The 574,674-nt window shown below is 45.0% G+C and overlaps 13 protein-coding genes and 1 long non-coding RNA gene across 36 annotated transcripts; 3 read left to right on the plus strand and 11 right to left on the minus strand.

Moving 5' to 3' along the window:
• Window positions 1–69,844: 69,844 nt before the first annotated feature.
• Window positions 69,845–75,359, minus strand: FASLG (Fas ligand). The gene is made up of 4 exons (XM_056497592.1): window positions 74,954–75,359; window positions 74,606–74,659; window positions 73,848–73,890; window positions 69,845–71,433 (listed from the first exon to the last, which is right to left on the minus strand). Exons 1-4 carry the CDS (start codon window positions 75,332–75,334, stop codon window positions 71,039–71,041), a joined length of 873 nt encoding a protein of 290 aa, XP_056353567.1. The 5' UTR covers window positions 75,335–75,359; the 3' UTR covers window positions 69,845–71,038.
• Window positions 75,360–81,627: 6,268 nt separating this feature from the next.
• Window positions 81,628–119,452, minus strand: SUCO (SUN domain containing ossification factor). Of its 3 annotated transcripts, none has more exons than XM_056497680.1 (24): window positions 119,225–119,452; window positions 108,666–108,774; window positions 106,408–106,509; window positions 104,989–105,134; window positions 101,684–101,824; window positions 101,358–101,508; window positions 100,328–100,448; window positions 99,971–100,095; window positions 99,421–99,488; window positions 98,707–98,814; window positions 97,632–97,737; window positions 95,676–95,696; window positions 95,387–95,442; window positions 94,347–94,438; window positions 93,827–93,892; window positions 91,549–91,623; window positions 91,046–91,142; window positions 88,975–90,129; window positions 88,171–88,258; window positions 86,747–86,851; window positions 85,679–85,833; window positions 85,277–85,359; window positions 84,132–84,187; window positions 81,628–83,521 (listed from the first exon to the last, which is right to left on the minus strand). In XM_056497680.1, the coding sequence occupies exons 1-24, from the start codon at window positions 119,287–119,289 to the stop codon at window positions 83,075–83,077; spliced, it is 3,738 nt and encodes a 1,245-aa protein (XP_056353655.1). In that variant the 5' UTR covers window positions 119,290–119,452; the 3' UTR covers window positions 81,628–83,074. The 3 variants fall into 3 exon arrangements, with proteins under 3 accessions (XP_056353655.1, XP_056353654.1, XP_056353657.1); XM_056497679.1 differs by having other exon boundaries at window positions 85,268–85,359; XM_056497682.1 differs by lacking the exon at window positions 95,676–95,696 and having other exon boundaries at window positions 85,268–85,359.
• A 182-nt stretch (window positions 119,453–119,634) lies between these two features.
• PIGC (phosphatidylinositol glycan anchor biosynthesis class C) lies at window positions 119,635–129,637 on the plus strand. Its single transcript, XM_056497959.1, has 4 exons — window positions 119,635–121,020; window positions 121,876–122,137; window positions 126,471–126,727; window positions 126,975–129,637. The coding sequence occupies exon 4, from the start codon at window positions 128,692–128,694 to the stop codon at window positions 129,568–129,570; it is 879 nt and encodes a 292-aa protein (XP_056353934.1). The 5' UTR covers window positions 119,635–121,020; window positions 121,876–122,137; window positions 126,471–126,727; window positions 126,975–128,691; the 3' UTR covers window positions 129,571–129,637.
• Window positions 129,638–134,076: 4,439 nt separating this feature from the next.
• DNM3 (dynamin 3) lies at window positions 134,077–305,847 on the minus strand. Of its 5 annotated transcripts, XM_056497820.1 has the most exons (22): window positions 305,648–305,847; window positions 288,424–288,497; window positions 279,836–279,985; window positions 278,283–278,486; window positions 277,631–277,729; window positions 276,634–276,794; window positions 274,823–274,965; window positions 272,916–273,051; window positions 271,934–272,001; window positions 270,975–271,113; window positions 269,836–269,922; window positions 267,811–267,881; window positions 264,334–264,382; window positions 262,658–262,687; window positions 255,900–256,013; window positions 201,205–201,314; window positions 189,910–190,021; window positions 158,213–158,377; window positions 153,962–154,188; window positions 152,719–152,949; window positions 146,346–146,423; window positions 134,139–134,268 (listed from the first exon to the last, which is right to left on the minus strand). In XM_056497820.1, the coding sequence occupies exons 1-22, from the start codon at window positions 305,791–305,793 to the stop codon at window positions 134,232–134,234; spliced, it is 2,631 nt and encodes an 876-aa protein (XP_056353795.1). In that variant the 5' UTR covers window positions 305,794–305,847; the 3' UTR covers window positions 134,139–134,231. The 5 variants fall into 5 exon arrangements, with proteins under 5 accessions (XP_056353799.1, XP_056353795.1, XP_056353798.1 ...); XM_056497823.1 differs by lacking the exon at window positions 146,346–146,423 and having other exon boundaries at window positions 305,648–305,845; XM_056497821.1 differs by lacking the exons at window positions 134,139–134,268; window positions 146,346–146,423 and adding an exon at window positions 134,727–139,867 and having other exon boundaries at window positions 305,648–305,845.
• On the plus strand, window positions 245,761–247,426 carry LOC130256312 (uncharacterized). The gene is made up of 2 exons (XR_008841092.1): window positions 245,761–245,800; window positions 246,101–247,426. It is a non-coding gene; the product is annotated as an uncharacterized LOC130256312 (long non-coding RNA).
• A 7,127-nt stretch (window positions 305,848–312,974) lies between the features above and the next one.
• METTL13 (methyltransferase 13, eEF1A N-terminus and K55) lies at window positions 312,975–319,894 on the minus strand. Its single transcript, XM_056498054.1, has 8 exons — window positions 319,664–319,894; window positions 318,185–318,932; window positions 317,362–317,561; window positions 316,649–316,844; window positions 316,305–316,448; window positions 315,965–316,174; window positions 315,491–315,622; window positions 312,975–313,598 (listed from the first exon to the last, which is right to left on the minus strand). Exons 1-8 carry the CDS (start codon window positions 319,814–319,816, stop codon window positions 313,324–313,326), a joined length of 2,058 nt encoding a protein of 685 aa, XP_056354029.1. The 5' UTR covers window positions 319,817–319,894; the 3' UTR covers window positions 312,975–313,323.
• Window positions 319,895–320,210: 316 nt separating this feature from the next.
• On the minus strand, window positions 320,211–323,570 carry ITPA (inosine triphosphatase). Its single transcript, XM_056497948.1, has 8 exons — window positions 323,483–323,570; window positions 323,342–323,399; window positions 323,197–323,261; window positions 322,572–322,645; window positions 322,015–322,046; window positions 321,277–321,392; window positions 320,757–320,833; window positions 320,211–320,492 (listed from the first exon to the last, which is right to left on the minus strand). Exons 1-8 carry the CDS (start codon window positions 323,543–323,545, stop codon window positions 320,372–320,374), a joined length of 606 nt encoding a protein of 201 aa, XP_056353923.1. The 5' UTR covers window positions 323,546–323,570; the 3' UTR covers window positions 320,211–320,371.
• A 2,594-nt stretch (window positions 323,571–326,164) lies between these two features.
• Window positions 326,165–336,870, minus strand: VAMP4 (vesicle associated membrane protein 4). Its single transcript, XM_056498039.1, has 7 exons — window positions 336,600–336,870; window positions 335,415–335,461; window positions 335,073–335,123; window positions 328,629–328,729; window positions 328,069–328,148; window positions 327,852–327,903; window positions 326,165–326,838 (listed from the first exon to the last, which is right to left on the minus strand). Exons 1-7 carry the CDS (start codon window positions 336,663–336,665, stop codon window positions 326,810–326,812), a joined length of 426 nt encoding a protein of 141 aa, XP_056354014.1. The 5' UTR covers window positions 336,666–336,870; the 3' UTR covers window positions 326,165–326,809.
• Window positions 336,871–336,971: 101 nt separating this feature from the next.
• MYOC (myocilin) lies at window positions 336,972–340,264 on the plus strand. The gene is made up of 3 exons (XM_056497994.1): window positions 336,972–337,687; window positions 338,035–338,154; window positions 338,239–340,264. Exons 1-3 carry the CDS (start codon window positions 337,231–337,233, stop codon window positions 339,021–339,023), a joined length of 1,362 nt encoding a protein of 453 aa, XP_056353969.1. The 5' UTR covers window positions 336,972–337,230; the 3' UTR covers window positions 339,024–340,264.
• Window positions 340,265–342,741: 2,477 nt separating this feature from the next.
• PRRC2C (proline rich coiled-coil 2C) lies at window positions 342,742–410,993 on the minus strand. Of its 15 annotated transcripts, none has more exons than XM_056497995.1 (35): window positions 410,807–410,993; window positions 394,875–395,042; window positions 393,586–393,763; window positions 390,286–390,392; window positions 387,225–387,356; window positions 385,165–385,340; window positions 384,738–384,817; window positions 383,987–384,120; window positions 383,817–383,904; window positions 383,434–383,575; window positions 382,406–382,480; window positions 381,120–381,735; window positions 380,158–380,327; window positions 379,343–379,589; window positions 378,080–378,293; window positions 375,116–377,473; window positions 374,290–374,498; window positions 373,546–373,700; window positions 372,734–373,073; window positions 372,194–372,279; window positions 371,101–371,289; window positions 368,308–368,559; window positions 363,568–363,657; window positions 361,765–361,866; window positions 357,596–357,803; window positions 356,565–356,768; window positions 355,758–355,879; window positions 355,067–355,203; window positions 352,992–353,226; window positions 352,472–352,594; window positions 350,786–351,004; window positions 349,928–350,002; window positions 348,692–348,795; window positions 347,400–347,526; window positions 342,742–344,137 (listed from the first exon to the last, which is right to left on the minus strand). In XM_056497995.1, exons 2-35 carry the CDS (start codon window positions 394,987–394,989, stop codon window positions 343,871–343,873), a joined length of 8,076 nt encoding a protein of 2,691 aa, XP_056353970.1. In that variant the 5' UTR covers window positions 394,990–395,042; window positions 410,807–410,993; the 3' UTR covers window positions 342,742–343,870. The 15 variants fall into 15 exon arrangements, with proteins under 15 accessions (XP_056353970.1, XP_056353976.1, XP_056353974.1 ...); XM_056498001.1 differs by having other exon boundaries at window positions 373,546–373,619; window positions 410,807–410,928; XM_056497999.1 differs by having other exon boundaries at window positions 352,487–352,594; window positions 355,758–355,870; window positions 410,807–410,928.
• A 1,444-nt stretch (window positions 410,994–412,437) lies between these two features.
• On the minus strand, window positions 412,438–419,726 carry LOC130256407 (dimethylaniline monooxygenase [N-oxide-forming] 4-like). Of its 3 annotated transcripts, none has more exons than XM_056498015.1 (10): window positions 419,290–419,726; window positions 418,224–418,358; window positions 417,984–418,121; window positions 417,541–417,729; window positions 417,065–417,227; window positions 415,745–415,890; window positions 415,197–415,396; window positions 414,674–415,026; window positions 414,274–414,343; window positions 412,438–413,137 (listed from the first exon to the last, which is right to left on the minus strand). In XM_056498015.1, the coding sequence occupies exons 3-10, from the start codon at window positions 418,113–418,115 to the stop codon at window positions 412,768–412,770; spliced, it is 1,623 nt and encodes a 540-aa protein (XP_056353990.1). In that variant the 5' UTR covers window positions 418,116–418,121; window positions 418,224–418,358; window positions 419,290–419,726; the 3' UTR covers window positions 412,438–412,767. The 3 variants fall into 3 exon arrangements, with proteins under 3 accessions (XP_056353990.1, XP_056353989.1, XP_056353988.1); XM_056498014.1 differs by having other exon boundaries at window positions 418,224–418,474; XM_056498013.1 differs by lacking the exon at window positions 418,224–418,358 and having other exon boundaries at window positions 417,984–418,153.
• Window positions 419,727–419,820: 94 nt separating this feature from the next.
• Window positions 419,821–427,451, minus strand: LOC130256408 (flavin-containing monooxygenase 1-like). The gene is made up of 9 exons (XM_056498016.1): window positions 427,122–427,451; window positions 425,257–425,426; window positions 424,935–425,123; window positions 424,691–424,853; window positions 424,193–424,335; window positions 423,259–423,458; window positions 422,467–422,822; window positions 421,847–421,919; window positions 419,821–420,772 (listed from the first exon to the last, which is right to left on the minus strand). Exons 2-9 carry the CDS (start codon window positions 425,380–425,382, stop codon window positions 420,433–420,435), a joined length of 1,590 nt encoding a protein of 529 aa, XP_056353991.1. The 5' UTR covers window positions 425,383–425,426; window positions 427,122–427,451; the 3' UTR covers window positions 419,821–420,432.
• A 26,916-nt stretch (window positions 427,452–454,367) lies between these two features.
• Window positions 454,368–490,877, minus strand: PRRX1 (paired related homeobox 1). Its single transcript, XM_056497973.1, has 4 exons — window positions 490,360–490,877; window positions 461,965–462,140; window positions 460,156–460,337; window positions 454,368–455,384 (listed from the first exon to the last, which is right to left on the minus strand). Exons 1-4 carry the CDS (start codon window positions 490,598–490,600, stop codon window positions 455,246–455,248), a joined length of 738 nt encoding a protein of 245 aa, XP_056353948.1. The 5' UTR covers window positions 490,601–490,877; the 3' UTR covers window positions 454,368–455,245.
• Window positions 490,878–512,532: 21,655 nt separating this feature from the next.
• GORAB (golgin, RAB6 interacting) lies at window positions 512,533–521,204 on the minus strand. Its single transcript, XM_056497891.1, has 5 exons — window positions 521,103–521,204; window positions 519,983–520,322; window positions 518,557–518,658; window positions 516,715–516,855; window positions 512,533–514,255 (listed from the first exon to the last, which is right to left on the minus strand). The coding sequence occupies exons 1-5, from the start codon at window positions 521,164–521,166 to the stop codon at window positions 513,793–513,795; spliced, it is 1,110 nt and encodes a 369-aa protein (XP_056353866.1). The 5' UTR covers window positions 521,167–521,204; the 3' UTR covers window positions 512,533–513,792.
• Between the last annotated feature and the right edge of the window lie 53,470 nt (window positions 521,205–574,674).

Consider the following 574,674-nt stretch of genomic DNA (forward strand, 5'->3'; position numbering starts at 1 on the left):
ACCAAATTTCAAATCAAAGTGCTTCGTGCCACCTCCACATCCCACTCAAACCCCAAACCGCAATGTCACACCCAAACACTGGTGACACCTTTCTAGATGAGAAGTGGCAGCTGCCTGTTTCACTTGTAGTTTGAATGGAGTGTGTCCTACTGGCACAGGTATCCTCCTGCCCAAAAACACCACCAGTCCCTGATCATGCAGGATCCTTCCTCCTCGAGCCATTTGCAGTGCCAGATGTCAAAATTTCGCCTCCCTCCTTCCCTGATTCAGCTCTACAGGGATCATTTCAAAGAATAAAAAGAAAAAAAAGAAAAAAATAAATACTCCCCTGCTAGTTCTTTACACTAGGACAAGCTGGGACACAATGCTCTTTTTTTCTCAATAAACAAAAGCCCACGGCAGTCTGAAGCAATTAATTGTGGGTGGACTACCCAAACACAGAAAACTGCTGATGGCAGCAGGGATGGGTTTTTGGTCCCTGCAGGGTCTCACCTAGAGTGAAACAGTGCAGAAGGGTTGCTCCTGTGGGGAGGCATTTGCTTGCAGCTCACAATTTGCACCCATGTTAGCACAGGTGTCCTTCCAGTTGGCTGCATTTCATTTATTCCAGAGTTCTTGTTCTAAGAAGAGATTTACTGCTTAGGGCACACAGAAAAATCAGCAATTTCAGCAGGATAACCCCAGTGGTTCCCCTTTCAGATCCTGATGAGATGAGATTTTTTATATTCCTCCCTTCACCATCTGATGGCTTCTCTGAAGCTACACATGAGAATCACCAAAACTTCACAAGCCACTGGCTCCCCAAAGCTTGTGACCAAAATAGATAACAGCATCAAACAGCACAACAAGTGATGGTGAGACTCTCAAAAGGTACAGGAACAGAAAAACACACCTCACTTCAAACACAGCAGCTTTCTGTGTTTAAATCTCAGGTCTTGGGTTGATTCAAATGCTTCACACCCCCCCATGGAATGACTAAGACTAGGATTGCAGGACAGCACATAAAAGAGGTGGAATGAAAAAAGCCAACTGAAATTGGAAATCACCTTGTACTTTTAAGCCTTTTTGGAGCATCCATTGAGTTTTATTTTTAAGAAGGCTGATGGCTCTGAAACAATACCAAACAGATATGACTAAATTCTCTGTTTCACCTTGCCTTCTATGGCTCAAATCCATCATACACAAATAACTACTGTAAAATTTTAAAAGTACTTATCTAAGATTTTAACTCGTTTTAGGCATGGAGTATTTGAAATAGTGGCAACCCATTATCCTGAAATCCTATTTTGGTTGCAACAAAGGGTTTATCAAGGAAATTATGGCAGATCCTGGGCAAGCAGTCATGGTTTTATCCATCCCTACAACTGAACTTCCCCCAGGCCTAGAGCTGGTCTGGGAATCAGCAGAGAATCTGTGCCAGGAGATGTTTAATCAGTCTCTGTGTTGTATGTGTCTCAGTTTTCTTCCCAGCACTGCTGGCTGCAGAGAGATTATTTGACATGGGGCCATCAGTCAGATGGTGCAAAAACCCCTCATTTCCTGGTGAGGACAACACTTCCCAAGAAAAATTATATTAAAAAAAAACCAAACAGTTTTTAACCTGCAAGGCCAGGTCCTTCTGCAGCAGCCTCAGCAGAGCTGTGGTAATTTATACAGGCTGAAAGCTTACACTGGCTGACAACTGCTTCATTTAGAAAGATTTGAGGGGAATGCAGGGAAACACCCTGCCCTGCAACTGAAGGTTGAATATTTGGAATATTTCTGCCTCATTTCCAGCCCGGCACCATCCCTGGCCTTCTCTGCAAGACACCATCATAGGTGTTCCCCATCAGAGAAGGGAAAGCAAATTTACAAATTACAAACTGTGATGCAGTTTTGTAAGGGCCTTCCTGAGGACATAGATCATTAGATTTTAGGGTTAACATTTTTAGATTTTAGATTTAACATTTTTAGAAATACAGGCTAAAGGTTTGCCTGTCTTTGAGAGTGGTTAGCAGCCTGTCACAGCTGCAACACAGAGATCCCAGAAATATTTGTGCAGATGTGAGAGCAGCTCAGATCAGGACCTTGGCATTGTCAAAGGGAGTCTAAACTTAGTCTCTCTTGCTGCAGGCACTATGGTCAACCTTAGGAGAGATTCAGGAGCTTCTGAGAGATCAGGAGCAGTCCCTGTGTTGGGTAGAGAAGAGTAAAGAGCAAAGCTGAGCCTTGGAAAAGTGGGGCAGGAGGAAATTTTTTTTTTAAAGTTTGTTTTTATTTCTCACTATCTCATTCTGTAATTATCTGGCAATAAATTAACCTGATTTGGAGGTCAGATCTGGTTTTCCTGTGATGGTAACCGGTGAGTGACCTCCCTGTTCTTATCTCTTGAGCTCTTCCATCTTGCTTACTCCTGTTGAGGAGGGATACAGAGTGTGGCAGACAGGCAAGCTGAACCCAGCAGAGTCAGCAGAATGCACACAAATCCCTGAAAAGAGCAGCAGTGCTCTCCCTCATCTCAGCAGTGAGATCATCCCAGCCTCTCCTTTTATTTGTTTCATTTCTGTAAGACACTTCTCTTTTATCTCAGGCTATGGAAAGGTCACACACCCAGTGGGGATGAGAGAATAAAGAAATGCATGTTCAGAAGTCTCAGCAGCATCTCCACAGAGGCCTAGAGAGGAGCTGGAATTGTCTGTGGCCGTCCATGTCTTTCTGAATTATTGCACAATGTGATTTTCTGGATCCCATGCCAGCTCTTCCACACAGTGCAGTAAGCCATTAGTCATAAAGAGGCACATGGAAGTCGGGCTGCCTCATAATTATGTGCAATAAAACACTATAATTAAATCCTAATTTCATCATCTGCCTGAGTAAGTGAGGCTGAGGAGCCTTTCTTACTTCTTCAAATGCTACTTTTCTCTTGAAGCCTGTATTTGACAGGTTGGCAAGGGGAAAGCATTGAGTGACAACATTCCTCAGGGTATAATTTCATTTCTTATTTTATGTGGTTGGAAAAAAAAAAGGGAAGTCACTTGCACAGGGGTTTACCAAGCAAGGAGAAAGCAGGAATGCACAGTAATTTTTAGCACTGCTTCTCAGGCTCTCCTTTCCTCAGTAAGAAAGGCAAAGTAAGAAACTCTTCAAATGGAAAGACTGCATGTGATGAAGCCAAAGGATAAATGTGTCTCCCATGCAGTTGAGTAAATTTTCCACAGACTCAAGTCCTCCTCTTCTCCACCACTTGCAAATGATGAGTTTCCAAGAAACAGCCTCCACTCTTAGTACTAGCCCAAAGAGAGGCCTCCAGTCACCAGGTTAAGAGATGCTTAGAGACAAAAAATGTTCTCTATTTGCTTGGCAAAAGGAGGGAATTTTTTCAGGTGGAGCTCCCTGCTTGTGGCCGGGATGTGTCTGTGCTCCACACTGCAGTCGGCGTCAGTCTCAGAGAAAAAAAATTCCCTTTTTTTCTGCAATGTGGCCATTTGCCAAGTTAGATGTGCATGAGTAAGGCAGGCCACTGAGCACCAGAGCCTCTGATCCCAGCAGAAGAACCAGCACACTGCAGTCTTCCTGACTCCAGTGGCCATCCCAGGTCTTTTACTGGCACCAGATGCAGAAATCAGCTCACACCAGGGAGAAAAACAGGAACTAACAGAACCCCAGAGCACACTATAAGTAAAAATTAACAACTATTGAGTACCCTCCATCCCCTTCATACCACCATCAGCTCTCCTGGGAATCCAAGGATTGGTGTCATTAAAATTTCCACCCTTTATTCTAATATTACCCTCAGATTATCTCCTCTTTTAAGGAGCAGCCTCACAAGTCTCCCAGAAAGCTGTTTAGAATGTTTACAAGAGTTTTGGGAATTTTCAGCTCCATCTATTAACAAGCTATTACTTTTGGTCTCAAGATTGAGCTTAAGCTGAAGGAAGCACCCACTATATATGTTTATAGAGAAACTTAGCATGCTTTGTAAATCTACCAGCTGGCTAGGCTTAAACAACAAAAACTCCCCACTCTTTTTTTATTTCTTGGAAATAAACCTCTGAAGGCTGAGCTGGCCGCCGTAGGAAACCTTCTGCACCGTTCCAGGTAATTCAGTTATTTAATTTATTTCAAATATCAGGGATCAAAACTGTATACAGTACTTCAAAGAGGATCTTCAAACAGCTTCTACAGTTATACTAAACTTGGAATTTGTCTCTACTGAGGATTTAAAGCCTTCTAAGGTCTTCTTCATCTGAGTCACAAAGGCAATCCATTCTTTTCTCTCCTACACCACCCTCTCTTAGGAATAACTTCTCATGGTATTGCGAAAGTTTTGTCCTTTTATCCTAAAAAAGCCATTGGACACTTGGTGCTGTTGCCTTCAGTCCTCAGATCAAAGGAACATAATTGAGTTTTCTAAGCAGCAGTCTTCCACAAAATGACATTAATCCCAGCTGTGCCATCTGCAAACATCATGGCCCAATTTCTATACAACAAGGAATATACTGAATCAGTACAGCTTCAATCCCATCTTTATCTTGTAATGATTATTTCTGAAGAGAAGATCCTTGTGGAGGTTACAGATCAGTCAGTTTTGCTTGACTCTTGGTTATGTCCATAGCATTACCCTTTAAGTTGTTAGCAATTGTTTTGCAAAATGTAATGTATTAGTTCTGAAATGACTGCCCCTCTGTGTGTGGGTGTGTGTGTGAAGATTTCTTCTTCATCCCCTTCCACTGCCTCCCCACCCTCAGCCATCCTTCCTCTTCCATGCCAAGAGTTGACACATTTAGAACAAATTAGGAAATGTATAAATTTCAGGGCAGGAGAGTTTCCCATTCCTGAAGATAGGCACTGTACCTGATACTTCTCTCTTCCCAAATTTACAGATTAATTAAAAAAAAATAAAAATCTCTTCCAATCTATCTGCAGTTTCAAGTGCCATTTTTTTTTTCAGTGGCCTCACTCAGGGACCATCATATTTTCATAGCAATTAGCCTAAATTATGCTTCTATTCCAGATGTTAAATTTACCTTACCACACTTACATTTTAACCACAGACTTTATATATCAGCCTCACTGAAATCTGAATTAAGGAATTAATTCAGGATTTGGGCTGTACCTCAACATACACAACTTCCTTCAAGCCCATCATCTCTACTTTCTCCACAGCTGTTCTCTTTGTTTATGAGGCCAAATTCTTTTTTTCCTTCCACTACTCATTTTTGGTTTTCTTCCATATTTCATTTCCATTTTTTATCCACAACTAGTCTGAATCATTCATTCTGGAGGTTCTGGATTTCCCCTTGCTTGGCCTGTTTGCTCAGCTGGGCAGGCCCATCACTCTTCTTTCTGGTGCCTTCTTACTTCATGGAAACTGTGAGAAGCAAGGCTTATTCTTTAAATTTTTAAAAAGTTTGATAAGGGATAAAAGGGAGTGCCAAAGGCACATCAGTTAACTGTAATAATTTTCTTTATATGTATATTTTTATTGCACTGATCAAATGCCTATTCATGACAATTATATAGATTTAAATATTTTTTTGAGTTCTTTTACATATTTTGGGAATTCCTTAGCTTTGTCTGGCCTTTGACTCGTTGAGCAATAGTGTAGGTTAGATTTTTGGGAGTTGTGTATGTTATTTTTCACAATGCATAGGCTATTTCTTCACAATGACAAATGGGGAATTACTGATAGCTGCAGGGTCAGTTTTCACATACTTTTTTTTTAATGTTTTCTGTGTGCAGATAATATTAAAATATTCAATTATTCAATCAATTCAATTTAATTGAAATTCATATTTCAATGTAATTTAATCATATAGACAGTCCTAGCTATTTTTATAATGTTATTTAAGTTATTTTTATTATTGTCAGTTACTTACAAAAATAAAAGCATTCTGCAAAAGTTCAATATTATATAGTCTCTATTTTAATGTTTTATGAAAGTCTAAAATACAATATATGTTCATCACACTAATACATATATAAGCTACACATGGCCAGGAGATTGGCCACAAAAGCTGACAAATTATATTATATAAAAAAATTAGTTTAAAAGGTGATCATAAATTGTACTATATCAAAATCACTGTGATTAATAATAATTTGCAAAAGCTAATACATAATTAGTTTATTTACTAAATAACTAAATGAACTGCCATTTATAACAGAAATGAAGCTGAAGCTTTGTGATTCTGGCTGAAATTCTGTGTCTAGATTCTGATATTCCCACTTCAGTTTGAGCTCAGCCAGATGTTCCTGTGTGCTACTCCAGCCTATCTTTAGAACTGACACCTATTTGTGCCAGGATTTTCCTCTCCACCAAGGACCAGCATCCACAGATTATTTTTTTTTAATTTAGATTAAACTTGTTTTGATGGACCAAAGCAGTATTAACCTCACCATGGCTGTTCCCAGCAAGCCACTTCATCTTTAAGGCAAACAAAATGAAAAACAGCATCAATCTGTTCTGAAGAAGCAGGTCTGATTTTCATTTTATTGTAGCCAAAACAAACCATGCTGTTCATATTCTGGAGTCTACAGGCATGTTTGGACACAAACCCAGCTTGGGCTTAGCACTTCATAGTTCCTTGCTGAAATTAATCTCTCTAATCAAGACTCATCCTGACTTTCTTGGTGTTTTTCTTGAATTTGTCATTCCTCCCTAATATTATCCCAAAATAATTGATGAGAAGGTAGGATATAACACAAAAATAAAATAAAAAAAAAAAAATCCAGATAATTTTGCAGCCCTGGTATTTTTAGCAAACATGATGATGAACCACAAAGCACTTTGGTCTCCTTTACATCCCTCAAAGCTCTCTGGGCTTGGTGTCCTTGCAAACAAACCAACCTGCATCTGCTGCAGCCATGCACAAGTCACCCAGCTCCCTCTGCCTCACCTGAAAGCCAAACTGAGGAAACACTCACTTTCTCAGTACAACTTCAGGAAGTTCAGCTGCATTTTTCCCCCACCCACACCACAGCTCTCAGCAGAGAGGATCAGAGACCTCGGGTTGATCAGTGTGGCACAGAGCACCCAAGCCCAGATGGTGTCTGCTGGTTTCAGAAGCCATGGGGCTCTGCAGTGCCCACATATTAGAAAGGTACAAAAATGCTTCATGGTAACACAAAACCATAAGAGCAGAGCTTTAGGAGCACCTCTGTCATGGGAAAGGAAGCATTGGATGTTTCCTCCTGTCTGGAAGTGTGATAAAAAAAAAAAAAAAAGTGAAAAAAAGCAACATCCTTCCTGCTTTGGGAAGGATGATCTTGAGTGGGAAGATTTAGGTCATGTCCACAGCTTTCCAGTTAGGAACCCCCAAAGGGAAGAACTTTGGCAGCAGCTTCGAGGGAGAGAATAAACCCACAGGAAGACAATAGTTTTGAGACTCTCTCATTCAGGCTTTGGCAATCAGCAAGGTTGGAGAGGGCAAGTTTCTAGACTGAGGGTCGGGCAGAAACCACAAAGCCCTGAGATCTTTCCACCCCAAAGAAGACCAAGATATTTCTCCTTTCCTTCAATCACCTTGCTGATTTTGGCACACCCACCTCTCACACATCACATTTGCTGCACTGCCCATGACTTTCTTTGCACTTGCTCCTTGGGCTAGAGCTGCTACTTTCCTTCCCTAGCTTCTCTTCCTTCCTTTGAGATATTCCCACTTGCCATTCCACTTGTCTCCTTTCCATCCCTTTTGATCCCCAATTAATCACAAAGCACCATGGAAGCACCAATTCATTCCCATGCTCCTGCCACCCTCTTTTCAAAGGGCAGCTGTGACATCTACACATTTACTGACCTGACCAGAGATAAATGATGCCATTTAAGCCAGGAGAGTGAAAGCTGAGCATGTGGATGCAGAACAGAGAAGCTGACATAGATAAATCCTTTTGGAAAAGAAGGGTCATTCCCTGTTAAGAGAACTCTGGGCTTTGTCACCCCAGGCTACACACACAGCAGTGATCAGGGGAAAATTTCCTTGTTCCCTGGAAATTCTTGGCATCAACCCAACAGTCCAGGTTTCTGCTGTTATTCAGTCCTAGGAAACTCCTCAGAGAAAAGGGAAGGTTGAATCAGCAAGAATTCAGCCTAGAATTTTTGCCTAGGAAAGTGATTCGGGACGACATCACCAACTGCAAGCCCAAGGTTCTCTGCTCTTACAACAGCTGAGGGAATTCCCTTGGAAGAATGCTGCAGAGCAAAGCCAGCTTCTCCTGACTCCCTTCTATTCACTTGGCTTCCACTGCCTGCATTTCTAATGCACAGCCACACCCCCAAAAACAGATGGAATGTGGTCCTCAGATGGGAAGTTTAATATTGCTTTCCTTAGCTTCTGCTGAGGACTTGAAGTCTTTATGAATTAACAGCAGATAATGGAGAAAAAAAGCATGCAAGACCAAGGGTTGTAGGACATAAATTGTCTATGAGCCCACAGCAAGATGATCATGGCAGGTATCAGATGCAGGATGCTTGGAACAACCAGCTTGGCTCGGTGCCTGCAAGTGAAGTTCTAAATCCCCATCCTCTTCCCTGATGGATCTGAATCCAGCTGCTGGGATGAACCAGCAGCTTTCTTTGGCTGCAGACTCTCTCTGAGCTCAGAGGAGATGGCTGGAACAGCAAAAGGAAGGGTGAGGCCCAAAAGCTCCATCTCCTCATTTCCCACACCAGGCGTTTGGGACTGAAAGGCTCAGGACAAATCTGACCTTTCCTTAGCATGTGTGAGTTTGGGACAGGACTGCTCTCCCCAGTGACACAATGTGCCCCCATTTCCCTGCATTTCTGCCCAGGGCTGTACCTGGAGAGCTTGGTCCAACCTCTGAATGAGGCAGCACAGAGCTGCTGCCAGGCCCAGCTCAACAACCAAGGCACAAACACAAAGAAATGGTAGAAAACAGAAGAAACAGAAACTCCCTACTGCCAGACCTCCTTCCTTTTCCCAAGAGAGCAGGAATGCCTGCTCTAGCAGAGTGGACATTTGGAGAAATTCATTATTACGGACCACCCACACACTGACACCAGCAGAAAAACCCCTTTATGCTGATGTCCTAGGTCACAATGTAATGATGTGCCCAAAAGTGTGTGTTCTATCACCATCTGCTGAAACCAGGTGGGGCAGTGAATCTCTGTGGAGATATCCTCTGCTAATGGGCCAGCTGTCAAAAAACAGATGGGGCAGTGTTCTTTATCTTTCCTACAACCCATCCTCTCTCCAGGAGATATCCCCTGTTAATGGGCCATTCAGTCCCACTGCATGACTGATAAAATTACATCATCCCATTGGGAGATGCTCCAGCCAGGGGGAGCAGCCAAGCCTTTCCTACCCAGATAAAAACTGAGATTTGGAACATCAGAGCAGCCTTTCCCACTGGATTCCAGAGGATAGGAGCTACCAGGATCACTGTCAGGATTTCTACAGGATCACTGCTTCAAGAAGACATTTCATCTGGACTGCCACCACCATGATAACTAGCAGGGAGTCAGGTTGTATTCTGACTCTGTCAGCAGTTTTTCTTTTGTACTATTGCATGTATTTTATTTTCTTCTTCTTCTCTTTTTTTTTTTTTTTTTTTTCCCTATTAAATTGTAATTCTGACTTGGAGTCTCTCACTGGTTTTGCTTTCAAAACCTTCACAGCTGACTTCAACAGTTTTCTACCCTCACTTCTCTCACAATGAGACAAAAGCTGGGTGGACATGGGGAAGCTTGTGGGATGAACACCAAAATGCTTGGAAACCACCAGCCTGGTTAAGGAGTCACTGCACACAACTGGGAAGATTTTCAATCAATTTCTTACCAGTTACTGGGCCCTTTGGTGGTGATCATGACCTTGATGTGTTTAAAATTTTTAACTCCTGGAACAGCCTGCTAGGGAAGTTGGTGAATAGTCCACTTAGCGGTTTTTCATTCAGGACTTGTGCACCCAGTAAATACTTGATTAATAGAAATTGTTTCCAACAATCCCATTTAATACCAAAACACTCTGGTTTTCATCATTGCCACCTCTCCAGCTGGGCAACATTTTGTATTGGCATGTAAAGGGCATTTAAAAAACCCCACTCAAGCTGCTGCAGAATAAACAGCTAATTACACTAAAAATCCCAAGATTCATTCAGATCCCCCCTTTTTTTAGATCCAAAGAATTCTGAAAGCCAACGTTTATGCCAACTTTGACTGCAAGCAACAAAACCAGAAGTTTCTGGGTGAATTTCAGCATATTTGCTGCTACCCTTTCTGCAATGGTTGCAAAAAGTTCTGAGACGCAACAAATCCAGAAACCAAACTAAAAAAGAAACTGAAACACGGAGCGTGCGGAAAACAGAAGAGGACCTATGATGCAATTATTGTTACTGGCACAGGGAAAAGAGGAATGGATTCTTTCTGCCAGTGTTGAAGAGGACACGCTGCAGACAGAGCACACCCTCAAGCATGGGCAATGGGAAGGAAACATTAGCAGGATAAAACAGGCAGCTGGTGTAGCACTCAGCAGAAAGGGCAGCGCAGCAGGACGTGAAGCACAATGCCAAATTTTAACAAGAACAAATTACTATCTACTCTGAAATCATAACAATGACACCGAGGAAAATGAGTTGGTTTTGGCCAGTGCTGGAAATCAGATTATCCATCCTCACACAGTAACACTTAACAACTCTCAAGACAATTTGCAGGGATAAAATCATTAGTGTTGAAGTGAGGACAGTGAAAAACGAGTTAGGAGGTTGTTAAAGGAGTAGAAAACCAAAATACTGCAGAGTGGCACTGCTCCCATTTCTGCCTAGCTTGGGAGGGTGACCTGCACAACTCTGCCTTTACTTCTTTCAGTGCTCATAAGCATTCATAATGAATCCTTATTAGTATAAACTAGATTATTATACACTATTATACACTAGAAAGTGATTACATTATTATAAAGGTCAAGAACACAGGCATAGCCAGAAGCAAGACACTAAATAAAATAGACAAAAATAAAAAAAGGCAAGCAAAGCAAACAATGATTAGTAGAAGCTTAGGGCCTGAATACCCACCCCCAAGCACTGCTCAGCTCCTGTCTGCAAAGCATCACAGACAATGAAAACAGCAGAACACAGGAACCCTCTCCCACTCATTTCACTGCCAAATCACAACTCTGAAACTGAAAACCTTTTTTTTTTTTTTCGCAGATGTCAGAGGACACCCGAGACAAGTACATTATCTGGCTAACAAAAAAACCTCTAATAAATAAAACTAGGAAAAATCACACACATTCCTAGTTTTTTTTAGCTGAGCACACCTAAAGCTTGTTAGCACAAACTCTTTTGATGCCTGAACCAGAGGTATTCCCAAGTAGCTCAGTACCTGCTCTATTTGTGACCTCCATCTCATCCACATGGCATTATCACACACGGGTTTGCTTGAAATGTCAGGGCAGAATCTGACCACTGATTCCCTGGGAAATCTGGATCCACCTTCAAAATTATAGTCCTTGCTATTGTGTGGTCAATACAGCCTCACCTGTCCTGTTAAAACTCTGGCAATCCCTAGGTGCTTTACCCTTGGAGCTGAGCTGCATTGGCTGCACCATAGTTCTGTGTGATAATCAGTTCAAAGATCAGCAGCCATCAAGCCCAGCTAGCAAACAGATAATTAGGGGTGGACAAGCCTCCAGAGTAATTCCACATTTAACAACTGGAGCATTCCCTGACTCTTGTGACAAGGAAATGTTAAGCATTTGATGGGTGGAAGCCTGAGCTAATTCCTGATGTGGTAGAAGGGTTAAGAAGAGTGCCAGGAAAATTAATCCACAAACACCAGAGGTTTATGTCCAAAAAGGAGACAGAGGAGTGCTGTAACTTTACTGGAATAAAGGGAGAGGCCATGGGGCATTCCCCTGGGATCTCTCCAATTTTTGGAGGACCCAGCATCTTTTTTAATCCCAGTTTCCCATCCACATTTCCCACTCTCCTTCCCCTTGGGCTGAGGTACTTGAGAGGTACAGTCTTCCCTGAACATCTGATAGCTCAGATTCCCCTCTAAAGTACAACCCTCCCTCTTAATTTTTAATTCTTATAGAATTCATGGTTTTCCCCCCATTGCTTCTTTCATCTTTCAATATCCAATTCCATTTATCAGCAAACCTGCAGTTTGTTTGTAAAGGCAAATATCTTTTTTTCCATTCATCAATCAGTGGAATCCTTCCCATTTTTTCTTTATCTCTCAATGCTAGTCTCTGTGCAAGACCCAGAGCTTGTTTGTAAAGACAAACCTGTCATTCCTCTCGGGAGCAAATCTGAGAATAAGAAACCTGTTTAGGAGCAGTGGTGAATCACAGCCACACTTGTGGTCCTTGCTGCAGTTTTGGTTGCAGGAAATTATGGATGATTAACAGAGGCAGAAGTGGCCCTTTCCACTGATTTTTGTGACCTTTCTTTCATCATTCTGCCACAACCCTGAAGGAATTCTGAGCTCATGGAATTCTCACAGGAGCTTCTCCAGCTGGTTCCACGCTTCAGCCTGTGTGTAAAAGCAGCACCATGCATTCTCACACGTATTGCAAAGAACTTTTCTTTCCAAAGAGGCTGAGCACCTATCCCTGGTGACTCAGAGCTCCTCATTTCCAGCTTGCACTGTGGCAATTCTACTTCCCTGGCACAAGAATATTTTCTCTTTTATCTCTCTTTATCACCTGTGTTTCCCACGTGGTGAAATGCTTGATAACAAGACCAAGGCACCAGGAAAGCAGGACAGGCTGACAAAGAGCACATGAGCTGTTCTGACACTCTGCTCATGTCAGGATCTTTCACTGCACTGTCACTTCTCAATTAATTTGGGAACTTCCCAGCTCCAACACAGGGAGTGCATCTGGGCACACCTGCACAGGCTTAGCCCAGCTGCTGGTGAGGAAGAGCTCTGTTGACACAGTGCCTCTTTTCTGTGCTGGAATAACAACAAAATCTGAAATATCAAAAAAGAACAGCACCACAGTTTCACATAAGCATGCACCAAGACACCAGGACATCTTCTTTGATGAAGAAAGTCTTGCACAAGACAAACCAAACAATTCAGGAGTGAAATCCTGGAGTGAAATCAGGGCAAAAAAGGGCAGGACATTGTGCCTTTGAGAAGATGAAAGGGATGAGACTGCAGCTGCACTTTTATGTGGTAATGAGAACATCTGCTCTGTGTACAAGCAGCTTATCTGGAAAAGCTGTGACTCTGGAGCCTCAGCAGCTGCCATGCCTGAATGATGACAGTGCCTCACCATCCTTAGCACCAGAAGACATTCCTCCATCTCATTACCCTTTTTCCCACTCATTAAAGATCTGGAGAATAATTCACTTTCCTGCACGTGGTTATTTGCTTGTTTGAATACTGTTCTACCCCTACTCACCCTTCTTTTCTTACATGGAGGAGTCCCAGCTAATTTGAGCCACAAAAGCACAAATTTAAGACCTGCACAAGCAAGATCCTATTCCACATCAAAATCAAGAATTGTCAGGATGAGTTTGTCAGACACAGTTTTTATTTCTAGTGATAACATGAGCTGTGACAGGAGCTCAAGCTCCAGGTCTTAAGATGAAGTTAGTAGCCAAGAAGCTCTTCCTTTAAAATTAAATATCTTTGATCTGAAGTTAAAGACAGACTAAACATGGAAACCCAAACTCTTCCTCTCTACAGGATCTACGTCAGGCAGGTACAGAGAGAACATTTGTGTTGTTGACAAATAGAAAATAAATAAGCCACTAGAAGGAATTTATTTATGCTTCTTTCTGCTATTGCTAACACCACTCAAAGAAAAATGCAGGTGGGTTGTTTCTGAACAGTTTGTTCAACTCAAACAGCTGCTCAGAAGACATCTGTAAGCAAAGGAATGTCCTCTGATCAGACAGGTTGTGCATTTTATCCTACTCTCCTCTACAGGATTTTCCCCTCTTTATGGGCAGTGGGGGGAAAGCAGGCAGCATTGAGAGTTCCAAGGCAATCTCTCTGCCCTTGAGCCCATATTAAAAAAAAATAAAAAAAAAATTAAAATTGCTTGATGCAGAAGAGAAATGACATGGGAAAACCACAGTCCAGACATGGAGACAGACTCCCTTCAGACACAGACACTTGGCTACACAACAGGAACTGCTAAGGAGATGCAGACTAATGCTCCCAGTCTGGTTGGATTTCTGCTTTACTTACAATAGTGTGCATGGGTGTTTTCTACCAAATTCAAATGGGCATCTGAGGGGAAGAAGGAAATTCCTGACCAGCACAGGAGCTGCAGAAGGAACAGGTTGTTCTCTTCTGGGCAGAGCTGAACAGTGGGAATTTGTGTCAATAAGTCTGGCAGCTGACAACTAACTGAACACAGCATTTAATTGGAAAGTATTCCCATTCCCCATTACTCCCCAGCAGGAGATAAAATTCCAGGGAAAAGTAGAGTAATTGCTAATCACCTACTAATACTGGAAACTTGATGTATGTGCACTGAGTTCTAAAACTAAAAAAATCTAAAGTCTTTACAACTGACAAATAAGCAGAGGGATTTGTGGATGATTGAGATACACCTACCCATCCCAACAATTAGTTTGAGATTTTGTTGTGGATAGCTCTGAAAAGACACTTGACAGCAAAAAAAGACATCAGGGGCTGAAGATAAAAAATGTCTCCTTCCCCAGAGGTTTTCTAATAGTCTCAAGTTTTTGATATTCTAATTTCAGCAGGTGAAATGTGTGCTCCTCACATTGCAGATCAATGAAATTCAGGGTGATGGGTGAGATGATAAATTTTGCTCAGATATTCATAATAGTGAAACCTGAAGGTGAGTTTGAAGAGTCACAGAGGGCTCTTGTGGGCTGGGTAAGGAAACAGAAAACCAGCAGACAAAACTCAGCATCAGTAAATTCTGTGGAATGTGCCATGTGCACACACATGGCAAGAGTTAGTAAATTAATTTGGAAGGAGAACCCAATGTTCTCATACAGAACACTGAAGGCAAGGACATTACTCATGAGAAGTACCAGGACAATAGGAATTACCCTTATGGAAGATACACTGGAGTAAGGCAAAGAGAGGGGCAAGTGGGGAAAAAAAAGGCTTAGAAGCTGAAGGATGATTAGGCAAAGAAGGATTTTTTTTCAGTTTGGAAAACTTTAACATAGGAAGAAGAGGCAGTAGATAGACTGTAAGTGACAAGAAGATTCCTCATTGCACAAAATCCAAGGGCAGCCAATTACTTTTTTCAAGGAATAGATTTATAAGATGCACATAGAAATGTTTTGCTTTACTGTACATTATTACACAGACTTTGTGAGCTCCCATGGGAAACTGCAGGGGCTAAAATAAGAGCTGGTTTGCAAAATAACTTACATAATCGTGCAGTGTCTTAAAATGCATAAACACCACGCTGATAAACATGATGCAATGTACTGTAAACCAGAGAATGCTGCAAGTGAAGGAGTGCAAATGCTGAGAACATCCCCCCACCCAGAAGGGCAGGATGCTGTGTGGGTTGGAGGCTTGCAGGACAGCTCTCTTCCTCAGCATTGGACATTTCCATGGTTCTCCATATCTGGTAAAGAAATTCTCCCTTTCCTGTATTAATCACAGTTATTCACTCAGCTTGAATTTTCACTTCCTTGTGGTTCTGTCATGGCAAGATGAAGAACCCATCTCCCAGGAAAGGAAGTGGCTCTTTTTATACCTGTGCCAGTATAAACCTATTTCCTTGAGAATAACTACCTCCACTTGAAAATGGCTTTAGGATTTTGAAAGCTCTGGCTGATACCTGAACACCAATTTCCATGGTTCTTACTGGAGAGTTAGCAGCTCTTACCTGGGAGGAGAGCAGGGACTGTGGGGTGTTCTAATGGCCTGGATCTCACAAAGAGAGAAGAACAGCTCTCAGAGAGAGAAAAACAGGGAGACAGACAAGAGCAGGTACAGAGAGACACTAGGAGCTGAACAGTCAGGAGAATGTGGAGCACCAAAAGGCTAATTTTCTGTGAATGGAGCTGAAATATTTTTCAGGGTATGCATTGCATTTTGGCTATAGGAGCAGCAGAAAGGATAATGCAACAAAGTGCTTTGTGTAATGGAGAAGCAAAAGATTTTTTAAAAATTTAAAGAAACACTACAGTTATATAGGGTAGTTGGTGCAAAACAGAATAGAAAAGGCTCATTGGTCTCTCTGAAAACATGCTTTCTGCAGAACATCACGTAGTACCCGTCTCCAGCAGGTGTTTAATCATTGTTGTAATTCCTTGTCCTTGAGCAGCCTGAGAAATGGCTGCTTTCTTGGCTCCCAGCAGCATCCTAATGACAGGTATGGGTTTTGCAAAATTGCTCAATCTCAAGCAGCGTTGCAGCCTCAAAACAGCTGCCCAAGTAATAGGAATTTGGAGGAAACTTCAACACTTGGGGAGGGGGACTAACAACAAGTGTGCCCTGCTGCCCACCCTGCAGAGGCTGGGTTCTTCCTCATGCTACCCCAATTTCAGTACCCTGGGAGCCTCTGAAGGCAAGACTTTGTGTTTTGGTTACTCTTGAGGTCTGAAGAGCCCAAAACAATTGGCAAGCTCTGGTTATTTGTGTTCACTAAACAACGTGGAGATATCCTTGGTGGTTTGGAGAGGGACTGATGTGAGCCACTCACAATGGCAGAAAGAAGTCTCCAAACCAGGTGGAGCCTTTTCCATTTCCCAAATCTCAGCTCCTGCTGAGCGCTGATGCCTCAAGCAACCTGGCTTTTACAGCTGCAAGGGTTTGAGCAAAGTCTCAAACCACACAACAGAATCTGTGTGGAGGGAAGATTATAAAACACTGCATGTTAGTGAAATGAGTGAGTAGAACACAGAAAATCTCACCTGAAAATCTCTCTCTTCATGGGTGATGCCAGGTCTGTGACCAGGTTAAGCTTAGCTCATGCAGCCAGGGATCTGTCTGACTTTAGGACATTAAATTGTCAAATTCTCAGCAGTTCCCTAATACCAAACCTCCTACCAGCAATGCTAAAACACCACAAAAATTTCCCTGTGAATAGGGCAGCCCCCCATGAGACATGAGCTCCTTAACACGACTCCAACAGCAGTCTTTAGAGTTTACTCTGTAAAATACAGAACAAGTCTCAGATTTACTCTCAGGATTCCTTACAGACTTTCTCTCTCAGAACCAGTAAAACATGAAACCAGAGTTAGAAGGAACTGAAAAGCACTGCAGAGTAGTTTTGTGATGGCTGAGATGCACTCTAACCACCACCACTAAAACAGAGAGCAGGTGAAATCCCTTCTCTCAAAGGAAATTAGTGGAAGCTTTGCCATTGACCTGGCTAGGGTCAGGATTACAGCCTATAAAATTATAGAAGAAGACAAGAGAAGAGCAGGTAACTGGCAGATGATGCATGAGTTGTAGTAATTCAACATTGCACTAAATATTTAAAATTTGTGGTTTGTTTTGCTTTGCTTTTTCAAAAGAGAATTGACATGTCCCCTCTTAAGGTTGGATAGAACATAATGGCAATTCAGTTTTCTCACAGCAAGACTGAAGTTTCCACAAAAATCAAATTGCCTCCTCCCCTTTTTTGTTATCTTTAACTTTCGTTTTGGATTTCTGTGAATAAAACTAGAAAGTGAAGTTTTGGTCAGATGGCTCCTTTCTAATTAAATATTTCACTTTGTTGACCTGTGTTGCAGCTATTTCATTTCCAGGCAATATTAGATATTGCAGGGCTACACTTTCCTTGCAGTCTGGAAAAAATGAGCCTCTCTAGGCTCTTTAGAGGATTTGTATTTCTTACAAATTTTTAATTAATTCAAGCTGTGTCTACTGCTGCAGGAGCCAAAACCTCCATAGACAAAGCTATTAAAAGTTAGAATGGCAGCAGAAATGGTGCAACTCAGGAGCTAAGAGGCTTCCAGGAAGATTGTACTTAATACTCAACTACAAGATAATACAGAAGCCTGACTCAGGTGTTTTAACCAAAACTATTTTTTACCTGGAGAAACATCAAAAATAAGTCAGTAATTTAAAATGCATTGGTTTGTCCTGACAGTTTTCAGTCTGACTTGATGTGGAAATTCAGAATTTTGATCCACTGCTTTGGTGATTTTGCAATGGACAACAGACATAACCCAAACAAGGCACGACCCTCTTGGGACCCACCTGGACCTCCCTGACCTTTCTCTTGGGAAGAAAACAAGAAGTCTCTCCAGAGGCCAACATATTTACTATGTCAAGGCAATCAACTGATTTTCTTTCTCAATAGAATCATTTCTGGGACATATTTACTCCAGCAGGAAGTGTAAGAATTGCTTGTGGAGAGAGGAATGCTGTGCTTAAGAGAAGCTGCATGCAATGGCTGAGAAGAAAACAAATTCCAGCTCTGCAAATTCACCTGACCAGCATCTTCCCCCTCCTCTTCTGATAAATCACTTGCAGCTCTTCCCAAATCTCCCCACAGCCCTGTAGCCTTATTAGGACTAAAACCCACAGGATGGCTGGGTTGCATGACTAAAGACTGCCAGCACTTTTTACTGTTAGACTTTCCCCCCACCCCAACTTTAAAAAAAAAAATTTAAAAAAAAATTAATGGAATCTTTGAAGCCAACACTCACCTGACAGCAGCTTTGTTTTAGGCTAAGGCACAATAATCAAAGACTAAAGGGAGAACAGCACAGAAACAGTGCCCATCTTCTGTGGGACAGCTGAATATCACTGGAAATTGTCTTCTTCCAAAAGAAAATCCCTGAGTCAGAAGAATTAAATAGTTTCACTCTAATTAAAGACATTTTTACAACAACTGAATCAAGGAATGTCTTGTACATACAGTAACTAGGAAAGTTCACTGCAAAACAGAAACCAGCAACTTCCAGGCTATTTCCAGAGCTTTTTGTTGTGCAAACCAGAAGATGGAGTCTCTTTTCCCTGCACCACCCCTGTCATTTTCCAGGTGGTGGGGCTGAACACAGGAAAGTGATGTGAGATGATGTGCCCCAATTGGCACCCTCCCAGAGCCAGGAGGCTGTGGGTGGCAAAGTTTGGGTCACCTTGGCAAAGACAACAGCTCAACAGGGGTATGAGAGGGGAAGAAGAAAATCAGAAACCTTCTGATGTGGAAAAAAAAATTGCTTCCAAGCAAAGGCAGTGTTATCCAGCTCAGGATATGCAGCCACAACAGGTACCACAGGCTGGCTCACTGCAGCTCCTTGCTCTGGAAAACCAGGCAGGAGACAATGCCAGGAACAGGGAGTTTGGGGCTACCCTTGGTATTTTGGGATGCTGGGCTTCACAGAAAGAGTTCTCAGAATATGGCAATAGAGTCCCTTGATCTTGCACACACACCAGTGGGAAGGGGAGGCAGGTTTCAGGCCCCATCCTGCCTTACCTCTTCTGAAAAACCTCAGTTGAGTCAGAATGAGTCACTGTGCCTGTGCCCAATCACTTGTTAAAAAAAGAAAAACAAAAAATATGAGAGACTGTATCGCTCCGTGTCGAAATAAAACAAAGTTCATTATTTTTGTGTTCAGAGGAAAAGCCCCAACTGGAAATAGAATATTAACACTGGAATAAAGATCACAGTGATAAAAAGCAGGTTGTACAACCCAACAGAGCTCCTTCTGCCAACACTTGCCTGACTGGTGGGCTCCAGTTCTAATTTGGAGACAGCCTGGAACCCACGTGCAGGACAAGACTAAGGAAATCATCCTGCCCAAGAAAATCCTTGTACTATGTAACAGCAGCCCAAAAGGATCTGAAAGATGAGGTCCTAACTGCCCCCTGCCCTTGACAAGATGAGCAGCTGTAATTTCAGGTGGCAAGAGCATGAGCTGGATTTAACTGAGCAGAAGGAGGCAGTTCCAGCACATCCTCCAGAGACAAGCACAATTAACTCAACAGCCTGTTTTCTACTATTGTCTTTAAGACTGGTGGTTAGCAGGAACAGAGTTATGAACCAGAGAGCAAGTCATCAAGAAATATCATCAAAAACCACTTTCCATCAGAGCAACCACAAAATGGTATTTAAATAGGATTACACCCATACACTTCTAGTCAAACCTCACAGAAAAAAAATAAAACCACAGATTTTGCTCCTAATTGTTGAAGAAGGCAGAAAGCTGTTAATATAATTCTCCAAAGGGTTGGGTCAGTGCACAGAAAGGAAAGACTGGACAGAGACCTGCACAGAAAAACCTTCTGGGACAAAAAGACAATAAAGAAGAGCAATGATCCTAACAGCAGCACAACTTCTCATGGGAAACTTGAGAAAGAGGAGAGGCAGATGAGGAGAACAGAGGGTTCTCTAGTTAACAGGAAGCTGCCTACAGTTTGTCTGGAAACATTTAGAAAATGAAACAATTAACAAAACAAACAAGCAGCATGAGATCCCAAAAGAATGTGATAACCTTGTGGCAGAAGCCTCATCAGATCAAACCCATAAAGGTGGAAGGGATCAGGACAGAGCTGTGTTTCCTCCTGGAGACAAGGGTTGAGGGAAGAGTTGGTTTGGAAATGTCCCTTGAATAGCAGAGGGAGAGGCTCCAAGGACACACTCAGAGCCTGCAGCACAACCCTGGTGTTCTCTGTCCTCCTGTCCCTGCCAGAGCTGCCACAAGAGGGAAACACACATGAACAGGAGGGGATGGCACCAACAGGTGGAACTGGAGCCTGGCAAAAGTTTGAGGACCAGAGCTTCACTCAGCTCTGCATGGGCTGAGCCCCACACAGCCCACTCAGGGCAACCATTCTGTTCCTGGAATGAAACAACTGGAAACTTGCTCTGGCTGTCCTGGAGGGATGGATCAGGTAGAGACAGCTCTGGCAGGCAGCACACAGCCAGAGATCTCAATAAAAGCAAGATTCAGGCAAATCACAGACTCATATTAATTTGCTGTGCACCTAGAGCAGGGTGCCACCACCCAACTCTGTTGGCTTCTGGTGGGATCAGGCAGCTTCCAGCAGGGCTGAGAAGGAAATCTGTGACCCAAAAGGCTCTGCTGTCTCCTGAAAACAAGTGAGAGACTGGAGCCAGGCCAGGCACTGAGGAGAATTCAGACCCTGTTCCCTGGGGTCTCCTGAAATAGAGGGGAGAAAGGCAAACACAGACTTACAAATATGTCAGTAAGAGTGTCTGGATCAGGCTTTGCTGGAAAGGCTTTGTAAGACAAATACCTAGAAACTCCTGACCCCAGGAAAGACAGGGCACAAAGCATGACTTCAGCTACTCTTTCCAGATGCTGTGCCTGGCTTAGGGACAAATGGCTTGGGCAAGTAAAACGAGACTACAAAAAACAAGCAAGAAATCTTGTCTGTGGAGCTTCCCAGCAAGGTCACCATCTATGATTCCTCACATCTCTCATTAGCTCAGATCTCAGGAAGGCAAGAGCCTGAGTGTTTCCAGGCACCCAGAAGGAAGACATTCTGTCCATGATGTGCATGCATAGCTGAGGGGTAGCAGAAGCAAACAATCCCAACTTCGGTGTTTGGGAAAAAAACGTCACACCAAAACACACCCAAATTTGGGTTACAGGATGAGATCATAACTGTTCCTGTGCTCCTCACTAGCTGAGAAACTCAGTTCTCATCCTCTCACATGTCAACAGAATGGAGTGTGGTGTTCCCAACACAGCCACACCCCACGGTGCAGACATCTCCTCGAGCCCTGAGGTCTGCAGTATTAAGTAATCCTGAAGTCATGGCTCTTACTCAGCCCTGCAATGTCTATGCAGACAGACACTATAGACTAATGTCTATTAGTGCCTATTAGTATATCACTATTTGCCTGAGAAGCAAAACCTCCAGATCAGCTGATGACTTAGTAAGGAACTATTGTCTTTTCCACTGACAGTTAATTTTCTTTATCACTTTGTCAAGTTCCAAAATATATATACAGATCTATCTCCCTCTCTCTCTCTATATATATATATATAAATATATATGACTACTACATAAATCCCATGACACAAACCTGCTCTGTCTCCACGAGGAGCTGTGTGCCTGCTCTCAGTGCAGAACACACCTCAGCCCTGCTCATTTCCATGTGACTGTGACACACCTGCTGCTTGCTCCCCCCAAAAAAACCCTGTGCCTTGATACCTGTTTTAGCTCCAGCAGTGCATTTCCAAATCAATGGCTTTGTCATTCTTTAGGCTGCTGAACTAATCAAATGCTGATCATGGCTTTAATCTGAATTTCTGCAAGTCTTAAAAACAGTGTGGAGTGGGACCAGCATCCCCTGGAATTACAGGCATGATAAAACTGCCCTCTAGTGGGAAAGCCCCAGTCACATCCACAGAGGAGAATTTGGTAAAGAGGAGATTTTGGGGGTCCACTGTCCAGCACTGAGCCTCAGGGGCTGGGTCACACTGTCCCTGTGCCTGCCTGCCACACTCCATGTGTGGCATGTGTGACATGGCCAGAGGTGACACTGCTGTGGCTTTTTCCTACACTGCCATTCACCAGGGCCTGCAGGGGACATCCTCTGTCAGCTGGCACCACTGATGAGCTGGGCAAAAATACTTAGTTGAAGCAAACTGGGAAAAAACCCAAGAGATGGGTAACCATGGATGTGTAGCAGCTGAGCATTGTTAAAAGCCAGCACAAGGGCTCAGTGCACATCACCAGTGACAACTGGAGCCCTAGAGATGGAGAATTGTCCCCAGGGCTCCATCCAGAGAGATGCCACCAGGCTGGACCAAAGAGATGAGCACCCCAAGAGCTCCTGCCACATGCACCAGACAGTCCAGAGCTCTAAGGATGCTCAATGCTTTCCCTTTCCCCAGAACTGAGGGGTGAGGCATAACCTAAGGCTGGAGATGTATGTCCAACAGCAACCCAACACTGTTTTACAGAGCAGCACCTCATCACCAAGAGGAATAATACAACAGCCAGGCTTCAGGAGGCCTATGGGGAAAGAAAATTAAGTCCAGATAACTGCATGGCTCAATAGTGAGAACTTTTACGAGAAGGTGGAAACAGGGACAGAGAAATGACAGCACAGAAACAGATTGTGCAATGTCAGCCCTCTGCCTCCAAACTGGCCTTACCCATCTTTAATTTCCAGAGGGTTTGGGGGGATCACACACTGTATTTACAAGGCCACAGTGTCTCTTTCTGCCCAGAAATGCTGGCTGGTTGAGCTCCTAACACACTCTCAAATCAACCTGCCATTGCTCCTGCAGGCACACACCCAGGAATTCTCACACTGCCCAGATTTATCCAAACATCCACATCCCACCTCTGCCCCAGACTTTTCATCCAGAGGAGGAAGCATTGTGGTCCTGCTTAGCCTGTGGAGGAGTTGTGCTCAGTTTCTACAGGGCTTTTCACTAACAAAACCTCACATGAGGCATCAGCCACGGTTTACTCTTCTGGGAAATTGGATCATGATCTCCAGTGCCCTCACTGGTGTGACCTCCTGAGGCTCCCAGCCAAAGGATTCCAAAGGGTAACCAGTTAGTCCCTCTCCAGCCATCCCACCCAGCCTCTCCTACAGCCACAAGCTGTTGAAGCTGCCACAGGCTTGGAATCCTTGTTTTCACCTCTCAGACCACCCACAGGGTTGTTCACATCCCTCCAGCAACTTCTGCTGTCCAACAATATTCAATAAAGCCCATTTCAACTAAACCATTTCCAAACAACAGAGCAGTGAGAGGGATGGCCTAAAATTTGGTTTCATTGGGATAATTCCAAGATTGCAGCACGACCTCCTCTTCCTTTATGTAGGGATACATGGAGAGGCAAGAGTGGATTTTTGGGTAATATGAGTCAGCCCAGTAAAGCCCTTGTTGCCATTACACTGTAGTGAATCTCCAAACCTCAAAATTAAATGTGACCACAACAATTTCACACCATTCCTCCCAGCCCCTTCTTCCTGTAAAGCAAAGTGACAGCAGAGCTCAGGCCACAAGGGCCCTGCACTCCTCCATCCTTATGTTCCTCCCCCTGGAGCAGAACAACACCAGGGCAGTATTTAGGGCAGTATTTAGCTGACTCTCCACACCAGACCAATGATCCCAGTTTGGGCTCTGCTTCTCATTTCTACCCCACAGGATCGGAGGAGTCTGGCTCAGACACCACAGACACAGATTTGCAGCTCCTGTGCAGGACCACAAAGATCCTTACAAAGCTCTGTTCACACAGCATTTAAGTTACAAAAAGCCACCACAGCTCTTTCCCATTGTAAAGGTTTTGAAAGCAAAACCAGTGAGAGACTCCAAGTCAGAATTACAATTTAATGTGGGGGAAAAAAAAAAAGGAAAAAAAAATACATGCATTAGTACAAAAGAAAACCACTGACAGAGTCAGAATACAACCTGACAACCACCAATTATTGTGGTGGTAGCAGTCCAGGTGAACTGGTCTTGTTGGAGCAGTGATCCTGTGGAAAGGTCTGGTAGCTCTTGTCCTCTGGAATCCAGTGGAAAAAGGCTGCCCTGATGTTCCAAAATCTCAGTTTTTATCTGGGTAGGAAAGGCTTGGCTGCTCCCCCTGGCTGGAGCATCTCCCAGTGGGACGGTGTAATTTTATCAGTCATGCAGTGGGACTGAATGTCCCATTAACAGGAAATATCTCCTGGAGGGAAGATGAGTTGTGGAAAAGATAAAGAACACTGCCCCAGCTGGTTTTTAAAAGCTGGCCCATTAGCAGAAGATATCTCCCACAGAGATAAGGATCACTGCCCCACCTGGTCTCAGCAGATGGTGATAGAATACACACTTTTGGGCACATTTTTACATTGTAACCTAGGACACCCATAAACCATGGTAGCCATCACCCTGAAGAGCATTCCTCCCTTCCTCCCAGAGCCTGGGATCAGCTGTGAGTGTGCTAAACCTCTCACAAATTATTCTCTTCTTGAGCTAAAATGGCCATGAGTGGAATTACCTCCAGCAGAACTCATTTCCCACCGACTGAACTTTCCAGCTGAATTCTTCAGTCTAAATCAAGGCTTAATTTCCTTTTCCTCACAAATTTACTGCCTGCTTTAAGACACGCCTGCAGATTGTGCCAGGAAATCCTCCACGCTGAAAGCAGGGTTAGCTGTTAGCATCCATCTGAGAGCTGAAAATGCTCAGCACTGACCAGGACAAGTTCTCAGTGTTTGACTCCAGAGTTCCCACTCAAATTAACAAACATCTAGCAGGCCAACAAATTAACAAACATTTGCAAATTGGAGTCACTTCAGCAGGCACTTTTAGGCTGTTTGCTGTTCTGAGATAGGATCATTCTGTACCACACATCCACTGCCTTCCTTTGAGAGCAACCTGGAATTGTCCTCCTAGTAAATTCAGAACCAGATAGGATCAGATTACACAAAACAATTCAAGCATTCAGATCCAAGAGAGTTTTTTTTTTTGCCTACAGCTGTAGAAATGTCCATTTTATAGAGACACCACATGGTCAGCAGCCCTTTCTGACCTGAGCACTGATTTTTGTGATGCCTGTAACCAGCTGCTCTTCAGGGCCAGCAAAGGAGAGCCCCAGGGTCTATGCCAGCACTTCCCTGCTCACTGAGAGTGGCTTCTGCTCTCCAATATTAGGGCTGAAGCTTGGATACGAAGATACAACCCCCAAAAAATTCTGCAAATGAACAGAGCTTGCAAAAAGGAAGATGTGCAATAGTGTAGATTTGATTTTTGGCAGTCAAAAATTTTGTATGTCATTTCCTCACAATGTATATGCCTTTTCCTCACGACAGCAGATGGACTAATTGATAAAATAAATGGAATTATTGCTAAAATAATAAGGGTCAGTAGCAGGAATTTTTTCACATCCTTTATTTCCCTGTTATCTGTGTGGGTCCTTCAATTTTACCTAATCACACAGTTTTAGCTCTTTCCACAAACTTATCTAAGTCACTATAGTCAGTCAGTTAAAAATAAAAGTATGCTGCAAATTTAGCATTCCATAACCTCTATTTTAATATTTTGCAAAAGCCTAAACTAATATATATGTTTATCACACTACTATTTATAAAAGCTACACGGTGCACACAAAAGCTGACAGATCAAACTATATGAATGCAGTTAAAAGGGGTTAAAAATAGCACTATGCTAAAATTATTGTGATCAATAATGACTTGCAAAAAACAATACTTAAATGAAGAACCAATAACTTTAATACCATTTATAAATTATATATATATATATATAAAATATATATATAACATATATGACATTTATAACACCCTGGGTGAGCTCCTGCACCCAACAGTGGTGTCTATTTTCCTCCTTTCCTCAAAGGCAATATTAACCAAGGGACTTGGGACATCAGAAGGAATTAATAGTGGACTGGAGTTAACAAGACCACACAGGTTTCACTGTGACTCCAGCACCAGCTCAGCTCAAAGTCATTTTGAAACTGCTCTGTACCACAGTGGGAAACTCCTCAGGGCTGGCAGGGCAGCCTGGACTGTCCTATTTGAGCAGATATTGCTTTTTTTCCTAAAGTCCTATTGGGAATCACCACTGAGTGTCAATCTTGCCTTTAATTCTTAGGTTTCCCCTCATAACCACAAATCGATAGAATTAATAGAGATTCTGTGACACAAACGACAGGAAATGACCAAGGAAAGAGTGGGATGAGCAGGAGGAGGCAATAACTTGGAATGAAAAACCAGAACTCCTACACAGAAGTGATTTGTGTCAAGAAGAAGTGTGGTTTTAAAGAGGATATTGTTAATTACAAAGCTGGAGGAATAAGGGGAGACAAAAAATGATTTTGCTCTTCCCACTAAGAGATTGTCTCCTTCTCAAGAATTTTGACCAGGCAACAGAAGGAAGGCAGTTTTTTCATGGCCTTGGGGTTGGTTTCAAGAACGAGCATTTGCTCATTTAGAGTAGCTCAGCAAACCTCAGGCAGTATCAGAGTGTGACTCTCAGGTGGAGAGTTTTGTTAGTTCACAGAACTGGGGCAGATCCTGGCTGGGAGAAGAGAGGTTCAGTAATGGGAGTTTCCAAGCTTAGGGGGATTTTTTATATTTCTTTTATTTTTCCTTTTCTGAGAATATATCTGAAGAGAAAGAGCTGTGGCAAGGATGAAAGGACTCCCTCTCCACATCCACCTTCAAACCACCAGAGACAAGGTGCAAGCACCACTGCTTCTCAACCTCTGTAGAAACTTCCCAGTTTTCTTGGATTTCCCTTGGAATCACCCTTAGCCACAGCAAATGCTCTCACAGAGTTTTCCAAAATCATTAGCACATGTGAAATTGAAATATTTTGATATCGAAATATTTTGAAATTTAAATATTTTGAAATTGGAAAAAAAATTTCCAATATTTGGAAGTTGAAATATTCCACCTGTCTCTGCTGGTGAAAATCAGTGATGCTGATTTTCTAAAGGTTCAGCAGCAGTGAGCTCATCTCAAATGTTCTCACCTGGGCACTCATCATCAGGTATGGCTAAAAATCCCTTCCTCTATCACTGCCATAAAGATGAGGTAATAGCACAGGCCCAGGACACTCCCTAAATTCAGAAGAAAGTTTTGCACACTAAGCACAGACTTAGCTGCCTTGGCTAAACTGGTGAGTTACCACCCGTGACAACAAGAAATGTGCCCCAAAATTATCATTATGGTGTCTCAGTTGTACATTCTGCCTAACACAGCCAGAATTTCTCTCCTGTTTACTACTGGTTTCATCTCATTTGAATGCAAATAGTGATGCCAGCATCAAGAAGCAAAAATACTCTGTTCTTTCCATCCTTCTGCAAGATATAAAAAATGCAGAGAAGAAGTGAAATTCCTTTGCTTAGCAGCCATGGAAAGGCAGAAAATCACCACTGCACTTCTTCCAGATTTATGCTTGCAGGCCCTGAGCCTCAGGGAACTCCAAGCAACCCCAAAGACAAAAATTCTACAGCTTCCAAAACAAGGGGAGCTTGCCAGGAAAACTTCCACATATCAGAATAAACCACAGTCCCTCGCTGTGGTTCCCCCAGCCCAGATCCAGAGCAAATCCTTTCTGCCCCAGGTTCACCACCTGCAGAATTCTTTGCTTCTGGGAAGGAGCCCAGTGTAAATGTTAAACAGTGAAACATTCATATTCCTCTTATCAGGCTCCCCCAAAATTCCCAGCTGTTGGCCACCTGTTAATAGCCACCAGTAATGAAGAATTTAACTCCAGGACAGCAACAACAAAAAATGCAGAACGACTCAGCAGCTTCCCTAAGGATTCCTTCCCTTTTCTCTTAGGGCATTTGTGGTGGCCAGTGATGAAAATGGTAACCTGGGGTAGATTAGCCATGTCCTTGGTTCACCCCAGAAAAACATCTTGATAACACACGCAGAGCTTTCCTCAGCTGCTGCCTCTGTTCTCACAAGGAAATAAGTGCCAGGATATTTCCTACTGCCTTTCCCATCTTCCAACCAATGATCTAAAAACACATTACAAGTTTTTCATGAGCCCTACAAGCCCTGTCTGGTAGAATAAACAGGTTTTAGCCTCCAGAAATTGAAAAAGAGATGGGGAGAATAGCTTGAACCAGATCTACTGGCAAAACTACAGGGAATCAGGCAATAAGAACAGCTTCATTTGTTTTAAGTCAGCAGCTGAAGATCCTCAGCACACAAAACTCTCATGGGCTACTTGTATATAAATGGCTGGATGACAGTGACCTCCTTAAACACAACCAAATGTGGAATACCACAGGGGAAAAAGTGAAATATCCCCCTGATCCCAGCACCTGAAAAACCTTTTGTCAGTGCTGACACTTTCAGGTGATGCTGTTCCCCCAAAAAGCTGCAAAACCAAGGAATGCTGCAGAGCTGCTGCAGCTGCCCTGCTTCTCCTGCTGAATCACAGCAATCCCCCACCAGAGCAGGAGAAATCCCCACTGCTGGAGCAGGATACACCAATCTGTTTGTCACACAGGCAGCTGAAGGGGCAGTTGTTATAATGGGAGCATAAATGGGGATTTCACACAGCCCGGAAGAAGAAAGGTCAGCAAGCAAACAATTCAATTAGAAAGATTACCCTGACAAAGGTCAAACATTACTACTCACAAATTTCCCCCCACTCCTTTCCTACATCCCTGTCTTTTTTTCCTCCATCCCCACTTCATTGCTGTCCCATTTAGCTACCACAAGTCTGGCTAAAAGATTAAAAAGCCATATTTGATGTCATCTGCATTATGAGATGGCAGTGGCAGATTCTGTGTCAAATTTGGCAGCTGCTAAAACTGAAGGAAATACTGGTCAGAGGCAAAAGGATGCCTAAAAATAATGCCAAAATAATATGCAAAAATAAAAGGAGGTAGTAGCTCTAAGTTGAGGAGTTTGTTTTGTAGATAACAGAACGCTTCAGAAAAGAATTTTAACTATTTCTGTTTCATGTGTTAAGTTTGGCCAGTTTGGAGAGGAGAAGAAGCTCTCACCTTGCTTGGATCAAAACCAGGACCAAACCAACCAAGTCTGCTCAGTGTCCCAGAGACTCCCTGTCCATTGTAGCTGCCACAAAGCTGCTGCTCAATTTACCAAACCTGCTCATTCTGTGTGTGCAATGCCCCACAGCTATAAGGCAATAAAGAGAGGGATAATAAAGGATAAAAAATGACTATGAAAGAATCTGATGGAGTGGTACTGGACACAGAAGTTTTAAGTGATCTCTTTGCAATGGCCACGTGAGAACTGAGTGCTGTGGTCACTGCTGAAAACCATGGAACAACTGCTCTGCACAGTTCTGTTCATGTTTCACTGGTTTTGACAGCAGCTTCTGGGAAATTCTTGTGCCTGTCCAAGGAACCACAAATCCTGCAGCAAAAGCAGGGCAGTCTGAAATGCAAGCACTCAGTATTCAGCCTTCAGCCAGCCAGATGTGTGTGTGCACGAGTGGCTTGGCAGCTCCCCACACACCACAGTAGGGGATCCGTGAAAATCCCACTCACAGCAGTTGTAGGAATTTGAAATCTGTTTCCTAAATACTGATAAATCAGAAGGGAGCCTGCCCACTTCTGGGTGCCCTGCTTGCTGTGGCTTCATCTTGAGAGTCACTCATAAATCAGCTCACAAGGAAGCACAAGACAGCACAGACTCCACTCAAGGCAGAAGGTCTGCCCCATAACTGAGGCTCAAGAGAACACAGAATTGTCTTCTTGCTTCAGGGAGGAGAAAGCACCCAGTTTTCAGAATGACTATGATACCTTAAATTGTAACTTTCACATTTCCCAGATTCTGTACTGCTTAAGTGCGTGACTCAACTTCATATGAAGTGTTACAAGTTCTCCTCCCAGCTCAGTCACACAGAACAATCCTTTTCCAGCCCCAGAACCAAGGACACGCTGCAGCTTCAGCCCCAAAAAGTGCAAACAACAGAATTGAGGAGAGAATCTGGGAGGATGGGACTGCAGAACCTGGAGCTGGAACTGGACAATGAACCCCAATATGGGAATGGACCAAAACTTATAAAAGTGTGAAAACTCGTGACTCTGAGCCCATCTTGGGTGCAGCCACAGCCGGGCTCTTGTACTGCCCAAAGTGAATCCTTTGAAGGGTTTTTAATAAATCCCTGCTTTATTCCTTTAACTTTATTTAGCCTCTATTCCAGGCAGCCTCTTTAGGCATCAACTGGAATGATGTTCAGGCTGCCAGCACTGCCCCTGCCAAGCACAAACCACAAATCAAAACAAAGCTCGTTCCTAGGTTACATGCCTCCGTTATTACCCCCTCTCTAATCAAATAATGTCTCCCAATCTTTTCTTCAAACTATTTTTTGTTAGATATTTTGATATTTAAGCTACACAATTATTTTCTTTAGAGAATGATAGAAATTAAAGATCTGTATATGGGAAAGCCCAGAAGAATTGGAAAAGCTCATCCCGCTGAGATCTCATTCTTTGGTGCTTTGCTAAACTAATGCATCCTGGATATTTTCTTTTTTCCTTTTTCCCCCACCCACTGTAATTCTCTATCCAAACCAAGTGTTGAAACAGCATAAAGCCATAAAGGAGAGCAGCATTTGAGGCCTCCTAATACTTTTCACAAATCATCACTTATCACCTATTTTTGTCTCCACCACTGTAAATACAGAGGTTCACTGATCTCATCCCAAAATGAATTCTCCTCCTTAGAGCTACTACTCCAAAGTAGTTCTCTAAAAATGTGGGAAAAATCTATTTCCACAAACAAATCACTGAAGAAGCTACATCAAAAGTAGGTTAAAAGATTTACATGTGATGGGGCAGGCTTGCTTACAACTATTTCAAAATTTCTATTGCTCAGTCCAGAAGGGAATAAAGAGCAATTTTCTGTTTGTTGGCAAAAGACCAACAGGAAGCCAAAACTCACTGAACCTTTACATTTAGGAAGAGGCTTAATTCCATGGACAATGTTTTTTTTTAATTTAATCCAAAGTAAATTATTCATGCCTGCTCTGTTAAAATGTTCTCATCCATGTGACCATATCACAAGAAAGTCATTACCAAATATTTGGGTTTAAATTTAGAATGCAACATATTTAGAAGATGACATTTGTAAAACGCCCTAGTATCAAAAATATTGCGACAGGAGAACACATCATAGCCAACTTCCTTTGCCCAAGATATAACAAGCAGCATGAATCACAAATGGCCAAGATGAGCAGTGCTCATCACCATCATTTCCACATCAATTTTACAAATCCTTATCAGCCTGGGACCAGAGAAAATTCAAAAGTGCTCATCGAGTGGCAGTGCTCTGCTAAGATTGAGGCAGCACGGGCTGAGCACTGGCCCAAGAGGAAAAACTCCTCATCTCTCAGCTGGGGGAAGCCTGAGGCAGAGGGAATGGCAGAAGGAAGCACAGAGGTGATGTGAAAATCCAGAGTTAGAAGGAGGAAGACAGCTGGACACCGCCCATCTAAGCCAGCTCCCAAAATCCTCCTTTTCTTTGACATTCAGATCAACAAGAGCCTCATTTCACAACCATGATCCTTATTTAGAAACCCTAGTGCTTTGCTGATAAATTGCATCAAGTAGCACAGAACAGAAGGACTCTTCTTGCCACACTTGCCATGTTCCTGACAAGGTTATCTTTCTTTAATAAATAAAGATGTGAGCAGTTACGTAAGCAGTAAGTTCCGCTTATGAAGCAAACAAAAATAAAACCACATGGGAAAGTAGTTATTAGCAATAAAGATTCAGGAAACACCTAAATTAAACTACCTTTGTCCCTTCAGTTTGGCTTCCCTTCACCAATTATCCCTAAAAATATTGTTTTTCCCTCAGCATCATCACACACAGAACAGCCAAAAGATCATTTGCTGAGCATCAGTCCTCATTTGTCACCTCCCCATTGTTCAATACACAGCCCTGATCTTATTTAATCACTGACAACTTCCACTGATTTAAGACTATTTAAAACTTTCACTAGAAAGGAGTAATTATTATTCTTCTCAGAGAACTTGCTATAATTGTCTGGACAGCAGCAGAGAGCTCTGCAAGCTGTGAGCTGTGCACAGACATGAGAGTAGGGAAGGATAATAAACTCATATACTGGATAAAATAGCACAATAAACTGGATAAAATAACACAAAACAGAGGCTCTATTCTTACCACTAGAATATGTTGCTTACAAGGTTGCCTTTCTTTAAAAAGTAAGAAAGACATAAGCACTTAGTTCCGCTTATGAAGCAAGCAAAAATAAAACCACATGGGAAAGTAGTTATTAGCAATAAAGATTCAGGAAACACCTAAATTAAACTAGCTTTGTCCCTTCAGTTTGGCTTCCCTTCACACCCTTGTAACTCCCAATTATCCCTAAAAATATTGTTTTTCCCTCAGCATCATCACACACAGAGCAGCCAAAAGATCATTTGCTAAGTGTTTGTCATTTGTCACTTCCCCATTGTTCAATACACAGCCCTGATCTTATTTAAAACCACTGACAACTTCCACTGATAAAAGACTATTTAAAACTTCCACTAGAAAGGAGTAATTATTTCTCTTCTCAGAGAACTTGCTATAATTGTCTGGACAACAGCAGAGAACTCTGCAAGCTGTGAGCTGTACACAGACATGAGAGTAGGGAAGGATAATAAACTCATATACTGGATAAAATAGCACAATAATCTGGATAAAATAACACAAAACAGAGGCTCTATTCTTACCACTAGAACAAGCTTCTTACAAGGTTGTCTTTCTTTAAAAAATAAGAAAGACATAAGCACTTAGTTCCACTTATGAAGCCAACAAAAATAAAACCACATTGGAAAGTAGTTATTAGCAATAAAGATTCAGGAAACACCTAAATTAAACTAGCTTTGTCCCTTCAGTTTGGCTTCCCTTCACACCCTTGTAACTCCCAATTATCCCTAAAAATATTGGTTTTCCCTCAGCATCATCACACACAGAACAGCCAAAAGATCATTTGCTAAGTGTTTGTCATTTGTCACGTCCCCATTGTTCAATACACAGCCCTGATCTTATTTAAATCCACTGACAACTTCCACTGATTTAAGACTATTTAAAAAAGGAATAACTATTTGAAAAGGAGTAATTATTATTCTTCTCAGAGAACTTGCTATAATTGTCTGTATGAGCTCTGCAAGCCTGTGAGCTGTGCACAGACACGAGAGCAGGGAAGGGACAGGGCAGCAGATGGACAGAGCAGATGTAGATGCTCCAGAAAGAGCCAGAGCATCATTTTCTGGCAGAGTCCTGACAGGAACAAGGATTAGGATTGGGCCCCACCACTCAGACCTCAAGGCAACACAACCCCAAACAGCCCTGGGGCAATGCACGAGTTCAGGAACCCCCTGGCTGTGATCCCATCCCACAGCACAGGTCTGATTTGTCCCCTGCTATCCATAAAATTCAGATAGGCCTGGTCACAACCTGTTTGGTTTCCTGGGAAAGTCCTGCCTCAGGACAGCTCACAGCATTGATTTTCAGCACAGATTGCTAAGGCGGTCCAAGTTTTAAAAAACTGAAAATGTAACTTTTTTCCCAGGCTGAGCCATCAAGAAAAGAAATAAACCATCTTTCTTTAAAAAAGAAACCATTTCTACCTCTTTCCCAGAAGCCAAACCATTGGGAAACAATGTCATTCCTACTTTTACAAAGAACTGACTCAAAACGAGTGAGGATGGACAAAAACTTGAAGCAATTCTCTTGCAGGGTAACATTCTTTCCTCTTTCGAGTTCCCCTCACAGAGTCTGACAAAATGTAGAGTTAAATTCTGCCTTGATACTTGCACAGAATCAGCTGAGGGTTTATAAAATGCAGTCATCTGTTGCTGTGGAGAAAAAGCTGTTTCTTCTTATCCTCTATCTTACAGCAAACACTATTTCCCAAAAGTAGGGAAGCATTCCTCATTGCCCATTGCTGCTGATTCCAAAAGACATTCCAAAATCCCAATGAAGCCTTGCACTCTTCCCTTGCTGTTACACAGACATCAAAACATACTCAAAAACAAGATCAAGTAGTTCTGTTTGATTAAGAAAATTGATTTTCTAAGTCAATTAATCTCCGATTGCCTGAGTAGTTTATATCTGAACTTCAGTGCCTGCAAAGATGCTGCTGCTGTTACTGACTTCCCACCTTTTAGGGCTCTGTTATTCCCTCTTGGCAGTGTTAGGGCAGCAGCTGGACTCCATCTCAGAGATCTTTCCCAACCTAAATGATTCCATGACCCCAAGAGCATCAGCTGCCCTGAGGATTGACCACTGATACACTTTAGGGGCTTTCACTCCAGGTGAGCATCACCCAGAGTTCTCTTCAGAGCCTAAAGAATGCTCAGTGATTTTAATCACCATCCCAAAGGCAGAAAACTTTTATCATTCTTGAGAAAAGTTAAGCCATATTTATGCTGGCTGAAAGCCCCCTGAAGGCAGATGGAATTTTATCAAAATCAAGCTGGGAATAGTTCCTGTGCATCTCCAACCTAGAAAACTGAGGCTCCAATGTGCAGAAATTTTGTTTAGTGGTTCTGGCATGCTGAATTCAGCCAGAGTGCTCAGTCTCTAGAAAAATGAAGAATTACTTCAACTCATCACTATGTCCCAAGGTGTAATGGTTTTGAGAGCAAAACCAGTGAAAGACTCCAAGTCAGAAATACAATTTAATAGGGAAAAAAAAAAAAAAAAAAAAAGAGAAAAAATAAAATACATGTAAAAAAAAAAAGAAAAACCACTGGCAGAGTCAGAATACAACCTGACACAGTTAGGGTGGATGGTGCTCAACCTCAGAGCCTCCAACCAGCACATTCCTCCTTCCACTTAAGGCAGGCAAAGGCCCTACATGCTGTGGGTGCTTCATGGAGAAGCTTTCAGCCACCTGGACTTTGTCAGGATCCAAGGAACTGGATATTATTTATAAAAACATATCCCTCACAGGCTCTCCCTTCTACCTCCCCCAGAAAATGCAAGTTTAGGCCTGGAAAAATTCTCCCAGGGAACATTTTTCTTCAGAAAAAACATAAAATGCTCCATTTTCCTGAGAAAAACCACCAATTTTTTTGGCTTTTTTTTTTTTTTTTTTTTTTTTTTTTTTTTTTTTTTTTTTTTTAATTCTGGAAACATCAAGCAGCGCTTCTGGTTAGGTTTTCAAAAAAAGTAACTTTTTTTTTTTTTTAAGTGCTTCTATTCCAGCCCAATTTTTCATCCAGATACATCAACTTGAAAGGCCTGGGTGAAATACCAGGGCTGTCATCCAAGAGTTTTTTCCTTGTTTATTTTTATGAGCAGACCAACGCTCCCACAGTGCATCAGAGCCTCCCCTGCAGCAGCACTGGCATGAGACTTTACAGGAATCTCTCCTAAATGTGAAGTCCCCCACTCCCCATTCCCTGGAGAAAATGATGAGAAAAAGGCTCCAGCTGGGAGATAACAACCTGATGACATTTTTTTCTTGAGGACAAGGCAGTTTTCAAGTAACTGTTGGTATCACACTTGCACAAATAGCTCTGAGATTGTTTCTTCTCAGTGCAGGACAAAAATGGGCATCTTTAACCATTAATATTTGCCATGGGAAGAAGGTAGATTTTATTTTTTTAATCAATGAAACCTCTACAGCAGGTTCTGCTTCTGCAATGTGATTCTTACTCCTGCCCAGGGATAGATTTCATCCCCTGACAAGCTGGAGCCACCAGCAGGTCCAGCTTAAGGGGAAGCACAGTTTACCAACCCAATGCCTGTTCTCATTAATAGATTTATTAAAGAAGGCATTAATTTATCTCAGGATGAGGTAATTTTCCTCAGATGAGGAAAACAGATCCATGCCTAGGAGACCAGAGCATCTCCTTTATTTGAGCTTTGCCAAAGGACTTTGCCTTTCTGTGACAACACATCTTTGAAAATCAAAAAGTATGAAAAGAGAATTGTTCCAAAGTTCTGCTAAATTCAGGTAATAAAGGGAAGTACCAGGAGGCAACAGACCTCAGCAGTGGAAGGGTGAAACTGGAAGGAAAAGTGTTTCTTTTCAATGCCTACATGCAATAAGAGAGTAGAAATACAAGATTGCTGCTCTGACAGGATGTTTTTCAACGCTGCCACAGCTGTTCTACAGTCAACCAGAGTTTCCCTGGAATATGAACCACAGCAGATCTCTAAAGGAGGCCCAGAGCAAGCACAGAGATGCCAGGGCAGTGTCACACACCTGCATGCCAAGGACACTTGTCCAGGTGCACCACAGCACCCCAAAGCCTCAAACCTCAAGGCCAGGAGAAGTCTGGATGGAAAACCACAATTCCAAGTCTGTCACAGGATCAATGTGTGACAGCACCAGCAGAAAAGAGGAGAAATGCAATGCAGAAGTGACTCTCAAAGAGCAGCACCTGCGTGTGCAGCAATAGATTCTTGTATTTATGCTGGCAACACCAGTGAGAAGAACAAACTCACAAGAAATAAATAACTGTTAGTGCTCCTTTCCAGTGAGGAAGGGGTAATGCTTTTGGAATAGAAAATAAAACTGCAATGATGAAGAGGTAGAGAAGGATCACGAGGTGGCAATGGGCTCCAGTTGTGGATGGCAGCTCTAATAACTCATGGCTGAACTTGAACTCAGCCCCACTACTGCTCAGTCTGAGATAAACACGTTGGGGAAGGTGATTTCAGAGGTGGCTGTGTGTTGGGGAGGAAATAGAGAAATCTTATAAGTGCCTAGCAAGTAGTTCTGAAACAATAGATGAAGTAGACATGTTAGTATACTTTGACATAGATGCTGAAAACAGTCATGTTAAGGTTTGAGGCCTCTTCCTTTGTTTAGATGATACCAAATGCCACAAATACCAAAAAACCAACAGACATCCTGTCCCAAGGATGGGACATTTAGACCCAGAAAAGGTCTAAAAATAAGGGTTACAAATAAGAAAGCCATAAAACATAGTAATTTAGTAGTTCCTATAGGTTGCATGCAAATATTAGAAAATTAGTATATTGTATTAGATTGGTTATTGGAAAATTAAAATATTCATTGTAGAAGAATACTTATTGTATTGTGAACAAGAAATCACTCTCTGCCCTCTTATCTCTTCTCTCTTACCCCTTAGCTCTAATTTCTAAGCTCTCTCTTGCTGTCTCTCACTCCCTTGCTCTTATCTCTTATTCTCCATGCTCCACACTCTTTCTTATACCCACACCCTCATAATAAACTGCAAACCTAAAGAAGAAATAATAGTAAGCTAGTAAGTCTGTCCAGAGACCGTCCAACAAACCAACCCCCAGAGCTGTGCCCCAGGAAATGGATCCTGAGGTGGTGAAGCACACTGATCACACACTGATCAACACTCAGCCTCGTGTTTGCCTCACAAGAGCTTCCAGCCCCATTTAATCTCAGCTCTTTGGTTCCTGAGATAGCTCTCTCAATGTTTCATTGACTCCAGTGGATGAGTCCCTCCCATCAGAGCAAAAAAGGAACAATCAGGCTCACCTAGCTTCTCTCAAGATATCTCATATTTCCCCTCCTCTGGTTTAATGCCATCCATTTATTCTCCAATACACGCTGTGCCAACTTGCACTTCCTACTTTAGGCCTGAAATATTTATACATAATCCTCCCAAAAGCCATTCTGGACACGTGTTTACCCAGCAGTCAGAGCTAAAGAATGACAATTATCCTATTAGTAGGAGGAGGGACGCTCCAGTCTTGAACAATTGCACAGAAAATGATCTTGGCCATGGCAGCAACGCCAAGAGACAATTACAAATCACACAAAAGGCTGAGCTGGTGGCAGCATGCAAGCCACATAAATAAACACATACATCTAGGACTTCCCAGCTCAATTCCTTCATTCACCCCTACAGACTCCAGGAGGGAGGATTTTTACAGAAGTCATCACACAAGCATCTGAGTCAGCTGATTTTTTTACACAAGTGTGGGGAGCTAATACTAGTTAAGCTAAGACTAATACCCATACAGAGGGTTGAGACATCAGGAAGCCATTAATAAAAGATCAGACTCCCTCTGGAGTGAGTCAGCAGCCTGCTATGTCCTTCCATATTATCACCAGCTTCTTTACTTGTAACTTGACAACTTGTTTAGGTGGGAAAGCTGAAAAGAGCAAAAATGATAAAATAACAGCCTTTTCCCTCATATTGCAAATATCCAGTGTAGGGAGGCTGGAAAGGACAGAAACAACACCCCAGCTGCCCAGATTCCAGTAGCCAGGTGAGATGAACAAGCCAAGTCCTCCCCCTGCCCTCTTCAATGTCATTGTAATAGTTATTTGTAGGGCAAGGAGCAGATCTGTGCAAGCCACAGACCTGTGTCCAGCAGCCACATTCGGGGCTCTTGCACAGGTTTAGGAGATTTTCTGTTGGCAAAGTCACCCCATCCTTGAAGAGTGTGTGAGGCTGCACATCCCTCTCCACCCACTGTGTGGTCATTTGGCCAAAACCTGAGCAGCTTTCCTTCACAGCTGCACTTTCCAGCAATGGAGAGATTTCAGCTTGGAAGAAAACTTTGCATCTCGAGTGGAGCTCCCTTGTCTCCCCCTCTGCTGCTCCATCCAGAGACCCTGCAATTTGTTGGTGGGAAGAATACCTCCCTTTTCACTATGATTCCAGCAGTCCAAGTGACAAGAATCACTCAGAAAGCTCCTTCAAACCAGGCAGTGGGGTCAAACAGGGAGCAGAAGGGCAGGACTGGCTGAAGAATCCCAGCCTGGCTTTCAAAACCCCAGCTGGGAAGGGCAGGTGCAAGTATCTCTGGATACACCTGCATTATTCTGTAAATCTTCTGAGCTCAAATACAAACTGTTGTTATGCTTTTATTAATAAGAAATTATATCCAAGTCCACGTGAGACTTACTTGTTAGTGTTCTACAACACACTGAAACAATGAAATCTCCAGTCAATCACAGATTCCTGTGAGATCTTCAGCCCTTTCTAAAGGAACCTCTCACAACCAAATCACACACTCTCCATGAGCCATTAATATATGGAAAGCTGCCTTCTGGGAGCAGATGCAGGGTCAGGGGTGTGGTGGGTCTCCTCTGAGCTCACAGGAGCAGAGAACACCCACCACACCCAAAAAGGGCAGCTATTATCCCAAAGAGAGGAGGGTGTCATGCAAACAGGGGAAATCTTGCTTCTCTTGTGGGTGAAACCACAAAAAGCTTTTTGTGAAGCTTTTCCTTCCTTCCTCTTCCTCTCATTCTGCCCACACACATCCTATGCAATCCAAGCACGACAGCAACAAAAGGTGACAGAAAACAGCTGAGCACTGAAGGGATCCTCTCAGAAAGAAATCCCTGCAAAACATCAGGCATTAAGAGGCTGATGAGTAGGTAATTCCTGTTAGCAGCTGAGGAATTCTTGTGGCTTGTTCATGCTCAGCTTTCCTCAGTTACTCTCCTACAAGATCCTCTGGATCTCAGGGTTCCTGCTCCATGCCAAGAAGGAGGATGGGCAGCAGGTTGGAAAGCCAACTCCTGTTTTTCCCTGGAGTCCTTAGGCTGATAAAGCATGTGCAAGGCTGTTGGTTTGATTTTTTCCCTGATATTTTTAGGTAGAGCTTTGCAGAGGAAAGGAGGTATTGTGGAATATTTTGTTTTAACATCTCCCAAGAAACAAAGACATCCCTGCCAAGCTGTCCACACAATGTCACTGACCACCACAGTGCTCTCAGCTTCCACATAAACACACTCATGGCCAGGACAGCCTCCTTCTGACACTGCCAAAAAGGGGGTCTGCAGAAGGTATAAAAATGTTTGTGCATAGTACAGGACTCTGCTTTATCCACCCCAGCAAGTAAAATTCACTGCCTTCCCAAGCTGAGAAATTTAAAGTAACTAACCCCCATGACCAGGTACATTTCTGGCCTCAAAAATATCCTGTAGCAATTCCCTGCACTAGGATGGGGTGCTGTGAATACCCCACTTCATTTAGTTCACCTGCAACTGAACCATTTCAATTTAAATCAATATTTTATGTTTATATTAAATATGGATTTATATTTCACTTTGCTCCAAATCCTCCCTGTTTGCCTTTCCTGCTCCCACTGAGAGCTGCAGTGAGGTTTTCAGCAGGATTCCAGCTGCCAGAGAGGAAAGAACCAACACCAATATGGATTTCTATGTGCCTAAATCAAGCCCTTATTGCTTTGCAATGATTGCTATAATAATAATAATAAAAATAAAATAAACTTCATTTGCCACATTCTCATCCAGTCACCTGGATATTTTGTGACATCCTCTAGCTCCCTCTCTGCTAATGGGCAGACTGATGCAACTGCCCTTGTTTTGCAAATATTTGTGGTGTTTTGTGTGTTGTTACTCATTTCCAAGGAAAGTGCTGTGCTAGGAAAAACCCACATTTTTGTTAGTAGATAGCAGTGGCTGTAAATACTTTAAATAATCGAAACCCTCACAATCTTATTTCTTAACTTCACTCTTACCAAATCCTCTGTTAAGAGATTCATTCATAGCAATGAATCCTTTTCATCCCTGTTTTCAGGCAGCCTAAAGAGAAGCAAGCAGCTAATGAATAAACATAATTACAGTCCAAACCACAGCCCAGAGCTGAGTGTGAGAGATTTCCACCCTCCCCTGAACTGCAAGGGTGTGCATGGGAAAAGCCCTCCACCCTTCCCTGGGGTGTAGCACTGGTGCTCCTCTATTCCCAGGATTTTAAGCATCACCCTCTGAATGTTACCCCATGACAAAAAATTATCCATGACAACTGCAAAGTTTAATAACAACATGCTCAGGAAGCCAAGGACTCCACCAGCACCCAAAAAACCACAGCAGGGAAGATCTGGCTCGAGGTACAGACCACCAGCTGCTGGTTTGAGAATTCATCATTATCAGCTCCTGTGCCACTGGGGATCCCTGCTCCTACAAAACCAGGTCTGGCACCTGCTCCCTTGTGAGCTTCCTGCTTGTTGGAACCCAGAAACCTGGGATTTTTGAGCTTTCTGACACTGACCCCTGGAGAACACTGCTTTTGACTTCAGGCCTTGGAGAAGCTTCCAAATTTGAGTGTTAGAATCACTCGTGTGTAGTTAGAATAGAAATGTGTGATCTCACATGGTAAAGGATTTTGAATTTGGGGTTTTAGAACATAGTAATAGGTATGGGACAAGATGGAGGTTCTTGGGTGATGCTTTTCCTTCTGTTCCTCCTTCTTCATAATTTCAGGCAGTAGTGTTTGGTTGGTTAGAAAGTACTGCAATGTGGGTCACAAGGGTTTGGTTATTGGGTCAAAAGTATAAATAATATAGATGTTAGCTTTTAATTGAATAGCTAGGCTTTGAAAGACCTTGTAAGCAATTTGATACACTCACATTTTGCTCACTTTTAGTTTGTTGGCTAGAAGTGCTGCAGAACTCACTGCAGTATAGATAAGAATTAATAAACAGCTGAATCTGAACAAGAAAATCCATCTGTTGTGCTTCTATCCTGACTCTGAGTGAAGGCAGAAGAAACCTGCTCCCAGCTAAGCCACATGGATAAATGCAGACTGTAGCCATCATCACTGCCTGACATCATCACCACCAATCCTGTTGGGTTCTGCTTTTTCACAAGCCAACACCAGCACTGTCCTCCCAAGGTCTCTGCAAATTGTTTGGGCTGCAAATGAAAAGTAGAGCCAAAGACCCACACAGAAAATATTCCTGCACTGAGATGCCATGGGAAGAAATCCAAGCAGGTGCCACCAGCAAGGTGGGGGATTCTGATGTGTCAGAGCCCAGGCATTTATTTCCCCATCATGAGCACAGGGTGGCAAGTTTGGCAAACAACAAATCATCATGAGTGTGAGATTTGGGATGGGGAACAGCAGGCAAGGCCAGAGCCTCAGTAAGCAGCACAGCACTGGTGCAGTAGAACTGATTTTAAGGACACTGGCAAAATAAAACAACAACAAGTTGACTTTCTTTTCTAAGGAACTGCACATGGGAGGCGAGTGCAGTATCCAAGTTGTTTAAAAAAACCCCATAAAACAAAAACATTCCCTTTCCTGCTGAATCAGTCAGGAATTATCCAGGAAATCCTACCAGGACAGCAACAGAATCATCACAGTTATCTTTGTTACTAGCCAGAAATCAAGAGGATTGCAACTAACTGTACAGAAGAAGATTAATGTGTTACAGCAGGAAGTTAAAACGTAAATATTTAAACAAAGGCAATAAATCTGAAGGGAGCTTCCTGCTTTAAAAGCAATTTGGCTCATCAGCTGACTTTGATTTAAAGGTGATGTGTGCTGGTTTTGGCAAAGCCATCAGCACTTCCCTTGGACTTGCTAGGATATTTTCAGACACTGCTTCTGGCTCAGCTCTGGCAGGCTTGCAGCCCCAGATGCCCTTGGGAACTGCAGCAGAAGCAAGCACACCCCCAGCATTTCTGCTGGGCTGCCACAGAACAGAGCACTGCAGGAAATGTTTGTTCTTGCCTCACAGGACATTGAAATCCAACTGCCTTAAGGGTCCAAGGTCCCAATATCCTGAACCCCACCACCACCCCAGCCACAGAGGGGAAGTGCTGCCCACACAGAGCATGCTTGGGACAGGAATATTGTCCCTGAGGGATCTGCAAAAACCCAGAGTTACACACACACAAAACTGGAAAACTGGGGAGTGCTGGAACCCCTTGAGCAGAGCCAGCAGGGTCCCAGCAGCTCCAGCATCCTTCTGTGCTCAGCAGAATTCAGGGATTCAGCATTCACAGTATGGGATGTGTGGGATGGAGGGTCTGCCCCAAAGCCACCCAGGCACAGGGCTGGGATGTGTCCAGGCTGTGCCTGAGCCCAGCCTGAGAGGAGGAAAAGGGATGAAACAGCCTCCTGTGTTATCAAGCACCAGTCTGCCCTTCTGCCAGGGGCACAAAGGACAGGAGCAGCCCCTTGGCATAAATACATCTGGGGAAGCAAAGATCTATCTCTGCAGACAGAATATTTGATTTAATTTACAAACAGAGAGTTAAGAATATTGAAATAACAGGTGCACCTACTTCCCAGGTGGAGGCAGAGCTGCCAGGTCTCACATCCCTCAAAGAGTGCATCTGTCAGGAGCAACTTTTTTTCCCACAAAATATTCCACAGCCTGGGAAACCAGAATTAAGCTTCCCCTACACTGACAGGCACTTCATGACCTCACCAAAGGTGATAAATGGCAGGAATTAATGACAAGTCATCTCTTACTCGGGCAAGAAGTCAAATCTGCACTCAGAGAGAGGCCAGATCCTCTTTCCACTGGGCAGCAGCCAGAATCTCTGCTTGATGGTGCCACCACCAGTTTGGATGTCAGTCTGGAATGAATAATCCAAAAGGAGCACGTGGATTGTGTATGTCAAATTTGGGGATGAGGGTTGTCAGCTTAGGCACAGAAATGACACAAATTCCAGTGCAAGGCAGCAGCTGTGCTGGTTTGTGGGGAATGGCAGGGGTAGAACCCACAGGCATTTCTCAATCACTGCTTTTCTCCAAATTCACCCTCCCTGTGGGAAGGTGGGTCACTGTCCCTGTCTCCCAGGACACTGAGGGTGCCAGATTTGTGCTGGAAAAACAGTGAAGGAATTGCTCTTCTCCCAGTGCAGGCACAAAGAGGCACCTGAGCTCAGGGCACCAGATTTAGGTTAAAACTGCTCCCAGTGCCAAGCCAGCCTGGGATGGCTGGGAGAGCTTGTGGTGGCATCCCTAAAAAATCTTGCAGTCAGTCAGGCTCATCTATCCAAACCCTCAATATCTCCAGAATTCCCCAGCTGAAGCTGGCAGTTATTTCCAGGTAAACACCCATGTGCATGAGCAAGTGCTGACAGTCTTTTCTCTGCCAGAAAAGAAAATGGAGAAGGCTTACAGTAAATAAAGATGACAGTTTAATTGTCTGCTGATAAGGTCCAAGTTTCAGTGTGTTTCTTGGTTTAATATTAAAATCACACCCAGCTCAATTTCTTTATCTGTAATGAGATAGACCACATCATTAATACCAAGCCACAAGGAATTTATTAGTGGTGCTGCTCGAGCAGAGATGTGGTTTCATACCATGGCAGTTTATCATGCTGCATTTGCCAGTTTATCTGTAATTTGTCACTGTTTGACTGGCAGCTATGAAAAAGAGCCTCTGCTTTGCCAAGTGAAACCCTAAACAATTCAGATTCTGTTGCTAAAGAAAGCTTTACTGTAGAAAAATCAGCTTTTTCTGACCCAAACACTCCATTTTCAGGAAACTTTAACAACAAACTCTTACTAGAAGTCAGTCTTGGTAAACCAGCTCTCTGGATGATTTCACTATCTGGATCAGGAAAACACAAGGTCCACCCAGCATGTAATTTGGCTTATAAACATTGTCCCAAAACAGAAACAAACACACATGCTATTAAACAATTCACCTTGGAGGCAGAATTTCACTGGGATTTAAACAAACAGACTACTTCCAAAAGGGGTTATCCCAGCACCTGCTGGCTCAAAACTGTACCAAAAAAAAAAAGAGTCTTTGTGGTGTTCCCATAAAAAGAAAAACAGCCTTACTCAAAGTGAAATCCTAAACTCTCCAGTGGTTCTTTTAAAACCAGAGGCTTTAGGAGCAAGGTTGATGTTTGACAGTTGCTACACACACAGAGCTGTGTTTAAAAATAAAAGAGCTGCTCCTGATTTTACTCACATTAAAGGGGTTTAGAATAACTCCAATAACTAAGCAAAGTGACACCTCAGAAAGGAGGATGCAAGTGGGAAAAGCATGAAGCCCACAAGGAGACTTGTCCAAATGAGAAATTCTGTTTAAAAGCCATTCTGTTAAAAAGCCAGCAAACAGAGAGGTGGGTTCAGCTTCAGCTCTGACCTGAGCTCTGGAAAAGGCACCCATGGGAAATAAACTCAGCAGAAAGCAGCAATGTGAGAATGAGCCACTGCCAGGGAGCTTGGAGCAATTCTCAGAACAAAACAGAAAACACATGGAAAGATGATGATTAAAATAATAATATTAATAACAAATTAAAAAATAATAAATCTGAGTTTGCTAAGGGCCAGCCTGCTAGACATCAGCTTTGGAACAAGTACTTTGGCTTGCATGATTAATGATGTGAGAAACAAGACTCTAAAAATTTTAAAAGCTTAATAAGGGATAAAAGGGATTTTTACAGTGCTGGGTGCATTGCCTTAGCAGTTAGCTTGGAACAATTTTCTTATGCACTTTTTCATTACATTGGTTAAATGCATATTCATGAGGATTATACACATTCTATCATTCCTGACCTGGGAAATCTTTTGTTTGGTTGAACCTGTGTCTTTTTAAAGTGCATGCCATCCTGCAGATGAAATTTATGTATTTAATTTCTTCTTGAGGCTCTGTGCTGTGGTTTGACACTTCTTGACAACTGGAATAAATCAGCAAATTCCTCCTTGCATTTTTTCCTTTGGTGTTTATTTTCCTGGTTCTTTTCAGTATTCTCATTCAGATAAGATTCTCCACAAGTACATTAAATCAACATAGCTATTTCACACAATTATCTGAGTTATTCTTACCATTGTCTGTTATTTACAAAAAAAAAAAGCATTTAACATCACAATGCACAACAGTCTCTATTTTGATATTTTGTGAAAGCCTACATTGTAATATATATTTATCATACCATAAATATATAAGCTACATAGTCCATTGGCTACCAAAGTTGGCAGATTAATATTAAAGCAGAAAAAAGTGATTACAAACTATATCATATCCAAATTGTTGATTAATAATAATTTGTAAAAGCCAATACATAATAGTGAAAGCCAACAACTGCAAAGTCAGTTCTCAGTATTTTCTAACTGATCAGGCTCCTGATAAAAAACAGTTTTTCATTTTTAGTCACTGCTGAGTTTCACCTTTTTTTCCTCCTCTGGTCTCAGCATACCTGGTATGATTCCCTGTAGCTCTTTTCCATGCTGAAGCTGTTTCCTAACTTTTATCCAAGGCATATTTTAAACCAGTGTCAGGGGATTAAGCAAAAATAGATCAGGTTGAGCCCTAAGGAGCACCCCTCACCTCCAGCCATGCCAAAAACCCATTTTGCTATGGCTGGCTGTCTCCCAGTGGAGCAGCTCCTAATGTACTTTTTGGCAATCCCTGTCTTTTCTAAGCTTCTAGGAATTGTTTTCCCTTGTGGGAAAAGGCCTCATCAGCCTTCAAAATAATGCAGGGAGGTAGAGCTTCAAAGAGAATTCTTTGGGCTTGCTTCAGAATTTAGGCTGCACTTCCTCCACAGTCTTTGCCAGATGCTCCCAAAGTCACATTTTTATGGAGTTTTCCCAGCTTCCCATCTGATTTCAGAGCTGCACAAAGCACAGATGGAGCTCACATGCATTTGGACCCAATCCCACTGAGCTGATTCATTGGGCTCTGCTCAGACTGGTGACCACACCTGAAGGATTTTGCATCTGTTGCTGGTGAGTGACCCACCTGCCTTAGCCTGGCTCCCTTCCTTTCACATGGCCATGGTGAGGCACAGCAGCTCCTGCATCACCTGCCTGGAGGGCACAAACACCGTTGGGCTTGGAGCCCCAGCAGTGTTTCAGAGCTCTGGGCTGCTGCTGCAGCCAAAAATCACTGAATCCCCATGGGCAGATCCCTCCTGGGCTAGGAGAGGTGCAGCTGGGGACCTCACTCATCTCCAGCCCTCCAAACACCAAAATGAGACCTCCAAAATGGTCTCGTTCTGTCCATGGACAGCCTGCCCCTAAATTCACTTCTCCTTAAAATCCACACGGGCTGGGCAGAACCAGTCCTCCCTGCCACTGCCCATCCTGCAGCACTGGGACATTTTCCTCTGCTGGCCAGCCCTCCCCACACTGAGAAAGCTTTACAGACTGTCCTGGGCTGCCATACAGGATGTGGCCAGCAATGTGTATTCTGTCCCCATCTGCTGAGCCAGGTGGGGCAGTGACCCTGATCTCCTGGCACATATTATCTGCTAATGGGCCAGCTTTAAACCAGCTGGGCAATCATCTTTATCTTTCCCACAGCCCATCCTCCCTCCAGGAAGATATCATCTGCTGCTGGCCCATTCAGTCCCACTGCGTGACTGATAAAATTCCATCATCCCACTGGGAGATGCTCCAGCCAGGGGAGCAGCCAAGCCTTTCCTACCCAGATAAAAACTGACATTTTGGACACCAAGGGACCTTCTTCCCACTGCATTCCAGAGGAAAGCCAGACCTTTCCACATCATCCCTGCACCTTCAGAGGAAAACTGCACCTTCTCCAGGAGCACTGCTCCAGCTGAACCACATCTGCCCCTGCAGGAGGATGCAGCCACCATTGAATGGGACTGTGCCAACACCCTGACTGACTGACGGGTGTCAGCTTGGATTCTGACTCTGGCAGGGTTTGGGGATTGTTCTTTTTAATTCTGTATTTCTATTTTAATTTTCCTGGTAAAGAACTGTTATTCCTAATTCCCATATCTTTTCCTGAGAGCCCCTTAATTTCAATATCATAATAATTTAGAGGGAGGGGATTTACACTCCTCATTTCAAAGAGAAGCTCCTGCCTTTATTGGCAGACACCTGTCTTTCAAACCAGGACACAGACTTAGTCAGGTCTGACACGTGTCCAGACAGGATTTTGGAAAGGGGAAGCAGATGTGAGAGGAGGGAATGTTTTCCTCTCTGCTGTGCAGTGTCTGGGGTCTCACTGAGCTCCCCAAACTCTTGGGACAGCAGTGACAAGGCAAGGGCACCTCTGGTGTCTGCAGAGCCACCAGCCCACATCAGCTGCTATTAATAGCACCCCAAAGTCACCTGAGGCTGCGACTTCTCACCTCAAATATCACCTCTCCCCAAAAATATCTACAGCTTCAGAACCTCTTGGTGCTCTCTGTTCTGCACTGGTGCCTCCTTGATGCCTCATCAGATATCGCTGCTGGCTTACACACAGAAAAGGTAAAATGAAAGGAAAAAAGATGCAGGAGCCAAACAAACAGTGTGCCTGCCTGGCACTGCAGCTGGAGGCCAGGAAAATCCTTAAATTCAGGCTGGTGAGCAGCCCCAAATGTTGCCACCCATACCAAGGCCACAGCTCTTAACTCCTAAGTGTCTGTGACAGGCAAGAAAAACTGGTGGGATGGCAAAAAAAAATCCCAGAGGAGGCAAATCCTCACCAGCTGCATGGTTGAGGGGAAGGATTGTGGATAGGATGCCCAGAGCCCAAGTGGCACCAGCAGCAGCAGAGGTTGGTAATTGGTGACAGGATTGTCACAGGAAATCTCAATCCTTCCTTCCTCCATGAGATGCAAGCTCTGTAGTGAAGTCCTTCCCCCCCCTGCCAAAACAAAACCTCTTGCAAGTGAGCAAGAGATAAAGGTCACAGCAAAACCAGCGAGTTTCACAAAAAACAGACAATTCTAAAAGAAAAAAGAGGAAAGAGTTTTGCTCATTTCAGTGAATCTGAGTCAACTTTTCATCTATGTTTTTTGTGAAACTCCTCTGACTTTCGGTGACCTTTCTCAGAGAGCTGCAGAGCGCTGCCAGCCTCTGATATTGGAAGTGAGATGCATTATTGCACAACACAACAAAAGGAAATGGGCCAGGCCCTGGGAGATGCATCTGAACATTGCTCAGGCCGGAGGTCTCAACGACTAAACCCATAGGGATGCAAATTCACTGCACTTCCAGATCAAATTTGCCAACTTGGCCATAGGGCACCCATGTACAAGGCAAAAAGGCAGACATAAACACAGACATTCCTGTTTCTGAGGGTCTCACAAGTGTTTGACCCAACCAAAATATAAGAAAACATTGCAGGAAAACCTTGGCAAAGTGAGGAGTCCAGCCCCTAGGTCTGCTACAAAGATTTGGCAGGTTTGCTTTGTATGGCTTTTTTTCCCCCTTTTTAAGGGAGGCAACAGAGGGCTCTGAACTCAATGGCAGGAGGAAAATACCATAAACAAAGATCACTTCCTTTCTGGAAGGGCCAAAGGGACCCTCCAGCTCCAGAGGATGCTGCCAGTATTGCCTGGCTTGCTCCTGCTCTGTCAGGGTGGGATCAGAAGCCAGGCTTTAGTTCTGACATTGCCTCTTCTCCAGGCAGCACTTTTATGGGAAATCTCTCAGGATCTTTACAAAGTGAAACCTCCACCTTTCTAAAAAAAGGCTTTAATTGTATTCCTGTTTTCATAAGAAATCTCTTCTCAGATTGACTCTCGATTCTGGGTGACTTCAACCACCAGTTTCTATTTCTCACCTCCAGCTGCACAAATCCCTTCTGTTTGTGCCTCTCACTGACCAATTTTTGTTTCCTTGCCTGCTATTTTGGAGCAGAGCTGCAATCCCCTTCTCATCTAGGGCACCCTTTTTCCTATCACCCTCCCACTACCACTCAGACACCCTGCACATCTTCTGCATTGCCCAGAGAACATCCTGTACCTCTGGCTACTGCTCAGCAGGGGAGAGAGGAACTTCCACCCCTGATTAATGGGCTCAGGCCTTGCTGAAGGCTCCTCTTGCTGCTGGAAACTCAGAGGGGAGAAGATGCAGTTGAGGCAGCACAAGAGACAGACAAACTACAAGTTAAAGTGTGCTGGGAGAGCTCCTGTTCTTAGGTTCCTTCTTCTCTAATCAGAATCTTGCTTCATCAACTTCTTCCCACCACATTTTCATATCAGTGTGATGATGACACATTTGTCATAATCACCCTGCTGAGTCCAGAAACCAGGGCTCCTCCCAGGCTTGCTCTACATTTTTAAATTTTAAGTTCCCACTGTTTGCTTTGCTGTATTTTAGCAGAAAAGGCTAAAAAAGGTTCACACTACGTCTCAGTGCTGTGCCATGGCTGGTTTGGCAGGCTGGGACACCAGTGCCTGCCTTTTATTCACTTCAAGCACACAGACAAGCCATCAGTAGAGCAAACACCTCCAGATCTCCCAGCCTGTAGCAGGTCAACACCAGGAAACTTTGAATCCGTCACAATTCAAGCTTTGGAGAAACTTGGCAATGAAGAGGTGATAATTTGGCTAGTAGGGGATGGGATTGGCTACCTGAGGACCCTGGAGAGCTCCATCCCACCCTGGAGGGTGGCTGGAGACCTCAGCAGCCCAGTGCAAGGGCTGGGTGTCCCTGGGGCAGCAGCAGCACCTGGAGGTCACAGCTTCTCTGTGGAGTCCAATTTTGGAGTTGAAGCTACACCTGCTGTGGGCACAGGGATCCTCAGGTCTGGCTGGAAGAAGCTGAGCCTCTCAGATTGTCCCCAGGGTATTTACACACACCATCTGAGCAAGGCTCACACCTGCCTGTGAAAGTGCACTCGCTGGTGATTCAGAAAATCAAAAGCACAGGAGGGCCACATGAGCAATGCTACACCAAACCACAAACCACATCAGAGCCAGCCAAGCAGCTCACTGCTGGGACAAGCTGCAGTTCTGAGCTTGCCTGAAGGATGCTCAGAGGAATTAAAGCATGTTTAGATGCTGAAAGAAGTCTCTGAAGAGCAAGGGTGAACCCACCAGACTTGGCCAAGAAATGGCTGCAGCATTTGGTTCATGGGGGGTTTCAGCTGGTTCTCCCTTACAGCAAGATTTTACAGGATGAAGAATAAGTTCCCAAGCTTAGAATAGAAAGGTGTCAGCAGCTGCCTTCAGATGGGAACCCATGCAGACTTGCTCAGCATCACATTTCAGAAATGCCAGAGGCATTCAGGGCAGGACACCAGGTGGTGAAGGGTTTGACATGGTTTGGGTTTGCACACTCATGGCTGCCTCTAACCCTGAATTTTCACTTCTAAAGGTGGTATCTGCACCACTTAATTAGTGGCTTGTCTTCATTTTCTTCTGTCTTCACTCAGAGCCAGGAATAGAACATGAAGGACGTGAATTTTCTCGTGCTCAGGGTTGATTATTTATTAAATCTTAAATACAGGGAGTTCTGCAGCACTTCTAGCTAACAGCTAAAAGCAAGCAAAATGGAGCTGAATTTAGCTAGTTACAAGGTCTTTTAAAGCTAAACTCTCCAATAAAGAGCTGACATCTATATTATTTATACTTTTGACCCAATAACCAAACTCCTGTGACCTGCAGTGGAGCACTAACTATCCAACCAAAAATTACTACTTAAAATTTGTGAAGAAGAAGGAATAAGAAAAGGAAGATGGGAGCCTGAGAACCTCCATCTTGTCCCATACCTATTACTTTGTTCTAAAACCTCCAAATTCCAAACTCTTCACCATGTGAAATCACACACTTCTATTCTAACTACACACCAGTGATTTTAACTCCATCACTCAAATTTGGAAGCCTTCTCCAAGGCCTCAGGTCAAAAGCAGTGTTCTCCTGGGGGTCAGTGCCACAAAGCACAGGAAAATAAAAAATTCCAGGCTTCAGGGTTCCAACACCCACTGTGCTGTAAAACAAGCCTTGGCAGGGCTGGGTGTTACCCCAAGCTTAGGGGGCAGTGATGCAGCTGTGAGCACAGCTGGAAGCACAGCTGGGAACACAGCTGGGAGCACAGCTGGGAAGGTCTCACAAGGCCAGCTGGTGAGTGCAAATCTCCAGCCTCCAGCTGCTGATCTCACTTTAAACCCCCAGGAGGTATTCCCCCTTGTCATCTGATGCCTTGGGGTTTTAGATTTTGTGTTTTTCAGAATCTCTGCTGCTTAGTGTGCAACTCTGAAAGTTCATGTTAGGTGTTAGTAAGGTCTCTTCAAGGGGAGTTAGACAAAACAATTCCTTTCTAGAGATTCTCTAGCTAGAGAATCAAGGACAACTGGTACCCAAAAACCAGAAACAGTGGAAAGGGGCAAGCCAGGAGCTGAGACTTCACAGCCTGAGCCCCACAGGCCAGAGGCAGCAGCCAGAATGACAGAACAAATACACTAAAACAGGGGGAGAGTTGAGATGGGACCCCTCCAATCCAGAGATGGGAAATTCATCTTGAATTGGAAACCAAGCAGAAGCCACAGCTGCAAACACTGATCAAGGATTGCAACCCCAGACCCTGCTGCTGAAAAATCTGTGCCAAATCCCCATGGTGGCAACTTACTTATTACTGAAAAAGTGTATAGTTAAAATAAATGTGTGTAATTTCACATAGTGAAGAGTTTTAAATTTAAAAATTTTAGGATATAATAATAAATATAAAACTATAATATATATACAACTATATATAAAACTATATATAAAAATACAACTAAATATAATATAAATATAAAATGGCAGATTTTGAGTGTTATCTTTTTCTGTCTTCTTCCTTCTTCATAATTTCAAGTTGCAGTTTCTGTTTAAATAGTGCTGCACTGCGGGTCATAAGAGTTTGGTTATTAAGTCAAAAATATAAATAATATAAGTATTAATTCTTTATTGGACTATTTAGCTTTAAAAGACCTTATAACTCACTAAATTCAAGCCTCCATTTTGCTCATTTTTAGCTAGTAACTAAAAGTATTACAAAACCCTCTGTACTTTAAATAAGATTTATTAAACAACAAAACCCAAACTCAGAAAAATTCATCTCCTTTGTGTTTTTAATCCTAACACTGACTAAAAATAAAAAAAAAATAAAAATAAAAACAAGCCACTGATTAAGTAGCACAGTTACCACATTTACACTCTATGTTATAAAAAACCATCTGTGTGTGACCACCCTGCCCAAGGATTCACATCCATGCTGTGGGATGCCAAGTTCCAGCTTGGCCCAGCCCAGCTGCTGGTGACCAGCTGAGCCTCAGCCCTGCCTCCACTGGGCTCCAGGCTCTGTTCCCAGCTGTGTCAGGAAGGCAAAGTGTTCAAATTTATTTCCTGGGGTCCCTTTACACTTTCCCACACCAGCTGGCAAATGTGTTTTCTGGATCCAAAACTCAGTGCAGCATTAAAGAGCATTATTTGGTTTCCTCAAAGGGTACATCAGAGGTTGTCCAATACCCTAATTTAAACAATTCATTTGGAAGCTATCTGCCCAAACTTTTGAGAGGATGTGCTGCCAACTGGAATTAAAGAAAAAACAAAAAGAGAGGATCCCCAGGAGACACAGGGTCTGCTCCACACTTCACAAACTTCACAAACACTGACACTGACAAACTCCATTGAGCAATATCCTAATGGGGCACAGTCATCTGTGGGCAGGATTTTCCAGAAAGCCCTGCAAGAAAAGCCAGATAAATGTTCTTTTAAAGGTGAGGGCAGGAGATGGGGTCAGCTTTGTTCAGTAACTCATCCTCATCTGCATCCCCTGCAATTCCCCAGCTCCCTCAGGCTCATCCTCCAGCTGCAGCCCAAACATCAGATATTCCATGCTCAGAGGCTGCTCGTTCCTCCTGGGAACAGCCTCACTATTCTGCACAGCAGAACAAAGAGTTTGGGGTGGTGGAGGGATGGGGAGGATGGAAGGAGGGGTGGAACTGAGAGCAATGAGGGATTTGTCTTTACAAACAAGCTCTGGCTCTGCTGGAGGATAAAACCAGCGCTGAGAGATAAAAAAACCAATGGGATGGATTCCACTGATTGATGAATGGAAAAAAAGATATTTGCCTTTACAAAAAAAACTGTAGGTTTGCTGATAAATGAAATTGGGTATTGAAAGATGAAAGAAGCAATGGGGAAAAACCATGAATTTCTCAAGAATTAAAAATTAAAAGGGAGGGTTGTACAATAGGGGGGAATTTCAGGTGTTCTGGGAAGTCTGTACCTCTCAAGTACCTCAGCCAATAGGGAAAGAAAGAGGGAAATGTGGATGGGAAATTAGGACAAAAAAGGAGGCTGCATCCTCCAAAAAATTGGAGAGACCCCAGGGGAATGCCCCATGGCCTCTCCCTTTATTCCAATAAAGTTGCAGCACTCCTTAGTCTCCTTTTTGGACATAAACCTCTGGTGTTTGTGGATTAATTTCCCTGAGAGAACTGAGCAGGAAGCATCTAGGTGGATGAGGGCAGGTGTCAGTGGAGCAGAGAGGGAGAAGATGGAATTTGGACAACAAGGGATTGCTCCTGCCCCAGCCCAGACTGCAGCAAAACCAGCTTTGCCCAGGATCCTGCAGGATCCAGGCTCGGGTGCAGATGTGTCACAGCAGGGATGGCTGAGCTCTCCCCACCCTGCTCTGTCACAGAGCCTCCCTGCCCTCTAGTGGGTTCAGAGAATTGTGAGAGAGGAGAAGCGCTGGAAGTGCCTTTTCCTCTTCCTCAAGAGGGAAAGCCTCTTCAGCCATTAAAAAAAGGCAGGGACAGCTTTCCCTGAAGAAACTCCCTGCTGGAAGTTCTGACCACAGTGGCAGAGCACATCTCACCAGAGTGATGCCTGAAGTTTTAGCTTTTATATTTCCCAGACTCTGCACTGCACTGGGGTGTGACTCTGAACTCCATATAAAGTGTTACAAGTTCTCCTCCCAGCTCAGTCACACAGAACAATCCTTTTCCAGCCCCAGAACCAAGGACACGCTGCAGCTTCAGCCCCAAAAAGTGCAAACAGCAGAATTGAGGAGAGAATCTGGGAGGATGGGACTGCAGAACCTGGAGCTGGAATTGGACAATGAACCCCAATTTGGAAATGGACCAAAACTTATAAAAGTGTGAAAACTCGTGACTCTGAGCCCATCCTGGGTGTAACCTCAGCTGGGCTCTTGTACTGCCCAAAGTGAATCTTTTGAAGGGCTTTTAATAAATCCCTGCTTTGTTCCTTTAACTCTGTCCAGCCTCTGCTCCAGGGAGCCTCTCCAGCATCACAGCACTGTGAAATGGTGACATTAGCCTGGCCCTGAGCCACCTCCTGGCCATGCCCCATCCCCTCCTCCTGCAGGACCCTGACCCCCTCCTTCAGTGCCACCCCTCTGTGCTTTCTGCCCCATGCTGAAATTTATGAATCCAGGCTTCATCCCCGCTCCTGGTAAGTGAATGAAGTCACAGCCCCGCGCTGGGAGCGCTGCTGTCACAGCCTGGGCTGTACAGACATCTAGTGGTGTGTTTAAACTCCAGCAGCCCCACCTCCATCTGCGCTGTCACAGCAAACCCAGGGCGTGTCCCCAGGGCTCAGAACAAACCTGTGGGACCCCAAGGAGCGGCCAATTAAACAAACAAACTCCCCAAATCCCATTTCACCCTGCTCTGCTCCCCTGAGACCTTTAGGGATGCCACAAAACACATTATTTCAGGTCATCCCAATGCCCTGGGCATTTTTGAGAGCTCAGCCTTGTGGCCAGAGAAGGGAGCACTCAGCCTGTAATTAACATTCGTGCATCCCTGCATGCAGGAATGACAACTGATGGCAGTGCCCTGATAGCACCGATCTTGCCAGCCCAATAAAAACCACCGAGGAGTGACAGGAAAACAAAAAAAGGGGAAGATTTCAGCAAGCACAATTCCCCAGAGCAAGGACCTCAGCTCTGCTCTTCCCTGTGTCCTGCAGGGATTTCCTCCAATAATTACAGCACGGGCCTGGGACACTGACAGCTTTAAAGAGTTTGTATTTCCCTCTGTGGCTCGAGATACTCATAAAGTCCCCAATGCACATTTTAATACCCATTTCACGGGGAAAGTGCTGCCTGGGAAAGCTGTGTCCTGCAGGGCACGCCCCAGGCATCACCGTGCTCAACCTTGGCTGTCATCCCCTGGTGGGATGAAGATGCTGAGCTTTCAACACACTAAATACTGACACGTCTTGCTGGGAACTGATAGTAATATTCACACCACCCTGAGAGGTTCTTCAGAGTGCCCAAACAGCTTTAATTTGTGTTTCTAGAGCTCCACTTTGGAAGGAGGAGAGCCCCAGCAAACTCAGTCCTATTTCAGAGTCATTTCCAGCGGGTGGTGGGGGAAGCACATGGCAATGACTGGGGGTTCACACCCCTTCAGGGTTTACAACCAAGCTGGATTCCATCACCAGAAACGACCAGAGAAATCCTGACCTCCCCCTGTATTGCCAAGCAAAGCAAAACTCTCAGGTGATAAAGGAAAATACAAAGCAAGAGACTCGATGTATTAGAACGGCTCTGGCAGCTCTGTGCACACCAAGCTCTGCACCCACATCCTACCTCGGTTTTCTGCGGTTATTTTGAGTGAATATAATCCCAAAAATAGAGACACCCCACCCCACCCTGGATATCCCTATCGGGCTTTCCCCCAGGGCATCCTCGCCTTGCAGAGCACAGAAACACCGTGTGACAGCGGCGCAGAGGGAAAACTCGGGGCACGGGGCAGAAGAACCCTCCAAAGGTTCAAAAAGCCCAGCTCAAGGCAGGAAAGAGAAAAACCACCTCCGGGAGGAACCCCCGGCGGCTCCGTGCCAAGGTGACCCACAGGAGGAGGAGGAGGAGGAGGAGGAGGAGGAGGAGGAGGAGGAGGAGGAGGAGGATGCTCCTCCATCCCCTGCGGCTCCATGCGGGTGTGAGGAGGTGGGGATGCCCTGCAGCAGCTTTTGGGAGGTGTGGAGCCCCTGTGAGGCTGAGCAGGAGCTGCTGGCAGCGAGGGGAGCGCTGGGTTTCCTGCGGGGGGACATTGTGAGTCACGGAGCGCTGCGAGGGTGGCTCCGCCTGCAGATGTAAACCAGATGTGGGCAGCTCTAAAACGCCGATGCAAGTGATACGGGGAGGCAGAATCACCGGGAGGACGGCGCTTTTCCTGCTTATCTGGGTATCTATAAACCTGGTGGCATCAGCACAGCACGCTGAGCTGCTTGCACCTCTCTCAGAATTTGCTCTGCTCCACCAGCACTTCCCTTTCGTTGGAGTCGGGGCTCTCTGAATTCTTCAGAGAGAAATCAGAGTGCAGGGAGTGAATTAAAGCCTGTGGATGGATTGAAGTATGTTAAGCCACTCAGACTCACACTTAGAGGTGTAAGTTTAAGTTTTAGGATAAGTCAGTAAGTTTTAGTATGATCTCTAATGCTTTTAGCAAATAAAAGGTTTAGATACCAAAGTAGGAGTGTGAGTTCTAGTGAAGGCTGGAAAACATACTAGTGTTTTCAGTGGAGGCTCCAGGAAATAGCTGTAGACAGTGATTAGACATAATAGAGCTATAGTAAGAATATTGCTTACATTTTTTAGATAAAACAGGATAGGTTGTATGGGTAGTCTATACATAACTTGGCATGGTAAGAAACTAAAATTCTAATAGGTTAAGGAGTGGTGGTCCGAGTTTGTGTCTTCTAGATAAGAATATTCTATATAAGAATATGTATTGGGAAGAGTTGGTGCTTTCTGCCATTGCTTTTTTTGCTTTTATTCACCATCAACTCCAACACCCTAGGAGAAGACAGGAGCAGCTGCAGCAACATCAGCCCCACTGGGACCTCTGGGAGCAGCTTCTGCTTCTATTTAAGAGTCCAAACTAAAACTTAGCATAATGTCTGTGACTGTGCCTTTTGAGATTGATGTGCTTCTGCAATAAATAACCTTTTAGCAACTATGAGCTGCTTTGCTCATTTTAAAAGATAACCTAACGAAGTTGGTGCCCAGAGCACCAGGGGTCATAACCTCCTACCTTTCTCCCTGCTTGCCTGGCATCCAGAGAGCCCCTTCCCAGTGTTTCTGCAGAAAATCCACCCTCCCTTTGGGCAGCCTTCAGCCCAGGGCAGCACAAATCGAGCAGGTTTCTTTGTGCCAGGTGCCACAGCAAACAGTGCCACTCAAATGAGCTGCATTCATCCCCCCCATACCCTTGACACCAGCATCAGTGCTCCCAGAATTACAAATAAACACAGTTAAAAAAAAAAACATAGTGCAAAACCTCAGAGGAAAAAGCATCACGAGAATTTTGCTGTTCTGACGCAGAACTCCAGCCAGAACAAAGGTTTTTACACACCTTTGGGGGAGCATTTTGCAACAGATTAAAGTAAAAACAACTCCCTTTACCAGCCAACAAGTAAGCCCCTAATGGGGTTTTCAAACATGTATTTAAATGAACAGTCCTCTGCTATCTTGGAAATAAACACAATGTTGTCCCCCACACTTGGTGACAAACATGCATCCTCTGGCAAAAGAACAAATTACTGAGCCTGGGCAGTTGCAATGCTTTTGCCCAAGCAAGGAGTTGTAGAGTAGAAGAACATGGCTTTGAAAAGAAAAATTATATTTTTCCTGCTTATTTTATGCATAAAAATAAAAGCTCTGAAACAAAACACTGCATCTCAGGAGTGGCAGAAACCACCTCAGCATAGGTGGGAGTGTGAGGCATTACAGATGGAGACAGAACTGCCAGGAGTGAACCTTCCTCGCTCAAAACCTTCCAAAAACCTTCCCAGGCACTTATGGAAGAGGACTCCCACTCTCCAGTCTCAGCAACCCTGCACAAGCACATTTACCTACAGCTTTGAGTTCCCTGTCAAGAAGATGCTCAGCCTTTGACATTCAAAGCAACCAAGGGCAGGACACAATAGTTTTAAAAAATAATAATTTCAAAGGGAGTGATGGAGAAGGCTTTGCATTTCCATGCCCCACAGCTCATCAATAAACACACAGAGCTTCTCTGCCCTTTTCCAGCCTCACTACAGAGAAGGGAAGGACAGAAGCACACGGCACAGGGTGGATTCAAAGACCCATTTCTGCAGGGGCTGCTCACAAACAGTGCTGGAGCACTGGGGGACACCCATTCCTTGTGAAATTCCTGTTCCTTTTCCCATGCAGGCTACAGAGCACTCCTGGGCTGCTGCTACACCCTGGGCCAGCACTGGCCTTCAGCTCTGCCCACTCAGCCCTCCTGCCTCCACCAGGGCATGGAACAAATGTGCTGGTGGTGGAAAAGAGGTTATTTCATGTCTCATGGAAAGGCTTGCCTTTAACTTATCTCCCAGATCAGCTTTCACAGGGGAAGCACTTGCACTACTCTGTGATCAAACAGCACTGAGCAGCTTGAGATGAGCTGCACAGAGGGGTCCACCAACACCTCTGCTGGACCCAAAACCCAGCAGGCACAGCAGCCACCCCACCCTGCAGCAGGAGCCCCTCCACAGAGCCCCTCTCTGCCCTTACCTCACACAGCAGTGACCACAGCTCCATCCAGCTCAGTTATCACAGCCAATTCCCCGTGGATTGATGGCAGGAGAGCTGAGGATGCTCCCAGTTCCCCATGGATTGATGGCAGGAGAGTTGAGGATGCTCACAGTTCCCCGTGGATAGATGGCAGGAGAGTTGAGGATGCTCCCAGTTCCCTGTAGATTGATGGCAGAAGCTGAGGATGCTCCCAGCTCCCTGTGGATAGATGGCAGAAGCTGAGGATGCTCCCAGTTCCCTGTAGATTGATGGCAGGAGCTGGGAATGCTCCCTGCTCCCCATGGATAGATGGCAGGAGCTGGGAATGCTCCCAGTTCCCAGTGGATAGATGGCAGGAGCTGGGAATGCTCCCTGGATGTGCCCATGATGGGCACACACCCTTTAGCCCCTCTGGCCCGTGTGTGCCAGCCCAGGGCAGTGACAGAGCTCGAGCAGAGCTCTCTCATCAGGTAAAACCATCAAGGGTGATTTCTCAGGTGGCTTCCTCTCTTGTAAACACTGTTTGATCCCCGTGAGAGTGCTGCTGAGCTGAGCCTCGCTCTGTGAGATTCAGGGTTCGTGCTTTGGTTCGTGACCGCAGAAAAATGAAAAATACCTTCTGTGGCCACAGGCCTGAAAATCTCCCAGTCCCAAGGCCAGCAAGGAGGGCAGGATGGAGCTGCACACTAGCCAAAGCCACAGCTTGCACTGTTTTTGCAGCTGGGCAGCCTAGGCAGGACTGCAGAGCCCCAGTCCCTCTGCATTCCAGGTGTCAGCAGCAGAGGAGGGACACAAAGCACTCCTTGTTGGGATCCTGCTGCCTTTGGAGCCTGTCCAGCCTCACCAGCTGTCCCAAAGAACTCTGGAGATGTGCTTCCAAGGAGAGCCACTGGGAATGTGGCACCCTCACAGAAGCCTCTGCCCACAAGCAGATATTTGGGGCATTGTTAAGACCCCAGAGCTCCTTTTGAAGCACTGTCTCAGCAGCTAGAGGTGAATGAGCACAAAGCCAGGCCACCCCAAACACCCACAGACACTCCAGCCCATACACTGGCCCAGAGAGAAATATTAAATTGCTGTTTAAAGCAGAAAAACAGAGCCTTACCTCCCAGGCAGCACAGCAGAACTGGACTGCCTCTCACTGACCCCACCTCAGAAATCTGCCCAGAAATGTGCCTTGATCTCCACACAGGTGTGGACAATGAGCAAATCAGAATTCCTCAGGCTGCTTAATCACCAGATGTTTCATTTCTCACCCAGACCAGGCTGTTTTTCACCTGTGGACCTCAAGCTTTTCTCTAGTAAGGGCAAAAACTTTCTCTATTTTTTCTCAAGAATGGTTAAATCGTGAACTAGAACTTAACTACCAAGTTTTTGCTGCCAAAACCTTGCTGTGCAAATCCAATAAACTCCTCTCACTTCCTCCTGCTTTTGCTGCTTCCCCAGACAATGCAGTCCTTTCCAAGCCTGTGACAGATTTGTTACAGATCCCTGACTGGTTTTGGGATAGATTTTTGCATGCTGAGCCATGAAGAGAGCAGTGACCCATCTCTTGGCAAGGGCATCTCAGTGAAATGGGTTATCAACAGCAGAGGAAGAGCAAGGGAAGGCTGAAAACCTTCCAGGTATTGAAGGATTTCTCTTCTGTGTGCTTGGGCCCTTTGCTGATGAGCCAACCTAAAACTTTCATTTTGATACACTTCATATCACACTCATCCCAAGAGATCAGCGTGGCAAATCTTCAAAAGAGCTGGGAAAGCTCCAGTCCCTGAGTATTTAATGTCACCCTATTTGTCTAAAGCTCCTCAGGGACACAGCTGGAATTAACACCTGGTGAACAGTCCCAGTAACACCATGCTGGCAACACCAACCTCCAGCTTCTCTGAACTCAGCAGATGCTTATTTGGGTCCTAATCTACTTTTGAATCTCCTGGGGATTTTACTTTGAAGATTACTCTGAATTCACTTCCCATTTGACATTCTCAGAGCAGTCTGGGTGTGATTTTGCCCAAACCCCACTTTGGGACTCTTACATCTGGCACCTGCCTCCAGAAACCACATCTTAGTGTGCAGGTTTCTTTGTGTAAAGCAGGACATTTAAGCAGTGCCCTTTAAGCCTCCTTTCCTCAGCCTTCAGTAGATTTTTTTATCACAGCAGTCCATAAGCTGCCATGAGTTTCACATTCTTCCCTACAGAACTCTTTCCAGCCATGCCTGGGAGGTGCAGGATGCTCAGCAGAGCAGGCTGGCTCAGCCCTGCTGCCCCTCAGATAGCCCTGTGAGGCTCCCCTGATGGAATTAAGGTGGGAATTAGGGGGATTAAGGTCTTTGGAGCAGCAGGGGATCAGCACCAGCACCACCAGCAGCACACAACCCCCTCTGGCTGTCCTGGCCCTGTCCTCAGTAACCTCTGCTTCCTGCCCAAGGTGGCTTGGTTTCCTGTAGCTGCCTTTACCCCAAATAAAGAAGAAACATTTTCTGTTTGCATCTGCTGTGCTATTAGGCCCTGAGCTGTTTATCACCACTGCTGCTGATTTTCTCCCTTGCAGGTGGCAGAGAGGCATCACTGGGGACAGTGCACCTGCAGCTGGAAGAAGTTTGTCACCCCAGAGGTGACTGGAATGAGGAGGAGCTGTTCATCCCCTCCTGCACATCCCCTCCTCCTCCTCCCTGGCTTTCCCTGCCTGAGAGCATCACCCTGAGTGCAGAGACCCTGCACAGAGGAGGGACAGTCCTGGCACTGAGCCATAGGAGAAGAAGGTGAGGAAGAAGGAGGTGAGGAAGAAGGAGGTGAGGAAGAAGAAGGTGAGGAAGAAGAAGGTGTCCAGCCTCCTGCCAGGCAGGGCTAACAAGCAGAGCAGAGTGCTGGCACTTGTCATCCCACCCCTGCCACCACCAGGAGATGGAATGGTCATGGAATGCTCTGATCTTCACCTCCCACCCTCCAAGGAGCAGCCAGGGTGGTCACCAGGGCCCTGCAGGACACGTGGAGCTCTCCAGGACAGGGAAGAGCCCAGCAGTCCAGCCTGTGTGGAAGGATGGGCCTTGTCCCCATGGATTGATGGGCCTTGACCCCATGGAAGGGTGAAATTTGTGCTCATGGAAGGATGGGCTTTGTCCCCAGTGAAGGGTGAACTTTGTCCCCATGAAGGATGGGCTTTATCCCCATGGGTTAATGAACTTTGTTCCCAAAGGAAGGATGGGCTTTGTCCCATGGAAGGATGAACTTGGTCCCCATGGAAGGATGGGTTTTGTCCCTGTAGAAGGATGGACTTTGTACCCATGGAAGGATCTGCCTTGTCCCTATGTATTGATGGGCTTTGACCCCATGGATTTATGAACTTTGTCCCCATGGAAGGATGGGTGAGCTTTGTCCCCAGTAAAGGGTGAACTTTGTCCCCATGGACTGATGGGCTTTGTCCCCATGGATTTATGGGCTTTGTCCCCATGGAATGATGGGTTTGTCCCCATGGAATGATGGGTAATTGTCCCCATGGAATGATGGGTTTGTCCCCCTCAGCACAGCAGCTGTGGCTCACCCTCCCCAGTGCAGAATCCTTTGCAGAGTGCACACGTGGGTGAGTCACTGGGCCTTGGTGTCTCAGGCTGCTTTGGAACTCCCCTGTGTCACAGTGCCACGGCACCCAGGCAGCTGGGGGGTGTCACAATTCCTGCTGGCAGCAGGCAGGACACGGGGACACTGGGATAGAGGATGGTCAGTGATGCATGTGCCAGGCATGGGGAGCTGCTCAGCTTTCCTTGTGCCCCAAAAACCTGCTGGCAGAGCTGTGTCTTCACCCAGCATGGAGAGCCCTGCCAGTGGCTGCCCAAACCCTGGGACAATCCCCCCTCACACCCCTGGCTCCAGCCCCTTGCTTCACTGCAGGGGTGATGTGTGTGGCCACACCTCTGCCCTGCTCTCCTCAATGCCTTTTTGGGCTTACCTAAAAAGAGAGGTCTGACAAAATTAAAGTAATAAAAAGCAGTTTATTTATATTTATTGAAGGGCCTTCAGACACATTTCAGGCAGACAAATCCCCCCCCAGGGGCTACACCTAAAAAAATGGATGATGAGTCATGAGTTTCCACATCTTTATGAGTTTGGTCCATTTGCTTATTGGGGGTTAATCTTCCAATTACAGCTTCAGGTAATGAAGTCATTTACCCCCAGTCTGCTCCCCCCAACTCCTTTTTGTTTCCAGCTCTGAGGATCTGAGGCAGTGAGGAGCCCTTGACTCCAGAGAGGAATTGTTGTGTCTGACCAGAATGGGAGAACAGCAGCTCACACAGGATTGCAAATAGATGAAAAATATAAAAGCTCAAATCCTGAGGCACCACCCTTCTGCTGACAATGTCACTCACTGAGGGAACACTGAGGGTCACTTCAGACCAGTGTCCTACAAGTACCAAGTACTGAAGGGAACCTTTTGTGTTTGTTTTGTTCTCCCTCCTTGCTCTGAATTGTTCCTTACTATAAAGAAGCTTTTCTTAGTTTCTATCCAGGCTTTCCTTTCCAGCCACCAGCACAGAAATTCGGCTTTTGACAGAGTTCAGACCACCACCCTCTCCTCAACACACATGATGCATCTCTAGCAGCTCAGGTGGCTCCAGCCAGAGCCACAAAACAAACACAAGTCCCCATAAAAGTCCTCAGGCTTGAAGTGTGATATTGGGGGGCTCACTAAGATGGGAAATAAAAGCATTACATCAATTGCAAAACAATTACATTCAATTCCCTTGCAAATTTAAATGCAACACAATCCAAGGGTCCTGCCTGAAGTGCTGGCAGCTTTACCTGCCCTGCTGGCTGCAGGTTGTATTGTGGGCAGGTTTGCTTTGTTTAAGGGGGAAAATGCCTGTCTATAGACATATATAGCATTTATTAATGAATAATGAATATCACTTTCCACTTTCTGGTGTTTCCCAGAGCTTCTAACAGCTCAGCCACACATCATCCCCTGTGCCAGCACAGCCCTGCTTGTCACCTCCACAGCCACTTCCAGAGCCTGCTGTGTGCCCCATCCCAGCCTTCCTCTCATTAGTGCCTCTCCAGGATCCAGAGGAATGCCTCAGGAGGGAGGAATGCCTGCATTTATCCCAGCCATGAGTCTTTCCAGTTTTTTGCCTTTCCTTTTCCTTTCCAGTATTTCCTGTGTCGTTCAGGAGGGGCAGTGAGAGTGGCTGGGTGGGGTCAGCCCACCACAAGTGGCCAATTTAGAAATTCCAAGCACAGAGACCAAAAATTTCTACTTAAAATTTATTAAGAAGGAATAAGAAAAGGAAGATGGGAGCCTGAGAACCTCCATTTTGTCCCATACCTATTACTATATTCTAACAACCACCAGTTCCAAACCTTTCACCATGTGAAATCACACACTTCTATTCTAACTACACACCAGTGATTTTAACTCCATCACTCAAATTTGGAAGCCTTCTCCAGGGCCTCAAGTCAAAAGCAGTGTTCTCCTGTCAGAAAGCACAGAAAGTTAAAAAATCCCAGGCTTTTGGGTTCCCACACCTGCCCAGGTGACCCAGCAGCCCTGTGTGAGGCTGAGGATTTACTGGAAGTCACCACAGAATCTCACTGCCCAACTGCTCCCCTTTACACCCAGCAAGAGATTACAGAGATATCACATTTCTGTGTTCAATGTGCTCCTGGAGACCACAGGAAATAGCACTTTTAAAAAGTAGGCCTTCAGGGGAGGGGTAGCACTTTTTTTTTTCTCTTTGTTACGGAGGAAATTAGAGGTAAAGAATGAGATGAGTAAAAAGCTGTTAAAGAAAGACTGAATTTCCAAACCAGCTGCGTGATGGATTCTGCTAGCAATGGTTCTGCACGAGGTTTTCACACCCTGAGAGCAAAAGCAAAGTGTTCAACAGTGGTACCAGACTCACAGAGGGCACAAACCACTAGAAAACTGTTGCAAGGAAACAAACAGAGAGCAGTTTGGCCACGAGAAAAGGTCAGTCTTCCAAAGAAGGCTGGACAAAGGAGCAGCACTCTCTGTCTACCTGATGTTCCTGGAGAGTCAAGGCTTAAAGACAGAAACCATGAATTTCTGTTCTCTAAGCCACGTTATTTTCTCTCTTGGTGGCTAAGAATTTGATTTATTTAACGTTTCTAAGAATGCTATTTTCTCTCTCTCAGTGGCTGTGGGCTGGTGGAGGGGACGAGCTCACACCCCCTCACCATTTCCACACGTATTTCTGGTGCTGGCATGACCCCATGTTTAATTTGTGGCTTGGAGGGCTCTGGAGACGTGGATGCATGGACTGGCAGGTGGATCTCACCCTGTCTCATCACTAATAAAATGCATGTGGTGACAAAATAAACTCTCCAAGGGCAGGGAGACAGGACCTCAGGATGGTTCAAACTGGATTAGGAAATTACCATCCCCTTCTTTCCATCTACACTCTTACATGATTCAGCTCCTCCAGGGTCTCCATGGGTTGTGAGGGAGGAATTTCAAGCAAAATTATCAAAATTATCAAGGAAAAAACCAAGCAGTCAGCCAACCCACCCTCACCCAAACCAAGTGCAGCAATGAATGTGCTGAATTCCTCCTGGTCCTTCATTGCTGGCACCAAGCAGGGAATCTGAGGAAAATCCATTCTCCTCTGTGCATTCTTGATCGTCTGTGGTTTAGATTTCTCTTTCAGGACTGTAACTGAAGTTAAATCTCAGATACCTGCTCTTCATCCAGAAATCTTATTAAGAGGCACAAATGTTCCTCTCTGATGCCTTTTTCTCTGACATATTTTGCCTCTTGTCTTGGGTTGAAATAAAGGATGTGACCAAGAGTTTGTATTCTATCACCATCTATTAAAACCAGCTGGGGCAATCATCTTTATCTTTCCCACAGCCCATCCTCCCTCCAGGAAGATATCATCTGCTGCTGGCCCATTCAGTCCCACTGCATGGCTGATAAAATTCCATCATCCCACTGGGAGATGCTCCAGCCAGGGGAGCAGCCAAGCCTTTCCTACCCAGATAAAAACTGACATTTTGGACACCAAGGGACCTTCTTTCCACTGCATTCCAGAGGAAAGCCAGACCTTTCCACATCATCCCTGCACCTTCAGAGGAAAACTGCACCTTCTCCAGGAGCACTGCTCCAGCTGAACCACATCTGCCACTGCAGGAGGATGCAGCCACCATTGAATGGGACTGTGCCAACACCCTGACTGACTGACGGGTGTCAGCTTGGATTCTGACTCTGGCAGGGGTTGGGATTGTTCTTTGTAATACTGTATTTCTATTTTAATTTTCCTAGTAAAGAACTGTTATTCCTAATTCCCATATCTTTTCCTGAGAGCCCCTTAATTTCAAAATGGAAATAAATTGGAGGGAGGGGGTTTACATTCTCCATTCCAAGAGAGGCTCCTGCCTTCTTTAGCAGAGTGTCTTTCAAACCAAGACTCTCTGTGCTTGACATAAATCTCACAGTAGTGAGGAGAGAGAAATATCAGGGGAAATGGATGTTCCCAAGCACAGAGGTGAGGAGAATGAGCCATTTTAATGGCTCACAAGGCCAGCTATTCCCCTGCCAGGCCAGCTTTTCAAGCTGAAGGCCCCAGGGAATTAAGTGACCAGCTGGCTTTCAGTCCCCCCAAGAATGACCTGACCAGGGGAATCCCCAACAACAAAAGAAATCTGGCCAAGGAAACTTTTTCAACTGTTGTTGAAGGAAAATGGTTGTGGAAGTGGGGGAAAGGGAAAGAGATGTAAAATATCTGTGGTGGTTTCTAAGGGGAGAGAGAATTTGATTCTCTCATGGACCGTGCTGAGGAATGGGGAGGCAGCTGAGGGAGAGGAAAGCATGTTGTGGTTTGAAATTCCACCTGGAGCTTTTAGTCTCATTGCAATCTTTGCAGCTCCTTTGCAATCCATCCTGCCAGTCTCCAGAGCAGAAAGCCTTTGTGCTGTTCACACAGCTGCTGCTGGCTTGGCAGGGCAGTCCCACAGCTCCTGGACAGAACACTTGGCTCTCCTCATTACCCCCAGGGATGAATCAGCAACAACTGGTCAAGCTTTTCTTCTTCCTCTTTTTTTTTTTTTTTTTTTTTTTTAGTCATTTAAATTAAACATAAATTCACATGCAGCTTGCCTCACCTTGCAGCAAGATTACTCTGTCTTTACTCATCACATCCTCTGTTCTTGAACCTCAGTCACTTAGTCATGCCTAAAATTTCACTTCTGTAACCATGATGTAATACACACCATGTGTCAGAATAACAGCAGTATCTAATTCTACCCCTCTTCCCTTCCTCCTGTCTCTAACCACTAGACAATGCTCCTTCCCAGTCTGGTAAAAATTTGCTCCTTGGGCTGGAAGAAGTGACCCCACACAGGAAATTGTAACAGAAACTCAGAGTCCAGGGCTGGCTTTGGGTAAAAAAAGGAGGTAAAAGGAGATTAAAAAACCAAGTCTGTGATGCAGCCCCTCCTGCCCCCTTGGTTACAGCACATCCTGAGCCTGCACAAGGTTTGCCAGGCACTGGAACCTGGTTTCCCTTTTCTTCCAGCAGGGCAGATAAATAGGATACAGCATCTAATACACATCAGCCACAAGAGAGGCCAGATCTCTGCCAAGCAGCTCTCTGTGCCAACCAAACAGAATAAATATTTGCCCCAGTTTGGGCAGCTGCACATCCAAATATGGGATATTCTTTATTGTGCAGAGACTCTTCCCTTGCTGGGGAGAGAACAAAATACTTGGCAAGTTCAAATTAAATTTCAATAATTTATTTTTTATTAAAACATTTTAAGTAGAGCCCAAGATCTCTTAAAAATCACAGAATGGTTTGGCTAAAGACAGCTCCAACATAAGCCCCTGTTTATGGCAGGGACCAGGCTGCTCAGAGTCCCATCCCTTCCAGGGATGGGGCATCCACAGCTCCTCTGGGCAGTGCCAGGGCCTCATCACCCTCACAGGGAAGAATTTCTTCCCAATGCCCAGTCTAGACCTACAGCCTTTCAGTTTAAAGCCCTTCCCCATTTTCCTGTCACTCCATGCTCTTGTTCCTTTCCAGCTCTCTGGGAGCCCCTTGAGGCACTGGAAGGGGCTCTGAGGTCTCCCTGGAAACTTCTCCAGGCTGAACAACCCCAGTTCTCTCAGCCTGAGAGAGCCTGATAAAATGTCAGCATTAAATACTCATTGAGTATCCTGTGGTAACAATTAGCAAAAATTTCCTTAAATGCATGGTTAATAGCTGGATAAGCTGATGACTTTATTAAAGTCAGTGTGGCACAAGCAGCCTTGTGAATGACTGAATGGCTGCATGAATGGAGCCCATGTAATTGTACAGTCCTTGATGCCTTGGGTTTTAGCTTTTCTATTTTTCAGAATCTCTGCTGCTTAGTGTGTAACTCTGAAACCTTATATTAGGTGTTGGTAAGTTGTCTTAACAGGGGAGTTGGACAAAACAATTCCTTTCTAACTGGAGAACCAAGGACATCTGGCACCCAAAAAGCAGAAACAACAGTGAGGGAAAAGGGGCAAGCTGAGACTTCATAGCCTGGGGCTGTGGTTGGATAATTGACCCCAATATGTAGGTGAATTAAAACTTATAAAAGTGCAAAAACTCATGGCCAGGATCCATCTTGGATTTGATTGGGTGTAGCTCCAGCCAGGCTCTTGCACTGCCCAAGGCATTTATTTCAATAAATGCCTATTATTATTTCTTTTGCTCTGTCTAGTCTCTGTTCCAGCTCAGCCTTTCCAGGCAACAATTCTCTGCCAGTGTGAATTCAGAGCCCAGAGCTGAGCAGTGGCTTTGGGGGTGTTTGAGGGAGGGATCCCAGGGCAGAGCCACGTCTCAGTGGCAGCTGTGCCACTGACTGGAGAGCCAGCACTGCTCACACCAGCACTGCCCACCCCCTGGGCACTGCCTCTGGAACACGCAGCTCTGAGGTGCCTTCGGCATTTTGGGTGAGGACAGATCTCATCCCTGCCAAGAGCCAGAGCTCACCCTGCCCCTGAGCTGGCAGCAGCCCCAGCCTGCACATGTGTGGGACTACAGAAGGCTTTGGGATCATTTTCCAGCAGACAGAGGAACCTCAGGGCAGGTTTCCCCTGCCTCTCTCCAGGATGCTCCCCAGTAAAGAAGGCTAGTTGGATGTGCTTGGCTGGTCTGTACAAAGAGCTGCCCACTCCCCCCTTGGATGTCCCATCAGCAGGAGAACAACACAGCCCAAAGAGCAACCAGAAGAGGACAGCAATTCCCAGCTTTTCCTGGGAAGGTCTGGATTCAGCAGCTGCCTCTCTGTGCTGTGCAGTTTTACCCTCTGATACCTGCAAGGGTGAGGGTGGTGAGAAAAAACCAAGCCAGGAGATCCCTAAGCTTCCTCCTCTTGAGGCAGTTTCCACCCTGAGAAATGCAGTGGAAACATCAGTGACAGCTGCATGAACAGGGGTGCAGTCTTCCCCTCACACTGGCCACAGCAGTAGCCAGACCACTGAGAGGAAATAAAGTTTATTTCTTTGAAATAAACTTCCCTGAAGCAGACAACACAAACCACAGGCCAGCAGGCTGCGTGGAAAAGGAAACAAATGCTGCTGAAGAGCCACATCATGGGCTGAAGAGCCCAGCAGCAGGGCTGCAGGAAGGCAGGGCACGGGCAGGGGTGATGCTGGAGCACAGCTGCATCCTTTGTGCCCTGCCTGGTGCCAGTGCCAGTGGCAGCCCCAGGGCTGGAACCCCGTGGAGCTGGCACCAGCATGAACAAATAGAATTTGGTTTGGTTTTTTTAACACCACTTTGTTTCCTTGCCCTTCAGACCCCTCTGTGAGAAGTGTTCCTGGGGCCAGAGGTCACTCTGGTGATGCCTTTGGGGACAGCAGCACTTCTGCTCAGCCACAAGTGCTGGCTCTAAACTGAGGTTTGAGATCAGCCCCTTCCTGATGGCCAAAGTGGTCTGTGCTGCCCACACCACACCTCCCCTGATGTTCTGGTGCTGGAGCTCCAAATCCTCATGGAAAGGGCCCTGCACACTTCCAAGCAGAGAGGGATGGGGCTCCCAGATTCCTGCCACGCTGCTGGAGGAAGAATGAGGCACTGACCCCTGGTCACAGAGGCCCAGAAGCACCAAATGAGGAGAGGACAGCACCATTCACTAGAAAAATATATATTTGTCATCTGTGTTTTCCTGAGGGCAGAACATCTCATGGCATGGAAGCAATGGATTGTCACCACCTGCACCAGGAGAGGGGAGGCAGACCATGGAGAACCCTCCATGTGTGCTGAAAGGGCAGGAGGGGGCTGGAGGTGCTGCTTTCACCTCGAGCCCCACTGCTGCTTGGAAATTGTCACTTCTGGGACACTGTGCTGGTTTAGCATTAGTTGGGACAGACAGTCCTCGTGGCACTGCTGGTGAGTTCCTTGCAAGGCACTTGGGATGAGTTAAATAAAGTGGTTGGGGAGCATCTTCTGGGATGGGAAGGGTCCATAACTTAACACAAAGTGAGCACAGCACCTATCCCAGGCCCAGCCAGAGGGAAGTGCCTGTGCTGCAGCAGTCACAGTGCTGGGCAGGGGGGCAGCCATGGCTTGGGGGGAGCAGCAGGTTCCACTTGTCATGCCCACAGCACTGTCAGACACCTCCCAGCAGGGCTGTGACACCACGGGCAGCAGCATCTTCTCAGCAGGCAGCTCTTCAGCACACCACACTCTGGGTTTGTCAGGGGTTTCTGTGAGGACAGGATGTGCAATTCTGCTCAGGCTGGTGCAGCAGCTGCTTGAATGCCCTCGTGCTGAAGCCCAAACACGGTTCCTGGCTGGGTTTTATGGCACCACTGTGTGTGTGTGTGTGTGAAGGGGCTGCCTTTTAAACTCCATCTCAAAGCTTAAACAAGCCAAAGAAAGTCTTGGACTCCTCGAAGCTAACCAGGGCGATTTTGGAGACGTTGACATGCAGGCTGTCCATCCTCCTGAGCTTGAAGAGAGCCCCCAGGTAGCTGTTCCTGGCCCAGGCCCTCTGGCCCGTGCAGAAGTGGGTGGCTGTGTCCTCCATGAGCACCAGGCTGCCGGGGGAGGCCGGGTTCCTCTTGTACACGACGTGGGACAGGAGCTGGCTGTCACAGGCACTGCCTCGGAACAGCACCTTGGAGTACACAAAGTACAGCCCCGGCTCGCTGATGAGCAGCCCCCGCTCCTGGTACTGGATGCCCCCGATGTAGGCATGGCCAGAGATGGGCTCCCACTCCAGAGGGAGGTCCTGCTGGGATGGGGTGCCTGGGAGGTGGAACAAGAGCCAAAATAAGAGAGAGTGTTGGGCTGCCATACAGGATGTGGCCAGAAATGTGCATTCTGTCCCCATCTGTTGAGCCGGGTGGGGCAGTGACCCTGATCTCCTGGCACATATTATCTGCTAATGGGCCAGCTTTAAACCAGCTGGGCAATCATCTTTATCTTTCCCACAGCCCATCCTCCCTCCAGGAAGATATCATCTGCTGCTGGCCCATTCAGTCCCACTGCGTGACTGATAAAATTCCATCATCCCACTGGGAGATGCTCCAGCCAGGGGAGCAGCCAAGCCTTTCCTACCCAGATAAAAACTGACATTTTGGACACCAAGGGACCTTCTTTCCACTGCATTCCAGAGGAAAGCCAGACCTTTCCACATCATCCCTGCACCTTCAGAGGAAACTGCACCTTCTCCAGGAGCACTGCTCCAGCTGAACCACATCTGCCCCTGCAGGAGGATGCAGCCACCATTGAATGGGACTGTGCCAACACCCTGACTGACTGACGGGTGTCAGCTTGGATTCTGACTCTGGCAGGGTTGGGATTGTTCTTTGCAATGCTGTATTTCTATTTTAATTTTCCTAGTAAAGAACTGTTATTCCTAATTCCCATATCTTTGCCTGAGAGCCCCTTAATTTCAATATCATAATAATTTAGAGGGAGAGGGTTTACATTCTCCATTTCAAAGAGAAGCTTCTGCCTTTATTGGCAGACACCTGCCCTTCAAACCAGGACAGGGTGGTAAGTCTTTTAAGTACATATTATATTATATTACATATATAATATATAAATATTATATTATATTATATTATATTATATTATATTATATTATATTATATTATATTATATTATATTATATTATATTATATTATATTATATTATATTATATTATATTATATTATATTATATTATATTATATTATATTATATTATATTATATTATATTATGAAATATTAACATGAATGCTATATATACAATGTTGGAAAACTGCTTATGAATTTAGTTTATTTTAGTTCTGCTATTAACAAAACTTAGAAATAGCAGTGTGATAAATATATCTTTTTTTCTTGGACTACAGCATAATGATATAAAAAGTTTTTGTTCATGTGACTAATTCAGAGAATAGTAAAAAGGTAATCAGAAAGCTTTTCACATTCTTGGATTATCCTATCTGGATGAAGGTTGGGGTGATGATCACCAGAACTCCAGGGAAGGAATTTATTGATCTCCCTTATCAAGAAGGAGTCACAAGGAAAAAAAAAAAATTGATGTAGAGATTGGAGGGAGAGTGATTTTGAATAATGCATGAAGATCTGTGAATATGCAACAGGTTGATGCATTTAATGAAGTGGTGTCGAGTTAAGGTGAATGCCAAGCACCCTGCTGTTGTAACCTTTTGCTTTATTGTCTTTTATTGTCTTTTATTAAACTTCTTAAAATTTACCAGGAAACTGAAACTCGTTTTTCACAGTGAGACACTAATTTTAGAAAAAATAGGATTTTAGCTAAAGGATAGATTTGCTGGAGTTAGTTAAACAGATAGATAGACATGCCTGGCTGGAAATAATTAAGAGTTAGTAATTAGTTAAAGAAAGCTGGACTTGAGATGGTTATCTTGAATTTAAATGACTAATTGCTATGTTTGCAATAACAAAAGGAGAAACTGATAAACAAAGAAACACAAACTATTGTAAATCTTTGATGTCTCTAAACCAATTCAAAAGTCACAAGGGCAGTAAATTGGAGATTTCCCAGAGATCATTTATGTTGTTACCTATGGGAGGGGTTGAAAGTTCAGGGTGAGGAAGACTCCCCTTGCTTCCTCTTTCCACAAGAAAAAAGACCCCAGACCCAACTGAGAAAACAAACCACTCATGCTTAATTGCCATTTGAGCTAATTACAATAGGAAGTGGGGAATGGGAGATGCTGGTTTTATGAATGTGTAAATATTTAAAACTTCTGTAAATAAATAAACTCTGGAATCACTTGTGATTTTGCAGTGGGTTTTAGGGGATTTTTGCAGTGGGTTTTAGGGGATGGCCCCATGCAGCTGCCCAGTGCTGAATTAAAACTTTCACTTTCTAGCTCTAAACTGTGAGAGAGTCTATTGTCCATCACAGCTGGGTATCAATTAGATCAACATCTATATTTTGGTAAATCATAAATTCCTTGGTGCGTTTTTCACTCAGGTCACACCCCACATCACAAGGCAAAGCCAGCCCCCAGTGGCAGCTCCTGCCCTGCACACCCCAAAAACCAAGCCAGGCCTCGCTGAGAAGCACAAATGAGTGGGAGGGTTTTATCTGCAGAGCAGATTTCCACTGAGAGCAGACATGCCACCCGAGGAGAGCCGTGTGAGGTGGCTCCTGATGCCTCCATCCTGCCCAGCCCCATCTCTCACCTGTTAGATGTGCTGCCTTCCTGGGCTCCTTTCTCAGGGGCTGCTGCTCCTGCCCTGCACAGGGAAAGGGAGAGCATTGGCCACATGATGTCTGGATCCCATCCCACTCCATCCTTCCCTTTTCCTCAACATCTACTCCATGTTCTCTAATTTCAGCATTTTCTTTTCTCGAGCCTGTTAAATTTTCCTCTTTGCTCCCCCTTCTCCTTTACACTGTTTCCCTGTTTCTATTTATTTATCCAGCCCCCCTCAGGAAATTCAGGGTTATTATTTCTGTTCAGCTTCTGCTAAAGAAACCTGTGATCAGAGCACTGAGCATCCAGTTCAAATCACAGCTCCCCTTCCCCTAAAAGGGAAAATGTACTGGTATAGGAATTGATATGAGCCAGGACTCCCCTTTCCCAAGAATTTTTGCTATTTCAATTTTTTTTATTCAGTATCAGAACAAAATTGAAAATAAAATTTCTAATCACTTAAATTCTCAAGTGGGGGAAAATATAACTTTCTAGATTTAGAAAAAAACTGTCAAGAGGACTGAAAATTTCTTTCTGATTTGGCCATTTTTGAAAAGGATATCCTCACTTATAATGTCAATATGGAATTCAAAAGAAAATCAATAGTTTGGAAGTTTAAACCCCAATTTTTAAACTGTTCTACCCAAATTGAAACTCTTTATCTTTTTTCCTGAATGAAATCTAGAAAAAATTGGCAGGTTCTGGTGGAAAGTTTCATTTTCACCAGGTTCCTGCTCCGGGCACAGACTCACCCGTGAGTTTCTGAGAGGCTGGAGGGATGAGCTCAGCGCTGGCAGACTGAAAAGAGAGAAGAGGGACACTGGCTTAGGCTGAGAGCATGAGCACGGCTAAATCTGGGTGCCCACGGGGAGCTGCAAAGTGTGAAAAAATACACAGGCAGCGCTCAGGAACACGGATAAACAACATAACAACATAAAGGAAGAGATAAAGGGGACAGCCACCCCCTTCCTCTGTCACAGCAGACACCGAGATGCCACCACCCTTCTCCTTGGGGAGCATCTCAGTCACCATTCCCAGCTTTCCTTTTCCCCCGTTTCCCCGGGGACCTGAGCCCAGCCAGGCACACCTCACCTCTCTGAGTTCATCCACCTCCTTCTCCAGGTGAAAAATCTTGAATATGCTCAGCCCCACTCCCGTGAAAGCCACCAGGATCAGCAGGAACATCACGAGCGATCCCACGCTCCTCCTTTCCCCGCCGCTCCGCGGTTTTCTCCTCCTGTCGGGAACCGGCGGTGGGAAAGGAGCCACGGGAGGAGCCGGGGGGCAGGGAGCCCCTGCATCGGCACAGCCATCCACCCAGAAGATCTGCGGGTAATAATTCAGGTTCTGCTGCACGGGGGGCAGCGGCAGGGGCCGGACGTGCCGGCTGGGCTCGTCCTTGCGGTGCCCGAACCCCGCCGGGCTCGGCGCAGCCCGACCCGCGGGGGCAGCTCTGCCCTGGTGCTGCTGCATCCCTGCAGCAGGGAGGGGATGCTGCCGCTCCGACAGCCTCCAGCATCAGCAGCAGAGCATCTTCCGGGCCGCCTGGGGCTCGGGAGAAGGGCGCTCCTCCCACAGCCCCGCTCCGGGGGCTCCGCGCTGCCGCAGCAGCGCCCCGAGAGCGAGCAGGGTGCTGCAGCCCGAAGTACGGGAATGAGAAACTCTCCAGCATCCTGCAGCACAAAGGAGAGCCCAGGAGCCCTCCCCAGCAGGAGGATGCAGAGCTCAAAGGCAGCCCCGGTGGGATGCAGGATAATCGCTGCATCCCGTCCCGCTGCGCATCCCAGCCTTTCCTCGGCAGCTCCGAGGCACAGAGCTCGGACTCTGTCCTGCTGCTGGAAAAGCCTCGGTGAGAAGAGGCAGATGCCGTGCAGCAGGAGCAGAGCTGCCCCGGAGCGAACAGCCCAGCTCCCTCCTGCCTTCCAAGGGAAAACACAGACCATGCTGCACTTTTAGGAGCTCATTACAGTATCCTGATGAACAGAGTCAGGGACGTTTCCGTTCCTCAGTTTCCATTCTTCATTTATTGCACATCTCTAAGTGGGGACAGTGAGATTTTCCCACAGATTTCCAGGTGCACACAAGAGTTTATAAACATTCTTCCCTGCATTTTACAGACCCGTGTTGAATTGTGTATTTTTATGGGGTAGTGTTAAAATAGGGAAATGCTTAGCACAAAAGCAAATCGGAGATTTGTCTCCTGTGGCTGAAGGAAGCAATCACAATACACAGGCTTTGATCTTGAACATCAAAACTGCACCACAAAACTGAACATCTTCCCTGCACCACCACTTTTTTTTTTTTTTTTTTTTTGGAAGATGTTCACCAGCTCTTTGCTCCAGCAGCAATCCACAGCACAGGTTTCAACAACCCCATCTAGCTCTTCCTCATACTTCTGGGCTTAAGAGACACAAAAGCAACAAAAATCTGACTCTAACAAGTTCGAGCTTGGTCACTCCTACCCTGGTTCAGCCCTCCTGTCTCTACCCCAGAGCAGACACCCAAGGACAGGTCCCCATCCCCTCCCACAGCCATTACAAGAGAGGGTCACTCTTTGCCTGGAGAGGATCCACATTTTTCTGACTCTGTGCTAATGCCAACTGCTTACTGAGGTGGGATTGAGGAGAGAGTAGCAGTTTCCCCTAAATGTCACAAGTGTTCTTACTCCACACCCACTGCTTCCCACTTTCACAGAGATGCTTTTTTAAAGGGTGGGTGAGAGGGAGAGACAAGGAAACCAACTGAAGCCATTTCAGCTGCACCTTCTTTTTTAGCTGCCCATATCAAGAGCCTGCTAATACCCCAAACCAAAGATTGGGGCTATTTTACCATCAAAAAATGCTTAGTGCACAACATGCTTTCAGGGGCTTCCCCCTTTGCTGTCACTCTCCATTTCCTGTCACCCCTTCAGACACCACCAAGGACAGACACTGACTGGAAGATGGTGCCAGGCAGGGCTGTGTCTGCACAGCACATCAGGATCACAGTCCATAAAAAAACCAGGTTCTCTAGTCCATAAAAAAGTAGGTTTTGTGTTCTGCTGGCTTCCTGCTGCTCAGATAACACTGGATATTGACAGGACTACTGAAATAATGGCAGGATGATTTGCTGGAGGTAAGCACTTCAGTCATGTGAATTTTGCTAGAAGAATTTGGACAAGGCTGAGCCCTCCTAACATGTGTGGCAAGGACAGCTGGGCAGGAAAACAGAGCACAGGAAGGACAAAAGGGGTGTCAGATTTACCTCTAGCACCTTAACCCCCTCTTGAACCAGTCTGTACACCCTGTTTCCAGCTGCCCTATTATGTCATCTGAACAGGAAGGAATATTTTGCAATAGAAACACCTTCCATAGCCTTCATCAGAGAATTGTTCTCCTTTGCCAAACCAACAAAAAACATTACACAGACTGCAAAAGAGGATTTGCTCAGAAGAACACTCTACATCCCCTGTTCACCCACAGGGGAGAGGTGGGAGCTCTTATTAACTATTAACACAAAACTATGCTAAAGTTGGTGGCAGAGAATCAGCCAGCAGCTAAGAGTTTGTATCAGCAGGATTTAGGGACAGAAGGATGACCTGCCTGAAACAGCCCAAAGGAAGCAGGGCTTGAACAATGATCCAGATCTAATAGTTGACAGAAAATAAACCCTGAAACTCAAAAACCAAAGTGTGAACCTCTGTGTAGGAGAGGCTCTCACCGTGTTTTGGACAGAGCTTCTCTGGAAGCAATTAACAAATATTTCCTATTACACTACTGACTAGTGGAAAAGTTAAAAAGCAACTCTTGAAAGCCAGCAGGGCTGCAGGAATTATACCCAAGAGAAACTGAGAAAGTTGAGAATCATTCACATTCAAAAGCACAGGATTCAACATCATGAGGATGGAGAATTGAATCAGAAGAAAACAAGGCAAGAAACAAAGACTGCAGGTCAAGCTCTTTGGGTAGAAAAGTAGAAAGGTTGCTAGAAAGAAATCAAGTCTGAAGCTGAGGGGCTCCTCAGCTGGACAAGAGCTTCCAGCAGGAAAAGTCCAAAGCTCCCATGAGAGCTCACACACAGCTCTGGACAGCTACAGACACTCCTGGAATGTACTTTACAAGCCTTTGTCCAACTCCAGAGAGGCTCTGGAAGAAGCTGCAGGCTGTTGGACAGAAAGGAGATTCAAATCTGTCTGTTTGAGAGCAGAGTGGCATGGAGGGATGGACAGTGTGTGAAAACCTGGGAAGAGAGGGATGATTTCCAGCAGCAGAGAGCTCTTACATCTCACAGGAAAAAAAGCCTCCCAAGGAGCCACTAACTGGGAGCCAAATATGAAGGAGTTTGAACAAAAAGATGGATTTCTGACTGAACTCTGGTATGGATGCTTGTGAGAGGACCTCCATCTGCTGAAGCCCCAGAGGGGTGTGGAAGGCACCAGAACTCACCCAGCCCTTGCAGTTAGCACTGACACCTTCGTGTTGTTTCCTTTATTACGTGCTTATTAACAGTTTGGTTTCTCAAATAAGGGTGATGCTTTTCATTTCCTCAACAGCTGCTCTCCTTGCTAGGAGCATTTGTAAAGCCATGGCAAGGACATTCAGATATTCACACTCAAGAACAGGTTTTAAGCCCACTGCTAACAGCTCAGCCTGGCATTACAGTGCTTAACACATCCCTCTTCCAGTGAGCAAGGTACTCTCTCCTGCCCTTCAGCCCTGAATTCAGCAAAAGAGGGCTCTGTCCTGAGGTGAGAGAATCCAATGAGCCAAAGCAGATGAGAAAAAAAAAAAGAGTAATTAAAATGTTACTCTGCTGCTTTCGTTTCTTTTGTGCCTGTGGTAAGTGCAGGGAAATGAGGTATCTGGCCAGGGGTCTGTACTTGAGTTTTACATCTTGGGAGCAGCAGTCTCAGCCCATTCAGGACGAACAAACTGTAACTGTGTCATTACAACTCCTAGAAGCTTCGGTAGCTGCTTCCAGATATTTTTCTGGGAAAAGAGAAATAGCAGACAGGGACTGTTTGCTGCGAGATCACAGAGGGCTCTACAGCTGGACAGAGCCTCCAACCACATCTAACAAGGGAGAAAAACAAGCCCCAAGGTGGCAAATGTTTATTTTCCATCTCTAGCTCCACAAGGGCAGAGTTCAGTTCCTCTCCATTGCCTCTCAAAAGCTGCTGTGGGAGCTCCTGGTGACTGGGAGGGAAAGCAGCACAGCCAGAGCCAGCTGCAGCTCCCAGCCCCTTTTCAACACCAGACAGCAGGAAGGCAGCAGAAGCCCACTTGGAAGCTTCTTTGAAATCTATTCTGCTTGAATTAGAGAAGGGCTGAGTGGGAATTGAGTTTCAGCACTCCTTCCCAACTCCTAAGCTTGTTCCCTGGAAAGGCTGAGCTGGAGCAGAGACTAGACAGAGCAAAAGGAATAATAATAGGCATTTATTGAAAGGATCCACCTTGGGCAGTGCAAGAGCCTGGCTGGGGCTACACCCAATCAAACCCAAGACAGAGCCTGGTCACGAGTTTTACACTTTTATAAGTTTTAATTCATCTGCATATTGGGGTCAGTTATCCAACCACAGCCCCAGGCTATGAAGTCTCAGCCCCCTGGCTTGCCCCCTTTCCCTCACTGTTGTTTCTGCTTTTTGGGTACCAGTTGTCCTTGGTTCTCTGGCTAGAAAGGAATTGTTTTGTCCCACTCCCCCGTGAAGAGAACTTACTAACACCAAACATGAAGTTTCAGAGTTACACACTAATCAGCAGAGATTCTGAAAAATAGAAAAGTTAAAACCCAAGATATCAAGCTTTTATTTGGACAAGCTCTGGGGTGAGGTTCTTGTCGAGCTGTCACAAAGCTCAGCAGCACCTGCAGCTGCTGCTGTTGGACACTCAGGGTTTCCAGATGAGACACAGCACTCTGTGGGCAGGGCTCTCCACCTCTCTGTTCCAAATGAAGTGGAACATATTTGTACCTCATTAAGTAAAACCTGCTAAGCTGTTCCACCTCGTGCTGTAACTTGGCAAAAGCACAAGCCACACACTACCTTGGATTTGGGGTTTCTGCTTACATCACCACACAGCTGGTAGAGTCTGCATCTTCTAAAAAACCTGAAATTCCATTGATATTTAATGAATATAAACACCTTCCTTTGGCAAACGCAGCAATTCACTTACACAAGGTGTGTTTGTACCTACCCACCCTCACATGGAAACCTTTACATTACAACATTTTGACCTTGGGCTCAGGACCTGCCCAAGGGACTGAAGGACACCATCCTCACTCCAGCACACACATTGGCTTCTGGTGTTTTACCCCAACAGCTGTCCAAGCTTTGCTTGCAATATCATTAAACTGTCACATGGGAATTTAAGATGCATAAACTGTCTTCATTAGAAACTATTATCCCTACATAAAGTCTATAACCAATTTCAGAGAGACTCGATTCCAAAGAACCAAATGTTGAAACTAGACTGGGTAACATCAATAAAACTGAAAGTAAAAAATTACTCAAGAGCCCACATGAAAGGAAAACATTAGGCAATAAACATCTCATGGTAATTAAAAAAAAAAAAAAAAAAAGTGTTTACAGATCAGTAAAAGCAGCAAGGCAGCAGCAGGTGGAAGCAGTGGCTCAATCTCTAAATATCTTACCAGAAAACACTCTCAAATCTGCAAAAGCCCTGTGGGTTCCTTCAGATGCTTTATTCTCATGGTACATTTGCCATGTGTTCATTACAGGACCAGCTTTATCACTATCATTTTTCCACAGAAAGCATCAGCTCCTCAGCCCTAAGTCAGGCCCAGTTTTTAACATGTACAGAGGGAGCAGGGTGTTAAGGGACCAGATTAGAATGCATTTGGGTTTCACAGCTGCAGTTGTTAACTTGGAAATCTCAACTTGTGCTTGGGATTTCAACACACAGTCTCATTTATCAGCACTGTATAAAACTGGGAGCCTTTAGTTCATAGACTGAGTATCAAGAGGGGCTGTTTTAAGAATTCAGTCACATCCAGCTTCAGGTGATTCTTACTGAAAAGCCCAGTGGTTGCCTGGGCAATGAAGGTACACATGCTTCTAACAAGTGATTTATCAAGAGGAAGGAGTAAATAAGAAATCCATACTTCCCCCCCCCTCCAAAACACCCAAACTGTCCTTCCTCAGCAAGCCCCACATTCAGTTTTATTTTACAATCACAGTGCCATGATGAAGGAGAGTCCTGAGACACTCAAGTGAAAACTCAGTGCTGGGGAGGTCTCCCCTGCCAAGCAGATGCTGGCCAGCCTGTGAACTTGGCATTTGTCTGCACACAGTCCTGCTGGGCTTGACAGAAATGAGCCAGAGGGGGAATGACCAGTAAGGGGCAAACTTCAAGCTGAAAACTCTGGTTTGAGATAATTACTCTCTACACTTTCCTTTCAGGGCCTTTGTATCCTTCACAGTATCAAGAGGTCATTTCAAGCAGTTCTTCAGTTCTTCTCACAGAAAGCCACCACACGCAGGGATCCCCCAGGGTAAGTGTGAACTGACCTGCTGGAATCCTCTCCAGCAGCTTCACAGGGCCACAATTCCTGACCTATTGGACAAAGCACCACTCAGCCCTCAGAATCCACTCCCTCACACTCTTCTTTATTTAAACAGAAAAAACACATCTAGGCTGACAAGTTTATGAACTCCTTACTACAGCCCAAAGGATCCCAAGCCCAAGTCCTGGACTGAAATTTTAAGACCAGTCCTTCACAATGAATGTAAGCAACAAGTTTCATTTTCAAAGGAAAAAAAAGCCAGTAAATGAAAGACAAAGTGTTCAGATTTATTTGGAAATTCACAGTTTCTAATGGCACTACAGCTCTGTAGTTACATACTCTTGCTCCACAACATTGGATGCTGCACTCTGGTGGTATGAATTTTCTTCACCCAGGTTTGACATCCTTCTGAATTCATGTTCAACACGTCTGGTTCATGTGCTCTGACTGGCTAATTGTGCAGATCAACTCTGAAAGTACATCACTTTAAAGTACTCATAAACTAACAAGAAAGCAGCAAAAAACAAAGGCTTTAAATAAGTCACATTACATACAATACCCAGGAAAGGCATTAGATCTGTTAAAAAGGGTACCACTAAAAGTGCTCAATAAGTTAACTTATTTTGTACAACGTGAACCTGTAACACCTGCCAAAAGGAATAACCCTTTTGTTCCACTCACTCAGAACCACACTCAACAGCTCAGCAACCACACATCCTATAGTATCCAAATACACAGTCACAGTCAAAATAAAAAACACTTGAGTATGAAATACCAGCCATACCAACACTGCACATTTGTTAGCCAATACAAAAGCAAATGTTAAGGAAACACCTGCTGTGAGCCAGCCCCAAGGCTGAGACTCCCAGGCTTGGCAAACTCCAAGAATGCAGCCTCACATTCTTCAGCACAACAGCAGGGAGCAATCCTCATGCACTTCTCCTCCAGAGAGCTGCAGCAGGCCATTCAGGTGACAAATGCATTCCTCAGCCTCAGATTCCATCACCAACAGGAAATCCTGAAGAGCCACCGTCACTGATTTTGCACATCAGAGTAAGCTCCGATTGTGACTGAAGGTGCAAGTAAACACAATTATCATCCCTGGTGAGAGATTTTCCTCAACAGAGTTTGCAAAACAAGAATCTAGTCAGGCAAGTCCATCTCTTGGTATTTTTACAGTATCCAGTCCACATTACTGAGTCCAGCTGAAGGCCAACACATGTCCCTTTACAGCACTGTAGTGTTGCATCTTCAAAAAAAGCTAGAGAAATTACAAAATAAATCAAATGACAAACAATTGAATCTCCCCTCTTCCAGTGGCATTATAAATAGACAAAAGGCACATAAATATGGGAAGGTGCAAGAAATAGGAACAAAGCTAAAGGAAGAGGATTAGGCTTTTATCCCTATTCCACCCAACAAACTGGGTTTCAAAAAATCTCTGCCCCAGGAACTGTGAAAAAAAACCTTTATAAAATGAACCCTGCCCTCCCTCCCCCCCACCAAGCTGTTCTCATAGGAAATTATCAGCCTTGTAAAGCTGCAGCTTATAGCCAAGATTGACACAATCCCATCTATTTAAAAAGGCAGAAACCAAATTTCTGAATACTTTCCAATGAGTCGAGCTCTTCGTCTCCCACTATCCTCCCACAGAATACCACAGACTGTTCTCAAACGAACAAACACTCTCCTGTTTGAGAAGCTCAGCCAGCTTTAGATGTGTCCAGAGACTGTCGTGACACCGAGTGTTCCCACTGTTATATCTTTGTTTCCTTTGATTATGTCATGCAGGCTTGGCATGGACCCCGACTTAGTCTGTATGAGAGTTTTTATGAGCTTCCCTTGGTCTGAAACTTTCGACCGTCTCCGTTTGAGAGCCCTCTTCTCAGTTTTTGTCTTTTGGCTCTGCCCGTTGCACAGGCTGGTGCACGCCGAGATGCCACAGAAATAGGACTCGTCTGACTGTGAGGAGGTCTCAGAGCTCCCTTCTGATGGAGGGCCCTTGTAGGAAGAGTGATAAACCTCCCCAATGTTAGAGAAGTCCCTCTGGTTCGTGAAGGGCTTCCTTCCTTTGATCTCCCCGTTGGCTATCGGGTGCAGGGGCTCTGTTGTCGGCTTAATAGTCTCTGGTTTTTCACTTTTGTACTTGCAACGCTTTTTCTGAAACCACAAGTGAAAAAAAAAATAAAGAAATGGTAAGGTTGCGGAAGGCAAGCAGAGCATCCAAGCCAAGCCTAGGAACCAGCAGGGAGAGCAGCTGAGGAAGGACACTGAGATGCTCAAGTGTGTCCTGAGGAGGCTTGGAACACAAACCCTGTAAAGAATGGCTGAGGGAGCTGGGGTTGCTCAGCCTGGAGAAAAGGAGACTCAGGAGTGACCTTATCACTCTCTACAGCTCCCTGAAAGGTGGCTGTGGTCAGGTGGGAGTTGGTCTCTTTCACCAGGCAGCACTGACAGAACCAGAGGACACAGTCTCAAGCTGTGTCAAGGGAGATACAGGTTGGATATTAGGAGAAAGTTTTTACAGAAAGAGTGATAAAATACTGGAACTGTCTGTCCAGGGAGGTGATGGAGTCACCATCCCTTGATGTGTTTAAACAAAAACTGGATGTGGCACTCAGTGCCATGGTTTAGTTGAGGTGTTAGGGCATGGGCTGGACTAGATCTTGAAGGTCTCTTCTGACCTGGGCATTCTGTGAATTCTGCACCCCACCTGCCAGCACAAACACCTCAGCCCCACCAGCTCCCTCCCCACAGGGTGAGATGGTACCTTCTTCTCTGGGGAAAACTTCAGGGGCTCCACAATGTACAGATCCTCTGCATCCACTGTAAGAGAGAGCACAGACACTCAACAGTGCTGACACTGCCAGCTCTAGAGCAACACAGTCTCAACTAAACAGCAGCACGACAAAATATTCCACTGAGCAGGCACATTTTTCCCTCTCTCCCTTTGTAAGTTAAGGAGGCACAACACAAACACTGGAAGTGAAGTCAGCACACAGAGAAATTCCCCTGTGTGTCATGGCAGCTGCCAGTGACACATACAAGAAAACTCCTGGCTTTCTCACAGAAGAAGTGCAAAGAACAGGAAAAAAAAGGAGTCTGTGTGTGCTGAAGTCTAGGAAAAACAAACTGCTCCCAGTGTAAGAGTATTTCATGTGCAGCCTGCCCTGACAGCACAGATGTGCACCCACCGAGGCAGATGTCCACACTGACCTGAGTGGGGAGAATGTGGGGAAAGTGTCCTTCTGAAAAGAAAATAGTCTGGGCCTTAGCTAGTGCTCATGCCAGCTCAATGGTGTTTGATTCACAGAACAAAAACCTGTGAAGCAAGTTTGCTGCACCCAGAAGAGCTGTGTCAGCAGCACACTTGGTAGTTACCATGATCTGCAACACTTGCTTTTGCATGACACTCATGGCTTAGGAAATCAAAATTCAGTTGTCCCAAATCTACCATGAATACTGCAAAAATCAGATCATTCCTCTTACCCAAGCCAAGATAAATGGTCTAAGTTTTCTTACTGAAGTTGCTAAATTTGAATCCTAAATATCTGCCAAGTTTCAAACACAGGCTATCAGGACTTCAGAAAAGTAGGGCACTCAAACTTCCCACGTCTGGCATTTCCAAGAGAAAAAAAGAAAAAAAATCTACTTTCTGCAAGTTTCACATCTTTGCAGACCTGAGTGCCTGCACTGATTTCTCTTAACCCTCAAAAAACCATCTGAAGAGAAGAATACCTGCAGCAAAAACTGCATTTAAGGTTTTAGCATAATTCAGCACAGTTCTATGAGTATCTGGTAACTTGCTCACAAACCATCTTATCTTACAGAACACATACATGAACCACACACATTGTGCAGCAGTAAGAGCAGCACCACAGACCAGATATATGACATAAATAATACCTTCTTTACCAGCTAGCTGAAAAGACTGGGATCTGACCAGTGGAAGGGAAGTTCTTCTTTTCAAATTCATATCATCATAGGAAGAGAAACACCTAGGAAATTCCAGAAAGCTTTTTAAATACATTTTTCTCAGGACTCAGTCATGTACATTTCTCATGAAAAATCATTCTTGGCAGAAAGACAGAATTGTTGAGGTACCCAAGAAAGCCTGGCTAACAGACACATTACATGTTTGCTACAAGTTATCCAGGCATGTTTTTCAAGTGCATTAGCCCCAAAATGATCCTAAGAGAGTGTTGAGATTGAGGGCCCTGAGTGTGCAGAAAGACTCAGTATTAAAACTGTCAGTGCCAGCAGATTTTGGAAATAGAAGCTGAAAGAACAATTAAGTTTCAAATATAAATACATTACCTTTTGGGGCTAGGGTAGTGATTGCTTTTGGGAATTTTTGAGAGGTAATCTTCACAGAACTGAGAAGGGCCCCTGCACCGCTGCACAAAAAGCACCAAGCCCAGAATGAGGCAGAGAACCAGAGAAATCACCAGGTAAGCCTGGCGGTCAGAAACCTGCAGGGATTTGAGACACCTGTTACAGACAGAACAATTCCATGATACTGCCATTCTTGTGTTTTGAGCTCTAAAAGACATGCTGTGTTCTCAACTCACTTTTCTTTAATTTCACTAAACACTTGCTCATATTTGAGCAATTTTTCAGAGATTTGATGCAGTCCACTGGCTGTGCAGCATTCAAGGAGTGAAGGCTGAATCCCACAGGCTGCTAACAGGACAAGATTCCCCTAATAATTCCTATATTAGGATAACTACAGAAGCTGTCACCCTCTGCAAAGAGCATCCAAACCTCCCTGAAAGAAACACACTTCCCATAAAAAACCATGCTCAGAAAGTAACTTCTCTGGTTCACAGCTGACATGCATGCAATACTATGGCAAATCTAAACTGTGCTTTTTATCAGCTGACACTGCAGTACTTCACCAAATACCATTATAATCATTTGACTGAATGTGATTTCACTGACCACAGCACTCAAACAGGAGCTTGGCCAGCCAGGCATCAAAGGAGGAGTCTCACCAAGTGTCAGCTCCAGGGAGGTCTTTGGCAGTATGCACAGAATATAAAAGATCATGTTTATGGTATTGCTTGAAATGCCAGCCAGGCAGAACATAAACATTTGAGAGAGAATGTTCCTAATATTGTTGCCAAGATTTCCCTAAAGATGACAACAGCCAGTGGGGGAAGGAGAAGGATGCCTTGGCTCAGACTGCAGTCATGGGGGCTAGTGGGGCTACATAACCATGACCAATTTTGCTGTGCACAAACAGCTCCTGTTACTCAAACCTGCAGCTAGAAGTTTAGGATAAAGCAGGCTGAAAGAAACACTACAATTTAAAACTTCATTTGCAGACTCTGTTCTCTTCAAACAGATGTGTCTATGCATCTATTTCCCCTGAGCTGTGATTACCTCACGTTTCAGCTCCGCCACGGTGGCCGACAGATTGGAAGCCAGCTGGGTCATGTTGGTAAGCTGTGCTTGTAGCAGCTGGATTGCCTCTGTCTGACGCTGATCCTGTGGTGAACAGAGTCATGGGCACACTGTCACTGGCCAGGTTCCCACTGTCACATGCACTCATGGCTACAGAATTCTGCTCTGACACAGCAAGGCACTCAGCACCACACAGCCTGTCCAGCATTGTTTTCAATGCAGTGTTCATGTAACATTTTTATTTGTCAGCTAACATCTCCTAATGTGATGCCAAGTGCATTTCATTAGAGAGACTTCTGCTGTCCTCACCATGGGCAGAGTGAGCAGGCAGCTCCACACAGGCACTGTCAGGAGGCCACAGAACACACACACAGCTGCCCAGGCACAGCTCCAGCCTAAGGCTGATGCACAGCAAGGACAGGAACCCAGACTAGCCAGGAGCAGCTCCTTCCCAGCTAACAACTGCTCCCTGGGAAGAGCCATGACAGGACTCAATCCTATGAGAATTTAAGGAAGTGGACCAGGACACCAGGGAAACTAACCTCAGACTGACCAGCACCAATACTCTTCCAAGAAAAAAAAAAAAAAAAAAAAACACACAAACAAACCCAAAAAAAAAACCACAAAAAAAACCAAAAACCAAACAAAAAAAAAAAAAAAAACACTACACCACAACCCAAACTCAACCCAGAAAAGGCAACCCATGAAAGTTGACATTTTCTTCACTGTTCACAAATGAAGAAACTCCAGGCCTGGGACTGTACTTCAGAAACTTGCAGACAGCTTGGGATCAAGTCTGTTATGTCACAGCTGCTTTAGTGAAATGTTTAGCACAGCAGTTACTGCTTTATTTCACAGCTGCTCAGGAAAACCAAGACAGCAGAGCAGGGAAAATGCACATTTTAGAGAATGAAGTCAAGTTTTTGTTCTGTGCACTGCATTTTTAAATGCAGATTTGGCCTAAGCAATAACTGTACTCCTCTGCCTTCCCACAGGCTCAGTCTCTTCAGCAGCAGGGAAATTATCTACTGAGACTTTTAAATCAGATATGAAAAACAAACCAAGTTTAAAAAACTGTTTTGAGTGCAGTTGCAACCAAGAAGGGTTGGAACTGACCTGGATAACTTTTTCATTGACAAAGACATTGAGGAGTTTTAGCCATTACCAGCTGGCAACTGATCTTTTCTTCAAGTACGAAATCAGAATCCAGAGCTGAAAATGGCTTTATTCTGAAACAACTGAGAACATGTCTAAAAATCTTCCTATGGAGAAAAACAGGGAAGCATGGAATGGATGTTTTAAAAGGCAGATATATATGAGGACTTCTGCACCTCTGTGCAACTCTTTATTAAAAGTGAGCCTAACTAGGAAAACACCTCAACACTCACACCAAACTATCATACCTGCTCTTCTGCTATTCTTGAGGTGTTCTGAAGTTTTATTATTGTTTTATTGAAAGCCTTCTGCATTTCTTCCATTTGTTTTCGGTACCTAAAACAAAAAGTGTTTAAGGCTGAAATAACAGTGCACAAAACTCCTCAGAAAACATGACTATGCCAGGAAAAACCTTCTCTTTTACCCAAAGAGCTTTATTTAAACATCAAGTGGTACTTACTTTTAAGTTTCACAAATAAAACTGATGTGATTTTTGTTTTGGTTTCCCCCCCAAGGTTATGGTCAAATCTATTTCAACACCTTCAAGCTTAGTGCTAATTTACTGAACTCCCTCTGCACAGTAAATGTAACTGTGAGCCCCTTCCTTAGAGCCAATTCTGAAATGGGTACATTTCCCCATTCTCCTGTAGCTAAGGAACACCACAGATAAACACTAAGACAGACATTCTTCACAGGAAGCTCTTGGTTCCCTCTCCACAGCCACTTATTCAACCACAGTTACTACAGATAACAGGGTACTTTAAGTGGAAACAATTTAATAATAAAGGCATTGTAGGTCTGTGACATTCAGTTGAACAGTAACAAGGATGTGCCCTTTTGTAGAAAGAATGATGGACAGGATGAGTGCCTATATTCTGACAACACTTCATCCTTTTAAAAAACCCAAAATAAAACAAACAAGAGTAACTCCAACAGCCACCTAGGCTTGGGTCCTTCCTTTCCTCAGTTTAAAGCTTTAAGCTGAGACTACCCCTCTGCCCAACCTGCCCTGTACTTCACAGGCTGGCCCCAGCAGCCCTTGCCAGGCTCACCTCTGACTGAGCTCCTCCAGGTAGCGGCTGCTGAGGGACATGTTCACTTCCAGGGCCTTGATGCGGTTGTTGAGGCGCATGAAGACGGATTCCTTCTGATTGGATCCATGCACTAGGTTCCCGTTGGCATAGCCCAGCTCTGTGGAGTTCTGCAGCTCAGCATAGAAATCTGTGGCTGTTCTCTGTGGCCCCCCTGAGACTGGAATGGCCAGCAAAGCTTCCTCTGCTGCCTGCTCCTCCTCCTTTGTCTCCGCAGATACAGGAGACTCCACAGGAGGCACCACAGGTTTCTGCACTTCTAGAGTGCTCTCCCTTCCCTCCACAGCCTCGCTGGCTGCCATCTCCACTGTGCTTTCAGGCTGCACAGCAGTCTCTGTAGGCTTTGCAATCACTGGAGCAGCAACAGTCTCTCTTGTGCTCATCTCCTTTACCTCAGTGGCCACACTGCTCTCGGGGCTTTCTTCCACCACTGAGCTCTCAGCCTTCTCCACCTCAGTGCTGAGCTCTGGCACATCCACCTGGGGAGTGGCCCTTGGTGCTACCTGGCCTGAGTCTTCCTTTGGAGGCTCCAGCACCATGTCTGTTGTGGGGGATGGCTTCACTTCAGAAGTGACTTCCAGAAGGAGGGATGGAGAGACAGTCTGAGGATGGCTTGGCTCCAGCTCAATGGACTCTGTGGTCTCATTACTGATCTCCTCATGGGCTGCACTGAAGTCAACTGCAACGACAGTGCCCGGGGGTTTCTCAGCTTTGCTGTCCAGCTGCTCGGGCAGAGGCTCCTGTGCTGCTGTCTGGGCAGACTCAGGCAGAGCTGGCTGTGGCTGCTGCACATCCACAGGGTAAGGTGGCCTCTCCTCACCTCCAGCTTTACTGTGCTGCCGATGCATGGCTGCTGCAACTGAGCACCACTTGAACAGGTACTCAGAGAAGGTGGAAATGCAGCACACTGCTGCCATGTCACAGCAGTACTCCTCTGTCTCCAGTTCAAACCACGCTGCTGCTTCCTCCTCCTGCTCATCACTGGACAGCAGAGTTACTGTGGACTGGCTTGTATCCTCTTCATACTCTTGCATTAGCTGAACAATTGGGCTTTCTTTAGTCAAATCCACCATTAATTGCTCTTTCTCTATCTGTGGAATATCTGTAGTAACAAGTCTACAACAGAGTTAAAGACAAGGTGTTAATTCAACAGTTTTACATCCCTGCTCTAGAAGACTATTTTCAGTCTTTCAGAAAATTAGCAAAGCTTAGTCCAGTGACCAAAGGCCAGTCTTGAGACCGAAATTCTGCAATTCACCATTTTCTCTGGTGATTTTCAGTCCCAATAAGCTAACAAATTATTTCAATCTCTGCCTCTTAAAACACAAACCTTCTCAATTAGATACTGCCCCTTCACTCAGCCCTGAAAACAGTCACCAGTTCAAATCCCTTTTTTACACAGCAAGTATCTCACTCTGCTGATGCAACCCTCAAATGCAAGAACCACAGCATTCCCAATGACCTTCCTCAGCCTCACAGCAAGAGTGATAGAAAACCATAAAATCACTAAGTACTGCACAAGTCATGTCTTAATGTTTAAGAGTAGGGTCTTGGCCTTAAGCAGGCCAATTGTCAGCAATTGTAATCAACTGAAAAACAACAGAATCTATATAGAATCTCTCAAGCTCACTCTGTACATTTGCATACATGTTTTTATTAACAGAAGTCTACCAAAGTATAAGCTTCTAAGCCAGAATTCTGTCAATATAATTTAACTGAAGTTTCAGCAATACAATTTACATTCCTAATTAGTCTCCCTTGCAGGAGGCCACAAAACCTGGACCATTATTAAGCCAGTTTCTGTGTCAAAACAAAACACATCAGAATGGAAACAGCTATAACAGACAGTAAAAACCACTAAATTTCTCTGGTTAGTGCCATTACCATACTACAGATTTTACCAAATACCTGCTTTTTCCCTTGGTTAAGTCTGCATGCCATACTTGAACATTTTACTACCAAGGACTGCAGACTGGCACATGTTTGTCTTTGCTTGGAGCACATTACAAAAAGCCCAAGAGCAATCACTTACTCTGGTGAAGGAACAGGTGTTGGTTCAGGCAGTCTTGGTGCATCTGTTGAAGTTGCAGGGGTGGCAGTGACATTTTCAGACACACTTTTGTTCCCAGCTGCAGGAAAGGAGAAAAATGTGATTAGCTGAGCTACCAAATTAATTGCAGAGTTATCCAAATGAAAGGCTACTGACAGTTTATGAGTATGTTGTGGACAGTCTCAAAAAGCAGCAAGTTAGGACTTTACAACTTGAGCTGGGTAACACAGACAACAAAGATCTCCAAAGCTGAACAAGCACATGTGTCATCTTTGTGTGGGTTTTCTTCTCAGCAAATTCAGCATTTTTGTTCCACTGTTCACAGCCACTAGATTCTATGACACTAATCAGGTGTGCCACAAAAGGTGAAAAAAGTCATTTAAACTACCATAGACCACCCAACTCCTCAAAAAAACCCCAAAAACTTAACAAAGAAATGCAAACTTTCCAGAATGCTTTTCATCTAAAAAAAAAAACTACAGTACCTTCAGTTTCAGATGACTCTTCAGTTTTGGCTCCAAGCATATTAGCAGCAATGTTCACCATACTCAGGATAGCATCTAAAAGAGACAAGAACTGCTCAGCAAGGGCACTCTCAGAGAGCCCAGAGATCAGCAGCACTGAGAAATTTGCTATTTTGCAATACTTTCTTGAATAGAATCACAGTGTAAAGACATAATATCTGGTCATTCTATTACACTGGAGACTGCTGTTTCTTTTAAAAGTAAGTGTATAAGCTAGAAACCTGCATTTGAAAACCTGTTCCACCACATCCACAGATGTGGCTAATACATATATTTATTTTAAGGACCTGTTAAGTAGAACAGAAGTGAATTCCAGGAGGTCCTGCTCTGTATCAGCACAGATATGAAATAGAGCTACACTTTGGTCTTGATAATGACAACAAACATAATTGCCAGGCTCATTTAGAAGCTGAGGAACAGGTAAAGAGCACTATATATTGTAAACACAGAGAAGCTGGCTTCATTTTGCCCATTTCTGCCCCAGCCACCAGCATATGGCAGTGTATGTCACATGGCCAAGGTCATCATGTTAGAGAGGCATTTGAGTAGCAATGACAAATTCCTTGGGATCCAGGAAGTCATGTTCAAAACTTTGGTTCTGCCTTTCCTCCAGAATATGTCAAAAGCTGCATTCCTGGTTTATTTTAATTTATCTGGGTTTGTATAATGCAAAAAGTCACAATAGTTCAAAGACACTAAACTTGAGCTATGGATGGTTTCTTATGAAAAATGAGAAAATGATGGAGAATGCAGAGTTGGTATAGAAACTTTATAATGTGGGAGAATGGCAGGACAGAACTGGAGGGTTCTCAGACATTTAATCTCAGAAGCATTCTGCAATATTCCATGAGTCTGAACCTTTGAGAGTGACCCACTGTTCTCTCTTACCCACTCTACTTTTAAGATTCAAAATGGAAACCTGTCACGTTTGTCTACACACATATAAAAAAACTCCACCAAAAAACAACACCCACAAACTCTACTCCTTCCACAAGAGGAGCACTGACCACCCTGACAGAGGGAAGGTCTCAGTAACAAAAACCCACCAGCCAGAACTAAACACTGGTCACTGCAATGTTTCAGTGCATTAGAGAGACAGCTGAGCACCATCAGCAACAGGTGTTTCAAATCTTTTAATCTTAATCTTAGCTTAGTAGTCTAAAAAATTAAATGGAAAGTCACTGTATTTCTCAGACAGTGAGTATAAACTTGCAATACTGCCCTTGCAGACAGATCATGTGAATATGCATCACCAAGTCAGCTTGAAGATAGAAAGTTTAGAAGCCACAACTAAGAGATAAACAGTGTCAGGAAGAATTTACTGCTTTATCTCATCTTTGAGAGGCACACATTTAGAAATAAACTGTCTTTTCCACCATCTATTTCCCTTTAGAAGACTGTTCTAAGCTGTGAATATATCTAGCCATGGCCTTACTCTCAGAAGACAAAAATGTTCCAGGAAAAAGTATGAAAGATTTCTGTAGCTCTGATCCACTACAGGATGAAAGCAAAGTCTGACTCCAAACAGCATTAACTGAGTGCAAATCTACACTAGAATAACAAATCTTCATTAGCTGGGACAGAAGGAAGAGTGGTACAGTGCAAGAGCTCCCTAGGAATGGTGTGTAGAGATGATACTACCCTGAATAATTCAGCAGTGAAGGATACCATTAAAACTAAATATTCAAGGACTCTCAGCCAAGCAAACCTTACACATGGAGGCTTTCCAATGGGAAAAGTGAGAGGAGACAGTCAAGAACCTCTCAAAAAAATACACAGCCGTTATGAAGAACATAAATCACAGTATTCACAAGAACCCTTCTCAGAAACAGTATTCTCCATCCTTCTCTCCCCCAAAGTTGTACAAAATAAATCTTTATATTGCTTCCCATACATTAAACATTTTAATTAAACACAGATTTTCAGCTTCTAAATAATTAAGGTTCTACAACACTTTAGTACTGGCCATTTACAGCCCTATGGAACTTTTATACAACTTTCAGTAGTCAGAAAGCTTAAGTACAGAAAACAAGTTTCCACAAAATAGATATCCTTACAAATTGAAAAATCATTTTTAGAATGCTAAGATACCCTAACTCCAAATTTTCAATTATTCTAATGAAACTAAAGAATCAAAAATTGCTTCAGCAGAATATGAAAGTTGTAGATGTTACATGACAAAATGCCATTCCACTTTGAATCTTGTTTCAAGCACAGGATTCTAATAAATCATACTTACTTGTAGCAGAACCAAGAAGATTTTTTGAAGATTTTTCTTCCCCTGTGTTATAATCCAACAGATAATCTGTGTTTAAAGAAGAAAAACTCGTGACTACAAAAATTCTATCACTGGCAAAGAATATAAACCTCATGTCAACTTGACAGTGAGGAAATAAAACTACAGAAAGCTTGAGGTCAGATAGTACAAACTGAAATGGACACTAAGAATGGAACTGTTTTGTGTGAGCTGCTTTATTTTAGTACTCCTTTCCTACTGTCAGCACATGAAGAAATTGTCTATTCTGCCAAATGAAACAGAGAATTATTGCTATCATTTTAAAGCAACCTTCTACATAGCTACATTTAAACACTTTGTTTAAAACTTCAAAGGGCTGTTGGACAAGCCCAGAAATACTGAAACACTGTCAACAAGTAAATTTAACAGTCAAATCTTTCATCATATGCAGGAAGTGATGAGCCACCAAGACAAGAACAAGAGCTGTCTGAATGGCTAAAAATGCACAAAAATATTTGCTTACCATAATCTTCATCAAACAGTTCCTGTCGTTCCGACTGATATTGAGAATCAGCTATTTCTTCATACTCTTCAACCATGCTAGTACCAAATACTCTATGATCAAATTTTTAAAATAAAAAATTTACATATTAGGAATGATGTGACATAATTGATTAGCAGTATTACCTTTATGTAACCTTAGTGTAAATGAGATACAGTAGTTGGTTGCAGTCAGTTAAACCAAGTAGCAGGGATGTTTACTTATTTTCTTTAAGCTGTATGCACAAAGAAATAAAACAAGATCCTGCTTCTCATACTAATTCCCAAGAGTCTTCTCTTCCTTTCCAACTAAAACCTAGACTTCCTTGTCTTTGGCTTTCCACAAGCTCTTACACCTCCTCTACAGTTTTACCTTTGACTTGCTTTAAGAATATCTAAGTATTAGGAATATCTGCCTATTCAGAACTACCTCACTTTGCATACCACATTCTCTTTGACCTCTTCTGCCAAAATTGAATCAAATCAGTCCAATTTAAAGCAGTCTCTAAAGATATGGTTTGACTTCTAACACTAGAGACCCCAGAAGTTCAAAATCCATTTTTTAGGAGCAGTAGAGAGGCTGATGGTTCTCTGAATAACAAATTCACAAGTGCTTCTACTCAGCTATTGCAAGCATTACTGACTGCATGCACCTGTGGTGCCAAAAACACAGCAGCCTCCAAAAAGCTCTTTTTAGCTCACCACATTTTCCCTGTTCTGCTTTGTCAGCCTTGAAATGCTCATGCCCTGCTCTAAAGCTGCTCAAGGCTCCTGTTTCCTCCTTCCCTCCCCCTGCAAATATAAACAATTCCTTACATACTGGAGAGGCAAATAAAAAGATTCAAAGCTTCTTTAAACAGACATGAAAGACATTACACAGCAGGCAGGTCGGGCAACTACTTCAATCCACAATACTTACATGGAACTGCAACTGAAAATTGCAATTGTTGCCCAACTGCTCTAAAAAGAGACTAATCCTCACTGCAAGGAGGTAGAAAGACTAAGCAAAACACAAAGTATTACCTTATAAGACTTAAAGGACAAAAATGTTCTGATCCAAAGTGCGATATCAACTCCACCTAAAGAATAAAAGGTACTTAAAATAAAACTCCAAAGACCCACAGAGCCAAAAGTTCACTTGACATAAACATTCAATCTTGATATTGCAAGTTTTGTTCACTCCAGGGAGTTGCAGCTTGCCCACAGCAGAAAAGCCCACAGATTTATTCTTGCCATGCATTAAAGAGCTGAGTCGAGCAGAGAACACCCCCAGCCCCATGCATCCATCACTCCACAAGAAGAGGTTGCTAACCTTTATGTACTTGATGAACATCTGAAGCGAGACAGAGGAAAGGAGAAAAAAAAACAAACAAACAAACAAACAAAAAAAAAAAGTAGATGTCAGTACAAAGGCTGAACACATGCCACAGGCAACTACAGAGTCCTGCTGGGTTTAATTCACTATTATAAATGCCTAAGATGACAAGCTGGGAAAGATTAATTTTTAATACTTCATCTGCCTTGGGTACCAAGATTCCATTTAGCCCTTGTACCCTGCAGACTGAAGGTAACATGCAACAAGTGTTTTATTAAGCAACTGAAGTTATTCAATTTTTCAGGGCAGCATGACTGCAGATAGAATACTGAAGTGTGTTAAATGTACTTAAGTGTATTTTTCCCCTCAAAGAACACAGACTACAGAAAGTGACTCAAAAGGAAAAACAAACCCATGTAGCATGCACTCTATATGTACTGCTGCTGCTCCAATTCACTATAAAATACTTCAATTAGCAGAAGCACAACTGCAAGAAATAGAGCAGCTGATGACAGACTTGGGAGCTTCAGACACCTGTGTATTTCTAGTGCAACCTTGACTACACACTGATATTTATTTAATTTGAATTAATTTGCAAGTATTTATTAAATCACTTTGCAGACACTATCACTGAAGAACTGGAATCATCTGCAAGTGAGACCATGACAAATAATACCACAAAAGCAAAAATCCCCTTGTTTTTGATACAAGTTCAGTAAGCCACTTCAAAATATTTGACTTTCGAAAATATTCTGGACTCATTCTGTAGATGAGATATATTTAGAACCTGCTTACTTTATGCACTGTGAAGTGAAAACATAATGAGAAACCTCTGGAAACTTCATCATGCTGTATTATTCAAGATAGAGCACTGCATCCACCAAGGGATTAAGTGCTGCAGCATCTACAGGAATTCTGCAACTTCAGTGACAATGGCAGCTACCTTAAGGCATTAATTCAGCCAGAAAATAGAATTAAAAATAAATGAAATCTCTATTCTGTGACTCATGCAGAATTTCTGGATAGAGAAGTTAGACAATTATCATTCATAGCTACTTCTTCATAAAGGCACAAAGCATAATTAAGGAGCACAAACTAATTTTTTTTTTTTTTTTTTTTTGCAATACCATAATTGGAAGATAACACATCACTGAAGAGGACCTAAAAGGTCTGTATTTTATTTGAACTTAAACCTTCACTACAACTCAATATTTCCATAGAAGCTTTAATCCAAGTTCAAGTACCACATTAATTATTTATGGAGTTTTATTCCCTTTGAGTCCCCTGAGTAAAGATAGTTTGCATTAAGCTATCTTGAAGGTGGAGGTATCATGGCAATGCTGCAGTAGCAGTGAGCATAAATAATTTGCCTGAATCAGAATTATGATTGAATAACTAAAAAACTGCACTTGGAGTCTATTAATGAGTACCAAGATGCAACCACTTCCACTTTCAGATTCACTGAAGTGTACAGCACAACATGGTACTAAAATCTTAAGAGACTGTGCAGTGTGTGTATATATACATATATATGTAAATAGAAAGATACAGATATATGTATATATACATATATATATATGTAAAGCAGGTACAGCAAGAAACAAAACAGGTCGAGATTCTTCTGATCTTACACTCAGGGGACAGGTGGTTAAGTCAAATAGAACAGAACTTTGTCTAGATTTTCTTTAATTCAGGTACCATCTAAGTATGTACTTGGACTCAAGGGGCTTCCCAAGATACTCTCAATTACCAAAGTGAGCAAAGTAATCAGGTCATGATTATGACAAGGATTTAGTGCCCAGACATCCCCAGCTGAGGCCACTAATTAACCAAGGGCAATTAATGGTAAGGCAGGCTTTGATACCACATTTCTTGGGATGCTGTTACACAGAGGAAACCCAGCAAACCCTTCTTTCCCCGAGGAGCACGGACACTTTTGCAGTATTGAGTTACCTTAACATATTTTGCATACATCTGTTCATCCAGAGGAAAGCTCTGGACATTCCTCTCATCTCTGGCATGGAAAGTACCTAATTTAATCCATTTGTTTGTTGGATACCTAGAAAGGAAACAATGGAGTCAGGTAATGAAATGCAGGAACTCACTGTTTACAGCTATTTCCCTAAGTTTCTGCTAATGCCTTTCAAGAGAAGAAATATATTTTGTTCTTCCCAGCTGCAAGGTAGCAGCAATGTTCCCAACCCAAAACCTCAGCAGGAGCTTCACACAATGACAGCAATGTGCAAGCACAAAACCCCAGACAAATCCAATCACTGAATGCAGCCAGCCTACAAGGAAGACCCCCCAGATGAACAGTGAAGAACACAACACCTGACAGGTTGTATTACTGCAAGCAGGCAGTAGAAAACTGAGCAAAGCAGAGCTACAACTGCAACACAGAGCAAGTGTTCAAAGGTTCCAAGGCTCTAACCCCCACCTGCTTTAGGCATCTAAGAAGAAAAGGAGTTTTTCTGGTGCCCTTTGAAGTTCTGCTCACTCACAGACCAGAATTTATCTGCTCACTCCAGAAAGCAGTGGGGGAACAGCACTGCCTAAATCTTTGTGAAGCCACCCTCTAAGCAGCCATCTGGCCAACCTGTAGCACTCTCATCCCTTCCAATTTCTCAATAGTGTACTACCCTTTTTTTTCTTCTTGAAGAATTTGTGGGGTTTTGGACAGAGTTCAACATTGAAAACAGCTCAAATCACGTGAAAATGGTCTGAATGACAAGGGAGGGGAGAGCCCACAATCTCAGTAGCATTTTATTAAGGAATTTTATGATCTGCTATCCACTACCCAGTTGCTGTATAAATTCTCCTCCTTCATAAATTTTTCCTTTTCATTTTTAAGGTGGCAAAGGAAAAAACTGCTAACAACTGACAATATACACAAAGAAAAATCATGTGACTTCACATGACATTACACCTTGCACAATAACAAAAACATATACAGATAATGCTTCTTAAAGCCTTGCATCTAATAATTATTTCATTTTTTCATTCAGAAGGATGAGTTTAGGTAACATACCTGTCACTAATTGACACCAGAAAGTCTTTAGGAGTGGAAGAGAATAATTCATGATTTGCAATGTCAAACTGCTTTACTTGCACTGGTTCACAGAGCTCAACAACAAACCTTAAAGACAAAAAGTAAAATATTTTTTTTAAGGAAAGACTCTTCCTTCTACAATTACAGTCTTCAGCCCTTCACCTCATCATCACATCTATCACTGGGTATAAGGAAGATACTAATAAAATGTTGTGCCATAAGTATCAGTGGTAGTGTTTTTCTGAACATTTACTTTAATAACTCCAGGTAGCACCTGCAGCCACAAGAGCTTGATCCATCCTGTATTCAAAGGCATCAAGTCACAGAACTAAAAACTCAGGACAGCAAACATAATTTAAATCACACCTGAAGTACCAATTAACTGTTCTACAGTTATTTAACAGTAAGAGAAAGAAACCAAGAATCTTTATTTGAATGCTCAAGTGCTTTATCTGCCATAAGATAATTATGCAAAACTTACACATATTAAGATAAATAGAAATATCACCTTAATATTACTTCTCAGTATCAGAGCTAGATTTCTGTGGAAGACATAATAAATCATCTTGTGCTAATTCTGCCAGAGCTCCTCACACACACATTCCAAGGAGCAGCACACCAAGGTCAGGTCAGTCCCACAGCAATGGAAAACTGTCATCACCCCTGCCACAAACATGAACTTCAGGAACCTACCAGATTTTAGTGCTGCAAGGATTGAGCATATAAAGATCCATGTTTTCCATCAAAATAGCTGAAGTGCTCTGTAGAAAGAAAATATTAGTATTTTAAATGGTATGGTAGATACCAACAGCATCAAAGATTTTTTCCCCTTTCCAACAACAATTCCAAATTAGGTTTGTAGACTAGTACCAAGTTTCACAACTCTCTGAGCAAGACAATTATCCAGGACACAGTATGCCATACTTTGGGGCAATCATGGATTATTTACTGTGTGAGTTCTTCAATATAACTCTGTTCAGTTGTTTAGTTTCTGTAGGAAGTAGACTCTACTCCCATTTTCTGAATACATTTAAAAAGACATCAAGTTCTATAGCAATCCCTCTTAAAAAAAAAAAACCACTGATCACTGTTTATGTCCTATTTTTATAAATCAAAATCCCAATAAATCTGAACATAGAATAACAGCTTCACAAACCAGTGGTCAGTTTTAAGTGTACTTTGGGCTACTTGTTGCATAACAGTACACTAAAATAAAGCACACTAATAATTAATACATGCTTACCTTTGCCTCTGGATTTGCTGCCAAAATTTTGGCACCACACTCTACAGAGGCATAGTTATTCCTGTTTTTCTGGACCTTTTTAGTGGAATGCTGCCCACCAACAGCAGAAGGGTGCATTGACTGACCTAGGAACAAGAAAATATTGCTACTATAACAAACCACACAAACAAGCAGTATTTGCACTGTCAGGGAGCTTCTGCTCACTGCTTTTATATAATGAAGGCTATTAATTATGTAGTTCTAGCAGAAAAATGAAGTTCCAGGCTGCATTCCAAATTGAGACAGTCCCTCTATTCAGCTCTAGCAGGAGATGACAGTGGTCTGTATTTAGACCAAACTAATGAATCCTGAACTTACTCTTTTCTTTCTCCACTTCCATGACTTTCTTCTTCCATTCATCAAATGTTGGAATGTCTCCAGGGTCCTTTGGAGTTATTACTGATGTAGGGTCAATTTCTCCTGTCTTCTTAAAGTCTTTCTGCAAAAGAAAGAACCACCAATTGTGAATATTTTTCAGGACCAACAATGAAAACAAAGATGAACTTCAAAAAACAAAGCATGCTCTGATCCAGTCAAGGGCAGAGACATCATTTGCACCCATGTTAACAACTTAGAGCCAATGTAAGCAAGATTATAAGCCAGAAAAAACATGTGATGATTTTCTCTCAATTACAGATTATTTCACTGAAATACTGGCAATTTTTGTGGCTAAGCTCACACATTTTAAATAAAATGTAAGCCTTCTTCTCCAACACCTGCATTTTCTTCCCAATTTTTGCTTTTCCTCTTCCTAATAAAGGAAGGTTTCCCTTTAGCAAAAATGTTTAAACAATAATGCTTGCCACAACAGAATTCCAAAGGTTCCCTGGAATTTCTGAACATCTCAAAAACAGCAGAACGATTAAAGGAAGCATTTTTAGGTATTTCATAAATAAGGTTTTGGACTTGCCTGACAAAGCAAGAACGCTGCCAACTAAACTGTACATTATTCCATTTCAAGTCTTCACTTCTCTTTTGTACTAACATTTTCAGCATGCCCACCAGATGAGTGAACATTTTTTGGTACACATTTCAAGTGTACAGGTTATTTTGTAGACAACATATTAAAGGTATCTGCCAAGTGACAGTTTAAACATGATCCTAAACCAGCAAAAAATAATATTGTCATGGCCTAGGTCATTCTGATTTTAAAGAGTCTTATTACAAAAACACAAGCTTTAGGAAGTACCTCACCACCAGAGTATGAAAAAAGTCACACAGTTAAGCACAGAAGGCCAAGTGATACTTCTGGGACAGAATAAAAACACACCACATATTTTACCAGTGGTTATAACCAGATAGAGGGCATTACTCCTGTGTGTATTGAGGGGATACCAGCACTGCTTACCTCCCTTTTTAAGTTCTCTGAAGCATTAAGAGCAGATTTTTGCTCATCTGCCCCTTTTTCAGCTGCTGACACTTTGGACTCAAACTCAGATTTTGTCTTCTTTCCCTTGCCATGTGAAGATGATATGTTCTCTATATGCTGGCCTGCAAGGCTGAAAGTTTAAAGAGTATTAGGATCCAGAATCATGGTCAGCCACATGCAATACTGCACACACACAACTATGTAGATAAGCAAGCACATGCAAATGTTGGTTGCAAAGCCAGCACAGAAAAGAACAACTCCCTTTTAAGTATTCAGAGTCACACACAACCTGCTTGGATACTCACCTCTCAGGTGGACTGACAAAAGAGGAAGGCTCACTCTGAGGGTCAGCCTCAAGTGTCCCACCAATATCACAGTCAGGTTCTGACTGCTCAGCTTCACTAGAGCTGACTACAGGGATATCAGCACGGGGATTCTCTATTGCACTGAAGGGAAACAAACAACATGCTTTTTTTAGCCTTCTGATCGTACAAGGAACCCTGACAATCAATCACAAAGATATGTGAAAGTTTTAATAAAGCAACAGTCTCACAGAAATAATAAAGAAAGGAAGAATCAAGCATGCAGTACTTGTGGAATTGCATTCTCAGGTGTACTCATGGAAGAACAGAATCTCCTTTTCCAACCTGTTTGTCCCAGGAAGGAACTCAAAACAGGCTTCTCATCTCCCAGAACTCTCATCTAACACCTTACCAAACACTGCAATGGATAATTCTTCCCAGCATCACTACAAACCAACAACATCTTCCTAGTCACCTGGCTGCCAGCAATCTTCTTTTCCCTTTCAACAAACAAAACAAACCCAAGACTGAGTTCCCTCACTAAAAGCTCCTCATGTTCCCAAATCAAGAGGCAGCAGTCAGAACAGAACTTGGCTAAAACTAGAGGAGAATGGGGGGAGGAGAAAAGTAGAGCCAGCCAGATTTCCTTTCTACTGATTTATTTCTTCTTTTTTGCTGGTGTAATAAGAATCAGGTAACCCAGCAGACCATTATCCAAGCTGTACCAACAGCCCAAAGCAGCTCATCTGCCCACTGCTTCAGCTCCTCTCTCCCAGGAAGGCTGAGCACAGCTCATCAGACAAATCCTGAGGCACACACCAAACAGAAAGCCTCCCATCTGCTCTTCAGGAATGATGGAATGAGTGGGGAGAAGATGGACAAAGAGTAACTCTCAAGTGATAACTTCTGCCTGTCCTCTCCTCTCCAGCACAGGGATGCCTTTCATGCTGATCCAGGCTACAGCCACATCTAAGGAAAAGCTTTACTCTGCCTTCTAAATTTCCACATAAGCTTTCTTTAATGGAAGCAGCAAACTAGGTTAATCCAGTATCATGACAGAGCTGCCAAAACACAAACAGCACGTCAGCAACTTAAAAGGGGATCATTTTGGTTCTCTGACTGCTACAATTTATCAACAGCAGCAGCTGCAACCAACCCAGGCAGACAACTTCACATGAAAAATTTCCTGTGGTATAAAACAAAAAACTCATAGGTATTCTAAGACTTCTTGCTATGCAGCAAAATCTAACAAATATGAATACAAGAATTTATTAGCTAGAAACAGGGAGTATTTACCCTGTATGCCCCAAAATGTCTCCATTTGAGATGCAGGGTTTGGCTCTACATGCAACTCTTTGCTGACTAAATAAGGCTGACCACTACACAAAACTGAAAAGTTCCACATATTCTCCATTTCAGTGGGTAGGTGACAGTATGAATAATTATCAACTGAATAAAAGATGGGACAAGAATGAACTGAAATTCCTTGCTCTCAGGGTGTACCTGACTAGCCTCAAGTAACTAATTTTGGCAGAAGGTGAATCTAAAAGCTGTACTGTTCTCTCACCTTTGGACACCTTAATTTGCCTTAATTTTTAAAATGCATTATTAAGCCCACTTTGCACAGAAGGTTCCTTACTTCCAGACAGAAAGAGCTCAGATTATTTTTCAGTAATTTTTCCTCAGATTAGATTTAGGTAGAAAAGTCACACTCAGTGCTGATCAAAAAAGGATTCACTACAAAGTGAAACTTCTTTGGAATAAAATTCCTTTCAAAATATTTTGACTAAGAAGTTCTGCTTCTGTTTAGACCAGTAACACCAGAGAGAGCTGGGCTTTGTTACACTGTCAGTAATCAGCATCTAAACCAGCAAAAAGGTAAAAAAAAGTCTGAAGATAACAAATACAACTGTGTCTTTTTAAAGATCTTGTTTAGGGATGGAACTGGAGCACAGCTGGTTTGGCTATTAATCTGTTCATTACTGAGAGCTGAAGTGCAGTTTGAAATAATGGATCAACATGATTCTCTGCTACAGCAGGTCTGCCCTTTCTTCCTGTAAATGGCACTGGTGTCACAACACCTCTGCCCAGCATGAACTCATCCATCAGTGCTCCAAACCAAGTTTCTATTTTCATTTGTTTCACAGTTCAAGTCTTCAGAGCTCACCACTGCAGTATTCCCCAGCTATGGCAGCCAGACAATTTCCAACAATTACCAGACACCAGGCTGAATGTTTCAAAGAAAATAACATCCTGTCTCCTTCTAGGACCTGACAAAAGTAGAGCTTACAACACATTACATAAATAAATCAGTGGAGTAGTCCAAAAAAAGCTATAAAAAGAACAGGCTGAAGCTACATTCCAGTTCTGCCTTATAAAAACTGCAAATTTTGGAAGGCTTCCAATTGAAGACACTGATCAAGTACCAAAATGTGTTTAAGTGTTAGCCCTGGCAGACTAGGCAAGATCAGCCAGCAAACAAAATTTCCATATCTTTTCTATGGTAAAGAAATGAAATTTGGTAAAGCAAAAAAACTGAACACTTAAAAAATCCAAAACAAAGACAAGTCTACTTCATTTTCAATGTGATCAATTTTTATCTAACAAAATAGTTCATTTTTATCAGTCAGAACAAGACTACTTTCCTTAGAACACGTCAGAAAGCCCAACATGACTTTGAGAAAATCCTTGGAAGATGCACACATGAATTTCCTTAGTACAGTTCACATTTGACAGCACAACATCCCACAAGAAAAGGGAAACAAAAGGGACATGGATTTAGAAAGATGCCTGCAGCAGAGGCAGTTCTGAAATATACTGAGCACTAAACTACAAATAAGAGAATTGGCTATTGTGCCAAAAGTCTCTCATTACCAGAACTTGAGACTCGCTGTTTTTAAGTCCCAAGATAAAACTGTGCAGAGTACTTCCTTAACTGCAAGCAGAGGCCATTGCTGAAGCAGCCTCAGTGCTTGTTGACACAGATGTGAAAGCACATTTGTGAAGGCAGAAATCCTAATGGTGAAGCCCTGAGGGCTTTTATAGTACAGATTATCTAAGCACGTTGGCTTTTTTTCAAAGCAGCAGCTTAGAAACTGATCATGGCAATAGTATTGCACCTCATGCAAGTACACAACTGTTTATCCACACACTGAGGAAATGGGGGCACACTCCATGAGCACTGACACCCTAAACCAGCAAAACAACTGTGGGGAGCAATCCCATCTTATCCCCACTACACATTTTAACAAGAGCAGAGTAAGTGATATTTTCTCAAAGACCAAAACATCGAAATTGCAGGAGCTTACTTGGGCTGTGAGACTGGAGGAATCTCTGAGGTAGGTGAACTGGAAGTGTTTTCAGTGCTTGGGACTATGCTGGAGGAAGCTTCATTTACATCTACTGAAGGTGGACTCACAACTTCAGGCTGGCTTGTTTCACTTATTTCTGTTGTCTGTAAAAACATTCCAGGTGAATATACATTTTTCAACACCTGAGTAAGAAAAGCATTCACAAGGTAACACCTGCTATGGAGTTCTAGCAGTTCAGATTTCTGTCAGAAATCCATTTTGTTTCTTCTTATACCTAGGTGGCATTTTGTGCTACTCTGGGATAGCTGCAGTACTCTTCCTTAGTCTGCAATAATCATGTAAAACTATCAATTAGAGCAGGCCTGTGCAACAGCTTCCTCAATAATGCATTTAATAGAGAATGCCATGAGAAAAGCAGCTTGAATATTGCAGCAAAAGGAAACAGTTCTATTTGCATGCTCCATCACAATCAAATGTACTGCTTTCATCCTAAACTAAATTTTAGAGAAGGCTTTTAATTTCATCACTCCAATGGAGGTACAAAAATTTTTAAAGCCTAGTCCATGCTATAAGTGAACAAAGAGATAAATCACTTTTAATTTTTGAGTGTTTAGCAGTCTTGAGTCTTATTTATTCTAGATCTTCAGTTTTCACATGCACACTTGAAATAAGGCTGTGTAAATCTGAAAGAGACTATAACCACTGATACAGGTTAGATTAACTCCTGCAGCAAAAGGAAATATTATTGTGCAAAAGTCTCTTGTCAATATCTACACTTCTGCAAGTCATCTCACTAAACATGAAGAGGTCAGGAAGGTTTAACAGATTTAAACACCCAAACCATGAAATAAATATTCTGCAGTATTGCCTATGTATGTTTTGTAATCTACAAAACAAAAATATGCAATCAAATAAATAATCTTTAACAGTGGGTTTGTAAAATTTAACACCAAGCACTGACTTAACACTATCAATGGCACAGAGCTGAAATATAACCCTTTTCCCATTTTAACAAAGGAAATGAAATTGAAAGAAGCCATGAAAGATCAAAGCTAAAATGGACTGCCATAATCACCAAGTCTGATCTACATAGAAGACCTCAGAGAAAAGACTTTTTATGTTTTATTTATAAATAGACATCCATACCTACAACATCCAATTTTAATTTATCTTGGAAAGTTTCTAGTCAGTACCTCCAAATACTAAATTACTCATTATTTATGCACATGGGAAATGCAAGGGCTGTTAGCTCACACATTTTCTCCTTTACTGGAAACATGAGTCTGACAGCAACCCAGTGTACAGGTGAAATGTGAGAGGTGGTCACTATGAACTTTAGATAACCAAAATGAAAGACTGAAATGCAAGAAGCATTTGCAGACTGTATGAAGACAGTGAATGAAACAAAAGCCTTGCCTGGTCAGATTTTGTCAGGTCATTGAGCAGCTCTTCCATTGAGTAACTCTGTGTACTGGAGTCACCACGCTCAGGCTCCATGCTGGAAACAGCCTCTTCCCCCTGGGATGTTGGAGGTAAAACAATAAAAAAATTTAAAAAACTTATAAAAATCAGTCAATCTGCAGGCACAGGCCTTCCATGATCAGTCAGAGCAGCCACTACTGAATAACAGCACTTCTTCCAAGCAAAAAGCAAGAAATTAAGCTACATTCATCTTCAGAACCACTGCCCACCTGTGATTTTAAACATCTGCACAAAGACTAGAGCAAGTTAAAACAATTCAGTTAAATCTTCATTCTAGCATTGTCTTAAATCATTCAGTTTGTTTGCTAAGCAAAGTTCCTCCTTCTGCTGTGACTTCCCATATTGACAAACCCTCCCCTATCTCCCTGCTGCCCAAAAGAGCAGAAAAAGAAAATTCTAAGCTGGCTTGCATCAGACAACCTTTAGAAAATAACACGTGGCACATTTCAGTTGTAGCATTCTTATCAGCAGAACTACAGAAATTACACAAATCTGCCACAACCTTTTAAAGCAACCTTCTCTTCTACAACTAAAACTTCACAAAATATAGAGTATCAACACTTGAAGGGAAAAAGTTTTAAACCCATCAGAATAAAATTAGTGAGAATTTACACTTGTCCTTCAAGCTTTAAGTTGTAACTACAAAATACGCAAGCTGCTTTTGAGCAATACTTTAAAACACAGCAAGAAATGTGGTAGAAATTTACACTCATTTTGTTTTCTAAGGGCCAAATACCGCAGGTGCCAGTGTTGAGACCCAAAATGGGTTGCTGAGCTATACAACACTACATGATATTAATTGGAGGGAATTAAGGCATCCACTGAAGAGCAGGAGCTACAAATCTGAGCTGACAAACCTTGCAGACAACTGAGCAACACTTTCCCCCAAATATTATTAGCTCACATCCCAGTCCCTGAGATGAAATAGCATCAATGGCTGGAAGAGACAACTGATCAAGGGCTGCAGAGCTGTTCCTCTGGAGCAGGACACTCCAGCAGTCTAATTAGGAATAATAGACACTTGCTTAAGATTTCTCATCCACCCAAGAGATTTTCTTTAATGAGTGAAAACAGTCTAACATTAGTTTGCACATCTTTGGATTTCAGCTCAGAAATCTGCTTAACAATGCAGCCACACTAACAGAATGAAAGGAAGAATGTTGCAGAGTAGGAAATCATCCACCAGTGGCTTCCCAGTCTCAAAGCTTACTTCAACTTTTCAGTATGATTGCATCAGACATTAGAAGCATAACTTTTTTTTTAGGCAGCCAGAATAGGACTAAGTGCAATTTGGCTGCACAAGCTGGCAAAAACCAGAGCTACCCTAGTTGGTGAAATGCTTAAGAAACCTACAATATTTAAAGGGATTTTTCATGGTCACGCAGCTCTCCACTGGAGTCAGCTAGAATGCTCTACACACATTTCCCAAGTTTACTGTGGCATATAAAAGCTTTTTTGGAATGAGGACTCTGACTAACACTACTACAGATTGCTGGAGGAAATAGGAAAACCAACATATCAATACTACCCACGTTTAGAGTAGGACTGATTCTGTACCTGGGTAAATAAATAAATGAAATTACATGGCTTTCTGACTCAACAGCCTGGGAATTCACTGCACAATGCAAGATGCAGAAACTTGTCATGAGTTAATCAGGGTGGGACAATTACACTCAATTAACCTGAAGTGCTGAGTAAAGTAAAAATGAAAGGGACCACAGCTTATTTACTATACCTTTCAGAAACATTTCTGCCTTCTTAATTTTTATTGAACAGGAGGAATACAAAGTGATAAACGTGACTTAAGCCAATTAATTTTAAATCTTCTGTTTAGGATAACAATCCTTGGAACTGTACACTTGGAACTGGCATAATGTGGCCTAGACTAACCCAGCCCATCACCTCCTATTGTGGCTCTACACTTGCCCTGATGCCCAATTCTAACATCTGGCCCCCAAATTTTAAGAAAAAGCCACCAGTAGCTTTACTATTTATTCCTCCTCTTGCCTCAAACTATCCACCTGAATTGGTGCATAACTGCAACAAATGAAGTAAAAGAAAATAAAAACTTGGAGAAGATACCACAGCTCAAGAAACAACTGAATACATTAAACATTCTGGCCAAGAATAACCTTACTTTAGAATTTAATATTTAGACAGGCTGAATAATTAACATGATGTATCCAGCATACCTTTTCCTGGACATTTTCATCCTCAATGGCCAGGGCACAAGCATCACCTGAAGCATACTGCACTGCTGATGAGACACTGTCTTTACAAAAGACATTCCAAACAGGAAGCCTATTAAAAAAAAAAAAAAAAAAAAAAGGTCAAAAGGCTTTATTTAAAATAAAATTTTAGAATTTCTTTGGCATAGTCTCCCTCAATCTTCTTCAGCTGTTCCCTTGCAGTATCTAAAAACCACATGTATAGTTCATGGATACTCATTCATAAAATCCATTTGAGGATTCACCACAAGAAGTCAGCAACAGAAAACACCACAAATTTACTACTTTCAAAAGAAAAATGATCACCAAACCAGATCCTGGAGTGTCACCACATCACAAAAAACTGATACAAATTAGCTAAATTACTGCAAATTAAGAACAACACGAATCAACATCCTTTGCCACAGAGCAATGGGATATTTTTAGCACTCATTATTATTAAGCAAAAACTTAAGTCAGACTAAAAAGTGAAATCTCCTTAATCCTCTGTACAGAGCCTACCTGAGAAGGTTTTGCATAGTCATCATCACCAAGCACATTTAAGAAAAAATTAGAGAAAATAAGTACATTAAAAAAAAAGGAAAATCTCCCATGAGATTTGTTGTGTACTTTTTTCCAACAGTTTTAGCTGTTAGTAGAAATGGATTTATTTCTGCCTCTACAAATAATTGTAATAAAACAGCATCTTTCCTTCCTTATCATACATGGGCCCTTCACATCCTAGGGAGCATCTGAACAGTGAACCATCAGGCTTGGAGGGCCAAAGGTTTTCATGCACATTTCAACCAAGTCCAGCAGAACATGAAGCAAACTGAGCTTTTATTGAGTCTTCATAAGTGCTGGAACACCAGTTATCACCACTTTAAACACAAACATTTTCCATTCAGGAAATACTGTTTACATAACAATCAGGTCATCAGAATGACCTCACACAAACACATACAAACATCACCCTGCAAAAAGAGCCACTTTCTCCTCAGAGGAGAGATGGGTCTACAGCATAGAAAAACCTGGATGCAGTAACTTTCTGACAATAGTTTTGAGAAATAAAACAGCCTTAGCACTAATCATAACAGTAAGATTATTAGTAGGTCATTATTCACTTACACAACTGGGATCACTATACAGTGTAGACTCCACTAAGAAGGAACCCATGAAACAATAGACCACAGACAAGTACTAAAATTTTAATGTTTAAATGAATAGAATATATTTGCATAGAGATATATATTCTGTGGCTCTCTCCACCTAAGAGTGCACAAGGAACTTGTGGGATCTGATATATTATTATGGAGATGAGCAAATAAAGTGCTCCACCTCTGTCTCAGCCCCAAAGTATCCCAGAAATTTCTCTTCTCTCTGAGGTAGCACCTTTCCTCTGTACTAAATGAAAGCCTTCAAGTCAGGCAGAAGTAGCTGTAGCTACTGGGAAATAAAGAACTAAATGTAAGCTATGAAAACAGTAAGAACCACATATTGTAGCAGGTACAAAATCTCACGTCTCAGTTGAGAATTAGGCATAAGCTTCTCACATCCTAAAGTTCCCTGCTTGTATTGAGTTTTCCATCAAAATTCTGTCCTACCCTATGCACAGGATGCTCATTTCAGAGCATGAATGAAATGTTACCAGATTTCTATGGCCTTACCACCTAGCTCTCACTTGGAAAAAGTAGTTATGCAAATACTTTGAGTAATTTTTATTTCTGAAAAGGGGTTTCAACCATTTCATGGTGAAATTCTCATGCTCTTAACTCCAGTACCTCTGGTCTCTCCTTAGAGATATAAGGACTCCCTGGTTCTTCATAAAAATACACCAGAAACATCAAATAGTACAGAGCATCATCCCACCCCTTCCTTACACAGGCACACACATTGGTTTCTTATTTTACTTCCACTCTGGGGGGCACCTCGGGTGAACTGCACAGAACAGCAGGAACTCCTTGGATGCAGAAAGGAAAACATTTCAAGGGCTGTGAATCAGCATTTTAAAACACAAGGTCTACCCTCACAAATGCACAAATAATTGCTTTAGCACAAAAAGCACACAGGGCATACATATATTTATTGCCTTAACCTACTGAGAGATTTCATGCAAGAAATCAGGCTTTATCAGGTCACAAACACAGCTTTTAGAAAAATGCAGTTTGGCAGCTCAGATTTAAACTACTCTGACATGATCTGTGTCCAATGCCTTATTTACTCATTTTCCAAAATTCTTCTTGGTCTACTCCCCAACTCCAACATGATGCCTCAAGTCTCCCAAAGCCCTCCAAGCTAGGGAGGGGACTGAGCACTCATTTTGATCGTGTGCATGCACCCACAGGAGAACCTGATCCCTACTGCAGCAGGATGCATCACTCAGCCACTGCCAGCAAACTCTGACAGAGCACTCAGAGCACAAACCCACGTGAGACCAGCCAGTCTGGGGGAAGCCAAGGTAACAATCTTATCAAGACCACCAGCAGTATTTTTTTTTTCCCTCTGACTTTTAAAGTTTTGCATATTAATTCCACAGGCTTTAGCTGAAAGGACAGAGCCCATAAGAAACATACCTCTCTTAATCATCAAAAAAAAAAAACAAACAAAAACAACAAAGATGAGAATCCAAGTGCTCATTTACAGAGAGCAAAATTCCTCTTGAGTTTAACTGACTTGCAGTGGAAGTACAGCAGCTTCTGCACATACTAATCTATCCTTCCCTTTCTGGTTACCCAGGAGTGGGATGTTAATGCTGACTCAGAACTGAGCAGACCTAATGCCCAAATGAGATCAGTCACTAGAGACACTTATCTCAGGTATGAGATCTTCAAACAAAGAGATGGTTCCAAACAGATAGCCCACAGTTGGTGACTTATGTGGATACAGAAGTTTCCAATAGTGCCATTTTTGTAAGCATGACTCAAAACACCACCTGCTATTAAATCTCATCAAGAACAAAGGGAACTTAAGCATGACTCTTTGTACTATCATTAAAGCAGTTTAAAAGTCATTTTCTCTAATACACCACGAACTTTCCAGCTTAATGTGCACAAACCTAAAAGCAAAGGCTACAAGCTCAGACAAAGCAGCAGGGGTGGGTGGGGGAATCTTTACTTTTCTCAGGGCAGGCTCATACTGTGGTTGCCCACTGAAGCAGAAATGCTGCTCACCCCTATCTGCATGGTTCACTACACTCATTGCTACACAAATTGGCCATGGTCTGCTGATGAACGTTCTGCTTTTGAAAAGGAGTGCACTGAAATTCAAAAGTGCAGGTGGTTTTGAAATTGCAGTGTAGGTTTCATGTGAAACACCATCCACTTCTGAGCTGGCTGAAACTTTTCAAGTAATTTTAAAGAAGGATGTAGAAAAGTATCAGAGATAGGGAAGCTATGGATAACTGGTCTGACAGGCATAAAAATCAAGCAGAAAACACAACTGGCAAGAAGAACTAATCATACAACTTACAGCCAAAAAAATTTCCAAAATATGAAGGTAAGAGGAGCTTTTCTACAATTTATCAGAGAGAAACAAAAGACTTCATACAACACTGATATATAGCTTCAATTCAAATCCATCTGTCTTCAAAATAATTAATTTCATAAATTCTCCCAAAACAAGACCTATTTCTGGACACAGGAGAGTGAAGCAGCTCAGAACAGTTTACATTTGACACCTGCAAGACAGAGGAATGTGAAGCAAAGGGAAAACAGAAGGAATTTATCACCAGTGCATAGATTCCAAGCCCAGGGAACAGTGTCCCTCCAGGGCAGTCACTCTCAGATCTCAGAGGGTTTTGTTACCAACAGGTGCTGATGTGCTAAGAGGGAGAATGAAGATGTCACTGTCCCTGCCACATGACAATTCCCTACTCAAAACATTCCCAGATCACTTCAGACTGGCTTGTGCAAGAAAAGTGTTTTGGGCTGGGACAGACCCAGCAAGAGCAGGCACCTGTCTGATGAAAATCACCTTCTTCATTACAGAGTAATTGATTTTAGATTAGTGAGCTTAAAACAATAAAAGCTGTGAAAGGGCAAGGAAGGCAGCAAAATAGTGAACAAGTCCTACAGGTCTGTGACTGCTTTCACCAGCTGATTGACAGAGAGAAAAAAGTGCTGTGCAGGAATGAGGAGCTCAGCAGATCCACAACCAAACTCTCCAGTCAGCAGCAACCACTGGCAACACAGGAAAAACAGCAAAGGCAGAGAATCCTCCCTCTCTCCCCAGAAACTTCATGGAATCAATCTTTCATTCCCAGCAGTTCAGCCAGGGGCACTTGTATTTAAAAGGGCCTGCAGAACAAAGTAAATGTCACAGAAAATGAAGAGCAGGACATTATTTCAACCAGTCACAGGAGGAAAGCCACTTGCAAGACACTGAACAGCTGCAGCACAACCTCCCCAGACACAATGCTCATTTCTGAGTCTGAAGTGGAAATACATCTTGATAAATGCAAAGAAGAACCATTAATCTTCTTCAACACAAGTAAAAAAAAAAACAAACAAAAACAAGACAAAGCAAAAAAACACCAATCATTTGGAAGCCATTTGTTACCACAGAAGAGCAGCATGTGTTACTGAGATAATTTTGAAAGTTATGATGGACCTTTAAAGGAGAAAAATGCTGAAAACTAAAACTACAGATCTAGACTAAGCAAGGCACTGGTATCACCTCATTTCCTACCACTAACTCGATTCACATGCTTAAAAAAGCTAAACCAAAAATATCTGAAATTGGAGCTTTTTTTTTTGCAGCTCCTTTACCAATCTGTGGTATTTTTGCAATTATGTTTTTAATAGCTTGCCCACACTTTGCAAAGAATGCTCTCCAAACAGTTATTTCACTTATTCAGAGGAGCCAAACACAAAGATCCTTCTGACAATACTGAATTTCACAGCTGCATACAATGAGATCCCCACGTTGGTTTACAATAGGGCTTTCAGCATTTTAAATACCATTAGCATGCAAAGCTTGCAAAAGGAGGTTCCAGGTACTTTATGAGACTGAACTGATTTACTGCATCCCCCACACAGGAATCTGCACCCTCTGCTCTGATCTGGAGATTGTGGAGACATTCCAGTAAATCCTAAGGGAGGGACTTACTTCATTTAATAAAAGTCAGCTCTGAGCCAAGGTATGCTCAGATATCAAACCCAAGAAGACACAGGGAGCACAGACTATTTGCTCATGACTGTCCACACTGTTGTCCCAAGTTAAACAACAGAAACCAACTTCATTCCTGGCTTGCAGTGCTCCCAGGGTTACTCCCATTCTCTCCTGGAAAAGGCTGCTGAGATAACAGCACCTTCACAGGACTGTGTGACAAATTCCAATGTAACACTAAAACAAACACAAACCTCTTCTTTCTCCAAAGGAGTATCCAGGTGCCCTATTTCAGGCATTTAAAGCAGGGCAGAAGTCACACTGGAAGCACCCAAAGGAACAGCCAGTTCCTGGTGTTCCTTGGAAACAGACTTCTGCAATACTGAAGGAAGATTGCAGCTTATGAGAAGCTCCCTGCATTCTCAAACTCCAGTTATTTTCTCTGATGCAAGAGTTCAGGGAAGAGCACCCACTCCAGAGAAAAACCACCACAAAACCTGACACCAGCCACAAAGACTACAGGAAAACAGAAAAGCTCCTCATGCTAAAAACCCTCCCTCAGAATAACACAGCTCAGCACAGGGCCAAGGAGGGGATGTTACTGCAAGTTTAGAAATGTGCATTTCAGCCTAGATCATTGCAAAGCTACTATCACCTGACTCCCAGACACATATCATGTATTTTTAACAGGCTTCTTATCTGTAGGGATTTCAGCATTCTCTTGATTGCCATTTCAAAACCCAGCCATGACAAGTCATTGCCATTCCTTTGTGCACCTGAGTTCATTTTTGAACTGTTGGAACCTTTCACTAATATTTCAATCCAGTTTGTCACTCACATCAACATTTTCACTCACCCAGGCTTTGGGATGAGTCTGTCTGTTATACCAGCTCAGTATTTCCACCCAGAATTACACCAAAGTTTTTAGATTTATAGCTCCAGGTTAACCTGTTCTTGGCACACTCTCCCCAGGCAGAGGGCTGTAGCACCTCCAGAGTGAACTTTGAAAGACACTGCATGTCCTCCCCTAGAAAGGGGCACAGAACTTCCCAAAAGCTGGATTAGTAATGAAAGCTAAAGACAAGGAATAAACAACTCTGTACAAGACTCACAGTAAGAACATCAAAGTGAAAAAGAACTAAGAGCAGGTTAGAGAAAGATATTTCAGAGAGAGTTCAAATTTAGTGCTCAAGGGAGGCACATTTCACTGCAATGGGCAAGGTCTTCTACACCAACACAGCAACCTCTTGATGGGGTAGAGGCCACTTCAGTACACCATTTGCATAACAAACAAACTAACCTGAAGTTTCTGGGACAAATCTTTTAGAAGATACTGCATGAAAGCAGCTTGCTGATTTTCAAACAATTTTAGAAGGTAAAATATTCAATAATTGATTGAGCCAAGCACTTGTTTAAGCTTGCATGTACCACCTTCAACTTGAGCAGGCTGTAAGCTGGGCAGATTCAATTTTCATTTTTAGGAGTCCAAGAGTTCCAGTGCAGCTTCTGCCTTAACCACAGAGCAAAGACACTTCCAAACAAGATATTCCATACCTAGGAACATACTTTCCATTCTGAAATCAGATGCCTGGAACAACAGCTCTGATTATACCAGTGCTCTAATAATTTCATTTCTTCCTGCTATAAAATGCACACACACAGTGTTTACTTTAGCATCAGCCTTCTGAAGAGATTTAAGCGCACCAGAGGAGAATCAGCAGATAAATTCTGAGCCCTACTATAGGCAAGTTCCTCTTGTAGTCCTATCCAGATCATGAGGGCATTGTGCTGAAAAGAGGATTTCAGTGGTAAGAGGCACATTAATGAGGCACACCAGAACACAAACCTCTCACTTGCACCTTTCTGCTTTTAACAAATGCCAGCTCTAGGTTTGAGCCACAAGTCAAAAACAAGGCAAATACATGTTCCATCAGCAAAAGCTCTCTCCTGTGATCCCTAATGGGATTTGCAGAGCTCTCACCTGTGCAGCAGCACACAATGAACCAGGTGGTGTTAGCACAGTGCTGGTCCAGCACTGGGTTTTTCAGAGCTCCTCATGTGTTACAAGCACACCTTCAAAGCCAGACAGGACTGAGAACGCAAACCCAAACAGGCAGTATCTGCTCTCATTAAAATCCATGAGAATCTACAGATTAACAGGTGTGAATAAAAACCAGCATCCCTTCCCACTGCACCTGGTAACCCAGGCTTCATTCCTGGCTGTGCCACAGACCCAACCCGACCTTTACCATTTTCAGGGCACACTCCCATGGTGGATTTCAGCCAGAGCTCATAGGCCAGGGGTTTGCCATCAAAACCAGCACATCTTGCTGTTAAATCATGTTGACACAAGGCATTTCCTGATGCAGGATACTCACAGAGTAACAGCTGAAGGATCCTGAAGCATACATGCACTGACCCCCATCCTCCTCTTACTCACAGCTGTAAACCCAAGTAGCAGAGTTAATAAAAGCTAAGTAGGTCAGGATAAGGCAGTGAACTTTCTGGCATAGAAAGACAAATTACTGGATGCATGATTTCTTTATTAAACTCCTAATTAACACATTGCAAGTGCAGCTCATGGCAGGCAAAAGCTGATGTCAGAATAATTTATACAGGTTACTCTTCAAACAGCTGTCACAGCTGGTCTCACTTCAGATAGTCCTGGTATCCTACAGCTTCTAAACCTACTCCACTTACTCAGCTCTGGATACTGGCAAACTACAAAGAACTAAAAGTTTTAAATGTATTTTTTATATTATGATCACCACACAAAGGGATTAACTGGAGCATTAAGATCTCTGAATTCAGGGCAACAACAGTCATTTGTCAGGCACAGTGGAAGCTCCAAACTGCACAGATGCCTATTATTCTTGGAGCACTACATTCCTGAGCCATACCTCCATCAGAAGTATTTCCCTAAAGCCATCCTGCTCCTTTGAAATTTGGAACAATCTTGCTGGCTCAGGTCTGCCAGAGCTGTGGCTGGTCCAGCTTCAGAAAGCCTCAAGTCTTGATAACTGATCCAAAGAACATCACATCCCATTTATTGAAAAGGCAAACAAATCCCTACTAAAGCTTCTGCATTTTTGTGTATCTCCTAAAACACAGCCACAAGATGTCACAGGATGACATCTTCCAGTTCAAATCAATTATTTTTCCCCCATTTAATTTTTACCAATCAGCACTTCCTCACTGAACCCACTTTCTTAGGTGAGCATGAAAATGCATGATGAGAGATTTTAAAAATTTCTATTTTAAGCTCAGTTTCAAAGAAAGAAGCAGCAGCTACTCAGAAAGAAAATAAAGCCCAGGTTAAAAAAAAAAAAAAAAAAAGGGCAAGAAGTCCAAACAGCCCCGAGGGTTTTCAGCAGTTGTTTTGTATCATAAGTTTTCCCCCTGATTTCTGGGATTCCATTTGATCATCTGCTGACCACCCGTTCCACCTGCATGGAAAAAATCCTCTCCCACTTGCACAAAGTCCTTTGAAAATTATATCTCAGAACAACAAATTAAAAAAAAAACAACATCTATAAAACAAATCCTTCCATTTGCTACTTCAAGTTTCTTAACTGCTGAAGTGAACAAAGGTGCCAATTTTCTTCATAGTAAAAAGTTCAATAAATCACAACTTACCAATTTCTGTAGTCCACCAACAATTTCTGAACCAACAGACTTCAAGACCTTCTAATTACAACTCTGGCATGACCACTGAAATTAAACCAGGTCCCAACACCATCTTGCAGACAGGATTTCAAACTCTCTAATACGAATTCATATTTGGACAGCAGACTAGGAAACTGAAGTTGGATCCCTCAACATTTAAATTAATCCACTGGCTCCTAACCACAAGCAGGGTGAACACACAACATGAACCTTTCTTTTTTAAACTCTAAAAGCTTTGGGGTACTCCAGTACAAACTCTGAGATCAGTTAAGACACTGCTTGAAAGAGCAATCCCTTTTGAAGGGTAAGATAAAGAGCAGCTCCATTTTCCTCCTAACCACACCACAGAAGCTGTCAGGCATTTACAGAACAAATAAATTATTCTAACAAAACAGCTGAACATGATAGTCCCTTGTTAATATGGAATTATCCTAAAAAAAAAGCCTGAATTTTTTCACAAAATTAAGTCCTGGTGAAACAGGAGACTATGAACACAGCAACAACAATAAAATATAACCTGACTACTTATTGATCATTAAGCTAAAAACTCCTTCCACTAACATATTACCTAGAGGCAGGAACAGATTATCAGCCCTCAAGGCACTCCAACCAAGAAACAAAAACTGTTTTCCTATAGGAATCCTAGCTAAACAACTAAAACCTGCTGCCAGAACAAACTTCACTGTCCAAACAAAAAAACAAAGCTGTCTGGAGACAGTTCATGAGGCTCACAGCTCACCTGGTCAAACCTCCAGGGCCAGGGTGGGTTTCTTTTTTATTTTAAATTTTGTGAAATAAAAACACAGCAACCGAGTTTTCAGGCACTTTTTAGATTCGTTTTTGTCTCCAAACCCCAAAAATGCAACGACAGAAACCAAAGCTGCTTCAGGACTGTCCAAACACAGCAACACAAGCACCAGATTTGCAACTGATTGTGGAAACAGAGATGCCTGGGCTCTCACTTTTCACCCAGCTGTGAGACAAGCCAGAACTTCAGGATGATTTCTTTTTTCAAGCAGACTATCTGAACAATCTACAGAACTGTACTGTAGTATACACGGGAGTGTGGCTGTTCCATCTGCAATACCTGCAGTTTGCTGTTCAAGCTGGCTATCAGTTCTCAAACAGTGACTCACCGAGTTCAAAGAGGGCCAAAGTTTGAGAAGGTTGGAACTTACCATCCAGAAATACGTTTTACTAGAATACAAATATTAGTAGATGTCATCTCTTAAAGGAAGTTTGAAAAGAAAGCAAACAGGAGATGCTGGAACAAAGTACAGCATTGAGGTAATCACTATAAAAACATTGTCAAAGGCATAACCAATGCAAAAAAAAAAAAAAAAGAGGGCTCGTTTGATTTAACTTAACGCTTCTCCTGAACAAAAAGAGTTTCAAGAATAAGGCACCAGAGGATAGTGCAAGAGCTCAGCCTGAAACTGGGAAGGCACGGATGCCTCCGGTAAAAGCACAGCGAGACAACAGCTCAACTCTGAGCCTCGGTGTGCGGGCTCAGCCTCCCCTGAGTATCGCGCTCCCGAGAGCTGCCACCTTCCCGGGGAGCTCCCACGGGAGCACGGCCCGGGCTGCCCCAAGGGAAGGAAGCGCCTCCGCCTCCCCGGCAGGCTGGGAGCACTCAAACCCACCTGTGCCACCTGCCCCAGGTGAGCCTGCCCGGACCCCGCAGCTCCCTTCCGACCGCACCGACCCTGTGACCGCAGCGGGCGCGGCCCGGGCTGCCCGCCGGCGGGGCTGAGACAGAGGCCGGCACTCACCAGAGCAGCACGCAGAGCAGGAGGCAGGAGCCCAGCGCCAGCGGCCGGCGGGGCCGCTCCCTCATCGTCTCCCCCGTCTGGCTGGCGCGGCCGGGGCGCGGCGGCGCATCCTCCTGCGGGCAGCGCGGCGGCGGCGGCGGCGGCGGGAGGCGCTCCGGGGGATCGCCCGTTGTGCGCACGGCCCCTCCCCGCGCGCGCGCGGCCGTTACTGCCCGCCGGGCCGGGCCCCGCGCCCCGCCCCTTTCGCCGCCTCACGCGCTGAGCTGGAAGGATGCGCGTCACCCGCTCCGCGCCGCCAGCCAATGGCCGGAGCGCCCCGCGGGATGGCCCCGCCTCCCGGCCCCGCCGATTGGGTGGTGGGCTCGGCTCTCCACGCCCCTCCAAGGGCCCCGCTCTGTGAGGTGTCTGCGGCAAACAAGCCGTTAAAGGGAAATCGCCACAGTAACAAGCGACTGCTGGCGGCCAAACCACCGGCCGCTAGGAGCCTGAGGAGCGCCGCTGCCTCCGTTTCCAGGGGCATTTCAAGCACCGGCGTTCCCACGTGACATCTGTTAATTATTTTTTTAATTATTTTGATCAGGCTTCTCTGCAGCCTGCCGAGCGCTGAGGCACGCAGAGGTAAAGCCGCGCGGGGGCTGCCGGGAGTTGTAGTTCCGGAGCGCAGGGGGCCGAAGCGTGCGTCTCCGCCCGCCATTTTGCGGGCGCCCTGAGGGGTCGTGAGGGGCGGGGGGGTCCTGGTACATGCTCGAGGTGTGTCAGCGCACGTTTATATCCATCGTGGCAGCGGGGGCCGAGCAAGGACTGTATGCCAGGTAGCGATAGAATACACCAGTTGTTAGCAAAACACGAAGCGTTTTGTGGATAAGCCGGCCCAAACTTTCCTTGGCGGCTCGCTCTGCCAGAAACACCCTCAGGGTCGGGGGGAGCGAGGGTGAGCAGCAAGGCCCGGCCCAGGGAGCCTGCGAGGGGCAGGTGGGTGAGTCAGGAGCATGCCACGCTGGGAACGTGCACATGGCAGGACTCTGAAGGAGGAGAGGAAGGACAGCTCAGCCCGCAGGCGGGCGGTGAATCACGGCAGCAGGTCACAGCTGCTGTTTTCCCCACAGCAGCTCCAGCCTCATGGCCCGGCCCTTACAGAGCTGATGGCATGACTGGAGTCAGCCAGCAGTGAAAACCTCGGGAAAAATCTTTGTGTCAGTTCTTTCAGCCTGTAACTTTGTGCTTGGCTAACGCGTGGCTCTCCGTGCCCCTCTGGAATTCCCGGAGGGGTGGGAGCAGCGGCGCTCGGTCCCTCCTGCTGCTGTTTGGACCCGTCCGGGAGCGCCTCTCCCCGCTGGGGCTGGGGGTGCCTCGGGGCGTTTGCCCATCCCCACAACACAGCCTTGGCCACAGAGTACCTGCTGGGGATAGCCAGGACCAGAGCATCCCTCAGTGAAGCACTGGAAATCCCAACAGCTGCTGATCCGGCTGCTGGAAGAGCTGGTAAACATTCATTAACACATTGCTGAGTGCTGCCAGCCAGAGCTCTTGGCCTCAGCGCTGCCATGGGGTATGGCTGGGCCTGGCTCTGTGTTCAGCCTCCCAGGACAGGAATTCCACTGGAGAAGGCTCTGAAGCCACACTGGCTCAGCCCGTGGGGCTGCTCCCACACGCTGTGATCCCATTACCAGTGGGGAGTAAGCACAGCCTCGACCAAAAACAGCCCAAGAGCTGTCACAGAGGACACATCATTCCAGGGGAAGCTTTACAGTGCTGGGATCATGGAGAAAAAGCACCTTTGAGTCAATCCCCACCAGGTATGAGCATCCCCCAGGACAGCCTGGATCAGCCACACAGGGTCTTGATGTCCTCACCTCTGCCATACCCACATACCAGTGCTTGCTAAGCTTGTTTCTCCACCACTGATGAGCAATGTGAGAGTCAAAAAATGACAGATTACCCAATCTCCCAACTAGAGCCCCTAATTAACCCAAAACCTAGTGGCCCATGGGGTTACCAGGGAGTGGTACTCTCAAAAAGCGCTGCACATTTGTAGGAAGGTTTATTTTTCGCTTGCTCTTGGCCAAATTCCTCATGGAAAACTGCAGGATGAGGTGAGCTGGTGCAGTTCCTGTGAACTCCTGGGGCTGAATTTGAGCTCACTCTGCATCCCCTGGGCAGGGAAAATCACTCTGCTGACCAGGAATAAAACCCGGGCTGTGGTGCTTGGCACCCCAGGTTGGGAGAGCTGGAGGAGGCCACCCAAGGGACACCCTGCAAGCAGCAGGAAAGAGAAGGTGCTGCTCTTTTACCTGCACAGTGATGGGGCAATGCTTGTTCATTGACTCCAACAGGCCTGGCTGTAGGGTATCCCCCAGAGATCTGGGCTTTTGGAGGGACACCTGATCCTGGGGTACACCCTGGGCCTTTGCCTTTCAGCACTTTGCAGCATATGTTTGCTGCAGTGGCAAAGCCATTCATCCCATTCATCCCTATCTGCTCTTTACAAAGGCTGCTTGTTTTCCCAAGTGTTGCCTTTTTTTTTTTTCACGTGTGATTTAATTCACACAAACTCCTTCCTCTTCTGGCTATTGATCTTGGCTCCTTACTGGTTAAAATAAAGTAAATCTTTCATAAGCAGGTTCTGACAACACAACTTTTGTTCCTTCCAGACACAATTTCCTGTTTAATTTCCTGGCTGTTTCTTACTTGGTAAAGGAAAAGCTGTAAATTGCAAGATTGCTTCAGAGACCTTCCTCTGACTTCAGATGAACTGTTAACCACTTGCAGGAGAGAATCCAGCACACCAGCACAACACTTGTAAAAAACCCCTTCTGTGATTGGCACCGAAAGGAAAGCCGTGCAAAAAAATAAAGGTTGGAATCGTTTTCCTTGGAAAAGCAAACAGGAGCAACTCCACCTCCAGCTGAGCAGGTAATGGCTCTTTCATCACTCAGCAAACTGCCTGTGACACATGGGCTGTGCCTCTGCGCTCCAAATGGGGACATCCCCCTGCACGGGCTCTGATTCCCGCTCCCACACTCCTTTACATCCCGGGAGGTGCCGAGAGTCCCGCGGGCACATTCCCGCCTGATCCAACGGCACATTGCCTCAGGCAGGGTCACCTGAGCGCTCTGTGCGAGTTAATTAACGTGCTTAGGGTTAATTAAGGCGGGCTGGCGCCGCGCAGGGACACGGTGACACCGGCTGTGGCTGCGTGACCTGGTGCAGGAGAGCCCCTGCTCAGATCTGCAGCCAGCAGCCCTGCCTGACAGAGCCTGGGCTCACAGGGGCACAGTGCCTCGGCTCCCAAAAGCAGGATGGAGCCAGGACCAGCTGTGGCAGCCCCTTGGGCAGCTCTCACAGGCCACAGCCAGGTCCAGCTCTGCTCCCCCTGGCTCTGAGCCCCCTCTGCAGGGGCTCACAGCCTGGAAGTCAAAATTTATGTAGATGAAGAAAATGAATTGAGGTGGGAATGTCACTTCTGAAAACATTTATATTTCGGTTTCTCATGTCACGTGGCTAGATTTTAACTTTGCCTAGAAAGAGGAGATAAAGTGATTGCTCCAGCAGGGATGCCCAGGCAGGGTGCAGCAGGAAGCTGCAGCATCTCCTGGCCCTGTTGCAGAACCACAGAGTCTCTGCATGACAGCAAAGACTCTTTCCTACAGCCAGTGCTTGGGAAGGGATGGAAAACAGCTTCCTGGGGAAGGGATCCACCTTATCCTAGCCTGGCTGGCAAGTTTTCCAGGCACAACTTCCAACAGCAGTGCTATGACAGCAGTGCAGAGCCCTGCTGCTGGTAAAGACAAACATGGTCAGCCTCTGGGGAGCTTCTCTTGCCATGTGATGGGGCTGAGGGAGTGGGGAAAGTCCAAAAGGCTGCTGACAGCTGAGACACAGAGAATCCAAATTAATTCTTGCTCTCATGATGGAAATGTGTGGGAGTGGGGGCTTGCAGTGGGGTGGGTGCCGTGGTGCCCCTGGTGCTTCCCAGCAGCTGCTGCTGTGTGAACTCCTCTGGGAAAAGAAAAATGAAATTTCACTGCAGAAACCAAGAAATAGCAAAACTTCACTAGGCAAGGGTAAAGCTTTTTTTAGCCTTTATTTCTGGAAGGACAGTGTGGGCTGAAGCTTCATCTTCCCTCTTCACCCTCTCCCCCTGGGTGAGAGGAAGAGCTGGGAAAGCACCTGGGGCAGCCCAGGGCTGGTTTCCTCCATGGCCCTGTGTGGGGATGTCACAGGCAGGGTCCAGCAGGTCAGTGCATCCGTGGCTTTCTCAGCACAAGCCCAAAGCTGAGACCCGCCCCCCAGACATCCCCGGGGCTGGAGGGGGCTCAGAGCCCTGGGCAGCAGTGCCAGGAGCTGGCAGGAACACGGGAGGGTGGCACAGCCCTCACAGGAGCATCAGCACCTCTGCTAGATCCCAGTGTGGGCATGAGGGGCACAAAGGGCTGACCAGGCACACACAGGGAACGCCACAGGCTCAGCTGCTTCCCTTCCCCTTTCTGCCCTCTGCTGAAATAAACGAAATTCCCACCTGGCTCTACCTCCAACCTGCCAGATATTTAAAAATAGGGAGAGTGGCTGGCAGCAGGAGTGCCACTGCTCAGGGACTCATGCTCCAGGGGAACAGGCATGTCCCAGCACCAGCCAGGTACCTCCTCCCTGTGGTCTGGGGCAGGACGAGCTCTGCATGCACTGCACATGTGAAATACTCCTCAGTCCCCACATCACTGCTCGTACCAAGCACTCCTGCTTGGAGTTCCCCCCAGAAGAGGGGCAGGGAGGGCTCCTGGTGTGAGTATCTCCTGGGAAATCCCTGTGTTTCCAGACTGAAGCTATGCTGTGTTTGAACAAAATCTTCTTCTTTCCTAGGCAAGTGGGAAGGTGGGCACAGAGGAGGATCCCCTCGCAGCACACCAGGCTGAAACAGGGAATTGCAACCTGGTTTTGACCTGTGCACACCAAATTTTTTCCCAGTTACACTTCCTAGAAAAACCAACAGGGTTTGCACACATGGTTTCATCCAATATCCCCCTCCTCATTTATAGAACAAAAATATCTCCATGGCAGACACTAAAAACCTTGTCAGGAACTCGGGGTCCCTTCACACTTCTCACTCTGTGTCCCCGAGCTGTAAGGGGAGGGAAGTGGCTGCTGAAGGAGGCTCAGGGCAGGGCAGAGTTGCTGGGGAGCTGCCCTGTGGCTCCAGCCACCACCCCCTGGGGGAACATTGCTTTTACCCTCTGAGGAGTTGGGTTTTTGTGTGTTTTACCACCTGCAGCTCTTGATGTGGAAGAGCTGGGTCAACAGTTCACATCCCATCCCTACACTGCACATTTAGGGCTAAACAAAGGGGAATGGAGTGAGAAATCTCTTGGCAAAGCTTTGCTGTGGAGCCCCAGCCCTGTCTGCCAGGTCTTGGAGACACCTGTGTGGATCATAAGACCTTCCCTGTTCCCAAATCTCAGTTTTCACTTTCCAGCTTCCAGAACAACCCACGCTCAGGTCCCACAGGCAGGTTTTAGTATTTTATGCCCAAAGTCGGTTTTCCTCCCTGCATGTCTGTGTTAGAGATGTGCCACATATAGCTGAAGGTTGAGCTGAGCTTACCTGAGAAGCTGAAGTTTGGACTTGTCCCACCCTGGAGCACTCTGCAACTGGAAAAACACATTGCTGATGTAATTTTTTGGCTATAGTTTCCTAAGGGTTTTCTGGTTTTTTAAAGCAGATTAAAAAGCAAAAATCTTTACTAGGTGACAGCTTGACCCTGATGGAGTTCCCCTACAAAACAAGCCTTGCTGACCCACTGCCCTGTAGCTGGCCAGGCCCTGGGCTGGGTGGCTTGTCCCTTTTCCCAGAGCCCAGAGTGGGTGGTGGGGAGGTTGTTTTGCCACAGGGATCCATGCTGACCGTCAGGGAATGCCTGGAGCGAGGGAGCTCAGTTTCACAGCCCCCCCACGTGTGTGTGTTCCAGAGGTCACATCCCTGCAGGCGTGTGTCTTTCCACATCACACCTCTCCTGCCCCAGATCCTCAGCCAGATCCTCAGCCAGATCCTCAGCCTTCCCATCTTTCTCCTCCTGCAAAAGGCTCAGCAAATCCCAAACCTTGCCCTGGCAGATGCCAGCCCAGTGTGGTCTTCTCACACCCAATCCCAATTTCCTGGACTGCTCTGCCCAGTTCTGAGCAGGGCTTCTCCAGCAGCCTTAGTACCTCCTCATCTCAGCTCAGGAAATCTGACTTGCACACAGGGAAGGGAGATGGCTGGGAGAGCTGGAGCAGCACCAGGCTCTTCCATGTCCGGGCCCTGCAGGGCTCCCAGGGCAAGCAGTCCTGTCTGCCCCAGTATCCCCCCACGGGGCTCAGCCCAGCTGCAAGGCATGGGCTGGTGTCACCCCAGTCTGTGCTGGGACGGAATCCAAACAATCCTGAAGTAGGTGATTGCAGGAGAGCAGCCCAGCCTGTGTCATGGGGCCTTTAAAGGCAGGAGACGATCTCTGGACACGGAAAAATGCAGCAGCTGGAGCTGGGCCAGCCTCCCCCCTCCCTGAAAAACATTCCTGTGGAGGGAGGGCTTGGCTCCAGGGTCAAAGGGGAAGGCTGGGGGATGGTTTGGCAGAGAAATGAGGCCCAGGGATCCATAGCTGTGCCGTGTCATTCTGTGTGGTGACACGTAGGGATGCAGGGGGAGAGCCCTGTCTGAGGGACAGGCAGAGCTGCAGGACCCACCCTCATCCGTGCAGCCTCAGGACCCTTAGCAGAGTGTGCTGTTCGGTTCTTTTGGAGCCTATTTCTGCAGCACAAGTGGTGGTCCCATCCTGAGGGGAATCTGACACACCTGGAGGCAGCTCCCAGCCAGCAGTGCCTGCCATACTTTGATATTCAAATATCTCCAGTGGAGGTCCAGATCAATCCCAGCTATTTCAGTCCCAGAGTGTCACCTTTTCCAGCCTTCCTTCCAAACAACTTTAGCAGTTTATTCCAACCTTCAGAGCCAGCAGACGCTGAACAAACCTGCAGTGGGGTCCCTTTGCAAAGGGCAGGGCCGAGCCAAGCCTCAGCATACGCGGTTTGTGGTGCCATGGCACCCAGCTCCTCATCCCTGCATTTCAGCAGAGGGGCTCCTGGGGAGCCAAGTGGCACCTGGGGACACCCAGCTGTGAGGTGAGGGAGGTCTTGTGGCACAGAACCCGCAGTGGGCATTTAGATCCTCACAATGGACTTTTGTATTCTTGACCTTAGCTACTGCTTATCCCTGCCAGGAGAGCTCCCGGAGGGCTGGGGGATGACTCCACGGCACAAGGTCCCCTCTGAGCAGCAGGGCCGGCCGGTGACGGTGACAGTGACGTGGCGTGTCCCGTGGAGGGACAGTTGTGCAGGCAGCAGAGTCACTGCCCTGCGGGAAGTCTGGGCCACCTTTGCACTGTGGGCGGTGCCATCACACGTGGCAGTCACACACTGTTCCCTCCCAGGGACACAATGCTGAGTCCCAGACCCTGCTGGGGTCCCCCAACACCAGGTGGGTACCACGCCCCGCCACAGAGATCCCCTTGTCCAGGTGGGCACCCGTGGGGGCTCCAGCTGCTGTGCTGGCATGTCCCAGAGGGCTTTTGCTTTGCTGGCACATCCCAGCGTGGCTCAGGAGCGCTGTGAGTCACTGAGCCCCAGCCTCCCACCTCTCCCTGCCTCCAAAGGGCACTTTGCTGGCCCACAGCAGGGATTTGAAAGGGCACATGAAATGCCCCTCATCTCTGTTCACTCCACAGGGGTTTCTACATTGACCTGACCACATGGAAGCAGCCTCATGCTCCAGCCCAGCCTGCTCTTCTTGGTCCCCAAAGCATCACAATGTGCACAAGAGCCAAGGGACAGGTGACAGCAAACTTGTGCCGCCACTCACAGGAAGAGCACAGCATTGTCCTGCCCATGCCCGTGGATGGTGGCATTCCTCTTCTGTGCTGGTTGTGGCACTTCTCAGAGCAGCAGCAGTGGCACTCTACCCTCCCAGCTTTCCTCTTGCATGCCCCAGCTTTACTCCATGACTTTGGGAGAAGGACATTTCGTTCAAAATCTCAGGTTCCCAGGCCCTGGGCACAGAGGCAGTGCAGCAATCACAGGAGCTGGCAGCACTCCCTGTCCCTGTGGGCACTGCCTTGTGCACATGGAGGCACATGCACAGCTCTGTGCAAAGTGTGGGGCTGGGGGCTCTTATGGGGGCAGCTAAAACTGAGTCCAGTTCCACCCTGGCTCGGAGCCTGCTGGCATGGGCTACCTGCACAGGGCGAGCAGCTGCTTCTGCCCTGCCGAGCAAGTGCAGTGACAGGGGCTGGGAGGTGGCACTTCTTAGATGTCACTGTGGTGTGGCTCAGCCTGAGGCCCCCCAAAGGCACAGCAGCAGTGTGGGCGTTACCTGCTGCTCTGCACGTATCTGGACGAGGTGGGATCTGTTTGGAGAGTCTCCTGTGGCAGGCTCTGGGGTGAAAACAGCTGAGAGCTCTTTCTCCTGTGACAGCAGGGCCATGAATGCCCCTTCCCACAGCACAAACAGGGCACTGTCTGCGGCTGCTCTGCCCCGGGCCGAGGCCTCTCTGCTGAGGCCAAAGTAAGCAGCTGCTCAGCAGCAAGCACCTCTCCGGGGCTGGGAAGGCTCTGACCTGAGCACAAGCAAACACAGACTTAGGGAAAACACCTCTGGCCTCTGTGAAACCTCCCTTAATATGCCCCTGTCCCCTTGCTGCACATGCCGAGTCCCTTGGGCATGGAGATGGATGTCCCTGCAGAGCTGCACCTCTCCTGCCCTGCTCTCCTCCTCTTGCTCCACTCTCGGGCAGGGCAGGACTGAGCTGTGAGCAGAGCTCAGGGGAAGGGCGCCCTGTAGCATCACACCCGCATTCCTGACCTGGCTGCTGGAGCCTGGTTTGGCCAGAAAAGCAGGTGCCTGGCTGCACCGGGACAGGGAGCAGGGCTTGCAACATGGGCTGGGGTCACGCTCCCAGCAGCAAGGCTGGGCACGCACCGGGATATCCAAGCACAGAGAGGTGCTGGCTACATCCCACCGGCCGGCTGTGCCCTTATCGGCGGCTGCGTTTGGGCTGCGGGGACAGCCACGGTGTGGGACCGCGGCAAGAGCATCCCTCCGAGAAGCGGGGCCAGGCAGAAACGAGACAATCCCCAGCACGCACTGGTGCCGGCAAGCACTTGTGGCTCTCGGGATGAGCAGATCCCAGCGTGGAGCTGCGGTGTAGCCTGAACCCATCCCCGGGATCTGCTGAAGCTCACACGGAGCGGGGAGCGCAGCCCGGGGGGGATGTGACCCCTGGCAGGCGTGGCGGTGCCCGGCCCGTGTCCCCGTGTTCCGGCCCGTGTTCCCGGAGCTCCGGCCGGGAGGTGGCGGCCGCGAGCGCCCCGGCGTCCCTTGCGCAGCTCCGGGAGCGGCGGCGCGGCCGGGCCGGGGCTGCGGAGCTCCCCCGCCCGCGGCGGGCCATGGAGCCGGTCCCCGGGCGGCGGTGGCAGAAGGTGCTGTACGAGCGCCAGCCTTTCCCCGATAACTACGTGGACCAGCGGTTCCTGGAGGAGCTGCGGAAGAACGTGCACGCCCGGCAGTACCGGTACCAGGCCGTGGTGTTCCAGTCGGGAGCGGTGGTGCAGCAGCTGTGCAGCGTCTGCGTCTTCGTGCTCACCTGGTGGTACATGGACGCCGGGATGCTGAGCCCGCAGGGGCTTTTCGGAGCGGCCCTGGTGTCCTCCCTGCTCGGCTACGTCCTGTTCGACGCCGTGGACGGCGGGGCCGGGCGCTGGGCGAGCGGGCGGACGCGCTGGGCTGACCTCAAGAGCACGCTGGTGTTCGCCGCCTTCACCTACGGCTTCTCGCCCGTGCTGAAGACGCTGACCGAGTCCATCAGCACGGACACCATCTACGCCATGTCGGCCCTCATGCTCCTGGGTCACCTCATCTTCTTCGACTACGGCGCCAACGCCGCCATCGTGTCCAGCACGCTGTCCCTCAACATGGCCATCTTCGCCTCGGTGTGCCTGGCCTCGCGCCTGCCCCGCGCCCTGCACGCCTTCGTCATGGTGACCTTCGCCATGCAGATGTTCGCGCTGTGGCCCATGCTGCAGAAGAAGCTGAAGGCGCGGACGCCGCGCTGCTACGTGGGGGTCACGGTGCTCTTTGCGCTGGCGGCGCTGGCCGGGCTGGCCACCGTGTCCAGCGTGGGCGCCGTGCTCTTCGCCTCCCTGCTGCTCGCCATCTCCTGCCTCTGCCCCTACTGCCTCATCCGCCTGCAGCTGCTCAAGGACAACATCCACGGGCCGTGGGACGAGGCTGAGATCAAGGAGGACCTCTCCAGGTTCCTCATGTAGGCCTGGCCCAGTGCGAAGGTCCCGGCTGGGGGAGGACACCTGAGCCAATAAAGTCTCTCACACAGCAGCAAGGAGCACACTGGTGTTCCCCTGTTTGCAGACTGGGTTTGGGGAAGGAAGGGGCTGAGCCCTGCAGCACAGGGGTGCCGGCAGGCCGGGAGGAGCCGGCTCTGGCCACGCCGACCCAGACTCGGGGTTCGGGGGGATGCCTCAGCGCCAGGACCCTCGGGGTGTGCTGGGGACTGCCAGCACTCCCGGGGAGGGCAGGGCTTGGTGCTGTCACCGTGGGCAGGGGTGTGATGGACCTGCAGGAATGGGGCAGAGCCCTCCTCACCTGCACCTTGGCCCTTGTGCCAGAATAACCTCACACCTCTGGCAGACACATCGCCCTAAATCCCTTAGGAGATGGGGGGTGAGAGGGCATCACGCCTGCCCCTCATCCCTGACCCCTTTGCAGAGGCAGACCCCGAGCCAGAGGGATGGAGCTCAGCACATCCCCATGGGTGCTGGGGAGATGCCAGGCTGCGGGGACAGCGGCAGGGCCCGGGGGGCTCCCGCCTCCTCCGCCCGTCCCGTGTCCGTCTGTCCGGCAGCGCTCCCACCACGACAGAGGGCGCTCCCGGCAAACAAGTCCCGCTGAGGGCTGGCAGGACAGACAGCCCCGGGCCGGGACCTCCCCGGCGCTTTGCTGTCCCTGCGCCATCCCTCGGCAAGCGCAGCCCTGCCGGGGGCAGAGCCGGCACCGCCGAGGGAAGGGATGCCCTCACCTGCCCCAGCCCATCTCCCTGGGCTGCGTTTGGCATCGCCCCGGTGATTATGAAACTACTCCTCTGGAAAAGCTGCAGGAGTGCCGCTTTCTGCTCCATTTTCCCTATCCCAGCGAGCAGGCGCTTTTCATGTGCTCCTTGGGCTTTCTCGGAAATGAGCAACCCCCGGCGGAGTCCCCAACACCTCCAGTACTTTGTTACTGTTCTTGCCAAGTGTTAAATGTTGCTGTTGTCGTCTTGGCAACCACTACATCTCATTTTGCTTTTAATTAAAACCTGTAGAAGCTTGGAGCCCGTGCTCGGGTCTCGCAGGGAGCACAGAGTAGCCAGATGCTCCGAGTCAAGATGACATTTTTTAGCTCTGCAGAAGGGAGGCTGTTTTTTCACAGGGAGCTTTCCCAGAAAGCTGCTCAGTGACCACGGTGTCCCATCTGACACTGGGCTGATGCCAGTGTAACGCTGCCGTGCCAAACAGATTCACAGAGCCCATTGGTACAGGGGCAAGGCTGGAATGTAAATCAAAAATAAATCCAGTCTCGTCTGCTTGGCCCCTGGCTATCACAGCACAGGCTACAAAGACAGCAGAGTTTCTGTTGCATCCACTCCTCCGTGGAGCAATATTTCCCCTCTAAAGTACCATTCCTAAATTCACACTGTTAAAAGCAGCTGTGGGTTAGGAAAACTGCAAGCACTGACCACTCAAACATTTCAGATGGTGGAGATGGGCACAGGCAGCCACCTTCCCCTCAGCTGGAGCAGGGACCTGTACACATCACCTGTGGCCACCTGTGTAGATCTGGGGACTGTGATGCAGCAGGCTCCATCCACCAGCTCCAGGGGGATGCAGACTCTGTCCCACCCAGCCCTGCCCACAGTCCCAGACCTCTCTGCTCTGCCCCAGCTCCTTCCCTTCAACAATAGAATAGAATATAGAATATAGAATATAGAATATAGAATAGAATAGAATAGAATAGAATAGAATAGAATAGAATAGAATAGAATAGAATAGAATAGAATAGAATAGAATTCTAGGATTAGGTTAGCACAGCCTCTCAGTTCCTGGAGAGCCCCAGGGGAAAGGCTCAGCCCTCCCCTCACCTGTCCACAAAGACACCCTGCCCACCCTAACCTGGGAACTGAAAGCAAAAGTCCACAGCCTGGGTGCACAAAGTGACATTGAAGAAAGTAGGAATGCCAAAGGGAGCCAGGGAGAGGAGAGGAGGAGACACAAAGGGCAGGCAGGGTTTCCGTAGGACTTCCCTGACCTTCTCCTGAGGACAAGGACACGTGCTCTGCAGTGCTGTTGCTATTTAAGCTGCTGTATAAGTGGCCATTATTGGTCTGTCTGCATGCCTGAGGTCAGAATATCCTCTACACAATGGGACTTTGCCATAACTGTACACCTATCCAGTAAAGCTGGATGCCCTTTGGGTATTTTCTACCTGAGCAAACCCCCAGTGAGGCCCAAGAAATGGCTCCTTGGCTGTTGATGCAACAAACACTTCAGCAACCAACCCTAAGGAGTCAAAGGTTCTTCTGCATTTCAAACTTCTTTCCCTTAAGGTTCAGTCCACTGAGATCAGTCCTTCCATGGGACATTTTCATTTGATTTGAAGCTGGCCAAATGTGAGTAGCTGTGAAGTGGCTGGGGATCAGCCTTGCTCCTGGGGGAGCTGCTGACACGTGCAAGCTGGAATCTCCATCTCCAGTTCTGCTGCAGGGCTTTAAAGGCCAGTGTCAGCCACCCACACCGTGCTGTCAGGGGCCCACATCCCTCCCCACGTGGGGGACTGGATCTGGGAAGCCTGTGAAGAACAAAGCTTGACTCTTTGATCAGGAAACCAGAACAGGGTTTTGGTCCTGACCCATCTGGCCTTGTAGTGTCCCTGGTGCAGCACCCTTGTCCTTCTCCCCTGGCTGCAGAGCGAACACCAGGGCAGGCTGCAAACAGCACAGACGAGGTGGAACAGCTTCCTCAAAAAGTCACCCTGTGAACTGATCCTAAACAATGTGCCAGGGCTTCCCAGCACACTAGCCCCTGTGCCTTTCTACTTAAGAGATTTTAGAAACAACTGCCATAAACCCATGGAATCTGCAGTCCTATTTTCAACAATATTTATTACCAAGTATTTCATAAGAAAGTAAAGATTTGTGTGGAGGATTTACCACCACGAGATGCCCCAAGAAACCAGTTTGTGCCTTCCAGCCTAGTGCTGGAGGCCAGCAGGGAGTGAGCTCCTGGCTGGGTGCTGTGGGCCAGGCCATTGAGCTAAAATATCACCCACCTTTCATTGTTGGTTCCATGCTGAGCACAGAGGGATTGCAGGGAGAGCTTCCCCCAGTGCAGAACAGATTTCTGAACAGCCTGGAGAAACAGGAGCTTGTAAAGTTCAGCCTGTCCCCCTTCCCTCTTACCTCAGGCATGAGCAGAACCTCCTCAAGAGCTCACCAGGCACAAACACTGTTCCTTCTGTAGTTGTCCTGGCAGTGCACAATTCCTGAACTCTGCTGAGGTGTTTCTGCCTCAGCACTTGATGGGTTGCACAGTGAAAGCTACAGCCAAACTCAGCTGCTCCATTCTTGGACAGTTGCTTTCCTGGAACTGCAGGTCTCCATTTCTCCCTGTCTCAGGGTGTGGGAAGCACCTCACCCAGTCCCAGCAATTCCCAGTTTAGCACATGCATTTCAAAGCAGAGTTTGGGGTGCCCCCATTTTTTACTACACCATTGCTGTTTGTCTCTTTTGCTCTACCAAAAGACCAAGTCTAACTGAGAAGAAGGAAAAATGTCTGCAAGTTTAGAGCTTCCTGAGCTATATCCCATTCTATTTTGAGCAAACTCAGTGTCTGGTATTTACCAGCTCATGCAGGTGGTTCAGCAGCTCCCTGGATATTTTAGAGGTCAGCAGGACCTAAATCAGCTGCAACAGGAGGAACTGCCCAAATTCACAAAGCTGCGTCAGACCAGGCGTGAAAACAAGCACAGGCTTCTCCACACAAAGTGATCTCATCCCCTCTGCTGCCCCCATCCCGAGCAGCAGCACTGCAGCTCCCTCTCTCCATCACCTCCCTACTCCCCAGGAACATCTTGTCTGGGAGCACCAAGCTGGACTCCAGCACCCAGTGCTGCCTCCTGACTTACCTGCTTTGTGAGATACCCCTTTGCTTTCCTGTGAGGAAAACCAGCCAGTTCAACACATCAGCTCCCCTTTTTTCAGACTGACTCTCCATAGACTTCTCTGGCACCCAAAACAAGCACATCATCTAAATCCCAGATCTTCTCTTTCTCACAGGGAAGGACACATTTGGAAACCCAGAGGTAGCTACTTACAGCTGCTGGAGCTCAGATGCTCCAGTGAGGTTGGCTTGCAAGGAATTCAGAGGTTTAGCTTGAAGAAGATGGTCAGAACAGCTGCAATTTATTTATAATTGTGCAGATTAATCAGTCTAGAGACTGCTGCAATCTTCTCCTTCGAGTTTCCGCTCAGCCAGGTGCTGCTGCTGGTGCACTGGACATGTTTTGGAACTCTGCTGGCTGTTCTTCCTGCTAATGCTAAGCCAAAGCCATTTACATGGAGCAATCCTGGTGGTGAATGAATTCAGCAGCAGTGCTGGAACTCCAGCAGAATGTCCATTTCTCCCTCCACAGAGCCCAGGTAATTTCTCCCACAGGTAAAGAATTTCTCTAAGTGAGAAAGAGTGAGTGGACCCTTCAATACAAACACAGGGCACACTCCTTTTGTAGTCAGAATTTTATTTTCTTTACATCCAGGCTTATCATTGACATCTGAAAATAAAATCTTTCATTTACAAATAGGCTAGTGCAAATTAAAGGTAATTTTTGATTTTTTTTTTTTTTAAAAGACATTGCATGTAACACAAAAGGAATGTGTGTGTTAGGGTGATCTTCCTGGAACAGCTGGTGGAGGTCGCCTAGGAAAAAACCAAAAAATAACCCAAAAATCACAGGGAGAGGGGGAGATTTAAAACAAAAGGCCAAAATACAATAAAATGACTCATATACAAAATTATCTTAATAAAATGGGTTAAGAGAAAAAGGCACAGAACATGCATATTAAGGAAAAGAGCAAGAGCAAGATTAGAATCAGCTGGCCCTCAGCACAGCCTGGCTTTCATCCTCACCGCCTCCCTTCTGCCTTGCCAGTGCCAGAGAACCAGAACAATCCTCCACCAGGTGTGGAGGTCACTGGTCACAGGCTTTCTAATCCTCTTGCAGCAAATTATACCCTCTGGAAGAGCTTTTGAAATTCTCACCACTGTCTGCTTCAAGCACTGCTCTTGGAGTAGAGCTTTTGTGAGGTGCTGATGAAATGAGGAACGATCAGACAAGGTGGCTGAGGGGCGGATGGGCTGGGGTGTGTGGAGGGGACACTGCTGGGAAGGGTTAAAAATGACGCTGGAGAGCCCCTGGCAGTGAGAGCCCAGTGCAGAGAGCAGCTGTTCCTGCTGGTGCCCAGCACAGAGCACTCAGCTCCACTGCCCAGCATTCCTGGCACCAGGCTCAGCCAGGGGTGCCCCGGGCAGAGGGGACACTGGGACACTGCTGTTCCCTCAGGGGCAGTGCACAAACTGCAATAAATCCCCCAGTGTTGCAGGATACAGCAGGGATGCTCCTGCTGTGCTCATCCCACCTTCTGCTCCCTCTTTTTCCAAAACCTAAGGACCCACTTAGGCACTGTGGGGTTCCCACAGGAAGCTGTTGTGCTCTGTGCCCCACAGACCATCTCCAAGCACAGATTGCAGCTACTTGGCTCATCCTCATCTGCAGGAGGAACTGAGTAATCAGGACATCTGCACATTTGTACACAACCTTTAGGGGGAAATCCCTTTCAGGCACATTTTAACTCCACCTCCTGCTTTGGAGGACTCAGTCTGGCCTTCTGCTCAGCTCTGAAACTCCTCTGAACGTGCTTTCCTCAGCAATGAATGAATCCCAGGTAGTGCTTGTAAAACATTCATCCATTTCCCAGCAAAATATCTCTGCAGCACTCCAAGCCCCTTGCAGGAGGACAGGCTGAATGCTTCCCAAAGGGCTGCAGCTCCCTTTAATGACATCTCCAGTGATCTCAGCACAACAGCACCTCCAATAAATCCCCCCTGCAGTCCCCACCGAGGCACCGTGGAATGCTGAGATGATGGTGCAAGAGACAGAAGACACCACTCAAACACATCCAGAAAGTAATAATAAAAGCCCATCAAGAATTACAGTTTATTTCAGGTTCAGAAATGCAGCGTAACATTTTTACAGCAGGTGTATGTGATGCTCAGTAATGACCACAGTTTCGGGAATCCACTCGCTGTGCTCAAAGGTCAACACCAGGAACCATTTACAGATTACGAAACCAAAGGCAGATGTTTTGGCTCACATGAAGTAGGGCATTAACATACACAGCAAAAAAAAAAAAAAAAAAAAAAAAAAAAATCAGAAAGAAATTAAGTGTTTGCTTCTTACAAAAAAGAAGTCATGGTTTAGCCCGTCCTGGAAAAGTAAAGAGACAGCAGTAAAGCAAACGCCGGCAAGGAGGGACAAATCATAGATCAAGCAAGAGCGGAGGGCTGTCCGGACGGGAGGAGCCGTCGGCATCAGCTCGCCTGCAGACAAAGCAAGAGGAAAGACAGGCAGAGTGACAGTCATTGACACCAGGGAGCTGCTCTGCACCGGCCTGGCAGCAGGAGGAGCCGTGCCACGAGTGAGCCAGGAGGCTCCCTGGTGGCACAGGGACAAAGCAGCTCTGCTCTCAGGTCAGGTTTGGACTATTTTAAGACAGGAGGACAGAACTAGTCAGGAATTCAATATGCTGTACACATCATGGCTAGTGGAGCTGTGTGGAACAGAGAGGATAATATTTTCTATGTTATACTGGAACACGAAATGCCATAACCTATAATGTATCTTCTTTAATATAATAAATAATCTACTTTTTGGAGGCTTACTCAGAAGTGCAACAAGATCAGCAATAAAATAAACACACATTAACTATGTACATAAGCCTTTTTGTTGAACATACAATCTTTTTAACCCTAGCACAAGATCCCTTGAGATCCAAGGCCGAGAGCTGTTCATGGCACACACAAGCTCTTCAGCTGTTGTCAGCCACGGCACGGTGAGGTGGAAATGTTCTCTGGGCAGAAATCCAGGCTCAGCCTAAATGCAGTATTAGATGAGCACCCTCCTGAAACTTAGCAACTGCACCACCCAGATCTTTGTGTACCTCATGTAAGATCAGAAACACCGGTGTTGCTTCACCATTGCTCCACCATGCCTGGCAGTCAGAGCTGTGCCAGAGGGAATCAGAGGAAGGCAGAGCAGCCTGTGCTGCTTAGACACCGAGTTCAGACTTGGCTCATCCCCCCTCAGTGGGTCTGCAGAGGTGCTCAGTCCCTCTGGCAGATCCACAGGTGCTTGTCCTGCTGTCCTTTGGGCATGGAGTGAGGTGCTGCCAAGGCTGCTCCACTGAGCAAAAGGGACAGGTTGGACAGGACTTGCCAGCATCAGGACTAAGTGGGACAAACAAACCCATTCTGGGCACTCTGCAGCAGAAGGAAGTGGGCCAAGGCTGGAGGACAGTGCTTACTCAATTGGATGTGGCAATTTCTTGGGAAGCATTTAAGTGTTTTTCCTAGAAACAATTCTACGTGGTTTATTCTCGTACGCAAGAAGAGGTGAAATCATCAAGCCCTGGATTTGTGCTCACTATTATTTATTAACCTGCACACCTAAAAGTGTTGCATTTAGGGCACAAGGCCAGATTTAGATGAGATCTGAACGAGGATGCAGAGGAAGGAGGGCTGTGCATCCTCAGCATCAAGCACAGAACCAGATGGTGCTGGTGCCCCCTTGTCTCCTCCTCCTCTTTAGGGTAAATCCACCCTTGAGAGCTTTATTTACAATTCAGGATTACTGCTGAAAAATAGTTTCTTAGGGGCAGAGTAAAGGGCGGTGCTCAGTTGTGCCACCTACTTCCTTTTGTTTGGCAGAAACAGTCATGAAAGTAAATTAGGGAGTCTCAAGCAGAGAGCATTTAAAAGCATGTTTTTAGGCCAGGATTTGTGTGCTGACTTACCAGCATTGCCCTCGTGTCCCATGCAGCCACACTGGCCTGAATCACCTCCTGGAGGTGATGCTCTTCCCACTAACAAAGGACAGCTAAGCTGAGTCCTTGGGGAATGGTGGGATAAACCCAGATCTGGCCTTGCAGTATCCTAGAATGGGTTGGGTTGGAAGGGACCTTGGAGCTCTTCTTGTTCCATGAGCAGGGACACGTTCCACCAGACCAGGCTGCTGGAAGACCCGTCCAACCCGGCCTTCTATCACCAAGTGAGGATCAGAATTTGATATTCTGATATCAGGAGTGATATCAACGAGCTCTGTGGCATTAAACCTGGCTTTCCATCAGCAGGCAGCTGCCAGTCAGTAACAGAGTTCTGATAAACTCTGTTTGGATATATAGGAGTGCTGGTGAGGAAACAAATGAGCTGCTGTGGCTATTTACAAAAATATATCCAACAGATGCAGCACAGGTTACAGCAGAGAGCACTAAGCAATGAAAAGCTCTGTAGAAGACAAGAAGAATCATCAAAAATGCTTTCTTTTTTTTGTAGTAAAAATTGGAATTACTGTGGTTGTGTTTGCAACCTTTTCTTTTCCTTGAAAGCTGATTCTGTGCACTTGGCACTGGAGATGTGGACCTGTTCCCCAAACACTTCAGCAGTCTGCTGGGATCACCAAGATGCCAGTGCTCTGACAAACTCCATCTCCAGTGTGCATCAGATGTGACCTCCAGACTCCCCAGGTGTGTGTCACAAGTGTGGGGTTGACAGGAAATTAAAATTTAGCTAACATACAAATCATGGTGCTTTCCCAAGCTCATCTCTCTCCTGCAAGCTGAAACATGATTTGCTGCACTGGTGAGCACAGCTAATCAGCAGCCTGGGAATTAATAGGCTAAATCCCCATGTGTTGTGGCTCTTTGATTGGATTCTTCCTAACCATGGGGCTACAGCTCCATACTGGAGCCCTACAAGCAGTCTTAATAAATACATTTATTAGACTGATTGTACTGGGGGCTTTTGAAACCACCAATTGCTTTGCCTAGGGATCTGTAACCATAATTGTAATAGCAGCAATTCATATTTTCTGAAGGAACAAGGCCAAATTTCTCTCTAGTTTCACTCTGTTAACTCAGTAAGTTCTAAGCTTTAAGGGTGACACTGACCCTAAGTGTTTAAAGTGAAGTAATGCAGTTAAGACAAAAGGTTTTTATAATGCATTAATTTATAACGTGCAAAACAAGAGGCAGAGAGGACCTCTGCAAGTGAGCAGCTGCTAAAATAATCCAGGATGCACAGCTGAGCACTTCCCAGAACTTGGCTGGATAAAGCAGCAGTAAACCAAGGTGTATGCAAGGACCATGTAATGCAAAAATAAAATCTTTACACAGGGGACACTGGGAAATTTTATTGACTGGCATGTGAAAATATCACAAATATCTCACATCCAAACCCAGCCCTTGGGAAGCTCAGCTGCCAGTCTGGAGCTCTGGGAACTGGCTCCCACGGGGGGCAGGGGAGGGCACCCACGCCCAGCTGTGCATGTGTCTGTCTCTGTGTCCTCCTGGGTCACAAAGGACTGAGCAGGGCTCAGTTCCCTGATCCTGCACACAGCACATTTCCATGCACTCACTCCCCTCCAGAGCTTCCCAGGAGTGTGAGCAGGCACTGGCACAGGGCAGAGGAGCTGGCACATGCTGCTCTGTGGCACCCCAGCCTTCCAAACCAGCCTGTCCCACCCTGGGAGCTGGGGCACCCCAGCCTGCCCCTCACCAGCCTGAGCAGCCTGGCATTGCAGCTGCCAGGATGGAAATAAAGCAAAACATGCCTTGTTCCACACACATCCTGCTCATTTAACATTCCTAAAAACTAAATTTCAGATAAGGAGAATTTATAGGAGAAGGAAGCCTCTTGCAAAAGAGACCTGGAAGTGTGTGGGGCCTTCAGAAGAGCTTGGTAAGAAACCACATGGCTTTTCTTTGCCCAGTTTAACCATTACAAGAGAAAATAGAAAACCTGGAAGGTACATATAAAAGCAAGATTCCTTTCAGGTAAGAGGGAAAAAAAGCAGCAGATCAAATTGACACATGCACAAACACACACAGAGTCAAGCCCTCTGTCTGCTGTAGAGGACTGTGAGCACAGTTGTCTGGGTGGAGATATGTGTCAGTAGTTAGCTAACATCAGTTATTGCAGAAGGAAAAGTCAAGGCAGCACAGACCTTCCCCAAACATTGAAGACCTCAGAAGAATGGACAGAGAATAGCAGTAAAATCGGTTACTTGCCTAGAGATGTCCATACATGCGACTATACACTGGTTATTGAGACAGTTACCAAGCAATTTGTTTCCACAGATTTGGTTAACAAGGAATGACATGCCAGAAACTCCTTTTAGTCTAACAGGGATGAGTCTAACGGGCGGATTACAGTGGGCCGAGTAGGTGAAGGGGGTGGTCTTCGACTGGAGAGAGAGAGAGAAGAAACAGTGAGCACAAACACTGAGCACAAAGCTGGCTGCTGACATGGACATGCACCTGCTATACACACAACAATGCTGCTGCTGAAGCAAGACACCCCTGAGCATGCACAGGAAGGAAGGAGGAAATGGGTTTGCCACTTCTGCCATGCTTTACCTCTCACCCATCACTGTGTGCAGCCTGGGGGTTCTCCACACACCACTGCCTTCTGGAGCCATCCAAACCAGCAGGACAGGATTGTTATTCCCTGGTTTGAGGGGTCAGTCCCAGCCTGGACAGTCACAGAGCAGACTTACAGGCACATTTCAGAGCAGGGGAAAACAGCCTGCAGCAACTTCAGGTCCACTTTGAAGGAGCAGGAAAATCTGCAGCTTCTTGCACACCTGGGCAAACTGCAGCCCTATCAATGTGCTGCATCTGAGGCACATTTTGAGGCTTCATATCAATGGCCAAGTTTGAAAATGCCAGTCATGGCCAGGGCTGATAGATTCATTAATTTACCACTAATGCATTTCAGGAAGTGCTAGAGAGTCACAGATTTTTTTGGGAAGACTTAGGTGCCTTCATTCAATTTTCCTGTGACCTGCAAACCCCTGCATTTTAATTTGGACTGTGTCATCCTCTGATAAGAGACTCCAGAGCAGGAGTTAGCAGCAGTGTGATCTCCAAGCACATTCTACCTGCAGTCCAGGCTGGCACTTACCCCTCCCTCATCCAAGGGTAAACCCCAACTCTGCTGGAGCTATGGAGCCCCTCTGGTAGCTGTGCAGCACTTTACCTTTTTGTGTGCAGTAAGATCCACCTCAGGGCTGTGTGCAGGTAATTCCATCACCTTTTTTACAAAGAATATTTTGTTGATGCTGCATTCCACCTGGGCCTGCCAAGCCAGACCCAAGCAGAGTCTGAGCTGACAACTGCCTGGCACTGTTGTGTGCTGGATAAACAGCCTGAGACTGTTCCTGCCTTAGCCAGCTGTCCAGCACCCTCCAGCAGTGCTCTGCTGCTGCATTTATCCCAATCCATGTCTTCCAGGGTGCTTTTGCTCCCTTTCTTTAGCAGGAAGTACCAGGTTCTCTCTCTATTCCTTAACCCACCTTAGATCACCAGGAGAGCTTGTGGTTGCATCCAGGCTCTGAGCAAGGTGGGAGCTGAGGTTGTTTCCCATCAGCTCCAGCAGAGCTCATTAATAATTAATGATAATAATAATGATGATACTACTACTACTACTACTACTACTACTACTACTACTACTACTACTAATAATAATAATAATAAATTAATAATATGCCCCAACAAACTGTGCAGCCCTTCCCAACCCATCCTCCACCTGTGCATGTAGGGACAGTTGTGGCTCTGAAGAAGATTGCCACAGAATTGTGTCTCATTCTGCTAAAGCTAAACTGAAGATGAAAAGAATGTAACAATGTGTTAATCTTCTTTGAACTGGAACAAAATATGTGAGACAAATTTACACTTGACAAAAAAAAATCTCGTTTGGCTGAAAGGGCATCTTGAGCCATAATATTCTTTTTTGGTGAAGAAACGAGAATTTTAATCCCTACCATGCAACAAAAACAAAATATGCCAACTAAAGCATTCAAGTAAATCAACAAGCTAAAAAAAATAGGCAAAATATAATTTCTTCATGGTGTATTTTTCTTACAGGAAAAATGTTACTGTGTTAACTATTGTTTTTTGTGTTGCTCCAGTGTAGGTCTTCTGGACCCATTTCCAAAATTTGTAGTTTCATAAAGAACCACTTCTAAGGCTCTGCATTTCTGCTGGGTTGCATTAAATTATTCCTTTGTTGAAATGCCTCACATTGCATTGTTTAGTGCTTACTGAAAACATGGTATCATATGTATACAATTGACAAACAAGGGAAAATGCATACAGCTGTCTTCATATCAAATTCAAAAGATACAAGCCCAAACATGCATTTTAATACCAGGTTAAATGCAGCCCACTGGATTCAAATAATGCAATTTAGCCAAATTGCTCTTTAACACAGCAGGATCAGAAACTGGAGAGCACAGTGGAAGGATTTCCTGGGTATAATCAGTCAAACCAAACCTGAACCAAAATCAGACCCAAGCCCCATTTCCTCCTTGAACCAGAGCTGAACACTGACTGCTATTTGGAATTTCCTTTCAAACCCAGTGCAGACCTGAAGAGAAAAAGTCCCCATTAGCTCTTTCCACTGCAGGGTACCAAGCACTTCAGGAGAAGCTGATACCTCCAAGGGGACCCTGTGGTGAGGAGCTGCTGCCAAGCCACAGCATCCTTCTGTCCCTACAGACAGGTGTGCTCAGCCAGGGGACCCTGCAGCCGTGCTCTGTCCTGCCTGGGGATGCTCTGAAGGAGCCTCCTGGAGCAGTGGCAATGTTTGGGAAAGGCAGCACTTGGGAAAAGAGCTGCAGCAGCACCATTTCCCTGCAGCCCTGCTGCTGACACTCTCCTGGGACATCTGCAGTGGAGGAAGGGGGACCTTGCTCCTGAGGCCCTGGGCAGAGCAAAGGAGTCCAGCTTGGGTCAGAGACCTCACCTTCCTTTGCCACTGGCACACAGGATCAACTGGCACGAGCTGGAGCTCAAGTCCAAGTGAAGGAAACAACAGCCCTGAAGTCCTAGATTTCCCTGTGAAGGTGACAAGTGACCATTTCTACACTGGGAGTAGCATTCAGACCTTCTTGCACCCCCTTAACAGGAATCCCAACCCCAAAAACAAGTCCAAGTGAAGGAAAGAACAAGCCCTGACGTCCTAGATTTCCCTATCAGGGTGAGAAGTCATTCTGTGACCATTTCTACTCTGGGAGTAGCATTCAGAGCTTTTTTCACCCTCTAACAGGAACCCCAATCCCAAAGACAAGTCCAGGTGAAGGAAAGAACAAGCCCTAAAGTTCCTGTCCTAGATTTCCCTGTCACAGTGACAAATCATTCTGTGACCATTTCTACACTAGGAGTAGCATTCAGACCTTTTTTCACCTTTTTTCAACCCCCAAACCAAGTCCAGCTAAAGGAAAGAACAAGCCCTGAAGTTGCCTGTCCTAGATTTCCCTGTCACGGTGACAAATCATTCTGTGACCATTTCTACACTAGGAGTAGCATTCAGAGCTTTTTGCACCCCCTAACAAACATCCCAGCCCCAAAAACAGGTCCAGGTGAAGGAAAGAACAAGCCCTGAAGTCCTAGATTTCCCTGTCATGGTGACAAGTCATTGTGTGACCATTTCTACACTGGGAATAGCATTCAGAGCTTTTTGCACCCCCTAACAGGAATCTCAACCCCAAAACCAAGAGCAGAGGCCAAGCCCCGTGTCCCTGGCTCCTGTACACCGGAGCAGAGGCTGAGAGCTGTGCAGGAGCCTGGGTCACCTTGAGATAACACAGGCAGCGCCCATCTCCGTGCCAGCAGCACAGCAGCAGCAGCAAGCCCCGCTCCGAGCATCCCGAGCGGAGGGAGGTCCCCGAGCCGGGAGGATCCAGCCCCGGGAGCGGCAGGGGGAGCTGCAGCCCGGGCAGCGCTGCGGGGGCACCGCGGGCACAGCTCTGCCCTGCAGCCCCGCTCGGCAATCGCTGCCATTCACTCCCGCATCATCCGTCACTAAACCCGGCTCGCTCTTTAGTCTGAGCCCCGCAGCCCGGGAACCCAAAACTCCTCCGAACACGGCACTGCTGCGGGAAAGCCGCTTTTGGGGCCGTGGCTTTGGGGTTGTTGTTATTTGTTTTGCTGCTTTTTTTTTAAAAAAAAAAACAAACCAAAAACTGTTTGTAAAAGTTAGTGCTAAAGGGGCAGGAGATCATAGGTCCCCCCGGGGTTGAGTAAACGAGTCTGCAAAAAGAATCAGTTCTTCTAACTAGCACACATTAAGCAGACATAAAGAATTTACCAATGAAAATTGTGGACTAAGTATGTATTTAATAACTCCCTGATGTTGCTGCAGAGACTCCTTTGAAGAGCTCAGTGGGGTTTTGAACGGAGGGGAGCTCTTACCCCCGTGCAAAAACTTTTTAAAAAAGGAAAAGTTTTTACATTTATTTTTAACCTAAGCAGCATGCCCCCCCCCCCCTCCAATGTTTCTAGTTTTAAAAGAACTCCTAAAAGCTTTAGTTAGGCAAATGCAGAGCAAAAGAAACTAAATAAAGCAAGTCTAGACTTAAAATTCGATCAGAAACATATGGGAGTTCTTCGAGCCCTTGCCTTTCGAGACGCCCTATCGCTCCCCACACGGAGGGAGTGCACAAAATGTGCTTTCAGTACAGCATGGCTGTAATTACCATGGGAGGCCCTGCTCGAAGATGGCTTCTCACAGCACAGCCAGAGGACTTGGAAATAAAAGGCTTTCATTTCCACTTCTACTCGACATTCTTGCTTGCTTGTGACCACCAGAGAACACTGGTGGAAGGCATGAACTCGGTTTTACCATACATCCTATAGATCTGAAGCTGTGAACAGAAGCCCATTATTCTCTCCCTTTTCCAGCATCTTGGTTTCCCTATAACCCAGCCCTCTCAGGGTACCCTGATACGTGACATTGTCTTTGTAGAATTTAACAAGAAAATACTTCAAATCTCTAAGCAGCTTTAGGACTGGCTGCAGGTAAATTTGTTTTAGGTGACAGAACAAAGAGGGTAAACAGTGACTTACTGCAGGTGAGGAATAAATCTGGTTTCCTGTTTGGGTCATTATTTAGAGAACTAAGTAGCTTGGCCTTGAGAAAGTTATACTGCTTTGACTGATTTTATTTTTGTCTGTTTCTCTGGTTTTCTCTGTTTCAGTAAGATCCTGAGAGACCCACACCCTCTATTCTTACTTGTATCAACCTAACTTTTATATGGCATCTCCCGACCTCCATCAGCCTCAGCATCTGGAGGACAATCCAAACCAGAAGTGGAACTACTGTACCCACCATGCTTGAAAAGCAGAGGCAAGGCACGGCTTGCAGACCTAATTAGTCTTCAGTTAAATTAAACTACAGCAGAGCAGCACAGCCACTGCAGAGTCTCCCAAACATCAACTTGGGAGCAAGGATCTGGAGTGGAAGTGGGAAAGCCAAGAGGAGGAAAGGCACTTGATCCTAGTGACACAGGTCATAACAAAGCAGGAAAAGGATGATGATGGTATTAGGAGGAGAACAGCAGGAATCACAGACAGGGATCAGGAGGAGATGGTGACTGTGGGGGAAATGACAAACTGCACTGAGGGGTGATGAAAGGACAAAGGAGCTGGGGAATATCTGCCTGAGATGGCTCCTTATCCCAGAGTAATGGTCCAAGAGAGTGAAAATTGCTGAGATTTGTTTGTGTACTGGAAAATGTCGTTTTGTTAAACACAAAATGTCTGCAGCAAGAGTTGCCCACAGGCAACTATCGTGGGGCAGGTCAGGAGGGGAAGCCCCCAGGCACAGAGCACAGCTTTTGGGGGTGGCTGGTATTTCTGAAGCAGTTCCCCAGCTGAACTCAGGCTCTACAAATGCACAGAGGGCATGCTCAGACTGTACTGCCAGGGACTGCCTTGCCTGTCCCTACAGCTGAACCCCAAAACTGCCCAAAAATTACCTAGCTGCACAGTGCTCTCCCAGTGGAAGAATAGTTTTGTTCAGTATAAGCCAGTTAAGGTTATTAATTATGCTGTTTTATCAGATATCTATTTTTTTTTAAGTGAAGGAAACAAAAGTGAATTGGAAGAATGTGTCCTTCCACTGGCTACCACTACACTGCAGCAGTATAAATCTGTATTAATTTGAAGGCTTACACTGTTTGAAAGCACTAGGGTTAGTGAGGTTCCACTGTGTGTGATTTAACTTAATACAGATACTCCTTTCAGAGGCAAAGTGGTCCAAAATATGATGTTCCAGCAGAATAATTTATTATCTACAACTCAAGCTATGTTTTCTATATGAGCATAATAAATTAATGTCCATCACACACACATACAAATAGATTGTATGTTTATGTGAACACTGCATTTCCAAATCAGTCATTTCAGGGAATTAATGTGTCATATGAAAAGCTCAGCTTGAATAAACACAAAATTAATTCAACTGAGCAACCGAGACAGACTATTATTCTTTAAAAACTGAGTGTTCTTGTTTGCCCTTCAGCAGGGAACATGTCAAGTAAGCAAGTGTGCAGTGCATCTGTGGAATACTGTCCCAACCTTTCAGAAACCCTGGGTTAGGATGGTCCAGAGGTCACAAGTGGCCATGAAATAGAGAAAGTTTAGAGTGCTGAGTGGGAACGTTCAGAATGCTGCTCTGTGCAAGGAAGATGACAGCAGAAAGGCCACAAAATCAGCAGGAATCTTCTCACAGCAGCTCAGGACCTGTGTGCTGCTGTGTGTGCAGCTGCACTGCTTGCCATCAGTGTGAATCGTGCACCCCACTTTTGAACATGTCTCTGTTCTGCCTTCCACTCAGCTTTGACCTTCCTCTGCCTGGGTGCCTCTCTCCTCTTTACTTACCTTGGTGCAAGCAGGGGACCAAATGTCCTGGTTGTCACCTCCAGCTGGAGTTGCACCTCTTCTTGTCCATGATGCCAGCTAATGGGATTAGCAGTGTTGTTAGTGAGCCATGGAGTGCCCTCATTCACTACTGATCCAGGACAGCTCTGGGGGACAGCAGAGTTTCAAGACAGCCTTTCAAGATGCCTGCAGGTGCAGGAAGTTCAAATCATCACTGTTTCTCTCTGTTTACTCTCAGATGTTTTCTCTTCTAGCATTTGGCAGCCTAGACATGCACTGCTGTTCATCCACTCTTTCAGACAAGGCAGGAATTCCCTGCTCAGCACCAGTGCTCTAATCCTGCAGTGCCTTCATGGCAACTGGTATTAAACTACTCCCTTATGAAAGGAAATAATTTCTTGGGACAAAACACATCTTCAGCTTCCTGTATTTTTGTTAAAGAACTGCTATTGCTTGACTCTACTTTCTTTCTTCAAGTATAGATAATAAATATAGATAATAAATAAAATCACTTCCTTCTACTGACAGTATCTTGAGAGAGAAAATGCTAAGGAAGAAGGAACAGAACCAAACTCAATTTTTTTGCTGAAATTCATTCAGTGCATCAGCTGCCACTCCTGCTATGTTTGAGGTCTGCACTTGCAACATCATCTCTACTCCAGAATCACTTCTTTCAATGCTTTTCAGGTTCCTTGTTTTTCTGTCTTCCCCCTCTCTTGCATCTCTTACTTACCCTTCCCCATCACAATAGGCCTGGTCTACACTAAGAGTAATGAAATGCCAGATTCTCTTTGCTGAACTTTTAAAGTGACTTGCAACAGTCCCAATGGAATGTCGCTTGGTTTTTAAACAATTTTTTGTTGAATAAGGCAGGAGCAAGTAGCTCAGCAGCAGTACTCCACAAGATAACAGCTACCTGAGATGCAGATAGATCAAATCTCAACCCTGTGCAGAACAAGTGATTCTTCAGAGACTTTTGTTCAACTGCCACAGTGAGCTGCCCATCAGAAAATTCCTGGGCTACTGAAGGTCTGGACAGCCTGCCTCTGGCTGATGAAGGGAGAGAAGTTAAGAGTCAGTGGCAGCAGATGTGGTACCCAAGCTGCAATGTCTGGCATCCCATGAACTTTGTTTTCCTCCATCTTCAGGACAGTCATCTGGAGGAGAGGAATATAAAGGAAGGCAGTAACAAAATCCTACTGCCATTCTAAAAGTGAGCCATCCTTTTAGGGGCAGCAGTCACTGAGGCTCCTGGAGCAGAAGTGAAGACTCTCCTGTATCTCTCATGGCATTACAGCTCAGACAGCTGAACAATCAGTTCTGTGCAAATGCCATTCCAAATTTCTCATAAGATCAGTACTGCAGAATTACAATGAAACTGCCAGACTTGCTGTACTGTGACATTTTACATGTTTTTACAACCTGCTGTGACCTCCTTTCTGGCCAAGCCCTCCAACACTTATCCTCATGCAGAATGCTCCTTCTTTCAGTGCTTCTGTTGTCCCTATTCATTGCAGGGGAGTTGGACTAGATGACCTTTAAAGGTCCCTTTCAAACCAAATGATTCTGCATTTTATTCTTTGATTCTATTCCATGACCAAAGTTGCAAGAAGAGCCCAGGTTTGCACTGGGCAGTGTGATGTGTTTCTGATGGGTGCCACAGCCACTGCCACCAGGCTGCTGTTAAGAAAGATTGCCAAATATTGCATTCTATGGCTCAAAAACTGTCTGAAAAACTCTAAAAGATAGAAATGCAAGGTGATAGATTTACAAAGGTGGCAAGGAAGGGAGAAGTTGGAAAGAAACCAAGACAAATGGTGAGAAGGAAAAGAAGGAATAAATGGAGAAGGGAGACAAATATACCAGGCAGGAAACCAAATTAAAGGAGGTGAAAGAGGAAGCAAACAGGATGGTCAAGAAAGGAACAGAGAGGGAAAGGCTGAGAAAAAAAGGGAAAACAGTGAAAAAGGACCCAGTGGAGGAGGGGAAAATGCAGTTTCTAAGAGATAAGAGAAAATAAATGGAGTCTGCTGCTTGAAGCAGCCAGCAGCAGAAATAACATATTACTGGGTGTGCATTTCAACAAGAAATGTACATTAGACTGGTAACAAATTACACAGGGCTGTCTTCCCTCTGGGAAGGAATCACAGAAATAAAAACTGATATTCTCATAAGTCTTGTGATTTTGGGGTCCTTGGACAGGCAGAGTTGGAAACATCCTGAGTACAGAAGGGCAGGATCCCCCCCTGGGAGGGGCTCTGGCTTTGCCCATATAGCTGTATATTCTTTTGATCACAGACATGAGATGCAGAATTAAATTATTCCTTGGCTTTCTTTTCTCCTGAGGTTCAGCAGGATTTTGAATTCCATCCATGTAACACTTTTGTCTCTTTGCTTGCATGAAACAATCCTAATTGCAGACTATACTTTTTGAATGTAACTTCTGCCAAAGATCCATTCAAAGAGGGCAGAGAGCTACTTGGGTGTTCAGATTAAGATCATCCAAGTCAGCATGCAAACACTCTAAGGTGGGCTCTCACTCATCCTGCCAGAAGAATTTGGTGCAACAACTATTTGATTACAATTTATATTCCATTAAAAATAGTATTTAAAAGTAGTAAGCTTTTAAGGCTGCAAGGTCAAACTTTCAGGAGAAAGAAGATTGCCAGGCTCAGGCAGGATAACCCTTCTGGCCTTATATGCCTATTCACTATGACAGACTTTATTCAGAGGATCATGTGCAATTTTTGCACAGAATCTCCTTATCATTCAATGCACAGGGTTAGACATTTCATTAAATCTTTTCAAAGAACTCTAATCCATAAAAATCCATCGGAGATAACTTGGTGAATGGTTGATATTTGGCAATCAAAGAGTTGAGTGGGAGCCTGTGGGCTGGGAGATGTCAGGCAGTAATGCTTTCTGCACTAAAACTGACTTTGTCTGGAAATTTCTAACTGCAATTACTGTCAAGTAAAAGTACCTTTTTGTGCCAGTTTGGCAGAAATATGTAATGATGGCTTACAAGGTAGATTAGCTACCAACACAGCAGGTGATGGAATTAGCCTTGGTGGCATAACAAAGGGGAGCTGCAGAGCTGCCACCAGCTGGCTGGATGTGGGTGGAAGGAAATTGTAGGGACAATATGTGAGCAGCACAACGTGAATTCTCTCCCCAAAGCCTTGGGGAGTCCACAGTAGCACTGCAGGGCAGGACTCAGGGAGAAAAGGGCAGCTTCCTTCACCCCCACAAATGCCATGGGCTCTGCTGCCAGGAGAAAAAAACATTTCCAATTCAATTGTTTTCCTTGTGGCAAAGCTGAGATTCCCACTCAGGGTATTTAAAAGCTAAAAATCAAGCATCCACAGTAGAACTTAAACTGGTCAAGATCAGGCTTTCCACACAGGCAGGCAACACATCAGGTAAGCTGAAGTGCTTCTAGTGCCTGCCTAAAGCAGTCTTACCAAAGCAAGCACACAGCTGCATTTTCTTTCAAAATACTACTGAAGCCTTTTAAGAGAGAGGGGGAATAATCCAGATTCTGGCAGTGGGGAATATTTCACAAATCATATATGCTTTGGCATCAAGCCCTTAAAGCTAGGGGCCTTTACTCACAGGCTTTGCTGGGAGAGATCCACCCACCTCAAGTGGGATTAATTAAAAGAGGCATGTATCATGCAAATAGTTTCTGTTTCCTTACAGAAATATTCAGAGCACATAACCCAAACCAGCTTTAGAATCAGAGCAAAGCAGGGAAGAAAATTATTTCCTGCTCTCCTAACTCTTTTCCTTTCCCTTTACATCAAGGGAGGAACAGTGAGAAAATGCCAAGAGCTCACCATTTCTTTGATTAAATGCTAATAAACTAGAAGAAAAAAAATGTGTTTGCAAAGACAGGGGCTGTATCTCATGGTAAAGTGCCAAATTTTCCACACCAAATGTCTGCTAATCTGCTCACTGGACTAGGAAAATCATATTTTTATCTTAAGGCAGAAGAGGAGAAAACAAAAACTTCGTATTTCTTCAGCATGTCAGGCTTTTCAGCTCCACGTGACAGGGACAGGGGCTGCAACAGCAAGCTCCTTTAGAAAGTGAGATAAACTTTAAAAATACTGCTCTCTTCTCAGGAAGCTGAACTATTTCCCTAGATAAGACAGATCCCAACGCTTCAAGGAATCACTGCAGAAAATGGTGGTGGAACAGTCAGAGCACAGAGCCCCAGTTCAAAAATAAGTCACAGAAAAAGCTCAAGTTTCCACAAGAACTCTTCCTTAAAACTCTTTTTTTCCCCTTTTAATATCTCAGACCCATTTTCTGAGTCAATTTCCTATGATCCTGCAAAGGCTGTTATTAAAACCAGACCAAGCGTAGCTGAAATTCCAGGGCTCAAAAGAAACATTTAATAGGGCAGGAGCTGGCCACACTGTCCCCCTCAGGTGATTTCCCCTGCAGCCCCTTCCCTGGGATTTCCTCCCTCGCAGTTTAGTCAGCAGGAGAAACCTGAAGTTTCAGCAGAATGGCAAACCCTTCCTTCATTCTTTAGCACTTGAGATTTTTTTTCTGTCTGAGGCTTTCATAGCTCTAAAAGAGAGAACTAGGATCCAGTCCAGAAGATGTGTATTGCAGATTATTTTTTTCCACAAAAATGTCAGGCAGTCTCACATTCAATTCTGTATCCAGCTAGAGCATTTTAAAATCACTGACCTCCTTTATCCACCACTGCTGTTCATGCCACCAGTGGTGCTCCCACACTGAGTCGTCCCCATGGCTGCTTACCCACGTGTCTTTTGAGTGCTAGAAAATTCCTTTCTGGTCTCCATCCCACCTATCACTTAGGCATGAAAAAGATGATCATCAGACATGCTCTTGGCAAAGGAAAGGAAAAGCAGTGTCCATGCACAACCACAGCAGGGAGGGGAAGGAGATGCATAGGTTGGCAGGCGAGGGGACAGGAGCCATGGTTCTCTCTGGCAGCACAGCTGGTAAAACTGCACCTCAGCTCATTGATTTGGCCTCTGATGGCTCAGAGGAAATAGCAGGGCCAGCCCCAGGCTCAGCCCCAGCCTCTCCCAGCCTTCTTCCCTACCAGTGCAAAGTTTGGAATGGCAATTCCAGGTTTTTCCCCATCGGTCCCTGCTGTGAGCTACAGGATATCCATTGAGGTGAAAGAGTGTTTCATGGCTGGGCATTGATGCAACAATGCCCTTTTCATAGCAAATATATTAAAATACTTCATTCCTTTGATATACCTCATTTATTTATGCTTTCTATTATAAAGGGTAATTATATTAGAAACACTGAGCCTCAAATTTAATTTACTGACAACTACGACAGATCTCACCTATTTAAAAGAAAATTCTCCAAAGCTTCTCAATTACCATTTTTAAAATTGAAAATGTGCACATTTTATTTTTGTTCCTATTTAGCTGGCTCTTTTTTTTTTCCCAAACTGTGAGTACTTTCAATCTAACAGTTAATTTATCAAAAATGGAGAAACCCCTTTGTTCCAACATTGCCTTATCTGCCCACGCCTCTCATAATTTAGAACATTAATGAATCCCTCAGAATAAGAGGTTTTACTATATATATATATATATAAGTGATTAGGTGTATTACATCATTGTGAAAATAAACATTAAGGACATTCTATTCTTATAACTTATATAAAAGAGTAGTTAATGCCACAGAAAATTATACAATATGCAAAGCTACTGATAAATGCAAAGCCCTGGGAAGGAAAGGAAATAATGTACTGAAGATAATCTTGTTCCTTAACTAATTGCTTGGTACCATATGATGTACTCTGTCAGACAGCTAGGGACTGTTGGCAACTGGCTGGAAATTACTGGTTTTGCAGGACAAGAATCAGACTCCTACCAGTTTGTTCCACTGCTTCTACAAGAATTAGCTCTTGTTCTGTCCCAGGAGAGGCCTTGCTTCCTCTGGTGAGGGTTCAGAAGGGCAGGAGTGGGGAGCTGCCCCTCTCCTGGTGGGGGTAGGTGACCTCTCTCTCTCTCTGAGCCCCTGTGAGGGTACAACACAACCACAAACTGGGGTTTTTAATGTAAACAAATCAGGGGCTTCCAACTGACCGACTAGAATGTTGTTCAATGAAAAAGTATTCCTATCTTTTCAAACAGGGCATGTGCCAAAAATTGATTCCACCAAACACCTTTGACTGTGTAGAGAACGCCCAGTTTTGCTTTGCTACAAGACTTTTTCTCCACAACAGCACATGCCACAAATTGGTTCCACCAAACACTTTGTGTAGAGAACGCCCAGTTTTGCTTTGCCTTTTCTCCCTTGTAGGGTGCAGAGTGAGTCATGCCAGAGGGAGAGAGCCATGCCAGCAGCAGAAGAGCCAGCTCCTTACCTTGGCACGCTGGGAGGAGCCCGGCTGGGCCGAGAGGGGACCTGGGGAGGTGCTCCATGGGCCTCAGCACTGGGGAAAGGCAGCGCTCCCGGGCGGAACGGGACCGGCGGAGCCCCCGACTGCGGGCCTGGAGACGGGATGGCAGGGGCGGGTCCTCGGCCAGATAAAGGTCTGCTCGGGGGGGTGTTCAGTGTGGGTCTCCTCGGAGTTGAAGGACTTGGAGGAGGTGATCTGGTGGAATAGTAGAGATTTTAAAAGTTCAGTAAGGTGGGGGTTTGGGTTTTGGGTTTTCTTTGATGTATTTTATTTTACTTTCGACAAAAAAACCTACGACAGATGGTTTTTATTGGCATTTTCCTTTGCTGTCAGTGTCAGAGGATCACATACAATTAAGTCTCATGTGTTTCCCACTGACAACATACAAGCAAAGAGGTAAATATAATGGATTGTATTATTCAAGTCCTAATAATGTTTTGTTAAGTGGAATTTCTAGGACGTGGAGCCTGAGATGCTGGATTATTGTAACACCTTGCAAAAGGAAGCCAAGTGGATACACGACTGGGGTGACAGAAGGAGCTGCTATTTGTGATGCCTACAGAGGCTGCCTAGAACAGAATTTAGACAGAGTTAAAGGAATAAAGTAGGGATTATTAAAAGCCCTTCAAAGGATTCACTTTGGGCAGTGCAAGAGCCCAGCTGTGGCTGCACCCAAGATGGACCCAAGATGGACTCCAAGTCACAAGTTTTCACACTTTTATAAGTTTTGGTCCATTTCCATATTGGGGTTAATTGTCCCATTCCAGCTCCAGGTTCTGCAGTCCCATCCTCCCAGATTCTCTCCTCAGTTCTGCTGTTTGCACTTTTTGGGGCTGAAGCTGCAGCGTGTCCTTGTTTCTGGGGCTGGAAAAGGATGGTTTTGTGTGACTGAGCTGGGAGGAGAACTTGTAACACTTTATATGGAGTTCAGAGTCACACACTAATGCAGTACAGAATTTGGAAAATATAACAGCTAAGATTTAAGGCATCATTTGAAGCATCACAGAAGCTAAGTCCACTGGATGGTCTTTTGCAAGGCAAATATCCTGCTGGTGCTCACATAAACATACCCACAGAACACATATATATGGGAAACCATTTTGATTTTGAGCGTCTTCCCAACAAAACAGGCAGGGAGGGAGCTCCTGATGCCGACCTCATCTTCCTGTCCTGAATTTCGTGGCAATCCGGATTGGAGGCTCCTCACCTGCGTGCCTGCTGAAGCCAGGAGTCATCCACAGGAGGGGGGGCAGGGGTGGAGACAGTGCTGGTGCTGATGTCCCCGATGATGGCCAGCGCCTCCTTCAGCGCCTGGTACATGCGCAGGGTCTCGTCGCGCCGCTGCGCCTGCTCCGCCGACTCCTCCATCAGAGTGTTCTGGTCCTCGGAGGAATACAGGTGAGCCAGCAGCTCGGCGTTGATGAATTCTTTCACCTATTTCATCAGACAAAAAAAACCAAAAAAACAACAAAATTCAAACCACCAAAGAAATAAACAAAAATCTCTATGGAAAACGCAACGCTGAGCAAATACAGGGGGAGATCGATGGAAGCAGGAGATTTAATCACAGATTAATTACCACCTTACACCAGTTCTACCACAATTCTGCATCTCTGAGGTGACTCCTCTGCTTACAGTTCATTTCAAATAGGTTTCTCAACAGCTCCCAGGAGCCAGATGGCATTTGGGGCCATTTCTAAAGGCTTGACTGGGAAGTAAATGGCAGTACCATCAGATATAAATTCCCCAGGAATCAGAATTTTCAGGCTTTATGTCATACCTGTCAATTACTTTCTTAGCAACAATTTACCCTACTGTAGACAGTGTCAGATTCTGAAGATCCCATCCACACAAACTGAAGGGAGAAGTCTCCAAGTAATTTAATTTACTATATTGATTTCCTGCTATGCCTGCCCTGGTTATGGAAACCTGGGCCACATTAAGAGACATAAAAAGCTAGAGGTACTCTGACTAAATAAGACTGTGGTAAATAGACCAACTGCTGACCTACTAAATCCTTGCATTGGAGACTTTTGTTGCTGTTCTGATCTATTTCTCATCTGCTGCTTTGCTCTATAAAGCTTTTTTGAGCTGGAGATACTGATGATAATACATTCCCAGGATTCTGATTACATAAACCTGAGCTCTATTTGCACATGGGTTTGTGCTTGTTTTGGGATTTAAACTCTGCCAGTGAGACTAAGGCACTGTTTGTGTTTAGACAGAGTCAGTGAGAGCAGTCAGCCAGAGCAGGGACCCTTTCTGGTCACCAGCAATGAGCAGGCAGCCAGGACAGACCTCACAGGGAAACAAAACCATCTTGCCTGGCCTTGGCTGTCAGCTCCCATTCACGTATGACAGGAGATGCACAAATTCTTAGCAAAGCCTGCAAAACTTTTCCATGAGTTTCATGCTGTTTTCCAGTAGATGGTACTGATCAAGAGCCAGAGTACACTACTTTCCTTGTGATTGCCAAAAACTCTGCATTAAAAACAGATATCATAGTTAAACAGCATCACATTCTGCTCGATGAAATGAGCATTTTAATGGCATCACTTCAAAAAAAGAAGTCCTAGAATTAGATTAAGGCCAGAGCTGATTGTAAACGCATTGTTAAACCACAAATATCTGTTTGAAAAAAATCAGCCTGTGACAATTATCCTGAGAGGTCCCTGTCTGTCACTGGCAGAGGATTTGAGTAAATCCCTGAACTCCTCTGGAAAGGGAAGGCTGATATGTTAAGGATGCTTCTTGGATCAGCCTCCTGCCCTCCTGTCCTAGACAGAGGAAGATCTTCCACTAGAGCCACTTTCTCCAGCTTGGAAATGGAAGGGAAAGTGATGCTTACTCATGTTTGCTCCTTTCTGGAAAGCAGACTCACAGGAATGCTTTAAAACATTTTCCTTCACAGACATCAAGCCTGCAGTCAAAGCTGAACCGTAGCAAGCATCCAAATGCCAGTGCCCCAAATCTGCCCTGGCACTCTGACGTGGGGTAAGGTGGGCTTGGAACCTCAGCAGTGGAAGAGAACACATGGCACTGCCTCAAATGCAAACAGAACCCATTCATTGACCCACAGTTTGGCAGTAACAAGTCCTCTGGAGTTTTTCTCCTCAGCTGAGATCACTATCAGCACTGTTTATGGAGCATACACTGACTGCTCTTAAGATCACCCCTCTAGTATAATCCAGGATACCAAGGCACCATGAAATACAAATTTGTGTATGTGTGTTGTTTTTGGGCATGTTTGAATTGGTAATGGTAACTCAATGCAGCTCTGTGTGGTAAATGTATTTTCTTTTAAGGTAATCAACATCCACCCGAGGGGAAGAACAAGGGATGCACTTGGAATACAATAATCTATGCTTAGGCCCCAAAATATGCTCAGGGACAGCCTCTAATTATTTTCTATATGCTGATTTTGAATCTGATACTTTCCTCGAATTGTAAGTACTTGTTTATGGGCCCACAAAGTGGAAAGGAAGTTCTAGGAAAACTTGGGAGGTTGCAATTGTCATGGAAACAAATTCCTTGGGATCGATTTGTTTCCAGAGTTTGAGAGGCAACATGATGGGGCAGCAGAAAATACAGAATATGTTCATTAAGGGGGAGAGAGGGTGTTTTCACTTAATCCTGGTGGATGGATTGGACTTCTGAATGCTCCAAGGAGCACACACACACAATACAGCAGGACCCACCTTCCATCCCAGCTCCACTCCTTTCCAGATCTTTGCACAGCCTTTTGGCAGGGCTCAGGACTCTTGATTCAACCACTTCTTTTTCTTTTCAATAGCTCTGATTTTTAAGAATTGCTATTTTACCTATTGTTTTCAAAATGATATTTTGCTGCCTATGGTGTACAGAAACAAACTCTTTAATGCTTGTAGTGTCACTCTTCAGAGTTCTTTCAAATGTTTTGATTCTTTGCCACAAATTTAAACTCTAGGATGGAGGTGTAGGCCACAGCTCACTATGAAGCCCAAATGCAGCTTGGGACTATGAGGTCAGCTGAAAGGTAGCTGATATTTTAGGTGTGTGGTTTCTGTGTGCCAGCCTGGCAGGCTTTATTAATGTCACCAACAGCTGATGAGACTGAAAACACAAAATCTTCCAGTGATGGACTTGAGAGGGACGCACACACTTCAGAGACCCCTAAACGATTCCAGATGAGGAGGTGAGTGGCAGAAAATTTAATGTAAGCTTTCAAAAGCAACTGCTCACTGAGTTCTGCTGTTTATGAAATGAAAGCTACACCCCAGCCTTTCCAAAGGCACTGGAGATAGGCTAAGTCAAAGCAATGATCTGGAAAGAGCAGTGAGGACATACATTCAACCTAAGAAGTCTGGAGCATGGCTGGTTTCCAGAAAAAAAAAGGGTAATTCCATTGCTCCCATGGTTTTTTGTAAAAACTCACCCATGACTAGAGCATTACTTCGATCCTGACTCCCCTAAACCCAAAGAAGTGAATAAAAAATCTCTTGCTCTCGTGCAAAAATTCTGCTCATACTAAATACACCAGGAAATCCCACTGAAATTTCCTGTCCAACCATCTAACTCCTAAGTGCAATATAAATTCCACAGGGCTAATGAAATCCATCAGATGAAGGCTAGAGGTGGCTCTGAGTCAAAAGCAAATGCTACCTTCTAATCACATTTGCCTCACAGCATATTGCACTTGTAAAGGCTGATTGGTTTGATGACCTCTCAGAAATGGTGCTGCTCACAACTAGCAGGGGCTGTGCCTCCCATTAGTAATTTATATGGCAGCAGTGGCACTAATATTAAGCTTAGTTTTCATCAAGGCCCATTCAGAACTCAGCCAGGATGTGAAGGCTGAGATCCCACTGCAGTGGAAAAACAATGCTATCTCCAAGCTGTATTTTTAACCAAATAATCTTCAGATCTAAGAAAGACACACACAATAAATCAACCAACCACATCTGCTTATCTAAACAACAGTGTCCAAAGCTTGCAGATTTATTCCTTGAAAATGGTAACCTGAAAATATAAAGAAACCCAAACAAAGTAAGAACTGCTTTCTGAACCCGTGACAAAAGCCTGCAGATTGAAAATTGAGGAAGCACAACTCTGCTCTGCTGCTCTCACAGGCTGCAGAGCTCCCAACTCCTTTTCCTGTTATATCAAAAGCAACACATCAAATAAAAACCAAAACAAAACCACCCCACCTTGATTCACCTTTAATTAATAACTTATGTTAAGATGTAAATTAATTCAGTCTTTAGGATTTTGGGTTAAGCACTCAAGGCAGTGTGCCAGCCTTTGAGAAGGCTGCAGAACCTCCAAGCACTGTGGAATATTGGAATATTTTGTCTACGAGTGTGATATTTATTCTTCTCTTTAGTACCTGCTGTTGCTGTTGTATTCCAGAGGTGTGTTTGAGAGTGAGAGATCTGACAGACACACCTTGAACTAATTTAGAGCCGTGGCTGCTACTTACATTATTGATCATGAGGTGCATGATTGTTTTCGGTATCAAATCTCGGATACATTTGTTAATAATAGACATGTAGGAGTCCACAAGATTTCGAATTGTCTCCACCTGTCTTTCCAGCTGGGGGTCCATTGAAAAATTATCTGCTTGGCCATTCTCTTCAGTTTCAGTCTACAAAGAAGAAAAAAAAAAAAAAAGCTTTTCAGATTGCAGTAAACTTGAAATATGCTGGAGGAAAAACCCCTGGACTTGAACTGTAGTTATCCAGCAATATAACTCATACAAAGACTATCCATAGGTTAAAATATGATGTCTTGGCTGTTTAACATCAGTGTTCAGCATCATGAAATTTGGACCTTTATAGTTTAATGCCAAATGCGACCTTTTGCACGAAGTACATGTATGTGTTTCCACAGAAATTTGTAATTTTATGTTAAAGAAAGTTTTTGGACAAAGACGCACAGTGCTAAATGTCACAGCAAGAAATTATCTCAGATCACTTACTGCAATACTAATTATCAAATTTTGCATCATTCACATTCAGCCAGCTGGACCATGGAAGAAAGCAGCTCCACAAATCTGGATTTTGAATTTTACCCTTCTGTAGGTTAAACCCACCTTTGTTATTTGAGGCTTATTTGTAACAAATTTTGCAGTTCAGTCTCAGACCTGTTAGATGTGAACAGCACCTATATAAAGAAAGGGTTTATAAAAGATAACAGCAAAAGCATCATTGCTTCCAGTGCTCAAGGCTGGATTATATATCTGAGGTCTCTTTTTCATTGGATAGAAAATAAACTTCTCAGTATGTAAACAGCTGATCTAATTAAATACCAGGAACTTTAACTAGAAGCTAAAAGGCCTCTACTTTGCTTCAGTCTGGCCTGTATAAATATAGAAAAACCTAAAAAAAAAAAAACAAAAAAAAAAAAAAAAAAAAAAACAAAAAAACAAACAAAAAAAAAAAAAAAAAAACAAAAAAAAAAAAAAAAAAAAACAAAAAAAAAACAAAAACAAACAAAACACCAAAAAAGAAAGTAACATTCTGGTGAAAATCAAACTGTCTGAGGCTCAAAGATGCCAAAAGAACAGAATTTCTACCCAGACAGTACAAAGAACAGCATTCCCCAAACTCTGCCATAATACTTCTCTCTGAAAATGACCGCCAGAGCATTATTAGCATGAACTACAAAATCTAGATCTCTTCTGTTGGGTACCTAGAAGCATGAAATCACAGAATCACAAAGTGCTTTGAGTTGGAAGGGGCCTTGCAGCTCATCTTGTTCCAACCCCCCTTCCAGGCAGGGACACCTCCCAGCACACCAGGCTGCTCATTGTTCCATCCAACCTGGCCTTGGACATGAAGAACATGAAGAGACAGAAAGCATTTGCAAAAACTGAAGAAGCCAATAAGGAGAACGAGTTGTGTATCAGCCAGAGCCCTGACAGCACAGCTCCATTTGCAACACAGCTTTTAGCTAAAAATTGGCACATGGCTGGTGCTCCAAAGATTTCTGGAGCAGCTGAGATCTGTATCAAACCCACCAGAGAAAGGCCATTAGTGCTAAATATGCAAACATGTCACCAAAGAGGCTTCTTCCTGCATGAAACTGGGCCAGGAAGGGATTCCTAGTTCCATGTGCTGGTGCAGGCTGTGCTTCTGCTCATGGGCAAGTTGACCACTTATAACCTTTTCAACTTCAGCTTGGTCAGTCCAGTCTAAATTAAATGGTGTGTTAAGTTATAGTTTTGTTAAGAAATAAGACCCAGTGTACCATTTAGAAATTAAACTAAGTGTTTGTAAGAGAGGTTTTGAAAGTATGAGTGGATTACTGGAAAAGTAGCTGATCTAAAAATAATTAGTAGTGCTTCCTAAAAATCTTGTGACTGTGGAGGACACTGGAAGAGCTCTTGATAAAAGCTGGGTTTTCAATGCTGTAACATTGGTAGACACTACATTACAAACCTTCATCTTATTGTTAAGAAACTGCAGGTAGCCAAAAGTCACAATGCAAAGACTATTTTCCTTAGCCTCCATGTCTAAGGAAAAACTAATGGCAATTTTCCCTCTGAAATACCAAATAAATAAAAAATAATACATCTATCATATATCTGCAGATTTTAGCCAAGCAACTGCAGGTCAAAAAATGCCCCCTTCCCAGTTCCCCTGAATTTGACATCTATTATTTTTCCTTTCTTCTTTGCCATCTATATAAAGTGCAGTTTGTTCGTGCATATTTTTTCCTTTTTATTTTTTTTTCACTCTTTAAATTACAGATTGCAGTAAGATTCCTAACTGGCTAAGCAGCAAAGTGACAGATGTTTATCATTATCCTCATCAAGTGAATGTAAAGTAAAAATAGTAATTTGTCTCTGATCTTGAAGGCAAAGGGTAATAGTCTCTTGTTTGAAACTGTAACAGAGCTGACTTCATACTGTTGATTTATTTTCTCTGAAATCAAAAAAGATCAATCTTTCATGACTTTACAGTAATTTATTATGAAAGCTTCTGGCCATAGCATTCCTAATGATTTGATGTCTCAACTGAAGGCTTTTCATGCCAGAAACCATCTTGTTTGCATCGCATCATGCAGATGGAAATGTGCTTCCAGCAGATTCCTGTGCCCTCCAGGACACCTCCAAGCATTAGAAAGCTTTCTTTGCTCTGTGCCAACAGCAGCAGCCAGAATTGAGGCTGCCTGGTGAGGCTGGGCATCACAAGTGGCAGAGATGCCCTATTCCACCTCCAGGCCGTTCTTTCACAGCTCTTGTCTACCTGAGCCTCGCAGTGACTCCACCTTCAGTGCAAGCCACCCCTCAGCCCGAGCCCCTGCCACTCCTACAGAAGGCTCCTGCAATGAAAGTCTGCTCAATGAATAAACCCAAAGCAGAACTAGGGAGCAAACCCTCCCAGCTCTGTGACCACCGTGAACAGAATGGCCCAGCTGAGCAGGAAAGGAGAACAAAGAAGGTGCAAACAGGTTTCCGTGCCTCCTTTCCCAGCAGCAGGAGTCCTTTCAGCTCCTCATCCCCAGAAGCCACTAGTTCCAACACCAAGTGTTAAGTGACAGCACATCAATCTAGACTAAGTTGTTAGTCAGTTGACACTTGCTTAATACTGCTATTAATTGTTGACAAGAATGGAATATCTCTACTTCAAAGGAACACAGATGCAATTACTTTAGGGAGTTCTGTAAACCTCCAGCAAAGAAGCTAAGGAAGAAGCTAGAGTGCTAAAAAATAGGTAAAGTAAATTAATTCATCTGGGAAAACTCTAAATCAGAATATGTGATGAAAACACACCAAGGCTACAAAGAAGAAACAGGTGAAAAAACCACAGATGAAGAGAAGGTAAGGTGGGAGCCAGGGTGGTGCTTCCATATACCTTTCCACACACCCACAGACATCCTTCCCTTCTGCTCCCTGCACCTTAGAAGACTAAAAATATCAATCCCTTGTACCCTGCTGTGGGTCTCACTTGTCTTTTAGAAGCTGCTCTGTGATCCCTGCTTAAAAAAGTGCCACTGAAACCCAAGGTGCACCACTCCTACTCTGAACTTCTCTGCATTCAGACACCTTCTGTACTAAGAATGTGTTAAGGATTAACTAATGTGTCATATAAGAGCAGACTAAAAACTGCCTGTGAAATCCAAACCGCTTAAGTTTGTGGGAATTTTACTGTTGGCTGCAGTGGGAATAGGATTTCATCATTTCTACCAGAAAAGTTATCGATCTTTTGAAGATTGTAAACTCTGCTGCAAGAGCAATGATTTAGTGTGGTGCTGGGGATGCAGGCACGAGGAACTGTGTGCAATCCAAAACAAAGGAGTAATACCTTAGGATATCAGGGTAATTTTTCTGATTGTAGAAATTATAAGGAAGTTCAAGAATGTCCCACGGAAACTTAATGAAAAGTGATTCCTTTTGAAATTCACAGCAAAACTGGGTAACACACTGAAAACAGTCCTGAGCTGGCCACACAGAGAGAGCAATACTTCTAATTTCCATGATTTCATTACATTCAGGGCAGCTGCCAACATATTTAAGAAGGTCTTGTATAACATTCCTGATGTCAGCTCCAAGAAGGAGCATTTGTCTAGCATTTTCATTAGAGAAGTGTATCAAGCAATTTTCTCTAATCAAAAAGGCATTCTATTAACAGTGACCAAGAGGAAGCAGACTGGAAGGTGACTGACTCAAGGGTAAAAATCAGAGCAGCAGCAAAGCAATGCCCATGGCTGCAGTAAGAAATTGCTCATTTAAAAGCTGCTTTCAGCTCTTTCATTTACAGTTCCAAGTTCGTAACAACAACGACCACCTGAGAATTAATTATGCCAGCCAGATTGTATTTATGTTTTAATTCACAGCTGCTGAAAATACATATAAAATCTATTTTATGTATCCCTGTCCAAGTAAGTTTTTTCTTTAATGCACCAACACTCAGCACACTGCAGTTGTCCTTACCCCCCTGCTTTTCCCTAAATCTTTACAATTGATTTTCTCTTCATTGCAGTTTGATGCTGGATATATAATTTAGCTAAGATCCTCTCAGCTGTACATAGCGTGCCTTTTGCCAGAGGATTGCTGAAACCACATGATGGCTTCACACAGCGAGGTTTTCTTACTGGAAGGAACCACAAGTAAATGACAATACATTACTTTTGTGTATTTACAACAAAGCAAGCAGCAGAAAAAGAACACTTCCCGGGTAGCTTGGAAGCTGTCCTTTTCCCTCACAGAGGGTGACTTTGCCACTCTCTTCCATGCTTTCAGCATGTCCTGACTTTGTACTGCTGTTCCTTTTACTGAGCCACCCACAGGCTGTCCCTTTCAGCTGCTGTGCCTTCAGCAGCAGCACTGAACTGCTCCAAGCAGAGGCTATGCTCTGCTTTTCCCTCACACACACCATCTCTCCCACTTCATAACCCCCAGAAGAATGATACACCCTGGTGCAAGTTGGTTCACAAGTATTTCACTCTCTGGATTAGCCTAAACCAGCATTTACTCCAATTCTTCTCTGTGGTTCCAGACATTGCCCAGTTGAGTTGGGTTGATGTGGCCAGAAATGTGAATTCTGTCACCATCTGTTGAGCTGGGTGGGGCAGTGACCCTGATCTCCTGGCACATATTATCTGCTCATGGGCCAGCTTTAAACCAGCTGGGCAATCATCTTTATCTTTCCCACAGCCCATCCTCCCTCCAGGAAGATATCATCTGCTGCTGGCCCATTCAGTCCCACTGCATGGCTGATAAAATTCCATCATCCCACTGGGAGATGCTCCAGCCAGGGGAGCAGCCAAGCCTTTCCTACCCAGATAAAAACTGAGATTTTGGACACCAAGGGACCTTCTTTCCACTGCATTCCAGAGGAAAGCCAGACCTTTCCACATCATCCCTGCACCTTCAGAGGAAACTGCACCTTCTCCAGGAGCACTGCTCCAGCTGAACCACATCTGCCCCTGCAGGAGGATGCAGCCACCATTGAATGGGACTGTGCCAACACCCTGACTGACTGACGGGTGTCAGCTTGGATTCTGACTCTGGCAGTGTTTGGGGATTGTTCTTTGTAATTCTGTATTTCTATTTTAATTTCCCTAGTAAAGAACTGTTATTCCTAATTCCCATATCTTTGGCTGAGAACCCCTTAATTTCAAAATTATAGTAATAATTTGGAGGGAGGGGGTTTACATTCTCCATTTCAAAGAGAAGTTTCTGCCTTTATTGGCAGACACCTGTCCTTCAAACTAGGACACCAGTATAGACCATTAGGTGAATCCACACACTGGTCCCCAGGTACCTGCATGGCTTTGACCACCCCAAACATTCAGAATCTGTCAGGCTCTCTGCCTTATTCCATAAAGAAGCTGATTTGGAACTGTGAGACTGAGAGGAATTATGTACTCCTAGAACTCCAAGAAATCTGGATTTACTTTCATCTGACAGTTCTTAACAGGTTGATAACTAATCATGGCAAATTAATCCAATCTCCTTTTAGAGCAGGGATTCAGATCTTACAGGTATTAATACAGATACCACACATTTCACATTTCAGTAAAGCTTTCTGACACAATCTCAAGTGACATTTTCATTAATGGAAGTGTGCTTTCCCTGCAGTTACTGGTTGGATGCTCATTGCATAGGAAAGCTGTCAGTGGCTCACTGGCAAACTGGAGAACTGCATCAAGGGGACTTTCACATGGGCTGTGGTTTATAATGTGCTTATTCAAAGCTTAATGCTCAGGGTGGTGGGTTATAGTCTGGGTTTATTACATGTACAGATGAGAACAAACTGGAAGGGAATGTGAACAAGTCAGATGACAGCACCAGAGTTCACAATGACCTAGAGAAACAGGTTCCAAATCTAGATGAATTCATTATGAATAGAAGGTATTTGACTTCACATTCTCCTGAGCTGGAAGGGACCTGCAAGGATCATCAAGTCCAGCTCCTGGCCCTGCACAGGACACCCCAAGAATCCCACCATGAGGTTCCATAGGCAGGAATAAATAATTTTTAAACACAGAGTGTAAGAATGGCCACTTAAGGAGCAGTTCAGCAGAAAAGGAGCTGTGTCCACAGTGCAATAGAAACAGAGCATGAGTCAATAATGTCTGGCTATTATGAAATCAGTACAAGAATTGTGCATCCAGTGCTGGTTATCACACCACCAGAAATTTAAGGAGCATTTTGAGAATGTTCACAGGAAGCCATTGAAGATGGTTCAGGGCTCTGTAAAATATTACCTGAAGGGACCAGGTAGGATAAATTGGGACTGATGAGTTCCAAAGAAATCACTTGTGGAAGGGCAGAGGTAAGTATCTTTGCAGACAACAAAAGATGTCAAATAAATATTTGGAAAGTGTTATATGGTAAGGACAGAAGTAGAAGCACAGAAATAGATGGACTAGGAGAGCTGCAAATCTCTTTCAAGGATTAGAGCAGCATCCCTCAGAAAAAAACCTAGGTACAGAGATTTCCCTTGAGAAAAAGGAATAGGCAACCTCTCACATCCCTTCTATCCAGCAGATGCTATTGGGTGCAAAGTGCTGATGAAATTACCCACAGCACTGCAACAAGAAGAGAGATTCCTGAAAATACAAAAACCAAAACATTAAAAATTAGAGTAACTTCTACTTTTTGTTCTATGCAAAGTTCAAGTAAAAAAAATAAAACCTTGCTGTGGGGGGAATAGCTTTCTCCTCTCAAAGGATCTGCACTCCAATTTCACCATTTGCTGCCATGTATGTCTCTCACACAAAGGACTTTTACATAACCCTCCCTGCACTGCAAGTTTTGACTGGGGGCCAACAGCTGCTTCATGCCTTTCAGAACAGACTGCTGGGCAAGCAAAAGCAGAAAGAGGCTGGCATAAGGAAAACAGCACCTTTGTTTATAAAACAAATACTACTTTGGAATTTGCAAACTTTTCCGTCAAAGAATTTCCTTGTCATAACAACACATGAAGTGCCCCATATTTATAAGAGAACATTAGGGAAAAAAAAAGTCCCGGATATGAGGTACTATTGGCATGATATCTGCTATTATTTCAGTGTAGAAGGATATCAGTGGATACTGGGAAGTCCAAAAGTGATGAGATACTCTGGAATTCAAGTCATGATGGTGATAATGACTCGAAGTGTAACTATCGGCCCAGATGATGTTCAGGCTGAAATTTCTTGTGGATTTGTTACCAAATGCATGAAACACATTCCCAGAGACAGCAGCCTGATCCAGCAGTGGCCATTAAGTGTGAGGGGAGTAGGATCATTTGCTGAGAAAGGAGGCAATCAATGGGTGGAGGCATCAGCCGGACATGTGAGGATTAAAGGATTAAAACTACTGGCTGTGGTATGCAGTCCCCTAAGAACCAAAACAAATACAAGTCCCAGAGCTTCTACCAAAGATGATGAGAACAGAAAGCAAGAAAATTAGTCATCCAAGAGGCTGATCAGGGAAGTATTAACACAAAGACTGAAATCACACCTTGCCTGGTTATTTACCTCCCTTACTTAGCAGTGACCATACAAGAGAGGGTCACTAACAAAATTCTCCTTATTCAGGCAACATTGCAAAGGGCTCAGCTGAAGGATTCCTTTAGCAACAAGGAATTTTCTTATTTTCAAGATTAAAAGCATGTGCTCAGTGCACAGACAGGGGCTGAGTGAAATACTTTGCCTGAGATGACGTTACAAGTGCAGTTTATAACTTAATGTGTCTAAGAGTTGCACTTTTTTCACCAAACGTGATCATTTCAGCAGTAGGTACCCAGAATAATCAATTAAAATCATAATTCTGTTGGAAATTATTCCTTTTCCATGGTCCCTCCTCATTTGTTCCAGCTGAGGTGGTAACTTCTGGGTACTCAGCAGCCTGGATGAAGTAAGGGTGAGTAGAGGAGGAGGAGGAGGAGGAGGAGGAAGAGGAGGAGGAGGAGGGCAGCAGATCCATATGCAGATCCATGTGCATGCTGGGAGGGATGGGCTCAGAGGGGCCTTGCAGTGGGGGAGCTCTGTACAGCATCCAGTGCAAGGCTCTATAAATTACAACCTCGTCTTTTATTTTTACTTGATCTAATGCAATGTGGCCCCTATAACTCTGCTCTTTTCATAATTAATGGTTTCTAGGAAAATATTCTGAAATTCTCCCCTGATAAGCACCTAGACAAACTTGATGTTTCCTCTCTGAGACACAAAAGAGGACATTAAACTGTTTTCACCCCCACATCCCTCGAGCCATGAGAAGTACCAGATCTGTCTCTGCTGGGCCAGACTAAGCCCTGGTTCACCACAAACTCAGTGCAGCACCGACAAATGATCTCCATAGTAAATGATGCAAATAAGAAATGTCAGCATGTTCCAAAATTCCTCACTTAATCTTATTGCCAGTTGTATAGTCTGGATAATCAGTAAATAAATCCCTCTAACTTTGCTCAAATCCTTAGGGGCTGAATACACAGAGAGCGCTTTCTAATTCATTCTCATTAACCTTCCCAGCTCTAAACAAAGTAATTTCCTACTTCTCTTAGTGACTGAATTTTCCACTGGCCTCTGCAACACCTGATTTAGCAGCAATGATTTCTCACTTGTGATTTCTCTTTCGAACTGGCATTGTTCTTTTTCCTCACACATATGCTTGCTGGAACAGCACGAATCAGCAAGATTTAAAACCTCCCATTCTCAAGTCTGAAGCCCCTAAAGGGAAATTGCAGGGGTGATGCCAAGGAACACAGTCGTACGTTATTTGACTTTTCCTCAGCCAGGCTGACAGCAGAGGGGGAGGATGGGAGGAAGGAAAGGGGAAAGGAGAGGAAGATGGCATTTTAATAGCACCCACACTGGTTTCACACAGTTGGATCCCTGTGCTCCAGAGCAGCACCATTTCCGTTCCCCTTTGCCTCACATTCAGCCAGCACTGCTCTATGGGAAAGATTCTCAATCTCTTTTTCCCAGCATGGACCACATTGTAGTACAGAAATCTGTCTTGTGGACAAGCCCCTAGCCCACCTTTTATCCTGAATTTTGACAGCCCATTACCAACTCAAGCCTTGCAGGGACCACCCCACCCACATCCCAGATGTGACTAAATGAGCCAACATTCCTGCCAGGACAAGATGGATTATCCCTCCACCTCTTGGCCCAATTCTCATAGTCTCTGTACAACCCACAGTAATTGCCTATCTGAAAATAAAAAAAAAATTCTAAGAAAGAGGAATGTATTTAATCTAATTTAGTAATTGGACACACAAGAACCACCAGCATCTTATGTTGATAAATCTGCCTTTCCCAGATGTTAATCAGACTCCAAACACAGCTTGGCCAGAGTTCTCATCAAAACATTTCACTTGATAATTCAGGTCCTAAGATCCAAAGTTCTCATCCACATCAGTGGGTTTTCCATAAGCCTTCTGTCAGGCAGAGTGACAATGGGCTACAAATTCTGGCAGAAACTCTTACCCCAGCAGAGCATCAATGATCACCATATCCACACTCTCCAATTAAGGTCCACTTTAAAGCTGGAAGCAAAAATGGAACCTGCAACATTCCTGTAGCACAAAAAGCCTCAAAACAGAGCAGAGGAGGAATTTAAAACATTGAGCGCTTTACTGAAATGTAACAAATATTTCTAAACAAAAGAAAATCATCCATAGAGGAGCATTTTGGATTCATGCCACAAAAAGAAAAATTGAAAAATATTGGGGAAAATTATTTTCAAGGTTAGAAGTGAGTTGTGAGCAACTATGCTGTATGTAACATTTATGACATGGCTTCCATTTTGTATAACTATGACACACCCCTTCTATTCTATAAAAGCAGTAGCAAATGAAAGAATGGGGTTTTTTTCCTCCTAAAAATAAATTTTATTTAAGAGAAGGTGAGATTTTGGTAAGTTAATACACATGTCTGTAAGCAACAAACATAAACACTTCATGTTAAAAGACCACATTCCCTTTGGCACAAACCACAATGAAACTATAAAGTTTAAAGCTTGAATCACTCTGACCTCCTCTTTGTGGGGAAGGTAAAGGACATCAGTGATTAGGATTGTGTCCATATGGAGTTTACCTTTGCAGTTAAAATTACCTGCCTTTGCTGTTGTCACAAACAACCCTAACTTGGCACTTCAGTTGGTTATTTCTGCAATTTAACTTTTAAAATTACCTATTATGGCATTTTCAGTTCAAAAGGATTTATTGCTTTTATTTTATCTAGTGCCCTTCTGGCACGGATCAGCAGAAAAAGGTAAAGTCAAAACTCATTCTTCACAGCAGTGCCAAGGAAACCCTGTCCTGGTGGCAGCATGATGAGGAGCAGTAGCTCACAAACACCATCCTGAGGATTACAACTGCTTTTGTCAAGAAAAGAAAAAACTGCCACCCCCACAAGGGCTCCCCCTCCCCTGTTCCAGGACTTGTGCCTGCTGAGCAAAGCTCACAGAAGAGCCCTGGTTTAATGTATCATCCCAAGGACTGAATGTCTCACAGTGGAGCTACAGACATGAAATTTCCCTCTTCTTCCCCTATGGTTCTGAATGCTTTGTGCAATAAAATTACTGGGAGACAGCTCTATCCCAGGGCGGGCATGGAATTTGAACCCATGGCCTTCTGGCTTGGAGGTGAGACTATTCCTAACTGAGCCAAAGTGACACACACATAATATGCTTTCAAGGTTTTTAGAGAGCTCTGTCATGATTTAAAAACACTAAGTCTTTGTGGTACAAACCACAGGGCAGGAAAGAGCTGGGGCTCCCTTTTTACTGCTAATTTTAGCCAATGAATTGTTTATAATCTCCTGCAAAATACATAAAGCCTTATTCTGCCTTAAGCTAAGAGAGAACAGCCTTTCAAAACTGAGTCTTAATTATAGTGTTCCCCTGCTAGATGGGATGGAGGCAGGTTCCAAAATTGTGTCAGAGTGTATGAAGTGATAAAATGAGGATGGCTGAGCTATTTTTAAACATACTCAAAGACTTTGAGGTCAAAATTCCTGAATTTATAGCCTTATGGCCATATTAAAACTCATGGATTATTAAGACCTTCGTGGCAAGACTCGAGTATCATTTCATTTGAGAAACCCTCTGCCCTCAGAGGCCTGTGTTGCCAAACTGGGGCACCCTGGGGAGCCCCCTTGAAGCACAGGTGATTTCCCTGCTGTGGACAGGCATTTGGGAGAGGATAAAGGGGATGAGACACTTCCAGCTCAGCACATTCCCTCCTCCTCTTTTTTTTTCCCAAGACATTCTGCACGTGAGAGGTTTGCCTTTCCAGATGGCCAGGAAGCCAGTGGTTACAGAGAGCTGGAGCAATCTTAGGCAAAAGCACAGAATTGCTCCTTACTCTGCCCAGCCTGGAATCCCAACACAGCCTGAGGCCTGGAGATATTTCCTCAGCACACTCATGATTCCTGTCTGAAGGGGCAGCTGGGCATCTGCTGCTCTGGAACACCCAGGTTTAACAATCCTGTCCTCTCCTACCCAGCTTCTTCCCCATCATAGGAAAAGGACTTGGACCAGAACAAGCTCTGAGATACATTCTGACTGTTTGGAAAATCCAGACTTGTACCAAAATCATTGTTCTACTTGAGGAAATAAACCATGCACAGGCATCACCTCTGCCCCCAGAAGCTTTCCAGCACTGAGAGTGCCACTCCTAATCTCAGGTTTGACCCAGGATTAGTAAAAGCTGTCACCTGCTCTACACACATTGATTTCTTTCAGTAATGATCAATTATACACAATTTTTTTTGTTTTATAGGAAAAAGGCCATACAGTGAGAAGAAACCATCCCCATGCCCATCCACATTCTGCATCACCTTTAGGTGTATCTTGCTCCAGAGACCAAACAAGTGGCAGCAAAGGCTTTAGGGCTCTGAGGACACTGCAAAATTATTTGCATCATTTGCATTGTTCATTTTCTGAGGTAAGGTTTTATGGGAAACCACTGCACAGAGAGGAGCTGCTATTTTGGAAAAGACCAGATGCAGGTTAGAAACATCAGAGGAAGACAACAGACTCTAAAGCTGTTTTCAGGTGAGGGGATTTATTTGTCCAATTTTTGCAATTGCATTTATCTGAGCATCATTTAAACCTATAATTTTTTTTTCCATTTGGATTTCCATGCAGTGATTCTTAACATAAAATACTAGTGAACTGTAGATAGCCCAAGTAAAAGCAAAAACTAGCCAAAATAAAATTAAAATCCTTTTTTTTGATTGCATATGGATTTATAAAGTCATAAAACTATGTAACAAGCACAAAACAAAAGCCTTGTAAAAAAAAAGGTTTAGTACAAAAAAGGCCAAATGAGCAGTTCAAAAAACCATCCAGTGCTCTTGGTTCTGTTCATAATTAAGGTACACTCATTTCAATTAAAAGGAGTCACTGGAATGGTTGTGCATTTTATCTAGCAGAAGATCACAGTGAACTTATTATCATGAGAGGATCTCCCACTTGGAGCAATGCTGGATGGATCCATGTTCCTACTTAGGCATTTTGCACACATTTTATATTTTTATAAGTCATGGTATTAGTCCATCCTATACAAATTAAAGCCTAAGGCTTTCAGAACTTCCCTGTGTTGGTCTGAAAATCTTCACCATTATTGGAGAACGTGGTGGGTTCAGGGACACTTCCTCTCCTTGAGGTCATGAGCTTTTATTCCTGGATGGATGCATACTCCCATAACTTACATGAGAAATGTTCCTTTCAGGAACCACCAAACCACCCCCAACCACAGTCACCAGGAATCTCCTTCCCAGCATCCACTGGCATTCACTTAAGACTACAACTTCCTAACATTTCTGGAGTGGCAAAACCAGTTTTAATGCTTTTCCTACAGGTGCCCTTCATGAGTTTGATTTTCAGGCATAAAGAAAAAGAAAATTCCTTAACTCTACACTGCACCACAAATCATCCTTCAGCTACATCCTGTACTCCTGCATCCCACTCTGCTCCCAGCAAAACCCCTGCCAGAATTCCCACCAAGTTTAATAGTCCTGTCCTATTCCCCCCAACTCCTAACTGAGGTTAATTTCTTTTCTCCAAGTATAAACAGAAACCAGCAGGTAAAAAAGTTTTGCCTAATGTGGCACTAAAGCTGTGGAATTTACTCCCGTGTGAGAATGGCACAATAAAGTCATTTGTTTAAAAGTAAATTGAAAACATTCCAGTCTTCTCAGGCTTACAACTATTAACTTTGGTTTCTGCACAGCACTGTAGAATGTCTGGCATCAAAGACACTTTGTACATTGCACTGAACTTGCACTGGGCACTGTTAGTGGACCATTAATCACAGCAAACAAAGATCCCATGCAAACACAGAAATTACTGATTTTTCACATGTTCAGCATGGCCTAGCAAAGGTTAACACCCAGCTGCTGGACACTGCACACTTTGAGGCATGAAGTGTTGACAAGGCATCTGAGAGTGTGCAGATTTTCCAACTGATAATTACATATTCCACATTAAACAATTCTTATTTGTGCCTAATGCTGTCTAGAATTAGACAGACACCTACCTCAGCATGAACTTCAATTCAGATGCCTACAAAAGCATGTCCTTCTTTCACCCACACACAGATAGGATGTGAGAGTGCAGGGCCATGGGTTAGTGGCAAAGAAAATCTGCAAGGATGTGATCCAAGGTTCACAGGAACCACTGCTGAAGGAAGTGGAAACAGGCACACTAAGGGATCAACTTACCTGAAGGAAACATAGAACAGGAATGGGAACTGAACCAGTAGAAAACTGAAAGAATCTGAAAACAAAAACCAGCCAGTGGCCAGGGAAGCAGCAAAAGAAGCACAGAAGAAAGACCATGGTCTGGAATCACAGGCTGTGTTTCAGAGTGCAGTTCACTGGTAATGTCAAAGGAGAAGATGCTGTGTTACAGGAGTGTGAATTACTGGCACTCACAGGCAGCTTTCTGCACCCACAGCAGGCCAGGAGAAAACCTGAGCCATCTGCCTTGAAGCTTCCTATCTGACAGGATGATGTCCACTGGGTTCCTTAGACCTTGCTTTCACAGACAAAATTCTTGCACCAGCTTTGTCAGGTGAGAGAAACCTTACTGCACAATCATCACTTTCTCCTAATCAGGGCAGGAGATGTGAATGGACACAGTGAGGGAATAAATTGCTACCCTCAAAAAACAAATAAACAAACAAAAACCAAACAAAAACTAAAACATCAACAACAATGAAATAAACTATGCAGAATCCCCTGAGATGATCATGGATATCCACCCATACCCAGACATCAGCTCCCAGTAAAGCAGCAGCTCCTGCTACTGTCCATGGAGTGGGTGCAGAATCCCAGCAGAATCCAACATTCACATGTTCAGCATGATCCTTGGTTCTATGGAACAGCCAGTGCAGCACCCAGACTCACCAAAATGAGAAGAAAATTGATGCAAGTACAGGCTTGTTAGTCAAACCATGACTATACACAAGACTTTTGAACATGCTTCTAAAAAGAGATCTTAAATAAATTTTTAAAAAAGAAAAATAAAGATGGAAGGGCATGCCCAACTCAGTAAGTTAACTGATTTTTCTGATCAAAGAAAACTTGACAGATCTTTGGTTCAGCAAAGTGATACTCTTAGAAGACTGGCAAATAAGCTTATAAACATGAGTATTAATGAAAGAATAGTGCAGTAAAACAACATTTTAACAGATAAATAAGTTACAATGTGGAAAGAAAAACTAGCAGCCTTGAAGGATTTGTTTAATGTGGAAAGAAGAACCAGCAGCTTTGAAGGATTTAATCATCAAAGTGTTGAATGGATGTGTCTTACTGAAAGAAAATAGCACGAACTTGCCAGTTAAATTTGATTCTGCCCATTAGACAGAATTGTGAGGTAGTGTCAACACAATGGGGGATTGCACACTGTCCTGGGAGACATGGATAACTTCAAGGACTGGAAAAACAGAAACAGGACCAAATCATGGCTGTATGCTGACAGACCAATGCCAGCTGCTGCACAGGACAGGGAGCTCATCAGCTGGCAGTACAAATGGAAAGGAAAGCCCAGCACATCCAGCTGAGCATCAGATGATTCCAAGACACTGCTGTGATGTGGCCATGGGAGCAGCAGATGTGCTGAGCAATGCATGTCCAATAGAGGTAACTCTGTTTTGTACAGGACTGGGCACTGATGGAGGAGACTTCTGGGGACAGATAACACTTGACACTTTCCCTGTTCCCAGGGCTGCTGTGCTATTTCCTTAAGAGTCAAATGAAACTGCAGGTTGAGAACAAGAGTATTTTATTTTCATTGCACTGAAACTGCTTTTCAGCCTCCCCTGGGTAGAGCAGTGCAGCCTGAGAGCCCTGAACAGTTTTTATATGAACTATATGGCTCTCTTCCTTCCTCCCCCATGAGATCCTTGTCCATGTTCCAAACATATTCCCCTGCCTTCAAGCTGGAAAGGGCTCTGCAGCAGCTCTCACGTTAAACTGGGACTATAAAAGGGAGGAAAGAGGGAAGGGCTTTGGATAGTGCCCTCCAAAATCTCCCATGCACTCACTGATCCACCCAAAGCTGCTCCTGCTGCTTTGTGGAGCAGGAAAAAGTGAAAATGTGGCCTTTGGAGAAGACTTCTCTTAGGCTATTGGGCAAGGAGATTATTGTTTGAGCACTTTCTTCATGTGACTGGAGAAGCACTGCCTGTTCCACAGGTGTGTGCAAAGCAATTTAGGGAGCCTGGTCGGACTAGAGCAGAGCAGCAGTGTAAGGAAACAATTCCTGCCTTTTGAAGCAGGATTTTCCCACTGCTGTCTCCAAACTGGAGGATCAGTCCTCTGAGTTTTCACCTTGTGAGAGAAGAGCAGGCAGCTGCAAAGGCAGGTAAATAGCTGACTACAGATCTTGATGCTCCCGTGGGCTGCTGGTTACAGCTTCCATTGGATGCAGGAGGGAAGGAAAAACTTTATCCAAGAGCCTAAAATGAACATTTAAAGTGATGAAAGCAAGTTGGACTGGACTGTCAGTACTAAGGACACTTGAGACAGTGACCATGTCAGAGACTGATCTTGTCTAACAGAAGGTTGCTTTAGATTTATTGGAGGATCAAATGACACACTTGAGGATCTGCTACTCCAGCTAAAACTCCACATCCATCCCATGAAGTTTTGGGGTGTTTATCAGAAGGGGAATGGGAGAAAGGGGTGAGAGAGAGGTGAACTCCTTAAAATATAATTTGTTTTCTGACTACCTTCCTTTCATAAGAAAAAAACAAAAAAAGAACTCAAATTACAAGCTCTCTCAGCCCCAGAAATTCATCCTACATGTTGATTAATGATCAGACTACTAGAGCTTTAGCATGAAAAATGGGCTAGGCTTCAACTGAAGATTGCCTGTAGCTAATGATGCAGTGGAATGAACATTTTCATTCCAGCTAAACCATTCCTGTTCCTGTAAAAATAAAGAAATCCAATCTTTGGTTATGAAAAAAACTCGTTGAATTCTTCATACTTCTTGGGTTAAAATAATGCCCTGCATCTTAACAGATCTGTAAATCCAGAGTATGTTACCTGTGAAGTCACACACCTGTATGATTGCACACATGTACACACACAGTATAAAAATCTGAGGTGAGCTCAGGAACAGAATGGACCTTGGGAAGCAGAGCCTAGAATTTCACACATTGGGCACATTACTGAGTTAGTAGATTTAACACAGCTCCTGTCTCAGGCTCAAAAATGCAAAATGTAATAAAAAAACCCCACAAGGAAGTGCAGTGGGCTGCACAGCATCTCCCTGGCGAGGCGGCTGACACAGGCACGACTTGCCCGGAGATCTCCTTGTGGTTCAGCCCCTGGCGCCATCAGTTGGGCTTCAACTCAAAAGCTGTTCAGGGAGGTAATTAAAAGTGACCCTGCACCACTGCTGCAGCCACTGAAAGAGGCTGGGGAAGGATTCAGGCAAGGGAAGGGATGTGTCTCTCCAGCTCTAGTGATTTCCATTATGGAAACACAGCACTTTCCAGCTTTTAACCTTTATGCCGCTGAAGTCAACTATCAAGGCTCTTTAAAATTTTGTTTTCATTTCAGCACATGAAATGCAAACTCCAGTTTGGGTAATGTCAACAGCACATTCTCCCTTAAACCACAAGGAAGGTGCAGAGTTGAAAAAGCAGCACAAGGTAGAAAGCTGAGAAGTGGAATTCCACACACGCAGTGATCGCCACCAGCACGTCCGCTGGCCACAACTGTGATTTTCAAGACTATGGAACTCAGAGTGTGAGGGAAAGCCAGGAGGTTCAAACCATCCTGCTGGCTGCAGGAACAACTATTAAAAGAAATTAAGAGGAAAGTCAGACCCCAGAAAGAGCACAAGACACTGTGTTCCAACTCTAACCAGCTGAAGGAAAGTTTATATAAAAACAATCACTTTGTTAGTGACTCATAAGGAAAGAATCCTAGAGCTTTCTTCAGGGAAACCCCAGTAAATAACATGTCTAAAAACACATGAAGATGGTGCTGTCTGTTCTGTTACAATATTCAGTCCACATGATAAAACCTTTGGCAGAACAACCTACTGAGCACAGATCCTTTTGGGAAACCCAAAAACCAGTAAGAACTGCTGTGGCTGCTTGCTAAGTCTGCCTCATATTCCAGCTCTTGTGTGACATGTCTAGTGCAAACTGGGAGAAAGTGGGAAAAAATTGCTTTTTGTTACAGCTCCTCTGTTGACTACATGCAGGTGAACTCTCAAGATAAACAAAGGCCTGGATTTCAGTGCATTCTGCAGGTTTAAAAGTAAATGATACATTCAAATATCCTGCCATGCCACATCCAAAGACATGGAGTGGAAAGGTCACTGCATCTGTCTCTGGAGCATCTTATCAGACAGGCTGGGCTGTGTGAAAGAACAGTCCTCTGGCCAAAGAAGGGATGGATACACTTTGCAATGTAGAACTTTTTGGGCTGTGAAGAGGTTTTGTCCTTTTATTTTCTTGTTTCTCTTTTTTTAATTTATTTATTTATTTTTTTAATTAGCATGACATTTTACAAGTATGTTATGTGTTTTTAAGCAGACTTTCCAGCAAGAGACTTTAAACTCAGTAGATCTGTACAAATATAAGAAGTCACAGTGTTTCCCAACAAAAGACCAGCTCTGAACACTGTGATGTCTGAACTTGGACTGGCTAGGAAATTCTAGGTAGGAATATTAACAGAAATATTCTGTATCAAACAGAGATTATGCTCTGTAGCAAAACCACTTAGTTTTTGCAGATATCCAAGAGGATTGAGTGGGAACCTGGGAGCAACTTCTTAGCAATTTTATCTCACTCTCTGATGAGTTTTTGGTCTAAGTGTGAATGTGGACATTTTATTTTGCACTGGAAACCTCCCCTGCCCAGATTTATACCTTTACATACTTGATAGAACACGTTTTAGTTTATTCTCAGCTGCTGTAGAGCAATAGCAAACTCCAGAAACTTTCTAGGATATAGCCAGAAAATTGTCAAGAAAAAACCAGAAGGTTGAAAGCATTGAACAGTCATTCCCAAAGGGCTGAGAAGTTACCATAGTAAAGCAGTGTTTTTACCCAAATGCTCAGCAACAAAAGCAGTAGCATCACTAACATTTGAACTATAATTTTCCATTGTCAGCTGAATTTGGAAGGAATGGGGCATTTGTAACAATCTTTCAGGTATTTGTGACTATAACTTAATGTTCTTGTCCATGTTTTGTAAAAAGCTATGAAACATCATTCTAAAGGCCACCAATGCTGAAGAAGCATGAGCAGCTGCAAATAAGGAACTCCTTGAAAAAGTGAGCATCTTCTAGATCAAGTAAACCATTCCAACATCCCAAATGGAAGATTCAACTAAAAGGAGCATAGACAGGAAGACTTTGCCTGAAAAAAAACCACCCTAGCAATGCATGAGAGAGGAACAGGTCACACTGTATTTAACTACTCCGTTGGAAATTTGAGTTCCCCTGCTTTGCTGCTCAAAGACAATTACCTAAGAACCTGCCACTTCCAGGGATCCACTGTCAATGAAGGGAGAGTGAAGCAGTTCACAGCCAAGAGATCCAGACTTGGAAGGAATAATCATTGATTATTCTATACACAAACTCCTAAAAAAGCAATTCCCCAGTAAGAACCCATCAGAAAAGACCAGAATTTTGATGAGAAAATGTTGATGGTTATATACACTAAAGGAAGCCCATTCAGTGTGCCTGAACAAAGACTTTAACCAGGGTCTTGGAAAATACACACATGCTCAGTCTTAGGCACAGAAAAAGAGGGAGAACTTCATATGCATGCCTACATCTAGGATACTTCAGAGGGACTGTTGATATTTTATCACTTGAACAACTGACCCAACACACACTTTTGAGCAATTTTCAATCATACTCTAAGCTGAGGTGGTTTCACCATGTAAGCATGGACACTAATCAACAAATGTCAAATTTCAGAGAAGAACTGAAGAGGATCTGGGAAATAATCAGAACAGGAGGATTAACCCCCTTTATATTTAAAGACAGGCAGGAAGAAAATCCTGCACACTCAAAAGATGTTGGAGTGAGGTATTTTTAAAGAACAAATGTCCTTTGCTAGGCAGGCCAGTGCCAAACAGGCAGTGTGCCCCAAAACCCTGTTTCTAGAAGCACTCTAGTGCTAGTGACAAACCTTTATTATTTATTGGCTGTCCTGCAATAATTCATAGATTCTCTCATGCCATTCTTGGACTGCCAGGAAGCATGTTCTTACTGTCAGTTTGTAAAATGGGATCCTGGTCTGCAACTGCAACTTCTAGACAAATAGTATCTATTCCCAATATTAAAGCCAGCTGCTGGAAAGGCATCATGCTGGGGCTTACAAAAGAAACTGTACAAAGAAGAGGGAGCTCAATAAATGAAATGGGACATGGGGCAGAAATCACAGCCCCAGTGAGACAAAGACAGGATTGGTTCTTTGAAAGGAGAATTTTATTTTAGCAGAACACTAATCAGACTGCAAAAACCCAAACAGTCCCCTAAGTCAACACAACAGGTGAAATTCTCACTCACTGGAAGTGATGCCATTGACTTCCCCAAGGCCATCTTCCAGCCTGGCTGAAATTAAACCATTTCTGAGCACACACATTCACCTACTACATTAAGAGGTATTTTCTGCAGAGCAGTGTATAACAAAGAGGGAGCTGATATTTCCAAATTATAAAGACAACTGAAGGTGAAGTTTCCTAAAGCAAGAGCCTTGATTTTCACCACACCAAGGGCAACACAGGTGGTGTGAAGGACTGCAGACAATGCTGCATTTGGGTCTCTCAAGACAGACTATCACCTATGTGAAAGCCCTCAGCTGAAGAACAGCAAGGAACTCTGCCCATAGAGCTCCCTGGTGCACAGAGCTGACATGAACACATCTCTTGAGTGTTTGCAGCCACATCTTGGGGCTCGGGTGATCTCAAAGAGAAGCTGAGCTTTCTGAGGATGCCTGCCCTGTGTGCAGCTGCAGAAGTGGCTAAAAGCTAAGCTAAGCTAAGCAGAGCTAAGGTCAGTCCTTAGGAGAGCTAAGCACAAACTCACTCGCACTACTTCTGAGAATTTGCTGTCTGAATCAGCCAGATAACCTTTAATAACTATAATTTAGAAATATGGTGCAGCAGTTGTTTCCAGACCGTGGTCATGAACAACTACATATTTGTAGACAGTGCCAGCAAAACACAGCTAGGGACAGCTGGCCTGTGACTGGAAAGGCTTCTGTTCACTACAAGAAGGTTCCTGCTTCTACTGGAAGACTAAAATCAAACAGTATTAAACCAGAATACAACTGAACATGAAATTACATTGCACAAGACTAATTTTTCTCATGGACTTCATCTTAGGGGTGTTGAGGATGAAGGTTTATTCCCTTACTTTTTTCCTCCTCTCTGGAGAATTTTTCCCATTATGATGCTAAGAAAGCCTGCCAGGCTATACCCAAGCTCTTGATGGGTCAAGACACTGCTTGTTGGCGGGGTTGGAGGAGTCATCCCTGCTGTGGAACTGCCCTGCCCATCTTCTCCACTTCAGCCTGCTACCTTTGAGCACACAGCCTAGCACCAGGACACACACGGTGAGCGGGGAAGGGAGAAAGTGTCTGCAGCTGGAAAAGGGACTAGAATTGAGTTATTTGTTCTGTTTGTTGTTCATTTTCATAGCTGCTGTTGTTTCTGTTTGTCTGAACTGTTATTCCTACCCCCATATCTCTGCCTGAGAGTCCCTGATTCAAAAATTATAATAATCGGGAGGCACAGGGCTTACATTCACCATCTCAGGAGGAGTTCCTGCCTTTCTTGGCAAATATCTGTCCTTCAAACCAGGACAAAGGGTTAGTTTCTTTGCTTGTTTTCCATAAAGGCCCTTTGGTTTGCTGCCACCCAGTTTAGAAACCCCAACTGTTGAACAGGTCAAGATAATACTGTGCAGCAAATGCAACCAGAAAGTTTGAATATTTGCTGCTAAAGGGTTTGATAGGGGCTTTACACTGTGTGTTCCAGCTCTTGGTAATTTTGTACCCACCCACCAATGAGCTTCTACCTACCTCAATAATGTGATGTGTTACCTGAACTCAGTAGCACATACAGTGGTATGTAATTCTCTCTTTTAATTATAAATAGCTTGCTTATAGAAGAGGAAGAGCAGAGTTTCAAAGAGAAGAATATAAAGCAAATGGAGTGAGATCACTTGTTTCTCTGCTGCAGGAAACAAAGGTATGAAAGTCACCAAAAAACTGCACTGATCAGACACCTCAACATGTCCACACACAACTCTTCCAAGTGGGAAATCACCATTCTCCAAAACTGGCACACTTGATTTATCAAGTGTCACAAGCAAACAGAGAAGAACAGGGAAGACATCAGTCAAAGGCCACAATGGAGCTGGGAAACAAGAGCTGAGCAGTGACCACAGAACAGGAACACATGACATTATGGAAGGAGAGTTATGTAACTAAAGAATGCAGCTCCAGAATGGAGGGTTTTACACCCATAATATGGACCTTGATTCTGACTCAGCACATGGAGAGTAATTATAAACCTGTCTCCACAAAAAAGGTGGGTAGAGAAGGTTAAAGAAATCCAGGATGAACTGTGTCAGAGTAGGCATTGCATATTTTCATTTTAGTCCAAAACAGAGTCAGGGAAAGCAACATTCAGTTTCTCCTGATCATCTTGTTTTCCCTTCTAGATGAGAAAAAAGGAGTATCTGGCTGCTCACCAGCTGCCCTCCACCCTCACATCCAATGATGACATTTCCTGCTACACTGTACATGCTATGGAAGAGTGAGCCTGGTGACATTTTTGGCAGGAAAAAAAAATTTCGTATTTTTATTTACTCCTAATTACTATTCAGCTTTTGTGCAATTATTGACTTGGAAGACAAGGAAGATACTTTAGGATTGTCCCAATAACCTTGTTATAGTTGCATGTTTCCCCTTCTGTTCAGTCCCCCTCAGGGTTGATCCCATATGGTGAAGGAGCAACTTGCCCTTCCTGACCACAACTACTCCAAGACCTGGAGCCACAGGGACTCCAGCTGCAGGTACCAGTCTGGGCTCCTAAGGAGCTTTGTGGCTGAGACTGGTGCAGCAGAGCCCAGAAGCACCTTCCTCTCCTCCAGCCAACTTTCAATGCTCATTCACCAGGTCTAGGAAAGCACCCTAAGAGTTTGGCCACCCTCACTGCCTTCCCCAGGGCAAACCTCACTAAATGTCCAGAATGGGGCTAACATTCATGCTCCATGACCTGAAACTTCACAACCAGAGACCTTTCACCTTTCTGCAGAGTTTCATCAAAATCCCTCAGCGGAGTGGAAGTGGTACAAAAACTCGCTGCCCCATAAAAAAGGAAGAATTTAAAAATATTTTCAGTATGCAGATGCCTTGCCAAAAGCACAGTAAAGAGCCCACCGTGAATATATAACAGAAATAAAAAATGTTTGCTCATTTCTAAATTTCCTGGAGTTTGCTTAATGTCAGCAGCCCCAGCTAAGAGCAGGAACATAAAACCCTGTGACAGCCATTGAACCCCCGACCCCGATCAGCAGCTTTGCCGAGACTGGGTTTGGAATCATTCAGAACATCAGCCTGCATCTTGTTACACTCCCTGCAACTGATGCAATCCTGTGAATCTCCTCTCCCCTGGACATTTTTAACTCTCTCAGGACAGCAGTTATTTTACTCTTACAGGAATATGAACCAGGGCTGCTCTGTTTCTTCGGGAACATTTGGGGAACGAGGTTTCATCTAGATTTTGTTTGAAGTAGTAAACATTTAGGAGAAGCAGAAGATAGCTTTCATCTGAAACATGTTTTCACATCCTTGGAGCAGTGAGGCAGAGAGAAAGGGACTGGAAAACAGGCTGCCATTTCCTTTCCTCCCTGGCTTTTGGACTGCTTTGGAGCCAGCGTGTGTGCGCATGCACTCGCACCCCCTCGGGCTGCTCTTTTACACCGGCACTTCCTTGTAAAATCCAACTCATCTGTTCGAAGCAATGACTGAAACACTGTCTATAAAATTATGGCATTTTTCCACTTGAAAAAAAAATAAATTAACACTTCATTTAAAAGTTATTTTTAAACCTAGTTGGCTTAAAGCCACCTTTAGTCCCAACGGCAGTGAATTCTTCTTTTCCTAGAATTCAATGCCTTTCTTTTCTAAAATATACTAGTTTAAAAAAAGTAAACTCAGTAAATGCAGAGTTTACACTTCTGACTACACTGACATATCAGCAGTTTGCTTTTCAGCAAACCCAAACAAGTCTTTACTTTTTCTGCTTTTATCCTGAGCAGGGACTTGAGCAACCCCAGAGCAGCAGCACTCACCTCCAGCCTGAATCTGGCCGGGGCACTTGCAAAGCATCACTGCACCAGGAACAGAGTTATGTCTGGGAGGGAACTGAAGCCCCTTCAGAAACATGGCCAGACTTGAAAAGAAAGCACCAGAGCACTTTATTCCAGTGCAAGACACCTCCAGCTTCTGGCACTGCACCTGCATTTTCATGGAAGAGCCAAGCACGAACCACATGAACTGAGAGCACTGTTATCATATATACAGGGAGAATGAGGATCCTGACTTCACTATGTTCCCATTTTCCAGGACTGTCTCAAGAGACAGGAGGACATCTGGATTCCTTAATGAAGTAGCTGATCTGGAATCTGGGTTTAGTAACACTAACTCCCCTTTAAATAAAATAAAAACTTTTTAAAAATTGGGAGAGAAAAGAAAGACTTCAATTTAAGCCATTAATATGTTACCAAAAAGTATCTGAAGGACCAACAGGCAAATTGGACTAACAGGAGGAGTATTTTCCTTCTCTTTTCTGGGGGATTATGATTTCCCTAAGAGAAAATTCAAACTAAATTACAGTGATTTTGTATTCAGTGACTGCTTGCATGCACAGCATTATTTGCACTGTGACAACTCCACTGAGATGTGATTATGGAGTTTATAGACTTCAGTTCTACACATTCTGTAAAGGGTATCAGCAAACACAGCAATGCAAAATAATTAGAAGGCAAGAAATTTCTAGTCACTATCTGTAAAAAAATAATTTAAAGAGATTTTGGTTTTCCAAGTCGAAGTTTCCCGAGCCTGAGCTCAGCATTTAAGTGTTTGGTACTTTGCATCATGCAGAAATTATTGGCTAAACCAGGGCTTAATGATGACAAAGGAAAAGCGACTTTTTACATTAAAAAGTGGCACTTTAAGGTTTTGAGATTTTTCTGTTGCTGCTGTTTTATTGCTTGAGTTGCTGCTTTATTGAGATTCTGAACAGGGATTCAGAATCAAACTTTATTCTTTCAGCCTAACAATCTTAGTAGCACATGAAGATGGACTCTAGGAGAATGGTTCAGATCTTGATACTGTTTTCAAACAGTTTTGAGGCTGTTTCAGGGCCTGTTTCAAGGGGAATTGTTTTTTAAATGGGAGTAAAGAAGCTGCACAGGATCAGCAGCAAATCCACAGTGGTGGGTTAAGACAGAAGCTCTCAGCTCCTCTGCCTTCAGTAGCTGGGCTGAAGCTGCAGCACTCTGCACAGCTCTGGACAATTCTGCACTCGTTCCCCATGCAAGGCTGTGGAGTTCAGTGTTAATATTAGCAAAATGCAGCTTGCCAGCATGTGCTTGCTGCATGAGGTAGGTCTCCATTACCTCATTCTACACGACCCTTTTACAGATTTTATCCAACAAAGCTTCTGAAGATATATTTATCTTTAACCATGTGAGAAATCTCTTTAACCATGTGAGGAATCTCACTTACAGTAATGATTGTGCAACAATAAAAAGTAAAAATAAAAATGATTAGTAGCCCGCTGACGATTATAAACCCTCTTCACTTCCCTTCCTGCCCCCTTTTTTTTGGGATTCATTACTTCAATGTTTATTTTTACTTTTGTAAGTCCAAGAGTGCAAAGCTAAAGGCAGAGGTATAAAAGCAGCCACAGTCTGAAGGGATGGGTGAGTACAGGATCTTGACATGTTAACATGTGACAGGATCCAGTGTATGAACAGCACACAGGGCAGCACTGGAGGAGGGTTACAGCTCTGGTAGCAACCCAGGAAAGCTGTGCCAGGACAGTAAGGAAGGATTATGCAGCTTTTCAGCATAAAGTTGCACTAGAAGGTTTGAGACACTTTTATCATTCTCAATCTGCCCCATGACCTATTCTTAGAAAGTCTCTGGTCACGTGTCAGGTTTATCCATGTTATTTTCCACCTCCACTAGGTACTGAAATCTCAAGAAAATTGTGGGGTTTGAGCCTCTGCAGGCAGCTGCAGGTTGGTCCAGCCTGTCCAACTGGGACAATGTGATCTCCAGACTGCAGCAGGAATGATCTGTGTGAAGGAGAAGGGGGACACACAGATGACGAGACACGAATCCGTACAAGGAACAAAGTGAGAGATCAGGATGGTTTCCTGGAGATTTCTTCTGGAGTTATCTTCTGGCTGGCAACTCAGGCCAGATGGAGAATGTTTCTGAACCTACAGCAAGAACTGCACTTGGCTCAGAGTGAAGGAAGAGTTAAGAGCTCCCAAATCCTCACATCTCACGGGCTTCTCCTCTCCCTGCTCATGGGTATCCTGCTGAAATCTGTCAGCTGCTTCTGGTGCTGGAGAACAGAGCTGGGCCATGCAACTCCTGACCTCCAGACTCAGTTTGTGCCAGCCCAAGAGCTCAGTGGTGTCCCATCTACCCCCAATTCCCTTAACAGAGCATCTACAGTCTCCTCTGAGATCAGAGCAGCATCCACTGCAGCAGCAAAGCCTTAAGCCAGCATGCTGTAAGGAAACATTATAAACACTACCTTGACATTTTAGTGTACACAGTTAACATTTACATTTCACACCACCTCCTATGTAAAGTCCCTCTCTCCATACCATCAATACACCAGTTCTCTTAACCCCTCCCCACCCAACACTAAGAACACCTTTTCTCAGGCAAGCCAACAAAACAGAATATTTTTGGTGCTTCTGAGCCCAGCCACTGTGGAGACAGGAGTGGTCAAAAACTGGTTAAAAACACAAAAATTAGAAGCAGACAAAATTCCCTTCAAAACATTTAAAACACACCTGGGTCTTTCCCAAATAACCCAGAAAGCTCACAAAGAGATGCTACAGGCAATATTCAACGTTTGCTGTGAAGCATCTTTTGATGCTCCAGATTCATCTTTCTAAGGGTTAATATACCAAAACAGGAAGGAGGGGGGGAAAAAAGTCACAAAAGCCACATAACTCCTTTCTGAGGTATGACAAACTCTCTGTGCATCTTATTCCAAAGTGTGAGATGTGCAACTTCCATTCTTAAGCTCAGTAAAAATGGCATTAAAAAGTCCTAACCCTGGGAACTGCATGATTATTCGCTTATCAGATCAACATCAGCAAAACTGTCTTTTTATGTGCTGCTTACTTTCAAAAAAAAAACCCTACCACACATATTTCAGTTCTCCCTCTCCACACCCCACACCCTTCTGCTGCTGCTGATGTGTCCAGCTGGAACACATCAAGGGTCTAGAAGCCAAGTCAAATGTTGACCCCACCCTCCTCCATCCATTTTAAGGCACCTTCAAAGCCAGTACACTGATCTAGCTCAGCTTAGCCAACAACGCCAGCAAATCTGTTATTTAAGACTTTAGTGCTGGGTTTTTATAACTGCCCATTAATACAAGCTTTGATGTATGGTCAAAAAACCCAGCTGTAATGAGTTTCATCAGACTGTAGTAACCTTTCCTCAGAAGGTCTTTATTACTATACCTTCACAATCTTTGGGCCCAATACTTTTATAGTATCATTCCTACTGAACCTCCTTAAAAACAGCTCAGCAACACTTAACACTCTTTCCCCAGAATTAAAACAAAGAGCCAGAAATATTTTTTTCTTGAAGACATTTTTGCACCCACATTTTAAATCACATTTTGCTGTTAAAAGCATGCAGGCAAGAGCTGTGTGAACTGAAAGACAAACTAATTTTCATTACAAAGTCCTTCAGACAGGACACAAAAGGATTTTGTAAAAGAACAAACAACTTACTTTGTTGCTCCCCTTTGCAGGATGCAGCACGGAAGAAAGAGGGGGAAAAAGAGAAATATTAGTTATATTTATTTTACATGCATTCAGCCTAAGTTGAACAGGTCTGGAAATGGCTCAAACCAAACGAGGAACTGACTCAGGGAACACAGGACATTTGAAAAGGACACAAATGTTCGGCAGAGCTCTTTTCCTCACTACACAAACATTCTGATCCCGCTTTCGCTTCCTTCACTGGAAATCAGGAGCTGCTCTGGGAAGTCGGTGGATACAAACACAAGGGAGAAGAAAATGAGACCTGAAGTGATCTAGGGATGGGATGGCAGCCAGAGGGATTTTCGTGTGTTGGTAACACTGAACTTCCAGTATGCAAAGCAACCCACTAAACATATCTGCTGAGCCTTCCACGACAGCCATTCCCTACAACTTGCCAGCAAATGGAAAGTTTCAAGATCCAAAGCATTTTAAAAAGCAAATATTATATTTTTAGATTAGTAATAGAAATAAGGAGGAGATGGCATTGGGGGGCGTGGGGGAGGAGGAATGGGTGGTGCTAACAAGGTAAAGTGTGCAGAGCAAGTTATGACAAACATCTGGGCTATTATTTTGGTTTAATTGTGAGTTTTGCCATGAGCTGGCATGAACAGTGTATATTATACAGTGGGAAGCCAGCCAAAATAAACACCAGCCTACACCAGTTGAGAAATCCAGTCTGGAAAGGTTAGTCACAACGTTGTAGTCACTTTTTAGCCAAAAAAAAAAAAAAAAAAGGAGGGTTTTGGATATATTGGTCCAAAAAGCCAGCAGTAAAGTCAGCTGGTAAATGGATATCCCATTTCAAAGTGAATTGGCCACAGGATGATTTATATCAAGCAAGCTGACTCGCATATGGGTTGGAAAAATAAAAACACTGATTCATTGCTATCTGGGTGGCTGTCAGAGCCCAGGGCCTGACAAAGGCAAATGGATTGTGGGAAGGAGGTGACTTGGCAAACTGCAAAGAATTTGGGGGCTCACAGAGCAGCATCCAGGGCTGATCAGAGGTAATTCATGGGACACTGAATATGGGAACATACTCACTCTGTGCATCCCCACAGACAGAGGGACAGAAAAGACAAGCAGAATGAAGCAAGGAAATGGAGGAAGGGGGTGATATATGGCCTTTAAAGTATTAATGAGGCTTGCTTAGGCAAAAAGGAAGATTATAAATCTAGAAGCTTGGATTTTAGCTTACAGGATTAAATTAGCAACAGAGACTCCATGTTACTGGCAGCAAATACTGAGCCCCATTACCACTGTAACCAAACAATTTTATGTAGCATTACTAAAAAAAAAAAAAAAAAAAATTACCAGAAAAATGAATATTCTTAGTTGAGAGATTTGCCCTTGGTGGGAATTCAGAACACATCTCTCTAATCAGTGCCAGATTCCTACTTTTCCTTGAGTTTTCATTTCTAAGCAGCAATTTTTCTACTGCTGGTGCCAAAGCCTTGGATACTCAGAGCTCCCAGCTGTGCCTTGCAGGTAAAAGAGAGTGAGAAGTTTGGTCTGGGAAAGGGCTAAGGCACCTCTTTGCCTTTTTAACTCTGGGATCACGAAGCTGGGGGGGAAGCACTGGAGTAAACTCAAATTGCTGCCATTTCCTGGCAGTCCCTCCTACTTAAAAATGTGGTCTTTGAATCTTTCAAGGAGAATAAAAGACTGGGGGGGTGTCTCTAAAACTATTTTCTATCATCAGAGGAAGGTGTGAAACTGAGGAGCATGCACAGGATTTTCTTGAAACACTGCTCATTTTTATTTAGGATTCACTGGATCTTCTAAGATACGTGAGGCCTTGGAAATTTTGCTTTGCAAAATTCAAAACTCTTAACAGCAGACTCACAGTCCACATTTGAACCTCTGGTCCTTTAGTTATAAAGTTTTGGAGGCCTAGAGCAGCACGGAGCATCTTTCCTGAACAGCTTGATAAACTACTGGGCAAATTTCAAACTACAGGCATTTGGAACAATAATATTTACTCTTTTTATAATGTAAAGATAATTCCAGCTCAAAGGAGAAGTGTATTTTGACTCCCTTCTACTTCTTTCAAGGAAGTCTCTCATCTTGCATCTAAGACTCCTTTGACAGACCAAGTTTAAACAAAACCAAGAATTCTTTGTAAACATATTTTGAATACCAAGTATTTTTAGGGGGAAGGGAGAGACAGGAAGACAGAAGAAAAGTTCAGAAATCCAACTAGTCTGCCTTGTTTAAGGATAAAATACCAGATACACCAATATGATAAAACCATCACAGAACACAAGATTAAACCAGGGGCAGCAACAGGCTTTTGTGAAATCATCATTAAAACCTAAGCAAGAAAAAACAAAGCAATACAGCATATTGATCCAAGTAATTAATTAGGTAATCTCTTATAACAACATACTCATAACCTCAAAATTAACACTTTTTAAGTGGCTTCTGATATTCTTAGGTAGGAACAGATCTACTGGAACAGGCAACATACTGAAAAGTCACCAACACTGTTTTCCTTTTTAAAGGTGAAATCTCAGATACCTGGTAGGTCTCCTGCTAAATGCATATTTGCACTATTCTCTAAAAAAATCATCATTATTTCCATCATCACTGTTTATTTCTTTAATAACTGGAGAATCCAGCAGTACAAGAATTTCTTCTTTATCTTTTTATGGTAGTCTTGAAGCTTTGTATGAAGAGAAGAAGCTGAGCTTGTTTTCGTGAATAGCTCCTGGAAGAGGAGATGCACACAGAATTGTACTGGAAGCCATGCAGGCATCACAACCACATGGGAAGAAAAAGATGAAGAGAGAAAACAGCTCAAACCCCTGGTCTCAAGGAACCTGGCTTTCCCATGGAAAACAATCAGGAAGAAGAGCAAATTCATCAGAATCAAAGCACCATTTCTCAGAGCAGATCTACCACCAAAGGCATCCAGCACTCATGGCACAAAGGTGAGCTGTGCATTACAGAAACTTTCAAAGGATCAAATACCAGGTATTTTTGCTAGTCAGCCTTCTCTTTGGATACATCTCCTCAGACCTTCACTTGAAGTAAAATATCAAGAGATCTAGGTCCAAAAAATATTAAATAGTAGCTGGACATACTCTGTTTCCCAACTTTCTGTCATTTCTAGTAAATTAATAGAGGCTTTTTTATTGCATCCTGTTCAATTTGCTCCACATGATGATTAGCTGAGTAAAACTGCCTTTGGAAAGGTTTAGCATGTGTTTCATACACAAAAAATGATGCAATGAATAAGTAAAATAAATATACATGATTGCCTGGAATGCTTCTGTCAGTTCTCTAATACACAGCTTGAGGGAATAAACTCTTCAAAGCACATCTTTACCTTAGAAAACATTAATAGAAACAACGAAGCTCAGGAAACCCCAAATTGCTCAACGCTTTTACTACACGGATCCAATGAAAAACATGTTGGAAGGTTTGGTTTGTGGTCGCTTGGGTTTTTTTACATTGAGGTTTGACGCACAAATTGGTCTTAAAATACTTCACTATGAATATTTTGGAATTACCACAGACTCATACAATGAAAAGGCTGCTCTTTCTTCAGTTATCTGCAGACACTGTCTTTTCACAGATGATACAGTTGGTTTTTTTTTTTGACTCAAACAGAGCAGCTACTGGCAAACCAGTGAGCTTTTAACTTACTGAGGATTTATCAGGATAGACACCGGCTCGTAGCAGAGATGCCTTCCAGCTATCCACCTCCTCTTGGGAGTCACAGGCTAGCTCAAGGAAACGGTAATCCTTGTAAACATTCCTAGAACAAAGAGCACCACATTGTAAAACTAGCATTTTACTACTCTCTATCATGCACACAGCATTTGAAATTAAAAATCCTTTGGGATCAGAAATTACTTGGTAATTGTTTTGGACAACAGATTTTATGGGACAGGTGCTTGTTTAATAATTACATTGAGTACTTAAAAATATCTTAGAATGCTACAGCACAGCTCTGGAAATAATAATCAGCTAAAAGCACCAAGAAACTACTTTAAATCAATTTTCCTGCTTTTGCTAAAAAAGAGCACTTTTAGGGAAAAAAAACGTGTTGTGATGAAGAGGACAAACACATAAGACATGCCAACATAACAGCACAGCTTTTGATGGATTGCTGCTGTAACCAATAAATACCAAAAACATCACTGATGCAACTTCTTCCCAAGTTAAGTCCTTTCAGTCCATATTGTACCCTTTTTAGTTTCTAGACATTGTCAGTAAAAGAGGGAAAAACCCAGCAATGATAATAGATATATTTTCAAACAAACAAAATAAACCTCTGATGTTCTGTCACCATAGAAAGAAAACTGGGATATGTTTAAATAAAACCTCTTACAGATAGTTCACATAATGAGATAAATACAGGGGATCACTTAATGGAAGAAAAGAGAAAGGAGGAAAAATACATCTGTAGGAAGGTGGTACTTGAAAATTCTTCAATAAACAGAACAGATTTTCCCCTTACGGTTTAGCCATTAGTTTCTGAATTCCAATTCTATACACAGACCAGATCACTGTAAATTTGTCATCCAACAGACTTTTTAGGAAAGGCCATGAGCTGAGCTGAAAAGGGCTAGGAACCCACATTTTGCTAGATCTTAACAATTGCACAAGGATCAATCTTCCATCCCAACCAGACTTTTCATCCCTTGGCAGGCTGTGGAGGAGAGGGGTTGATGGAGATTGCTTCACTCTCAATGACAAGGGGCCCTTTGGTTTCATTATGCAACTACAGAGGTCATTTCTCCCACATATTTAGAGGGGAAAAAAAACAACTATTCACTATAGAACAAGGAAATAAAGCTATTATTGTCACTGCCTAGACAAATTTCTTTAGCATTCAGGGACTGGTGGGATTTCACTGCCACACTGCTGGAACACAACTCACTTGATGTAATTCCCACTCACAGAAGTGATTCTCTCTTAACCAACAATGTCACCAGGCAGCTCACAGCCTTGCTTTTTAGTGACAGTCTCAGGAAACAGGGTAAAAAAAAGTAAAAAAAGTGTAATTGAACCCGAGCATGAGCAGCCATGACACCAAATCATTAAATTATCACTTATGAAACCACAGTACAGCAACTAGAGCACACCCAATCTGAAGAGAGCAAAATGAGGTATTTTTAGCAGGCTCATAGATTGAATTCAAAACTGCAAAGAATAAAGGACATACTCAGATTTATTTCCTTATGTTGGTGACTCAATTCTCACCGAATTCAAAGGCAACATCTGAGCATGCAGCACCCCAGGCTTGCACTGGTCCCTTCAAAAACCCAGAGCTGGAGGTGCCACCAGGGCATTTCCTTCCCACAGAAACCAGCCCCAAAGGTCACAAAGAAACACTAAGGAGCCTGATCTCACAGTTTAGCCAAAGCCACTGACAGGATGAACAACTGAAAGCACAGTGGATTCTTTTCTTGATTGAGAAATTTAAAATTAATCCTTTTTCTTCCCTGACTCCAAAAGTACTAATCCTATCTTATGGCAAGTAACAGCCCCAATGACCTTATCAGATGCTGTTACCTTAAACTGAGCAAACACCTGTATTTTATTCAATTTGCAATGTTGTGGAACTCCAAATCAACATTCACTGAACAAAATGAAGATGTCAATTAGAAAAAAAAAAAAAAAAAAGAGAGAAGCATAATGAAATTGTTAGAGAAAAAAATGTTTTAATTTATTGTTAGGAGAAACTTTTACTGAGATAAGCTTTTCTGGCTAAGATAACTAAGCAGCTATAACTTTGAAAAAATAGGAAGCTGAAATGGTAAAAGGGTACTCTCAGCAAAGATGACTAAAAATAACAATAGAGCAAATAAAGGCTGTAAAACACAGTGATAGGGAAGTTCCAAAAACACTTATCTGCAAGAGCAAAACAACATGACACCGGCTTGTGAAAACATTTTTTCAGGCCTGTCATGTTATATATTACACTTTTTGGCATTTTGTGGCTTGCTCCAAGCAGTGTGGCTGTGCGAGCAGGGATTTCAGCCAAGGGCTCTGGACACATGGGAGCTGACAGTCCTGCACTCTGCCTCTGTGTCAGGACTTCTCCTGGGGCTAGGGACACCTCATGGCCACCAGCTCATGTCTCCACATCTCCCAGGCCCTTCTTTCTCCATGAAGGATCTGAGAGATCTTTTTTAGAGCAGCTCATACTGCTGGGAACCAGGCAAAAAGCAGCCTTGAAGCCTTGGGTTTCTCAGGCTGCACAAGGACAAGAAATTACAACAATGATTAAACACCTGCTGGAGATGAGTACTGCGTGATGTTCTGCAGAAAGCATGTTTTCAGAGAGGTGTTGCCTTCTGGGACCAATGAGTCTTTTCTATTTTGTATTGCATGAACTACCCTATATAACTGTAGTTATTTTTAAATAAAGCTCTCTTTTGCTTCTCCATTACACAAGGAGTTTGGTGCATTATCCTTTCCGCTGTTCTTACAGCCAAAATGCAACACTCATTCTACTCCACAGCACATGTGAGGAACTGAAGGATGCACACCCTGAGTGCTCCCAGCAATGTTCCAGCAGGGCAGGTAAGGGGATGCTTGTGTCCCCAGCTGGTTTCCTTGCTGCTACACTGCCCCTGCCTGTCTTTCTCCCAGAAAGGCTGACAAACATAGGAACTTTTCAAAGGAAAAAAAAGTCAAAGTAACTTCTTTCAATAACTTCTGAAAAGAGTGTGTCCTTTTCCTCTTACCAGTGGAATCTTACAACACATTAACATGTTTTACTCATTAGGAATCCACTGGCGTCTCATGGAAAGCTGTAAAAACGTTCTTGAAAACAATTCAGATTTTCTGGTTTTTTCTCTCTTCCACTTCTTAAAATTGCTGAAGACATCAGCACAGAAACAGTTACTACTCAAGCCTCACCTATCTTCTCCATATGGAATACTGTGAAGTTATGTTCTCACTATCATCTCTATAGCAGCTAAATGGGATGTTAGACATCAAAGCTATGACAGAATAAAGATACCAGGAAAGATGAACCAATCCTATTGATACTCAGGCATCTGTAAATCTAAGGGACTGCAGAAACAAGACAGATACAGAAAATGGAAACATGCCTAGAAGTACCATTTGCAGTAGTTTTTCCCTTGAACATTTAATATTTCTTAAATGTGAACACATTAATGAGGGAACTGCAGAGCTGTATGCATCTACCACATCTACTTACTCCACTTCCTCCTGAAGTCTCATCACTGTAATTTAGTATCATTCATAATACATGAAAATATAACTATAGTGGCATTACTGGAAATCAACCTAATACTGATAATACTGCTTTTCTTTCCCAAAGTGAAAAGTACAAAAGGCTACCATTTGTTACCTGGAGATTTCTTTTTTTTTTTATTGTGCCCTTGATAAATAAACCTCAACTTGGAACTACATTTCTATTAAAAATACAATGCAATGGCTCATGAGGATGAACAGATAATTGGACTGAAAGCATTGTTTCCAGTTCTGGAAAGGTTCCACACTCAGGACATGCCTTTTCTAGGCCAGGCCCATCACCTGAAAGTCCAGCAGACACTCAGCTATGACTTTGCTTACCCTACAATTTCTTCACTTTATTTTTACCTTGATTTCTTGATTCCTTTCCTGTATATTTCAGAGGCTAATACAGAAATGTCCATAGGTGTTTCTTGAACTCCTCCCATCACAAAAGAATCCTAACAGGACTGGATTAAGGCATTTGAAAGTGCCCAAGAGGAAAGTGAGAAATGCCAGATAAGTTTGAAGACTGACCCAGCTGTGAGTTACTGAGATTTCCCTTCCACCCACCCTGAAGCCTGGGCTGTCAGCACTGCCTAGGGAAGGCCTGACTGCCTATAAACCAAATTTCTGCAGTCTAGGACCAGGGAGTGAGTAAACCTGAAAATCACCCAGAAAGAACAGTGAAAGAGCAGTGGGTTTCCCTCCATGGTGGCTGCACATCAGAACCTGCTCTCTGAGCACACCCCACTGCTGCACTTTAAGATGAACTGTATCTCTTGCAATTTCTGAATACTAAGATAAGGGTGAATATTTATCTCAAGCAAACCCAGAAAATGTTGAAGGGCAGCCACTGCAGGCACATTACAAACCCAGTTATGTGTGCATATATATTAATGCATACTCACATATAATCATATGCTTAGGGAGCTCTTAGGTTGAGTTGGATCTGGATTTCACTAGACTAAGTTGTACTGGATATGCATAAAATTTCTTTTTATAGAGAGAAAATACAAATCAAGATTAATTTGAAATGCATTTATTCTTGCCAATATGGCAGAAGACAGAACAACCATTACACAGCTAGAACACTAGTGACGTTTTTTAGAATTGGGCCTACAAACTACTTTAATCCTCCAAAGAACACAAACTCATATTAAGCTTCAGCACTGACACAATTGAAGCTACTCACAGACTGAAATATAAAGGAGTATCTTCTTTTACAGGGATTTCAAAGTGATTTTCTGTAAACATCTCATCTCTATTAGGATGGAAGCAGAACTGAATGTTAGAAATCTAGAACTAAAGGTAAATTGGTCCCTTTTATTCCATTAAAAACACAAAGGATTCAATTCTTAGGTATCTCTTACTTGATGGAAATTGAAAACATACAGAATATGGGTTTAATGAATAGTGACCTAAAATGAACAGGGGAGAAAATAACAGAATCCAGACTCCAGCTATTGGGAAAGGTAATCTTGGATGAAATTCTTCATCTATTTAACCTGCAACTCCACTGTGCACACTCTGCTTGTTCAGATTTAGTCTTAGTCTGTGATTTTGGACACCTGTAATTGCACAATGGCTGGTTTGAGCATATGCACATTTTTAATTTTTTTTTTTAAATAAGCAAGCTCTACCAGAAGCTCTGCAAACCATATATTTTGAAGAAACAAAAATGGCCATCTGCTCTGAGTTAACAGCAATGACTAACATTTTCTATCAAGGCGTACCATTTCAGATCACTGCAGTGTGAATGCTAATTAAAATTAATTACACATGACTCTGAAGATTGTTTTCTTCTTAATATCCAGAAATGGCAAGGAGAAAATCTCTGAGCAGTGTCATGAAATAATAACATTTAAGCATTTTGCCACCTATGTCATGTGAGTGCTCTCTCAAAAGCATACGGATCTTTTCAAGCACACACACCCAAACACACACAACCCCAAAACTTTAAGGTGCAAATGAACAGAAGATATGCTGCTCAGTATATAGGCCAGCCTTGGCAATGAAATATCTCAAGTCCTATATGTAACCCAGAACAGAAATGCAGCCAAAACTAACACCACACAGGCCAAAATCCACAGTAGTAACAGTGACTGCCACTAAAATATTCCAGAAGTCCCTGGAGGAGAAAGTTTGATGCCTTTGGCGGTGAGGGATGGAAGCCTGGTCTGGAATCTGCCTCGGGGCCACACAGACACAAAAGCTGCCCCCAGCTGTCAATACCTGCACCATCCTCTCTCTTATATGTCATGCAAAAAATATTTGTCAGTAATGACAAAAAAAGAAAACCAACCAACCTTTTTCTTTTCTTCCACTTTAAGGGAAAACAGTTGGCAATAAAGGCCAGCTATTCCTTGAATTTGTATATTTGTCCTGTTCTTAAATATTGTACTCTCCAGCATTTTAGGAGTTTGTTTAGAAATGTTAGCAGCTTTTTTCCTGGATTAAATTTGCAAGGCTTTTTAATTAAACAGCAGATTCTCTCTCTTCCATTTCGAACAGAGAGGGCTCTGAATAGCTTACAGTCCAGCTCTTCCTGGGGCTTAGCTTTCTGAGTAATTCAAAAACAGTAACTAAACATACATCTCATTTTAGGCTTTCTCCTTTAGCCTGGCTTCTATCCAACACCTCCTCTGACCCGGTCTCCTTTCACTAGTTCCCTTTATTTTGGCTCTTGCCCAATTTCCCTTATATATGGATAGCAGTTAACCACTTGCTGCCCGTGGCCAGAAATTCAGAACTTAAAGCTTTAGTATCTTTGGAGTCCCAGAAACAACTTATGCTCCATCCCCTCCTAGAGAAACACACAGCCAACATCTATCCAAAATATGCAGTGATACCTTTCACTGAGGACACAGTGTGATTTCCTGGGTCCTGCCAGACACCACAGCTCCCTGTGCAATATGATTCCTGACAGACAGAGTGTACTCAGGAGTCAGCAGCTACAATTCCTCATCTGGCAGTTCTATTTTCAGTCCTATTGTGTGCCCTCAAAATGGCCTTTTGCTTGCTCTCCTCTGGACATTTATTTATCTGTTTGTCAGATTAAAGGTCTGTTTTTGCAGACAGGCAGCTCTGGAGCAGGGATGGCAGATTCTATCTTCCTGCTTTGTTATTACTGAGGGGCATTTTGCTCCCAGGAACCCACTCTTGTGAAAGCAAAAGAACAGCTCTGTGCTTTGCACTTGCTTCTCACACCCCTGTATCACACTGAACTGCAGAGGTGAGGAAAGCTTTCATCTGGGTCCTGGTTGGGCAGGAAAGTAAAAGACAAGGAGAACTGCTGGCATCTTCCTCTGCAAGGAAGGCAGAATTTCACACTCTGCTTCTGCTCCTTGGGCTCTGAGGAAAGGAATGAGTCTGAAGAGGAGCAGAGGAAGGCTGCTGGTCAGGGACTCTCCACCAGGTAACCCCTCCTCACCCTGTGGCTACTGCTCCCAGTATTGGTAGGGAAGACTTGAAAATTCACCAACTTAACAAATACTGCAGTCTACTATCATTTATAACCCCTAAAACCTGTACCTAGGAGAATCCCTACTCCTGTAAAAGAGAATTCATCTCTCCAGAGTTGGAGAAGAGGTGGAAAGAACTTTTTCTCTGCTTCTAGCAAATTTAGACAGTTTTTTCACTCAGCACAATTTCTTTAATTAAAAGGGAAGTATTATATAAATTCAGTTGTAATGCACTAATACAACAATTTCTTGACCAGTAAATCTGGAAAAGAGTGCACTTACACTACTGCAAAGGCAAGAAATTACTTTAGAACAACAATCTGTCAAAATGGTTCCATGTGGGTCAACAGGGTGAGATCATGAGAACTAACAAGTGCTTGCCCTTCTCAGGGGGGATGGAGAGGTGAGATTTGCACAGATCCTTCAGGGAGACACATGTAAGACTACAGTTCTTGTCCCAGGCTACAGTACTTGGGTAGAAGAAAAAAGCTCCAAGAAGTGAATAATTTTTACATGAAATACACGGAGGATAAATCAAGTATTCGGAATGAAATTCTGTAAGGAAAGTAAACCTTCTGGGATGGACAGAATTTGTTTTCTTTGTTCTTGAGCTCTGAACAAGAGTCTTACCCACTCAGCAATGAGAACATGACAGGCTAATTTACTGAATGTGAGCTGACATGCTGACAAAATCCTCTCTTCTCCATTCTTAGCTCTGCCTAGAAAGTCACTCAGTGGCTACATCTACACAGCTTCACTACCAGCTCTACAGCAGTACTGCAAACATTCCTTCTTCTCCTATAGCATCATTATTTTTAAATACTCAATATATTTGATCTCTTTTTCCAGTCTAAAAAAAAACCAGACTTGCCACGAGTTTCCTGTGGAGAAAATGGATAACACAAAATAGCACTCACTTGACAGCTTTAGGTTTAGACACACACTGCCTGAACCCACAGCTCAACTTCAGTCACTTAAAGGCATTTTTGGATCACAAAAATGAACCAGGAATCACTGGGCACTCACTTGAATTTACTTTGTTTTAGTATCTAGTACTCCTAAGGTAAGGAAACTAGAGGAGTCCATTGCAAAGGCCTTCCACAGTGTCTATAAATTAAATAAATGGCCCATTCAAAAACTTTAAATGTATTACTTACTTTGCAGAAAAACAAACCTAACCTCCCTGTTCTTCAAGTAATACTGTAACTATTTTCAGGCAAAGTTTTCCTTTTCCCACCCTCACTTTTTTTTTTTTAAGATTTAATTAAAAAGTAACGTGAAAATAATTTAATTATTTCACAACACAGCCTTTTCATAAACACACAATTATGTTCATTTCATGAGAATTTATCTTCACTGTGAAATCAATCGTCACAGTCTCCATTTACTCTGCATTACCAAGTCACATTTGATTCCTGTCAGAGAACTGTTGACTTCTGCAGTAAATCAAAATGACAGATTCTGTTAGTTTCCTTCTCCATCTACCCCCAAGTCTCAGCTAACTCAAGATGGTTTTTCCTTCTATGCAGTGAAATGAGTATTTTCCTGGTAACTATATTTCAGAGCTGGAAAGGTTTTCATAAGTGGAAAAAATGCAGTGCATAATCCAGGAAACTATTGAAATGTACAGTATCAGAAACATATGGCTGGAGCAAATACCTATGCAGTGAAGGGCTGGGAATGAAAAAGAGAACAAGCTTATTAAAATTCTTTTCTTACAGGGTCTTTTGCTTGAAAATTAAAATAATTTAATTGAACATTAAGAAAGATTTCATAGTAAAGCGAAAAAAATGCTGCAGATTTGGGGGGGTGGGGTGGGGGGGGGTAGAGGAAAAAAGATCCAGAATAATATCTGTGCTATCATGGAAGCTGGAACAGATGATTTTGCCTTTGTTCTTTAACGATCTACATCTTAAATTGCAAAATGGTTCCATAAGCAGAACCCTCAGTGGGCAGGCTTCGAAAGCTGATTTCTTTCTCAGTCGCTAAGGTTTTTTTAATTACGAAAAGCAACCACTCCTCCACCCCCCAACAAAAAACAACAACAAAAAAAAGCCAGCCAGAAACAAAGTTAATTTTTTACATGATCTTTGAAAAGTAAGCCATACTCACACACACACACACATCAGAAACCAGGATTCAGCAGATTACCACAAAGTAAAACAACAGTAAGAATTCTTATTTCAATGCATCTTTATCAATTCCCTCTTTCCCTTCCCTTAAGAATGTGGGATAGGGGACAGAGTCCCCAGCCAGATCACTCTACTTGAGAACCAATATTCCTGTTTTTGCTGACACATCCATGAATTCAGGAATCAGTGGAAAGTGATACTAATCTTGTTTTGATCAATTTGTGCCAGGAGGCAGATTTTTAGAAATATCAAAATTCAGCTGGTTTACAGTAACAGAGAAACTGCTGTTTTAATTAGAATTCAATAAATATTTCTTCAAAAACAACTTCTGCCTCCCATAAGGCTGCAAGACTGATTCCATGATCTGCCTCTCCCAAGGCAAAGGTATTTTGTGGTCTTACTGCTGTGCTGTCATGTCTTAACATGCCCCTGTGGATATAAGGATGTTTTTAGAGCAGCTTGCAGAGGCTGCAGGGTCTACTCAGAGCCCAAAGAGGCAGGGCTATTACAGACATGGCAAACATTTTAGACATCTGATTTTGAAATCCTTGATGCCTAGTGTGGATAAAGATCAAGTGAAAATGTGAATATACCACCTAAATAAATCCCAAACTTGCCAATGGAAATCCTGCTCTTGGATTTTCACAGCAGTTCAGTGGTTGATATTTATGATGATGATAATATACAAAGCCATTAGTCGAACCAAAGGAGAAACAATGAGCTCAAATTAACAAATTTCTCATGGAAGTAACCTAATATGTACAGCTGCTATCAAATGTGCCTTTCTTGATGGATGTACACACAACACTGGGATGATCCACACATAACTACAGCAAGAATCATCAGAACTACATTCATTTCCAGCATCCAAAGATCATTTATGTTTTTAAGAACATGAAAAGCTTTTCAAAGCTTTTTTTGTGCTCCACAAACGCAACTGGTGGAGCATTTGAAATGTTATTCCCAGCTAGTATGTGTGTGACATGCTTTCAAAGGGCATCTCCTGGCAGACCACGTCCCCTTGCAGGCTGGCTGAGGTGGCAGCAGGCACAGGCAGAGCCTTCCTGGGCTGCTTCAGGCTGACACTGACATTGTGTCCTCACATTTCTGGGGTCAGCAGAAACTCAGCAGCCCAGAAATCCCGTGCTTTGCTTTTGCTTTGCAGGAGGGAGGAGCACTCCTTGCTTCTGAAATTCTGGCCACTATTCCTGGCTAGTTTGGGAGCAGACACAGCTGCCTCTGCAGAGAGCCACATCCAGCCCTCATCATCTTGAATATCTGAAGGTACTGCCAAGCTTTGGTGATGTGAGGGAGAAGCAGGTGTGAAGGAATTTAGCAGTAGAGGGAAACAAGGATATCTATTATATTTAAATTTACTTATTTCCCTGAAAAAAATTTACAGAAATTGCCCCTTATCTGCTAAAATGCAATTCTACTGAAAGAGCTGCAAATGCAACTCTCCTCCTCAGTTAAAAAAAATAAAAATTACACATCACTTTTATGTCTTTTGTAATGTTTAAGGAAACTGTTTGTGCACAGTAATCTGAACTGGCTGTGCATCAGGTGTAGCTTCCATAGAGCACCTGCACCACTTAAAACAGAGAGGAGTCTGAGAGGAAAAGTGTGGCAAAAACTAAAAAGCAAAGATGTTATTAATTAGAGAAGTAGAGGACTCTAATTTTTCTCCATTCAGCAGTGTTTAAACCCAAACAAACAATCAAATGAGTCCCAAGATTAGTGACAGGCAAGATTTTCCACTGGAGAAAGTGAAAAGCAATGACGCTTTTGTGATTTACACCAGTTGAATCTGGTCACAAGGTACAGAAGTCATGAATGTTTTGGTAAGCCTAGGTGACTGCCAAATAAAACAAAAATAGGATCAGGAGATGATTATTCAGCCATAAGGAAGGACTGGCTGACTCATCATGGAGCTGTTTCACCCCACGAGTGGCTCGGAGGACACCAACCTCTCATCCCATGGTTATGCAACAGCAAAGCAGCAGATAAATCAAGAGTATCAAGACTTTGTGTACTCAACATGGTGGAAACAGCAGAACTGCACTCACAGTTATTAAAATGCTCAGCTAGATCCCATTGGATAGAAGAATCTGCAGAATAGCACCTTTTCTTACCTCTGCTCTGTGTTAAACAAAGCAAAGATGTGTTTGCTGGACATGAAGCTCTTTTCAACATCTCGCACTTTCAAGTTGTCCAAAGGCAGCATATACTTCTTCTCTTTTTCCTAGAAAAAAAAAAAAAGGATTAAAACAACACTGTGTGAGAAGAAGCCTGATGTCAGCAAGCTCTGTTGAGTTGGTAATGACCTTGGTACATTTGTTATCATAAGGAAATACCCAAATTTAAATGTCTGCTTATCTTTCATAGACCTACCTGCAAGAGAAATGAAACCTCAGTTTCAGTTCTGTTTTTCACTGACCCTTTTAAAACATTTCCTAATAAAAAAGTTCACCTCAAACACATAAACATCTACATTTGTTATTTTTCATTCCTCTGAATTCTAAAAAGGCAAGGGTCAGACTTAACTAAAATAGAAGTGTCTGATTAAAAAAGAACTCTTCTATGTCTGCACAGCAAGTGAAGTAACTGGTGACATAAGTTCATCTCTGCTTTGTTGCTATTATTAATTATGCAAGCATGGCATTCAAAAAACCCACACAGAAACTTTCACTCTGCCAGTGAAAAATACAAAACCCATACAAACCAATCAAAATAATACCATGTACAAACAAAATCAGACTCTAATCTATCCCGTTTATTTCTCCAAATAGGAATGAGTTTTTCACTCTTGCTGTAGCCAACTCCTTTGCAATTTCATCACAACCTTCATTTGCAGCACAATCACTATTTCACCTTTCCCAGGTTTCTTCCTTCCTCTTACCTCCAATTAAAAACTAGCAACACTCCCAAGGTAATTTATTATGTCAGAACAAAAAAACCTTGAGATTATTAGCTCCTTCAAGTCCTTACACTGATGGATAAACTGAAACAAACCTCTCCAGTTTGCTTTGCAAACACACCTGATGTTAAATAGAAGGGTCCAAGGCCAAGAGGCCATCCTCAAAGCCCTCATTCTGGGCTTGCATATCAGGATAACACTACTCACAGGGGTATTAACACAGCACCCTTGAACAGCTTCTAAAAGCCATTAAGGCTTTACTGTTAAGGCTGGCACCCCTTATGGCAGCAGTGGAGTGCAGAGAGGCTTTGTGAATTTGGCTACCCAATGACCCCACAGAACTTCAAAAAATCACCCAAGCTGGAGAGCCTGGATTCCTTTACAGTCCCTTATCAGCATGAAGCAAGGCTGAGTGGTCTCTGCCCAGCCCCCAGAACCAGCTCTGAAGTCCAGCACCACTGCACTCCCTGAAGTATTCTGGGCTGGGACACTGCTCATGGGGGCTGGCTCCAGGAAGGAATATGCATGGGACAACAGTTTATTGTATCCCATGAGCCAGGACAAAGGGACAAACCAAACCAGGACTCAGTCTTCTCTGGATGTGTTTCCCAGAATACACCAAGCAACTTGCAGGGCACAGAACTGGAAGATGTGATGATGTCCTGGCTGGGTTGAACGTGTGTTCTTTGAGGGCAGATGCAATTCATCTTGGCTGAGCTTCAGCAGATTGCAAAACTAAGCTGGATGAGAAAGGCCCTAAGAGTGAAACTATAAAAATACTGTGACATGGCCAACAAAGGCTTGCTTTCCTAGACAGCCTCCTAGCAGGCCTCAGGAGAGGAAAAAACAAATTTCAAAAGCCCTTCTGGAAAAGCACAGTTTCTTTTGTTTGAGATACAAACTCAAACTGTATTCTCTTGTTGAATACAAAGGTTATCAAATTCAGTGTATTACATAAAAAGCATCTGATGGATTCTGAAACTGCCTCTATTTTAACCACCCTAGAAATTATTCTTCCCAAAAGAAGATACATAGGTATACACTTCACTGTCTCATTTAACACCTGCTCCCATGAAGGATTCCAGTTCTGTGCCACTCTGTAACTGTTTATCACAGTTCAGGTCTGTATTCTGCTTCCAGGGAATCTGTATGGTCCAAAGTCTCCCAGCAGGGACTGTACACTATCACCCACTCAGTGAGAATTACCACTGAGACTAATAAAATTAAGCCATGTAAATTCATAACTTATCAATAAAAAAATAAATAATAGTAAACAACCTAAATAAAGATATCACAAATATTTATGTACGCAAATTAGAAGCACCTATCCTCTAATACTGATTTGTATTGACATGATTTGTTTTGCTATTGTAAATTTATATCCTAACTAGTATAGTAAATAAAAGGATAACAATGTATTAGCTCTGCTGCCATGACAAAGGGACACACGCTTGAAAAATATCCCAGTATATAATTAAACTTTGTATCAAAAGCAAGTACTTTCTTTTTCAGCTGAAAGCTGGACTGCAAGGCAATGTAAGATACTTTGTATTCTACTTCAAAAACTTAAGGCAGGTTATATATTAAAAAAAAAATCTTTTGGGCAGATATTTTCCATCATAGCTAAGAAAAACCTCCAAGAGCAGTTTAATTTTTTCTTTAAAACTTATCTTTCAGTATTACAGCATAGGCTTATTATGACTTACTATTCAATTACTGAAAAATTCAGAAGTTTCTGATGAAGTGTTTCTTCTGACAGACACTATTTACTGACAAACCAAACAACCAGAGATGAATAAAAACAGAAACTGATGAAAAAACTATACCAAGAATCTGATTGTCTAAACGAAAATTCCACAAGCAGGAAAGTTATATAAATGTTTGATGCCAAACTGTGAGAAAGTGTTTCTTCTGCAGCCACCAGGAAAAAGGAAATGCCTACTGAAGGCTAAGAAGTGGTTGGTATTTATTTACATGGCCTCCTACCCACACGCTGAGACAGGGCAGTTTCCAAGAAAGAGAAATCACAGGGTGCCTGTGCTTGAGGCAAACAGAGTCACACAGGAGAGATCAGAGCTAAATACTGCTTAATTCCTGGAGAAAGGTATTACTGGGACATAAAAGTGTGGCAGCAAAATTCATTGCAGTATTTTTCCCCTCCAAAGTGGGAGAAAATATACAGAAATGGAGAATGAGTTAATTGAACTGCAGATGAGCAAAACATTTCAGCCTAAGCTCAATGAATGTTATGGTAGGGCAAAAAAAAGCTCCAGCCAGGATTATTAATGCATGTTTCCCATCCTGAGAAGCTGACAGCATCAGAAACAGGGAATGCATGAAGCCTGGGAGGAATGGGGCTAGGCACACTTCGACGAGTGACTACATGCACATAACTGTGGGTCCAGTTTGTCCCCCTCAGCATTTGTTCTTTCTTATTTATAGATTTTTATTTTTATAAAGGGGCAGAGAACTTAAGCGTGACACGAGGGGAAAAACCAGCACATGCTGATCTCACGTAGAGACCTCGCCTCTCTTTTTCCAGAGTAGAGGAGAAGAAGGAAAAAGTGGGAGGTAGAATGGCCCATTCCTGTCCCTGTGACATGAAAAAAATTCCCCATACTCCACCTTAGAAAAACAAACGAACCTGCTGGCCTGGGGAGGCCTTCCCACCCTGGAGACGATGTTTCACTGCTCGTGGGCATAAGTAGCACTCACATCCTTAATGGACCAATTCTGTTCTCCAACAGGCAAGGGAGCTGCCAGGAACTGACAGCATGATGTAAATATGCCATATTACAACTGCCCCTTCCTTCTGCACTGTTTAAATGTACTAAAAATAAATACTGCTCAAGTCCAAAATGGCACAAGGGATACAAAAAATACAACAGCAGCTCCCCTTCCCCCAGCAGGGTCTCAGCCAGCACTTCCAGGCTAATGAACTCCATTGCATTTTCAGCCAGGGGCAGAAACTGCTGCAGAAAGTCTTCTGTTCTTTTGGAACCTTCAGGCTCAGTCAAAACAGCAAAAGAAACCTTGGACACAACATCAGCAAGCTGGATGATAAGAGGAACAGAATTCCTTTGCTTCAAAGAAAAAAGATTATTAAATGACTTCAGTTTCCTCCAGTTATCAAAGGTGTTTTTTTTGTGACTTCAGGCTGGCTAAGGCTCAGCAGCAGCACAGGCTCTTCTCCACAAGAGAAGAGAATTTAAGTTTATGCAGCACAATTCAAGGCTCATGTTCTGAAATGCAAGCCTGAGCCAAGCATTGGCCCAATTGCACTTTCAGCTACATCAAGAGAACTGAGCTGGTTTGCTCACCACTTACCAGTGCCTTATAGAACACCAGCTTTGAAATGGAGGGTCATGACACCAACCAAAAGCTGTCTGTGTGAGGACCTCAAGTTCAAAGAAATCAAGCACCCAGCTGGAAGCACAGGCCACGCTGGAAAGGTTGGAACAAAGGCTGGTTTACAGCAGCCATTCTCTGCATCAGCTCAGAGTACAGATCTCAGGAGTGTTTACTGTGCACTGAGAGCAAATGTAGATATGCACAAAATGCCTCTGCCATTAGTATGAAGCATTAACAAGTATTAGGCATTGATGTGGCAAAAGAGTGAACTGCTTTAAAATCATAAAATGAGGAAGAACAGCTTTGAAATAAGGCTGGGGAACAGCAGATAAAAAAAACTTAGCATTTCTGCCTCTGGACTAGGTTTCCAGATTGACACTGTACTGCTGCCTGGATTTGTTTGTGCATTCATACTTGGGAATACTCACAGGCATCGTGCTCCACCTTGTTTCTGCCAGCAGCCAGTCATCTGCCAGCAGGGCATCATTAAATATCCTGCAATCAGGATTTATATAAATAATAAATTTAAAATAATAAAACCTGTGGGTGGAACACCCAAGCCAAGCAACTGCTTTGCAAAGCAGTTAAGCAGCAGAGGCAGAAAATAATCCCAAAGCGAAAATATTCTATAGTACTGCGCTATTTTATATGGCCAGAGCAGTATCCACATTCTACAGAGACACAAGAAGCAGTGGCTTGTGAACCTGCTGAGCCAGAGTGATCTGTATTAAAGAAAGAAGAAGAGAAATACTAGAAGTGTAAGGAACTGCTGGTGGTCTGTGCCTGTTTACTCCCAAAAAGGAAAGGCTCAGCCTTGTTTACACCTCGGAGCTCTGGCTGCCAGTGCAAACAGCCTACTCTGTGGCATTTGATGAAAGTGAAAACTATTTAGATGCCTCATAGAAACCCTTACAGAATTCAAATCAATATCCAAGAATTTACCATATTCTAACTTTAAATATACCCAAGAGAATTTTCCTGTGTTTCTGTTTCATTTTGTATTTCTCTCTCAGTTGACAAAGCCACACAACATCTTCACAATGGTCTCTGCTTCACCACACTTGGCTTTAAAGCATACTTTGAAAACTGAAGCATGAGATTCTCAGACACTACTGCAAAATTCTGAAGAAAAATAAAGCAAGTTGTTTTATTACAGCCTACTTAGCAGCATGGGATTCAGGCCTGAGAATGCTCTTGGGTACAGATGCAGAAAACGTAATTCTAATGTGTCTATAAAATGAAGAAAGGGCTGCTTTACCAGAAAAACAATGCATACCTAAATATTCTAACATTTTTTATGAAAAGCACTGCAAAAGAAAACTTAATAAGTTGCAGATGAGAACACGTTTCTTCCATCTATGCACCTCTCCCCTCCTTCTAGAGGCAACTCCAAATTGAAACACTCAATACAAAAATGTGACAATGGCTCAGGCTGATAAGCTGAGCTGTTAGAAGAACAGAGCACGTGGCACAGAGCACAAATACCAAATCTTATATGTCTTCAAGTCTTACAAGTCTTTATCTTTTGCCATGGTCAAAATACTGAAAAGTTGAAAATATAAATAAGTCAAAGCTGAAAATGCCAAACTTGAAACCATAGCTGAAAGAAAGATCTCATGATAGAATCAGGTATTTCAGGTTTCAGTTATTATCTTTCTGTATTTTGCACTTGTACTATCTTTTTTCAGGCAATTATGCATATTTCTGGCACTTGCAATTTTTTCCCAATCTTTTGGTATCTTTTTCCACAACACATTATTAAAAAAATTTCAGACTCTTGTTATATCTCTGCTGTTCCTTTAGAATTTAGATATCCAGCACTAAAGCTGATGCTAATGGTAAGTCAGTCCTTAGTCTGGCCTTATTGTTCATTTTACAGAGTGTCACTCATTTCCCAGAGTGTCTTTCCTCTCATAAAAACCAGCATTATGTCTTTTTCTGCACTTTTCTTTTGCCCAAATTTCTCCAGGAATAGAAAACCAGGAGTTTGCAACTCTGCATTTGAAATACTTCAACAAGAAATGGTCACTGGTTGTTCCTTGAAAGTAGTGTTCTATCCTTTCAAGACTTTCTATCCATTTCAAGACTTCTCAGAAAGACATCAGGACAGGGTTTCTCCACATCACTGTTTTGCAGCCCAGGTTTCCAGGGAGCTGAAGCTGCAGTTTGAATTCCTACAGCACATCCCAGAGCAGAACCTCAGAACCCGCCTGCTCAGAGCTAGGCAGCCCCAAATTCCTCCTTCTCCTTGCCTGGAAGAGAGGATGGGCACAAATTCCTTGGGGAGCAGCCCAGGCTGGCCTTGAAGTGGGAGCTGACAAACCTGCTGTACCTGGCTAATTCCATGGGGTTGCTGCCTGTACATCTTTCCCCCATTTCCCTCACCAATGAGGGGGTGCTGTCTAAGCATTCCATTGCAGAGTCTGGATGGCTTTATTAAATTTTAAAAGAATTTTTAAAAAAAGGAAATCTAGTAATTCCACTGGTACTCCCCTCTGCCTTTACATTATCAGTGCATCAAACACAAGGGCAATAGTTTCTGGAATATATAACAAATTCAGTGTTAAGTTTGCCCTTCTCCAAAAGAGGTGTTTATTATCACAAGTGAAGGGCTGGTCTTTCACTGGTCTGTGCTGTCAGTAAAAGGATCAATCTGAGAAAGGGCCTGATGAAGAGGAAATCTCTGTTTAGCTCCTATTAGTTAGGATCTTGAAAGGTCATTTTGAATTTGGGAAATCTTGCCTGGGAAAGAAGCCAGCAATTCCTCTGAACTGAAGTGATGTTGGCATTTAAAACTCAGAGAAAGCCCCGACTGATGAACCAGTGACAGTCTGGAAAAATCCTGCTGGATGCGCCAAGTGGCTGCTCCAAAGGTAGAGGGGGATAAATGTATCCCTTGACCTTTTTATCCCTTGCTACAAAGCCTTCTTAGGACAGCTTGTTTTTCTCTGCTGGTGCTCAAGTTTTTGTTTTTCACTCCTCACCTCTGCAGACCATCCAACAACCACAGTGGTTTGTGGGAGTAGCAGTGCAGGATGAAGGGCTTTGGAGCAGCATGTGTGTGCTGGCACAGAGGGACAATGACACATCAGGCTCTGTGAGATCAGGCTTCTCTGCTGGCAATTTGCAGTAACAGTTTTGATTATTACACACATACGTGTGTGTGTATAAAAATATTGTGGTTTATATATATATATGTATATAAGCACGCATGTTTTGGTGGTGAATTTTTTTTTATTTACAGAAAAAACATAATTCTTGAAACCTCTTTTGGTTGAATTGAAGTGCAGCTCAGATTTCAGTCTCAGAAAAGTGATGGTCTGGGTAGATGAACCTCTCTAGTTCTAATGATCTCTTGCATTAGGAATACTAAGATAATACAGAAAAAAACCTGTTAGGTTGCACTGTATTTTCAGCTTCCTCCATGCCCTTAACTTGAAGATAGAAAGGGACTTTTTCATTTATTACCTTCCTGACATTCCTTGGTAGGCACATGAAGAAGGTGCACCTTTGATACAGAACCTTTTTGTCTGCTGGAAAGGCATTTCCTAAAACTGCTCTGGCTTTTTTATCTATTTCAGCCTCTATAAAGTGAACCCTAGAAAAGCTCAAACTCAGGAAGCCACCAGAGACCTTTCCCTGGGTACCAACTGAAGAATCTCCGGAGACCCTACATCTTTTGTGTATGCAGAAAAAAAAAGTCTTTCCTGCAAGATGTAAAATGATAAATATGCAATTACATAATTCTGTAAAAAACATTAAGCAGGATTTTCCTGAGGTGATGCATCTGTCTCTGCAGGACTCTAAACATGCAACATAAGGCACACAGGCAAATTAGCTCATGGCACTTATGCTGCCCTACTTGCTTGTTATCATTAAAAGCTTTCAGACAGCAATCAATTTCACTGTGCTGGAGATTACTGCAAAATGCATTAAGAAGTTCACGCCTTGTGGCAATGGTCACTGAAAATATTTTGGAAAACATCCCAGAAGTATAAGACTTTTTCCAGACATCCGAGAGAAACTCTGCTGTGACAGAGCTTCTGGTGTCAAGACTTCTCCCTCAGCACCCCTCCTCTCTAGTTGTTTTTTTTTTTTTTAATAGCAGCACTTTTTGAAAGGTACATTTCAACTTTTTCCTTTTTTTCTTTTCTTTCCTTTTTTTTAAATCAAGCCAAGATACTTGGTTCATGGAAAACATCAACTTCTGAGACAACTGTCTGAAGCTATCTCCTTCCTTGCTCTAAAGCATATGTATAAATATATTTTTGCTTTTAAATTTCATCAAAGAAAAACTGTTGAATTGTAACACAATTGATAAAATCACCTGACCTGACCACCCTATCACAACAACATATTTGGGATTTTTTTTTTTTTTTTGTAAAATAAGTAGCCCTGGGGATGTTCCTATAACTAATAAACAAAGAAAACTGAATGCACCATAACCACCAAACACTATTTCTGTATTTCTTCTTCATATGAAAAACATTACCTTTAAATGCTTCAGATTATCTTCAAAGTCACATAATGCTATCAAATCTTCAAGGGAGGGTTTTGAGATGCATCTCAGATTTTGACAAAAGATATCCTAAAATAATTACAGTGATGCACAGGAAAACCTGCAGCCCTCTGTCCTTGGAAATCAATATTAGATTGAAATCTCTTTAGAAATTTTCATCAGGAATGCTCCCATGAAGCTGTCTCAGACTGAAGCACTCCTGAAGCTCAGAGCCAAAGCTGCTCCTCAAACGGACCTCAAGTTTTCTCTGTTCTCAAATCCTCCTCAGCCAGAAGCCACCTCTGAATGTCCATCACCTGCCCAGTAAGTACTGAAATGTGAGTGGGGATTGACTCAACTCAAAAAATGGAACCTGACAAACAGAGGCTCAGGAATGTGGAAAAAAAGGTTAGTAGAACATCAAAGAAAATAGAAATTTTCCCAAAGATCCAGTGGTCCTCTGGTTCAACTTGAGGCCATTTCCTCTTGTCTTTGGTTATCCGGGAGAAGAGACTGACCCTATGTGGCTTACAGCCTCCTTTCACATAGTTGTGGAGAGCAATAAGGTCATCCCTGAGCCTCCTTTTCTGCTGGCTGAGCCACCCCAGGTCCCTCAGCCTCTCCTCACATGACTTGTGTTCCTTCACCAGCTTCGTTGCCCTTCTCTGGACTGGCTCCATCAAAGTTACTGCCATCAAAAAAGGTGACAGCAAAGTGCCAGGCAGTGCTGGTCTCCTCCTGACCCTACTACAGGAGTGTGTGCAGAGGAAAGTGTGTGTAGGAGGGCTGCCAAATATGGTGGGGTTTAGTCTGCAGATGCTGCAGATTAAATGTAAATCTCCATGTGTTGCTCTTTCCTGATAACTCTGTGTTAGTTTGTCATAGGCAGAAGTGTTTCATGAAGGACACTGGACACATTGCAAATAATTTTGATTTTTATTTGATTCATTTATTCGATACTCTTGCAGCATAATACAGAAAGCAGAGGCTCTGTTCCAGCATCACCCCAAGGGAAAGTATATCAACCTGCAGCACACCTTAAAAACACCCATCTGAAACAGAGGGACAAACTCCACTGCCTTGGCCACGTGCTTCCTTCAAATAGCCTGGCAGGTGCTGAACCCAGGCAGATTCCCAGCAGAGGGTAGCACACAGCAACCCCTCTGGAAGGATGGAGACATCCTCAAACTGAAATAACCACAGACTGTTCAAGTGTTGTCCCTGCCTTTCCTGTGGTGGCAGACCTTGGGTTATTCACTGATAGATCACCTTTGTCAGCTTCATCCAAGCCCACCCTTGCTGAATCTCAGTGAAGGATAACACCCCTAACACCATGGCCTTGGAGCCTGGCATCCTTGGCACTGCTTGCAGTTCTCCTGCAGGCTCAGAGCAGGTTGTGCCATGTCCAGTCAGATCATCCAAAGCTACCTTTGCAGCCAGCTCGAGCAGAAGCAGGCAAAAAAACACTCTGCAAGCACCAACTCACAGTGATGCCTTAAATTTTAGCTTTTATATTTTTCAGATCAGTACTGCTTCAGTGTATAACTCTAAAACTCCATAGCCTGTCAGCTACTGTTGTCCCATTTTATTCAGACAAAACCATTTCTCTCTCAGCTTGAAACTCAAGGACTATTGTCTCAGGCCCTGAGAGGTGTAAACAACAGTGAAATGGGGGGAAAAACTTGAAGTAAATTACTTCATTACCTGAAGCTGTAATTGGACAATTAACCTCTGATGTGCAAATATACCAAACTCATATCTTTCTGAAAAACTCAAGACCATCATCCACTTTGGGTGTAGCCTCTATAAGGCTCCTGCACTGCCCAGGTGTACCCTTTGAAGGCCTTTCAATAAATACCTACTTTAATTTCTAGCTCTGTCTAGCCTCTGTTCTAGGTAGCCTCTCCAAGGCATCAACAGCACATCCTCAGCCATGTGGGATCAGTTTCTGTGTCAGAGGCAACAGGCAGAGTTTGTGCTGAGGCAGATCATGCACTGTCACAGCCAAGAGCTAGGAACAAAGCCGGACTGCCACTGAGCACTGCGAGGGGCACGGGGGAAAGCAGGGTGCTGAAGTCAGGAGACACATCTGGGATGATTCTGGCTGCCAGATTCATTCTTAGCAAAGCAGCACCAAACTCTCAGCCCACCAGAGACTCCATCGTCATCCCTGTGAGTGACAAGCATGAAAAACTGGGCAAGGTGAGTATCTCTCCAGAGTATCAGCACCTGGGAGCAGGCATTTCCTGGGCCCTTGCATGGGGGATGAGCTCCTCACTAACTGCCAGATTTAAGAATCTTACAGTCATATTCATACAAACCTTACTAATAACTCAGAAGTATTTTTAATTGTTTTTCTACTTTTCTCCCTATCTCTTCCTATCCAGACTGATGCCAAACCTTGTCTTTTCTTGCAGTGACATTTAAAAATATGTAATTTCTCTTCTGTATAAAATAACATCATCTTTAAAGAATTCCAGTTCTCCCATGTCTGGATTCCTGCAATCAACTACTACTCTGATTCATACCTAACACCCTCTTTTATTCCATGCTGTTTGCTTAGAGAGGGAAATACACATTGAATACACCATTGTGTAGACTGAAAGTTGTGTTAAGATGACAAACACCTGCATTTACTTAATCATCTTTGTTAAGATACTGTCAGTTGGCTTCCCCAAGAGCACAATTAGAAAGGAGCTCTTTCCTAAGGAAAAAACCTCTTACCCATGATCACAATAGCTGTAAGAACTATCTACATCATGCTCTAAAAATTTGTAGCATGCAGCTTGGATAGCTATTGTTGGTGAAGTGATATTATGAAAATAAGATTTTTAAAGATTCAATAAACAAGGTGTAAAGTTTTGCTTCAGCAGTACTGGCTACACATGCTTAACCTCAGTTGTTTCAAAGAAAGGTACGATGGCTTTGAAAGTCTCCAGGAGCTTGAGAACTCCATACAAACAATGGTAATGCAAGAGGGAATTATTGCAAACATAGAAGGCAACGAAAGAGGTTCATTGAAATCTGAAAGTTGAAACATGCCTGCAAAAATGGTGAATTTCTTACAGTATGCAGGCAAGGAAGATGAACACCGCTGCCTCTGTGGAAGAAAGGGAAATATTTATTGTGCAGCTCTTCCTCAAGAGTGGAAGTCTTTACCAATGCTGACTCAAAATACTGGAGACTATCAATTCCCTGGCCCTAAACTTGCAGGACACTGTAACAATTGTAAAGAATCACTGCAGTGTGCGTACACCGGTTCTACATAACGCTGACATACGGCACTGAATTCCCAGACAGTCAGTCAAAGTTCTGGGCAGGAAACCAAATTCCATGGGTTTTTTTTTCTTTAAACACTATGTCAAAACACCCCTATTACTCGTTACTTGTGCTTTGAAAGATCTACTCCATTACCCCTCCATGTCGTTAGCTTTTACAGATACTGCAACCAACGAGCAACTGCTGCTGGAAAAATCTATTACAACTGCTTTCTAACACTGACATTTTGACAGTGTTTCCATGGGAAAGCAGCATGGTCACAACAAAATTCCAAGGGAAAACAAGATAGCTAACTTCCAAATATACATAAAAAATGAAATTTCAATAAGGAATCTAGAACAGCGAAACTATCAAACTCCCAAGTCTATCATTTCTCACAAAGCTGGTTCTACTATGGATTCTGAAAACTGAATTCATACAACTAAGCCTTACTCATAAAAACCATCTTCTTAGCTGTATATAAGCTCATTTCACACACAGTTAATTCTATTATCAGAGATCACCCTTTAACATGTTCTAAAGCAATAAAGAACATTTTAGACAAACATTTTGTTTTCAGGCCCCTCATAGATACAAAGCAGGGAGGACAGCTTATTGCGAAGTTGTCCATGCAACAAAATTTTAAAAATACAATGTAAAACAAAGAGAACAATTCAGCTACTTCCCCTCTGGCCTTCAAAAGTCTCAAAAGTATTGAAATAAAATACTGAAATAAAAAGTTCATTAAAAGTGTTCTATGTCTGCCCAAGCAGTATTTTAACATCATATTCAGCAATTTGATTTTCTGTGATCCATTCTTTGCATTTACATTACTCAAACTAAATGTATATTTTAATTATTGTCTCGATTCATTCCTTTTGCTGAAATAACATTCTGTGCTCCATTGAGGATATTCCCAAGGTTACAAAAACTAGATTGTCTAGCAGTTTAGATTTGTTTTAAATGTCTAATAATACATTACACTGAAATAGCTTGAAATAATGAGGGTTTTATACTAATACATTACCAAAATATAATTACTAGTAATTTCCAGGAAAGAAGTACATGACAACAGACAAGGCTAAATGCATGTATATTTAAATAAATGCATTACAGAACTAATTGCCATTACTCAAAAAAGAAAAAAAAATCCTTCCCAAACCAAGTGTTATAAGCCTGGAAAATTTACATTTGAAAGAAATTCACACTCCCTGATGAAAACAGAAGACCTCAAAATGCTTTTCAATCTGCCCTGAAATTGCATTTTGGAAATGCCGGTGGGGAGAACCTAATTCAGAAGGGGAAAAATACAGTTTAGACTAAGAAGATGAAACTATGGTTTAAAATCAAATTCACTTGGCAGCTGCACAGAGCCTTTCCAGGTGAATCCAAGTCCCCTTGTTTTTCTTGCACTCAGTTCTTTTTCCCATTCACCTCCCACATCTCCTGCAAAAGACGTTCGGCACAAGAAGTGTTTTTCAAGTTAGGAACTAGAGAAATGTAAAGACAACTCTGCCAGTTTGTGTGTGGACAAAGACCAGCACTATTAGGTGCTTTTTGCAGAGTAGGGCACTGTTTGTAAAGAGACTGGAACTGCACACTGCACTCCTACAAAACTGACATTACCTCCTCCTAAAAGGAAAGTGAAAATGGGAACTTCTGATATCAGTGACCTCTGATATTTTCTGTAGGCATAAACAAAATCCCAGACCCTTTCAGAACACTAAAACACAAGGTCACCTTGAAGACAAGCACATTATGGAATCCTTCTGCTCACTGAAAAGGAGGAAAATTTTACATACCGTAACAGGCACATGCCCCTCAATCTAAAATAATTATACTCTAATTACCATTGGATACTAAAATCTCTCAGCTTAAACAACACAGCCAAAAAGTTTTCATTATTTCATGATTTGGATCATTTAGCACAGAAGTTGACTGGTGTCAGGCACTGAGTTCCGTAAGAAAACATTTCTAATTGATTTGAATTAGGCTGCAAATTCTCAGCCTACTCTGCTGTTCAAGAAAGTCCTCACTGCCCTCACATAAACATCCACAGCACTGCTTCAAAAGGAAAAAATCCTACCATAGAATGGTTTGGGTTGGAAGGGAGTTGAAAGCTCATTTCATTTCCACTCCTTGCCATGGGCAGGGACACCTTCCACTATCCCAGGTTGCTCCAAGCCCTGTCCAACCTGTGCTTGGAAACTTCCAGGGATGGGGCAGCCACAGCTTCTCTGGGAACATGTGCCAGGGCCTCACACCTCACAGGGAAGGATTTCTTTCTGATACCTGATCAAACCCACTCTCTATCAATTTAAAGCCATCAGCCTTTGTCCACTCCAAGCCGTTGTCAAAAGTATCTCTTCAGCCCTCTTGGAGCTCCTTTAAGTTACACTTCAGCTGCTCTAAGATCTCCCTGGAGCCTTCTCTTCTCCAGGCTGAAGAACCCTAACTCCCTCAGCCTGTGCTCATGAGAAAGGTGCTCCAGCCTTCTGAGCATCTTAATGGCCTCCTCTGGATGTGTTCAAAAAGAACTGTTAATTACAGAATCACAACACTTCTTTCTCTGATGGTCATGTCCTAAAGGGGAGTTGGGGCTGGAAGGGAGCAGAATCTAGCAAGGAGAACTATAAAGCAGTTCAGAGTACCTCAAAGACGAAAATGAGAAAGTAAAAAGACCAATTGATAAGTGTAGCACATGGTGACCTGGAAAAGTGGCTTTAGAGGGGGGAATAAGGTTAGGAAAAAGTTATGGAAGAAACTGCCGCACAGTTATCTAAAATATCTGTAGAGTGACTTAGTAATGGCACGCAAACAGGAAAAGCTAGAAAATTTTAATACAGAATCAAAATTACTACTTAATTGATCTAACAGAGATCTAGTAGAAGAATTCCTCTGGAAAAATGACATATCTTTATATTCTTGCTTAGAGAGACAGACAGAAAATCATTGGAAAAGCATCATCTTTTATACCCAAAGCACATGGATTGGTGTGGGTGGGGTTGGCACAACAGAGAGTATTCCCAAAGACAATAAAGCAACAAAGAACACATGCTTCACCATCACCTTTCAGTGATCATGATCAGATTCATAGTAGAGAACTTAATTTAATTAAAACAGACACACCATGGAAAAAGCTGACCTACTGCTTGGTTGAGGGAGAATCCCATTAATAGGTGATATTGAGATGTTGAGAAAGCTTCAGTGTTCAATCCTTCTTTCACATTACTCTTCACTAAAAATTATTATGGCTAGATATTAGGAAAATCAAATTAAGTTAAAGAAAAACGAAGCACTAGTATAAACTGCAAAGTTCAGTTAAGCCCCCACCCCATTTGTTCAGCTCTCTCTCAAGTGTCTCAGCTTCAAATCAACAGCCTGAAGTCATAAGAGAACCCTTCAATGATATGTGTAAACCTCTTATCTAAATTACAGAGGAAGAACAAAGCAGCAAACCTGACTTTAAATGCCCAAGAGCTCCTTGGAACTATGCCCTGCTCTTACTCTGCTATTTACACTGCAAGCAGCATCTCTGCTGTTCAAGACAACATGCAGACTTTACCAAAAGGAAAGCCTGAGAGTCTCAAATGCTTTTGTATTTCAAACACATTCTCTTTTCCCCTCTGCTCCATCCTGGTGCAGACAATTTTCCATGCTCTAGGCCTGAATCCACCAGCTCCTTCTCTCTAGAACTTTTCCAAGTCCCAGCTCCCGTCCCATGCTCCTCAGGAAGCTGTGTTAGACACAGCTTGGCAGAGGTGCTTGAGACAGGGACATGAGACAGGGGCTCTAACAACACAACTAAACAAACTCAGTTATCAGGATTGATGCAACTTCTTGTTCATGTGGAGCTGAAGAGCACCAGCACCCTGTGCTCACCCAGCATGAGAGCCCCCACTCTGTGGAATAAACCAAGTTCAAACCAAACCCAGGGAAGAGCAGCAAGTCCAGCTGAGCAGAGACTCAATCCATAGAGGCACCTGGTCAACATCTGGGTCTGCTCCAAAAAGCAAAGGGCTCAAGGCTCTGGGAAATAAAGCACCACGCCTTAATTTATCCCCTCCTGGCTGGGTACCAGCCTAGTCCAGGAGTAGCTACTCATCTTTTCCATTTGGTAGAGCAGGGTGTTGGTCCATCATTTCAGTGGCAAATAATTTACAGAAAAGCATCAATTCACATGTCTCACATGAAGGCTACAGGAACTTGTGCATTGTACACAGCAAAGATCCTGATGGAAATAATGAAGAACTTAGAATTCTATGTTTCACGTAGACTTGTGCCAATAAAGAGTTGGTTATCCCAAATTAAGCTTGCTATACAAACTGTCCCTAAACTATTGAGTATTTTTTTTTGTAAGCAGGGAGAAACACAACTATAAATGTCTGAAGTCCTTGTCCACATTTTGACCTCAGATGCCTAAAGGCACTCGTTCTGCTCCCGCAGTGTGGAATGCCCTCCCACAAAGCACCCGTGTGGAATCTTCAGAGGCTATTTTCACAAAGCATAAGAAAAAGACATTTCTTGCTTGACTTTCTGCTGTTAGCAGCACAGTTTATTGACCACCTCTGTGGATGCCTACACTTTGCACAGTATTTCATAGAGAGGGGATTTCTTATGTGTAGTTTGCCATTACAAAAATCTAACTGAAAATTTACAGTTGTCGACAATGAGACAAAGGAGGAAGCCAAGTTCTCTTTATGTAGGGATCTATCTGTCTTCACAGTGAAAAAAGAAAATATTATTTTCACGAGGTTTACTGCAAATTTATTACAGCAATTAAACTGTCCAGTGAATCTGTCTGTATCAACTTATTTCCAGATCCAAAACCAGATGCAAAAACCACCTTTCATTTAATTTGATTATTCTAACTTGTGTAGAGTATGTAGAAACAGACATTTTGGCAACTGGTTGCTAACGAGCTTTCCTAACTCTTTAAAGCTGTTCTTGCAACGCTTTTTCTACAGTATTTACTAGAAAACAGTTAAAACCCCTGCTCCTGCTGCAGCAGAAATCACTCAATCTCTCCTGCACAGAGAAGGGTTTTAGAAACAGAGCTCCCCGAGAATCCACTTTGCTGCTGGCCATGGCTTCAGTGTGTTTGTCCTGCAGCTGCACAGCAAAGGGTTAGCAAAGCATCCACACTACAACGCCCATTGCCTACTCCACCCATCAGGGCTTCTAACGTTACCAAAAATGTGCAGGATTTTTAACCCACTGCTGGCCACTGGCATTTAAATGCTCAGGAAGTATTTGGTGTTGACTTTATGCATTTTGCAATGGAGCTACGCACTCTCCATAAGGATTAATTATTAAATGTAAATCTCACAAGGAAGATGCACAGGTTTTTATCAGTGAGTCTGCAAAGAGACATGTATTTGATTTTTTAATCTAAAACAAAAAAACCCCCAATACTGTATTCAGTCATGTAAGGTTCTACCTGTTCTCTAAGCACTCACCTACCGTTCTGCAGCTTTAACATTAATTTTCTGTGTTTGTGAATATTGTTTTCTCCAATATAAACAGAAGATGAAATCTAACAAGTCGCTGACTGTTGCATTTCCTCTGTGAAAGCTGATAAACAGAAGTTTCTTTAAACAAAGCACATACTTAAGCTATGACCTGCACTGATGCCAAGCATCCTTGAGACCGAGAATTCAGTGTGACTCAAGAAATCCTTTCCTATGGATGTTCCCAGCTGCATTAGGAAAGGAAGAAGGAACCCATGCAAGGAAAATAAAGTTCCATAAAGCCAGGGAGGGAGCCAAATGCTGCCCAGCCGTCTGCTGTGGGGGTTGCAGCCTCTATTAGATTTAGCTCCTCTTGAGCATCTGGCATTTGCTGCTTTGACAAACACACTGATCTGATTCAGGACAGGAATTGCTACTTTTCAAAATGCTGCCACATACACACTGACAAAACTGGAGATTTTTCTTTCCTTAGCTTTTTCATTATAGTGAAGTTTTGTTTAAATCTAAGAGATAAGAAAACTGCACACTGAAGTCTGATTTTATGTTGACAGTATCTCTTTAGAGTGAGTTTAACAACAAGATAAACAGTAGAATCAGAAACCCGATCATAGCTTTTAACTTTTCATCTTATGTTTTAGTTACAAGACTATTCCTTCTTGCAAAATGTTTAAACCACTACTCTGAGTTTACTTCTCACTTGTTAGCCAGGCAATAAAAATAAAAGGGCATTGCAAAAGTGGGAAATGAAAAAAAATCAGATAAACAGATAGCACATTAGATATGCTTAGAAATATGCATTAGCACATGGGATGTCTCTTGTAACAGATGATGGATCACATAAAAGCTACTCACACCAATGAAAGTTACAGTCCATTTTCAGGAGCTTTATCAATAGCCTAAGATTGACCAGAAGTTACATAGAAACAAACAACAGAAAAGATACTGTACCCAGTCTCATCTCCACTGATTAATCCCACGTTAATTAAACTAGAACATTCTTTATTTTCAGACTGGAGTCACTGCCATCTTTTACACTGATGCTTTTCACCATCCTCATAGCATCTCTAGTCTCTCTCACTTTTTAAGTGACTCCATCAATAGGAAAAATAACAAATTTCACTTTAACAGAACACAAGGGTATATCAACTCATACTTAAACTATTTCTTTCTAAGTCTTTGTTCTGGGGTGACTTTATAATGCTAAATTGTATCCCTATTCATTTGTTTAGCCCAGAAATAAATTTTACACTTTTCAAACCAGATCTGAGGGTGAAGGGGGGAAGAAGGAGAAGTGGAAAAACGTCTGAGGAGGTTGTTTTCAAAACACAGAAATAGAGAGCTTCAGCATTCCTTCTCCTGGTTGGACTGTGCTATCTGCAGCACAGACAGACAGCGGGAGAGAACTCTCCTTTACTTTTAGTTAGTTTCTTGGCTAGCTGAGGCAGAAAAGTCCTCAGACTGTGGCTTTTCTTTTTCTTAAAACTGTTCAAACCTGCTCTGAGTTGAAAACACAGAAGAACACCAGGAGCTCACACCTGTGGCCCACCAGGGCCTGGGATGCTGCATTCCAGCACTGGAGGGACTGATGGGAGACTAAAGGAGCCAATCTGTAGCTCACGAGAACACCAAAAGGTTTTTTTATTTAATTTTATTCATTTTTTGTGCTTGTAAGTACTTTAATTGCTAAATAAAGGGGTTTTTTTCACTTTTCTCCAAAAATATCTTTTCCCAAACCAATTAGAAGAGGAACCACTTAAATCTGCTCTCTAAAAAGACCCCATTCAGAAGTTTCCTCCCCAATTTTGCCCTAAACCAAGACAGCCTGTTTCAGTGTGTTGATCTTGCTGAGGCCCCACATTCTAGCAGTCAGTAGAATAGATGTGTTCCAGCTAAGGCACCTGAAAGACTTGTTTACCTCATGGTCACCTTTCCTAACTAGAGAAGAAGGGCCTTGGTCCCTTACTCAAGATTCCCAGAAGCCAGGCAGCCAAGTGAAAGCTCCTGCAGACACAGCTGCAGCAGTCTCCATGCACAGGGCACAGAGTGCTTCAACCCCATGTGTGTTCTGAGATCAGCATCAGACCAGTGTTACCAGAGTTCCACATTCATTACCTGCCTCCCCTTTCCCAGCGGGAGCTTCAGTGAGGACATTCTGAGGGTTTTTTGCTATTGCTGCAAATGGCAGCAAGTTTCAGAGACATGAAGCTTCAGGACTATTCTCATTCCTCTCCAGGTAGATACACCAAGGTGACCATCAGGACAATCCACTGAGCTATTCAGTGTAATATTCCACAAGAAGAGATGTTACTTTGCCAACCTCAGGCACAGACAGACAGCAAGACTCGGAATACAAACAACAGTTCAGGACAAAATTCAACAACTCTGTCTACACCATGGGCAGATGCTGGTCTGTCCTTCAGTACCAGCAGAGAAAGGACATTAAGGCAAAAGAAAGTGTTATGGGAACTCTTTCAAAATGAGTGTGCTCAAATATCAGCCTCTCTCATTTGCCATTCTGAAGAGGCAGAATGATTTCAAGCACCATTCCTTCAAGGATCTGTACTGTGAGTAAGATAACCCCCAAAAGAATGGAAAAGAGGAACAATAGAGCACATCTACCATACAATTCCCCAATGGCATGTTATCAAAAAATCAAAAATAGTGATGCCTTTTCTCTACAGACCTGGATAAAACTACCTTCAAAGATGTACAGGGGAAAAACCCAGATCTTTGGAGCAGAACACAGAAATGATTGTGACAACTACCAGCCTGACATACCACCCAGTTTTCTGATCCCTTTCCTCACAGTTTTTGCTCAAGTACATATGTTGTACTCTGACTGCCAAGACAATAATTTACTCCCCTTAGCTACTAGAAAATACCCTTCAAAAATTAAATCATTATTTAAAACCACTGGAATATTTAATAGGCCAGCTCACTCAACCAAGCTACTAACAAAAGCAATTAACAAAATGTTTCAGCCAAAAACGTGCTACAGTTATTACATTTCTTACTTGTGGTTAATGAAGAGAGATGGCTCAGCAGAACTCAAGTCATATTCTGATTACTGGTAAAAATATATATTCAAATGTGTGGGTCTATGATGCAATGGGAGCAGAGAAAGGTAGGCAGGTCTGAGAAATGCAGATTCTGTCACCCTACTGCTAAACTCAGGACTGGTAACAAGACTGTTCCCATCACCTGCACTGTGGGAACATCTAGGGAACATCTGTGCAACTGCACAACAAACTGCATGGGCTAGTAACAAAGGTGTGATCAGACTAGGTAGTTTAGTAGGATTTAAAGTCCATTGAAAGGACAGATTCCTCCCTCATCACTGTCACTTCAGTTTCTTCTCCCCTGTCTTCAAAATCCACATATCTCAAAGGTCCTTTGCTAGACTGAGCAACACTGGCAGAGAGAATCCAGCCTCACCTGTGCTAAGGACAAAATATCAAAACACCAAAAAATATCAAAATTTTACAAATCTCAAGGATCCTTTGCTAGACTGACCAACACTGGCAGAGAGAATCCAGCCTCACCTGTGCTAAGGGCAGAAAACTCAGTGCAGGAAGTCCTGCTAGATTGCTCTTTGTCACCAGGGCATCATCCTACACATGGCAGCTCTGAACTGATTGAAGAACTGCAAGTGGGACAGATCTGCTTCCAAAGGGCCACACCCAGGTTAGTGAGCCCTGAATTTTAATTAGGTTATCAGCACGGTGACTGAAATACAGCTGAGCAGGAGGTATCTGGAATATCCTCTGATCAGCTGCAGCAACTCCAACTGCACACAGGCATTATTCTATAGCTCCATCAGCTCCTGGCACAGAAACCATCTCTCAGGTCTGTCCAGCACACTTTCAGACCAGCTCCCACAGACTGAAAGATCACAAAGAGCAGAAACGTGACCATACCTGCTGAGACAGCTCTGGTACAGAGTTCCACAGCTCAGCACTAGAGGCACCACATCCCACAAGCAAGAGCACACAATGGAGCTTGGAAAAGCATGCAATAATCACTGTGGTATGCATGAACCCCTGAGAGGATCCAACAGTCCTGGACAATTTGGGCTGGCTCCAAGCTGTTTGCAATAATTATTAACTAGCGCTTTGGGCAGCGTCTTGTAGGTTTGTTTTTTGAACACTGCAACTGAACTCAGTTCTTCTTTAATTTACATGGGACTTGCTACTCTAACCAGGTGGTTGTGATTTGCAGGGTTTTCTCAACACTTGCTCCTCTTGCTGCTTTCCTCCTCTCAGCTTAAGGTTCACACTGTGTTTTTGTTCAAGGGTTTTTTTGTTTTGTTTTCAGATTGAAGTTTAAAAGCATGGGATAACCTACCCCTGTTTTTTGCCTGGTTTCTAATTAATGCCATTAAATACCACCCAAAAAAGACACAAGGTGATCTGAGTCTTTGTCAAAATTAACCAAGAAGTGCAATAACTGTGAAGGTAGGTCAAAAATTTACATGACCCATCTCTCCACCAAGACATACTTTATTAGTAAATAAATTCAGAAGAGAGCCTTAAAGATCTTTTGGAGGCCACTGGTCTTATAAAATAATAGATTTGAAGTTCTCTGGTTGAATCCATGATATAGAGGGAGGGGTATGCAACAGTTATCCCTTGTGAATAGTGAGGTGGGAAGTGATTTCATATTTTATTAAATTAAACAGCTGTGGAAAGCACAAAGGAATGGAAAACAACAAGCTGGAAATAAAGCACAGTACCTGAGTGATCACAAAAGACATCACCATTTGAATGCTCACATTTGTAATGCAACCATAAAACCAGGCCAGTTTCATCTTTGGGGGCTTTCTCTGCTAAGTTTTAATAGATTTTTCTAAATACCTCCTGCTTTCATTACTCAAAACAGTGAAAAAAGCTTGGAATAGAAGGCATAAAAAGGAGAGAAAAATGAGTTTAGGTAAAGTATAAACTGCATTGTGAGCATAAGCATAATTTTAAAAAACAGTTTATATAGAGACAGCTTAAATTAAGCATTTAAAGCAAAAAAAAGAACACAAACTGGGGATTCCCCCCTCCCTTTTCTTCACTGAACAGGACTCAGCAGTTGAGCTTTCTGGGCTCCAGGAAGGCTACACTGAGTAAACTCAGCCAACCACAAGGTTGAAAATGTAGCAGACGAACCATAAAAATTTAGTAATGCTTTTAAACTACTTCTCACCTCACTGGTTTGATGGTGCTGTGGTACTGTTATACAATATGTGCTGTTGCCAAGGCAACTCCATCTCACCTCCACAGCTGCTGCAGCTTCAGCGAAGCAACACCACGAGCTGTGGCAACCCCCAAATTTACTTTTTTTTCTAAAGAGTCTTTCCAACTAGAAAGCATTTTCAGATGAACCTCTGGAGCTCATTATCCAAGGACTATGACTATTTTTCAAAAATATCTATTTGTGTATTCTAGTGGAAACACTGTGACACTAAGCTCAAAAACATATTCACATATTCTATTAAATCATATTTGTGCCAGGCACTTTTATACCTGTGTAAAAACAGTAAAAAGCCTCTGTGCTTTTTCAGTGTAAGTGCAAGAATTTTACATCCCTGGCAACACTATGAGCCTGCCTGGACAGTTTAGCATGTCCTTTTCCATTAGAGGAGGGAAAAAACGTCTCACTTCTTGAAGCACAGAAAACCTACATTCTAACCCATCCCTTCAACAGGAGCCAAACTGTAATGTTGCTTCAACCCCATTATAAGCACAGCTAAAATAAAGGGTGAAGTCCAAAACAAGATTTTGTGAAAAGAAATCGGCACAGAGTCCTTCTGTGATAAAGGCTTTAGTGGAGGGAGGTGGCTACAGTCTCGTGGTCCAAACCCCAAAGAATTTTTTTATTTTCATGTCCTTGGCTTCAGGGACAGTGCTGTGTGAGCAAGGACTAGAAAAGAATCAGAACATTACGAGCCTTCCCCGCAGTAAGTATCGATTGCAGCTTTTAAGAAGATTCAGTGCTATTTCTTTCTTTTTTCTCAACCTACTCGGGTACAGAACCAAAGTAAACATGAGACAGTAGAGCATGCTGGTGAGGGTGTTTTGTGAAACTCAGCCAAAGTTTCTGCTACTTTAATTTGGGGAGAAAAATAAGTGTTACAAAATGTCTAGGAAAACTTCGTGCTGAGAAAGCACACAAGCATTTAAAGGTGGGCAACGTGATTTACTGAAGAGGAAGAATAGAAAAAAATGCACCAAAATAATTAGGGAAACGCCAGATTTATCTATTTCTTTTTAAATCAACAAAGCAGTAAAGCAAAAGTTGACTTTTCTCCAGTCTAGGCTTTTTTCCTTCCTTTCCCTTCCCCTTCTCTTGCCTCCCCTTGCCTGCTGTAAGAGCAAACAGCGGTGGCAGCAGAACGATGCTGGCCCTGCCTGCATGTGCTGCGAGTCCTGAGCCTGACACTTAACCAGTTCTGGGTAACAGCATGTTTGCTACCTTCCTTTCCACTCCAACCTGCAGATACAACACCAGGAAAGACCACTTCTTTTTTTTTTTCCCCCCGTTCTGTTTAGTAAATTTTCTCTATATAAAAACTTTCAAGTGTCCCTCTGCCTCTCAAACAAACTTCACCACAAAAATATCCTGATACAGAACTTACAAATGCCTGGTAGCACTCAGAAAATTTTCAACGCATAACACACAAACACACATGCAATCCTTGTGATTCTCCTCTACCATCCTGCAGCTCACATCAGCGAGGCAAACTCCATCTGTAACACTGAAACTGCAAAGAAACTGCTAAATTCAGCAATACTTATAGAGCTGGAAAAAACCAAAACAAAACCAAAACACCAATGAGCAAAGAATGCACCTAATTACCACTAATCCTGCCTATTAGATTTCATTCAGACACCACAACTTCTTTCAAATAACCCCAGTTTATTTTTGAAAAAAATTCCTTTCTTCAGGCAGGATATGGGGGAGGAGTCAATCAGTGATGTTTTACACATGCACATCTGGATACAGTCCAATTATTCCCCTTATACATTCCTCCAGTTGTTTTCATTTTGCTCCATGCTCTGGCATTCATAAATTTGTGAGATTAATTGTGTGTGAGCGTCTGCAGTCTTGGATCTGGGCACGGGTTTAGCTGCAACACAGCTAGAAGTCAACATTAAAGAGAGCTCCAGTTCAGAAAACACAATTTACATTTATACATTTCTGGTACAGTAAGGATTGAAGCAGCCATCATCCTTACCACATGCATCAAATTGGTAAGATTAATTCAATATCAACTACATTTTATTACCGTAGTTAGTGTGAACCTCACGAATACTTAGTTACTCAGTGTTAACTGCAAAAGAAGGATTTCTTTTTTTGTTTTTTAAAAAAAAAAAGATTTGTTTGGTTGGGTTTTTTTGTTTTTTTTTTTTTTTTTTTTGTGGATAGTTTTTAGTTTTTCATTTGCCTTTTCAAATCATAAGCCATTGCAAGGACAGAAGCATTTTAAATCTAGGGTCCAGCTAACCCAGTGGATTATGCCACTCTGGCCACCACCAGGGTCTACAGAGCTGGCAGATCCAGAAACCTGGGAAATGCCCCTGGCAGAGGCGTTCCTGAGGGAAGCTCCCACTCCTTGCTGCTGTAACTTGCTATTTACAATCTCCAGCAAAGGCAGACACGAAGGTTGTGACTGAGCTTCTGCAATGCTCTGGCTATTCCAGACTGCTGGAACAGCCTCCTTTGGGGCCAAAAGCAAGTGAGCTCAAACCAATCACCAGCACAGGGAAAGCAAGGGGGCTAAACCCTGCTTCTCCTCTCCTGGGGCCAAGCCTTCCATTTACTGATGTTTTGTATTTTATGTGCAATTTACTAACCAAAACCAGCTGTTTCCTCAAGTTCTCTGCAATTTATTGTTTTGCAAAATCAGTTTCACGTTACACTTCTGATCAGTGCAGTTCCACATGAGAGCTGCACAACTGAGGTAAGGTATTAAAAAGCCAGGGGTCGAAGACCAAGAATGTGCTCACTTGACTGCAAGCTTTGTGACCCAAATACAGTGCTGGATGCACAAATCCCACTTGGGGTCCAAGAGCACAGGCAATTCCAGGCTGTGATGTAGCAGTCAAGGCAGGGTGACAAGGGAGATGAACTGTGCCCAGTTCCTGAAGCTTACCCAGAAGCAGTTCATAGCCATAGTTGCTTTGGTTTGGCTGCTTTTGTGCAAGGCTGTTATATTTTTGAACAATTATCCAACAGATTTGATGGGATTTTTACAGAAGATAAATTGAACCTTCTTACAACCACCTAGTCATTTCCAAAAATCTTGATGAACTGTGCAAGAGTCAATCTGAGTATAACATCATTTCAAATTCAACACATGATACTAATCTAAAATTAACTCCCTCACATTTCCCATTGTTAATCCATCTTGTGGATTAATCTTTGAAGATCTCTCAAATCTGTAGCTCTAGATAAGACAGCAGAGGAGGAAAAAAAACCAAGCCCAAACCAACTCTCCAATCCAGGAGATTTTACACTATTTTTACTCCAACCCATGAAATGCTGGTTCACTCTTCTTCATGCAGAAGGAAAACATCTTGTGTTGGGCACAATGCCTGAATCTGACAGGGAATTGCCACTGCACTGAGACAATCTTCTCATTCTGCCAGCTACCACTGCTAATACCTACAACTCCTCTGGCAATGCTGCAGGTGAAGGTCTAAAAGAAAGAGTGGTTACAGTAAGTTTATTACTGGGGCAAACATAGCTGATCTCCCCAGCACTGTAGTGCTCCCACAGCTTGCACTGTAACACTTGAGAACTTCACCAGCTGTGAAGCTCAGCCCCTCACCCTGAACCTCCATCCATAGAATTGCACCCAACCTCAAGATTTGAATAAACTCTTTTAGTCTTCCTTCCTTCTTAAGTTAGGAAATCATGCCCAAAACCAGCCAATGTTGCAACTTGAATGAAATGCTTTCAACATCAAGCACCTGAGAGTCAGGGAACATGAGATTTATGGTGGCCCACAGAACCTCCATTTGCTCCATGTGTGTAGGCATTGTGATGAAGTGTCTGATTCCGTGATTGTGCACTGCTTTTCTCCAGGCCTCCTGCCTCATTCACTGTGCAGAAAGCACATACAAGAGGAGAGAATTACATTTGTACAAACAACCATAAATCTACTAGTTCCTAGCTTCTGAGTACTTGACTTTGCAAACAGTGTTCCTTTCATGTAGATTTCTGGTTGTAATACTTGTACAGCCTACACCTAAAAGCATTGCAACAATCTGACTGACAGTCTTGTCTAAGAGTACACAATCAATTTTTGAAACCTACTCGTTTTTGGATATAATATTTGCAAAAACTCTTACTTCATGGTTGCACTATCATGCTTATAAAAGTCATATTTTCCACACAATAGAGGCAGTGTAAAAATTAAAACAAGCTGCAGACTGATTGACCAAGTTGTCTGAATTATTCTCTTTCTTCCTAACAATGAAATGTGCTCTCTGAGCTCCAAGTAAACAATTAAGAAGGGTGGGGGTGGGGGTTGGAGGGCAACCTATAGTAAATAGCATTTTAATTGCAGTCTTACAAAAAATACAAGGAAAATAGTAACACATAAAATAAGCCCCATTTTCCCTTTAAAGCTACTGGAGCTGTTTTAGTAAAGCAAGCAGAAGCTCTGAGCTGCAGGCAAGGGCACAAATCTTACCCAGCACAACTTGAAAGAAAAACAGAAAGTAGTTCACACAAATTGCTGGAATCATGTCTTCCAAGGCAGTATAAAGTAGCCTTTATACCTGAGTTAGACTATCAGAGCATCAACTGCTAGCATGGAAGAGACCCAGGGCACACTGCAGTTGCTGGCTCAGCAGGTGGCACTGGGTAAATACACACATGATACTTTTACTCAACAGCTCCCAAGCAGATGTCCAAAAGCACTGCTTATTAAACTGGTTCTGTTAAAAAAACAAAAACCAAAACCAAACAAACAAAAAACCTAACAACAACAACAACAACCAAAAAAAAAAAAAAAAAGCAGCCATAAAAATAGTACTGAAGGGTCCCATATAATCAAATCTCATTGGTTTTACTTTGAGACCTCATGGAGGAAAACTCCATGCCAGCTCAGGCAGGGATCTCAGCCACACCTCCTGAAGTCACATATACCCTGCAGTTTCTGCTACTCAGCTAAATCTGGCTCTCTCACCTCTTTTAACCAATGGGGTATTTTTCACTGGGCAGAAGCAAACAGAACTTTGAAAACTACTGTTTGTGCTTTACTCTCTCATAGTTGTGTGAGCAAGTAAGCCAGTGAGCATCAGAACACAGTAAAATTAAAATAGTCATCACTAAGAAGATTACAAGTAGAAGTGTGATATCTCCTGGAGATCCAACTCCTTTTCTGATTGCTTTCCATGCTGTCCAAGGCTCAAAAGAATTCTTAAGCTTTCCCTTTGACATTGGGAAGAAACTGGCACAAAGTTCTGAAGGAAATATCCTTAGCTAATTCAAGATTTTCACTAGACAGAATAAACACTTCAGCTAAATTGGCTTTCTCATTTCTATTGGAAACAGGTAAGCAGGTCTCCAATTTTGCCATTCATTCAGGAATTTTCATAGCATGGCTTACAGTGAGTCTTAATGGAGATGGAAAGCAGATTTCAGCCTTTTCCAGTGAAATGTGACTTTATTACAAAAGCAGTATGGAAGCAAGGAGAGGTTTCTGTTAATGTATATAACTAGGCTTTAGCAATGCCCTTCAGTACATAATATCCACACTGAAAGGCACAGACAGGGTCATGCATTTTCAGAAGTTATAAGAGATAGTTACAGGACAGCAAAGCAGGATTTTTCCCCACGTGCACACGAGTTTCACAATAATATTGTTCAGAACAACATTAGCAAACCACTGTGAATAGCAAGTAAGGAATATACAGAAAGAGCCTCTAATCCTTAATTGCCTAGTGGGAGTGTTCAATACCCTTCACCTGCTCAAACCAGGTCAAGGTGAACATATTCAGGTACAATAGACACCAAGTGCCAAATGTAATGATCTGTGTTTCCACACAGCAGAGGACAGAACTAACATTCCTTCCTAAGCAGTACCCATCTGTGACTGAAGGGTTAACTAAGGGTTCAGTTTTTAACCAGAGAGCAAAGTCTTCAAGCATACCTACTCCAACCTTTGGATGCTCTTTTGGCATCTGACACCTGTGTTTGCACCACAAACCCTTGGAGTATTCAGCTGCTGTTGCCAAGTTGAATTTTTATCATAAAACTTACAACCATCATATGAAGATTTCTGGAAGGCTGCCAATATTATTGAGGCTCCTTATGGATTTTCTAACAACATATGCTAAAGCTTGTGCCACCAGTTCATGAGACAATCTCCACCACAGAGCCTGCTCCCTCCCCACTTCTCCCTTCTTTCATCTGATGGCATTTGCTCAGCATCGCTCCTGCTATTTTTCCTTTACTGACACAGGCTCCACTTTCCCTTCTTCACAAACACATCCCAAGGTCCACGGATATAAGAACCTGGAGATTTAGCAGATCTTAATAAGATGAGGCTACTTCTATAACATTTACTCCTACAACCCATGCTGAACAATTTCTATTGCCTCTGATCAGGTATATCATTATCACTGCAAACAAAATCACAGATTATTTTGGTGAAGGTAATTAGGGGTAAACAAATGAAAGACAATTATGAATCACCTATGCAAAAATACTAAGATGAATCCCACCAAAAATATTTAACACAGACTCAGTCAGATAAGCAGCAAAGCTACTATCATTAAAAGAACGAATCACCAAGATCTTCATAAATGTAAGCAATGTAAAGTATCAGATTCTACACAGAAGACTATGAATTGGGTACACAACTGGTTTAACAGCTCTCCTGATACTGTAAAGTAAGGCCTCATTTCTGACTTCCTGGCTCTAGAGTATGCTTTTATTTAATTACATGCACATACTATATGTAAAATGAATTCACCATTATTTTTTTGGCCTTTAACAGACATATTTAGTAATTGCCTTAAAATACTGACATTTATGATCAGTACTGAAGATAAATACAATCTTTATGCAAAATTCTGAGGGAGATTTAGGCTGCAGCAGGTGAATAAGGCAGGCATGATTTCCACAGGTTCCTCTCCAGAGAATGTTCTTTCCAAACTCAAGTCCATGTGGTATAGAAAGGTCTTAGATTATGAAAGACAGGCCCCAATCTAACAGTTTTTCCTTCTATATGACCAGATGAGTGCAAAGCAACAAAACAACAGAAGAATAAAAGGAAAAATAAAAACCAGATGTCCATCAGAGTATTCATGGATTAATGGCTACATGGTTAAGTGGGACTAGAGTGGTCCTGGGGAGCAAAGGGACTGGGTGCAGAAAGAATTGCAATATTAAATCTTCCAGATGGCAATTCTTTGGAGATCATGGCTTGCAGATACAATAGTGGAAGAGGGAAAGTCACTGGGGGAAGGAACTGAAGGTCCCTTAAGTCAGAGATTGATAAATGGTGATAGCATCGCTTCAAGAAACTGAAAGATGACACAGGAGATGTGGTTTTGAAAACACAGATGGAAAAATAGGGCCTTCAGGCAAAGCAGACTCAAGGTCCAAACTGAATCCAGTGCACTGAATTTCAATGGGGTCTTAGGCAGATTTTCCAGGTGTTAAGGATCCAGAAGCACTAACTGACAATAGACACAACAGACAATATTCTAGTCAGGCTGGATCCAAATATGATCTCTGTAAACCCCTTGTCCTGAGAGAGAGGCAATATATTATATAAAAACTTCTTTTTCCCCTGTAGCTGTTCAAATGTAGGACTTTGAGACTTATCAGAAAGGGGACACTGAAGGAGATTTTGTGGGACAGAATTCAATCTTTCTATAAATCTTACTATAAAACATACCTTTACACATAAACCACCTCCCATTGCTTAATTCCCTAGTGTCTCTTGCCTAACTTCAAACATTCTCTGCTACCTGTTTTTTGCTACTGTTTTATCACAGCCCCAAACAAACACTTTGCATTGCATTTCAAGAAGTTTTTCTCAAGGCTTCACAGAAAAGAGAAAGAATCCAAAGTAGAAATAATTTGCTCAAGGTCATATAAGCTTATGACAAAGACAAGAGCAAAAAACATTTAATTCTTCAGAATGTTTCCAGTGCTGATGTATTATGGAGCTTCCTGCCTTTTCTCTTCCCTGAGTTAATGCTTTTTCAGCATACCCTCCTGTGATTGGAATCATTATCATTGTGTCTCCAAGTCTCCAAGTTTGTAATGAAAAATTACCAGTTTGTTAAAAAACCAACCAAACTAAACCAAACCCCCTCTGGTTTCCTCATTCTACACTACCTGTGCACATACACAGGTGTAGCCTCAGCATGGGAGCAGGGGTTTGTGCAGTCATAGGCCTCTCTTTGGAGTATCTGCAATTCCTTCACTGAATTTTGCAGCTTGCTGTAAGATCAGGTCGGTTTGGAGGGGCTGTGTGGTGGCTGTGGGGAGCAGAGTGGAACTGTAGTTAATGAGCAGACTGAGTAATCTATCACATCCAATGGCTGGTGTGGTAATCCCTGTCCAAGTAATTAAATATTGCCTTCATGCTCTACTATCTCTCTGTCTCCTGCCACTGATCACCTCATTTCAACTCCTATGTTGCGATTCTATTCCAGTTGCAAGAGATGTGCAGTTTTTAGAAAAAGAAAGCTTCTGGTGTAATAAACAGACAATGAACTGTGGCCATGAAGAGAAATAGTCTCATTACATGGAGATTTATGCAAACTTGTCCTCTTGTACAGGAAATTTTCTATCAGCCCTTCTATGAATGAACAAAATACTAACAGCTCTGGAAGTGAATGCACAGTATTTTTAAACATAACTGAGACTCCAAAATAGCAGCATATTGACTTTACATAATCAAATGCCTCGTGGATCTTCAAAGAAGGGAAGACACCACCAACAATGTTTTTTTTCAAGTGCCCATGACTGTTTTTCCTAGTCAAGGCAACAGTCTGTCAATACCTCAGAGTATGCTAAATATGAAGTTTCAAAACAGGAGCTTGAATTATGAACGAAAGCTAAAAAAACACCACAAATATTTCTCAACAGGTGGAAAGCATATAAATAAAATTTCAGATAATTCAAATACATTCAAACAGCTAAATTTTCCACATAAAAACATTTTCTTCCTAGCTAAATGGAAAACTTCACACTAAAGACAGCACTTTGATATTTCCCATCCCTCCAAAATTAAGGGACCCAATAGAAACTAAAAACCAAATAAGATTCTGTGAAATAATGTACAACCCAAACATAAATGGTAAATATTTTTGTTATAGCATTATCTAAATGCTGTAACTTAGGGTCACATCTTTATATGGAGATTTGGATGCACACAGAGGCAATCAATATTTTTAAGTGCTTACAGTTTAAAGATACAAGCAGACAACATTAATTGGGCATGAACTATACCAGGCAAACAGATTTTATAAGGATTAATATAATTTTGTTAGAGTTCTTTGTGATTTTGATGAGTGACATATGTTTACACGTTATACTGTAGTTATCAAAACATGATCTTATGTGCTTTGTCAATAAGACACAAGGATACAATGATTACATCTCCTGTCCACTTGGCACTTCAGTATTACAGAAATTAGAATATCATTTTTTCCCCCCTCTCAGTGCAAGATTTTGACCATACCAACCCCAAATCACTCTCTAGCTTCTCTCACAGGACAGGAATCTCAATGCATTTTTACAAAAAAGGCAATACAGAAAACAGGTATATATAATTGACACCTTTTTGAGGAGAAGGAGGAGAAGGAGGAAAAGGAGGAAAGGGAGGAAAAGGAGGAGAAGAAGGAGAAGGAGGAGAAGGAGGAGAAGGAGGAGAAGGAGGAGAAGGAGGAGAAGGAGGAGAAGGAGGAGAAGTAGAAAAACAATTCTCTCCTGTGTTTGATGTTCAGAAGGCAGAGTTACATTCCACTGAATCATATTTCCACTTTTTTTCCTGATCAGAATTCAAATACTCTGAGAGAACATTTGAGTTGTGCGACACTGACAGAACAGCAGAAACATTCCCTGGCTTTTGTGACTTGCTTTTTGGTTATGCCCTTATGTGCCTTCAGGTCTTGGCTGCTAATTGAATCAAGAACAGATTTCAGCCAGCAGCACAGCAGCGTCATCAGCCTGAGACCCACTCAGGCTTTCTCAAAGGTCCTCAAATGGCTTTTGTGAGCTCAGGCCTCTTTGTGCAGTTCTTCACCATTTAAAGTGTGTACTGTCACTTGATCTGGGTATTTCTACTGCTCAATAGCTACTTCAGCATTCTTGTAACAGTTAGATGAAAACACTGAACGTCTCTGTAAAGAAATCTAACAACTGAAACTGTCTCTTTCAGCCTTTGTTAATCTGTGATGCTGACGGGAGGTGCAGAAACACTCCTGACTGTCTGCAATGTTCCTTTACCATAGTGGTGTTATTTTTCAAGCAGATTTAGATGTTCTCCTTGAAAATCTAAGGAAATTAGACCTAGGGATTCATCTGTTTGGGTTAATTTTCACTATTACCCTGACCAAATGAAGATTCCTTACCACGCTGTTTATGCTGCCAGATAACACAGCCTGAAATAGCTGGACAAATCTGGGTGTTTACCATGTGCACACACAAATTGCTGAGCTCCTGGTAATTATCACTAAAGAGCTCCATTCTCTACAGCTTCCAAAAAGTCCAAGAGGCAGAAGATCTTGATAACTTCCCTTTCAAGCCAGTTAAGTCCTTCACTGACAGACCAGAACTGAAAGTATAACATATGCAATACAGGAAAAAGCTCAGCTCTGTTCAAAGTGTACTCTATTTTATTTGTCCTGTGGTGCTTCTTTTCCCAGACTCTGTGCAAAAACCAAGGGACTACCTCGGCACTGAAGAGTCTCAGTGAACTTTTAAAAACTGAACTTCTGTTCAAAACTAGGCAAAAAAATCTAAACCCTGAGACTCTGAGTAAATCTACTGCACAGTTTTCAGAGATGGTGAATTTTTCCACAACTCCACAGCAGCTTAAGAATGTTTTGAACAGGATCAGACACTAGTTCAGACTTTAGTTCTGTGTGAAGTGTTCATCAAGACCTTTGCATTGTGGTGCCTCTCCTGTGCTACAGCTCTATCAACTCAGCAGCTTCACAGATCTTTGATATCAATTCAATTCACTAAGACTTAAATTAACAGATGTTCCAACATATTCTATACAAATTATCTTTTTTCTATATGGAATCCTACATGAAATTATACTGATGATCAAATTTTTTCTTCATTAAAAAAAAAGAAAAGGAAACCACACTCCTTTCATTTTAAGCTCCATACTATTCATCTAGCAGTTTGTTTCCCTCTCCTCTACTAGCAGAAAATATAATACAGGAAAAGATTTAAATGAAAAACAGATCTGTGGAGTGAATTGCATATGGTTTCCATTTTCCTCCATGCAATGTTTCATAGAGAGTCAATGAAGAAATCCCTCCCACAAATCCGGGTCTGAAGTCCACTTGCAGAATCTTGTCAGCACAGGAGTCAGGAGACAACTCTGTGCATGAAAATGCTGCAATCCGTCTGTGCTCTATCTTGTTAGGGTAAATCATTCCTAGAAAGTACCACTGGATCTAGGTAATAAATCAGTATTTAGAAAATATGCACACTCAAATGATGCTGGCTGTGTCTGTGTGAACCTGCTGTTTTCAGGCATACCAGGTTTGCTGTGCAGCACACACACAGCTTGCTGCATTTTACGCCTCTTTGCAGAAGGGTTTTCCAGCACTAACATCTTTATACTTAGTTGACATTCTCTGTGCTAAACTAAACCCAGCCAATAAATACCACTTCTGCCAAAAAGCCTCCATAACTATGACATTCCATCAGCTTTCCTAGCTGATCTAAGTAATTATTTCCAAAGTTTTTCTGACTTTGTTGACATAAAACTCATCTTTTCCTCCTATTCCTCATAGCTTGAACTATTTTTTTTCCTCTTGCATTCTCAGCAGCTCCTGGTGACATCCAAACACCAAGGCAAGCATGCCATGTTTCTATCAGACACCAAAGGAGGTTTACAAAGCAGGAGGCTCCTTCTTTCCCATTCTCTGGAGGTTTCCATGTCAGTGAATGAGAATGAAAGATGTGCTGCTCTTTGTCAGATGCTTCTATGAGTTAACAACTGTTTGGATTTCATCCCTTTTAGAGAGAGGGGCATGAGCGGGATGCAAAAATGAAATAGAAAATCTGGAACACCTTCTGAAGGTAAAAGCCCAGGTAGGAGGGGATGTTTGTGTAGAAAAATGTTCCCAAAAGCACTGCTTGGTGAGCACATCAGAACCACACAGCACAGCTCCCTGGAAAGACAAGACACAAGTTCTTCACAGTTGCAAGATGAAAGCAAAGACCAACTTTAGCAAAACTCAGCAAAATGGTATCTGACAATATCTTGCCTTTGAGAGAACATGCACCAGTATGGGATGAACACATCCTGCCTGACAGACACAGTCTCTGCTTTAAGAGGTGCTCTGCATCTGTGCACTGATGTGCCTGTTCAGAAAAATCCAGAGAACAGAGGTTATCTGGTCTGTAGGTCTATTTCTGATGGAGAACTGTGGCCTGAGAATTCTTTAACATATTAAAAGAAGAAAAGGAGGTTTTGCTGATTCTATGTCTACTTATATCTGCACATATGAAAATGAAAAATGTTACCCAGGAAAAGCAGCAGTGATTAGGAAAGTCACAAAAAATTAAAAATTTGAATATAGAATACTTTTTTTTTTTTACACCTATAAAGACTATCTGTACAGCATCATGTGTTCCAAAATCACATAACAGAACTGGCACCCCCACATTAGCTCAGTTCCACCTGGCACTTCAGACCTTCACATCCTTAGTGCTAGCCCTAAAACCCAGCCAGCTCAGGGTGTTGAAAAACCTGAGTATCCAAGGTTTGTGACAACACCTTCTAATCCCAGAGACTTCACATTAAATTAATGTCCAAACAAAGCCAAACTTGCACGAACAAACCTTTCTATTGGTTATTCCCATTTCATACAGTTACTTCAAATTACTTTTTCCCAGCTTTATTAAGTTTTCACCATTCCAAACTCTGAATTTGCTTTCAGAAGATTCTCAGATACCTGACAACTCTTCTCAGTTTATTAATTTTTATTGTTAAGTCTACAGTAAAACATTTTCTTTGTTAAATGCTAAATACCATACAGATCCACCTGGTAGGGAAGCTGTGGGATAACCCAGGACATCTCCCTGGTGTTTTTAGACAGTTCTGGTCATCAAGGTATAAAATCTGAAAACCTTCTTCCTCTGTGCATTAGAGACTAACACATCTAGTAACAATTTAAAAACTTGTCAACATAGTCCAGAAAAACCGTAGAGAGGTACTGGAAAATGATATTGTACTACAAAGTCTTTTGGGGTTTTTTTTAATACATACACCAGGTATGCAAGCTTTATTAGCTGTAAAGAAGTTCATCTTCATCAGGCTTGTGAAACCTGCTTGGTTGCAGAGTTTCAGAGGCATACTTAGGCATCTCAAGCAGATATTCTCATAATTTTACTGGCTCTCTCTTGATTTTACCCTTTTAACTGCATTTTCAGGTCTCTACACAAATGGTGTTTGTGAATGATATGCCAAGTAACATTAAAATGCATAAAATTGCTGCTTCTTCTGTATTTTCCACATTTCCCATATGATACCCAATACAAGGCAATGTTTTGGTCCAGTGCTTAACCAAAAAAATGCTTTTGTAAGGCTTTAGGAAAAGATATGTTTAATAAACACACCTTGCAGCTGGAGTAAAAGATGACAGAAGGTCCCTTGGGGAATCAAGAGCAGAGCTGTCCACCTCATCCCTAAACTTTAGGCAGTCTTCAGAATATCCTGAGATTCACATATCACAAAGGGAACCACTGCAGAGATGTGAAATGTGAGCAGTGACAGGAGCAAGTTGATCTTGGGTGTTACCTATGGAAGCAGCCAGAAGGGGCTGTGGGTGGTTGTTGGCTGTTTTGGAGGTTTTGTTTTTCAATCAAGACCAGATCCTCAGGAGGTTAAGTGTTACACATGAAAGGCTTGGATAAAATATTTGCTATGTTAGGTTGAAGTACTCAGTTGGACAGCAGAGGGGGTAATTCTGTACATCCAAGGAAAAGTAATTCCATCGGCAAAAGGAAGGCCTGGGATGAAGCTGTGGACACTGTCATGAAAGGAACAGATCAATATGCAGTGATGGTTGCTGTCAGTGAGAGACCACAGAGCACAGATGAGCATTGCAAGAACATGAAAGGAGAGAAGAGTCATGAACCATCCCCCAGAAAAACATACTGAAACAGTAACAGGGACTTCAAAGAATGAACACTTCCTTTTGGGGTTCTGTACTGCAAAGGTGAAGTTACTGCTGTGATTTCAAACAGTTCTAGGGAGAGGGAAGAACTTTCTGATCTCTGAAGAGCATGAACCAAGAGGCATCAATGGAGGTGCTTATCATGACCAATACTTTTAGAGCATCCCCTGTGTCTAACATGATCCACAAGGAAAGGAACTTCAACTCTTCAAAAGCTCTCCATAGTCTCTCTCACATGACTCCATCGCTCAAACTTTCAGTAAATTGCTTCATTTTTCTGAAACTTACACAGGCATTTGAAAATGTTCAGTAATTTGAGAAAAGGAAACGACTATGAACCTAACAAGACTGAATTTTCATTTTACTAAACTACTGCTTAGCAGCTACAGTGAATTTAGGCAGTTGCATATTGTCAAACACTAAGAAATATATACCAGGCCAACACCATGGCTCACAGATTTTTAGAATACATCTTGTCTCAACTGCTAAGAGAACATTAGTAAAATCACAAGAAACATACATAAAGTGAAGGCAACGCACTAAAACTTTATTTGTAAAGCAGACAGGTGAAGTAAATAACAGAGAAAGTCTGTCAGTAGCTCAGCTTTATCAGAATTTTAGACTGATAAATCATCCCTTGTTTAATTAAGAACAACCAACACATAGTACCATGAAGGCAGGACACAACCACTCTTTTGGCTCCAGAATCTCAAGCAACAAAAATTTCTGTTTCTTTTAATTGGGAGACACATAGAGCGATAATGAGGAATTTTGAAACCTCTCTTCCTTGGAGACACTGATAAAAAAAACCAACTACAAATACTAGGGACAATGTAACAAAAATTGTAACATTCTGTTGATCTGTTAATTCTTTGTTCCAACATCTTCAAGAAACATATCTAACGTTTTTGGGAGGTTGTAAGTTATGACTGAGAGCACCATCATCACCAGTTCCCATGAAAATTTTGCAGAAATCAGATCTCAAAATCTCTGAGCAATCAAAAGGCTTTTAAGTTGGTCCTTAATTCTAATTTAAATGCTTATATCTACTTCATTAATTCATATAGCAAAAGTAGGTGATTACATCTTCACATCTGCAGAAAAAAAGACACAACTACTCTTTGGATATCACTTCTTCATCTTTGGAAACCGGATTGAGATTTCATAAATGAGGATGAGTTGCTCTGTTATGGATTTCATGGAGCTGCAGCAATGCAGCTGTGACAGTCACCTCTCCTCAAAGTTCACACTCCTGCACAGCACAGATGACAGATTGCTGCATTCAGCCTCAGGAAGGGAACTCAGGGTTTCACATTCCACAACCTGGCTCATTAGTGTTAAGCCTTTATCAAAAGCAAGAAACCTATGAATAAATTATGTTATGAACAGAAGTTTTGGCAAGACAAAGACGACAATTCACGCAGCAGTTAATATAAAGGGAGGATAATAGTCCTGCCAAAGACAATAAATACTAGAAGAAATGGCTTTCAGTTTTAGAGGCCCTGAGCAATATTGCTGGTGTTCATTTTAAGATCTGCTTCTACAACACAATTCCCTTAAGATTGTTCTTAAATATGAAAAAGGATGGATGTTTTTGTTTTGGGATCATTCACAATGTTGGAATTGCAAACCACAGGCTTGAACTGAGGTGAGAGTTAACATCACTTTGCCACTAATTTCTTTCAACTGCATCTTTCCCTTTCTTGATCTCCCTTCCCCCCACTAAAATAATCTCCAGGCATTACTATCGAAAATATACTCATGTAATAAATCATGTATTTGCTCTCACGTGACTGGTATTCATTAGAGTCAAAGATCTCCAAGATCTGCCCCCAGAGTGTATTATGTTACTGAAACATAGAAATAGCTGCAACACAAAGTTTTGCCAGAAAAAAAACCCACAAAAGTAACAACAAACTGTCTCTCAGTTGGGCAGAAGAAAGAATGTTCATAAAAATATTTCGGAGGGGTAAATCAAACCCCAAAGTCTAATTAGACAAAACCAGCAGTTTAAACCAACAAGACACAGGATTTTTAACTAGAAACTTCTAGAAGTATACACTTTTTTCAGTCACCCAGGCAGTTCTCTTTTCAAGGGGAATTTTTTCTAGAACAGAATGGAAAAAGAAACATAAACCACTACAAGTTTAGCCATTATATATCCTGGCTTTCGTTAAGCAGTAAACAACAGGCTCCTACATTCCCTCAAATGCACCCCCTTACTGTGCAGTTATTTAGCTTTACTGAATGCTACAATCACTTTGTAGCAGAAGTGACATCTCCTGTGAGAGAGGCAATGCTATTCCAGTGATGTGGTAACCTGACTGAAACATTTGAGCCTGAGTGGGGAAAAGGAACACTCGATTCAGCTGCACATCTGGGTTTTATAAAGGGTCCAAAAGCTTAACATTAATGTGCTTCAGGGCTAAAACACACTTGAGGAGATCACAGCAGTCAAGAAAGAGGACAGTGTTAATCCAGGGCATATCATGCTCTTCACCACTGCTCTGAAAATTAACTTAGCTCAGCTAATTTTGCATCCCCACTAATTGTGTGTTGTGTATGAGTAAGCAATGACTAAGGAAATGTCAAAGCTATTCTATATCCTGTTCTTTTCCTGAAGAAAAACATGACAGGCAGAGAGGATACCTCCCATTAAGGCCACAACAATTCAACAAGGCAGCTATTTTTTTTCAGCAGGAATGAAATAACCTATATGCAATCTAAACACTGCCAGTCATTATAATCACTTGTTACCACTGTGCTGAGCACATGTGGCTTCCCCAAACCAATCTACTACCCAAATACTAGCTTAGATATTCAAATATATGTAATACATAATAACATATTATTTTTATATATTATATTAGATATAAGCATGAGTGCATACACACAATTTAAACTGAAAAATGCACAGTGAGCTCAAAGTCAGCTGTACATGAAAATACCTGCTTTGTAGTACACCGGTTCTTTTCCAATGTTTCAGATTATTTATTGACAAACCTTGACCACTGGCTAGAAGGTTAGAAAAAATATTCAATACAGACAAGAAAATGATGCATATATTACAACCAGGGTGAATATAACCAGACTGCTGAAGACATAAAAAAGAAGTGGCATCAATATTGAATCTCCTGTTGGGTTCCTCACAGCTGTGAGGACAGAAATCAGCAGTGGCTCTCTACAGGTGTCCACCTCAGAGGCGCTGAATTTTCCCCTGCACAACAAAGGTAAAGGAAACACAGGCTCCTGAACGTGGTTGTTATGAATTTCATCTCAGATATCCAAAATAGCTGGACTGAGCCCCTCTAGCTCTGCCTTCTGCCCATTCGTGTCCTTCCCATAAGCCTGAACAAAGTTTGAGACTAAGCACATAGAGCAGAAATGTGGAATTGGGAAGAGAAAGGTGAAAGAGTAGATATCCTAAAGCATCCAAACTATATGTCTGATGGGAAGGGAGAGGACAAGGGGACAAGTGATAAGGGATAGAGGAAGGAAAGAGGACTGGGAACAGGGAATCCAGTGTTTAGAGACTGTGGTTTTCACCAGTCCATTATGTGCTACAGGAACTACACAACAGAGGAGCATTAGGCTGGAACATTATCCAGAGCTCTACTAAACTAATTTATAAAAGATCAAATCACTGACTGCAATACTGAGGCCAGACTGCCTGGAAAACTGTGCAGCACAAAGATGTGGCTCTGAGCAGTCCTATAACCTTCACAGAGGGGTCCCACCCAAAGGGGGCTTCAGTTAGCACTGCCAAACTCCTGCCAGCCTCACAGTCTTTCCAGACACCACGAATGATGCTAAAAACAACACATGAGGATGATGGTACAAGCTGAAAATGAGCACCACACTTCAATAGCATGTTCTCATAACAATGGGCACAGCTACTTAAAAGCACAAATCATGCCTACATGCATTGGCCAGAAGCAACAATATTGCTACGGGACATATTTTCTTTTTTGTAAATTTAAAATTAAAAGAATGAGTCTGATTGCAGTGGAAGACCAAGAAACAACAGGATTGCAGGACTGCATAAGGCCTTGCCCATAAATGATATTCATTAACAGAAAGGTCACAAACTCAGAAACAAGAAACAGATATTCTCACCTCCTGGTCTGCTGCTTCCTCCACCCTCACCTCTTCTGTCCCTATATTATCCTTATCTTCCTTCTTTCATCCATGCCCCAAGAATTCTGCATAGAAGTGAACACAACTGAGACTGATTGCATTTGTTCACTCTCACTAGCATTTAATTCTTTACTCACTTTGTTCACTCAGCTCCAAAATAGACCCTGGAGGTAGTTTTGCAGGGGTTTTTTGCTCTGATGGCAACGACAGCCTGCTCATACTGTTCCCTGTATCCTATGCTACCTATTTTTAATCCTTTTATATCATGATTTAGCTTATTGAGTGCCAAAAAGGGTTAATCTTTGCTGCTGGATGTGCAAAAACAGCTACAGCAAATCATGGCAGACTACCTTCTCTTTGAGAATCTCAAAAATAGCTATGTACAATTGCCTGCTATTATTTCAACTCATTTATCAGCTGCAGACATCCCACTTACTCTTCTGGAGTTCCCTGGATCATATCTAGTGCTTTTACAAAGCAAAGATATGAAATATTTGAAAGAAAGACATTTACTACAGTAACTTTTTAATGCAAAAATGCACACTAATGGCAGTTCACCACTTCAGTATGTAAATGCAGTCTGGGATGTCTCACAAACAAGAACCACACAGCTCCTATGCTATCCACACACTTCTCAACCATTTCAAAGGTGTCCATCCCCTTCACTGCAAAGAATGGCCTGGCACTACACTGCTGTCTGCCAGGAAAAGAAAACAACCCAGCAGAAATACAGCCCTCTTCTTTTTCATAGTGCTCCTCCAAATAAGCATTAATGAAGAAGTTGGACCTCTCAAAATCTTTACTTTCCTCCAAGTTAAAAATCAAAGAATATTGTCAGTTTGTGGAAAATTTAATCACAGGGCTGAGTTCATAGGCACGGCAGGAACGTCAGCATGATGATAAACTCGTGAAAAATGAAAGTTTATCACTACTTTTGGAAGGAACTTACTATAAACTATGGGTAACAGTTTATTATTGATACTGACTGAGTGGAGATTACTTCAACAATGAAAGAAGCCTGCCATGCTGCTGCTGTGATGGCTGAAAGCACAGGACAGCCTCAGAAGCTGACTGGAAGCAGTTCAAATCCCACTTTAGAGAAGGGGAGCTATTTAGTGAAAGATTTCAAATACTTCAAGTCTAGTCTCAATTTGGTATCAGAAGGAATGGAAATGTCAATGGCTTTTTGGGCCTATTCCTTTCCAAACAGAAATCAAGTGGAAGAGGAGGGATTTGGTCTAAACATCTAACACAGATGCGTGTAAGCAGCTGAGCAGCCCTTAGGAAGGAAAGAAAAAGTGAATTAGAGGTCTGAATAGCTTTGCATTGTATTAGAGGTTCTCCCTAACAAGGCTTTAGTGACTTCTTGGGCTCCCAGAACAACCCAAATCCCCTGTTCTTCTCCTTCATTCCTCTGAAGCTCTGCTTTTTCCAGGAAACAAAACTCACAGGGAACAAATTTCCAGGCCGCAGTGTGGGGAACTATTCTGGTTCTATTTAACCATCTCGGGAAAAACTCACAGACTAATGCTGCTGCACTTGGCAGCAAGACTCCAAACTTCACATCCCTCAGCCCTAAACCTGCTCGGTTCATTAATGTTTTGCCTTTTTTTTTTCCAGCCTATCCCTTTCTGCTGGTATTGAAAGAAGATCCCTGGAACGCTGTCTTTTCTTGACAACATAATTTCTTGCTCTTGGTGGAACATGCAATAATTAATCTCTGACAGTTGCTCACTGGGGAAAATCTGACTATTCTACTGAGGGTCCCACTCACAAAAATCACTCCTCAGTCTTTCCAAAATTGTATTCTCCTTCCACAAGGCAAGTGCCAAGTGGGGATACCATAAAAAAGCCAGCCCCTACACATGCAGTGATACACAGACAAGGAGCCCTCCTGGTTTATCCATGGTGTGCTCTACTACCTCCCTTCTTACAGTTTTATCTTCAAAAGCCCTTGCCCACCAGCTCACTCTGACACACTTGTTGCTGGTTTTAAGACAGTGAAGCACACGTCACATTAAACCCCTCCAAACCTTTGCCTCTGCTAATTAAACAAGAAGCCCCAGCACTGCTTGGACACACGTTAGCCCCCTGTGACACAAATGGCAGAGCTGGACAATGCACATTCTCGAACAGACACTCAGTACTTGGTCTGCCACCACCACCAAGAAGCCTGAAAGTCACTTTTCCTTTACACTGGACTGAGACCCCAATTTCAATTCCCCAGCAGCCAAGTTTGAGTGAGAGCTCTGCAACCTGCCCTGTGCACGCCTCTAGGAGCTACGGCTCTCTCAGAATCTGCCAGCACCTAGGAAGAACCAAATCATGCAGAAGTTATTTAGGACACCAGAGCTCCCAGCACACGTTTAGATTTACATACATTCCTGTCCAGGAAGTTGGTGGAGATCTGCCTCTCAAGATACTGATATTTGCCTCAGAATTCCAGGCAGAAAAAGAACTGCTGGGACCAATTCCACGCAGTGCATATCTAGAAACCAGACACAATCACCTCCAGGTTCGATTTGAGAAGAGCTAACTTGTTCTGTTAGCTGTTGTGTTAGACCATGGGCTAAGGCAGATTTAAAAAAAGGGGAAAAAAAAACAAAAAAACAAACCCACACAACAAAATCAATCTAAGTACAACACTTAGATTCAGCAGAATGAGTAACAAAGGAAAAAAATTTACCGGAGAACAAGGCTGGTTGCCTGTGGGGAGAATATCTTAAAATCTACGGTAAAGTCATAGCTGGCAAAATTCAATAGATCTGGTAAACATCAAAGATAAAATTCAGCAGAATAATTCCACCAAGCACCATTAAAAGAAAAATGGGACCAGCAGGGTTACCAGTGAAAAACAATGCCAGGCCTAATAGCACTGATCTACCAGAAGCAATTTATTATGACACCAGAAATAGCTATTTTCACAGTGGATGCTTGAAATGAAAACTTTAAAGCTTCTTTAAGTCTTGAGCTATAGCAAAGTATTCAACCAGCCAGCCAAAATAGCTGAAGGGAAATAGGAAGGCCACATGTGGAACTAATTACTCATGTAGAGGCTATGACAAAGAACATTTCTCCAGACTTTTCATGGGGGCTTCACTTTCAGGAAGTAACTCTAATTACTGTTCAAGTCTCGGCAGCCTGCATGCCGCTGACAGTTCCAAGAAAAAATGAACCTATTTGCCCTTTTCTTGGTCTGAAATGCCAAAATAGAAAAGCGCAACTAGAGTCATTAAAAAGAAAGAAAATAAGCACTGGCTTATTACACTAGCTTCCCGAGCAGAATCCTTTTTATAAATTCGGTTTTTCAGCCTTCACAAAAGAGCAAATTCTGCGTCTACATTAACTCGCTCTCTGTTGGCTGCAGTGAAACTGTACATCTTGACTTTTTACAGCTTTTCCATACTGGGGCCCACTTCCTGCCCAGTTGAAGAAAAAAATCTGGCCTGAAGATGAAATGACTGCTTAACATTACACTAAAACATCTGGTACCATTTTATACACAGACCCATGTCTGAGAGCAGGCAATTCTAGCGGTCTCACCAGCGGCACAGTGCATACCCAAACCTCCCCAGGGTGACATCATCCCATATATGGACTCTCAGGCCCAGCCCTCCCCCTTTTCCTGGTCCTAAATTCATTGCCAGATCCCCAGTCTGCTGCAAATGTGCCACGTCAAGACTGGAAATCACAGCACTTCAGTGTGTTTCAGTGAGTGCTGCAGAGTGTGAGCGAGAGCCGAGCACAACCCGTGATGCAGGAAGGCAGTTTTTCCCCGAGACTAAAAGAGGATTTAAAATAAATAAATAGACGCGTCCGGAGATCCTGCTCCGTCGCCCCAGTGTTCAGACTACCTGTTCAGGACAATGCTGTTGTACAGTAGTCTGCACATTGGTTAGACTGGGCAAGGCAAAGCGGCGGCGTGGACTTTTGGGGACGCAAGTTGCTCTTGCCAAGGAGAAGACACTCATTGCTCCTTTCAGATCTCATATCCAGTATTTTTCTTCACAGGTTTTGCACACTAGGGAATAAGAAACGCTAAGGGACACTGTGAAAAAGGAGGACTGCAGAATAAAGCGGGGAAGACTTTCTGGTAAGGCCTACTTTGGAAGAACACCTGGCCTATGACCTGGCGAACCTAGGTGACTCCCCTCCCCCCTTCCTCCAGTCATCACTGCAAGAAAGATGGAGCTCTGATGGTGCACTAAAAGCCATGCAAGAAATGAGAGAGGTATATTGCCTAGAGGTACACTGCCTAGAGAAGTGTACAACAGTAAACCTAAAGTCGGTCATTTCTTTTTGATTAAATTTTTTTTAAATTTAAAATAAAGCTTTTTTTCCCCCACAAACTAAAAAGGTAAATTTAATTTTTTTTTTTACTTGTAGCTCTCAGTAAAAATATTTAAGAAGTATATTTTTTTTTCCTAGGCTTGCTAGCAGTATGTGTTTTGAATAGCTCCTGTTGTGATCTATGGTCTGAAGATCAATTTTAAAAAATTACTTTTGCTTAAAGTAATAAAATACTAGAAAAGAATGCATGAATAATATTTTAAATTATTGTATAATATATTATATCACCTCTGGGAAAAATGTACTTAGTTTTTTATATGCAGTTGAAACTTCTTTGCAAGTAACTTATGCTTGATGTGCTAATGAAAACTGGGAGGGAAACCACAGAAAAACTGACTACTCCATGCTAGGCTGTTGCCATGTAGAATACAAAACCTTTGATTGTCAGGAAAAATTACCTTTTAAAGTTCAGGATGTGATGGGGAAAAAAAAAAAATCAATAAATAAAAGGGAAGAAAGAGCTTTCCTACCCGATACCTGGCTGGACATTGCATGGGAGTGATCAGGACCGATTGATTGTTGCCGCTCTCATGTGTACTTTGAATCGCTGATAATTCTTCTACCATTCAAAATGATAAGTTACTTTGTCCTGAATCCCACTGATAAAAATGGAATTTGTAAACCAATGCAGAAGTTTGCTTTGGTGAATTTCCAGCTGTCCTAGTAGGGGAAAAAAACCCTCAGGCTGAATGAAATCCCCACGGACAAAATAATACAAAAAGTCTGGGCTGCAATTTGATACCAGCCGAAGTCCAGAGTCAGCTCCCCTAAAGTTAACAGTTGTAACAAACTACTGCAACTGGAAAAAAAACCCCACCTATATGGTGCCCATTATTGCCAGGAAGGCTTGGAATAGCTGTACTGCAAAAAGAATTAGCATAAATATGCAGCCATTAGTATTATAACCAGCCGATTTTGCAGAATGTGTGCTGTATTTTAGACAGCCTTCATGCTATACTTTAACAAAAAAAAACAACAAACAAACAACTGTATATTATGCTGACCTTTTCCATTGCTCCTTCGATAATCAATAGAGGAGCTATTGGGGAGAACTGGTCATGGAGTGTTGGTGTGACGGTGCCTGGACTGGCTGCCTTAAAGCTTACAAAGCAAGGACTAGCTCTGTCATTTCCCTCTGCCTCCCAGCAAAACTTTTCTTTTGACCAAACTACTCTTTTTAAACGTATATACACACTTGTAAGTTTTTTTTTGCAGAATATTATTTTTCTAATTAACTTAGTGGGGCTTAATCCATTATAGTGTGAGTAGATGCAGTTTTTATTCTCGTTCTGTTTTAAAGTGGAGTTACAACACACAGTTAAATGTGCTTATTAAGAGAAAATCTGAAGCAACAGGAAGAAATTAGAGGAATAGAACTAGAGTCAAACTGGCATTAATATTTCTCAATCTCTACATATGATTGCTGTTTTAGGCATAGCAAAACTGAAAAGTTTTATGACTTAGATTTTGCTTAAGCGGTAGAAAAATGTTTTCACATCTTGTTAGGAAATTTGCTCAGTTTTGCTTTCAAGAGGAATATAACCATTTGCAATTTTTTTTCTCTAATGCTTACTTGCAAAGTTACTTTTTTTTTTTTTTTTTAATTCTAGAAATTAAGGAAGGAAATACTGTTATCCAGGGAATAATAGGCTCTCCATGAAAACAGTGTTGCAGATAGCCTGTGTTAACTTTTGCTAAGTAAGCAAGGACGATGGAAACATATGGAATAAGTGTTTCTCTTATCTCTAGTCCACTATTTGCATTAATCTTTATTTTAAATGACCTTTCTGGATTTAGGAAGTGATTCCCCTCCCATACACCCATGACTCTTCAAAGTTACATTTTTAGACTGTAAGGCTGAGATCGAGGAGGCCCCCTTGGCATGGGGCTTGGAAAGGAGGCGGGGGGGGAAATGCAGAGTGCAAAGCAGCAGATATGGAAAGAAAGGCTCTATTGTTAGCAATGAATAAGGAAGTATATCGACCTCAGCTCAGTAATCAAAACATTTTTAAAGTGAATTAAATGATTCTGTGGCTCTTAAAACACTGCTTGTTTAGTTGAAACAATTTCTAGTTGATCATAGTCACAGAGAAGAGATTTCAATAGTTATAAAACAAGATGCTTTAAATATGCATGTCAACAAACACAAATAGGCTGCATATAAATATTTCAAGAGAAAAAAAAACCCAAAAACTAAAATATCAAATATTACTTTTTGTAAATAATTAAAAAAATTAAAAGGACCCAATGCAGACTAATCATGGTGAGAGTTCTCTAAAGCCAGGACGATACCAATGCTTAAACCCATTGTATGAACTGATACATATTACCATAAAATGCACATTAAGGCCAGTAGGAACATTTAGATAGGTGAGTGTTTCAATATACTTTCTTTCATCTTTAGGGAGTACATTTTTTTTAAGTGCACTCAAAAAAAATTAAATAGGGAAAAGGAACAAAATAATTCAAACCTTTTCTAATGATTCCTTTAATGTTAAAAATAAAAGGAACAGAGAGAGAAGGGTGGGGGAAAGTCAGTTAACTTTACAGAAATAAATATAGATCAAATAGGCATCTAAATGTGAAAAAAACTAGTTACTTTAAAAAAAAAAACATGTCATTTGCCATCTTCCAGCCTTGTCATTAAGCTGCATGTTGTCTCCTGTACTCCCATTGCCAGTGCTATTTAGTGCATCTGTATTTTCAGAGCATAAAGACACTGCCACCCTCCCCATGCTCCTTGCCCCCCTTCCTGTACTATCACTGTGTCTCCAGACCACCCAAGTATCATTTCTAGATGGAAAATATTATAACCAAAATAGAAAAATACCTGCATCAAAATTCCAGGCTTCCATATAGAATTCATTATAATCTTTCCATCAAAATCTGTTAAGCAGATAGGAAAATGAAAAGCCCTAAACTTTTATGTGTTGGGTTTTTTAAACAATAGATTTTAATCAAGACCATAACTTTACTTTTACTTGCAAAAGGCTTTGCTTCCTGAACTGTACTTTATTTAGAAAAAAAAAATTCTTAATTGAAATACTATTAAGGGTCAGGTTTAAGCCTACAAAAAGACAGGAAATGCCACAGTTAAGAATGAAACTTTCCTGAATTATTCTACTGTAGTTCTGTACTGCATTTTACACAGCATTGCAAAGTAGTATCTAAAAATAACAGCCTTGCCTTAAATAAAGAGTCCTGATCACTACTGGAGGGAATATATATCTCAATTCAGTTTTCAAGGTACCATTATTTAAAGTGAGGTCCTTAACATAAGTTTCTGTAAATATAATACTGGCAATCATGAGAATTTTTTTTTTTTATTACGAGTATTCTAAAATACTCTCGAGCCCTTTCCTGACTCTGTGTTTCAACCAGACAGAGCACACAAAAATGTTAAGCCCTTTCAGCAAGTTAACTAAAAATTCAAGGAATTTCAGTTTTTAAATAAAAATCAGGTGTAGATATTAATCTAGTCATGTCTACTAGCACCCAGTGAATTAACTGAAGGAAAACAAACTTGTCTCTGTCGAGATGTAAAGCTTTTTGCTGATTCTTTGATGAATTCTCCTCGTGTACAGTTAGTAGAAAGACGGCACAAAGTTTCCACTTACGATTTTCCTCCCAGCACAACCTCCCTAACGTTTGTTAACAGAAAACCTATTCTAGAAAATTAATACTTCTGCTATTCCAATATTCTGTACTAGGTTGCCAATGATTTTGACTATATAATTCTTTGTTATTTCAAGAAGGATCCATAACACAGAAAGTGATACCTAATTTTCTTCCAGACTAAATTTTTTTTATTTCTTTAGCAACTACATGCAGGAGTTAAATCTGATTAAAATTAGTGTATTACATTTATTTTAAAAATACTTCTAATTTTCCACTTCTGTTTGTCTTCAAAATGGTCAAACAGGTAGGAAGAAATGTCAACTTAAAGCATACTCTTAAAATTTTACTTTGAGCTACAAAAATTTAAGTTAGTGTTTTATAAAGACAAAGTATTTAACATATTGGAATTAATTTTTCAGGTCTGAATTAGTTAGCTGTATTTTGTGGTTGATTCATTTATTTAAGACATTTTATTCCACCTTGTTAGGTTCAAGAAAAATTGTATTCATATAACTGATAAACTTAACTTGTATAGTCAATTTGTGCATTAACTAAAATGCATATTATTCTACATGGCAAAATTATCAGACACAGAACCCCTGAATAATGCCATATTGATTTATCATTAAATATCAAAGCTCAGCACTATCCCCACCTTTAATCTCTGGTAATTTACAATCAGTTTTCAGGCTGGATTTAAAATTGTTTGGCTGCTATTTTGAATGGGATATGTCTGAGAAGGATTTGAAAGCACAAGTTTGTTGCTTACCTATGGTGGCACTAGCGAGCAACAGAGATTCAAGAACACCATTACAAACCAGAAGCATCTAATCTGGAGAAAAAATTAATACAATTATTCTTTTCCCCCTTTAAAGTTCCAGTGGGTTTTATACCTTCTGAAACAATACCCCAGCAAAGTTGTAAATGTCACAGCAAAGTTGGATTACAGTCACTGTGTGTACTCTATGTAGAGAAAATTCAGCAAAGCAGCACATCTTGTGATGTGAAATGACGCTATTTGCATGCTTTTGATCTCTAGTATAGTCCATATTTAACTGAAAAAAACTTACTGAAGTTTAATGAAGTTAATTTATTTCATCAGAAAATACAGATTTTGAGACAAAGCAAAATTTAAATAACATGCAAACCAAAATACTAGAAGGAATATAATACATGTACAGCTACCACATATTAGCAAAATGGACACAAAATGCAACCAGTTTTCTTTCCAGCACATTCCCTACAATGGGGTTAATATGCAAGTGGTGGCCTCCATTTACACAGCAAGATTTTTATTTTTAACATCCCAGATTATTGTACTTATCTTCTCCTAGAAAATATGCACTGTATAAACATATCCTTTATCTTGAACTTCAGTATTTCTGTGCTTCCATGAAGAGTAAAAACATCTGGTTAAATTACTATGTGCGAGTACAATATGCAGGCAAAACCCTGTATGAATTGCATGTACAATAAACCGTGGCTTTGGTGCTTTTTGCTTTTCCAAATGTTCAGCGTGAGCAGTCTGTTGAAATCATATCCCTGATATGTGTCAGCACAATGATAACTCATGTACCGAGCTTCTTTTCTGAATAAAATCAAGTTCTGTTCTTGTTCTGCAGCTGCCAATGTTTGAAAGTTTAATTCTGTTATGTGTGTTCCCCCCAACAAACGCCCCCCAAAGTGGACTGGCACACAGTGTTGCACAGCAGCGGCGATGGCTCCAAGGGACTGGCTGGACGGAGTTGTCATGTGTCTGCCTGTCTACACTTGCTGTGCAGAACATCCTCTCACCTGTACAGCAGGCACAGACAGGCAGTCGCATGACAACCCAGCCTGAGGGACAGCCGCCAGTGGGACCCCACTGACAGCCCAGAGCATCTGCAGCACCAGCTCCAGCCAAGAGTCGCTCTGGACCTCAGACGGCCGGTCAGTCACCAAGCCCGCAGTCAAAGCAGCACTGCCTGTGAAGTACAATAAAACCCACTGCTGAAATTCTTACTGTGCTTCCTATAGTACTCTTTTCCTAGTTGTTCTCATGAGCTCACTAACAGCAGGTTTGATTTATCCACAGCCATGTTCTGCCCTCCCGTTTGCTTCCCAGGCATCGCTCGATTCTTGCTGTACAAAACTCCCTGACATTCCTGCTCGCCACAGGACCCAAGTACAGCTTATTGTGTGGCAAGTTCATTCTGTAAACACACACAATGTCAGTCCTTAGAGTAACTTCTCCCCTGTCCACTCTCCCACCTCCTCACTTACTTCTGTAAATTCGCTCTCAAATCTCGCATGATTTTACAACTGGGAACAAACAGTGATAATTATAATACAAACTGTGAAATTATAATACAGACTGCATCCATCACTGGATGTTGACAATAATATCATTTACTATTGAAACAGAATGGAAATATTTTCTTTGGAAATAAGACTAAAGGGGATTTTTCCCCATCAATGTAAATTTAACATTTTTAGAAATTCTAATCCTAGAGCCCAGCTTGGCATCCTTTGCACAGCAATAATGCCAGTGAAAGCTCTGGATGTTTTAGAAAGAATAATAAAATTGCATTCTGTGACCATGCACTGTAACAATGCTACACCACTTTACAAAAGGCATCCATATCTTTACAGTAAAGAGGTTTTTTATTCACAAGCTAGAATGACATTCCACATTCCCAAAGTCCATTTCATCCTAATGCAGAACTGTCTAATTCACAAACTTCAGATTTGCACTCTCAAATGAACTTTAGTTAATGCTACTTAACAAAACAGTAACAACTGAGAGCTAAAATGCTCAGATTTAATAATTTGTGTGTAGGTGTGCCTTACAATGCTTCAGCTAGGATTACATGGAATACTCTGTGAAATAAATCTGTATTTGTGAGGTCACTGAGTGTGCTGATCTTACACTTGTTTATAGCAGCCTCAAAGCCCATACACAGCATTACCCTTGCTTGGTTTTTAAGCAGAAAAGCACAAAGTCATGGTATTGGTCACACAGCAAAGTTACAAACAGAAACAACTGCATGCAGGATCAGAAACTAATCCACCTTACTTCTCACAGAACTGACACCGTAACTGCTTTAAGCACACCATTCAAACATCAACCCTGCATTTCCATAACTACAAGTCTAAAAAGCATTCTTAGGCACTGAATCCCTCTCATCAGGAATAAAATTCTGATGTATGTTTGATAGCAACAAAACCGTGTGAAGAAACCAACTATTTCTTTTCTAATACTGGTATCATACAGCCAAATCTGAAATCTTTTGCCAAAACAACTTGCTTCTAAATGCATTACACTGCAGATTTATCACTTATAAAGCTGCACCTCGCAAAGGAATTTACATCCTTCTAACAGCACTAGCAAGCCACCACTAGTGATTTTGATCTCAGAGCAAATTCCAGCCTGGAGAACAGGCTCAGCTTACACTAGAGGGGGTACACAGCCCTGGAGGCCCCAGCAGGCACTTTGCAAAGCACATTGTCAGAGCTCTCTGGTACAAAGCTGCTGCAATGCTGGCTCCAGGCACAGAGGGCACAAACTCCTCCATGGCAAGGGAAGCAAGGTGAGAGCTGACCCTGCTCCTGCCCCAGCTGCCATGGAAAGGCTCCTGGCCAGCCTGAGCAGGAGCTGGGGGCTCTGAACTCCCCATGACCTCGCAGGGCACAGCCAGACACACAAACACAGGGATCACTTCTCACATCAGCAGACTGCACATCTCTCTGCAGGGAAACACCCCCACAGCCACTCCAGCCGCAGCTGAGGAGCCTTGCTGATTTTTCAGTCTTACTGAGAAGGTCCAGTACAAAAAAGAAAAAAAAATAAAATTTAAAAACACACAAACAAACCTTAACTTTATAAACTCTTTTCCAGGACAGAATAATCAAATTATACAGCTAATCTATATTTAAGGAGCAACTTCTTTCACTAGCAGAGCAAGGAATAGTACTCTGCTATTATCCTGTGCTATTATCTTCTTACCACTCTACGAAATTCTGGAGTGACCTCCCATGGCCTGAATTAACCACTGACATTTTCATGACTCTCAAAACACAACTGTTTGGCAATTAAGAGACATTATCTTTAAATATGCATATGGAAATCACACAGTGGCCATATTATCAATAGATTATCAGCATGTTATCAAAACTGTTTATTTTTAAGGTTGCACAGCTCAAGACATACCATTAGGATTTTCAGGAATTTTTATATTTCACACTAAACAAAAATCAGATTTAAGAAAGTAACACCAAAACTACCTAGAAAAATTGCCACAGCTCATCTTCGATGAACCTCCAACGGCTTGAGACAAAACACAGCAGGTGTGTTCATTTTACCACACTGTTTCTTTTAGTTACAGTTGCCTTTATCTTACCTAAGAAGGGTTATAGTAACTTCAAGATAGATCACAAAAAACAACAGCTTCAAATTTTTAAATTCATAAAGACACTTCTGCACTTCTTTCAAATCCTACTTCAGCAGTCTGAGAGTAAAACTTCCTCTCTTGACACCTGTCCCTTGGCTCCTCTCCTCTGCCTGCTTTTTCTGTTCCACTAAATTTGAATCCCTTTAAAACTTAAATAAAAGGGCAGGGGGCAAAATCTTCAGGATTAATCTAATTTGCCCCTCTGCCTTAAGGTCTATCCCAAAATAGGAGGGAAAAATAATGATTTCTGAGCATCACAGTTCCCATCCTCAGCAGCATTACTGAAGGAATTCCACATCCTGGATTTGCAGGACTTGGGAAAGCTCTGCCCTGTGCACTGCAGGCCCTCTCCCAGGGCTTCCAGAAAATCCACTGCAGTTAAACACCACATTAAACAGAACATGAATTTGCACAGTCCCCATCAACCTGTTTTGTTGGGATCAACCAGTATTTTACAACTTAGACTAAGATGAAAAGATGGAGTGATGTTTCAAAGCTCATTTAAAGCTTTCTCTTTACCTGTGCTTCTTCCATCCATTGAACTAAAAAGCACTAATTTCTTACTAAAACCATTTAAATTTAAAAAAAAAAGGGGGGGTGGGGAACAACACACAAATAAGAAATACTAGGATTTTTTTAAATGTAGCCCGATTTTTCTACAAAAACCAATACAAACCTTCAAAAAACTCACAAAGGCTTTACTATAAATCTGATAGCAAACATAATCCTGTTTTAACCTTCAAAATACTGCTGGAGTCTTGGATAAAATGTATCATTACACACATTGTTGAAAAAGTCATGAAACAGAACAGACAAGCTGCCTAACAATACATTCAATGTGGCTGTCCTTTTCTTTATTTTCATATTACTCACCTCAGATTTACTGATCACCCACGAAGGTGCATTTTTTGTCAAATTTGAAAATTCACACCAATCAGCTACAAAACCCTGCAGATGAGCTTTTCATCCTCTCAGAACATAAGACTGGAGAATAGCTGTTTTCATTAAATCAGTTGCTGTAGTTACTTTCAGAAGTAAATTTACCCAGACAATTTATAATCAGCTTGCAGTAGATGTATAAGAGCAACCCAAGCAAGGATAGGACAATAAGCAGAATATTCCAAAACAGTCTGGGATTTTTTTCCTTTTTTCTTTTTTAAAGCAATGTGTGGAAATCACAGGAAGAGAAGAAAAGAAGTAAAACAAACAAAAATACCCCACATCACACCCTGTATTTGTTACCAACATTTCAATAGAAGTCTTAGACAGTCAGCATCCTCCATGAACCAAACCAAAACATTAAAGAACACAGAATCTCACAGTTCAAGTTGACACAAATTAATATTTTCAGTTGGTATCAGATTATTAATACAGGGGTTTTTCCCAACAGAAAAAAGTTCTTCATTCCTTACCTCATCATCTTTATACCAGGACAAGCTCTCTGCAGTCAGAACAAACCAGTATTCCTTGGATCCTCCTTTCATGATGCCAATGTTGTTGATGGTGAGCCAGCCTTTCCGGATGACCTATGCAGAGGTGCAGTCAGGTACAAGTTTAGTTCATTACTCACTTGACAGAGTTCTCCTGCTGCATTCATTCTTTTAAATAAAGAATTGCTAAATGAAACAAGAACAGGTGCATTTTTTCAGTCTTTGAGAAATTCAAGAGTTTTTGCAGGTTTCTAGCATTCAAAAAAATAAAAAAGTAACCAAGTGAGTGTAACATTTTCAGTCTGAAGACTGGAGAAAGAGCCTAACTGTTGTACTTAGACCAAGTGTGAGTGTGTTAAGGATCATGAAAGCTTGAAGCTATTTAATTGCTGTATATGAATACATTGTGAAAGTCCACACAACTTAATCTCTGACTACACTGTTCTAATTGGTGGTCATCTTGGTAGTCTAATTGTTAAGGTCATCTCTAAAGGTAGATACCAGGAAAAGCACCTAAACTGGTAAAATGACTGGCTTCTGACACTGGGAATTTTCAGAAGTGGTTGTATGGAGTGACAAAGGGGAGAGGTCTTCTAAAGTTAAGGTAAAATTAAGGCAGGAAGCTGTAAGGAGAGGCATGTGAGAGCCATTTTCTTCTCATAGGGATAGAAGGGAAAAAGAAAAGAGGGGAAAAAAACCTTAAGCAGCAATAAAAATCAGGGGGAAAATAGGTAAAGCAAAACTTTATAAAACAGATACAAGCCAAAGACAAAAGAAGAGATGGGAACATACCTATAAATACTAAGACCAGGAAGCTACATCATACACAGAGAAAGGGGGACACCAGACACCTAAGAGAAATGAGGCAACTCCACAGCAGAAGAGAACAACTATAAAAACTCATTTACAGATGAGATAGAGACAATTTTATTGGAGCAGTCATTATACTGTTTTCCAATGTAAATGAGAAAGCAAACATTCCTTCCTATCATGTTCTGAACAAGACAACAGAACTCTCCCAAGCACAGATGCGAGGAACCTCAGCTCTTCTTTCCACAGCAACACCTTTCACTTGCCAGTGGAATATTAAGATGGAAAAAAGTGCTCAGAGAAGGCCTTCAGAACCCCCAACAAGCCCCACAGGCACCAACTTGAGTCATCAAATGCGAGTTTCCTCTTGCACTTAAACAAATCTATGAGACCAGCATTCCTCTCACACGGCTTTATAAGACCAGTAACTCCAATATCAACAACTCACCAAAGAAGACTATTGCTCACCATCTATCCTTTACCTATCTACATCCTTTGTCTCATCTATAAGATTTTCAGAATCAGAATTCACTCCTATTCAGCCTGTCATGTAAACAAAAAACAGCTTTGATTTTGCACAGCGTAAGGGACTGAACTGTATTTGATAATTAAACCAAAGAAGTTGCACCTGAAAACCAGGAAATTGTATCAGAAATGCACATAATCCATGAGAATCAGTTTCATTTCAAGGAAGATAAATGTGTTTTCCCATTCACTCCCAACCAGGCCAGCAGAGTAAGAAAGGTCCTGATGATCCAAGAACAGGCTGTAAGTTTTCAGCCTGTAAGAAAATCTCTAAGAAAGCATTGATTTGGTTTCTGAAGCCACAGTAAGGGATGAGAGAACTGGACATGATTCCTGTAAAAAGACTCAAGGGTATGGCACAAGCAGACTAGATGGAATAGCCTGTTCCATAAAGGTTTCTGTAAAAGTGGGTCAGGACTTCTAATATTTGTGTTTACTGGGTAGAAAAAAAACCACAAAAACGAAGTGGAGAGGGGCATTAGTGAATACAAGCACACATGGAATGCTTGCCTAAGTGCAAATTGAGGGAAACATACTGATAAGAGCTTGATTACCCATCCAATCCTTATTTTATTTTACAATGTTTATTGAAGTAAGTTTTTAACAGGAAACAAATAACATGCAGATACTGCCAGTGAACTGGCCTTTAGGCAGCTGCCACAGGACAAATTGTGGAACCAAGCTAATTCTATGATTTCTTTCTGTACTGAACTATAAAAAAGCAAAGGGAAAAAAAACTGGGGAAAAGCAACAATGTCCATTCACCTGATGTTAGTTCTGCAGCACGGGGAGCTACATTTGTGCAGCAAAGTAAAGCCTTCATAGCACATGTGTACATGTTCCCATGCCATAAAGAAGCTGAAGTAAGAAGCTGGGAGAGAGGATGCTGTTGAACCACATTGTCTGCAATTGAAAATGCCATGTTGCTCCATATAAAGTTCAAATCTGCACACAGGAAGCCCAGGCAGCCTGGGCAGCACCTGGTTTGCAGGAAAATGTTTTGGAGAAATATCTTGGGGAAGGTGAAAGGCTTGAACACAGATGTCAGTGAAGATAAAGAGGTGGTTTCTAGAAGCAAACCAGGCAGGAACACCTAAGCAGCAGGTTCAGGAACCTTACAGGTGATGAGCACTTCAAAGGGAAGGGAAGGACACTCTCTGCTTATTCCATCTTCTCCCTCACCATTACCACAGGCTCTGTAACAGCTTAATAAGAGTGAAATTTACTCAATTCAACAAGAAGGCGTTTGTGGTAGAGGGCTCAGAACAGACCAAGCCAACATTCTAAAAACTGAACTATACAAACCATTTAAGAAGCACTGAAGGTTTTAATACTTCAAAGGTAGGAATTGTGCCATGCTCCAGTACAACACATCTCCCCATAAATGTGCCACCATCACAGGGTGTGGACAGAAACAAGCTGACTTGCTAGGACAATCCCTGGTCACTGTCTTGTAAAGGAAGGAATTTGCCAGTTGCTTCCTCAAAAATCCTGTGTGCTGAGGATTAGATCCAGCTGTCATTCCCACACAACCCCGCAGGAAGAGCAGGGCACCAATCTACAGCAATATTCTGGGGGTGTGTTTTTCATGTGAAATTTCTATACCTGTTTATCTACACCCCTCTGGGAAAACAGCATACCGTGTTCTCTAAAATATCCTGGACTCTACAACAGATCATAACAATCTAAAATACTAGGAAGCTGTTCCAGGGGACAACAAGAGGGAGAAGATGAGCTTAGTGTGCTAAGCCTCATGTCCTTTTCATTGAATTTTCCTGTATCCCAGGCATATTCTGTTAACTATAAAAAGCTACACTTACAGAATACTCAGCATCAGTTGAATATAAAGGAGAGGGAGATGTTGGATCAAGGTGTAATGCAAGAAAAAGTGAGATTAAGGAACACAGTTTCACTTTCCAGAGAAGCTGAATGACACCTTAGACTCTGGCCAAATTCTTGATAAAAACCACAAACCCTCAAGCCATATTTCAGAAGTGCTCCTCCACAGGCAATAAGAAGGTAAGATTTTTCAAAGACACTTCTGAAGTTAAAAAAACTCTGACAGAGAGTTATTACTTCAGAGTTTTTTAAACCATTGTGTTAGCTTTGTTTCCAGCTTGAAAAATGAAAGCACTGTGTTTCATTATTGTTCTCACTAGTTCATTGTCTCATTGGGTTGTATCTAAGAGATGTATTTCATTATTTTCTATCATATTTCTAAATGTCATTCTGTGCAGAGAGGATGTTAGTCACATGAGCTGTGAACCTCAGGAAGGTGAAAAATATGGGCACAGCCAGAAGCTACTGGAGACAATATTCTGACCGGTAGCTGGACTCCATGTACAGGATGAACAAGAGATGACACAGTTCCTTCCTTCAGGATCCTGATACCTAATCTGGGTGACTGAAAAATGAAACTTAGAGCCTCTGAATGCACACCAACAAGCCAGAAGGAAATCATTTTCTCATAGTTCAGCTGCACAAAATCCAAATCATATTTGTTGTTCTTACTCTCCACCGCTTCATGGATAAACAGGAAAGCAGGATTTGACACAATAAGCACATTTCATGTGTTGCTGCATGACTTTATTTGCATTAAATCAAATAAGGCATTTGTAAAAGAAATGTTTTTAAAGAAATGGGACACACTCTGATTCTCTAAAGAAGCATTTGAAGGAGCGTTTCAAGATAAGTGAGATACATGAAATTGGGCAGACAGAACCACAAGTGTGAGAATCATGAGACTGGAAACTCCCACAAGAACACAAGCAGCAGCACTTGTTAATGGAACACCATTAAAATTGGGTTTTGTAACTCCACTGAAATAATTCTGAACACAGACCACAACTCCCAGTACCACTCTATCTGCCAATCACTGTCATTACAACGTGCTACTGAACAGTAAGCACACAGAGAATAAAATTTCTTTTTGTTTTTTATATTCTTTTTATTCTTTTTAAGGATGCCTCAGAGAGGGGAAACCTACTACAGAATTTCAGTGTGATTTGCCAAATGTCCCAGCATAAACTGATCAGATCTGTTCTGATACTGAACACAACCAAGATCTTGTGACACTGCTTCCCTACAAACCACTGAACAATGTATTACACAACTTAAACTACTGACAGTGGCTAAAGTCCTAAAATCATGTCTGCTTTAAAGAAAAATTTAGTCTTTACTGAAGTAAAGCTCTCAGGGGTAAAAAATTGAACTATGCTTCCAAATATAGCTAAACAAAGACTGAGTCAAACATGAAGGGATATTAACCTAAAAATTAAATAGTTATAGGCCCTTTAGAACAGCAACACTCCTCTAAACTTGATAACGTGAAAATTCAAAACCAGAAGGTCTCATGCTGCTAAATTTTTACATATTTTTGAATGTGCTAGCTCATGGGCACCACCTCTTTCATAGAAATACTGACATTTCTTTACAGAACAGTTTTGTCATGATTTTTCATGACCATCTCACTGGCCATGGCACAAGTCTCCATTTCCATCTGGCTGCTTAAAAAAATTCTATAAACATTCTTTTCCTGGGCCATGCAAGATAACAGGATTTAAGTATATCTGAAGAAAAGAAACAGCAAAGTATGCTACAAAGCAGGATTAAAAGAAAAAGAAAAAAAAAAAAAAAAGAAAAAAGGGGTTACTAGGGAAAAAGTCACTTATTTGAATAATAGTTCAGGCCAGCTGATGGGGTCTGAATGCTACTTGTGTCCAGAAGAAATTAATTAGAAAATTAATCAGACTGTTGGTGTAACACTGAAGAGAGGCAGGTCAAACAAAGCCTTCAGACCCAAACCTCCACATCACCTGGACAGTGCCTAGAAAATCACAGTTCACATTAAGCCCCTTCTCCACTTACAGGGCTGCTTCAAGCACAGCAGCAGATTTTGCTACAGAAGCAAAGCAGAGAATCTCCTATAAATTATATAAAATCCTCTATAATTTGAGTGTCTTGCATTCTCACACACTTCAATTGGGCACATGGAGCAATGACACCTTCATCTTTAAAGTTTTATCTTGAAGGGGAGCTTAAAACATTAAATTTTAGTCACCAAAACAAATCTCAGCATAGACAATTAAGAGTGGGTCAGCTTTCAGGAGCCAAACCTTGCTGGTCTGCTGTGTAAAACCAAGCATTGCACAGATTACTTCAAGCAAATGAGAAGACAGACTAACCTGTGGCTTAAAAAGAAACTTTGTGGAGTCAGGTCAAAACCTCAGGCGGTAGCAAAGAAAAGACAAACAAAAAAGGCCAAAGATTAAGTGTGAGAGGATAAATTAGTAGTAAAGGAAAAAGGAGAAAAACATGCTAAGAGGAATTTGCATTATTGTCCAAAAATAGGGTGCTGCTGTGCTCATCTTATTTCCAAGACTCACAGCAATAGTTAATAGTTATCTGTATCACTCCAGTCCAAAGCAAGCTACTAAGAAAGAAAAGCAAGGTATTGCAAATGAGCACCTCACTGTAAATTCAGTGATCTAGAATTTTCTTGAATTATCTCCCCAAGGGATTCAATTCAACTACTGCTAAAATCAGTGATGCCTAGTCCCTTTTCCATAACTGAGCATTAGTTAAAAATGATAGTTAATCAAATTCGTTGATGTGTCAACAAACTGAAAAAATGTACATTTTTATCACAGATATTGCCAAAGAATACACACAGTAAAGAAATTTACTTCTTACACCTTACCATCACTGAACTGGTAATAACTTGTTATAAAATTAACTGCAGTTTAGACAATTAATTCTAATTAGTAATATTAAAGACATTCACATATTTATTTACTCATGAAGTGGAAGGGTTAGGAAAGAGTCTGTCCGTGATATATTGATCCTCCTGGTGCTATGAAAAGAATGCTAAAAAGGCTTTAAATATTTTCATTCATAAAACTCACTTTTTCTATCCAAAGTAATATCTTGATATAAACAAACCACCAAGAACAGTACCTGTATCCATAAACAGCACACTCATTTACACCAGAGCTAATATTTCCTTTTGGTTACCAGAAACTTATTTGCTCACCTTTCAAAGAGAGGTTTACTAAGAATAGAGGCACTTACATCAGGTAAAAACTGCTTTCCAGTTATATCATAAAAAAAACACCAATTAGTCATTTTAGTTTGAGAAGCTTGGTAAATTATAAAAATATTAATTCTATGCAAAGTCTTCTACAACATTTTAAGTTACACTAGTTCAGACTGGTAACAGCAGATTAGTAGCAGTTAAGTGATGATCTGCAATTACACTTTGTTGAGGAAGTGTTACAGACAAGACAGCTTAACATTAAATAGTTTAGCAGCAAGTATTGGACAAACCAATGAGTTAGAGACAAACTTTGCCCTCTGAGAAGCTAAATGAAAAAGCAACAATAAAGCTTACAGAACTTAGCTCGTACAATTTGCCTTGAAGGCGGTAGATTGGTTCCCTGAAATAGCAAATTGCAAAAATGAAGTTTTATTTCAGAAACATTTTCTCATTCTTTTCAACTCCAAACAATCAACTCACAAACATCTGTTTATTATCTCTACAATAAAAGGTTCAGCAAAGTCCTTTATACCACAAGTAACCAAGTTTCAACATTGAATTTTAAACGCCAAGCTTTTTCTTCACTTCTTTAGAGAGAAAACATTCACTCAATTAAAAAATCATTCCTTTTATTTGTGTATTCTTCAAGAGCCAGATAATTGGTTGCTTTTCCTTTTATGGGACACTCCAAAGTGATGACAGTCGTTGTGTTTGACACATGTTCCGGCACAGCTAGATAAGAAGGAAATCTCTCCTCAGAGGGGAGAGGCTGCTCTTTGAAGCCATTGCAGTGTTTAGACCTTCCAGTTGGTTTTTTTTTTTTGGTTTTTTTTTTCATTTTAATCCAAACCATATATTACATCAAAAATGCCACTCATGCTGGTCAGGCTGTGGGGAACCATCACATCCAAGAAGCTGCTGGATTATTTTAAGAAATATCTTGAAAATAACTAGCAATTTCTTGGTGAGAGGAAGAGATTGAATTTCTAGTCCCAAAAAGATGACTAGAACTCTTGCCAAGAATTCTTGTCTGCAACAGCAGCAGTATAGGACACTTGCTGAAATCCCAGTTTATCGCTTGGATCTAAACTCAGCGGTCACATTTGAAAACCTTGATCAGGAGGTGAAACCTCCCGACTATTGTTTGACCAAATTGCACGTGAAAATATCAGGAAGATGTTCAATTATGATACAAAATTTAATTGTCTTATTTTTACTACTATTTTTTATTTCATTCTCGAGTATATACTAGTTCCATAACAATTTCTTTCTGTTTAAGACTTTGCAAAAACCTCAAAGTGAGCAGAAACTCTCCAAATTGTAGCACTTTCCTTATTTCATCTTATATTAAGAAGAGGACTGATCCTGCCAAGTACTGAGTACCCTTGGCCCACACAAAAGCAGAGAAGGAAGGTGGGCTCAGGAGCTCTGAGCACCTTGCAGAATCAATCCCATATTCTTATGTGATAAAAAGAAACAATTTCATTAATATATCTCAGTGAAGATGCTAATTAGTCTGAGAGCATCAACCACTTATTCTTAGTTTATTTTGAGAAAGGCTTATGGTACATAGTCAACAACTGTGTGATGTCAGCAGAAAGGTTTCAGAAGAGGTAAAGGCAAATCCACATTTGCTTGCTGACTTGCTGCTGTTCAGCTGTGAACACATCAGGAGTAGCAAAAGACACAAAGCACACACAGGCAAGTACTCACCAGCATTTGGGACTCTGAAATTCACAAGTTTGCAGTTAATGACAAAACACGGCTGTGTAACAGGAGGGATTCAAGGCACTGAACAGCATGGGAGGGAAGACACTTACCAGCAGTGCAAGCAGCAGCAGAAATGCTAAACAAGTAAATGACGATAACAGTGGAAGTCAGGTGGCTTGGAAAAGTTCAGCAAAACAAGGCAATGAGGACACATTTATGTATGTTTGAAGCAAACAAAGGTAAACGATACACTTAAAACAGAAAATGCAGCCAAGAAAACCAAACAGCTTGGATTAACTTGCACATGCCATTATCCATTCTCTGTTAGGTGCCTACCTGATTTCCCACTGCACTTTTGTTAACCTGACTGCTTCTTTGTTGGGCACTAAGGGAAGCAGAGGAAAAGAGTTATGCTGAAGAAACTTGAACTAAGCCAGTTTCTGAGGAATAATTTTAGCAGCAATAGTTACTTTTGATTCCAGCAGAGAAAGCTAGATTAACACAGCAAAAGAAACACAGGAAAATCATTGCATTTATGTGCATATTTCAACTGCTTTCCTGATTATATTTGCCTACTAAGGACAGAAGGGACATGCACAGCAGACAGCTCCTACCAATCATCTCCTTTCCAACAACATCCTTCTTGCATTGGTAAAGGTTACTAAAAGCACAGAGAAATTATGGCTCATGTGGGTAACTTTGGAAACATTAGCCTCTATAAATATTCAGAAGAGACAAAAAGCAAGCCATTTCTGTTATTTAGAGCAGTACAACAAAATCCTCCCCTGCTGGAGGCTCCTTAATAGCTTTGTCTTGACAGTTTGTTTTGGATATTATTCTAATATTTATATGCACTTTGAGGGTGTAAATATAACCAATGGATGAAGCCATCAAAAGCTGGTTCAAAGTTGAAATCTTATAAGAATAGAGCACATTTCAAATTAAACCATATTTAAAATATTTTTCTCAATTCTTAAACTTTGGTATATTCCCAGTTCCTGAAACAAAACACACTCCTTGTCTCAAAACGGAACAAGTGGCCATTAATTCTAAAAGCATCTGCATTATGTGGTGGTTTGTGTTAGGCCACAAAATTAAAATATTGCTGGAAAGAAGAAGAAGGAGAGAGCAGGCTTTGGCTACTCAGCCACCAGCACTTCACTGGTGACAGGAAGTTTTGTTTGGATTAGATGATACCATTTCACCAGGCACTGATTCACTGAAGAGAAAAGCACCCATATGCCAGCAGCTCCAAAGGCAGAGAGGTGTGCTTGGATCAGAGCCTCTGGCCAATCCTGCTGCTTGGTGCACAGCTGCTGCTCCAAAGAACTGATGAAGCACCCAACTCAACCTTTGTCCAAATTCTGATCCTGCCCTTTGGACCACAGTATCAAACTAGCAGTCCACAAGCAGTCTGGGAGGATATCCACAGGATATTTATTCTATGTGCCTACTCACTGTGTTTAGCTCAATCATCCTGAGCCTTTTGACCAAATAATACTGCATGTCCCTGGTGCATCATTTAATTTTGGATTGATAAGCTTTGAAACATAAATTATGATTAAATGAAGTGCACACAGAAGACACAGCACTAATCCCTGGTTTGATTTTTATCACCTTAGAAAAGCTAATTATACCATTAACTAAGAAACTCAAGCCTTTTAGAAATAGCCCAGCAATTGGTCCTCTACTTAATGTTCTAAATACAAATTACTCTTTATGTAGATTGAAGCATGTAGCTGTTCTTGAGTTATACCAACTGGACACAAACCCAAGCCCAGAATTTTGCCATTTGTTCTGCCAAACAAGACAATAATATTCTAAGATTTTGCAATTTTATAACTATGTAAATTTGTTCTAAATACTGGCATTGTTAAATCCCTCTCAAGACAATTCACATTGCACTGTACCTGCCTCAGGTCCTGCAGTGCTGCAGAGTAGTTTGTCATCTCTTGTGCTCTCATTCTAATGACCAAGGTTCACAGGACTTACACTGTTACTGCAGCCACATGAGACAAGGGGCTAGAAGGCTCAGCAAAGGAAAGGAAACACCAGGGAATCTGGGAAATTTCTAGTCCAGGATGTTTAGATACTGCAGAAACCCCTGTGCTACCCAACTTATTTCACTTATGAACCAGTTCTAACATAACTGCTGTAACAACAATACGCTTACAGTTTCAAATTAGTATTTCTCCTGTTTGTCTCTCAAACAAATATATTTTAAATTCTTCTTTGCTATCTAAATTTTCTCTTTTAGTTGAGCAGAAGTCAACAAGGCTACTTTCCTTCCCATCTGTTCCAACCTAGAGAAACCCTTGCTTAAGTTCACCTACCAGTGAACTTAAGCCAAGAGTCACTTGTTATCTGCTTATGCCCCATACACAGCACTTGGGGATTTCCAGATCTCAGCTGGCAAAAGAGGAAGCAACTTTCCCAAGAAATTGAACTTGGGAATTGCAAAGACACAGCAGCAAGGACCATGGAGGCTGCAGGTGCAGCACCTATGAGGGGAATTTTTCCAGGGCAGAAACATAATGAAATAGCTACAGATACACCTGGAACTCCAGAATTTAGTACTATAAAATATGGAAAGTTCCAACTTGACAGAAGGAAAAGCCTTTTCACAGTAAGGTGAGGCTAGCATAGGAAGGCTGGAGAATCTCCAACTTTGGGAATTCTCCATATCTGATTGGACAAAATCCTGAGTAACCTGATCTGAACTCAGCATGGATCCTCCTCTGAGCAGGGACTATGTGACTTCCCAAGGTCACAACACACACCATGAATATATATGGAGTGTTTTTAGCAGCCTTTTTCCTGTCAGAAAAGGATGAAGAGTAGTAAATAGCAGGCAGGTTGTTATCTTGACCTCTAAAAGTCCAGCCACCATTCCTACAACATCCTGTCATTTGTCAAGAGAACTGATAACCATATCTAGGACCCGCAAACAATTCTAGAGAAAGTTGCTCAAACCAAACACATAAATAGTGCCTGGCTTTGCCTTCTCCGCTCTCAGATTACTGAACTCCCCATTTTAAACCTTCAAGGCACACTGCCAAAGATGTGGACCTTCCTTTACAGTGCTAACTAGAATTGGCCAGAGTCAAATATGTACTGTGTGGTGCCAAAATTTGTTGCCAGCATCTCACACGGCCAAAACCTGTTGTGATTCCAACCACTGTTATGGCAAATATGGCATGAATATGTCTGAAGGAACATTTGTTCTTCAAAGAGTGAAGACATCTTCAATGTTTTTACAAGTGTCAAAATGTTGGTATGAAGTCCCTGAGGCACAAATTGCTGGAAACTGAGGGGGAACATTCTGGAAAATATTCTCACAGCCTTTTCAATTAAGCGAGGAGAACGTCAAACCAGGCCCTGCAGGGCATTCTGCTACTATTATTCTCTGCAGCCAAACAGCAGGCACACTTACAATTCAGTGACATCCATTATTCTGAGCAAAACTGTTTCACACAGAATCACAGCTCCCAAAGTATGCATCAATAACAATGTGGAAAGACCACCAATATCCATTTCTGTGGTCCTGAAATACGTGTGATTCCAGACTAAGACATAAGCTCCAGCTTCACTGAAACCAGGCCTGTGAACTGGATGAAGACTCCCCTGCAACTGGGACAGAGTTCAACATTGTGGCTATTGAGAAAAAGCATGGTCCTGCATGTATGGTACTCTGCAGCCTGGATCTTCACTGTCACACTTCAGGAGTTGTGTTCTGAACATAATAAAAAAACCCCAAGCAAATAAACAAAAAAAGCTGGCAGTGTCTTTATAACAAATTTTCCACATACTTACTTTGCAAAGCCAATGAAGTCTTCATGGTTGGTGTTGATATAAGAAACCTGGATATCAATGAGCAGCAGCATCTATTACAGGAGACAGGAAAGCAAAATTGGATGGGTAAGGTGGAAGAGAGAGATTGAAGAAAAGGAAGGGAAGGAAAAAACCTACAACTCTTCAGCTCTCTGCATTACCAAATATTGTTTTCATAATTGTTCAAGCCAAAAGCAATATTTTCTAAATTCCACTGCTTCTGTTTCTGTGCTTGTTTAATAAGTTACACTGCAGAAGTCCTGTTCCCTCTTCCTATTTTTTTTCCTAACAGACCTCATTTTTCACTTCCTTGGCCCTTATCCATTCCATTAAGATCAATCATACATGGGCAGAGAGAATTTTAATAATTATATAACATAGATTCCAGCTCTGCATTTTGCAAGTTTAGCAAAATTCTGTCTATCTGGAGCATTCAAGCCAAGCCAGCAAGGAACCTAAACCTTAAACCTAAAATCCAGGTACCTACACTTTGTGTACCACACAAAGAAGTGATAAGCAATCCAGTCCTGGCCCAGAAAATGTCCAGTCCAGGTACCAGCCAGTCATTCTGGTGTGCACATCTAGACTGAGAGATGGGCTAAAAACAAAATAGCACAACGGTTTGCATACCTTGTCAGTCCTTCAGTAGCCCTCAGAGAATTTGATTCAACCTTGACAATCTAGCTCAGCAAAGAACTTGCTAAGGTATCAGCAAAAATTCCCTCCCACCCTCCAACAGGCTCTGGAATATGCATGAGACTGCACTTCACCCCTGTCTTTTCAGACTTTCATTTATCAGAGGGAGCAAGGAAGGAACCTATTCGTACCAAATGGTGGAATTTAATTTCTTCAACCTTATTGCTGCACAGTTCCTCAAATATAGCATCACTCCCAAATTCTTCACAATTTCCAGAAGGTACCAGATGCCTCACTTAGACTCAAATCTCCACTATGTTTTTGCTCCATCTTTTACCTCTGAAAATATTCTCACTAGTGTTTTGATTTATTAAAGATAACATCATAACATCGTAAATAATCATGTGAATGTGACAATGACCTATTTGATCAATTTTTGACATTTACAAAAAGCCCATATTTTGTTCTTTGTTCTGAGAAATAGTCAGGTATGTGCATACAATGAAGAGCAGGAAAATAAAACTCAATTATTTTAAACAACTTGTATTTTCCAAAATTTTGAGATAGCAGTGCTCTGACTAGAAGTCTCTGCAAGTACAAGCCCAGCTAATAATTTTCTTTGTTAAATTACTTTTATGTTTACATTTGCAGCACAGATTAAAGCAGAAGGATGTGCTGCACAGCTCCCTAACTTGTACAGGGACAAGACTAGAGAGCCAGGAGTCCAGAACAGCTTAGAAGCTTTGCTGAGCTCCCCTTCCCCAAATATTTCTATTGTCACACTCTGCACTTTCCAGACTACAACTCCTGATTTCACTTCCACTGGATTTTCTCACATGTAATCTCAGATTTGCAGTTTCTTGCATTTGGAAAGTTTGGCTGAGTGATGAACGCTTTAACCAAATTTCTCTGAATTTTTATTTGTTTTTTAGCTTTCTTTGGACTTGAAGGAAAGCTTGTCACTTCCCCTCAAGGGTCCCAGTACAATTGTTTGTGAGCCTCACTGTACTTAGGGAAAAGGTGGGTGCATGGGATGGGTATGTTAAAAACACCTGGAAACAAAGTAGAAATAAGCTATTCCTGTGTGAATTTGTTTAATCAATATTGATTTCCCACAAACAGCTCTAATGGCCCAGCTAAGAAGTTGGCACAGTGGTACAGGAACAAGCCAACACTATTTAACCTTTCTGTAACAATTCTAGTTTCTGTCAAAGCTAAGTGGTAAAGAAGCAATTTTTCTTCCTCTCTAAAATGTGCAGCCTATTAAAAGAAAAAAAAAAAAATCTTTCACTGTCCTACTGTACTTTGGATATAAGAACTATTATCTCTCACACACTTCCCCAAACTGTCACATCTCCTATTTATTCTCACCTGATCCTTGGTCTTCTCTTCTCTTTCACGAATGTAGCCAGCAACAATTCTTTCTGTTTCCTCACACAACCTTGGATATGTTGCCAACTGAAACAGAAAATTAATAGAAATTTACACCTGCAGAGGGACTTCAGGGGAACACAAACAGGGCAGCCTCCAGCTTTCCTCTTTGGAATAAAGTAAATATTATAAATGCTTGGGACTAGAAGTTGAGCACACTGCAAAGCAAGCCTTCCTTGCTGCTGTTCAGAGACTGGAGAGACCTAAACCCTTGGATTGTTGCTGTTCTTTTCCTCCAGGGAACACTGAGGAAAAGACACTCTGGACACACAAAACACAGTCTATCTGGGGTGAGGTTTCTCTCTCTTCTACTGGGCCTAAGTCCAGGGTGGTGCTCTAAATGATTTCCAAATTTCTTGTTTTTTAAAGGCTCCATCTTGTGGCTACATCTTTACATAACACTACTGAAAAAAGCAAGATATAGTGGTAAATTTGGCTAATACCACTGGGAAGAGCAACTGCACAGTTAATTCAAGTGACATGTCCTCCAGACTTTGACAAAAGTGAAAAAAAAGCCTGGAAACTCTGCTGAAAATAGACCAGAGAATCTGCTTCTCTATGTTCTTTGTCTTTCCAGTCTTAAGAAACATCTCCTTTACTTCCTCATTGGTATAAACAAATTTGCTCTTTACCAGAAAAAATGCAAAAGGATATTTTTCAACAACCTCATCATACCTGTGCTCACATTCCAGAACCACTCCTGTACTTACTATTATGGGGTACCCTGCACTGGGATGGTGGGACAGGCAGACGGACAGGTGAGACAGCAAAAACAGCCAGTCAGCTGAGAAGTGAAAACTTGGTTTTAAGGAAGAAACTGAGGGCATCTCTTGACTCAAAAACACCCCCCACCACAAGAATCAAAACAAAAGAACAAAAAAAAAAAAAAATTAACTTTTCCATCATTAGATTGTTTTGAGAGCTGTGCAGAAGTTGTAATTACTTGAAGAAGTCCTACTCTGTCCAACAAGTGACTGAATCAGAAATCTCTTGTAGCAGCATAAAATGCAAGACAGGCTTTGTATTATTTTCTATACCATTACACTTTACTTACATTACCAGATCTATGTGCAAGCTACCTTTTTAGTGCACTTCTTGACAGTGTTGATTAACTCTTGCATCACCAGATCCACACTTTTTAAGCAAGGTCCTTTCAGCTTAACTATCTGCTTTTTAACAATGGCTTCAAACGCCATATCTGGGGTGAACAAACCTGTTCTGTGGACATAAAAGAATATGTAAGATAGTAATAAAAACATCAGGCAAGGAAGATTTTTTTTTTTTTTTTACTAAGTTGCTCAAATCTTCACTTTTGGAGCTGAGTAATAACAAACCCTACACAAACAGGCTTCCAAAGAACTAAATTTGCTTCTTTCTCAAAGGAAGTGTCATTCTGAGTAAGAATATAATCAGAATATAAGAAGATAAGTAGAAACATGCTTGAAAGATGGAACTCCTTCAAGAGGACTGCAAGAGCTCTAAGGAGTACTGCTATAATGCAGTAAAGCCTCAGCAGCAGTGCATCAAACCTTAGGGATGAGTGGCAGCTGCAAGCACTCCATGCACAATCCCTTGCACAGCAAATCCATACAAATCCTGCTGCACTTTTCACTCACACAAGAAAATGAGGTTTTGCTGCTCAGACATGGAGAATTTCACAGCTGGTCACTGCAGAGTACATGAATCTACAAACAGCTACCCCACAGACCCAGTTCTGAACAAATGGGCCTTGCTTCTCTTTCAAACACTCTTCTCCAAGGTCTACCTTGCCAGATAAATTAGATAAAAAAACCAAACTATAAAAGTACATCCAAAACTATCATTGCACTATGATAAATCACGACCTCTCCAGCAATCAAGCAAGAAAAGTTCAAATACTGCACCACAGTTCCCATTGTCAACATCTGAGAATTTACCAAACAGGTAAAACAAGAAACATTTCCCAAAACAGTGAGAACTACAAAGCCTGTAGGCAATGCTCTGGGAAGATATTCCACCTGTGTCATGTGAGCAGGCAGGAAAACAAGGGAGGACTTGCCTGATCCCGTGTATGTTCTTGATGGCATAACTTATCTCTCTCCGCAGCTCCTTCTCATTGAATTCCATCTGGAGGAACAGCAGCACAAGAGAGCACATTAGGAGGTTTTAACAAAACAGAAAATATCCTCTCTCTCTATACAACCATGAGACAAGCAAGTTCAGCTGTTAAAATAGCCCTTTCTAATTACACTAAACAATGCATAAGTATTTTTAAATGTTTTAGCACTAAGGTTACAGGCAGCAGTAAATATTGTTGAAAATCAGACTCTCTTCCATTCCAGATATCCCAACAGCTGGAATGATTTTGAAGAGTTGACAGAGTAAGCCAGAAATAGGATTTGGAACACTCCACCTTTTTTTTTCAAAGCCTGGTTTCTTTAAGTGGTACAACTCCTGTGATTATGATCTGTTTATCCTCCCCACCCCATTCTACAGTTTTCAACTAAATTTAAGAAAGGAGTTGTCTCAATTATGAGCTTATAAAGCTTTTCTTTAAGTTTCCTGGAAGCTAGCTAGCTGGAAGAGAAGTCAGTGTTGTCTCAAATGAATGGGTCATTACCTAGTCAAACCATCACAGAATGATTTGGGTTGGAAGGGACCTAAAGGGCTATTTTCCATAACTCTCATTTTAATAGATACCAACTACTTGAACACAAGTCAAATTTACCAACTATAACTGTTTGCCTGCCCCATTTAACCAGAAGAAAGATTCCATTTGTGATAAAACAACAGGAGAGCACAGAAAATAGTATGAACTGGGACTATAATTATATTCTAGTTCTTATATTTTAGAATTCTTAGCATGTCTCATCATCCAACTCTAAAAATTAAGCCAAATGTCTCAATTATAAATTCATGTAATTTCTTCCACAGTTAAAAGCATATTCTTTCAATCAGATCTTTTCTTGGCTACACTACTATCAGCATGAACATAAGGATACATAAATAAAATAAAGCACATCAGCAAGATGGATAAATACCTTCACGAGTTCAAAAGGAAAACGTTCATGGAAAATACGATTGATTTTGGCACCTCCTGAAAGTTCTAGCGTATCAACTTGATCTCCTGATCCTTCAATTCTTTTCTCAAAGTCCACTGAAAACTGCTGTACCATCCTAAATATCAAAGGAGGGGAGGAAAGGAAAAAAAAAAAACCAAACAAAACCCAGAACAATTTAAGCATATTAACTACTAACTCTTATTTCAGTATGATGCAACTAGTACTGCCTATTCAAACATGTTTAGCAATTGCCAAAAGTATCAGTACAACTGATCCAGCCAAGTTGCCAATCCACAGAATCCCTACCTGCACACATCCCCCTGCATCCCTGCTGTCTTGCAGTACAGTCTAATAGCATGCTGTGAATCCAGTGCTGGAAAATTCAGAAGAGGTTGGGAAGGAACTTCTTTTCCCCATGCCAAAAGACAAGCCAAAGAACCAGTACTAACATGGTGATGTGTCAGGACCACAAGCTCCAGTGTACTTGGCTCTGCTCTGACTTCTGCAGCAGGAGCATTGAGAAAAACCCACAGGAGAGTTCTCCCAGTCTTGGAAAAGTCAAAGGTGATGTCCCTCTGTTTTTGCAACCAAAACATCTGGAGCAAAGTCATGAGGAACTGTCTACTCTTTTGGACAAGAGTAAGTCATTCTTCATCTGGCTCAAGAAAGCCTCTCTAGCTCAGCTGATTACTTTCCCCTCTGAATTTCAAAGTTTTAATTAGAGAATGAATCTGGCCCCAAACTTACACATTATCACAATCCAGTGCTATTGCCATCTATACCAGAGAACTGAGAATGCTGAAAACCTCTGAAATCAGTCAGAGCAGGAATGTGACAACAGGCATGTAAGAGAAAAGAGCTGGGTATATTTTACACTTCTTCTTCCTTCACATGCTTCCTCTCTAAAAGGTACATTTTATTTGCATATAAAAACAGAGGGTTATAACTGAAGGGAAAATAAAAAAAAAAAGGAGAGTGAACATGGCAGATCTTTCAGGTGAAAACACAGGCAGTACTGAGTATACAATACTCCTGGAAACAGGCCAAGGAAGGAAGCAGATGCAGCAAAGCAGCAGGTGCTAGCTGGTGTTCAATCCACAACATCAGCATTGTCCTTCCACCCTGGTGCTGAATCCACAATCAAGACAGGGCTGTGATTCCACCTCTACTTGCTTCCAAGTCAGATGAACAGTCATCTCTGTTCCATCACTGTTATCAAAGTCTCATCAGACACACTTATTTTGTGGATGAGACCCAAACCAAAGTGACTTCAGCAGTGAAAAAGCTTTCTAGTTCAGAACTGATGATGATAACCCCCAAGAATTTGCCTTGCTGCTCTCTGAAAGTACACAAACTTTGACTGAAAGCTCCTGCAGCAAAGATCTCTGGATCTTAGGTGCACAATACATGAAAGACAACCATCTTTGATTAATTTTGATCTTGCCATCTCTAGGTTCTTTTGGACAGACAAGTTTTTATACTAGAAAAAGAAGCATTCTTTATTCTTCTTCCAGCTTCCTCATCTTACAGACTTCCAACACAATGTCTTTCCCTTGCCTGAGGTCATCTTTTTGGCAGACAGAAGAATGTGTCTACACAATCAGAAGCAGTTTTTTATCTTTGATCATCTCTGCTGCCCTTCTTCATGCCTTTTCCTTGCTCTGCTTTCTCCCTTTTCTAGGATTACTAAAATTAATTTAGGGAAAATTCTGTTGAAATTGTAGAATAAATAAAGTGTTCTGGACCATCAAACACAGAATTGTTTGGAGCTTGTGTAAAGAATCCTTAACATTATCCTAATGTTTAAATTTAAACCGATTAGAAAAAAGGAGAAAAAGGCAAAAAAAAACCCATTCAAAGTGGAAAAGCAGACAAAAGACACTCACTGCAACAGGGCTTTCGTTTTTCTGGTGGGATCTTCTGGTCTGAAGTTTTTGTATACCTCTACTTCATGTTCTATTGAAAGCAGCTGGCTCTGGAGTTTGCTTCTGAAGGCTGGCAGGGTATCCCGAATATGATTGGTAAGTTGCTAAAAAGCAAATAAAAAATCTCTTTATACTGTTAAAAAGATGAAAGCAGGAGCACAACCATTTCCTTCTGACTGCCAACCATATCAGCCATGACCTGTGCCAGTTTATAAGAGCAGTTCCTTTTGATCTCTGATGCAATGGAGACTGTTAAAGAACAATCCGGTATACCTGGTGTGCACACACTGTAAGGAGGCTCAAAAAATTCCTTCATCCTCTCACTCAGTGAGCCCTGTTACTACACACCTATTCAGTTACACCTGAAAAAGTTACACACATGACATAGGTAATTTAAAATTACTCCTCATCTCCCAGTGCTGATGCCACATTCCCATTTTGCTGCTTTTCTTAAGGGTGTTTCACAATTCCCTACGTACTTGTTCAGCACAGCAACTCCTTTATGCTACAGCCACAAGGCACTGTGGGGAAGAAAGGGATTCTGAGCACCCACAGCATGTTTTTACACACACATATATATATGTTTTAATGTGTTAGGACAGCACTGTCCATGACTTACCTATGCCATAAATTTCTCAGGTGTTGTACACATTCCTTAATTAAAAGCAAACTGCACTTCTCCCACTCTGCCCCAAACTCTCCTTCCAACCCCAGCCAGACAAGCTATACATTTAAACTGTCATATAGCAAAATATATAAACTCAAGTTTAAAGTTGCTCAGTAGACTGACAGGCACAAAATCAAAAGCTGGAGTTTCCCTGGAGCACCACCTTGTGGAGACAAAGAAACTGAAAGATTACCTGAAACCACAACAGGCTCCCCAATATCTTGAGGACTGAACTTATGTCGATCTTCCCATATCTAACATTCTACACACAGTACAAGCAACAGAAGATCAGCAGTTCCTACTGAAGTAGGCAATAACTCTCAAAAAGTTAACAGCATATAAAGCAATGTGAGTCAAGACAGTCAAGACAGATGAAAGGTATGTGCAGCTTGTGTTTCGGTCTCAAAACTAAGACACGTGGACTAAACTTTCAAGATGTAAAACAAGGCAAAACATACCAAACACAGATAAAAACACAGAGTACAAGCAAGTTCTTGCATCCTGATGAGAACTTTGGCCCTGAGGCACAAATAAATGGCATTAGTAGCCTTTTTGAGTGAGCCCAGAGCATTCCATAGCCTGGCTGTCAAGTTACAGCTGCAAAGTCACTGCAGCAAAAAATTAAGCAGACCAGCCACTTAGTTTTCTACTTTAATCAGGAACATTCCAGCTGTTTCCAGCTGTTGTCCAAAGGTCTTTGTCTATTCCAGATGAAAAGCTGCAATTTGACAGTGAGCTAGAAAAAACAGTATCGAGTCAGACTTGTAGGAATGCCAGAAACACCTGATAAGTTAAATGTAACAATTAAGGAATAGGATGGTATACTTCCAGGAAGGGAAACAAATCTTATTTTTGATGTTCATATCCAGTATTCTAAAGAACAAGGGAGAGCAGAACTGCCAGTAAAAGTCATAAACTACAGCTCACAGCAAGCTTTTGTATGCTACATCTAATACACAGCTTTGTTTTTACCTTGTGCAGATTAAAAACACTGAAAGCAGCAAAGAATGAGTGAGGTTCAGTGACCAGCTTCATTTTAATACAGCTTTTATATTTGCCCTATCATTACAAAGCTGCCTTTCATCACAAAGGCTTCAGCTTTTACCTGGTTTAGAACTTTCTGGAGATATGGTGTTCCCATCCGATCTGCCATGTGCCTGTAGGATGGGTGGGAAAGAAAGAACTTCCTTTCTGCTAGAAGAGCTGCCTTTATGTCCTTCTTCCCATCAATGTCTTTCTGGCTTCTGTTTACAACACCAATATAACCTAAAACAAGACAAAATCATTGGGAAATCAATGCAGCTATTGCCTGAATCACTGAATTAATATCTTAAATAGAACCAGATTGTCTCAGCTCAAACAAAACTTTCCAATTTAGGCATTTCAGATCATGTTTACAAATAGAAAAGTAACCTTGACACTGTCTAAATTGTTCATTCTGTTTACATAAAATAGATAGACTTCCTTTTAAATCATCAATTCAAATAGAGAAATATCTGAATCTCTGCTGAATCCCACTAAAGAAAACCACTTCAAAATAAACAAACAAAAATCCAAAATAAAATTGAAATACACACACAGGCCTACACAGGTAAATGATATGACATTAACAAAATACAAAAAAAAAAAATCTTATCATTTGCTGAACCAACATGCTCTATGGGAGAAGACAGTACTCTCATCAATAAATTATAACTAGAATCAAAATTCTTGATATTATTAACAAAATGAGCAAATGTGGCAGTAGCTGCCAGAAACTGGTTTACAGTGAGATTACCAAAGCTCTGGTGCTTGCTTCTGTCATATGTAAAAGAAAAAAACCACATTCTTTTATTACAAGGAACCTGGCAGAGAAGAAAAATATTGGCTAATGATGTGTGCTGGCATGACACTGCATATTCCAGAGGAAGCAAGGATTTTCCAGGTCCAGAAAGGACATTTTTAGTACAGCCACCTTTATGTTTGCTGAACAGATAACTGCAAAAGCAAAGAACACATCAAGTCCAGCATAAGCTCTGGTTCATCTCCAGGACTCCCAAACACCACCTCTATCCAAACCACTTTCTGGACTGCAAAGAATAAAGGCAACTGAACATTCTCACCTCTACGAAGAGGGAGGAGTTTGTTTTCTAGAACTTCTCTTGCATCTGTTCCTTCATCCATCAGATCCAATTTTGTGATCACACCGATGGTCCTAAGGCCTGACCAGAGTGGAAGCAGGAAGAAAAAGTTACTGAAGAATCATTCAGATTCAGAACAATTACATCTTCCCATTATGTAATAACCTATCTGTGCCCTTCTCAAAGCTATCACACAATAACAGCTCCAACTCGAATTATGATATGCCTGGAAAAGAAGGGAACATAATTGCCAGTGCTGAAATGTGTTCCTCAAAACTCCTTACCAAGGCTCAGCACCTCAACAACAACACTGTATGAAATTTATGATGTAAGCATGAACTCCCATCAGCACCATCCCCTATTTTGCCCAGTACTGCAAAAATTCCTAGACAAGCACTGCTGCACTTGCTCATAGGAGATTGTTACTGTAAATGAATTTTAAAAATGTCACTTACTCATACAGTACTGAGCTAACAAACGGTTATATTGTGATGCTGAAGATCATATGAGAATGTAAATACACATCTATATTACATAATATAAATTACAGAATTTCCCACAAGAATTGGTCTGTAATTTTCAGTTATGTTATTACACTTGAGAACAAAAAGTGGTGACATTCAATGCTGCTTACCCTGAGGGTCCACTTCCTTTGCCAGCTTCAGGGCATCTGAGTTGGCCAGGTCAGTGTTAGCTGGAGTCACAGCCAGGATCAGGCAGTTCTCTCGGGAGATGAACTGCATTATCATGTCTCTGATCTGCTGCTCAATATCTGGAGGCTGATCCCCCACTGGCACTTTAGTGATTCCCGGCAAATCAATCAGGGTCAGGCTTAAGACTACACGGACAACATGGATCATAAAACTGGTTAGCACACCACACGTGACAGAAGTCAACACACCTATGGCTACAGACAAGTTTTGGTCATATAAAACCCCTTCACAGGCAGATAAACAGATAAATATGTCAACAGTTCAAGCAAAATGCCTGACAATCTGCAAAGACTTGTTCTCCATTGGTCATACATCTCTGAATTTATTAGTACTATTTAATATTTGAAATACTGTAGCTGGTATAAAATGATACTTGTATCAAATATCCTTGAGGGCTCTAAGACAAATGAAACAGCTTCCTGAGCTTTGTCCAACAACAGGAGCACAGGCAACAGACCACTCTAATTGCATCCTCCAAATAAATCAAAATAGTTATTTGAATTTTTTTTAATACAGTGTTTCTCTGACCATGTTTTCAACCATGTCTCCAATTAAGAAATTCCCAAAAAACAATCAACAGCTAGCCTAACTTATAGAGCAAAACTGTTGTTAAGGGGCTTTGTGGATATGTTGTTGGTTTGGGTTTTCTTGGGTTTTTTTCAATCTGTAACATCTTCAGAAAAGTCAGAAAAATGAAAAAAACAATCCATTAAGAAAACCTGGTTTGCTGTGGTATGATTTCCCCACTAAAGGCCACAGTGCCAACCAGAGGCATCCTGGCCTGGGATAAGCATCCTGCTACTGGAGTAACAGGGCATCCTTTAGACAAATGAGAAAAACACAATTCCTAGGAAGGAAACACTAGAAGTTATCTGGAGTCTGTTTAATACAGACAACATGGCTGAACTAAAAGACTGTTCCTAGTAAAGCAAAGCAAGAGCAATAGGTAGGAAAATTCCACTTTTTCCTGGAGTCAGCATGTTCAACAAACAAACTTTGAAGCAGGGGATTCAGTCGAGCTTCTCTGCAGTTAGAAAAATCACATGCTTCAGCCAAACACACCACTTTTGTCCTATATCAAAGACAGATTAAATGGAAAACATTTTCTCTAGATTGTCTTCATTAAACTGGGCAGATGGCAACCAGAGGAACCAACTTTGATATACACAGGGGGTCTTCAACAAAAAGCAACTTCAAACACTATTACTGTCTGACTAGATTTTTAGTGACAGCAAACAATAAATTTCCAGTCAGGCAGGGAGACACAGAGACTTTCTAGATCAGAGAATTCCTCTGGAGAGTGACAAAAAGAAGTTTTGTTATTAAGTCCCATTACTGGTCTTTACTAACTCAGCCTCAAACCTTCTCCAGCCCAGAAGATCAGGCAATAGAACACAAAAGGGGATGGCTACACAGACAGAGCTACATAATATGTTTATATGACATAAATGTAAAGTAGAATGATTTTACTTACCATGTGGAGAATATACTCTTAAATTAATAGGAACTGAAGAAATGCCTTTGTTCATTCCTGTTACTCTATCTGTTTCTACTTCAATTTCCTGACGAACTTCATCAAAATCAGTAAACTTCTTCCCTTTGCAGTGTAGAAATTCAGCATACTCTGTCAAGAATATCAATAACAACTCTGTATTTCACAGGCTCATTGACCTGCACACCCACTTTCAAGCCCCCAGTGTTCTTCAGATGTGTGGGCACAGAAGCTGGTCATCGTGGCTATCAGGAAAGTGTTATGATGACTGCACATATGAAAACCAGCCCTCAACAAGAAAGGCTCAGTTAAAAGTAAAGTTGACTGGATATGATTTACTGCTCCTATCTTTAGCACATCATCTTCTGGAACAATGTGAACGATTCAATTAGATGCCATTTACAGTAATAGAATAGGGAACAGATTAGGAATGAGATTCTGAGTTTTCACCTGATCTCATTTGCCTGTAATATAGCCTAAGTGGAAAAATAATTCAAATTCTGCACCATGAAAGATTTTCAGCATTTGCTTCAAAAACTAACATCTCAGGTTAGAGATGAATTTAGTAAAGGAATTCTGTAAATTTTTACAAGTTCAAAATGAAAATAAGATCACTTAAAAACACTCTAATATTTTTAACCCAGTTTCTCATTTCCTAGAAGTTTCCTGTAGTCTAAATATGAATCATGTTTACAAGACTGCAAAAGTGTCTACAGAAATAGCTGTGATTTTGCTGAAGTGGGAGAACCCAAATAATTCCCAAGTCTTTAATATCATGCAAGTTGCTGTTTTATCTTAGAAGACCACTGACCAGGAATCAGAGACAGATAATTTGTTAGACCCAAACTTGACACTAAGTCCCTGTTTTGATTTTTGAATCCAAATACTAATACTTGTTATCACAACCTTTTAGTTGCCTGCGTGACCAAAAGCACATCCCAGGATTTCAAAACTGGAGTTTCTTCCTTCAAAGCAAAACACAAAAGTTTATCTCCATAGTGAGGCTGCCATCAGAAATAAAGACATAAACAGTAATTCCAGACACCAGCTCACAGCCTGTCCCCAGCAGGTCTGAGAAGTAGCACTGGAGAAAGGCTGAAGAGACTTGTGCACACTCCAGTTCATTTCATCCTGCAATCCAGGCCTGATCTCCAACTCCCTTTAGAAGTTTCTTCCCCAGAAAATGTTACTTGGCAACAAGCCCACCATAGCCAGTGCAAAGAAAAGCAGCTGAGAACACCAAATGTGAGAATATGGATTAAAAGAGGACCTTATGTGTAAGTACTGAAGTCTGATTCGCAGAAGTCACTTTGTTACTATTACTGACAGAGCTGTCAAAAAAATCAGAAGTAATAAATAGTCAAAACTACAATAAATACTTAAAGCAAACTGACAGAAGAAAAGGAGAGAGTGGAGGGGAAAACACCAAATACCCACCTGTCTGTGTTACAATACCATAATCCCTCCAGACTCAGTGTGTGAGGAACAGAGAAACTCACCCTTGTTCAGACAAAAAATACATTGTTTATTTTAAAAACAAGAGAGCACCTAACAAAAAAGCACCTTATTTTATATCCTTTTTTCAGCTCCAGCAGCAAAATGACAATGAATAGAAGTTTATTAAAAAATAAAGTTACCCAGGGAACACTCAAATATTTCAAAAAGAAAAATAACACGGTGCACAAAATAAAATACCTCAGTTGAAAATTTACATTTGTAAAATTTCTCAAGTTTGGCAAATCGATACCCAATGAAAAAAAGAGCTGACAAGTGGTTCATATTTTATCCCACTCCACATATAAAACATACATATTCTTCTTAGTTTGTTTTTTTTCCAGTGGGCCATCAGATTTTCTCAGGAAGTTATTTCTAAATCCAGTAATTAATAGTGGGTGCCCAGCTATAATCAGTTGACTCAGTAGCCAATGAATTCTCTCTTTGACCCACTTCACACTCAGTAACAGATTCACTATCTGACAAGGCTTCAAAGCAATCCAAATAAAAATGTTTGCTGCTTTTTAGCTGGGTTAATATTTCTCAAAACTCCTTGCTCCTGGTGCCACCTGTGGTGCCAGCAGTGCTGAAGGAATAAACTCCACGGTGGCTCCTAACCTGCGGTGCCAAGAATAAGAATTCCAAGGGACAAGCAGCGCTTTGTTCTGCTCCTTTCAGCCCTCAGCCTGTCCTTGGCAGTGATGCCTTCAGCCAGGCTGCAGAAGCACATGCTTTATGCAACCTTCCCTTTCCAGCTTTCATGCACAGAAGAATACTAAGAAAATGTTTTATTTACATTTTTGTGGGAATGGACACAAAACCGGACAAGAAAAAGCGATCCTGACTGATGTCTAGCTTTCAGACATGTATTTTTTGTATAAAACTGAAGTTACATTAAGACAAAAAACAATTGGATACAAAATTAAAACAGTCCTTGTATGTCAAATAACTTTTTTTTCCCCTCAGACTTATTAAAAGCATCTTAGATAACACAGAATTAAAATAGTTCCTTCAGTGCATCCACAAGTGATTAATTACCTCTTCAGTTTTGATTAAATTAGACAAATCATGGAAACAAGTGATATGGGATCACATCTTTTTAAATGCTCCTTATTTTTCCTGTCAGTTATATCCTCCCTATGTCTTTATGATTTAATCTAGCACAATGATATATTGTTATGAGTGCTAAACAGCCATTGCTGTTCTCAAACTATTTAAATTATATAAACACTAGAGATAGTTCATAAATTTGTCTCTAAGCTAAAGAGAGTCAAGTGACAAGGATCAGCCCTTAGGAATACATCAGAGATGCTTTGGAAAATATCCTTGATCCACATCAGGCTCAGCCCAAGAGCTTACACAAGGATTTTACTCTGTACAGAACAATCTGTTACTAGAGGTCAGGAATTCACCAAGACCTGGATTCAGAACTGCTCCCAAACTGATTTCAAGCAGAGCTGGTCCAAGTTGGTGGCAGTATCCAGTGTAGAGTACTCAAAAGGGATTGAAAGTGTTCCAAAAAGGTGGTTCATTAAATTGTAGGCCTGTAGCAAACATTTTAAACATTTGCAGCACAGAGGAAATATCTGCTATTACTGCATCTTCTATCTGCCAGTCCCATGGAGAGATACCACTCAAGCAATAACACTTTTTATCTTCAATAAAGCATCTCCCAAAGCCTCAGATCTCTTTCCAAAAGACTGATTTCAAGAGGCTTTTAAAACAAACAAACATAATTAGCCAAAACACTTCACTTTTTCTTTGATGATGGACAGCTTTTTCTGAACAAAATAAATGCATTTAAGTGAATCTGGACCATAGCAAATCATTCAATGGTCCTTCCTTGAAACAGGAGGAAGTATCAAAAGCCCTTGTTGTCCTACCCAATCTTTAATCCCTCTCCTGCTTTGCCATTTCTGAAGTTTTTCTAACAAGCTGAACATGAAATACTCAAAACTGAGTTATTCCACTGGTAACCTTCAAGCAGAAAGGCTACAAGAAATAGAAGTTCCCTGGTATTTCCTGAAGACAAAACAGAAAATCCTGGCAACGCAGAGAATTACATAGCAGAGAATATCACAGCAGAAGATACTAAATCTGGAAAACAGTGTAGATCTGATGAAAGTAACCACAAGATAGCAGGTCATGCTTTTGGGAACCAGTGAAATGGTTCATTAGAAGGGTAGACACTTGTGCCAGAGGAGGAAAAGCATTTTTTTGGATGCAATAATATTTCACAACCTTGAAAGTTTTTGTTTGTAGAAGGAATTTCTCTCTCTTCTTTCAACCTTTTCCTGTGGATGATGCTTTCTATAGTTCCAAGACCTCACACAACCCTCCTCCAGGCATTTTTTCCTAAATTTACAGAGGCAGAGCTTTCAGCAGGGCTCTCTCCTTCTCAGGACTGAGAAAAAGCAGAACCTTGTAAGACTGCATTTCTGTGATGCATCTTGTACAAATGTTTATTTCTGTATTTTACAACAGCATGACATCAGGGAGTGATGCTCTGTCAGAGACCCACTGTGAGCACCAGGTCCTTTTCTGAAAACCAACCTTTTTCTCAAATACCAGCCTTTCAGTACAGGAAAAAATCATATCCCAGCTGATTTGCTTCCTACTTTGGAGGTATTTTTCTTCTTTTGTAAGCAATTTGAATTCCAGTTCTGCCCACCAGCATTTTTCATATTCTTGCTTGTATTTGCCAAACACCAACTTAATAAACACACTCCATTCTGCCATCTCATCAGTAATACAAAACACAGAACACAACCTGGAGGGGTGTCCCTTCCACTCTGTAAACAGCTGTGCATCCATATTACAGGAGTCCTTGCTAAATCATGTTTCCCAAGATTGCATATGATATTTTCAAAGAAAAGGAAGATAATTTCAAAACCTTTACAGTAGCCAAGATAAGATACCCAGAAGACCTTAATTTACAAGCCTGCTACTCTGTAATAAAAATTTATTGCACTGATAAAACAGGGTTATTTCCCTTGATGAGTTTGTGGTGGCTGCTGTTCATCTCAAATACCTTTCAGATTTGTTAGTTAATAACTAATAGATTTCTTTCTCCTAAAAGTGAACTCTGACTGATGCTTCTGTCACTTTCCTTCATTACCTTTATGATGATGGGCATATATAGAGCCATTTTCCAGGCTTAATGAGGGGATTCCATCTTTCCTCATGTCACTGAGCATCATCAAGGAAACAAAAGCTTCCAGGCAAACCCACTGGTAAAACCAAGTACTTGTGGGTACCAATAATTTGTCCCAACATGAGCTGAAGCTCATATCCCATTTTGAGGGTCCTGATGGGGACAAGTGGCTGAGCCCACCAAACCTTGCTGCCAGACCTCAGCAGTCACTGGGATTAGCTCAGATTACCAGTACAGACAGCAACAACAGGGTGCAAAAGGAACACCTGCAGTCCCTCTGACCTGACAAGCTTAAATTCAGGTTTCAGCCCAGCAGCACTGTCTCTCTTCCAGGATGTCAGTCCTGTTTGGGGGATGAGCCTTTCATTGGCTCAGGAAGGGGTCACCCATCGTGACCTCCTGCTGGTGGCATGTTTTAGCTTTTGGGATACACACTTCAGTAATTTTACTCATCTCTCCAGCACCCCTGTTCATCATGTGAATGAGAGTGGGATCCAGGAAATGGCAGCCACTGTCTGCCTTTCCTCCCCATAAAGAGCCCCTTCTCTTTCCTGCTGTTGGCACCGTGGCATTTTTCTAGTTTGTGTCCCTGAAGACCTCCAAATGCCTGCCAGCTGATGAAGTCTCTAAGATCACTTGTGTTAGCTTAAATAACCAGTCTAAATAATTTTTGTATTTCTTTTTCTGTTAGAGGATTGTTTTTGCCACCAGATGGCAACAGAAGATGGCTATCCATGAAGAGCAGTCTTGCAATACACGAAAATCTGATTAAAGCTCAACCACCTCAGTAGAAAAGAGCATCTGCAAGACTTCAGAAAAAATGTCTTTTGAACCTTATGATTTACTTCCCACTTAGTATTCTAATTAACAGAACTCAAACAAATGTGGGTATTGTAAATATGACTCATTTATCTAAAAAATGTCCACCTCAGTAATGATTTTCTAAATCTGTTGATTTGCTGAAGAAGAAGAAAATCTGAAATTGCTCCAAAAACAGTTACCAAAATGAGGAAAATAACTCTCCTAGAGCAAGGATATTTAAGATGTAAATAGCAAATAACACGATTTATACAGCAGGCAATGTATTTTTAACAAAGAGAAGACCTACTGCAAAGGCTTCACACATTTTTTGTTGCCACTGCTGTTCCAAAACAAGTACTAATCTCCAAGTATCTAGTTATTATCTCACCTGCACAGTAAGAAGAACAGATTGCCTAAGGTTATAGAGAATATGTGGCAGCAGAAAGGAAAAAATAAAAATCCACAAACAAAACCCACAACAAAATGAACAACAAACAAAAAACCAACAAAAATACAAACCCATCTCTCAAGATGTCAGAAATTTCAAATCATTACCTTCTAAAGCTTATTCAGCAGCACCATTTCAAATATCTATTAACTCCAACAAAAACTGTTTAATCTTATTAAATAAATATTTAATATTTATAGTATTATAGTACTGGATCAAAAAAACACCAAGCTAAGAAGTATACTCAAAATTGTGAAACAAAAAGTTTGAATGTTAAAGAAATTAGTTTTTATGTAAAACTTAAGGAACACCAACTCAAAGGAAGAAAAACCCATCAGCTCACATGCACACTCAAAATTCTCATCCCAGGTCAGCTGTGCACCAACACTTGCATCTTAAAGACACACAATTTCTCACATTATCAAAGAGAAAAATACTCAAGACTATTGAAGACTGACTTGCTACTTGTAATATTTAATTAAAAACTTAGTCCTTGCCTTCAATATTTCAGCAGAGTACATATTTGCATGAATGTGGAGTGCAAATGCCATCAAGCCATTTAGGAATTGTACTGGTACCAGCAAAATGTTGCAGAAGTATCTTGCAATCATCTCTGCATGCCCCCTCTCTCCCAAGGAAAACTCCAAGATTAAGAACAGTTAATTTTAAGAGTCAAGAAAAATCCTTGTTTTTTTAAAATTAGTTTTGTTTACTACAGCAACAAGAAGCTGATACAGCCCTCTAATTATTCTGTAACATTTTAGATAATTATGGGCTTCATAGAAATCAGCCCAGCATCTGCTTCCTGTAAAAGAACACTGTGCTTCTCTAAGCAGTTTTATTTTATTTTCTTAAAATTAGCTCACAAAGATAAAGGTGACTTTAAAGATCAAGTTACTTGGAATTTCACCATCAAAAACAATAACAGTGGAACAGAGTTTAAAGAAAGCAACAAAATAATTAAAGCTTGCATTTTAAAGGCCTTGGCATTTAATCCCAAACAAGGATTACACAGCATTTCCCAAAGGGAGAAATATACCCTGACATCCAGGAAATACAAAATTAGGCTGAAACTCAGTTATCCTGAATTTTTTAAGGTTTTTGTTGTGTTATTTAAGCTATAATGAAGAACTAGTCCTTAGCAAAGAAGGTACCTGTATGAAACCTAGAGGCCTACCTAAAGCCACTAATACTTTGGGAACATAGTCATGAGGAAAAACACAGAGAAAAACCCTAAACCAAGGGACAATCATGATTTCACAAAAGAGGTCAACACAGAGAAGTCAGGGTAAGTTTAGGATAAGTGTCAGTGAATAAGTATTGAACCACCTGAGGTCAGAGTATAAGTGCTCATTTACTGACAAGTCCCCTCAGCTGAGTTTTTTGAAAGGATTGCCAGCACAAAGCTTTAAGCTTTTCTTGCTTCTGCTCTTGCATGGTGCTGGAAAAGTCAGATGAAGACTCTCCCCAGCTCAGCCTTATTCATGCATTTCTGCATTACCTGCCAGAGGCCAAAAGCCAGATCTGCAGAAGTAGCAAGTGTTCATTACTCCAACTAAAACAAATGTTAATATTTACCATATATAAAGCACTGTGTCAAACACTTGACAATCCTCAAGTTTCTAAACTGAGCATGCAGGAATACTGAATTCCACTGGTTTTCCCTTCTCCTCCACAGTGTAAACACCATGGAAAATTTCATAGAGGCAGTGAAAGTACAACAGTATTTTAAAAGCAGTAATTCAGAAAAAACCCTGAAGCCCAGACTGACTGCAGACCACCTTCCAGTCAAAAAATGCAAAGACCTTCAAGAAAGAAATAGACACAGAAACTTCACACACAGGGACAGACTAAAGTTTTACAGGCAGCTATAATTTTGGTTTTTCCCCAGTTTCATCACGGTCCATAATTCAAAGACCACTTTTTGGTTTTCAGTGCTGGTTTGGATGTTATTTTGTTTCTTCTTTTTACTGTTTTGAGCAGAAGTAAATAGCAAACCAGTGATTTGTGTTGCTTACATTGGTTTAGAAGTAACAACACCAAAAACTGGAATGATGGTGAACCATAGCTGCTTTTAGATATGCCAGGGAACTCAGCTACACCACAGCAGATCAAGTGCCCGATGGAAGAGTACAGAGTGGTGAATTCTCATGAAAGATCTCAATATGTCCCATAGCTTAGTGGTACACCCAAAAATATTTCTATTTTTGACCAGAGAAGTACATAGAACCCTTGTTTTTCCCCAATCCACCTTCTGCTCTACTTAGTGCAGTGAGCCCAACCAAAAAAGACAAGTTCTGAAAACAGCCTGTGTGGAATCAAATCTGTGTGCACTGGAGCAAGAGCTAAAGGGAGAAGTGCAGCAATTTTGGTGTGTTAACTAATACAACTGCAAAGCTCATCAAGAAATGAATAAATCAAAGCTAATTTCCAAAGGATATTGCATGTAATGATGTGGATTCAATTCACCACATGCTCCAGGATTTAGATGTTACCATTTTCCCACAATGGGAAATGTGATGAGTTGGTCCTGAGAACACAATTCTGGAGTAGCAGCCCTTTGTTCCAGACAGTCTGGTGGCATCTTTCTTCACATTGCTCATGTCTTCTTAGAGAAGGTTTTTCTCCTGCTCCAGTACATCAGGCATTGACCCAAAAAGAGGAAGAGATTACCTGTTTTGGCAGTGATGAGTTGTAGGACCAATGGTCGTCTTGTCACAATTCCAGAGCCTCGTGGAAGAAAATCCCTGGAAACATTAAAAAAAACAGTTACTAGCCAGAAGTAATGTGCAGTTACATAAAATATTGGACTAATTTGGAACCTTCTCTGTATGAAAATGGAAAGTTGGTGTGGATAGATTTATATCAAATACTCCTATGAAGCAGTGCTGTTAATTTTGGTTCAAGATAGTAGTAGGTCATTACATAATTGATAAATGTGTATTAGAACTAAATTACTGTCTCAGGGCATTACCAAGCCTCTTCAATACCATCACAAATAACATCTCACCTTGCACAGTAAGAGTACCTGAAGCCATGCCCAGATTTACCCAAATGATTCTGTCATCACTGCACACTGAATCTGAAGAGGATCTGGACACAGGAATACACACACTCACACAGCACACCAAAGCTCTGGACAAACCAAACTGGCAGCACTCTTTCACACACTTAACTTCTGCCGGTTCAAATCACAAATAACTTTTCCACCAACACATCTGCCCATAGTTTTTGAGTGAAAGCAGAACACTACAAGTCCTGTGGGACATGGGGAGAGAGTGTCCTTGAACCAGAAAGCAAGCAAGGAAACACACCAGTTCTACCATATCATTATGCATCCCCATGATCCTTTCCATGTCTCTAAAGACAGGGAGAAACTGTGAAACTGAAAAGAAAGAAACCCAAAGCAAAAGAACACATTTTTCTCAGGGTCTTCCCCAGTTGCCAGACCATAAAACATTTAAAAACTATGAGATGAGGTTCAGTGAGATCTTTGTAGAATTTTTCCTTCAAATAAGCATCTTCAGAGGAATAAAATTCAGGGGTAAACAGAGTTGCATAACCAGTGTAAGCTCATCAACATCCCCTCGTTTTTCCTGCCTTTCAAGGGATGCTGAATCACTTTCCTGCCTGCCTTAGCAGCACTGCTAACTCACCTCTGTGGCTCAGGTGAAAAGCAATGCAGCAAAGGATTAGGGCAGGAATTTTCCATCCAAGGGCAGGGCTGATCTGGGTGCCTGTTGTTATACACCTAAGTGCCTGTGGAGAAGGACAAGAGCCAAAGGAACAAAGCACAGCCTTGCTGGCCCTTTAGACAGAACTAAGATAGGTCTGCTCACACCACTTGGCAAATCACCTCTTGCCTATAACCACTGAGGATCTTCATACTGACCTTGCACTACTCAATGGAAGCCTGAGTTTTGCAGCTCCTTTAAAGGCTGCACACAAACCTGCATGGTTTAAAACGGGCCTTGAAGACACATCTGTGAAAAATAAACCACACAAATATGCAGGATATTATTGCTGCAAATCTGAGGATATTAGGTCTGAGCAGACCCAGGCCAAGACAGGCTCAGGAGTGCAACAGTGAACCTCTTTCCACAAACACCAACAAGGTGACAAAGCTTTGGCAGAAAAGAAACACAGCAACTCTACCTGTGATATGAGTCCTAAAAGTTTCTTTCTCAACCTAACATCTAGGCATAAAAAAAAATAAAAATAACATATGCAAGCAGCTCTAAGGCTCTGAGGAACAAGACCAGCTGTCAGCTGTGCCCCACATCACTTTAGAACCCCCCAGCATTTTGAATGAAACAGTGTTAATTTCTAGCTAAATTATGTTTCCCATTCTCAGTACCTGTTAATGTGTGCTTACAGTGTGATTACTCTGCAAACCAAAGCCCCCATGAAAGGGGAGGCTCTTCAAACACAAGCTCTCTCATTAACTTCCCTACTCAAACACAGACCTGCAGGCAGCAGTACAATTAATTCAGAATTCAAGTAATCCCTAAAGCAAAGATACTGCAAAAACATCAGGTGTACTGATTTAAATGTGCTGTGATGCTTTTTAACACTTGAGACAGCAACAGGCTACAGGAATTAGCTTAAAGAGATGCCAAGGGCCTTCAGATAGATCTCTGTCATAATTTCAGTATCTACTAATGGAGAGAAAGCTGCCTCTCAGTGAACAACTACTGATATTTTCTCATGGGGAAACAGAAAATAGTACTGGGAACATGGTCATACTTCTATATGTACTGAAATGACAGTAGCCAGGAGGAAGCAAATGCCTATTAAGATTACAGTTTCATACACAGGTTTTCAAGCACTTAATATCTGTTTTTTAAATATATATATATATATATATATGTATTCCCATCAAGAAGCTAAAATAAATTGCCACTTAGGACAAAGTGGTCACCCAAACCAGTGTCCTCTACAGCACCACAGGAGACAAGAAAATCCTTTGAGGAGTCAAAGGCTGAAAAGATTTATTGATTTCCTGCTTCAGACTAAGCACATTCAGCAATAAAGAACACTGCATTAATGCAGCTCCCAGTGTACACAATGCTGACCTTTACTCAACAGCAAAATTGCAAAGAAAGGTAAGATGACAATTTTCCTTCAGAACATCCTCTTAATATGTCCAAAAGTGATGGCACTCTTTACCCCTGTCTAATGGGCTGAACTATTTTCTGTTCAAGCAAACATCAGCAGAGAGAGGGTCCTGCTTGGTGAGAGGGAGAGCTGTGTTGATCACACAACCAACTAAACAGTGCAGCAGCAGAATATAAAACTGCTACAAATGCACAGTTTGAAGAGGGAAAAAGTCAAAGAATGAGGGTAATGGGGTTCACAGGGAGAGTTCAGGAGAAAATTCCTCCCCCTCCACTTAACCACTGAATGGGGTGTTTTACCTCTATAGAAAATATAATCTCCCCACAGGGATTTTTTTTTCATCATTTGAAATTTCAGCTTCAGCCACAAGGCAACAGCATCTATGTGCATTCTTTGTACAGCTCAAATCAGATGTTACAAATAAATACATAAACTCTACTTACAGACAAAAAAAAAAAGTCTTTTTTAACACACAGAAATGTAAGTCAAATCTGAAACATAGCTTGCACATCTTTAGGAAAAGCAAGGTAGTAGCACACAGCAGGGAATCAGATTAAATGCTGTTTAGCTGCTTCTGCAGAAATGCCTCCTGTGACAACCACAGGACAGGATGCAGCTCCTCCTCCCCTCCCCTCGGAACAGAAAGCATTTGCTAAAGGGCTTGTTAGTGGTGCTGAATGAAGTGGTCCCACAACTTACACAAGTAACTGCAGCAAGAAATGGAAAATGAAATAGGAATGAGCAGAGCCAAGTCTCAAAGCTTCCTTCTGACAAAAAAAACAATGCCCTCCATATCCTGATGGCACACCCTAACATTCTTCTAAGGACAGACTTGGGACAGCTGCTACCCACACCTTTTGGTTAGCATTACGTACACATCTGTTTAGTGAGAGTTGGGAGGAAAAAAATCCACATCAGAGTTGAAGCAGCTGCAAAGAAATTCATCTAGGAAAACATTCATGCCTGGAAATTTGTGCTCAAACAAGGAGGAGAACAGGCTGTTTCTGTGGTGGGGGCAGTGAGCCTGGGAACACCTGTGTGCACAACTGCAGGACCACTTAACAACGAGGAGGTGCAGGAAAGAAGAAACACATTGTGCAAGAATCAAGCTGGGAATGAAAGCCCTGCTGCTTTAAGAACATTCATCCTGCATTGAGATTCCAACTACTTTTGCATCTTCACTCTCAGAGCGTTTTCAGCACAAAGCACTGTGCTGACAGCAGCTGTACTGGCTCAGCAGCAGCACTGCAGTCACAGGACACTCCAGCAGCAAGGCCTGGCCACTGCTGAATTTATCAAATGCAAATAAGAGGCAAACAGCCAGGTCTGCCAGGGCATCCCTTCAGGAGCTTGTCAATCTTGGAATGCACTCAGCTCTTAGAATATCATTAAATACCTTCAAGAGCAAATATTCTCAAGGCTACAGAACTTTTACTCTATAAAATTACTCCTGTTTTACAGCATAACACAGTCTGTGTTATGTTCTCTAGTACTGCTCATTTCCAGTATCAAAGACCTGGACAAGTGTATCTCCTAAGTTTGGTGTCTGCTCTTTATTTAATGCATAAAGGAACAGATAATAGCTTGAATTTGCCTTGCTAAAAGCCAGATCTCAAACTTATACTTAGGATGGTGAAACAAGTTATCAATGGCCATACCAACACTTCAGCACTTTACAATAACAAGCCAGTTCGGGCTTTAAGGTAAAAGAGTAATTACACCACTCATTAATTGAAGAAATAGAAATTTCAGGAAGGGCAGAAATTACAGGGAAATGCTGAAAAGCAAACTAGACAGGGTCTCATCAATGAGGTGGTCACATTATGATGCAGGACTGCAGCTTACAAATAAAAACACACCAAACAACTAAAACATAAACGTAATGTGTTTCAGGGGGATTTCCAGGGAGAGTTTCCATTTAGGAGATTTCTAGCACAGTAACAGTATTTACAATAATTTTTAAAAAGAAAAATGGCAAAACAAAACAGAAGAATCCCCAGTTTTTGTGAAAAGTGATGAAGCATCACCATTTAAAACTTACTTGTAGTTTCAAAACAGTAACTTATATTTGCTTTTCTTGTGCAGTATAGGGCTGAGAAATGTACTGTGCTCGGATCAGTTACATGGTCATTATCACACAGGATAAATGGTAACTAATTTACACCAATCCAATAAAATTAATTCATACAAAACATAGGGGGAATGCAGAAAATCAAATAACTGAGGAAAATGTCAACAATTACACAAAAACTGCATTAATTACTGAGCTACAAACAATTCAAATTGATAGTGATGAATTGTTCAAAAAAAATCAGAATTACCTCCAGAGAAAAAGCCTCCACATTTTTCACAAAGGGTAGAAACATGCCAGGCTCAGGACAAGAGCCAGAGCTCTCTTACATACAAGCAGATTTAATTATTATTTTTGTGCCAGACAACATCAGCAATTGTCACATCCTGAGGTGTCTCCTTAGACCTGAGATCACCTCTGGAGGACATGCAGGTGGTTTAGAACCCAGCTCTTTCCAATGCCCGCCGATGAGAGACTGCAGGAGGCTGTTCTTAGAGGTTTTCATGGTTGTTTATTGTTGCTTATCTCAGGAATGCTTTGTCCAGCGAACAGCGGTCTGCTCGCCAGACGTCCATGGCAGAATCCGCCTGGCAGAGGCAGGACTGATCTTTTATAGTCTAAACTACGTACTAGGTATTTACAAATGACCCCCAATACAATACAATCTTGTTACATGGTCCAGATCTGTTCTCATCCAATCTAAAAGTGCCAGCGTGTCACCCAGCATGGATGACACGGAGGAGAAGGAGGAAGAGGTATTCACACCCCCAATTCTCCATCTTGGCCACGTGTCCCTTATCACAAACATTTTAGAAATCTGCTAATTCTACATTCTAACAATCAAATTTACACTCCATTTACTTTTGTGGCTTGCATTTCTTCTCTCAATGTTGGCAAACTGCTCCAAGGAGCCAAATCCAGCCCCTGAGACACCTGGGTCTCATTCCAGGGTCCTTGGGGACCCCGCCAGGGGGGTCTTAAACCTTCCAGGGAAGCCAGAGGAATACTTTGGACTCCCACAAGCAATGTCATAAAAGTTCTCCCACTAACACAAAGTCCATCCCAAGACTCTAAACCACCCTCCAATGCAGAAAGGCCATGATCCATCAGCAGCTAATATAAACACCAGTGCACTGGTAGCACTCCCCACAAGCTTTTATTCCCAAGTTTTGCCAAGGAATGCAACACAGCTTTAATTGCAATAGGAAGCAATTGCGCCCAAAATAAAAAGTTTTCCTGGGCCTTTTTCCAGCAGTGTTTATTGTTTTATACAACTCCAGCCTGGCACACCAGGAGCACTTGTGGCCCACATTAGCAGCTGAATGACCATGCCTGCTGCAAAAGACCACACAGTTTCACAGGAACACTGACACATGTCCATACAGCATCTCCAAGATCTGTGGAAAACACACACAGAAGTACTCAAAAAGCTTTCATTTTCCTTCCATTTCTCATAGTTAGCCACAAAGCAAAGTGTCAAAAACCTAGAGAAACAGGAAAAAGCATGCTCCAGTGTAAGCCTCAGGATGGGAGGGATGAAGCATTTCTAACTTCTTTCATCAGGTTTTAAAAAACCCATAAACCACACTGTCCTGGTTTGAAGGACAGGTGTCTGCCAACAAAGGCAGAAGCTTCTCTTTGAAATGGAGAATGTAAACCCCCTCCCTCCAAATTATTATAATTTTGAAATTAAGGGGATCTCAGGCAAAGATATGGGAATTAGGAATAACAGTTCTTCACTAGGAAAATTAAAATAGAAATACAGAATTACAAAGAACAATCCCAAACCCTGCCAGAGTCAGAATCCAAGCTGACACCCGTCAGTCAGTCAGGGTGTTGGCACAGTCCCATTCAATGGTGGCTGCATCCTCCTGCAGGGGCAGATGTGGTTCAGCTGGAGCAGTGCTCCTGGAGAAGGTGCAGTTTCCTCTGAAGGTGCAGGGATGATGTGGAAAGGTCTGGCTTTCCTCTGGAATGCAGTGGAAAGAAGGTCCCTTGGTGTCCAAAATCTCAGTTTTTATCTGGGTAGGAAAGGCTTGGCTGCTCCCCTGGCTGGAGCATCTCCCAGTGGGATGATGGAATTTTATCAGTCATGCAGATGATTGCCCAGCTGGTTTAAAGCTGGCCCATTAGCAGATAATATGTGCCAGGAGATCAGGGTCACTGCCCCACCCAGCTCAACAGATGGGGACAGAATACACATTTCTGGCCACATCAACCCAACACACACATCCAGTTAATTTGTAACTGGAGAACTCTGAATGCTAAAAACATACATCTGCAGACCTATTTTGCAGATGTACTCATTCTATCTCACCTGCTCCTGTGCTCACCAACAACAGAGAGGATCCAGCAGCAGATCCTTCACTCACTTTTAATTCATTACAAAGCAAGGTGTGTCCAAGAGATGGGAAATGCACTTTGCACTAGGAATTATGTCCATGAGATTTGTCATCGCTGATACAAGACATCACTGTATTTATTCTTAGTGGCTTTGGAAGCACATACTCTCTACCCTTCAAGTGACAGTACAAAGATAACCCTAGAACACGTTTTCAAGAAGTCTCAAAAGCTTTAAGGCACTGCCTCAGCTGTGCTTTGATGCTCTCAACCATGAGCCTTTTTAAATGCAGTAACACACTAGTGTTTCTACATGACACTGATATTTGGCCATATATCAGCTCCAAGTACAGAGACCAGCTCTTATTTTCAGTCACCACTTGATCCCTCACCTCCTTTCATTAGTTACAGAAGAGTAAATGGTTTTTTGTTTGGAACAATGTCTGTCAATCAAGGGTCTCCCACACTTTGTTCAATGGCCTACCATAATGGGCCTCACAGGAAGATGTACTAGACAATTAATCTGCTTTACTGAAGACCAATGATATCTATCTTAATTAGGCCTACCAGGCATGCTAAATGCATTTTAGAGGCTGTGGATTTTCAGTGATCTCAGATGTTTCAGCTCCTGAAGTCCTGTACTGATCTTTCCAATTTTTAATTTTTTTTTTTTTTTGAAACCACATAGCATAGATGGCTGGTGCTTAGTTTGTGTTTGGTCTCAGTTTGCAGCAACCATTCTTTCAAGGTAAATATTCCTTCTACTGCTGTATCATTTTAATTAAGCTGCTCAATCAAGCACAGTAACTACACATTCACCCCCCTTCCTAGGGCTTTAGGGGCAAAAAACAGACTATCCAGACACCTTTGGGCTGTCAACTCCTCCTCCTCTCAAGCAGGGTACATAAACTTGGTGTTTTTGTGAAGCCATTTTCCAACCCATCAATGTCTTTCACCACCACTGCTGAGCTACTGGACCTCAACAGCAAAGCAGGGACACCCCAATTATCATATCCATCACTTTCAAGTAAGAACACAGGTTGAATTACAAGTCAAGTGTTGAAAATCTTACACAGCACTACAGCTAGCAGCCTAAAATGTCTCTTTGGGTCCCTATTCCCCTCCACTCCTTTATGGAATTGAGAGCAACTATAAAAAAATCCCAGAGGGCAATGTTAAAAAAATAAAAGTCTACCCAAAAAGACCCAGCTGTGGGAATATGAGTGTGTTGATTCTAAATATGACAAAAAAAATGTATTTTTGAAAAGCTTCAAATAAGCTGGCAAGGGATTCCAGTCACACTAGCTGGGCATCTTCATAACAAGGATGCTCAATGCCAGTGCTTAGGTGAGAAAGCAAAGCTTGAGATTTCCTCTTCATGCAGAAGACTGGAGAAAGAGCAGGCTCAGAAATCCCTGTCATTACACTTCTCTTGGATCTGGAAGATGCTTTCTGTAAGTAGCAGCAGCATTTCTGCCCAACAAGCTGCCAGAAGTTATTACATCTTCCCCATTAGAAATCATAGGGCTATGAGAAAATTAGTGCCAAAAATTACCCTGGTCCCAATGGTAAAGTCTTCCATCAAACAAAATTGGAATCAACGGGTTCTCCAAAGTAGGGGCTGTTTGAACTCAAGTCTAGGAAGGCACAGACCCTCTTAGACCAATCTAATGCTGGACTTTGACAGCAGTGACAGTACCCCACATCACATTTCCACACAGGAAAAAGGCGAGACTGTTCACCTACCCAAGGAAAGAAAATGCACTCCCTGGGATTAAGGAAAATGTCTTTCACATGACAGAAAGTTTGAAAATCTAAGCAATGCTTACAGGACTGCAAACTTGCTGTACACAGGCATGAAAACCTGCGAGGCAAAAGGCCAGGAGTGTGAGATGAAGAGTGCTCTGTTTGCAGCGCTGGGCTCGCTGGATGAACAGAGAGGGAAGCTGCCAATGTGCAGGCTCGTGGGCAAGGCACGGTATGCACGATGCATCTGTCCTCCCTGGCAGCCAGCCAGCACTCTGCTGCATCATCCTCCTTCCATTGCTGAAAATGCCCTTTTTCCTCTTCCCCTTTTAAGATTTTACAAAAGCTTCTGCTATTTCCTGCCCAATGGTGCTCCCCGTCAATTCCGCGGTGGTGGAAGGGGGAGAAAGGAAGCACAAAACACAAAGAAAGCCCAACAATTCTCAGAATTTTAGTGTCAAAAAGAATAAAGGAGACTTTGCAGGACAACTCATTCTCCCTAATCAGATATGTTTGCTTTTAGGAGAGGACTCATTTGCATAGGATGTTGGTGCATAAAAGCCCATCCATTCTCAGGCTGAATACTAATGCAGCAAGATTCTGTATCTCAACAGAAGAAAAAAACAACAAAAATTCTTGACTCACTTTAAATTGTTGTCAGTGCTCTAAATAGACCTTGGCTGTTTGGGTTTTTTTCCAATCGCTTCCAGCTGCCAAATGCAATTAACAATGTTTCTTTGGAAAGATCTGAGTAAGAAGTTTTCCTCCATAATATAATCAGAGAGAAAAATCTGAATGCAAGGATCAGAAAGGAAACATGTCCCAACAAACCAGGCATATCAGCTAAATTAATCTAACTACTACAGAAATACTTGCATTTAGCAAATAATTCACCCCTTGACACTCTGTCAAGACAAACCTTTTACATATTGTGGATTCCAGTAGTTACCAAAAACCCAGAAAAAATTATCTGCTGCTCTCCCTCCCAAATCCCTCTCTCCTGAACTGGGATCCATCAATACAGACTTTTTAAACAGTAGCACAGTATACAACCAGCTGTGACACATCCTAGTAAAATCCAAGAACTTTTCAGAAGCATTGTGAAAATACATTTCTCTTTTGTAGTAGGCAAGGTGTCAAACTGTACAATTACCTTTTTTGGTATAATACAAGCCATTTCAGACCATTTTGCAGAGCTGGAATGTAACTGGATTCAATTCCTGTACTCCCTCTGGAATATATACACAGTGGGAACTGCAGTAAAAAGAGCATGAATTCATCAACAGGAAGACAACTACAGAAGGAAGGGGGAATGGAGACTGGTTCCAAAACAAGTGATCCAAGTTTCTCCAACAGCTTCTCTTCTCCAGCCATTTTATCCTTTTCTACCTGCCCATTTATCCTTCTCTGAGCCCATGGTATGGGCAAATTAATCTATTGTCCAGGACAATGTGAAATCTGTTTAGCTCAACAGTGAAATTTAATATCATCTATGATCTCCTATCTCTCTGCTCACCAGAAACTGCATTATTACCACAAGAAAAATTTATACTAGAAATCTGACCAAAAGAGTGTTTTGTGCTGCTACTTCCCAGAACACTAAGAAAGTCATTAGGCTGCAGGTCTCAGTCCAGACTCCTGAGCTTCTCAGTCTCTCTCCCAGATCTCACAGACACAGAGGATCTTCTGTCAATGTTTGTTTAGCACCTGAACAAATAAACAGGTGAGCACACAAGGACACAACACTGCCTCTGATGGATTATGCCAAAATTTCTTCAGCAGCTTCAGCTTGGCTGATGAGCAGGGCTGGAAGAGAGCCCATTTCCCCCTGACATGAGCAGAAATGTCTCTCACTGGTTCTCATCCTTGCCACACAGAGCTCTGTGCTCTCTGCAGGTGAGTTACACACAGGCAGCTTCAGAGCATCCTCTAGAGCTGAGCAGTGCACAGAGTAAACAAGGGAACAAGTGCCTGAGGTTACTGGGGCTTTGATGATCTCATCTGTGAGGGCTGAAATCTGTATTACACACAGAGACAATCTCCTGCACACCTAAACAATGAAATCTTGGTGATTTTGCACAGGAGTTAGAAATACCATGCTAGGTACTGGATTAAAAGTGTGACTTCCACACACAAATTATAAAAGCTGACATTATCAGCAGACACTTGGGTTGAAAATCTCTCTTATCTGCAGCTACAGTCTCCTTTACATCCCAGAGGCTATCACAAACAACAGTGCTTGGCAGCACATCAAAGCCCAGCACCAGTTAAATGGGATTTTGCTCCTCTCTAGTTCAATAATGCTGCCTTGTTCATCTCGATGCAACTTGCTGAAGAAAAGGATGCAAGGTCACAGTTAAATAATGCTCATTTCCTGTTCTCAGCATATTTACACTACAGGTTTACACTGCAGACACACAGCAGTAAAGGGAGTCCCAGTAGCCCATTACACGTGAGCACAGCAAACTTGGGGAATTCACAGAATTATATTTACTGGAAGGCCTCTCTATGTTTAAACCCACTCCCCCCCCCAAAAACAGTAAGAAAATCAAACCAGAAAGAGCAAAAAATTCTCTCCTCCTCATGCCTGCAATCCAGGCACTGCTTGAGACACCCATAAATACTTGGAGGAGCATCATCAATTTGCTCAGTGATCAGCTGAGGGAAGGCAAACCACAAACATCATCTCTCTCTCAATGACTAAGCTATTGCTGGTGCCTTTTTGGGATGAGAAAACACTGCTACATCTCTGCTGTTCAAAGCAGAATCCAAGGCTCAGTTTTGGTTCCACACAGAAATCTAAATCAGCCATCACTCAAACAAGAGAAATGCATAACAGCAAGTTTTAGACAACAGTTATCCCACATTGACTTTAAGATTATATGCTACCATCTTCCTTTACAGATAGAAGCAAGTTAAAAATAAAGGAATAAAAATCTATATTCTACATACAGTTAAGGCATGTGTGAATACACATGCAAGTAATATTTTAAAAGCAGTTTGAGGTCACACAGTAAAGATTGGCAGAGAGCAGTGTCACTCCTGATATTTACTGGTGAATGTCCAAAAAATCCCATTGATAACATCCACTTATCTAAGATGGAAATCCTTGTTTGCTATTTCATCTACACAGGAAAGTGACATAAACTTGAAACATCAGCAGCAATGCCCACCAAGAAACAGCAAGACAACAAAGGTGTTGGTCATTTGTTGATTTCAACACTACAAAATCCCAAGTGTGGGCTCCTTCCTGAAGGCAGTGAGTAACAGGATTTATAATATTATACTAAAGTCTAGAGAGCAGGCATTCTGTCAACCTTTCAGATGTGCCTCTGTATTAAAAACCAGAAAAGTCTGGATAAAGTTGAGTAGATTCCTATGGTCTGAAAAAAAAGGAAAGAAAAAACCCAACCCATAGACCTCTCCTGAGATGACTGCTCTCCTTTAAAAAACGATCAGAGGAGTGCAGCCACCTGCAGTACCTTGATGGATTGAACTCCCACTAACAGCTGCCACTGAATCTGTAGCACTGATTTCTCACAAGGCACTCAAGACCAGACTGGGGATTTTTTTGAACATTGCTTTTTGCAGGTTTTTGAAGTTTTTCTGAAGTCTAGAGCACAGACATCAAATACTACACTTGTGTTCACTAAATGCTGCAATACCCTGATCGTACACAGCATGCTGAAGTTATAGTAAGACTATGTATTCTCATAGGTACACTTAACAAAAGTGAAGTGTTACTTATTGATTTAGCATCTCTAGACTGCTTGATCCATTGAACTTAAATGCCAGAACAAAGATCAGAGCTCCCTACACTGTGCCTGCCTCAAGGCAGAGTATAGCTTTTCTTAACTGGCAAAACTTAAATGCCAAAAGTAAGAGACAAATCCTAAAAGTAATTTTAAAGGAAAGAAATTACTTTATATGTAGGGTGTTGGTGAAAAAACAGCGTATTTGTTTGCATGTCTATTTTTATAATACACATTTCCTTTACTTTGTACATACCAATTCTCAAGACTTGAAGGAAAAAAAAAAATTTAAGTCCACAATGGAATTATTTTTAAGGACAAAACCAGGCCACCTGTATCCCATCTAAACGAAGAAAAAGGACAGCCAGCTTGTTCTTCAATGTATAAATGCAAAACCTTATTCAGGGAAGAAACCCAAATGAGCCACTGTCTCATTTGCTGCTGCTTCTAATTAATGAAATACCCAGAAAATTCTTGCTTTCATTGCACCAGAGTATTTTGATAACTGGGCTAATATACTCAATACTGTACTCCAAGCTGTACTATGGCTCCATTAGTCAGGAAAAGGAGTGGCTGACTCTCATTTCCAGAAGATCCTTAAGATTAAAATAAGAGTACACAGCACCATGTCTCAATTTGTATCTCAGTTTGTATTCACTTTGACTGCTTAGCTTTTTCATGCCTGTTTCACAAAAGAGATTTTCTGTAAAGTAGTTTTCCTGTCGATGCCTAGTAACTCAAAGAATAAAATACCTGCACCAATCTTAATACATCTCCCTCAGGAAGCATCAATCTAAATATGTGTCTACATTCTTCAGAAAAATTTTCTGCTCTAGCAGACGGAGTTAAAGTCCCTTCTCTTCTCCTAATGACTCAACGCAGTCTTTTCACAACCGCCATCTCAAGCAGAACAGAATGAGCTGAGCACACGAGGAATAGTAATTTCAAAAAGAAATAATCACTACATATGTCATAATAAATAGCTCTACTTACATGCAGTAGCCCTAAGATTATCAAAAGCATCTCAGTTCAAAAAGCTGCAAAGCTGAATAACACAATCAGACCTCGGGCTCTTAAAATGAAAGTGCCTGTTTGATTGTGACTGACAGGCTTACAATCAAGAGTTCACATCTCTTATAAAACAATGATTTGGCCACATGCAGTTTGTATTATATTAAGCAGGAAGGGAAGTGAAGAGCTTTCAAGTTGGAAGCCTAATTATTAATTTCTTGCTATTTTTAAGAGTAAAACAAGGTTCTGATTGCTGAAGAAGGAGGGCCTAACAAGGTAGCTTGCTATCTGTGCCTTCAGTTATCTGAAAAAACCCATTTGGATACAGATGAAATAATAGCAAGTGCTTTCTCTCCAAATACAGTTTACAGGGATTGCTTCCTGCCATTAGTTTTAAGTAATGCTATTATTATCAAAAGCAAGTTTGAAAAGCACAAACAACATATAAGCTCCTGGCCCTGAAGTGCTCAGGAGCACAGGATTAAGAGAGGCCAAGTGCCTTCTCCCACTGGCAATCTGCTGGCATTTGTTGTTCGACTCCCCTTTGTGCTTCTGAATCACTCTCCAACCAAATTCTACCAGAAGGCTGCATTAGATCCTTTGCTTCAAACACTGCCTCATTTTGGGCACATTTACTCCTGTTACAAAGGGAAGCAGAAGGAGGTAGGAAGAACATTTGCTCTTCAGACAAATTCATTTCCTCAAACACATACCACGAGCTCCAGTTAGGAACACATAACCCGTAAATGGAAATGACTGCTGTCCTCAGGTGCTCTCTGGAATCTCTGTTTCCATCTAAATGCAACCAGAATCCTGAGAGAAAAACCTTCACACACAGTCCTTGACTACCAAAAGAAACTGTCTCCTTACACACAGAGGAGCAGCAGGTAAAGACAAAATCCTCCAAATTCCTGCTAAATCAAATAGCAGCAACAACGGACACTTGGGAGATTTAATACTGCTTAGTTCACAGCCAGCCTACAATGAGACAAGTAGCTCTGGGTGTCACACAATTCCTGCTCAATCAACACCACCATCAATGCAAAATACACATGAACTAATCCCAACATACCCTCTAGCCTGCTGGTAGTCATTAAGGATCCTGTGTGCACCTGAACAGGCCCTGGTGCTACCCGGGAGACAGTGATGGGTATGTGTTATTCAGCAGGGCCTGTGCGATCTGCCAGCCCACACAACTGTGCCAGCACCACATTCCTCACAACCCTTCTGAAAAATTATGGCAGTGCATAAACGGGATGGTGGATAACCCTGCACAGCACAACATGTTTCCTAGGACCCATGACAGCTCTAACTCTTGATACCACCTGCAAGTCAGAAAATGGTTTCTACTGTCCAAGTGCAAAAAAACCCAGTAATCTTTGCACAACCAAAGATATTGTGAAGACTGAAACACCCACAATGCTACAGTGGCTGCAGACAGCAGGGAACAACAACCTGATCCTAGAGCTAAAACCATCTTACCAACCTCACTGACAAATACAGGTTAACAACCAGCAGCACGTTTGTAGCAAGACCGACATTCACATGGAGTATATCATGTCTTCCTCATACCCATTACAGATATCCCTGAAGAAAAGAGATCTTCAATGTCTCTCTGCAGGTTAAGAGCTCAAAATCTACTAATGACAATGATTCATGTGGTAAAAAAACCCCACAACCACAAAACAACCCAAACCAAAATAACGAAACAGAAGCCATGAGAATTAATGCTCAAACTTGAGAGCAATGCAAGGACTGTTTTATTTCGACGTCGATTTCAAAGCTGTGTTAGCATCAGTTAAAGCTGCCCCGTGGCTGCCAGAGGCCATGCAATATACCAGTAACAAAGAGAAATGAGCGCAGCATGGCTCTGCAGGGAGACCTGCTACCTCTACAGGCCGTAGTAAGACAGATGTGGATGAAACAAACTTGCTTGCAGAGAGCAGCTGCATTATCCCATAAAAATAGGAATATCTAATGGCTTACTAAAAAGAGACACAGGCCATTTGTCTGCTGATCTAACAAGCAAAATCCTTCTCTGAGCTCATGGATATTTATTAATCTGGTTCTGAGGGTTCACAACCAAGTTCTCACAGCTTTAGCAAGGGCACATCTGCTGACCACACATACTCAGCCTGGAGGAAAGGCAAAAGTAAAACATCCATGCTCAAGTCTTGTGGAATAGGTTTGAAGCAATGCAGTTTAATGTCATTTTTGCAACTGGCTCCAAGGTTGCAAGTAGGGAGATACTACAGATCGGTTCATGCTGGATCTCAGGAAGTTACTGCATAAAACAATGATGTGGAACTCTGAAAGAATCCAAATTCCAAATCCCATGTGACAGACATTCTGACGTTTCACAGTAGCCTGGAATCTCTTCTCTGAAGAGACTGTCTTGAAGCATCTGCAGGCAGCACAGTGAATAATTACACAAGTGGAAGAAGTTACTGCCCTTAGCTCTCCCTCAGAATTCCTCCTAGAAATGCCCACATCTCCCAGCCTCTTGGCCAAACAGGCCAGATCAGCACAAACTGCTCATTTGCACCTTTTGCTCCAGGCAGGCACATCCCGGCGGCTCGAAAGAACAGCTCCACCTGCGGATCAGACGGAGCAGATCCCTCCGGCAGCCGGGCAGCGACAAACACCTGGGAGCAGTACGATCTTCCATCGGCACAGCTGGATCCAGAAACATCTGCCCACCTCACTCAGCCCCGACCCCAGGGACCAAAATATCCTCGTTGAAGAGAAAAATGAAGGTGTTTTCTTCCTTCAGCACACGTGCTTTGCACAGCTTTCTAGACACGTAGCTCAAAACGTCAAAAGGTTACCAAAATAGTTTTTAAGGACTTGCTTAGAGAAAACAGTAATAATTTGATGGCCAATCTGAAGAGCTTTCTGAAGATCTCATTTATGTTTTTTAAACTCGAGAGACTTGGTAGTACTGTCAATATCAGCAGCTAGCTACTGTCTTCAAGGAGAAAGAAGAGGAAGAACTGATATTTAACAGAGTCAGTTCTGAAGAAGAGATGAAGAACCACTACACGGTATTTTTATATCAAAAGCTACTGCAGCCTGACACACGGCCAGGTTGTTGGAGCGTCACAGCATTTATTATTACCTTCGGTGAAGATCTCCGCACATCAAAGTCCCCCGATCACCGACACACCACAGTATTTCGACCCCATAATCCGGACTAGGACCGCAGCATCACCTGCCCCTGGGAGCCCGCGGCTCTTTGAGACAAACGCATCAGGAACTTCATCAAACAGCACGTGAATCCCGTGTTTACCTCGGGACGTCTCCAGCCTGAATCGTCAGGCTTCCCCTTTTGCCGTCAGTGATTTGTTAGAAACGATGCGCACGCTGGACTTGACGATCTTGGAGCTCTTTTCCAACCTTAATAACTCCGTGATCGGAATACCCACAGGCGCGTTGGGACGGTGCGATGGGATGGGAGGAATGAGCCGCCCCGAGCCAGTAGCCCACCGAAACGAGGGTTTAGGGCTTTAAACACCTCGCTGCTCTCAGGCAGCGCTCACCCACACCCACACGCACACCCCGAGCGGGCACACGATCGCGCCCGCCCCGCAGCCGCGGCGGCTTCCCCGCAGCGCGCACATCGCATCGCGGGCGCTGCCGGGCCTCGCCGCCCCCGAGGCACCGCAGGGGGAGGGACAGCGAGCATCCTCGGTGGGGACCGAGCACCCACGGCGGGCTCGGAGCCCCCCAAAAACCCTCCTCGTCCATCCCCGCCCCCACCGCTCCCCATCGCCGCTCTGAGGGGGGCGCGCGCTGCGGGCCGTGAGGGGGGCGCTGATGGGGAGGGGGCGCGGGGGTGCCGTGCACCGCCGCCCCTCACCTGGAGACGCAGTTCTCCAGCACGGAGCTCTTGCCGGCGCTCTGCCCGCCCACCACGGCGATCTGCGGCAGGTCGAGCAGGCAGTTCTGGCCCAGCGCCGCGAAGGCATCCTGCAGCCGGTTAACGAGCGGGATGAGCCCCTCCATCCCGCCGCCGCCGCCTCCTCCTCCTCCGCCGCCGCTGACAGGTAACGGCCGATGCACTGCGCATGCGCGCCTCCCTCCGGGGCTGGGGGCGGGGCCTCCGCGGGGCGGCCCCGCCCCCTCCCGTGCGGCTCCCACGGTTGTCCCACGGTTGTCCCCAAGTCCCTTCTTCCCCCCGTTGTGCCAAAGGCCCGTCCACGCTCACAGTCAATGGGTTGGATTTATTTATAGTTCTGCGCAAAAAGATGGCTGGGTGGCAAGTCCACATGAGTGTCAAAAGTTTTCCCCTTTTTGTGGATTTTAACAAACTAAGGTGTTGGTGTTTATTGGCTACAAGGTATCTAGTTCGCTTATTAATTAGTGTTCTGCCTTCTGTTGGTTAATGATCCTCTTGCTTCCAATGCTAATCAGTCTTTTCCTTGGGTCAGTGGGTTTTTTGGATCGGTGGTCTGTGAGTCAGTGGTCACAATTTACCCCTGCCAGAGCTGATTTCAGCACAGCTGCTCAGTTGTGTTTATCCGTTTCTTCCTTATCCTGGGTATTCTGCCAAATATCCTTGTAACCTCTAAATTCTGCATTCCTTGTCCAACTAGGAGTGGTACAGCCTTCTTCCCTTTGGTAACCTCCCGCTAGATCTGAGATAACTGAAATATGTCGAGCCCTAAACCTTAAACCTTAAGGCAATTCTACCAATGAGTAATTTGTCTTTCTACCACCTGGACATCACTTAGAGCTTGTTTGTTAGGGATTGTTATTTCACAGATTGTCCAGAGAGGCTGTGGAGTTTCCCTCACTGGAGATATCCCAGAACCAACCGGACACGATCCTGTGCCTGTGCTCCAGGATGACCCTGCTTGAGCTGGGAGATTGGACCAGATGCCTCCACTGTGCTCCCTGACCCATTCTGTGATTCTGTCCATCGAATCTCTCTATTCTTGAATTTGTTTACATATTTTCTTTGCTGGTTCTCATGGGACAGATCCCACTGTTCACACAGGTGCACTTGTCCTCCACCCTAGAACTAGATTGTTCTGTTAATGAGCTCCCATTCTCCAAACAGCTTCACACAGGAACTTGTAACTTACCTTCACCTAGAAGAAGTGACAAGCCAGCTAATAATCCAGCAGAGTAAGGCCTGATTTTATGAATTTAGAATGAATTTTAGAATTCTTCTCCCTGTCTACAAGGCTCAGCCACAGGCAGGAGTGCTGCCAGGGTCAGGCACATTCCGAAGAGGAGCTGGATCCAGGCAGGGCTGGCAGCAGGTGGATGGCTCAGGAGGTCCAAGCTATGTCACTGTGTCACTGAAGAGGGTTCAATTAAAAATGCACACTGAGGCTGAGCTCAAAGCTCAGGCACACAACAGAGGCGAGATTTATCCATGATTACTGGCAGCAATTACATCATGAAAATATCCAAAACACAGACTGTGGAGTCCTGCAGTGATAAAAGTTATCCTCTCTATTACAGCACACACTGGCCTCAATCAGCGTGAAAAGCAAAACAAAAGGGAGCTGTGAACATCCTGCAGGCTGATGGAGACTAATGATCTGGAGGATTATCAAAGCTTCTTGGCCAGAGCTCTCAATAAGTGTAAAAAAATTACAACAGCCTTACCCATAACTCTGGAAACAAGTAACAGCTTTTAATCAGTGTAAGGCAGAGACGGCTTCTCCTCGCTGCTGCAGCTAGATCACAGCCTCTGGGAAAAGCCTTGCCATCATTTCTGTCTAGTTGGGAGCCTGGGAGTTATTGACATAATTATGCCAATTAGCAGCATGATTATTTCTTTCCCCACAAGCTATGCCAGGAGGCACTGGCCTTCCTCCAGTTCACAGGTTTCTACGGGGGCTGGAAGTTGGGAAGAACATTATGAGTGTCAGAGCACTTTGTACTGCCCCCACGAAATAATTAAGATTTGTAGAGGAGCAGCCTGGCCATAGGATTGCATCTCCACAGGAGACAAATGAAGATTGAGAAGGGCATGATGCCTGGGGAGCAGCACCATGCACACCTTCAAACTGATAAGCCAGGGAACTGTGCTCTCTGTGAGGTCTTTAAATTACAGTTTTTTCTGCTTCCATGATTAAAATAAAATAAATTAGGAAAAGTTTGAGTTATTCCCTCAAGTCTGGGAAGTTTCCAAACCAAACTTTTTTGTCTGGCGAAGAAGTTAACGCCACTAAATGTCCGCATTCACCCTGCAACTCTCTCACTTAAAAGATCCAGTCTCCCTCCTCCAAAAAAAAAAAAAAAAAAAAAAAAAAAAAAAAAAAAAAAAGCCACAAGCAGCCAAGTATGGATTCCCCACCTTCTGGAAAAATCACAAACAATTCCATTATGGATGCTTGTGTCATCATGAGAGGTTTTCCTCATTTTCCCAACAACTCCAAGAGAACAGGGAAGGAGAGAGGAGAAGCCTATCTTTAAGTCTCTGCTTTTCCTGACTGACTTCTCTGGGCAGCTTGTTCCAAACCCCCGTGCAGAGCCCAGCCTGGCTTTCTGAATTTGCCAAGATTCAGAGTGGCTAAATCAAAGGAAACAGGGGTGCTACTAACAGAGACCATTGCAAAGCTTCTTGCAACAAATAACCCTGAAATACAAGACCCAAATCAGTGCCAGGAGGCCATGCTAGAAATTGTACTCTGGGAGAGCAGTAGGTGCAATCCCCAGGAGCACAGAGTTGTGCTGCTGACTGATTTAACAGCTAAACACGGTCTGATTTTAGTCTGCTGTGCTCAGTTGTGCCCCACAATAATTATCATTTCCTTTTGCTGCGTGCCAGGCTCAGCAAGACGAGAAAACCTTTGCCAAGCACCTTTGCTGGCATGGCAGGAAGGGTGGGTGCCCTGCTTCCCAAGGTGACATCCTGACTCCAACAGCGTGGCCTGATGTCACATGTCACCAGCACAGCCCCCAGTGCCTTTCAGATCAAGGCTACAGACAGCAAGCTTGTCCTGCCACGACTTTCAGAAAAATAGATGGCAAAAATAGCCTGGCTCCAGGGTGCAGCTGAACCCACAAACTCACGCACAGACACTTCTCCCTAACCAGGCAGCATGACGCTAAAACTAAGGACATTTGGACCAGGTCCCCAGGCTGCTCTATAAGCACACACCAGTGCAATTCCCCCCAGGAGAAATGAGTTCTATGTAAAGCAGCCGAGTGGAGACTTGCAGATGCCTGCAGTGAAGAGCCAGCCACGCTGCCCTGCCCGAGGGAGCAGAGCTCAGCAGAAGCTGCATCCCCTCCCCTGAGAACAGGCAGGTTCCTTTTCTCCAGGGACCTTCCCCACCTCCTTCTCGCTTCGGACACAAACGCGGAGTTTTTGCAGAGCTTTCCAGGCAGGTGATGGGCACAGAGCGGGAGGAGGTGTGGGCAAGGAGCCCGTGCAAGGGGGAGCTCCCAGATTCTTGGCTCCGCAGTGAAGGTGCCAGTCAGCATTATGCCTGTGCATCTGCCAGGACCTCAGCTCAGACCTTGAAGCTGCAAAAGATGGAATTCAAGCTCGGGAGAGAAAGCCAGAGTGGCTGCAGAGCTGTGATTAGAGTAGTGGCTGCAGCATTTCTCCGTGTAGAGAGGATGTGCTCTCTGCCTTCCCCCCACAGCCCGGGGCGCTGCTGACTCACTGATCCCAGGACAGCCCAGTCCCTGTCCCATCGCTCCTCTCTCCTGCCCTGTGACCTCCAGCTGCATTCTTTAGTCGGGTACATCCAGTCGCAGGGTAGAAAAAGGGCACCGTGCTGCATTGCAGCCTGCAGAGATGTTTCCCTGCAGCCCTGAGCACCCCAGGAAAGAGCTGTACTCCCTCCCTGCAGCCTGGCAGCACGCCTGCTTCCTTGGCCACAAAGCCTGACAAGCCAAGAGCTTGCCCAAGGGAAGATTTCATGGGCAAAACACTTCCCACGTGCTTCCAGCCTCTGGGAGTGGCTGTTGCAGCCTGTGCTGGACCATGCCATGCAACATCCCCAGCAGTGGGGCCAAGGTTCTGCTCAGCTGAATGAAGGGAATCAGCCCAGAGCTCAGTCCCTGCAGCTTTTGTTGCTGCAAAGTCTCTCCCTGCTGCTTGCTGTACTTTGAGCTGATGACAGTATGTCCCTTACCCACCTCCACCCTGTTCCTGAGAGGGAACTGGAGTCTTGTCTTCTTCTCTTCCTCTTCTCTTCTCTTCTCTTCTCTTCTCTTCTCTTCTCTTCTCTTCTCTTCTCTTCTCTTCTCTTCTCTTCTCTTCTCTTCTCTTCTCTTCTCTTCTCTTCTCTTCTCTTCTCTTCTCCTCTCCTCTCCTCTCCTCTCCTCTCCTCTCCTCTCCTCTCCTCTCCTCTCCTCTCCTCTCCTCTTCTCTTCTCTTCTCTTCTTTCTTCTCCTCTTCTCTTCAGCCCTACCTGGGCTGTGACACTGTATGGGGTGTATCTGTGGCACCCCATCAGTGCCTGCCTCAAAGTGCCTGCCTACAGCCACCCTGGGCCAAAAAACCTCTCTGCATCCTTCCACCCAAGCTCAGGAAACTCAGGGCTGACCCACCAACTCCCAGTGTTTCATTTGCTGGGTGGCAGCAGGACATGGATGCGATGCTCTGAGAAGGGGCTGGACCAGCCCAAAGCATCCCCAGCTGGCTAAAACCTCACACCCGAGCCTTGGGGATGAGTTACACCCTGCTCTTTCTGTGCTGGGAAAACCAGAAAGGAAAAAAATCAACATCTCAGTGCCAGAGGAGGTTGCTAAGTGATGGAAGAGCTTGTTTCTATCCCGCCACTGACAGCGTGCCTACGCTGCAAGGGGAGGAAGTGAGGAGTAAGGGATGTAAACATGAGTACATTGCCAAAACACTCGACAGAATCTCCCTCGCCAAACATATACATTAGCTGCATGTTTTGGCTGCCGGCAGAGGAATATTTACTATGTGTCAATTACTGCAGCCTTGGAGCGTTTTACCTGCAGGAGAGGATTTGCAGCACTCTAGTTTTCCAGCAGAAATTAATTTCCAGACCAAAGTTGTCAGGCTATCAGTAGCTGCAAGAGCAGCTGCAATGAACTGAGATTTCATCCTTACATTGTTTCTAATAGATGGCTTTTGTTTTGCCACCAGGAAGTGGCGTTATGCAGCATTTTGGAAGCACAACAGAAAGGCAGGACTGGACAAGGGAGGGATGAAGGCAGCCTTTGTATGAGCTCCTGGGGAAGAAAGGAGATGGTTTCAGTGAAATAAAGGGCACACACAAACCTATGTCATTAAGATTATGTTGAGAATTGCAAACTAAGCTAAAAAAACCCCAGAGTAAATGCAGCAGTGCTGATCTAGTTGAGAAATTTGCCATTGCTAAGCTAGGTGGATAATAGATATCTTTCAAAACAGTGCTCATCACAGAGGAGCTTTAGAAACTGCATGGGGCAAGCACACTTCAGCTCCAGCTTCAGCTTTATTTCTTCCCCTATGCTGTGCTGAACTCACCACAGAACTCACTCTTGCCAGCCTTTATCTGAGGCAGGGAGCAGGCCAGCCCTGCTCTCCTGGGCCTAGGAACCATCAAAAGCACTTTTTAAAAAAAGCATCTACTCCCTCTGCGTAGATGCAGGTTGGCCCAGGAAGAAAGTAGGGCACCCATCTGTCCCTCTGTGTGAAGGGGAACAAGGGAGGAAGCATCAGAGAAAGGATCTGAACAGAGCAGTTCCCAAAGTAGAACCTGCTGGCAAATTCAAATGAAAATAAATGCCCAGTTGCTGATCAGAGGGAAGTGCTTGCTGGCAGCAGAGCTGCCATGGTGCATCCTGGACACAAACAGCCCCATCTCCTGCTTTGGTGCAGTGCCCCCATGGTCCCCACTGCTTCAGAGGCTGAGAGCCTTTGGGGTGTCCTTTTGATGCCTAAAGAGGCTGCCTAGAACAGAGGTCAGACAGTGCTAAAGGAATAAAGCAGGGATTTATTAAAAGGTCTTCAACAGATTCACTTTGGGCAGTGCAAGAGCCCAGCTGAGGTTACACCCAAGATGGGCTCAGAGTCACGAATTTTCACACTTGTATAAGTTTTGGTCCATTTCCATATTGGGGTTAATTGTTCCATTCCAGCTCCAGGTTCTGCAGTCCCATCCTCCCAGATTCTCTCCTCAATTCTGCTGTTTGCCCTTTTTGGGGCTGAAGCTGCAGCGTGTCCTTGGTTCTGGGGCTGGAAAAGGATTGTTCTGTGTGACTGAGCTGGGAGGAGAACTTGTAACACTTTATATGGAGTTCAGTCACACGCTAATGCAGTACAGAATCTGAAAAATACAAAAGCTGAAACTTAAGGCATCACTTTCCATGGCCCCATGGAAGTGGGGAACTGCAAACTCTTAGGTTCACCCACCCTCTCACTCTGCTTGGGAAGTGGTTTTCCCACAGATGAAGGAGAGCTGGCTCCTTCCAAGCAAGAAGAGGCCAAAGAGAGGCAGCCCAAACCCTGCTGGGACAGGGTGTGTGAGCTGCAGGGCTGGGAAATGGCCCCAGCAGTGATGCTGAGACACAGATCCCTCCTGAAGCTGCTTTTGGTGTGTTGTTAGCTCCCTGGGCTGTGGAAAGGTGGCTGGGAAGGGTTTACTTTGGGAAGCAGCTGTCAGAGATGTCCAGGCTGCCAGTGGCAGAAGGGAGCATGGAGTGAGGGTGCAGGATCAGTGGCAAAGCACCTGTTTGTCACCTTGCTGTCTGCAAGCTGGTCACTTTGGTACCGTGTCTCAGGCTCGTTTTGGCACCAGCTGTTCCAGGGGAGAAAGACAAGCCCCCCAAAAGTAGATTCTGATGAATGAATGAAGAGTTGGTCATGCAGGTGAGCTGCTCTATAACCAGCCAGGACACACAGATCAGCTCCTGAATGAGCTGTCTGGCAGGACTGGGGTGCTGTGGGAAGACCCCAATGGATAATTCTGGCTGCCCTTTCGTCCTGCAGGAAGCAGCAGCAGGGCGAGTGGGTTGGTGTGGCCAGGAGCCTGAGCCCAGGGCTGGGTCTCTGCTGACCCTGGGGCAGAAGAGCTCTGAGCTCAGGGGTTTCAGCTCAGTGGAGAGATTCAGAAGAGGGGAAACGTTGTGGGATGCAGTTTGGGGAGGATGAGTGGGGCAGTGGGGTTCAAGGGCCAGCTGCCAGGACACGCCTTTGAAGTGCAGAGGTGACTGTAGTTTTTTCCAGGGGTGTGGGTGATTCAGAAATAAGCCTTAGCAAAGCACTGGAAAGGGCCTCAGAGCAGCCCTGAGAACTTTATTCCCTCAGCTCACAGCCCATCCACACACGTCCACAAGCAGGCCTGGAGCAGGAGAGGCACCATCAGAACAAAAGGAGCCGTGCTGAAGGGGAAGGAGAGTCGGAGGCATGTTCTCCCCAAAGTGGGAAAACAACGAGGACAGACCCAAACCCACAGTCCTGCCAGCCCCACAGCACCCCCCTCACCTCACCCTGGCTGCAGGAACCGCCCTGCCGTGCCACTCCCGCCCCTCCAGCAGGCCGGGCCGGCACTGTGCGGCAGTGCCAGCCACAGACACCCTGCTGCGGGGCCACAGCAGCACAGAGCGCCCTCAGAGGATGTGCAGGGCCTGCAGCGTGTCTGCCAGCGCCCAGGAGCTGTCCCAGGGCCGGCCCGGCCGCCGCAGGGCCGCCTCCAGCGCCCGGGCCCGCACCCCCAGCTCGGCGGGGCCGCGCCCGCCCGCGGGGCCCGCCTGGCACAGCAGGATCTCGTTGACCTCCCCTTGGATGCTGTGGGCGTAGAGCAGCGGGAAGACGTCCCTGAGGGTGGCCAGCACGGATTCCTTCAGCCCGGCGTCGCGGCACACCAGGTTGAGCACGAAGACTCCTGCGGCAAGGCGAGAGGGAGGAGAGGTCAGAGCAGCCTGTGTACCACACCCTGGTGAAATTGATGCCTTGTTTTTCTGTTCTGCTGTGCAGCTTTTAGTTTTATATTAAGGGTTATTAGGATCTTTTCAGAGGTGGTTGTGTTGGGTTGCCACACAGGATGTGGCCAGCAATGTGTATTCTGTCCCATCTGTTGAGCAGGGTGGGGCAGTGACCCTGATCTCCTGGCACATATTATCTGCTAATGGGCCAGCTTTAAACCAGCTGGGCAATCATCTTTATCTTTCCCACAGCCCATCCTCCCTCCAGGAAGATATCATCTGCTGCTGGCCCATTCAGTCCCACTGCATGACTGATAAAATTCCATCATCCCACTGGGAGATGCTCCAGCCAGGGGAGCAGCCAAGCCTTTCCTACCCAGATAAAAACTGAGATTTTGGACACCAAGGCACCTTCTTTCCACTGCATTCCAGAGGAAAGCCAGACCTTTCCACATCATCCCTGGAGCTTCAGAGGAAACTGCACCTTCTCCAGGAGCACTGCTCCAGCTGAACCACATCTGCCACTGCAGGAGGATGCAGCCACCATTGAATGGGACTGCTGCCAACACCCTGACTGACTGACGGGTGTCAGCTTGGATTCTGACTCTGGCAGTGTTTTGGGATTGTTCTTTGTAATACTGTATTTCTATTTTAATTTTCCTAATGAAGAACTGTTATTCCTAATTCCCATATCTTTGCCTGAGAGCCCCCTTAATTTCAAAATTATAATAATTTGGAGGGAGGACGTTTACATTCTCCATTTCAATGAGAAACTTCTGCCTTTATTGGCAGACACCTGTCCTTCAAACCAAGACATTGGTGAAGGCAAAACAGTCCTATTCCAGTTGAGGACTCAAGGACAATCTCTTCAAACTTCAGGCCCTAAGCATAAACAACGTGAAAAGAGGAGGGAGGGCAAGCAAGCAAGGAGGATGAAACTTCATGATTTGAGGCTATTAATTGGACAGCTGACTTCTGTATGCAAATGGACTAAAACCTATAAAAATGTGAGATCTCATGACCTTCTTGCTTCCATCTTGGAACCATCCAGGCAGGGCCTGTGGCAGGGGTACTGCCAGGGTGTGGCCTTTGAAGGGCCCTCAGTAAATATCCATTTTATTCCTCTTAACTCTGTCTAGCTTCTGTTTCAGCTCCTCTAGGCATCACTGCCACCCTGGTGAAAATGTCCTCTCAGTGCCCCATGGGTTTGTGGATGGCCACAAGATCTGTTCTCATGTACTGCCTACACCTTCTGCTTCCAGAAAGCTCTGCTGGCCCCCTGGGATGTCTCAGCCTGCCTAAGCCTGCAGCATTGCAGGCCACCTTCTCCATTCTGCTGTCACAGTGTATAGCAATATATTTGAACAGCTTAGGCCACAGTGCTCCAGCCAAGCCATCTTTAGTTGTTCTTATCAAACACTCTGGAATTCGTCAAGGTTACTGAAACATAAATTGTGCTAAATTGGGAAAGAAGAGGCTGAGAAACAGAATACCAAGAGTGCAAGAAGTAGATAAAGAAGGAGGGTGAAGCACTGGACTTTAACCAATCATATTTCCTGAAAAGTGTGTGCAGAGCGCGTGGACAAGTCAGAGGCACCAATCAAATAATGTGTGATCGTGTGGACAGCAGTTTTAGAATGTAAACAATAAAGTGGCTTCTGCTTAATCACATTGATTAAGTGCTGAGTTCCTGCAACAGCACCCACTGAAACACCCAGATGCAGAAAGGGACACTATGCAGCAATCCTTGCTGTGGCCACTATTCTCCAGGATGAAAAAAACTGGCACAGCCCCAGCTCCACAGAGAACCAGCAGCCTGGCCATGAGGACATGGCCAGATCTCCCCTCCTACCTTCTGGCTTGAGGATGGTTTTAACTTTCTGCAGAAAGGGCTTTTCCACAAAGGCTGGGGGCGGGCAGCTCATCCCCACCGTGAGGTCTTTGCTGTCCACATCAAACATGATGGCATCATACTGGGCTGGGGCTGCAGGACGAAGAACAGACAGCTGTTATCCTATGGGACAGAGGTGAGCTACACACATGGAAGGCCAAAGCTGGGATGGTCAAGACACTCCTTCTACCATGTTATGGGTGAATTCTCTGCTGGGGTTTCTCTTTACAAGCCCTAGGTGCTGGGGGAGGCAACAAATCTCAGGTTGGCAAGGACGGGCTGTGAGCTGCAGACACCTGGTGAGGCTGGAGATTGTGACACACGGCAGGGAGAGGAAGCAGGTGGTGACAACAGCCCAGGGCTCCGCTACCCACCCAGTGTGGCACCCACCAGGCTCAATGGGGCAGCTGAAATACTCTGTGAGATGGTTGGTACCTTCAGCTGCCAGCTTGGCCACGTAGTCCAGGCCATCAGAGACGTGCACTTGCATCCTGTCGCCCTGGGAGAAACCGAACCAGCGCGTGGCCACTTCCAGCATGGAGGGGTCGATCTCCACCACGGCCACGCGGGCCTGCGAGAAGTAATCGTGCACGAAGAGGGGCAGGCTGCCCCCGCCGAGCCCCACCACCAGCACTGCCAGCTCTCCTGCCAACCCAGAGCAGCCAGTGAGCCACCAGCACGTGGCAATGCCGCTGCTCGCCCCACCCACCGCCCCCAAACAGCCTTGGGAAGGGTGCACGGGGCACCTGCCCCCAGCACAGCCTCCCACTGTCACCTGGGAGGGCGTCGGGGCCCCCCAGCAGGCAGAGCCCCGCAACCATGGCCTTGTGGTGCTCACAGCACAGGTAGCTCTTGTCGATGGCTCCAGGTGGCTCAGTGGGGCTGGGTTTCTTCTTGTCCTTCCTCCGCTTCTTCTGGCCTGAGTCACAGGAGACACCAGCGAGGGGTGAGATGGAGGTGCTTTCTGGGGACCAGCCACCCCCAGCCCTGTCCCACCCATGGTGCAAAAACACTCCCAGAGCTGCTCTGGGTCACGACAGGCAGGATTTCTACCTTCTTTCTGTATTGCTCTCACTCTCTGTCACCCCAAAAAATCAGCTTGGCCCCTGCCCCACGTACCTGGGAGGGGCGTGGGGGCCAAGAGCCGAGCCTCTGACTGCACCACGTTCCTGTTCCGGAGGAAGACGAGGCGGCGGAAGTAGCAGGTGCCATCTCCCCTGACGTCCTCCACCACGAAGTCCCCGCTCAGGGGGCTGCTGCCACAGTGCCGCACCGCCCGCACCCCGATGTCCCCTCCCACGGACAGGAAGGGCACCTGCAGGGAGCACAGGGGCTGCTCTGAAGGAGGAAAGGCTGCAGGAAGAGGGCTCAGGATGAGCCAGGATGAAGCGGACACAACAGAGGAGCAGCGGGATGCCACAGGAGAGCTGGGGATCTGCACTAGATTCACTCCCAACACAGGGAATACAGGGAGCAAACACAGCAAGACTTTTTGCAAGAACTCAGATGTGTGCAGATGGGGCAGGAAGGAGAAGACAGAAGGAACAGAAGTTAAAACCAGGATTAAGACGGGGATGCTTTGAGGATCTCTGCTTTTCTTAGGATGCTGGGTTTTGGAGAGCAAGGAGTTCATACTGAATCCTACCACACAAGCACCTCAAATCCTGCCTCCAAGTACAGGCAAACAGTTGGAGGGAAAGCCAAGAGAAGCTTTGAGGCCCACCATGGCATCCAGCTCACACCTTGCAGCTTGGTCTCTCTTGGAGAAAAGGGTTTCCCAGCTGGCAGACCCAGCCTGGGCCTGTTTTGGGAAGCCTAGCCAGGGGGCTCACCTGCTGGCGGGCAGGGAGGCCCGGCGGGGCCAGCTCCATCACCTTCCCCGACAGCTCTGCCTGGATGCTGGCCATGCCCTCGTAGTGCTGCTCCCTGTGCAGGGCCACCGTGACCAGGCGCCCGAACCCCGCGCTGGCCGCCAGCTGCCTCCGCCCCTCCTCCGTCCCAAAGAGCCACTCGGTTTCTCGGCCCTGTGGGACTGCACAAGGGGCTGCCATCAGCCTGGGCTGCTCCTGGCCCTCCAGCCTCCCAGGGAGGAGCCACAGGGAATGGCAAGACATTTAAGGGAGGTGCCGCTGCTTGGCTGTGACCATCAGGAGAGCCAAGATCTCCCGTTTTAAGCAGGCTCATGCAAGAAGCTGGAAAAGCTACATCTCATTAGAAAGAGGTGTCCAACAGGCTCCTGACCTGTCTCCAGGTTGTGATAAGCCCCAGCTTTGCAGGCATGCAGGGAGGGAATGGTGCTGCTGGCAGAGGCCGATGCATCTCTGTGCAGCCTCAGAGCACCCAGACAGAGCAGTCATGCCTTCCCAGCTGCATTGTGCTAACTTGGCTGTCACCAGCACCCAGGCAGGAATCCCCACCTTGGAGGTAGGGCAGGCAGTGTCCCTCTGCCCAATAAGCTCTTTGCCAGATCTCTGATTGTACCAACAGGCAAGCACATATCCCACTGCCAAGCCAGGACTAAAACATCAACCCAAGCCCACACAGGCTGGTTATTTCCCTCTCCAGCCCCAGATTCAACAGCTCTGAAAGGCTGGCTGTTTTGCAGCTTCTGGCCAGTGCAACCACCTGACTGCAGCCTGGTCAGGCTGTACTCACTGATGAAGATGGCAAAGTGATTGTCCCGGGAAGGTTTCACTGAGGGGCTGTCGACCACTTGCAGCGTGTAGCGAGGCTTCCCGCTCTCTTTGTCACACAGATCCAAGGAAACCTGTTCCCTGCAGGGGGTTTTGCTTATCTGGCTGCAGAGCAGGGCATAATGCTGCCTGTCCTTCACTGCTGCCACCAGCCGCTCCGCGCTCTCCACCCGCATCGGCTTGTCCTGCTCCTCAGGGCAGATCTCCAGGATCTGTGCTGCTGAGCCAGGGATCTTCCTGAACTTGGTCATGACATAGACAAAGACTGGCAGGACAAACTGCTGCTTGTCCCCACTGCTGGCCACCTGGTGGACACGCACAACCCAGCCTTCCTGGGAGAAATATTCCACGGCTTTCTTCAGCACGTGGGCTTGGGCCAAGGAGACGCAGAGGTAGCGCCCTCCGACCTGCAGGACCCGGCTGATCTCAGCGAACATCTGGTCCACCTTGGCTAAAGTGGCCTCCTCTTCATTGGTCAGGAGGGCATCCAGCGTGCCTTTGTCCAGGACCACTTGGAAGTGGCTGTCAGGGAAGTCCATCTGGAGCATGTCCATCAGCAGGTAGCTCATCCTCGGCCTCGTGCCGGCGCTGCGCTCCCGCATCTGGCGGATGACGGCGTCGCTGATGTCGATGTTGACGATGTCCTCGCACATGCCCACGTCATACATCTGCTCACTCAGCTCCGAGTTCCCACAGCCCACCACCAGAACCTGGGCAGCAGCACGAGAGCAGCGTGATGGTAAGAACACTCTGGAAACATTCCCCCCCGCCCATTACAGGAGCAAACACCAGATGTGTCTAGGAGCCCTCTGTGAAAATCACACCCTCAGGGCCTGCAAACTCACTCTACAGGGCCTAAGATAACATGTCCACAGAGAAAAGTCCCATGGACAGAGAAGTGATGCATCTGCTGCATATTTTTGAGAATGACCCTGATTTTTTAACCCCCACAGCTCCCCAGACCAGGGGTCTCTCCTGTCCTCTTGCTAAGGCACACTGGGGGTTTCACATCTTCTGTGGCAAGCCTCGCACACAGAACCAACTAGAGTGGAAAAGCCCTCTGAGAACACGGAGTCCAGGCCATGACCAAACACCACCACAGCACTGAGTGCCACATCCAGTCTTTCCTTAAACATCTCCGGAGACGGTGACTCCACCACCTCTCTCTAGGCAGTCCATTCCAATGTCTAAGCGCCCTTTCTCTGAAGAAATACATCCTCCAAATGTCCACCCTAAACCCTCCCTGGAGTAGCTTAAGACTATGTCATTTCATCCTATCGCTTGTTCCCTGGGAGAAGAAGCCGATCCCCAGCGGGCTACAACCTCCGTTCAGGGAATTGTAGAAAGCGGTAAGGTCACTCCTGAGCCTCCACTTCTCCAGGAAAAACAAACTCAGAGGTCGTCGGAGGGGACACAGCGCTAAGTGCCAGACGGGGCTCACCTTGTCGCGGGGCCGCACATACTTGTACAGAACGGGGCAGAGCTCCGGGAAGGCCCCGTACCACTCGAAGGGCCGCTGTCCGCGCTGGCGGAAAAAGCGATCCCAGTAGCGTGCGGAGCCGAACTCGGCGGGGCTGCGGGGCAGCAGCTCCATGGCCGGGCCGGGCCGGACCGGACCGTGCCGTGCCCCGCTCCCGCCGCCGCCGCGGCCCCACGTGTTCCCCGTGCTGACCGCTTCCGGCTGCGCGGCGCGGCGCGCCCGCTCCCCATTGGCTGTCTCCGCCCCGGCTGCTCTCCCATTGGCTGGTTTCCCCAAGGGCGCTCCCCATTGGCTACCTCCGCCCCGGCTGCTCCCCCATTGGCTGCCTCCGCCAAGCCGCTCCCCATTGGCTAACGAGAGCGCAGCGGCCCCGGCGCGCCCCCGCCCAGTGCCGGTCCCGGTGCCGGTCCGAAGCCGCCCCCGAATCACAACCGCGCAGCTTTGACGGCCCACACCCACTGGGTTCTGCGGCACTGCTGAAGCATCAAAAAGAGCGGAGAAGGCAGCGGTGGGTTCGAAAGGAGCAGCTTTAATGGGATCCCGCGGCGGAGGGAGTCTGTGCTGGGGATGGGTGTGACATGCCTTGGAGAGGGGTTGGACCAGGGGATCTCCAGAGGTCCTTCCCGACCCCAATAACTGTGTGTGCGTGTGAGACCCCACGGCTCGGCGCTAGCTGGGAGCGGGGCGGGGCTCTGTCGAGTCGCTCTGAAGAAAGAAGGCTGAGAGCTCACTCAGCGCCCTGTACCGGTGTGAGATGGAGTTCTTCACCGCCTTGGGCATTTCAGCGTAGCTGCAGGGGACAGAAACCACGCGTGTCATTAGCAGAGAGACTGCAGCGCATCCCCCGAGTACCAAAAACTCCCCCTCTGCCTCCCTGCTTGGCTCAGCAGGGTGTCTGTAGTGACACAAGTGATCCGGAGGCTTCCCATCACCCAGGATGTTCTGATCCAGGAGGACATTTCTCCCTGATGCCCTTCCTCACAAGCAAATTCCTCTGGACACACTGGACCAAGGTTTGCTTCACATAAAGAGCTGTAGGTAAAACACCACTTACGTCTGGTTGTAGCCATCTGGCTGAAAGCAGGGATCCCAGCCGAAATCCCGAGGGCCTCTGGGCTCCACTATCACTCCCTGCACGAGAAAGCACAAAAAAACCCTTAAAGACTGCACTTCCCTTGCAGAGCCATTTCAAACACAGAACTGCAGCCACCACAGGCTCTCCCAGCTCCTCCCCAGGGCATGACCAAAATTGACAGCTCCAAACTCACTATGGTGCCCTATGCTGACAGTGCTTTGACCTCTCCAAATAACAGCTAAGAACTGCAGCTGAATACAGCCCTGCCAGAAGGACATGGGGGCTGAGGTCTCATGCAGAGTTCAGGAAGCACCACTGACCAAAGGGCTGCACCCCCAGTGCCCACCTCCCACCAGCTGCGCTCTCCCTGAGCCTGTTCCCAACATTCAGCGACCCAAAAGCCATCAGAATTGTCCTCAGCAGAGCCAGAGCTGCTATAAACTCAGAGCACAGCCCTCCCCCCTCAGCACACTGCCTTCCCCAGGCACACCCCACCTACATGGGTCTGGCCCTTGAAGAGCCTCACTGGCTCCTCGGGGTTCCCGCTGCTGAAGGCGAAGGTGCAGAGCGCGTAGGCAGACTTGTCCTCAAAGCCAGCCAGCAGCTTGTGCAGGCCTGAGGGACACAGAAGGGACCCTGGAGGTGCTGCTGCTCCCTGGGAGAGCAGCACACCCACCCAGGCATGGAGGGATGGGGGAAGAGTTGCACATGGCATTCCCAGCCACCACAGGAGGTGACAAAGCTCAGGCACTGGGATGTTCTTGGCAGGATCCCTGCTGTGACTGAAGCCAGAGCCTCAGATCTCATCTTCAGAGCCCTGCTGTGAATTTGGGAGAGGAAGCAACAGAGCATGCAGCACGAGGAAGGACTAAAGCCCCCAGTGACTGAATGTGATTAATGCTCATGTTAATGTGACCAACACAGGATTTGCAGTCACACTCTGAACTGCAGGATCAAGGCACAGCCAGGGAGAGGAGCATCAGTGGAGAGGGGCTTGCCCTGAAGCCACAGGGAACAAGAGATCTTCCAGGTCACACTGAGGACAAACAAGATGCTCCCACGAGCCCTGCCACCAGCCTGCAGAGGCAGGAGTCTGGGAATGCAGGGATGAAACTACTGAGAAAACAACATCCTGGGAAGGAGGGCCCAGAACAGGCTCGAGGAACCTGCATGGGCAGGTAGCCACTTCAGGGGCAAAGGAGTGGGTTACACACACAGCAGTAAATAAGAGATGTACCTTCTGGCTTGAGTTTCTCCAGGAACCATTTTCTGAAAAGGAAGGAAAGGGGGAAGATCAGTTTTTTTATATTTTTGCTACCTCTCAGAAATACAGGCATGCTTGTGACACTGTTGCTCACATTTTCATAGGCCTTTGAATCCCTCTCAGTAAGATGTAAGATCACTCATTCTTGAGTATTTATCAGGAAAGACAGACTCTCTCTTAAGTTCAAGGGGACATAGTGAAAACAGCAGTGGGGTATTTAATTTACTGCATCCTGAGGTCCATAGAAATTTGTTATCTTCTGGATTAAAGCCTATAGGGCATTCATGCCAGAGTTCTGCTGAAAGGTTTGGTGCCTTTTTTGGTGCACAGAGCTTGCTCTTTGGACAGGTTCCCAAGCTGCCAGAACAAGCACCACAGACTGGGTGCCAGCAAGGCTCAAGGAGGCTGAATGAAGAGCAGGGACAGAGCAACAATCACCTCCCTGGCCCTGCTGCTCCTGGAGTGTGGAGCCTACCCTGCCAGCCCCAACCCTGGCATGTGAAAGGGGAAACAGCTTCCCTCCTACTTACATGTAGGGTCCTGGAAGGCCCCCCAGGGCATTGAAGCACAAGCAGGTGTCCTCTACTATAACAGGTCCCTGAACCTACAGTGACAGCCCAAGAGAAGGAGAAGGTTAGACCTAAATGAAGGCACTGCCTCCAAACCCATTCCCTTGCTCTATCCCATCCTCAGGTTCCCACCTGACCTCAAAAGCAACCCACACCAGACAGACACAATCAAACCAAAACTCTCCCCATGCAGGCCAGAGAGGCTGAAGAACTGCAGGGGAGGTTTTATATGGAGGAAAATGAACAGTCCCTGCCATCCTGCAGCACAAGGAAAGGGAAAGCCTGCATTCCAAAGGATGACTGCATTTTCCTCCAGTCTCAGCCCTCATTTGGCTCTTTCAAGACACCCATCCCAGAGACAGCTCTGGAATATTCAGCAGACATAAAACTCTTTGTCCTGCAGCCACCGCGCCCGGACTGAAGGAGCTTCCGTGAGCTCCCGCTGCTAGAGGGACACAGCATAACCGAGACCAGCGGGGTGATGGGAGAGCAGCGAGGCCAGCTGGGGCAGGGTTGGATGCTCCAATGTCCCTGGCTGCGGTCCCTCCGCACCCATCCCACCGGGAAACACGAAGGAGCGAGCGACCTGCCGGGCGGCTTCGCGACACTTCTGCACCGAGATCTCATCCGGCTCCCCCTGGTACTCGGGCACTGCGGACACAGGGATGGAGCGGAGCTGAGCAGGGCCGGGCCGGGCCGCCGCACCCCGCCAGGCCCTGCCAACAACTTACGGTCAATTTTCTTCGCAACCAGCGTGTAGGGAGAGGAGTCCCCGAGAATCTGCGTGACCTGAGCAGGGAGAAGGGGGTGAAATGGGAGGGGCAGGGATAGGAGCAAACCCGCTGGCCAGGCCCCGCTCCCGCCGCCCTCACCTCCTCCAGTTTCTTGGCGTTGCCTGTCACGAACACGACGCTCCGCCGCGCCGGGGCCGCCATGCTGACCGCGCGCACCGCCCCTGCGCGCCCCACAGCCAATCAGCGCCGGCAGCGCCGCCGCGCCCCGCCAATGGGGAACGTGCCCGCCCCTGCGCGCCCCACAGCCAATCAGCGCCGGCAGCGCCTCCGCGCCCCGCCAATGGGGAACGTGCCCGCCCCGCAGCGCCCCACAGCCAATCAGCGCCCGAGGCGCCGCAGCGCTCTGCTAATGGGGAGCGCGCCCGCCCCGCAGCGCCCGGCCAATGGGGAGCGCGCCCGCCCGCGCCAGAGGGGCGGGAACTGCGGCCCGCGGGGGCGCGCCGGGTGAGTCTCGCGAGAGGCGCGCTGAGGGCAGGGCAGGGCAGGGCGGGGCGGGGCGGGGCGGGGCGGGTCGGGTCGTCATGGCAACCTGTCCCCCTCACGGCCCCGGCCCTTGCTTACAGCCCGGCCTTTGGATGCCGCGCTGATTTTCCTGCAGTAGAATCAGCTGTAGGTGGGGAGTCGGGAAGGGGATTGTGCTCCAAGCTGTGCTGCTGTTCAGCCTCCGACCGCTGGCGCGTCTCTGCGCCTTCTGCATCAGGTTTGCGGTGTCGGAGCGATCAAGTTCCGTTGTTGTTGGTTTGCTGCTGGTGCTGCCGCCTCTCACAGCCAGAGCTGTCCCTTGGGAACGTCTGTGCCCAGGACAACCCCAGCACTGAGAGATTTGAACCTACAGCTGATCCACACCCAATTCCAGCACCTCGGGGCAGTGCACTGACGGCTCGGGTTGTGGCAGCTTTCCCTGCCCTGCATCTCGGCTGCAGCTAAATCTCCTCGAGTCAAGAGTTCTGCCCAGGGCCGGTGCGGAGCCCTGCAGAAACAGGTGGGGAGCAGAGCCCGGGGAAGGAGCAGCAGCACAGGCCCAGCTCTCCCACCGTGCAGCCAGGCCCCTCCTCACTGCCAGACCCTGCTGAACTCCTGCTTTGCACGGGACTCCTCAGGAGGGACCTCCTTCCCCCCAGGCTGCCCAGCTGCCACAGCCAAGAGCCTCTCCACACCTGTGTGCCATGCCAGCCCCCCTTCCCTCATGGGCACCCGGGGTCACACCACAGGCGATCCTGGGAGGAGGAATGCACTGCTTGTGCCAAAGATGCCATTCCCTGCACAAAAGAAATCATGTGGAAAACAGCAGCTGATGGTCTGTCCTCTGCACAATGCAGGAATGGGTAAAACAGACCCAAAGTTTGGATGAAGGAGTTGTTTTTGTTGTAGAATCTCCTTCATAACATCTCCTAAGTGAAAACCAATCCCCAAGCATGCAGACAGTGCTGGAAACAACACCCCTTTCTGCTGACTGCAGTTCCCTCTACCACCAGTCCAGGCTGCAATATAAAACCACAACACCAAAGTGATATGTGGAGGACTGCTCTGTAGCACCCCAAGAGCAGACATTTCTAATGGTCTTTCCAGCCTTGTGGGGGAAAAAAGAAAATCTATAAAACTAGCTTAGCAAATTCTATGCCTGTGATGTTTCTGACCAGGACTCCTGTGGCACCAAGGTCCTGCTGTGGGTGGCAGCAGCAGCAGCAAAGGCAAGGCTGGGCTGTAGGAGAAAGGCAGAGGCACTGGCAGGGCTCTGCAGCAGCAGGAGTGAATTAACTCACTTTCCAGTTGGCAGGACATGTTACCAAACAGCTCAGCGGGATCTGCAGCACCCCTGGAGACAGACACAGTCCCTCCTCATCCACCTTCACCATCCCTTGCAGGCAGAGAGGAGCCAAAGGCACAGGCAGGATGACTTTTGTCCCTTCCACTGAGTATATGGTGTTAACTCAGCCTATACTTCAGCAGGAAAAACCTAGCTTGCCTTCCTGATTCCCACCTGAAGAGATCAGCTCCCACAGAGGGGAAAAGCCCTGTTTATATTCCAGCTTGTGATCACATCCAACCCCCCAGGCTGCTGTGCTCACTCCTAATCCCCTTCTCTGCATGGGGCAGCACTCAGGTGGAAACTACAAAGTCCTGAGGGCAGGGTCAGAGGAGGAAGCTGGGTCATGGCAATGGAAATTCTCTGAGGCACCATTTCCCCTCTCCAGAGTTATTTCAAACATGTGCTTAGCAGGACAGCTAAGCAGAAGTCTTTCTTCTCATCAGAAAAGACCAAAAAAGAGAACCAGAAGAGCTTGCCTCAGCTAAAGTGCCAGGCTCAGGGCTGGAAAGAAGAAGGCTCCCAAAAGTAAAAGGCTGACAGAAAGGCCACCAGCACTTGAGACCAAGGCTGGAAACAGCCAAAACACCACAGTCCCACCTATGGATAGAGGAGCTCAGTTGCTGTTCATTCCAGCACAGGGATCCCTACAGCTTCCTGTCTGGGAACAATCCCCACCCCCCTGGACCACAAGGAAGCAAAATCAGCTGCCAGTCAGGACCACAAGCACCACATCATGGTGAAGGGCTCTGAACATGAACTGGGCTTGTTCACTGTGGATGGGTGTCAGGAGAATTGTTCTCCAGCTGTGTCTTTATATAATCATGCTGCTTGCTGCCTTTTACACACATTTCTTACTTTTGGTTAAGAAGACATAGAAACAGGGACTCCCAGCTTTGGAGAGCCCTGAATGTCCTCCAAAACTTGATGAAGACACGCAAAAACTCCACATGTACAGTCAAAAATAGGTTTACTGGAATGTCTTTAGTCACAGCTGTAAGCAGCAATACTGACAACACTGAGCTTGTGCATTCCCATGGCAGGACCAGAAAGTCTTCTGGACTGTAAACCTAATTTCATATTTTCTCTTTTCTTTTTTATTTTTTTGAACAAGAGGAAAAAAACCACCCCTGCAAGTTGCCCTCATATGAATCCGTTCCCTATAATATATTGGTATATTTCCCTTCAGACATTTATCCCTTCCTTTTCTCTGACTCAGAGTCCCCTCTGCCTTCCACAGCAGGCAGCAGGGAGCTGCTCAAAACATATTATTATTATTATTGTTATTAATATTACAACTCAACCATATATACAGATAGACTGTAGGGGCAAGTAGCCAGCTCCAAACCAAAACCAGGCAGTTTGGGATCTGAATCTTGTGTTATTTAAAAAAAAAAAAAAAAAAAAAAAAGTCTGACAGCAGGAACAGGTACTGGACTGGAAAAAGGTTGGTTGGTAGTTCTTAAAAACACTCCCTCAGAACTGGCTGCTTGCCAGGAGAAAAAACAACTTCCAAGCTATATACAGATATCTCACTTAAATTACACAGCAGTTGGGTTATCCCAGAGGCAGCTCCACTGAAGCCTCCAGCTGCCCTGTCAGGAGTGGTACTTCAGGACTATGGGAACTGCAAAACACAAAGAAAGAAGCTCTGAGCACACACCCATCCCTGCCAGGGAGTCCCCCCATTTCTGCAGTGACAAACACCCAGCAGCTGCGAGCAGAAGTGTGTTCCCAGCCCCAAGTTAAAGCAATCTGCTGTCTGCACACATGCTAGACAACATATCCTGCTACCTTCGTCTCCTTCCAGCTTCCCAAAACTAAACCAGATGGGATTTTCCATCAGGCTCTCTCTCTCAACCCTGTTGCCAGCTCTGCCTCTCCCACTGCAGGCTCTGTGTTAGGAGAACAACAGGCTACAAGGCCTTTGCTGAAGGAACAAGAACAGTTAGAGAGCTGCCCCTGGACACTTCAGTGGGAGGAAAACCCTCCAGACCCAGTGGCACAGAAGAGCTGCACTGCCATGCTGGGCTGCCTGGATCCCTGGAGCATGCCATTCTGCAATTATTCCTGCCTGGAAGACTCTGGTCATTATGAGCTGTTTAGTAGGAAAAAGCAGTGAAATCTCTGCTCTGGGGAGCTCCAGGAAAGGCAGAGAGCAGTGGGAAGGGACCAATGGCAAAGCCATAACAACTACTTGATGGAAATTAAGCAGCACATCAACTTTGGGGAAGAGCATTTGTACACAGTAGTCTCATTGCAAGGTGGCTGATGCATGTAGAGATGTTTCTGGAAGACATTGCTCTAGCCTGAAACTTTTCCATGTACTCCCACCCACTTGGGATCAGTCAGTGCCAATCCTGGGTCAGCACAGGGTTGGCAGGGCACTGCTGGCTTTCTTTGGTCACAGTCAGCAGGACTTGGTTTGAGCCTGCTCCTCTGCGTGCACCCTTAAGCCTTGCAGAAGGGGAGCCCAGGATGCTCTGCAGGCACTCCTCATGGTGACTGAAGGCAGAGTGGAGCCCATGGAGTGGCTCAGGTGCTGTCCCTCAGGGACAACAGCACCAGGGTGTCACTCCCAGCACGGAGTTCCACCAATCTGTCCATCACACACGGCTGGGGTGATGTGGGGCTACTCACCGATGATGACGAGCAGGAGAACGAGCACCACCATCGCTATGATCGCCTTCATCTGCAAGAGGAGCACACAGGCACCTTACACAGGGTGCCAGGGGCAGCTGCTTCCACCTGAAAGGAGGCCTTTGCCTCCCAGCACGTTTTCAGCTAGGAAGCAGAGCTTCTCCACCGTAACCACCCTTCCACAAGCCCAGCCCTGCTCATTTCCCTTCTTGCTCACCTTGCAGTCTCGCCACCACATCTGTCTCCGGAGATGCTTGGCTCTTTTGCTAAAAGCTGCTGCATTGTCTGATAAACTGTCTATCAAAGGAAAGAAAAGAGTCAGTTCAGTGGTGCACACACTGTCAGAGAACACACTCACCTTTCTAACTCTGAGTTCTGTGCAATGAAAGACCCAACCACAGCATGATTCACCAAAGCCACAGCAGGGTCAACATGACGCCCTTCACCAGAGCGCACAGACAAGTCCCACTGTGCTCCCTCTGTACTGGCTGCTCTCTGAGGACAGGAGTCTGCTCTGCAAGCCAGTGGAGAGTGCCAGAAGAGAGACAAATCTACCTTTGCTTGAAGGACCCAGAACCCAGACACCTCCAAACTAATGCCTCTGCACAGAGCAGCAGGTAAAGGTGGAGAGAGTCAGCAGAAAGTCAGATCTGCAGCACAAGGCTGGGCAACATCACTCTCAGGAAGGACAGAAATGTAAGCCCAGGTGTGACATGAGGTGTTTTCAGAACTGAACCAGGTTAACCTGGCCCAGCAGAGCAGTGTTTGACATCACACCTGATTTGTCCTGCAGGTCGTCCAGCCGCTCGCCCCTTTCAATCACCTTGGTGATGTTCTCCTGCATGACATCGATGACTTCATCCACCTGGTTCTGGACACTGAGGCAGAGAAAAGGCAATGTGAGAGGCAGAAGTGAGCACCAGAGCTGCCCAGTCTGGTGGGATCTGAGAGCTCACCCACAAACATGAAAGGGCACAACAGTGGGAAGAGGTTGATGGGATGCAGGGAAAGCCAGAGGCATGGCACTGCATGGGGTGGATCTCTGGCAATCCCAGGAAGGGCAGAGAACAGAAGGGGTTCAGAGAGAGCAGGGGGAAGTCAGCGGAATTGGGACACCCTCTCTAACACCTTTAACACACAAATGCAGTACAAAAAGGCCCTAATTGCTCTTGATGGGCACCTCTGCTACAGAAGAGCTCACAAAGGGGAAAGAAGAAGTATATAAACCAAACCTTATCTTTCTACATTTCACAGAACTCCACATCACACCTTTGCTCAATAACTTGGTGTGAAATTAAATCAGTTCCCTCCTCCAGGAACTGAGTTGCTAAATTAAACCCACTCTGCCAGGGGCATCAAGAGGATAGCAAAGAAATGGCTGATACGAACTAAACCAAGTCATAATTCATCTTCTCATAGGTTATGCAACTCTGTGGGTAGCCTTCAGTAGCCTAAATCACACCAGTAGAGTTATTAAAAATGCATTTATTCACTCCACAAAAAAAAACACACTGGCAAGAGAGAAAAATTTTCCTGGTGGAAAAATACTGCTCCGTTTGGTTTGTATTTTGAAGCTAATACACGTTTATTTTCCTGGAGATAGAAATGAGGATTTTCTTGAGGCCCAGGGGATAACAATACATTGCTTGAGACATACTGTTCCCAGAAAGGCAACATCAACAGCAGGACCTTGGAGGCAACAAAAACAGAAATAGCTCCAAAGAGAAACAGTGTATCCTCCCCCATGGCCAGGACACTGGGGCCAAGACAGACTCAGGACCAGTCAATGGGGCACTGCAGAACAAGAAACAGGGCTCTGTCCTTGCCACCATGCCTCTAATTAATTAACTGTGACATAGGTTCACACTGACCTATTTCTCCTATCAGCTATGTGCCTCTCACCAAGCAGAAACCTGTGCTGATGAGGAGCAGCTGCAACCAGCAATAGTGGTCACATCACTTGCTCACATTTACTTACTGTTCCAAATACAAGTGAGAATAGTCATTAAAAGGCATTTTTCACCCCAGAAAGCTCTAGAAGAGTTCCACACCTTTAAATATGAAGGGGTTTCCCATCTTAGCCTTTCAGGTTTTCTCCAGCACCACTGCACTGTGGCTTCCAGAACTAGAAGAGCCAGGCAGCTCCTCTGAAACCAATTTCTGAGTCAACAGCTGTGATAAGGCACATGCTGGACTCCAGCAGCACATGTAAAAATGTGCTTTATTTAGGACAGCATAAAAAAAGAACCTGCCTTCCCTGCTGCATCGCAGAGTCTGTGGGAGCAGCATCTCTCTGAACCCACCTACATTGTGTGGTGGCAGCTCCTGCCTTCCACACTGACAGGAACTGCCTTCCAGGAGTTCCACATCCAGAGGGGAAGGGCACAGATAATCCCCAAAGACCTCTCAGAAGAAAGTGCCCCGTGCCCAGGAGCCTGTTCTGATCCACTGTTTGTTTCTCAAAGTCCGAGGGAGTGGCAAAGCCTGGAAGGTGGCACTGAGGATGCAGCAGGAAACACACAGCAGTGCCCTGTGGAGCCAAGTGTCCCCCCCCACACAGGACACACAGCCCCACAGCCCATCCCTGGGGCACTGGTGACAAGCAGGCACATTCTGCAAGGGGCTTTCCTTCCCTTGGCACAACGATTCCCAGCTTGGAGCTGCCAGCACTGCAGCTACAGCTTGGGGCGAGAGGAAAAGCACCAACATCTGCTACCCCAGATGAGCCAACTTGGCAAAAGCTCTAAGCCTCAAACATCGGCTTCACACACAGAAGTCTACATTTGCAGTATGGAAATGTTTCTAAAATCATGTTCTGGCTTGAAAATAGAAAGATTTCCTCCCACAACAGATTTGTAACCAAGTTATCCTGGTACAACTAACAAGTGGGAGCACATGAGGTTACAGTGCATCTAGGAACTTGCAGAGCAATGCAACACTACCTGTATCCCTGCCAGTGCAGGTCAGAGCCTTGAGGGGTGCTGCTGTAGTCCTGGGACACCCCAAAGTGTTGGAGGCAAAACAGACTGGTAACTTCAAGCTGCTGTGGTAGCTAACAGCATTTGGGGGAGAGCTATGGAGCACAGACCCTTACTGCCCAAGCTGCTTCTCAGCATCCTGTCTCTTCTCACTTGAGCTGCTGGCAAAATGCTAAGGACCCTTGTCATCTGCCCAAACCCTGGGCAAGCTGTCAGCTGTCCCCAGGAGAACAAAACACTGCACAGATAGAGAATGGAGGCACAAAGAAATCAAGGCTTTTAAACTCCCACAAATGTTGAGGTGTTGACTCCCATGGAACACAGATGCATTTGGGTAGCATGGTTTGCCATCCAGGGAAAAAACCCAACAGAACAACAAAGCAAAGAACAGGAGGGAAGAGGGCAAGCCAGGGAAATTCAGACCTCCACACAGCTCCTTAATCAGACCTTAAGCCAGCCTTTTCTTTCTGCTCTCTCCCACCCTCCACTACTGCCTCTCCAGGAGGGGGCTGAAAAATGCTCAGCCTATGTATTAGCCCAGCAGCTTAAGAACAAATTCAAAGATTCCCACTAGTTTGGCATGCTTGAGGTAGGAAACTCAAGTCACATCAAGAAGAAAATATTTTCTTGTTTTATTTGGCAAGAGGGAATGAGTCCTCTAATACAAAGTGTATTTCCTGTTGGGGAGCTGCAGGCTTTTGACACATACACTTCATGTACTTTACTCCTGCCAGATTTCCAAGAGAAATAAAGTGGAATAAATACCTGCCAGGAAAGGGAGAAAGACAAAAACATTAAATATGTCTCCCACAACCTTTTTCCTTAGTCAGTACTGCCAGTCTGATGCTGTTAACAAGGACAGCTAGTGTACACCATCAAAGCAACAAGATCCAATGGCACTCAGCTTGCCTTGGACTCCTCTTTTCTTGTGCTCTGTGTTCCAGAGTGGGAGGAATAAGCTTTTCCATTTTGGCTACACTGGTTTAGGTACTGAAGACCTCGCTGGGCTGGTCAGGGTGCTGGGCTAACAATAGTACTGCATTCTCCAGACACTGTAAACAGCCTGTGCACACACATGGGATGTGCTGCCCGAGGCTGCTGCTTGTCTCCAAGCTGGCTGTTTGCAGCCATGACACACTCCAGTTTTCCACCCCAGTGATATTAATAGTGTGTATTTTGGTGCAAATTACACCCAAACACCCAGAGAAGAGGGAACAGGAGGGAGAGCCAAGGCAGATGGAGGGTACAGAGGCTGGAGGCCAGTGCTGCACAGCACTCCCCAGCTCTGCAGAGAGCTCTGCTGTTCCCAAAAACAGGGTAACAGTGCTGAGCCATGCCACAAAGCCCTGCACTGAAGTTGCTGCTTAGTCCCAGCTGGGAGGAAAACAGCAGTCTATGCCTCCCTGACGCCTCTCAGACATTGAAAGGATTATATCCAACAGTGATACCTGTCAATGTGGTCTTGGTACCACCTTCAGATGAAAGCCTGGACTGTTGTTGGGGTTCACTGCACAACCTGCAATGAGCCCTTGGCAGCTGCAGTCAGCTCTTGTCTCAAGAGCTCAAACCATTCCCCAAACCCTCCTCCTGCTCAGGGCCTGCAGCCAGCCAGAGCCACTGGGGCTGGCAAAGCTGACTCCCCAAAGCAGCACAGTGGGGGATTCAAAGAGACCAAGAGGCTCCTGGGGAACCCCAGCACTGTGCTGAGCCTCAGCAGCAGCATGAACAAGAACCCAATGGCACAGCTCACTGAAAGCACAAACATCAGCAGTGAAGTGAGTCAAGCAGTGCAGAAAAGGGGCTGATTTTAGCAGAATTTTTAAAAATATGGTCTGTGATGAGAAGCTCCTTTTCCAAATAAAAGAAATCCAGCTGGAAGATGAACATCCCAGCTTTCCTTGAAAAGGCTCTTGTGCACATATTCAGCACTCCTTCCCCAAAGCCCCAAAGCAAAGGCAGAGAAAGGAGATCAGCTCTCCCTTGCCTGTTCTTTGTACCTTTGGGGAAAAGGGTAAGCACACTTTAAAAGCTGCATTTCGGCTCCAGCCCACGCTGGGGATGGGAGGCCTCAAAGGGAGCCAAAGTGGCTCTCTCAACTACCACAGGAGAGTCCATCCCAACCAAGCAGATTCCAGACACATCAGGACAAAGCTCAGCTTGAAGGGGACTGACACTTCCTCCTCTCACTGTTGCAGACTGACTGTAACTCACCTCTTGCCCTACAAGGTTTGCAGTGTTCCCCACAGCTGAGCCGGCCTTGAGGGTCTCTGCTGCCAAACTCCACCCTGACCCAATCCATCCCCCTTTCCTGCCAAGGACAACTAGAAAAACTTTCCAGTCTTGCTCCTCACGTTTAACATGTTCCACACCTTTGCTCCCACAATCCCATCACATTTTCCTCTACCCAATCCTCCACCCACTTTCCTTTTACACCCATCTTCACACCTCGTTCCTCCAGCCCCGAACTGCCATGGCCTCTCCAGCTTTGCCCAGCTATGCCTCAGCTCTCCAAATGCTCAAATTCCTCCTTAAAATGTCTTTTCCTTACAGTTTTTCAGCAGCCACCCAATCCTTTCTTTGTTGGAACAAACAAAACTGACTCACTGTGAGACCAGGCATTGATCCCTATAGCACAAGGGCTGAACTGATCAGAAACTTCATAGTGATCTCCATGACAAGTGATTACTGCATGCTGTAAGCACTTATTAAACAAAGCAATCAACGCTGATGACAGCAGAAAATAAATTCTGTTTTGTAACAGATGCTCTAGATGCTCCATAGATGCTCCCAAGGTACATATTCCATGCCACATCCACTACATACAGGCAATCTTTGGCAATGGGCAAGCCTCATGTGTGGGCCATTAGTCCCATCACACCTATGGACCCACCAGCTTCTGGCTAAATGCTCCTTTCACTTTTCTTCCTTTCCACAGGTGCAGTGTCTTCCTCTACCTAAGCCACTGCTCCCTTTTACCAGGCCAAGACAGAGGGAGGGGAGGCTCCTGTTTTCTCCCACCAACAGGGAACACAGCAGCCACTGTAGGTGCTGTCTAGCACAGGAGGACAAAGGGATAGACATTACCTCATCTCTGCCTCTCTATGGAGGTGAGACCCCACTCATAAACCCAATTCTCAGCTTTCTCATTCATTCCAGATCATGCCCTAGAAGGGAGGCTCTATCCACACTAGCTTACTCCAAAGAGAAGTTCCTCTCTACCAACAGCACCCTCACACTCTGGAGGGAAAAGAGATGCCCTGAAAACTCAGGGTGCAGCCACCTGCCCTCTGCCTCTTGTGCAGCTCAAGTGCCCTTCACTCCTCAGGATAACAAGCACAGCCTAATGCTGATGGCAATGAGTCATCCCAGAGCTGTGCTGGCTTCTTCCTGGCATGGAAAAAATTCCCAACCAAGAGCCACACTCAGGCTGCAAACATGACCCAGTCTGAACAATGCCCACACAGCATTTCCCACACAGATCTCTGTCCTGCCTCCACAGAGATCAGCAAAGGAGCAGGGTAACACAGACCAGGGGGCTGTGAGTATCCCCACACTTCTGATTGAGTACCATCACCACATCCTTCACAGGAAAAGCTGGAGCCCTGAACAAGCACCATCCAGGAAATGACTCGATGGGAGAAGGATCCAGAGTGCTCCTTCTTGCCCCACTCCTCCTCCAGCTGTAATGGTTTCCTGTTTTCCATCTGCTTTGACCCCAGTGAGTCACTGCTCATCTCCAGGTCACCTATATCAGGTTTTTATCTGGAGAAGAGGATACCAGAGGAGCAGCTTCTGCCCAAAACCCATGGTACTGGTGTGTTCCTGACCACTTACTTTGCTGAAACATTAAGGAGCATGTTACAGGATGAGGTAAAAAGGCCTCAAAAATTAAAAAATGGTGCTAGGAAAGGTTAAAATTCAGGGTTAATACTACAGAGAAAGAGTCTCAAAAAGCATGGAACAGGTCACCACCAGAACACAGCAAGAGCTTCAGAAACTCCAATAAGCTCCTGTGATGTAATCTTATCCCTTTGTCAACAAATAATTTCTTGACAGGTTGCATCACAGCTGAAATTTCCTTTAGCTGTGGACATGTGGGGTAGGACATGTCAGTTAGAAGAACACAGGCACAAGGAATGTTCATATGATGAGCTGCACAGAAATACTCTGACAAGACAGCAGCAGGAGCTCACAGTGCCAGAATAAATTATTCTCTCTGTGACACTAAGGAACAACAACTTACTGCCTGATCTTGTCATTCCTGGGTCCAAACCTGGGTCCAGAAGGCCCCCTCCTGCAGGCAGAAAAGAGTAATCAGGACAGAAGGTACAATGAAGACTTGTTTTTAAACAGACCCAGAAGATAGAGAGGAGAGAACCAACACTTGTGCATGGAGGATTGTTTTCATACCTCCCATGGATCCCTCCCACATCTTAGGATCTGTGGGACATCTCCCTCTTACAAAAGGTCACACCTATTAATTCATGCTCAAGGCCAAGGCTCTGGAAGGTCATCCCAAAGGTTTTCATTCCCAAGCCCTCAGTATCCGAGCTGCAGGCAGGTATGACAGTGCATTCCAACTCACAAGAAAAAGTCTTCCTCTTCATCAGAGTCTTCCTCCAACAGGTTCCTCTGCAAACACAGAAAAAACATCTCATCAATGAGCAACCACCATCTCACACACACATTTCCTGCTCTTAAGATGCAATCAGCATCCTCTGACTACAGGGAGACCCTCTCTGGGTCTCCAGCCCTGCACCCAAAAACATCAGCATCACCCACAGCCACACTGCACTGTCCCATCCACACAGACCAGGAAATCACATCCACTCTGGGTTTGGAGGACGTGGTATCTCCACCATCTGATGGCAGCAGATGTAAGGGAACACACTGCTTTCCTTGGGCTAAAGGGCAGAGTGGTCTGGCAGCTCCTCTGCTTTACCCCAAAGGGCTCCCCTTTGCTGATCCACTACACTCCATAAGAGGGTCCAAAAGCTGACTTTTAAGAGCAACCCACTGAAGCGTGAATCTTCTGGACAAAAACATTTCTGCTTAGGGTCAAAAATAATCAAGAGGAGGAGGTGACACACTAAAGGTGTGGGCCCAGGGATGCTCTTTGGGGTACCAACACTTGCTGCTTTCTCATGTGCAGATTTGGCTCCCACCTGCAAGCCTGATGCTCTGATGTTGAAGCTCACCTACATTTCCATCCTGTCACATTTGCTCAACCAACTCAAGCAAACCCGCAACACCATGCAATGGTTGCAGCCGCTGGTTCCCTCAAGGGAGGAGCAATCTGCTCTCGGCAGCTCGGGCTCCTGGTGTCGCTGACAGCTGTCGGGATCTGCAGCAGCATTTCTGACCACGGCCTAACGTGAGCTTTAGCACAGCCTGACCACAGCAGCTTAAATCTTTCCGTCCAAACCAGGCAACTGCATTCAAACGTGAGGGGACCGCAGTGACAGGAGAAAAAATCAGCTGTACAGCAAGGGGTGACTTCACTCAAGCCCTTCAGCCAACGTGGGCAGCAGAGTCAGGCCGTGTCCCTGCCGGGCTCTGCGGAAGGGCAGGAGGCCGGAGCACACGGGCACCCCCCGGCCGTGGCTGCAGCCCGAAGGAGCCGCAGGGCCCCCGAAGAGCCGTACGAGGCTGCGGCACACACGGAGCGCGGCTCCGCTCGCACAGCCCCTCGCTCACTGAACGGCGCTGGCACCGCGCTCCGGGCCCGGAGAGACCCGGCACCGAGCCCGGCCCCGCAGCAGACACTCACCCGCTCGCTCTTCACCGAGCCCGTCACCTCGTCATCGTTCAGGTGCCGCTTGAATTTGGGAGGCATGGCCGCTCCGTGCCGCGGGGCTCCGTGTCCGGGAGGAGAAGGCTGGAGGGGAGAGCAGGGAGTGCCCGGCAGGCCCAGGGCGGGACCCGCCGCCCCCGCGCTCACCGGGCCGGGCCGGGCCGGGCCGGGCCGGGCCGGCGGGAAATGGCCGGTGCCGGAGAGCCCCGTCACAGCGAGTGGAGCGCCGAGCTACCGATGGCGGGCGGGCCGGGGGCGGGACAAGCGGGAGCGGGCGGGGCCGCGCCGGGACGGGGCGGGGCCACCATGGGCAGGGCGGGGCCATCCTGGGGCGGGGCCGCCCTGAGGCGGGGCCGGGGCCGGCGGGTTCGGTTCAAGCCCCGGTCCCGGTCCCGGCCCCGAGCGGCCCCCGCGGGGTTCGGCCCCCGGCCCGCCCGCCGCGGCGTCACTCCTGGCACGCGGCCTCGGCGAGCGGCCCCAGGCAGTGCCGGTGCCCCCGCAGGCGTCGGGAAGGTTCCGGCTCGCCCGCCCCCCGCCGCCCCGACCCTCTTCCTCTATAAATGCGGGCGCCGGTGGCCGGCGCGCTCAGAGGGGCGGCGCCGGGGCCATGCTGGGGGTCTGGCTGCTGCTTTGGGGTTCCGCGGCCCTGCGCGGCCGGGCGGACACCGCCTTCCTCCGCCGCGCCCATGACAGCTCCGGGCACTGCACCTACTCCTTCACGGTCGCCAGCCCCGTGGAGGCCGCGTGCCCCGAGGCTGCCGGCGGCGTGCCCGAGCTGCGCGCCGAGCTGGCCGCCCTCGCCGCCCGCCTGAGCCGGCTGGAGAGCCGGGAGCGAGGAGCCGAGCCGGGGGGCGCACGGGACTCCCAGCTGGAGGCTGCGTACGGCGATCTGCTGCGGGCCAAGTCCCGGCTGGAGGAGGAGAAGGGGCGGCTGGAGCGGGAGAAAGAGGAGTTGGGCAGGCGGCTGGAGAGCAGCGCGCAGGAGCTCACCCGGCTGCGGGCCGCCCGCTGCCCGCCCGGCAGAGAGGGGCCCGGCCGGGACACGCTGCGTGCCCCCGCCAAGGGTAAGTGCGGGGGCCGGGACCCCTGCGCGTCCCTGCCGCCGGCTCCGAGTCCCTGTGCGACCCCCACGCTGAGCTCCCACCGCTGCCCCCCACTCTTGGGGACCATTGCCCCGTGCCTCCCTGCCCGCCCCGCAGCAGAGGGGGATGTAGCGTTCCGTGCTGATCCGGGCTAAGTGAATGGTCGCAGATGTGCCGCGCTGCAGTGGGCTGGGGCAGGGCGCTCCTGCCCCAGGCACCGGCATTTCGGGGGGCAGCAGCCCGGCACGGAGCCCCCCGAGGGCGGCAGGAGCAGGCAGGCGGTGAGGGGCCGGCCGAGCCCCGCTCACGCTGTGCCTGCCCCGCCGCAGCGCCGCGCTGGGAGCCGCAGCCCCTCAGCTACCAGGAGCTGCAGTCGGAGCGGAGCGAGGTTCCCGTGTCGCGGCTGCTGGACGAGACGGCGCTCGGCCGCCCGGGCAAGGAGGACTCAGGTACGGGCACGCCGTCCCGCAGCGCCCCGCTGCTCTCGGGGGGCTGGCGGTGACCCCTCTGTGTCCCGTCCTGTCCCCGAGCAGGCTGCGGCCAGCTGGTGTGGGTGGGAGAGCCCGTGGTGTTCGGCCGCGCCGACTCCATCGCGGGCAAGTACGGCGTGTGGATGAAGGACCCCGAGCCCGTGGCGCCCTTCACGCGGGACAACACCTGGCGCGTGGACACCGTGGGCACCGAGGTGCGCCAGCTCTTCCAGTACGAGGAGGCCGAGCAGCTGGCCCGGGGCTACCCCGCCAAGGTGCACATCCTGCCGCGGCCCCTGGAGAGCACGGGGGCCGTCGTCTACCGCGGCGGGCTCTTCTTCCAGCCCCGCCACTCCCGCTCCGTGGCCCGCTACGACCTGCGGGGCGAGACCATCACGGCCGAGAGGGAGATCCCCGGCGCCGGCTACCACGGGCAGTACCCCTACTCCTGGGGGGGCTACACCGACATCGACCTGGCGGTGGATGAGACGGGGCTCTGGGTCATCTACAGCACCGAGAAGGCCCGGGGGGCCATCGTCCTCTCCAAGCTGGACCCCGAGACGCTGGAGATCCGTCGGACCTGGGAGACCAACATCCGCAAGCGGGGGGTGGCCAACTCCTTCCTCATCTGCGGCACCCTCTACACCGTCAGCAGCTACTCGGCGCCCAACGCCACCATCAACTTCGCCTACGACACTGCTACGGGCAGCAGCCGGGCCCTGAGCATCCCCTTCGAGAACCGCTTCCGCTACCTCAGCATGCTGGACTACAACCCTGCCGAGCGGCAGCTCTTCGCCTGGGACAGCTTCAACATGGTCACCTACCCCGTCCGGCTGTCCCGGCCGTGAGCCGAGGCTGGCTCAGCCCCCGGGCTCCCCGGGCGTGCCTTGGCACCCTGCTTCCCTCCCCATTTCCACCTCGCACCGCCTGGGGTGCTGCCGGGGCCGCACGCAGCCCAGCCACATCCCCTTGTGCTCCAGTGCAGCAGAGAGAGATGAAGCGCTGCTCCAGAGCCTGGCAGAGCCAGGGAAATGCCTCTCACCAGCCTCGGTGGGTTTCAGATGGGTCACAGCAGCACCCAGCCTGGCCACCCCAAAGCTGGAGCAGGCATGGTGAGGGCTGGCCAGAACAGGTGGTAGAAGGGCTGTTGCAGGAAGATCCTGCCTTAAAATAAACGTTTTTCCCTCGTTGTGAGCAGGGATCCCCTCTGTGGGGTCAGGGTTTGTTGTTCCCAGGCTCTTGCCCCACAGAGCTCTCATGCAGAGATCCCACAGGCTCCACTGGCATCCCACACTCCCAGTGCCCAAGGGCAGCCTGGAGCTCAGCCACCTCCAAAAATCATCGAGTAGGCTCAAAAGCAGCAGAAAAGACAGACATGCATTGCACAAGCCTTGTTTTATTGAGGGGGAAAAAAAAATCGGCCAAGAGAGCAGGGGTGAGGAGTGCTGGCAGAGCATCCTGCAGCCGGGTGGCCTCTTGGTACCCAGCCCTCCCAGCCATGTGCTTCAGCTTTACAGGCCATTCCAGGCCAGCAGCTCTCCCCAGCAGCCCAGAGCACGCTGTTTTATCTATTTATTGTAGAAAGCTTGTAGGAGGAGGCTTCTTTCCCCCTCTGGCATTCAGGGCAGCAGGAATCACATTCCCCAGGGGCTGCATTGGTCCTGGCCCAATAAACATTGCCCAGCACCACTGCTGCCTCACACCTTGTCTTTCCAAGCCTGTTTTCCAAGGAGTGTAGTGGGCTGGTGCCCCTCTTGATGCACCTACAGGCTGAAGGTGCTGGTGCAAGGAGCTGTAAAGCTTTGAGCATGAAAATGCCACATTTTGGAAGGCAGCTTCTGAGAGCAATACACCAGGTATGAGAGCAGTGGAAAAGGACAGAGAACACAGTGGGACACTTGTGATGATCACCTGCAGCTACAGGGATTTTCAGTGAGATGCTTCACCCCCATTGCAGTCCTCCTGACACTAACACTGTTGTCTTAAGTGTAGCACTGTATATTTGCATAGCACAATGAAGCATTTGGTTTATCCATCATCCCTACCCATGCTTTATTTTGGAAAAATACATGATGGTTGTAAAAAGTGAGATGGTATGTGTAAGATATGTTTGGTAAGCTGCAGGGTGGGCAGCAGGTGGGAGCCCATCAGAAAGAGGGAGGAGACTGAGAGATCCATTCCTGGGTCCTGTTCCAGAGCCAGGCTGGGAATCTCACCTGATCCAGGGCCAGTGAAGGTGTCCCCGTGGCCAGTGATGTCCCCAGGATGTGCAGCAAGGCTCAGCAACACATCACCCCTGTCACTGTCCCACCCAGAGCTGGGCAGCAGCAAACCTGCCACCAGGGATGGCAGAAAGGCATTTCTGTCCCAGAGTGGGATGGGAGGCCGGGCTGGAATCCCCTTCAGCTCCCCGGGGGGTGAGCCAAGCCCCGGGATGAAAGGCAGGGTTTGTGCAGAGCCCCGGGGACAGCAGCACCTCGGTGAGCCCAGACAGCGAGGGCAGACAGCGCCCGCCCCTCCCCGCGGCAGGGCTTTGCAGGCCGGCAAATCATCTCTTAATTGAGTGAGAAAATAAAGGAGGACAAGCCAATGTACACAGGATTTCCAGAAAGCTGGGCTGGAGCTGAACAGCGCTGAATACACTGCTTTACTTAACAGGCTTTGGGAAAACAAGCCCTCCCTGCCCACATCCCAGCAAGAAGCCAGCCTGAGCCCAGGGGGGTTGCTGGATCTGGCCCCAGTCACATTTAACATCCCTCTGGGCTCCTGCCCTGGAGAAAAGTTACAACCTTTTCACAGCCTCAACATTATTAAGGAAAAAGAAATCGAATTCCCCAAACAAAATTGTTCCCTCATTTCTGGGAGGAACAGCACAATTATTTCTGATGACCAGAGTCCTAGAAAACAGATTACACATCAAATCCCACTCAAATTAAAAAAAAGCAAGAGGTACTCCAGTGTAAATAGCCAGGAGCAAGTTATCTGATTAAATGTCATAAAAATATTCAATCAACCGGGGTCAATGACTGAAAGCTCCACCTGGCCTCAAAGACAGCTGGGCGTGGTTTGGGCTTTTGGAGAGGCACACATCAAACCTGGGCTATCTGGAGGCACAAAATGCCCGAGCATTCACTTTTAATTAAACTTCTGCAGGAACACTCCCCTTGCTCTGCTCGGAGCACAGAATAGTCCAAGCCTGGTACATTCCCACAGCCGACTGTGGGAAATTCCTCTGACTTCCCAATGGCTTTATTACTACAGAAATAACATTACTCCTTTCAGCAGCGTTTCCTTAAAAATAGAACAGTCTGGTCAATGAGTTCCCATTTTTGGGGTGTCCTTTTAAGAGGAAACAGGCTGAAGACAACCTCAAAGCAGGGAAACATCACAACTCAGTTACCTTTATAGCACATTTCTAGATGGAAGCAGTGTCCATCCACATTCACTCAGTTCCTCATGTCCACCCTCCTTTCCAAGCATTTACTACAGCTGTGCTCATACAGATCCTTGTGAAAAAGGCCATTTACTCTGAGTGCTAACTGCTCAGAGGTTCCTTCTGCCCACGGCTGCATTGTGGATTCCAGCACCTTTGATTTGCTCCATATTGCTGCAATTTTACCCTGAACAAAACCAACGTGGGCAGGAAAGGACTCCAGCTCCTCTGGTGGCCCTGAGCTGCTGCTTCCCAGCCCAGCCCAGCCCAGGCTTGGCAGTGACACCTCTGACCAAAGGTCATCCTGCCCAACTCCTGGCTGCATCCTGCCTTTCCTCAGAGGCAGAGCCAGCCAGCACCTTCTCCCCAGACGGGAATTACTCCTCAAACACCGAAGGCTCCTGGTGTTTGTGGGAAGCAAGTTCCCTCTGGTGGCCAGCTGAGTGTGTCCTGCCTCTCCCCAGCCCAGGGCACTCACCAGCCAATGGGACAACTGGAGTCATCCCAGCTCCTGCCTGAACAACCCCCAGCTCCACCAGCTGGAGATGGAATTCCCAGCAAGCCCCCCCAGATTCCTTCTGGCCACATGCTGTGGGCCCTGGGCTGGAGAAGGGCTGGAAAGTGCTGGGATACACAAAGCAGCTTCTGGGAGCATCTTCCTTCAAGGAGCCTTTCCCTGGAAGCTCTGCTCACCTCCTGCAGCAATCATGAGAGCAGCCAGGGGCTTTATTTAGAGAATACTTTATTAGTTTCTGTAATCAAACCCATGTAAATAAGACCGTACATATTTCATACAGTGCGTTACCCCTGTACAAATGGAAAAAAAATTAAGTTTAACATTTCTAGACCAATATGGCTGTTAATTTCTGTACAATGCCAACTCACACTACAAGTGGGATACTTTTTTCCAAAGTTGACATCACAGCTAGTTTCCAAAAATTCAAATTATATATATATTTATATAAAAAGATAACCAATAGCAATTCACTAGGCATCAATAGCAGCAACAGCCTTTCCAGCTTCTGCAGTCATTTGAACAAAATTATACACATTAGACTTTCAACTCTTCCTTCCAAAAAAACGTAAAAAAAAAGAAAAAAATCCCAGAAAAAAACAGCAAATTCTGCTACTGATGTGGTACCTGGTGCTTTTTATTAGCTTTTTCAATCATTGTCTGGAAAAAAACCTCTAGAATAACATTATTAAAAACAGCTCCAGTATAGCACAGTCACTACTACATATCATAAGCAGGTACAGGATATCTTACATTCACAGAAGTATCATACAGTACTGTCCTACAGCTAGAATACTAGAGGATACAATTAAAAAGGCATTTATTTGACTTGATTCTACTTTCCAGCACACTGTGGGCAAGGAGGTGGTGCGACGCAGCTCTGATATAAAGAATGCACCTTTGAGATAAAACTCTCCTTAATCTGATAAGGTTTCTTTTATTCTTGTGGCACAGTTTAAGTGCTCGTTGCTGTGTTACAGACAAACTGGAAACCGTTTAGGGACCACTCGCATCATATAAAGACAGCTGGACAGGGGTGAACGGAACAAATCTGACTATTGATGCAACGAACCTTCAACTCCAGGGGTGAGAGCCACTGAGGGGGCAGCGGGTGGAGAGGACACAGGTGGCCAAGTAGCTTTTTCATATGGTGAAGTAAATGCAGTAAATTGTCATCCAAGCAGCAGCAGCCAGCAAAGCACTGCCTTCAGAGGGAAATCCAACACTGCCAGTGTTACTCTGTGTTAGGTTAAATCTCACGTGGCAAATAAGTGGATCCCTCTGTTATACAAGATAGAAGCTTTTTAAGTCACTAAAAACTTAACACACATTACTTGGCCCAGCACCATCTTCAGATCTGCATGTTCTCATACTCATGGGTTTATAAAAAGATAGATAGCAGCTGAAGATCAGAGCCTGAAGAAAATAAGAGAAGTCATTGTGTCAGCTAGGAAATGCCTCCCCACCGGTGCTACTTCTCCGAGCTGTGGCTTTGGGAAGCAGGCGGGCACGAGCCAAACGGGCACACACGTGTGGGACATGCACACCCCAAAGCAGCCTTCATGCTGTCAGAGCCAGGGGGCTCAGCTGGGCACACAGCAGCTGCCAGCACAGCTGCTGCTGGCCTCCATGCCCCGAGGGGCTGCTCAGAGCCCGGCAGGGAGAGCAGGCTGCTCTTCATCCTTCGGGCCACCAATTGCTGACACCTCGCCCACCCTCCCTCTCCCCCCTCCACGGGAACACAGCCTCTAAGATTTTGTTTCCTCGGTTTTGATTGCCTGAGGTTTGATTGGTCCAGTTCGAACAGGTTTCGGTGTGGCAGCAGGAGCAGGGCTGGGCTTTTCCTCGGCTTTGTCCTGGCAGACTCCTGCAGAGTCGGCAATGGCCTCGCTGGCTTTGCTCCCGTTCTCCTCCACTTTCGGGGCTTTGCCGCCTATGGGTTTGTTCTGCTGCTGCTGCTGCTGCTCAGAAAAGAATCTCTGAGTGGACTGAAGGACCTCTGCTCTTTGCTTTGCCTTAAGAGAGGGAGAAAATAAGTTTACTGAAGAGAGGGCATTGGAGTGACTTCACAAGTATTTGCCATATGAAAGGGGAAGGACTGATCCCAGTGACCAGACTTTCCTAGAAAGGCAGTGTCCATCCTGCTGCTTCCCTGGTGTCACCACCTCTGGGTGCTTGGCTCCTCAGCAGTAGTGAACATCATGCCATCCTTGCTTTTCCCTAATCCTTCCCCAAAAAAGAGGATCAGGGACAACAGTTTGAAGCATTACCTAACCTCTTAGTACTCTTTGATGATGCCATCACCATCACAGAGCTGTACAAGTAGGAACTCTGCTGACAGCAGCTCCAGCTGCAGCTTCCCCTGAGCACAGGTCACACATGAGCTGTGCCTGGGCCCCCAGGGCCACTCCAGCTGCCCCTCCAGGGCACAGGGCCCCTCCCAGCAGCACAGTCTGAGCACCCCGTTTCCTCCTGTGGCTCTGGGCACAGACTGAGCCTGCAGCTGGGATGGGAATGAACCAGCTCAGAACTGTGAAGCCTCATCTGATTCCCCCTCTGAGCAGGTTCTCATCCCAGGCAGCACCAACTGCCTGCCTGCCTTCCCTCCTCTGAATCCTACCAGCAACCCTGACCTGCACCTGTGGTGGAATTCAGCCTCTGTGAACATATTCCAGTAACAGTTTTGATATTGTGCAGATGAGACACTTCAGAGCAAGCACTTGGCTTGCCTGCCCAGACTGCAGAGACTCCATTAAGAGTTCAGTCATTTGGAAGCTGAACAATAAAGCCCAGTGCAGTCAAACACCTTTTTATTTTAGACTAAAAAAGAGTATCTTAACATAAAGAACCCCAACTACAACACAGGCACTAAGCCTCCATGCACCTCTCTGAATATCTTCTGCTTTTTTACAAAAAACAAGGCTGGGACACACACACACAACGGGGAGACACAACAGCAGAAGTCGGGAACAAGAGGCCTTGGCTCTCATACTCTGCAGCTGCTCCAAGTAACTCAAGCAGCAACAGAACAGAAAACAAACCTGTGAACTCTTGTTTGCAGGACTGCAGCAACAGCCTGGGACACCCAAAATCTTCTGCCCAAATTTCAGCCATGTCCTGAGGTTAAGGCTGGATGACTTGATCACCAGTAACCAAGCAGGACAGAGTAACTCTCACTGCTCTCAGCAGTGTTTGCAGGAGATTAAAGACACCAGAACTGTGTCAGTATTTGCTCTGACTTGCTACATTTAACCCACAGTGCACACTCAGGACAATATGTTAAGCATCACCTAGTAGGCATCCAAAAGCTGCACAAAGTGGTGGTAGGAAATGAACCAACCACCTGGAACTGAAGGGTAATCAGTCCTCCCCCAGCCATGCATGAGCACAACACCACTCTCCTGCTCTGACACCTCAGAGCACAGGTTACAGGAATGGCAGCACATGAAGGAGCCCCTAAGCACCATCTATCCAAGCAACTTCTTTTCTGCAACAAACAGGCTCAGTGTCCAGCAGTGTCCCTACACAGATGTCCCACACTGTACCTGCCTCCAACTGAAGGGTCCCAAAGTGCTGTAACAAGTTAGGGTGACTGTCATCACCTGCTACTGAAATGCAGCTCCCTCTTCTGCAGAGAGCACCAGGTACTGCATTCTAGCCCAGAGAATGCACCACAGACACTTAAGCCACGGGGAAAGGACTCTCCAGAGTCCCCAAGGAGTGAGACTGGCTGGAACAGGAGGAGCTGGGGTGAAAGGACAGCTGACAGCCAGGTGTGCAGCTTCACTGCTCATCCAGAAGTAACCAGGCTCCTGACACCTCACTTTGCCTTGGACAGCAGTGGCAGCTCCACAGCTGCTGACCATGAAAGACCACTTGAGCTCCCTACAAATATCTCAGTCTAAAATTCTTATCAAAAAACACCAGGGTGTAGAGAAGCTCTGTGTTCAGCTGTTAAGAGCCTGGCTGCTGGCTTGGGGTCCAGAGGCACTTTCTGAAGCCATGCCCTGCAGACACATCCCTGCCCTGGGAGCTGTCAGACTGAACTGCTGGTAACAGCACTGCTGTTCACATACTGACCTTCACATCTCGTTCAGCCTTGGCCTGAGTGCCTCTGGCTCCAGGTACTGATCCACAAGGACCTCTGGCCACACGTGGTAACTGGGGGTGGCTCATAAGGCCTGTGCTCATCTGAGACGGCATCTGACTATGCAGAACTACTGGCAGCCTCTGAACAGGCGCTGGGAAGGTGTTAGTAAATGGGGCTCTTACCAATGGAGGGAGCAGGTTAGGCTGAGAGAGGATCTAAGTGGGGGAAAAACAACAAAAAGAGACATTTCTCAATTAGAAAATTGCCAACTCAATTGCAGGTTGGCTTTATCTTAAAGGGGAAAAAGCTGCTACTCTGCTATGAAATGAATGTTGAGGAAACAGGCCTGAACTGCCAGAGCAAAACAGCCCTGCAGTGCTGCTGGGCATGAAAGCCGCACCAACAACTTCAGCACAGCTTGTGAGCAGGGAGAAGACCCTCACAAGGCACTGGAGCAGCCACTGGTGAAAGGCAGCCCCAGCAAGGTGAGGCAGTTTCTGCCAGTGACAATCCAGAAATCAAATCTCAAGTCCTGCAGTCAAACACTCCAAATACTAAAAGGAAAAACAAATATCCTTTCTGTCTGAAATACACTTTCAGAGCTACATTTCCCTAGCAGCCTGGCTCCAGTCACCTGCAGCAGAGATGCACCACCCTTGTAGGCTGTGCTCCCTGGAATGCCAAAGCAAATCAAACCCTCTGCCATCAGCCCTGCCTTGTATGGACTGTGTGACCTCAGAGATCCTTTCCAACATGAACTGCTTCTTCAACACCTCAGAGCTGCAAACCTGCTTTGTCTTTACACCTGTAAAATATGCACTGGGACCCTTCTGAGACATGAATCTTCTCCCCTTCCCCAAGCAAATGATCTGTTTTTGCAGCAGCAGGTACATTACACTGCCTGGGGAAGCCACAACACTGTCCTACATCATCCACAACTTGTACTGAATTCCTCAGCATGCACAGAACTCCAAGTTCAACACTACAAAATCAGCAGTAATTGTTAGCAAGATCAGAGAGGTTATTTTTTTTGCTTTGATCTTGACACTGGGCTTCTTATGCCATTTCATTTTCAGGATTCCATTTTGTGTCTCCCCATGACAAAGCCTGAGGGGAGACAGTCAAGTCAGAGCCACCAGGTCATACAGAGGAATAAATCTGTTTGTAGGAAGCCACCAGTCACCTACCTGTGGTGCAAATTGTGCAGGAAAGGGCTGTGTCATTCTCACAGCTGCAGCTGCTGACTGGAACTGCTTCTGGTAGACAATGCTGTTCATTTTATTGGACTGATTGTTAGGACTTGTAGAACTGGCCCTAAAAGAAAGAACTCCAGTTAACACCAACTGCTTTCATTCAGAGGATGTTTCTGCCCTTAGTTACAACTAGAAACTCAGCACTGAAGGGGGGGAAGAATGAATCTCCTGGAAAAGCTGGTGTGAAGCTTTTTCTATATAGAAGCTTCTACGTGCAAAAAACCTCAGAACTTCAGAACTCAAAGAAAAGCATAATCAGAAATACTCAATCAGAAATACTCAGGCTATGCAGAGATTCCAGGGCATGTCTGTATGAAAGAGCTCTTTCTCCCAAGCACTCATGACACAAACACTGATGTTAGGTTTGTGATGCTAGATGCAGTTTCCATCCCTGCTATCTCATGTTCAGTCCTGCTCCTCTGCAGTCACTCTGTGCTCTATCATGGCAAGTTCAGAGCTTGTCACAACAGGCAGTGAACATGCAGCTGCTTCTACTCTGACCTGTTGTCAAATGTTTCAAAATGCACTTGAACAGACTTCAAGAATTCACAGAAAATGCTCTCTCTGTTTTATTTGGCTAAGAACGTGACCCTCTGCTAAAACCCTGAATTACATGAAGCTTGACTGATTATCTGGGGGAAGGGCAGCAAACAGCCCCCAAAGAGAAAGGAATGAACAGAAAAAGAAGAGTGAATAGCCCTCCTTAGGAAACAGAGCTTGCCTTGCAGAGAGTTCTTGTGCAGAGGGTGTGGGTGATGCACTCCTGGTAAAATGAGCAGAGGGGCACCAGGGAAGGGACACCAGCTAAGCTCCACATACCAGTATTTTGTGAGCTTAAAGGAGCCTGTTTTCTTTATTGATTTCACTTGTGAGCAGCTTAGAGACCTTGCAACAACACCTACTCCTCTAACAGAACTGTTGCCACAATTGCTGCCTAAGTTTTTAAGCTTTTTTTACTTTGAACATCACAATTCAGATAACCTGTCTTAAAGTTTTATCCCAAACTACATCAGTATTTTTCACTTTCTATTTCAGAACTCCTTCCTTCTGTTTAACTACAGCAGATGTGATGACCTGCTGGAATGCTGCTCATGAGCTCAGATTAAGCACTGCATTGTGTATCAGTGGCCCCTCACCTCATACCTGCCAGAAAAGGCTGCTCATGCATGACTAGGTACATTTTCTAGCTCTGGTTTTAAGGAATTTTGAGCTTAAGGGAGATTTACCGGAAGGGACTGGAGGTTGGGGTAGTACTCCTGCCAGAAACTGGTGGTGTTCCAGGTTTAACATCAATGCCACCTCCAAAGGCCTTCAGGTCCATTTCTGATATCTGAAAAACACAGCAACTGACATGTTAATTCTAATTAAAAAAATTACATTTGCTAAGCAGCTGTTAGCTTACCTCAATGAAAAGAGGTCACTTAAGTGGAGATGAAAGCCTGACTGCAGAACAGCCTCTTATAATTAGGACAGGCCCAGCACCACAAGCACCTCTGTGTACAATTTTCCTGCCCTATCTGGCACTTGCAGCAATGGTACTGGCTTTCTAACTTGGCCCTCCTACATAATGACAGGGGGTTTGAGAGTCATTTCATCTATTTGGCCCTAAAAAAAAAAGAAACAATATATATGTTTTGGAGCTGAGATCTCCTTATCCAAGACTCCCATCTCAGGTACCACATGAAAATATTTAGAAATAATCCCCAAAAACGCTGAGATGAAGAATACCATAATAGTCCAGGTCTATAAAAATAAACAAACCCAAGGCACAGCAAAAATGGAGCTGTCATTCATGCAAAACAATCTCCAGGCTAACTGGAGCAATGACTCTTCAATGCTATTTTGCAGATACACTCAATAAATTAGTCTTTGGAAGAGTGTATTTCCACACATGGCCATGAAGCAAAACAGCAACAATAAATCACTTTAAAATGAGAAGCTGACTTTCTTTAGCAGCAACATGATGGGAATCTTAGAGCAGGGCAGGAAAGTCATCTAAGGCCAGCAATCCACTGCAGCTCTTCCCTCATTTTTTGCTGAAATGAGCGATCATTTTCCAGTGACAACTGCAGCAAGAAACATGCTGCTGGTTGCAAAATGGGCTCCAACAACTGCAAAGCTGAAAACACTTGGCCAGATCCCATGAATCTGGAAAACTGCACGGTGCAAATATCACTGTACACACTCTGGGGGTGAGGAGATGCAAACTTCATCTAGGTGCTCTGAAATTCTGGTTGCTATTACTGTCTGAGATGTGGAGTTAACACCCGAGATTTTCCTTATCACAGCTGATAAATCACCGGGACTGAGGGGTTCTTTTATATTCCAAAGCACCCTAAAATCTGGGCCAGAAGCTGCAGGGATTTCAGGTGCAGAGGTAGATGATCCCTGAGGGGAGGGCCTTGCTGCTCCTGCCAGTCAGCTGAGCTGTGTCCATGTGCAGGGTGACACCCACTGCTCACCTGGAAGCGGACTGCAACTGCCGAGTGCTGCACACTATCCGAAAATCCCCGGTGCCTGTAAAGCTGGGATTCCATCTAAGACAAGAGACCTTGTGATTGGAAACCAGCTCCACACATCCCCTCATCAGCAATTACCTCAGCAGCTTCACATAAAGGAGAGGAGAGAATTCCCCCCCATGATATTTAAGTTTCTTGCACTATTTTATTTCCTTACCGGACCTGTCCCTCAGTTTTCCTGAGCTGCAAGACCAGCCTTTTCTTTTTTCATTACAGAAAGATCCTGTCCTGCACACAATGCTACTCTTAATATGCACCATACTGTACTATTCAGGAAGGAAAGGCAGACCCCAGCAATAACAGCAGAGTTTAATTCTGCCTTATGGCTGATAGTGTCCACCGAAGCCCCTAAAACTCCCCTTTTTGCACTGGAAACCCTTGAACCCAAATAACTTGCTCTGGTTTGAGTCCCAAAGCATAGCAAGGAACTCAAGCAGGCCCAGAACCTGCCAGCAGCCCTGACACAGTGGTGTTGTTCCCCAGCTGCTCTAACAACACCTCAGTACTGTTTTCCATTTAGCTTCTACATGAAATCCCCTACTAGTCCATGGTGTCACTATCAAACCAGGCATTCCTGCAGGGCAAATGGACCAGCACCAACTTAGCTACAAAACCTCAGCTAAATGCATAGACCCAGCCCCTAAGGCATTAACCCAGACTGGGTTTTTATCTTTTAAAGCTGAGGCAGATTTTTAAGATGCAAGAAGTCAACGTGAGTTGCTGTGCTGGTTATATAAACCAGCAAACAGCTGTGCTCCACATGAATTTGTGTCCTGTAGCTGTGGCAATTTGTGTTGTTACCTTTCCAGTTGCAGCAATCATGCTGTGCTGAGTTCCTGCTGGGATCAATCCTCTGAAAGGCTGGGTCACTTGGGCAGGTCTGCTCAGGTTTTGAGCCTGAGCTTGTGGTGGGGTGTGCTGTAGTGGTGGCTGTAAGGACTGGGGCAGGGCAATCAGTGGCTGTGCTGTGGATCCAAAGTTGGGCAGAGAAATCTGTGATCCTGGCAAAGGTACCGTCACCTGGAGAGAGAGCACAAAATCACCAGTAACAGAGACATGTCACCCTCATTACTACCTCTTATTTCAGCTTTATCCCAGACAAATGGCTTAATGGGTTCATTTATTTAACCAGAGAGCTGCAAGCAAACAAGTGAATTTATTGCTCAGTTTGCCTTTATAATCAGTTCTAATGGCACTGAGGTATTTGCTTTTCAGAAACAAAGGTGCATGAGATCTCCTACCTCCAACATCAGTCAACATGATTTCACTGTGTCACAGGGAAATTTAATTCAACCCAGAAAACAAAAGCAGAACAAAATAACCAGTTTGGGGGTGGGTGTACAGGACAGGATTGGCTTATTTGTTTACTTCAAATAATTCTAGTCATCAAAGGAGACTGGGATAAAAATTAGATTTTACTTTCCAGGAGTTCCAACAGCCAGCAGTTTGAGTTTAAAAACAATGCCAAAAATACACAGCCTGTCCCTTGTTTGTGTTTGCTATGAGTGCTGTGGGCTGAAAACAGCAGAGAATGGTAACATGGAAATACAACAGCAGTGACCAGACTGGCAGGAGCTACTGCTTGTCTTGGTCTGACAATCCACTACCTGCAAAATTATATTCTGAGTGTGACAAGGAGAATGAGCTGAGGCTCCCAAATGTGAAAGGCTTACTAGGATTCTGCTCTGAAGGGTAACAGACTAAAATCAGAGAGACAGCCAGAACTGAACACACTGAAAGCACCAACTCTTCTAAAAGGTCCTTAAAACTGTCAGATTTCCAACAGACAACATCCAATCTTTTGCAATTCTTCTAGATTTCTGTCTTGGCAACTTTTCATATATTTGAGGTGGGTTATTATAATAAATCAATCCATCACAAGCTTTTTTTTTGGAAGCCATTTCAATTAAAAAAAAAACCTAATCAGAAGATGGAAACCACTACACAGTATCAATATGACAAAATGTAATGACAGCGCAATTCAGCAGTTCTTTCATAAAAAAATGAAAAAACCTTCAAATCAGTGGAGTTCTTTTACTGATCACCTATCTGCTGACTTCTCAGTTATTTTCTGTGAGCACTCCTGGGTTCCAGCACAGTGAGAACTGGTGTTAACAATCAGGCTGCACCAAGCACCTAGAGTTTGCCCCTCTCTCTCCACCAGTCCTGATATCTGCTTCCATAAAGGCATCATGTGCCTCAGTCAATGAGCAACAGCACTGTGCCAATTAAATATCTGCCCATCACTGAAAGATGAACTATTCAAGAGAAGGATGCCAGGGACAAATAATCAACATGAACTCAGGCCATCCAACTTCTGAGCCATTCAGTTTGTGCAGTGCTACTGCTGCAGCCCCCTTCACTATTAACACTGCATTTTTATTTTGGAAGAATTAAGGGTTTTCTCAGGCCTCCCCTCTATTCCCAGCCCACAGACACCACCAACCACGACATGCTTTTAGGAAGAATACAACGTAGGAAATTTACCATGCCATAGTTTACCTGCTGGAGAGCACTGGGAGACTGTGCAGTGTTGTAGAAATTGCTCTGGCCAGGCTGCTGAACTTGCCCAGAGTAGAGATTGGAAGCCTGAGTGAGAGTAGCTCTGGCCTAGAAAAAGCAAGAGACACCACCCCATTAAGAGCATGCAGGAGAGCAGTTTCCTGGTGCACCAAGCAGTGCAGGAGAAACCCCAGCATGGGGAGCTGGCAAATGTCAAAGTTTCACTTTGTGATCAAGCTCTCACATTGCAGGTGGTGGAAAGCCCTTTATCACCATTAACTGAAATTAAACCTGAAGCTCTAATTAATGACAGAAGCACAAGGAGCCCTGTAATTTGGGGAACAAGCCTCAATTCAGAGATTATGCTAATGTACGTTTATTAAATTAAAAGAACATCCTCCTCCAAGTATCTTAAATTTCCTGCCACCCAAATTGAGCAAGACTTGATTTCCTCTATCAGCCCACTGCAGAAGGTTTGCATGTGGAAATGTGGAGCATTTCCTACCTGCAGGAGGTGTGTATCAATCAGCTGAGAGCCTCCCAGTCCTGAAGCCTGCCCAAGCTGATGCTCATACAGGATAGGAATAGGCTGAGTATTGGAAGTCTGCTGGAATGCCAGGCTGGACTGTGCCTTAGCCAGCTCCTGGTGCTGCACTGCTGGGAAGTTGTGTAAGGCTGTGCCAGACAGGACCACTGGTGATGGCTGAGACAAACCACTCTGCATAAAAGCTTGCTGGGATCTGCAAAAGATTTGAGTATCATTCATAGAAGTTCTGACAGAACTCAACAGTGAGCCACCAAAAATGAAAACACAGCTTGTATTCTTCAAACAGAATTGGGATGCTTAGCTCTGTTGAACATACTTTCACCTGAGAATGGCAGATTTTTTTCAATTTATTCTGCACACAACAAAATAACAGCTGCTACTGAAGGAAAAAATGATAAGGCTTCTTACTAAAATCTAAAATTAGCTGTTTAGATGTTCATGCTGCAGTAACTCTTGGATAACTTAACTGTAACATAGAAAAGCTGCCAGCTCTTAGCTCCTGTGCTACAAGGCAGGATGGGAAAGCACGTGTGAGAAGCTCCACTCAACCTTTAAGTGAACTGCTTCCTTCTCTTGACTCCACAGAGCTCCACAGTCCAACTTCTAATACAGCTTAAATCACTGCATGCTGACCATGGTAGCTTCCAAATGAGTGTTTTGGTTTCAAAAGACCTCACAGCCTTTAATTTTAGCCAGCTATTCAATTCCTGTGTCAGCAGCATGGGGAAGTTGCAGTTTGGTTAAAGCAGACCAAAGCCAGTACAGCAAAGCACAACAGACAAAGAGTTTTTAAATAAATGCTCCTCTCAAACCTTTTGAGCTCAGAGGAGAGTATTTTTGATGTGAAAGCACCTTGTACTTCACCTGGTGCTAGCTGTGTCTGAGCACAACACTGATCCTGTTCACCTGCTGTGAGCTGGGGTTTGCTTGTGCCCACCCTGGGGAAGCTTTTCTCTGCACCCTTCCTTCACTGCAAAACACTCCTACAGCCATCCTCTGAGCACTGGAAAATCTCTTCCAGATTGGATGCAGAGGATTTGCTTCAATGGAGCCAGAATTTTTTCCAACTAATTTTTTTAGCTCACTTTCAGCTTCTGGTTGTAATGTTTTAAACCAGTGACTTGTATATCTCCAAGCTTATCCTCTGCACATTTTCTATGTGGAAGAAGCATTCACACTGTTAGAACTCCATTAATGCCATGTTTGTGTGTGATCAGATTTATTTAATCTGGACCACATGCCAGACTGATTGTGTTTCTGCAATTAGCCAACTGTTTGCAACAGCTTTTGTCAGCTGTAACAGGACAAGCAATATTTGGTCCCACAATGTCAGCCAAGCACCAAAGTCAGGATACAAATGTAGTTAATTAAACCTTCTGTGGCCTCAGCCTTCTACATTGCAACAAGCAGATTTAACTACAGCTCATGCAAAACTCTCTAATTAAACTCCCAAAGCAGCTTTTCTCAAAGTGGAACTAACATCACTTGTTAGAATTACACTGCTGTGAAGCAGTTTTGATAGGAAGTGCAAGGAAGCTTGGAAAGGCTTACAGTGGAAGTCTGCTATCAGTGCCACTGCAGAGATACTGGTTTTACAAACAGTTACTTTCTGCAGCAGAAAACATTCTAAAACACACCATGCAGCCCCTCAACATCTGGTATGAGGTTTTTACCACCTACAAGTTCAAACTGGAACCTCACAGTACTTCAAGACTGTTGGTTTGATTAAGAAAAACAAATTGCTGAACTAAAGGGACAAACATTTTATGTTCTCTTAGTATGACAGACTGATGCTTTCAGCTCTGCAGCCTGGGTTCCTAAAGATACAACTATCATGCATCATTTTTTTAACCCATGATTTCACAACTACATCTGTACAAGGCAGACAATCTGCACACAGAGTTCTCAGACAGAAGGGATTTTGGGGGAGACAGGAAGATGAGGCAACTATGGAGCACAGAACAAGTCTGCAGAGAACCAAATTCAATAATTCTGACACTAAAACCCCATAGAAATCTGCATATGCTACCTACCTGTAAGGTTGTAAGGAGGAATTGAACAACTCCTGGGCTTGTGAAACAGCTGGTGCTGCTCCTAAACTCAGCTGAGCTTGATGCTGTCCTTGCAGAGGTGCATAGATGGGGATGGGGATCTGCTGAACTGAAGCAGGCTGCATAAAAGAGAAAACATTACAATTAAGTTAGAAAAGCAATAGTTAAACCTCTGCCAGGATTTGTGCAGCATTATGAAAAGCAAAATAAGAATGTCAGATCCCAAGGCTGCATGCAGAGCTAGTATTGCTGTCCTCATGAAAATTACCTTCTAGTTGAATTTCACACTTTTTCTCACAACCAACCAGCAGAAACTGAGTAAAATATTCAGCTCTGCATATAAAACAACTGCTTGAGATTGCATATAATTCTGTACAGAATTATACTTCTGACAGAAGTTGAGTAAGCCTGCACTCACATGGCCACAGAAACACCTCCCAGGAACATGAACTGTCCCATATATTTGTGAGTGGAAGCTTTTTCTCTCAACTTCCATGGCAAACCATCAAACACTGTCTGCATGCACAAGAACAGACAGCAAGGGCAGCCATGACCTCATTTTTTGCAGTCTCTAGTCTCACTCTCCCCTGCCCTCATCAGATCATTAGTAGAACTTTAAAGGCAATATGGATAGGGAGGGGAAAAAAAAAGAGAATCAGGAATGCCCAAATACCTGAGAAAGGCCTGGCTGAAAGCCTTGCTGCTGGGCCAGAGAAGGAGGTGCCAAACGGGCGTGCTGGGTATTGAACAGATGACTTGTATCCATATAAAACGCTGGGATTTGAGCTGTAGTGCCTCAGGAAGAGAAATACAATTAGTACCTGATTCCCAACACCTCCCTACCAGAAAGGTTTTCATCATGCAGCTACTGTCAGCCCTTCCCACTGTAACAACTTCCAGAGAGCTTGGGAGAAGGAGCAGCACTGGGGAGTTGGGTGCCTCAAAAAGCTTGGGTATCTTTTTCATTCACCCCCAGAATCTACCAGTCTTACACAGGTATAATTATCACACACAGAAACAGATTCTGGCCAAAAAAAGGCATATGGGTGAAGGAAGGGTAAGAACTTGTTATGCTTGTCATGTAAATTAACTAGGTTGTTAACTAGGTGTAGATTTTCTCTAAAGAAAAATATCACAACTCTCAACCATTATAGCATTTTAAGAAAAAAAATTAGAACTAAATCACCCTTGATCTTAAATAGCAATTTACAATTCTGCAACAGGAAAATGGTGCATGAAGAGACTCAAACTTACTTTCTTCAACAAACTAACACAGAACTACCTTTGTACTTCCTGATAAAACACTACAGATTTAGACTAAGACAATTAGTGAGTCTCTGAGTACAGAACACTCTTTATCATCCTGTTTTTAATGCAGAGAAAAACCAGAATCAAATTCAACTCTCCAGCTTCAAAATTAAAAAAAAAAAAAAAAAAAAAAAAAGGAGATGTGTGGCCTCTCAGCCACAAGCACCATTACCTGCTGCAGACTGAGATACATAGACCTGGGGACTTTGCTGCTGCTGGGCAATGAGGGATGGCATGCAGCTCAGCTGGGAGAAGTGGCTGGCAGAAGCCAGGCTGCTTGTCTGCAGCTGCTGGGGTTTCACTTTGCAGATGTTAGGAGGGTCTGAGGTGCTTGCAGTCTTTGTACTCAGTGAAGAGGTTGTGTATGTTCCAGCTCCTAGGAGGAGAGAAGCAAAGGATGCATCAAAGACACTTCAAAGCCTCATCATTCACAGATTAATTGGGACAGCTCTGTAAAAGCACAGTCACAACTGGCAAAGAACACTGAAATCCAATGCAGCTGTTTCCACCAACACAAGAAAAACATGGAGCCAATTCTGCTGAGCTCACTGTGGGAAGTGCTGCAACCCTGATACGTGTCCCTTCTCAGGCACAGGAGCACACACAAGTACTGAAGGAGGCAGCTTGGTCAGTTATGCAACAAAACATTGCAACCCAGAGTGGCTGTGCCTCTCATGGACATGTATTTTAATATTCCAAGGCATGAAGATTTAACCATATACATCTTTTGTTTGCTGTCAAGAACCAAGGTGGCAACCAGCACTCCTTGTGAAAAGCAGCTGGACATTTGTTTTGCCTTTTGCAAACAGGTTTTGATATCAGTTCTTGAAGCTTTAACTTAAAAAGCAAGAGCACAAAAAAAAACTTAGCTGGACATCAGAATTATCCTCTGCCACAAAATCTATGTGCCTGCCTCCATCTGGCTGAACAAAATGAAACCAGTAGACAAGAGAAGTTCAGCTCCTCTTTCAATATAAGTAGCATAGGCAGAGACTTCTCAGTATTATATTCAGCTGATTGAAGTCAAATGGGTGAAGTCAGCTAACAGATTACTTGGTGAGCTGCTGTTCAGCTCTGACATTCCATTTCTAGCACAAACCTCTTGCTAGCTTTGCATTAAACAATTCCAAGGGGAATCCAATCCCTCGAAAAACATAAGCAAGGAACAACACAACAGGACACTACAGCTTTGATATGTGGTACCTGAGAGGGATGTTGTGGGGGTAACTGAGGCCACAGGAATAGGAGGCATTGATGCACTTGAGAAAGAGCTGTAAGTGCCACTGCTTGGCCCAGTGTTGCTGCTGCTGCTGCTGCTGCCACCAGCAATGGGAGATGCTGCTGAGGTCACTGGTGAACTCTTCTCCCCCATGTTTGGGGAATTCTCCCATGCTTTGCGTGCAGACTCCATCTATTTAAAAGAAAAAAAAAATTTCCTCATCTATTAGGAAGTTTCAAGCAGTCCTCCTTCCTCTTTTAACAGTTCTTTTTAGTCAAAAGGCAATTCAGGCTTCATGCCAGCCTCTTTTGGAAGTCGCTGTAATCGTGCAACTCTGGTCATGCAAAAAGCAAACAGCCTGAAGTTGGAGCTGCTCATCTGTTCCATGTGCACAGTTCATCATCTTAACATCCAATGCTCAAAAGAGAATTCACTCACACTAATTTGGCTTGGTTTTGGTTGACATGAAGAGCAAACACACAGTGAGCAAAAGAAAGGGAGAACCCCCCTCTAAATATTTCCATTAAGTCCTTTATTTCCAGGTTACTTGGGCCATTTAAATGAAGCAGCCCCTTGCTTTCTTTCTTGGTCAATCATCCACTTTGAGTGACCACCAAAGATACCTACTGCACACTTCAGTGAACATGACAGCAGTCAAGTTTAGATTTCCAAAGCAACTGCTGCTCAAGAAGCAACCACAAACTGGACCAGCTTGTGTGTGCTGCTTTATGCTAAAGTTAAAATGTTTCATGCTCCTGTAATTCTACCATTATGAGCTTCTGTCTTGCACAGCAAGGGAGATGAAACTTTATTATAGACACAGCTACCTTCCACCAGAAGTGGAAACAACCACTGTTTTACTGCAGCCAATATTATCTAATTCTTGCTACATCAGACATGCAATGCAAAACCTAAACTGAGACACTTCTGAGGGTCCAGTGAACAAGAAATATTAATGTTTAGACTACACTCACTCATGCTCAAACATGGTTCATGGACTTCTGCACAACCTTCAGCTGTCTCCAGTAGAAACAGAAGTTATGCTAGCAAAGCAGAAATTGCTCACTGTATGTTTCTGGAGGCTAGGTGCTGTCTTTAGTGGTGGACTAAGGGGCAAATATTTACTCACCACACATCTGCCCTCACTGCCTACTCAGAAGAGTCCCCCTAGCTGGGACCTGCAGTCTCTCAAAGCCACACATGTCAACCTGCCCTGCTTTATATGAGTTAGGCAGAGTCTGGACAGACCAAACATGGCTTAGGTTATTTGTTTAGATGCTTCAGAAGTGATACAAAAGCAGAGCAATATCAAAAGAAGTGGGTCACAGGTGATGAATACACACCCATGTGGAAAATGGGGTTCTGGATTCCTGAAAAGAATAAAGGGGGAGGAGGGAAACCTAGTTACACATTGACTCCTCTAGGGGCAAGTACTCTAATCTCATTTTTGAGATCATCTTCCCCAGCAATCACACTCTGTTTCCCCTCCACAATATTCTCCTCCAAACTAGTTCTGATTCAAGGCAAACTTCATTCACCTCTAATGTGTTGGAAATGATTTTGTTTACCTGTACTGCACTGGCACTGAAAGAAAGTAAGTACCTGTGACTTGACAGACTAGAGAAGGTGTAGAAGGTTCTATGTTCACTGGGTTTCATGATGTCCTGGAGAAACTATTGATAGCAAAAGCTACACAATGCATCTTGTCACACCTAGGGGGACATATAACAGAGTCCTGAAGTTTTCTTTTGGAAAACAGCTTTGCTTTTGGAAAGCTTCTTAGCAACTCTAACTTTCATAAGCTAGAAAAAAAGATGCAAGAGAGATTGATGCTCTAGGAATGCCTTTGCAGCACCATCTACAGACCAGAAATGGAGGAATAACAGGCTCTAAACTAAGTGAGACTGGGGACAGTACTGAAGTTTCACTGCTCAGAAAGGAGGGCAACAAGGAGATTGTGGCTGCTCGAGGCTTCTCTTCATCACTGATCCACTGGGGCCTTCACACTGCAGTAAGTCCTGCCCATATTCCCCAAAACTTCCACTGGAGACAAACCCCAATGTGCCTTTCCTCAAATATACCAAAGTCTTAATGGTGAGAAAGAAAAGTCCAAACGTGTCAGATTCTGGACCTGTAGATGCCTACACAGGAATCTCACATGAAACCCTGGACATGAAGAGGGCCCAGCAGCTCAGTCTGAGATTGCTCTGGGCTTTCTTCTGCTCAGCTCCTTACCTACAACAGCCCTAAGAGCCAAGTCCTTAAGAGGATGACTGAGTGAAGGTGTCTCAGCAAAGTTACTCCAAGGAAGCAAGATCTCTACAAGGATTCCCATACAAGTACCTTCACCAAAAAATGATGCCAAGCAGTGGGAGCAGTTGTGGCCTCGTTCCCTACAAGTCTCTTCACAGACAGTTTTCTGTGACAGGATGGAGGGAAGAGGATGTGCAAGGTTTAATCCTTTATGCAGGTAGAACCTGGACATTTTGTTCTTTCAAGAAAATGAAGGAAATCCTTTCCTCTCTCCTGCTCCAGAAGTACCTTTTGGAAGATGCAAGGGTTCTACTGAAGAGGATGACAAGGAGCAGAGCTGTGCCTGGGCCAGAAGGCCTGCTGTGACAGTGACAGTCTCAGTGTGTGCCTCAGAACAAGCCTGCTGCCTTCTGCATTTGTGAAAAGGAGGTAGAGAAATCAGGGACAAAGCTGCTTCCAAATAGCTTTCCATCCAGATTTTGTTCAGAGGGTTCTTCAAGGCAGCCTCAAAACATGGATCTTTGCCCCATTTTGTTACTACATATCCAAAATCTACCATGCCCTGAGAAACAGCGACACCACAAGAGCAAAAAACTGCAGGATGAATGAGACAGACACCACAGTCTGCTCTGTAAGTGTCCCACGCTCTGAGGTACAGCCCTACCTGTATGACATGGGATTCCACCTCCAGCTGCCCAACAGGCAGAGACTATTTCAGAACAACACTTTCACAGTTGCCACTTTCAGACGCCAGAAAGACACATTAGGGTAACTCATTACACAAGATTGCCAGCAGAAAACCAGGCTTTTTATAAACTACTTGTCCCTCCACAGTGCTCTCCCCACTTCTGCAGGTCTACTGTTTGCAAGAGGTGTTATACTTTTTTGAGGAAATAAAGTGTTAACAGAAGAAAAGCAAAGATTCAACAAGAGAACATGAATATTTCTCATCTGTACAGAACACAAGCAAGCAGCTGTCAAACTGTGCCAGTGAGACAAGTCTCACTGGGATTGACAAGTTCCTCCAAAGCATTAGTTCTGCATCCAATCTCAAGTTTCATTTCTTCTTTCAAAAACTTAGACAAACTAAGTTCCAACACCACTATTCCTTAATACCAGAAGCAGCAACAACACTTCTACTGGCTCAGTCACCTGCAGTCACAATTACAAAGCAGATCTAGGACACCAAAAAAAGAAAAACCCAACAACTTCTAAAAATACAATAGCAAAGCTAGAGCCCAACTCTGTGTTAGTGAGTTATACAATGCACACAGTCCAAAATCCAACAGAATGGGAGAACAGCACTCAAAATGTTCTCCACACTTGCTCTGCACTGGAAAGCAAGAAACAACAGAACATTTACAACACAACAAAACACGTTCTGACTCGCTGCTCTAACTGCCTTTCAGAGACACCAACACACCATCTACAAGGCACTACTTGGAACTTCAGCCATCCAACTCAAAACCACATGATCACTGCACCAAAGTCTTAGAATTAAGATGAAATCAAGCTTGGTTTATCAAGCAAATCCTTCAAGCCTTTAGACCAAACCAGGCAACTTTTTTCAAGCTCAACGCTCAAAAAACCTCAGTCAGATTCTGATGGTTTGCCATGAGCACTGTGGTCCAATGCTAAAACTCTAGGATCTTGGTTTTTCAGGGCAGTGGGAGCCAAGATTGGTTGAGATGCCAAGTGTTAATGCAAAACGGGGTTAGAAATTTATGGTTCAAATGCATCCTTCGACAGAGTCTCGTGTTTCAGCCATCCATTTATATGCAAAAGCAGTTCAGCAGAGGAAACAAAGGAAGGCTCTAAAAAAAGGTTCACCAGCAAGTTCTCCAATAACTTTTTTCCCCTGCATGCAAGAAAATGACCCTTAGAGGGATGTGGTACATACCTTGAGGGTGAGGTCGACGGTAGCGGGAGAAACTGGAGTTAGGCTGGAGCTCTGTTGTAAAGTCTCCCTCCTAGGGAGGGGAAGGGTGTGGGGCAGGGGCACCTGAAAGGCAGGCAACACACATCACATTCTAACTACGTCTACTAGAAAAGCCCCAGAAAGCAAAGCTCAAGCTTTATCAAGTGAGCTACAATTTCTTCAAGGCTTGAGCATTTGGTAGGGAGACTGATAAAATAAGGTGAAAATTTGGTAGGCAAGGAAAGGCCACTCAGCAGGTGCCAAGATGCTTGTTATCTCTCTGAAAGGTTGAAGATTAAGGTTTTAAGGTGTCCATGTCCTCTGCATAAACAAACACCAATTGTCTGTTTGGGGATTTCATGTCAAGTATCATTTCAGTTTACTGATATGCAAAAATTCTTTCCAAGCCAGGTTTGTCCCTTTTTGTACCAATACAGTACATGGGGCTTTTTGACCTTGAGTTCTGGGATGCAGTTTCTGAGAAGAGGAAGCTTTTATAGATCTGCAAAATCACAGGACCATGAAACAAACTACAACAGGTTTGCCATCCAATAATTGAATTCAGTAATTTTCTCTTTCAAAAGATGAAAGATGTGATACTCGGGGAAATAAACCTGACATAATGCTACTGCTGTCTTTGCCTATGAAAACTCTAATGGATTTCCTAGAAGTTTTAAAGGAAATGAGTCAAAAATACTGCAGTGTCCAGTCTGTTACTCCTGACTACTCCTTTCTCTACTCATAGCATAGCTAATGGACTTCCACTGGATGAGACAGGGCTAATCCAAAAGACAGATCTGAAGCTTTGAAGCAGGGGATGGCACAGATCCTTTGTGGCCAGGAACCCCTTCCTGTGTTAGAAATCCAGCTCTAATATCCACAAGGATTGGACATCAGTAACACAAAAGACTTCAGTCTTCCACACTAACCACCAAAGTCAAAAACCACAACACTATCAGAAAAGCCAGCAGAAGAGTAAGAAGTTCAATCAGTACTGCTTCAACACGGTGCTGCAGTAAGCTGAAAAGCATTTTTAGATGGAATTCACAAGACATCTTCATAAAAAACTGAGATCCTGCTGTATGATTCTTCCTTCTCCCATCAACAAATGACTCAACCCTGAGCTAATTCTGTTCCTCAAACAACAAAAATCACAAGATCCAAGCTCCCTGATGCCCCAGCATCAAAATCCAACTTGATTTTGCTACAAGTCACAACCCAGCTGTTCTCTCAATTGCTATGCCACGCTCACAAGTCAGGATGACTGCACTGGCTTTGAGGGCTGCAAACATCTAATCTCCAGATCAACTGAGCACCTGGAAGCCTGCTGCCTGCTCTCACAACCATTCAGCTGCTCCCTTTGCATGCAGTTGCTGTGATTTCAGGCCACAGTTGAAAACTCCTTTGTCAGAACCCTTCTTCAAACTCAGCCTACAGAGCTTTGGTAGTGGTACCAGGCTCAGTCCCAGCTGCTGCCAAGAACACACTCCCTCATTATGCCTATCTTTGCTTTTTTTCAGAATTGCCCTATAAACATCTCCACTTTCTGTGCTCTTTAGCTCACTGTGATTGTTCAAAAGACGAGAAAATACCTGAAGAAATTCCATAGCAGGTACTAATCAAACCAAATGTCCTTCAGAGTAAGATTACAGGAAAAAGCCCAGCTAGTTCACATGAAAGGAACCCTGTGGACTTGTTCACTGAAGGCACTATTTGGTGCTTTAAAAGAAGTGTGAAAATATTTTCTTGTCTTCAAAGTCAAGACGATCACTGCAATGGACTTACGTTCGTCACCAAAGTCTCCTCCATTTTTGTACTGCTAGTAGCCACTGTGTTAGGATGAGAAGAAGGTGTAGTGTAGTCTGTTACAGACTCCTGTGAAGAAAAACAATTCCATTAAAATATCTCCCTTACCTAAATTCCATTTCAGTTTCTTGGACAGATGTCAGCCTTTCTACAGGATGAGTTCACCAAGCAACAGAAGATTAGAATTTCACACTGCTTTTTCTTACAGAAAATTGCTACTGAGGTCAGGAGGACTCCTAGAAGGTTACAGTTTGCCTCATGACCTCACAGTGTACATCTGGAGAAAAGTTAAAACACAGTCTGTAAGGCAAGAACATACAGAGCAATGTATTGCCTGGGCACTGTAAAACTGGACTGTGCTGGTGCAACCAATTATCATTTGTCACCCAAGATGTTTCAGCCACCTGCAGTTCCTTTCAGTCTACTTAAGAAGTACAGTATCTTAGCTGAATGCTTTCTGTAGCTTTAAATAAATATAGAAAATTCTTAGTATGACAAGAAAGGCCCTCCAGATTAAAAAACACAAAGGGATGGTTGCAATTTGCGAAACAATTTTCTTTCCTGGAAGTTTTGTCTCAAAGTTGCAAAACTCAGATTCTCCAGATGGTGCAGGCTACCTTCTGATTTCTGCACTGCGAAATGACTTCAAGGAAGAAAAGGACTGAGGTTTCCAGTCTCCTCAAGAGGTTTTCCTTAAAGTTATTTGTCACAGTTAAGTGGCCCTTCATGTGCTCAGCAAACAAGGTCCTGTCAGTGGTGGCTGTAGGCAGTGATTCCTGCAGCTGTAGATACAAATGGTCTGAGCAAAGTTTTACATGTCTGAAGTTCTACATCCCTGAAGCCCAGAAAGGCTCCATCACCTTTATAGAACCAACCACCACAAAAGAACTGAAGGACAAATCAGCAGAACTGTTATTGAGTGTCTGGACTTGCCAACCCATAATGATTTTGAAGACACAAACCATATAATGCTTGTTTAATTGCATCCAACCAGTAGGACGATAAGCTATTAAAAAAGTGCACACTCAATTTACTCCTCAGGCCTGTGGCAATGCCTCTAAAAAAAGCAATTAGAGCACTGAGATAATAACTGACAAATGACAAAGAATCCTCCTAAAAAGGATGAGCTCATTTTGGTAAAGACCAGAACAAGCTAAACCATAATGGGGTGAGAGGGGACAATGTGCACAGTGATTTATTTTTGTAATTTCTGAAGAAAATAGAGAACTTTTTTCTCCATTTATTTACTTCCTCTACTTGTTAAACTGGTGAAATACAAGATATATGGTGCTTCCCACATCCCAACCACTGCTAGTTGCACACTTGCACTGGATTCCAAGAGGCAAACTTCATCCAAGTAGAACAAGGCAAGCACACAAGGCTGATTTAATCACAAAGGCCTGCTAATGAAGTAATTAAATGGATCCATATTTTTTAAGGATGCATTACTGCATAAGAAAGACTAAGTGTTTATTAAATTTCCTTTAAGGTCTGGATGCAATTTCTTCAGGGTTTCAGCAATGAAATTCCTTATGAAAGAAGACAGATCAAGACTACTGCTAACCTTTTTACTTTGCAAACTCACAGCACACAAAGAGCTTTTTCACCAGAATTAAACCCAACCCACTGTAGTAGCTCTGGTGCCTTTACAAGTGCATGTGCAATGCTGAAGCTCAAGGGTGGTTTATAACATGCAGACAAGACAGTGCTTTAACCACATGAACACCATCCCATAAACTGTAGATCAATCTCCATCCTGCATTTCCTGGTACAACCTCCATAACACTTCCTCTTAGATGTGGCTTATCACCACAAGCTTTTGTAATTCAGTTAAAGTAGTGATTCTCCTGTACAGCTGTCTGACTGAAGAAACCAACTGATTACTTCATTAATAAACTAGTAACAGCTAGAGCAAAAAGCTCATGTTTATGCTTTTTTTGGAGTTCTCTACAAATTGTTTATACCTGAAGAAAAAGAACAGGCAGACTTTTTGTAACTCTCCTTCAAAAAGAAGAGATCACAAAACCTCAAGTGATTTGATGAACAAAGCACAAGGCAAATCTCAGAGCTGACCTTGCTGTAAAGGATCAAGGCTACTTTATGGGATGAATCAGGTATTTGATTTGTTTCTGATTTACATAAATCATCCAAATTAGAGCTTGAAATATACTAAAAATCTTCTGGAAAACCAGTGTCCAAATACCTCACAACCAGCTATTGGTCTTCCTGGGATTTGACAGGTTCAAATGGAAGGCTGGGAAAGGCAAGGGCTGAGATGTTTTACTGAATTCAGAAACTTACACATCAGACTGCCTTCACTACAAAAATACTGCAGTATCCAAGACAAACAGCTGCAATGGCTTCTGAGCATCATACTTATGGACTAAACTTAAACATCTCACTGTAGGAGATCATTTATATTTATACAGTTTCTAAGCAGTCTTGTATGATTAAATGCACATGCTTTTATCAAGATACTTGTTTTGGAATGGATAGAGTACTCTTACAAAGCTTCTGAGGGAGGACAGCTGGCTTTTACAGACATTTAAATCACCAAACACATCACAAGCATGCCTTGCTGGAAGCTGAGCAGTCATCTCTGAGAGGGATGTTTAAGACTATCAAAAGAAAAGCCATTTAGGTTTGCCAAAATTTCAGTATTTGACACTGAAACAACAGGTTAAAGATGTCAACACCTCTTCCCTCATGAGCTAGCAATGGAAAGAGTAGCAAGACAAGAAAAAGCAATTGCAATGTACATTAGTACAAGAACTCTAAGGCTGGAGCAGTACTTCAACTCCTTTTAAAAGCCTCTTAAATAAGAAGGGACATTTATTGCAAGTTTATTCCTGCAAAACCTAGATGAAGGTTATCTTATCCAATAAATTTGCAGATTGCTGGTTAAAATTCCAGAGATGTAACTCTATTGTTTCAACTTCTACTTCTTTTCTAGAAAAAGCAACTTACTATTGCCTCAGGAACTACTCCTAGCAAAGGAACTTAAAAGCAAACCTGGTGCTGTTAAGACAAGTATTTAAGCCTATTGAAAGCTTCTTTAAGCAACCACTCAAAGAAATTATTGAGAATTTTCATATGCAGCACAAACTAGAAAGCTTCTTTCCACTCTGGTCTTCCTTCTAGAAGACAGAATCTTGGTGCTTTAGTACTTAGTCCAAAGAACCTTGGCAACCCATGTTAAACTAAACCTAGACTGGCACAAAGGCCACATTTTCCTTTTGAAAAACTCTTACTTCAAAAACACAACTGCAGAGAGGAAATTCTGCTGATTTTAGCAGAGCTACCTGACTACATTGAGTCAGCCTGCAGTAATCAAAGCTGAGCCTCCTCTTCTGTTTGTGGCTTAGGAGAAGCCTCTTCTCCTGCCTTGAGCTCTGGTCACAGGAGTTTGTGGGACCTTGGGAAGCAGAGGATACAAACAGCTCACCAAACACCTGAGCAAGCTGGTGTTTACTGCTCTACACCTCTGAATCTCATACAAGAACATTTTATCAGTTTCTGGTATGGACATAAACCACTCACTTCTACCTACAAGATGGAAAATATCAGGAAGGATGAGAAATCCCTGCACTGAATTTTCTTAAACCTGCAGCTTCCATGCTGAACACAAATACCCTGCCTAACACTTGCTCTGCAGCAACACTTCATTGAGACAGTATCTTTTCTGGCAAAAAGCTGCTAAAGCTGTCCTTTGCTTTGGGCTTTTTTTCCTAGCTGTGGGTGACAAAGACGAATTGGAAATTATGCACATTTCATATTCTTCAACTATTAATGGAACTTTTAAAGCAGATCAGTTTTCTTAAATGGCATCAGAAGATTTCTGCTTAAGACCAGGATGGTTGAGACAGCAGGCAACCTGAGTCTACACTTAGAAAACTGCTTTCCAAGCCTACAAGAAACATTTCTCCTTTACCAAAGCAGGTGTAACTATTAGGGAGCAGCTACTCAAACTGCATGGTTACTTTACATTTGAGAGGTGACAACCAGAGCCCTTGCTCAAGACACAGACAGAAAGGAGATGCCTCTAGGGATGTTTTTCAGCCATATCTAAGAACTGAGCTGCAGAACAGTAATCCCAACACACTAGATCATATCTCACATATCTCACTGCTGAGTAGTTACAAAGGAAACAGGGGACTGTGATGAGTCCTAAATATTGTGAAGTTCTGAAAGGAATATATCAATATTGGACAATATCCAAGCCAAGAGAATATACATGACCATTTAGGGAAACAGAACAAGCCTTATCCAAAGCTTTAGCACTTCCCTAGTTTAGAGATTTCTTTTTTTTACAGAACAGCACTTAATTCACAGCTTGAGGTCATCCATACACTCAAGCAGCAACCATGCACACGACTTCACTTCTCTGCTGGAAGTCATCTTGCATTCAGCACACTGATCTGAGGCTACACACTCTGCCTACACCAGGCTCAGTGCCACTCTGCACAGCAGTGCTCAGGACTGAGTTTTCCCATTCAGCAGAACAGACTTCCAAGCTGATCTGTGCTCAGGAGTGTGACAAGACAGCATGGCTGTAACACTTGTGAATTCAAGCAGTACCAGTGTTTCCTATCTGCTACTCAGTGGGCTCCAAGCACCACCAGCAGGCAGCCAAGCATCAACCACCTCACTGTAATCACATTTCACATAGAGTGCTCAGTAATATTTTATTGTATTTTTTTCTGGCAGTGTTTCTCTTACCTTGGTGTTTGTCCCAAACTCTGGAGCAGACACAGATATCATGGTTCCTATCTCCGTGCTCAGTTCACTTGCTGCTTTGGTCTCCTTTGCAGTGACAGGCTCTGGGCTCCTGACAGAGGTGGGGGATGGCTTCTCCTGTCCCTCAGGCTCTCCCTGCTGGGCATCCTTCACCTTCCTGTTCTTTAAAGAACGCTCTTTGCCAATAGGACCGGGCTTATACTCTTTGTTTTCTACCGGGCTCAAGTCTGGAAGCTAAGTTAGTGTTAATTTGTCAGTCACGCCTTCCTCTCTGTGTCCTAACCAACAAAAATACTTCAACATGCTAAAAGTCATTGTTTAAACATAAAGCTTTCCAAGGGGAAGCATTTTCTACCAGGTATGGAATTTGAGACTAAGTTAGTGATAGGCACATGAAATGCATTGAATCTGAACATCAAGAATGTAAACTATTGTTTTCAAGCAATGATTTTTTTTTTTAATGTGAAGTGGCAGAGTTCAAATAAAATACAAAATGGTGTCAGTTTGACTGTCCTTACAAGAAAAGCACAAAAAAATACAGAAATCACATGACTTGGTACACCTACAGGTTATTTTTGTTTTCAGATATGCAGAATTTTAGGGGGCCCCAGGAAACTAGAACAGAAGACTCTGCCTTTATTTGAAATCATCTTTACATACGGATGTTGGCAGCATTTTTCCCTGGAAACTGATCACTAAAGGGATCCAGAAAAAATAAAACACCTACACACAAGTGTTGCATTATACTGCAGACACCATGGCTGGATCACTGCTGCAATTCAGCAGTTTTTTTGTGCAACTGAATTACAGCAGAATGAAGGGCCCTAGGGAACCTGAATGCTCTGCTGTTTCAACATCCACATCCTTTCTGGCTGAGACTCTCAGCCCACTTCACTACTGAGCAGCAGAAAAATCCCTTCAAGGCAGTCCTGAAAACCCAGTTCCTTAAGCTTTGATAGTGGAAAGACAGAAGCTGCTGGTAATTGTTTTTCTCAACACAAATCAGTTATTTCAGGAATGCATGAAGACTTTCCAAAATACCATGGTTTAGGGGAAGGTGGGAGTTTCCCAAAGGGTTTGGTACCCTCAGGAGGCTAGCAGAGACTGGCTTTCAGAGGGAAGGGAGGAACCAGTAGAAGGAAATGCTTGAGCTCTGAAATGTTGCAATCAGGAGCATCAGGCCCAACTCATCCCAAATATTTTTCCCTAAAAAAAGTGGCTAAAATTCCTTCAGTCACTTAAACCTTCACACTTTGCCCTTGGAAAGGTAAATTGCTTTATTTCACGTTGCCCAGATTAATTCAACAATACCAACCTTCAATCCTCCAATGAACATAAGCTTGCATTTAGGCTTCACAGCAAACAATATAACCAGAGGGGTGGGTGAGTGGATGAGTTAGAATTGTTTGTTTGCTGAGATTTATTTTTTGTCATCAAGACAGTTAAAAAGATTTACAGCCACTTCACTCAAAGGAGTGAAAAAAATATTACCCTCCAATACATTTACTATTTAGTCTCATATGTGTCCTTCAACAAAATCTGAAGAAGTCTTGATAGCTCTAAACAAGCAGAAAAAAAGAGAAACTTTCTACACAGTGTCAAGTAGACTGTCTCTATATATATTTAACTTTGGAGTTCAGTATCTGAAAGTGATTTTATTGGGCACTTTTAGGTATGCTGCAGTGTATCTGAGGCATGGGTTACTGCCAGTCACCAGCAGTTTTAATTAATGCACATTTCTCTGCTGAACAGGTTTTATATTCTGCAATGAAAGCCATGAACTGCAACATATCCACTCAGTGTCTCATAGAGCAGAAGTTAAATTCATTCTGTGTGTGACTGAACTTTCAGATTTCAGCTCTTTTTTGGGAGGGGGGAAAAAAACTCAACAAATAATCAAAACCCAAATAACCAACACAAAGAAACACCCACTCTTCTAGAAAGACAAAAGGGCTTTAATTACATCAGGACTGCTGCCAAATCTCAGACATCAAGAGGGACTGGAATAGCTGATGCTCTAAGTCACCAGACAAGTTTATCTGCTATAACCTTCTCTTTCTGAGAATTAGAAGCTGGTGCTGAGTGCTAGTGATGCACAGATTAGTGTGCACTGGAGGTGGAAATAACAGAAAATCTCTGGAAGGCAAGCAACAAACACACTTATTTTTTAAGCCGATATAAGTTTGATTAATTATTTAGTATCAGCTGCAAAAAATGTAATTATTCAAATATCTGTGCATTTGAATTGGAGACTTAAAACTTATGTCTCTAACATTCCTACCTTTCCTCAAAACACTTATTTTTCTGCAACTTCATGTACTGATCAACTGAAAACCTGGCTACAAAACTAAGCAGGGCATCATTCATCACTTGAAGGGGGCAAGGCAGGAAGAACCAATGCACCTGCAGACACAGCCAGGGCAGCACTGCATTGCTGCTTCCAAACAGCTCTCAAGGCCTGAGTGAAGCAAGCTCCAGAAAAAACAGGAAACCCAAACTCCACCACATTCAAAGTTTCCCAACAAATCCATACTCCCATCCCTGGCCCCAAACACAGAACCAATGTGCAGCCTCTGCTGGGCTAGGATGCTGTTTAATTGCCTTGCATATTTTCTCTGCAAGACCCACCTTGCTGATTGTTTTAGGAAATATAAAAAGGGAATGCAATTTTTATGGGTCTAGACCTAACTCAGTAAGTATTCTATTCTGCTATTTGTAACCCTTTTCTGACTGAACTTAAGTTTACAAGCTTGTACTGAAATTATGACCTTTTACCTTTTGTGCTTTGATGGGTCCAGCCCGAGGCTGTTTCTGTCTCTGCTCTTTGGGTTCTGGTAATTTGTCAGTGGACTTCTCAGAAAGCACAGGACCAACTTCATTGTCACTGCCACTGGAAGCTGGGGCTCCAAACTGAATGGTTTCTATGCCAAGATCAACTCCACCTTCTTGTCCAGGCTTTGTCCCCTGGTTAAAAAGCAAACATTTAACCCATTCTGAAAAATTTCTGGATCAGCACAATGACAATAGTACCCAAAAGAGCACAAAATATGCTTAGCTGAAAACCACTAGAAGGGTACTTTTATCTTTTGCCAGAGGTACATTCGTGACTGCAACAGATTTACAGGAATAAACAGTATTTGAATGTACACTTCCTCCTTCAAGTTTCTATTGTTAAAGGAGCTCAAAATAAAAAGCAATGAAGGAATATGTAAACACCATCAAGATCAAGAGGAATGAGTGCAATCCAGATTCAGTCTCACAACACACTGAAGTTCACAACTTAATGCTCAATTCAAGAGGAATAGTAAGAAATATAAAAGTATTTCCAGCTCTCTTGTGCAGCTTAGATGGTCTCCTACAACAACTGTCTCAACATTCTTGCAGTTTAAAACCATTAAGACCAAGAAAGTACCAGGAAAGTAGAACCACAGCACTTTGAATGTAAAATTTAAGGCTTTGCAAATTCCATGGGAGTATCCACAGATAATACAGTTAGAAAGTATTGACTGCTTTTTGCATCTCCAATTTAAACACAAAACCCCTTTAGTTCTTTGGAGACATCCTGTTTCTGTCTACATTACTGAACCCTACACAAACAGGCAAACTGGGCATTTTTCCTCTGGAAATTAATAACAGCTATCAATAGAATCTGTGAATAGCTGAGTTATTATCAAGAGAACAGGTTTTCCATGCTGCAACTGAAAAACCACCAGCCTATATCCCACGCTTCTGAAGTCAAAATTCCTGACTTCATGGAATTCTACACACATTAGTTTATGTATTTGCACTCCTGGATAAATGGATAATCTGTACCAAATCCAAATGTGATATAAGCACACACAGCTACTCTTCTTCCCCTCATTCTTACCTCTGGAGATGGAGCTGAACCAAAAGATGTCAGAGGCTTGTTCCAGGCACTGACTGAAGGTGGCTGAGGAGGGCTAATGGGTCCCACTGGCAATTTAGAAAAGAAAGAGTTAAAAAAACAGTAAATATTGCTAGAGGTATTCAAATCAATGTATTGACTGACTGAGAATTAAATTACAGCTGTCTTGAGTAAATAAGCTTTAATCAACCTATTCACTGGTTAAAAATGTGCTACCTATTCAGCTGCTTTCAAGTGGGGCAATTATCATGTCTGGAACAATGACCAAGTCTGACAAAACAGACTCCTCCTGGGAGTGACAGTTGCTCATTTCTTGTGAGCCAAACACAGTAATACAAAATACTGACTAATACTATACTGCAAAACCCTCTTTTTGGAGGTTACTATGCTGCACTTGGATATGCTGCCCTCATTCCCTGTGCAGAATCCATCTGCAGGCAAACAGACACCCAGCTGTCAATCAGCTTTCTCTAAATACCACGCTTGCTTGCCCCCACCTCAAAGCCAAAAGGCAGCACTTACATTTTTTGGAGATGTCATTCAGAACTGCTGTAGGAGGCACTTTGTTGTCCCATAATTCAGCTCCCAGGCCGTTGTGAGGTTGGGTGTTCTGCAGGACTTTGCCTGACACGGTGTAGTCTGTGCTGGCTGTCCCTCCTGCAGCCTGGCTTTGTGCTGCAACAGGAGCCTGTGGCTGGGCTGGAGACTGGGCTGGGCAGGGAGGCTGAGCCTGAGCTTGTGCCTGAGCCTGAGCCTGCTGTGCAGCTGCAGCTGCTGCCTGCTGCTGCTTTTTGGCAAATCTGGGGGGAAGCTTGGAATTCTGACCTCGGCCTTTTTCGCTCGATCCTTTTTTGGTCCAAACCTGTAAGGAGAAGTAAATTTTATTCTTCCAGCAGACAGCAATGGTAGAGAGCAAAAAGCAAACTGATTAACCCAGCCTTACAGGAAAATTTGTTTTTTTTTGGGGGGGGGGGGGGGATGGGGAGGGTATTTAACCACAGTAACAATGATTTCTCACCCATTTTCTTCTTGGAATCAATTGATATACAAGCAATAGGGTAAATTTTTATCAAAGTATGAAAAATGGTATTTTTATCAGTTTGCCAATTCCACCTGCCTGACAGCGCCCCATTGAGAAGTACAGAATCCCAAAGTGACTAAATAAAAATTAATTTTATTTAATAAATAGGAACAACTTTAATATTAAATATAACTAAGTAGTTATATTTAGAAGGGAGAAAACATAGCTTTTTTGGAAGGAAGCTTCTGCATCCTTGCCAACATTCCCAGTACTGCAAGCAGCTTTTTCCCCACTAGAAATGCTGGTCTTGTACCTGCACTGTTTGTTCTTCCTTCTTTCTGCGCTCTTCATCTTGCAAGCGTTTTTGCTGCTTCTTAGACACCACTTCTGTGAAACCATCATCATTCAAGTTAGATTGGGAGTCTTCAACTACTGTCACTTCAGGGTGATCATCAATGATCACAACACCTATAGGAAAAGGAAAGGTATAGATGCTGCTGTTTCAACAGCTTCAGGTGCAATGCACCAAGCCAAAATTGGCTCTGGAGTGGAAGTTACTTCCCCACAGACACAGATGGGGGCCCTGATCAATGGCAAGCTTCTGCTTGCCATGTGCTTTGCTGCTGAGCTCGAAGGCAAGGAGTTCATATCTAACAACTTAAAAATTCGAGCTTCCTTTACCAGACTCCCCAGGAAATTACTAAAACACAGTAAGAAATAATGAACAGCCCTCCCAGACATCAGGTCTAAGTTTAACTGTGATAACCACTGCCTTTACTTTCAAAAATTAACTAAGTTATGAGAATGTGATGGAGAATGGTAGAAATAAAGGTTATGATTGTACAAAATTGTTCTAATCTACACCTAACACACAATTAGGTTTGCCACCTTTTAGAGGCACATACATTATTAGTTATCACAAGATAGCAATGCTCAAGTGTACAATTATTCCGGTGCTTAAAAAAATCCCCTTCTAAAAAGTTCTCAAACATCTAGCTCTATATGCAACAAAACTAGCAGAACTATTAAAAATTATTAGGATATTATCAATACATACTTGCATAATTATTAAGATCAAATTGAGACAAGGCATCCACTTTTTCCTTAGGCTTCTTTGGACCAGCTTTTGGCTCTTCTCTCTTTTTGCCACTAGCATCCTTGGTGGTCTTCTGCCCTGCAGCAGTGACACCTCCATCCTCCTGATGTAAAGCATTGCCGTTGGTGGGATCAACACCAGGCACAGGTGCTGCCTGCTCTTCAAATGGCCTGTGTTAGAAAAAAAAAAATTTGAAAATTAAGCCAGAGAGAATGCTCAGGAGGGAGCCAAGAATCCAATTCAGATCCCACTGTAGGGCTGAAGTGTTTAGGGACTTTTAAGTAGGGCCCAGACTTTTTACGTTCAGCTCCTAATGAGAAGCTCAACAGCAAAAGCTATTTTGTGGAAATATCAAATGCCCTGCTAAATTTTCCATCAAATTAAGCATATGGAAAAATCAAGTTTAATCTAAATGGTAAGCATTTCTCAACCTGCTTGTCTGTGTTAGGTGATTGATCTAAAACTCAATGGCAGCAATTTATATACGAACATGAATATTTCTGCTTGCATCCAAATCTCAAGAAACGTAGCTCAACTCAGAAACAGCACTGCATTTTTTTTTAAATTAGGCTTTTTTAACATTGTGCATACAAGAATAATCTCAGCTTCAGGTTCCTGGCATTTGTGTATGAACAGAAAAAACAGGAAGCACAGACCCACGGGTGCACATAGCAGTGTCTTTTCCACCACTCTGTGGATCTAAACTAACTGCTGATGGTTTCAAGCCACAAGAGGACAACAGAAGACCATCACCCTGTGTGCATCCTCCCAGGGGCTGGGTACTCACCCTCTTTTTCCACTTCTGGGAGGAGGACCACTCCGCCTTTCACTCCGGGGCCCTGAGAAATTCCTCCCTGGCTTGGCTGGCCCGTTGTTGCCACGTCGGTTCTGACGGTCTATTCCAGGCCGCTGACTAGAGAAGCTTCTCTTGGCTATTTCCCTTTTTGGAGCTCCAGCGTTTTCTCCTGCCTTTGCAGCAACCTGTGCTGCTGCATCTGCTGTTTTCTTCTCATCCCTTTCCCGCCTCTCATTGAAGTCACTGCTTTCTGAGGCTGTTTCCCACTCTTCATTGGCCTGGTCTGAAGAATTCTGGTTGGACAAGTCTGGTGTCTTACTTCCTGACACGTCCAGAGCAGGGTTGGAGGGCTCATTGACTGCATTATTGACTGTGGCACTGGTTGTGGAGCTGGTCACCACCTCACTGATCTTGGATGCTGCCTCTCTCTCTTTTAGGCGCCTGAAGCGTGGTGGCTTATCCTGCCTTGGAGGCCGGGCAGGCCTCTGTCTTCGTGGCCTCTCTCTGTTTGGATCAAACTTTCTCTCAAATTTTGGAGGTCTTTTATCAATTGGTATAGGACCATAATGCTCATTTCTTCTTGGAGGCTCCCCATCTTCTGGTTTAATGATCTCTGTTTGCCTGGGGTTCCACTGGTTGTCCCTGTAGGCCGGTCTCCTTATTGTGGAGGGACGTGGAGGACGTCCCCCGGGATCCCTGCCGCCACGTCGGTACATTCCCCCTCGGCCTCGCCTAGAAGGCTCTCCTTTAGGAAGAAATCCTGGTTTGGGCTTGTTCTCATAATCTCTGATGTATGTTTTTTCTAGGGATCTGTTGTCTACTCTGATATTATTCTCAGGTTTGAAGGACAGAGGCTTTGGAGGCTTCTTGCCATCAGCTCTTTCTTCTCTTTTTGGGTGCTTGCCCTTGATGATGCTGTCTTTGTCTGAGAGCAGGGTGTCACTCGCGCTCTCGTGCACTTCGCTGTCAGAATCTGTCTCCGAGCCGTGCTGGCGCCGCCGTTTCGGGATCACTTCAAAGTCAGAACTCTCACTACGAGTTTCACTCTCTTCTCTCTGCCTAACAGGCCCTGAAGGCACATGCTCTGATCTAGGCTTAGGATCTCTGTAGTGTGGGTACTCTCTGTTATGGCCTCTACTGCCCCGACCACGTCCCCCGTAAGAACCCCTGTAGCTACGGCCCCTAGAGTAATACTCGCCACGACCTCTGCCTCTGTAGCCCTGATCTGGGAACCAGTCCCTATCCCTGGCCTCTTTCCAGTATGTCCTAGGTGGTAAGCCAGGCTCTCTTTTCACTGGCCTGGTTTCTAGGCGTGGTTTCTCCAGCACCTCCTTGCTCAGCACCTTCTCAGCCTGCTTGTCCTCCTTGCTGGGGGGAGCGGGGGGCTGTGCGTGGGGCGGGGGCTGAGCAGCCGGTGGGGCGGCCAGAGGCTGCGGGATGGCCGGGGGCAGCTGCCCAGTGGCTGGCTGGGCAGCTGGGAGCTGCTGCTGGACTGCAGGGGCAGGGGGCTGCACCACAGCTTTAGCTGCTGCCTCAGGCTGACTGCTCTCCTGGCTTGCTGGTGCTGGGGCAGCATCCTGGGTTATCTTCTTAGCCAGAGGAGCGCTGCTGGAGGCAGATCTCTCGGGCTCGGCCTGAGACGGTGGCACTTGAGGTGCTTCCTTTTTGTCACTTTTTTCAGGCTTGCCTGGTTTTTCACTAGCTGTCTTTTCTCCTTCCTTCTCCTTTCTCTGCTCACGCTCTTCTCTCTGTTCACGCTCTTCCTTCATATCCCTAAGCACAGGTTTCTTAATAGGACCCGATCTCCTCACTGGCCTATCGCCACCTTCGTCTCGCCTGCCGTAACCTGGCCTAGGACCCCATCTTGTTTCAGACTTAGGTTTGAAAGTTTTCTCAGGTTTTGGTCCTTCTGATGTTCTATTAGTGATCAAAATTTCTTTTTTTGGTTTAATCTCAAGTCTCTCAATTGTCTCCTTTGTCTCTCTGTTACTTAATTTAGGGATATTTGCTGCTGTTTCACTCCTCTGCTCTTCTGATTTTAGAGAGTGACTTGAACCATGGGAAATGCTTCTTTTTAATGAAGAGTGACTTTCCCCCACAGGCACCAATTCTTCTGGAGAACTACGTGTGACCTTCTCACTCACTCCTTCAAAATTAACTGCTGTATTAGGTGTGTCAGTTTGGAGAGGTTGTACATCTTCCAAAGGCCTGCTTGGAAACTTCTGTACCTCTACCTCTCCTGATTCTCTGAAAAATTCTGTCTTTGGATGAGAGTCCAACTGGTTGTGTTCTACAGGATAAGCACTGGCAGGGACAGCAACTCGGTCTTGCTCCAAGTGTGCCTCAGACCTAAGCACAAAGCAATTAAGAGCATTAGCATGAGGGGGGGAAAAGTTTATTCATACATAATTACTCAAATAATATTATTTTCTATTAAGGATCCATGTTGGCTCTGGGAAATAATAGGAAATAATTTTTAATGGAGCTGCCAACTATTATCCAGACAGCAGCAGAGCAAAAATAATTTCTGACTACTACTAAGAAGCAGAGGAAAACCCTGATCATTCACCATGGAGTAAAGGCCAAAAAGGGACTTTTGCTTAATACCACTTGTACTTAACACACCATTTTTGAAACAAATACAAATTGGACAAAAGTTCTCTAAAACAGGGAGAACAGAGAACACTGCAGGAATGCAGTTCTACAGAACTGCAAATTCAAAATATTCTGGCAGTCACCATTCATTTAGGCTAATGATCCTAAACAAGGAGTAAATTGTCTTTCTAATTATCTACAGAGCAGGCATGTCTTCTGTTTGGTACAACAGCACCAAGCAACTCTGCATCCCCCAGTCACAACTCTTCCTTTCAAGTGCTGTGTGAAACTACAACCCAGTCAGTCAAAACTGCATTTTACAACCTGTGTGGCTTGGAGAGTGGCACAACTGAGGCTTACCTCAAATCATCAGGCTCTTCTAAGACCTTGGGAGGAGAAGTGGACTGCTGAGATTCTGCGTGGGGGTAGGGGTCTGAGCCCCACATCATGCGCGGCTCTGACAGGGGCACGCTGTGCTCCCTCGCAGAGCGAGCCATGTGCTCGAACGAATCGGACCCAGCTGCTGAGCCCTCCAGCTGCTCTCTTCTCATCAGTGGCTTGGGAGGCATAATTCCTGTGGCACAGTGAAGTTCAACAATTGAAACTTATTTAGCATCAGCAAAGAAACCGACCTCAATACAAACAAAGCCTGTCAGGAGGTACCAAGGAATGCTATTCTCTCTCCTCCAATCTCCTTCCCTTTGTCTGTGTTGAAACCAAATGTCTATTCCCTGCCAGCTGACCCCAGATTGCCTAAATCACACTCAACACTTGTATCCCATGTCCCACCAAAAGGAAAAGGCTGTCTTCTTTCACTATAATGGGAAGAATCAGGCCTGTGGACCCCTAAACTCATGGATGGAGTTTCTGCTGTAACATCTGAATGGCAAAAATCAAGATGAGTGCATGCACAGGCAGTTTTTAATACTCTATTATTCCAGCTTTTTCCCTCACACCAATTCAAAGAAACTCTGTAGTTTTCACTATCTCTGCTTAGCCTGCTATTTCCTCCATTCATTCCTTGCACCCACTGGGGATACCCTTTCCCTTGCTCTTTAGATGGGCAGGTATCTCCATTACATCACACAACAGACTTGATTATTTATGCCCAAGAGCTTTCCTAACTGCAAATCAGATGGCTATTCCACAAATTAGAAAGGACTTTTTAGGGTCAAGAATCTGAAACCACAATTTTATTAAGACTCTGGAGCTGTTAATATGTAATGTAAAAATAGCAAAGTTTCATGGGATTTTTTTTAAAGAAGCAATGTCATGCCAAGTGCTAAGATGTAATGAAACACAAATGTTAAATACAATTTTTCTCATTTCAACCTAACTCTTGCCAGCTTTCTGTCTGTAACAAAAGGCTTATGCTGACATTCTCAATCATCCTAACTGTCATTCACATGCCTGCAGTGTGACAACTTGGATTTTACTTTGTAGTCAAAGCTATACATTCTTTTAGGACTACAATTTTAGTCACATATGACTACCATCTATTCTGTCTCTAACAATAAAATAACGTAGATTTCTTCTTAAAAACCCACCCATTCACTAAAGAAAGTGTGGTTTCTACTTCAAAACCAAGTAGATTCAACAGCCAAAAAATGTTTCCAGCTTTACCTGGATGAATAGGAGGCATATCCATGGCAGGTCTTCCAGACATCATCCGTGGGTCCATGTAGGATTGCATCATGAGCCAGCGGGGGTCAAAGCCCATGGAAGCCAAATGCTGGGGATGGGGCTGCATGGGCTGGTAAAGGGGTCTGTGCTGGGGTGGTGGGACAGGGCCACTGGAAGGCTGGGAGGGAGCAGACTGTGGAAGGACACCTTGCTGCTGTTGCTGCCACTGCTGCTGTTTCATTTGCTCCTGCAGATCAAAAACCAGTATTACAGGACTTCTTGGTAAGATGAAGACTTGAGCACAGCTCTAATAACCCTTGGAAAAAACAAGCATAATTGTCTCCAGGACAGCAAGTATTTTGAAAGTTAATTGTAAACATGCAAAGGGAGAAAACAGACTGGACAATTTACAACAGCTACAGCTTAACTGGTGTGCAGCTGAGACACAGAACAACCTATACTTTGTGCATGTCATTAATGAAAAGTGCTCCTCAGACCACAGTACCCAAGTCCATCTGTGTCACAGCCTTTTAAGAAAAGCTGCAGAAATAATCATCAGACTTCAGGTTCCACAGGCAAGCCCAGGGCAATGCCATTGTGGGCCAGCTTTAAAGCCTCTCTTGCCTTCTGCTCACTTACAGACCATACAAGTGACAAGAAGTGTTTCAGGCAGAGCAATTCCTGCCAATACCATTTTCTAGAAGCTTGAAATCAAAAACTCAGGATTTCTGAAACTCCTATGGTCACTTTCTTCAGAATGAGGCAGAATACAGCATTCTTTAAATGAGCCTCCTTTTAATGAAGTGCTTTGTTACCTGCTGCCTCTGAAATCTTGGTGGTAATGACTTCTGGAACTGCTTAGAATAGCCCGAGGAAACAGCAGGACGAGGCTGAGATCCTGAGTCTGGCTCATTCTCATGAGTCACCTGTGAAACCTCTTTCTCATTCCGACCACTGTCTTGTCGAGTAAAGACTGCTTGATCTTCTGAAATAAACCAACAAAAAACCCACCTATGTGAGACAACAGACAATCTTCAAACTGACAATTTTACCATAATGTCAGCTAAAGAATGTTCTAAAATGCCTGCCTTCTCTAATTTCACAGTCTCAGTTTCCAAAACCAGCAAAGGCACAAAAAGTCAAGGACAACCTCTCAAAACAGAGTAACTGCTGTTAATACACTTCTGTCTTTTTTCAATTTAAATACTTTGAGAAACCAACCACTGGCATTTAGGTTGCAGCTATTATGTGATTTAAGAAGTGCTGTATCAATGACACAGTATTGCATTTGGATCAACTTTTTTTCATGAACTAAGGTTTGGTTTTAGAATCAATTTTATCCATTTCAATACAATACAACCTCACCAAGCATAGTCTAACAAACTTCTCATGGCATTCAAGTTTCAGTACAAAAAATGAACCACATTTAAATACGTGCCCTTTGTGTCTACTTCTCTGGGCTTGCGGAAAGAAAAGAATAGCTGAAATAATTTGCACTGCTTAAGCAACATGGGTGGCTGACCCTTCTTTAGGAAGAGAAGAAAGCCAGTTGTTCTTTCTGTATTCCTCGAAGTCCAGCCTAAATCACAGAAGCCATTTTTCTCCCTAATCTTTTGAGCTGGGCAAACAGGCTTAGCTCAAAGGACAGTTATCAGCCAGGAAAATAATTGGTCTAGATGCACTAGGTTAATTAGGTATGCAAATGAGACTTCTAGACAACAGCTATGCTCTGTGACTCAGCTTTAAAAAGACAACTCCTACTTGCGTGCAAGCATACCTTTTTCTTCCTTGTTACTCTTGGTTTCACTTTCTTGTTTTTCTACTACAGGTGTTGCCACAGGTTCTACAGGCTCAGGAACCTCATGTGCTGGTTTCTCTTCTTCTTTCTCTTTCTCATTCTCCTTCTCTTCTTTCTCCACCTCTTTTTCTTTCTCTTTCTCCACTTCTTGTTCTTTTGCCTTCTCCAGTTTTTCTCTTTCCTCTTTTTCCTTTTCCTTCTCCTTCTCCCTTTCCCTCTCTTTCTCCTTTTCCTTCTCCCTCTCTTTTTCTCGCTCCCTCTCCCGCTCCCTCTCTTTTTCCCTCTCCCTCTCCCGTTCCCTCTCCCTTTCTCTTTCCCTCTCCCTCTCTCTCTCTTTCAGAGGGTCTTCCCGGGAGGGTTTTGTCACGCAGCCGAATTTCTCGTTTAACCGTTTGAGCTTTTCAGCACAGGCTGCTTTGCGCTGCTCTTCCATTCTCCTCTCTTCCTCTTCTCGCCGCTTACGGGCTCGCTCCACTGCAGCAGATATCTCTGACTGCTGCCTTCTCCTCTGCTTCCAGATTTCATCTTCATCTGGTACTGGTTTAGGGGGAAAGGGTCCCTGCCTGCCCATCTGGCGATCAGGGGGAGGAGGGTGCTGCAAGGAGAGAAATGAGTCAGGTGTTACATAAGCACCCGGCTGAAATACTACATTTTAACTATTTGTCAACACATGTGTATCTGCACGGCATCTTTAAGAAGCAAGACTTGGAAGAAAAAGCCAGTCCCCACCTTCCTGATCTGGTTGAGACTCTCACAACCTGAGCTCAGAAAGGAAAGGCAGAGAATCATTTGGCCTCATGCCAGCTCTCCTCCCCATCACCATCAAGGCAAAGCGACAGTGAAGATCACAAACATATTTTAGATTTGGTTACAGGCTGCTCTAAATCTCAGACAAAAGCCCCTCAAGGAGCCAAGGAATTTCAAGGTAGCTCAGGATAAGAGAGATTTTAGTTCACATTTCATTTGGGACTTCATCTCCTGTCTTGGCAGCCCTCCCTCCAGCACTGTTCCCATGTGCCTGTCCTCTCCAGTTCCCAAGTGGGGCTGGCTAACTAAAAGCTCTCAAAATTCAGCTTTATACAACGCAGAGTGGCTGTGTTGGGGTCCCATTCCTGCCAGCCCCAGGCACTATGATCATTTTACTCGTTAAAGAAAAGGTCTGTCATTATGTGAAGCATATTTTTAGTTTTCTTTGTCTAAATCCCTCCAATACAGCATTAAAGAATTTAACTCAAGGAAATAAGGACAATTCTAATCTTTCTTACCGGTGGTAGAATAGATTTTGGAGGAGGAGCAGGGCCACCTCTTTCATGTATAGAAGGCTGTGGTGGACCTCGATCCTGTTGGGTTAAACACAAGTACCAGGGTTCAGCAAGATTCTAACCACAGCCAAGCTGAAGAATTTTAGATTTACTGCTTTCTACTGCATTAAGATACTACACCTAATTAGGCATCTGCATTCAACACAAATCTGCATGCGAAACAAGGGCAGAAACACTTTCACTTTTAAGTACTGAGAGCTGAACAATTTATGCTCCTGTACCATTTTTCCTTAGATTCAATGAAGCATCAAACCTTAAAGAACAGTGTGATCTTTAATACAGAGAGAAAGTGCAGTAAAACCAATCCCATATTTCCTATCTTCCTTATTACTGGCATGAATAGAAAATATTTCTGGGAAATTTTCAAAACCAACAGTAGCTTTTCCTTGGGGCGGGGGGGGGGGTGGTGGAAATAAGGCTGTAGCAGGCATAAATTGAGGAGGATGGCAATATTCCTCTCCTAGAGGAAACCAAAAATGGCTGAGCTGATGAATTCTACATGGTCTGTATAATATCCATTAGCATGATAAGTGAACTCACATTACAGCTAAGCTGCACTGCAGAAAGTGGACCATAATAGTAAAAAAATCCCCATATCCTAGAAAATTGTGTGGGCTATTTATCCAGTGGAAAACCTGATAACACACCAGAAAGGCTTCATTCAGTTCCAGGTGGACAGACGAGTACTGAGCCCATCAGCTGAGCCCCACTGCCTGATGCAAGAGCTCTCACCCCTCAGGGGTGTGGGGCAGGACACACTACATAAAGCCATGCTATTTCTGTGCTGCAACCAGAGGCAGCTAAGTTGTCTGAGCAGCACCTGATCAGTCAGCACAGCTCAGATAATGCTTTCAGCAGCTAATGCCTTCCTTCATGTTCATGACCTTAATTGACCTGACAGTTTGGAAAGACACCTCAGTCAGAGCTCTCCTGACAAGGCTGTTGCCACAGGAGCTGAAGAGCTCACAAACCTGATCAAGCTGAGAGCTTTTGCTGTAAGGCCCTTTGGCTGCTGCTGTGGAAACCTGGGTGGCAGACTTGGCATTTGTCTGTTCTTCTGTCTCCTTCTGGCCATCAGGACTCTGGGAATCTTTTGATGGTGTTTGCTCATCACTATGTGCAAAGAAATAAAAACAGAATGCATACTCCACATAGGCATTTGGTGATTTATCTCCTAGCCTCAGTGTTTCTTAGGATAATTTCCACTCCACACCCAGCTGACTGGAGTCAATTGAAAATAGTATTAAATTACTGGAATTAGTGCTACTGAAATGAGTACTTGCACCCATTTAATTTAATCTTTCCAAAGTCTAGTTAAGTGACATTTCACATCTAATTGGCAAAACCAACTCACCCACTTTCCTTCTCCTTCTGACTGCTTCCTTGCTCATCATCATCACTGAAATTCAACTGCTCAGTGTAATCCACTTCGCTCTGAGCACCTGATGCATGAATAAATGTTCAATTAATATTTCAGAAACATTCAGCATACAAAATAACAGACCATTAATCTGGTGTTCTTACCTGCCCAGCCTTCATCAGCCTCAGCATCTAGATTATCAAATTTATCAAGCTCTTTGAGCTCACTAGCACTAAGAATGGATGGGCGTTCAATAGGTTCTGAGCACCATGAGGGTGGGCCTCTTCCCCTTGGGCCTCTAAAAAATGAGACAAACAAAAGCCAGTCACTACTTATCCACAAATGACAGAGAAAAGGTCAACTTGTATGACCATTATTTGAAATATACAGCACTGTTGTTTCAAGCACAGTGAACTCTCATCCACATGTGTATCTATCAGAATTCAAATAATTACTCTTGCATGGGCACAGCCATCCTCCATATTATGGAAAAACACACAGGAAAGTGGAAAATAAGTTTTGTAGTGCATCAGAGCTCAACTTTATTTGGAAAGCATCAAAGCTGAAAAGCAGGAATTGACTACTTTCACTGTGACAATGGAAAAGTCCTTTTATGGGCAAAATACTGGTTTAAGTTTCAAAGATGTTCCTGCAAGTGACTCCTGCTCTTCACAATCAAAAACCCTGTAATATGCAGAACTGCCTCAAGTTTTGCAGTTGAGCTCTCAAAACTCTCCAACTCCAGACACTACACGGCACTGTTCCACATAAGCAGAACTTGGGAGACTGACCAGTGTCAGTTCTTATGCAATGTGTAATCACCATTGAGATACTCAGTGCAAATGATTTCTTTTTAAGATTAAGTCACAGAGTTCACACCCAGACAAAAACCACCACCACATGTAGGTTTCTTACCTGCTAGGCTCAGAATTAGGAAATCTAGTTGGACCTTGCATGGAGGGAGGATACGCCATTCTGGGATATTGATTAAACATCTAAAAAGGGATTAAAAAGGAACCATTCATTAAAAAGTATCATTGCATTAAGTACACTGAGACCATGAAAGGAAGTAATGGAAATAAAGCCAGACTCTTCACTCAAGACAGTTTGCTTCATATCACAAGTGGGTGACATCAAGTACCCAAAGGGAAGTGACTGGAAGTGTTAATCTCCTGTTAACTCCTGACGAGTTCAAACTCCATGCAGCAACAGTGAGGTGCTGGCTTTGAACCCTGCCCTTCCAGCAGAACTGGTAAGAATTCCATGCAGGGGAGAGAAAGGGGTGTAAGAAATCCCACCACCCAAAAGCCAATCCCTGTTGCTTCATGCAAGCATCACTCACGTAAGGAGGCATCATTGCTCTGTACTGGGATGAGATGGGTGGCTGCTGCTGGCCATTCAGCTTGGGCTGAGGGACCTGTGGCAACCGCACATCCCTCTTGTCTCCTGCCTTCTGGCCATCATTTTCTGCGGGTGTAGCGCTGCCATCTTCTTGTCCCAGAGCCTTAGCTTCCTGATCTGTTGGAGAACAGGGAGATTTGTTCTTATTAGCCCCATCCCTCCAACTAGTAGCATCTGCATGGACAGAATCAGCAGAAGAAAAGCCAGGAATAGACTTTAAATTGCAGATTGCCAGCCAGGGATGGTGAAGAACACGTTGTTCCCACACACTTCTTCGTGACACAGCAGACACATCTGTTCCTATCTGCTACTGAAACAAGCAGTGGCCACTCAAGAATCAACAGAAGCTGCTTCCTGATCCTCTTCAGCCCTAGGTCCAGCTGTGTTCCTGAAGGGTGAGAGCTAAATTTATGGACTGCTCTAGTTGTCCCATTCTACCTTCCAAAACACAGTGCAATTTAGGAAGGATACAGATTACAGCACGAGAAAGAAAACAGATTTAGCTGTGCTAAGTGGGCCACTGTTGACTCAGTGTGAAGATGCTGTCAAGGCAAAGATCAAGGTTCCTAAGCAGCAAAGGCCTACCAGGAAATTGTCAAGCAGCTCAAAAGAAAGGTAATGCACAAGTACATATCCAAATGAAGACAGGTATTGTCTGGTTTGCATCTTTGCCTGGTAAGGATGGCATAGAAGTGATAAGGGCTGTACTTGTGCTGTGAGTGTCTAGCAAATTGTCCAGGGAAAGTCAGGGATTTTAATGACCTATCATTTGTGCCAGGCACTCCATTTTTTTAGCAGTTTCTGCCTGCAGAGCACAGGTTAAGACAAAAAACCCACCAGAGTAAACTTAGCAGTGCTCAGATCAATGGAGACCAACAAAAATTCAGAGACACAAGCTGCAAAAAATGTTCCTTTAGGGACACAAACTCTTTAAGCAGTGTTAAACTCTGCTCCTGAGTATCCATTACAGCTCTTGCACTTATCTTTGCTGGGAAGCACAGCTGCTAAAGGGGGACTACTTGCCAAGTTCATTTAGCTTTCTGCTGTCAGACAGGAAAGAAGGGCTTAATATAGCATGTACAGTGCTGACCAAAACTAACTGCCTGCAGGAGGCTGAACAGACATGTAGCTGCTCTCACTTGGTGCTGGACATCTCTCCCATTTCCTGACAATTTATTCTTTAGATCAAAATCAAGAGAATCTTGGTCTGCAGGACCTGGCAAACAAATCAAGGCCTGTAACAAGGAAAGGAGTTACAGATTCCCTGAGAGCCCAAGCCCTCTAAAGTGCTTGTCACTGCCACATGACACTGCCAGCCACAGTGCAGGACGTCCAGTCCATCAAACCTCATCAAAACCAAACTTTTGAGGGAGAAAGGAATCTTGTTTTCCACTGGTAACAAGCAGAGTCCCAAATACCTTCCCATTAAAGGGATCTGGGGAAGAATGACACATTTCTTTCCCGAGAGATGTAAACCCAGCACAGTTATGGTTGCTTTCACCAGATCTAATCCCTCACTGCTGAAACAGATCCAGCTGGTCAGAGCACTGCATCCAGGAGCTGAAGATGCCAATGCCTTTCAAGGCACAGCCCACTCTTTTGGCATCCTGTAGACTGAACTTCCTCTTCAGGAATTTTCAGGCTTCACTCATAAGAGTACTAAGCACTTAAGGCCAGCCCTGATTACCATTTGTGTAATCAGTTAATTCTAGGAGAGTTCTTTAAAGAGGTATCTCACCTGCTGTGACACAGCAAATGATCCTCAGAGCACAACTACAGTATTGAGTAGACTGGGAAAATGGGAAGTGATAGGATTAAATTCCCAATTTTCCACACACCAGGGACACAGAAAAGCAGTATAAAGCCCCAGATAGCTAATCCTTCCAAGTAGGAGTGTGCTGATTGAAACAACATATTCACCAGTTTCTTCTGCACAGGGCACAAGCAGCAAGTTCCACACAAACCAATCCAATTTCACAACAATTTGGAGCTCACACTTACTCTGTGGTCGCAGGCTGGCTCCTGATCCATCTTCAGCTGCATCCTTATCTTTGCCTGACTTTTCCTGATCCCCAGCTGCCGGCAGACTGGGGAATTCTTGCTGGAAATAACTATTGATGGGAATAGGTGGACCTGCACAGTAAGAGATTCAGAAAGTCACAACTTGCTGAAGTCCAAACAGTTCAGAAAGCAAGAAAAGCCTGATCATCCTTTAGAAGTGAACATCAAAGCTTTAAAAGAAGAAAGTTAAATGTTTAAGTTAAAGCCACAATCATTTACTGGTAATATAAAGGGTGCACATTTGCTACCAAAGTTGTTAAATTTACTAGACCAACTATCACAGCTGTAGAGGCTGAGAAAAATCCAGAAGCACTAGAGAGCAACAATGGACAATGGAACAAGACTTAACCCAGAGAGTACCTGGAAACTCTCAGCTCTGTAAACACTTTTCCCCATTCCTTCCTGACAAAGATTTCCTTCTTTTCACTCTAAAGCTATAGTCAAGAATGGGAAACTGTGTAATTGCAAACACATTTATGATTAATTACTGTTCTAGTAAGAAACCTCGAGGACTTTAAAAGGCCACAGCTTTTACATTATGAGAAAAATAACAGAATGACATTCTTTGATTTTTAAAACCCTTAACATCATACTCAAGATTGAAATTTAAGCCTTCTGTTGCATGTGGGATGGAAGCCACATCTACAGGTTGTTTTCCTTGTCAGAAGGTTTTGCTGGCATCTGCTTTGTACCAAGTTCCTCCCCATACACATAATTTATAGTGACCTATTAGATCAGCAGCACTCCTGTGCCAAATCACTAATAATCTGAGTGCCTGGGGTTTCTATTCCAACAGCCTGTTCCTGTACCTATCTCTACTACTGACTACTCTAAGGCTACATGGATTATGGGAGAGGGCAAACTCACAAACAGGGACCTGAATATATGGTGTCCAAAACCCCCCAATCCCTACAAGGAGCTTTTTTTTTAACAACTACAAAAACTTCTGTTCTCTCCAATCTCTGAAAGAATCATTCACAAAGATAAAATGCAGGGATCCCAGTGGGCCTTTATTTGGTTGATTTGTCTTTTTTTTAAGAGCTAAACACTGGATAAATTCCTTACTCTGTGCTCTGTAAAAGCATGTCATCAAATACCAGTATTTATCCCTCTGTCTACAAATTTCCTTGAACTCTTTCAATTTTCATTCTGATTTCACATACTACAGACCATAATAATTTGTTTTTTCTTAAAGGACACTGGACTATTGCTGCTCCCAAGCAGCTACATCCAATGACTTGCTCAATGGGAAAGAAAACCAGTCCCACTAACCAGGCAAGGGAGACCCTTCTGAGATCCTGTGGCAAGCAACATTCATGAGTTTTATCTATCTTGAAAAAATGCTTTCTGCTCAAGCCTGTTCTGTTCACACAGTGAACAACAATGTTTTAATGGCAAAGTAACAGCACCAGAGATCTCCTTGACTGTGTTTAAACCTGAAAAAGCCAGACTGGCAGCCAGCAGCTCAGAAAGAAGTTAAAAAATTCAAAGATATTTTGGTAGCAATTTAGTCCAACTTTTAGCTGAAGCATTTCATAAGCCTTTCCCTTTTCCATGGCCGCCAAGAGGATGAGAGAAAGATTTAGCCTTGCCCCACAAGTTTTACCGAAGTTTTTTTTGGCTCCTTAAGAGCACGAGGCAGCTGGAGAAATTGAAGTCCTAAGAGCCAACTGCAGCTCAGGAAAGCAGGAGCACAACAGGTGGATCCTGAGTTTGCAACCCACAACAGCAAGCAGCTGCTGCCAATTCACATCCAGTGCTGCTTCTTGAAACAGCAAACCCAGTGCTGCATTAATTGAATGAAATGAGGGTGCCATCTGGGCTTGGCACACGAGCTGCCATGGTAACTATGAAATAATTAGCTAAATGCATTTTGAAGCTACTGAGCCGAATCACTGTTTCCTGTGTCATGGAGATGATCTTATCAGCTTCTGCAGGAAGGCTGCTATGCAGATCACTCTGCAGCAGTGTTAATTCTTTTTTTATTCCACAGAAATCCTATAAAAGCTTAAAGAAAAGTTTCTATATTTGACAGCAAAATACTGAACAATAAGCAGCAGGAAGTGGAGAATTTAGAACTGTCACTTCTAATTTTCAGTACAAGAAAAGGCCCAAATCATTAGATATGTGATGTTAAACTCCATATAATATCTACAAAATTATCTCCATTGTATTGATATTTTATTATTTTAAGATGAGTACTCAGAAAAGAACTCAATTCTTCCACAGGAAAGCCTAAACTCCATTTTATAGTAATGGAAAGCAAACAAGCCTCAAACTTACAGAATAAAACACATTCCTCTGTCTCCATTATGATAAATTTTAAGTTACCTCTCACTTTACAAGCACTTTTAAAAGTCTGCTGAATATCTAGTTCTTGTCTGTAGAGAAAACACTCAAGCTGAGAGTCACACTGATGGAAACAATTTTCCATCCTTTCATCCAATTATGTTAAATAACCCTCAAACCACACCTTTAATGTTTTTCCCAGAAAGAAAACTACTTAAACACGATCACTTTGATAGTAAAATAACCAAGGAATTTATAAAATGAAGGAAAAAGTATTGCTGTTTCACAGGTTTAAACAGAAGTAAAACTACATGCACTTTGCACAAAATGATCCAAAACTATGATCAGAATGACCAAAAACTGTTTAAAGCTCTCCTTCCCACGCCAAAATTGTTTGTATTCTAAGAACTGACAGTGATTTGCCCTCCTCACCTCAGCCACACTGAAGATTTTATGGTGCCAGCACCACTTCCCTGTCAATTCAAAACAGGTGACTACACCAGCCTTGTGGAAGTCAAGCTGAAAAATCAGCTGATAAATCCAGTGACTGGGGATGGGCTCATTTCCCAGCCTGGAATGCTGCTTCCAGAGCTTCCCCCAGTCCCAGCTGGCCTGGCCAAGCCTCAGGGGACTGCTGAGTGTGGGGGTCTCTCCCAGCACAGCCCCAGCCTGGTCTCCAGGGCAGAACCCCTCCACCCTGAGCAGCACTCACCGTCTTGTCCCCCTGGCTTGGTGTTGGCCCAGGATTTGGCAACAGGAGCTGCTTCTGGAGGAGCAGGAACGGCAGGTTTTGGCTGTGTCTGCGGCACGTCTGGCTGCCTGCAATGAGGGGAAAAGGATGAGCACAGAATGTCATGATGGCTACTGCAAACAAGGGAATAAAATAAGGGAGCTGTGCAGCAGAAGAACCAGTAACTACTTTTCCTCAGAAAAGGCATTTTCTTACATAAAAGGAGTTGTTATAGTAACAGTTAAAAAAACTGAATAAATTAGCTAATTATTTCAAGATTCCATTTCCCAAAGGGAGGAATGAATGAAAATGGCTGGGAAGAAAATGCAGCCAGGCATGAACTGAATTACAGCTTCCAAAGAAGTGTATTGGACAATCAAAAAAACAATCCATCTACAACCATCAAAGGGAATAATTTAGATTAATGTTCTCTTGCCTTGGGAGTTAACAGAGGAAAGCATTTCAAGACCACCACGAATTGAGAGAAAGAAGGCAAATACATGTCAGAAATTACCAAATAAATGAAACTGATAAGGAAAGCTAAAGACATAATGAAAAACTCTATGGGTACCATGAACTGGAGCCCAGAACCTTAAGTCTTAAGAAACTATCCCCGTCTCACCAAGTTAAAAATCAAGAGGCCCAAGCACTCTTTTTGTCCAGTGTAAAAACTCCAGTGTAAAAAGCCCTTTCCAGCCTCAGTCATATTGTTCAACTTCTTTTAATAAAGGCTATTCCTGAAATCTGCATATTCAGGTAACTCAAGACTCAAAGCATTAGTATCTAAATAGGTAAGCCTAACCCTCCAACTCCTTAGTAGGAATTTTTGATAAAATAGGAACTATGGGGCAAATCCTGTAAGTCTAGAATCACTTTATTACATCAGTGAAGAGAGCAGCAGTGTGGTATCATGTCATTTAAGTGACAAGAAACAACTGTAAATGCTTAAGTAGATCCTAAAGTGATCCTAAATTTGAGGACTATCACTAAGAAATCAGTTCCATTTGGTTCTGCAGTGGTCAACCCAAAGCACTACACAGGACTCTCAGAACTGAGAGAAGCAAATATCATAAAAAAGATCACTGCTGAGCAGAAACACACAGGCTTCTCATAGGGACAACTAAATGCAATTTTCATGTTCCAAGAGAGAACCACAATCTAGATAAAAACCCCAGTTCTCTTTTTTTTTTTTTCCTCTGTTTTTCACTTGTATTTTCTAACAGCTGCACATTTTCTAAGCAGGCTGTGGGTAATTTATGACTTACATGCCTGTACTGTGTGACACAAGCAAAACAAGGAACAAGACTTAAAGAAACTACTCCCTGCTCTTCTGTTTCAAACACAAGTCCGTTTAGAATTTTAGTTATCCAAGCACTGCCCTGCAAATATGGATGAGGGAAAGAACTCTGAATTAATCAAACCAATACATAACAGCCTGCACTATCCAGGAAAGAGACTGAGGCAATACCCACAGAACGAGTGACAACTAGACAAAGCACTAAAATAATTTTCATCATTACAGGGAACAACACATTCATGTGAACTCCACTGCAATGATACAAGAGAAAAGGCATCAAACTAAAGCAAGCTGTTATCAAGATGTAACCTTTATCTGCAACACTTCTGAGAGAACAATAAAACACTTCACATGTAAACAGCAGCATTTCAAGCACACTGAAATATCACAAACACAGCAGTAATCAAACAAATCATCTTAAGATCTGAGCAAACACATTAGATGGCTCAAATTTAGGAGAATTTCCTCATGGCCTGGGCATACACATCTGTTCCTGGGAACAAATCTCTCCCCCACTGGTTTTATATGTGGACTCTGAGGCCTTTATCAGAGTAATACATGTGAAAACACAAACAACTTCCAGCTGCAGATAAGGGACAGCTATTTATTTGTTTGTAAACAGAACAACTACTGGTATCTTGTGACACATGGCCATGGAAAGGCCTGTTTTAGTCAAACAAGCTACCAGCTCAACAGATTTAACAGGGCAAAGTGTTAACTGACCTTGAAGTACAAGGAGATGCTGTTAAAACACGGCAGAAAACTGTGAATCTGTAGTTTCAGAAGTTTAAAATAAAAGGCTAAACACGATATGCCTGAAGTCTAACAGCTTTTAAGAGAGATGTCAAAAATTGGTATTTAAATGTAGGAATGTATATAAAGAAAAATAGAGAGAAAGATGGAGAAGGAAACCTTTAAGCCTCATCTTTTGCTTCCACAAGCACTAGGAACATACAACCACTGTACCTAAATTCCAGTGGTTTTCAGAACAATTTGTATGAAAAGAATTAACACTTTAACCTTGCTTCTACTTATGTAGTGACAATCACATCCTATTTCAAACTTACATGGAAAAACAGAATTGCTTTAAAATACTTTCCAGTTAGAAACTGTAAAGTTTCAGTTTCTATTTAGTTTCTTCCTGTGCAGGGCCAGGAGTTGGACTCAAGGACCCTGATGGGTCTTTTCCAACTCAGCATATTATATGATTCTATGATCCTTTAATTCTATTTTCTTTAGCTGTACAAATGTGAAACAAATCTAACATATGAAACTTAATTAAGCATGGGAAATTTGTTAATAGAAGATATACAGGGCATCAACACTGCCACAACTTCTGTCCTGTTTATATCAGGTGTTGGAGGAGTCTGGAACAACAGTGTAGAGCTTAAGATTAAAAAAATCTTGAAAGTCTGTAGAATTTATGGCACTCTAGCAAAAAAAAAAACAAATAAAGTGCAAACATTAAGAACCATCAGGACAATAAAGCAGATTTAAACAAACATATGCAAACCAAGAATTTTGGAGTTTTTCCCTGCCATACATCAGCACAAGCACAATTAAGCAGATTTTTGCATGCTCTCGTGGACTTGCAAGCTATTATCTGATTTTCCTGCTGTGTTCCTTGGGGTTTCAAGACAATTTTATTTAAGGTGATAACACTGATCTTACAAAAACGTGCTGAAGTATTTCATGTCAGCAGACATCAAAACTTCCATGTCCATGGATATATTCATCCCCTCATATGAATTTTATAAGCAGACCATTTTCAACTTATTTGTGAGGAGGTTTTTTTATTAGCTATCCCCTCTACCAGCAAGATTCTTTCTCACAGACATTAACAGTGGTGCTATTTTCTCTCTGGTAGCTCCACCAAGGACACTCCAATGTAGCCAATTTCTTCCCAAGTCCTGCCAATCCCAAGTTTTGGGCAAACCTGAGAGAAACGGCCCAGCAAATCCCAGCAGAGCTCAGCGCTCACTTACTTCTCTTCCTCGTGCTGTTCTTGTTTTGAAGCCCATCCTGTGCCATCTTTAGGCACAATGTTCACATTGGGGTCGTTGCCTTTGTTCTCTGCTTTGAGGCTGGGCAGATTAGCTGGGGGAGGCATCCTCCTGGAAATAGCAACTTTTCCAAGACTCTGCAATCCATGGCGTGCGGCAACTGCGTGCCAGAACAGAAAGTGCAAGTTAACAACTCTGCTTAGGCAGAGCTACATAAAAATGTTTTGTAAGAAAGTCAGAAAAATTCAGGAGTGTTAAGAATTAAAAGGCTTCAGAATTGAATATTTTAAGAAGGGACCTGAGAACACTTGGTTTGGGAAAACCTGAGTACTTTCTGAGTGGTGAGTCATTACGGTTAGCCTATTCCAGAGGTAAAAAAGGATATATAACCCCATCTTTACACAAAACATTCAGTGACAGAAAGCTAAAGAAGCCATTTATAATGTGATGTTAATGTCAAGCATTACTCTCCTGCTCTTTAGAAGCTTAATGTACATTGATGAATCCAGGAATACCGCTATGGGTCCAGCCCATTTCTTTTTTGCAAATTTCAGCTGGCAGATGCTGCCCTTGCAAAAACATTCCTACAAATAGTATTTACTCCAGACCACAAGTCGAGCTAATGCACCCACAGGACTTTCAACCTACCAAGTAACCAACTCAGAGTTACTGCCCTGGGTAAGCTGTATCATAACAAACTGTTCAGTTTCAACTTTTAAAAATAATATTGCTGAAAGCTTCAACAAGCTTGGGCACTTTTTCTCTTTTACACACAATTTAGGCAACTTTGTCAAGTCAAGTTCAAAACCTTCAGAATGTAATTTCCCCCTGGCTTTCCATTCAATGACTCATGAAAAACCAGGCTCACAGTCACTTTATTTGAGATATCAGTGTAAGTTTTATCCAACTGTTGTCCAAAAATCAAAGTCACTGAGCTGGAAGTGAGCATTCCCTTTTCCTTAATTAAACACTTCCAGCATGGCAAATGTTAATGCACTAAAATGCACAGCTGGGGAATGGCACACATCTTTATTTACCCACATTTCACCTCCTACTAGACTGCAAATGTTGTCTCTCTGAACTGACAGTCTTGTTTACAGCTAAGCAGAAACTAATGAATGCTGCCTTCCACAATCCTTCCACTTCACTGCTGCACCAAGCAGTTATGAAAAACCATGCTGTGGTTAAGTGCTCACATACTCTGCACTCTTAATTAGCACTGCAGTAATGATGAAACTGAAAGAATGCAACTCTAAAGAGAGCTTACTCACCTGTGGTTTTCTGAGTTTCCAGTGACTTTCCCTTGTAAGTATTAAACAGACTGAGTGTTGCATACTTTGTTTTTCCATCCTTTGCTTTTGTACTCTGGCCTGACTTTTCCGACATTTCGCTGGAAACTCATCGAGTCTGGTACCTCCCGTTCACTCCTCAAAATCTGCCTGTAAAGAAAAATAACAGAAAAGTAAAACAATTTGAACAGGAGCCAACTCTTAAGTCAGAGTTCACAGTGGACAGCATATTTAACACCATTAGCACTGTTTCATTTAAGCATTCTGCAGGATGCCAAGGAATGCATTAACTCCAGAAACCTCATCCTTATGTAACACCAGAATTTTGAAATGTTTCTATCTCTTCAATACAAATGTCACAAAATCAGGAAGGTCAGCATTTAATTAACACCAAAACTGTAAAAGTGGTAAATACCATACATGATTTCACTAGAAAATAAATAATAAAAACCCAATCCCAAACTCCACAAGCACACAGAATTTCCACCAGCAGCTCTTTCCCCACTGGGGAAGCTCAATGACCTCACCCACTCCCAAAGCCAAGTACTGAGACACAATTAACAGATACTGCAGTACAGCATTACTGGAATTTGCTTCTTTTTTCCCCAATTAAAACCATCATGAAACACACCAGACAGAGACTAAATACAGAGAGTAAGAATTTTTTGTTTGTCAAAACCAGAACACAGTATGCTCAGATGGGAAGAGCAAGAACTCCTTAAACCAGGAGTTACACTATTCTTCCTGCAGCAGTAAATTACAGGGCTGGTGCAGCAGGTCATTTCTCTCCTCCCTCCTTCCCCCAGAATAACAGGCCTTGAGAAAAAGAACCCAGCAATTAACTGTGATACTTCTCTAGAAGTTCTTGGAAGGAACTTGCAGAGTTGCTGCTCATCACCAGGCAGGAACACAAGTGAGCATTCACTCAAACAGAACATTATTATACAAGTTGATTTCTGTTAACAGTCAAAAATCCTGCTACTCTCTTCACAACAGTTTTTTTTCTATTTCTATATGAATTCCAGAAGAGTGATATATGCTGAAAGACTTGTGGTTCATTCTAAAAGCAGGCAGCCAGAAGCAAGACATCCTGCTCAAACCCTGCAGTGATCAAACTCCCATGTCAAACTCAGAGCTGCAGATCTTCAAAGGGAACTTGACTGACATTTAAGGTGCCTGGATTAAGAATGCAAGGACAAGCAGCCTAAAGAACAAAGCACTTACTTGGTCATGACAGACATTCAGCAATGTCAAAAGGCCATGGAAATTTCATTTATATAGGTATGGTAACATTTCCATCCTCCTCAGCCTTCTACCTCAATTTACAAGCCATGATTGAAAAGAGATTAAGATGGCAAATAACCTTGGGATGGTTCAGCTTCAGCATAACTTGGGCCAGCAACTTTTCTATTACAATCCATGCAGATTGCTGCAAAGGGGGCAATTTCCAGCCTTGTATGAGGCCACATACATGGCCAAGAAATATATTCTCCCCTCAGAACGAGACAGCAACTCCCAGATTACACAGCATTTGGCTATTTCAACAGCAAGTGTTACACCAACAGTTATTCTATGTGTCATCCAAAAATATGAAATGTGGGATGGGAGCAGGGTGAACCCAGCCCACCAAGCAAAACAGATTTGGGATAGAAACTTTTATGAAATAAAATTTAAATTTTACACTTGAGCATACTGTAAGCATAGTGATTGTAGTGTATGACTTGACACAGTCAAAGCTGGTTTGCCACTCTGTGCTCCTGGCAGTCACTGCCCAGGATGTTCTCTGATGGTCCAGAATGATTGTGGTGGATTCTTTACCATAAAAATGAGGCCGGGAATAGAGAGGAACAGAAGAGTGGAAGGGAAAGAGTTTGCCAGGTTTTTTCATAGACATTTTACTGAACACCCTATGGTGAACTGAGTCTCCTAATAGAAGAAAAAGCCAGTGCAAGCCTCATGTCAGATTTAGACTCAGCCTGATGAACAAGTCTGCCTGGACTGAGGTCTCCAGACAGGCTGAAAGCAGGAGCCTGGCCATGAATAATACTGATGGGCAAAGCCTGACATGTTGAATTGCAAGTAAGTATTGGGGCAGCCTGGAGAGTCAATGGTTGCTTGAAATCTGCTCAGCTGATAACTCCAAAGATAAGCCTGTCTAAATTAATGTATTAGACTGGGTGGGTTTTTCACTGTAAAGATTGAATAGTGAGCTTTGGCTTACAGTGAAACCTTGTGGCATCAGTGTAGTTTTTTTGGATGGATGAGGGACAGCCTAGCAGCCAAGTCTGTGGCTGGAGTCTAGATCATGTGTTTATGATAGAGTCCACCACAATCATCCTGGAGCATCAGAGAAGTAATTGCTAGGAGGCACAGGGTGGCAAACCAGCTTTCAGGTGAGCCTGTAACTGTATCAAGTCATACACTACAATCACTATCCTCACACATTCTTTCAGGGGCAAAAAACTCCTCCAGAGTTTTAATTTTTGGCCCAAGACTCATCCCACAATGAGTCTGTAAAAAATAAATAGCTTCACAATGGTAAATAATCCAGAAATTGACAAACAAAACAAATAAAAAAAAGGATGACTAATTTTTTATCCCCTAAATTCTCAACAGCAGCAATGCTCCAAGAGATACAGACAGAGGAGAAAACAGTTTGAGGGTACTTTAAGGTAATCTTTTGTCATATCTTCCAAAGCCTGCACCTCTGGTAGAGATGAAACAACTGAAAATCTTAATCATAACACTCTTCTTCACAGAGCAAGGCAGACTTCAGACTTGGGGAGACCTTAATTGTGACAACTGTTGTTTCTAGAATGTTTGACAGCTTCAAGAACAGAGGACAGTGAACATATTCCCCAAATACACCTTCTTAGTTAAATTTACAAAAATTAATCTGTTCATTACAGCTGAGCTCTATGCCTTTTATACTATTACAATTCATACTGTTCAACAAGCTTTTCCCAACTTATACTACATAGAAAAAGAAACTGAATGTTTTACAATTATTAAAAATGCACATTCCTCAGTGATCTGACTTGGACAAAATAATTTCAATTAGGTAGGTCAATATATTCAATAACACATATGTATTTAAGTACATTTAGACCTGACACTAGTTGCCAAAGAAGGTATTCTTGCAAAATTAGACTTTAGACCAGGTACTCAAGCCAGGGATGACAAATCCTCCCTCTGAAGAGTCCATGTGGCCTTCAACAAACATCCTGCCGAGTCACACATTAAACAAGCCCTCAGTGCCATCTGACAACAGGTATGAAGAGACAGCTGCAGGATTCTGAGCCATGTGAAACTACCCAGCTCCAAAATTCCCTGCCCTTTCATCCAAACTCCAGTTGTGTATGCTACATGCCTACACCTGAGCACCTCTGAAATGTTTCAACATGAAACACATTTAACTTGTGCATACAACACAACGGTGAGCACTCTTCTCCCCAGGTGATTCCCAAGCTGCCCAGCATTTCCATATTTTGTTACTATCAGTCAAATTCCTACAAGTGAAGTGCTGCTGCGCACTAGGTTTAGGCTGTGTGCACCTCTGAAAACACACACAAGATGTCAGAAGCACTTTCCAAGCTAAGTAAGCACCGTGACAGCCAACAGAAGGACAGGAACAGCACAAGCCATAATGGCACTTGGCAGGGTTCACTGCACCATTAAAGAATTTAAGCAAGTCAGCTGTTCATTCTGAATGATTACAGTCATATTATTCACAATTGCACAGAGCACAATGCTCCCAAAATTCTGGAGCAAAAATTTACTTTTCAGCTGCTCTGCAATATCATTAACTAAGTTAACTAAAATTCATTGTGGCTCGAAGATTTTAGGGTAAAAATTATTACTAATTTCTGTACCAGACTATTTTTTCAGACTCCCAACTGGTTGATTTATTTAGATCCTGCAAGGAACTCAGAAGCTTGTGTACAGAAAATAGCACACAAAGTAGCTGCCACAAATTCTAAATATCCTGGTCTCTGTTAAAGAACATTTACTTGTACTCTCTGAGACATTTAGAGCTGGTACAAGAACAAACTGAATGCAATGGATTCCAGACTGCAAAAACCATGCTTTTAATTGTAAAACCCCAGCAAACAAAACCCCACACAAATCACACAGGCTTTTCCCACTAAATTCCCAGCTCTCCTGATAATTTCAGAACTCACCTCATGATTTGTTTAGAATTTAATGATACAATTTATTACACCTGCAAACTTTGCACAGTGTTCCACTGGGGTCAACTGCAGCCTCAAAAAGATGTCACCTCTGCTTCAGAAAAAAAAGTTTTACTTAATCAAGGTAAAAATATTACATATTTTGAGGTCCCTTTTGAGACTGACTGGTAAGAAGTATAAACCATTTAACAATTTAACTCCTAAATTCTTTTCAGTCCAGATGACAAACTCTCTCCATGCATTATTTTATACACTGCATTTTTAAACCCCTAGACAGACAAAAAAAGGTCTGATCTTTAGTGTAACATGTCAAGAGACTTCTTCAGCAGTATTACAGTTAGCTTTAATACCTTTCATCTTAACCCCCCCCACTCCACACCTCTTTACCCTACAAGCACTCCATCAGAACAGGTAACCTGTACAGGACTTTGGATTTTGAAGTCTTAAATCATTAGAAATACTGGAATAATTCTCACAATTCCTACTTAACACAGCAAGGACATCTAGTCCCTGTCACCTCTACTCCAAAGGCTGTGTTTTGGCCAAATTTGGAGGAAGATGCACTGGAATGACTTGAGGCAAAGAGCAGCATTCAAGACTCAAACCGGCTGAAGATTTGAACTCTCAGTGCCTCAAATGCCCATCTGTGAAGTGGGAAACACCACAAAAAATACTACATGAAAAGTTTATTCCTAACTGGGACACATTAGCACCTCTCTTCAAAACAGAAACCAAGAAACCAATCCAGAAACAATTTTCATACTATGCTATTTTAAGCACACTGAAAGCAGTTAAAGGGTAAAAAACCATCATATACAAATCATATTGCATCCAGCCATAACTTCACTTTTCTAAGAATAGCTTTCTTTCTGGGACACTGAACAATGTGGTTCTGGTAAATTCTGGAACCAAATACAACTACTGAAAAAAAAAAAAAAAAATTAATTTTTTTTTACCACGTATTCCATAGGTTTTAGAGGCAAGTGCTACCAAATCAGTGTTAGAAGTTTAAAAAAAAAAAAAAATCCCTGCACACAAAAATCTGGCATTAAAAATTTCAGAGTTTTCATTTCAGCTGTAAGTCCAGCATATTTAGATTTTAGAACTGAAGAAACTACCCACTACTGCAAACACTAAGCATAATCTCCAGCTAGACACTAATTTTGAAAAACACACTGTTGATCTTCAGAAAAAAAGACCAATTTAGATCAACTACAGAAAGATAATGCCAATTTTAAACAAAGAAACAGAGGATAGTGGAGTCAAAGTACTTGGAGTCCAAGAAAGCCTTTTTTGTGTTTTCAGTAGCCCATTCTCAAGGAATCCTATTATTTTAAAAGGACAGTCCAAAATATTGTGTAATTACTGCATACATGGGATTTGAATGTGGTTGTGTACAGAGAAGGTTGCACACCAATAAAAAAGTGCAATTAAAATTAAACAGCCTGACATCACTTCTCTGACATGGATGTTTATAAACAACACACATCAACAATCTCTTCTTGATGGCCTTTCAACTCTGGGACCAACACTTTTAGCCCAATTTTTATTTACAAAAACAACAACAAAACAAGTAACAGTTTCAGCCATTTATCCCACTGTTAAGAACTCTTAAAAACTTCAGCACAATCAGCTTAATATGACTCAAAAATAAGCCAAGAGGTTTCTGTCAAACCTAAGTATCTAATAAAGCCTCTCAATTCAGGACTTCCCTTCCTTCCAAGAGCCACTTGCAGAAAGGTTCATTCTCAAGCAGACTGCTGCCAAGTAGGCTGAAAATTGCAGGAAAACTTTGGGGACTCCAAGCTTTATTTTCATGTACCTCCATCATGACCTATAAGAACAGAAGTTCTTCAAATCTTTGATGAGTTCTTGGGTAGATCTCAGTACAATTAGTTATTGAACAAGACCTGCACAGGTTTTATTTCCTTAGAAAGTCTCACTAATACACTTCTCCATCTCTAGATTTTGGGCTCACTGGTTTCCAGCACAGTTTGAAAGAGGGTACAAAGCACTGATTGCATGGACTCTATAAAATCCATGGAGATTGGCAGCCAAGGACAAGAAAAACCTTTAATCACCATCTCTTCTGTACCCATCAGCTCTCAGTGGGAGAAGTGCAGGATGGGCACAATCTACAGAGGAGGTAATAGCCACCAAATGGAAAAAAGTCAAAATTAGTTTGGCTCTTCAGAACCAAGACATTCTTCAAATAAGTCCTCTTTCAAGCCTAAGAAAGTCTTTCCAGTATGAGAATGTCAGGTGGAAAACACACCATGACACAAGACAGCCATTTTAGGGCATTATCCCCACAGATGCATCTATAAAAATGGAGTTTGTGGATGCCAGAAATGAGCATCCACAAATATGTCTGCATCAGTTCTAACAGACATCCAACAGCCTAAATAGAGCTGCTAAGCTAAGCAAGGAAAAACAACCCAAATTAGCCACCCAAAGAAAAAGTCTACTCAGAAACTAAATTCACCACAAAGCATATATTACTTTGAACCAGCAATCTATGGAGAAAGCAAATCTGCCTTAGAAAGCTTGCAATGCAGCTTATTGAACTGATTTTTTTGGGAGAAATACTAATCACCTAAATCCTGGCTTTCCAACAGGAAAACCAGCAACAAACCACAACAGCTCAGGGAATTTTTGTTAGGAGAATTTTAAGACTAACATGGCACTAACCAAACTTTTAGGACACATATTGCAGGAAAAAAAATTATGTCAGTTCGTTTTTTTTTTCTTGAGAACAAAAGAAAAAAATAATTAAAAATCCCACAGACCCAAATACAGCAAACCTCAAATTTGTCTCTATCCAGATTTTAATATATATTCAACTGTAGGTGCACGAGTATTTCACAGAAACCATATTCCTGTGGAACAGCCCTGCCAGAAGCAGCTTGATCAGCAGGATCAATCAGAACCAGCATGACTTAAATGTGTCCACATAACAAGGGATTAAAAAGCCACAGACAGGTTAAACTCACACTTGCAATAAAACTGCCAAAAACGCACTGAATACTTTCATGTGTCACACAGCTGCTTTCCTTCAGCTATAAGATAATTTCTGGTATTTCTACTGCTACATTCTCCTTTTTAGATGACCTCAGGTAACTGAGAGATTCTGGTCCCATCCCCTCCCCTCCCAGGCAGAATGATGCCAGTGCAGCTGTTTAAGAACTCTGAGGGGAAACAAAGCAGTTTTCATTTTATTTAGTCAAAATTTTTTTTGCATGTTTATATTCAAACCATCAAATAAAGCTGTTCAGCATCCTGACAAATACTATCTAAATATTACCTAGAACAATGCAGTTATCCAGGAATTCAATGCTTTCAGTGGTTGTCTCTTTCTTCCATGTTTCACACCAATGGCCCAAATTTGGTCTCCAGCTTTCTACTGGATAAGGGAAACTGTTCATCAAGACACCTCTTATATTTACTTCTGCCTTTTACAGGGAGCTAAGCAGAAAATTTAGAGATGCACTCAAGCATAATATAGTTCCTAAAACAAAATGCTTAAATTAGGACTGTCATCCCTAAAAATTTTATTCAGTTCTCAAGTAGTGCACATGCAGAAGATGTGTTACCTCTGCCTGCTTTAGCTTTATAATTAAATACTGTTACTTGTATTTTAATGATAACTTCCCAATTAAAATAGAAATTGATTTTTAAAAATATCGACTTTCAAAGTGGAGTATCAAACAAGGTCAAACTAAGAAGCTCCCTGAATTTTGTGAATTTTGTGTTTGGTAATTCTTTGAATTTCCAGAGGTTAGAGAATGAAAAATGAATGAAAAAGTACCACCAGAGAGTTTTAACAAAAGCTCTTCTACTACTCTGAACTGAAAACCCAACATCTGCCACGTCAAGCAGCAGCACTTTAAGCAAGTAAGACACCTACAGAAATCCTACTTTGGTAGTTAAGCACCTTGAGGAAGTGAAATACATGATGTCCAGACTCAGCCTTAAGGCTCAAGTCCTTAGCCAAAAACTCCAAAAAACTGATAACTGGCTTAAAAGATAGAAGTGATTTTAATTTGGTGTCTGAGTTTAGAAATTTTACTTTGGACATTTTTTTCAAATTTCTTTGCAACAAGAGGAATAGCTCTTTAGGCTAACAGAGTGATGGAATTTGCATACAATCAAATACTAAAGAGAAGGGACTTCAAGGCTGAAGTTGTGAACCTGATTACACAGGCACCACAAAATCACAGGGATCAGAAACCCTGGATGTGCCACTAGACCAATGCACCCTGGGTTCAGCACTCCTCTTTACTGCAATGGTCCAGTGATCCAGGTAGAGGCACACCAGATCACTCCAGCAGTTTCGTAGGGCTGCATTTGTCCCAGAGAGCTTCCCACTGCTGATGGAGGTGATGTGGAACCATGCTTAATGAAATCGTTCTCCATATGTCTGCTTGCAGATTCCAAGAGTAACGACCATCAGACTTGTCCAGCTCTTTCCAGAGCAGTTCCTAGTTTGGGTTGAGGCACAGCAAGGCAGGAATGCAAAACAAACCTTATTTCTCACTGACACATGAATAAAAAGCTTCCAGAGGCCAAAAAGACTCCTGACTGTAGGATGAGAACACCACAGTGGAATAAAGTGATCAGGTAACTACAGCACAGCCTTCACTGGTACTGCAAGTGTCCAGTTCATTTTCTCATTCCTTCTACACAAACCAGACCAGTGGAGAGAAACTTAACACCACAACCACAGCTCAAGTGTAGCTGTGCAAATGAGGAGCAACTACCAATACCTGTATTAGAATATTCCTTCAAGTGTCAGCCCTGAGTTTCTTTGCCAGAAAGGATTTTTCCTGACATTCCAGTGAAGAGACTGACAGTGTGTCCCCAAAGTCAGAAGCAGCACTGGACAAAGCCAATGCACCAACCCAACACAGCTCTTCTGGCCATGTACTGACAATCCTCAGGCACAAATTACAATTTAGATGTTTCACTAGATTATCAAACATACTGCAAATATAAATCTATTAGTTTCTGAAAACCTAACATCCCAGATTTCTCTGTGGGTCACTTTTAGAGCAGGCTATTTTATTTCTCCTTAGCCTGACAATGTCCTTACAAGTCTCTTCTGACTTCTTTGACACCAAGCATTAAGCAAATTTTTTCCAAGACAGATTTCTGATTTTCTAGTTTCATGCAGATGGTTAAGAAACTTTCATAAATTGTGAATTTTTAATTGAAGCAGGAGTTTTGAAGTTCTGGAAGGAAGCCAGGGCCAGGAAAAAAACCCCAAACAGTTTCTATAGAATTAAAGAGAGCATCATAATGATATGCATTCTCATTATTTCTGGGAACAGAACAATGTAAGTGCTTTCGCCCAATTAGCTTTTCAACTTGCAGATGCCAAATGAGCCTTATTTTTAAGATTTGCAAAACCATTTATTAAAGAAATTTCCATTATTTGGAAGAATGAGAAAACTTCAAAGCTCAAGAAACTGAATCATTGCCTATTTGAGCACAAGATAAGGGAATAAATTAAGGCAAACTCTTGCAGAAACAAGCAGTGTACCTGCTATCAAAATGAAGGATTCAAAGAGCAGCCTGGTAGGCAGCACTTTTCTCTGAGTACAGAAGACTACCATGACCTGTCTTACCTGTCAGAAGGATTTTTAACTGAAAAAATTACAACTATTCACCAGGCTTCTAAATAGCTAATATAGATCAGTTTACCCAGACCACAGCAGCTCTCTCTAAAGGCATTTGTTAATGGTTAGGATCACAAACAATCCCCTAAAAATTACAAACACACTCTGCAGACTGTCACAAGCACCACTTTGTTTCTTGCTCAACTGAACCACACCATCCAGCAAGAAGCCTGAAAAGGCAAAAATATCACAAACCTCCTCTCCCCACACACAGACAAAGTGATGTGGGGAGTGTCCCACTCCTCCTTGGTGGCATCCTGACTAGTGGCTGCTGTGTCAGGCTGAGAAAAGGGGGACAAAGGACAAATCCACAGCTCTGCAGGAGCTGGCTGAGGGAAGTTACCAGGAACAGCTGAGGTGAGCAGGAGGCAACTCCTTAAGTAGGTCCCAGTGATAAGTGAGTGCAAAACACTTCCATTTAGGAAGCTGAGGAAAGGAAATCAAAAGTACATGAAAAAAAGACCTGATTCCCAACAGATGAGCAGAAATTGCAGCCATTTACAGCCAATACCCATCTTTGCACGGTTTCATTTTTCCTTTTCACTTTCATACTTACTGCAAAAGCTCCTTTAATTACAAACTCTTAAAAGCACTTTTTTACAAACCCTTACTGAGCTGGTGACACATTTTCAACCGTTCCCACCCATTCCATGTAGACTTGGGACCTTAGAAGAGAGCAGGATTAGGAGAAAAAAGTTAAACCACTCTTTTGCTGGGAGTAACTCAAGGAATCCCTTTCAAAACTTCCATTTCCTGATCCTTTACCACAATTTCCAAGCCCCACTGAAATAATCAATATTTTTTCACAGAGGAAGTGACACCTTTTTTCAGTGTTCTTCCCCAGGAACAACAACGTTGAGCAGTAGGTTTCTCTCCACATCGTGCTTTTCTGCATCTCTAAAATATCCCTGACCTCATCTGCAATTAAGTAAAAATTTTTATACATAACTTGTTTTTCCAAAGCCCCTATTCATAAATTAATCCTTAAATAATAAATAATTACATCTAAGGGCTTTATTTTGGAAATCTGATAGAAGCTGCTTTGAAATAATGATCAGGAAGCTTCTCCAGAATATTCTGACAGTGCACAAGAACCACTCTAGAGCTACATCCTTCAGGATTTTCCCTCTTCTTTAGAATACATGTGCCAAAATTAATTCCCTTTGTTTTTTCCCCAATTCTTTTCTGTTCATCTTCTCAAGATATTTTTGTTTTTGAAGAGTGGAACCTGAAGATGGAAGCACTTAACAGTAGGACTCTACAGAATAAAATTTCGTAGTCTTGTACAACCTCACTATTAAAAGTTCAAAACTGATCAGTTATGTGATGACTTAAGCTACTTGTCACCATGTTCAAAACTTCCCACCTTGACCAAATTCTTTGCTGCCTGTTACTCCTATCATATTCCTAACCTGACTCATGTACATCAAAAAGAAACAATTTCTTCTCTGTATTAAAGAGAAGAAGTAACAGCACATTTTAAAGGTTTTTAAGATGCTCCCATTGATAGTGAGAGCCAGACTTGCCAAATGCTCCAAATGACAGAACCAGTAAAAGATTTTCACTCCAATGCATATAAAGGTGGTAGAATTTTGCTCCTTGGTCTGGTCCAGCCTGGAGAGAGCTCACAACTGCTTAGTCTCTTTTACCTGCTGCCCATTATCCTCTGGATCTCTGGTTACATGCTTTTCCCTCTGACTCACTAATTTCTTGGAACAGACACATCTTGCTCAATGAAGAATGCTCAGCATGGAAGAGAAGCAGCTGCCAACATCACACTGACAACAGCTCTGGACAACACCAGCTAATTACAGTAAGGGTTGACTTCAGACCTCTGCTTCAGACTGGATTTGACCACAAAAAAAGGGAAAAAGATGAGAAGCTAAATTTAAAAAGCCTTATCAGCATAGCCAGCTTTATGCATCTGTCTCTCAGCACTACAGAATCCATTTTCCATGGAAGTTAACTTGCATCTGCCAAATGGCTGCAGATGAGATTTAACATCTTCACTTGCTCTTGGTTCTCTGTTTATTCTGAAAAAAAAAAAAAAAAAAAAAAAAAAAAAAAAAAAAAAAAAAAAAAAATTCCAACCCACACGTCCCTTGACACTCTGCTTTCAAGATGCAGTAAATAATTCAGGCTCAACACATTATGAAAATACTTATCAAGGAACTTTCTGTTATCCAAAGCTCTGTCCATGCTGGTAGCTTCATCTGTGGCATCAGAAACATTTCTTAACTGAGTTGACTCCAGCAAAGCAACCACTTAGAAATGCCACAAGCCAAAGGCAACCTTTTCTTGCTAAAATACATCTTTCTTACTTGCATTTTCAAGGGAAAATGTTGTTGTTGCTTTTCATAAGAGGACTTCTGCTGTGCACCTAGACAAAGCACAGACTGTCCTAAACATGACTAAAAAATAAACCCTGCAAATCAGTATTTTTTTTTTCAAAATGAAAGCATCAATTCATTAAGACAGAGGTCCTTCAGTGGAATATCTGGTGATTTTGCAACAGAAGTCCTAAAGCTGTAGCAGGTCTTTAATGGGAGGAAATTATTGGCTTCTCAAACAAAAAAGCAAATGTTGCTGCCCTTCCACCTCACCTGAAGCTTCAAATCAGTTGAAGTACATCTTAAATCACTTCTGCAAACATCCCTTAAAATTATGACTGCAGATTGAAATTTTAAGTTAGAATTTTCAAATAATAAAATCTAGCAACCGTCACATGCTTCAAAATACAAGTTTTAAACCAAGGTGTAGTGGTTTATACTATTTCATGAGGACAGCCTGAAAAACGGCTGCTTTTCTAAGCAGAGAAAGTTTGGTTTGCTAACTTAAGCAAGCAGTGCAGCAAAAAATGAGCAGCCTAGTCACTGCCAAACTACAATTTATAGCCCAAGTAGGTAAAATCTGAGTAAGGCTGCCATTTCACTTAGGAATCAGCTGTGCATTGATTAAATTGGTATTTAAGAGACCCCTGTTCTCTCAGTTACCCAGGACTGGGTGATGCCCCAGTTCTACAGGCAGTACTTGTGCATTTGTTGCAGCTGAATATAAAGTGCAGCCATTCCTGAGTGTGATGTTGGAAGACCCTAAAATGAAGCCCACGTTATTTTCCAACACACATCAGCTAAAATTTATCCCCATCATCCTTCAGACTGAAGACATGTAAGGCTGATTCTGCACTCGTTAATCAAGACAGTGTCAGATAATTTAAACCATGAACAATGTGAATGTTAAACAGTTTCTCCCTTTAGTATGTGTTTGCAATCTGTAACAGACGAGCTCGTTAGCATTTACTTAGAATGTTATGCAATGGCTGAGGTATTTGTAATAAAAACAGTCTATTTCTGTTAGCCTGTTCTTCATAGACATAAAAGCTGTCTTCATCTGATTTTTATTAGGACTTCATCTTCCTCTGCTCTTGATGCATTTTTTAAGACTCCTGTGCACTCCATTTTTATTTCACCAATACTCAGAGTATTATTTTCTCCCACCTCCTCACAAGGATTTCAGCTTTTATTTTTACACTACTTTCACCCGGAAGCTTCTACTGGGTTTTGTAAAACCCAAATGCAAGAAACAATGAGAGCATGAAGCTGAGCAAAGGAAAAATTTCCTACAGAAGATGAACTGGTTCTACCAGTAAAACACCACCAGCAGTCCCGTCATTACAAGCCCAACATCCATCCTCAACTAGTGGGATGGTGCTGCATTTTCATGTGGTTTTTTTTCCCCTTCAAACCCTCCACTGCTATAGGAACCTCTGAAGAAGTCAGCTATAGGAAGAGAAGTGTTTTTCCTTCTCTCACATCCCCAATCCACTACACGAGGGTTTACTCCTCTGCAAAAATAACTGTGCAAGGCTTTAATTCTTCTGCAAGATTTTTATCTGCTCTTTTTACCCACACCACCCCTTATATGGTGTTTAGTCTCGGCTTCCTACCCTCTCTCCACTCTCACATCCCTGCCATTCCTCAGCCTGGAAATCAGCCTGGAACAAAGGAGTTGTGCTCCCAGTACTGCAGGGCACCTGGCTGAACTCGACCCCACAGAAGAGAATCCTTCCATTCTTTGCCTTAATTGCCCCTCAGCATTCATTCAGACAGCTCCAAACCCACACGGGAGCTCCCTCTGGAATTGCATCATCTCTCCCCTGCTCACTGGGGTCTGTTTCAGCTTCCCTAGGGAAACAGGACCTATGGAAGGTGCATCCCATAGCACTGGACCAGGAGCCCAAGTTAAAACTGCAGACTGATGTAACTGTTCTGCTTTACCAAAAAAAACCAGCGTTCTCATTATGGAAAGTCTAAATGAGAACAAAGATATTATAAATTGCTACTAAACTGCCAAGACACAGAATATTTATATTACTGAGACTCACAGAAGCAACTGTATATTGAATTATACATATTTCATGGGCTATTATCTACAAAAGCCAAGAACTTGGTACAAGGAATGTCTCCACACACCAAGGCAGAGTTTGAGGTTGCAGACAAAGCCTCAACCCTGTTTCCGAAGCAGTGGCCTAAGAGAGAACCAAGCTCTCACTTCAGTTTAAAGAGCCACCTCTCAAGCCCACATCATCAAACCACCTTTCCACTGAACATTTATCCAGTCCAAACAACTCCCAAAACTTTGAGATTCTTTACTCTCAAGGAAATGGTTGCAGAGTTGCACCAAAACACCACTAAATTAACGCAGAAGCAAAATTCTCTAGACTATAGGATTAAAAAAACAAAAAAACAACCCTGACAGCCATACAGAGATCCTGGCAGGCACTATTTAAGGCCAATCCTTTTGTTTCTTATACACGGACAAATGAGATCATGTCCTGTTTCCTGCCCCTTCAAAAGCAGTTTCTGGTGTGAGCAGAGCTCTTTAAGATGAGACACCAAGTAGGCCAGGTGTCTCATTGCACAAGAAATAAAGCTATTAAAAATTTATTAAAAATCACAGCCCCATTCCTTCTGCTGGAAATATTGCTAATTTCCAGTGACATACCTATCTAATCCCAAATATCAGGGCAACAAGCAGAAACAGTCCTTCCTTGAAGATACTGAACTCAAGATGCTCCACCAAAGAATGTATTTACAGAACACCCAGGTGAAATACAAGAAAAAGGGAAAAAACACGGTGTTCCATTCAGTGCCCATGCTCTCATGCATGTCCCCTTCCTCAGGAAAAGGGCCTGAACTGGAAATTATCTGGGCCACTTTTAACCTCAATTTTTTCAATCCCTGCATCCCTGGGTTATGCCCACTGCAGACCAAGTGCCTGAATTTCAGCCGTGTCATCTCACCACCCTTTAAGCGATATCCCTGAGAACACTCCCGGCTCTGACCACCCCACCTCTCCAAATCCTCCAAATCCTGGTCCCAGGAGCACAAACAATGCCTTCCTTCACTCAGCCCTGCATCGAACCACCCAAAACCCGCCTTTTACCGTAGGCCTAGAGTGAAAGAAGCGTGGATGCGTATTTCAGAGTAGGAAAAGCGAGGCGCCCTGCCTACAGCACCCCGCAGGAAAAGGCTGCGCTCCCCCGCTCCTTTCTGCAGCGGGAATCACGGGCACGAAGTGAGCGCAATTGCACGCAGGGCTCGGCGCGCTCCGCAGGAATCTCTAGAGAAAGGGAGGGAGAGAAGGAGAGGGAAGAGAGAAAGAAAAAGACCAAAAGGAGGGAAAGCGGGGGGCAACGAGGAGGGCGGGAGAAGGAAGCAGCACCCCCGCAGGAGCGGTCCCAGCACACCGCCCCTCCCGCCGGCCCCGGGCGCGGCCCGGGCTGAGCCCGGCGGGGCGCGGCCGGCCCCGGGCGCAATGCGGGGCGGCCCAGCGAGCCCCGGCCCGGCCGCTGCCCGCCCCGCTCCGCCCGGCGGCGGTGCCGGCCCGCGTTGCCCCTGACCCGCCGGCCGCGGGCCCGCCCGGCCGGAAGCCGCCCCCGCCCGGGGCCATGCGGCGCAGGCCGCCCGCCCGCTCCTGCCGGCTCCGCGCCGCCGCGCGGGCCCGCGCTCCGCCGCGGTGAAGCGGAGGAGCCCCCCTCGCTTACCGGGCGCGCAGGGCGGCGCTCGGCTACCCGCGGGTCCCGGTGCCGGCGGGGCCGCTGCCTCTACCGGCGCCGCCGCCTCGGCCGCTTGCACACAGGGGCCAAGATGGCGGGCGGCCAAGCCGGGCGCCAACGACGTCTGACGTCACCGCGCACGGCGCGCGCCGCCGGCTCCGCCCCCCGCGCCGCTGGTCACGTGACCGCGCAGTGCCGCAGTCGCGCGAGCTCCCGGGGATGGGTGCGCCCCCTGGCGGCGCGGGGCGGAGGGCGGGGCCGCGCCGAGCTGGCTCCGTCCCGGTTCTAGCCCGGCCCTACCCCGGTTCTGTCCCGGTTCTAACCCGGCCCCATCCCGGTTCTGTCCCGGTTCTGTCCCGGTTCTATCCCGGCCCCATCCCGGTTCTGTCCCGGTTCTGTCCCGGTTCTATCCCGGCCCCATCCCGGTTCTGTCCCGGTTCTATTCCGATTCTATCACGGCCCCATCCTGGTTCTGTCCCGTTTCTATCCCGGCCCCATCCCGGATCTATCCCGATTCTAGCCAGGCCCCATCGCGGTTCTATCCCGGATCCATCCCGGATCTATCCCGATTGTAGCCCGGCCCCATCCCGATTCTATCCCGGTTCTAGCCCGGCCCTATTCCAATTCTAGCCCGGCCCCATCCCGGTCCTGTCCCGGTTCTAGCCCAGCCCCATCCTGGTTCTATCTCGGTTCTATTCCGGTTCTAGCGTGGCCCCATCCCGGTTCTATCCCATTCTATTCCGGTTCTAGCCTGGCCCCATCCCAGTTCTATCCCAGCCCCATCCCGGTTCTATCTCGGTTCTATCCTGGCCCCATCCCGGTTCTATTCTGGTTCTATCTCGGTTCTAGCCCAGCCCCATCCCAATTCTATTAAAGTTCTATCCCAGCCCCATCCTGGTTCCATCTCGGTTCTATTCCGGTTCTGTCCCAGCCCTATCCCAGTTCCCATCCCAGTTCTATCCTAGTTCCCATCTTGGTTCCCATGCCAGTTCTATTCTGGTTCTATTCAGGTTCCCATCCCAGCACTATCCCCAGTTTCCATCCCTGCCCTACCCTGGGGTTCCCATCCTGGCCCCATCCTGGTTCTATCCTGGCCCCATCTCAGTTCTATCTCGGATTTATTCCAATTCTATTCTGGCCCCATTCTGGTTCTATCTCGGTTCTGTTCTAGTTCTATCCTGGCCCCATCCCGGTTCCCATCCCGGTTCTATTCCCATTCTATTCAGGTTCCCATCCAAGTTCCCATCCCTACCCTACACCGGTTCCCACCCGGCCCCGTCCTGGTTCTCATCCTGGCCTTATCCCAGTTCCTATCCTGGATCCCATCCTGGCCTTATCCCAGTTCCCACCCCAGCCCCATCCCAGGAATTCAGGGTTCCCTACAATCCTAAGGCTGCTTGGGCAATGGCAGGGATGCTTGCTTGCTTGGATTTGTCACTGTATGTGTCATTTATTATTATATATTGATATATTAGCATATATAACATTTCTTACATATCTTATTTGTTGATATTTCTATCTCTATAATGTATAGATTGTATATGTACAAGGGCAAGACTCTCCCCTCTGCTGCAGCTCGGGATCCACTTCACACAGCCTGATAATAAAACATCCACAAAGACCAAATCTGTGACGTTTATTCGTGTCCCAAAACTTTTCAGACACAGAAGCGGCTCTCGACAGTTCACGTTTCACAAAATCTCAGGGTGGTGTGGATCTGCCAAAATTTTTGGGAGCAGGTGGGAGGAGAGCTGGCCTCATGCTCACCAGTTCATCCCAGAATGGTTCAGGGTGAGTGTTCCATGTCTCATCAGCAGGAGCTGGGTGGACACCAGACAGCTCCAGGCTCTTGCTGGTGCCATCTCCAGCCCTCTGGCAGCACCTGGCACAGGTGGCACAGCTTTGCACCATCCCCAGATCACCTGGCAATGCGGCTCTCCAGGTTTCCTCTACAGCTGGGGACCTGCCCAGGAGTATTTGGAGAAGAGAAAACCTGCAGTGAGAGCTGCTGGCAGGGCCAGGAGGCACATCCAGCACCAGCTGTCGGAGCTGCCGGAGCTGTCACCCAGCACCCGAGTTCTCAAGGGCTTCAGCGTGCGCTGCCACTGGCTCAGGATGGCAGCCCTGGCCCCGCTCCAGCTGCCCCGGCCCACCAGCCGGTACTGGTAGGGGGAGCAGGGCCCAAAAAAGATGGCCAGGGCCAGCTGGGGGTCAGTCAGGAGCAGCCTCACCACGCTGGGCTTGACGCCGGCACACGCAGCGATTTTGTCCATGTAGCCGATAAAACTCATCTTCAGGTTCTCCCTCTCAGATGGATTCCTTCGAGGGGAAGGAAGGAATAAAAGTCAGATGGCATCATCCTATCTCAGCTCCATGGAAAGCAAAAGCCAAGGGCTCAGACATCAGCTGAGCCCCAGTCTCTGGGGCAGAGCTCTCAGTCCCAAAAAGCCTCTGTGGAGTTGATCCCAACAGTTCCCCGGGGCAGGAGATAAGCAGAAGCTTGTTTTGTCTCTGCAGCATTGTTGTGGCTTCAAAATCAGCTCTAACTCAGCAGTAATGTACTCACTGTAATCCACAAGTACCCCTGCCATGTCCTTCCCTAAGGTTCAGGGGTGTGGATTTGGCTGATTTGGAGAAATAGAGATGTAGACTTTCAGAGATACGAATGCCAAGGGACTAGGGAAATCTAGGAAATGCAGAAAGCTTCCCGTGCTGGGAGGGATGCCCAGGATTTTCCTGCTGCTGATCTGCCTCAGGAAAATTTTAGACAGCCTCAAGTTTGTTTCCCTTGCCCCTCAGGCTTCCATATTTCAGTGTAACAGCATTGTAGTGGCTCCTGGTCATAATCCCTGCAGCTCTGTTTTGTCCCAGCTTTTTCCCCAGTGTCCCATGAGCCAACCCAACCCAGCCTGCACTCCAAGGTCCCCTCCTTGCTCCATCATCATCCATCCCACATCCTTGTGGACACAACCTCCTGTGAAATCCCAGTGCCAACAAGGCTGGCTGTCAGCTGCCACCCACAGCTCACCTTGACCTGCCAAAAAGGGACACAAAAAGGGACACTGGGCTCTGGATGGAACCCAGCGGTCCCCACTGCCTGGGTTTGGGAGGGAGAAGCCACGAGATGGCACCGTAAGCCTGGAGGAAAGCAAACCTCCATCCTGACACGCTGGGAACAAGGACATGGCTTTGGAGGCCTGGCAGGGAAAAGGCAGAAAGGGAGGGAGCAAGGAGATGGGAAGAGAGGGAAGCTGCAGGCCCTGGTCTTGTCATCAGCTGCTCCAGAGAAGCTCATGGTGTCTTGTTCCATAAAGCAAAGCATTTCCACTGCAGGTGGTGGGGTAATAAATGCAGAGTTGGGTGTCCTGAGCAGGTCCCTCCCACATCTGCCATCCTTCCCCGAGGTTATCCTGGCACACAGCCCATCTCATCCCGTGTGCAGGAGCATCACTCACCTTTTCACTGGTGGCTTGCTCTTCAGAACCTCAGCCATCATCCTGCTGGGGGGAGGCAGCTTGTTCCAGCCTGAGAACAGAGAAACCAGCCAGCTCCAGCAGCACCTTCAGAGGAAATGTTCAGCCCCTTCCCAAGGTCCCAGTAGCTTTCCCCAGGTGTGGAGCAGCAGGGATACAGGGATGCAGCTGCTGCACAGAGCCTACCACAAAGCTGAAATATGCCCTAAGCTCTGTGGACACTCCCACCCAGAAGATCTGGATGAGCTAAAAAATGACTGGATATGGCATTTGGTGCCATGGTCTAGTTGAGGTATTAGGGGATGGGTTGGACTCAATGATCTTGAAGGTCTCCTCCAACCTAGTCATTCTGTGAATTCTGTGAATGTCCCCCATCTCCTACCTGCAAAGACCCCTGTCACCCAGCGAGCCTGCATTTCTGCCCCCACCATAATGGAGCCTGTCAGCTGGATCAGGCCAATGATGGCCAGCGTGGGCTTCTCCAGCTGGGGAGGGAAGATGCATTTGTAGAGGGAACGGTTGTCGTCGATGGCGCTGCCAACAGACTCCTCGAGGAAGGGGAATGAAAAGTTGTAGCCCGTGGCAAAGATCACCACGTCGATGTTTTCCTCATTTGTCCCGTCTTCAAAAACAGCAGAGCTTTCAGTGAACTCCTTCACGTTTGGCTTCAGCACCACAGTCCCAGAGAGGAGGCAGAATGGCAGCTCATCGTTGATAATCATCTTAAATTTGGAGCTTGCGGTGGGGAAAAGAGGGAAGCAGTGTTAGCATCTGGGAGGGACCTCAAATTACTTTTTTGCATGGTCAGAATTCCCCTCCAGTGGTTTGCCATTCCACAACTATCCCCCAAAACTGAAAATCAAGCATTATAAAGACCACCCAACCAAACAATCAGAAAACAACACCTTTTGCTGGAAGCCAAGCCATAGTTTGTGTGGTTGAACCACGAATTGAACTTCCGAAACTTGATCCTCCTGGTGAGGGCTGATGGCAGAAGCCACTCCAGGAGGTGGTTGAAGCGGGTGGTGCCGACCATGTCAAGGGGGAAGCCGTGCTCTGAGACCCGGCTGAGCACCCACGTGTGGCTCCTGGTGCTGAGGAACACCTGGGGAGGGAGGCAGGTCTCAGCCTCCTCTCCAGGCACCTTGTTGGTTTGGCCCCGAGTGGCAAATCCCAGGCAAGGATCAAGCTTTGATAAAGTGGTGGCTTTGCTAAAGCTCCCACAGCTGCTCAGCTGCCCATCCTCAGGCTGCCCAAACTCTCCAGGAGTGGCAAAGCTTCTTCAACAAGAAGTGGAATGTATTGAGGAATCGAGGCTGAAGCTCCCTGGGCTCTCACTCTCCCTGTCTGGACCACCCTGGAGCTGAAGTGGAATTTATTGAGGAGCCTGGGGCTGAACTACCCTGGGCTCTCACTCTCCCTGGAGGGTCTCTGGAGCACCATGGAGCTGTACCTTGGCAGCCACACGGCTCAGCTCCACGGAGAGGTCGCCGCCGGTGTTGCCGATGCCGACCACCAGGACCCGCTTTCCTCGGAACTCCTGCACGTCTCTGTACTCCCGGCTGTGCAGGCACTGCCCTTGGAAGCGACTGTCAATGCCTAGGCACAGAGCAGGGAGCATCTCCTACTGCCAGATGCATTTACTCACCCCTGTCTTGTGCCCAGATCCCCAAATCTCACCCCTCCCACCTCTGAGAAGCCCGTGGAAGCCCCTTGTACCTCCTCAGCTCAGTTCTGCTTTGCAAATCCTAAAAATAAAGCCTGCCTGCACCTTTACAAGTTGTTTTTCCCCATTTCCCCACCATTCCATGGGGTCAGGGTCCTGCCTGCTCCTGTGTGGGACTTCATGCCTGTCAGCTCCCACATACAGAGCTCACCTTCACCTGCCAAAAAGTGGCACAAGCTGTCCCCTCATGTCTTGGGTTGCAATACAGGATGTAACCAGAAATGTGCATTCTGTCCCCATCTGTTGAGCCGGGTGGGGCAGTGACCCTGATCTCCTGGCACATATTATCTGCTAATGGGCCATCTTTAAACCAGCTGGGCAATCATCTTTATCTTTCCCACAGCCCATCCTCCCTCCAGGAAGATATCATCTGCTGCTGGCCCATCCAGTCCCACTGCATGGCTGATAAAATTCCATCATCCCACTGGGAGATGCTCCAGCCAGGGGAGCAGCCAAGCCTTTCCTACCCAGAGAAAAACTGACATTTTGGACACCAAGGGACCTTCTTTCCACTGCATTCCAGAGGAAAGCCAGACCTTTCCACATCATCCCTGCACCTTCAGAGGAAACTGCACCTTCTCCAGGAGCACTCCTCCAGCTGAACCACATCTGCCACTGCAGGAGGATGCAGCCACCATTGAATGGGACTGTGCCAACACCCTGACTGACTGACGGGTGTCAGCTTGGATTCTGACTCTGGCAGTGTTTTGGGATTGTTCTTTGTAATACTGCATTTCTATTTTAATTTTCCTAGTAAAGAACTGTTATTCCTAATTCCCATATCTTTGCCTGAGAGCCCCTTAATTTCAAAATGATAATAATTTGGAGGGAGGGGGTTTCCATTCTCCATTTCAAAGAGAAGCTCCTGCCTTTATTGGCAGACACCTGTCCTTCAAACCAGGACACCCACCCACACTGCCCCACTCAATGGGGGGTTCTGGATGGAACCCAGTGGTTTCCACTGCCTGGATTTGGTTTTGCAGAGGAATATACAATCAGGGGACCCATGGGTGCTAGGAGAAACCCCACTGCTGGGACAGGGCTTACCTGGGAAAGAAGCCAGTGGCAAGTAGGGCTCCTGGTAATGGCCGGTGCAAACCATGACAGCATCGAAGACGTGGGACTCACGGACACCACCAGCCTCGGTGACCACCTCCCACTGGCCTGAGGCGCTGAAATCCGGGCGTCTTCTCACGCTGAGAACCCTTGTCTTGCACAGAAGCCCAACAAAACCAGCAGTCAGGATCAGAGATGTGCCTGTCAAAGGCTGGGACTGCTGGGAGCAGGCTGGGTCCCTGGGGTGCTGCATGTCGTGTCTGAATCTGTTAAATCCCACCCTGCACCTTTCCCCTGGTGGTGGCATTGGGGGCAAGCCCGTGTTGGAGCAGCCTTGTTTAAAACATGGGGCTAAAGGCTGTGTTCAGGACACACAAACAAGGCAGGTGGTCCTTGTGGGCTGGAACCCAGTCATGCACCTGCAGCTGCCCATGGCTCTCCTGCCCCTGGTTGGGGTCCCTGCTCACCTGGAGGCGCACGTGGCGCAGCAGGCCGAAGTGCCGGGCGTACATCCTGAAGTATTCCAGGACGAGGCCGTGGGGCAGGTAACTGGGGAAGTCCTGGGGGAAGGGGAAGTCGCTGAAGCAGGACATCTCCTTGGAGGTGTTGGTGATGACTGAGCGGTACACGCTGACCCTCCTGCTGTCCCTGGAGTCCTGTGTGAAGCCAGCGGTGGTTCCAGATGTGCAGGGAAAGACTCTTCTCTCCCCGTGAGTGTTTTTCTTCCTCGCGGTTTGGTACAAGGGCTAGCACCCGGTGACAATCTCTGCTCCCTCCATTCCTCCTCTCCATTTAGGAGCCAGGAGGAGCCCGGTGAGTGGGACAGGGACAGTCCCTGAGGGTGTGGCCACCTCTTGGAGAGCTTCCAAGGCAGGGGACAAACACAGGGACCAACCCAGTGGGCACTGACCGTGTAGCGCCAGACGCCGCCGATGTCCTCGCTGCTCTCGAAGCAGGTGGGCTCCAAACCCTCCTCCAGGCAGCTCTTGACAGAGGCCAAGCCCCCAGCCCCAGCCCCGATCACGGCCACCCGCCGGACCATGCTGGCCTGCAGCAGGCGACAGGCTGGTGTGAGAGCAGCTGCAAACACAAACACAGCCCAGGCATCAGCAGAAACGCCCCTCCCTTCTTGCCATGCCCAGCAAAACACCTCTGCTCTTCTCTGGCAGGTGTCCACGAAGGAAAAGTGTCCTGGAGAAAGCCATGGCCAGCTCCTGGTTCAAGATCCTGCTCATTGCTCTTCCCGCTGTGCTAAATCCACAATGAGGGTCCAGGAATCTCCCTCCTCCATGGGGGGAAACGAGGAGGTGCTTTTAAACCTCACTGTTCTGCTGCTTCCATTCATTCCCTTTTCCAGCCCAAAACAGGGCATGCAAAGAAGTTGAAGCTATCTTCTTCTGCCTGTACAAAGTGATCCCCCTAAGACCTTTGTAAAAAACAACTCCAGCTAAGCTGGCTTGTTTTCATGCTTTCCTTTTTAATTTCCCATTAAAGAGCAATCTCTTGAAAACAAAAAGGATTAAAAAAAAAAAAAAAAAAAGGGAAAAAAAAGCAAAGTAATGCCTGACTGAGCAGGAGCACAGCACAGCCATTCACAAGTTAGACAGCTCAGTGAAAGCACGGCTGGGATTACAGGATATACAAAAAGTAAGAAACCCAGGAAACGCTGGGTATAAATGGGAGGAACTCAAAGCTGGGGAGTATAAACTGAGCTACACCCAGCTTGACTGGAAAGCAAAGAAAAAATGAAATGGAAAAAATGAACCCATGTGAACTTTGATTGAGTAAGAAATACTCCCACTGCAGAGTCTGCAGAAAGAGTAATTTATAACTTTTTCTATCAGTTTCATGTCAAAAAGTAAGTTAACATAATTAGAACCCGGAGGAAACTGAAGACAGCCAGGGAAAAATGAGGGAGGTGCAAAAAAGCCCCTTTGGCACCCACAAGCCTGGCCTGAGCCACTCCTTGATCTGCAGGAACAGAGCAGGACATGCCCAGAGCTGCCTGCCTCATTTCTGGAGCCTTCAGGAAAAGACAGGCAAGCTCAGGGTGCTCCCCTCACCCCACTTTTACTGGTTTTACTGCAGAGGCTCCCTGCAACACCCCTCTCCCCCCACCAGCAGCAAGGCAAAGCCAGCAGTGAATCCCCAAACCCTGGAGAGCTGTCTGCCCACTCTCCAACCCTGCCAAGCCCATGCAGAAGTGAGGAGCAAACCTTGCAGTTCAGTGCTGTGCCTTCCTGCTCAGCCCTCGGCCGAATTTCCCTTGGGTTTCTCTCTTGTGCATTTGAAGGGAAGGCTGAAGTCCAGGCAGCTCTCCACAGCTCTTGCACCACTGACCTTTACACCTGCATTCCCCCGCCCTTGTGGGATTAAATGCACTGGAAGAAAGTTCCCAACCTCCCTGGGGCAGTGCCAGGTGGAAATGCAGAGATAACCCCAAAGGGAATGTGCTTGCACGGTGTAACTTATCATTGCTCCAGCCCAGGCAGCAGCTTGGGGTTGTCGTGGTTTATCCCCTTTTGTGGTGCCTGTGCTGGGCTCGTGCTCCCTTGGCATCCCAGGAGATCAGAACATGCTCCCTTTGCCAGCAGGCAGCGTGGATGTGGGACATGGAGCACTGTGCAGCCTCTTTTTGGGGAGGCAGGGAAAGCTCTGAGAGCCCACAGCTCCGACTCAGACACAGGCTCCCCCCCCCAGCTCTTCCCATGCACACAAGGACAGGACAGAAAGGCATCTGCAGCACATTCCTGCCACAGCCACTGAGATTTTATTAATTTACAGTCTCTCCATGCACCAAACAAAGCCTCAGGATTGCCCAGTGGTGGGCATGCAGGGAAGCAAAGCCAGGAGTGCCCAGCCCCACAGCCTCACGTGTGAGAAACCACCACAACCACTGCACTGCAAAGATGCACCAATTCAGCCCCAACATTTGGGGTTTTAGGCTTGGAGAAAGGGACAGCCTGACCTGTGTACACAGCCCAGATAATTCCTGGGGACTTTTGCTCCTGTGACCACTTTTGCTGGTCTTGTCCTCACTGCATCCTGTCCTGTGTGATCCAGGCACAATTATGGCATCAATCCCTGGCAGCAGGCAGGGGAGAAGAGGGGCAACAACCACTTGGGCAAGGTTGCCATCCCTGGCTAATGAGCTTTGCAGAGCTGTGCTTGGGGTTGAGCTGGAGCAGAGGGAGGTTTATGCTGCAGGTTGCAGATTAAAGTTTGTTGCCATGTAAGTGAAATCCTTTTCCCCACTCCTGTGGCACACTGAGGAGCTCTCTTACCTGAGACAACATCTCTCAGGACAAAAAAAAACAAACCAAAACAACAAAACAACCCAAACAAACATGCTGTAGAAGCTATTTGAAACCAAAAATCACAGCAGCCAGGAGCAGAAGGAATCCCACAACCAGGAGGGAAGGGAAAGAGCTGGAGTAGCCAGCAGGGACTCGTGTTCTTGTGGGCTTTATGACACGGTCCCACTGGGTGAGGATGGCCTGCCGTGCCCCCTGCCAGCGCCCAGGACCCTCCAGCCTGAACTGGAAGGGGGAGCAGGGGCCAAAGAAGATGGTGAGGGCCAGCTTGGGGTCTGTGCAGAGCAGCCCCAGCACGCTGGGCTTGGCACCGATGAGGGAGGCCAGCGTGTCCAGGTAAACCAGCCACTCGGTTTTGAGGACTTCATCATAGGTCAGGCCAAACCTGAGTGAACCAGAGAAGAGAAAGAGGCAGGAGAAAGGTCAGTGTCAGCAGGGCTCAGAGGAACTGAGCTCCTCTGCATGCTTGTTGTTATTGCAGCTGGAATGCAGCTGGGGTCTTTTTAGGAAAGGACTGGATGTACGTGCAGTGGGAACCTGTGGCTGTCCAGGACACAGCACCCCTAAAGTGATGCTGGTTCATGCCAATCTTTCCACAAATTGCACCTGTTCCCCCTCTTCCCCTTGCTTAACCCTTTGCCAAACCACTTTCCTGTCTTTTTCAAAACAAATAAAGAAACAAAAAGATCCCTCAAACCCAAATCTCTTTGCTTTTTTGCAGAAAAGTCATGTGCAGCATGAGAAAGCTGGCACCCTTTAGTACCCCTCACATTCATTTGCACCAAATATTGCAAGAATACATGGTAAGTTGAAGAATTGCTTCCAGTTCACCTTCACAGCTTCATGTCCCACCCTCAGAAGCCTGAAAAAGCCCATATCCATTTAGCCTTGCATTGTACAGCAGTTGTTCTGTGCAATTCTGTATTTCACTCTTCTGTACCTTTTCTCCTGTAGCTATGTATTTAACCATGGATTTATACATTCACTCATTCATTCCCTAATCCTTTTTAGCCTTTTGCCTGCCTGTGAACCACACACCAGTGTGCTCAGTGAGTCAGGTCTCCATGCTGAGAGAGGAGACAACCCCTGTGTACACCTCATTGGCTGTGGGTTGGCTTTTTTCCCTCCTAGATGAATTACTTTGCATTCATTACCATTAATTTCTCTGCCATTTTATCTCTCAGTCCCTAGGGAACCTGGTGTTCTTCCCCAACTCCCAAGGAAGCTTAAGCCTTGAGTACCCTGAATTAAATTCTTCCTGTCACCAACAGGCAAAATATCAGTGTTAAATCAAAGGTTAATGGCTCTTTGCAAGTTAGTAAAGGGGAAGCTGGATCCAGGAATCCTCCCCTCTCCTCTGCAGAACAGGAACAGTGAGTGCCTGCCTGTTGCTGCCCCAAAAACTCCAGGGATTTCTCAATCCACCAAAAAACCTTTGGGGCTCTGGGGAATGACTTACCGTTTGACTTTGTTTTTCTTGTTCTCATTCACTTCCTCCTCCATGACAGACTGGGAAGGCAAGTGACACAAACCTGGAAGAGAGGAGAGCACCCCGCCAAATTTAACTCCTGGGGGGAATCTGTGAGCTCATTCAGTGATGCAAAATGTGGGAATCCCTTCCCTGGGAGGGCAGGAAAGTCTCATTGCTGGCAATTTATTCAGCAGTGGCAGTCCTGCCAGAAACTAGCCCTCCAGTATTCCAAATTCACCCACACCTTTTCCTGCTCTTACAGATGTGTGCTGTCAGGGCACAGGCAGGTGATGTGGGGTCAGATGGGCTGTGCAAGCCCCACAGAGGATCATCCCAAAGAGAAACCCCAGAGCTTCTCATCTCTGTGGGGCAGTCCTGACCCAGCCCTCCACGAGGTTACCGTCACTATTTTTATTAAAAACCCCAAACAAAACACCAGTAGGTTTCTTTCCTCACTCATGTTGCTTTAGCTTAGCTGAAGTGAAGTCTGAGCCTTGAAAATGCTCCCTGCTCTGAAATGCTTAGCTCTGGGATCTCCCTGCCTGGAGGGATAAAAGGTGTCCAGCCTGAATTTTTGGGGCACAGGAGGTTCATATTTGCTCCCCTACCTTTGAAGACACGGCTCACCCAGCGTGCCTGCATCTCTACCACGGGCATGATGGGTCCAAAGGGCTTAATCAGCCCGAGGACAGCCAGGGTGGGCTTCTCCAGGTGGGTTGGGAACACGTATTTGTAGAGGGATGCGTGCTTGTTTTCCATCCTGACCACAGATTCCTCTAGGAAGGGGAAGGAGACGTTGTAGCCCGTGCAGAAGACAACAATATCAACAGGCTCCTCCTCGGGGCAGCTGTGGAACAGCACTGAGCTGTCCCTGAACTCCTTCACGCCCGGCTTGATGGTGATCCTGCCGGTCAGGATGTAGCTCGGGAGGTCGTCGTTCAGCAGGGCCTCACGGACCAGCCAGCTGTGGAGAGCAGGGGCTCTGAGAGTGGGACACCACCAACAGGCCTTGTCCTCTGCCCCTCCTCTGCCCAGGCCCACCAGCTCACACCTCCTGGTGTCATTTTCTCTGAGCGAGCAGCCCTGCCCATCACCTCCAAACAATGACGCGAGTCACCGATGTCACTCTGTCCCACAGCGGGAGGGATTCACAGACATCTCCTGCTGCCTTCACTCTTTAAATCATCTCTTTCCAGAACTGATCCATGCTGTAAGCCTTCCTTCTCCTCTTTACTCAGAGACCCTCACAAGGAAAACTCCTCTGGGCTTTTCCAGCATGCCCAGTCTTTCACCACTTAATGGAGCTACACCTCATTTTCTCCTCCCCAGTCTGGGAATGAGTTAATGCTGGTTGCTAAATATCCACCCATCTGCATGGGATGGGAAGCACCAAGAAGTACCTGTTGTCTGGTTGAAGGCCATAGTTTGTATGGTTGAACCTCTTGTTCGCCTTGGAATTAATCAACCACCACGAAAGGGCTCCGGGGAGGCTGGTTTTGATCAGGTTCTTGAGGCGAGTGATGGAAACCATATCCCAGGGGTAGCCACGCTCAAACACACGGCTGAGCAGCCAGGATCCTCGAGAGGTGCTGATGGTCACCTGGAAGAGAAGAATCAATGGTTTGGGCCGTGAATTTGCTGCTTTTCCTTTCTAAAGAAACTTAGAGGGGCACGATGCAAACAGCCATGCACTGGAAAAGCAGCAAGAGCATCTTTAAGACCTCGTGCCTGCTGGTGATGGAGGTGAAACAGGAGACAAGAAGAAAACCAGCTTGCTTTCAAGGTAGGTTTTTCACCAAAAATTCAAAATTTTTTGGTCAAAATTCTTTTTTTTTTTTTTACTAAAAATATGCCACGTCCCTGTGATGACAGTTCACTGAGCTACTGTCCCCAGTGTCTCTGTCCTCATGGCCCTGGGGTGGCAGGGTGGTGGTGTTGCCTTGAGGAGCTGGAGCAGAGATCACACAGAGATAAGGGGAATAAAATGGGTATTTATTGAGTACCAGTGCCAAAGCCCCTGCCTGGATGGCTCCAAGATGGAAGCAAAAGAGAGCTTGGTCACAAAATCTCACATCTTTATAGACTTCAGTCCATTTGCATACAGGAGTCAACCATCCAATTAATAGTCTCAAATTGTAAGATTTCACCCTCCTCTCCTCCTGGCTGGCCCACCCTCCTCTTTTCACGTTGTTTATGCATAGGGCCTGGAGTTGGAAGAAACTGTCCTTGAATCAATAGCTGGAATTGGACTATTTAGTCTTCATCACCCTGAGCACAACGGAAAAGCACCCCCAAGCAGAAGAGAAAACTCAGAACTTAAGGCATGAGTGGCACCTTGGCAGCTACACGACTGGCCTCCACTGCGATGTCCACTCCCGAGTTGCCCATGCCCACCACGAGGACACGCTTGCCCTGGAACACGTCGGGGTGCTTGTACTGCCGGCTGTGGAAGTACTGCCCTCGGAACTGCTCGATGCCTCGGGAAGAGAAACACGGCTTTGAAGTACTGCAGCACTTGTGGATTTAAAACAAAAAAAACCAATCTGGATGGCAAGGGCAAGGAAGTGCAATCTCTGGTGGCCAGGGACTCGGGGAGGCACAGCCCTTCATCCCATGTGCACAGAATTGATGCTTCCCCACCAAAATGGGGTCTCAGGCACAAGAAAGTATTGCTGTTCACACCAGCAGAAGCAAGAAAAGAAAGGGAGGATGTCCCCCAAATAATCCCTAAATCTTCTCTCCCAAGCCCCTGGACCACAGGCAGCCCCATACCATACCATACCATACCATACCATACCATACCATACCATACCATACCATACCATACCATACCAGGGAAACACTGCAGGGGGAGGGAAGGCTCAGAGAAGCTGCCACTGCAAACCATGACAGCATCGAAGACATGCGACGTCTGCTTGCCACCCGCCTCGGTGACCACATTCCACTGGCCCGTGGTGGCAAAGTCGGGGCTCTGACGGATGCTCACAACCGTGGTCTGGAATGGGGAAGCGAAGCAAAGTCAGCCAAGGCCCCAGCAGGGGTGGGGAGCAGGGAGGAGCAGGGCAGCATCGCTCACCCCAAGGCTGATGTGCTGGCGCAGGCCGAAGCGCTCGGCGTAGCGCCGCAGGTACTCCAGCAGCAGGGCGTTGGGCAGGAACACCGGGAAGTGCTCGGGGAAGGGGAAGTCGGAGAAGGCTGACATCTCCTTGGAGGTGTTGCTGATGAGCGAGGGGTAGATGCTCGGCCGGCCAGCCTCGATGTGCTCCTGCCACGGCACCCGCGGGCGCATCAGCCTTGACTCGGGGAGCTCAGCTCACACCCTGCAAGCTCTCCCACACCCAGCCCAGCCAGCCCTCACCCTGCAAAGCTGCAGGAGGAGGACGGGCCCGCTGGCTCACCGTGTAGCGCCACAGCCCCCCGATGTCCTGGCTCTGCTCGAAGCAGGTGGGCTCCAGCCCCTCGTCCAGGCAGCACTTGGTGGCTGCCAGCCCGCTGACCCCCGCGCCCACCACGGCCACTCTCATCCTGTGCCCTCTGCCGGGATCCCAGGCTGTCCACGGGGTTAAACCTGGGAGAAACCCCACAGAGGATCACTCTCAGCAGGCATGCCCTCCATAGGGAATTTCTCTGGACGCTGCTGAAGGCCTAGGCAGATTTTAGCCAGGCCTTTTCTCAGGTTCTGAGTCTTTTTCTCTTTCTCAGGCTGGGAGGATTTTTCCCAGGCTGAGACAGTTTCTCAGCTCTGGTCTGAGCCCAAGATGATAGCTTTCTTGTAAATAGAAAAAAATTGATAAACAGAAATTAGCACCTCATGTTAACTGAGAGCTCATAATGTACATAATGAAATTTTTTTTCTCCTATTGTCTAGTGAACTACTGTCCTGCTTTAAGTTTGCAAACCACTCTAAAAATATAGTTCAGTTTTTCAATAAAATGCTTCTTTCACCTAAGAAGTTGTTAATCATTATTATTCGCCGCTCTCTACGTATAGCAACAAATTTCTCTATATGCTACCCCCAGACCTCATTCCATTTACCAGCATTCTGGGCCCTTCATTTACAAGTTAGGTTTAATGTCTTAAATAATAATTTTCTTTTTTCCTTCCTCCTTTATTTTCAAAATCTCTCCTTTTTTTACAGTGCACTCCTGGATTGCTTTCAAACCCTTGCAGCTGCCCTGGAAACTGGCTTTGAAAGTATGTGGTTGAGCCACAGTTCACTTATTTACAAGCTGGGTTTAAACTCTCCTGCCTTATCAGACTCGCAAATATTTGTATATTATCATTGGATATCTGCCCCTGCCTCTCTCAGAAGAAAAAAAAAATTAAAAATGCACTGGGACTATTCAGTTTCTGCCTCTCTGACAGGCTCCTGTCCCCCATCCCCAGGGAAGATGAGGCTGACTTTGACATGGCCACTGAGGCTGACAGAGGGGCTGCAGGTGTGGCACACCTTGGATTGAGGATGATTTTGTGTCTCTTGCAGGGCTGAGAGCAGCTCCACCCCAGGGCTTGAAAGGCAACAGCCCCTGGGCTGACACCCAGCCCTACAAAACTCCCAGTGGGGATGATGGATCCTAATCCTTATAGTGCCAGGACTAAATAAAACTAAATACAACAAGGGGTGATGGCCAGGCTCTGTGCTTTGGGCTGGGCAATTCCAGAACCAGGATCCCCACACAGGTGCCCTGGGGGTGCTGCTGCAAGCTGTGGTTTAACCCCAGTTATTAATTCAGCATAGCAGGATGTCACTATGGGTGGTGCCACTTCCCCTGGCCTGAGAAGTGCTTTCTCTTTCCACCAGACACAATGCACGGTGCAATCATCAGGAAAAAGAAACAAAACAAAACAAAACAAAGTCTCCAGTAAAAAAAATGGGGTTGGACACGGTGTTTTCTAAAACCCACCAAATCCTCCAGAACTATTTCAACTTTCAGCCATAAAACAACACCTGATGAGTACTCTGCTTTCCCAGACTGGAATAAAACCTGGACCTTTTTCCTTTGTAAGTAAAAAACCCACTAGAACGAGCTGCTCACTGTTTACTGTTTTGGGGGAGGCTTTTTTTTTCTTCTTCTTTTTTTTTGCGTGGTGGGAATTAATTTATATCACAAACAGCTCCCACCTACATTTGCTATTTGACTTCCTGTCTTCTTGCACAGAAGTAACACGCAAGAAACATCAATTCTGCCACACTATCCCAAATCTCCGAAGTGCCCGGGTGTGGGGTTGGGAGGGAAGGAAAGGTTTTCCTGGGAATACTCACCTCCAGCCACCCAGCTCCGGGTCACCTCCGTGCGGGAAGGGATTGGGAAGGGAAGGCTCCTCTCGCCCCAGAGTTATGGGCGAGAGGTGGAGCTTGGCCAGGAGGGCAGGAAGACAAGGAAAAACACTCGATTTCCCCAGCAGTTACACAAGTGGCCGTGGGAGGAGTGGCTGGAGCCCTGCAGCCAGCTGGACAGCCCAGATGTTGTTCCCTAAAAGGGGGACGGCCAGAGGAGCGCTCCAGCTGTGCGCCCCTGGGTGCATCCAGATGTGCGATGCCTTCACTCGCCCCGTGGCTACTTGCCGAAGAAAAGGGCTTTGAAAGGACTTTGCAGCCGTGGCACTTTCGAGGAAAGAGGGCTGGGTTAGGGAGCTCACGGGGGAATGTCCCATCAGCCGCACCAGAAAAGAACCGTGGAGAAAAGACCCCTCAACCAGCTTTTAAAGTAGGTGTGTTTATCCAGCGCCGGCGCTCAGTTCATGAACACTTCATCTCATACATATTTATGAAGGTTTCGACATCGCCCGTGCATTTTCCTAACTGTCCCTGCCTGCTCTGGCTCCGTGTGTTAATCAGCTTTTCATGCCCTGAGCTTTCACTCTCTCTTCTGGCGGTCCTGGATGAGCTAAGTGGTCCCGATGTCCTCTGGATGAACCTGGTCCTTGCACAGGCTCTCTTGGTATCTGGCCATCCTCCAAGGCTTCTGGCCATAGCCCAAAACATAGATCCAGTTTTTACCATTTTTTCGAGCCTAGTTCCTGCTTTTCAGTCTCAAGCAACAGGCAAAATCCTGTTGTTGTATAGCAAAGGTCCATCTGCTCTTAGCACACTTGATTGCACAGCTAACTAGAGACTGTTTAAGCTTAGTTATAAGTTCCCAATATCAGTGCTGGGCAAGAGGCTGCCCATGCAGAGACAGCATGAAATGGCCCCAAAATCAGTGTACCAAGGTCCCAGGCACAAAGAAAGGGGACTGTGGGCTGAAACAGTGCAGGACAGTGTGATAAAGGGGCTAGGAAGGTGTGACAGGAGCAGGACTGGCCTCTGATAAAAGTAAGGATTAACTGCCTGGAGTATCTCAAACCAGCTGAAACTGCTGGAGAAATGCCAAGGGTCCAAGGAGCAGGAGTGGGGAACAGAGGTGAGAAGTCAGCATGAAGAAGAGGAGCTTACTTCATCTGAAACCCCCTAGCCCATGACTACTAGAAGCCACTGAAACCACTGAGCAGACCCAACCAGGAGGAGCCAAAGGCAGGGACTATGGAAATTATTTCCCAGAACTCATTATAATCAAACCCACCCTTTCAGGGAAAAGTTTAGGCTGTGTTGTAATTATCTTAAATATATTTTTATGTTAAAAAAACATTTTTATGTTTAAAGGCAGGTATCTCCCAGGAGTAAGTGAGCATGGAAAGAAAGGGGATAAAGGTGGCTTTGGATGGGGCTTTGACCCCAGATATTCAATATATTTAGGGGTGACTGGCAGGAAAGTATGAAATCCCTGCAAATGAATCCAGCTGGGCATGGAGAATATAGAAGCCATGGAGAGACAGTTGATAGAGGACTTTAGGAAAACCAGAGTTTAGAAAAGGACAATGATATTCAGCAAAACTCATAAAGTGAGTGCAGGGGACACAGTCAAAGCTGCCAGCCCCATCAAGGCCTCACCCTGTCACTGATAAAAACACTCCCAGGGCAAAGGGCCCAGATTTGATACCAGCTCTTTTAGCAGTTTGAATAACCAAGGAGTCCACAAGGGAAGAAGAGAAAAACCCACCCAAGGTCTGCAGGACAGAGGGTGGTGAATAAATATCCAAGAGAGATGCCTGCTCTGGCCCTGGATTTTGATTTGCAGAGGCTGAGGGGGCATGTTTGCAATTAAAAAAAAAAAAAAAAAAAAAAAAAAAAAGGAAATGGGCAACAAGGCTTGCACATCTTTGACAGTGTTGGAATTTGCACAAGCTCTGTCTCCCAGCTCTCCCTCATGCTGGACCCTTCTCCAGGTGCTCCTGCAAAGATGCTCACCAGCACTCAGCAAAAAAAAGAGTCAGGAATCCACTGAGGCAGATATGATGTTCTTTATATGTTTCTGCATTTTTTGAGTTCCCCAGCAGGCATTCAAGTGACTTGCACTTAGAGGGATGCTGTGGCAGCATTCCAGGAGTGGTGTTAGTGCTTTTAGGAGGGCAGTTCAGGGAAGCTTTCTGAAAGAACAAGTTGTTTTTGGCTAAGACTTGGCTGGTACAGGAATGGGACCAGATGCCTTTGCTGGCCCTGATTCTGGTGAGGAATCCAGTTCAGAGGTGCAGAGCTAGATGCAGTGAGTGATACCATGTGAGGATAGGGTAGAAACACCTCCCAAGCCTCAGCAGTCTGCCTTAGGGCTGTGGTGTTCCACCCCACAAATACCCCTGGCCAGGTGTGCAGAACAAAGTGTTAGAGGAGATGGAGATGAGATAGCAGGGAGGCAGTTCTTGTAGTTAGGCACACACATGCCCAAGGCACTGAAAAGGCCTTGTCAGAAAACACAGAAAAATTCCTGTTCCTTTACCACCTCTGGTGCTGGCTTGGCAGCCCTGGCACACCTGAGGAAGAGCCAGGGCCAGGGAATGGCTGAGGATGAGAACCAGGAATATTGGGATATAAGGGATATTCATGTGCCTGTCCTTTGTCCCCTAGAGAAGCAAAACTCCCCAGCAATGTGGCACAAGCCTGGGCTCTGCAATAGCCTATTGAACCCTTAAAGTAGAAGTAAGGAGAAACTAAATATATCCATTTAGTCAGAATCAGATGGGAAACTCACCTTCTCTGCAAAACTCTGGCACCAGCTTTACAATTTCTGTTTAAAATAATGCTTTAGGCCAAGGAGGGGCAAATCCCTGCACAAACAATTCTTACTTTGCTGTTTTCTAGGTTTGTGTCAGCAGCTTTTAGCATGTGCCATGCTAAAGGGGGAAAAGAAAGAGGAAAATGAAGTGGAGTTTCTTGTTAATCCAGTCTCCAAGTGAGGCAGGGGACTCATCTCAGGTCACTTCATTTTCCCCTCTCCAATATTATCACTGCCTCCCCTCACTGTCCAGAGGCTTTAATTGATATAATTTAATTGACCCCAAAGGTGCTGCTGCCTCCCACTGCTTCCTGCAGAGCTGCAGGATAAGGCCATCCACAAAGGGATGCACAAGCAGCTGCTGGTGGAAAAAATGTATTTCCCCACCATTTCTTGGAGCCTGGATGTTGATCTTTAAAAAAACAAAAACAAAACAAAACAAAACAAAAACAAAACAAAACAAAAAAAAAAAAAAGGCAAGATTTTCCTTCACCTCCAAGGCCAAAACCAAAACCCCTCCCCATGCAGGCTGTTTTCCTGTTTATTATTCCCAGTACACATAATCCCAGTGACAAACACTGGCAGGACACTTCTGTTTCTGCTTAAACTGTGCTAGATGTGTTCAGATGTGATCTTGAACTCTTCCCAAATCCTCTCAAAATATACCACTTTTAAGGAGATCCAAAGGATGTACTGGAGCAGACATGGGCTGTAGAGTGACTGTGGGAGAGGGATTTGCTTGTTAAGCAAGGAGGTCTCTGCATGGAGAGCAGAAGTGGTTTTTTTCACTCCAGCATTCTTGGCAAAATTTAACCTGATTTAATAAGTCACCCTGTTTTCCAGGCATGTAACCTGTGGAATTTCTCAAGAGAAGGCTGCTGCTGTTGTTAAACCTATCAGGTTAATAAATGCTGCAGAGCTGCAGTTTTTAACCTTTTGTGTTTGGAGTTTTTTTAAATGTACATTTTACATCTTCCCAACCCTGACGGGCATTTACACCCTGCCTTTATCACTCCATCCTTGTGCCAGGACTCCAAGGGATGAACACACAGGTTCCCTGTGTGACACACAGCTCTAGGAAGGATCTCAGACCCTTCTCAGCTCTTCTGAGCCATTCCTCAGTGCCAAGAGGTCTGTGAAGTGCTTTCAAAAATTCCACTCAGTGCAGCTCACCCTTCCCATAAATATTGACTGAGCTCCCAGACCAGGCACTTGGGATGCCTCCAATTCCTGCTGCCTCTGTGGCTGGGCATTCTCCCCCCCAGCACAGGAACTCCTAATTCAGGCAGAGATGTGCCCCTGCACCACCCCAGGAGCACTTTTGCACATTTAATCCCCAGAATTGGGGGTTTAAGAGGACAACCCCCCAACCCTGAGCGAGGTGCTGCTCTCAGAGCCCTCAGTGGTACCTGGCAGAGGAGCCAGGCACTGTGGAGCTGCAGCATCTCTCATCAGCTGCAGATCTTCCACCTCCAAGAGCTTCATCACTCTCCAGGAGATAGGATGAGAAGGGATGTCTGACCCATCTCCTCCAAGTGCAGCTCCAACTGACCTGGACCACCTTGTTTCCTTCACCTGTTTTAAAAACTTCTGGTTGTGGAGACTCCCATACAACTCCAGGCTTGCTTTTGGTGGGGCCATCAAGTTTTCTTTTCTCTCCACATCCAAGCCAGGCTGACCTTTGGGGATAATTGAGAACATTTTGCAGCCTCACTCCTCCTTCACTTTCTGATTAATGGGATAGAGGAAATCTGACTGGCTCGTGCCTTGGATTGCTGATTGATCTGAGAAGCTGCTGTGCACCCACAGGTGATCCTGCACTCCTGGGGTTGCTCAGCACACTGAAAATGAACCCTACTGGCTGCTGTTTCCTATTTGCAACCTGGAGGAGGACTTCTATGAAATAAAAGATTTGTTTTGTCAGAAGAGAACACCCAGGAGTGATGTACAGCATGAGAGCCAGCCTGCTCCTGGCCCTGGCACAGGGATAGGAAAGGTCATCCCAGGGCAGAGAGAGGGGAATAAAGGTGCAGGAAGAGTTAATAATTTACCTGGATTGACACAGATGTCAAGCAACTGAACCAGGAAAAGGTCATGGACCTCTTGACTTGTCATTTCCCAGCTGCAGTTTTCCTCAAAAGAGGAAAAAACCTGATTTTGTACATTCTTTCTGAGAAGGAGAAACAAAGGAAAGAAGAACTGCAGGTGTGGGAAGGCAGAGAAAAGAAGAAAAGTTAAGGTGGTCAAATATCCCCAGAGAGAGAGAGAAAAATAAAATCAAAGCTTCAGCATTTCTAATGGCAATAAAGGTAGTTCTGCTCAACATCTGCAAACTTTTGATGGAATTTTTGTCACGTGCCAAAAGAAAACAAGAAGAGAGGGTTCCCAGCATTCAAAAGAGCACGAAAGAAGCATGGTGTAATGGTTTGAAAGCAAAACCAGGGAGAAACTCCAAGTCAGAAATACAATTTAATAGGAAGAAAGAGAAAAATATAATACATGCAATAGCATGAAAAAAAAAAACCACTGACAGAGTCAGAAGACAACCTGACACAGTTAGGGTGATGGCAGCATGATGAAGTGGTCTTGTTGAAGTAGGGATCTTGTAGCTCCTATCCTCTGGATTCCAGTGGAAAAGGCTGCTCTGATGTTCAAAATCTCAGTTTTTATCTGGGTAGGAAAGGCTTGGCTGCTCCCCCTGGCTGGAGCATCTCCCAGTGGGATGATGGAATTTTATCAGTCATGCAGTGGGACTGAATGGCCCATTAACAGGAGATATCTCCTGGAGGGAGGATGGGTTGTGGAAAAGATAAAGAGCACTGCCCCACCTGGTTTCAGCAGATGGAGACAGAATATAAACTTCTGGGCACATCTTTACATTGTAACACATGGAAAATCCTGCCATCCTCCAGCCTGAAGCTGACATGCCATGGCAGGACTGGACATGCTCAGAGGGTGTCACAGCAGGAGTCCTGCTGGGGATGATGCCTTGGAGTGGCCACTTAGAACAGAGTCTAGACAAGGTTAAGAGAATGAAATGGATATTTAGTAAAGGTCTTCAAATAGGCATCAAATAAGCCTCCCAGAGGGGCTACACCAGAAATGGACAATGGTCAGGAGTTTTTCAGACAGTTATAAGTTTGGTCCATTTACATATCAGGGTTTAATCCTCCAATTACAGCTTTAGGTAATGAAGTAATTTCCTCCCCCAGTTTTCTCCTCCATAATTCACTTTTATTGATACTTCTCAGGGCCCGAGGCAGTAGGGTGTCCTTGAGTTGCAGGCCTAGAGGGATTTTGTCTGACTAAAATATGAAGACAGTGCCTAATACTCTACATGGAGTTTAGAGTTGTACACTGAAGCAGTACAGGATTTGAAAAATAGAAAAGCTAAAATCCTAAGGCACCAGGGACAGCTACAGGAGGTCAGTGGCACAGTCTGCCTTGGTGTGTGCCATGGCCCTGGGGCTGTGCACAGCTCTGTGGCCTGGGCTGGCCATTCCCAACCTTCCCACCGGGAGCAGCAGCAAAGCAGAGAGGAAAATCCATCCAGTTTGGATCCTTTGGCTGCCTGCAGAGGCTCTCAGAGGCAGGAGCTGGAGGGATGCTCAGCTCATGCCTCGGCTGGATGTGCCACAACATCCACAGATGCTCCCCCGACGAGCATTCCAGCTAAAACAGCTGGAAACAGCTGGATTCCTCTCTGCAGCCCAAGGGAATAAACCTCAGCACAGTGCCTTGACCAGAGAGCTGCAGCTGGGATGATCCAAACTGGCTGGGAGCACTGGGAGCACTGGGAATCTGTGCCCCACTGACACCCGTGGGGCCAGGGATCATCCTCTCCTCCCTTTGATGTGCAGCTGCATTGTTGCAGCATCTCTGAAGTCTGAAATGAGAACCACCCTGTGTGGAGGCTGGGCAGAGCCCTCGGGAGCTGCCAGCAGCCAAGGCTGGTCAGGGGACAATAAATCCACAGCTGCAGCACAAAGCCAGGCACAAGAACATTCCCCTCGCCTTGGCTCTGCTCTAATTGCATCCCCAGCCAGCTCTTGTTTTTCTTGAACACAGCTAAAAGTCCATATTTCATTTGCTTTTCCACACCCTTCTCCCCCGTTTTTGTTTGTGAGCAAAATCCTTCCAGAAAAGGCTCCAGGGCTGTTCCCAGTAGGTTTGGGGTTGATGAATGGAGCACCCCAAGGGGAAGCCAAGGCCTTGTGAGAGGGAAGAAAATATTACAGTGTCTCTTCACCCTCCTTAAGCTTCCATCTGCCCTGAAAGTTGCTTTTGCCATCCTCCAGGGAGCTGTTCTGACCTTTCAGTGGAGATGGGAGCTCTGAGGGCATCCCTCACCAGACAAGGAGAAATCAAACAAAAACCCCACCTTGCCTCTCATGAAATCTCTATCACACAGAGATTTTGGATAACACACAGAGTAATACATCTCACTGCATCTGTCTCAAAGACATCTCTCCTCTGTCCAGCAATCCATGTGCCTTGCAGGGGGCTTACTGCAGTTCTCCTGGGGCCAGAGACATGGAGAAGCCATGGGATCTGCTCCCAAATACAGGAAATAGTGCCAAGGGTTACCCTTCAATAAAACACCTTTCCTCCCCTGGTTGATTCTCTGACTCATACCCTGCCAGTGATGCCTTGGCATTTTAGCTTTATGTTTTTCATATATTTGCAGTCCTGCAATTCTTTAGTGTATAACTCTATCTCCATATACCATGTGAGCTGCTGTTCTCCCATTTTGGTCAGACACAACAATTCCTGTCTAGGCCTGGAATCTCACATCTCACTCTCTCAGGCACTGAGAGATAGAAACAAAAGTGAGTTTTGGAGGGAGCAAACTGGAGGTAAATTATTTCATTGCCTCAAGTGGTAATGGGAAGGCTAACCTGCAATATGCAAATGGACCAAACTTATAAAAGTGTGAAAATTTGTGACCTACATTTTGGGTGTAGTTCCTGGTGGGGGCTTTGTCTGCCAAAATGTACTTGAAGTCGCTTCAATAAATATAACAGCTTTTTATTCCCTCAATTATGTCTGGCCTCTGTTTTCAGGTAAGCCCCAAAAAGGCATCAGCAGGATTTTGTCAGTGATCTCCCCAGGGAAACAGCTGTCCTCTGTCACTGATGTGCAAGCCTTGCTTGGGACCCCAAGTCTTGGTGAGGTCCCAGGCTGGGATTTCAAGGTTTGACCTGTTTTTCTGCACAAGGAACAAACACAGCCTTTGTTCAGCAACAGGACAGCAGCAGCTCAAGTTTTAGCACCAAACTGCTGCAGGATGCTTTGTGACCCCACCTGCCTGGAGACTGAGCAATCACAGATTTCCTGATGATTACCTGTGCTTCCTCTTTTGTCCTTGGGAGAGAGGTACCAGCAGAAAGTGTCTGGTTTAACCCTCTGGAACAGGAACAGGGAATAACCCCAGAGCAAACCTCTCCCCCTCTCCTCCTGCCTTCCAGCCCCATGGCACTGACACGTGTCCATCCATGGCTTGAACCACTGCATTTAACTCATCTGCCCCATGGAAAGGCAAGGATCCCCTTGTGAAAACACGAGGTTCACTTTCCTGGTAAACTTTAAAAGGTTTAATAAAAGACAATAAGAGACAAACAATAAAGCAAAAGGTTATACTGGCTGGGTGCTTGGCATTCAGCCAAGAGCAATCCCTAACTCAGAAAACACTTCTTTAAATGCATCAAAATGTTGTATATTCATAGACCTTTATGCATTATTCAAAATCATCCTCCCCCAACCTGTAAATCAATTTTTTTTTTCCTTGTGGCTCCCTCCTGTCAGTCTCCCTGATAATGGAAGATCAATAAATTCCTTCCCTGGGGATCTGGTGTCTGATAATCCAAGAATGTGAAGAATTTCCCACGTATCTTTTTTACTATTCTCTGAGTTAGTTACATGAACAAAAGCTTTTTACATCACCATGCTATAGTCCAAGAAAAATACATATTTATCACACTACTATTTCTAAGTTTTGTTAATAGCAGAACTAAAAGTAATTATATTCATACAGCAGTTTCCCAGCATTATACATATAGCATTCATTTTAATATTTGAAAAAAGCCAATAATATAATATGTACTAATAGTACCCTCCTTGCTTCAGCAGAGAAATTTTCCAGAGGTTTGGGTGGGTTGAGGGGTGCAGAAGAAGACAGCCCAGCACATCCAGGGCTACATTTCCATGGGGGCAGCTCCAGTGGAGGTAAGACCCAGGGTTTTCCAGATTGGTACAAACCCAGAATTCCCAATTTCCCCCATTTCCAGTGGGAAAAAAAAATTACACCTTAAAAAAAAATCCCTAAAGTTCATCTCGAGCTCCCTCTTGTGACTCCTGCATCCAGGCTGCTCTAATCAGGGCTTGGATAAATCTACCCTGCTATCACTGTGGGAGTATTTATAGCTCCCAGTCATATCTTAGAATTACTTAACACACAATTAAAGTAAAATGTGTCCAGATGCTTGAAATCACACCCGTGATCCAGTTTGTCCTGCTGCTGTGCCAGGAAACCTGGGAGAAACTCTGAATCAGCAGGTGAAATATTACTGCCTTTCCCATTCAAAGCTCAGATTTTATCACACAAAAGAACACCTTGCATTTGGGTTTCCATGTCCACACTCTCATTCCAGCTGGGTCTGTCCTTTCAGGATGCTCAATCCCTGCTGCCCCACCACACATTTGATTAGCCCTGTAAATTGCTTTCTCCAAGTTGTATTTGGTCACACCAGAACTCTGTCAGCTGGTTTATGTATTTATATATTTTATAAGCTCCCCTTATCACATGCTCAAAAGCAATATGCCTACAATTAGGATGTTTTTATGTTGTGTTCTCTGTTCTGCTCACCTCAACACCCACAGCTTGTTTGTAATTCCAATTCCCATTCCCAGATGGTCCTAATGAGCAGATGGGTATCGAGGCAAAAGCACCAAATTCCTGGTGGTACAAAGCAAAACACATTGAGCAGCAATGGGTGCAACCCAAATCCCTTGGGTTTGGGACTTGCACTTCAACACACCTACAGAATTCTGCCCTTTTTTTTGTCTCTGCTTCTCCTGAGTAGGAGCTGGCAGCTTTTGGGTGGAGAGGACTTGTGGCAGTCACTCCTCCCTCAGTGCCTTCCCACAAGCAGTTTCCTGCTCTGTGAATTCATCAGCCCCTTGCAGCACATGGAAATATCTCTGCATGGGAAACCACTGCTGGGGCTGCTCCTCTGTGGTTTCTTGCCCCCAGAGCTGTGGATGAGCAATTCTGCTGGCTGAGCCCATCCCAAGCCCCACAAGAGTGGGACTGATTTCTTTCTATGCCTGTGCCCTTTTCCCATTGTCTTCTTGCCATTGCTCTGCCTGTTGTGCAAAGCATGCAGAAATAACCTCAGAACAGTTCCTGGCCTTTTTTTTTTTTTTTTTTTTTTTTTGCTGTAGGGATATTGCTAAATCATTATTCTTGCTGTCATGCTAGAAAAAAAAATTATCCACTTCAGTACAACCATTAACCATAATTAGTGCTCAGTTGCACACACAATCTGGAATGAAGGGATCTGATCTTCTGCTACCAGTCAATAAATCTCTCCAAGTGCACGGGGAGCAGACAGCAAAGTGAGCAATCACTCATTTCTGCTCCTGTAACTACTTTTGAATGCCCTGCCAACAAGCTCACAAGAATATTCCCCCCTCATTTTCTGTACCAGTGGTTTCTATTCACTGCCAGCATCTCCTGCTGGTGGATTTCCCTGGATCACCAGCCTGGGAAATTAAGACCCAGGCACTTTGGGAACCTTGACAGATGCAGCCCTAAAATACTTGGGTATCTAAGGTAGAAAATCCCCCCAGTCTCATGGCAGAATGCTCCTGACCCATCCCCTGCCTCTTGGGTGTGTCTGGGAGCATCTTCTGTTCCCTTCCAGCACATCCTTTACATCTCTGGCTGCTCAACAGCCATTGAAATAAAAATAAAAAAATAAAACCCTTACCCTGGCCTGGGGATGCTCCCTATCCTTGAGAAGAAAAAAAACAAAAAACAAAACACTAGCAGTAGAAAGTGTGTCAAACAGAACCCTTCTACTCAAAATTAAGTGCAGAATTGAATTTATGGCTTGAGAAAATTCTCAGGAAAGAGAAGAATTCCTGAGCCTCCTCTCAAGTGGGACTCCCAGCACTGAATGTGGTTTGGGGGGGCTCAGCTGAGTCTCCTTGGGGCAACCAAAGCCCAGCAATCCCTGAGAACCTCGACACTGATGAATTCACTTCTTCCCTTAGGCTTAATCACAGCACAGGTTAAAGAGCAGGTGAGAAGCATTGGGGTGAAACAGCCTGGCTCTTGTCTGGAATGGGGTTTGGAGGGGAAACCTGTCAGTTCTGCCCTAAATCCCACCCCATGGGATAGCAAACATGGGGAAGGGGAAAGCACATGGAGCAGACACCCAGCATTCCCTTCCTTTCTCCACCTGCAGGCTCCAAGTACCAGGCTCTGGCTGGGTACCAGCAGCACCCAGAATCCACGTGGGGAGATGAGATGTGATGGCACCAAACTCACTCCAGTTTGCTCTTCATTCCCTGCCCCTTGCTCCAAACCCTGCCTGGCTTTTAATGAGCTGCTGTCCCTGGGCTTGTGCCAAGGTGGGAGGAGTGGGATGAGACATTTTCCTCCTCCCATCCTGGCTGAGCACCTGAACCCATCACCCTGTAAACTGTGGGACAGTCCCTTGTCCCCCTGGGTGACAGCACCTCCCCAGTCCCACCATTCCTGGGAAGTCAAGGCTCATCACCATCATCACCCTCGAGGCTGCTTGGAAGAGCCCCAGCTCCAAGGTGGGGGAAGAAATCTCAGGGAGATGTTTCTGGGCTGATTGAAGTTAATGAGCTCAAATGATGCCTCTGAAGGGAAATGTTTTTTATTTTGGGTGCCTGCCGACTTGGGCCCAAGCCTGGTTTTCATAAGGCCAGTAAGTGCAAACAGATAGGGCCCTTTCATTGGAAACAGGCAGAGCAGGACATAATTAAAGAAGTATGCACTGGCATGGCACAGAACCGTTTTCAATTACTGCTGTTTCAAGGGGATTAAGGGGAAATATTTTAAACAAGACCACTGCAAAAATAGATTTTGTTTGTCATTAGCTTCCAAATAAAATTTGACTTCAGGGCTGAAATTCCCATGTGCCAGGTCTGCCCCTGGTGGTGCATTCCCCCCAGGGGCTGGGAAGAGGGTGATGCATAGGGGCCCTGTTTCCATGTGGGAAGTACCCTCCTTTTCCCCCTGGTAATTATCTCTCTGTGCCAGCCTGGAAGTGCACAGAAGAGAGGAACACCCTGCAAGGGGCTTGTTTGGTGCCATCCTGGACTTGGGCTGCTCTGGGAACACGTTGCCTTCGGAAGGGAATGGATGCCCTCCTGCAGAGGGAGTGGTGGCTCCACTGCTCCCTGGGCTTTCCTTGGCCAGGCCAGCTGTGCCTCTGGCTCTGCTTGGCTGCTGTGTCCCTGCACACTTCATGGCTGTGAGTTTGGGATGGTCTGTTCTGCCAGTGGCCACTAGAAAATGCTGTCATTGTCCCAACAGTAGTGCAGCCCAGCCTCCTCCATCTCTGCCTCTCAGGAAAGGGATGGAATTGGAGCCAGGCACAGGAGTGAGGCAGCATCTGTGACCTTGCTGGGAGCCCCTTTGGGGTGCAGGTGTAGAGCTCTGGAGAAACAGGATGAGATGGGTTTGCTCTACTTCCCTTCCTCACCTTTCCCAGACTGTGAACAGGACATGCCTGAGGTGTGGTGGCCACATGGAGCTGAAGAGAGGCAGCCACACTCCAAAAGCTGCCATGTGCCCTGGTGGGACAGAGACCACCTCACCCTGACCCTAACTCTGTCCAGAGTTAAAGGAATAAAGCAGGGATTTATTAAAAGCCCTTCAAAGGATTCACTTTGGGCAGTGCAAGAGCCTGGCCATGGCTCCACCCAAGATGGGCTCAGAGTCACGAGTTTTCACACTTTTTAAAGATTTTTCCATTTCCATTTTGGGGTTAATTGTCCCATTCCAGCTCCAGGTTCTGCAGTCCCATCCTCCCAGATTCTCTCCTCAGTTCTGCTGTTTGCACTTTTTGGGGCTGAAGCTGCAGCATGTCCTTGGTTCTGGGGCTGGAAAAGGATTGTTTTGTGTGACTGAGCTGGGAGGAGAACTTGTAACACTTTATATGGAGTTCAGAGTCACACCCCAATGCAGTGCAGAATATGGAAAATGTGAAAGCTAAAATCTAAGGCCCCCCAGCACTTGTTGAACACCTGGTGAGACACCTGTCCTAGGACAGGCAGTCAGGGGGAGTCAGTTCCTATCCATGGAAAGGGATCCCAGAGCCATTCCTGCAGATTCACCACCCAATCATCCTTGAGGGGGTCCTGGATTCATCTGGCATGTGCAGAACAGGCACATTCACCCTCCCACTGGGGAGGCAAGGGCTGTTTCTCACAGCACCTGGGCTCCTGGCTCCCCAGGGGCTCCTCAAGGCCAGTGTGAAGGCAGCAGCATGGGAAGGGCCACGGAGTGGTGAGAAGGGCTCTCTGCTGACATTTGCCCAGGGAGCTCCCGAGGCTGGAGCAGCAGAAACACTGGCCCGAGCAGGATCATGAGAAACCATTCCTCTGTGCTATTTACAGCACCCAAGGACATATTTTTCCTTTTGGAAACACCACAAGGAGGATGTTTCTCATGGCTGCTGGGAAAGAGGGGTGTACCCCAGGGAATAGCATGGGTTGGGGTGCGTAGGCTTGGGGCAAGGAGGCAGCACATCAAAGGGAGCCAGGGACACCAAAAAGGGAGTTTGGCCACTTCCATGTCAGAGGGCAGAGCTGCTGGCACCAGCTCAGGCTCTGGGATGCGAGAGGAGCGTCAGCAGCCTGCAGAGATGTCCAACAAGCAGAGGCACCAAGAGACAGCTCCTCTCCAGAGGCATTTCCAACCATGTGGCCCAAAGCACAGCACAGCCCAACTGCTCCTAAAGTGGCAGAGAAAAGGATGGAAGGGATGGGCTTGCTGCCATGCCAATGGGGCTAAGTACCTGTCCTGGTTTGAAGGACAGGTGTTTGCCAATAAAGGCAGAAACTTCTCTTTGAAATGGAGAATGTAAACACCCTCCCTCCAAATTATTATAATTTTGAAATTAAGGGGATCTCAGGCAAAGATATGGGAATTATGAATAACAGTTCTTTACTAGGAAAATTAAAATAGAAATACAGAATTACAAAGAACAATCCCCAAACCCTGCCAGAGTCAGAATCCAAGCTGACACCCGTCAGTCAGTCAGGGTGTTGGCACAGTCCCATTCAATGGTGGCTGCATCCTCCTGCAGGGCAGATGTGGTTCAGCTGGAGCAGTGCTCCTGGAGAAGGTGCAGTTTCCTCTGAAGGTGCAGGGATGATGTGGAAAGGTCTGGCTTTCCTCTGGAATGCAGTGGAAAGAAGGTCCCTTGGTGTCCCAAATGTCAGTTTTTATCTAGGTAGGAAAGGCTTGGCTGCTCCCCTGGCTGGAGCATCTCCCAGTGGGATGATGGAATTTTATCAGTCATGCAGTGGGACTGAATGGGCCAGCAGCAGATGATATCTTCCTGGAGGGAGGATGGGCTGTGGGAAAGATAAAGATGATTGCCCCAGCTGGTTTAAAGCTGGCCCATTAGCAGATAATATGTGCCAGGAGATCAGGGTCACTGCCCCACCCAGCTCAACAGATGGGGACAGAATGCACATTTCTGGCCACATCAACCCAACACAATATCCCAAAGGGCTTCATATCTGCAGAGCAGCAGGACTCCCACAGCAGGAGAGGCTCAGAGGGCTCCATCTGACCCACAAAGCCTCCAAGCACAGGAGGATCTAGAGACATTACAGGTCTTACTTGGGGAACTAGAGTAAATTGTAAGGAGATTATTATTGTGTAAAATAATTTTTACAGGTTAGAAGTTTTCCATTAAATGTTCATGTGAATCTGAAACTTTCCATTCATATATTTTGAAGAAAAGTTCACTACTGGTGAACTACAGCAAGAAATGTGTGTTCTGGGGCCACAAAGCATCACCACGACCCCTGCCAGCACCAGTTCCTCTCACTACAAGGTCAGGCAGGCTCTCTCAAGACTCCTGTGAACCCTGCAGGAAATATCCTGTGGAGAACCAAATTAGATGTCAAAGAGCAGAAGGATTTGAGCTCTGGCAGGTGCCCAGTGCTGGGAAGGAGAAAAGTGTTATGAAAACACTCATCAGAGGGTGGTGAGAAATCAGATGTAGGTCACTTGAACCCTGGCCCTGAGGAAAGGGGTGAAGCCCACAGGGTAAAGCCCAGCGGGATGGGAGGAAGCCAGCAGTTTTTTGGACAAAGAGCTGCTCAGTTTGTTAATTTGATGACATCCTCCAGGCTGGGCTTTTCCCTTGCTTGGGATAACATGTCTGGACCTGGTGCTCCCGCTCTGTGAGTGCTGCCATGCCTCTCCTTCCAACCCCACAGAACAGCTCAGGCCTGGGTGTGATGCTCAGATTTTGGGTTCAGACCACACAGCACTGTCAGGAGTTTTATCAGACAGAGCACAAGTGCTGCTTGCCCAGAGGATGGGCACCAAGGAGCCCCAGGGACTGGCATTGAGCGAGGCCAGTATGATGTGAGCCTCCCTTTAACACATATTCTCAGGACTAGGAGTGGTTTTCTGGCTGCTATTTGACAGCCTTTTGCACACACCCAACTTCCACTTTCAAAACCAAAAAGTTGTCTCAAAGAGACCTTGTCTCCCAAGAGAAACTTCTTTTTGAAATGATCCTCTTAGAGCTCTTGGGGAATTTGCAAGATGTTCTACTTTTATATCACAGTCTTTAAAGGTCTGAAATTTCCATGTGCCAGGTCCACCCTTTTCCCTTTGGAAAAGAATGTGAGGCAGTGGATAGGATCTCACATGCAAATAAAGTCATCAGCAATCCTTGTGTTTATTTTTAACTGTGGGGGAAAAAAAAGTCCCTTTTCACTTTCAGGAACTGAGAGTAGCTGCATGCACCAACTGAGCTCACAAAATGTATTGATTACCTGGTCATGTGTATTGTGAATGTGCTACCAAGCAGGTGAACTGATGGGTTGACCTCTTGTCTTGGGTTGCCATACAGGATGTGACCAGAAATGTGTATTCTGTCCCCATCTGTTGAGCAGTGGGGCTCAGTGGGGGCAGGGTGGGGCAGTGACCCTGATCTCCTGGCACATATTATCTGCTCATGGGCCAGCTTTAAACCAGCTGGGGCAATCATCTTTATCTTTCCCACAGCCCATCCTCCCTCCAGGAAGATATCATCTGCTGCTGGCCCATTCAGTCCCACTGCATGACTGATAAAATTCCATCATCCCACTGGGAGATGCTCCAGCCAGGGGAGCAGCCAAGCCTTTCCTACCCAGATAAAAACTGACATTTTGGACACCAAGGGACCTTCTTTCCACTGCATTCCAGAGGAAAGCCAGACCTTTCCACATCATCCCTGCACCTTCAGAGGAAACTGCACCTTCTCCAGGAGCACTGCTCCAGCTGAACCACATCTGCCACTGCAGGAGGATGCAGCCACCATTGAATGGGACTGTGCCAACACCCTGACTGACTGACGGGTGTCAGCTTGGATTCTGACTCTGGCAGTGCTTGGGATTGTTCTTTGTAATACTGTATTTCTATTTTAATTTTCCTGGTAAAGAACTGTTATTCCTAATTCCCCTATCTTTGCCTGAGAGCGCCCTTAATTTCAAAATTATAATAATTTGGAGGGAGGGTGTTTACATTTTCCATTTTAAAAGAGGCTCTTGCCTTTCTTTACAAGACACCTGCCTTTCAAATCAAAACACACACACATGCAACATTTCCCACTGTCACACACAGCTCAAATCCTGGCACTTCCAGTCCTGCAGGGAAGGGGCTTTAAATCCTCCCCAAGCAAACACAACAGGGTTTTCCCAGCTTTTGGGACATTTGGATTAATTTTCCTGCTGTGAGAACTCCACGGATCCTTGCACAGAGGCTCTGCAGCCCTGGCTCAGTTTCCTGAGCCTGCAGAAGGATCAGATCCCAGGATTTCCCCACCACACCCTGTGAGCACCCAGGCCATGGAGTTGGTGTGGAATATCAGTGTCTCCTGTGCTCCAGCAGGGAAAAAAAAACATCCTCCACTGCAAGAAGGTGTGTGAGAGGCAAAGGAGACTCCCAAGGGGGGAAAGGCACTCTGCTGTAGCTGCTGGAAGAGAGGGTAACAGGAGGAGATGCTGTAAATCCTTGCCCTTGGCTCTCTGGGGAGATTCATGACTGCTCCAGCTCAAGACAAGGATTCATTTGCAACCTGGGATGGTAAAATATTGGCACAGAAAGGCTTTTAATTACTTTTTTTTCCCCACCCAGGCTGTCAAAAAGCCCCATTAGTTGTTACTTCACCATATCAGTTCATGGTTTTTCATCTTGTACCTCACTGAGTTTTCAGAGCTGTTAAGTTCTCAGCATCCCAGCCCCCTTCCCAAATTTATCTCTCTTCCCTGAGAAGTGGAAGCTGCAATTACCACAGCACCACCTGCCTGCAGCACAAAATTGGTCCTTTCTGCTGATGCCCAACTCCTTCCACTGCACCTGAACAGATGCTCCTGTGTCTGCCCCTCCTGCCCATGTCTCTGTTTCTGGAAATTAAAAGGCATGGCCAAAAGCCACAGACCTGTTTATGAGTTGTACAAACGTGATATATGACTGCTGAGAAAGTATCTCTGAGCTGCTCCTCTCTGCATTTTAACAGGCTGATGCTTGGGAATAGTTAAGTAGCTGTCTTGGCTTGTTTAGCTCAATGGAACCAGACATTTCCCAAAGCTGATGGGGGATTTTTGCTCAATAATGCAGTCATGTTTGGTAACTATCACATTTTTGGGTAGATTTGTGTGTTCTCAGCAATCAGAGAAGGATTTATAGGGTTACAGGAGGTGCCATCAGGGACACAGAGATCACTGCACCTTCCTGCTCAAGGACAACCCCTCGGAGAGGATGAGTCCTGGAGTGCTGCAGCCTGCTGACATATTGCCCTGCTAGTGTTTTTCATTAATAAAACTAAACACTCAGGGCTGAGGGAACTGCCTGGGGATGGAAAGTGTTTTGGGATGTGTTTCCTTCCTTCCTGCTCCCTGACAAGCAAGGAAGGGCAGGGTGGGACCCAGCCCCAGCAGAGAGCCCATCCCCATCACCTCTCTGGGAAGATGCCAGCAGGGACTGTGCTGCTTCCTTGCAGAATCCCAACTAGCAGCAGGGAGAGCCTGAAAGGAGCAGCAGGATGCCTGGAGCAGGGATGAAACCCAGGAAATAGCAGTGGGGCTACAGGACATGCATGAGATGGAGAAGGATCACTTAGCCTAAAAGTGAGCCAAACATTTCACAGCTCTGCTACTGAAGTGAGAACTGGAAGAGTTTGGGATGAGCTGCATCACAAACAAACATAAATTCAGCATTGCAGGTGGCTTTGCAGGTGACCTGTTCTGGTCTGGCAGGTCCCCTGTGCCTGGGCTTTTCCAGGGGATGCTGGTTAGGAACAAATCCTCATGTCCAGCAAGTTCAGGAGATCTTTCTCTCCACTAGGACAGATCTGGAGCATTGCTTTTCTTTAAGCTCCAATAGAAAATATCCTTCCTAAGACAAACCTCTTCGGGTTGAAATTGCTCCCTCCTGGGTTTCAGCCTGGACATACATCATCAACATTATTAAAATAATGCATTCAAGTGGTTGAATACAGGGAGAAACAAGGCTCCAGAGCAGAGCACTGGAAGTGCTGACCTGAAGGATCAGTGCTGGGAGCTGCATCACCTTTGCTTTCCAGCTCCCATTGAGACTGGATAAAACAGGGAAGGTTTGATGGGAATAAAATCAGCTTCAGATGTTCCACCCCTGGCAGTTATCAGGGTGAGTTTGGTCTTTGCTTGTGGAAACAACAGCACAGGTTTTTCTGTAAGGAAGCAGCACTATGCCCAGTACAGCCTCACCAATGGGAGAGCAGGACATGCTCTGCCTCCTCTATTCAACAACCTTTTGTCTTGAGAGTAGTATTTACTTCTTGCAGAATTTTCCAGGTACTCAGATATCATTCACTCAGCTGGCATTTATTTCTTATTAGCTGGTTATTATTTATTAAATAATAATTTATGTTATTATTTATGACTGGATAGATCCATACAACATCAGGATGGACTCTGTTCTCTTAACAAGTCTCTCCAGTTTGTTTGTTTGTTTGGGTTTTTTTGGTTTTTTTTTTTGGTTTTGTTTTTTTTTTTTTTTTTTTAATTAAGAAAGGTGAACAAAAACCACAAAGAGAAATCAGCATTATGGCTCAACTGTTAGTTTTAATAAAGCCAGCACATGCAAGAAAATTCTCTTTAGGCAAGGCAAGGAGAGCAGCCCTCCTGCCACCTATGATGTTGTTGGATACTGCTGGGAACCAGGGAAAAACCAGCCTGGGAGCCTTGGATTTCTCAGGCTGCTGGAGGACAAGAAATTACAACAATGATTAAACACCTGCTGGAGACATGATGTTTTTGCAGAAAGCATGTTTTCAGAGAGGTGTTGCCTTCTGGGACCAATGAGCCTTTTCTATTTTGTTGTGCACGATCTATCTTATATAAGAACGATGTCTTTTCAATTAATCCTTTCTTCTTGCTGCTTTGGAGAAGTCGTGTGTGTTGCTGCATTATTTGCTGTTCCTAATCAGACAGCGACGCTATGATGTGTTTTTTTAAATCAGGGAACTCAGAACTTTGCTGATTTATCTGTTCTGTTCTTGATAACCACTCTTACTGTAATAAACAGCACTCAGCCTGGGCTCCAAGGCTAAGAACTGTTGATGGGAAATGTTTTGTTTCATAACAGCAGCTGCAGCCAGCAGAGCACATGAGAACTTTTTTTTTTTTTTTTTTTTTTCTTTTTCAGGAACATTGGAAGATTGGCTATTTTTAACCATTCTCTCCCATATTCCTGGTGCTTGGATACAAGATGCACCAGCTGGAACAACAACATGGAATGTTTAACTCACTCTGTGCCACGGGCCCAGGCTGGGGGCATGACCATGCCCATTGTAGACCAAATTCTTTGCTGTCCATCCACCCAGAGCTCCACAGACCATCATCATCAGGATGTGACATGACACTCTGTGTGCCCCAAAATGCACATTTGGGTGCTGGCTCTGGGCCAGCAGTGGGGGAAGAGCAGGGTTTTGTTGTGCTGAGCACTGCAGACACCCAGGAAAGGACATGAGAGCTCGAGCACAGACAGAGGTGCCCAGTGAGGATGGCCACCAGGTGGGTGTGAGCTGCCCAGGTGTCACCCAGTGCATTCCCCCCGTTTGTTGGCACCCATCTGCCCCACTGGAAGGGTCCTTTTCCTGGAACAGGGAGCAGACCTCGTGCCCACCATCTCCTCTTGTCTCCTTTGGGATGGCAAAGCCCTGTTCAATGTCACGGCTTCCATTCCTCAGTGCAGCACAGATCCAAAAAACCCCACACCTGGCAAAGCTGGAGGGGCCCCAACAGAAGGCTCCAGGTTGGTCCAAGAGCTCCCAAGACAGACACTGCAAACCCAACAGCATCAGCCCAGACAGAAGTGGCATCTAAGTGCATAGTTGGTCGAAACTGTGCTCCTCAGTGTCCAACAAAATAAGTTCATAATAGGTGTGGAGCTAAGTGGAGTCACCCAGAGTTATGATTTCCTTTCAGCAAATATTTCATCTTCAGGCTGCCACTTTCACTCAGGCCATGATTAAAACAATAAACCCTGGAGAAGCCACCCAGCCCCCCACCAGCAGCTGCTTCTCCTCCACGCTCTGTGGTGGAAGCCATTCATCACTGAAAAAAGGGAGGTGAAATCAAAGACAGATTATTGCTATTTTTCATTCCAAGATGCCATGTTTGGCCAGCAATCTGTCCTTGGTGAAGTGAGGCTGGCCACAGATGCAGACTGAGGTGGGAGAAGTCACCCTGTGGTTGTAGGAGATGCATCAGTTCTGCATCAGGACCTTCATCTCTGGCCTCTTGTGACAGGCAAGCCATTGTATTGGAATGGCTTTTTATCCATTTATTTAATTCATTTACCTCTGAAAATCTTCTTGGACATCTGTATTCCATCAGTGAAACCCCACCTTGACAAATGGCTTGCAAAGGGAAAGGGAAGAAAAAGGAAAAAATTAGAAAAGGAAGTATCATGCATTGCCAAAATAAGCAATTAGCACATTCACCATGAATCCCAACCCAGGTTCCTGTGCTTTTGGGCAGCCCATTCTCCTGGGGCTCTGCTCATCCCACCCTGAGTTTGAGTCTGGAGAGCACTGGGAGGTCCTGCTGTTAAAAGAACTGGGTGATGGGCATGGAGCAGGAAAACAGCAAAGCTGTTTTGTGTGTGCACACAATTCCTGTAAAGATCCATCCCTGGGCTGTCAGGAGACAGAACTGGCCCAAAACAGAGAAAACAGCCCAGGTCCTGCCAAGCTCAGGATGTGGAGCATCCTGCTTGGACACTTCACTTGGGGCACAGACATCACTGAAATGCTTTCTTGGAGTTTTCTTGGAGTGTTTTTTTCCCAAAAGCCCAACATGTTCCACTTCAGCAAGGCTGGAAAATCTATCGTGTCAGCTCTCCTGCCATGCCTGTGCATATTTGCATTTTCCTTGCAGTATTTTTAGAGATTTCCACTCCTAGGCCTGATCTGGGACAAAGTCAAGTATGTAAATCTTGGAAGCTGCCACAGGAAAAGAAACTCCATTTTTCAATCAGCTTTAGATACAGCCTTCAAGCCACAGCAGCAAATCTCCTGCCAGCCTGGGGAGCTGTACTAGCTTCAGATAAGGACTTAGAACATGGTCCAGAAGGTCTTTGTCCTGCAGCCAGTTTGGGGAGGTGCTGCTGTCCCACCTCTCCAAGGATGGGCTGAGGATTCCCACCAGATGCTGGTGGGAGGTGACAGCAGGAAGGACACGTGGCAGAGTTCCCTGGCTCCCTGTCCCATCCAGCCCTCACAAGCCAGAGGAGCAAAGAGCTCAGCTCTCCTCAAGATTTCCCAGAGGGTCCTGCCTCTGCAAGGCTCACACCCCTTTGCTGAGGCAGGGGAGGAAATGATGGGGCTGACTTGAAAATAGTTCAAATAGCTCCCCCCTGAGCTCCTCCTCTGAGGAGTGAGAACCCCCCACATCCCATTCTCACCTTGAGGAAAGCTCATCACCTCCTCTGCTCCTTGGGGATGGCCATGGAGGGCACTCATCTCCTCCACACAGCAGCTTTTTGGGCAAGTGGGCTGCTGAAATGTGGTGCTTGGTGATGTCCCAAGATGGGTTTATGGCCTGGCTGATTTTAGCACCTCCCATTTGAAAGCAGGGTTCCACCTGGTCCTGCTCTGAAAAACCACCTCTGGGCAGTGAGACAACATCTGGCAGGGCTGGGACAGGCAGAGGCAGGAAGCAAAGGAAAACTGTGTCTGTCCAAGCCTGCTGAGGGACTGCAGCCAGGCAGAGAGCAACATTTGGCCAAGATGCTGGAAAGAGTAACTCTGATCTTAAAATATTAAAAAAAAAAATAAAAAAAAAAAAGAGACATCATAGGATGCTGGTGGCCATTTATCATCCTTCAGCCTGACATTCCTGCCATGGCACAGGGATGTCAAACTGCCCCACCAAAGTCACTTGAGCTTTGTCTTCACAGCTGGAGACCTTGGGGCCCCATCCCAGCAGTGAACTCAGGACTCCAAGGTGTGGACTGGGAGACTGCAGGGAAGGACAAGGCACAACCATCTCCCAGCCCCACTGTAAATGTGGCAACTGCACCTCTAAATTAGTGGCTTGTCTTCATTTTCCTCTGTCTTCACTCAGAGTCAGGATTAAAATCATGAAGGAGACGAATTTTCTCATGTTTGGGCTTGGTTGTTTATTAAATCTTATCTAAAGTACAGACAGTTCTGCAGCACTTCTAGCTACCAGCTAAAACCAAGAAAATGGAGGTGAATTTAGCTAGTTACAAGGTCTTTTAAAGCTAAACAGTCCAATAAAGAGCTGACATCTATATTATTTATACTTTTGACCCAATAACCAAACTCCTGTGACCTGCAGTGCAGCACTAACTGTCCAACCAAAAACTACTGCCTGAAAGCATGAAGAAGATAGAAAAGAGATAATACCCCAAATCCTCCATTTTGTCCATACCTATTACTATATTCCAAAAATTCCAAATTCCAAACCCTTCACCACGTGAAATCACACATTTTTGTTTTAACTACACACCTGTGACTTTAACTCCATCACTCAAATCTGGAAGCCTTCTCCAAGGCCTTAGGTCAAAAGCAGTGTTCTCCTGGGGGTCAGTGCCAGAAAGCACAGAAAGCTCAAAACTCCCAGGTTTCTGGGCTCCAACACCCCCACTTGGAAGGGGCCACTCCTTGCAGTGACCCTTCAGTGTCATTTCAGGATCAACACCTGGCTCTTGGATGATACCCCAGCCTTGCCACAGAGTTTGGTTTTATTTTATTTTATTTTTTTTTTTCAAACCTTATTTCTGAACCCCCATGAGTGTACACTGCTGGTAGGACACACACACACAGGTCCTTCCTGGCTTGTGAAAGGAGCTGGGGTTTCCCCACTCCTTCTGTTCTCCTGAATTTTGGCTGCTTCATGTGATTCCATCACATCTGATGCACAGGTAGAGACACAGAATAACCCCCTTGTGCCACAGCTGGCTGAATTATTAAGATGAGAAGATGACAAAGAAGTGTTTCAGGTAGCTGAGAGGCAGAAAAACAACTGGTGGGAAGGCTGGCCTACTCCTCTTGGCAACCAAGGAATAATAAACAAGAGGGTGATGTTACTTTTAGTTCAGCTTCAGAGGAGGCAATAATCAGCTTTGCAAGGAATGCAAGCTTGGCTGGCTGCTGAGGGCCTTGCAGAGATGCCCATCTTCCCCTGAACAGGCTCTGCCCTGCTGAAATCCAGCTGCCCAGGCAGGGACAGAAGGCAGAGCAGCAGGGAAGCAGGAATGCCAGCCCAGACACAGCCCAGATTCCCAGCAGCTGGCTCAAATCTGAACCCATCACTCAGTGACCAAGAAGGGAAGTTGCAGAAGCCCCCCAGCATCTCCCCCCACCCAGGTGCAGCTCCAAGCCCTGGAGCACAGCTCACCAAGCCCAGATTCCCATCTGCAGGAGCCCAAACCAGCACCACTCCCAGCCCTTTCTCACTAACCAGCCCTGATGAGCCTCTGAGCTCCTTCTGCCCACCTGCCTTGCTTTGCAGGAGGGATTCCCCAGCTCTGTTCACTCCTGCACACATGATGGGACTCAACACTTCTCTCTTCATTCGTTGTTTTCCCTCCTTTTCCCCTCCTTCCCTGCTGGTCACCCATCCCCAGCACCCACAGGGGGATGTCCATCCCTCCCTCACCTCCCTTTTCTGAGGGGTGACCCCTCTGCTCCCCTTCTGCCCCACATCAGGGGGTGAAAGCTGGGTCTCCACTCTTCCTCAACTCCAGCTCTTCTAGGAGAAGGCTCTGTGGATGTTTCCTGCCTTACACTGCTGCTGAACCTGCAGCTGCCTGACCCCAAGCCCAGCTCCAGGGGCTGCTGTTCCCCCCTACACACTCCAGAGAGTTCCCAGCCAACACTGTAGGACAGGGCAGCAACACTTGACACAGATGTGGCAGCTTATAAAAAGGACTGGGGAGTCTCTTCCCCCTTTTATTGATCATTTCTATTCTAGTGCAAACACTGTACATTTTACATCACAAAGCAAGGGATAATTTACAGGATACACTTCCATCTGGAAATCCAGCCTCATCCATCACCCATTTTGTCATGCACAAAATTCCCACTTTGAGGGAACCAGTCACCTGTTCCTTCCTTGAGAAAGGGGGAGCCTGAGAAAACAGAGTAGGCAAGAGAAAAATGCCTTAAGACACATTTTCTCCCATGGATGGCACTCAAAATTTAATGTTAACTGTGGTAACCATGGCAACTTCCCAGAGCTACAACTGCACATCTACTGAAACCCTGGAGAACTCCACTCTTTGAGGATAAGGCCCTTGATTGGCACATACATTCACATGGTTTAATAAAATACAGATTAAATGTACACAACTCTAAAATTTCACTTTGGCTTGATTGACAGCAAGTTGCTGTCACTTGGCTGAGCAATAAGGAAACACCAAAAGCTGCCTCTTCATCCAGCTGGACTCTGGTTAGTAAATCCATGGAAGCAAAGCAATATTGGGTCACCAAAGGGGATGTAAAGCTCTTATCTGAACTGACAGCAGCTCAGATAAGGGTGTGGTGGCACCCCTGACCAAGCAGCCTGAGCCAGCCCAAAGTGGAGGTGCAGAAGCTTCCAGAACCTTCCTGCAGGAGCAGCCCCATGCCAGACAAGTCAGATGAAGTGAGGAGGCTGAACAAGGGCTTGCACAGGCCATTGGTGAGCCCCTTCATGTCAGCATCACAGCATGGGAATGACCTCAGCCCATGGCTGGGCAATGGGGCACCAGGAGCTTCACACCCCTGGATAACCTCAGGGAGTGGTGACCCTGCACAGACAACAAGAAGCTGCTCAGGGTGGTTTTTCTACTACAGAAAAGACCGGGGGAAAGCCCCAGGTCTGGAAACACTGAAGGAAAGAGCTGAAACTCCAGGGTGAGACCCAGGCCAGCACAGGGGAATTCATTCAAATGGTGGGATGTGGAAGAGGGCAGCAAGGCAAGGAGGATGGAGAGCAGTTCAGCCTTTGGGTGATGTTACTCAGAGGCTCTGGGTCCTTTCTGACCACATTCTTCAATAATCTGTGTGTTTGTGCAGGCATGGGAAGCAGGAGTGAGTTCCTAAGTGCAGCCTGAGATTTCCAACATCACTTGGCTCCAGGAGCTGGACCTGATACCTTGGGGTTTTAGCTTTTCTATTTTTCAGAATCTCTGCTGCTCAGTGTGTAACTCTGAAACTTTATATTAGGTGTTGGTAAGGTCTCTTAATAGGGTAGTTGGACAAAACAATTCCTTTCTAGACAGAGAATCAAGGACAACTGGTACCCAAAAAGCAGAAAAAATGGTGAGGGAAAGGGGGCAAGCTGAGACTTCATAGCCTGGGGCTGTGCTTGGATAATTGACCCCAATATATAAATAAACCAAAACTTATAAAAGTGTAAAAACTCATGACCAGGATCTATCTTGGGTATGACTGGTGCCAGGTTCTTGCACTGCCCAAGGTGTATCCTTTCCATAAATAACTATTTTATTCATTTTGCTCTGACTAGTCTCTGCTGCAGGCACTATGCAGGGTAGAAATATTTTGGTTTACACACATTAGATTCTCCAGACTGCAGGTGGCCAAAAAAAGTGATCACACAGAACATGATGGATTCTCAAAGCACAGAACTCCCCCTGCCTCCCCTTCCCTGGTGTTCTGCCTGTGACTTTCAGCTTTTTGTCCTGATCACAATTAGGTTTTTTCCCCCTCAAAAATACCCATACAGGGAGGGAAAAAAAAAAAAAAATCCAGCAGCAATGCATACAATCACAGGCACAACTTACTCTAGTTTGGATTTGGGGCTTTTTTCCTTGTGCTAGCTCAAGTATTTTTGGCTGGATTTCCATTCATCCTCTGCCAGTTTAATTTTCACCTACACTTTAAAGAGAATTTATTCCTCATTTCCTGCAACATGCTGTTTCAGACTATCAAAGCCCACTGTCAGACATCTACACATGCCCAGAGTTCCTGCAGCAAACACCAGGGTGGAGATCTAAGCTCTCATGACTGAGCTCCATTCTCCTTCCCTCATGCTCCTGCCTGGATCATGGACTAGCTCTGCTGCCTTCAGTGGGAATATTCCATGGCAAAGCCCATCTCAGCCTGGACACAAGTGCTATTTGTCATAAATCAACCCCCTCTCCCCCAAATGTGGGGGGCAGGCATCGCCAGCAACGAGAAATCCTAATTTCCTCAGGATGCTTGTGTGGGAGAAATGCCTTTTGGGCTGCATCTCCTCTACTCTCCATGGAGATAAATAAATTAGGTCCTAATTAGGTCTCCAGAGCCCCAGCAGGTAGGGAAAATGGTTAAGGTTATAGGACAAGCCTTGCTGAGCAGTGTTCTGGGATCTTTGGTGGGATTCCCTTGTGCTCAGAGAGACTCTCCCTGGGGATATCCCTGTTCCCCAGAGCCACAGGAGCCAGGCTGACTGCAGAGGAGATCCTTGCTGTGTTCTGTGAGGCTGCCCATGGGGAAAATCTGCAAAGCAGTGTGGCTCCCTGCAGCACCACTTCTTTGGGGTTTCTCCCAGGAGGATTGCCCAAGGCTGCAGGGAACAGCTCTGACAGGGTGAGGGAGGCTGGGGCTGGAATTTCAATGCACCAGCTCCACCTGGATGCAGCACAAACATCCTGAAGGTTTTCAATGGGTTTTATTTTGTTTAATAAAAAACACCAACCAAGCTTGCATGTATTATCTTATATATATAAATATATACAGTATATATAAAACAAATGCATCTGGACAACACCTTTCCCTGTGGCACAAACTGTAAGGCATAGAAAGGAGTGTCCTGACAGTCCTGTTCTTGGCACTACACAGAGATCCCCCTGCTAGCCTCCCCCTGCTCACACACCCACGTTGGCTTTGCTCTCTTCTTTGGCTTTTCTGGGAATACTCAACAAAACAATGGAGCTCTGCAGAGCCCAGGGAGGTTTTCCAGGCAACTCAAGACAGCAGGGATCCATCTTGTTGCATCAATGGGCTTCTGGCAGAGTGATGGGAATGTGCTGCCTCTGTGGCACAAGGGACTGGAGGGATGAGGGTGGGGTGGGTATCATGGAAATCAAACAAATTCCTCTTCTAGGGTGAGCTGGGGCAGAGGGGAGATGAGCAAGCTTTGCATCTCAGCATGCTGGTGGTGGCACTTGTCCGTGGGCTGAGAAGGGCAGGGGGTTTCTCTCTGCAGCCCCAGCGAGGGTGAGACTGTCCTTTAGTGAAGAAGCTCGTAGTATATTGAGCAGAAGCAATAAACCCGACGATAACAAGGAAAAATACAAAACGGTGGCATGATCCCAAAAGGAAGGAGGAACCTTATCACTCACAGGTTTGCTCCCCATGTTCAGTTCTGGGTAAGGGTTGGCTTTTTTTTCTTTTTTTTTTTTTTTTCTTTTCTTTTTATGGCTTTTTTTTTTTTCTCTTTCTCTTATTTTTTTTTTTTGTCTTCCAGCACAGACAAGTTGCGAAGCAGGACGGGTGCTGTTGTGTTTTCTCCTTCTTCTCCCCAGCTGTTAATTGACTGTGGGCACCTGATTCCTCTGTAAACTATATTCCTTTGCCTTCAGTCTCAGGTTGGCAATACTGTTGGCCATGTTCATGCCCTGTGCTGGGCTGGCATTGGTACACGTGGCAGAGTAGGTGGCCATGGCACTGAGGGATGGAAAGAGAAACATCAGGTCAGAAATCACCAGCAGAGCCTAAAACCTGTGTTTTTTCCATACCTGTGGGATGCACTCCTGGTGCCAGCAGGGAATTACCACTCCCCTTTATTTAACCCCCATTTATTTAACTTTATTTCTGCTTTGCTGTTCACTCACCCAGCACCAAAGCTGCTGGGAGTCAACAGGAAAAAATTTCCACATCCTCTTTTCTAACCCAAAAAGGTTTGCAGTGAGGTCAGCCTGCCAGTGAGACCATTGTCCTTAAAAGTATTCCCACTGGAAGCAAAGTCTTTTTGATGAGACCAATTGCTGGTTTTACAGCCTGTGAAATCACGTCACTTCTGAAACACATGTTACATTCAAGAAACACCCTGGGAAAAACCCCTTTCAACAATTGTGATGTTTTCTGGTTTCAGCCTTTTGGAAGGAAAATTTCCACTTTTTTTTTTTTTCCCTCCTCAAAACTTCAGCTGATTATAAAGAGCATGTGTTAAAGACTGAAGGAAAAAAAACCCAAAACAGAAACCACTTTTTCTCCTTTTAAACTGCAACTTTATTCATGAAAAACATCACTTCTGACAACAGAGGCTGAACAAAGATCTCCAACTCCCTTCTCATCCTACCAAAAAATCTGCAGAGCTGCTTCCCAGACCATCAGAAAACTTGTTTAATCCATGTGTCCTGTGGATTTCTGTGAAAAGCACCAAACACCCCAAAACCCAGCAGAGTATTTGACCTGCTGCTTTTCCTTTATGTGGGTCCAGCTGAGAAACACCACATGAACCAGAGGTGCCCATTCAACACAGAGTGCTCAGGAGGAAACCCCAAATTCTCTGCTGGAAGCCAGCTCAGCTCTGGTGCTGACTTTTCCATCTGCTTGCCTGGGTGGCTCACAGCTGAGGCTCTGCTCCATCCACAGACCAAAAAATCAGGATGGGTTGATTTTTGCCTTTTTGTCTTTTCCTTTTACTGTCTTTTTATTTATTTATTTTTTTTTAATTTTTTTTAATTATTTTATTTTAATTTTTATTTTTTTATTTTTTTTTTTTTTTTAATTCTTCCAGCACTGCCCTCCACAACTGGGAATGCCTTAACAACAGCAAATCTCCCTGCAGGGACACAGAGGGTACAGAGCCCCACAAGGTGTAAAGCTGGTGGCTGCTTAAGCCCATCTGCTTCCACAGGGTACATCTCTCCCTTGTTTTTGAGCTGGAAGAAATTTGGAGACCTCCAAGGGTACTCTAAGCTAGAGAAAATAGGAGTTTTCAGTCAGGGGTGTAAAGTGTTCCTGTCCAAAACCAGGTTGTAGGGCTGGAACTCCTGGGAGCTCCCAGCCCCCCAGAGGTTTGGGGAAGATGATTTCACTTACTGATGGCAAGTGAAATCTCTGCTAAACCCAAAATCTCCAGAAGTGCTTTCTTTCATCAAGTTATTCCACCAGGAGCAGTGCACAAGAAGGCTCTGAATAGCTTGAGGGTTGCTCCAGAGACTCTCCAGGGTATAACAAGGGTTGAAGTCACCCTGTTGCCCCCTCCCTCCACCCCACTGAGGCAGAGAAAAATCTCCTTCCTCCACTCAGCTGTCTGCTTTCATGAAACACAGAGGAGCATCGTGTTTCTGAGGCCTAAAATCCTTTTTTCAAATGAGGTTCTCAGTGGCCCGTGGAGTCAAAGGTTGCTGGAGTGGGAAGTGCAGGCTGCCAGTCTTGTTTTCTTAGGAACCTATGCTAAAAAATGCCTAAGCAAAACATTTTTCAGCTTCAAAAAAAAATAATAGTATCTACTTGGCTGTCTGTGTGACAGCAGAGATCTGCAAATAGCTTTGGCTGACCTGTGGCTGAATGTATTTGGAGAATAAACACAGGGACTGAAAACTTTCCCCAGGTCTAAGGGTAAAAGCAGCTCTGGCCATGCAGCTCTCAGCCTCCCCCCAGGAGCTGCTAATTGCTAATCAGGGGCTGGTACAGCACTGCTGGGAAGATGGGGAGGGGGCAGAGGGCCATGCAAACACTCCCCATGGCTGCAGGGCTCAGCAGGATTTCACTAAGGGTCCAACATGTGAATGACCCTACTGCAAAGCTTTGATGAGCTGTGACAGCCCAGCCCTTCCAGATGGATGGGATTGCCAAGGGATGAGCAGCAGGATAAGGAGCATGGAGTGTCTGAGGGTCCTGAAAGTGTGTCCTGAGTGTGTCCTGAGTGTGCAGAGCAGCTGCTGTGCTCCTCTGCCAGGGCAGGGCAGTGGGAGGGGGGCACTCCAGCCTGCTTGGATGTGCCAGCTGCAAATGCCTCTGCTGAAACATCTTCAGACAAGACAAGGGGAAGGTGTGGGTAGGCACAGCCTGGAGCTGAGGGGCTGAAGAGCCATCCCTGAGGCTCTCCCTTCTCCCCTGCACATCCCAGGAGCTGCAAGGGACCCCAGACAGCCCTTCCCAGGGTGCCCTTGGGATTTACCTTCACAGGGACTTTTAGCAGTGGAAACAACATCTCAGGAGCAATGACCTCTCTTTAAAAGTGGGAGAGGCAGAAATAAGCCATGGATCTGGTGCTGTGACCAGTGCAGCCTCACTGGGGTGGGGAAGGAACTCGCTCCCCTCCCCAGAATGCTGCACCAAGGAACACTGCACAGGGAGAAAGCCTTAACCTCAAAATGAGGCATTTTGACAGAGAGCAGTCCTCAGAAAAAACCCAAAGGATAAGGGCCCTTCCTAAGACAAAGCTGGTGGCCACCAAAAGCATCCTTTTCCATATCTGGAGTGGGTGGGTCTATGATTTGTTCTTCTGGAGACACAGGGTGGATATGAGGAAAATCCCTTTTTGAAGACCCTGTGTTTGCAGCTCTTACTGGGAGGAAAAAGAGGGTCAAGGTGACTGAGCAAGAGGGGTCCTGTGCCTGGTGTGGCTCCTGGAAGGCACTGGGAAGCTGGCAGTGACCAGGCCAGAAGAACAGGAAGAAATCCAGCCAAAATCTTCATGGTCCTGACCAACAATGAAGCCACTGTGCTAAAAAACACCCAACCTCATTTTTAACTGCCTGTGAGCCAGCTGGCTCCCCACAAACCAACACATCCTGTGGATCTGGTGTCCACACCCAGCCCCTGCAGAGCCAGGAATGGCACAGGGAGGCTTGTGATGTGCAGGGACATCCCAGATCCTCTGAGACTGGGCTTGCCACATCCGTGCTCCTTTCCTGCCATCCCTTAATGCACTGAGCACAGGGGCTGGACACTGAACACCAGGCTGTCACCTGGTGCAGGCAAACCACAGTGCAGCATCCACACACACACACACTTGTGCTCAGGCAGCAAACTCTCACAGCTCAGTGCTGAGCACTGCTCCACATGGATGAAGTGAGATCCCAGCTTTTCCTGGCATCCCAAGCCTCAGGACAGCCACAGAACTCCCTCTTCTGGCCACTGTTAGGGGCTGAGCCTCTCCAAGTGCTCCAACCTCCCCTCCCCTGCATCTCTGCCCCATAGAAAGGTTTCCTCCTTGCTATAAACCAGATGCACTAGGGAAAACTTTCTGTTTCCATGTGTTTCCACCTCTTTTGAAATTTCCTGAACTGCAGAGAGAGACCCCCAGAAAAGAAGCTGCCAACAACAATGCTGAGCTGGGGCCACGCTGCAAAACTGGCAATGAGATGGGGTGGGAGCAGGTGGGGAAAACCAGTGGGATGGTCAGGCTGTATCCTCCAGCTGTCCCATGTGGATAAACAGAGCTGTCTGAGGGACACTTTTGGGATGGTCCATTGTAAAGGCTGGTATTTGCACCACTTAATTGTCTGCATTGTCTTCTGTCTTTACTCAGAGCCTGGATTAAAAAAATGAAGGAGACGAATTTCTTGTGTTTGGGCTTGGCTGTTGATTAAATCTTATCTGAAGTACAGAGAGTTCTGCAACACTTCCAGTTACCAGCTAAAAGTGAGCAAAATTGAGCTGAATTCAGCTAGTTACAAGGTCTTTTAAAGCTAAACAGTCCAACAAAGAACTAACACCTATATTATTTATACTTTTGACTCAATGACCAAACCCCTGTGACCTGCAGTGCAGCACTGTCCAACCAGAAACTACTGCTACTACTGAAATCATGGAGAAGGAAGAAGACAGAAAAGAGACAACATTCAAAATCCTCCATCTTGTCCCATACCTATTAGTACATTATAAAAACCTCAGATTTAAAAATGTGAAATCACACACTTCTATTCTATTCTATTCTATTCTATTCTATTCTATTCTATTCTATTCTATTCTATTCTATTCTATTCTATTCTATTCTATTCTATTCTATTCTATGCTATTCTATTCTATTCTATATTCTATTCTATTTTTATTATATTCTATATTCTATATTCTATATTCTATTCTATTCTATTCTATTCTATTCTATTCTATTCTATTCTATTCTATTCTATTCTATATTCTATTCTATTTTTATTATATTCTATATTCTATATTCTATATTCTATTCTATTCTATTCTATTCTATTCTATTCTATTCTATTCTATTCTATTCTATTCTATTCTATTCTATTCTATTCTATTCTATTCTATTCCATTCCATTCCATTCCATTCCATTCCATTCCATTCCATTCCATTCCATTCCATTCCATGACTCTAACTCCATCACTCAAATTTGGAAGCCTTCTCCAAGGCCTCAAGTCAAAAGCAGTGTTCTCCTGGGGGTCAGTGCCAGAAAGCACAGAAAGCTCAAAATTCCCAGTTTTTTGGGATCCAGCAGTCCATGGGTCACTCACTCACCTGTAGGGCGAGGCAGTCCCCCAGGACAGATAGTCAGTGGGTCTGGGGGCAGGGCGAGGTACTATGGGCTGCTCCACAGCTGTCACATCCCCTGAGTAGGATTTGAGCAGAGAGGCATTCTTGCTGGCCAGCATGGCCCTCTCGTTCCGGCGGAACTTGGCTCTCCGGTTCTGGAACCACACCTGGAGAGGGGGGAAGAGCACATTTATTTATAGTAATAAAATTTATTTAATATTTATTTGTTTAATACTATTTATTTATTTAATAATTATTTATGTAATAGCATTGATTTATGTCTTGGGCTGCACTACAGGATGTGGCCAGAAATGTGTATTCTGTAACCATCTGCTGAGCCAGGTGGGGCAGTGACCCTGATCTCCTGGCACATATTATCTGCTCATGGGCCAGCTTTAAACCAGCTGGGCAATCATCTTTATCTTTCCCACAGCCCATCCTCCCTCCAGGAAGATATCATCTGCTGCTGGCCCATTCAGTCCCACTGCATGACTGATAAAATTCCATCATCCCACTGGGAGATGCTCCAGCCAGGGGAGCAGCCAAGCCTTTCCTACCCAGATAAAAACTGAGATTTGGGACACCAAGGGACCTTCTTTCCACTGCATTCCAGAGGAAAGCCAGACCTTTCCACATCATCCCTGCACCTTCAGAGGAAACTGCACCTTCTCCAGGAGCACTGCTCCAGCTGAACCACATCTGCCACTGCAGGAGGATGCAGCCACCATTGAATGGGACTGTGCCAACACCCTGACTGACTGACGGGTGTCAGCTTGGATTCTGACTCTGCCAGTGTTTGGGGATTGTTCTTTGTAATACTGTATTTCTATTTTAATTTTCCTAGTGAAGAACTGTTATTCCTAATTCCCATATCTTTGCCTGAGAGCCCCTTAATTTCAAAATTGTAATAATAATTTGGAGGGAGGGGGTTTCCATTCTCCATTTCAAAGAAAATTTTCTGCCTTTATTGGCAGACACATGTCCTTCAAACCAGGACAATTTAATATTATTAAAAGCACAAAGGTTTAGATATAGTAGAGCTTGTCATCACTTTTAACTGCTTTTGGTACAGCATCATTTGTCAGCTTTTGTGGTCCCTGTTGTAGCTTGTATTCTCAGACCATCATTTATGGATGGTATTTTATTTTAGTGGACAATGTGGTAAACATATATTATAGTTTTGGCCTTGGTAAAATATTAAAATATGTGTTGTGCATTATAATTTCAACTTTTGCAGAAGTAACCGTGGTTGTCAAACAACAACTAATGCTTTTATTTTTGTAACTAACTGACAATAATAAGGACAACTCATAGACATAGTTGTGAAATAAGTAACGTTGGTTCAAGTATTTGGGGAAGTGGCCAATGTTGTTCTATATGATTTGAAAACATTTAAGGGATGTGATCAATAACTGTCAGCTGCTGAAATCACTTGTGAGGAAGTGACACACAACCCTCAAAGAAAGGAAAATTCGCAATTTCTGCATGAGTCAGGAATTGAACCAAGCTAAAGAATTCCCAGAACAAGAAAACAAATTCAAAGGAATGTTTGAATATGCATAATGTTTATGAATATGTATTTGACCAACTCAATGGAAAAGTATGTAAGAAGAGTTGTTATGGCTAGCTGTGTGCCTCTGGCTCTGTTTACTGCCCCTTTTATCTTTCTGTTAAATCTTTAAAAATTCTGAACAGTGCAGCACGAGCTTGGTGACCCTTGTGTGCCACACACACCTCAAGGATTTCTTGCTGCCTTGCTGCTGTCCCCAGGTGAGGTGTGAGCTGGGGCATTACCTGAACTCTGGCTTCAGTCAGGTTGACTCTGCGCGCGAGGTCTTCCCGTACGAAGGCATCGGGGTAGTGTGTCCTCTCAAAGACCCTCTCTAGTGCCTGCAGCTGGCTGCTGTTGAAGGTGGTCCTGTTCCTCCTCTGCTTTCTCTTCTTCTTCTCTTCTGAGTTCAGCTGATCATCTAGGAGACACGGTTGGGGATGGGGAAAGTGAGGAAGGCACAAACTCGCAGCCATGGGGTGAACGACCTCGATGGCTTCAGGAGGGGAAGGGCTGAGGAAGGGGCTGGCACAACTTCAGCCCCACACATCAGCCATGCTGTGCTATCCCCACATGGAGAGGAGGTGGGAAGTGAACTGATCCCAAGTATTTATTCTTCAATTCCACTGCCTAAGACTTGTACCTGGTCTCTCAAGCTACTCCAGGTCCCAGATTCCTTATCTCTAAAAAGCAGCAAAAAAGCATCTCCTCATTCCTGACAACCCCAGAAATCTCCTCTGATGACAAAGAATCACAAAACCCTGCTCTCGTGGCTTCAAATTTCCAAGGATTGCTCTTAGTGGGATGTAATACAGCTCTCTGGGGTAAGAGCACATTGGATAATGTTAGTGAGGAGCAGTTGTGCCCTCTGCAGCATCCTCCTTGCCTTGCCATGCCCAGCAAGGTGTTGAACAACCACCTATAAAAGCAACTATTTTTTTAACCTGGCTTGCATTTACTCAGAAATTAACCAGTACATCTGGATCACACCAGTAAGTGTGGGGTGCCACCAAAAATTCCACATTAGCCAATATTCATGTCAGCATTAAAGTGTGTTGATCCCTGAATCCATAAAAATGCTCAAGCTAGTGAATCATAACCTAAGTTCATCACTGCACAGCTTGGCCCAGGTGACAGTGTCACCATTCAGAGTCCCCACTTTTGCCATGCACAAATATGACAGCCCCCCTTGTCTCCCTCCTCTCCAGGGGGTGTGTAAGGCACAGGGAGGGGCTGACAAGGAAATTAAAAGTCTGCAGTTGTTGTCCTCACCACCCGTTTGTGCTGCTTTTCCCAGCCCATCTGGTACCAGTTACTGCACCTGAACACCTTTGGAGCAAGGCCCATCCATTTGGGAACAAAAGGACATTCCTCTTAAATTAAAGCAGGGTTTTCAGATTCCTTGAGGTTTACAGTTCCTCCATCCCTAATCCTCTTCCAACAGCCTGATGATCCCCAGAAGGCTCCTTTCCAAGCCTGGGGATTCCTGGGTGCAGAAACACACCCTTGGTTTTCCTGTATCCCAGAGGAAGCATTTGGAGACCAGTTTTTAACAGGAACACTGAACTGTAAAGCTGAGCTGGGAAGGGACTGGCAGAGGCAGGAATGTGCAAGAAAAACAAAGGAATTAAAGCAGGGCTACAGGTGAATCAGGTGGTGGGAAGCAAAGCAGAGGGATGGGATTTAATTCCTGCTGTGCGGAACGCCCTGGTTTAACACTGCCACAGGGTCCATCCCCTACCAAGGAGGAGAAAAAACCTGCATGCCCCTCTCTTGACTCATCACCAAACCCTTCTCAGAAGGGGTCAGCCATTTCCCCCTGGCTCTGCTGGCCAGTTTTGACATAGCTGTGCATCACACCACAGCAAAGGAGCCTCGGGGCACAAACGTCCCTCCGGATGCCACAAACGCTGCAAGACCAGCTGCTGGAGAGGCCAAAGACAACAAAGGGGCTCCTCTGGAGTTACCCATTTCATGCTGAGTATATCAACAAGTCAATAAAAGCCTTTGGGACCCCTTCAGAATCCCTTCCAGGCTCTGAAGGATCAGGTTCAGCCCAGCAGACAACACCCGGCTGGAGGGAACACGAGCCCGAAGCCGTCTGGCTGTTTCTCCATCCTGCGTGACAGCTACACATGAGGAAGGGTGAGCACATCCCCCTGGGGAGCAAGAAGAAGGGGCCAAAGTCTGTGAAATGCTGGAGAACAAGAGTTCCCCCTGCCAAGCACGTTAACACAATTTGCCTGGTTTCCTCCCGGCGTAAAGCGAGACGCCGGCGGTGATTCACGGCTCACCTCGTAATTACTGTGCCCAAAAATAGGAAAGTGTCCGTGCTGGGTGCCAGGTCACCCCCAGCCTGGGCTGGCACGCAGCAGGGATGAGTCACCTCCTTTTTCCAGGACAGAGCTGCATGGGGTTGACAGCAAAGCACAACCTGTGGAATTTTGGGATGTCCCGTCGCCGTGCCTCTGGAACGGCGCAAAACCCAAATATCCACAGGAGCAACTTGGGTAGCAGGGGAAAAAACAAATTATGACAGGATTGATGGGACTGGTTGATCCTTTTGTTTTGCCACAGGCTGGTTACAAACTGCTAAATGAGGGACTGCACACACCTGAAGCCCAGCCTGCCTGCAAATGTCATCTTGCTCACAGCGCTGCCCGGCTGCCTCCAGTATGTCAGCAGGGTATTTCTGCTTCTCTGCCATCATTTCTTTATCAGGAAACAACACTGAGCACTGAAAAATGGAGTTCCTGAACAGTGCTGACAGCACTAGGGACTGGAGTCAGCAGAAAGACAGAGAGGAAAAGAGCTCCAACGCTTTTTGGGTAGGTCAGAAGTCTTTTGTCAACGTTCTTTTAATCAGAAAAATTTTCATTCCATGCAGCTTTCTCAGAATCTGAGCAGCTTGCAAATGTGCCTCGCAGAGGGATCAAAACGTGCGTTCTCCTCTCGGGAACCCAAGGCTGGAAAATGTGGGAATTTCATGGCCAAATCCCAACCTTCCACGCCAGGCTGGGGACTGTGTTTCCTGCCTCCATTCGTGCTTTCCTGTGTTGTTTCTACATTCCCCCATAACATGCAAGTCCTGGTGTCACACACAAGTGTACCAAAGCATTTTTAAGTGCTCCTAAATGATTCAGCATGAAACATCCCATTCTTTTTTCCTCCTGCAGCGAGGCAGATCCACACTTGTAGACACTCCAATCTATTCTCCTCACTGCACAGTGCCTGCAAAAATCACTGGGGCACCACCAGGCAGCTCCTCTTGTGATGCCACATTGAAAATAAAATGCATTAAAAAAAAACCCAAACCAGTTGAGAACTAAATGCCTATTCAGGAGTTTCAAGATTGGTATTTTTTTTCATCAATGCTTATGACCACAACATATTTCAGATTTCCAGTTTGCAGGCATGCTTGTGCATACTTGCATTCATTCCAGGTCAGAACAAAAGCTAATTTCCAGATGGGATTTACATTGTGTGGGCAGCTTGGAAAAGTTTTGACTAGTTCTATTAAGTCCAGAACCAGTTATTATAGTTCATTAATTGGATCCGAATCGAAAGTAAACAATTGGATTTAATTAAGGGAGGGACAGAGACACTTAACCACAGCAAAATGCACGGTAAGGCAGGGAAGATTTGTCACATCAGTTATAGAAAGTGTAAACTGAGAAAGGATTCCAGGAAGAAAAGAAGGAATTGCACTCTAATCACAGCCCTCAAAAAAGAAGTAAGGTTTGAGTGCAGATTTAAGAACAAGCAAGACAAATGATCTCACAGTGGAAAAAAATAGTAAACTATAAATTATAAAGGCAACAACTCAAAACTCTTAAAATACAAAAGAATACTGCAAGTCAGAGAAAGTTTTAATCAGATTGGTGGAGAAGGAAAGGAAAAGGGAGAATAGAAGTGAAAGGAGCAGGGCTTTTTATTGGGTTTAAACTTAAATTTCATGAAGGTTGACAAGAAATATTTATGGGTGCTTTCCAGCTCTGGGCAGGCTCTTCTCCCCAACATCAGCCCATCACACACACCCAGCCCAGTTTTAATCAAGCTCTGCTTTGCTTTCAATGCATTACACACCTCCAAAACATTGCATCACTTTGGGTGCAGGGCAGCTTTGTTAACTGGCATCATAAAATATCCAAAACCAAAACCCAGACCCAAAATATTTACTCAAAGCAAAGGCTCCAAGCAGAGGAGCAGGGGGACATAAATGGATAAGATTTCATGCTCAGAGCTGCCTGAAGTATCTTTCTAAAAAACTCCCAGGAGAGAAGGAACTCCAGCTCGTGCATTTTTCTGTGCACAAGGAAAGGATTTTCAAATGGAAATGAGGTTTAACTTCAGGGCACACAAATGCTACACAGAGAAGGGGTAAGTACCCCACAGCAGAAATGAAGGCAACATGGAATGAAGACAACACTTAAAAGGAAGTGAGTATATTAAGGTAGGAGATGCCTACTGTGTCATGTACCTCAGTGTGGCAGTGATATGGAGCCCAGCTGCACACAGTGATAACAGCAGGCTTTTATTTGTGAGCAAAGTCAGACTACAGAGATTCTTGAACTATCATCTTCCTCTCATTACACAACACCAGCTGAGCTTTTTTTCCAACCTCTGCAGTTTATTTGTATTTTTCCTGCACTATCCTAATGTTTAAATTATTTCAATTACACTGAAAACCCAAGTATCCAGAGTTCCAGTCTTGTTAAGAGCACCTGGAAGGCAGAAATAAAATAAAGTAACAAAGAAACAGACACTCCATTTCCTTCAAGAGCCATCTCTTGTGATTATCTCACAGCCAGGTTCAAGTTCTGCACATAAATAAGAAGTTGTTCTGTGCATGAGCAGGAAGCTTCAGAAAGGAGACACTGAATTTTTCCTTCTAAACCTGAGTTTTAATTCCAAACAGAAAAACGTGCACATTTTCAGCCTTACCCACGGGGCTCCAGCAGCTCCTCTCCCAAGTGCCTGCAATGTGGAACCCATCAGGGGGATTTTAGGCTGCCTGCACACGAACAATGACAGACCATTACAGAGCTGTGAACGGCGTGGAGAGCAGGGACAGCCCTGCCAGGACCTGCCCAGGTCCTGTACAGCCACAGCCTCCCCAGCACTGAGGATGAACCCTCCCTGCCCTCCCACCTGCACCAAAGGAGACATTCCCGGGGGGCACCCCAGGCACCACACTCTTTCCACCTGGAATGAGGTTTCCTTCCAGGTGGAGACTCTACAGACACCTCCAAGCTCCTGGAAATAGTTTCCAACATGCAGTTTTCACCCAGACTCACCAGGCACTGGGGACATGAGTGCAGAGGCTCTCCCTGTGCCCTGCTCTGCTCTTTTGTGGGTCTGCAGGGATCAGGCCCCTTTAAAATCCCCACCTGCCCTGCTCCTGATCCACAGACATAAGAACTCCTTTTCAGGGTGGTTTCAGCTCTGGTGCTCTGCCTCTCATCTGGTGGCAACCTGCAGAGCACATGGACAGCTACAGCAGCTAAGATGTGAGCCCTCCCTAACCATGTCCATGTTCCCACTTGCTGGAACTGACAGAAGAAATTATATTTGGTGGGGGGAAAAAAAAAAGGAGTAATCATGATCCCATGGAAATCCAGAGAGTCTCCCTGGAAAGACTTAATGCTAAGTGTTAATTATAGGGAGAACAACATTTGCAGGGGCAGAAGTTTACATCCTCCTCCAGGAATTGGTACAAAGCCATGGAAAGTCCCTCTACATCCCATACTGTTGAGCTCTGCTGCAACAGTTCTGCTTTTTTATTCACTAGGGTTTTCCTTCTGGGCATCCTGCAGCTCATAAGGCACATGGCTTAGTCCTGCTCTTCTAACAAGCCTTTCTGACAGGTCCTGGGGTCAGAGTGTTCCCATAATACAATAAGCACTGTATGGATCTCATAAGCTCCAAGGCACAGTATGTGATGTGTTTGGAATTCCTTGTGTGCTTTTATACTTTGTTTTACATATTGTAATTTTTATATGCATTACCGCATTGATCCTTGGAAAATTAATTTAAGGAAAAAAAATAACCAACAAAAACAACGAAAAAAACCAACCCCAACACACATAATCAAAAGCAAACACATACATTTAAAAGCCTGCCAGAGGCAAATCATGTTCTGTGAGACTGCACTTTGTAACTGACAGAGCCCAAACCACCAGGCAGAGATCCAGCAGTGGGGATTTATTTACCAGGCTGGGAGGGGATGGGATCCAAGGGGGCTGAGTCCCCCCATGTCCCTCTTTAGATCAGCCCCACGCCCCAGGGACACTGACCCATGGCAGAGGAGCAGGGATGCACTCACAGAGCTGTGCCAGCCAAACCCCACAAGTGTCACCACCACAGCCCAAAGTGTCACAGCCTGAATGTCCCAGCTCAGCCCTGAGCTGCATGGGGCCAGTGTGACCTCCAGAGCTTCCTGAGAGGCACCCAGCCCCTCCCTCAGTGCTGGTTTCACATCTGGACCGGTGCTTGGCACTGGAGGAGCACGTGTGAGCTCAGGGGTGTGACTTCCAGCGCCTCTTCCCATCAGCTCCCCTCCCCTGCCGTGTGTCCTCATGCTCCATCTTAGCAATGGCATTGATTCAGCACAGATCAAACTCCCCAACCTCCACCCTGCTCCATCAGCATCTTCTCACTCCCAAAGACACCTCCCCACCTTCCTGATCCCCTCCCTGCTCCAGCTCATTCCAGAAAAAAAAACCAAACCGTAACAAAAACTTCTCCTCTCCTGTCCAGCACCCTTTCCCTTCCCTTGAAAAGCCAAGCTGTGGGACTGTGCCCCCTTTCATGCAGACTCCAGACCAGCACACCAGCTCCTTCAGAGCCCCCACTGCTCTTACCTGACCTTGCAATTAACACTTTCCATGCAGAAGGGTCAGGAAGGCCAATATCCACCTGGATATACCCAACAAGCTGCCTCAAAGACAGTGGCAACAGGCACTGCTGCTACAGGACAGGTTACTAATTTATTTTCCATATTGGAGTGAGCTCCATGGGGTTACAGCTTATGCAAAAGGCACATGGAATTATTTTCACCTACTCCCCTGCTGGATTTTCTTACTGTCTCCTTCTCTTTCTGTGAGGTGACCCCCCAAGAACTATAGCTTGCATGAATTATGAACAGGTGGAAGCCATAAAGTGAAGATCTGGCACTGCATGCCCACCTGGACCCTGGGCAACACTGCTTTTAATAAATTTATTCTTGCATTTAGAAAAAGTGGCAAAAAATCCTCATGAACTTCAGCTAGAAAAGCTTTCATATAAGGAAAATCAGGTATTTTTGCAACAAGCTGACTAGTGCAAAAATAAAAAGGGGGCTCTGGGAAGAAAAAAGAAAGGGTTTTTGTCAAGACAGAAAAGAGCTGCTTAGGGGGGGATTTTTTTTCCAGTCCATATATCCATTGCAGATGAACTGCTTGGCATTTCAGCAGGCTCATTACTGCCTGCAAACATTCTCCAGCAAGCTGCTCTGATGAGGAAAGACTGACTCAAGCTGAGTGGCTCCATGAATGTCTCTGCTCCTCCAGGCCCCCACTGTGCTGCTGAGCAGTGCCACCCCTGGATCTGGAAATTCCCTTGGGATGGGTTTTTTGGTACGTGGGACCTGCACAAACAGACTGACCAGTGGGATGCACCCACCAGCTGGCTCCTGTGCTGGGCAGGAACACTGCTCCCAATGGATATTCCATCTGTGTATTCCTGGAACATCCAGGACTGCAGGCTGCATGGCATGGAATGGCCACACCAGGACCAAAGGGAGGCATGAACAGCAGTGAGAACACGAAAATGAGCTCTGCAAAGGCTGTGCTCCCCTCTCATTAGCATCCAAGAACTAATGTGTTCCAAGGAAACTGGACCACCAGCACCCCTTCCCAAGAAAACTGGACTGGAGCTGCTGCAAAGCTTCACTTAGAAACCCAATTTTTTTTACTGCTAATGGATTTTATGGGTCCCTCTTGTTCACAACTGGAAAAATTACAGCATCAAGGTCCAGATATAACATAACTTCAGCCTGGCTCTCAGCATCCAGCCCACCTGCCTTTTGCAAGTGAGCATCCCAATCAGGAGCACTCTCCCTAGGTGGAGGATAAAGGACCTTGACAGCTGCTGCAGGAGGCAAAGGGATCAGAGCATTTCCAAACAACTTTCTCCTTCCCAAGCCTGCAGTGAAAACCTGCTCTTCTAAGGACAAGGAGGCTGCTGCTGGTGTCTGGGAGATTTTTGTTGGACACAGGGACATCCAGAAAAACAGGAAGGCAGCTGGGATGGCCCATGGGCTCCAGGATGCTCCACACCCCAGCTCTGCAAAGGGAAACCAGGCTCAGACCCACCTCCATCCTCTGCCTCTTCTGGAGGGCAAATGCATTTCACATTAGCTAACAAATTGCTCCATCGTATGTTTCTTAGCCTGCTGGAATGATGAATATTTTGGAATGTATTTTGAATGGTTCCTTGCCAGGGCTGAACAATCATCCAGAAATCTGAAATCAAAAGGCTGAAGAATGGAAAGCCCTGTCTCTCCAGAGTTCACTGCAGTTTGAGAAGCACAACTCCCAGCAAAGGAGGTGAAATGATGATTATGAGAGTTCCTGTGAATTGGGGCACACAAGGGACATGCTGGAAATGACAATCCTTAATATGGAGTAATAATTTTTGCCCCTAGGTGATGACTGTGCTATAGGATATCTGTTTATTCCTGCCCTTAATCTGCCTGAAATGTCTTGGACAATTTAGGAGACCTGTGCAGAAACGTGGGATATAACAAAACACTGCTTTAGGTCTGGTGCAGGGTTAGCAGACAGCTGCTGCTCTTCTAGCAAAATTTAACCCAATTTAAGCCTTTTAAAGGGCTCTAGCTGATGAATAGTGCCAGACCAGCCTAGCACAGGAGTGTCTCAAGAGCAGTTGGATGGCTCGCCCAAATCAGCTCCCATGGATCATCAGCCACCAGGCTGAGCCAGCTCAGCACAAACCCCAAGCCTGGATGGAAAGTCTCTGTGGATAAAGGAGACCAGAAGTGGTCTGGTCTCACTGGAGCAGCTCCAAGAAATAAGCTTTTCTCTCCCCCATAGAGATGGGCTGTCTAGACACATTGGCAAGGCTGTGCTGCCGAATTTGCAGTGCTGCATCCTTCTCATATCCAGCCTGTCAAATACAGCAAATTCCTGTCCCCCAGCCTCTTAGCATGGGCATTTTTTCAAACTTCCTAGTGTTACTCATGTCCAGAAATGCCATTATGTTCAATGAGAAGTTTTTAAACAGATTTCTCCCTACACGTAGGAAAACACTTTATGATTTTCTTTATCAACCCTCTGGCAAAATAATTTATTATTTCATTAATTTTTTTTTTTTGCTCACAATTACAGTAAAAATAAAGTAAATTGAGCACAAAGTATTTTTAAGCCAAGAAACACTGATATGTGAATATGAATTGCAATGGAAATGTAGGAAAAAAATGTTTTCCGAATAATAAAAATACTACTCAGCAAAACTTTTGGGAGTTAGGTGATGTTTTTACTGGAAAAACAATGTTTGGGAATATTTAGAGAGAGCTAGCCTCAGGGCCACATTCAACACCATATGGAAGAGCAGATTTAAACCCATCCACACCAAAGCAAAATGACCTCCCAGCAGATTGAGGAGTGCAGGGGTGATTAGTGGGAGTTACAGAGATTTCTCCATCCTCAGAGGTCCTCAAAGCAAGCTAGAGGAACATGTGCCAGGGCTAGTGTAGCACATGAAAATTCCATATGGCCCTGGAGTGGAGGTGGACTGTTGACTGTCTCTTTGCTCCTAACACATCCAGCAGTGCTTAGAGGGGTGCAGAAAAAAAAGCAAATCACCCCCAAATAAATCATAAGTGGGATGCACTGGCATTACACCCACAATGCTGACCTTCACAGCACAGAAAACAAAACAACAGCAAGCAATAAAATCACTTCCAGTGTGTGGTATAAAGGTACAGAGAGCAGCTGTGTCATTTCAGTGTTTGTGAGTCCTGCAGCCCCATTTCCCAGTGCACAGAGCCTCAGATCACCCCACTGCTGACCCCACCTCACTGACCTGCTGACCCTGGCACTGGGACAGATTTAGACAGAAACATCCATGGGATGAGCTTTCTCTCTGCTTCACCAGCAGCATCCCTCAAGGAAACTTCTGAAACCACCTCATCATCCCTGGGGAAGAAAGCTCAGCTGCTCCTGGCTGCTCACAGAAACATCACCTTAGGAAATCTCAGCCTCTCTGGTCACACAAGCAAGTGTGCACCCTGTCAGAGGTGGCTGCAAAATGTCCTTCCATGCCAGGCACAAGGGACATCCCAGAACTGAAACATCCCCCACTAGAGTCCTGGAACATGGAAACTGCTACAGAGAGAGACCACTGCCATGCAGCGTGGTGTAACAAAGATCAGAGCACCCCAAGAACCCCAAACCAGCTGGGAGAGAACTGAAGCACCACGGGCTCAGCCTGAAACAGGCCCTCTTTTTCTTTTGAGCACAGCTCATTAAATGTTTGCTGGAAAAACAGAAAAGCATTTTCCACAGAGAGGAGGACATCCAAGAAAAGCCCTTTTGGACATGAATTGGCAAGAGCCTCCCAGGCATTTATCTTCAGCATAGAATGTGCTCTGTCAGGAGGGCTGTAACTAACAATACGCCGAAAAACACGCCACAGACTTCCACTGTGTTTTATTTGGCACTCAGGGGCTATTCCTCAGCACAAAGCACTCACAACTGGCACTGCTTAAACGAGAAATTACAACCTTCAAAAGGCCCATTTAGTGTCAGCTGCAGAGGGAACGGAATTTGCCACGGGCTTTGATGACAACAGATGATGCCCCATGAAACGCTCGGCACGAGCTGCTGCTCCAGCAGGGGCACTGGGAATCCTGCACTTCCTGCCCCTTCTCTCAGCAGGCTCAGCTCTGAGCAGGCTGCAAAGATATCCTGAGCTCATTAGCCCCACGGCTCGTTAGGTTAAGGAGGAGTATGAGGGAAGCATCTTGTTCCTCCAGGCTGGATGGTCGGATGGGATAGACCGAGCTCAACACCTGATCCTGCACAACTCAGCCACAATCAGGGTCCCTGCGTTGTTCCCACATTCCCAGGAGGAGGAAAGAGCTCTGCCACCAAACTCCTCAGGCCCTCAAACCTGTTTTTCCTCTCTAGCTCTGGAAAAGCTCAGAGCTGGGAATCCTTGGTGGTGTTTGCTCGGGATGGACGCCGGGTCCAGGGGAAGGGAATGGCCACCACTGGCTGCCTGAACTGCACCAGGAAAAACCTGGAAACCTGGGAAAAGTGACAGGGATTCTCACAGCCCACAAACAATCTCCACCCCAGCTCTCAAAGGGGGCTCCAGAGAGGTCAGCCTGAGCTATTCTTCCCTGCCACAGCCTCCGTGAGCTGTAAAACGTTCCCATCCCTCTTCTTGGCAAGAGCTTTTCTGTTTCCTCCCCCAGACCTACAGAGACAGGGGTTTATTGGGCAGATACCCCCTGTTTACCCTGTCCTGGAAGGAGATTTAACCATCCACAGGACTTGTGCAGCACCAACAGAAAAAGAAGGGGAAAACGAGTCCCTTTTGCAGGCAGCTGTAAAACCCAGACTACACCAGTTAAACCCTGCTCCTGCAAGGCCAGGAATTGAAATTAAGTGAGTTTTTACTGGGCTGGGGAGAGGGGAGAGCTGTGCCATGGCTGTGCCAGTCAGAGCTGTCCATGCACAGCAGGAGCAGCCAAACCTAAATATTCACATATGCTAAGCTGGATGCTCTCTGTGAGAGCTGTGCTGCTGGCCCTGCTGGAGATCAGCATCCACACGGGCTCCAGACTGGCTGTGCCTCCTCTTGCTGCACTTTCTGCTCCTTTTTAACCTTAAAGCTGGCTGAGCCTCATCCTTTTGCCATACACACACTGACAGAGTCGTGCTTTGTTTCATCCCAGAATCTGAAGCCTAAAATAAAAATAAAATAGATAATTAAATGCCACTGTCCTTCAAGGAGTCACAGCAATGCTGAGATGAGGCTTTGGTCTTGCTGTGCTGGCAGGAAGTGACAATCTTCCCAAAAAGGCTCTGGGCCCTCTGTTTGGAGAACCAGGCAAAAGCTGGCATCCTGTCCTTAGTGAGCTGGTTTGTTCTGAAAGTCTGTCAGCTAAACCCACCTGCAGAGCCCTTTGCAGCTCTGGCCACTCACAGTCAGGTACAGAACTAAAGGCTGAAATGCCCTGACCTTGAGGCAATGCACAGGAAAATGTGAGCCATTTCCCAGTCCACAAGTCAGATGGCAATTTCTACAAGGCAGACCCTGGAGTCCTCTAGGGGAAAAAAAAAAAAAAGCCTTTTAAAGTGACTCTCCTTACACAGCGACTGGCAGGGACACCAAGCCAACATCATCAAATGAGTGTCCCGGAATCCTGTTTTATTTCCCAACATCTGACGGGAAGGAGTGCATCAACCCGCTGTCATCTGCTGCCACGGCTCATTCCTGCCCAAAGCACCAACCACTCCCAGCTCAGACACTGCTCCTGCTCCCAGCACAGAGTTTAAGTGCCCCCTGATCAACAGAGACACTTTCCTGAATCAAAAGCAACAGGAAGAAAACCCCAAGTCTCCACACAAAGTCGTATTTCAACCAAATCGGGTCCCAGCATTAGAAGAATTACAGGAGCTGGAGATGAAAATCTCCTTTTAAGCTGGAAAACTCATCCCCGATGAAGGATGGATGAGTTACTAAAACAAATATTGCATTTCGTGCTGGCTAACAGGACTCTGCTCAGGGGAGCTAAAGTACTCCCAAAGATTATCATTTATGCACAGCTGACTTCAAGTCCTCTTGCTTGCTGAGCCCAGGCTGTGATACAACCTGCAGATTTCTCCCAAAAACTTATTCTGCTGTTTCTCAGCTGCTCTGGCATTTGTTTCTCAGTTCCTCTGGCAGTTTTATGGAATCTACCACTTGGGCACAGAGATAAATAACAAAATACCAAACTCTGGGGATAAAATACCAAACTCTCAGTCCTGGGCATGGGTTATACCCTCTCCTGGTTACCTGCCAGCCTATGGCCAAAATCAGGTGTCCCATCCTCACTGCCTGCCTTGGGAGCCCATGGCCACCCCAATCACAGATCTGCCCTATAGCTCCACCAGCACTGGCTGAAACAGGCCTGGCTGCCCCAAAACAACACCAAATCCCTCAGACAGCTTTGGGGAGTCCCACTGGGCAGCCCTGGCTACTGAGGACCAGCCATTCTCACTTTCACCTACTCCCCACACTTGCAGTTTTCACACAGAAAGTGCTTTGACTTCCCTCAAATCATTAGAGGGAATAAAGAAATAGAGGAAATAAGGAAATAAATGTCAAAGGCTTGAAACCAAAACACTTCAAAAGCTGCTGATAGTGACCAAAGAAGTTACAGGAAGGGAAATGCCTCCTGTTTGCTAAAGCAGAGATGCTGCTCCCAAGCCATTAAGTCTCCTGCTGTGGGTCTTGCCTTTAAACTCCAAAATAAAATAAAAGAGGGAAGAGCTGTTGGAAAACCCCATCAAAGATCTGCTCCTCTCTCCTTGCTCCCTGTGCTGGCTGAGCCTTGCTCAAAGCCCAGCTTGAGTGAAGCGAGTCGAGGACGAGCCTCGGTCCTTTGAAGCAGCCACAACAGAGAGAGCATCCTCTCCTCAGGGATGTGCACACGGGGCTGGCCTGGCCACCAGGACAGCAAAGCCAGCCCAAAATGTGTGGCAAGCAGCAGAGAGGAGAAGAAGCCATGGGCAGAGCTCACAGCAGCCTCCAAATGGGCGTTCAGAAAAGAGACTGCATCCCCAAATCCCAAATCCCTCAAGGTGCCTGCCAGAAGGGCAGCCCAGCTTGCCCAGCTGGTTTCAACTGGCTTACCAGAAGAAACAAGCTCTTTGCCTCCGATCTCCTGGCAGTTTTTGAGGATCTGGCCAATTTCAACCACGTTTTGACCATTTGAACAGGAATTGTGAAGATGATTCAGCTGCTGTTAGATTTGTGAAAACCTGGTGGCTTGGTAAAAGGAAAGAGGATTATTAATGCCAGCAGCAAAGAGCAAGCTTTTAGAAGACAGAAGAACCCTGTCTCACACTGCTGCTCTAACAAAACAAAGGAAGATCCCAGCAGAGCTCAGCCCAGGTCTCTGCATGGGCATCCCTGGAGGAGCACAGTGGCAGGAGCAGCATTGCCACCCACTGCCACCTTCACACAACCCCCCTCACCTTCCTGGTAAAACCAGAGCTGCAAGAGCTGACTGAGCACACCAAGCTTCAGATTTTGGTGATTTTTAGTTATTAATCGTGGAGAAAGCAGAGATGGAGAGGACAGGGAGTGCAGCATCAATTGTACCTGTAGGGAGGGAATTCAGCCCCTGCTCCTGGGGAATGCTGGCCACCCCACCCCGGCTATCCGTGCTCCATTCCCCCTGCCACAGATCTTCCTGTGGGCTTGGACCAGTAGATGGCACCAGAATAACAGGAAAGCCCCTCTGCATCTCCCCAGATCACCGGCAGCAGCATCCCTTCCTTCCCCCAGCACACAGGGCACAAGCACTGGCACCAGAGCTTTCAGCTCTATTTTAAAGTCCTGTTTAGAGCTCACCTCTTTGGGGCTTTGAAAAGCTCTACCACACAAAAGAGATTTCAAACTAAGAGACACCCTGCCTTTTTGAGGCTTATAAAACATCTTTTTTTTTATTTTCTCCTGCAACTTAGATGCTGATTTCAAATGAAACACAGAAACGAAGTATTTACCCAAAGCATCTGCTTCCTCCATAATTGCTTTAATTTGGAGAAGGCTTTCCCTATTCAGCCAGAACTGACAGACATTCTCTGCCTGTTGCATTTGAACAGGATCTGTGTTTCTTGATGTAGAAGCAATTCACTTGAGAAGTGCCAGGCTGTATTTTCAGGTAGGAAGGTTCCCTTCTCTCTGGCTCTAGTGACTGTCAGCACTGTTAGAGGAAAGACCAGTGCTGCCTCCCCAGCAGCTTCTGCTGTCAGCTCATGGCAACATCCCTGACCCCAGTGGGTTGAGCATCATCTCAACTCCCTCAAAACAAGCAATAGGACTGGCTCAGGTCAGGGTGGGCATTTTCCCCACCTCTTTTGCACACCAGGTGAGCAAGAATTTTTCTCTCTACAAAGAAGATGTCCCAAAACAGAATTACCAGCCAGTGCACATCCTGCAGCAAAATCCATCACAGAGTTAAGGATGATCCTATTCCCATTCCTGCCTTGTGGGACCTCCTGCTCACCCAGGTGAAATTCTGAAATGCTTTCAGAAGGAGCTGGGCAGAGATGATGCTGGTCTCCAGGGATGGCTCTGCAGCACAGACAGGATTCTCCCAGTCCTTCTCTCAGCTGTGACAAGATGTACATGGGCACTACATGGTGACCCCAAACACCCAGAGATGCAGAACAGCTCTGCCTGGGGCAGGTTTTGTGCTTTAGGGAGGCACCAGGATTGATCCAGCAGCTTGAATCCTGCCTGGAGGATCTGGGACAGAGACCACCTGACTTTTCCCACTTTTCAGACCGAGTTTTGAACACAGCTCAGCCCAGCAAGGTTTCCAAAGCAGTTTGATTATTTTGATCTCTTCCCCACATCCCCGTTATTCATCATCCCGAGTGTCATTCCTCCAAACCAAACCTCTTGCCAAACCATTTCTCGGCACATTTTTTACTCAATGTCCCTTCTAGGAACAGAGCACATTTGGAAACCTCCATGGCTCCACACTCCCTGTCCACAAACACTGAGCATTGCTGCTGGAAAATCGACCCAGCAAGGTGGAGAAAGGCTCCCACTGCCATGCCAAATTGCCCATTTCCCAATATTTTTCCCAGAAATCCTTGGAATTTTGGTCGATTTGGGGTGTTTTAGTACAGATTTCAGGACTTTTATGGCTATCTTTAATACAATTTTGGGAGTTTTTTGGCCATTTCAAGTCAGATTTCCCCTGGATGTTTTTCACACCTGTTTTCCTGTTTCTTTGGGATTTTTTTGTTTCTTTTTTTTCCTTAGAAATCCTTGGAATCTCATTGGATTTTGGGGCCATTTTGGGGGTTTTTAGTGCTCATTTTAGGAATATTTTAGCCATTTTCAGTGTGATTTTTGGGCCATTTTTGCGTTTCTTAATGCAATTTTTTAGGGATTTTTCTGGGTTTTTTTTAGGCTGATTTTTTTTCTGACGTTTTTCCCAGAAAGCCTTGGAATTTTGGCAGATTTGGGATATTTCAGTGCAGATTTTGGGTGTCTGATTTATGACTTTTTCAGGGCATTTGGGGTTGTTTTTTTTTTTGGATATTTGGATATGCTCAGTGGTGGAGCAGAGAACCAGCCACGAGGGCTTTGTTTTATGAACCTTGCTGGAAGAGCTGCCCTTCTCCAGCTCCTTGGGCATTCCTGCTTTAGCAGCTCTCTCCCAACCCTGCAAACCCTTCCCTTGGTGCCACCTCTGATCCCCCCAGGCAGCTCACCCACCACTTCAGAGATGCTCTGTCCCACAAGGATGCTGAGCACGTTTATCCCTCTTCCCACCACTGATTACATTTGCAGCTCTCCCTGTTTTCCTCATTTTACCCCAAGCTGGCAGGGTTGCAGTTACAGGAGACACTGCTCACTCAGAGCCTCAACCTGGCCAGAAATAGCAGAAATCACAGACAGAAATCACACACAACAGCCTGCTGCCCTCAGGGCTGCAATAAACTCCAAAGAGGTCCTGAAACACAAAAGAATATTGGGCTATTCCCATGGCTGATGTTTGCCCTTCACAGCTCTGCAGAGGCTTTCCTACCTCAATTCTGGGATTTTGGAGAGGGCATTGTCCCATAAACAATAGCAGCTGGTTCATAAAAGGGCCTGAGTTATGGTCAGAGATGAGGACATTGCTTTCCTGTTGTGTTTCTCGCTGTGTTTTGGTACAAACCTGTAAACAGACTCGTACCAAGTGGATCTGTGCTCCCCATCTGGCCCTGTGCTCTGATTTCCTGGCAGGAACATCCCTGACATGGGATTGTGCAGCACATCCTCTGTCCCCTGGCCAGAGCCGAGCTCTTCAGTTTCTGGGAGAGCCTCAGCCACAGCTTTTCACCCACTTACCCCACCAGTGAGACCAATAATTCATGGCTGACAAAAGCTGCTCTTCCAAAAGGCCTTCCAGACATTCATGGATGCAGCAGCCAGCGCTCTCCTTTGGAGTTATTTCTAGTGATAGCACAGCATCTCACAGCTAAAAAATGCATTTCCTACCTCCTTTGAATGCATGTCTGGCTTTTGCTCCCAGCACTGGCTCTCATTCCACCTTTCTGATGAGTTAAAGGCGGGGGGAGAAAGACTTCTACCTAGAAAGTGGCAGAAATGTGGATTCCAATCCATCACCTCAAGTGTCTGGAAGAGCCCTTGCCACTGTGTGGCCCTAAAGGGACAGTGATACATCACAAAATCTAAAGTGCTCACCATAGCTGTAGCACAAAGGAGAACAGGCATCAAAAAGCAAGAAAACCAGGATCAGCCCCCAGCTCCACAGAGAGTTCTTCAACCCTCCCAGAACAAGCAGCCCCTCCACTTGCTGGCTGCAACCTCCTGCAGCCATTGGCTCTCTCTGCTCAGAGGAACGTGTAAAAATACATAAAAGCAAAGATGGACCTGCCCACATTGATGAAGGGCAGCTTTCTGGGGTGGTTTTCCTGCTGATCACATCCTGGTTTTCCTTTTCCATCATTCCACCCAGTGACTGTGACCCTTCCCCATCCACATGCTCAACGGGTGCCTCCTGCCCCACAGGCATCCCAGCTGAACACAGCACAGAGACTTGCCTGCAATGGGGAGAAAATTCAAAGGCAGCCTGAATGACCAGCCAGATAAAAGTCAGGATTAAACAAGTTCCCACTAAAGTCACACAGCCACTGAAACTTGGGAGGATTCCCTTCCCAAGGTAGGATGAGCTCTGCACTGTTCATTCCTTGACACGTTTGTCCCCATCAGATCTGTGACTGAAGTCTCAATGAGGTTTCCTCCCACAGAAATCTCTTCCAAGGTTGCCTTATCCTCTCTAGACCTGGGAGGATTTCCCTACTGTCTCACTTACATCTGCAAGGGCAGTAGGTGGGCTTGGAAATCAGTTTGTAATTGAGCCTGATGTGTTGGGTTGATGTGACCAGAAATGTGCATTCTGTCCCCATCTGCTGAGCCAGGTGGGGCAGTGACCCTGATCTCCTGGCACATATTATCTGCTCATGGGCCAGCTTTAAACCAGCTGGGGCAATCATCTTTATCTTTCCCACAGCCCATCCTCCCTCCAGGAAGATATCATCTGCTGCTGGCCCATTCAGTCCCACTGCATGACTGATAAAATTCCATCATCCCACTGGGAGATGCTCCAGCCAGGGGAGCAGCCAAGCCTTTCCTACCCAGATAAAAACTGAGATTTTGGACACCAAGGGACCTTCTTTCCACTGCATTCCAGAGGAAAGCCAGACCTTTCCACATCATCCCTGCACCTTCAGAGGAAAACTGCACCTTCTCCAGGAGCACTGCTCCAGCTGAACCACATCTGCCACTGCAGGAGGATGCAGCCACCATTGGATGGGACTGTGCCAACACCCTGAATGACTGACGGGTGTCAGCTTGGATTCTGACTCTGGCAGGGGTTGAGATTGTTCTTTGTAATACTGTATTTCTATTTTAATTTTCCTGGTAAAGAACTGTTATTCCTAATTCCCATATCTTTGCCTGAGAGCCCCTTATTTTCAAAATTATAATAATTTGGAGGGAGGGGGTTTCCATTGTCCATTTCAAAGAGAAGCTCCTGCCTTTATTGGCAGACACTTGTCCTTCAAACCAGGACACCTGAGTACCTCTTCTTTCCTTCTAAGTTGGAGCTGGAGCTCTCTTTACCTCTTCCCTGGACTCTTTTTGACTCAGTTTGCACCTTCTTGACACACAGTTTGCCCAAACAGAGCCCACGGACAGCAGCACAGCGAGAGGATGCCCCACAAACAAGGCAAAGCTTTGGGACATGCTGGGGGTGAAAAACATCTGCCTCTCATAAAGATGTGGCGTTTTGCATTGAGCAGAAGAGCTGGTCCAAGGCCAGAGAAGCAGATTTCCAAAAGCCATGGATGCACAGCGCTCCAACAGAGTCTCTTTGCTCCCTCGACACAGCAGATCCCGTGCTGCCCTCCTCGCCAGGGCACCACACAGAAACTCTGCGCTGTGATGTGGGGAAATCTCCGTGATCTCACCAGAGGAGCACGGGCAGCCTCTTCCCCCAGCAAGCCAAGCTCCTCCACTGGGAATCTGTGGTGGAGACGAGCCGGATCCGCGCAGGGCTCCCGCGGGGCAGCGGCTCTGCCGCAGCTGCAGGGCTTGGCTGGTGCCAGGGCGCTGAGCAGGAGGGCTAGCACCAAAATAGGCCATTAGTGAGCAACGTGGGGTTCTGCATTCTTCTCCAGGCCCTGCATTTTCCTAACGGGAATGCCTCAGAAAAGCCAGTGCGGGGGGGAAAGAGGAATTTACAGTTCCCTTCCAAAAACCAGTCTTTGTTTGTTTGATCGTTTTTTTAAATGATCGAGTAACTTGTGAATACGTTTTCTGATGATTCCCACATCCTCCCAGCTGGAGAACGGCTCATGAACAGACTCCAAGCTCTGTAAATGAGCTTGTTAGTCATAAGTCTTCAAACAGGCTTGATAAACAACTTTCAGCCTGCAGGATATTCATCAACCATTCTGTCTGCCTGGTCTCCTGACACTAATTTATTATTTACAGTGAGAGATCCCTCTCCTAAATCACAGGTGATTGTTTCTTTTTACTGATTAGTTGATTTAAAAAAAATAAAAAATGAGGAGAAACAATGAAAAACAAATCACAAACAAGCATAGTGCTGCAAGCACTTATTCCTGAGCAGTCCTCCTAGTTTCCATGACACGTATCAGAAGTTTTCCAAATGAAACAAACTGTAAGTAACGATCTTTTTTGGCCAAACATTCAAGAGCAGGCTACAGCCAAGAAAAAGAGTGTGACCATCCCAACCATCCCAACTGGGAATTCCACTGCCTGCCACCAAACACTCCAGGGACCTTCCAGCTGATCAGCACATGCTGCTCCTTGCATCCTTTGGGCTTGTGGAGAGCTCAGGCACCTCAAGATGTTCAGCAGATTCACATCCATGTGCAAAAATCTGTCCCTCAAAACTGTTCTAGCCCATGGGTGGGTTCACACAGCATGGGGTGCACTCAGGTGGGTTCCCTGCAGGAACAAACCTTGCTGAGGTTGCTGCAGATCATGGGAGGGGATATTCTCAATGCTAACTCCACAAAGACAAGCAGATGAAATAGCAGTTTGCTGGGGATGGAGCAGAAGGAGGAGAATTGCTGTTTATGCCAAGTTCTTACACAACACATATAGCCAGAAAATTCCAAAGCCCCTAATTCGGGCCAAGGGTTATATTGGTAGGAAAACTGAGGCATGGCAAGGGGATCCTGGTCAAGTAATGGCAGTGAGTATGGAGAAAAACAGACCTCAGGATCCTGTGGCCAACACACAAAGGTGTATTTGAGCAACTAAAGATAGGCTGGGTCATCTGCTCTGATGTTTGGAAGAAGAAAAGCCCTTCTGCTCCAACTGAGATTTTGGGTGCAAGCTTTTTCTGCTCCCAGCACTAGCACACACCTGACCCTGAAAACCTGCCCAGGGTTCTCCCAAGTGGTTTTTTTCCTCTCTCTCAGTGTGAGATCACCAACACATTTGCTTGGAGAAGCTCAGGCACTCAGCACTGGACAGGCAGTGCTACCAGCCTGTGCCCACTGCCAGCCTTCCCAGGGACACAGCCTGGTCTCCAGCTTTCTCCAGCACTGCCAGCACAGGAACCATCCCCCAGCTCTGCTGGATGCACAGAGCTCTGCTCTGTGCCCTCCAGCCCGGGTAAAGGCAGGCTGCAGGCAGGACGAGCAGCGCTGCAAGGTGGGGAGTGCTGAAACGCTTTTTCGGAAACCAGCCCAGGCCTGCTGGGGACAGGAGCTGCCTGCAGAGCCACCAGCAAGGCCAGCCCTGTGCAGCAGCAGGCCCAGAGCATTAACACTCTGTTTTCACTGTTACACTCAAGCTCTTTTCCCTTTTAAGTCCAATCCATCCCCACAGAGCCCCGGCGCGGCTGAGCTGACACGGGGAGAAGTGACAGCTCTTTGAAAGCTGCAAGAATCCCTTTTTTTTTTTTTTTTTTTTAAACAAATGTGGATCATATTAGCGACACTTCCAAAAAAAGAAGATGATTTCCAGAGGCACTGAGCAGGTCTGAAGGGCCTTGAGTGGCTGCAGCTCAGCCCAGCTCTCCCACCACTCACTCAGCAGCCACGAGCAGCAAACCCAGAGCAAACAGAGTGCTCCTGCTCCAGCACCTACTCTGAGGGGGCTGGAAGCTGCTGGGATGCTGCCTTCTTGCTCCATCCTTGCTTTGATCCCAGTGCCCTGCTGCTCCCATTCTCCTTTTCCAAGTTTACCCACTCAGCAGCTGCTGCTGGCAATTCCCTCTTTCCCCAAGCTGGCAGGACCTTTGATTTTGCTTTGGTCAAGAAGGCCACAGGAGAAGTTCATCTGCTGGTGGGCTCAGAGCAGGAAGCAGTGTCCCCAGGTTCCTGATGAGCTCCAGCTCTTGGTGCAAAAGCAGTTTTGCTGCCTGAGCAGCTCATCAAGACGTGGAGAGGGTCCCAGCCAGACCTGGAGCGTCTCTCTGGACGTTTGCCCTGCCCAGCAGTCTTGCTGACTGGCTGGAGTTTCTCCTGTAGGAAAATTTCTCTAGCCAGAATGGGGGAAAAAATTTGGGTGGAATATGAACTGGATGCTGCAATAGGATGTAGTGATTTGTTAAGAGCTTAGCTGGCTCCCTTTGCCTCTCATCTAACCTTCCCTTCCAGGAACACGAGGCACCAGGATGTCCTGGGCTGCCACCCCAAGGCAAACGTTCACTTCACACGGGCACGTATGAAATCCAGACTGTCTGGGACAGTGCTTTAAACAGTGCTGTAACCTCTTCTCGGCCTCTGGAGGTGAGAGAGGAGCCCAGAAAGCTCTGTAAGCTGAAATAGATGCTCCCTGGCTTGCTCATCAGGCCTCTCTTGGCCTTCCCAGGCTCATCCCTGCTGATGCCAGGCTTTCCACTGCTCCCTTCCCTTCTCAACCAGAACCCTCCAGACATCCTCTCTTGAAAGGAACACCTCTTTGAGTGATGCCTCCAAAGTGCCAGCACACAGCATCTTCCAGAGATCAGCTGGGCCCAGCAGGAATTGTGCAGGAAAGGAAACACAGGAAGAAAAAGGAATAAAATTGATGGAATCCATCCCTGTGAGGATGGGGAAGCCCAGAGAAGCTGTGGCTGCCCCTGGATCCTGGAAGTGTCCAAGGCCAGGCTGGATGGGGCTTGGAGCAACCTGGGACAGTGGAAGGTGTTTGGGTTAGAACTGGGTGATCTTTAAGGCCCTTCCAACCCAAACCATTGTGGAATTCCATTAAACCAATCACAGCCAAAAAGCCACTGAGGAGCTCTGGGAGCTGTGCTGGCCCTGGACAATGGGAAAACTGTCCCAACACAGGGTGACAAAGGACAAATCCCAACACTGCAGGGCTGGTGGCACCTGCATGTACAGGTGTGAGTTTCCATTGACACAATCTGTACCACAGAGCCTCTGCAGGGATCTCCAGTGGGAAGAGGATGGATTCCTGCTGCATCTCCCCCTCAGGAGGAGGCACTGCTGCCATCCTCCACACCCTCCAGAATGCCATAAAACCCTCTGGGATTTCACCCCTCCTTTGAGCTGCCTGCTCTCCCACCAGAAGACATTTCTGAAGATATTTCTCACATGCAGCGATCAAAAAACAGGTTCTTCTTGGAGGAACCAGACTAAAAACCTGCTCCACCACCCAAGCAGAAGCTGAAGCCTTTCTGCACCCTGCATATAAAGCCAAGAGGGCACTTCAAACATCAGCTCCTCCAGCCAGCCTGTGATGATTTTCACTTCAAATCCCCATAATCCACCCCAAAAGCCAAACCTCCTTTAGGAAAGGCGAGCAGGGTGGGGAACCAGCAGGGCAGTGATTCATCCTCCCCAGAAACAGAGGCCCAAGTCTGGAATACTGTGACACTTGGTAAATATTCGTGATGTACTTCATTATGCAACAGAGGCCCAGCAGGAACACAGCTCCCTCAGGGCTACTTAATATGGGTTTCAAAAACGATTAAATATATCATAAACAACTCACAACCAGGAATAAACACCTATAATCCCATCAAATCATTCTGCTGATGTCAAAAACCATGGGAGTCAACTCGGTTACCGGGGGGAAAAAAATAAAAATACACCCTTGAAGGAATTACAGTCCTGTAATTCTGTGTCTGCCTTGTCAAAGACTCAACTTTCCCATCCCCTCCTGCTTATGCTCTGTCCATGCTCTTGCTCTTTCCCTTTCAGGCTTCCTCACATCACAGATTCTGATGCATTCTGCACTTATGAAGAAGAGAGGCAGAAGGACCGAGCTCCTGACTGCAGACAGCAGAACCCGCACAAAAATACTCCAAATACTGGCCAAAAAAAAAAAAAAAAAGAAGTTTTTTGCATGATTCAAGGCTGCTGGTCAAGTCTTCAAACACTAATACTCATCAACTGGCACACACATAAGTGGTCCATTGAAATAGCATGCAATGACTCGTGTGAGTAAGGCCTGCACAAATTAACCCTGAGATAATATTTTCCCATGCAATCACTGCTTTATACATCATCAAAAAGATGGAAAATAGACCAGCTAGCGGTGGAAACTCAGTGCAGATGACAGAAAGCTGATGTTCATTAAAAGTGTTCGAGCACTTTAGAGCAAACCTTTCGGTTTTATGAGAGATTTCAAAATCTAATTTTCATGGAAATGTTTTCATTACGTTAAGGGGGGAAGGAGGGAAAGTAAAAACCTTCGGCAAAATCTTTTTCAAATTAAGAACTTGGAAGGTCTGAGTGGATGGATTGAAAACACAAATACCATCAGCAAATTATGAGACCATGAGAACCAGGAAGCAAAAGTGATTATGATCAAAAAAAGTGAAATTCACAAACAAACAGAAGTTTCTTTTCACCTGTCAAAAGGCAAAGCACTCACAGACAGAGCCAGCCTCGAAATTCGCACGGCTCTTCCTTCTTTGTTAATAACAATACCTTGACCACTTTCATTTATTTCTTTGTGCTCTTTTTTTTTTTAAGACTCCAGATATGTTGCAGAGTCACATTTCCATCTTCTGTCTTTGTCCAGAAGGTGCAGAAATTTACATAAAAAAACCTTTTCCCACTTCAAACTGCAGGATTCAGATACGTCAGAAAAATATCTGACACTGCGACACTCGCTGCGATAGCCACGCATCCGCCAGCCTGAGGCCAAAACTGGATAGAAATGCCCAAGGAACATAAATGGAAAGGAGTTAATCAAACTTCTAACAACTGCTGGGTGTTAGTTATCTGTTACTCAACCTTTAGCCAAGCAAACTCTTTCCGAAGCCTGGAGGACACGCGCGGTAAAACCGGCGCGCGCGAAGGTTTTTCCGGCGAGGAGCCGCGATTTTCACGCGGATCATTTACAACAAGCGCCTTAAAAACAAGAATAGCCTGATCCTCGCTTTTCCTAAGAAAAGCCTGCAGAGTTTTCTTTTCTAAGAGGCCTGGAGAGCCTTTCTGGAGGAGGATTTGCTGCTGTCCGGATTCCCCGGCTCATCCCGGTGTAACCTGTGGACACCAGCACCAGCTGCTGCCCCAAGACTCTCTGTTCATCAGCAGGACAAGACAGGAGGAAAATTCCCAGATTTAATCCATTTTCCCCTCCTCTATCTATTGGTTGTACATCCCCTGTCTATGGACTCAGCATCTTCTGGGAATAAGGGCTGTGATTTATTAACAAATGAGATGCTCAATACTTCAAGATAAAGTTCACAGACAAAACCCTGCAGTTGTCCTAGGCTCTTCTTCTTGTCTTCATCCTCAGCCCAAGGAATTGCTTTCCACATTTTCAAGCAGAGGCAGAGCTTTTCCACCTCCTTTTTTTTTTTATATATAATTTTGTGAAGGATGGGGAGGCACAGGAGCACAGACAATTCAGTACTTAGACACACTCTTTCACTCCTGCAGCAACCTCAAGTGTTCTGATTAAAAAGAGGCAATTAAGGCACAATGAGCAGCCATGTGGGAGCAGACCCAAAGTCCTTCAGCTCAGGATCCTGTTTCAGCCAGCCAGGAACAGCAGTCAGAGGGTTTAAGCCCAGGCAGCAAGGGAGAGATCTCTGCCCCAGCTCATCCTTCCAGTCTGTGACTCGCAGCTCCCTGAGCTGGATGCTGTCTCCAAACCCTGCTGCAGTGAGCAGCCATCCTCATCCTCCCTGAATCTGTCAGTCCTTTCTTGAAATAACACCTATTTCTGCCTGAGCAGGCAAGGTGAGCAGAGGAACTCACCTTTTCCCAGCAGGATTTCTGAGATTTCCTTGACAAGGAGCAGCAGTACTGAGAGGTCACAATACTCACTGGGACAAAAAATCATGGGGGGACTCAGGCAGTCTGTGCTCAGCTTTAATTGTGAATCAGCTTGATATAATCTGTCAGCCCCCTGAGCGCCAGCACTTTTATACTGAAGAGAGATTAAAGTACAGCAATAACCCCAAAACACAGAACTTGAGCATGTAATGAACATGGTTTATTCGCTCCTTACAAAAGAAATCCCAGCGTAACAATTTTTCTTTTGCTGTTCGTGCTTTCTCCACACCATTTTATGAGCCATCAACAGAGTCTCAAACCAACCAAACAAAAAAAAAAAATTAAAAAGAAGCAGAAGTCAAAAATTCCCATCTGAAAAAAAAAAAAAAACAATCATTGAGAATTACCCCAGAGCCCACAGGCAACTGACAGGTTTCTGTCACCCTCAAAGGGCACAAAAGCAAAGGGAGCTCACTGCCTTTTTTTAGGAAGCTTGGGGGACCTGCATTTTCATCCCGGGATTAGCCAAAGTTGTGCTACCACAGCAAGAGTCGGTTTTATCTTTATATGTTATTTTGTGACAAATTGGAGCTGGGATTGCAAAGCCTTCCCAGCAAAGCAGCAGAGGGAAGGAGGTTTGCCCTGATTTTTATCAGCTTTTAGGGTAAGGTGCTCAGAGCCGGGAGTTGAACTGAAGTTGGGGAGAACTGACAGCTGGGCAGCACTGCTGAAAACTCAGCTCCTTAACCCAGGGACACCTCTCCCTGGAAATATTACAGTCACAGCTACTCCCAGAAATGGTTTTTTCTTCTTAAGAAGAGAAACGTTTTATCCTGAATCTCTCTCAAATGAAACAGTGGTGAAATATTTCCTTCAAATCTCAAATAAAATCTTTTGTCATTTCTGCATCAAACTACTTGTCTTAATTTTTGTTGATAAAACCGGCACAAATAATTTGGTTTTTCACTTCAGTTTGGGTCAGAAATCAGTGGCAGATTAGCTGATTTTCTTTCAGGCTGGAAGAACATTTTTAGTATCCTCGAGAAATCCACAATTTCTTCAAACAGCTTTTACCTTTTCTCACTTAAAAACGGAGAGAGTGCAACTAAGCCCTGTGTTAGGTTTTCCACTGAACCAGCTCTCATTTTTCACCGAGAAAAGCTCCTACCTCTGCTGAATTTCCTAGCTCCAGCACAGTCCTTTTCCTGCATGGACTGCACAACATGCAGCAGGTAGAGAAACTGAGGCACGGAGCCTCCCGGGATGTGCTAAATGCACTCATGGGAGAGCCAGAAAGCCCAGATGACAGTTCTGCCCAATAAACCTGGGAGAATTTATTCCTCCCCCTCCCTTTTTACTATTTTTTTTTTTTTTTTTTTTTTTGTCATTGCTTACTTTAGAATACTTCTAAAACTTTCTAACTCACCGCAACGGTATTAAAGCTTTTACAGCATTCAGAGAATTTATAAATTATTTGAGGCTGTAGTTTTGTCCCTGCTCAGCAGTGCTGGCTAGAAAACAAACTCTTAGACTGCTTTTTTTCGGGCTTCTTTTCATGCTCTCAAGAACAAGGTGAGTATTGGTGAAATGCAGTTTTTCCCCTTTTCCACGCTGACCGAGCTTGCAGTTGGCAAGGGGCAACATCAGGAGTAAATCGGAGAAAATGAGGAATAAATCCAAATAAAATATGATCAACTAAATTGGGTACAGAGCAGAAGTAAAAAAAAAAAAAAAGTTGTCTGCATTTGATATATTGGGAATTCTCCAGCGGCTCAAGGAGCTGAATCGGGGGCAGCCGCAATCATCGTTTTCCTCACTGAAATACACACCTTTAGAGCCAGAAATTGCGGTTTTTCGGGTGCTGGGAAGGGAAATCTTTTGAAGCCGTGTCCCAGCGGCTCTCGGGGGGCAGAGGAGCCGCGCTCCGCTCCCGGCCGCGCTCCTGGAGGATGCTCCCCGCCGGGAACGCATCCGGCCGCGCCGAGCTCGGGCATCCCACGGGCGCTTCTGCGAGCAGCGGCTGCTTTTGGGAAGGCTTCCCCCTTCCCCAGCTCGCTCTCCTTCGGAATACCACGAAAAACCACGTCGGATCCACGGGGGAAAGAGGGTCGGAGGCGGCTCCCAGGAGGGGGAAAAAAGCCAAACACAACAAAAAAACCAAACCAACAAAAAAAAAATCGGAAAGCGAACGAAAATTGCAAGTGGTGTTTTCGTTCGTTTCTCGTTTCGTTTCGTTGGGTTTTTTTTCCCCCCCGTTTTTCGCGGGGAGCTCCCTCGGAAGCGCGCCCGTGTCCGCAGCCGCGGGCAGCCCGGATCCCCACGGAACTGCCGGCCGGGGAAAGAATTATTCGATCAGAGAGCGGTAAAAGCGGGGTTAGTGACCCTGCACACCCCGCTCAGCCTTCCTGACAGCGCTGCCCTTGGAACACAACACGCGGCGCTCGGAAAACGCCGCGCAAGCCGGCGGGCTGCTGGCTCACGGCTGCTCCGATTCCCGAGCTCGGGCTCTTCAGGAATTCCGACACGGGCATCCCTGTCCTGTCCTGTCCACAGCGCTGGGACCGGGGAGAGCCGCGGCTCGGGGCACAGGGAATGTGCGGCTCCGCTTGGGAGCCCTCGGGCTGACTGCGAGGACATCGGACAATGGTGCGGAGCCCATCCTGATCCCTGAGCAGCCTCCCGGGGCCCCGCAAAACAGGGCGCTGCTGCCCGCTCCGACGGGCGGAGGGATGGATAAATGGATGGATGGAGGGATGGAGGGATGGATGGATGGATGCCCCGTCCAGCCAAGCGCCGTTCTCAGCCCACCCCGGCAAAGAATGGACGAGCCCGATCCTGCTCCGCTTCTGCTCCCCGGGATGTTCCCGGATCCCTACAGCACGCTGGAGCCACGGCACGGGACCCGACGGGAGCGGAGCGAAGGACAGCTCGCCCTTTTCCCGGGAAAAAAACACGGATTTCCACGAAGGGCGGCTCAGGGAGCTGGGGATGCGGGCTGGACGCACCAGCGGAGCGCCCTCGGAGCCGGAGAGATGGACGGGATGGAAAGGAAAGGATGGAAGGGGTGGAAAGGATGGAAGGAAGGGGTGGAAAGGATGCCCCCGCACTTACTGTCCTGCTGCGGGGTGTCGCTGCCGCTGGTCAGCCCGGGGGACTCCAACAAGCTCCGGCCGGGCTCGCCGCCTCCCTCCTCCGCCTGGGCGGCCACCATGTCACCCGCCTCCTCCAGGTCCAGCAGGTGACTCACGGAGAAGTTCTTCTTGGCTTGTAAATTGTCCAGGCCGGCGGGGCCGTCGAGGCGGGCGGGCAGCAGGGCCTGTCTGTCCATGGCGTGGGCATAGCCGGACGCCATGGTGGCGAGCGGGGCTTCTGCGCCCTGGCCCCCCGCGGCCCCCCAGCCCTTCCAGGGGGGAATGCGACAGGAGCGCGGCGCGGGACCCGAGCAGCGCAGGGCAAGCCGGAGGGCAGCGCGTTTAAAACATGCCGGAGGGGAGAGGCGGCCGGCTCGGGGCGCCGGGAGCTGCCGCCGGCCGGGAGGCGCAGGGCGGCTGTGGGGCGGCTGTGCCCCGTCCCTCCGCCCCCGCTGCCGCCGGCTCCGCTCCCTCCGCCCCTGCGCTGCCCTCCCCTCCCCTCCGAGCCGCACTTCAAACGGCGGGGGCGGCTCCGGAGCGCTCCGGGCACCCGCGGCAGGGAGGGAGGGAGGGAGGGAGGAGCGCGGGGGACGTGGCAGAGGGATGGGGATCCTCCGGGGAAAAGCGGGGTGATGGTTAGAACCCCCTCCCGTGCCGGGTTGGTGCTGCACCTGGAGGGTGGGAATAGCCCAAATGAGAAATGCAGATGGAAAGGTGGCCGGGGGTAATGGGAGAGAAAGTGCGAACAGGGGAGAGGGAAAGCAGCGAAAAGTGCAGCGGGGAACTGAGAGAAACGGACCGAAAGGGAGTAAAGTGAAAAGAACAGAAAGGAAGGGAAAAAAACCCCAAAACCCTAGGATGCAAGGGGAGCTCCTCAGGCCAGCAAGCAAAGAGGTGCCCGCAGTGTGTCCTGGTGGCCCTGGGGACAGGGACAGGGAGTGGCCCTCGGACCCTGCCCCAGGACAGCGGGGCCGCAGCCCGGGCCAGGAAAGGTTCCCGGTGGCTGCAGCCGAGCTGCCACAGCCAGCCCAGAATTTCCATCCCCCCTGATCTGGGGAAAGAACATTTGATGCCATCAAAGGGCTCCAGATTGAAAACAGATGTGCTTCCCCGAGCCTCTCCATGCATTTAATTAAGGCACAGGCATGGAGGAGACATTTTCATCATTAGTTTGCTTTCAGGGCACCCCCCCCCCCACCTCTGGTCCCAGTTTACCCTTTGCAGTCTCAAAAACCCAAATGAGCAGGGCAGGGCTCAGTTTGGGGGGCTGGGGGTAGACAAAGCTGGTGGGTACTGGGTGGAAAGGCCAAAAAAAAACCCCAAAAAAACCAACTTTGGGGCAAGTCATGCATGTGCACAGAAGCTTGTGGGTGTGCATACACCCAGAGTGCTGTGTGTGCAGCACAGAATGACTTTTTCTGCATCTGAAGGAGGATTTTGTGATGTCCTGTGGTGTATGTCCACTTGCTGGATGGGGAGGGAGTTGTGTCTTCACATGGGTGTGCAAGGCTGTGTCTGGCTGGCTTTGGTGAACTGGCATCTTGTACCCTGGCTCTCCAGGTTCAGGCAAGGCAGGGTGGCTCACCTGTACACACCCTGATCATGAAATTCTCTTTTCTCTGCCTTTCCCAAGTATCTGGCTGCTGCCTCCTGCCTCGATGAGCTGGGTTTACCCTCTTTCTCCCTGATCTGCTTCCAATGGATGTCATAGCTGGCTTTCCTGAGTGGGTGCTGCAGAGGCCCAGCCATAAACTTCCCTTTCCATGGCAGTGGGATCTGCTCTTAGCCTTGGGGGTGTCAGCAGGAGCCACAGAAACCAGACCAAGAGGTCTCTGTGCCACCTTCAGCAATGCCCTCGCTCACATCCCTGATGAGATCTCCCCATGTCCTTCAATGCTCTCCCCCAGCCCTGGGTTTGGGGATGCAGCTCCAATTTCCCCTGGGAGGAGAAGCACCCAGCTCCAAAGGGCTTTATCTTGAAGTGAGTCCCCTCACATGCAGCACCCACAGGCTAAATTCCAATACAGGGTGCCTGATTCACACTCTGAACGTGACCTGAACCCCTCCTGCAACATGATGGATTTGTCACTGGGTGGGAGGGACAAGCTGAGTCCAAGGGGAGCTCTGACCACTCTGTCTGTCCCAAAAGGAGGGAGGCTGGAGCAGTGGGTGGCCTTCAAGGCTGCACAGAGCACTACAGGGCTGCAGTTCATCCCTCAATTATCTGTTAGGAACAGACAGGCCCTATGCCAAGGCACACCTACCACGTGGAAATGAGTGCAGCAGGAACCTCCTGGGCTCTGACAGGGACAGTGCCTGTGCTGCCACCTTTATGATGCTCATCCTCAGCATCAAACCCAGCAGAGGTGATGGGATACCCCAGTTCTGGCAATCCTGAGGCTGGGAAGGACTCCCATGCCCCAGATGGCCCATGGCAGCAAAGGCAGGCACCCTTTTAACATCCCACAGGCCATCCAGAAGTTGACCAGACATTTATTTCCTACCTCACCACTGCTCTGGTGTCAAGCTGGTAGCTCCCCTTCCTCCCCATCCCACTTTTCCTCCCCATTGTGCACCTGCCTGGAAGCTGCTCCCAGTCTCACTCCTCCCTCTCCCAGCTGTCCAGCAAATGGTTGCCTTCTGCTCACACTCCCTGCAGGGCAGGAGCCTCTGAGCTACTTCCACCAAGGGAAAAGAAGAAAAAACCCAAAAGTCCTGAAGCAGCCAGAAGTCTGCCAGGTAAAGCACCCACAGCTGGAAGGCCCAGCCTCACACACAGCCAGTTTAACCCTTCCTGCTCCCAAAGTGGTTGTCATTTTGAAGGACATCTGTGAGACTCACCAGCTGGAGCCTTGCCTCAAAACCTCCCTCCCCTATGCTGTGATCATGTCCAACACTGGGAGAAAGTGAAGCAGAAACCACAAACTCCCCTATTTTCCCTTCCCTAGTTGCATTTCAAGAAGGGGAACCCCAAATATCTGCATCTCTGCAGATGACCAGCACATTTTGCTTCTGCTTTCTTTTTCCCATAGAAAATCACAAGCACCCCACAGTGCCAGTGAGAAAGTCCCTAAATGGAGTGTATTTTTGATTCTTGAAGTTTCCCATGAAGTCCAGCACTGGCAGCTCCTGTGGTTCCCAGCTCCAACATGTGGGCTGCCCAAGTATGTTATAAACCCTTAGAAACATTCTCTTCACATCTGTGTGAACAGCAGCTTTGTAGCACCACAGTCTCTGTGACATTTTTCAGGTACAACAAACAGGACCTGAGGGGCTCATGTGCCTTTATCAGCACAGATTGCTGTTTCATGCCTTCTTTCAGGCACCCTAAGTAACTTTTCTTCCACTTGAGTTTGAATAAAAGAAACCAGGAAGAAGAACCTGTGATACCCAGGTGTGTGTCCTCAGCTGGCTGACCCTATCATGGCACTCAGGTGAAGAAGAATTTTGCTCAGTGAAGGAAAGTCCTTTGGGTCTCCCCGACTTCATTTTCATTTTTGATCTGCCAAATGTGTTTCATCCTAGAAATTAAAGGGGAAAAAAAATAATGCAGGGGGGCAGTGAGGAGCAGGAGCTGACAGCCAGAGCCTGTAGGCTGTAGGAAACCTGACCAAAATGCACACACCATCTATTCCTGCTCTGTGCCAGGTGCTCAGCTATCTGAAGACATGCTGAATGCCCTCCAGCTTGGGTCTCTTGAGGGTCTGGATGGGTGCAAGCAGTTCAGATTGGTGATTCAGAGGGCAGGAGGGCACAGATGATGTTTATTCCTCTCCTAGGGCCATGGCAGCTTTGGAGAGGGAGTGCTCCAACAAACCTTCACCCCTTTGCACTCCAAAGCATCAGCCACAGCTCCTCAGGGGAAAGCTGAGTGGTTCAGAGCATCTCTCTGCCTCTGGCTCTTCTCAGCCTGCATCCAGAATGTCCCATGAGGGACAATGTCCCATGCCCTGCCCAGCCCAGTTAGGGCCCCACTGCTGGAGTCCTGCAGTGCTGTGGAGCCAAACCAGGATTCTTTCACCCTGAAAAGTTTTCCCCCAGCCATCCCATCCTGCTGGTTCACTTTCATGCCTGGCCTCAAGGCCTCCTGCACCCCAGCCAGGGCTGGATAAGATCTGTGTGGAGCTGGAGACAGGCAGCACCTGCAGGAACACGTGTGTGCATCTCACATCCCTTTACAGCTGTGAGGGAGGGAGATTTTGGGGTTCTGTGCACATATTGGGGTCTGCAAAAAGACCTGTCCCCCACAAACTCCTGCTACACTCTTGCACCAAGCCTCCCTTTTTTCTTTCCTCCCCACACTGAGGTGAGTTATTACATCTGTGGGGATCAGGTAGTCTACAGTCCTTCCAAGCTGTAAACTCAACATCAGGGTTTCTTTTAATCCCAAACATCTTGATGTCATCTGGAAATGCCATGAGCAGTTTATAATTAAGGTTTAGCATGCAGATTAATACCAGCAGCTCCAGGGTGAACAGACCATCAGAGCCTAATCAAAGCTTAAATGGGGCAGCAATTTAGCACTGAGATTTATTATTCCTCTGCACAATATTTTGAACCAGAGGCTGAGTTCACATCACACACAATCATTCCTGGAAGTGCTAGCACATCTCCAGTCAGAGCAAGGTGCCTTGTTACTGGTTCGTGGGGGTGATAAATACTTGGCTCTGGGAACTTCTTTAGGAATATTGCAGCAGTGACACTGTACAAGATTTAGAGCCTGAGGCAGGAGAACACTTGCACACATGCTCCAGCCCCATGTGGATGGTGGGGCAAGGCCATGTATTGTATTTTATTTTTTTTTTGCTGTGCACCAGGTGTAATAAGGGAGATGCCCCAGGATAGCAGGTGAGGCTGCCTTTTTTTCTTTTTTTTTTGCCATCTCCCCTGGCCATGTGTGGGGGAGGAAGGATGGAAAGCAGGGGCAGCTGGGTTGGAGTTTTCACTAACAGGGCTCCAACCTGCCTTGCTCAGGCTGGGCTGGAGCCTTTCCCTTGCCTTGTCATTTGTGAAACACAAGTGGAGGAGGGGGCTGAGAGAGGGGGAATTTGTTTATCACTTTAGATTTGTTTATCAGCTTTTAGATTCCAAGACAGAGCTTCCACAGCTGTCACCTAGTTTCAGCAGGGATGGCAGGCACATTCACCAGCTGCCAATGGCAAGGACTGCTTTTCTAGCTCATTTTTCCATAATCTTTCCCCCAATTGGGAGAGGGGCTATGAGGAATGTCCTGATCTCTTGCCTGGCTGGTTGTGGATCTGAACTAGAGTTCAGCTCTTCCCTCCTTTGGCTTTGCTCCTGCCAGGGATGCCATGGGGCTGTCAGCCCTGCCTCAGGTGGAGGGACATCTGTCACACACTGTGGCCTCTCAAGACAACCCAGAATTGTGGGTTCCACCAGGAAACCACAGAAGCATCAGCACAAACACCTCCTCACCAGTTTTGCTGTGAGCCATGTGAGCACAGTCAATAGAAAGAGATGGGACTTTATTTTTCTTACATAGAAAACTTGAATCTTTATTGTATAGCTTATATTTTTATAGGAATATTAGAAGGCACTGTGTTAAGCCTAATTGGTTAACAGTATGCTGATGTTTAGTTTGTTGGTTGGTAAATGGTTTGTGTGTATGTTTATTTTTCTTTTTAAGTTTGGATAGTTTACATGTCTTGTTTATTGATTTTTATGGCATAGATTTTTTGTTTTTGCAGGTGCAACTTATTAATCTTATAAGAATAGACTGTTATGTAAATTGATTTTTATTTTCATAATTTTTTAATGGCAACATAATAGATTAGTTGTTAGCTGTACTTAGTTGAAGTAGCAGGTTCAAGCCATGATTTTATGAGTCTTTCCTTGGTAAGATTTTTATCTATATGCAACAGTCCTGCAGGTGGATGATGCCTGTGATTATTGCTCCAGCCCTTTGGAGGACTTCAGTGGATTTAAGGTAAGAAACCAAGCTGTGGCACTTTTGGGTTGCCAATCCCCCGTGACAGTGACCTGGTGGCACTGGGACAGGCAGCAGGAGCTGGCCAGGCTAAAGGAGGGCTAAGCTTCGTGTTGGCAAGGGCTCAGACTGGAGCTGGCTCCAGAGCTGGCTGCCTAAGGAGCCCTGGGTTTGGATAAGCCAGTCGTTTAACCGGGGTTTTATTACCAGGCAGGGGAACAAAAGCACTCAGAGGTCACCCGGGAACTTTAATCAGCACCGAGGGTCATTGGATAGCAGGACAGGAGGGAGGAGGGCAGGGCCCAGGGCATGCAAATAAATAAATAGATGTATTGAAACCACCTCCTTCCTCCAAGTGATCTCTCTCTCCCCTTCTCCATGTACACACTCTGCTCCTTACAATCAGACCTGCAAATGGCCCTAATTTTCCTCAGCAGAAAGTCCAGGATCTCCTGCAAATTGAACTAAGAAGTTTATCCACAAGGTTTGGTTGGGTTTTTTATTTTAAATCCCTTGCTGCTGGAGATGAAAGTTCAGTCTGCTGGACTGCTCTTGGGCTGGGTATCAGATATCCCTAACCCTGGAGAGAGAAAACGTCCCACCAGCTTCTCTCCCCTGCAGGAAAGGAAAAAAAAATCCCCACCACCTCCCATAATCAGAGTCTGGGCAGACAAATTGGCACCACTCTTTTCTCCCTCCAGCCCCCCTTTCTGGAAGAGGACTAACCCCTCGGAGCACAGTCACAACTCACAAATATTTGTGGGTATTATATTGCAAGAGGGAAAAAAAAAAATCCAAAGGAAGGTAACTGTTAAAAGCTTAGTCCCTCTCCCATGGAAAGCAGCTTTATGCACGTCCATAAATCTCCTTTGTAAGTGGCCATTAAAATTGCGTCTTGTTTAATTTTATTTTTTTTTTTAAATCTCGTTTAAACACTTTTTCTCATCTTGCAAACGAATGATGTCATTGGCAGGCCCAGTAATGAACTGAAAAAAAAAAAAAATTTAAAAATCAACTTTCTAATGTTTTTTGGGGGCTCTCTCTAAATGCAAACCCTTCAAAACCAGTTTGCTAATCCAGCCAAATACTTAAGCACGTGCTTAACAACCAACTTGTGTTTAAGTGCCTTGCTCCCACATCTGTCCACACTCATCTCTGTGCACAAATGATGTGCCTGAAAGGGGGAGAGGGGTGAAGCTGTGGCAGGGTGAGAGTCCCTGGCTGCTGAGCACCAGCAATACAACAGGACAGAGACCCCACAGCAGCTGCACAGGACAAGATCCTCACTTTGGTTGAAAGGCTCCTTGCTGGCTACTTCTGTTGTTTGGGTTTGGTGTGTGGCTGGAGGTTTTAGGTTTATTTTATTTTTTTTATTTATTTTTTTTTTTTAGATTTTTTTTTTTGGAAGCTGTTTTAACGAAGTGGGAGCAAAACCAAATAGCAGGCTGAGCAAACGGGGAAAAATAAATGTGAAATGAATAATTGGTGTGGTTTTAATTAAAAAGTGGTTAACTGTTTCGGGGTGAAGAGCATGGGTTTGGGTTGACACCATCTGAACCCTGGAAGGAGCACGTTAAGCTGTTCACCATACTGCGGGTTAAGAAAATGGGAAATAAATACATCCCAGCCCCTTGGAAAACTAAACCATCTTTAGGGCTCAGCTGTAAACTTTCTTCAGCAATTTATTAGAGTTCCAGAAAACACTTGTTGAGTAGCCTTGGCCTGTAATAAATATCAGTCCTTGTTTGTTTGTTTTTGTAATGGGAACAAAACCACATCTTTTTCTTTCTCAAGTGGATAATTTAATTACATGGCAAGAAACACATTCATTGTCCAAAATACCCAGAGAAGATTGCCACGAAACTCACAGTTCAGTGGTGAGAGGAGGAGGGCAGAGCCAACTGATACCAGAACTGGTTTCAGGGAAGGTTTCTGTGATGGCACATCCACTTTTGCTGGAGCTGACACTGGGGCTGTCATTACAAGCAGGAGACTGCAGGGCACTTCTTACCCCACATGGAGCACCAGAAGGGAAAGGCAGAGGGATCCAGAGGGAATGAGGGACAGGGAAGGGAAGGGACCTGTCTGGGCCACACAGAGGGTCTGAGGTGGCAGCACGGGTGAACTGATCCATCTGTTCTCCTGCACTCCCTCAAGCCTAGCTCTGGTCTGAAAATACCAATGTTTTCTTCTAGAGGCTGAAAGACTTGAACATTTCTTGCTCTGCAGGTTGTTACCCCTTCCGTGGAGACTTGTCCTGGCCTTGGTGGTAGAAGGCAGAGAGTGATCCCAAGAATGTCTGGAGGTGACAGCCTGTGAGATTAGGGAGTGCTTGGGAGCATCCAGACCCTCTGTGTCCCCAGTACTCTTTCCCAGGGATAGCCTGGCAATTGTGGTCAGAATCCAGGAATCACATGGTTGCAGACAGGCAGACCCTCACTCCTCTGAACTCGTCTTGAGGGGCACAATTAACAAGCTGAAGTGATTAAAGCCACATTCAGCTCTGGGATAGGAGAGCCAGATGCAGCCAGGTGACTCCTCCAAAGGAGCTGGTTACCTGATTTGTAGCAAATCAAGTAGAAATCAGCCATTGCTGTCCTCACAGCTCTGCCGTGCTGTTAAACAGCCAAACCCTCTTCTCTTACATGTCTTTGAGGGAGATGAAATCCATATGGCCAGAGAGTGAGCACAGGCCAGGGATGGAAGGAAGGACAGAAACACCATTTCTTCAGGACACAAGACAATGGAAACGTTTCCACTGATTCCAACAGGTTCTGAGTCAGCGGCTGCAACCAATTTTCCTCCTAAATGGAGTTCCATGTGTCTGAAAGAGCTCACTGGTGCTGGAATTTGTTACAGAACAAACCTGTATTTTATTACTCTGCTCCCTGATTCCCAGCGTTTCTCCCTGTAAATTCCTTGGTCAGCCATTTCTGGGCTTTGGGCTTCGCTTCTGGGAAATGCTTCCTTTCCAAATCCAACCTTTTCCATGGAACAGACAGGGAATTCTCCCCTCTCTGCTCCCAGGTTTCACTTTGCTTTGCTGGGAACTTGTGCCTTCAGGTCCATCAGGAAAGAGGTGGCTCTGTGTGCAGAGGTGAGGAAATCAAGCTCATCAGTCCTGAAATCTTCTATACTTTACAGGTTGCCTCTGAAACGTAGATATTTGGGCAAAAGTTGAGCAAAGCTGGTTTCTAGCAGAAATTTTCTGTTTGCTGCATCTCTTAAAACAGAAGAGGTTTTGCCCTCTGTGGCAAGAATCTTCAAAGATTTTTCTATTTCCTTCTTTCATTAAATCAAAACAAAAATTGGCAAAATGGACTTTTTTCCTTTTCATCAAAGGTTGCTTTTTGTGGAAAGAGAGTCACTTTCCTGCCCATGATACCATTTACTATATTTAAAGGTATTTAGGAACAATTGTACCATTTTCAGTAGTGGTTTAGGGACTACATGACCTGCTTTGTATCCAGATTTGAGTGCTATCAGTAAAGGTTAAGCAGTTAAATAGCTTTTATCTCATCCTGAGGCATCAGTGAAAGACAGGCTTTCTACAATATCTTGAAAATATGGCTCAAGTTTGATTAAGTTCCTTAAACTGAATATAATTTTTAAACTGACTGCTAATGCTACACTGAAACAGCCACAAACATTACAGTTTTCAAATTCATCTATTTAAGCAAAAATATTTTCTATTTCCTTGCAAGAACAAAAACACAGGAAGAAACTTTCAAATCAACTCCCCCAAAGAACATCCCTAAGGCCCCATTTAATTCAGAATTTAAAGAAGTTTCTCGGTTCCCCAAGTTATTTTTTAGTTCATGTTAACATTAGTTTAAGGGTGTTGGTTCAAAATGAAATCTCAAAGCTTTTCATTAGAAAACAAAGCCAAAACACTTGGACTTCTTTTTCTTCCTTTGCCAAAACAGTTCGTCAAGCTGATGTGAATTCCCAAACATTTTCAGCCAACCTAAAGCACAATCTTTGGCAAATACATAATTTGCCTAAAAAAAGAAATAATTGTCCTGTTCTAAGAACAAGGATAAAATCCATCCATGATTTTAAATGCTCAGACTGAACAATGATGGAGTATTTGCCCTGATGATAGGAAAAAAAAATAAATTTTGCTTATTACTTTACATATATATTTATATGTTTCTGAAATTTATATACACGCACGGCCCTTTCCGTCCAACATGAATATTTTCAACACAGAAAAAGTAAAGAGAAGAGATTTAGTGCTGATTAGAACAAAAGTTGCACTGTACCTTACAGATTTCAGCATGTCTCATTAAAGCTGGGCTTGAAATATACATATCCTTTAATAAATAAAGCTTAAGGTACATAAACACTGCAGCGGATATAAATTATTTTAACCAAAGTATGTAGGGAAAAAAAAAATTACTGGAACACCATGATCCAGGGGCATTTTACAGTAAATTGGACTTCATCAGTGGTTTTGCATTTTTATTTGATTTTGGAGTTCCTCCACTAAAGCTGTAAGTTTTGTAGAGTTTATTTCACACCTTGTAATTTAAAACGTTACACTCCATCGAAATTCCTCTCAAAAAAAGGACCCGAGTAATTAATGTCTTTGGGTTCAACGTTCATTATATCCCACTAGTGTGAAAATTCATAAAAATAAGACATGGGATTAGGAGCTTAACAGCCTCACACATTTGCAGAGCTGCTGCATTGGCAAATATTTCCCTGCCCTTTCAGAGCAGAGCACTCTCCTGGCTGCTCTCATTTGTTTCACTGGATCATCCAAGTCATTAGAAAATGCCTTAAAAGAAACTTCCATGTCTTCATGCTTGTATTTTTTTTTGTTGGAAGCAGATAAATAAGATGGGTCTTACAAATAAATTTCTTCCCGTGCTCCTCTCCTTTCTCCATTTGGTGTTTTCTTCATTTCATGTTTTAACTCCTCATGGAGACAATGGGAATTTTGGCCACGTGGAGCCAGGGCACTGCAGATGCCCTTGGAAAGGAAGCAGGACCTGGGCTGTGATTGCTGAGAGCTGAATCCTTCCCTTTGTGCAAACACCCTGGGTTCTCCTCACTGGTTCCAACAGCTCTGGGTTGAATCACAGGCTCCATTTTGCCCTGGGCAGATCCACAGATACAGAGGGTGAATTTGTGCAGCAAACAGTAATTTTGAGGAGAGTTTCATTTTGGAGGGACATAAACCACTCACAAAGTTGGGCTGAATTTGACAAGCACCTTTTTCCAAAAAACCAAACAAAACCAACAAGCCTAATACAGGAGGCTCTTTTTTAAACTTCAAAACATTTCATTCCAAAGTGTTTTCAAAGCAAAGGGGTTGACTTCATGTAGGTGTTTCTGAAATGAGCCTTTTGGAGATTTTATTGAAAAACCCGACTTTAGAAAAAAAAAAAAAAAAATTAAACTCTAAAATGGAACATTGTGTTTCAAATCAAACACCATGTCCTAAGTTGACTCAGTATTTCTCGTTTTTTTTCCTTTTTTTTTTATTTAATTTTTTTTTTTTCTTTTGGGGGGACCTGTTTTGGTTCAAAACAAACAGAATTGCTTCATTCCCTGCTCCCCTCCCCCAGATATCAGAATCTGACCACGGCACAAAGCATCCTTTATCCACCCAGCAGATCAGCCCAGCTCTCCCTGCATCCAGGGCTGCACAATTCCCTTCCAAACCGGGCAATTCCTATTGTGCTCAAGTCCCTGCCACATCCCAGCCTCTCATCACTGCTCCCTCTATGGCTGACAGGGAGAAATTCCAGCCCAGGATCCTCAGGACCAGCCACACTCTGATGTTCCAGGGAACCAAGCTGTCCAGTTTGGAGATGTTTGAAGTGAGGGGATGTGAGTTCTGCAACAGATCTAAGTGGAAATTGCTGCTTTCATTGCTGCACGTGGCTGTGTAAAGGAAAAAATCTTTGTCCAGGATAGATCAGCTATTGCATTCTTCCTGGAAATTAATCTGGAGACCTGCAGCAACATTCAAATGCTTCACTGCTGGCTGACACTTCAGATTTACCTTTCTGCCAAAATGTTTTTTGGCTCCAGGACCCTGCACGGTCACCAATCCAAGGAAGGGGTTTTCAGGAAGTTCTCCAAAGAAGAAAGAGCATGCCAAAGGAAAGGCCCCTTAAGTTTTACTCTGTATATTTTTAAGCAATGCAATTAGCTCCTAGCATCCTAACTCAGGTTTGCATGTTTTGCCCCAGGAGCAGTTCTTCTAACTGAAATGTTTTAACACACACACACTTTCAAAAAAAATGAAAGATGACAGATATTCTTTGAGCTTAAGGAAAGAAGTTCCTGCCTTCAAGCTTAATCTGGAGGCTCTGCTGAAGTCTCCCTTTGCTCTCAATCCCTGAGAGCTGTTCTGCCCTCAGAGCAACCCATCTTTGCAACCAAAGGGATTCTAAGGAAACATCAGGGCTCCTCAGATGGGTGAAAACTGGGAGATGTCTCAGCAAAGTTATTCTCTGGTTCAATCCAAAAAAACTGTCATCATATGCTGGGGCTGGTGAAGAGGTGATAAAATCACTCAGCTTTGGGACATGAGCACTTCTCTCAAATTTAAATCAGATGGAAATGGAGTCAACTTGTTTGGAGAAGTAGCTCAGCTCTCAGCAAGGATTATGACTCTAATAACTTTCCTGTAGCTGCAAAGGGAGCGTGTTTCAGAGCAGTAAACAACCACCATACTTTTCTTATGAACTTATCTTGCATCACAGCCCTGTCCCCTCGTGAGGACAAGCCAGCAGGAGCCTGGTGCTGTTTTCTGGGTGAGCCTGCAGGCCAGCAGAGCCCTGCCTGCTCTGAGCATCTCTCCACGAGCTGACGCACGAGCACCAAGATGAGTCACAGATGGCTCGGTTGCAGTTGGAACCTCAACAGATCTGAGTGAGTTTGGGATGCTTCCCATCATGAATTCTTCACTCCCTGCCTCACTGCAGAGCCTGCTGTGCAAGTGCTTTAAAAGGTAACACAGAGAAAGAGCTGTGCCTTGGGAAGAGAAAAACCATTCTCCTCAAGCACAGTTAATGGGGCAAGAAGAGCCAGGTTCAAGTGTAGCCATGGAGTTTCCAAGTTAGACCTTGGGTTCTACTGCTGAGAGACAGATTCTCCATCACTGCAGGAGGCAGAAACTATCAGACAATTACCAATCAGGACACACAAGGTGGACTTGGTTGTGGCTATGAGTTAGAGGATGTGTTGAGATCCTTTCCAGTTCTGTCATTCCAGAACAGGAGATCAGCCCAGCTACACCTTAATCTTGCTTGGAAGGTACACCCTGAAAAGACACAGGATACAGGTCAAGTCCATGCACAGCAGCTGCTGAAGTAGCAGTGTAAGAAATAACAGTAATGCAACCTTTCAGCAGGAGCAGAGTCATGTTTTTTCAAGGAAACATCATAAGCATAACACATACCTGCAAAGCTGGACAGTACTCAGACAGAAAATGTTGTTTGAGAGTACCCAGGACATGATTAAAACTATTGTGATCCCATGCAGCAAAACCCTGATGGTCATACCACTCTGCCTGCTCCAATTTATCCTCTGAATTGTCACAGGGTAACTGTGGTCCAACAGAATTTATGCCAGATGGGGTATAATGTATCTTCCTGCAGTCAGTGTAAAATGCAAAGCCAACAAAAACATGAAATACCATGTTCTAGCTAATTCAACACAAAGAACAGTGCACACACACGAGACATGGAGCAGATTTGTCCCACCAGGTGATTTTGCAATAAAGAACCTGAGTGTTACTGAGGTGGAATCCTAGCCCCACCTATTGTCCTGACAAGCCCTCACCTTGTGTTTCCTGCTGAAAGAACCCCCTGTCAGTTCAAGCTCACGTGCAGCACTCAGGGACACTAACACTGTTCTGACAGGTTATTCACTGGGAGCCAAATCTCCCAATTCAGCCTGTAGGGAACTTGGGAGAGATGCAAGAAGGAATATTGATGTTTGCTTTGTTAAGCTTTGGGCTTAACACCAGAGATTCTCTTTATGCCTCTTGGCCTTGAGATAAAGGAAAGGTCTAGAGCTGCCACAGTCCCATCTCCTCAAGGCAGTGCAATTATCAGCTGAAGGTTTAATTAAACTTGACTAAATTTCCACAGCAGGAAAGTGGCAGTGGCATGCTAACCCTTCCTTACACAGAAACACATCCCAAATGCACAGTCACTGGCACAAAAAAAGAGTGGCCACTCATTTTAGGGGTAGTTGGTCATTTCTACCACAGAAATGACTGTGTCAGCATCTGCAAGTATTCAGAATTCTCAGGCTTTCTTGCTCTGCCTTCTGGGCTTTTTTGAGGCTTTATGTCAGATGGTGCTGAGTTTTCAAGCTTTTCTCCACAAGGATGAGGCCACTGGGTGATCTATAGAGTGCAGAGCTAGACCCTAACCCTAACCCTAAAACTGGGGAGTTGTGTTGTGAGCACATACAGTATGGGGGGAAAGTCACAGAAGGAAGAGACTGGCTGTGGGGGGTTTAAAATGACCCTGAGAACATCTCTACATTGAAAGTTTGTAATATTGAAGGGGTGAAGAGGAAGGAAAATGTTAGACAAGAGGAGGAGAATTTCCTTTTTGTGTGAAGAGACCACCTGAGCAGGGAGTGGAGTGGAGGTGATACCTGAGCAGACACACTAGAGGACAGTGCAGCAGGTTTCCACCTGGGTTGTACCTGATCACCAAAACCAACCCCACTGTTAGGAAAACAAGGAGGCACAAATTTAGCAGAGGAGCCAGGGGAAATATTGTCAGTATTGTCTTTTAACAATGGCCCTGATAGGAACTTTTCTTTCTGACATAGGTGGGAAAAGCAAACAGAAGAGACCCAAAGAAATGTCAGCTGTTCTTCAGGTCCAAAGCAGAAGCAGGAGTGGGAAACTAAAGCTCTGAGTTGAATTAGCTCTGTACCAGTTGGTGCTGTGAGAGAAGCCAAGCTTCTACCTTGCACAGATTCCCTGTGCTCTGGTGTGCAGCTGAGCCCCGGCCGTCCACAGGGTGGATGTTTTAGTGCCTGGCTTTTTTTAACTGGCACATGTTAAGAGCTTTGAATTAACAGGTGCATAAAAACTGTCAAAAAACACTTAGCTCTCAAGACAGTCTGTCGGTTGTATTAAAAATATGGTTTTATGTAACCACATTCTCTCAACACTTGCTGGGTATTACGGCATGGGAAAGTCACTCGCCCTTTCCAAATGAAAGCAGTGATGTTTAAACCCTCCTGCAGGGAAAAAAAAAAAAAAAAAGAAGAAGAAAAAAAGAAAGAAAGAAAATGAGAAAGACTACAGACCCTCTGATCTTTCCAAGGATTTGCTCCTGTTTTAAACACTAAAGGTCGATTTCTTTTAGCAGAACAGGACCAGTCTAAAGCTCCAGACTAGGGGCAAGCACCCCAGCAGGTCAAAAGGCCAGTGTCTTGCAGGCTTAGTGAGGTGGAAATGAGGGGTTTTTGACAACTGAATGGGAAGATGTCTCACTTGCTGACTGAGGAGGTGGTATTTACTGTAAGCATGGCCTGGGTTTTTAAAAAAAAAAAAAAACAAAAAATGAGTTTAACAGGGGTTTAGAGCTAGGAAAGAAAGCCAAACTATTTGTGCCCATATTTCAGAAGAGGTTTAGAAATCATTTTAGTTCTCCATCTTCCCTCAGTCATGAATCCAGAACATCTGGAAAACAAAAGCATCAGGTTTCCAGAGTGGAAAGAGCTCTAAGACACAGGTCCAGAAGAATTTTTAAAACTCTCGAAAGCATTTCTGAAATCAGTTCCTTTTCAAATATGTGGCAAACACATTAAAGTGGGCTTTGGATTAGTTTTACTGCCTCTTGATAGAAGCCATTTGCACCTTTGATGTGTTTGAGGATAGCAGCCATCCCAAATGCCTTCCCCAGGAATTTCCTTCTGGCTCTCCCCAGCTGGGTTATCATTTGTCACCCCCCCAGAGGTGACCAACTCCAACCAGCCACCTCTGGGGTTGCAGGCATGGTAGGTGAAAACAATGATTTCTGAGTGCAAGTGTTCAGGGTGTAACAGTGAACATGGATAACCCCAAAGCCTGGGAATAGCAGCAGGGACTTGGGCTTCTAAAATTGGCTGTAAGTTTAATCCCACTGAGTTTTAGTTCTACGAATCAAAGCATTTTCACCCACCTTCTGCTCAGCCTGGTGGCTCTGGGGAGCCTTGGTTATTTGCCTGGCCTGGAGGACAGATGGGTCCATTAAGTTTTTCAGCAGCTGCTGGAAGTAGAAAGGGAAACCGAAAGACAGAAGGAGAAAACTGGTGGCTTGGAAGGGTGCAAGTAATGAAAGGCTCCAGTGTAGCAGACAGCTGGGGCAGAGGAGACTGACTAGTCCTTGAAAAGCAAATGGTGACTCCCTTCTCTGAAAAGCAGATAAAGCTTTGCTCATGTTGAGGCCAGAAGGAACATCATGAGGGCCCAAGTGCAACTTGCCAGGCCAAGGAAAGTATGTTCCAACAGCTTCTCAAGTTCTGCCAGCAAAAGCATCATCCTTGAGACTCAGAGGAGGACTGTCACTGACAGTACCAGATACTGTCCAGGAGTGGAGCCTGCCTGCTTGGCAGTGCTGGTTTCCTGCAGAACTGGTTAATGTCAGTGAGACTGATGAACACTCCATAGTAGTAAAGGGATGCAGTGGGATGTCATGGAGAAAAGTCCACTGCTAAATATTTTGATTTGAGGAATGAAGAAAAGAAAACAACTGGCATTTTAGCAGATGGGGGGAAAAGAGATCTGGAAGCAAGAAGAAAATCCTGCAGAGAATGAGGCATGACTTTTTAAAACAGCTGCAGGATGTTCTTCTTGGAGACTCAGAGAAGCACGTTAGGAAAACCCTGGAATGGACCTGGTTCTTCATGAGCACATCCTCACGCCAAAGAGCATCATCTTCTCCACAGAGCAAACCACCAAAACGTGGGAGCAGCTGCAGCTCACACGCCAGCCAAGCCAGAGACACAACCTCTAGGAGACCATCAGCACCACAGACCATGAAATCTGCACCATCAGCAGCCAGAGTCATCACCTAAACAGCCACAGAACTGTTTAGGACGTGATGCAGGTTTGGGGTGATGCTCAGAAACCTACTCCAGATGCAAACTGGAAACTTGGAAGAACATGATGTCTGAATTGGGTTAACCCCTCCTTGGGACAGGGACAGAGTCTGTCTACACTGGAATGGGCAAAGTGACTTAAGCCTGCAAAGGCAAAGCTGTACCTAGCTCGTGTGCCCAGGGCAGTGAATGTACTCAGCAGATTTTGGCAGAAGCTCACAGCATGGCTCTGCCAGGAGTTTGCTGCCCAAACTAATAATCCAATAATCCAATTTGTGACTCTTAAATGCAGTCAACAAACACATCTAGTGAGGTTTCCTTGCTGGACTGATGGCTCCTAGGGCACCTCCTAGGGCAGTGGCAGTACAAAGGGCTTCCCTCCCACCTGGAAAAAGGAAGGGAGCAAGGAAACCTGGCTTACTGAGACACCATCTGCAGGATACCCTGCTCCTACCTGTGAAGGAGTCACATCTGCAGGGAGCTGCCTAGGAATGACTCCCAGAGCTCTCCATCCCTTCAGTTCTCCTGGAGATACAGTGGTCCACGTGGAGGCAATAGCCAAGAAGGTCAGCTGCCCTTTAGCTCCATGGTAGGCAGCTGAAGGGCTCCCATTTCTGTTGCTGCTGGACTTAGGACTGCAGAGCAGCCACAGCCTCACTTGGTATCTGACACCACTGCTAAGCTTGTAGTTCATGGAGTGACTTTGTCCTTTGCTCTACTCCTCCTTTACTGGCTCAATGAAGGAAGAAGCTGTGGAGGTGATGGAGGTGAAATAACTCAGTGGTGTCTCCTTCAGGACAGTTAGGGACAAATGCAGGAGCAACACAAGGTCAGCAACTGTGCATTTAGAGCTGCTCCTGCTGCTTGTCCTTGTCTGCAGCTGTTCCATTACAAACCCATCACAGTATTTGAGGGCTCCCAAGCCACAGCAAGTTCAGAGCAATGCCTTCCCAGGCTGAGATCTGGGGCTCAATTTGGCCCTGCATAATCAGGAAACACAGCAAACCAGAACAAAGACAATTACTGAAAAATGTCAGACAGACACGAACATGAGAGGATCACATCAGTCAATCATGTTCAGATACATCACCAGCACTTATCAACTGCTAGAGTAAAGAAACCTTGTGTGGGGAAGTTAAAAAGGCCCATCACTCAGGGATTTATTGATGATACATTTCACTTTTCTTACCCACAAAACATTTTTTTGGTGTTTGGGTGTTTTTGTTTTACTCAGCTCCAGCCCTTGAAAGCTGACTGAGGGAGGGCCACAGCTTCATGGTCTGAGTGAAGTGACTCTGCTCCTTCATTCTGTCACATCCTCTCCAATCCTGAACAGCCTAAGAGACTGAAGGGATATCCCCAACACTGCAGCTTTCCCTTGGGATGATTTTTATCCAATTCAATGGCATCACAAGTCATTAAATGGGTTTTTCATCTCCTTTGCATTGCCTCCAAGCTTTTCTGCCTGCAGAAATGGATCCCAAGGCTCCACCAGAGCAGTGGGCTGGACTGGGTACAGGGCAACCCATCCCATCCCCAATTTCCATGTCTCCAGAAAACAGCACAGTCCTTACATGGTGGAGCCAAGGAAAAGGCTCCTGGAAAAAGAGTCATGTGTTCCATTACCCCAATGTGTGCTTTCCAGTCCCAGATATCACATCCCTGCTGCTGCTGCTGGACTTTCTGCACTCATGCCACCACCCACCACTGCCCATTCAACAGGACATCATTCCCAGCCCCTGAAGGACAGTGTGGCTTGGACTGCTGAGACAGTTGAATCTCTGCCACACCTAAGAGATGTTTTATCTTCTTCCCCAAGAGCAGTTTCGCCCAGCTCTCCCCTCTTGCACTCATGTGCCAGGTGTGAAAACCAGTTTAGACATCAAAACCCACTGCTCAGTGCTGGCAATGTGGAAAAATAACATCACTGGCTGATCAGCCAAACAAGCAGGTGGGAGTGGTAAGGACAGAGGCAGGAGAGACAAGGTACTAAACCTGCCCAGTGCTCCCAAGTGCCTCGTTAGGCTGATTTATGTTTAGCTAATTGAGAAAATGACCCTAACTACACAACCCAGGCCCTAATTCAGAAAAGCCCAGGCTTTTTAGTGTCTCTACCTGAGCCTTAAAAGGCATGATTTAAACCCTGTAACTAACAGGCTGCCAAAGGCAAGGATTTGAAGGATCTGATGTCCTATCATGCCGAGGGGGTGAGCGAGGCTTGGCTCGCTTCTCTGGTTACTTGGTCTTTCCCCACTGATGTCTGAGTTTTCTGCTGGGACATAAATCAGGGAAACCATGAAGGAAACCAGTCTTGTACCCCATCAAAGGAGCCAATGCTCCCTTTAATGGGACCATGCAGAAATAGGGCACTTAACAAGCATGTGGTTTCTATAATACCAACCCACGTCTCTACACCCTGCTTGCACTGCCACTGGCAAAACCCTTTGCCCATTACACACCACACCTGCTGATAGCCATGGAATTAGCAAAGGGAGCGTGATACAACACCAAAGTGCTGAACTTAGGATTTCTGGGATGGATCAGGCCTGCAGAAAAAGATTTAGCTATCTCTCAGCAACTGCATGAACCCTTACACATAGCTATGGCTTGTGCAGGAGAGGAGCACAGATACCCAAGATACTGTCACACAGAACCCCACTGAAGTACCAAGCTCAGTCCAGGACATGCAGATGCTCAAAGATCCCACATACGATGCCACTGGTGAAGTTCCAGGCCTCAGGTGTGGGTGTTTAACTTGAACCTTGACAGAGAGGAGTTAGGAACAGTAAGTCTTCAGGTCCTGCTGTCCTAAGCAGAAAATACAGACTGGACAGAATCCAGCAAGGGAGGGAATTTGAGCGTTTTGCCCCTTTCTTGAGCTCCAGAACTTCCCCAGAGATGAAGCTGCCATGAGCTTTCCTCTCTAGCATGTTCCTAATGCAGCTGATCAGGAAACACAGAACCTCCAACCACTAGGCCACTCTCTACATTTCTCTCTTACTGGTTTTTCCTCATTCAGTTCAGATGGGATCCAGGCCCAAAGGAAAGACTCTACTACATCACAGAAGGTATTAGGAAGAAAAATGGCTGATGGAGAGAACCTGGGTCTCTCCCCAAAAAGCTCCCCTAGGCTCAAACCTCTTGAGAGGCCAGCTTCATCTGGCTGGATGTACAATCAGATTGGGGGTTGTCCAAGTGTTTTACACCATGCTCCACACATCCATGGGAACCCCAGGCTGAGTCATGACCATCTGTGCTCATTTAAACATTTCTTGACAGAGGAGGGAGTGCTAATCCTGACATCCTGGCCAAAATGCAACAGAGATAATTGTAATGTGCTTTGTAACATTCTCAGTGGTGTACATTGGTGTTTTCCAGCTCTTCCCATAATGGTAATGTGGTGATCCAGCACAGAAATGGCCACGTTGCCACAGGAGAGTCCCCTGTGCCAAGCCCTGCAGTGTTACTGTCAGACATCACACATCTCTATTTTCCCTGCCGTGGGTGTCCAACCCCAGTGCACCTCACACTCAGACTTTTACCTCCACCTGTGCAAGAGGTCCTCACTAAAAACCTGCCCACTCACTCCTGAGCTGTGCTGAGCTTTCCATGTTCCCATTCTTCTGAAGAGATACAAAAGTGGACAGCCCACCTGCCCTTGCTGCGTACCTGGGGCAGCAGGACAAACACTGTAACATAGAAATGAATTTGAAGAGCCTCAATTCCAACAGCTCTCTTTCTCCTAGGAGAAACAAAAAACCCCCAAACCTTTTGTTGCACCAGAATCATCTCCTGGCGTTTCTCACCAGCACACATGTTGTTACAATTAGCACTGGACTCCTTGGCTCCGGCACAGGGGGAATTTTAAACCGGCACACTGGCACCCATCAAAACATTCGCCAACTTCCAAAGTGGAACTGACACCACGGTAGTGGTTTATATCACACGTCAGAGAAAGGCTTCACAACTCAGATCAAACAAGTTAACTCTTCACTCCCTGGCCAGGAGAGCAGCCTGATGCTGGGCTGCTATTGTTATTCCATACGGCTGTTCCACGTGGCTTCCAGCCAGTCCACTTCACTTCGCAGCCTCAGAAGTTAAAGACAGAGAGAACTGGCCAGAACTTCAACAAGGGATTTGTGAGAGAACAGAAACTGCTGATTGTAACAGCACCAGCACTATCAGAATGGTACACAGGAATGTTTCAGCCTTTAAACAGTTTTGTTGCATATAAACTTTCTCCCTTCTAGGAAATTCATAATCTTAAGCAGTTGTCAAAAAAAATCTTTGGACTTGGAATTTTTTGGAACACCATTTTCAGAGTTCAAACAATAATCTTACCTGTGACAACAAGGTGTAGAAATATTCTAACCACGTTAGCCTACCAGAGAACCATAAATTATATGCAAAATGGTGTCTTTGTGATTTCTGTAAATACCATTTGCAATTCAACTCTTCTGTCAGAAGCTCTTCTGTGTGTCCCTGACGAGCTGAACACAACTGTAATGAGGAACAGACCTATCTAGGCCTTTGAATCTCTTGAGGATTAACTGGGGGAGGCTGCAGAGGATGGAAAGGAGAATAGCACAACTAAATTATTACTGCACTTACTGGTATCCCATCCTGAAAACCATCAGCAGGTTGCTAGGTGTCCTGCAACAGCAGACACAGCAAAGGAAGTCAGTCACAATTTTCTCACAATACCATCAAATTTCCTGCTTTTAGGTTTTCCAGCAAAATAAGTGTACCAGCAACAACAGAGCAATGCTTCATACATATTTCTAACACTATTTTGGAGTTAGAATCTAACTCAAATTAGCCCAAATTATGAGCAGCTGCTCTAGGAGAAATATTTATCCCACTTTCTCCTGTGTATGGAAGGCACCAGGAGATATTTTCCACTGTTGCCCTGAGCCAGTTAGTTGAAAAGATTCCTGCCAAGCTGTATCCTGCCATGTCTTTACTCCATGCATTTCCATCTTTTGGAACAGCCTTTTTTGAGGTTTTATTTTCACACAGCGGAAAGTTGCCAAAGGACGTATCTGATCCTACCATTTATCATCTCCTGTGGAAAAACAGGCTTGGATCCCTCTATTAGTCTCAGATATCACAACTGAAAGTAAACACACTGCGTACAAGATGCACTGATTTATTAATAGAATAAAACTGAAATGTAGTGACATGTTTTTCCACTGTTCAAGCCATAGAGACAATCACTGTCCCATTTATAGACTCGGCGGCGTCATCCGGCAACTCATTCATAAACTCAGACCCAACACGTCCAGGTCAGGTATTCCAGGAACCATTCCCACACTTCCCTGGGACCAAGAGGTTAACTGTGAGTGCAGTCCCCACAGTTTGCAGCTGCAATCAGTCTATGAGAGATTTTCCTGTGTTCTCTTTTAATTCCTGAGGCTTTCTCCACCTGGAATAGCTTTTTAAAGCCTTTCAACAGCAATTGAGCAGACCAGCTGAACTTTTGTGGGATACTAACCTGCTCCTCAGGCAAGAAAATGCATTAAATGTTCTACAAAAATAGGCTCATTTCCAGTATGCTGTGGGGATTATTCATTACAAGATGAATTATTGGCTAATTATGGCTAATTATTGGCACTTCGAGGCGACTACAACAGAGCAAATCTCTGCCATGGAACAGCTTTAAATACAGCACACTCTCTTTTGTGTGTTTCTACTTCTACATTCTGCAATGTCTTAAAGTGTAACCCATCATTTCTGTTGAACCCTAGCAGCTGTGATTTCATAGCTAATAGTGTTATCAATGTACAGCTTCATGATTCAGCATTGAAAGGAACAGGCAAAGTGATAAATACGAGGTCTTACAACTGACTTTGCAGTTTGCCTCAATATGTAAATTTCCCTTAAATCAGGAAAGAGTAACCTCTAAGAAGGCAATTAATGTAAGCACTTGGGTTTCCCAGCATGAGAAACCGTTGGAAACTAATCCCTTATGGATACAAAGGAAGACAAACATCCTACTGCAGTTGTCACAATGTGTTCTGAAGCAGACTGAGGTTTCTCTTCTAGGTATTTTTCTCTTGCACACTGCTCAGAACTGGCATCCATAGGTACCAAAAAGCTGAAAATCTTTGGACAAACCCTACTGTTCACTTCCAAGTGTCCTGTTTCAGGAAGGTACAAAAGCCCATGAAGAGCTGGGCAGTAGAACATGAATGTACACCAGAATGATGACAGATAACGAACCCCAAATGCATCTTGTGGAAAGAAAAGAGCTTTTAAAATGTGAAAACAATAAAAAAGAAAGGAGAAATGAAGTGCATATTACTGGCACTGCTGAAGCCCAGATACAACATACAGCCACAAGCCTGCAGAGAGTACCTCATCCACAACCACTGGCTTATCTGCATCCAGCAGTCATGTGGCAGAACAAGCTGGGGAGCTTCCTGAGGTCACACTGACTGCCTGAGTTTGGCTGTCCACATTGGAGAGGGATTTGGTCCTGGGGTTTTGAGACTGTTCAGAAACTGCAGGAGAAGCAGCAGCAGCATGCTGGGCCTGGCTCTCCTGCCCCACAGCACTGGGAGCAGGGCTCTCCTGGGCTGTCCCAGCGTGGCTGTGTGCCTGGCTGGATTGTCTCCCTGCTTCTGCCTCCTGCTGCTGCAGCATCTGTTCCACCTCGATCTCCAGCTCCAGGTTTTCCTCATCTGCCTCCACGTCCAGCTGCTGCATTAACTCCTCCAGCTTCCTGGCCTTGCGCAGCTCGTTCTGCTGGATGATGGTGCACAGGTGCTCCGTCAGGTGCTCCTTGATCTCCGTCTTGTGCTGCAGCTCCAGCTTGGCCGCCACGTACTCCGACTCGGCCTTGTCGTAGCGCTTCCTGCAAAACCACCAGCATTCCTGCAGGGTTAATTCTCACAGCCCCTCAGCCTGACACAGGGACAGCTACTGCAGCAATCCCTGCAATGCAGTGCATCGTGCTGGCTGTTCATGACATGCTGCCACGTTAGCAGGAGGGAAGAAAATAAGAGTGAATTGATGGAAACGTCTCTGGATACAGGGGGCTCTGCTGTTGTGTATTCCAACAGTTAACTTGCCCAGATTGAATCACAAACACCCATTTTTTCTGCCTGTTTGAAGAGATGCATCACTGGCAGCAGAAAGAACCCATCAGAAAGTGCAGGGTTTTCACACTTCTAATGAACACCCACCCAGTGAACTGAAACACCACAAAGCAGTCGGGTGTTTTTCTAACCCAACCACCTCCCCACAGATACAGATGCTCGATGGAGCACAATGACATTTGGATCATGTGCTTTTCTGGCCACTCATATCCATATTCAGAAAATCAGGGGCAGGACAGACTGATACACACGACATCAACACAGATGTAGAATTTTATTGCAAGCATCCATCCCGACCCTCACCTCCTGCCAATTTGCACTTCCTCTCACAACAAATACAGCCAAAAGGGAATATTCTAAGTATTTACTGAGTTAACACACAGAGAATATCTAGCACTTTCATGGCTGGTGTCCACATTAATGATGCATCTTTCACTACATCAGTGAACCTGTGTATTAATTTTAATTAAAAGATAGATGAGCAAATTAATAGATAATAGATAGAACACACAAAGGTTTTTGCAGCCTGACTACAGAGCATTCATAAAGCAGTATTAGTTATAAAACTAGTATTAGTAAGGTGGTTCAGTGAAGAACCCAGCTCTTTAATAAAACCAGATTCCAATATCTGCTTAAACAAAGCAACAGAAAGACAGCAGAGGTCGTTAGCTTAGTAAAAAAGACATAGAAAAACCTTCCCAAATATCTTCTTCCATATAATAACCACATGACTTTTACCCAGCTGTAAAGGCTATGTCTGCAGTGGGCAGAAGATGCCCACTTATGTTTCCCTCTCAAGAAAGTCAAGATTTCTCTGGGTCAGATACCTGTAATGCTGTGCTGGAAACATCTGCACAGCTAAACCTTCGGGCTGAATTCCCACCTATCAGTCACACTGTATTTACAAAAATTCTGCTCCACAATTGTCAAATGTTGCTAACTAGGTATGTGCTCAGGACTATTGAATATTGCACTTTTTGACCCACTAAAATGCTTTGTGTTTTAGTCCTAAAACAAAAGGCAAATAATAAGAAATTGCTTAAAAAGACTCCACTTAAAAGTAAATTTGGCTCATAATGCATAAAAACTACAGCACTGAAAATATCTACCTCACATTGCCAAATCCCTCCCTCAAGAAAACACCTACTGAATTAATGAAAGTCATTAAGATTTTGGTGAAGTTTACCCACTTGTCCTACAAGCATCTCCTTTTGCTATTGTCATTAAAAACTGCTTTCCTAACGTCAAGAGCTGCTTGTGCTCTTTAGCCAGCAAGCATTTCAAATAGATATATTATTACAAAACTTGGGTAAGAAGATTTCATGTTTTTAGAAACCAGATTAGACCTAAAATCCATTGAAATGTTTTTCCTCTTGAGCACATGCAAACAGCTACACTAACTACAGTTAACCTTAGACATTTCAAATGATAATTACACCAAAGAAAACTGAATTTTTTTAGCTACTTTTTTTAAGACTAATTACCAGCTTTATTGGCCTGTGGTCATAGTGTGGCAGAAGTCAGAAGGAGAAATGAGCATTTAACACATTGAATGGTGAACCAAAAACCACGAGTGAACATTTCTGCTTTATGAACAGGCTGCACAAACATGCTGCTGTTTCTCTACTGATGTTGTGGTTTACCCACAGCTAATGGGGTGTTCCCATTCATTTCTTGCCTTTAAGGAACTCATCACACTCAGAGTGATTAAAAGCACACTGTGAAGGGTTAAAAGCTTCTCTCTTCCTTCAGTTTTGGTCCTAGCTGCAAAAATACTTCAGAAGGATTATATGTTTTAAGCCTAACTGGTCCCATTGATTCCAGCAGGACCAGAACTGTCATGAGCCAGCAAATTTTCCTGAACAGGATTTTCATTTCAGGACTTTTCAAGAAAAACTTCTTTCCCCCTGAGAAGAAATAAACAACCTTGAAACAATAAAGCAGGGCTTATGCACATTTAAAGCAGGACCTATGTCTTGTGACAGCAGTCTCCAGTCAGAAAACCTGCTTCAGTTCCCAGATTCTAAGTGAAAAAATGAGGAAATAAAAAGCATACTTTAACTTCCAGATCTGAAAGCCCCCCAGCCTGTGACCGCTTCAACTACACGTTATTACAGTGACAGGACTTCATTAGTGCTGCAGTGAGAGGAAACAGCCTTTTCCCCTCCCCTCAGGCAGGGCTGCTCCCTGTCCCCTCCTCCCTGGTGTCACTCACCGGGCATAGGAGTAGTCCAGGCTGGCCTGGTCGATGCGGTTCCTCAGGATCCCGATGTCAGCAGACACCATGTCATCCAGAGCCTGCAGCTCCTTCTGAATCCTCTTCAGCTTCACTGTTTCAGCTTGAGTTCTTTTGGATCTGCAAAAGGAAGATGGTATTTTTTTGTAGTTTGGTTTAATTTCCTTTTCAAGCCTCTCTTCTCGACATACTGGGCCCCAGTCCTGACTTCTTTAGGACCTATTCAGAAGGTTTCTCCTTTATGGTGTAGGGCTTTTGATCTTTTTTAGCATCCACAGGGATCTAAAATGCCTGCTATTAAAGGACTACGGCAAAATTACGTAATGACTATAATCAAAGTGCCTAAAGTGGATTGTGTTTCTTCACTGTGGAAACACACAAGAAGCTCCTGTATCTAAGTAGTTCTCAGTGTAAGGAAACAGGAAATGGCTTGGGGGGGAAGTGAGAGGGGGAAGGGTTTTTAGCCCTGCAAATATCTCCTTTCAAAGAAGCCCAGTTAGTAGGGGCCAAAAAGTCACCTAACCTAAGCTTGATTTCCATTTTGTAAAATTATTCCCAAAAGGCCCAGCCAAATCCCAATGAAGTGAATGGAAAGTTTTACATCAAACACAAAGGATTTCAATCAAGCCTTATGAAACCTTTTTCAACTGGGCCATTCATTCCTAAGTCCTGAAAACGAAATGTTACTAAGGGCAACAAGCTTTGATGGATTTCATTCCCAAGCAAGCCAAGTGACTTTCCACCACGTCACTTTGCCATCATTCATCACCACCAGCAAAATGATGCTTGTCAGGCACTGCTTCACACCCAAGGTCCCTGAAAGCAAGACTAGGTGTGCAGGCAGTGCCAGCACCTCTCATTCGACCAGCTGATGCAGGTGGAGGGTAACAGACATCCTGTGATATTCCTGGGAGCCCGAGAAAGGCCCTTGAGTGACACAAGTAACTCCTCAGCTGTCACCTTCCCTGTCTTGGCTCTCCTCAGGCTTTGTTTCCAGGAGGTAAGAACCAAACCTGATTGCCACACCCGTGTTTGATGTCCTACAGTAACTCAGAATAAAGGTGCTTGTGTTTTATCTCTGCCTGGCAAAGGAAAATGAAATTTTCAGGACTTTAGCACAGTAGAGGCTGTGTTCACCTGTGCTACCAAGGGCTCTGATGGGCAGAACATAACACAGGCCTGGGAGAGCACTGCAAGCCTGAAAACTTCACACCACTGTCCTTGATCCAGTGTTATCAGCTGTTCCAACATCCTTCCCTACAAACTTTGCCTTTCCTGGAGTCTTAAACTACCTTTGTGCCATAAAGCCTGATCCCCTGAAGAGCAAGAGCTGACAACTGTGAGAATATGTGCAATTTTATAATTTCTAGTCATCCAGTGGTGGTAAAACAGTACCTTCTTAAAGCTGATCATTTCTCCTTTCAACATTTTCACACACACTAATGAGCCCAAACAGAAATAGCTTCTTCTCACAGGTTACAAATCAAATAAACCTCCCTTACATCCAGCAAAAACAAATCAGGACAAATCAGAACACAGACAAGCAGCTGAGCACCCCAACTTCCAAACATGACCTCACTAACAAATTTCAGGACTTCAGCTAATCCTCCAGTTGTGTAATAACTTCTCCATCTGCACAGAGCTGCAGCTTGGGAAGTGTGAAAAGCTTAGTCACAACTTCTTAACCAGCACTTGTGTCATCCAAGGGAAACGTCCATCACAGCTGCTCACAGAGCAGAGAAAAGAGGAAAAAGTGAAATTTAATTGAAGATATGAAACTTTGCAGATGAAGAGTGAGCCCTGGCCCGGGCTCAGCCCCACCTCTCAGCAATGGCTCTGGCCAGGAGTGCCTTCTTGCGTTTATTCTTCTCTTCGATCAGCCGCTGCTCCTGCTGGAGGATCTCCCACCGGGATTTCTCCTGCCTGCTCATTGACAAGAACATCACAATCAACAGAAAGTTCATCTCTCTCCCTGCTGCCCATATTGCAACAGAAATATTCACTGTCAGATATTCTGGAGCAAACTCTTAAAAAAGTGAAGGAACAATAAACAGGTTTTGGTTCTGAGGAAAGAATAATCACCTGCAAGAAGCCATTCAGACCAATAAAACATTTCCAGATGAAATCTGCTGATCAGAACTAAAATCTGCATAACCAAAGAAGCTGCATGGAGCACTTTTTCAGAAATTGGTGGAATTTTTCATTTAAAGGATGTGCTTCCCTATCAGGTAAAAGCAGCTCCAAGTTTCTTACTAGCTGCTACAAGTTCAGTCTACCAACACAGCCTCTTTTTGGGAAATCTTTTTTCCCATGAAACAGATTGTTTCACAGCTCTGCTTTACAGTACAGCTCCCAAATAATTAAATGGATACAAATGCAAGGTTGGTATGAGTTATAATAAAAACAAGCAGCAAGGAAGAACAAGAATTCACTTTTGCCACCAGTGAAGGACTGATAGATTCCATTTCCTAGGCTACATCTCCTAAGAGATACAACCATCCCAAAGGATGGAAGGTCAGGTCTCAGGTGAGGGGGCACAACCCCTCACAGACAAAGAACAGTTTGCTGCTTTTCACCCCACCATGTTCTTCATGCCCTCACTCAAAGAGCCCAAATTTAAAACTACCCAAATAACTCAGCTGTTAAACATTTCTGCACATCTCTTCAGATTTGTCCTCATCACTCTATTCCTAAAACCTCACATACAAAAATATTTTTAGTAAGATTTAAATTCAAGCATCCAGGCTGAGAAGAATCCAGCAGATTCAGGAGGTGACTGTTGCAGCTAAATGTCATTTGCTTTCACCAGTGTGAAAAAATTCTCAGTGAAGCTCCAGCTGTTTTCACCCCAGACAGGCAGTGTCTGTGTTTTCCCCACCAGAAAAATGAGATGAGCAGCCAGTACTACTGGTGAGCTGCACCCACAGGAGGAATTTGAGTTCTCAAAATGCTGCTGTCCTGGTGCAGGAATTGCAGGCAGGTGATCCCAGGAAATCACAAGCAGCACAATCACCAGCCACAGCCTTTCAAGGAGCATCTCTGTAAGACAGAACCTCCTGGATCCTTCTGAGTTTAGAATTTGAGAGAACCCACATGCTGCTTCCCCACACAGATGCTGCCTGTAGAAAATGGAATTATCTGATCTTTCAGAGCTTCCTACCAGACACACAAAAGTTGACTCCACAACCAAAGAACGAATCAGTACAGATCAACAAACCCCACCCCTTGATTTTACCGACTTACTAACAATTCCACTTTCTTTCTCTCCACTTGGCTGCTGGGCTTTGTAGGGCGGGGCTGGGCGCTGCCATTGCAAGACTCTGCCGGTGTCACTCCTTCCTGCTGCTCTTGGCTGTCCTTTTGCCTCTGACCCCCAGCTGCTGGCCCGGGCTGCTGGGGGTGGCAAGGTTTGGGTTGTGGTGCAGAAAGCAGCTGCTCTGGAGTGACAGAGGCTGCTCCTCCCTGCAGCCCCAGCCTCTGGCTTTGCTGCTGGAGGGCTTTTTCCCTCTGCAATTGCTTCCGAGTCTTGGGCACAGCCTGGGGGCGAGGCTGCTGCTGCTGCTGCGGTGCTGAGGGCTCGTACAAATCTGTCGGTGGAGAAACAGGATTAAAAACAAATCTCAGGATCAAAGACAGGCTCTGACAGAGCTGTTCTGGGCAAGCAAAAACCAAAATAAGGCAAACACGAGGCAGGGTGTCACGGGAAGGCAATATGGGGCAAACCTCAGGAAGCTGGGGATGTTTTGTTAGGCTAAGATTGAGGGGTTTTCAATGATACCGCTATCCCTAAGTGAGGAGAGGGGGGAATAAAAGGCCTAAAAGAGAAACTATAGGTGTAAGTGAGGTGACTCTTGGGATAATCGTGACGAGGCAGATCTAGTGCTAAGGAAGAGTCCCTGCCAGCCTGGTGGGCAAACTGAGGTTATAAAGAAGAGACTGGGACCATGACGGGGGCGTTGGGTGCAGGACAAGGACCGAGAGGCCGGGATTTTTGGGGATTTTTGTCGGGTGGAGAGAGAGGCTGGATGAGGGGAGCAGGGGGAGATAGGGCTGGATGAGAGGGAGCGAGGGGTTTGATGCGGGCATGGAGCGGCTGGGCTGAGGGCATGGCCAGAGGTGTGCAGGGGCTGAGGGGAGGGACAGAAGTGAGAATGGAGGGGCTGCGGGGAGGGTTAGAGGTGGGGATGGGCAAGAATGATAGGGGTGTGGATGGAGCGGCTGAGGGGAAGGACAGAGGTGCCGGGCGACAGGAGGCAGGTGCAGCTGCGGGCGCTGACGGGGTGCCGAGACCCAGGCTCTTCCTCCGCGCCGCTCCGGGCCCCCCGTCCCCCGCTCCCCGGGCGCTCCCGGCGCGGTGCGGTCCGTACCTGGGCGCTGCCCCCTCAGCCGCCGCAGCTCCTCCTGCGAGAAGCCGGCCCAGGCCTCGGCCATGGCGCCGCCCGCTCCTCCCGCCGCGCAGGCCCCGCGGCTGCCCCGCCGCCGCCGGGACAGCGCCGCAGGCGAACGCCGCGGACAGCACTCCGGGGGCCTCGCGCCGCCGCGGCGCCGGGGCGGGGCGGGCAAGATGGCGGCCTGAGGCGGGGTAGGGAGAGCGGGGTGGAGATCGGCCCTGAGGGGTGGGGATCGCCCCTGCTCCGGGGAAAGCTGCGCTCGTTGGCGGATCTCAGAATCTAGTGCCGTAAAGAATCACAGAGATTAGATTGGAGAAGACTCCTGAGCTCATCGAGTCCAGCCTGTGAACGAACAGGGCTAATGAGGCTGAAGTGGAGAGGGGAAGCCACTCGTGAAAAGAGCAAACAAACTATAAGGAACATCACACGTACTGCCATGCAATTTAATTAGTAATTAGGTAGTTGTAAGCAGGTGAGATCTTGCTCCTGCATGTTTTAGTAAGTTAGAGTGACTGTGAGGAAATCAGGGGTTCCCTGGATGCTTCAGGCTGTGAGGGATTTTAAAGTTCACCCAGTTGGAAACCCCTGGTTGCTCCAAGGCCTGTCCAGCCTGGCCTTGAACATTTGCAGGGGATGGAGCATCCACAAGTTCTCTGGGCAGTCTGTGCCAGTGCCTCACCACCCTCCCAAGAAAGAACTTCCTCCTAATATCTACACTCAACCTCTCCTCTTTTAAAGCCACTCCCTCTTTTCCCATAAAAAAAAAAAAAAAAAGTCACTCTCCCTCTTTTATTCGAGGCCATCAGGGAAAATATTGTTTTGCCCATACTGGTGTTTTTAAAGATCTGCTTTGACCATTGTGCACAAGAGCGTGCACACTCGCTTTCACCCTTAGGTATAAACTGAAAACACCCTACAACTTGCAGCATTATCCTTTGGTATCCATGAAAAGAAACATTTTCCTGCCTATCCTAAACTTTTGTGGCTGCTGCAAGCCAGTCAGAGGCTCTGTGGATGAGTCCACCTCCCACTGGGGCACAGCAAAGGCACGAGCCCCCGGCTTGCCCAGGGGCCTGGAGGCTTAAATAGTATACTTAAATAATGCACATTAAATAAACAATGGGCAGTAAACAGGGATGTTTTCAGTGCCACATCTCTGCCTGGCTCAAATTTGTGAGAGATTAGTCAAGCTCTGAAGCATTGCTGCCTCCCCAGGCAAATCCATGGCTCCACAGCCGTGTAGGACTCAGTGATCCAGCAGCTCCTGTGACTAACTCTTCCCATAAATACCTCTCAGGGGGAATATTCCCTGAGCTGGTAGGTGTTCAGCGTTTCAGTGTTGGGTTGATGTGGCCAGCAATGTGCATTCTGTCCCCATCTGTTGAGCCGGGTGGGGCAGTGACCCTGATCTCCTGGCACATATTATCTGCTAATGGGCCAGCTTTAAACCAGCTGGGCAATCATCTTTATCTTTTCCACAGCCCATCCTCCCTCCAGGAAGATATCATCTGCTGCTGGCCCATTCAGTCCCACTGCATGACTGATAAAATTCCATCATCCCACTGGGAGATGCTCCAGCCAGGGGAGCAGCCAAGCCTTTCCTACCCTGATAAAAACTGAGATTTTGGACACCAAGGGACCTTCTTTCCACTGCATTCCAGAGGAAAGCCAGACCTTTCCACATCATCCCTGCACCTTCAGAGGAAAACTGCACCTTCTCCAGGAGCACTGCTCCAGCTGAACCACATCTGCCCCTGCAGGAGGATGCAGCCACCATTGAATGGGACTGTGCCAACACCCTGACTGACTGACGGGTGTCAGCTTGGATTCTGACTCTGGCAGGGTTTTGGGATTGTTCTTTGTAATACTGCATTTCTATTTTAATTTTCCTAGTAAAGAACTGTTATTCCTAATTCCCATATCTTTGCCTGAGAGCCCCTTAATTTCAAAATGATAATAATAATTTGGAGGGAGGGGATTTACATTCTCCATTTCAAAGAGAAGCTTCTGCCTTTATTGGCAGACACCTGTCCTTCAAAACAGGACAGTTTCTGATGGGGTTTGAGTGCCTTGGGGGAACATGAGTGGCACCATTTCTCACCTGCAGCTCAGCCTTGGTGCCAATCAGAGATGCTGATCCAACAGAGGAGAAGGAGACTGTGGTTATCTCGTGCAGGAAGTCCTTCCTGGGGAAGCCTGGGAAGCCTTTCCTGGCTTCTCTGGGAAACCTGACCAAGCACTGGAGACATCTGAATGAGAACAATAATCCAACCTTGACTAAAACGCTCTCAGGCTCTGGGGAATCCAGATGGCAGAACCAGGTGTCAGCTTGAATTTTACAATGCAACAGTGCTGGCCAGCCCTACAAGGGTTGGCTTACTACAAGATGTAGGCACCTAATTCCCTTGGAGATGACTATATAAGAATCATGACTCTAAATCTGGTGTCTAAATCACAGTCATGGGCTGTACCAAACCCAGAGACATCGACTGAATGTGCTTCACCAAGTACAAACAGCAGATCTCATCTTGAACCTCAGTTGTTCTTTCTTCCTGCAAGTTTTAGCACTACAAACAAGAGTGAAGCACCATATCCACTTTATTGCTGCAGATATTCCAGGCACAAAGCTCCCACGTGTTTTATAGAAAAAGTAGAAAGAGTTTGGAGTTGTTAGTCGCTGTGGGCAAAGCAGCAATCCCTGTTAACAGTTTCCATCAGCCCAGGGTTTAATTGCCATCCATTGGGCCAGCTTGCTCCAGGAACAATTACAGCACGGTGAAGTCATTTCACGGAGCATTTACCAACAGCAGGCTCAGAAAACAGAGGCTGGCCATGCTCAGAAAACAGAGGCTGGCCGTGTTCTCCAGCTGATTAAAGTGGAACATGGCACTGAATGTTTGCCACCTAGGAATGAAGTTTTCTCCAGGACAGGCTGGAGGAAGCAAGATGAGGAGAAAATAGAAGCCTTTTCCACCTCCTGGGCTGATATCTCCTGAAACAATACAAATCTTCCTTTTACATCTGGAGCTGGATTTGAGTCCTGTATCTTTTTGTGCTTCAAGAGCTGCTCTGTCACGAGCAGGCCTGGAGACTTCTGTGACTGCTGCATCCGTTTTCTCTTGCCCTAACTGCCCTGGAGTCTGGTGAGCAGAAGCAGCCCAGCACCAACAGATCACAAAAACATCTTTTCTTGTGCAGTTCCCAAATCAGCGTGGAAATGTCATCATGGGCTGGCAAATTGGGCTGCCCAGGTCAGTGCTCAGGGTCAGACCTCAGATGACATTTCAACCCAGGACAGGAGCAATTTGTACCAGGGCATAACATCGATTTGCATCGGTTTCATACTGAAAACTTGTGGGGTTTTTAGGAATCAAATAAGATCTGCTATCAGGGGCCCCCCTGAGTTAGATGTATATTTAAAACTTCATTCTTGCACTGCTCTCCACGCTGTAACACACAAAGCAACACCCAGTAAAGGACTGAGCCCTAATGTGACACAGGGAAAGGCTTGCTTAGGGAAGGAGAATTTCCTTTCTGCTTCCATTTCTGAGCCTGTCATGAGCTTCCAAAACTCTGGGATATCATTCAAGAGACCTAGTGAAAAATACATCCTGAAAATAACAGAGTCAAAAATCCCTAAATCACTTCAGCCCTTTTTCTAATGAAAAAATGATCTATCAAATTGTATCCTTGTCAATACTACCCCATCCTTTACCAGATCATAACACAGGCTGCCTTAGGAAGAACCACCATGCCCAGATAAGCTATGTCACTGTGTGAGCAAGGAGCAAGTCTTTTCTTTTGATAATAACTCAGGATTTAATTTGTCCTTTAAAATCACTTTTCAGATCCATGATTTTTTTGTTATTGTTGTTGTTGATTTTCTGCTGGACCATCTCAGACTTCAAAGCCTGAGATGAACAATTTAATTTCTTAGCAGAAGACTGAATTAAAAAGTCCAGCACTATTCCTTCTCATCAGTTTGTGTTCCCTTAAGTGCCTGGTAAGTGGGATTAAGTCAGCACTGTCATTTCTGGGACCAAGGCAATCTTTTGGTTTTGTAAGAATTTCATAGAGGGAAACCAAAATCCACTTATCTAAAGAGCTACTGAGTGAAAAAAAAAGTGACATAAAACTCCCTGGTTTTTAAACAAGATAAACCAAAGGTTTTCAACATCTTTTGATTTGTGGATGTGTACACATTTTCTAGGGAAGAGGCAAACTTCCCAAGGGTACTCTGGGCTGTCAGCAGCCAAACTGGTGGGAGGTGGTGCCACAGGGACTCCACAGCATTGCAGGGCTGAACCTGCTCCTCTCTGCATCCTGTGCAGAGCTGGGTGTTTTTGCAGGACACTTCTCATTACAGTGACATGTTTGCTTTGAAACTGAGCCTCAAAACTTCTCAGCTTTTCAGGCCCCCACCCTGTGTTTCCACGTTTCAACTTTTGAGCTTTTACCTTAAGAAAAGTTCAGCTTTCAGATCTGAAATCTGAACTGGAAGGAAGCTCAGCATGCAATATAAATGTTTTTTAAAAGTATATAAATTCCTACTGGCATTTTTTGAGTCACTGTGAGTATTTAAGGTAAATTTTCCACATAGACAAACATATCGTGTAATAATTCCTCATCCTAAAATATTTGTTAAAAAACCTCAACAGGATTAAACCTTGGCTAATTAAAAGCACCATAAAAAAAAAAAAAAGGAAAAAAAGCTGGTAAAATAAAATAAAATTCATTAGTAACAAAAATATCCTGAAGATTATAAACTTAGCATTTTGGCTGGCACAACCAGAGCTGAGCAGTAAAACAAGTGGAAATGGGCAATTATTGATATATATATTTATAGAGTTTAAGAAATATTTTGCAGCTAATTCCTTTTAAAAGATACTACAAATCATTTAAAGAATACTTTTTATAACCCCAAGTTTAATATTTCATGACAGCTCGAGAATGCATTTAATTGCCTAATGTAAAAGTCATAATTCAACTCTTTATACAGAAAAACTGGAAAGCAATTGCTTTCATTCTAACCCTTTGTGTAAAAATTATAATCTAGCTGTCAAAACAGTTGATAAAACTAAAGATTTGAAGAGAAATTTACTGAAGATTTGTTATCTTTGGCATAACTTGAGTGATTAGAACTGCTGTGCTAAACAAATGGAGTATTCATCAAACAAACTCCTTGTTGTTACACGCTCCAGAGAATGAACTGTGCTTGTTTAGTCTGCATGGGAGAGAAGTGTGGGGGAGAGGACATGATAATCATCTTTAAACATATAAAGCACAGCTGTGAAGATACAGGGTGATGTGTTTCCAGGGCTTGTGGAGGACAGGTGAAGAAGGAAGTGAGACTCAGGCTAGAGATGAGGAGTCAGGGCAGCAGAACGTGGAGAGAATTGACTGAAGACCATCACAGTGTCTCCATCCAGGTATTTTTAACAACAAACATCTTCTGGGCAAGGTCAGTAGAGCCCTGGGAGAGTGAGATGCAGGTTTTGGAGATTTTGGGTGCGTGGATCCCAGGCTGCTCTGCAACTTTGGACCTTGCTTTCTGCATCATTCACGTCCTGAGCGCTGGCCAGCTCCTGACACCTCTGCTAGCCTTGTTCCTGTCACTGGTGCTTCCCACACCATTCCCACCTCTTCCCACTGCTGGCACAGCCCCATCACCCTCCCCTTAGGCACTCACATCGGCACCAACAGCTGGACCACTCTGGGTCCTGACAAAGTCTGTGAAAAGGGAAAGTTTCATCTCTAAAAGAGTCTAGTGAGAAATTCTTGTGTTTTCAGGGCAAGGCAGAAGGACAGATGGCTGCCAAACCCAAGAGCCAGCACTGCTTGTAAGGTGTATTTGCAGTAGAGTATTATATGATGTGAAAATCACTTTATTACCATCAAGTGCCAGTTAGCTCTGACGTGGCAGCCTGAGGCTGGTGTGGGTTAGCCAGTTCACTTCTCTCCTTCCAGCTGCACGAGGAGGATGTTGTCCTCTCACCTCTCCCAGTTCTGCAATGCAACACATTGGGCTGAGACAACTCCATTCTGCAAGTGAGATGCTGCTGATCCTCAGAGAGTGGTGGGGGATGCTGCTCCATCCTGCTGCATTCCCACAAAGAGCCCCAAAGTGCTGCTGGTGGTGTCTGAATCAGTGTAGGCTACTTTGGCTGAAGGGGCACCACTGTGTTCAGTGTGACAGCACCTTACCTGTCTGCAAAACAAGCCTTCACTTTTCCTCTATTCTTGCAGCAAGACACTCTCCATGAAGCCTTGTTCAGAGCACAGGGTCTCTGAAATACAAGAAGAAATACAAGGCAGAAGAACCAAGGAAGCCATTTGGAGACTGCAGGCACCTCAGGACATGCACCAGTTTGCTTCTCCTCACAGTCCTGCAAACACTGAAGCTGCACCAGGTACATGTGCAGGGTTAGGATCTCCCCATCCCTGGGGAGCCCAGGCCATCCTCATCCAGGTCAGCCAGGATATTCTCAGCACTGCTCAGAGATAGCCCAGCACAAACTCTGCCCATGCCTGGAGGGGCTGTGCCCCCAGCTCCTGCCTCCTCTTGCATCCTCATCCACCCCGCAGATAACGCCTGCTACAATTTGGAAGTGTTTAGGATGAAACGTTGTGTCTTTCCTGCAATAAAGTTCACAAACTGTCGGTGCTTTGTCTCTGTAACAAGCACGCAAAAAGAAGATATAAAAGCCCACGTGTTTATAGATGCTCTCAGTGAACTGCTGTTTGCCAAGGCTGGATCTGTGGGGAGGTTTTCAAAGGATTGCTGTGCTTGGATCTCACCAAGGCTTTAGTGGGTATCTCCTTTCCATGGCTTTGGAAAGTTCCCCCCATCAGTTAGTTGCTGCCTTTCACAATGTTTGTGTAGAAGGTTTTTTTTCCAGCACCTTCTACAGAAGAGAGTGTTCACTTTAGTTTTTACTTTAGTTTTTAACAATGCCATGGCTGCACACCAGCTGACACCCACAGGCTTACCAGGGCCACGAACTAATGAGGATTTCCAAGTGTTGGTGTCACTGGCAGGGTTTGAAGCAGAGCTGTAAAGCCTGCAGACAAGCAGGCTGCTGGCCAGGGAGGCTTAGCAGCTCTTTGGTGAGGTATCCGAGATAGTTGGAGAGAGATCTGTACCACACCCTGGCTGCAAACTCCCATATCACAGAGCTCAGCCTTCAGCACATCGAGAGGGGAATAAAGATTGGAACAGGAGCAACCAAAATTAGACCCCTGACTGCTGCAGCAGGAAGGTGAAAACAAGGATGACTGGTTTCTTCTAGTGGTGGAAAGTTCTGGTTTTGGAGCTGAACTAAGAGGAAAGACTTAATATAATGAGGAAAGCTCGATTCATTTTGGGTTGACCAAAACCATTTTGCTTGACCAGTAACAAAATCTTCTGGTTTGCTTGGAGACTATTCCATCTTTTAAAAAAGTCAGTGTAAAAAACCACAACCTTTTTCCTTTTAAATTTAGGTCTATTGAAAATGAAAATAAAAAAGAAACATAAATAATGTTCAATAAAGCAAAAGTGAAACATCTCAATATTTAAGGAAGTAAAGGAAGACTTCTATTGTTTTGTCTTGTCATTGACTGACTTCAGTCCAGATTTGTGAGTTATTTTGGTTGCCTTCATTTTCACAGGGGACTTAATTTTTTTTATTTTTCAATTCATTTAATACTCTCTTCTTGTTCAGTATGAAGTACAAATGGTCAGGTTCAGCAAAGGTTCATAGGAACATGACTGACCTGACAATTTGCACAGATATCAGGCAAACTTCAGGGCTTTTCTCCCCCTCTTTGCATTTTAATTTTCCTTTGAAATTGTACCTGAATTTCAAGAAGCTTGGGGGGGGTTCTCAAGACCCCCAAAACATGCACAGAACTGTCAAAGTCTGTATGCTCTGCTGGGTAACCTGCACACCACAAAAATTCAGATGCCATCTTCAGTCCTGCAAAATATTAAGGCAGGCATTTAAGATTTACCCGAGTGATTAAGCATGAGCAGCCTGTAATTGTTTCCAGACCCCTCTCCTAGCAGGGGAACAGGCTCTGCAAGCCCTGTCCACGTGCTCAGTGTAGCAATGTGCTCACAGACAGAGAAGATGAAGATGAGCTGGGGAGGACAAACACATATCCTGAGTTCTGAGAACAAGCCAGCATTAACTTTGAGTCCATCATGGACTTTTTTTTTACTGAGCAGGGCATGTCTGTGTCCTGCCTGGAGCAACACCTGTTCACCAGCAACTAGAAACCCCTCTGAAGTACACGTGGTCACATGCAGTTTGCAATTTTTCATCTGGCTTGGGAGTGTTAAGTGAAGATCAACTGCTGAATTTGGGGAATCTGGCTTTCCAGAGAAGACCTTTAACCTCCAGGTTTTTATATGAAGCCCCAAAGATTGCAGACTTTCTGTGTAAGCCACGAAAAAACCCAGCAAGCATCTGCCTCACATCCCAAACTGTTCCCTCCATACAAGTCTACTGATAGATTTTTGCCACCGACTGTTTGGTCATGAAAAGAGATCTTCTCCAACTCACTCATGGCTTCAGAAAACCTCAGAGAAAACCTCAGCAGTCCCAGCCCAAGTTTGAAAGCAAATTTGCCTTTGAACACAGCAGGGCTCTACTCCAACAGGTTAGATCTCAGGGGCCACCTTGCTCCCAGGATTTAAACCAGACCACATGTGAAATGGCAACTACCTCTTGATTTTATATTTTATTTTATTTTAAAATAGGATAATTTAGGGGCTATGCTCTTCTTAATATTATTCTTACTACTATTTTAATGGCAAGTTTGTTGTGTTGCCTTCCCTCCTTAATGAAGAGAACCAGAGATATTTACCAGAGCTCAGTTTCTCCTATTTTCTAGAAACAGTACCAACAAATCCTTTGTACAAAAATAACCACAATTCTTTTCCCCCTTCTCTCTCCTGCCTGCGATGGGGTTTTCATCAGCTCAGACCATTTTTCTTCCACCACCTCTTTATCTTAACCTTTTTTCAGAGGTTACATTTATTTTCTGAGGTCCACAGCCAGGACACTGCCTTTTGAGAATCACTGTCAGCACGGCAAGAGGCACAATCCTGGGGGGAAGGATGTCTCTGGAAATGGCCCCTGCCCTCACCCAGCCCAGTTCACCCAGTCAGGCCCCTGCACAGCAGCTGGAGTTGCTGCCATCAGAGCACATCCTTGAAGTCCTGCCCCGGGACTCTGCAATCTGCTTTTCTCCCCCTTCCCCAGCCCTGGCTATCGCCTGCACATCTGGTGGTTCTTCTGAACCTCTCTGCAATCATTGCTTCATCCCTGTTCAGCTCCAGGCTGGAATGGAGCTGTTCTCCCTCCCCTGGGACCTTGAGTGAGTCCTCCTCTCTTAACCAAATTCACTATGCAATGGATCCTTCCATCCCTTCTTATGCAAAACCCTCAGAGAAGGGTCTTTTTCCAGGATGGAAATCTTGGCACACTCCTCAAGTAGATGATCTCAGATAAGCCCACTGCTGGGGAGAGAGGTTCACCACCCTCCATGGAAACTTTGCAAGCTCTGGTTTTCATCCAGATGAGAGTCTTTTTTTTTTTTTTTTTTTTTTTTTTAATTTAAATTTGAGCAAAAGTGCTTCAATCTTTACAGTGTGAGAGAGGAGTGAAAAAACACATCACTGCCATTATAGTGGAGGGGTAAAAAAGTAGTTCAAGCTGTCTTTGAAGAGCCCTGGTGCTGAAACAAAGCAGTTAAGTTGATGAGAATGGTTCTTCTGCCAGAAATGGCCTTTGCTTGCCCCAGTGAGTGAAGGGCAGCATTTGCTGCCTCCTGCCCAAGCCCATCTCTCCACGGGTGGGGAGGCTGGCACCAAAAGTGGCACTGACCCCAGTGGAGCCAGAGAGCTGGGACGTGGCTCTGCCCTTTGAGTAGCAGCTTTTAACCCCATTTACACATCAGGGTGCAACAGGGAGCTCTTCCATCAGAGCACAGCCTCAAGGTTGTGTTTTATTCAGCTATCTTGTGGACAGAGGAAGGTTTTTGTTTGTGTGCTCGCCCATGTGCTCATGGCCAAAGCCAGGTCGATTCTGGTTTGTAGAGCTGAGTCCTGGCCACGCTGTCCCTCCAGGACATCTCAGCCCGTGGTGCCAGCAGAGCTCCTGGGATGTGCAGTGGCCCCGTCTGCACCGTGACCCAGGGCTCCCAGCTGAGTGGCAGCAGCAGGAATTGCCTGCAGGGAAGATGTTGAGAAAGAGATGAGGAAAATCTGCATCTCACCCCAGCCAAAAACCCAACTCACTTCCACACACCCACCGAGCACTGGGACTGCGGTAAAGCCAACCCTAAAGGGGCCATTCAGCCCCTAGAGCACCTTTAATTATCCTTTTCCAGCTCGGACAGTGCTGGGAAAAAACAAATTCACAGCAAATCCCCTCAAAGCATCACCTAATGGGCTGCAAACAACATCTCCCGGGGGAAAACAACCCCAGCCTTGGAAAAGCAGCGGGGAAAGCACAAGGGCAGGGGCTCAGGGTTGTTCCAGCCCCGCCGGGGGTACCTGCGGCACGGATTTGCCAGACCCGGAGCCCGGAGCGGCTGTCGCGGCGTGGAAACCATTAGCGTTTAAAAAATACTTTTAAAAAAAGGAATGGAAGGGTGGGGGTGGGGAAAAGGGGAAAAAAAAAAAAAGGTATTTGCGGAGGCCCATTCCTCAGCACACTTCATGTGTGCCAAAGTTTGTTGGCATGGCTCTGAGTTTGATAGGGAACATCTGGGCTGCTGTTGCTGCCTGTGCATTGGCTGAGGGCAGCGAACAAAAGGGGTTTGTGCAGGAATGCGCGGGGAGGGACAGCTGCGAGAGGCGAAACGCAGCGATACTCCCTGAAGAAGAAAGCCTAATGCACATCCCATGTTCCTGCTTTTTAAAGGGGGATAAAAGCCTTCCTCCGCCCCCGCTTCTCCTCTTCCCTGCCGGGGTACTGGAGGCGAGCGGGGCTCAGACAGATCCGTGCCCTGCACTTCCCATTATCGGGGCTGGAAAAACACTTGGGGTGGAGGGAGCAGGTGAGTGGGAAAGCAGAGTCTGAACCCAGCCACGAGGTGCAGCACCCAAGGCACAGCCACCCTGATGCCACAGTGACAAACCCCCTTGAGACCAAGTGACACGGACCCACCAGGAGCAGCACTGATTCAAGCTTCTCCCACTCCTGTTGGGAATGTGGGGTCAGAGGATGAAAATTTGCACTGCCAGCATCTCCAAAGCCAGAGACTGCTTCCTACAGACACAAAGTGCTGTTGTGTCTGACACCAGGGCGTGGCATGGAGGGGTGGAGGAGGAGAGGGGTCACACTTGAACAAAGCTGGTCTGTTGGGAACTGGCTGAAAACCACAGGTCAGGTGCAAGCCTTGGCTCTAAAGGTCACAGCAGCCATGCTCTGTCACCAGGGAGTCACTGCTGCCTGTGCACAGACAGCAGAAACTTCTGACTGAATCACCCTGGCACATGACATTCTTCCTTTTGGAGCTCCTTTCCACCATCCCACAGTACTGGTCACCCAAAGGTGTTTGTAGCATTCACAAATCTTTAAAAAATTTCTCTCTCTGGAGTAAGCCTGTCCCTCCACAGGAACAGCATGGGTGTAATTTCCTACCCACTGACACCTCTCTCTTCATTCCATTTTTGTCCAACTCAATACCATGAATAACAGTTTCAAGAGTTTAAGGTTTTTTTTTTTTTCTCTTTTGTTGCTGGTATGTGCATTTGGCCTGAATCCTCCCTAGCAGCCTACATCCCTCCTTGGCTCCAGTCTTCAGCAAGGACACACATTGGGTCTGCTACCTACACCAAGATTTCCATTGCCTGTGCCTTTGGGTCTCCTTGGAGTTGCTCCAGAGAGGGTATTTGGGTAGCACTTATAGTCCACACCCCTCTTCCTTGACAGGAAAACCCTCAGGGAGCAAAACCTAAATACAAAGGCTCCAGGTCAGCAAAAGCCCCGGGGTCTGGCTGTCAAGGCAGCTTTTTCCAGCTCTAATCTCCTCCCCAGGTCTCAGCTGCGTGCCTACACACCATCATTTCGAGCTGACTTCAGCCCAGCCACGCAGCCCAGCGTGATTGGGGCTGGGGGTGCTGGCTCCAGGGCTGGGCATGTTTGCAGATAAGCTTCCCTCAGCGATATTTCGATTACATCAGTGTCAAGACAGCTTTTGGCCAGAGCCAAGCAAGCTCCCAGCACGCCAAAGAAAGCAGCCAGGCCGGCCAGGGGCTGTGCAGAGCCCCAGGCAGGGGCATGAAGCAGGGGAAAGGCAGCCCAGCCTGCAGAGCCACCTCTGTGCCACACACACATCCCCACCACCCTCCTCTGTGGGCTGGGAGAGGAGCTGTGGGAATCCCAGCCAGCCATCACCGGGGAATGTGAAGCCCTACATAAATATACAGCTGAGTTTAGTGGTTTTAGAGAGGAGGAAAAGAATTGAACTGCTGTGTTTAGTGCTCCTTGAGCCACTTTTGAGGACCAGGAGGGTTGGGGGCAGCCAATCTATTCCTGCTTTAATTTGCCAGCCCTCAGGGACACGTCTGTGCCTCCATTCATCCTCTCCATCCTCCTCCAGGACACCTTTCTTGGCTCTGCCTGGAAAACTGCATGTCAGTGCACCAAGGGACAAAATGTTGTTTTCCAGCCATGCTCCCACCTGATCTCACTCCCAGCTGTCCTCCCTTGACTGGTCACTGAGAACTACCAGTCCCAAAAAAAGCAAATTTCAAAAGCAGAGAAACAATCCAAGAACCAAAATCTCACTTTCCATGTGGTTAAAGGCCCCATCAGGAGGCAGACTTTTAATCATCCTAAATGCTTTTGAAGGCTGCAGTAGGAGCTCATCTCTATCTTCAGTGTCCCAAGGGATTCCTGTGCCTTTGAAGTCCCTGCTGAGGGACCATGATGGTGGTGGCTGGGAAGGAAGACAAAATCCTGGAGCCACAATTAAAATCAGGAGTCCAGGGGATCTCACAGTGGTTCAAGCTGCTCCTGCAGCTGTGGCTCCATCCCATTTCCCCACCATCCAATGGCCAGCTGGAAAACTCCCTGCACAATGCACCTGGGAAGGGGAACAGTGGGAAAATGCCCATTTTACTTTCTGCAGGCAAGAGTGGTTTGGACAGTTGTTTCAACTGGGAAAAAAGCTCAAACCCTTGTGCAAATTGCCCAAATGTTTGGCTTTTGTACTTCCTTCAGTGACACATCCCAGGGCTTTTGTTGAAAAGGTCTTCTCTCTTCAGAATTAAGCTGCTTATAGGGGAAAAAAATCCTGTCAAAACAGGAAGTTTGAAATTATCAAAGAAAAATATTTTCATTGACCTTAAAAGATCTTACCCTTTGGTTTTCTAGTTCGCAAAATTTTTCAGAACTGACTTCTCATCCCCATGAGACATGAGAAATACTGTCAGTACCTCAAAAATGTTGCCAGAAGGGAAGAGTTATTAATTACCAACCTCTATTTTTAACCTGCAACCAAGAGTCACTTCTAATGGGTGACAAGTGAATTCCCTTGAGGCTCTGCCATTGGCTTCACCAAGGCTTTAAAATCAGATAGTATTTCTTTTTTTCTTTTTTTTTTTCTTTTTTTTTTTTTTTTAATAGGAAATGCCCCAGGCACTCTGCAAAGCCCAGCCTATCCATTTCTAAAGCAAGCATCAGGTATCATAGGCTTTTGCTATCCATCTCTTTAGAAAAATGATGTCATTACCTTTTCCCCCTCTCCTATATTCCATTTGAAAAAAACCTCATATTTTCTCCCTCATAACTCAAAAAGGGCTGCATGGATTTTTTTCTCAGAGTTAAAAAAAAATCCCACTTGGTTAAGGCCAGGCATGCAGAAATTTCAATGTGAAAAGTAAATGTTTTCAGAAGTTATGAGCTTATGAAAAGGAGGACTATAATGGAAACTGTTTTACTGCCATAATTATAACACCATGAACAGAGCCTGCTGCAACATATAACACTATCAAGCTCCTGTCAGCATTTAATAGAAGTCTTAATTAACTGCTGGGGAGGAACCTGGCAAAAATTTATTTTCAGGAACACATTTGGGAGCTGTGTAATTCTGGGCTTTTTTTTTTTATTTTTCAAGTCCATCTCAAGTGGAGCCTTAGTAGACTATGGAGGGCAGACTAAATACAAGACACAGTTGTGTGTCATGTTGGCATTACTTTCTGATAGGATTTTCTTTTCTCTTAAACATATAATCCAGAAACAACAATGTTTGTGTTGGGTCAGAGCCAGACACTTCAGAGCTAGATTTTTTTCCCCAGGTTTGGGGTTATCCAGAGCCAGGGGACTGATTCAGCTTTTAGGGAAGAGGGGCACTTGTGTGACCTGTGGCACTGCCCTGCCTCTGCCATTTGCTTTCCTTCCCACCTTCCACTGCCCAGAGATGCTCATATTCAGAATTTGGGGGAAGATCCCATGTTTCCTTGCATGGCAATGGCTGAGCTCCTGGGCTAAAGACCTGGGAACAGAGAAAAGGAGAGGATCTTTTGTAATAATTTCCTGCCAAGGAAATTAAGTTTCACAGGGGAGAGAACCAGCTCAAAACCAGCCTGACCATTGTGTGGTTCCTCTCCCTTGCAAATTTGGGGAGGTCTTGCAGAGGGAGGCTCCTGGCCCCTGCATGGTTTCTGGAGTCACCCAGCTGGGCTGAAGAGAGGAGTAGGGCAGCAAGGGAGGGCAAGCCCAGCCCTGGGATGGGCAAGCTGCATCAGCAGCAGGTTTTGGGGTGCCTGGGGCACAGAGCCATCCTTGGGGGGAGCACATTAAGAGGAAGCTCTTCAAACCTGCTGCTCATTTCGACAAGGAGTGCAGAGCAGACACTGGTAGTGGTGGTAAGGGATCTGCCAGGGTTAACCTGGCTCTCCTCACTGCCACACCTGACCACATCTCACAAACATTCTGGCAAGCAAAGAGCTTCTCAGCCAATGCCACCACAAACACTCCTTCAGTCTCTCCTGGCAGCCCAAGCTTATTTTCCTTCCCTTTGTGCCCCCCCATCCCCTGGCCGGCCCCTGCTCCAGCCCAGTTACTGGCAAGCCACATCCATTTCCCTGATAGCACTGATAGCCCAGCAGCTGCTCCGTGTCCCTTTGCAGATTAGTTTGTTTTGCTAACACAATTGGTGCCACGTGGCCCCGTGCTGTGCTGGGATCGGGCTGGATGCAGATAAAGCAGCGACAGGATCCCAGCCCGCTCCTGACCCTGCGCCCTGGCTGCCAGTACCTGCTCCAGCCCTGCCAGCCCCGGGCAGCTTGCTGGCCCCAAACCCCCAGGATTTGGCTCCCAGCTCCTCATGCAGCACCCAGGAGCTGCTGTCTGATGTGGCTGATGCGATATGAAGCCGCCTGTATCGCTTGTGTTGGGTGAGCACAGCTGGCCAGCAGCTGGCTCCAAGCTGGCCTGCCTAGACTCTTCTCCTGCCCAGGCTTAGCCTAACTCAGCTCACACATCCCACTGGTGAATGAGGCAGCTTTTATCCCCTCTGCTGAGCAGGAGCATCCCAGCAGGGCTCACACTGGTACCTGCTCAGCTCCAGAGCCATCAGCACAGGGACACTGGCACCACTGCTCTCCATCCCATCCTGCAAAGGCTCAGTGTGTCCCCCAGAGCCTCCTGTGGGAATCCTTGTGCAGGGAACAGCTCCTGACGTGGTGCACGCCGGGAGAGGACACTCAGGGAGCCTTCAGAGAGACAGGCAGCCTTGCCAGATGTCTCCCATAAAGCTGCAAGTACTTTATTTTAATAATAAGCCTTAATGTATTCATTAAAGGCTCCCAGTGACCTGGGATGAATTTCCCCACTATTGTAAAGGGCTGTGGGAATCTGGAAACCACTGCATTACAGTTAATAACTTTAATTTTACAAGGCCCAAAATAGACAACTGAAAAAATACACAGACTCACTGTTTCCAATTAAGAAGGGATTTCTTCTAATTCCTCTGCCACCGGCGCTCTTGTTTAGCAAACAACATCTACAGAAATTCAACCATAGACAGGGGGGAAAGCAAACTGAGGGAGCTGCCTTTTGCATCTCCATCAAAAGGGCTGAGGAAGGAGCTGGGAGCTTTCCTCCTCTCTGGGTTATCAGAGCATGGAGGAGCCACAGCCAGGGCAGCAACAACAAACCCACGCTGGGGCAGCCAGAGATAAAACTTTCACGCCTGCTTCTCGAGCCTCAATGGCTTTGATCCAAGGGAGATCATTCCAATCCATCTTCTCCCCCTTTTCTCCCAGCTAAGATAGTTAAAGGGGTTTGGTGGGAGTCCTGGGGGACTGGAGAGCCAGCCCAGGGGCTGAGTGAGCATCCTGCTAGTATATTTGGGGCTACTGGATTTCTGACTTTAAGGTCAGGAAAGACCTCAATAAATTTCCACGGGTTTATTTTGCCAGTCTCTTTCTTTCTCTGTCAAATTAAAGGTAGATGGTTTCCCAAGAGGAAAAAAACCATCAAATCTGAGAACCAAAACAATCCAGCTTGATTTTTAATTTTTTTTTTTTTTTAAATTTCTGGGAATCTAATGTTTAACAATCCAAATCTTTTAATTTTTCAGTTTGGCTCTTTTGGGTTTTTCAGTTAAAACTGGAGGGTTTTTTTGTTTTGTTTTGTTTTTGAAAAGAGGCCTGAAATTTCATGTAGAAGCATTCATTTTGTGGCAAGTCAAGCCTTCTTGGGTGGAAAAGTGAATTTCAAAGGCTAACATCAGTTTGGCTGTGTTGGCAACCAACACCTGCCTCCTCATGCACCTCCAGATCCTCTTCCTTCCACTTAAGGCAGGGACATGCACACACTCTCCTTACCATCACCCCAGCATCAATCCATGCAAATAATCACCTCTCCTCCTTGAGAACAGTTCCATGCTTCAGAGCAGATCCCAAAATCTTCCTCTGCCTGACACAGGGGAGCACATTGCTTAAAAACCCACCAGGTTTTCAGCATCAGCCCCCAGGTGATCTCAGCTGGTGCAGATCCCAAATCTCTCTCCAGGTCACCCCACAAACACAGAGGTCCCACCCAGCAGGTGGGTTTTGGGATGTCCTGCACAAAGCAGGGAGTTGGATGCAATGATCCCCATGGGAGCCTCCCACCAGAGGAAAATCTGTGATTCCCTGCATCAACCCACCCTGGAGACCCTCCTCTTGACCAAGAGCAGCACTGACTTCACCCTGGAGCAGATTGACTTTTCCAGCCAAACTGATAAGAAAAAAGAAAAATGCTTTTCATATGGCTGGGCTTGATTTCCCCATAAATAAGGCCAAGATGGAAATTGGGGAGGGGGGTTGTCAGAGCAGTAGGTTCATCCATCAGAGCCACACTGAGAGCACTGATCCAGCCCTGGTCCAGGAAAGCATCTCTGTTTAGGGAAGCCAGCAGGCACATCCCTGCTCTCTGCTGAAGCACAGGCACTTTAAGGATATCTAAATGCCTAAAGGCACAGATAAGACCAGCTGGCAAAGTAATTAGGCAAACTGTTTTTAATGGAAATTAAGAGCTTGCTTTTGTGGGCAGGATTACAAAAAACCCAACAAAAACATTCCTGGTGGTTTTCCTGAAGAGATTCAGACACACAGGTTGTGTATCAGTGCTTGTAAACCTTCATGTTATCCCAGAAAACCCAACCTCCAGCCTGGTTGTGGTGTTTCTATTCCAGACATCCCCAAAACCTCTAAAAATGTGGAAAAGCAAAATTGCTGTGCCTCACCTACAACAGCAACAGACCCACAAGCAGCACAGACCTTCCCCAGCTCTCTGAGCACATATTTCCTACTCCTGCCCTTTCTCACATCAATACCCTGACTATGGTTGCTTGAAAGATTTCCATCCAAACAGTTTGCAACAGGTCATTTTTCAGTCAAAAGCAGATCAATTTTTTTTTTTTTTTGAAAGCACAGAAAATATCATTGTGAAAATTTGCCTGACTTGTCTGAAATGTTAAAAAAAAAAAATAAATTTCATCTCAAGCTGCAAAAATCTTGGTTTTAAACAAACAAACAAGCAAACAAAAAAATGCAATTCATGTGTCTTTTTAGGGAAAATTAAACTTCCAGAGAGAATAAGTTCAAAAATGTTCCTGGTGTGATGGGTACACTCCGATTTTCAGAAAACTCTACCCCCAGGGATTATTAAGGAAATTAATTGTGCAAAAGGGAAGGAACTGGTTAGAGCCTGGCAGAGGAGCAGAGCAAGGATAATTGCTTTGTTTCCAGCCTGATGTTATGTGCACAGCCAGGCATCCCACATCTCTGCCCCAGGATTTTGTGCATTTATCTGGATGCAAAACAAGGTGGGCACAAACCCATGGGACCCCAGCTTGGTCCTGTCTGATGGCACTGGGGGCTGCCAGGGGACACAGCTCCAGCCCTGCCCTGCCTCCCAGGAGGGATTTGTGCCAGTGGAGATGCCCAAACTGGCCCTTGGGGTTTTTTTTTTTTGGCTGTGGTTCCATCACTCTGTGGTGCTGAGAAGCCTTTTAGGCAATGAGGAGACATCCCCCCATCCTCCAGCTCCATCCCTGCCCTTTTGGGGGGTCCAGCCCTCTCACCCAGCGTGGGAGCAGGGGATCCACACGCCCTGGAGGCTCCAGGCTCCAGCACCCATCTGGGTTACAAGTGAACATGAACTCTCCCTCCCCATCTGGAGCCCATGTACAGCAAGTGGCAAGATTTATATTGTGCTGAAGCATTCCACAGTTTTGAGCACAGAAATGATTGAACTCCAGATGTTAACAAGATGCAGGACCCTCTTTTTATTATTAAAAACGTGATTTCTTGTTTTGCTCATGACAAAACCCATCAGATTAACTTATTAGGAGCGGAACTGCCTGAGAGCTCCCTGGAGCACATGGGGAGAGCAGGGATCCCTTGGAGCAGAGCTGTGTGCAGCCACAGGTGATGCTGCTCCACACCCCATGGAGCACTGGTGTCCCTGTGCCTCAGTTTCCCCATTCCTTGAGGAGGATGTCACTCAGAGCTGGAAGGGAGCACACACACACCAAAATCCAGATCAAATCTCCTTGCTGAAGCAGCAGAGATTTTGCTAACAAGCACCATAGCCCAGGAATGGAAACCTGCTCACACTCCTCTATCCACTCTCAGGGAGTGTTAGATCCCACAAACCTGGGAGTTTTGAGCTTTCTGTGGTGTCAGGCACTGACCCCCAGGAGAACACTGCTTTTGACCTGAGGCCTTGGAGAAGCTTCCAAATTTGAGTGATGGAGTTAAAATCACAAGGTAAAACAAAAGTGTGTGATTTCACATGATGATGGGTTTTAAATTTGAGGTTTTTATAGTATAGTAATAGGTATGGGACAAGATGGAGGATTTTGGGTGTTGTCTTTTTCAGTGCTCATCTTCCTTCTACTGCATGGTTTCAGGTTTTAGTAGTTTCTGGTTGCACAGTTAGTGCTGAGGGTCATAGGAATTTGGTTATTGGGTTAAAAGGATAAATAATATAGGTGTTAATTCTCTATTGGACTGTTTAACTTTAAGGGACCTTGTAGCAGCTGGATTTCTCTCCATTTTGCTCACTTTTAGCTGGTAGCTAGAAGTATTGCTGAACTTTCTGTACTTTTGATAAGACTTAATAAACAACCAAGCCCAAAAATGAGAAAATCTGTTTCCTTCATATGTTTTTTAATCCTGGCTCTGAGTGAAGACAGAAGGGATTCCAGACAAACCACTAATTTAGTGGTGCAGAGCACCACCACTGTTATAAGGAAGGGCAAGGGGGATCCAGTGCTGGCACAACTCAGGCAGCAGCTCCCACACCCCAAATTCCCCTCAGGGAGAGCCATACAGCCCCTTACAGCACCCCAAACTTCACTTCCCATCAGAAAGGAAACAAATTTCCAAACACCTCTGCAAGTCCTGGATGCTGTCCTTGGTGAAGTTGTGCTGGGACCATCCAGCAGTGCCAACATCTGTATCCCAGAGCACGGGCTGGGGCCTGCCTGGAGCTGTCACATCTTGGCTGCTTTATCACAGGAACTTTATCAGCAGCTCATAACACACACGTCTTTGCACCAGGAGATCAAACAGGTAGGGGATGGCAGCACAGCCTGCTGGCACAGCACGGCCCCCAGCAGCTTGTGCTGCTCCCTGCTGGGAGCACAGGACGTGCTGGGGCTGCAGGATGCACAAGAGCCACATCTGCTCACCCTGCTCACCAGAGCAGCTCAGCAAAGCCACCAGCACAGAGGCAGCCTCTCCTGCTGATCCCCTGGAGGCACAGCATCCCCACATTTCCAGTTCTCCACAGCAAGTGGCAGCTCTAAGGACAGTCTGCTCAGGGGCACAAAAACATTTCTGGGGAGTCCCAGTGTCCTGCTTGGCCAGGCTGAGCTGGGGATGAGCCAGAGTGATGTGACTTCCCTGCACCCAGCACGGCCCAGAGAAGGCACTGCCCTGTCCCTCTGGCACACGTTTCCCCCCTGACTGCTGCAGGGGGACACAGCCACTCTGCTGTCCATGCCCAAGCACTCCCCTGCCAGCAGGAGGATGCTGCCTTCCCCAGACACCTGCCTGGAGGTCAGGACCACCCAGGTGTGCTCAGCCCTCCAGCAGCATCTCAGGAGCACACCCACCAGCCCAGCACCCAGAGCCACCTTCCTCCTCAGTCAGGGCTCAGATCCCAGCAGTGTTTATTCACCCAAAGGGGCCTCTTAAACAGAGCTGAGAGCTTTGTCACTCTGCCTGACCTTGTTTCATTCTCTTTCTGCTTCCAACCTAAACCTCTCCCTGCTAACTGTGCAACCTACCTGCATCAACATCTTCACCTCTTCCTCACAGCCTCCTCTCCCCAGAGCCCTGGGGGTGCCACACACCCTCTTGAACTTCCCCTAAATTGCCCAAATATGGAATTTTTCATTCCAAGAACAAGAGAATCAGGTGGAAGGGAAAACTGTACTCTTCTACTTTTTATGAGAAAAATCCTATAAACCTTTAATCCTCCTCCCTTCCCCAAAACCATTCATCATCTGGGAGAAAAGAGTGAGTGCAAATGTAGTGCTGTGAGTGAGCCCAGGACATGAGCACCACTCTTGAGCAGCAGCAGCTCTGGAAAAGCCCATATTCACCATCTCACCTGAGCACAGCTGCTGGGTTTGCCTGCAGTGGACAGATCCTGCCAGGTTCTCATCCCCTGCCTGGCAAGGCTGAGTGGTCCAGCAAGCTGGGGCTCTGCAGCATCTGAGCCTCCCAGCCCTGCTGGCACAAATAATTTCTCCCCCTGCTCTTGGCACGGTGTGTTCTGCTCAAACACACTTCAAAGAGGCAGCTCTGCAGCAAGAATGTTCCAAAAAATATAATATTTCCATCTGTTATTCCAATAGCTTGTGCTGTGGGAGTCTCCTCATGGACAATTTGCCTTTCTTTGCTCCTATTAGATGTAAAAATATTAAATCTGCAAGCCCTGGGGGCTGGCAGGCAGTGCCCAACAGGTCCTGTTCCTGCAGTTCTGCACCTCAGTGCTTCTCCAGAGGGGAAGGTGCAGGCAGAGAAGCAGCTTTTCCTTAAAGGCAGTGAAGTCCCCTTGATCCACCAGCTTTATTTCTGCCTAGAGAGCAAACAGCACCTGCCTGTGCCTTGCAGAGCAGCCCAGGATCCCCTCCCAGCCCCAGCAGCAGCCAGGGACTGAGACCACAAGCAGGAGGAGGCAGAGGCTGCCACACCTGCCTGTCCTCCCTGGGGACATCCCCAGCATCACTCTGCTCACAAACCTCAGCAGCCTCTGCCTTGCTGCTGGGGCAGTCCAATCTCAGCAAATTATTGGGTGGGAAAAGGGAAAAGCAGGCAGAGGGTGTGTGCAGGACTCAGTTTGCTGGGAGGGCAAAGCACAGTGAGCTCTGCCTTTACAGCACCAGCAGGCACAAACAAGTGTTTTAAAAATAAATGATGTTTTAATGCATCTTGGGGATACCTGAAGGGCAGCAGGAGCTGGATGCTCCTTCCCTGGGCTACAAAAAGGACATTTTAAGGACATTGCTGTGCTGGACCTTTCCCCCTTTGTGGCTTGTTTGGTCTGAGAGGGTTTCCCAAGGGCTGCTCCATTCCCCCCTCCCTGCAGCCCTTTGCCCTCTGGGTGACCAAGGACACTCCCAGCCAGTTGTTCTGGCCACCTGAAGAAGCCAAACCCCAGGGACAGTTTTCATGGGAGCAGCAAAGCCTTACCCTCCTCATCACTGGTGGGCAAGTTGGATGGGGCTTGTCTCAGTCACCTGCTCTGTCCCACAAGCAGAAAAGCCATGGGGGAAAAGCAGCTTTCCCAAATTTCCCAGCCCCACCCAGCTGCCACAGCAACTTCAGCACAGCACAGGAGACTTCCTCAAGATCCATCTTCCCCCCTCAGACAGTCACTAAGGGAGAAAGTTTCTCAAGGCAGAGATTGAGGCTTCACAGCAGCAGCAGCAGACCCAAGTCCCCTCATTTCCCATTCTGTGGCCCAAGGTTTCACACTGCAAAGGATTCCCAGCCCCTTCAGAGAGCTGGAGAGATGGGAACTTCCACTTGTGAGCCACAGCCAGAACAAAATGAGTCTTTATTTTTATCTGGCCCGTTATAAGTCACTGTTTAGTGCTCCCAGGTGCCCCATATCATCAAAGGCACATTCCTTGATAAGCAGCCCCCAGAGACTGCCCTGTGCCATCCTGCATGCAGAGAGCAGAGGGGATCCTGAGACCAGCTCCAAGCCCCAGATCCCATCTCCCTCCAAGGCCTCCTGGCCCCAGGAGAAGGTCATGCCCCATCTCTGCACACACACCCAAATGAGAAACTCTGTGTTGTTTCCCCCCAAACTCCACAATCCAAAGAGTAACCCAATCTGCTCAGCTGGAAATGGAGCTTTTATTGCATCCTGAGTCATTTAGACCTCCTTTTTATAAAACCAATATTCTTCCCCCAGCTTCCCCAATTTAATAAGCTCCCAAATGTCTGCTCTCCTGACACCAAACCTTTCCAGCTTCCTTGTCCTCCCATCAGATCCAATGGAAAGCAGGATCTCATCAAAGCTGCTCCTAGGGTACCAGGGTGACAAATCAACCCCATTTCCACAGATTTCACATCAAGGATGATCCCAACCTTAAAGCAGTTCCATGGTGGAGGCAGATTGAGGCCACCACCCTCTGTCCATGGCACATCTCTCTGTGCCCTTGCAGTGCAAAGCTGTCTTAAGAGCTGCAAGCTCTTGAGAAAGTGTCTGCAGACTTGGGGAAACAAACAAACAAACAAAAAAAAAAGCCCAGACCACATAATAAAGGTTGAGTTCAGTCTGTGAAAGGTGTGTTGGCCACTGGGGGTTTCCTGTTTGTCAAGGTGAGGGGGAATGAAGGCACTGAGCAGGGCTGGCAACCTGGAGAGCCCAGTTATTATTTTTAAATGAAAGCTCAGGTTTGGCAACATATGAAATCCATCATGCCTTTAGCCACATAAATACATCAAGGGGTCTGGATACTTGAAGTCCCTTTTCTCAGTTCAGCAACAGAGAGAAGTATTGCACAGTGGCACATATAGAGAGCCTGCAATTTCCAATGGCTCTCATTCAATAATTTTGTCAGCATTTGTGTAATAGTCATCACTAGCAGTTAATATAACTCACAGTAAATACCAGATTGATGTTTAACAGTGTTAAGATGCAAACTATAAAACATATGCTTGTGTAATTACACTGATAAGTTTCCAATCAGCAACAACAACAAAAAAAATCTGTCCACAGATCCTTACACAGAATTGAGAAGATCCCAGCAGACCAAAGGAAGATTTGCAGAGGCTCTTTAGGAGCAGAACACAGTGAGGCTCAGAAGGGAAGATGGGCACTGGCTGCAGCTCAGGAGCAATAGGATTTTGTCTCCATCCTGTGCCAGCCCTTCCCTCTGCTTGGCCTTATGCCAGCCTCTGGAATCCTCTCACCTGCATGAGCAAAGACAGACACAATTCTGGGATGAGAACATCCCAGATATTCCCTTCATTCTGAAAGCTGACACCTAGAGATGGATTCCCCATGGGGCTAGGACATTTCCTGGTATAAGGATGGAGAAGGCTATCTTAAACATTTCACCCAACTCAGTATTTAAATAAAATCACTGGAGCACTGGAAATGCCCCAGCAGTACAATTTGAAAATATTTTCCTCAAGGAATTTTTTAAAAATGCTGTGTTTTAAAGAATAAGCATCCCTCAGAAGGGCCAGCTGCCTTTCTGATGAGATCTGGGGTTCTCTGGCTTCACTGCACATAGAGAGCAGCAGATCCCATCCTGGGGCAAAGACAGAAGAAAAAATATCCTGCAGGATCACTGCACAGGTGAGGCACCTCCCAGCATCCCCACTCCTTCCCAAATAAACTCTGACCCTCCAACCATGGCAGATTTGCACAAGTAGCCAGTGAAGCAATGGCACAGGAGCCACTTCTCCAGCTACACACTGGCATCATCTGCAAGCAATTAGAAAATATAAACACTCACAATGAAACTTGGGTTTCCTATACTTAGCAAGACTTTAATGGGCTTTTCTTCAGCCAGAAGAACCCTATTAGTGTTATAAATTATTAGCATTTTTTCCTAAACCAGCATGAAACCTTACAATGGAAAAATGACAAAAGGAGAAACATTCCTGTTTTTGGCAGCCCTGGCAGGGAAGAGGAGGGGATGAGGAGGCAAGAACCAGCCCAGCAAGCAGAGTGGCTTTTCCCCTGTGTGCCCTCACTGTGGGTTCTCAGCCCCTGTCACCCGTGGGCACAGCATGTCCCTGAGCCTGTCACCAGCCCAGCAGAGCCCGGCACAGCCATGTGGCTTTTTCTGCTGGCTGGTACAGCTGAGCTGGGCTCAGGAGCCCCCTGCCCTCCAGCAGGGCAGTCTCCCACCACCCCAGAGGCTTGCTGGCTCCCAGATCTCTGCCAGCTGCAGCCTGGGCTGTGCTCATCTGAAATAACCCTCCAGGAGGGAACAGGGTAACAAACAGGGTTAGCAAAGCCAAAGCCTGTTCTAGGATGAAATAGCCTCACTTTGTCATGGAACAGGGAGGGAGAGAATGCAGGTGGGTCCTCCAAGCTGTCACAGCCTGGAGAGATGGGGCCAGGAGTCACTGATGCTCCACACACATCCCTGCCTGGGCAAACTGGTGCCCCTGGCTGGCACTGCCCCATGGTCTGTGTGAGATTGCACAGGCATGAGGTCGATGGAAACTAGGAAGGAGCTGCTGTGGTTTGGCTCCCAGAGGCAGCCAGAGAAGTGTGATCTTCCCTTGCCCCAAAACAAGTCAGGGAAACTCATGAGAACAGCCTTTCTTGTGGGTTATTCTGGCAGCAGTGGGGCTGGACAGGACCAGGAGCAAGATGACACAAGGCCATAAAACATGTCAGAGCAGCAGCCACACGATGAGAGTCTGTGTGCTGGGTGCTCCAGCCTGACCACAGCCTGAGTCAGCCCATCCACTGCCCTGCCTCCAGCACACCCAGCCCGGTGCATTAACCCTCTCCAGCCCAGGGCCACTAACCCAGTGCCATTAACCATCTCCATCCCAGTGTCACTAACCATCATCCCCAGCCCAGTGCCATTAACCCTCTCCAGCCCAGTGCCATTAATCATCACCTCCAGCCCAGTGCCACTAACCATCCCCAGCCCTGTGCATTAATCCTCTCCAGCCCAGTGCCTTTAACCCTCTCAGCCCAGTGCCACCAACCATCATCTCCATCCCAGTGCCATTAACCACCATCCCAAGCCCTGTGCATTAACCCTCTCCAGCCCAGTCCCACTAACCACCATCTCCATCCCAGTGCCATTAACCATCTCAGCCCAGTGCCACTAACCATCATCTCCAGAACTTCCCCAGCCCAGTGCCATTAGCCCTCTCCATCCCACTGCCATTAACCATCTCCATCCCAGTGTCACTAACCATCATCCCCAGCCCAGTGCCATTAACCATCTCCATCCCAGTGTCACTAACCATCATCCCCAGCCCAGTGCCATTAACCATCTCCATCCCAGTGTCACTAACCATCATCCCCAGCCCAGTGCCATTAACCATCTCCATCCCAGTGTCACTAACCATCATCCCCAGCCCACTGCCATTAACCATCTCCATCCCAGTGCCACTAACCATCATCCCCAGCCCAGTGCCATTAACCATCTCCATCCCAGTGCCACTAACCATCATCCCCAGCCCAGTGCCATTAACCATCTCCATCCCAGTGCCACTAACCATCTTCCACACCTTTAGGGCCACCCTCTGCTGGCCACTTTCTGCTTTCAGCTACAGGCAACCACCCAACAGAGCCCCTTCTGGGCAAGCAGAGCCCACCTACAACCACCAAGATCCCAGAAATTCCATGCTGTCACCCCAAAAAATCACTCAGCAAGCCACACCCGCCCTTCCCCATGCCCTGCTCCTTTCAGGACCCCTCCTACAAGCACGAGTCCCCCAGCATCACTGCTCCCCCATGCTCTGTGACAGAGCATTTAAAGGCTGAGAGGAGAACAAATGAGTGCCAGGGGAGAGGGAGATGGTTTGCATCACTTAATCACCATCCCCAATAAAGCAGCTCTGCGGAGGGTAAGACAGCAGAGCTCAGCAGATTTTATCAATAACATCACGGAGCCCTGCTGCGTGCCTGAGAGAGTTGCCATGGTTATTGTGACAGATTTACTGTCATTGTAACTTAATGCACCATAATAAGGATCTGCATAGTTATTATTGTTTTACAATGATAACTATAATTCAACCGCAGATTTATGGCTAAATTTGTAACGTTGCTGCGATGTTCTGGGAAGAATTGGGAGCAGGGTAACTCACATGCTTTCTCAGAATGTAGAAGGAAAAGGAGATCTTGGTCTGTGCCCTTTTCATTGCTTCTTTCAGAACAATTTTTGTGGTCTGGTTACAGTTGGTTTGGGAGAGGGTGCTCTGTCAGAGGCCATGCAGAGAGGTAGTTGAAAAATGGGATTTTTCCACTGCAAAATTGATCCTGGGGAAAAAAAAATAAATTCCCAAAGTCTTTCAACAGAAAGTTGAAAAAAACTTCCCAAGTGTTGCCAACTGGGAAGCAGACACAAAGCACAGGCAAGATGAACAAAAATGGTCAGGTTTTGTTCCAAAAGAATGACTCCAGCAGCATGGGGAGGGCTGTGCACCACCTTAGAGCTGGGCAAAGACTGTGGAGCAAAGCCAAGCACCTTCTCCCATGTGGGGCTTCAACCCCATAAACTGGGGGTGGCCCCAGTTTGGCCCAAGCCACCCCAGGGGTTCCTCTTGGAACAACTCAGCACAAACTTTAAACAGCATTTACTGATGGATTAACCTGCTCAGGCATGGAGTGATTTGAGAAAGCAAAGCTTCAGACAAGACTTTTTGGCAATTCTCAGGGCATAGGATGCACATCAGGGTTGCATCCCCAGCTGCAGCTCCCCAGGATGGGGAACAATCCCACCTGGGCTGGACCCATACAAGCAGCTGGTCCCCAGGAGAAAGCAAAAGAGAATCCAAGCCTGAAATACAACCAGGGTTTCCATCAGGCTCCCTTGCACCTCTCCTCTGTTTGAGGGCTTGGCTCCTTGGATTTCATCACAAGTGCAGTGCTGCCAATTACCCCACAAATTTATGGGGAGCTCTGATGGTTTACACCCCTTTTTCACCCTGCCCAGGCAGCCCATTGCCCCCAGGAGCTGGGGGATGGTCAGCACCCCCTGCATGCCCCAGGCACCCACACTGGGCAGATTGCAGCAGAAATGGGGTATTTCCCAGCCCCTTCTTATCCCTGGGGAAGGGTCTCAAGGTTTTCTAAGGGAGGAAAACCAGTCTGTAGCACCCATTTGGCTTCCATGGCAGGTCCACAGTTCAATATCTCCTGCAGACACTCCAGAGTCAGTTCATCATCCCAGCTTCCCACCATCCCTTGGTTTTTCTAAATGCACACACAAATCACTCACTCCCCTCTAGCTGAGCCAAAGCTGGCCCTGCTCAGAGGGGGCTCAGGTCAGCAATCCAAGCTCTGGGACTTGGAGCCTTTTGGGTTCCCAACTGTGTTGCTTTCCTGAGTGATTTATGATCTTTCCTCATCCTGACTGGAGCAGGGATGGAGTCCCCTATAGTCCCCATCCTCACACTAGAGCATCAAGTGCTCCTTCTCAGTGCTCCTCAGCCTCCTCAGGGACTTCAGAAGTCCCAAAGAGGCCCAGAGCTTCCCTGGGGCAGTGGGAAAAGGTGGGAAGACTGGCAGAGGCTGAGTGCTGTCCCTGCCAGCAGTGAGGTGTGTCAGAGCAGGTCACATCACACTCCCCTGCCACCACCTCCTCCTGCTCTCAGGGCTGATATATGAGAGTAGATATAGCAAAATCTACTCATAAAATTAATGGAGGCTGCATGAACTCACAGATCATAAACTCAGAGGGGTTTGCAGCTTGCCTTTTGGGGAGGGGGGAGGGCTCAGAAGCAGCAATTTAGCAGAGGGGACTAATTGACAGCAGCTGCCCCAGCACATCCCACACCCCCTCCCCATTCTTGGGAGGATTTAGGAGAACACAGCACTGAAGTCTCAAACAGGGCTGGAGCAGGTAGCCATGAGATTGAGATCAGACCCTGAAACCTTCCTGATGTAATCATGGCACAGCCAAGAGCCTCATGCAAAGGGAAGGGAACACCCACTGCTGCTAGAAAACCTGCCCCTACATCCCATTTCTCTGCAGGACCTTGCCTGGCTGAGGATGCAGCTGCCCAAGGGAACCCTTTGCCTCACCAACACCACGGCAGCTCAGCAGTGTCCAGGCACCAAGACCTGCCTTGGGGGAAACCCAGCCCTCCCAGCTCCTAAGCAGCCTCTTGGTGTGCCCTGCTCAGGTTTATTCTCAGTGCCAAATGCAGTTTTTTGCTCTGTTCTGTCAAAAACCACCTTGGCCCCCAGCTGCTGCCCCAGCCGTGACTCACAGGCTCTGCCCCAACCTCAGGCTCCCACTTTCCTCCTCTGACTCAGGCAGCCACGAGCACCAGCCCTGCTTCCTTTCAAGTGGTTTGGGGATCCAGCCAAGGCACCAAAGCAAAGGGATTTAGGCAGATTTAGGCACCATGCTCCCTGGGGCTGGCAGCCTCAGGCTCAGCCCAGGGGCATCATCTGGTAGCCAGGCTGGCACCAGGAGCAATCACCAAACAGTAATGGGGTCCAGGGACATCACCCCACATGCTGTCTGCCTCCAACACAGCCAGCTGGCCCTTTGGTGCACCCCCAGTTCACACACCTGCATCCCCTGGGTGCCCCTTCTGCATTCTCCAGGCTGGTGGAGGGAGCTTACAAACAAAACCGTGCTAAACAAGGGACCCCCTTCCAGAGAGGCAAAGCCCACAAAATGACACTGGAAATGAGCCATGTACTGCCCTCCCTGGCAATGCTGGCTGTAACCCTCCTCATCCATCTTCCTCTTGCTCCTGCTGGAGCTGAAGGAGGGGAGAAGCTCCTCTTTCCCTTTCACAGCATCCCTCAGGTGGTTCCACCAGCCTCTCCCTGCTGCCTGGCTCAAGGACCAGCCAGCTGCTTCACAGGGAGTTGATTCACTCCCCAGGTGGATTTGATTCTCAGTGAAACCCCTGGGACAAGGACCTGCACCATTCCCAAAACAACATAGGTGAAAAGGAGGAGGATGGCTGGGCTAGCACTGAACCAAAGCTGGGGCTTGAACAGAGAACAACAGGCCTGCCCCCTCCCCAGACAGGATCCATAAAGCTCTGAGACACGTTCCCCAGATCCATCTCTGCCTGCAGGCACCCATGGGAAGGGGAGCCTCGCTGGGAGAGCAGCCGGCAGGGAGACATCTGTTCTCCATCCAGCAAGCAGTGTCTTCCTGATCTGCCTCTTAAAAATTACAAGGCAATTTGGAGTTTCTATTTTGTACTTTTGATTTGCCCAAACACCTGAAACATGAGCTCTCAATCCAGGATCAAAGGCTGTCTCTGGAGCAGCACAGACGGCGATATCCAGTGTGTTTATGCCTGATTGGGAACGCCTGAGTGCAGGAGGGGATTTGGCAAGGCTGGGTGTGCTGCAGAGCCTGAATTCTGCCTGAAATCCCATCCCTTGGGGAGGGAGGGAACTGGGGGGTGTCCCTCCTGTGTCACTTGTCCCCTGTCACTGCTGTCTGTAGGATGAGACCCACCCATGGCAGGTGGGATCTCTCATCCTTGCTTTGCTTTGGGATGGGTGGACACAGAGGATGCACTCCTGGATGCAGTGTGGACACAATCCTGGTGCTGGGGGATGGAAGGCACTGGGAATGATACCAGGCCGTGCAAGGGGTGAGTGGTAATTAACACAGTCATTACTGAGCTGGAGGGGAGGGGTCTTCCCAAGCTCTGCTGGTCTAACTTGTCCTCCTTTGAAAAATCCCAGACCCTGGACCCCTGTGGGCTGGGATTTTGCATCGTCTAAATAAACTGGGGGAGGTTCAGGCCTGTGAACAGATGTGGCCAAGCCCCCTCTCCCATGGAGGAGTTGCTGTAAATACCCAATTTTAATGGCAGAGGAGCTGCCCCCCTGTCCAGTAGCACTGACACACTTGATCCCTGGAGAGACCCTGCTCTGGATCTGTGTCTCAGATGGGTTCCTGCTTCCTGCCACTGCAAACTGCTTCAGAAGAGCTGGAGGGGGGTCCCAGGATAAGGGAATAGTAGCAGGGCACACTGTTTATGGGAAAGCCAGCAGTGAAAGCAGGATGATGCAAAGAAACCTGCCCTTTCACAGGTAGTGGGCCAGAAAACATCCCCCTTGTGCTGAGGTGCCAGTGATGGGGGCTTTAGGTGGGTAACACGTGTCAGGATCATCACAGGGCCATCCCCTGTGGGCATCTGCTCCCTCCTGCCATGGGAGAGAGCAGCAAGTCACCCCATCACCCTTAAACTTGAGCTCCAGGGTGGGCAGGAACATTCCAGACAGCAAAACCTTCATGAAGTCTTTAACTTTTAAACAAGCCAAGCTGCTGGAGACAAGCCCCATCTTCCCATGGGGTCACATATCTATTTATAATCAATAAATTTCCATGAAAAAAGCTGAAAGTGCATTTGATGCAACCCTGGTGCTTCTTTACTGGAAAATCTGTTGTTTGTTCGTTTTTGGTTGTTTTTTTTTTTGTTTTTTTTTTTTTTGTTTTTTTTTTTTTTTTTTTTTTGTTTTTTTTTTTTTTTTTTTTTTTGGTTTGTTTTGTTGTTTTTTTTTTTTTTTTTTGCCACAGTTTCTTCACACATTGAGGCACCTTCAGAGAAGTGCTGGGAAAAGCTGCCCAGGAGCTCTCTGCAAATCAGGGTGTGCTCCTGCCCTGCCAGTTCACAGGCATTTAGTACTGGGAATGAGCTGGGAAGAAAATTTGCTGCAAATATCTTGAGCAAATTATGAAGTCTTGGAAAAAGCAGATTTCAGTTCTACTGAGAAACTGGTGTTTTGACAGATGTTTTAAATATTTTTAAAAGAATTTTATTTTTTTACTGAAACTGAAGGAGGTCCTGAAACCAAAGACTGGGCCAAGAAAAGAAACCTCAGAAACATTCTGCTTTGAAAACGTCTCAGTGAAACATTTCCTTTTTCCCCTCTTCCCCAATTCGACAGTTTGGGGAATGGAGATGAATTCACAGAATTTCATCTTCTCTGAATCCAACTCTTTTTGCCTGGAAAATTTTTTGACAGAGAAATGCCTTTCCTGCCCCACTGAGTCCAAATCCTCTGAAGGTCTGAGAGCAAAGGGTTCTTCTGCCTCCAGCATCCTGGTGTGGTTTCCATGTAAACTACCAGAGATTTCCAGAAGCTCAGAGATTTATAAAACCTTTTTATAGACCAGTTTCCACCTGCAGAGCAGCACCCAGAGCAGTGGGAGCACCCACACCCCCATCCCTGGGAGGAGGATCCCTGCATGGACCATCCTGGGGTGTGACTAGGCCAGCTGCATCCTGACCCAGCTTGGCACAGCAGCCTGGGGCTTTGGGGAGCCAAATAAAAATTTTGAGTTGTCAGTGATGCCTGGAACAAAGGCTGGACAGAGTTAAAGGAATAAAGCAGGGATTTATTAAAAGGTCTTCAAAGGATTCACTTGGGCAGTGCAAGAGCCCAGCCAGGGCTACACCCAGGATGGGCTCAGAGTCACGAGTTTTCACACTTTTATAAGTTTTGGTCCATTCCCATATTGGGGTTCATTGTGCCATTCCAGCTCCAGGTTCTGCAGTCCCATCCTCCCAGATTCTCTCCTCAGTTCTGCTGTTTGCACTTTTTGGGGCTGAAGCTGCAGCGAGTCCTTGGTACTGGGGCTGGAAAAGGATTGTTCTGTGTGACTGAGCTGGGAGGAGAACTTGTAACACTTTATATGGAGTTCAGAATCACACCCCAATGCAGTGCAGAGTCTGGAAAAGATGAAAGCCACGACTTGAGGCATCCCCAAGGCACAGCCAGCATCTCCTGGCCCCTCCTGCGCTCCCCAGGGAAGCCTTTACTGCCACTGATGGGATCCAGTGGGAGCTGCTTTCCTTCAACGGGCCATAAACATCCCAGCTGGGATTGCAGTTGCTCTGCTCCCCTCCTGCATCCCATTGCTTTTTAAAGAGGGCGTGTCCAGCACAGTCAAACACAGGCAGGAAGCACCGGGAGCTGCTGAACCTTAAAACAACTGTTATTCTTCAGGATAATGCTCCTTCCAACACTAACATTATTCTAAGATGCAGGTAACATGTGACACATTTTCTTTAGCTCTCCAATGTACAACACCCTTCCCTTCTTCTATCCCTCCTTACCAAATATCAATCATCAGCAAAGACAAGGCAAATGAACTTTTAATCAATAACAGCTACTGTTTCTTGTACCGGGACTGTTTATGATTTAAAAAGGGGAAAAAAAAATTAAATCAATCCTGATGTGAACATTTTCCCACTTGGAAAAACAGCCCAAGCCCATATCAAAAGGTTGGGGGGTTTATATGTTTTTAAAAGGTTTAAAAGCTAAATTAATTTTAAATTGTTTTTACATATCTTGCCTATAGACAGAACCACATCATATGATGAGGAGGGGTGGTCCGTGGTGTATTAATGTTCCCAGTAAGTGCTTTAGCACCAGTCTGTCTGCTTAAACACATTTAATACTTCTGCCATCTCAAAATGAAGACTGGTCTAACCACAGTGTGTCTGTCCAGGCTCTGTAGCTGGCAGCCTGTCCCCTTTCCATCCAGGTACAGCAGACAGCTTTGGGTCAGGAGGCACCTGAGAATAAAGGATGGGTTTGGCAAAAAAGCACCAAGAATTGGCCCAGTCCTCCTGGCAGGTCAGGACAATGCTGAATAAATGTCCTAAGAAAACAAATGAAAAAAAGAAGCAGGAACTCATTCCTGGATCTAGGAGTCCATAAAGGCTCTCACAGTAGATGGATTTATGTTTGTGGAGCTGGACATTGCTACCTAAAAAAGGTGAGGCTGCAAGTAAAGCTCCTAACTTTATTCTTCAAAAGCTTTCTATTCCCAGGGCCTAAACACCCAGGAGAGTGATAATCCATTTCCATCTTCATGTGCTGCAGCACTGGGAGTAGCTCAAATGGCAACGTGCTGGTTCCAGCCCAGATTTATCTGAACATGTGACACAAACCCAAATGCTGCCTGAAATCCACTGAGTCTTACATGAGCCTCAAACTGGGTTCACCTCAGCCCTCTGCTGTGGATATTTGCTCAGCTGGGAGTTCCTCTCACCTATTTGTGCATCCATCCACAGAAGCCATGCCTTCTCTGCTGCCTCACCTTCCCCAGGCAGTTTTGGGGGTCCTCCTGCTTCTTCTCTTCAAATGTTGAGATATCCCATGGCCACATGCAGCTGGCCAGCTTTGGGACAACAAAGGGAGTAGTCTCTTTCTGTCAGGGTGCTGGAGCAGTCCAGCCATGACTAAATCCATGCAGGACAAGCCAGGAGCTCTGGCCACAGCTGTGGAGGCAGAAGGCAGAGAGATGCTGTGTGTGGAGCTGCCAAGGTCCATGGTGGCAAAGGCCACGTGAGGATGACTTGTGGGGACAGGATGCTCTCCAGATGGCCAAGGGGAAGTGGCCCAGACATCCCACTGGCCAGGGATGTCCCAGCTGGAGACAGCAGGACTGGCCAGCCTGGCCTGGGGCACAGTGTCAGCACAGCATGGCTCCTCCCTGCTCACCATCAGCACAGCTGGACAGACATCCCAGCAGGGAAAATTATTTGGTCCCTCTATCTCCCTATGCTTATAAACCACATTTCCTCCTGGATTTACTAAGTAGATCCCCTCTGCCACCACCATGGTACAGTTTTTGCCCCCACCCTACCATCTTGACCCCATCTGGGGGATGGGGTGTGTAGTCTATGTGGTGGCACAGATGCCCACGGGGCTGTGGCCATGCCTGAAGTCCTCTCCTGCCCCACCAGTTCTGCAAACCAGCCCCAGGAAGGCAGGAAGGTCCTTTCCTTAGTCCATGCCCAGAGGAGAGTCAGGAGGGAAGGCAGAAAGGTGAATTCTGGTGTTTTCCTTGGTACCGTGGGATCAGCAGCTGAACCAGAGCAGGGACTTTGTGTTATTTAATTTCCCTCTTCCTCCACAAGGCCTCCAGCCCCTGGGGAACATCTCACACTCTTCTGTCCTCCAGGCCTCCTTTATCATCATGCCCATGATGAATGCAAACACATTCCACTTGCACTCTGAGGTGAGAACCCCACCACTCCCCCACTCTCTCCTCCCAGCTGAGAAGAGACATCAGGAAGCTTTTTAGGATCAGGAGAGAAGAGAATAGAAGTTTCTCCACTTACAGTTTTGCCAGACTTTAACCAGGCTCCAATTTTCCATGCTGGATTCCTGCCCTGGGCAGGCTGTGTTTTGTTTTGTATTTGTCAAAAAAAAAAAAAAAAAAATTCCATGACTCCATTTCCACCAGCCCTTTGAACAACTTTTAGGGAGGTCATTCCTTTCTTTATTTTTTGTCCTTTGCCCATGCTAAAACATTATTACAACCACTTTAGTGGGAAGCAGCAGTGCCTGCAGGCCTGGCAAGGAGTGAGGAGACCTTTCTCCATCCCTGTGGCAGTGCCTGTGAAACAGCAGAGCCTGGTTGGTGTCTGGTGGATGGATGGAACCCAAAATCCGTCTGTGCCAAGTGCTCCCCATCTTCCAACAGGCCTCAATCAGCAGTTCCACAACAACACATTGGCCAACTGTGTAAACACAGCTAAATAGAGTCCTTGCCTTGATGAACAATCAGTGCTGAAAGAGAAGAGCATCTCACCCAAATAAACAAAGGTCCTGCCCAGCTCAAGGGCTTGGACCGAGGTCAAAGGAGGGGAGTTGTGATGGGGGAAGTTGTTGGACCTAAAAGCACACACAGGTTTTCAGAGATGGATTTTGTCTGCAGGGAAGTGCTAATTCAAGGGGACTGGACCCCTCTGTGGCTTTGGGTTGGATCCAGCAGATCCCAGATCCAAAGGGTTGCAATGGGAGAAGAGAGGAGGAGATGGGGAGGTGAGGAAGCCAAACCAAAGGGTTTGTATGGGGCAGGTTGATTAACCTGAAACCCATTTTTGTTTGCTTCACTGATGGGAAGATGGATGTGTTCTGCTGGCTTGGCAGGGCCTTTTCTTCCTCAGGGCTTTGGCTCCACCAGTGAAACCCAAAAACCCCATCATTATCCCAGTGGCTGCAGCTGCAGAATGATCCAGGTAATCTTCATGCCTGCAAAACCTGTGGGGCCCCATGGTACCATCAGCCAGGTCCCTGAGGATTGCACAGAGCTCCAGAAAAAAACCCCAGGATGATGGGGGTCAGACCCTCCTGGCACAGCTCCCAGTGGATTGAGAGTCCAGTTCTGGTTGCAGAAACTAAGGTCTGAAATTAGAACTGAGAGGAAGAAAAAAGGCAAAAGCAGCAACAGCACACAAACCAACCCCAAAAATCCCAGCTTGGGGGTGCAGGAAAATGAAAAGGGAAGAAATGTGCCTGCCTAAGGGAGGGCTCTGAAAAAGCCCAACTTGGTGAGACCTCTTCTGAGGAGCTTAGCAGTGCACAGAGGAGGACAATGAGGCAGGAAAACCACCGTGCTTGGAGACAGGCTCCTGTGCAGCAGACACCAGCCAGGTCCTAGAAAGGCAACAGCCCCCTCCCTGGGGCTGGTTTCAGTCCAAAGGGTCCCAGCTGAAGCCCACACTTGCCAGTGCACAGGCAGGAATATTTCTCCACTCTGCTGGAGAGGTTGCAAGGTGGCCAGAGAGCAGGAAAAGCCAGTGGGTAAAACAGCTGCAGCCTTGCAGTGCACAGGAACACAGGGTCACTTCGTGCATTTGGAGCAGAATTAATTTAAGACCTGTCAACCTCAACGGTGTCTAGGTCACTTTTCTTCCTCTGCATTGACAGGGAACAAATTTGAAGCCCTGAGGTGTCATTTCTGCACGTCATGCTTCGAGTTGTTCCCTTCCTTTACCATGACAGACCTGTTCCTTTCCTGAGGATGATCACATCTGGTGGTTCACACTCCTGAGTTATAGAGCACACAGCTCACCAAAGGGAAGGGAATTTGGTTTCCTGTCCTGCTGACCCCACAAATGTGCCACAGAGATGGATGGTCGTGGCCACCATCCCCCAGAAATGACATTGCTCTGGGCCAGGCCATTCCTTGAGGGAACCCCCAGGGAGATGCTGTGCTGGGTTAGTCCCCCTCCTCTGACCCAGCTTTCCCCTTGCATTTGCTCCCCAATGTGGGCAGACCTGCCCCAGCCATGCACAGAGTGGCTCTCTCCATTTGATTGCCATAAAATGCCAAACTCACTGATTTCTCCTCACCACTATCACATTCCTCCTTTTGTATTTGTCATCAACATCAATATGCACTTCACTGCCACATACTTATGCCCAAAATGCTAGTTATCTATGCATATATATGTTAAACCTACAAAATCCCCAGGCTCAAAGGCACTGTGTAAAACCTGAGCTGCTCCCCAGCCTGACCTTCTCCATGCCCTGCAGGGTCAGCAGTTTAAAATTCCCTTTTTTAAACCAGGGGCTCTGACCTGTGCCCCAGAACCTAGTCAAGACCCTGCAGGCCACTCCCACAGTGAATAAGGAATGGGAGTTCATATCTGCTGGGCAATTCCATGCAGGAGTAGAAACATCTAAAGGGGGTCTTTACACTCAAGAGAAAGATTTAGAACTCAAGGAAACGTAATAAATTGGAAACAACAGAGCTGGAATAACTGGTTCAGCATTTCAGCCCGTGTCTCTGGGTGTGAGCACTTGATTGTGAATAACTGCTCTGGTGGAAATTTGGCTGGAGGGGACAGACAGACTGAAGGGGACAGACAGACTGCCACAAGCTCTGCAGCAGAGATGATCCTTATCAGGGATGAAAGGATGCAGGGAACAGGACTGGGAGCAGCTGCTCTGGAGCTGTGGGGCAGCCCCAGAAGGATGCATAGCCCTCTCTGTCACACACACCTTCTGGATGATGGATCCTGCAGCCCAGGAGGCTGCTCCAAGGATCTGGGCTGGCTTGCTGGGATTCCAGCTGGTCAAACCTTCCAGCTGCAGAAGAGCCTGAGACAGACACTGCTGAGGGGAGCCCCCTGGCCAAGGGACCCAAGCTGTGCCTGGATGAGGTTATCCCAGAGTGCTTCCCAAATCTCACATCTAGAGGCATGCTTTGGCTGCATCCCAGCTCCAGACTGGGGATGTACAGCACCCCCAGAGCCTCAGAGAGGGGAAATCCAGATGGGAATGCAACAGCTCTCTCTCCTGCAGGGGCTGGGGACCACAGCACAAGGTCTGGTGAGCACAGACAGAGCTCAGGGACCTGCCTGCCCATGCAGAGCTTCAGCCCTCTCCTCCAGCAGTGACCAGCCCTCTCACCCATCAGAGTCCTGCAAGGTCTCACAAGAAACACCCCACCAGACAGCACCTCCAGATTTCCAACCAACTCAGTCACAGGGCACTAAAACCAATCCCAGCAGCACTGGCTTCACACAGGGATGATTTTTCTCCCTTTTTTACCTTGAAATGCCATGCTGATATAAGCCAAAAACCTCCGTGATGATGCCACCTTGTAAATTAAGGTCGTTACCCCATCACAGACAGTAAAAAGTCTTCATTTTCTGCAAGCTGCAGCTGATGGATGTTAATTATGCAACACACTGTGAGTCCATATGGACTGTGTTCCATAAAGGTTTTTCTTATGCTCATTCTTTCTGCATCCATGTCCTGCCAAGCACTGCTTGTTTTCATGGCCCATCTTATTTACTGCCTTATTAGTCTGGTGTTAGATTTTTTTCCCTAGTCCTCTGGAAGTTCCCCAGAGTTCCCAGATTTGTTTAAAAATCAACACTAATGGTTCAGAGAGCTCTCAGGCCAATTTGTTTATCCTTTGATGCCAGTTATCTGATCCTGCAGAATGTTTCACTTGAATCACTGCTCTTTAACATTAGGCTTCATCACTGGTAGAATACAAAGTATTTCATTACCTCCATAAAGTATGGCTGTGTCATCCCACTTCTTTGCAAAGAGAAAAATAAGTGTTGAACAAATAACTTTGTCTCTCCTACACACAGGGTGAGTATTTTCCCATTATTGTCTGGGATCTCATTACAGGATTTGGCTTTTCTTGATACATTCAAATAATTATCATTAATTCTATTGGCAAGAGGCTTTTCTCTCCTACCTTTAGCTTCTCTTCCCAGGTTCTCACTGATTTCTATTCACTGCTACTGCATTCCTCCTTTTGTATTTGTCATCAACATCAATATAACCTTCACTGCCACATATTTATGCCCATAATGCTATTTATCTATATCTATATAATCTATATCTATATAATCTATATCTATATCTACATATATATAAATATATAGATATAGATAGATATAGATATAGATATAGATATAGATATAGATATAGATATAGATATAGATATAGATATAGATATAGATATAGATATAGATGATATAGATGTTAAACCTACAATACTCCTGCTTCCACCTTCCCTCCTAGCTCTGGTTTCTGCAGAGTAGTTTCTGCAGGCTTCCAGGATCTTAGAGCATCTCACCAAGCAGCCTCAAACCCTCCCTGATTATCATCCATTCAATTTTGTTCAAATAATTCCTTCTACTCCTTAATTGTGCTCCTAATTATTTTCAGCCCAGGAAAGCCATTCTTTTTCCAGAATAGGGGGCTCTGTGCTTTTAAAAATCTGATCCCTCATCACTTATAAATATCTCTGGTCAGAGCTTTTCTGTGTTTGCTCATAGTGTGGTGCTGGCTGGCAGGGACACAGCCTGGGAATAGGTTGTGGAGTCCCTGCCCATCATGGGACTGGAGAGTTGCATACCTAAAAGGCAGAGGAAGCTGCTTTGGGGTTATTTGTGGGGGGATGTATCCCTTCTCTGCTCCCAGGCTCACAAGAGGGGAAAAAGCCACTGGGGACCAAAGACAGCTTTCATCAATTGTGATGTTTTATTTTCTGTTGGCTTTTTTTTTCTCCCTTAAACATCCTTTGTTTTCTAACAATAAATCATATCCCGAGGCAAAAAGCCTTTAAAGAGACTGGGCATGGAGTCTGCTTCCGTTGCCTGGCTGGTGAGGCAGGCCACCAGCTGACAGCAGCCATCAATCCAGCACTCAGCGATCCATCCATCTCCGCCGGCGCTGCGGGGACGGCGCGGGAGCTGTGCCAGCCCCTGTCCCTGCCATCCCCGCAGCCCTGGGGGCACCCAGCACGGCCACCAGGGCCAGACCTGGTCCCCTGTGCTGCCCATTCCCTCTGAGCAGCGTCCCCTTCTCCTGGGCACCATCCCCAGCTGAGCCGAGTCACCCTCGAGGTCTCCTCCCGTGATCTATCCATCCTGCCCTTCCAAGAAACCAACAGCTCTGAAGAAGGCAACAGCATCTTTTCCAAGCAGTGTCCACCAAGATAAACCTTCCCAGGAGGTTTCAAAAATCCCAAGCCCTTTGCTTTTTTTTTTTTTTTTTTTTTTTTTTTTTTTTTTTTTTTTTGCCATCAACTGTTGTTTACTGCAGGATTCTGGGTTTGCTTTTTAACATTTGTGCTGCCACGACTCATGGTGGCACCCATGTGTTCTGTTTACCCTCTTAACATGTTCTGGGAAAAGCCTCTTAATGGCTCTACCTTGTTTGTTTTCTGGAAAATTATTTGCTGTCCCAGCAAGATGGAGGTGGTCCAGCTCCTGTGGTCCCTCAGGAGGCAGACCCAGTGCTCCATGACCTGCAACGCTTCCATCCTACCCCCATTCCACACTTTTTGCCCCTTGGTGGTCTCCTCCTCTGTCTGCTTTTGCTTCCAAGATGTAAGGTGGGGTCTTGCTGCTGACAGTCTGAACTTTCCTCTCCTTCCATTCCCTCCTGAGATCCCTCAAGTTCTTGCTGATCTGAGAAGTATTTTATGAGGCAGCTTCGTTCATGCCAGATGTGTCATAACCAATGGATCCCTGCCTGCAGTCATCAGAGCACTGGGTGATGTGTGCTGTGCTGGAGCCAAGGAGACAGCACACAGGCCCTCTGTCTTTCTGTCCCCTCTTCTGCTGGGCAGGAGATTTGTGTCTGCCTGGGACCATTTGTTCCATCTCCATCACTCATGCTCACACCCCCCTTGATTCTGCAGGGATCACAGTCAAAAGGGGCCATCAGAGACTGTCTGTGTCTCTCTCATGCTGGTCCAGGGTCAAGAACTGTTGTATTTTGGCCACTCTTGAGCACCTTGTGTATCTCCACCAGCACAGGCAGAGCTTTGGCCCTGCCTGCATTCAAGGAGAATGTGGTGCTTTCTCCCTGCATCAGGGTCCATCCTGGAAAAATAGCCTCAAAGCTTTGGGGCACATTCCCCTGCTTCCCTTGCAGTGCTGGCTGGTGTCACCTCCCCGGCCACAGCAGCCAAAGCCACCAGGGCTGCACGTCCTGGCCAGCCAGGAGTGCCCAGGGGCAGACCATGCCCCAGACAGGGTTACAGCAGACAGACCCCAAACCATGATCACACTGCCACGATGGAGATCTGCTCTTGCAGTCCTCAAGGCTCTTCCTCCCCTGCACCAGAGCAGGACTGTGGAGGTGATGGGGCAAAGAGGTCTGCCCATCTCACAGCCACCACGAGGTTTTTGTGCCAAGGCTGGGGAGGATTCCAGTGCCTGGCCAGGGAGGAGCTGGGGGTGGTGGAGTGGAGATGGCACAGAGGTGGGAAGAGAGAGAGGAAAAGCAGCCTGGGAAACCCTTTTGTTCTGCCTTGCACACTTTGGGGCAGGCAGCAAGGCCCTGGGGATCCTGACATGTCCTGGAGCGCTTGGATTTGCCAAGATGAAGCCCAGTTGGCCGGGCTGGCTCGTACCCATCCACGGGCTAAATGAGAACCACCCGTCACACCTCGTGTGCCCCCTCCTCCCCCTGGTCCCTGGGCAGGTTCATTAAGGCTTCCCCAGCGTTCCAGCCGCGTTCGGGGGGAACGCCGCCGCGTTTGATATTTTCCACTCTGCGTGTCAAGGGCATTTACAGTCGGCGTCAGGCTGTTCCGTCAGTCTGAGGGAAGCACTTTGAAGTGTTTGTGGTGGAGGCCACATGTGCACTCAAGATGTGCCTCTCTCTCTCTCTCTCTCTCTCTGTGCTGCCTTTGCATTCCCAGCACCATGTGACAGTCGACAACACAGCTTAACCCCTTCGCTCCGCTCGGGGATGGGGATGGAGCCCTGGTCCCTCCCTGGGCTCTGGTGGCATTGCAGGGAGTGGAACAGCACAGCTGGAGCAAGCACAGCTGGTGGAGGTGACAGGATGGAGCTGGGAGACCTTGAAGCTGCAGGATCTGTGGCAGCTGTGCCTTCCACCCTCGCCCGCCCTGCAGCGGCTCCAGGGAAGGAAGGAAGGAGTGCTGGGAGGAATCCCAGCGGCTGTGTGACACCACAGGGACATTACTGCCCGTCCCTCCAGCCTGATGGATGGCCATGACAGAAAGGGCAGTGTTGGGCTGCTGCCCAGGCACCTCTGGGCACAGACAGAACAATTGCAGTGGTGCGAGCCTGGCAGGGCTTTGAGGAGCTCTCCACAGGGTAGTGGTCAGGGGGAATCTCATTTCTTTGCACAGTAGCCATGTAGTGCTCTAGGGTATTTTCATGCACCCAGAGGAGCTTGCTTTGAAATGAAACATGGGGACCAGCAAGCACAGCTGCTCTTTGAGGGGACAGCAGCCACCCAGGCATTCGCCTCTCCTCAGCTCCCTAAAAACAGTGCTGGGCCAGATGGGGAAATTAGAGACCTGTGGTGCCTCAGGTGATGATTCCCTGGTGCCTGAGAGGCACCTTGTGTGCATCCCAAGAGGCAGGAGGAGGGTGGCCTTCTCCAAAGAGAGAAGGCTTCAGCCCCTGTGGGTGGATTTTCCATCTCCTGTCAAGACCCCTTGGATGGCTGTGGGGAGCCAGGCTTGGCTTGCATCTTTGGAAGCCACAGAGGATAGAAAAACCTCAGTGCTCTGCAAGCCTGACTCTGCCAGGGGCTGAGCTGCAGCCTCCATGGGGTGCTGTTAATTCTGAGCAGATTCCCTGTCTGATCCATGCAGCCTGCCTGGAATAAAGAGGACAGGGAAGGCAACAGGGCAGGAAAGAGGGCAGCACAAAAGGCAGAGCTCAGACTATGAGCTCAGGGCACAGGGATGTGAGCTGCAGACAGGCAGCTCCCAGCCTTTGCTGCTGTCTCCAGCACAGCAGATTTTGGGGGCCCAGGTGAGCCCAGCATTCCTGGAGCTGGGAGCACAGATGGCCATGGCAGCACAGAGCCAGTGCAGGAACTCTGGCAGCTCCAGTGTTAATGTGTGGCACAGAAGGAATAATCTTCCTTTTCCATGATTGCATGACAGTGGGTGGAGGCCTGGGGGAAGGCTGTCATTGTACTGGCCCTTGTTTGGCAGGGAAAAGATGTCTTCTGGGCTGCAGCTTCCTAGGAAAGCTGAAGCCAAAGCATTATCCAGCATAAGTGACCTCTCCTTCTTCCATGAAAACCCCCTCCCTGCAATTAATCTGAGTCATGGAAACCCCTGCCTTCTGCTCTGATTTCCCAGTTCCCAGCAAATGTCTGACTCATCCTGCATCTCTCTGGCCTTGGCTCCTCCTTGCTGAGGTGACTGACTCCATCACCCAGGGAGGGCTGTGCTTTGCACCCTCAGGAGGGTCAATCAAACAGCCCTGGACTGGCATCTCCATCTGTGTGTGTGTGTTTCCATGTGCTGAGATGGCACCAGGAAGTGTCAGTCTGTTCTGATCCATCAGACAGCTTGGAAATCCCAAATCCTCTAAACCTGGAAGGTCAGAGTTGAACAAGTGACTCCTGGCTGCCCCTGGAGCTCCAGCCCTGCATCCTGATGAAAAAGTAGGACCTGTCCACAAAACTGCAGCCATCCAAACATCACACACTAAGCCCAAGCTCATCTTCAGCCCACTGGTGAGAAATGGCAGAGCATGGTTACAGCAGCAGGGAACAGCTGCCCAAAAGAGCCTTGCAAACATTAGTGAGCAGGAACTTAATGTTTTTTGGTCTGGGGGGATCTTTTGGATTAGGCTTGCTTTCCATTTCTGCTGGAATCAGTTTCTTTAGAGTTTCTTTTTCTGCCCCCATTGCCCCAAAGCCCCTCCAGCCTGATGACAAATTCACAGACCCAAGGGCAGGCAGGTTTCCTTTCACCTCACAAACCCCAGTGGGGCTGATTTCTGTCACCCTTCCAGAGTGTTGAGAGATATTCATCCCCATCAGCCTGCCAAGCCAAGCCTCCATGCCAAGGATATGTGAGATGGGAGTGGGGAATGAAGACAGCTTCTCCTTCCTGTGCCTGCTGGCAGCCCCAGAGGCACACACAGCTTTGGGCTGACTGCTCAGGGCAGCACCTCACCCCTGCAGAAACCCTGCACTCAGAAAATCACACTGTGCTTTGCAAATGCTTATTAATCCTCACCACGGTCCTGGGAAGAAATAAGAGACACAGGGGATCACCTCATTTGCTGTGGAGTGGGGTGACACTGAGGAGTCTAACAGATGGGAACAGTGCTGCTCCATGGTGCACACCAGCCAGAAATTAAATGGAATTAAAGTCGTGGTGATTGAGGGGAACTTTAGCAGGAACAGTGTGATTAATCACACTGAAACCTGGCTGAGACTGCAGTCAAAGGCACCATGTGATTTTTTTCAGGCCCCACTAATACTCCAGTGTGACAGGCAGTGCAGCATCCCTGCAGAACGGGCTGGGATGGCAGGATCAGTGTCAGTTTGGGAGGGAAAGGGCTGGACTTCCAAAAGCAGCAGTGGGACAGATGCTTGGACATGACCCACACTCACTGCTTGAGAAGTTCTTGCTCCTTGTGACTGCAGGGACAAGTGGCTCTGAGCCCAGAGCCCAGGACAGGGTTGTCACCTTGCCCTGAGGTGCTTCTTGCCATTCCCACTGCTGAATTTGTGTTGCTTCAGGCAGACAAGACAAAGGCATGCCTGGTCTCCATGTGCAGGTTTATTTTTCCATTTGATCTCTGTACCCTGGCCTCTCCTGAAGCCTCCCATTCCTTTGGAAAGCTCCCCAGCTCAGCCATGCACATGCAGCCAGTGTGCATGGAATCAGTGGCAGGCACAGCTACACATCCCTCTGTCCTGGTGATGACTCCTGGTGCTTTACAAATAACCCAGAAACTGCTCATCTAAGGGGGATTATCTGAAAACCAAACTCTGCTCAGCTGCAAGCCTGGTCCCATGCCCCAAGCAGCCCAGATGACAAAACTTGCCAGGAAGGAAAGGTCAATAGAGCTCATTTTCTCTCCAGGACTTCAGGAGGCAAGAATTTGCCAATCCTTCCATTCTAACAACTCATTTTGGAGCAGATTGTACAAGACTGAAGGATGCTAAAAGGGACTGGGCACACTGTGATGAGAACACATCTCAGTTTTGCTGCCCAAGATGACTGCAGGAGCTGGAAGATGAGATGATAAATGAATGAAGGAAGAGATCAAAATCCATTTTTTCTGGGCACTGATAACTTCAGTGATTACCATTGCCAGCTCTGCCAGCCCTGTGCCTCCACCCAGGCCACACAGCACTGTGAGGTGGCTTTTTTATCCTCTTTGCAATGAAGGATTTTATCCTGCTAGAGTTTATTATTCTTTTATAGACTGAAGGGCTTCAGCCTAATCTTTCAACAAATAAAAGGAATCTTTCAACATTTCAATGCTGTTGTAATTGGCTCCAAAAATAGCACCCTCAGAGCCACATTTTTTAAACTTCTCAAGTCCAGGGATTAACCTTTCTCAGGAAAAGCACAATAATCAGAAGACCAATTTGTATATATTATATATATCAAACCAAATAAACAAAATACTAAGATTTGAAAGCTAATCTACAGTAACTTTTATTTTCTCCCATTTTGTTTGCCTGCATGTGCCTTCAGTTTATATTCCTGGATCCTGTGCTATTTTAATACCCCTGGACCCTGTGCCTTCAGTTTACACTCCTGGATGCACACCCTGCACTCCACTCAGCTCAGCTCCATGGCAAAACCCCATTGCCCCAGGGATGCAGGATAATGCCAGCCTGCCCTGGATCTTGAAAAAGACAGTTCAGGGAGGATGAGTGGCCTCCACTGCTCCTCCATTCCTGCAAATGGCTTTTCCTGCCAGGAAAACTGGCCCCAGAGCAGCCCTCTCTCTGACCCCCTCCAGGTCTCTCCAAATTTTTCAAGCAGACACCTTGGCACCTCCTGTTGCCTTTGGGGCTGTGTTGGTGTTGGCTGGCTGGGAGGGACAGCTTCCATCTTCTTTCTCCTTGTTTCATTAGCTGTCACACCAGGGGTTTTGATCTTCTCTGGAGACAAGCCCTGCCCAGAGATTGATTCCCACATAATTTCCAGGGAAAGCTATTGTAATGACCAAGGCAGGGAAATGCACTGGATGCACTCAGGAGATGGTGTTCACATATTGGACTTTCATAAAGGTACAGCAGTGGAAACATTCCCTATTTTGATTGTCCCAAAGCCACAGGAAAAAGGGAATTAAGGGAATTGATATGTCTGGGAGAGATGCCAGCTCTGATTTACTCACATTTTTACCCTGATGTGAAATACCTTGCTCAGAGACGGAAAACTTTTATAGAAGACATGAACCAAATCAGGCCCTGCAAGAGCTGTCTCAGCTGGCACAGCCAGAGAAACACTAAAACAAAGGAACTGGGAATCAAATGGACAACAGCAGCTCTGTCAGAAATTCCTTCTCTTCCTCCAGAGGGTTTGGACATAGCCACATTTGCAGCCTGCCTGCTGACCACAGAGTGCCTAAGGTACAGAACAGCAGTGAGTTGGGATGGAGGGGTTGGCAGGGCTCCTGGAAAGGGGATGTGCTTTATCATCAAACCCCAGCATGGTCTGGGATGGAGAGGCACAGGGTGGTCAGGGCCAGAGCAGGGCTGCCTTTGGAAGGAGTATAAAAAGAAAATATCCCTGCTAACATAAGCTCCCCTTCCAGTTTAACCTCCGTGTTCCCTCAGAGAGTGCAAACATGCCTGCACATATTTTAGGCATAGCAACCCATTTAGGAAGACTCAGATGCAGGCAAAGTCCAATTAAAGCAAAATGGAATGAAAGTCCCAAATTATTTCAATGTGTCAGAGTGAGGAGTTTGCAAATCCACTGGTTATTGCAAAGCTGTTCTGGGAAAAATAATTTCTGTATAGATTCCACCCCACTTTGCTGAATTCCATGGGAGTTTTGCCATCACCTTCAATGGGAGAAGGACCAACACACACTGGCAAACTTGAGGCAATGCATTAATCCTGCTTCAGGCCAAATGCATTTGCTCTTAATCCCACTCCTGCAATGAATGTTGTGTAGAAATATCTCTGCCCCTCCAGTGGTGTCCACTGAACTCAACACCAGCAAGCTCCAACTGCAAGATCTCATCCAGAAACCCCTAAGAACACACATCTGCATTAATCTTGCTGGGATTAATATGAGTTCAATTAAGGGCAGAGTTTGATGAAAATATTTCATAACATATCAAGCTGGAGGGTAGATCAAAGTTTTTTGTTTTTTTTTTTTTAAGCTCACTAATAAACCAAAACAGAAATAGCATGGCAAATAGAGGAAGTAGCTTGTTTGTTTGTGATGGCTCCCTTCTTTGGGAAGGTGACTACAGAAACCACAAAATTATTACTGCTAAAATAACCAAAACAAAACACAAAAGTAGGCAGATCTCTCTTTTTTTTTTTTTTTTAAATACAAAACCTCAAATTAGGCAGGATATCACCCATAATTATTTCTCTTGCTAAAATTCCCAAACACCAAACAGTGTGGGATGAAGTGTTCTGCCCACATCACTCACCTTTGCTCTCAACCTCTGCTCAGAGCAATGAAAATTTTTTTCTTGATTTATAAAGCATGTAGGGGGTTTTTGCATGTATTTAATTTATAAAAGGACCCCCCAAATTCTGGTAGCATAAAGTAGATTTCCAGCACCTCAAAACATGTGCCAATGGTTCTTCTAAGGTTGTGCTTTAGACTCTCTAAACCAGTTACTAAAGTGTAGAAACTTAATTTTTTTTAACTTGCTAGAAAGCCATTTACTCCCTTAAAACTAATTTGTGTCATTCAGCTAGAAAGTTTATTTTCAGTACAAAATACTTTTTAATCACCTCTGTTAAGTCTTTCTACTTCATCTCATCTGGTTCCTATGGAAATGGCAAGTCTTCCAGAACTGCAAATTTTGTTTCCCAGCCAATGTTAGGAAAACTGTTGGTTTTTTCCCACTACCTTCTGAGACAGTATTTGCATATAAATACTGTTCAGATCTCAGACAATGCTTTTGAAATTATTATTCATTACACTGGAGACATTCCATGTTTCTACAAGTCTTATTTTTTCACCCCTTCCACATAAGCAAAAAAAATAAATTCTCCTGTTTGCTTCTTCACTAATCTTCACCTCCTTTATATATGCAGTTCTTCTTTACCTGAATTCTTGGTATATTAAAAAAAAAAAAAAAAAAAAAAAAACAAGCCCCAAACCAACAGTGAGAAAACAAGAAAAATTGGCACCTTTTTTGCCAAAATAGAGCTTCCCACCCTTGGCTGGCAAGGTTATAAAAGTCTGTAATTGGTCTGGAGAACCAACTATTTTTAAAAACTCTCTATTCAAAGTTGAACAATGCAAGTGTAAGTGCTCCAAAAGACATAAAGAAGATTGTCAGGGTTCTTTGCCACGGCCTGGGAGTCTCTGTGCTGAGGAGGAGAGGAAGGGAAGGGGCTGGGTGTCTGTTCTCTGTGTGACAAGCTCCAGTGAGCTGAACAAAGAGTGATCCCATGGAATTCCTTGCCCTAGAACAGAGTTTAGACAGAGTTAAAGGAATAAAGCAGGGATTTATTAAAAGTCCTTCAAAGGATTCACCTTGGGCAGTGAGCCTGGCCAGGACTACACCCAAGACGGACTCAGAGTCACAAGTTTTCACACTTTTATAAGTTTTGGTCCATTCCCATATTGGGGTTAATTGTCCCATTCCAGCTCCAGGTTCTGCAGTCCCACCCTCCCAGATTCTCTCCTCAATTCTGCTGTTTGCACTTTTTGGGGCTGAAGCTGCAGCGTGTCCTTGGGCTGGAAAAGGATTGTTTTGTCTGATTATACTGTGAAAAGAACTTGCTGACACTTTATATGAAGTTCAGAGTCACACCCCAATGCAGTGCAGAATCTGGAAAATACAAAAGCTGAAATTTAAGGCATCCTGCTTGTGCAGGACTGGACATCCTGGGCTAGATGCTGGTGCTTTCTGTTCCCCTCTCTGATTCTAGGGCTCCACCTGATTACTGTGCCTGAATTTGGGATGGCTCTTCCAGGTGTAAAACAATCCTGAAACACAGGAGGAGACCACACCAGTGGGCAGTGAAAGAGCAGGGCAGGACTGCAGGCTCAGTGAAAGTGCTTCCAAGAAGAAGCTCTCCTGGGAAGGAGGACCCAGAAGTTTGGAGCAATATCTTTAATCTGGGCAGTGAGAAAAACAGGATTATTCCTGCTCTCCCCCCTGCAGATCAGCTTTGAAACCCCCACTTGCTCTGACACTGTCGAGAGCCACATGCTGAGATCAAGTGCTGAAAAATCTTCTCAGTGTCTCTGCACTGCTCCTGCAGGGCACCTGAATACCAGACTCATGAGCAAAAGAATTTTCTTTCTCAGTAGGATCATTTTTGATAGAAAGTTAACAACAATATAAATTTTAGCTGTCCCCTTGTTACCTCCTCGAGCACCTTGGAACTCTTCAGGATCTTCTCAGTTGCTGACAAGGAAGTTCTCATTTCAAACAAAAGCAAACCATGATTTATTACTGTTTTCACCAGGTTGTGGCATGTACAGAATTCTTAATGAGATCCTCTCTATCCCTATAAAGCAGCTTGGCACCAGCAAAGAGCCTGTGTCCTTTCATTTGCTTCATGAGCTACATTTTGGAATTTTTCAGGATTTGTGAAGCTGGGAGATGGCTGAAACAGTGCTGAGAAGGGCCATGGCTTCTGGGTTTTGCAGCCACACCAGCCATGGAAAGAAGACCTGCCACAGATGCTGGCAGCCATGGGCAAACCTTCTTCCAGAGGAAATGGAGATGTGCTGGGAAGCTCCCAAGAGAGCAAAAGAATGCTTCCAGACAGTCAGGTGGAGCAGCCTGCTGGCTCCATCAACCTGATGGACTTGGCAGCCTCCCCTGCTCCAGCTGGCCAGGATCCTGGAGTCTGCAAAGCTGCAGGCAGAGTTACTGAATTATTGGGAGAAAACAGATACCTGCATAAGCTTACACACACACACATAGATATATATACAGCCAGATGCATTTATACAGCTCATGGAGTGAGATTTGCAGGATATATGAACCTGCAGCAATATTCCTACTCATATATCCCATGATATATACCCAATATTCATATATCCTATATTGCAGGATATATGAACTCCTAGCAGGACAATGCTTTATCCTGTCATGACTAAGCTGGTCTCTGTGTTAGGCATATTAACTCTGTAGGAGAGCTCTGACATCTTCCTGGATGAGATTTAAAGATGCATTTTTATTAGCTTTTCTAGAAGGAGCACTGACTGAAAGCTCCTGAAGTTTGCTCAACAGCCTCACATCCCTGGGTTCCTCTAGTCCTGAGTCCTCAAAGCTGCCACAGCAGAGGCAAAATCCCTCTTCCAGCTCCAGTCTGGCACCAGGATCTCGAGTGCCTTAGCCCAGAAGAGTTTCTGCTTACATCAGCAGTAGCTGGCCAAGAGAAAAAGAGAACAATACAGCCTTTATAGATTAACAATATTTCAATTTACTCTAAATGATGCAGCATATAACATGGCCCAGAGGAGTAATTTGTCATTCTTTTGGATCCTTGCTTTTTCTCTCATTTCTTTCTCCTCCATTCCACTTCTATCTTTTTGCCCTTTTCTCTCTCCTTTCTGCACTTCCTCCCTTCCAACAGATCCCACTGGTGCTTCAGTGGCTCTGCTCCAACCTCTGCCTCTATGGTATCTGCCAAATCACTGGCAGCAGAACATCTAAGTGGAGGTGCATTCCAGGGTCCTGGAAAGGGATGTGTAAAGCAAAGAGAGCAGGGCTTGAGGGGCAGAGGAAAGGTTACAGGCAGGAAAGAGCTGGGGTACATCCACTGATACAGGAAGAATAAAGAGCTCACTCACCCCCAGCAGCAGCAGCTGAGAGAATCATCTACAACACTTCTATCTGGAACAGCCAGTCCGAGAAAAAATGTATTTCTTAGTCATAAGGATAAAAAATAAATAGAAGTATATCAGCTTTGGGGTGCTGGATATTTGATCTTATCTGGAATGAGTGTGTGTGTACATGTGTGCATACATCACCATTGTTATTTTATTATGGAGTGCTGTTATGAAACCTCCCATTTTGTATAAATCTTCCTTTTTAGACCTGTGGTCACTGGTTAAGGGAACATTTACTGGGAAATGCTTTGTTTTTTGCAGATCTGACTTTTCTTGGTTTTATTCTCAGGACTCCTTGGCATAACCAGAGCCTTTGCCACAGATGTCCCAGACACTGCCTTAAAAAAAAAAAAAATTATCCTGACCAAAAATTGGTGCTTTGGTCTGTGTGAACTGCTAACCATCATCACAAAGCAACAACTAGTCTGTGAGCTACTTACAATCTCTCCCTGATGTTTAGGTGACATGGACAAGTGCAGTTACAGACACAAAACCAGCACCCACAGGTTGCTGTGCTTGTTCCAGCTCATCCTTGGTTCTCTTCCAAAAGCAAAGCTCCCAGCTGACACTTGAGGGGTTGCTCTCCTCACCTGCTCAAGGAAGGAGAAATCCCTTCCCCACAGCAAGTACAGGCATTCCCCAGGTTTGTCCAGAACTTGAACCTCCAACACTCTGGAGTCAAACTCCTCCAGCCCTGCAAAATTCCCCCTGCATTGACCATCTGGAGAACCAAGGAGCTTCTTCTCCCAAGCCAGGACCCAGAAGATGCTGAACAACCTCAACAAAACTCCCCTGGCCCATGGGGCAGCTCCTGCCTCCTTAAGTTTGTGTTCTCTCAAGGCCACCTGACAAACAAAAACACTTCCAGGAAAGAAAATTCCCTCATCTTCTTGGGATCAGTGCCAGCCCATGCTCCCCTTTGCTGTACAGACAACATTTCTTTGCCCCTCATTATCCATATCCATGCTTGCAGTCCCAGAGGACAGCACAAACACAAAAGGGCTTCCTAGCATTGAAGGTATTCTGCAAAGCACAGAAAACCTTTGGGACAGTCAGAAGAGACAGCAGCAGGCAGGATTAACCCCACAGTCTGCACTGCCCAGGCTCTGAGTGCACTGCAAACTCTGCAGCCTCTGCCCTGGCCCTGGGGCTTGGCTGCCTGAGCTGCAGCCCAGCTCTGACACAGTGCTGCTGCAAGCTGAAAAATAACATGAAATAACACCCAGCAGCCTTTGCAGGGCTGCCCATAAACTCAGGCTCTTGGTCTTGTAGGGTTGCCTGTGCTCAAAGACCCTGTGGATCCTGGTCATGGATGTGCAGGGTGATTCCCTGGAAGCAATCAGCTCCAGGAGATGGTGCCCACATCCTCGTGTCAGCACACTCACCCTGCCTGCTGGGCACCAGGACAGGCAACCCAAGCAGCCCAAGACAAGTGGGTGATGCTCTTGTCCTTCCAGGCACAAACCACCTCACATCTTCTCCAGTACAGGAGCGAGCCAAAGATCAGACTGCTGCCTTCTAAAAGACAAAACCCATGTCACAGTTACACATGAACTGTGTAATTTCACCCTAAAATCACAGGGCTCTTTGTGCCAATGTTATGTTTTGCCATAATTTTCCTTTCTTTGCAGTTTTCTGTGCAGCACAAAGTGATATGAGAGCATGGCTGGAGATAGTGAAAGCTTTCCTGGATCATCTGTTTCAGAGCAGGTCTCTCTCTATCCCCCCAGTTTTCACTTGCTGGAAAGTTACCCAGCCATATGTTTGCAATTAAAGTCTCAGTTCCTCACAGGCTCATGGCAAATAGTCTGCTTCACCTGGGTCACATCTCTGAAGGGAATTCCCCCAGACTGGGTTTGCAGGCTGCGTTCGGTGGCAGCTCTGACTCAGGTATTAGCCATAATGGAATCCATGTCAATTATGAGTTCATCCATTCGCTTTTCTGTCCAGGCCTCCCACTCAAATTTCAGAGATCTCTTTCTAAAATGCAATTTGACCCATTTTGGAATGGAGGGAGTTCCTTAGTCACTCCATTTGAGACCAATTAGCCTGTTTGATTTGGGATCCTTTATCCCTCAGCGCTCTTAGCCTGTCTGTTCCAATAAATGTTGCAAAAATTCCCAGTGTCTGAAATCCCTGTGTGCTTCATGGGCCCTATTTCCTACCCAGTAACTGTACTCCCTTTCCTCCCCTTTCACCAATCCCAGACTCTGGGGTTATTTTGTCCCATCTCCTTGAAATGCCCTTCAGATTTGTGCCTGTACCATGAGGATGAGGAGGCACAAATGACTTGTGACACATTCTCCTGGCTGAGGAGCTCAGAGCAATCTCTTTTGAGGAGAACCCAGGATGTGAAACAGCTCTCAGAGTTCAGGGTTCACTTTTAATCAACCTCACTGATTTGCTTTGAGATGTTGATCAAATCCTAAGTGCTTCCTTTCCAGGGATCTGATGGATGCTCCAGCCAGCCCATGAGTTTGGGGAGAACTCCAGCTTTCAAACCAAGTATTAATCACAGATTTGCTGTGATTATTTGAGCTCAAAGCTTTTGTTTTACGTGTCCTTCCTGGATGTTTCCAGTCCCTGCAGACAAATCAGTGGTGGATTCAAGGCTGATAATGGAAACAAGGTCACAGGTTGTGAGAATTCACGATTTTTAGAAGTTCCAAACCAGAACAGGCTGAAAGGTTTGTGAAATGAGGTTGCAACCACGGTAGAAAAATAATTCAAACCTGATATAATGTAAACTTTTGATGGAGGAAGGAGCCTGAGCACATATTTAACTGTCAGCACAAAGACAGCTTTCCTCATTAGGTGCCCA

The sequence above is a fragment of the Oenanthe melanoleuca genome, chromosome 8, assembly GCF_029582105.1.
Source record: "Oenanthe melanoleuca isolate GR-GAL-2019-014 chromosome 8, OMel1.0, whole genome shotgun sequence".
In the NCBI taxonomy this organism is placed as follows: domain Eukaryota; kingdom Metazoa; phylum Chordata; class Aves; order Passeriformes; family Muscicapidae; genus Oenanthe; species Oenanthe melanoleuca.

What these genes read in the sequence shown, in the direction of transcription:
- FASLG (XM_056497592.1), bottom strand. Translation starts at nt 75,334, where the DNA reads ATGCAGCAGCACCAGGGCAGAGCTGCCCCCGCGGGTCGGGCTGCGCCG. An exon ending in AGGTGGATGAACTCAGAGAG is followed by an intron (nt 74,660 to 74,953) that starts GTGAGGTGTGCC and finishes CTCTCTTTTCAG; the next exon opens with TCTGCCAGCGCTGAGCTCAT. An exon ending in GAAGGCAGCACATCTAACAG is followed by an intron (nt 71,434 to 73,847) that starts GTGAGAGATGGG and finishes TCCACCTCCCAG; the next exon opens with GCACCCCATCCCAGCAGGAC.
- SUCO (XM_056497679.1), bottom strand. Translation starts at nt 119,289, where the DNA reads ATGAGGGAGCGGCCCCGCCGGCCGCTGGCGCTGGGCTCCTGCCTCCTG. An exon ending in CTGCTCTGCGTGCTGCTCTG is followed by an intron (nt 108,775 to 119,224) that starts GTGAGTGCCGGC and finishes TTTTTTTAATAG; the next exon opens with GCTTCCTGTTTGGAATGTCT. An exon ending in TGTTCATCAAGTACATAAAG is followed by an intron (nt 95,443 to 95,675) that starts GTTAGCAACCTC and finishes TTTATTCTTTAG; the next exon opens with GTGGAGTTGATATCGCACTT.
- PIGC (XM_056497959.1), top strand. Translation starts at nt 128,692, where the DNA reads ATGGAGCCGGTCCCCGGGCGGCGGTGGCAGAAGGTGCTGTACGAGCGC.
- DNM3 (XM_056497820.1), bottom strand. Translation starts at nt 305,793, where the DNA reads ATGGAGGGGCTCATCCCGCTCGTTAACCGGCTGCAGGATGCCTTCGCG. An exon ending in TCCAGAAAGTTCTAAACCAG is followed by an intron (nt 274,966 to 276,633) that starts GTAAAAGCTGAA and finishes TTTGCTTTTTAG; the next exon opens with CAACTTACCAATCATATTCG. An exon ending in TTGTTTAACACAGAGCAGAG is followed by an intron (nt 190,022 to 201,204) that starts GTAAGAAAAGGT and finishes TCTTTGTTCTAG; the next exon opens with GAATGTTTACAAGGATTACC.
- METTL13 (XM_056498054.1), bottom strand. Translation starts at nt 319,816, where the DNA reads ATGGAGCTGCTGCCCCGCAGCCCCGCCGAGTTCGGCTCCGCACGCTAC. An exon ending in ATGTGCGGCCCCGCGACAAG is followed by an intron (nt 318,933 to 319,663) that starts GTGAGCCCCGTC and finishes GCTGCTGCCCAG; the next exon opens with GTTCTGGTGGTGGGCTGTGG. An exon ending in AACCATCCTCAAGCCAGAAG is followed by an intron (nt 313,599 to 315,490) that starts GTAGGAGGGGAG and finishes GCCTTGCCGCAG; the next exon opens with GAGTCTTCGTGCTCAACCTG.
- ITPA (XM_056497948.1), bottom strand. Translation starts at nt 323,545, where the DNA reads ATGGCGGCCCCGGCGCGGCGGAGCGTCGTGTTCGTGACAGGCAACGCC. An exon ending in GTCGCGAAGCCGCCCGGCAG is followed by an intron (nt 322,646 to 323,196) that starts GTCGCTCGCTCC and finishes CTGTCACTGTAG; the next exon opens with GTTCAGGGACCTGTTATAGT. An exon ending in TCTTCAAGGGCCAGACCCAT is followed by an intron (nt 320,834 to 321,276) that starts GTAGGTGGGGTG and finishes TTTCTCGTGCAG; the next exon opens with GGAGTGATAGTGGAGCCCAG.
- VAMP4 (XM_056498039.1), bottom strand. Translation starts at nt 336,665, where the DNA reads ATGCCTCCCAAATTCAAGCGGCACCTGAACGATGACGAGGTGACGGGC. An exon ending in GCTCGGTGAAGAGCGAGCGG is followed by an intron (nt 335,462 to 336,599) that starts GTGAGTGTCTGC and finishes CTGTGTTTGCAG; the next exon opens with AGGAACCTGTTGGAGGAAGA. An exon ending in TGTGGTGGCGAGACTGCAAG is followed by an intron (nt 327,904 to 328,068) that starts GTGAGCAAGAAG and finishes CTCCTCTTGCAG; the next exon opens with ATGAAGGCGATCATAGCGAT.
- MYOC (XM_056497994.1), top strand. Translation starts at nt 337,231, where the DNA reads ATGCTGGGGGTCTGGCTGCTGCTTTGGGGTTCCGCGGCCCTGCGCGGC. An exon ending in GCTGCGTGCCCCCGCCAAGG is followed by an intron (nt 337,688 to 338,034) that starts GTAAGTGCGGGG and finishes GCCCCGCCGCAG; the next exon opens with CGCCGCGCTGGGAGCCGCAG. An exon ending in CCCGGGCAAGGAGGACTCAG is followed by an intron (nt 338,155 to 338,238) that starts GTACGGGCACGC and finishes GTCCCCGAGCAG; the next exon opens with GCTGCGGCCAGCTGGTGTGG.
- PRRC2C (XM_056497995.1), bottom strand. Translation starts at nt 394,989, where the DNA reads ATGTCGGAAAAGTCAGGCCAGAGTACAAAAGCAAAGGATGGAAAAACA. An exon ending in CAAGATTTCAGAGGCAGCAG is followed by an intron (nt 379,590 to 380,157) that starts GTAACAAAGCAC and finishes TTTGATCTGCAG; the next exon opens with GAGCAAATGAAACAGCAGCA. An exon ending in AGGAAGAACAAACAGTGCAG is followed by an intron (nt 373,074 to 373,545) that starts GTACAAGACCAG and finishes TTCTCCTTACAG; the next exon opens with GTTTGGACCAAAAAAGGATC.
- LOC130256407 (XM_056498013.1), bottom strand. Translation starts at nt 418,115, where the DNA reads ATGGTCCGGCGGGTGGCCGTGATCGGGGCTGGGGCTGGGGGCTTGGCC. An exon ending in TGCGCCACGTGCGCCTCCAG is followed by an intron (nt 417,228 to 417,540) that starts GTGAGCAGGGAC and finishes CTTCTGTGCAAG; the next exon opens with ACAAGGGTTCTCAGCGTGAG. An exon ending in GCCACTGGCTTCTTTCCCAG is followed by an intron (nt 415,891 to 417,064) that starts GTAAGCCCTGTC and finishes CTCTGTGCCTAG; the next exon opens with GCATTGACAGTCGCTTCCAA.
- LOC130256408 (XM_056498016.1), bottom strand. Translation starts at nt 425,382, where the DNA reads ATGAGAGTGGCCGTGGTGGGCGCGGGGGTCAGCGGGCTGGCAGCCACC. An exon ending in CCAGTCGTGTAGCTGCCAAG is followed by an intron (nt 423,459 to 424,192) that starts GTGCCACTCATG and finishes CTTCTCTTCCAG; the next exon opens with GTGACCATCAGCACCTCTCG. An exon ending in GGTGAGCCGTGTCTTCAAAG is followed by an intron (nt 421,920 to 422,466) that starts GTAGGGGAGCAA and finishes CCTCTCTTCCAG; the next exon opens with GTTTGTGTCACTTGCCTTCC.
- PRRX1 (XM_056497973.1), bottom strand. Translation starts at nt 490,600, where the DNA reads ATGGCGTCCGGCTATGCCCACGCCATGGACAGACAGGCCCTGCTGCCC. An exon ending in CGACACCCCGCAGCAGGACA is followed by an intron (nt 462,141 to 490,359) that starts GTAAGTGCGGGG and finishes CGTGTCTCCTAG; the next exon opens with ATGATCAGCTGAACTCAGAA. An exon ending in GGGACTGCCTCGCCCTACAG is followed by an intron (nt 455,385 to 460,155) that starts GTGAGTGAGTGA and finishes TCCATCCCTCAG; the next exon opens with TGCCATGGCCACCTACTCTG.
- GORAB (XM_056497891.1), bottom strand. Translation starts at nt 521,166, where the DNA reads ATGGCCGAGGCCTGGGCCGGCTTCTCGCAGGAGGAGCTGCGGCGGCTG. An exon ending in GCCAGAGCCATTGCTGAGAG is followed by an intron (nt 516,856 to 518,556) that starts GTGGGGCTGAGC and finishes TTCCTTTTGCAG; the next exon opens with ATCCAAAAGAACTCAAGCTG. An exon ending in CTGGACTACTCCTATGCCCG is followed by an intron (nt 514,256 to 516,714) that starts GTGAGTGACACC and finishes GTGGTTTTGCAG; the next exon opens with GAAGCGCTACGACAAGGCCG.